The following is a 437,500-nucleotide window of genomic DNA, read 5'->3' as shown; positions in this document are numbered from 1 at the left end:
CCCCCCATGGGCAGTCACCACTGTACTTTCACAGCCCCGAAGGTGGCTGTGCTGGGGGCTGAGCAGGAGTGGCAGGCTGACCCTCTAAATGCACCATGCGGCCCTCAAGCTGGCATAGCAGATCTCCCAATTCTCTGCAGAGCTTGCTATGCACCAGACCCCGGACCTGGCTTCGTGTGACAGGATCCTGTCCGTGCCCACCCAGGGGGATGAGCCCCATTCCCTGAGGCAGTTCCACCTCAAAGGTGGTGCAGGATCAGAAGACAAGGAGGTCCCAGGGTGGATCACAGATGTGATGGGGCCTGGTGCCATGGCCAGATGATGCGGGAGAGGTGGATCCATTGGGATAGGCCTTCCCAGACGTGTTATGGTGTTGCAGTTTTAGAACATATGTTGGTTAATAAATGGTAAACACATTCCAGGATTAGATATAACAGCATGTATGAGTATTCCCATTAACCTAAAACAACAGATTTGGAACATTTGCTTAGCAAACAGAACACATGCATATATGGAACCACAGTAGGCATTACACCAGTATGGAGGTTACATTGATAGCAACAGGCCACCAATGATAGTATTTGAACAGGGAACATTAATTGGAATACATTTCAACATTTGTAGAACAATAGGATGCATGTCCAAACAGTAGATTTGGTGGAAAACATACCCATTCATTTATGTGTTTAGATTATTGGTGAAGATAAGGTGGGCGAGAGAGATGTCAATTAACAAATGTAGATTCTTGCAGTGGCCACAGCTTTAATTATCTTTGCTCTAATCATTACTCTACAGGTATTATTACAACAAACTATGGCCTTGGGATGGGCAGTGGCATCTTTGTACACAGTGCATAATTTCAGCCTTCTTATAGCTACTTTATACATTATCTTACCTGGAAGACCTGTGGAAGGAATTTATGTTAATACTACCTGACTGTACACATATTCACATAGTCAGGGTTACATATGTGCACTTATATTTTGTGTGTGTGTGTGTGTGTGTGTGTGTGTGTGTGTGTGTGTGTGTGTGTGTGTGTGTGTGTGTGTGCATGTGCATCTGTGTGTGCGTGTGTGCCTGCATGTGTGCGCGTGTGTGGGTCACCCTGGTTGTTGGCAGCAGGGACCAGTAGCTGTGGCAGCATGACACTTTTGAACATTTCTTGGGGGAGACCACTTGGTGTATGTACTTACCTTGCTGTCATTTGCAGCCTTGGGGTTGGATTGTGTGTGTTGAACACAGTATAACTACAGCCTTCGTAGATCTACTTTATACCTTCTCTTACCTGGAAGACCTGTGGAGGGGATTTTTGTTAACACTACCTGACTGTTTCACATAGGCAGGGTTACATATGTGCACTCATACTGTGTGTGTGCATGTGTGTGTGTGTGTGTGTGTGTGTGTGTGTGTGTGTGTGTGTGTGTGTGTGTGTGTGTGTGTGTGTGTGTGTGTGTGTGTGTGTGTGTGTGTGTGTGTGTGTGTGTGTGTGTGTGTGCATGCCACTGCCATTCTCTACCTTGATTTCTATCGGTCACCCTGATTGTAGGCAGCAGGGACCAGTAGCTGTGACAGCATGACACTTTTGAACATTTCTTGGGGGAGACCACTTGGTGTATGTACTTATCTTGCTGTCATTTGCAGCCTTGGGGTTGGACTGGGGGTGTAGAGCACAGTATAACTACAGCCTTCTTATAGCTACTTTATACCTTCTCTTACCTGGAAGACCCGTGGAGGGGATTTTTGTTAACACTACCTGACTGTTTCTACCCATATTCACATAGTCAGGGTTACATATGTGTACTCATACTGTGTGTGTGTGTATGTGTGTTTATGTGTGTGTGTGTATGTGTGTGTGTGTGTGTGTGTGTGTGTGTGTGTGTGTGTGTGTGTGTGTGTGTGTGTGTGTGCGTGTGTGTGTGTGTGTGTGTACCACTGCCATACTCTGCCTTGATTTCTATTGGTCACCCTGGTTGTTGGCAGCAGGGAGCAGTAGCTGTGACAACATGACACTTTTGAACATTTCTTGGGGGAGACCACTTGGTGTGTGTACTTATCTTGCTGTCATTTACAGTCTTGGGGTTGGACAGTGGGTGTTGGACACAGTATAACTACAGCCTTCTTATAGCTACTTTATACCATCTCTTACCTGGAAGACCTGCAGAGTAAATTTATGTTAACACTACCTGGCTCTTTCTACACATATTCACAAAATCCTAGTTGAAATTATGCATACAGCTTACTACCATTCCCGGGATTCAAACTGTGGCTGTTTCTGCTAAAAATACAACAAGTTTATGTTTCATCAGAACAAGCTATTGGGGAACTGCTGTCATTTCCTTGAATTTTTTCTGTCTCATTCTCTCTTGGTTGTACAATCTGACTTTGTAATTACAACATTCTTATACATACATTCATATGCATATCTTTTGACATAGCACTGTGTGGAAAACAGTGGTTAACACAACATTACTATTCAGATATCAGATCTTGGTGCATGAAATATTTCATATCTGTTAATCTTGTGTCTTACAGAGGCACTAACTTTGTCAGATGATACTTGATTGTTTAATGCTTTCAGAGCTATAGTTGCTATGCGTAACCTGTGCACATTTCAATTCATACAATAGCAGAGTAAACACAACCAATCCAGGTTTTTGAATTTTATTAACAGGCAGCTACGGTTTTATTTATATATAACATATATGAGACTATTACTGTAATATTGTCTGGTTTATTCAGTACAAACCATATCCATTTTTACTACTGCCAGGTGACATTCTACTCCTTTATATTTATTTGGTATGAATACTACAAGCTAGCTTGTTACTCACCAGCCTCGTGACCTAGTCTTTGCAACCTGCTTGCATGGGCTTACTGGTTTGCAGCCCACTCTGCTGGAGCTGTAAAGAAGATAGAGAAACATTTATGCATACTGATCCATCACATACACAGGCTGGACTTTGTTAAACAGTTATTGATATGAATACTTACACATGCCTGAGACATCACTCCTCTGCCATGCTTCTTGGACCCACTGGTCCAAGAGCTCCCTCTTTCTCTGCTTCAAGTTGGCATAGTGGTGCCGGACCTACTCACCAGTCCAAGGGATGCCAGTGGCACTGATGAGGTCATGGGTGAGACTTTCCCAGGCCTCTGCTTTGTATTGGGAGCCTTGGTGCTCATCTTGAAGCAGTTTCACATCATGGTTTTTAACAAGGAGTCCTACCATGACCTTGGACTCTTGTATGTCCCAGCGCTATGCCCGAAAGTGCATACCCTCCCAACACCAGCCATACTGCCTACAGTGGGGAGCTACAACCTGTTATAAGCTGTATTCCAGCCTGGGAGGTTTAAATATGGCCAATTTCCTGCCCTTTGCCGTGATTGGATGATTTTGAATATGCTGAGCTAAACTAAGCTATTTGCAAACCTGCTTAGCTAAGGTGGGCAGTGCTTAAAGGGGCAGATTCAGCACTGCTTACCAATGGGCAAATCTGCTTAGCTGGGCTACTCATTGCTTACCATTCATATTTAAGCAATGCTTACACCCATAAACATAGCTGTGCAATGCTTAGCAGTGCTTATGTTTTATTTTATAGACTACTAGCTGTATGGGATTGATTCATTATTCCTGACATATTATAATTTTGTTTACCTTCCCTGACATCTCCCTATATGCTTTCATTACATTTATTCTTGTGTGACTATACTGTATGGGGCACTTGTGTTTATATGGAGGTTTCACAACTTTACTACACTGACACCTCACATCTGGACCTACTACACTACTCTGGTTAACAAATATATGTTATTTACTACCTAATTATTAAAAAATAAATAAGGTTATTTACTGCTTTCACATGTAAAAGATGAGTTTGCTTCAGTGGGGAATCAAACTGGGAACAACTACTTGTAAAGTGAATGCACTAACCACTTCGTTATTTCCACATTGCTACTTTTTTGAAGTATATTCCTGTTTAGCTACTTGTGATGTGCAAGCTAGGCTGAGCAGAGCTGCACAATGCACACACCTGCTCAGTTATGCTTAAACTTTATTGCAGACTGAAAAAAAATATTAAACTGTTGTGTTTTATTTTTGTAATGTAGGGGATGCACATTGATTTCTGAATCATTATCTGTGGTTGGCTGTGATTTTCAAATGGTGATGACATGACAGGCTTTGCATTTGAGAGGTATGCTCCACAGACACTAACAGTCTCTGCCATACCTCTCAACTGTACAGATTTTTACAGACTGTCCAGATTTTTGCCTTATATTTTTGGTCCATTTTTTATACAATTGTGGATTTCGGGCAGATTAGTGACAAAGCATTAAAGACTCCAGTTAGTATATAATGACAGACATTTGAGTTTTACACTTCATACCCTTTGGGAAATTCATGCTAATGTGAAGCATGTCATTCTATCAACTTTATAAGTTTGTGAGAGCAATATCTCACATTTGTCCCTATTTGTCCCTTGTTTTTTATGGCTTAGTCCAGATTTCTTGTGAGGTTGAGAGGTAATGGTGTCCATGGACACTCTTGCTACCTTTACATTGCCGTACGACAATTATGAAGTGCAGGGGGCGTCTAGAAGAAGAAGAGGGGATGTGTTTATTGTGAGAGCACTGCTCTCAGACACACCCCATGCACTCGTACACAGAACCATGTCTGTATTAGAGCACAGCAGCACACCTTTATGAATATGCATGGCAAGCTTCCGTGCTGCATGGGAATGGTCCCTTCCATACAAGAATAAGCTATTCTTGCATGGAAGTTTGATTAATCCTGGGGCTTCTGTTTACAGGAGAAATAAATAGGATTCTTACTTGTGATGTAATGACAATTGAGCTAAGAAATACTATAGGCCATTATTGTACACAGCATACTGAACAGAAGTTCCCCACAGAACCCACAGTAGAAAAAGAATATAATACAAAATGTTAGACTGGAAGTAAAGGCACATGAGCTAAAGACTTAGGGCTCTGTCTTTGAAAGGCTATGTCTTTGTCATACATGGAGATGTCATTACAAAACTTTCTAATGCCAACAAAGTATTCATCTATAAAATCCACCTAAGACCGCATTTCATACATTATAGCTTCCAATGCAGCACATCTCTGAATCTGACTACACAGCATTAGCCAAATGAAAATGTGACACTGTACACATTATATTACCATTGTAAAATATATATTTTTCTAGTGAAATGCATATGATTTTTACTTTTGAAGTTAGTTTTACCCTGCCTTTTGTGAGCGGTCTAGTTTTATCCTGCCTTTTGTGCAGAGGTCAAACAGACCCCAAGAAGAAACCAAGTATAGTGCCAAACTACAACAACAAAGCCCTCTGTAAAGTTGGATTCACTAGCTTTTATATAATACAGGCCGTCTATCATTTCCCCAACAGCAATTCACAATAAAAAAAAAATCATGGACTTCTAATAAGGTATCTTGTACAAAACACATGCACAGTGACCCTGACACTCCTTTTAAAGGAATCACATAAATATAATGGCCACAATGCTTATCAACAGATACTGTTTCCTCTAAAGTGATCCTAAAACTGCCATTTGCTTTCATAGATCACCTGATACTAAAAATGATATACACATTCTCTGTACTCCTGATGTCTCATTGAGAAGAGAATGAAACATATACAGTAATGTGTTTCTGCTTTTTGCTATAGGGCACCCCACCCCTCATCTATTGAAATACAAGTTAAATAAAAATAAATAAATACAAGTGTATTGTGCTCTGGGTAGTGTGTGTATTGCTAACATTGCCCACAGACATATCTGGTTTTCAGCAAGAAAAAAAGAAAAAACATCAAATCATAGTAATAAACTTCAGTTTGGAAATTTCAGCCACTAAGCTCTGTCCTCATCCCCACTAACCCACAGCAATGATCACTTTAATGAAACCAGCCTCAACCTGATATTTGCATTCTTCTTCTTTTGAATGCCTCAATAACTCTCAACCTTCCACCTCCAAAATGTGGAATATTACCTCTCAAACAGCATGGAACAAATGCACAAAATGTGGAACACAGGAACGTCTACTGAAAGTTCAACCAGGAAATTCAGAGCATGGTTAATATTTTTTGATACACACTAAAATGTTGTTTTGATGAGGTAATATGATTCAGTATTATATACCATGGCTATTTGTTAAAAAAAATGAAAGTCTAACAGACCTCTTCAATGTGGAAGAGTGTGAAACCATGGAACCATAGACATTCAAAATGATGAATATTCCTTGTAATGGGGTCCAGTTGAGAGCTACCCTTCCTCTCTTTCCCAAACAGGGAGCCACTTCTGATGATCATCTGTGATTACAAAAACTGGTAAAGAACAGCAAGAGAAACTTATGCTGCTGCAGAGAGCTGAAGATGCTGTATCCCTCAACTCTCCTTGATATTGCAGAATGCCCCTAAATTTGCATCATATTTTATGCCTCTCCATGATTTTCTGGTAAATCACTGAGGATCACAAACAAGTTAATAATGTGAGACATTAGAGTTTCATGCTTCTTTTTTTAGGAAATGCATGTTGACATATAACCTATGTCTCTATAACTTTTTAAGTGAAATAAATTTGATATTTAAAATTGTCCATGATTTTGTCCTTGTCCCCTCATTATTTTTGTCTTTGTCCAGATTTTTAAGCAAAATATTTGAGAAGTATGCAATGATTGCCATTGTCATGATAAAAGTGAATTTAAATTTAAAAAATGTATATTTTGATTTGGGCAGTATCTACTGTTATCACTGCTCAAGGTTTTTAGCTACCTTTTTGCCACTGTTGAGTAAAATAAACACATACCTGCAAAGAAAACTACAGTCCCAGAAGATCCCCAGTTCTAAAATTCCTGGCAGTCTCTAGTTATATAACTTCTTGTCTAGAGATAGCTAGGAAAGCACTGCAATTGGTTACCCTTAGCAAATGATCACACATACTTAGACTGCAGAGCTTCCAGTACTCTCTTGTCTTATTATTAAAAGAGTAGAGATTGCTGATTCAGGGGCAGCTAATCACAGGTGCTTAGACTGCAAAATAATAGGATATGGGTTGGCTATCCATGTCATATTACTATGATTAGGTTCTATTTTTTACATGGCACACAGTATTTCACAGCTGGGGCACATGTCCCAGTGTGGCACTTTCTACTTTTTTAGTGAATTGCAATAATAATACTATTTAAAAATTGTCCCTGATTTTGGGCATTTGTCCTCCCATGAATTTTGGTTTTGTCCAGATTGTTTGACCAAAGAACTTGAGTGGTATATTTATTAGCAAGTCTATACCGTACATAAAGAATATCAATAATAGCAGCAGTCCACTAACAAAATAAGGGACCAAGTTGTAAGAGCATTTAAACCTACCATGAATGCCTAAATCATTACCCTCCAAGCCTGACATTTTGAACTATCATGCCAGCAGTATCATAGTTTCCTCAAACCTACCATTTTCTGAGAAAGTTAAAAAACCTGAAAACCCACTGAAAAAACAAAAATTCCTTCCTGATCCCCAGTGCAACCAAAAGTATGTATGGGCAAAAAAAAAATACATGCATGCATACATACATAGATATATAATTTTATAGCTCTTCTTCACATATACATACTTACATACATGCATACATATATAATTCTACAGTCCTCCTTCCCACATACATACATACATACATACATACATATATAATTCTAGAGCCTTCCTTCCCACATGAATACATGCATACATACATACATGCATATATAATTTTACAGCTCTCCTTCCCACACCACTTAACATAGGCTTTCTGCTTTAAGGAATGGGCCATGCAGATGGCCATGTCTTTATCTCCAGGCAATAAAAAGGTCAGGCCAGCAGCATGTTTCCCCTTAATAAATGGTTACCTAGCCCTACTTAAAGTCTAACTCACCATCCCATATCCAAATGTTCTACATATTTTCCCATTCTAAATTTTCTTTTCAATGCATTCCATCTACATCCCTCCCTCCCTCCTTCCCATCTGTTTCTGTTTTGCTGCAACAAACCCTCATTAATGTTGCAATTCATTATTGTTGGTGGACAAGAACAACATACACTTACCAAAAAGGTATATAGCTTTTATGAAGGAAGTAGCCTTAACCATGTGTTTATTAATGACTATCTGAATCATATCAACTCCTGTTTAAAGCTATCAGTGGATGGGCAAAAAGTACAATGTTGGAAGGACATGCACAATAATCTGTAAACCACTTACTCCTCCTTTGGGTTTCACTTTAAGGCATCTTCCCTTTTGGGATCACAAAGCCACTATATAAAGTGACAGGGACCCTTTTACAAGGAGAAGAAGATATGACCAAACCCACCAATGTCTCGCCAGACAAGGCCATTGGCATCAGCAACAGCCTACTCACAAAACAAGACCTAAGGCATATTTACTTATAAGTCCCATACAAACTCTTATGTCTGTATCCTCAAACCACAGTACACTACCAAATTCAGGAGTGACAAATAGGCATGCAGTTCTCTTATCAAGAGCCAAAGCCTGCTGCCTGGAGTACTGAAGCTCACCAAGACACAATAAGTGACTTATTAGGCCAGGTCCACCCCTCAAAAAATTCTAGATTTGCCAGTGTAACCTTCCACCATGAGGACTGGTCTCACTGCTTATTCCAAGCATATTCCCACCATCCCTTATAAACTTAATTCTACAAGTACTGTTGTGAGCACCTAGTATTAATTTCAGGATTACTGTTAATTAATCTTTGTATTCCCTGGCCCATTTCCCCATGAAAACATTTAATAACTTCCTCACACATTCCACTGATATCATGTTTCTGGGATATTCCTTTCTCTGAATTGCATCAGAACAGAACTCCCAAATGTAACGTGGTTAAGAATTTCTCACCAGCTTAGAAACTTTGAATATGTCCCTTTATTATCTTTACATGGGCCTGTAGTAATGTAATTTTCCTTCCATATGAAGAATAACTACATTCATTTCTATGTCAATTTGCCTGTTTCCACCTAAATATGCACATTGTAATTCCATTGCATTTTCTGTTTCCCTAAACTCCTTGTAAGAACTTGTTTTACATTTGATAACGATTACTGCATTTCTTCTTTCCCCAAACTCTTTGTAAGAACATGCTTTGGCCTTGGACAAAAGACAGTAATCTGTTAAACCATCAGACCTTCTCAAAGCAAATAAAAAGCAAAGCCATGCCTAATTAACTGACAATAATAATAATTCTGGTATGAATGACCTCTCCGTTATTATCTCTATTATCATTTAAAATTAATCAATGTGGTAACATTACATTCTTCATTGCTGCTGCTGGAAACCTTCAAGAATTTTAGCACAAAGATGCTAAAATGCATATATATATATATATATATATATATATATATATATATATATATGTATATGGGATCCGTACTATTGAGCGAATGGCCGTTTCACCAAAAATGAAATGGCCGAGCACACTTTTGCGAAAGTGCCTTTCACCGAAAAAGTACATTTGCAAAAGTGTGGTTAAGTAAGGGTGAAAATGTGGGGAGATGGCTGTTGTTGAGATCATAGCACAGTGGGGATAAGGGAATATTCCCTCTTCCCCACTGTAGTGTGATCTCAGAGTGAGAATATAAAAGTACGGGGGGTGCAAGGGGGCTTGTCCCCTTGCATAAATGTGAGTTCTGTGTTTTTTTATTTTATTTTGTTATTTGTTAGTTTTTTTAAACACTTTAGCGAAAGTGCTTTTTCGGGGAAAAGCACTTTCACTAAAGTGTGTTTGGCCGATGTGGTTTCAGTTGTTTGAGCTTTTGCTCAATAGTACGAGATCCATACATATATATATATATATATATATATATATATATATATATATATATATATATATATATATATATATATATACAGTACACATTTACACACACACACATAGACACATACACACAGAGATATGTATGTATAATATATATATATATATATATATATATGTGTGTGTGTGTGTGTATATATATATATATATATATATATATATATATATATATATATATATATACATGCATATATTTTTAACTAATTCCAATTCCTTAGTATTAGAGCATAACACTGTGCTAAATATCATTAAAGAGTATGGCTCTAATCTTTTTGATTAAATATCATTCCTCCTAAAGCTGCATCTACAGCTTGTAATGCCAAACATTTTTTTATTAATTTTAGTTTTAAATGTTCAACATTTGACTTCAATATTAGGTGAAAAAATAAATCCTAAATAACTTATAGATGTAACTATTTCATTTTTCCTCATGATTTTACTACAAGCTTCTTTTGAATTATCAGGCTATAAATCATCACTTTTAATTTGCTTGCATTGATTAGGAGATCATGGGTTGAAGTTTATTTGTAAAGGTATTGTATCTGTTTACAAAATTAGGCATAAGTTGTTAACATTAAAATAGTAAGATCCCCATATTTGATAGCTGAACATCAGGCCTTTTTAAATCTTTATACTTCATAAATATGTTGTCAGTTTGAATCAGGAATCACCAGGAAGATAATACCATATGTTACATCCTAATTTAGGCCAATAATCAAGGAGCCTCAATCCTCACCATTGACACTGGAGAGGGACATTCACTTGGAACAAAAATTGATAGACCCAGTATTTCCAGATGCAGCTCTCTGCATCAAGCACAATTTTCCTTAAGAGGACACAGGGAACACATGCAGCTCAAGGTCTGGGTTTCTCTCTTTGTCTCTTCCCAGGTCCACAGTAAGACTCCCCACTGGCACAGCTGTAGAGTTATGTCCTTAGTCAAGTGCTCAAACCAAGTCCTCCAGCACCCTGTCTGTGAAACTTGTGCTTTGTGTCCCTGCTCCAAGCAGCTGATGCACACACACTCTGAGATTTGATTTTCACACAGACACACACACACACACACACACACACACACACACACACACACACACACACACACACACACACACACACACACCTGGGAAAGGCTGGCAAAGATTAGCTATGTCCCTTCTGCCCAGGCTGTAAGGTAGTTACACTGCCACCAGACACCCCAAAGCCAGCTACTCTAAGGTTCTTTTAAGGGTACCCAATTATACTAAGTGAAATTAATATTAATACAAATGGTAATGTTGACCAAATAGCCAGGCTTTCAGGAGTGGCCACAGTGTCACCAATAGATATAAGTACTTTCAAAGGTCAAAATATTCTGTAAAGGACCAGCTGCAATGAAACGTTTAAATATATTTAATAATAAATAAAAAAAGAACATGAAAATGTTAAATATGTATTTACAATAAACACCAGAGTTTCAATCACAGGAAATATTAAAAATAACCACGTGGACAGGTTCACACAGTTACAGAAAAAAAATCATCCTACAAAAATGCTCTAAATACCAGAACTAATGGCGGCAAAGGTAACTGCAGGTGTGCAGGAATATGAAAATGGTTTAATAGTCCATAAAATACAAATACAACAAAATGATTAAGAACTTTCATCTGATAGTATACACAGACTTTTTGCCAATATTGTTCTCATTCAATGGGAGAAGCAGTTTGTTTTGAGTACATTTGTTCCTGTTCCCATAAAGCTATTTGTGTGCTGTTTGGATGGTATTTTTATTGTATGGGATGGACCCAGCAATGAGACTGATCCCTTTATTGAGTATTTGAATTCTACTACCTTTTTTGAAGTTTACTTTTTCCTACAATAACTTATCCATTAACTATTTGGATGTGAGTATTACTAAGAATGTTAGCAGTCAATGTATTGTGAGTACAGTGTATAGAAAATTCACCTACTCCAGTTTGTTACATTACACAAGTAATCATTCAGCATACCAAACAAAGAGGCATTGTTAAAGGGCAGTATATTAGGCTGGCTAGAATGGTGTCTGAAGACAGCTTATTTGAACACAAGTGTCTTAAATTAACTGCCATGTTTATTGCATGTGGATATCCGGCCCACTTGGTTAACAATGTTAGCTCCTGTGTTGCACATAAAAGGAAAGAATGAGAGATTTTGCTCTTATTAAAATCTTCTTATAATTGTATATAAGTGTCATTTAAAGGTACTTCCAGTGCTGGGAAGGACTATACTCTATCCTTCATTACTGAGTTTACTTTGGAGTCAAGTTGCATTAGAAAGGTGTTGTATAAAAATTGGTGTGTATTTTCATTTTTTAATGAAGTGGTTGAAAAAGAGGGGGCAAACCATCTATTGTATACTGAAAAGGTAAACCTTTAAGAACATTTTGGAGTTTGAGAATCATACAGGTGGACCTACCAGTAATAAAAAAATACAGTACAGTCAAATATGGGGTTTGTCCCCAGTGTAACTATATCTTGGTTGGTGATTAAGTGAGAGTCAGTCATACTGACATAAATTCTTGGTTCCATTGTAATTGCAATACTAAAGGAGTCATTTACCTGGCTAAGTGTCAAAAGTGTGATGGGTTCTATGTGGGAAAAACTCAAAGGAAGTTAAAAGAAGGTATTTATGAGCATCTTTTAGATATTAAGAAACAAAATGTTAAAAATGATTTGTTTATGCACATTTTGAATTATCCTGAGCATTATTTTTTGTTTTTTGAGTTGGCACAAGTTGTGAGTGACCGCAGGGTTGGGCCGTGGGAAGGCTTAATTGAAAAGCAAGAATTACACTAGCAACTTAAGTTAAATGCCACAGCTCTACCCAGTCTTAATGATCATGTATCCATTGGCAGTGTTTTGAGACTTAGATCTTATTGTGTTTGCTCTGGCATATTGATTGACATTAACAAAATCTAGGCAATGCTGAGCATATCTAGTTTTAGATTTGTAAATGTCCCAGTTAATGTTTGGGTAATTGAAAGCCCATAATAAGAAGGCATTTGGTTTAACATTTAACCCCCAATGGTATTAAGACAATTTTCATGAAGTTTGGGGGAATTGATAGGGATCTATATTAAGCAATAGTAAGATTTGTTAATGGGGATTTGGATCTCCAGAAGCCCCAAGTTAGGATTGTGGGTTATTTGACATGACAGATACAGAGTCTCCCTCACAGTTACCCAAGGGCTTTGAAGGCATGATAAGTGCTAAACCCTGCTATTGAGGGAGTGCTGTCACTGCTTTGAAATCATGTCTCAGTAACTACACAAATATGAATATGTTTGAGATGTAGAAGGGCCTTGAGTTCAGCCATCTTTCTATTTAGAGTCCTAGCATTGATTAGTGCCACCATGATGTTGTCAACATATGAGTTTGACTTTGCTATGTAGGAATGCCCAGATGGGTATCTCAGCCTTAAAAGGATACTGTGGGGGCAGGAAAGGCTTTAGAAAGTACTTTCTTTGTTTTGACTTTCCAATACAATGTCTTCCTCTTCCAACCAAAATCTGTACTGACTTTTCTCATATTCTCTTTCTGGTGAATTATACACATTACGTCAACTCATCTTACTTTCACAGTAACCAGATCTCCGTCACTAACATATTTAGAATTCTTTCTACTAACATCTGTTTTAGCCTTTTGCAAACCTTTACAAAAGTCATTAGTCCACCTTTCATTCTTCTATACCTATTCTTTTTCCAAACTTGAAATTTCACAAAATTTGAAATTGAAACCTTACTTCATCACTTAACCATGTTCTTTGAAAGTTCATTTTATCATGTTCTCCTAACTTATGTATTTATTTTCCCTTTGTTGACTGAGTTAGTCCCACTAGGTCAGTAGCCTCATTTCCTGGGAGACCTGAGGTGTAGTTTTCCTAAGGACTAGGGAAAATTGGCCAGGGAACTGGGAACACTCAGCTATTGTCCTTGGTGTTTAGTATCTTATGGGGCTGTCAACTAAATTCCATAAAAGAGATACAGTTTATTACACTAGATGTAAAGGTAGGCTGTGTCTCATTCATCCTTATATCTTTGCTGGGTATTGTGCTTGTGTGATTTTGATGCTGGTTCTATGCTTTGTTTATATTTCCAGTGTAAATATTCAGAATTTTGATGAGATATGGTTTACACTATGAAAAGAAAAAAAATAGTGATGTCAGCTATGATGATAAGGGATACATAACCAAAATCCATCTATGGACGTTAGATGATAGCCATCTAGTTTAGGCTGTCAGCACAAATATGTATGCAAATGAGGTGAATTTGTTGAATCGGTAGAAGAAGCATCCATGTCTGCAGATCACTTTCGTGTAGGCTCCTACACCATGTTGATATTCCCACTGGATGTGGATGCCAGGAGAGGGGTGTCCTGTTAAGAATGTTTTAATTCCTGGTGGGTGATTTGTGCAGCGTGCCACTTAACTGAGTGTGTTCATTCGAAAAAGACCACCCAGGTCATAGTGATGATGTAGGTAGCAAATAATTAAAACCAGATATCTTCAATTATTGATTTTGACTTTTGTATGAGTTATGCTGCGTGGCGAGGAGCAGAGCACTGCGTCATGCAATAAATTAGAGCCAGTGAATGATGTTAACTATACTCTAGGCAGGTGAAATGCATAATAATTAGCCAATCACACATGTGGGACCTACAGCAGACCTGTATAAAGTATGCATACTCTGCATTCTGATTTTCCCCCAATACTCTGGACCACTGGAGTACAGACTTGGGAATTTTAACTGAGATAATGCTAGGGGCTGCTGCAGGTCTGCTACATCTGTATGTGCTAGATGCTGACGTCAGTGCTGCTGCTGCTGCAGACAATAGGCCTAGGTTGAGAAGGAGAAGAGTGTTCAGGCCCAGGGTTACCTTCCAGGGGCAACACAACCTGGAGATTGTAGAATGCTACAGAGTGGACAGGGACATATTACAAAAACTCACTGAGCTGTGCTGCTGTCAACTCAGAGCCAGAGCCAACAGAGGGGAACCCATCCCAGTGGAAACAAAGGTATGTGTAGCCCTTAGGATACTAGGTACTGGTACATTTCAAAGACCAATTGGGGACATGATGGTGGTGTCACAGGCATCTGCATTCAGGATACTCCACCAATTCCTGGATGCTATGCTACCACATGCCAGTCAGCACATATCTTTTTCCCCTCTCCCCTGAGGTGAGGGTCAGCAATATGCAACAGTTCTACCAAGTAACACACTACCCTGAGGTACTGGGTGCCATAGATTGCACCCATGTACATATCAGGGCTCCACCTGGTGAGCAGGGAAGAAGCTACGTTAACTGCAAAGGGTACCACTCCATCAACTGCCAGGTCATGTGCAATGTCCAGGGGATTATCCTGAATGAGTGTGCTGGCAGCCCTGGGAGTTATCACGACTCCCATATCTGGCACACATCACAGCTGTACCAGATGTTTGCTAGGGGGGGCATCTCATATTGCCATTTACTGGAGGATGCTGGCTATGCCCAGGAACCATGGATGATGACACCCATCTGAAATACACACACACCCACAGAAGAATGCCATAATGAGGCACACACACACAGACTAGGAACATCATACAGCATGTTTGTTTGGACTGCTGAAGTCACAGTTCCAGTGCCTAGATATATCTGGTGGAGGCCTGCAGTATTGTCCAGCCACATGTGCGCATATATTCACAGTAGGTACTGTGCTGCACAACATGATCCTGTGGAAACAGCTGCAGCAGGATCAGCAAAGGGACAGGATACGCAGCCCCCCAACCAGTGCCTAGGTCACCACAGCCACAGTTACAGGAGGACTCGGAGGAGGAATCCCCTGCTGATGTCCCTGTAGGCAGACATAGGCATGCTCAGTACACCCTAGGTTTGGCTAAGAGGCAACACATAGCACATTCACTGAAAACTTAGGGCTTAGGGACTGACACCTTAATCCTACTCACATAAAGAAATTAAAAATGTTGGCAGGCAACCCACACATCATGTACCTACTCATGTATTGGCTGTGTACTACTTGCATCAGGCAGAGTCAGCCCTGAACTATAGTTGTGTTCACTGCTGCATTTGCAAGGTAAGTCCATAATTGACACAGTACTTGTAAGGATTATTATAATATGGCATTGCATGTATGGATCTCATACATTGTGCAAATAAATATAGTGGGCTACTTGGACAGAAATGACATCCACATGGGACTACAGATACCCATTTCACTACCTTGCTTCCATGAGTATTCACTAGGCCTCATGCATGCAATAGTCCTGCAGTCCTACTGCAACAGATTGCTGGTACATCTGTCAAGGGAGATGCTAGACAGTGGGGTGACATGATAGTCAGACTACGGTGTATCCCAGCAGAACATGTGGTGGTGTTCCACCCCCCACAATGCAGCAGTGTTCCCTTGTAACTATTGTAATGCAAACTCATCAATGGTATATCAGCATGCCAGGCAATATCAGAACAGTAACATAGAAATTGATAATACATTCTATATCTTACTTAGCACAGGAATAACAATATATGTATGTATGCAGTTGATTGTGTGATGAATGATCACATTTTGTCAAGCAGCTTCTGTGGCTCAAAGGACAAGAGCAATTAGCTTGTGTGGTGGCATTCATGGTTCTAATCTATATGTAACCATTTATTTTGGATGTCAGGTAGTATTACTTTTTGCTTTACAGACTGTTAGTCTGTGTGTGGTGTAATATTACTAACCTTTGTGACATATTAATTACATCACACAACTGAAGAAAGTCGTAGTCAAGTTCAGTGATGTGCAGCAGTGCAGAAACAGGGACACATGTCATTTTGTGTAACACACAAATCCTGGACTGGAGTACAGGTAGGTATGGGCTGGAGTCAGTTTATAACTAGCAAAAATCCCACTGGGCATGTTCATGCACTTTGCTAAGCAGAGCAAAGTTCTAATGCTTCCCACTCAAAATGACTTGTTATGTATAGCTATGTCTATAGATACATACATATATGTATACATACCTCACTCTCTCTCTCTCTATATATATATATATATATATATATATATATATATATATAGACACATACATCTCTGTCTCTCCCCATACATATACATAACATATATACATATATCATACACACACACACACACACACACACACACACACACACACACACACACACACACACACACACACACACACACACACACACGCACACACACACACACACACACACACACACACACACACACACATACACACACACACCTCCATGTATATTTACATCCCAGTTATCTACATATATATGTTTATATGTCTGTGTATGTCTGCATTGTCCTACATACCCTGATAATGAAAAGCAAAAAAAAAAAAAACAGAAAACTCAAGCAAGGCTCACGGAATAAAGGTTAGGTGACCTGATAATGGTGAGTAAAGCTGCAGTATGACACATATATAATGTTGCACAAAGGACCAAGTGTAAGATAATGCAATGTAACATTAGATAATGCACTTCCCTACAGCCCACTGTACCTGCTAGATGTCACAACACATGTACCAACTGGTGAAGAGGTGGTATTATGTATCATGTTGTCTATGCATGCATTGAGAGGGCACACTGTTTTAGCTCACAGGCTTGTCCATCCAAATGCAAACAGCCACATATGGCCAACACACACACACACACACACACACACACACACACACACACACACACACACACACACATACATACACGCACACACACACACACACACACACACACACACACACACACACACACACACACACACACACACACACACACACCTCCATGTATATTTACATCCCAGTTATCTACATATATATGTTTATATGTCTGTGTATGTCTGCATTGTCCTACATACCCTGATAATGAAAAGCAAAAAAAAAAAAACAGAAAACTCAAGCAAGGCTCACGGAATAAAGGTTAGGTGACCTGATAATGGTGAGTAAAGCTGCAGTATGACACATATATAATGTTGCACAAAGGACCAAGTGTAAGATAATGCAATGTAACATTAGATAATGCACTTCCCTACAGCCCACTGTACCTGCTAGATGTCACAACACATGTACCAACTGGTGAAGAGGTGGTATTATGTATCATGTTGTCTATGCATGCATTGAGAGGGCACACTGTTTTAGCTCACAGGCTTGTCCATCCAAATGCAAACAGCCACATATGGCCAAAATGGCTACTGTAGACACATAGCTAGGATAAAAAAGCAGTTATCTGATGACTAGGCTACTAGGTGCAGAGAACAGCTGAGAAGCAATGTCACTGTACAGTCTACACACGCTGTTCAACACAAGCTTGCTTTATGAGCACCACTAGTATTCACCTGTAGTCACATATAAAGCAGACATTAGCCATGGCACATGCTGTAAATACTGAGATCTGTAGTGTGTAAGACTAGATAGTTATGGGTTCTAATCTCACTCCAGCCCACCTGGTGCATGTGTGTGCACGCATCTCCCTGCATAGCAAATGGGAATCCCACATTGACTTCCGAATTTTAATTGACCTGCACTTTTTGGCCCTTGCAGGTCCTACCGGCCTCCAAACCTCACTCTTCTACAAGGACTGCTGACGTCATGTACCTTAACACTACCAACTGCCATGGCAATGTCAGACTTCAGCCATGGAGTGTGCTGTAAATACTGTGATCTGTAGTGTTTAACACTAGAGAGGTAGGGGTTCTAATATCACTCTAGCCCACTTAGTGTGTGTGCGCATGCATCTCTCTCCAAAAATGAATGTGATCACAGCACTGACTTAGAAATAGGTGGGGTTTTGCAGCATTTTGTTTGCAGCAGGTGATGTGCACCTTCAAAGTCCTGACCAAAATATGGCCTGCTAATGTCATTTAAAATAACATTACCTAAAGAGAGGCTAATAGTGCACCTATTGTGTGGTACATGTGTTAAGTACTGTGATCTGTAGTGTTTACCATTGGATAGGTAGGTGTTCTAATCTTATTGCAGCCAACTTGGACTGTGTCTGCTGTGCAGTGTTCTGTACATATTACTTGATAGTGGTACTATTCTCACTGTAGCCAAGTGTGTGTGTGTGTGTGTGTGTGTGTGTGTGTGTGTGTGTGTGTGTGTGTGTGTGTGTGTGTGTGTGCGTGCACGCACTAATGTTAGAGAATTTTACACCAGTGCATGGGATCATAGGATCATTGTACATTAGTAGCCTAATGGGTCTAGGTCCCATAAAAATCCTTGTCACATTCTTACCCTTATTTACACAATCAGCACATATTGGCCCTGTCCACAAGGGACACACGCAGAAGCCCTTTGGTGACATGACAGTCATCCACGCAATCATATAGATTGCATCTGAGGAGGGTCAGTGAGGTGCACTGTTTACCATTAGGTGGGAATCTGTTTCAATGGTTTGTGAAAGTGTGGTAGACATGTCTCCTCCACCAGCAAGTATTAGTAACATTGCATACAAGGTAATATCTTTATAGAGGGTAATACATGTACCATTCCACCTACAGATATGCAGCATTTCTAGTACAGCATGGTCAGACACTGCCCTATATGCAAGGCAGAGATCTCTTCTATATAGTCTATATGACACAAGCTACAATGGTAGTTATTGCACACGATCCCCGTAGGACAGCTACTGAGGATTTGAAGTTCCCTTGTGAGGAAACTTTGTGTTGTGCGCAATTGCCACTGATGCTTGCTAAGGTACATGAGAAAATGGCCATTGCAGTGAAATATTGGCATGCTAAAGGAAGAGTACATGGAGGTTATAACTAGATCATTATCGGTGACAATGGCCTCACTAATGACATGAGCATGATATACTACCCTTCTTACCACTAGGGAGACATGGTTATCTATGTTAAAGTAGGTGTAAACCTGTGTTGCCAGGGCAATCACCCCTAAGTATGTACATCAGATGTTGCCAGTGATGTGCTACTTACCAGGAACATTGCTGTTATTGATGAAAGTGATACTACATACACACTTGCATGGGGTTTTGACCACGAGTATGTGAACAAGCATTTGCTCATGAAGACCCTCTTGTAGTTGAGTGGTATGACTGGGAGTTTGTATGACTGCTTCCAGTTTGTAGTGCCATGACGTGCGTCTTCTCCTCCTGTCAGCTACAGCTGAGTCTATGCATTTGCACAGGTGGCTGCATAAAGCATTGTTGTAGAGGTTGCCATACCTGCCTGTCTCATCTGAAGGTGGAGGTGCTGTCATGTTATTTATGCCATCCCATAGGAGGTCATCCTTTGCTTTGTTGAAGTTTACTACTATGTTTGCTGAAGAGGGGGTGTTCAGGTGTAAGTCTTACATGTAAAAAGACATATGTGGTCAAAGCTTACTATGGAGGACCTCACAGTGCAGGTGCTATAGTGGTCAGCCATATTGGTAAGCAAGTGATTCTGGCTCCCCTTGTGGGGATGTTACTCCACTGGTTCAGGGCATTGTAGTTAAGGATGTGGAATAACAGTTGGCCAAGTGAGTTTGAACATAAGTTCCAATACAGTTGATGTTTAGTGAAAGTCACTCCAGACCATGGTGTTGTGATGTAGCTTGATAGACACATTAGATTCAAATAAGCACAACAGGGCTTCTGATTCATGGAGTTGCCTCTGTAGCTGGCAATGGCTTCATTAGGTGGCCTACCAGCACTGAATAGCACTGATCTGGATGTGTATCTATCTTTAATGACTATGGATACAGCACCTGCATTAACTGGAATAGTTTTTTAGTTTGAGTTCTGAACATGTGGCAGGACGTATCACCTGAAATGGCTGTGGTGCTATCCACAGCCTTGAACCAGGTGTGTGTGACTATGCAAATGTTTGCATTTTCCAAGGTGGGGACATCTTCCAGTGAGTGGAGTTTAGTGTTGGCATTCCTAGCATGTACCAGCATAACCATGATATGTTTGAGGACTGCTTTTCCTCTATGGAACATTTTCCCATGAGACAAAACCTATAACATGCACTATGGTGATGTCAGCAGCCTTGGCCATTACACAAACTCCCAGGGGTGACAGATAAACACCATCAGTGGCAAAGCTTCAAGGTCTGTTGAGCAAATCATTCCAGGCTGACATTTACTGGGTCCCCTTAAAATGACACTACACAATAAGCTAATACTTCAGTCATTTTCCATGTGTATTGAGCCATCATCCTAGGTGAAGGTGTAACGCAGCTGAAAGCTCTGAGCATACCCAACAGAAACAGACTCTGTAAGCTCAGTCATTTGTCTGCATACAGTCCATTGAGGTATGTCTCAAGTTGTTCACACCAACAGAAAATATGACATCATCATAACACCACCTGATGTTGAGAAATCTGCATGCATGTGAGGTATGGCATATCCTGGCACCTCACAGACAGCTAACTGTGAACTTTCCCATGTGTAGCCTGATGAGAGGGACATCAGTGTGGCACATGATGTAATCACCTATGAATATTGTGGTTGAGTTAGTGTTTTGACCAGTGAGACAGTGGTGCATGTGCTATTATGTGTACTGTGTTCTGCAGAAGTATGAGTATGTGTACTGAGCTTGCAGTCGGGTTTCTGAGGTGTCTGTTCTTTGCATATGTGTCTGGTAAGGAGCTCCACACATGCAATTGTGTGTAATGCAGTTGTGGGTGTATTACGTGGTGAGGTGTGCATATTGTCAAACTGCTCATTGTCATATGTACTGACTGGTGTGTGAGGCAGCATGGAATCAAGGTTTTTTTATATAGTCACATCTGTCACACATTTTGTTTGTGTAGCATAGCAGTATAGGGGAAGGGACACTGTCCACATCTCAACAGCAATCAGTGATAATGCCATTAGCAATACAGTCTTGCTTGTGTGTATGTCACAGCAGCCCTTCATTAGGCAGTGGCCTGACAGATGCTGAAATGTAACATGTTATCACCTTTATGCAGTTCTCCTAATGAAACACAGCACCTGACAATGTGCCATAACATGGATGAGTACAATGCTTTGCCAGGCATGTGGCCCTTGGATTAACCATAATCCCATAAATAGGCATGGTCGCACATTAGTCAACATGACTGAATCACCTAGAGCCATATTTTACACCATCGAGTGGCTAGCCCTGCCATGGCAGGCAGTCTGTGATCCATTTTCTCCTATCTTGAAGATACTGCACACCACAGTAGATGCCCATAGCAGTTGGTCTGTACAACACTTCCCCCTATAGGGTACCATGTAGAGTCTGTGCTGCTGCCCACAGCTCCAGTCATTGGTGAGTTTGAGATGGAAACACACAGCATGTTTTTTGGATGTGGGAAAAAACCCATGGAGACACAGGGAGAACATGCAAACTCCAAACAGGCATTGGTCAGAGGTCAGGATCGAACCTTGTACCTTGTGCATGGGTGACAAAGACTTTAACCATTATGACAACTGGTGCAAAAGAGCAGAAGACAATCTGGTGAGGAAGATTTGGGACAAACAGGAAGAAGGTAAGAGGAAGCATGGACATCCAGCAAAGTGGTGGATGGATTGTGTGAAAGATCTGTGACAGTCAGGCATGAGTGTTGAAGAAGGCAGGAGTGTAGCACTGAATTGAGAGAGTTGGAGACAGTTAACATGATACCCCGACCCCATACAGAAAAAAAACGGGAAAAGGGTGCTGATGATGAGGAGGAGGTGGTATGGTAACAGTACCATACTTACAAATGTGACAATGTACAATTCCAGCAAAGTTAGGGTCATGCTGCTACAACCTTGGGGTTGACAGCCTCAAACACACTATCTGTAGGCACTCCTTGCAGTGAAGATGTGGATGTCCATGCATGCACAGAGAACTTGTTCAACTCTGCAGTCATTATTCTAGCCTTGCTAGTCTACACTGTCTGTCAAGCAACCAGACAGCACACTGGATGTTGTATGACATGTTGTGGGAACACAGACATTTTTTCTGGTTACAGTATGACATACATAGGACATGTGTGGGTACACACTCTTTGGCCAAAGGTGGCCACTCCTCTGCAGTATGCCTCAGATCCATGGCACACAGACATGCACCATGAAGCTGTTGAAGGTCAGGCTGCATGAATAGCTGTGAGACTGTCACCTAACAAGGATCACTGCCGCTGTGGTGCTTGCTCGAGCAACCTTGGATGTCTATGCCACCGGACATTGAACATCATATTGTGACACTGCAGATGTGCTGTGACCACCATCTGCTCTTTACCCTCACTGAAATCCTAAGAACCTGGAATACAAGGCATAATACATGCCAGACTGTAATGATTGCACTGATTGCTACTCAAGGCATCTACCTGGAAAAAGGTATATCAAGCCTACCCAGTCTTGCATGATATGGGACAACTGTATGGATGAACAAACAGGCTGTGGCCTGCTCCTCATGTGGGGTTTGGTATTAATGTTTTGCTTTTGGTGAGAGACAGTGTAGGAGCATGGTATCCCAGGAGAGAGTGATTGTGGTGAGGCTAGCAGTTGTAGTGGACAGGCACCAGCAATTCAAGGGACTCCCCTCTTGTCAGCATTCTTTACAAAGTAATTGTGTCATTGCAGCACACACTGCTTGAGTGGTGTGCAACTGCAGAAAAACTGTGCAAACACACCCTCCTTACCTTTCCCGGGGTGCACATATGACTCCCCTCACACTCCTTGCCTGTGCTCTGTACAGACACAGACATGTTGGATGACTACCTTCTTGGAAACCATGATGGAATCAACTTCAACACTTAGTTACACACAGGGCAAATAGCATGCAGTGACAAGCAGTGGCCCCAGATGTCTCAGTACTGTTACATTTAAAGCCATGAGAAGACTTATCATGGAAATGATCATTAACAATGTAGTACACCTGCAGACACTGGCCTAACCCAGTGTGTTCTGTTCAAGGTCATATCATGCCTACCCTAAGCATTGCACCTCATTGATTGTTACAGTAGGTGATGATGAGGGCAAAATCACTCACCCCACCTACCATGGTCTGAGAAGGCATTTGACAAGATTAGGTCATCAGACATTGTGGACACACTGCAGAGGTTATTTACAAACTTGTATGTCAGCCGTTGGAGAGCCAAGTGTCTGACACTCATTATCTGAGAAGATAGGATTGTGTAGGCTAGCGCTACAATGAGGCCAGTCACCAGTGGACTACCCACACACATCATTCCTGGGACTACCCCTCCTAGCCATTCCCTTCTCTGCAGTCATGGTCACTGTCAGTAACCTGAGACTAAGTACATTTGCAGATGATTGCAAATAAGGAGCTGTCACTGAATCCCACACAGAACCAACAGTTATCCAGGATGGGATGACATACACATTCACCACTGGCAAATACTACATGCCAAGGAATGCACAATACTATTGTTTTGACAGTCATCCTCCTCCTGGAAAATATTGTATTGTCCACATACCTCCAACAGTCAGGGACTTATGGACACAGAGAGTGAACTAACCTGTCACTTTCACTGGTCAGTAAGATGTGGGGCTTCATGCACTGTTGCAAAACCTATAGAGACAGGTATGGCATGTAAATCCCAGAATGTCCTTGTTACACTGTATGTGGCACTCATCACACCTATCAGTGAGTGCAATACCACCTTTGGTACGTAAGTACTCAAGCATATCTGACACCTGTAACAGCCAGAGAGGTACCACAGTAACCCAATACACAGTGTATGTAACATATCCAATGCAGACCATGTCAAGGCTGTAACTGTGTATTCTGTGTCCTACATGCTTTGGAGGGGAGGTGTATGGCTGCCATACAGGGAGGTGTCAGATCCCACTGTGTACCGCCTGCACATCCAAGACAGGGCTAGCAAGAGAAGTACCTGTTCTACACAGTTGCACCTTGACTGTGGCATAAATAGGACATACTGGAGAAACAGGTATGTAACCCTGACACTACACACCATATGTAACAGGCCCCCTATCCATGTGAAGTACACTTCTGCTGTAACATACACCATGCACAAGTTACACAATGGGATGTGGAACAAGGCAATCATAACTGGTTTAGGACAAATGTCTATAACGAACACAGGGAAATTGTAGATAGTTCATCTCCTATGCCACAGCTTGTAGATGTATCAACTCCCTGAACCCTGCTTACACTTATCAAGGCTACCACACTGTACAAGTGATTATGGATGCAGGAGTAGGCTTCTTGAAGCCATTGTTACTGTTAGCCTGTGATACACATGTGAACCAATGGAGCCATGCACCTATACTGCTTTACCTTTGTGAAGATATTTTGCTTCTGTGGTGACATTCCATCCTGTGGTCTGAGATTTATGGGTTTATTGTAGCTGTGTACCCATAGGTGTGTCCCATACAATCCTGAATCTGAAACATAAACAGTTCTATGAGACAATATCCATTGTGTAAGTATGCAGCCATTACAACATAATCCAACTTAATGTGCACAAAATAATGCAGTTTACTCATTGCAACTGTCAGCACACAATATCTGCCAGTGACCACTACAAGTGGCATGTCAAAGGTAACATTGGATTAAACAAAAACATAGTAATTTAGGTAGTCACCCTGTGCATCAGACACATAGCTTCATTTTCCTGCATTGATGACAAGGATGACAGGGATTTGGCACACGTATCATCACTTGCTCAGGGTGTTGTGTGGTGGTGCAGGAGTCCTAGGCTGATCCAATAGGTTGGCAAGAGTGTGTATGAGTCAGGAAAGGAAGCAGGCAAGATTGAACATGGAATGTGCCGTGTGCGTCTGCAGATGACCTGACTGTGACAGTGATGTGTGAGTGTCTGTGTGAACACAGTCAAGCTGAGCGCTAGCCTTATATGACTGTATGTTATACAGCTTTGAACTGTGTATGGAAGAGCTGACAGTTCACCATCTCCTTCCCCAAACATGGGAACTGGCTCTGTCAGGAGATGCACTGGCACATCCATGCCCATGGTCAGAAGCAGCACTACTACCTGAGATTGACTACTGTCTGCTAAGACCATGTCCTCCACAAGAACACCCAGGACCACGAGCCCATGGTCTGCCATGTCTTGGTGTGGACAGCATACTTGCCCCTGGGGCACTGAATGTACTGCCACTACGGGAACATGATTGAGCACAGCCATGTGGACTCTCAGCAGATGTAGTTGTTAACCTCCATCCATGAGTCCGACTCTCACCTCCAACCAGATGTTTCATCACAGACAATGACTGTTCCAAGACAGACATTCTGTGATCTCTCTCAGACCAATGTCTTTCCACTGGGTCAGTCAACCAATTGATCTAGGGTATCAGCAATGCAGTGGAGGCAGTCACGGACATCAGTCTGTGCAGCATCCATAACCCTGAGCATTCATCTGGAGTTACTTTCAGAATGTGCCTATGCCTCTATGATGACCCTAAACAGATGCCAAATGACATGTGATGATACACCTGTAACAGGTGGTGGAAGGACAGCAGGCCTCCTACAAGCACCCCTATCAATCCGCTTGTGTGGAACCTCACAAACTCTTTGGCTATGGCCTGTATCAACACTCACTGTAGCCATAGTAGCCATACTTTTCTGTTCAATGTCCCCACCCTCTGACTGTCCAATATCTGTGGCCTCAGGGGACTGGGTATGCATAGGAATACTGACTGTGTACAATGATAATGAGGGCAGAAGGGATATGTTAACCTCTGTGATAGATTCAGCCCCTGTAACTCCCACCTGTGCCTCACTTTGGCCACCATCATCATCAGAGTTTGAAGAGACATTGATATCAGGCTGTGAAGGGGACAGAGACCAACCCCCCTTTTGCTGAACATGAACTACTATGCTCTGTAGTACTATCTTGCAATATATGTTAAGCTGTATACAATGCTGTCAGTATTGCAGACTTGTTTAACCGCCAACCTCATAAACCAGGACCCGAGGACATTATTTTCTAAGAAACTTATCTAGTTACTTGTAAAGAATAAGCTCCTTAATCAAGAATCTCACAAGGAACAATGATGTAAACTGTTGACATTTGTCAAAATTCTACACAATTGACACATATGGCAATCTGTAATGTCCTGCAAATACTACAAATCTATCAGTGTGGTCACAACTACAAGACATAGGTATGTCACTAAACTGTGTTCCATTGGAAAATATCTGTGAGATTGTAATCATGCAGACAGTACATCAATCCAGCTGTCAGGCTTGGGATAACACTTTAGCAAATACAATGCACTGAATCTACACCTGTAATACAACAGTGTTATGTTTACCAGAAGCAGAAGCATGGTCACATCTGATTCCTGACAGTCCTGTGAAAATTTGAGGGAGAGGTAATGTAAATAGCAACCCATGTTGCACAATAACAGGCTAATATGTCTAAATATCTCACATTTACAGTACATACTATGTTAATTGGTATGTTGGTCACAATCTGAGAATGAGATTCAAACTGAAACTAACCTCCACTCCCATAAAAATACCTGGCACCCACATAAAACTATGTATACCCTGATGCACTGAATGCTACAGTATTACAATGTTGATCAAACTAAGCATACCTGGATGCTCTTCTTGCATGAAAACAGTGGCACCAACATCCATGACATACTGTGTGATGGATGCCTGGGAGCTGTCCTGTATTCCTAGGTTCACCAGGAATTCCTCAGTGGCTGATAGTGGTTGTTCCCCTGCAGGCCCTCCACCGGTGACACCATGATCCCTGGCCATGTCTGCTGCTCTTCTGTATGTGGCATTTGAAAAATTAAATGCAGTGTCTGTGCTGCTGCTGCTTGTTGGTGCCTTGCTGAAACAAAAGTCTGATTAATGCACTGAACTTTGCAGACTATTAACCTTTTCAGCACTATATTATGCACAATACTAATAAAATAACTTTGCTACATAACAGACGATATGTACAGTACTGTACAGTTTACAGCTTTTAATGTCTCAGATTAAGCTTTTCAGACAGCATGGATGATGTTCTCCAGTATACAGATCTAACAAAAAATCAGATCTAACATCATACACTTTTAATGTCCTTTATATATTCTTCTGTACCATCCAGATCTTGTGAATGAAATAGTCTGTTGTTGTTAACACCTTTGGAATTCTTTTGATGTCATGCAGTCTGTTGTTAAGCTACTTTGTTTTCTGTTTCATGGTAAATTATGTGGCAATCTAGGAAGTTGTCCTTGTCTCCAACCTATCAGGGAGTTGTTCATTTCTTGCACCTAGGTCTCAGGAATTAAGGAGTTATCCTTATCAGCATTTCCTTAAATTTGTACCAGACACAAAAATGTTTTATATTACATTCAGTTGGATGCCTTTCTTATTCTCAGCTAAGAGCAGTTTCACCCTTTAATGTATACATGCTAGCAAACAGAACTATACATGCATCAGTGACTATATTTTCTTACATATATTCTAGCAAACAGAAGTGCACATGCACTATTATATTTTACTATATACATATTCTAATAAACAGAAGTGTATATGCACTGATATAAATGTCTAAATAAATATATATATATATATATATATATATATATATATATATATGTGTGTGTTTAACAGTTCTCCCTTTTTGTTTTTAAACACACAAAACAGTTTACATTGATATGCATTCTTTGGTATTATGATTTACGGAAAGCACATTAGGAAACAAAACCTTTAGTTTTCTTTTGATACAGCAAATTAAAACACAGTTTTATATTGTCAGCACAATGATAACAATGATTACTACTATACTTGGATGAATGATTTAGTTTCACAACTTTTCTATTTTGAAGACCAGCCTGTAAAAATGTCCCACCTCTTATGAGCTGTATTTTGCAATTGCTGAATTAACTATTTGCTTTTATTTATGACTTTATGTAATGATTTTTAATGACATTTTTATATTAATCATTGACAATGCCTGTGGATTTTATTGCAAAGGCATTGCAGTCTTGTTTCCTGGAATAAACACGTCTCATAAATGTTAAACTTTGATTTGTTGCTATACATACAGATGAACTGCGGAGGAATTTCTGTGAACAGTTTAAAACTTGACGGCAAAATTGTTTATTTGCACAGATTTACAGAGCGTTGTAGAAAACATAGTTTATACACTGAAGAATGCTGTTTACATATTAAACTGTTTGTTATACAGTATATGCCAAGCATATTTATTATTTACTATCAGTTTTGCTTGTGCAGATTTTTTTTTTGCATTTGTTCATGCAATGACTGTAATGCACCCTTTTTACCAAACATCTTTATTAAATTTACACACATGACAAAAGCAATCTTACATTTATATAAATCAAAAACATATGAAATGATATCACTTTAGTTACAAACAATTTACACCATAGACACAATTGAAACAACTATAGTTGTAAACATTATACATCACTTATAAACCATCCAGTCATTGTCAATTAAGTATTATATAGCTCATTCAAATCCTGCCTCTTAAACCTCATTCCTGCTCTGCATATATTGTTTCCACAATTCCCATTTTTCCTATGTAGTTTGCTCCTTCCCCTAACTAAAGATCTCAATTCCAGTTGTTTTATCTCTGTTACCATATTTACTACTTTTAGGAAAGCTGGTCTAGACTTTGATTTCCATTTTCTAGTAATTGCTTTTTTGGTAGCTACCATAATTAGACTCAGCAAGGTTTTACTATATCTAGATGATTCTGATTCTATAGCATAACTCAAAAAAATCATCTCCCCAGTCAGTCCAATTTGTTCACCCAGCATCTTCGACAGAACGGTCTGCAGGGAATCCTGAAAGTCTGCCAGTTCATCACACTTCCAAAAAATATGTTCGCATCTACCTCTTTCTTGCCTGTCACATCTCCAACATTTGCTGTCCACCTGAGGAAAAATTCTTTGGAGTCTACTTGAGGTATAAAAATACCTGTGTAAACACTTCCAGGCAAAGATCCTAAATCTTCTAGACTTCGTTGCATATTTGGGAGATATACATATATCCCCCATTGTCTCTTTGTGAATTGCTTATCCAATCTTTCTTCCCAATCCTTTCTAAGCTCCTCTGATTGATTCTTATAATTATCATGCAATAGTTTATATGCTTTACTAATTATTCCTTTTATAATGGCAGCTGTTGTTCTAGATTCTATTAAAAACTCTAAAAATGCTGGTCTTTCTCTTTGGCTATACTCTGTTATTAATCCTTGAAAGGGAAGGCAATCTCTAACCTGCAGTCCAAATAAATTCTTGGCCTATTTCCATTCTATTATATTTCCCTGTCTAGTTATTTGCTCCCAATACCTTGGTTCCTTTGCCAGTTTTCTCCAATAAACTCCAACCCCCTCTTGCCTATTATCTATATCCCTGACCACAGTTAACTCTAGCGGCAAAATCTGTTTTCTCCATTCTCATGCTGGTTTGGTTCTTAGAATACTCCCTGCTATTTTATAAGTATAATACTCCATATGATTTTGGTTGTTCTCCTTAAGAGTCTGCATACAAAAATCCCAATCTTTGCCTATTTTTTGAGCTTACTCTCTGTGTCAGCATCATTCCTTTCCACTTTGAATTATCGTTTTCTGCTTGTGTTATGTATAAGAGCCTTAAATGTGTTGCTCTAAAATATCCCCTCAAATTAGGTAATCGTAGTCCACCTTGTTCTATTGGTAGAATCAGCTTATCCCACTTGACCCTTGCTGTCTTCCCTTCCCAGATAAAATCTTTCAACTCTTTTTTAATTGCTATCCACAACTTCTCCTCCGGTTGATAAAAGTATGCCTGACCTGTGTATAAGACTAAAGGGACTAAAAACATTTTAATGGTTTGTATCTTATTATCCATATCCATATAGCAAAACTTCCAGTTTCTCAATTTTTGTATTATCTTCTGTTTCGTCTCTTTTCACATATCCTTAGCTGACACCACAGAGTCATTTCTAATCCATACTCCTAAATATTTAATTTTATCATGTCCCCATAAATATGGATATTGTTGGACCAATTTGTGTGTGAGTACATAATTTACTGCCATTGCCTTTGTTTTAACTTCATTAATTTTGTATCCCAAGAAGATATGAAACTATCTTAAAATGTTCCACAACACTGTAAGGCTGTAATGTACCATTAGTCCAGTTTACAAACTTAGTGACATTAATATTAAACTGAAGCCTGTTAATTAAACATTTACTAAGACATTCAAATGTATTACTGTTTTCTGGTATTTTTGTCTCACTACCATACATGTTGATAGTACCCTAATAATTTAATGACAATAAAAAGCAAGGTTGTCTTTTAATAATTACAACCTTATATTAATAACATTGCTTTTGAATACTCTGCGGTGGTGGTGCTGTGGTAGCATTGTCGCCTTACAGTAAGTCGCTGTCCGGTTCGATTCTCAGCTAGAGCGTCTTCTGCATGGAGACATGCATGAATGGGCATACCTTCATTGAAGGTTGTGCGTCAGAGTTGGTAACTCGGCACTAAAAATCAACTACCAATCATTAGTGGACCGGAGTTCCACTGTGGTGACCCCTAACCGGGAAAAGCCGAAAGACACAAACAAACAAACATTGCTTTTGAATACTGTTTCTGCTGGAGTCTCTGCTATTTTTGATATTATACAATTACAAAATATTGTAAGAAACAAAAGAGATACTAGCTTGACTAACACATGCTTATATTTACATTATTTACATTTGCTGTTGTTTGCTTTTTGCTTTTGTGCATTTTAAACAAGTACACTTTAGATGAAAAGAAAATATATGCATGTCACTTTCGTGGCTTCATATCTTTACTGTTTTTAACTACTCTCATTTGATTTCTATACATTAAAACTGTTCTGTTTTTCTTCTAAATGGTAATTTTGAAATTATCTAACAGCTTAGCTATGAGAGGCTGTCCCTATGTGTATGTCATAAGCATGGCAGTTATACGTCCTACTTTACTGTTTATCTGATAAGTGTCTTGCTTTAACTGAATGAAAGTTTTTAAACATTTGGGAATACTTGGTCCATACATTAGATTTTGCTGTGTACGCTAACCATTTTCTATATGTAGAATGGTATGCCATAAATTATTTTTTGGCAGTTTAGCTATTTGCTGTGTAAGGTCTGGCATTTATTTCTTTAACTCTTTATTAACCAGATTCTTTTGGTCTTGTAATTTTGCACGAGCTGTCTGATATTTTGTAGCATCCTGTTCTGCTGACTCTAAAGCTCTTATGCACTTCTGTAAAAGTGTTTGTACATCATTTTTGAACTCTCTGAACTAACTCTGTCTGTCTCTTAGAAGTTTGTTAAATGTTTCTATCAGTTCACCATGAACCTCGTTCCTGTCCTTATCTGTTTTGTGCTGTGCAGTGGATTTATTGCACTTTAGTCTAAAGAATGTAACAAGATGTACAGGAGATTTTGTCAATAACTGATTTGACTGCTGTTATAACTTTGAAATTAACATTTTACATGTGGTGACAGGACATAACTGTTTAACATCTGGAAACAATGCAAGTGTATGACTCTTATCTAGTTGTTTACCCTTACGTTTGTGACATTGCACACAGAAAGCAGCTTTACATGACTGACACAATAAACATTTACTGTAATGCCACAAGTTTTTCTGGTGAAAATACCGGTCAAATGTTACTACCCATTTGAAAAATTCCTGACTGTCAACTTGCCCTAATAAGGTTTCACATAGTCTGTCCAAAATGTTATCTCGCCATGCTGATAAGAGTAAAACCCTGTTTACTACCCTATTTACTGGCATCCATACTGCATGTAATTACACAAGATTTCTTACCAATTTTACAGGGACAGTTTGCCACGCTGCTTACTGTAGATGGTTGGAAAACATCTGTAGTTGCTTGAAAAGCTGGTGAAATTAAACTGGCACTTGTAGATTCGAAACCTGAAAATTCACCAACCTGGAGAATTTATGGCACTGCTTCATTCCTGCATGGCAGTCTCACTCCAGATCTAGATGTCTGGAGAACTGTACTGCTGCAAACTGTGGAAACTGAAGTGCTCCTATTCAGGACTCAAATCACATACATAAATGTTACTTACTGTGCTTTTACTGAAGTGACCTTATACAAGGCACCACTCCCCCTGTGTTCAAATATAGGCCAGGCTCACCACTGGAAAACTAAATGCAGATGTCTGTGCTGCTGCTTGTTGGTGCCTTGCTGAAACAAAGGTCTGATTAACGCACTGAACTTTGCAGACTATTAACCTTTTCAGCACTATATTATGCGCAGTACTAATAAAATAACTTTGCTGTATAACAGACTACACGTACAATACTGTACAGTTTACAGCTTTTAATGTCTCGGATTAAGCTTTTCAGACAGCATGGATGATGTTCTCCAGTATACAGATCTAACAAAAAATCAGAGTTGTTAATACCTTTGGAATTCTTCTAATGTCATGCAGTCTTTTGTTAAGCTACTTCACGTTCTGGTGCAAGGTGAATTTTGTGACAATCTAGGAAGTTGTCCTTGTCTCCAACCCGGTAGGGAGTTGTTCATTTCTTGCACCTGGATCTCAGGAATTAAGGAGTTATCCTTAACAGCATTTCCTTGAAGTTGTACCAGACACAAAAATGTTATCACATTTTACTACATATGCATTCTAATAAACAGAAGTATATATGCACTGTTACAAATGTCTAAATATATATATATATATATATATATATATATATATATATATATATATATATATATATGTATATCTAACAAATACTCTTTGCATCTTCTGGATGTACATAGGCAGTTAAGCTTTTACTTGCACAGAACTTCAGGATTTAGGAAATCGGATCAACTTTTTATATCCTATTCTGAGATAAGAAAAGGTCAACCAGCCTCAAACATTACCTTATCTAGATGTCTCACATTTTGTATATCCTACATCTACAGCTCTAAAAACAGGTCTCTTCCCTTCCCTGTTAAAGCACACTCCACCAGGTCAGTAGCTACTTCTGCAGCTTTCCAACCAAGGTTACCCTGGGACGATATCTGTGCTGCAGCTGCGTGGGCAAAACCTCATACTTTTATTACTTATATTTTCTTCGTTTTGTTTACCGGAGATTCCACACCATGGAGGGGATACCGATAGAACTCGACTACAACCCTGTGGCAAGGGAAAATCAGCGTACATGGGAGAATCTCATTTTCCAACGAGACAATCCCCTACTAACTTTGGATTTACAGGTACCCACTGATACACCATTATCCTCTAGTGGTACTGACAATTTGACTGAATTTAACACGTTACTAAAACAATTGGAGAATGATATGTTCAGACTGCAACGGTATTCATGGCAACGCAGGCATTTAGAGGCTTGCATACACTTCAAGGTAATACCGAGAGGTATGCGAGTGCTATGTATGCCGACATATGGTGAACAGCATCCCATTTTATTTAAAAAATGGCAGGATCTGAACATTAATATTGGCTTTAGTTATATCAACTTACTACTTGAATACTTTTCTCCAATTGAATTAGAATTACAGAAAAAAGTGGAGACACTTCGTTTAGACCTATACGAGCGCTTTACCTCTAATTTTTATATGAGGAAGCTTGAGAGTGTCCAATCTCAGATAAACATTTACAGTGAAAAATTAAGACTGATTAAGCAGCGGAAAATGTGTAGGGATCATAACGACTTTGCTTTAGGTAACATCTTCGTTTGGCCGAGGACGCAATATGGTACACATTCCAATGTAACCATGACTACGGAAGGAGAGGCGCATGATGTCATTACGCCAGCTAACTATGGTTCGGAACAACCTAGTCGGAATAATGAGCGTTGTGAGCCAGAAAGCATTTCTGGCATTGTTTCCACTGACAAACCTTCTTCTAATGACTCCAGTGTATTAAATGTCAATGCAGATGTATATACACCACCTCCCAATCAACAGGCACCTGGAGGGGCCTTTAAAGATATGGAGCCTGTTGTTCGCCCTAAGGTTGTCAATGTAGAAGAAAAACGTTTTTTACCATACCCCATAAAACACACGAACTACGTGAGAGGTCGTTCGTTGAGCAAAGGTCCGAGGAAGAGAAAATTCTCGGAAGAGAAGTATGGACAGAGAAAAAACATAAGGAACTGAACTTTATAGTGTTTAATTATTCTAGCAATATTATTAATGACACTGATATGGTTGTTCTAAATAAAGGACTGGGTTTTATACCTTCACAACCCAGCAGAATTGGTGATGTATTAACTGATTTGCGACTATTTGGTCGCTTGGTTGCATTGAAGGCTTTTTTTAACAATAACACAAAGTCGTCTGACTTTGGATGTTCACATAAATTAAGGAAGAAAGGCAACTTTATCCCTCCTATACCGAACAATGTTGATTGCTTCATTAAATTATGTGAAAGTGACTTTTATAGATACTATTCTGAGGGTGATAGAAAGAAAAACAGGTTTTACAACATGACAAGTTTGGAAGTAGCCTCTTTAACAAAACTAAAAGAAGATATGACACTCACTATAAAACCAGCCGATAAAGGGGGGGGGCATAGTACTCATGGATACGCCTGATTACATTCAGAGTATGATTATGTTATTAAGTGATACTAGTACCTATCGCGTTTTGGCTGTTACAGATGTGACACAGATCATACGTAATGTACATGACAATATTTATGATCTTTTAATGTGCAGACAAATTGATAAAGAAATGTATGATTTTTTGAATATTGAATTACCATTGATTCCCTGTATGAAAGGACTGCCTAAGGTACACAAAAAAGTATTTCCACTTCCGATGCGACCTATAGTTTCAGGTAGGGGTTGGGTTACCTCCAATATATCTGTGTATTTAGAGTCAATATTAAGACCTATAGTTGACTCTATTCCAACTATTCTTAAGGACACCTACCATTTATTGAATGACATCAAACAATTAAGTCATGATATTAGAATAGGGCAGTGTATTTTGGTGACCCTTGATGTCAAGAATCTTTTCACCAGTATACCCAATGGATACGGCATGCAGGCCATGAGGGAAGTATTGAATAATGATACTGATTTTAATACAGATGAACAGATCTTACTATGCCATCTATTAGAGATGGTTCTTGAGAATAATGTATTCATGTTTGCTGATAACTATTATTTGCAGCAATGGGGTGTTGCTATGGGCACCCCCATTGCCAATACTTATGCAAACCTTGTAGTTTTTAATTGGGAGAAAAATAACTTGTTTAATAATAGCATTTACCAGAAGAAGGTTAAAATATATAGAAGGTTTGTGGATGACGTTCTGATTTTTTGGGAAGGGACTCATGATGAATTTAAAGTTTTTCTAACATATCTAGAATCCACGACTGAATTTTAAAAATTCACCATGGAATGGTCACATACTAAAATTAGTTTTTTGGATATTAATCTTATTATTACAAATGAAAATTTTTTAGAATCCACTTTGTATAGAAAGCCATGTTGGAAGAACACGTTATTGCATTATAACAGTATGCACCCCAGACATATCTTCCCGGGTATCATAAAGAGCCAATATATTAGGCTAAAGAGATTATGTGATAATGAAGACACATTAAATAGGGAAGCAGAGGATATGGAAAATGTATTTTTAGCCAGAAGGTATAATAAGAAATTGGTTTGTAGTATTAGGAGAGATGTTTTGATAGGGAAAGACTGTATAGATGATTTACAAGAACATCGAAAAACAGAAATTAATCACCACAACATTAACAGCTTTAAATTATTTAAGAAAGACAACAGGGTATCCTATACTATGCAGTTCACGAATGACAATTTTGATTTGAAAAACATTATAACACATAATTGGAAAATTCTGATTATGGATGAAACTGTTAAAAATATTGTGGGTGAGAGACCGAAATTTACATATAGGAATTCCCCAAATCTTAAGCAATTATTATGTTTCAAAGAAACTAAGGCCATATCCCATGGACAAGACTATAGTAAGAATGTAGGTAGCTTCCCTTGCAGGAAATGTAAAATGTGTCAATATATTAGTGATATACAAACATATAGACATCCTAAAATTAATGTTATTTTTAAACCAAAATTTTATGTAACATGTGAATCTATGAATTTAATATATTTAGCAACATGCACAAAATGTGATGCTTTTTATGTTGGGATGACAAAAAGGAAATTTAAACAGAGAATCTATAACCACATCTACGACATAAAGAAAAATAATGATTTTAATGGCCTAGCTAGACATATTAATGAATTTAGAGAACATGGTTTTAGATTTAAGGTACTCCAGTTGGTGGATTTAAATAAAAGATGGGGTGATAATATACACATTTTAGCTAATATTGAGTTAACATGGATTTTTAGATTAGGAGCACACCTACATCCAGGACTAAATCAAAGCATTTGTATTAAACCTGTTTTGGATGGCAGGGTGTACAGATAAAGAGTTATGTTTAGTGACTAGATTATTAATTCATTTACTGGTTTATTTATTCATCTATTTATTTACTTATTTACTTGTTTATTTGTTCATTATTTATTAATACATGTAATAGGATATCCATATTTATTTATATTCACTATGCTAATAATTGTTTTATAGATTTTTAAAAATTCTTATAAAAAATTTTTAAAAAATAATTTTTATATACTTTATATTTATATATCTGATTTTATATGTTGAAAATGGATTAATAAATAAATAAATAAATAAATATAACTCATATAATTTATATGATTTTAGACACAATATGAATGTAATTTGATTATACACAATATTAATGTTATGTATGTGCAATTAATAAGCCTGTCCCACAGGGTTTTAGAACGTATTCATCACCTCTTTTGGTTCAGTGTTTTATATAAACTTGATATTCCTTTAAAGAAGGTTTTAAACAATTAACTTTTTAATTGATTTGAGTCTTAATTGATTAATTGAATACACTTGACTGACTATATATACTTTTGGCAAACTGCAATTATATGTTAAGATCTGAAGAAGCGCACTCTGGTGCGTGAAAGCGCTTGCCTGTTTTTGAATAAAGAAGTTTGTTTATGGATTAACGGAAGAGACTCTTTATTTCTCCAGGTGTTCAATCCAGCAGTGTTTTTTTGCTCACTTTTATTACTCATTACAAACTGGATTTGGCTTAAATAACATTTTCTCTAAGACTATTTCTTGTCAGAGAAATGTTGTAGTTTTATTTTATTCAGCTGTTTGTGGGGCTAGCAACTCTTCTTATAACTTATCATTGATGAATGGTGTTATAATCATAAACTCCTGAACTACTGTGTGGAAGCACATTGTGGGTTTGCAGTCTTACATTAAGCGTTTTAAGTAAGCTTTATTACACCTATATTGAAATATCAAAAAAATATAATTGTCAGGATGGCTTTTCTCTGGTAGAATTATTTCAGATATTGCAGCTAACAAAATGGATTTCTGTATTTTACACTAAAAACATGTTTATGCTCTGAGCTAGATAAATCACATAGGGCTGCTTTGTTCTGAAACAAAGGAGAGTTGTGTGCTTGAGTGAAGCAGCTGAAACCTAAATGATATGTCTTTGTAGTATGGCCTTGTTTTGCTATAGCTCTTATATTAGATACACATTTGTTTGTGTAAATATGTAACTGAAGTCATGAGAAAGTGCAGAGTATGTGAGAAATATGCTGACAGTCACCAAATAATTATTGTATATGTCTGTTGCCAGTCAAGGATGTGAACTATGATTGGCAGGGATGCTCCAGAAAACATAGTCCATGCATTTAATTCTGTAGTTCTCCTATGTTAGAGCTTATCTATGTTTATTAGTATAGTTCAGATGTTCTGCTAAATACTCAGAAAATAAATGTTTTTACAAACTACTTTCAAAGTTTTAGTGGTTTCATACTAATGACAAATGATAAGAAGAGTAGCACAAACTTCTTAATAAGCTCCTGCAGACTGTCTCCTCAATTTCAAGACTTATTTCATAATTGGACTTCCTAATCTTTCCTGGCACTCCTGAATCTAACCCAGTGACTCATCTACTCTGTACCAACAGTGGAGTTCAGAAGTGTAGAATTTGGTGCACCTTTCAGTGTACAAACAGTGGAAGTGTGGTCATGTACAAATCCCAATTATTACTTGCTATTACTGTTCTTGAATACCAGAGGCACAGTTTAGGAATATCTATAAGCTTTTCTAAAATGTAATGGCTTTGTACATTGAGACCATTGCGTGTCAATCTATACTCTAGCCAGCCCCCTGTTAGTCTGATTTGACTGAAAGTTGGTATAGAAATAAATGGATGGTTAGTGCAATGCTGCACAACATCAGTCTTCTTCCACAAACAACAAATCTTTTCCCATATAAAGGATTAATCTCAGTAAGTGATAGCCTCATGTTACATTTTAGTTTTTCAGCTTATCTATCCTCAGAGATAGAGATAACAGGGCAACTGTCTCTGGAGGGCCAGTGATGGAACGTAGGAGGATCCAGAATATCCAGCCAAACCCTGTGAGTGTTTTTTTTTTACTATGGGTAATAAAAATAGAGCGGCACAGTGACACAATGGAGAGTGTTGTCACCTCACTGCAAGAAGTTCCCTGCTTTGATTTTCAGCTGGGGTGCCTTCTGTGTGGAGTCTGCACGTCATCCCTGTGTTCATGTGGGTTTCCTTTGGGTCCTCTGGTTTCCTCCCACCTTCCAAAGACGTGCAGTAGTGGATTGGATACTCTAAGTTGACCATAGGTGTGAGTGTGCATGCAAGTGTGTGTTGTGGAAGAACTACTGTGGCAGGGCTAGCCACCTGGTGGTGTAAACCTTGGCTCTAGAGGATTGTCATTGTTGAAGTGACACCCTGACCCCAAGTGCCAAAATCGGAAAACGGGGTACTGGATGGATGGGTAATAAAAACAGATGAGCTGCTGTTCTGCACACAGCCTCCCTTAATGTTTGAAATCTCTGATGGCATTATCTGTAGTACTCTTTAATCTGCTAGGTACCATTAGAGCAATAGATAGTCTGTACTTATATTTTATTTAGTTACATTTTGTTAAATTTTCATTCTTGTTTTATTGAGTTGAGTGTGGTTGCAACTCTGCAATGTCTAGCTATGGAAATATTGCAAGGACTTTTAAGCATCCACTTATGACATGGCTGTAAAATTCATGCTATTTGCTAGCACTTTCTCCTCAGTCCAGTTTCTGTGATTACTCCCTTCTTTAAATCTTTTCATCTTCCTGTACACTATCTGACTCTACAGAGACCTTCAGCTTAACAAAACTAAGGCATGTTATCTTCAAATTTCTCAGACACACTGTTGGGATAATTCCCAGTTTCTGTTCAAACTATGGTGTAATGGTTTTGCCAATAAGTCCTGGGTCATAATGTTTTCAGTCTCCCAGAACAGAGGTTAGTCCCTCCTGTTCTTTGAACTTTCCCATATCTGCGTGACAAATTCTATGTAATGAATTCTGTTATTTTCTTCTTCTGTCTCAAGAGAATCAATCTGAACACATGTCTTTCACCAAGTGTTTAGGGGTTTCCAGTAAAGCGGTGGAACTCTCTCTTTGGCTTTCTTTCTGATGGTAACTGCACAGGCCAGTGACATGGGAAATAATTGAACAGAATAACATTCCTGTAGCCTACTGCAAAAGTGACATTTTCCCTCCTCCCATTCTGTGTGTGTGTGTGTGTGTGTGTGTGTGTGTGTGTGTGTGTGTGTGTGTGTGTGTGTGTGTGTGTGTGTGTGTGTGCGTGTGTGCGTGTGTGTGTGTGTGTGTGTGTGTGTGTGTCTTTTCATGCTTCCTCTCTTAACACCATAACAGGTTTATGTCATTGTAATGTTCCAAGAGAATGTACTTTAGGATCTGTCTGCCTTCCACTACTAGAGGTCACTTTGAAAATGGGATTCCCTCTATCCTTTTTGTCAAGAATGGTGAGTAGGATCAGCCACAGATTACACTCTCCACCAGTCAGTCCTTTGGTAGACAAAACCCTGGGTGAACTTTGGTCATCAGTACCACAGACAGATAGGCTGTCTCCCTCTCTCTGTGACAATGAACTGCCTTTGTCATAATAATAGTCTGCAGAGAACTTCCCCTCTACTGTGTACAAGACCTGTTGAAGTCAACCATAGCTATTGGCCATGTTCTTTCCTTCCCAAAGAAGTCCATAACTACTACTGACTCTTCTTCCAAGTCTCACTTTAGTAATGGAAGTAATGCCACATCATCCCTTAGCACACAAGTCTATATTCCATTAGCTAGTTGTAATTCTTCTTTTATACAATCTTTGTATTTTGCAGCATCCCAGCACTGTTTTCTTTCTATGTTCTTTGTGGACAATTTGTAGTAATATGCTTCAGTTTCTTCCAGGGATAACATTAATTTTTATTCCCTGGTAAAAGTGGCAAGTATGGATTAGGGCTTCCCATTTAAAGAGAAGTAGCCCTTGTATAAGTGCATACTTAACATTTTCCAGCTATTCCCACCTTAATTACTTTCTGAGTAGATATCTCTATGTCTTAGCAATCACAAACTCCAGATGCTCACTGAAAGGATTGGTGCTACTGGAATTAAAGTGAGATTAGGATATAAATCTGGAAATGGAAATGGACTTCATTTCCCCGAACAGATCTTTCAGTGGTTGGATATTCCAGTTGTTTCACATGTAGGGAGTCCATCTGTAAGGCAAAACAACTCAACTTGGCCGGGATAACCATCTGCCAGTCGCTGAAGTTGCTCCTTTTCTAACCCCTTCGAGACTCACCATATTATCCTCCCCAACCAGGGCTACTAACTTAGTAACACAGCTGGTGGAACATTCAACCATCTTGAGGAAGTGGACGAGGAGTTTGAGCTGGCCTGACTCTGCTACATTTGCTCTTAGTTGAAGGGATTTTTTTATATGCAAAACAACAAAACCACAAGGAAGTAATGCTAGTAGCCTGATGGGATGAAACATGTAATAATGTAAGTATTTGCCCATGAATGCTCCCAGCAATGATGTATTGATGTCTAACATCTGTACTATGTCCATGTGCACTTGCAAGACATTAATGCAGCTATCCAGGGTTGGTCTGACTCTGCTACATTTGTTCTTAATTGTTGGGATTTTTTACGCAAAACAACAAAAGCACAAGAAAGTAACGCTAACAGCCTGATGGGATGAAACCTGCAATAATGTAAGTATTTGCACATGAATGCTCCCAGCAGTGGTGTATTGATGTCTACCATCTGTCCTATCTGCACGTGCACTTGCAAGACATTAATGCAGCTATCCAGGGTTGGTCTGACTCTGCTACATTTGTTCTTAATTGTTGGGATTTTTTACGCAAAACAACAAAAGCACAAGAAAGTAACGCTAACAGCCTGATGGGATGAAACCTGCAATAATGTAAGTATTTGCACATGAATGCTCCCAGCAGTGGTGTATTGATGTCTACCATCTGTCCTATCTGCACGTGCACTTGCAAGACATTAATGCAGCTATCCAGCCTCGATGATAGAGCACCACTGTGCCACAAAACTCCATTCCCTCTCTCTGATGAGCAGGTAATTGGCTACAGAAGCATGCACTGCTGGCCAGCCCACCATCTGCCCAGGTCACTAGTCTGTCTCAGGCCAGCAGCATTGTAGGTGGGTATCTTGCCACTGTGCTAACTGGCTGGCTTTATATTTTATTCATTTTGTAATTATAGTAGGTTTTTTTTTTTTTTTTACTTTACCTGTGGATTTGTAACTTGTTGATAAGTATTAATTCATTAATGCAAATGTTATCAGTTTTGTGGAACTGACTGGCAGTATCCTGAGCAGACTTATTTGGGTCATTGAGGATAATATTCTGTTTTCACAAGTGTGTCATTAATGCATCATAGTTTGCAGTGGTAAAGTCAGGGAAATATGATTTGGTTAGCAATTAGTTTGATGTATTCTTAGGCTAAAGATGAAGGTCTCATGATCTGTGCTAATTACAGAGCATAAAAACCATGTGTGGGAATCAGAAAGATCCAACGTTTGTTAGCATGACATGTAAAATATTGCTGTCCCTGGTTGAATTTCATGCGATTTGCCCAAGCATTGTTAATTAACACCATCAGTTAATATTTGGGCATATCTGTCTGACACTGAGTACTTTAACCAGTACTTAGGTAAATTCCTCCATCAGAATTGTATTTTCATTCACTTTTATCTCCTAAAATTTAGTCAGGAAATTCTCGTGCTCAATGGGGGATGTAAACTGATGGTTGACATATCTTTGTTTACTTTTTTATGTAGGTTTCTTAATTGGTAAAATCCAGCTAGTGATATGCTACTTCTAGCATAGTGGTGAAAAGCTCTGAGAACAGAAAGGCTTTACGGTAAAGAAAGAAGATACTACAGGATATATACAATGTGAGTCTTAACTATAGGCACAAACACTGTATGCAAGTTATGAGTCTTAACTGAAAACTGTAAACACAAATTAACAACAAACATATGTACACCAGCATTCTACAAATATCTGCATGGTTTACTGTCGTTTGATTGAACTGCACTTGACTGAACATCAGACATTTGAAAGAATTTGACTGGAAAACAATTAACTGGAAACCCACTTTACTGAAAATCCAGGTGACAAAAACCCATTTCACTGATTCACAACTCACTAAAAATATTAAACATAAGAAAATACAACGTAAAATAATGTCTTTGCACCCCACACCCCCTTAATTATATATACTAACCCATGACTGCACAACCACTTGAGAAAAGGAAAAACACCATACATTGTGAATCAGTGTTGGTGCACTAACATAATCATCTATAAATATGGGGGGTGCAACATGACAGGGACCTTGCCAATCCACACATAATCTTCTAGACTCACTTCCCTCACAAATTATATCCGTAGAAATGGCACCATCATATACTAGCTATACTTCTACATTTTTCTGTCATTTGTGATTCATTGAAATGGGTTTCAGTCATCTGGATTTTCATCATCAGCCCCCTTTTTCCCACTTTCTACATGGGGTTGGGGAATCGTGTTAACTGTTTCCATCTCTCTTGATTCAATGCCACACTCCTGCCTTCTTCAACACTCATGTATGACTGTCGCAGATCTTCTTTCACACAATCCATCCACAGCTTAGCTTTGGATATCCTCGTTTCCTCTTACCTTCTTCCTCTCTTTCCCAACTCTTCTTCAACAAATTGTATTCTGTTTTTCTGAACATGTGCCCAAACCACAGTAATCTGTTCTCTTTAATTTTTTCTGCAACTGGAGATACTTTTGCTTCTGCTTTTATGTTCTTATTTCTTTGTCCAATAGGGTGCATCCTACCACCCTTCTCAGGCACTTCATTTCCATCCCCTCTAGCCTCTTCATCTGCTCTGCCTTTACTGCCCAGGTTTCTGAATCATACAGTAGTACTGGTCACACCACTGTCTTGTACACCTTACTTTTCAGCTTCTTTGACATTCTTCTGTCATAGACTACACCTGATACCCTATGCCAGTTGGCTGCAGCCCCTGTTATTCTAGCTTTGACCTCTCCATTCATATTTCCCTTCTCCTCAACCATCCCTCCAAGATACTTGAAGCTATTTACTGTTTCACTATCTTCCCTTCTATCTCAGTTCTCAGCTTCTTCTGACTTCCCCAGTTTGCTGCCATTACCACTGTCTTATCTGTGCTTAGCTTCATTCCATATGCCTTCAGTTTTGCATTCTATTGCTCTATACTTTGCTGCAGTTCTTGCTCAGAGTCTACCTGTAATGCCACATCATCTGCATACAGCAACTTTGTTGATTTGTCCCCTCCAGCCTTCAGTCAACCGAGTTTTCAGTCACATGGATTTTCAGTCAATTGCTTTCCATACAAATACTTTCAAACATTTGACTTTCAATTAAGTGCAGCTGAATCATATGATGGTGAACTATCTGCACATGGTTCCCCTTTATAATCTCGAAATATTGAAATCTCAAATTTCAGTATCTCAAAACCATAAAAGCGAATGCTCAAAATCCCGAAACCCCAAAACCACGAAACACAAAATCGCAAAAATTAACACACCATACACCACACAACACATACACCACTCTACCCACACTTAAACAAATCAAACAATAAAACATACACAAACACAATAACACAAATCAACACATCTACACTACAGATAAGCAGGGGGGCAAGCCCTGTAAACAGCCCGAAAATGGCAGTAAAAATACTCAGCATTCATCGACTGGGAAATAAAACTGAGGAATGCCAGGATTAGAAGTCTACTGTCATTTAAAATTCACATTTTTTTCATAGAACCAGTAATATCAAACATGTTACCACTTTCGGGCTGCTTATTGTTGGTTTCTTTGGCAGCCCACATTCTGTGTTTAGAGGTTCAAATGAAACAAGTGCTGATTCTGATGACTACACAAGAAAACCTTTTTGAGATTTCCTGACTGCTGACAGTGTGTGTTTTGTACTAACAGTTCATTTTATTCCATTGCAGGTTATACAAGTTCAGTCTCCCTTAGGGTGGAACAATAAATCTATTAAGTATTTGGTTGCCCAGATTACATCAATATTAAGGGAGTAATACGGTGCTATTAAATACATGTAAAACCTGGATTGATTCAGAAGAGAAAGAGTCAGGTTTTGACTGTACCTATACAAATGCTTACACTCCTGCATAGTTTATATGCTTTTCAGGCCATTTCATCTTTTGCCATATGCAGGAACTTGTTGATGACTTTTATTTGGGTGGAAATGGGCATGAGCATATTGGAAGAAATATATGGTTCCTAGAGAACAGGGTGGACTTGCTACCCCAGGTTGTTTGCTATACTGACAAGCATCTCTGTTGTGTCTTTTCTGTTTATGGCACATGCGGGATTTATCCTCTCAGTGGAAACAACTGGGGCTTTTCAGCAGGCAAAGAGCTGGTGAGTATCCACAGTGCACATTTTGACCTAGGATAGAATACTAGAAATGTAAGTTGTTTTCCTGCATTAGCAGATGGGTTGCAATCGTCACAGGTGACTTTGATAGAGGCCACTTGTAAGGATTTAGTGGTCCTATTCAGTTGTTGGCTGTGCCTAGTGCTAACCATTTGTTATGTTCACTTGAGTGTCACCAAGTAGTTAATTTCTGTGACAAATTACAGGCATCCTATTGTATTCTGTTGCAAAATATGTCGACAGAAGTTACATTTTAGTAATCTGGATTTCTTTAATATAGAAGAGACTGGTGAAAAGCTGTGAAAGCATTAAGAAGAGTCTTCCAGTGGACCAGACAATACTACAATGAATTTAGTTTTCTTTGTACAGGCCAGGCAGGAAGACTGACATTCTTAAAGGCTAGTAAGCAGACTTACAGACATTTATTTCAAATAAATTACTTGGTAAGAGTGAAAATGGTTGGAAAAGACTGTTAGGAGTTCAATTCTTAGTGTATTAATGGTATTTATTGTTTATGGTAGCTACGTACTTCTAGGTAGAAATGCCTTCAAAAATATTTCTATACACTATGTAATTCCAGTATGTGTTTTTAGTGTTTTCGTACATTACTGCTGTTGTAAAGGAAGCAATGTGGAATTGACTATATTTAGGGGGATTCATGTCAACTCGCCAAAGGTAGTTTCAGTTAATACAAATCGATCAAAAAACATTCATCAAAACTACCTTTGCTGAACAGTAGATGCATTTTTTCATGGGGAAAAGCCCCTCTGCACCCCCCCCATCACCAAACATTTAAATACCAACACTGAGGTTGCAGAACAGTGGAGAATAAAGTAAATTCCACTATCCTACTGAAAGTAGTTTCAGTGAACAGTGTTTGTTCTTTTTGTGTTCTCCACACAACCTTTGTCAACCTGACCTACTCCCATTTAGGGAATGACAAAAATTAAATTTCTTTAAGCTACTATTAAAAATTTTAATTTCTGATCTGTGACTGGAAAGATTAGTTCTTTCCCTGTTTGCCCTATTATTGAACATCCTTGAGAGGGAAATTGGACCAAACACAAGAATTCACTGGAATGTATGATTCTGGTACAGTTAAAAAAAATTGTTTGTTTGTTTGTCTTTCGGCTTTTCCCGGTTAGGGGTCGCCACAGCGTAACTCCGGTCTGCTGATGATTGGCAGTAGATTTTCACGAATGCCGAGGTGCCAGCTCGACATCCAACCTTCAACGAAGGCACGCCCATTTACGCATGTCTTTCGAACGCCACCCAACCGCGGGGAGGACATGCAGACTCCACACAGAAGGCACTCCCCGCACTCCAGCCGAGAATTGAACAGGAGAACATCTTGCTGTAAGGCAACAACGCTACAGCTGCACCACCGTGTACAGTTAAAAAAAATAATTACTGAAAAATGGAAATATTGAGGTCCTTCTCTTTTTAATGATTGGAGTTTCAATTGAATTAGATATCTTTAAGTCCCTTAGGACTACAGACATGACCAGGTACAGTAAGTAGTTCCCTTGGTTACAACTAGGCAAAGCCAGATCAAGCTTGTAATTATTATTATTATTATTGCTATTTTTGTATTGTTTTTGCCCCATGCCTGACGATCTTCAAGCCTCCCCTCAGTTCAGTTACTACCTTTTCCAAGGAGGTTCCATCATCCAGGCAGCCATGCAGGTTCTATGTTTTGTCACTGTTCAGCATCCTAGTAATGAAAGCATTTTCTTTATTTTAGCCTAATCCCACCCATGTTGGTGTGAACATTTGCATTACTGCAAGCACTGCCTATAATCTCTTGTCTATGCATGCATACTCCCCCAAATACAGTGTCAGGCGCTACTATCATCAACTTGGATAGCCCACTCGTATCTTTCCTGGTGCCAGGTCCACGCATCATAACAGGCATCTGGTCTTCCATCAAGGCCCTCTCATTAAAGCAGTGGGACAGGCCAGGGGAGAACCACCATCCCTCCTCCACAGCATAAACATACCTATCTTTCTTGCCTGTGCTATCAAACATGTGAGCTATTAGTCAAATCAAGTCTCCTGGCTGAAGTCAGGGCTTTACCCCTCTCTGCCTCTGGCATAGGCTAAACTCATAACTAATTATTTTGGTCTCCGAGGGACTCTTGCTTCATGACGTTGCATTGCTAACCCCCATCCATGTATTATTTGAGTGAAGATTTACATTTGTAACTTGTTTATATTTAGTTTCTTATGTAAGACATTTATAAATTATTAAGTTATTGAAATGTTTACAGTTTTTCCTTGTGTTATGTGTATGGCTCAGTGAAAGATTAGTATTCCACAACTATGATTTCACTGTAGTGTGCACGCATGTGTGTGTGTGTTGTGTGTATATGCATATATATATATATATATATATATATATATATATATATATATATATATATATATATATACACACAGACACACAGACACACACAAATATATATATATATATATATATATATATATATATATTCATTCTGTTGCAGCACTTCTTTTCCTATCTAGCAAGCAACTAAATTTCACCTTTAAAAAAAGAGAGAAGAAGAAAAAGCAAGTGCTTATTCTGTTTTACATACTGTCTCACCTTATGTGTGTTTATTACAATCAAACTCTGGAGCACCTAGGTATTATATTTTTTTTCCAAAGGACTCTAACTAGGGACCTTGAAAATTGACAGAAGTGGAGTTGGCCAAGGAACAGCTCAGTGGATGCTCCTTGCTAAACCCTTAAATTTTGGAAAGCAGTCTCTAAAGTAATGCTGGTATAACATATCCAAGATGACAGGGGAGGGGAGCTGATCATCCCATCCCACACTCAGTATTTAATGGCTAAAGAATAAAAAATTAAGTGCAGAAGGCTGTGTGAATCTCACTTTTGCTGAACTGACTTTAGCCACCTTCAGTGAACCTGTTCTAACTATATAACCAGTTCCAGACTCTGATCCACATTATTAAAAAAATATTCTAACTGCCAAATAGTTTTTGGCATGGTGCTTTGTTTCAGTTCTCTTCCAGCACACATCCATTATGAACATCATTGCACGAAGCACTTATCCATCATCAACTTATTTCAGGAATGTTACTGACATTTATCTGTGCAAGGTCTATCCTGCTCGATAGACACAGGGAAAAGAATAGTACAGAAAAATATTACCTGAATTAAATAACTACTAGATTCTGAAACAATTTCTGTGCATTGTCTGGAATGAAAGAACTCAGTGTTTCATTTTTTTTTTTTTTTTTATTAAAGTATAGATGTGTGAATGTTTTGGTTGTTTTGCAATATTTTTGTCTTTTTATAGTTAACTCTCATTAATTTTTTGTTAACATGCTTATATCTCTCAATATTTCATCAGCTAAATGTCTGACACATTGGGACAGCTAATCTGAATGTATGACAGGTAATCATGTTTGAAAATTTAAGGTCAAAATGAAGTTGAATCAAATGCAGCAAAATGTATACTTCTTGGTTACTGCAAATAATTACTAAAGTTTATTAATTTATGTTTTAAATTATCATTGAGAAGTATGTAACACTGCCTTCTCCTGGTGGTACAAAAAGTCTTTTTAAGAACTAAAAGCTACAATATATCAAAAAACATTCAGGAAGAGGAGGAGCCGAGTTGAGAAGGATCCCAACAATAAACAAAAATGTCATTGACATATATCTGAGCTGGCTACCTCTAATGTTAGTCTTAGATCGTGGACAGGATTGATGCAGAACTGGGGATATGGGAAATATGCCAATCAGAATTCCAGATCAGCATTTACAGTTTAAATGAGTACAACATGAACAGATTGTCTTGTGCTGGCCAAACCAGGACACTTGAGAACCTTGTGGATACAGACAAGAAATGTATCATTTGCAGAGTCACAGATACATAGAATGCACTGCCATAACAGGTAATAGCATCCTTCTGAATGGCAGGATTCAAGCATGCCTTCAACAGGACCAGGAGGAGAATGAGCAGCATGAAACAGTTAAAGGGTAGGATCTTGGAAACTGGAATGGGAAACTATAATATGGGTTTTCTATACAACTGTGTAGACTAGGCAGGCATATGCTAGTATTCTGTACATCCATAAACATGTTTATTTTCTTCTGATTCAGACTTAATTTCATAGTGACCACCCAGCCCACATCAAACCATTTTTTTCTGTCCAGTTACCGGTTTCATTTCCAGTCTTGAAATTTTGTCAGGAGGACAGAACTAAGTTCCCTAGGGAATAAAGTTTAGGACTGCTATTCCTTTAGTCTTTAGTAGATGGCTGCTATTCTAGGTAGAAAAAGAAATCTCTTACAGTTTCCTTGTTCCACAGTTTGCAAAACACTTCACTTCATCCCTTGCTGATCACCTGGGAAACTGTCTTGATCTCACCATACATAGTTAATTATTTTCTTTCATATACTGTAAGCAGTTTATAGAGCTGGCATTCAAATATCAAGATGGGGGGGTTGGAGGTAGCATTCTTAGAAGAGTTAACTGTATCAACAATCAGCATGCACAAGAATTAGAATTAGCATAATGACTTGCTGTGGCTGTGAACAAGAAGGAAGGGCTTAGGACTAGTATGTATAGGGGGGGGGCGGAACCTGACAAAGAGACTAGCTTTTAGCAACTTAATTCTGCATTACTCTTCTAATTACTTTAACCAAACCATCTAATACTGAAAATGACTCTGTATTCAAACAGTGTAGCAAAACTATGAAACCACACCTCACTATCACTGAAATCTATTCAGAATGCAAATGCATTTAAAAGACAACTTAAACTTCACCTATCAAAACAAAGTATCTGCTCCTGTACATCTCCAGTATAAATGTCCGCTGTTATCTTTTGATTGCCATATTGTCAAACCATTTATTTTCCTTTAGAATCATTTCCCCACAGCCAGTTTTCACCAATACCTGAATAATTTTATTAGCATATACCTGCTATATACATTGCTTTGTGACACTGCTCACCTCCACCTTTGTATTTCTGATATAAACCTTATGATAGCCCTATATATTTTTGTCTAGTAATCTGCTTTACACCCCACCTCTTAACTATAATATTAATATTTTCTGCTCAACCTAGTTCCGTCCCTCACCTCCATTTCTCTGAATTTCTAAGCACTAAACACACAATTTACTATCTGACAACTTAGTAATATACCTTTTCAAATGCTCAATGTTCAACATCTGCTAAGTATAAATATCTTTTATACTGCAATTGTTGCCTTTTTTTCAAATGAATACTTAGTTTTATTACACAGCAGGGCAGACAGAGGGGGGAGTTGTAGCAATAAGGAAGGAAAAGTATTTTTTAGCAGTCAGAATAGTTCTTTTAGAATACCCCTATAAGTTCCAGGGTTAGTGGACAATTGGTGAAGAAAGAGACAAGAGCAGCTGACCTCACTTTATGAAAGTATTGATCTTGTGAGAAGACAAATCTGAAAAATGGGTTCAATCTTCAGTGTTACTCAGCCTTCTGAAATATATGGACAGTAAGCACATTTTATCCTTATAGTCACATGCTTGCAGTGAATCATGTTACAGAAGTTAATTCAGAACATTTTTAAAAGGATTCCCTTGAGCTTAAAACTATTAAATTACTGCTTTTCAGACATAGAAGGCATTAATTGAAGCTGTATGACTTAGTGCAGTTCAGTTTGGTGAAGAAATGTCTGCAATGTGCATAACAGGAATTTCTAAGAGAAAAATTAATAGATAATCTAAACAGTATGTTGTATGCCATAAACTGGTACTTGTCATGACATGGAAAACTCCAGGTCTACTTTCTTGAAGTGCAACCAATATAAATATCACTAAAGTCTTGAAGAACTTGCTCAAGTGAAAGTGTTATGCAATACTTGCTGTTTGCATTTGCACAAGGAAGACAAACAAGATTATGTCAGAATTAAAATCAAATGACTGAATTGTGTATAGAAACATTTTCAGCATTTTGAAGAGTCTGTTAAAATCCAGACATTCCCCAGAATTTAATAAACTCCTAGTAGGCACAGTATAGAGCTTACATGGAATGTTACCATGTCCGTGTACACGGTTCCTCCTCAGCAGTGCACCATGCATATTAATCATGGCGCCTGGCCCAGGAAGAGCCATGGAACATGGTTATTGAATCAATGTATGGAGTGTAGTGCCAATTGTGTAAGCAGATGATAAGACTCTTCCTGCACTGTCCAATTGTATAATGTCAATTGTTTATTTTATTGTTGTAAGTGTTTATTTGTTTTTTTCTTTTTCATTTTTAAAAATTTTTTTTTATTTTTATTTTTTTTAAGGATGTTGTTTGCGTGGAACAGCATGGAGTGCAGCAATGCTAAGTGGTGCCAAGACACCTGCCAGACATCTAAAAATAGAAACTGGATACAATTTATTATATATTTGAAGGTCATGTTTAAGGATAGCTGAGAGCGTTTGCACGGTGTGGCGTGGTGCTTAGCAGTGCTTTTAGGCAGCTGAGAGGAATATGTAAAGATTTAGCTAAATTCCACATATCCTTGTAGCTAAATGGGTAGAGGTACGGCCTCATGAGCAGTAGGTGCAGGGTTTGAATACATGAAAGGGAAAATAAGCATTTATTTTTGAAATACAAATTATACCAATTATATTTAAATTCTGTCCTGCTGCACTCCGCTAAGTTCTGCTAAGACCTGCTAAGCCCTGCTAAGAACCACATAAGCACAATAATGGCTGAAAATGTTTATGCACTGCTCAGCTCTACTCTGGTTTGCACATGGCTAAGCACTGATAAGCATACAGATTTTCAAGTTTTCGTACTGTGCAACTCAGCTGTGATAGGTTGTGTGCTGTCAAGCGATGCACTGCATTTTTAAATGTTGCCCAATGGCATGTAATGGCAGGGAAGCAGGCTATATTAAGCCAAGTAGGCAGGAATACGGTATAATCTGTTGAAGTTCTGTCTCTAAAGGATACTGTGGCAGACGTAGGTAAGGGTTTTCACTTTTGGGCACAGCATTGGGGCATCCTGGAGTCCAGGGTTATGGTCAGACTCCTTGTAAAAAAACTTGAAGGTCAGCTTCTGCTGGGAGGTTACCAGGGCTCAGAGTGCAAATCAGAGGCCTGGGACCAGCTGGCAAGGTAACTCACCAGTGCAACTGGTGTCTCCCACACAAGTGAGCAGAGTCGCCACCACCTTGATGATCTGAGGAGACATTAGGGGGATCTCTTGGACACCTGAATCCAAGAATTTCGGGCAGGGGATGTCCCACATGTATATAAGTAATTTTACCTCTGTACCACCAATATCTAATCTGAATGTCTGCCAAACTGGTATGCATAATGGTGTGCTTTTCTCCCAACAGCTGGCAGAGGAGAGGGCTCACAACTTCAAGGTACATGCCAGGCACTTGGCCAGGTTGCGCTGTCAGTGTGGTGAGTCTGGATGTATTATGCTAACTATAGTGAAATAAGCAAGAAAGAGCAAAGCATTACCTGCAATAAAGTATGTACATTAAAGTTTGTATTGCAATAAATGTGGACCCAGAGCTGTAGTGCAATAAATGAATAATGCCAACTGTAGTGCAATAAAAACATGAAACAATAGCATTACCTGCATTAAAGTATATACAAGAAAGTCTATAGTGCTATAACTGTGGAAGTAGAGTTGTATTGCAAGACCTGAATAATGACAACTGTTGTTCAATAAAAACTTGAAACAATACCAGAAACTGCATGACAGTATGTATAATAAAGTCTGTAGTGAAATAAGTGTGGCATTAGAGCTGTTTGTCAAGAAATGAATAATGGCAACTTTTCTGGAATAACACATGAACCACTACAAATAACACCAAGGTAAATTGTGTACATCAGGTCTGTCTGATTTCACCACTGCAGTACAACTGTATGCATTCAGACTGTAAAGTAAGGTGCTGCAGTCAAGCATTAATACTGTAATATCTATATCATGCAAATATAATGGCAGCCAAATGTTTTATTTAACACATACAGTGCCATTTAAGGCTGTTTCTAGACCAATATTGTCCACATAATGCTCTGCCAACTACAAATGGCAGGTAAACCAGTATATGGTTGAGGTAGCCCACCCTGTGATCTGATATTGTTTTTTGACTTCACAGATATTTAAAACCAGTAACACTGTATTGTGTACACCTGCATTCTATATACTAATAAATAGATTGCCTACTATATCTGTCATGCTTGTATTTCATGCATGTGTGTTCTACTGTCACTGCAGTCTAGTATATAACTGTAGTAGTACTACCAGGTCATATATTGGTTCCATGTGAGCTCTGGGTAAATATCAGTCAGCTAGTAGTCAGCAGTAGCTCAGTTTGTTACATGCTCTGTCTGTAGTACATTTTGCCACACACAGACCAGGGTTCAAATTCAGTGCTATGTAGCATTAAATATTACAGTATCAGTCACGCAATGTTTACAGATTCTCTCTCCAGAGGAACTACAGGTAAATGGGTGAGGTAGCCCATATTATGAGTAAATAATTGTAGGTTTAGATGTCACAGACTGTTAAAATCATTAGCAAGAATGTGAAAGAACAGCATAACATAAAGGAAATAAATATAGTATTATTAATAATAACAATAATAATAAAATAAATAACATGTAATCTTGGTATGGCTGTATGCCTGGAGTGTTTGTTCAAAGTTGCTGCAGCCAATTCATGCATTCCATGCAGATGTCCTCTGCAGTTACTGCTGTTGGGTTCTATCCCCATGCCTGCAAGCAAGGCATGATAGTTGTTTAGTTTCTGTACTGTACACATACATGTCTCTCAAGTGTCAAGCTGTCACATAAGGTAATACGTTGTGCATAATCTGACTGTCACAGAATTACCATTGGAATGATTACCTAAATTGCAAAGTATCACTACATCAGCCCACAGTACACCTTGGCAGTTATATAGGTCCACCTGATGTGCAAGTGTTCTGTGTAGTTGTGTACCCACAGTTGTTACTGCTTGGCCATTACTGTCCCATGTGAATAGCTTGAGAGGTATGTACATGGTACAGCAGTTATAGGCGACTGGTACACATAAACAAAAGGACAGACCCATAGAGTAGATAGTAGTACTGTGGTCATGTAAATAGCCTATAATGGTACTAATAGACTGTTTTTCTCTCTGTCCCCACCTCTTATCTTAATTTCTTTATTATTGTCATCCATTGGTTATGGTTTACTATTCACATATGTTGCTACATTACCTGTATTTTGGGCACGTGTATTATTATTGTTATGTATTATAATAATTTCATATTACCATATCTTGTTGAATTACCTGTTTTGTTGGCCTTATGCTATAACTGTTACTAGCATGCTGTTAACATAAGACTGTTCTGTCGTGTATTGTTGTGTTTCACATAATAGGCATTAACATGTAATTGGGTTATTTCCACTGTTCTGACATGCTGTTATTACTATGTTTTGTTCATAACCAACCTATACTTATTGCTATACCTCCATCACTACACCACGTCAGGGTAGGCCGGTTCCTGGTGATACTCCTAGCTTGCCTCAACTGGACATGGCACCAGGTCCTAGCACATCTGAGACACAGGATGGTGGTGCCCCCTCCGATGCCCTTGCACCATCTGCAGCGTCAGGTGGAACCATCCCAGAGGATGAGGCCCAGCCTTGCCCTGGGAGTGGTGGCGGAGCGGCTGCAGTCACCCAACAGGAACTGCTGGTCATGGTGCGCATGATTGTTTATCAGATCTATGAATGTCGCCTGCACCAGATTGAGGGCACGCTGGCCAACCTGGTGGGCAGGTTGACCCTGGCGCCCAGTCTCCAGCATAGCCACCTTTGGGGCAGTGAAGGAGCAGTGTTGACTGCCCATAGGTTGAGATGTCAGTCACACTGCTTCTGTCTGGAGGCACATCTGACTCTGATTCCACAACACCCTCCCCATCCAAGGTGCTTACCCCCCACATGTGTCACACACCACCCCTGTCTGCTGTCTTGTATGTCTGCTATTGCATCCTCTCCTGCCCAACTTACCTCCCCACATGTACCATGTATCTATGTCCCTTCCCAAACATTCCACTCTCTCCTTAAAAAAATGGACACCTGTCCCACAAAAAAAATCACCCCATACATAGCTCTCCATTTTGCACACATGTCCACTGGACACAACTGATTTGTTGCAATTAGCTTGTCAACACATTTATGTTGTCTTCACCCCTCCATCTCTTTTCTTTAGCATGGGTTTGCACACCACACCATTTTGCTCAGCCTAAATGAGCTTTAAAGTCTATATGTGTCTGTTACAGTGCTACTCACATGTAGAGAATAAACACCTCTACCAAGTGTCGAACCCAGGCTTCTCTTAACTATAGCACACTGCATTAACCCACCACACTACACAGGCTTTAGGTTAAGCAGGTGTTTCCAGCAAAACATACTGCTTGCTACTTACAGGTATCACGTATGTAACTGAAATGAAAAACTAATGTGAAAACTGGGAGTGTACCCCAGAGTCTGGTGCAATAATAAATATTAATGAAGACATACTAATGGATGTAAGTGAGGCCTGTGATAGCAGGTATATGTGCCCTTTTATCAGCAACTTGTGGAAAGACACCTACTAAGGCAGCAATGGCAAAGTAATGTACAACTGGGACCCTGGTGCAGAAATACAATCATATAAAGCCACGCACATACTCATAGATGTGGAAGTGTTTCTCACACCCTGTATATGTGCACATATATCCTGCAAATACACATGCCTTTGCAGTGTCTCAATAGCTCAGTCTGTTAACTGCCTTGCATGCAGTGCATTTTGCCATACACATTCCTGGGTTCAAATCCAGTGTTGTGTTGTACTTCAATTACATTATTGTGAAGACAGCAAGTAATGACTGAGTCATGCAATCTTACTTCCCACAGGTCACTGAAACCTAATTAACTGCTACCCAGTTTTGCAAGACAAAAACCTGCAGGCAGAGCCACAATGCACATATCCATATAGCCAAACTATATGTTGCCTACTCCTCTGTTAATTGCACTGCTACATAACAGACATACCTTAAGCACTTGCCCTGACTGTACTGTATAGAATACCCTTTCCATGGCTCTGCCGTAATGACAGGCATGACAGAGCTGACACATTTACATGTACAGCTTGCTGTCCACCAAAATGTTCACAATCCCCATGTGTTGTAGGCTGAGGCCTGTAGCAGACATAGCTGTATGTAAAGGTAGCTGCTACAGACATACCATACCACCCAACCCCCTAGAACAAGGGATTCAGACAAAGCCATAGTTAATGGGGGGCAAAGGCCCACAGATAGGGGCATGTGTAACTGTTTGCCCCTACAAAAATAGCAAGTTGATAGAATAACAGCTATTGCAGTAGCATGCATAGTCTGATGTGTAAGCAGTGTAATACACACATGTGTGATATCCCCTACTAACCTCAGCCCACAATGATTTCCAGTGCACTGCCAGATGACCACAATGGTATGGGACACTGACTACACATATGAAACAAAACTATAGACATACGTCATACGTCTCTATAGTGGATGGTGTTTGTACCTACCCTCTGCGATCCTGTAGTCTCTACACCTCAGTAATGTCCATCTCAAAAACTAAGACAGGAGCCAAGGCCTTCATGAAGGCCTTCTGTATTGCACTGTGGTGGCATGTCATTGGCTAACGATAGTGCAATACAGCTGTTTTTGTTGCAATTAGCAATTCTGAGCCATGGAGTGGTGCAGGAGTAATTACCTGCTAATGAGCAGTACCTTACAAAGGCAAGTAGCTGGTTATGGGGAACAGGTCTGTATGATAATTAACACATGCACACACACACACACACACACACACACACACACACACACACACACACACACACACATGCACACACACACACACATACACACACACACACACACACACACACACACACACACACACACACACACACACACACACACACACACACACACACACACAGTGCACTATCAAAAGATTGCTTGAAGTAAATTTCAGCAAAGGAGTACTGCACTCCACCAGATATGCAATAGTTTCTACATATAACAGGAGGCAGATGGGAGGATGGAAGGTATGGAGAATAGGGATTAACAGCAGTAAGCCTGTCTTAGATCTATGGCAATGACAGGTCATTGATACTCTGCTGCCCTACACCTACATACATGCCTCTCAACTGCTCCTGATTTCAACCACATCTCAGCTCTGTCCCTGTCAATCCCACCTACAATGGTCGGCTGTTGTAGGAAAGCTAGAGGATTACACATAGTACATGCTGACAATAATAATAATAATTACACCCCTATAGCATCAAATGATGTACTGTGTCTCACATAATTAGTTCAAACATTGTAAAACTGACTCTGAATGTCCCAGATGTACTCTGGCTACGTCCCTGTGTCTGTTGACATTTGTCCCTGTTTGGGTGACAGCTATGCCTAACATACCTGTCAACCTCCTACAGCAAGAACTCAGGAGAAAGCCATAATTAATTGGGGAGGGGGCATAGGCCCAAACTCATGGTAGATGCCTGAGGCAGTGATCCTGCAACTGGTATATCATTCTCTATGTAGGTGTGCTGGGTGTTATGTTTAGTTCTATCACATAAACTGTCATATTGCATACCTTACAGGTGTATTGTACTGGCAACATTAACTGGATGTAGCTGATGTGCATGTTATAATGGTCCTGACTTGTTTGTGTGTGTTGTTGTGAGTTTGTCTGTTGTGCATGGGAGCAGAGACCTGAAGATGTGGGACTTGTAATGCAGTTGTGGATCCTCATCTGTATGAGTCTGTGTGGATTACCATGCATAACAGTGCAGGTAGTAATGTACTGCTGTTGTTTTGCTTCTCACAGGTGACCAGGGGGGGGTTGGAGTGTGTCCCCTTCACAACCTGATGACACTGTCTCATCAGATGCTGCTGATGATGGTGGCCATAGTGAGGCACAGGCAGGGTTCTCTGTGGCTGAATCTGTCCCAGAGATTGACATCCCTCTTCTGCCCCCATTGCCACAGCACACAGTCAGTATGCCCAGACATACCTACTTCCCAGAGGCCACAGATAGTGGACAGTCAGAGGGTGGTGACATTGCACAGGGTGCAGTGTGACAACTATGGCTTCAGTGAGTGAAGACACTGGCCATAGCCAGAGAGCAGGTGAGGTCTCATGCAGGCATATTGACAGGGGTGCTTGAAGGAGGGGTCTGCTGTCCATCCACCAACTGTTGCAGGTGTCACATTACAGATCACTCACCACATGTTTCGGTCCATCATGGAGGCACAGGCACATTCTGAACACAACATCAGATGGATGCTTAGGGTTATAGATGCAGCACAGTCAGACATCTGTGACTGCCTCCACCACATTGGGGACACCCTGGATCGATTCCCTGCTTTTGTGGCTAAACAGTGGGCTGAGACAGCATCTGTCTTTGACCACATGATGCCTGTGCTGGAACATCTGGTTGGAGTTTGGCATCAGATACATGGACAAAGGTCAGCAACACCATCTGCTGGGAGCCCACGTGACCATGCACAGTCACGCTCCCATACTGGCATTACCTACAGTGCTACAGAAGGAAGTGTGCGGTCCACACCACAACATGGAAGGCCATGGGCATATGATCCTGGATGATCTTGTGTGGGACACAGTCCCAGCATTTTTCCATCACCATCAGGTACTGGCACCACATCTGACCTCGGGCATGGTGGTGCCAATGCTACTCCTGGCAGAGCCAATTCATGTGTTTGTGGCCAGAGATGGTGAACTGTCCACTTTACCATGTACTGTCCACAGCTGTCCAACATACACATGTGTAGGGCTAGCACTGGGCTTGACTATGTGCACACACATACTCAAACACCACTGTTGCATGCAGGTCACCAACAGACACATACGGCACCTCTCCATGGCCCATCTAACCCGCAGTCCTTCCTGACTCACACACATGCTGTCACCTATTTGGCACAGTCTAGGCCTCTGGCACCTCTACACCACACCCTGTGCATGTGATGATACCTGTGGCACATCTGTACCATCTGTGACATCGATGCAGGAAAATGCAAATATGTGTCTGATGCACAGGGTGACTATATTACTTTACATATACTTGTGTTGTCCAGTACTGTTTGACATGTCACTTGTGGGCCCCTGCAAGTATTGTATGCTGGCATGTGTTATGACTACACATCAAACTTGGTGTATCTTTGTTGCATGATGTTAGACTAGCTGTAGCGTGACAGAATGACAGGTGTGTTATGGACCTGTGTATGTGTCCATTCCAGGTGTCTGAGAGGTTAAACAATGGACGCATGGTGGCAATACAGTAGCACAGGATTGAATGGCAGCACAGCAGACACATGATGTCAGCAGGGTAAGGCAGTATACATGCATGGCTCCCTATGTTTATATGTGTATAACAGTGTATCAGGGAAAATGGGCGTAGTCAGCGTAATCATGCTTTCATACTTTGGGACAAGGTCTGTTACCCTTGATATGTGACACCTGGGTTTTCTGAACGTACACATCTAGAAGGTGGCAGACATCAATTATGTGGAGGAGGGCAACTTAGAGGTCAGCAGCTAGTCACATGCCCATAAAAATGCATAACCATTGCATGAGGATAACCCATATGGGCATGTCCATAGTGCTGTAAGGGGATATATTCACACACACACAGTTAGATGATGTGAGATTAAAACCCCTACCTACCTACTCTTACACACTACAGCTCACAGTACTTATTGCATGTGCCACAGAGTTTATCTGATATCAGACTGTCAGCCAGTGCTCTTAAGGTGGATGACATCAGCATATGTTGTAGAGGAGAGCAATTTAGAGTCCAGCAGCCAGTCACAGGGCCATAAAAGGCATACCATTGCACAGAGACAGCCCATATGGGCATGTCCATAGTGCTGTAAGGGGATATATTTACACACACACACACACACACACACACACACACACACACACACACACACACACGCACACACACACACACGTTGGATGATGTGAGATTAGATCCCCTACCTATCTAGTATTACACACTAGAGCTCACTGTACTTATCACACGTGCCATAAGTTATGTCTGTTGTATATATGGATGCAGACACAGTACTTGTGGAGTATGCAAAGTGGCCTTGTGTTTGACAGCCTGTGTGGCCTGCAGAGTGATACTGTTTGGTACTATTATGGTATGTAATGTCCTAGGAGTGGGATACCTGCTAATATCCTTGCTATGTGTGTACAGTTACCAGTCTGGTCATATATGGCTGTTTGTTGATAGGTGGACATGTGGCCAGGGACAATAAGGCCTGTCAAGACATGCATTGCACCCATTGCACTTTACACAACATGCATGCCTGTGTCTGTCTGCTAGGTGTCAGTCCACAGGTACAGGGGTCTCTGGGTGAGTGGATTATGTACTGTTGCAGCCTTGATCTGGTTCCATCGGACAACTGTTGTGATGTGTAAGTGCAGATAACCCCAGCATTCTGGGGTATGTGGGGACATTCATACATCCCCACACATATCTATAAAAATGTGTATAACAGGGATGTCTCCTTAACTGTTGTGTGTGTGTATGTTATGTTCATAGGTTCACAGGTTCATAGGTGTGTACTAGGCTAATGGCCCTGGAGCTTATATAAGCCTAGCCCAAGAAGATTCCCTGGCATCATGCCGCCCAAAGTAAGTTCCCACTGCCCCTGTCAAGCAAGGCTACTGAAGTGATCCCCAGGGTGAACTTCTTATTGCCAATTCACTCATCAAGATTTCTCTTAAAGAGGGCCAGTGAAGTGCTCTGCTTGACATGAATGGAACGTTTGTTCCAGAGTATGGGAAGTCTCTGGGTTAGGAACCTGTCCCTCCTAAATGTTCTGTTTATTGTGGTAATGAGGTTTAGGTCCCTGGAGCATGTGGCACAAAGGGATTGGGATTTCTTTAGGTGTAGCATAGTTAGCAGCTCTGGGTCAGATATGGCTTAGTAGGTCAAGCAGAGATCACCTCTAAGTAGGCGATAAGAGACAGAGTATAGCTGGAGTTTTTTGAGTCTGTCCATATAGGGCATGTGCCTAAGGCCTAAGATCCTCTTAGGTATTTTTGTGGCCTTTCCAGTTGTTGTAGGTGTCTAGTGAGGTACAGGGCATTGTATTCTATAATAGGTCTAATGAGGGACAAGTAGAGAGGGATTATGACCTCTTTCTTCCTGGATGAGAAACCTTTTGTAATGAGATGTGCCACACAGAAGGACTGTCTGATTACAGTGGCAATGTGGTTATCAAAGGAGAGGTTGCTGTCAACCTGTGCCCCCAGGTCTCTTATCACACCTTCAGTGTTTAGTGGATTACTGCCTATGTGGTAGTTCATGGGCATCAAATTTTTCCCAAAGGGAATGACAGTGCACCTTTTGGCACTGAGCTTAAGGCCATGGTTCTGGCACCAGTCACTGGTGTCAGTGAGGCCTTTTTGAAGAATTTCTACATCAGTTGGAGAATGAATAATGGCTCCCAGTTTGCAATCATCTGTGAACTTGGTCAGCCAGAGTCCCTTTGTGTTGGTTTGGACTTCAGAGAAATAGATGCCAAACAGGAGAAGACCTAGGACCAATCCTTGTGGAACACCACTTGTAACTGTCGGTAGTCAGATTTGGAGACTGCTACTTTCACAGTGTAGGTTCTATCAGTGAGACAGTTGGCAGCCCATCTTATGATATAGGGATTTATGCCTAGTTTACTGAGTCTATCTATGATTCCTGAGTGAGGGATGGTGTCGAAGGCCTTTGCAAGATCTAGGTAGGCTGTGTGAACTACCTTGTTCTCATCCACAGCTCTGGTGACAGACTCAAAACTGCATGGGATCCAGAGTTTGGAGATTCTCTATGTCCTTATTTATAAGGTCCATGATGATGATTCGCTCCATAGCCTTATATATCAGACTCATCAGACTAATGGGGCGGTAGTTCCCAGGGTCTGTAGTTGCTCCCCATTGTGGAGTGGGATGACCTTAGCAGTGTGCCATTCAGTAGGGACAAAGCCTGAAATTAGTTTGTGATTGAACAGGGTACTCAGGTGTGGTGCCAGTTTACTTTGCAATTCAAGTAGAACACACCCAGGGATATTATCAAGTCCCATGGAAGCTGTATTCTTGGCTTTGGACAGTGCGATTTTTTACTTGTGTAGCTGTGATAATAGGGACTTGGCATTCCTTGGGTATTGTGATAGGCCCTTTAGGGGGTGAAAGGGGGGTAAAGTTCACACTGAACCTGTCGGCCAATATGTTGGCAATATCAGTTGGCTCTCTATATGTATTGCCATTGTGCTGTAACTCAGGGCAGATCTGAGCATTGCCATATAGATTCTTGACATAACTATAGAATGTCTTGTGGTTGTCTTTAGAATCTGCAACAATTTTGTTTTCATAGCTAGCTTTAGATGATTTGATGATAGATCTCAGTTTTTTGCTGAGGCTAACAAGGGAGTTTTTGCAGTCTTGGGAATTCACCCTTTTCTGCAACAGTTTTTTCCTTCTGTTGTAGAGTTGTTTATGGTAGGGGACCACCAGATTGGCTTCCTTTTTTTGGAGGAGAGTGTCTTGGTTCTGTTTGGTATGGCCCATTCCATGGACTTGTGTATGTGCTCATACAGTGCATTGGTGTATGATTCAGCAGTCATGCACCTATTTTCCATTTGCATGGGTGTTGTGAAGTTAGCCACATCTGTTTTTAGAAGCCCAAAATTGGCTTTGGAGAAGTTTTTTACGGTGGTTTCCTTTGGGGGTGAGGATTGGATGTGGATATCCATGGTGATTAGCTTGTGGTCAGATCTGACCAGGGAGGAGTTGATTACTGGTGTAGAGCAAAGGTCTCCCATGTTAATAATGACCAGGTCAGGGATGTTTCTACCCCTGGTGGGGTAAGAATGAGTTTGTCCAGAGCGATGGAATTAATGAATTCCAGAAAACGTTGAGCAACTGTGTTGGTAAGTGAGCAATTTTCCCAGTTAATGGAGGGGTAGTTAAAGTCTCCCAGTATAAGGATATTGGCTTGTACACTAATATTTTCCAGTGTGTTTAGGAATGTGGAGTGGGAGCCTTGGGATATGGTGGGGGATCTATAGCAGGCTACAACCTGGATTGCAGTTTTACCCAGTGTTAGTTGTACCTGAAGTATCTCTGATGTGTTATGTTGAGCTACTAGTCTGGAGGTGTGCATATCCTTTATGAATATGGAGACACCACCACCTTTAGTGCTTCAGTTCAGGTTTAGGGGCCAAAAGGTGTGGTATGAATTATAGCCTGGCAGTGCTGGGGTGCTCTCTGGAGCCTTGAACCAGGTCTCAGTCACTGCACAGATGTCGATGTTCTCCATTTTAAGGAGTGCTTCAAGCAAGTGCATTTTGAGATTTAGACTTCTAGCATTGAGTAGCATAACCCTTAGATTTTGCTTGTAGCTGTTATGGTGGTAATTTTGTCTTCAGGACATTGCCTAAAAAAGGCACTATAGGAGTGGCAAGAGCCTTGACCAGTATCCGGAATCAAGATGAACCTCAACACCAAAGGAATGAAGAACCAGTATCCGGAATCCCTGGGGTGACACATGCAGGCCATCTCTGGTGAAGCATTGAGGTCTGTTGATCATGTCATCCCAGGCAGACAGATACTGGATCCCCTTAGAATGACACCAGAAACTTAGCCAATTTTTGAAGTCAGTCATTTTCTGCTTGTACTGTGGTATCATTCTGGGTGACGGGAGGATGCTACACAGAGCTAGCATCATACCTGCCTGGGTTACAAGATCCAAGAGCTCCTCTATGTCTGTTTTCATGTACTCCAGGAAGGTACATCTCAGGTCATTCACATGTAAATGTGTTATGTATGTAGATATATGTGGAGAGCCTATGTATCATTGTATTTTCTATAGCTATATAAATATCTTGTTATTATTTATATATAAATGTGTGTGTGTGTGCCACATACTGATAGATACACTAATAAGGATACCCACACCTCCAGGCTAGTTGCTCAACATAATGCATCTGAGATTATCCAAGTGCAACTAACTCTGGGCAAGACCGCAAGGCAAATTGTAGCTTGCTACAGATCCCCCACCATGCCCCAGGATTCCCACTCCTCATTTCTTGATACACTGGAAAATATTAGGGTACAACCTAACACCCTAATAATGGGTGATTTCAACTACCCCACCATTAACTGGGAAAACTACTCATGTACCAACTCTTATACTCAACGTTTTCTGGAATTCATTATTTCCAATGCCTTGGATCAACTTATCCACACACCCACCAGGGGCAGCAATATCTTAGACCTGATCATTACCAACCTGGGCAACCGGTGTTCCACACCAGAGGTCAATTCCTCGTTGGTCAGTTCCGACCACAAGCAAATCACCCTAGACATCCACATCCCAGCCCCACCCCCATCCCCCATTAGGGGAAACCACCGTAAAAAATTTCTCCAAAGCCAACTTAATGCTTCTTAAGACAGAAGTGGCAAACCTCACGACGGACAATAGAGATACGACTGCTGAATCCTATACAATTGCACTTTATAAGCACTTACACGAGTGCATGGATCGTGCAATCCCTAACAGAACCAAGATGCTATCCTCCAAAAATAGGAAGCCAATCTGGTGGTTCCCTGCTATAAACAAACTCTACAACAGAAGAAAGAAACTGTTGCAAAAAGAGTAAAATCCCATGACTGGAGGAACTCCGTGGTCAGCCTCAGTAAGAAGCTGAGATCCCTCATAAAATTTTCCAAAGCTAGTTACGAAAACAAAATCGCCACTGATTCTAAACACAACCACAAAGCATTCTATAGCTATGTCAAGAATCTCAATGGCAACACTCAGATCTGCTCTGAGTTACAACACAATGGCACTAAATATACAGAACCAACTGATATTGCCAACATCCTGGCAGATAGTATCAGTGCTAACTTTACCCTTGGGCCCATCTCTATACCAGAAGAATGCAAAGCACCTGTAATCATGGCTGCACAGGTAAAAAACACACTCTCCAAAGCCAAGCACAGCATCCATGAGACCTGACAGCATCCCAGGCTACGTTCTACATGAACTACAGAATGAACTGGCACCCCACCTAAGTACCATGTTGAATCATAGCCTCACCTCAGGCTTTGTGCCCACTGAATGGTGCACAGCAGCAGTTATCCCACTCCACAAAGGGGGAGCCACCACAGACTCCGGAACTACCGCCCCATTAGCCTGACGAGCCTGGTCTGCAAGGCTAATGGAGCGTATCATCATGGAACTTATAAACAATGACATTGGTAATCTCCAAACTCTGGACCCTACCCAGTTTGGCTTTGTAAAAGGCAGATCTTGTCTCCTAAACCTGATAGACTTCTTTGAAGCGGTCACCAAAGCCGTAGATGAGGGTAAGGTGGTACACACAGCCTCGCCAAGGCTTTTGACACCATCCCCCACTCTGGAATTATAGACAAACTCACTAAACTAGGTATAAATCCCTATGTCACAAGATAACACACAGCCAATCTAGATCTCGCCAAGGCTTTCGACACCATTCCCCACTCTGGAATTATAGAAAAACTCACTAAACTAGGTATAAATCCATATGTCACAAGATGGGTTGCCAACTGGCTCACTGACCGAACACACACTGTGAAAGTAGCAGACTCTAAATCCAACTTCAGACCAGTGACAAGTGGAGTACCACAGCGTTCAGTCCTAGGTCCTCTCCTGTTTGGTATCTACTTCTCTGAAGTACAGGCTAACACAGAAGGTCTTTGGCTAACAAAGTTTGCAGATGACTGCAAACTAGGAGCCATAATCAAATCTCCTAACGATGTGGACATCCTACAAAAGGGCCTCACTGAGGCAGATGCCTGGTGTCAAAGCCATGGCGTCAAGCTCAATGCCAAAAAGTGCATTGTCATCCCTTTTGGTAAAAACTCTGTACCCGTGAACTACTACATAGGCGGCAATCTACTTAACACCGAAAGTGTGATAAGAGACCTTGGGACACAGGTGAACAGTAGTCTTTCCTTTGATAATCACATCACCACAGTAGTCAGGAAATCTTTCTACATGGCACACCTCATAACAAAAGGCTTCTCATCCAGGAAAAAAGAGGTCATTGTTCCCCTCTACTCATCACTCATTAGACCCATTATAGAGTACAACGCCCCTTTTGGTATGTACCTCACAAGACATCTACAACAACTGGAAAGGCCACAGAAATACCTCACAAAGAGGATTACTGGCCTCAAACAGATGCCCTACGCAGACCATCTCAAAAAACTCCAGCTTTACTCTGTTGCATATCGCCTACTCAGAGGCGATCTGCACCTAACATACAAAGCTATGTCAAACCCAGAGCTGTTGGACATGCTCCATGTAAAGAAATCCCAATCCCTCCAAGCTACATGCTCTAGGGACCTAAACCTTGTCACCACAATAAACAGAACATGCTGGAGGGATACATTCCTGTCTCAGAGACTTCCCATACTCTGGAACAAACTAGCTGTCTATATCAAACAAAGCTCCTCATTAGCACTCTTCGAGAAAAATCTTGATGATTGGATGGGAGATAGGAAATTCACCCCGGGGATCACTTCTGTGGCTCTGCTTGACAGGGGGACAGGAAAATAATTTTCTTGGGTGGCAAAAGCCAGGGTACTGTTTGGCTAGGCTTATATAGGCCCTAGGGCCAATAGCCCAGTACCTACCTATGAACCTATGAACTTAATCAAGTGTGAGGGGGATTGGGAAAGACAGATATGGGGTCTATATTAGAACACTGAACGTTCAAAATTTCGAGTGTTCTAATATCGACCCGGTTTTCAGTGAATGCTGAAAATATCGAAGAAACAGAAAACCAAATTTTTTCCTAGGGAAAGAATTTGGTGGTCCGTTTCTGTTGCTTTGGTAGTTTCAGCACTGTGGTGGAAAGTTATGGGTCAGATTCAGGTAAGTGTGCAATTGTGTGGATGAGAGGGTTAGGGTGGGTTAGGTGAGTTAGGGTTAGGGAGCTGGTCAGGTAAGTGTGCGATTGTGTGGACATGAGGGTTAGGGCGGGGTAGGTGAGTTAGGGTCACGGCACGGGTGAGGTGACTGTGCGATAGTGACAGACCTTAGGGTTAGGGCTTGGGTTAAGGTAAGTGGATAGTTAGTGGTGTATGTATAGTTTAGTGTAGGGTTAGGTGTAAGAGTTTAGGTGTATATGTGTGGATTGCTGTTTGTTTGGTCTGCTTGTGTTGTGTGTATGTGTTTTGAAACAGCACATTTTTCCCTAGGAAAGAATTTGCTGTTCTGTATGTTCGATGTTTTAAATTTTTGATTCATAGGGTTTGATATTAGAACACTCAAATTTTTGAAAGTTCGGTGTTCTAATATAGACCCCAGATATGTACACGTAGCTGTATGAATGTACAGACATATTTCCACATAGCAGGTCTTTGGGTGGAAGAGGCAACAGACTTGGGCTCAAGTTAGCTAAGTGTAGGAGCATGCTAAGTGTGACTGTCAGTACTTACAAGGTGTCTCCAGGCCAGAGCTACTTGTACTCCAGTCCGGCATTATGTGTGTTGCAGACCATTTGCTGCTGCACCTGTTACCACAGTACTGCACTTCCCTGATATTGGCCAAGGCATCTCCTGGTTGTTTGCTGACCTTAATATGTGACTCAGACCTCACAACTGTACAGAGCTTCACAGACTGTCCAGAATTTTGCCTCATATGTTTGGCCCATTTTACATAAGATTGTGGTTTTCTGGCAAATTAGTGACAAATCATTGAATATTGAAGTTAATAAATGATGACAGACATTTGAGTTTCACACTCCATACATATCAGAAGATTCATGCTAATGCAAGACCTGTATTTTAATCAACATTATAAGTTTGTAAGAGCAATATTTAAAACTTTTGCCTATTTGTGGGCCTTTGTCCCACTTTTATTCATGGCTTTGACCAAATTTCTTGCTCTAAGAGGTTGAGAGATATGATGTGATTGGGGTACATAATGTAACACCACATACAGGGTGACAGCAGTCTGCATACCTCTCCCTGTACATGTTTTTGCAGGATGTCCAGCATTTTGCCCCAAATAACTGCTCTGTTCCTAACACATTTGTGGTTTTCCATTACTATACTGTAAAATGCAGTCACTGAATTGTTGTAACCACTGAGACATTTAAGTGATGGCCTTTACATCCTGCAGCTAATATGACCTGTTGCAACCTGCTGTTACACTAGCCACCTTCTAGGTTACTCAGAGCATGTATAATTTCTGTCTGTTGGTTTGGCCCTTTGTCCCCTCCATTCACTCTGGCTTTGTCCAGCTTTCTTGCAGTAACATATGGAGGGGTTATGACAGTCTGAGGGAATACCACCACATGACTACCTCAAATGCAACAGATGTAGCTACTACCAGATTCAAACCATCACCACCATCAACCATGCTAATGTCCCAGCCTACTGAGCCACACAGGCTGCCATTCATAATACAATTAACAGCGTACAGACATATACATTGTCTCCCCTGCATTACGGGAGACATTGAATGTGTGGCCAGATTCTGTCTCTATGTCACAGCCATGGAATTGGGTGGTTTGCTGATAAATCATTGCAGAGGTGCTGGGCCTCTGCTGTTTGGGCTAGCCGGGGGCTGCCATGGCGGGGATCGCCCGGGTGTGGTGACTGCAACAGTGAATACACTCGAACATCTACATTTATGGTAAGTGTACACAACTGTACTATACTTCTGCAATGTTGTTGGCCTTGGAGATGGTGAGTAAGTTCTTACTGTTAGAGCGAAGTGGTCTGCTGGAACTGTAAGGAAGGATGAGCTTTTGTATTAAAGGGCTTCTTCTTGGTTGTGTTACAGTTTTGTGAGTTAGAGAGAGTTGGCTGTAAAGAATAATGTTGGGAAGCTCAAGCCAGTCTAGTATCCTTAATGCTGTACAATTATGTGTTCTGTATGGGTAGCCAGATGCAAACTTGGCAATTTTATTATAACATGCTTCTAGCTTAGATAAGTCAGTTTTCCTAAGATTAGTTAAAATTGGAGAGGCATATAGTAGTGTGGAGAGCAGATGAGTTTGTGCTTATTTAATTTTGGCCATTTTGGTCCAGAACCTTTCGTGCCTATATAGACTTCCAAGTTTCTTATGGACTTTTTTTATTGTTTATTATTTAGGTTATTGTCTATTTCCACTCCCAGAAGCTTTGTTTGGGTTGTTGGGGGGATGACACTATTGTCTTTGGCTATTATGTTAAATGGTGGATATGAGATGGATGTCTTGTTAGGTTGGAAGAGTAATAATTTAGTTTTGTTTGGGTTCAGGATTAGATGAACATTAGCTAACCATGTTTCAATAGAAGTGAAGGATTGCTCTGCTGGACAGAGGCACAGGGAACTAATCTAAGGGGGTGGCGAAAGCCAACACATTCTGGCTAGGCTTATAAATGCCTTCGGGCAGATAGCCTAGTACCTACCTATGAACCTATGAACCTATGAAATATACTGCTACAGCAACACAGCAAAAAGCTTGAAACCAAGACCAAGTAAAAAGTATAATCCAAGGCAGCGAAGAGCAGCAAGAAACAGCGATGAAGCCAAAGGTAATCTCCACAAAAAGTTTATTCAAACACACGACATAAATTTCTCCAAGTCCTTCTCTCAAACACACGGCATAAATTTCTCCAACATATAACAATATTTATTTATTTATACACGAATGCTTTGTGATTTTCAAATGATATATCTTTTAAATAACATATTTTTCAACTACAACATATTTAACAAAAGGTATTTTATTTAGGATTTTATGTATTTCATACAACATCTTGCTGTTTAATTTTAAATTGGTCACCAATTAATTTTAATTGTAACTTGACTGGTTTTAATTAACAAAGCACATGATCTCATTAAGAGACTTACAAATAAGGTTGTTCTGCCCTGCATTTTTATCTTGACAAAGCTCAGCACTGTACTGAGTGAAAGCACTTGAGAGAAGGATTTGGAGAAATGTATGTCGTGTGTTTGAGAGAAGGACTTGGAGAAATTTATGTCGTGTGTTTGAATAAACTTTTTGTGGAGATTACCTTTGGCTTCATCGCTGTTTCTTGCTGCTCTTTGCTGCCTTGGATTATACTTTATACTGCTACAGCAGTTATATGGGTACACTGATGAGTTGGAGGTGGGGGACAACCAGCCCATGCTCTGCTGGCATATACAGTCATGCAACTGTTCTGTGCCCCACTGTTTGGCATCTCCCTTGAATAATGTAATGGAATTTCCAGATATGTGGCCTAGTGAATATTATGGGGCATTGGACAGAGTGTCTGTTGTCCCAAGTGGCTGTTAGATCTCTGCAATTAGCCCAGAAGCCCACTATATTCCCCTTGCATACATGCGGCAGGTCCATACATATGCTACCATATTCTAGTACCCCTTTCAAGTGGTGAGTAGCTGTGTGACTTACCTTACGAATGTAGCAGTTGACAGACCTGTAGTTTGAGGCTGACTCTATCTGATGCACACAGTGCACATCCAATACATGGTGAGGTACAGGTTGTGTGGGCCGGTTGGCATCATTTTTACTAATATGTCTGCCAGTCGGAGTAAGGTTAGAGTCCCTATGGCCCTAGGTTGTCAGTGCATGTGCTATGTGTTGTCTCTTGGCCAAGGCCAGGGCATGCTGGGCACACCTACATCTGCCTAGAGGGACAACCTCAGGGTTTTCCTCATCAGAATCCTGCTATGGGTGTGTCTGTGGTGACATTGGCACTGGTGAGGGGGCTGTGTATCCCTTCCCTTTGATGATCCTGCTGTGGCTGTTTCCAAAGGATCATATTATGTAGCATGGCACATACTGTGAACATGTGTGCACATGTGGATGGAAAGTACTGCAGGGCTGCACCCTATATATCGAGGCACTGGAAAAGTGACTTCAGCAGCCCAAACACATGCTCTATGATGTTCCTAGTTTGTGCATGTGCCTCATTGTGATATTCTTTGGTGGGTGGGTGTGCATTTCTGGTGGGTGTCATCATCCACAGTTCCAGTGCGTAGCCAGCAACCCCCAGTAAATGGCCATGTGGGATGTCGCCCCTAGCAAACATCTGGTACAGCTGTGAAGTGTGCCAGATATGGGAGCCATGATAACTGCCAGGGCTGCCAGCATGCACATTCATGATAATGCCCTGGGCATTGCACACAACCTGGCAGTTGATGGTGTGGTACCTCTTGCGGTTCATGTAGATTCTACCCTCCTCACCAGGTGGTGCCTTGATGTGTACATGAGTGAAATCTATGGCATGCAGTACCTCAGGGTAGTGTGCTACATGGTAGAAGTGTTGTATACTGCTGGCACTCACCTCAGGGGTGAAGGGAAAATAAATGTGCTCACTGGCATATGATAGCATGGCATCCAGGCAATGGTGGATTACTCTGGATGCTGATGCCTGTGAGACCCCCATCATGTCACCAGTTGGTCTTTAGAATGTACCCATAGCTAGTATCCTAAGAGCTACACATACCTTAGTTTCCACTGGGATGGGTTCCCCTCTGTTGGCTCTGGGTCTGAGTTGGGGTCGCCAGAGCTCAGTGAGTACTTGTAGTATGTTCCTGTCCACCCTGTAGTGCTCTACAATATCCAGCTCATGTAGCCGCTGGAAGGTTACCTTGGGCCTGAGCACTCTTCTCCTTCTCAGTCTAAGCCTATGGTTAGCAGCAGCAGCATCTAGCACATACATATGTAGCAGACCTGCAGCAGCCTCTAGCATTTCTTCAGTTAAAAGTCCCAAGTCTGTACTCCAGTGGTACAGAGTATGGGGGTGAAATTAGATTGTAGGGTTTCTGCAACCTTTATGATCCTCTGTAGGTGTAGCCTTTGTGATTGGATACCTATGATGCATTCCACCTGCAAAGTACATCATTAAAGACTGTTAATGGGCCTAGTTGAAGTGGAACAGGGGTCATCAGTAATTAAGATGTCATTGCCTTTCTCAGCCAATTTTTTTTAACAGCCTTCCTTGCTCAACACTGCGACATGCTGTGCAAACACATGCAGTGAAGGTAAACAATGCTCAGCAATCATTGTACACACGCCCACAATAGGTCACACTCAGAAGGGTAGCGCAACATGCAAACATGCTCAAATCCACTGAAACACGCACCCCAAAGGTAAACAAAGCTTAGCAACTAGTGTCCATACACCCTTGCTGAGCACAGCGGCGAGCTGGACAAACAAGCACCACTGTGCTCCAATGAACTTAAAAGAATGTGGACACACCTCCTTTTGATCTCAGCTACCTCTTCTGTGGACACCAACACAGCTCTCTGCCTACACGGATGGGATCTGCGGACGCAGATACCCATTTGTGCTATTCAGTAACCCCAGCTCATTTGCTTAGGGATCCATGCACACTACTTGGGAACAACATGGTACCAGGTCCTGCCTCATTAGCAACCACAGCAGTCTACCATTGTACGTATTCCATGTAGGTTCCTATAATGCATTACTGTCACATACTACTAATTTTCATTTTTACACTTTAAATTTTTTTTTTCTTAACAGCATGTTTGCGCACTGCTGCATGCCACACAAACATAATCTGATTATTAAAAATATTTTAAATTATTTCCCATTAGGTTTTGGACACACAGTGGATAGTTTTGCACATATCTGTGTTTGCTATGCTATTTCTGTCCTTCTTACTGCACTTTTACAGCCCCTGTTCTCTGTTTAACATCCTGTACATGGACATTTTCTGTGTAAATTTCAGACACTGACAAGAGGTCTGCAGGACTGATTATCTGCTTGCTGGATTGCTCTACCACCCTCATTTGCATGCAGTTCTCCTGCTTATGAGTTGATTTGCATGCCATGATCATTTCCATATTGGCACGCTCGTGCACACCCCTCAGCTCTAGCTCGCACACCTGCTTACTTTCATGTAAGCAGTGTGCACTATGCCTACATGGAAAATAAGACTGTGCATGCTTTATTAAATTCTCTCCATTGTGTTCTTTACAACAACAAGACAAAATCAAGTCTCAGGAAACGTAATTCATATGAACTACTTTTCCCTGTGACAGCTACATGAAATGTCATTTCTTTAAGAGAACCGTTATGTGAAATTACTTCGGACTTCATACTACAACTGCATATTGCAACTCTAGATGACAGAGCCAAACTCTGCTTTGTTATAAGCATTATTGAGCATTGCTTGAATTAGAGAAGAATTAGAAGCATGCAGACAGTCTACTGTTGTATTTTGACCTTGTTTTTTATTGCAGATTCTATATTAATAGAGTACTAATAAATATAATGAATTTAAGAACATGGAAATGTAAAAAGTAATTTTCATGAGATGAGTACCTTCTGGGAATGTAATAATCTGAACAGTCATTTAGATGACAAAAGAATTAGATTATTGAATTATTTTTCTCTCATCTAGAAAGTGTGAATTATATTTGGAAGAATATTCCAAAGGTACCATCTAAGCTGAGAAACTGCTGATTTAATATTTTGCATGTCTATAAAATTTGCCATGTTGTCTGCCTTATTAAATTTGCATTTGTGTAATCTCAGTAAACTGCTAAACCTATTCTGGTACATTAGTACATTATACATATTAAAAACCTACCGCACTGACATAGTCAGAAGATGTGTAGCCTCTACTCTCTTACTGATATCTCTCCTTTTTGCTGCCCCAATCTTCACTAACCACCGAGTTTCACAATTCTCCAAATATAAGGAATATTATAACATCTGCATTAAGCTATAACAACATAACACACCACTGCCTAGCCTTTGGAGAAGTAAACTGGTTAGAACTACCATATCACCTAGCTCTTTTTCAGCTGTCTACAATGCACAGACATCTCTATAAGCCAGAAAGATGCTCAGCCCTTAATAACTCAATACAGCACTACTGCATAAATTAATTTTTCTCCCTAGAGAAAAATCAGTAATCACTATAACTGAATCATCTAATACTTCAGGTGACTCTATATTCAATCAGCGTAACTACACTATGGAACCACATCCCACTACCACTGAAATCCATTCAGAATGCAAACTCATTTAAAATACAACTAAACTTTTACCTGTCAAATCAATGGATATGCTCATTTATATCTCCAGGTAAATGCAACTGTTATCTTTAGCTTGCCATATTGTCAAAATGTGTTGTTTTATTTAGAATCATATGCCCCACAACCAGACTTCACCAACACCTAAATAGTTTTACTAGCATTTCTCATCTATAAACATTTTGTGACATTGCTCACCCCCCCATAGGTTCATAGGTGTTTACTAAGTTAATGACCACAAGGGGCTTTTTAAACCTAGTCATGCATCCCAAATCTCTAACAAGTTCTGATACCCTTGATAAGTGTAAGCATGGGCCTGGGAGATGAACCATTTACAAGTTACCTGTATCCACTGGAGACATAGGTGCCAAACCAGCGATGAATTTCCAGTTTCCCATCCAATTGTCCAAGTTGCACTTGAATTGGGTTAGGGAGGAACTCTGCTTCACATGGATCTGAAGCCTGTTACATAGATGGGGTAGTCTCTGGGATACATACCGATCTCTCCAGCAGGTCCTAATTATATCACAGGCAAGGTTTAAGTCTTTAGAACAGGTAATTCTAAGGTCTGACAATGCCCTGTATGCCAGGCATAGATCTCTCCTCAAAAGCCTGTAGGAGACAGAATACAAAGATAGGGCCTTGAGGCGGTCTGCTTAGGACATTTTACTTATGCCCTATATTCTTTTAGTGAGAAACCTCTGCGGACTTTCCAATTGTTGGATATGCCTGGTTAGGTGCATACCAAAGAGGGCATTGCACTCAGTGATAGGTCTGATGGACATTCCTTCCTTCCTTATAGATGCCATACCTTTGTTTATAAGTTGTGCAACATAGAATGATTTCCTCACCACTGTAGACACGTGATGGTCAAAGGCTAGATTACTATCTATGGGTGTCCCTATGTCCCTGACTACTGGGTCACCTCTAAGGGGTGTGTTGTCAATATGATAATTACCAGAGATGGTCACCTCTAAGGGGTGTGTTGTCAATATGATAATTACCAGGGATGGATGACTTCCCAAAGGATACTATCATGTATTTCTTGGCATTTAGTTTAATCCATGGCTCTGACACCAGTTGTTTGTCTGTGTCAGACCCTCCTGGAGAAAATTTGTGTCAGTGTGAGATTCAATGGCAACTCCTAATTTGCAATCATCTGCAAATTTAGTCAGCCAGAGACCACTGACATTGGCCTTGACTTCTGAGAAGTAAATGCCAAAAAGGAGCAGTCTAAGGACTGATCCCTGAGGACTGCACTTGTGATTGGCTTCTTTGCAGAGGTGGACTCCCCAATTCTAACTTCCTGGGTCCTGTCTGTGAGCCAGTTGGCTATCCACTGGGTGACATATGGATTTGTACCTAAGCTCTTGAGTTTGTTAACAATGCCCAAGTGGAATAGCATGTCAAATGCCTTGGCCAGGTCAAGGTTGGCAGTGTGAAAGATTTTGCCCTTATCCATTACTTTGGTGACCTTTTCAAAGAAGTCCACGAGGTTGAGTAGGCAAGATCTGCCCTTGATGAAACCAAACTGGGTTGGATCCAGTATCTGGAGGTTTACTTTATCTCTATTGATCATCTCCATGATAATTCTTTCCATGGCTTTACATAAGACTAGTGAGGCTTATGGGTCTGTAGTTTCCAGGGTCAGTATATGTCCCACCTTTGTGCAGAGGGATGACTGTTGCCTTTTTCCATTCAAGAGGCACAAAACCTGTTAGGAGGCTACAGTTAAATAGTTACTCCTGAGGCCCTGATAGGTCATGTCTCATGCTGTTTCGAAGGCATCCTGGGATATTGTCTGGGCCCACTGGGGCAATGTTCTTGGTCTTAGAGAGAGCATTAAGGACCTGTTCCCTAGCAATAGTAGATGGAATTATATTTGATGATATTTCCTGAGGGAAGGTTTAGGGGGAAGGAAGGGTAAAGTTGGAGCTGAATTTATCAGTCAGGAGGTTTGCTATATTTTCTGTCTCAGTATAGGTGGCTCCATTTACAATGAGCTATGCACACAATTGTGTGTTGTCTTTGAGGTTGCGAACATAGCTAAAGAATGCTTTTTGGGTGTCCTTGGCCTGGGACGCCAAACTTGTCTCACATTTGGCTGTAGTAGACTTTATCTGTCCTCTGAGTTATTTGTTTAGTTTGATGACAGTGCTTTTATCCTGCTGGGAGCTGCACCTCCTTATTTTTGCCATAATTTTCTTCCTCCTGTTATACAGCCTATTGATTTTGTGATTCCACCAGGGTGGCTTGTTTTTTGAGTTAGTTCTGTACTTCTTCCTGGTGGGTACAGTTGCCTCTATGCAGCTATTAACATGCTTGTACAGGGGTTCTGTGAACAGTTTTGCATAGGCAGCAGTGTTCTCAGGGTTTATGGGGGCTTGAAATTTTGCCAGGTTCTCACTTAATAGGATGATGTTAGCCTTAGAATAGTTCCTGAATATTGCAGGTTTAGCTGGGGGGGTCCAGGGTTTATTTTTACTTCAAAGGAGACCATTTTGTGGTCTGACCTTACTAGGGAAGGCATTACATTAGGGGGTGTGCAGCACTGTCTCATATTAGTGAGAACCAGATCCACTATGGTTGCACCCTGGTTGGTGTACTGACTATCTGGTCCCAGGAGTTTGTGTTTACAAAATCCAGGAAACTCTGTGAATGTACATTTGGTGTCATATAGGATTCCCAGTTAATAGTGGGATAATTAAACTCACCCATGAATATGGTATTGGGTTCGATGGTTAGTGTTTCTAATAAGTTTAAATACATGGTATGGGTTTCCTGAGTCATAGAGGGGGACCTATAGCTTGCAAGGAAGTGGTATTGGATTTTATCTGTGGTGATTTGAACATGGAGCAGCTCAAGTGTATTGTCCTGTTTGACCAGCCTTGAAGTATATTTATTTTTTATGTAAATAGAGACACCTCCACCTTTAGTCCCTGCCTGAGAAGTAGCTGGCCTAAATGTGCGGGAGGCATTATAACCTTGCACTGTTGGTGTGCTCTCCATGGCTTTAAACCATGTCTCAGTGACCACACAGATATCAGCATTCTCTAGGGTAAAGAGAACTTCTCAGGAGTGGATTTTTTTGTTTAGACTCCTAGCACTGCAGTAATACCTTTAGATTTTCTTGGTTTTGATTTACTATGTCGGAAATACTTTCAGTTTGGCATTGCCTAAAAAAGGCACTATGGGGGAAGACAATGTTTTAGCTAATATTCAAAAGCCTAGAGGGGAGAGGTACAGACCATCCCTGGACAAGCAGCATGGTTGTGTTGACAAATATTGCACTCCCTTAGAATGACACCAGAAAGTAAGCCAATTATTAAAGTCAATCATCTTTTGTTCGTATTGTGGCATCATCCTTGGAGAAGGTAAAATGCTGCTCAATGCTAGGCTCATACCAGCCTGAGACACATATTCAGAGAGCTCCATGATGTCTCTCTTCATATAGTCTGGGAAGGTACATCTCAGGTCACTTACTCCCACATGGACTATGACTGAGTCATATTGGTAATTGTGGCCCAGTGACCTGAGTGCATGCATAATGTGGTGGATCCTAGCCCTGGTAAGCAACTGACTGTAACTTTATCCTTACTCAGCCTGGTGAGAGGGACATCAGTGTGTCTCACGATGGAGTCCCCAGTGACTAGAATGTTGGATTGTGTGGTGGCTTGCCTTATGGGCTTAGAGGTAGAGGTTCCATGAGATGTAGCTCTATGTGTTGATGTGGGTGTTGTTTTGAAAGAGCACATTTGGGGCTGCCAAGGGTATTTGTTATGTGTACTTCATCTAAGAAGTCTTTGTGGTTTAGGAGGGTTACATGTAAGTGGCTCAGCATATATGGTTCAATATGTCTGCTTTGAATTGTTCGTGATGGGTGAAGTGCATATACTAATGACAAACATATTGACATTAAGAGTACTTTTATGTGAGAGCTTTGCCTCCAGTGACATTGTGTGAATACAGCTCTCACATACCATATCAGTTTGTTTGAGAATTAACTGGTACTTAGTAAACATGAAGCAATTTTTATATTGCTTCAAGATGCCCATATCCACCAAGCCTATAACGGAGTCAGTAGGAAAGTTCATATTCATGGCAACAGACCCTTTTTTATTGATTAGACAGTTGGAGTGAGAATATCAATCACTGTCAGGAGTATCCAGTTTGCAACTATGTGGACAGTGCTTGTCACTGCAAACTATTTGTCCTGTGTGCAACTTGGTATTGGAGAAATTTCACTTGTACTTTTACAGGAAAAATGTCACTCAAGGTGAATCTGTACAGAGCACTGCCAAACACTTGAGGGGAAACTACTATGTAGATTCTGAAAATTTAAGGATGATGTATATAGGCAGATATTCTGAAGTTAGAAACAAATCAAGCAGTACTTACTGAAAACAAAGAATTAGCTTATAGGATCATAGGATCATAGGAGGTTACTTGGCTATTGGCCCTGAGGCCCTTATAAGCCTAGCCAAGAGTTTAGCCCATGTTTAGACAAATCAGTACTCAATGCCCCTGTCCAGCAGGGACACGGGTGGACTCCCAGGGATGTATTTTCTATTTCCCATCCAGTTATCCAGGTTGCAATTGAAAAAGGGTAAAGAGGTACTCTGCTTGATGTGGAGAGGGAGTCTAGTCCACAGATGGGGGAGTCTCTGGGACACAAATCTGTCCTGCCAAGAAGTCCTATTGATGTCACAGACCAGGTTAAGGCCACACATGTGGGTTACTCAAGTGGAGCTTGACTTGCAGATATGCAGCAGTCTCATCAAGACAGGGTCCAAAATTGCCTTGTATGCCAGACAGAGGTCACCTCTGAGGAGTCTGTGCGAAAATGACTAGAGGGATAGGGTTTTTAGCCTATCTGTGTATGGTAGATGTTTGAGGGCCTGAATTCTCCTGGTCAGGAACCTCTGTGGTCTCTCCAGCTGCTGCATGTGCTTTGCAAGGTACATGCCAAATGGGGCATTGTACTTAATAGTGGGCCTTATAAGGGAAGAATACAGGGATGTTATGACCTCCTTGTCCCTGGATGAGATATCCTTACTTATGAGGTGGGCCATGTAGAAAGCTTTCCATACAATGGAAGCAACATGGTGGTCAAAAGTCAGGTCACTATCAATCTGGTTGCCCAAATCCCTCATGACTGACTGCACGCTTAGGGCATTGTTATTAATGTGGTAATTTTTGGGTATGTCAGTCTCCCCAAAAGGGGTGATGATGCATTTTTTTGTATTCAGCTTGAGGCCATGTTTCTGGCATCAGTCATTTGTTTGGGTGAGATCCTCTTGGAGGATGTCCACATCAGTAGGGGAATTGATGACAACGCCCAGCTTGAGGCATCTGCAAACTTGATTAGGCATAGCCCACTGGTTTTGGCCTGCACCTCAGAAAAATATATTCCAAATAACAGAGGTCCCAAGACTGAACCCTGGGGTATGCCACTCGATACGGGTCTACTGCTCGAGGTGGCTTCCCCTATTTTGACTAGGTGGGTTCTATCAGTGAGCCAGTTAGCTACCTATCTGGTAACATACAGATTGATGCCTAGTTGAGAGAGCTAATCTATTATGCCTGAGTGGGGAATAGTGTCAAAGGCTTTGGCCAGGTCAAGGTAGGCTGTGTGCACTGTCTTCCCCTCATCCATGGCTTTGATGACTGTCTAAAAAAGTTAACCATATTTAACAGACATGACCTCCCCTTGACAAAGCCAAACTGTGTGGGATCGAGTGTTTGAAGGTTGCCAGTGTTCTTGTTAATGAGGTCCATGATAATCTGTTCCATGGCCTTGCAGATCAGGCTAGTTAGGTTGATGGGTCTATAACTTCCTGGATTGATAGATATTCCACCTTTGTCTAAAGGGATGACAGTGGCTGTCCTCCACTTAGCTGGGACAAAGCCGGTACTCAGACTTTGGTTGAATAGGGCACTTAATGGTGCTGAAAGTTCCTGCCTGAGTTCATGTAGGATGCAGCCTGGGATGATATTGGGTCCCATGGAGGCTGTATTTTTTGCCTTTGAGAGTGCAGTGATGACCTAATCGCTATATATAAGGGGAAGGGGGCAGGTATTGGGTATGTCCATATTTACTGATGGGGGGGGGAGGACACAGGAGTGAAATTTTTGCTGAATCTGGCAGACAGCAAGTTTGCTATATCTACTGCATTTGTATATGTGGTGTCCTTAACCACCAGTTCTGAACAGATCTGGGTGCTACCTTTGAGATTACGGACATATGTGAAGAAGGCCTTGTGATTGTCTCTAGTAGTTGTAGCCAATTTGGACTCAAAGTTTGCTTTGGAAGATTTCACTAGTGTTCTTATTTGCTTGTTTAGGCTAAGGAGAGGTTGCTTCCAATTGGGCACCTGCTCCTTCTTGGTCCTGGACAGCAATTTCTTTTCTTTTGCTATAGAGTTTATTTATTGCAGATATCCACCAGACAGGTTTACTCTTCCTAGTGGAGGATGACTTAGTCTTGTCAAATATTCCTGATGCCATGCATCTATATAAATGTTCCTATAGTAATTTGGTATAGTTTTGGATACTGATGCCAGTTCCTAGAGAGGGGGAGGGGGCTGTGAAGCTGTTTATACCATCCCTCAGGAGGCTGTAATCAGCTTTGGTGACGTTTTTTTGTTTGACCCTAGCTAGAGAGGGGTCAGGAGAGATGGTGACTTCGAACGTGACCACTTTATGGTCAGATCTTACAAGGGAGGATGATACTGCAGGGATGCTGCACTGGTTACTCATGTTGGTTAATACCAAGTCCAAGATATTATCACCTCTTGTGGGGGTATTGACTAGCTGTTCCAAAGCATTTGCATTGACAAAATCGAGGAATCTCTGGGCATTTGTGTTTTGGCATGAGTAGTTCTTCCAATCTATGTTTGGGTAGTTAAACTCATCCAGGATCAGGGTAAAGGGTTGAATCTTGATATATTTGAAAAGGTCTAGACAGGCAGATTGGGCATCTTGAGTCAGATTTGGGGGCTGGTAGCTAGCTATGATTTGTATATGTGTCTTGTCAATGGTTAACTGCACCTTGAGTATCTCCTGTGCATCATACTGTTTGACCAGTCTGGAGGTGTGTATGTGTTTAATATATATTGAAAATCCAGTTCCTTTGGCTTACTACCCACAGTTTGGGGTCTAAACGTATGATAGGATGAGTAACCAGGTATGGCTGGGGTGCTCTCTGCAGCTTTGAACCAGGTTTCTGTGACCGCACAAATGTCAGCATTTTTCAGGGTTAAGAATGCTTGCAATCAGAACAGTTTCATGTTTAGACTCCTAGCATTTAACAACATGACCTTTAATTTGCGTTTTATTGAAATTTTTATTTTGGTAGCTTTAACCTCATCACTTTTTAAAAAAAAAGTCACTATGGGGGAGGCAAGTGCCTTTGCCAGAAGCCTGAAGCCAAAGTGAGACAGATGCAGGCCATCTCTGGCAAAGCATCGTGGTCTGTCGATCATATCTTCTCAGGCTGTCAGGTACTGGATCCCCCTGGAATAACACCAGAAACTAAGCCAATTGTTAAAATCAATCATGTTTGCATTGATGCATCATTCTGGATGATGGTAGAATGCTGCTTAATGCTAGGGACATACCTGCCTGGGGCACATATTCAGCAAATTCAATCATGTCTCTCTTCATATAGTCCAGGGAGGTATGTCTCAAGTCATTCACACCAACATGGACTATGGCAGAGTCATAACAGCACCTGTTGTTGAGAGACTTGAGTGCATGTGATATGGTGGATTCTGGCCTGGCAGACAACTAACCGTGACATTCTCCTAATCCAGTCTGGTAAGAGGCACATCTGTGTGTCTCACAATGGAGTCTCATATGACTAATATGCTGGGTTTATGGTTAAACCTTAGTGGTTGTATGACACAGGTGTGTGAACTATGCATGGTATGTAGTGTGGAGGGCTATGAACATTGTGTGTTTTTGCCTCAAAGGTCTCCTTTGGGCATGCTTTTGTTGAGGACCTCTACATATGTGGTCTGTCATATGGACATATGCACGGCGCAGTGGTGCAGTATTGTCGCCTTACAGCAAGAGGTTCTCCGATTCGATTCTTGGCTGTGGTTCCTTCTGTGTGGAGTCTGCATGTCCTCCCCATGTTTGTGTGGGTTTCCTCTGGGTGTTCCAGTTTCCTCTCACGTTACAAAGACATGCATCTGGAGCATTTCTTCCCGAGTCTCCACTGAAAATTTGCTTTGTTCCAAGTCGGACTTTCCCAGTTGACAAATGTTAAATAAATAAAATAAATGTGGGTGTGTGTTGTGTAGGTGTGGGTGGTATTTGAGGTGTAGTAACTGTGTTGACAACTTTCTCAGTGCCAGATATACTGGCTTGTGAGGGAGAAAGCATAGACTCTAGGTTCCTAATATAGTTGCATCTCTTGCAAATTGTGTTCCTAGGTGGTAGTCGTAGGTGGTTGTCTGTGTACATAAGGCAGTTGCTACACTGTCTCAGGATGCCCCTATCAACCAGACTGTCAGCAGAAACTGTAGGAAATTGTCCACCCATATTTGTCAGAATCTGAGAGAGAAAGGCCAGGGAGAGCTAAGGGGTAAGCCTAAAGCCCAGGTGCTTAAACCAAAACTAAGAGACTTAGAATAACACATAATTTAAACAGGCTATAAACAAGCAGTAACAAATGCAACACAAAAGATGTGATTGAACAATTTAGAGAACAAGCCGTAGCAATTAGCAGAAAAAGCAAGATGAAGTAAAAGAGCAGGAGGTAGAGGAAGCACAAATACAGTAAAATAAGCTGAATGAAGTGGGGGGTAGAACAGGAGAAGGAAACACAAATACAGTAAAATAAGCTGAATGAAGTGGGGGTAGAGCAGGAGAAGGAAACACAAATACAGTAAAATAAGCTGAATAAAGTGTGGGGGGGTTGTTAATAAAGTGGAAAGGGAGAGAGGAGGAACAGAAGAAAATTCAAGGTTAAGGAACTAAGGGGTTTGACCTTCCCGAAGGATCTCTGTATTAGGTAGAATGAGCTAATGAGATGGGACTGAGAGGAGTGTCCCTTATGAAATTTACAGTAGGGGCAGACAACAGCAAAAGCCACAAACTATAAGAATACAACAGCAATTGAGTGGGAGAAAAACAAAAATTCAACCAGAGATAAGCAAATATATAAATGGAGACACAGAAAAGTACATAATTCAGTCAAACAAATCAATAAAAACAGTGCAATAAACTAGTGTAGTTACTGATAAGCAAATAAATACAACCAGTGCAGTACTGATTAGAAACACTAAACAGTTAGATAAAGTACAAAAATATACTTATGTAGCTCTGTAATTCAGATAGTTTAAGAAACACTCTCTGTCAGGCACAGATGGACCTCTAGCAAGATAAGCAGAAATTCACTCAAATGTAATATTATTTACACCAGCAAGATAAAAGACCCTTACAAAGCCACACCCTGAGACAAACAGATAACACAGAAGCTGCTTGACCATTTTTTCCACTCTGGAATGAGTGATGAAAAGAGGGGAGCCCTATGAATGGCTACTACTAATGCTGGTCTCAACACACCTTCACTCTATTAGGATACAATGCTCCTTTGTTTCTTCTCTCACCATAAGCAAAATGTTAGCACCAATCCCAAGAAGAGAGGCAGGCCACAGCCTGTTTGGTGATCCACAGTCTTGTCTCAGATGACGCAAGAGTCTGTATTCTTGTAGCTTTTTTCTGGTAGATGCCTTGAATAACAACCAGACCAATCAAGAATATTAAGCAAAGACACTCACTCTCCAACCAGAAACAGGCAGGAATCAATGCACTCTGTTTCTTCTCTTACCAGGACCAGAATATAAGCATAGATTCCAAGCCGTCACCTATAAAGCAGTTATTAGGCTTTCTGGTGATCAGTAGTGTCCAGGAAAGAATGTCTCTGTACTCCTTCTCTCACCAGGAGAAAACAGAAGCACTAATCCCAAGATGACTACTGACAGGCAAAATGTGGGCTCTCCAATAACTGGTGGTCTTGTAATAGATGTTTAAAGGTAAGATGAAAAAATGGTGCACTAAGCAGTTAGATATGAAAAGTGAGCAACTTCACTTTTATCTGTCAAACCGGAGAGCCACTATTTTTAAAAGAGCAAGAGAGACTGAAAGGGGTTGTGCACTTTTGTATTCTAGTACTATGGAATGCAGTGAGATGGACAATAAATTTAAATAGTTGAAGGGGAGTGATTTCACAAAACGATAATTTTGCGCTTACTCACACCAGCCAGTGAAGGGAGAGAGGGAAGGAGTTATATGGTCAAATTAACATAAGGGGCAGGCAACCAGAAAGACAGTGGTGTTTAAGAACATAACAATAACAGGGAAGGAGGGTAGGGAAACGGTAACAGGGTGGGAGGGTGGGAAAAAATAAATTCTGTCTGACTCACAAGAGACAGAACTGTGGTCTCTTTTCAAGTTTTAATATGCAATTAAAAGCAGAATACAAGTAAAACACAGTGTAAAGAAAACAAATCACAGTATACAAAATAGAAAAAGGCAATAAAGTAATACAAAGTACAAATAGAACCAAGATGCTCTTCTCCAAAAAAAGGAAGCCAATCTGGTGGTCCCCTGCTATAAATAAACTATACAACAGAAGAAAGAAACTATTGCAAAAAAGAGGAAAATCCCAGGATGCAAAAAACTCCCTCACCAGCCTCAGTAAGAAGCTGAGATCCCTCATAAAATCCTCAAAAGATAGTTACGAAAATAAAATTGCCAAAGATTCCAAAGACAACCACAAGGCATTCTATAGTTATGTCAAGAATCTAAATGGCAATGCTGAGATCTACTCTGAGTTACAACAGAATGGCATTAAATATACTGATCCCAAGGATATTGCCAATATCCTGGCAGATCGATTTAGTGCCAATTTCACCCCCTCTCACCCCCTAAAGGGCCCATCTCAATACCAAATGATTGCCAAATTCCGATACTCACGGCCACACAGGTAGAAACCGCACTCTCCAAAGCTAAGAATACAGCATCCATGGGACCAGATGACATCCCAGGCTGTGTACTACATGAACTACAAAATGAACTGGCACCTCACCTAAGTGTCACGTTTAATCATAGCCACACCTCAGGCTTCGTGCCCACTGAGTGACGCACAGCTACAGTTATCCCGCTCCACAGGGGAGGATCCACCTTGGATCCTGGGAACTACCGTCCCATCAGTCTGACAAGCCTGATTTGCAAGGGCATGGAACGCATTGTCATGGAACTTATAAACAAAGACATTGGCAACCTTCAAACACTGGACCCCATCCAGCTTTGGTTTGTGAAGGGCCGATCTTGTCTCCTGAATCTGATTGACTTCTTCGAATCAGTCTCCAGAGCTGTGGATGAGGGTAAGGCAGTCCACACAGCCTATCTGGACCTCGCCAAGGCCTTTGACACCATCCCCCACTCTGGAATCATAGATACACTTACTAAGCTGGGCATAAATCCCTACATCACTCGATGGGTTGCTAACTGGCTTACTGAGAGAACCCAGACTGTAAAAGTAGCTGACTCCAAATCCAGCTCCAGACAAGTGACAAGTGGAGTACCTCAGGGTTCAGTCCTGGGAACCACTCTTGTTTGGCATCTACTTCTCTGAAGTACAGGCCAACACTAAGGGACTCTGGCTAACAAAGTTTGCAGATGACTGCAAACTGGGAGCCATTACTGAATCCCCAAATTATGTGGATAGTCTACAAAAGGGCCTTACAGAAACAGATGCCTGGTGCCAGAGCCATGGGCTCAAGCTTAATGCCAAGAAATGTATACCCTTTGGAAAAAACATGCACCCATGAATTACCACATATGTGGCAGGACACTAAACATCGAAAGTGTGATGAGAAACTTAGGGACACAGGTGGACAGTGGTCTCACTTTCGATAACCACATTGCCACAACAGTCAGGAAATCCTTCTATGTGGCACACCTCATCACTAAGGGCTTTTCATCCAGAAAAAAGGAGGTCATTGTCCCACTGTACTCATCCCTCATTAGACCCATTATAGAGTATAATCCCCCGTTTGGTATGTACCTCACAAGACATCTGCAACAGCTGGAAAGGCCACAGAAATACCTCACTAAAAGAATCACAGCCTAAAGCAGATGCCATATACTGACCATCTAAAAAAACTCTAGCTATACTCTGTGGCATATCGTCTATTCAGAGGCGATCTCTGCTTAACATACAAGGCCATGTCAAACCCTGAGCTGTTGGACATGCTCCACTTAAAGAAATCCCAATCCCTCAGAGCCACACGCTCCAGGGATCTAAACCTTGTCATCACAATGAACAAAACATGCTGAAGGGATAGGTTCCTGACCCAGAGACTCCCTATACTCTGGAATAGACTGCCCATACATATCAAGCAGAGCGCCTCATTGGCCCTCTTCAAAAGGAACCTTGATGATTGGATGGGAGATAGGAAATTCACCCCGGGGATCATGTCAGTCGCCCTGCTAGACAGGGGCCTGGAGAAGTAAATATTGTGGGAAGAAATATCCAGGGAATTGTTATGACTAGGCTTGCATAGGCCCTAGGGCCGATAGCCTAGTACCAGCCTATGAACCTAACCTTTCCCTCACAGCAAGTTGTGGCAGGGTCTCGGTGAGCTTTTCCAGTAAAGCTTTGAAATGTTTTATTTTACTCCTTAAATAGAAGGTTTAGTTCCACCCCCTCAATTCACAGATGATTAACCTTAACTGACCTTTTCTAACCTCTGTGTGACTCCTTAACTGACCTGTTCTAATTTCTGTCTGACTCACAAGAGATAGAGCTGTGGTCTTTTCAAGTTTTAATATGCAATTACAAATAGAATATAAGTAAAACACAGTTCAAAGAAAACAAATCATAGTATACAAAATAGAAAAAGGCAATAAAGTAATACAAAGTACAAGAAATCAAAAGCAAATTAACCTTTCTCCTCACAGCAAGCTGTGGCAGAGTCTGTATTGCTGATATAGACCTTTTGGAAACCATATATATAATTATCTCTTAATCTGCTTTGCACCCCACCTCTGAACTATAATATTAACATTTTGTTCCCTACCTAGTTCCTTACTAGGCCTAGTAGCCTCCATTAAAAAGAGGGTTTTGACTAAATCCAGTTGAACAAAGCCAGTAAACAAAAGCATAAAAAAATAGTAATAAAATAAAATAAAATAAAATAAATTCTGAATGAAGTGTATTAGCATGATGTCTGAAGAATAACATCTGAGATGGAGTCAGATCTTTAAATTTGGCATTGCCAGCTTTGCAAATAAAATGACCTAGTATGTTCTCTCATCTGTCTGCAAATTTATTACACAGCACAGAAAGTCGAGAGGGGGAGTTGTGGCAATAATTAAGGAAAAAGGACCCATTATGAAGCATGTGTTACCAGCTAGAATAGATCTTTTAGAATAACCATGTAGGTTCACATGGTCAGTGGAGTATTATTGAAGAAACTGACTGGAACAGCTGACTTTACTTTAGGAATGTATTCATTTTGACATTAAGCAAGAATGGAGAACTGGTACCATCTTCAGTATTAATCAACCTTCTAAAATACATGGACAGTAGGGACATTTATCCTACTTGTTGCATACTTTCTAGAGATGGTAATTCAAAAAGTTTTTAAAGGGACAGGCCATTAAGCTTGAAATTAATTAATTATTGCTTTTCAGACTTTAACAGTATTAATTGAAGCTGTATGGTTTAGTATAGTTCAGATCAGTGAAGTAATCTCTGTTGCATGCATAGCAGGAATTTCTAATAGAAACATGTAGAGACAATCTAAACTGTACATTGCCACTAACTGCTGCATATCATGGCAAGGAAAAATTCAGGTCTATACTTTTGCAGTGCAACCAACTTACATGTCAACAAAGTCTTAAAGAATCTGTTCATGTGAAAATGTGATGCAATACTTCCTGATTGTAGCTGCCCAAGGAAGACAGATGAGAGTACATCATAAATTAAAATCAAATGACTGAACTGTGAATGGTAAAGTTTTCAGCATTTTGAATAGTCTGTTAAAAATCTAGACATATTATCTATAACAAGACAAGATCAATTCTCAGGAAAAGTAATTCATGTAATTCATATGAACTGTTTTTCCCCTCAGATTACTACATGAAATGTCATTTATTTAAGAGAACTGTACTGTGAAATTACTATAGACTTCATTCTACAATTGATCATTATGTCTTTAGATGAGAAAGCATAACTCTGCTTTGTTATACACAAAAAGGGTATTATCAAACATTGCTTGACTAGGAGAAGAGTTAGAAACATACAGTCTACCATTTTGTTTTGGCCTTGTTTTTATTATAAATTTTGCATGACTAGAATGCTATTAAATATACTTAATGTAAGAACATGGAAATGTAAAAGTAATTGTCATGAGATGAGAACCTTCTATATACCCCCTCTGAGTTGTCATGTAGATGAAAAAAGAAGTGGATTATTGCAATATTTTTCTTAAAGCTAGAAAGTGTGAATTATAACTAGAAGAATATTCCAAAAAGTGGCACCTAATGTGAGAAACGATTACTTATTTTGCAGATGTATAAAGTTAACCATGTTGTCTGCCTTATTAAATTTGCATTTGTGTAATCTCACTAAGATGCTAAACCTATTCTGGTACATTAGTACATTACTCAAAATAAAAATCTACCTCACTGGTATAGGCAGATGATGTATAGCATGTACTATTTTACTACCATATCTCTTCTATGGTGCCCAATCTTCGCTAACCTTCAAGTTTCACAACTTTCCAAACTCAAATAAAGTTATAACAAAAAAGCCAAATTTGCAGTAAACTGTAACAACAGAACAAACCACTGCTTAGCCCTCAAGAGAATTAAACTGGTTAGAGCTATCACATCACCTAGTTCTTTCTCAGGTATCTACAATGCAAGGATTTCTCTATAAGACAGAAAATTGCTCAGCTATTAACAATAGAAAGCAAGACAACTAAATAGACAGAAGTATGGCGTGGTGTCAGAAAGCAAAAGGAAATGATCAATGAAACCCCATCAAAGGAATCAGAAATACCCAGTAAGGATCCATAAGTGTCAGTCCTTAGACACTTTTTGACATCTTCATATCAGACTTCATGAAAGACATTGAGATTGTGGGTTACATTACAAAGGTGCGCAAAATCAGGAAGCAAGCTTTAAAAGTGGGGTCAGAAGTGTCATCTATGGCTGTAGCAGAGAGCTGTAAAGTATTTGCCTGTGTTCTAATAATCTCAAAGTGCAATAACAGCTTGGAAACATGATTATAAAAGGCACAGATCAGAAACAATGGCCTTGTGTTGTAGTAGCAGTAAAAATGAACCATCACTTACAAAGTCAAAAAGCTAGAGCCAACACCAATAACATACTGAGCTGTTTCCTTAGGGTATTATAAACTCCCAGAACAGAGAGATCGTCTACCCCTCTGCAGAGCCCTGAGCAGGTCTTAGCTGGAGTACGGTGTTCAGTTCTGGTGTAATACAAGTTAAAGTATATCAAGCTATTGGGGAATGTAGAAGAAAGGGTGGTCAGAGTAACAAAGAAAATGGAAAATATGAGCTCCCAGATCTGTGACATATTGAAATAAAGCCTTGACTGTGGCCCACATGACCTATGTTTTATTAGCTTCATGGGTGAAGGAGAGGCCTGGTGGAAAAGGATTGGACTGACCAGTCAACTCTGACTCACCTATCTGGGGGTGCTAACACCTACTGGAAAGTAGGTATATAGTCACTGCTGTATGGGTATATATGACTCTGCACTACAGTGGTGGTGGTGGTGCACCATTTTGGAAGGAACTGGCATGTGTGCTTCTATGCATGCACCCCCATGTGAGCAACTGTGGAAGCTATAAGCCACTATTGAGGAGACAGTTAGGTGTGAGACTCCATACAATCTCAAGCAGCTGATCTCACCCACCTAATTCTCACCTCCCTTAGGGAATAAATGGGTTGAAAGAGCTTCTGCCCAAAGTAAGGAATGAATGGACCATAGATCTCTTGCCTAGGTCATGGAATTAATAGGACTGATTCTTGCGCCTCATAGAGGAAAAAAAGAGCTGACTGAGTGGATGAAAAAGAAACTCAAAGGAATTTTTGCAGAAGGGAAGAGAGGAATAAAGAGCATGAGGAAAACTGGTAGGAGCTAAATCTGTTTGAAATAAGGATAGGCAAGAAAGGAGACACTGTGTGTGTGTGTGTGTGTGTGTGTGTGTGTGTGTGTGTGTGTGTGTGTGTGTGTGTGTGTGTGTGTGTGTGTGTGTGTGTGTGTGTGTGTGTGTGTGTGTGTGTGTGTGTGTGTGTGTGTGTGTGTGTGTGTGTGTGTGTGTGTGACCTATAGGATATTATGACTGCATGGCTTAAGAAGAAAGACAATGGAGGAAGAGGATTCCCACCTTCCAGACAAAGGGTATAAAATTTAACCTAGACTTTAGAGCAGTGGACAAAGTGAAACATATTCCAAGAGCAGGTGCTGAACTGTAGAACCATGGAGTCCTTCAAGAAAGCCTGGGATGTGTAATACATGATGAACTACAAAAGGGGCCATCTTCCCTCCCATAGATGCCCTACTTGGTGAATAATTCTATCAGCTAAATCAGCCTAAGTCCTGCCATTGCACCTACCAGCTTTCAAAATGTATGCTGTTGGTTACCTCAGTGTAGATTTTCTTACATATTTATTAACTGGGTGTGTGTGTGCGTGTGCACGCACGTGTCTGTGTGTGTGTGTGTGTGTGTGTGTGTGTGTGTGTGTGTGTGTGTGTGTGTGTGTGTGTGTGAATGATTCCATTAATGCAAACTGCTGTCTATCTGAGAGACAGACACCACTGTTATGGTGACAGACCATGCACACAAGAAGTAAAATTCTGATTAAAAAATTGTAATTTATTCTGTATTGATGAAGAAAAGTCTATGCATTGTATAAAGCAATGAATGAACACAATCATTTAATTCAGAATAATCAGATAGACTCACTGTGACTGTAAGACTGTTCAATCTAAAAAGCCTCCAAAACAGTAAATATCGTGCATGAGATATGTTCAACATTTTGACTGGATAAATTATTTTATATAAGTCTCTCATACTGTACCAAAATATGTTGAATATGAGGAAAGTTACCATTTGAAATATTAATTTCAAAGTAATATTTTCATATACTCACAAATCTCATTTGATACTGCTCAGGGTTGTAGGAGAACCATAGCTTAACCCACCAAGTAGTGAACGTAAGGCAGAGAACTATTTCTGGCTAGCATATCAGTCCATTGCAGGATGTGCAAACATATCCACATACCACAGTTATTTATTTACTTACTTACTTAATAAAAGTATTTAGATGCTGAAATCCTAGTCATCTTCCATAAAAAGCGACAAGACAAGAGAGGGCAGATGCAAAATAAACCAGTAAAAGGCATAAAATAAAACACACTAGTGACACAGCAACTGCAAGTCAAATGTTTAGCTATCATGTTGAAGTGCTATTACATAAATCTTATGTAAACTGTGCTAAAATGATGAAACTTTCAAGGTCTTCTAAAAGAATGCTTAGAATCATGTACCTAAATTGAGGATGACAGATAATTATACACTGTAGGGGAACGATATGCAAAACTAATTATGCCTGAAATCTCTAACATTGCCAGTGACACAGTTATCAGATCCCATGAGATAGTTAGTCAGGACATAGGGGGCCAGATTCAGGAAGCCTCCGTGTAAGAGTTATAACTCTTACACGGAGGCTGCAGTTAAACTGTGTGATGTCAGCATGTCATGCATATGCATGAGGTGCATGAGGCATGCTGAATCACACTAGTAACTCTTACACGGTCCGTGTAAGAGAGTAGGGGGCGTGTCTGTAGGCTAAGCTCTGCAAGTGGACACGCCCCCGGAAGACTAGAATGGCTGAAAGTAAACAGCCACGAGAAAGGCCATGAAAATGTGAATAAACACACTATACAACACATGCCCCGACTGGCCATCAGTGTATAAAGTGAAGAGATGTCATAAAAGTAAATTAAAACCTTTTTTTTTTTTTGTTAAACCCCGTAAATGTTTGCTACTGTGTGCGGGTGTGCTACTAGCAATCACAGTTAGCAGTCAGTGGAAAAGGATATAAGAACTAAATATGCAAGGTAAGCCAAGAAATAATAGCTTAGCGGTAGAGTAGCCGCCCTAAGAGTAGGCAGGCAGGGTTCGAGCCCCTACAACAACCATTTTTTTTTTTGTAAATAAGCACTAAAAAGCCCCCTGACAGTATTGTACAAATGTAAATGTATTCCCTTTTGTAAAATGGAATGAAATAGAGCATTTTGAAGTAACATAAGAATAAAAATAGTCAGAAATGTACTGATAGCTAAGCTGCCGTGAGACAGAGTGCCCGTAGCTGAGTAGTGTTTAAAAAGCTGCAAACTGCGTGCCCGTTGTCAAGCAGCGGGTAAACAGGCTGAAACTGTGTGCAATTAGCTGAACATGTGTGTCGCTAGCCAATTAAGATTTATCCCAGCGCACACCGTTTGCGCCGCTCCCACAGGCTAACTGCCAGTGCGCATGCGTTACCTCCCCGCAAACGAGCGCAGAACAGGTTTAAAGTGCTTAAAAGTGCTTTTGGCATGTTTGATTGACAGGTCCTCAACTCATTTCTGTCAGGAAAAGCAAAAATCAGTTGCCAGATTCAAACCCAGGATACCATGCACTACAGTCAAGGAACTAAACCACCAGGCCATGACAGCAATACCTAGAAATGCAGAAATAGCATATATATGGGATAAAACCCAGAATGGAGCATGAGAAAGCATTTTCAGTGAAGTAGATACAATTCCAAAACGGCCAATCAGAGAAATGTGCGGGAAAAGCGGCATATATAAGCCCCATAGGCGGAATACACAGCATAACTGATTGTAGAACAGACTTGCAGTCAGCATGAGTGGAGTAGGTGAGGGACGTTGCTTTCGAGCACAGTGTTGGCGTTGAGGAGTCCAGATACATGGTCTGGCTCCTTGTCCATAATCACGAGGCCCAACTCATGCAGGGCCAGGTCTCATGGGGAGTATATAGGGCAGAGGCGTGGGACCAGTTGGCTCGTGATCTGACCAGTGCTACTGGCATTCCACGCACTGGTGAGCAGGTCCGTCACCACCATGCGGACCTGAAGAGACGCAAGCAGGACCAATTGAACCATTGGATCCAGGAGGCCCGGCAAATGCCCAACGCCCCACTACTGAGTAAGTCACATTTTACCCATGTATGTAAGGATTTAAACCAGCTGATACCATGGAGATGTGTAGTCCAATATTATTCCCTTTGTATTACAGCTGCAGGTGTCCGCTCTGCGAATGTCGAGATGCACGCCAGAAGGCTGGTGCTGCGCCACCATGCAGGTTAGTAACCCCACCCAGTACTTGTAAATAAATATTATTATGTACCATGTATCAGAACAGTGCAGTGTATTGATTAAAAGAAATATAATGTGCAAGCAGGAATTGAAAGTCTGCAGGTATGGCTGCAACAAGTTCATCAGTATGCAAGTGTAACTGGAAATATAATTGATAGAATTAAACAGTGCTGTAATACAGATGTCCCATCATTAATTAAATATACTGTAACCTGCAGTAGTCTCAAGAGTACAGCTTCACAATCTGAGGTAGTCACATGTGAGATATATCCCCTGTTCAAATGCTGAATCATGACAGAAGTGAGGCTGTTGGAAAGTGTTTGAATCACCACAGGTCTAATATGTGAACAAAGCCTAGAAGTACCAACCTGAACTGTGAAGTTGCAGAATGTGTGAGAGTGACAGAAAGGCTCATGTATGAATAAATAAAGTAGTAATAACCCCTGAATATATAAGCCTCAGTGTGTTTTACAGAACTAAATGCATGTGGGAAGTACAAATTAACATCCCAAACTGATTTCAGTGTGTCTGAATCTGAATGTCTAGCTCAAAATCTGTATATGGTGATAACAGTAAACAATTTGCAGATAGAATGAATGATTATCTGACAGACTAAACAGCCATAGTTGTCCCCTGTCCTGTCATCAAAGTGTAGCAGGATGATGTATCTGATCAAATTCAAAATAAGTAGGATAGTGATGTATGTGTAACAGGTGTAGCATGACAGTCAAATAAAGATTATTTTGAAACATCAGCCTCAACTTAATTGTGTATCTATGATAAATGTGAATCAATGTTTAACATATGAATGTGTCATCACTTTCTATCCCCACCCAACCCTGTAATTCCATATAATAACATCCACTAAATAATGGTATGTGAACATTTCATTAATCATGGACATTTGTCCGTTCCAAACATATATGCATGTCTGTTCGTGCATGTGCCCTGTTCATACCTGCAAATACGATGGCCTGTTGCCATTAATCAACCCTGCATGTCGTTTGACTGTGTTTTGCTGTTCAAATAATGCATGTGATATTGATATGCCCCTTGTTCAATGGTGTTCATATCTGGGTGTTTGTTTGATGGGAATACCAATGCATGCTGTTACAACTAATCTGAATGGAATAAAATGCCACTAACCCAAACTAACATAACTACTCACAAACCTAGAACGCTTGGGAAGGCAGGTCCCAGCGGACCCACCTCTCCCACCTCAGCTGGCGACTGCACCTGGCACTAGTGCCCAGGCCGGACCCCCCTCCAGTGGCCCTGTGCCACCTTTGGGTGGAAGCGCTGCAGGGGATGGGGCCCGTCCCCCCTCTGCAAGTGTGGCCGGAGGGGATCGTCCACTCACCCTCCACGGTGTCCGGTCTGTGGTGCGTAGGGAGATCCAAGACACTGTTCTTGGACCCCTACGCCAGCTCGAGGCTCGTGTGGCACAGCTAACGGCCCCGGCCGTTGCCCCGCCTACACAGCCCCCAGCACAGCCCCGTCCTGGGCTGTGAAGGAACAGTGGCAACTGCCTATGGGTGGGGATATCAGTTCCACTGTTGCCATCTGTGGGCTCGTGCATCTCGGATATCCCAACCTCCGTCCCGTCAATTGTGTAACCCCCACGTGTGTCATACACCGTCCCTGTATGCGTCTTGTCTGTCTTGTCTGTTAACCTACCCAACCTACCTCCCCAGCTTTACCGACTTCCTTCACCTGTCATACCACTCTCACCTGTAAAAAAAAAAAAAAAGGGCACTCTGTCCCACAAAAAAATTACGCCCCATACATAGCTGTCCATGTCGCAGACATGTTTGCTGGACATCTAAACTGTTAATTACAATTGGCTGTACAACAAATATTAATGTTGTCCTGACACCTCTCTCAGAGGTGGAAGGTTTCAAATGTCTCACCAAAATACATAGAAATATACAGCTGTTGCTGCAAAAGACATGGGCATCTATGGGCCTTACCTACACCCTTCCTGCAAATCCCACGCTTCTTTCCCTATTGTCTTACCCTCTTTGTGACCCCTTTTCACCACTTTCCTGTCACCCCTTTTTCTTTTCTTTCAAATAAAATAGCGCGGGTGTGCGCTTGTGTTAGCGGAGCTCACCGCCAGTGCGCATGCGTGAGCTCCGCGCAAACGAGCGCAGACCTGGTTTAAAGTGCTTAAAAGTGCCTTTATGGCACTTTGATTGACAGGTCCTGTACTCAGTTCCAAAGTTTGCTAAGAAAAATAAATTCCCACTGTCAGTCTCGAACCCAGGACCTTGGTAACATTAGTCTGTATGACCTACCACTAAGCCATGCCTGCTTTACAAGAACACAGTGCTAAAATAAATATAACATGTAATAGTAGGAATCAGTATAAAGGCAATATAGGAGATGTACTATCCAAAGCATGTCAGGTAGAGTTGTAATGGCCAAATTACTGGATTCCCATACTAGTTCAGTGTGAACAGAAACAGCCCTGCTACCTGTTAGCTTGTACATAATAATGTAACGTAATGTACATATGTGAAGGTATGTATATCTACACATACATATATATAAATATATATTAATACATATGAAATATAATCGTAGGTCTCAGTAGCCATACACACTCACTACAGGAAAAAGTTAACATAATTGCTGCAACCTGAATCTGCAACACAGCCTGACCCCTGTGTGACCTACTTACCCTTCTAACTGCTTACAGGTGGCCTCAGCACTTTGATTGACAGGTCCTGTACTCAGTTTGAAAGTTTGCAAAGTAAAAAATTCCCACTGTCAGTCTTGAAACCAGGACCTAAGTAACATTAGTCTGTTTGACCTACCACTAAGCCATGCCTGCTTTGGAAGAACACACTGCTAAAATAAATATAACATGTAATAGTAGGAATCAGTATAAAGGTAATATAGGAGATGTACTATCCAAAGCATGTTTGGTAGAGTTTTAATGGCCAAATGACTGCATTCCCATACTAGTTCAGTGTGAGCAGAAACAGCCCTGCTACCTGTTAGCTTGTACATAATAATGTAAGGTAATGTACATATGTGAAGGTATGTATATCTACACATACATATATATAAATATATATTAATACATATGAAATATAATCGTAGGTCTCAGTAGCCATACACACTCACTACAGGAAACAGTGAAGATATATGCAGCAACCAGAATCTGCAACACAGCCTGGCTCCTGTGAGACCTACTAAGCCCTTTAACTGCTTAAAGGTGCCTCCAGCACTGTGATTGATAGGCCCTATACTCAACTCAAAAGCAGAATATGAGCATACTAGTAGGCCCTACCACAAGACCATTGTAACACTAGTCTGTATGACCTACCACTAAGCCATGACTCTCATACAGGAATATAGTGCTAAATAATTGGAACATGTAATAGTAGGAATGAAGATAAAGGCAATATAGTATGTCTACTACCCAAAGCATGTCAGGCAGACTTTTATAGTCCCAATTACTGGATTCCCATATTAGAGTAGTGTTAACGGAAACAGCCCTGCTAATTGTTAGCTTGTACCCAATAATGTCAGCTAATGTACATATATGAAAGTATGTATATGTACACAGATATATATATATATATATATTTATATAGCAATACATATGACATATAGTTGTAGGTGTCAGTATGCATACACACTCACTACAGGAACAGGCAAGATAAATGCAGCAACCTGAATCTACAACACAGCATGAAGCATGGGAGATGTACTAACCTTCACACTCACAGAACACTGTCAACAGCATACCAGCATGGTCCACGCCCTACAATCTGAAAGGGCAACGCCTATCTCACATACCCTTTTATAGCAGTGTCCTGAAATCACAGTGAGACATGCAATTAGTACACACCCAGCTGCTTGCAATTAGCAAATGCTGCCTTACAATTGGTGCAGAGGCCATCACATGGACCTATGCAGATACCTACAAAAGTATTCAGTACCCACACTCCACTCATGCAATACAGTCATTGCACAAACCAAATGAGAAAGAGAGAGAGAGAGAGAGAGACAGAGAGAAGACAAAACAAAATATACAAACAGCCAGCAGAAAAACAGCAGCAGCAGCAGCAACAGCAGCAAAATACAAGCAGCACGACTGACACACCAAAAGCTGCCACATAAAAAAAGGTAATGCAAAGTAGCAGGTTAATCCTGTGTATACTGTGACACCTCCAAATGTATCATAGTTCACTATCTATAGGTATGTCCATGAGATAGGTTGTGTGTAGATAGTCATGAAATATAAACATATGTAATATTGTTGTACATGTGGGCCATAACTAACACTTCCATAGCTTAGAACACAAGGCCAGTTGTGCATATGATGCAGTAGTTCCCAGGGTCAGTAGAGGTTCCTCCTCATTGGTGTGGGACCACTGTGTATGTATGGCACTGTTCAGGTACATATCCTGTAGTATGGCCACAGTCTGTCATGTGGTGCTATGTCCTCCAGGGGTGAATGTAGCACACATCCAGGGATACCATTTCGTAACAGTGATGATATGTGTTCTGCAATGATGAGGGTGGCTCTCACCTCGACATGTGAGAGGATAGGGAGGTTACAGTCATCTGGGATAACTAATAACACGTGTGTAGGACAATGGGGGGGGGTACCTGCACCTAAACTGTCTGCAACATTGTTGGCAATATCTGTGCATTTGGTGAATGTGAAGCATCTTAACACTGCAGACAACAGATGCCTTCCTTGCAACAATGAGGGATATACTCCCAGTGGTGATTAGTTTTTACTCATGTTTGTAAAGATCAGCTCTAGTATATCTGCCCCTCTTGTGGGAAGGTTGGTTACCTGTTCCATAGCCAAAGAATGTCTGATCAATGGGAATCTTAGAGCTTGGGTATTGTGGCCTGTGTAATGTACACAGTCTATGTTTGGGTAGCTGGCATCACCCAGTATGATGGTGTTTGCAGAGTAATCTAAACTCTCCTGTGTCAGCATGAAGGCTGTGTGGGAGACCTGAGTTTGAGAGGGTGCTGTAAGAGCTCCTCTGTGTCTCTTTCCATGTGGTCCAGGGAGGTATGTCCCAACAGGTAGCTGACTGTGACCCTCCCCTTGCTCTGTCTGGAGGGCGGCACGCCTGTCAACAGCTCATGTCAAGCAAGTGCACACCCCTCATAAATGATGTGGAAACCTTCAAAGGCCCAAGGCCTGTTGAAAATATGGACCAGACTGCAGATACCTGTATAGAGGCATTCTGTGGACACATTCAGGAATGCATGGATCATGAAGCCACATATGAAAGCATGACCCAATTCTCCAAAGGCAGATGTCCTGGGCGGACACCAGCCATAAACACACTATACAATAGAAGGATGGCGCCACTACATGATACAACAACCTCCCAAAATGTGAAGGCACCACTGATGAGTATTGGAAGACAACTACAGGCACCCATATGATTGTCTAAGGCCATCTTTGAGAGAGGATTCCACAAGCCACTGAGGATAATCACAAGGCTGCCTATAGTTATGTTAGTACCCTGGGTGGTACTACCCAGATATGCTCAGAGGTAATACAATATGTCACACAAAATATAAAACACACAGACATTGCCATCATCCTAGTGGACAGGTTCAATGCTGCCTTCTCTCCCCACCACACCAAAAGGGAACATATGTCTCGCATCACAGTGCTTCCCCCCCTGACATCACAGATGCTCAGGTAAGAGATGCCCTTCCCAAAGCAGTAAACACTGCATCAATGGGACCAGACAGTGTCCCAGGCTGTGTCCTACATGAACCACAAGAAGAGCTACACCCAGACATAACACCACTGTTCAATCCCAGCCTTAATACATGATATGTGACCAGAGAGTGGCATACAGCAACAGTGGTCCCTCAACATGCAGGTGGTGCCGTCACGGATCCTGGACACTACTCGCCCCATATGTCTGACTAGCGTTGTCTGCAAAGCTATGGCAAGAATCATCAAGAACCTCACATATCTAGATATTGTGGACCTACAGACATGTCACCATACACAGTTTGGCTTTGTCAATGGCAAATCCTGCCTATCAAACCTGTTTGCTTTGTTTGAAACAGTAACCAAGGCCACTGTCAAGGGGTAGGAGGTCCACACAGCCTACCTGGACCTTGCATAAGCCTTGGATACAATACCCCACTTGTGCATTCTAGGAAGCTCACCAGTGTACATATTAACCCCTATGTCACTATGGGTATTGCACAGTGGCTCAAGGGCAGAACACACATGGTAGAATTGCTGGAGCCATGTCAGCCTCCAACCTGGTACAAGTGGTGTCCCACAAGGCAAAGCCCTAGGGGCTGTCATGTTCATTATATATTTGTCATAGGTACAGGCCAACATGGAAGTACTGTGGCTCAGCACGTCACAGGTGACTGCAGACCGAACACCATAATCAACTCAACAGCTAACACACGCATCCTCCAAAGGTACTCTTGCAAACACACGACTTGTGCCACAGTCATATCCACAACATGAATGATAGAAAGAGTATAGACATCAACTTTGACAAACAGTAAATGACCACAATGTACCACAAATGTGTTAATCCAGTAAGTGCAGTCCTAGGCATTATGGTCCTTGGGGTACGCAGGTTGATAGCATCCTACCATTTGACAACAACATGGACAAAGTGGTTAGGTAAGCATGTGATATGGGCCACATCATCATGGGATCCACATGTAGGCCAGGGGAGGACATTGTGCCCCTTTACTCATCCCTCATCATGCCCATAATTGACTATGATGAACCTGTCGGCATGCACCTTACCAGACACCTGCAGCAACTGGGGCTACCACATATGTACCTTGACAAGGGGATCAAAGTGCTCAAACAGATGCCACATACTGACTGGTTAAAGTAGCAGCAGCTCTACTCAGTGACATACTGCCTCTTCATAGGCAATCTGTGCCTTACATAGAAGGCCAGGTCATACCCTCACGTAATGGCCATGCTGCATCTCAGAATATCCAGATCCCACCAGGATACACGCTGGAAATACATGAACTTCAGGAGTGATATACATAGGACATGGTGGAGGGGCACATTCACAACTCAGAGGCACCCTTCATTCCTGATTATTATCCCAATAGAGGTTAGGCGGACTGACTCAGTGACTATCCTCAAGAGCGATATTAATGACTGGATGTGACATTGTAGGGTTAGCCTGGGTATCACTTATGTGTCACTGTGAGAAAGAGGCACAGTATACTAACCTTGGAAAAGGGCATAGCAAGACAGATTCACAATGCATGTTGAAAGGCACGCACATTCTGGCTAGGTGGATACATGCCCTGGGCAGATATCCCTGTACGAACCTATGGACCTATGTCTCTTTTTCACCATTGGCCCTATGTGCTGTCAATCACCAATGTAATCTCAATACTCCGGTAGCATGTGCAAAGGTCAGTTGTCAGTCACCTCTATGGTACAGTTGTGGAATATGTGTGTCATGTAGTAATGTCACAGCTGCCACATGTACACAGTCAACCCTATCCCTACCCATTGATGTACATCACATGTATGAGATGGAAACACATGGCCAAACTGTAACAACAACATACAAGTCAGTCAGATGCATGGACACATATGACTCAGTCATTGTCCATGCCACCACAGCTGATGTGGGATGTCGCTCACTGGGATACGTGATAGGGAACATGGAAGGGATCACTGAGCAAGTGACACAGGCTGGTAGACCCCTGACCTTGGTTGGCATCAGACCCTCACCAGGGATTCCGACAAATTACTGAATGCTAATGAATAAGTGTATCTACAACACCCTAGCTGAATGGTTCTTAGCATGCAGTCACTGCATTGCTATGGAATACTGTCTTACCACTCCCACAACAGGTGAAAACATGCAGCTCCTGTACATTAACAACATGTAGACCTTATGCCCCAGACCAGGTGTACATCCCTCACTACTAGGCTGATAGCATCTACATCTCACACTGTATATACACATCCCACATGCAGCATCTGCACAGAAGACCACGGTCATAATGTTACCCTGTGCAAATACCATGTATTCACATGTGGCAGGCATCACACATGGTAACTATTGAAAGTCACAGGTACATATGTGTATTTGGCACACACATACATCATGTGTTCATTGCCATAACCGGTGTAATCAATGTCATGCATTATTGTGAGGGACAACCCACATACATGGGCATTCTGTGTGTGCACAACACACATGGCATGTCTGTAATCAAAAGCCATACATAATTGTGATATCGTTTAGAAATGGGTATGTGCATCCTGTAGTGTGTTTTCCCAGTTGCCAAAAGGGATATATCAATCATACACACTTAACCCCCTACACACACACTTGTCATGTGCCGGATTCAAACCCCTACCTAACTATGTTAAGACACTAGAGACCGACGCATTAGCGCACTATTCGCATTACTGGGGAATGTCTTTTCCCCTGATATACTTATAGGGTGCTGACATCATCAGAGTTTAGAAAGTGGAATGATCATCCTGTGGTGTGTTTTCCCAGTTGCCAAAAGGGATGTTTCTTTCATACCCACACACTTACCCCTTCACACACACTTGTCATCTGCCGGATTCAAACCCCTATCTAACTATGTTAAGACACTAGAGACGGACGCATTAGCACAGCGCGCTATTCGCATTACAGAGGAAAGTCCTTTCCCTGATATACTTATAGGGTGCTGACATCATCAGAGTTTAGAAAGTGGAATGATCATCCTGTGGTGTGTTTTCCCAGTTGCCAAAAGGGATGTTTCTTTCATACCCACACACTTACCCCTTCACACACACTTGTCATCTGCTGGATTCAAACCCCTACCTAACTATGTTAAGACACTAGAGACGGACGCATTAGCACAATGCGCTATTCACATTACTGGGGAAAGTCCTTTCCCCTGATATACTTATAGGGTGCTGACATCATCAGAGTTTAGAAAGTGGAATGATCATCCTGTGGTGTGTTTTCCCAGTTGCCAAAAGGGATGTTTCTTTCATACCCACACACTTACCCCTTCACACACACTTGTCATCTGCGGATTCAAACCCCTACCTAACTATGTTAAGACACTTGAGACCGACGCATTAGCACCGCTGCTATTCGCATTACTGGGGAAAGTGCTTTCGCCTGATATACTTATAGGGTGCTGACATCATCAGAGTTTAGAAAGTGGAATGATCATCCTGTGGTGTGTTTTCCCAGTTGCCAAAAGGGATGTTTCTTTCATAACCACACACTTACCCCCTTCACACACACTTGTCATCTGCGGATTCAAACCCCTACCTAACTATGTTAAGACACTAGAGACAGACGATTAGCACAGCGCTATTCGCATTACTGGGGAAAGTCCTTTCCCCTGATATACTTATAGGGTGCTGACATCATCAGAGTTTAGAAAGTGGAATGATCATCCTGTGGTGTGTTTTCCCAGTTGCCAAAAGGGATGTTTCTTTCATACCCACACACTTACCCCCTTCACACACACTTGTCATCTGCCGGATTCAAACCCCTACCTAACTATGTTAAGACACTAGAGATGGACGCATTAGCACAGCGCACTATTCGCATTACTGGGGAAAGTCCTTTCCCCTGATATACTTATAGGGTGCTGACATCATCAGAGTTTAGAAAGTGGAATGATCATCCTGTGGTGTGTTTTCCCAGTTGGCAAAAGGGATGTTTCTTTCATACACACTTACACACACACTTACCCCCTTCACACACACTTGCCACCTGCTGGATTCAAACCCCTACCTAACTATGTTATGACACTAGAGATGGACGCATTAGCACGGCGCGCTATTCGGATTACTGAGAGAATCCTTTTCTCCAATATACTTATAGGGTGCTGACATCATCAGAGTCTAGAAAGTGGAATGATCATCCTGTGGTGTGTTTTCCCAGTTGCCAAAAGGGATGTTTCTTTCATACACACTTACACACACACTTACCCCCTTCACACACACTTGCCACCTGCTGGATTCAAATCCCTACCTAACTATGTTATGACACTAGAGACGGACGCATTAGCACGGCGCACTATTCGGATTACTGAGAGAATCCTTTTCTCCAATATACTTATAGGGTGCTTACATGATCAGTGTCTAGAAAGGGGACGACCATCCTCTGGTGTGTTTTCACATTTGCTAGGGGTAACATTTGGACCAAGTGTGTGAGCATGCCCAGTTCAGCCTTCCTGTGGCATGTTGTGTGAAAGATGTCTCATTTATCTAAGTGTGTGAGCATGCCCAGTGTGGGCTTTACATATGTTGAACTCTGCAGCCCATCACATTTGTGGATGAGTGTGACCTTCAACAAATACCTCCAGTTTATGGTTGTGTGTTCTGTGCCATGTTGTGTAGTTACTGTCCGAATGCTTTTGTGTGAACAAAACTGGGAGTATACTGTGCCTGCAGGTTTTGCATGGGATACTTTGCACACAATTGTCAACATCCGTTCATACTGACCTAACACTGTAGCACTGTCTAGTGTAGTGTTTCAGTACTTTCACTGTGGTGGTCAGTATCCTGGGCTTCAGTCCTATCACTGATTTACATTTCCATAGTGTGCACAACAGGCTGGTTAAGGTCCAGTTGTGCACATCTGCACAAAGGCAGTGCCTCTACAGACCCTGTTAATTGCTGCCCCATAAGCTTAACAAGTGTAGTCTGCAAATCTATGGAGAGGATCATAATTGAGCTCATAAACAAAGATATAGGGGACATGCAGACATTGTACCCATCCCATTTTGGCTTGGTCAGGGGCAGATCATGCCTTTTGTACTGGGTTGACATCTTCAAATTGGTCACTTAGGCCATTGTTGGGGAAAGGCAGTCCATACAACCTACCTTGGCCTTGCTAACACTTTCAACACAATACCCCACTCAGGTATTGTGGAAAGCCCTCACAACTGAAATGTAAACCCATATGTCACAAGATGGGTTGCAAACTGGCTTAAGGACGGGACACACAGGGTTAGAGTTGCTGGCACTATGTTAGACTCCAGGCTGGTCACAGGTGGTGTCACACAGGGCTCAGTCCTTGGCCACCATTGTTTGTCATGTACTTCCCATGAGAACAGGCCAACATGGGAGGACTTTGGATGACAATGTTAGCAGATGAGTGCACACTGGGCACCATAGTGGACAGTGCATCACACACAGATATCCTTCAGAAGGGACTCACAGTAACTGATAGCTGGTGCCAGGGCCATGGCCTGAAGTCAGAGTGCACAACATGTGTAGACATACCCTTCAGGAAAAGCAAGGTGACCCCAAGCTACCATATTGGTGGCAATCCTCTAAGCACAGAGGAGGTTATCACGGACCTGGGGACCCAGGTTGACAGTCGCCATTCTTCTCAGACTCACATTGCTAAAGTGGCTAGGAAGACCTTCTACATTGCCCACCTGATAAGGATGGGATTTACATCCAGATCTAGTGGGTCATTGTTCCCTGTACTCTTCAGTTATCAGACCGGTGATCAAGTCAAATGCCCTATTCTGGCTGTATCTCACCCAACATCTGCAGCAATTGGAGACACCCTGACTGTCCCCCACCTAAAGGATCAAGGAACCACAACAGCTGTCATATGCTGCCAGATTGAAGACACTCACACTCTATTCACTCACATACCGTCTGCTTAGAGGTGACATGTGCCTGACATGCGAGGCCATGTCCAAACAGAGATTAATGGACATGCTCCACCTCAGACTCAGAAGATCCACCTGAACCACTAGTGCAGGTGACTGACACCTTAGCAGGGATGTATGTTGGACATGTTGTAGGGATGGAGTTATCACCGGAGACTCCTATGCTGTGGAATACAATCCTGGTCCATTTGAGGCAGAGCACCTTGCTGGCTGTGTTCAAGAGGTATCTTGACCTAATGCTAGTCGGAGAATGTGTTTGTCCATCAACACATTGTAAGCGTAGTTTGACATGTCATATGTCTTGTTTAGTATACTGTGCCTCTGTCTACCTGTGACATAACATTGATACCCAGGGTAAACCTCCCATCTCCCATCCACTCATTAGGATTCCTGTTGAGGGACTCAACCAGTGTCTTTATGGACAACCTGTACTGGTAGTTTACTCATGTGTGGGGTGGCTTCTGTGTTTTGGATAATGCAGTACAGCCTGTCCTATATATGTCAGTGCTGGGGTTCAGTTCCCTCATGTGCATAGCTACCTGCCATTCAGATTGTACAAGGTGCAGCATGTGCATTGATTCCAGCTTGGACATGGCTTTCACGTCAGGCACAGCTTGCATCTGGGTGGACAGCATGGCAGTGTGTGGAGCTGCACTCTGTTTAATCAGACTACACATTACATGTGTTCCAGCTCTGTCATACTCCTGGTGAGGTACTGTTGTGGACTTTACAGGTGCTGGATGTGTGTGCATGAGGTACACCCACAGGGGCTGTTGTGGTCATTTCTACTGGTGATGAAAGATAACTGCAAAACCAGAATGACCTCCCCTTAGCTAGATGTCAGACAGCATGGACCATACAATCACAACTGGAAACAGGATTCTACACCTACCACCCTAGAACACAGTAAAGGAAAGACACTACGGCTGATGCTGCTCAATGCCCAAGGTCTCTACCTCAAGCTGCACACACTCTATGCCCTTCTCAGTATGTAGCACATTGATGTCTGTGCTGTGCCTGAAACCTGGTTCACAGTTTCTGACAGCACCCCAGCACTATCGGGTGTTACCTCATCTCATGCAATCCGGCACCAGCATCCCGACAACAACAAGAAGGATGGTGGGTGTCCATATTCATCAAGGACACCCTCACCTCATGGTTGGTGGCAACACACTATGCATCGGAGACCATCCAGGTGCCAGTGACCGTAGGCAAGACTGCTCTGCAGTTTGTAGCATGTTACATGCCACCCGCTCAAACTCAGGTACCTCACACAGCTATCCTGCAAACACTGAAGGGGATAAATGTATCTCCAAACACCATCCTACTGGGTGATTCCAACTATCCACATATAGACTGGGATCACTAATCATGCCACAACACTCTAACACAAAGGTTCCAAGAGTTCATACACTGAAATGCCATGGAACAACTGGTCCCAATCCCCTCAAGTGGAGGCAACATACTAGAACACATCATCACAAACATGGGGTCACACTGTTCAACACCAGATGTATACCCATCATTGGTGAGATCAGATCATGGACTACTCTCAGTGGGAGTCCACATCCCACCCACACCCCAGATGGGAAAAGAAACGGTGAAGACCTTGTCAAATGCCGACTTCACATTTCTGAGCACTGGTGTGGTCTCTTTCAAGGCCCCCAGGCCAGCGGACACCATTACCCAAGCCACTGTATCACTTAGAAATGCCTTCTACCAGCACCTCCAGGACTGCATGGTTCAGGCAATCCAAAATAATAATGACTCTTTGTACCACAGGCAAGCATCCAGTCTGGTGGACCCTAGCCATAAACAAGCTGTACAACACAAGGAAGGAGCTACTACAAGATAGTGTGTAATCCGTATGGGGGAAGACACCCCTGCTCATTGTGAGTAAAACACTGGGTTCCCCCATACAATCATCCGAGGCATGTTTAGAGAGTAAACCCACTCAGGACTCCAGGGACAATCATGAGGCCTTTTTACCTATGTTTGAAACCTGGGAGGAAACTCCCAGATATGCTCAGACTTAGTTCAGAATGATGTTGATATCACTGCACCTACAGACATTGGCAACATACTGGCTGACAGGTTCAGTGCAGATTTCTCCCCCCCTCCCCCCAACTGGGGGGGTATGTACACCAGAGGATTGTAGCCACCCAAACATCTCCACTGCTGGGGTGGGAACTGCTCAATCCAAGGCAGAAAACACTTTATCCATGGGACCTGATGGTGTCCCCAGTTGTGTGCTCCATGAACTCAATGAGTAATTACACCCGCAGTTAGGGCAGCTGTTTAATCTTAGCCTCACCTCAGGATATGTTCCCAAGGAGTGGCATACATCAATGGTGGACCCACCTCACAAAGGTGGTGCCTCCACCAACCCCAGAAACTACCATCCCATCCCCTTGACAAGCCTGTTCTGCTAGGCTATGGAGAGGATCATAATGGGAATTCTAAATGAAGACATAGGGGACTTGCAGACATTGGGTCCAATCCAGTTTGGCTTTGTCAAGGGCAGATCATGCCTTTTAAACTTGGTTGACTTTCTCAAAACACTCACCCAGGCCATTGACGTGGACAAGGCAGTCCACACAGCCTACCTTGACCTGGCAAAGGCTTTCGACCAATACCCCACTCAGGTATCATTGAAAACATCACCAGCTTAATTGTGAATCCATACATCACAGCATGGGTTGCAAACTGGCTAAGTGACGGAACACACAGGGTCAAAGTTGCTGGTGCCAGTTCACACTCCAGAGCTGTGACAAGTGGTGTCCCACAGGGCTCAGTCCTGGGCCCACATTTGCTCAGTATCTACTTTTCAGAAGTACGAGCAAGCACAGGAGGATTATGGCTGACAAAGTTTGAAGATGACTGCAAACTGGGAAGCATAGTTGGAAACCCATCTGACACAGACATCCTTCAGAAGGGTTTCATAGAGACGGCTAACTGGTGCCACAGCCATGGCCTTGCATTACACACTAAACAATGCATAGCCATACCCTTCAGGAAGAACAAGGTTACCACTACTTCCCATCTAGGTGGCAATTCTCTAAGCACAATGTACGTTATCAGGGACCTGGGCACCCAGACTGACAGTGACATTTTGTTTGACACTCACATTGCCAGGGTAGTTTGGAAGGCCTTCTACATTGGCCACCTCATCATGCAGTGATTCACATCTAGATCAAGGGAGGTCACTGTTCCCTGTACTCATCACTCATCAGACCAATGATTGCATACAATGCCCCATTCAGATTGGATGGGCCCACATATTCCTCGACAGGAGGTGAAAGGGTCTCAAACATATTTCTTATGCTGCCCGACTGAAGGAATTCCAGCTGTATTCAGTCGCTACTGTCTGCTCAGAGGTGACCTGTGCCTGACATACAAGACTATGTCCAACCCAGGATTAATAAACATGCTTCACCTCAAGACCTGTACATCCATCAGAACTACAAGGGCAGGAGACCTAAACCTCAACACAGATATTAATAGGATGTGCTGAAGGGACAGATTCCTCACCCAGAGAGTCCATATGCTGTGGAACAACATCCTGGTACATGTGAGGCTGAGCACCTCACTGGCTTTGTTCAAGTGAGATTGTGACCAATGGATGGGAGATTGCAGGTATACCCCAGGGATAACCTCAGTATCACTGCTTGACAGAGGCACAGCAAAATAATGGGCATATTATCCATCAACTTGCACGGGTGGCAGAAGCCACAAAACTCTGGGCTAGGCTTATAAATGCCCTAGGGCAGATAGTCTAGTATGAACCTGTGAACATAGGCCTTGGGCAGTTCCTGCTATTAGGACAGTGGTCTGCAGCAAGCTATATAGTAGTAGTCGGTTTTAGCCATTGGTTTTGACCATGGCTATTCCATGTTGCTTCTTGTTGTGGTACAAACATGGGTGTGTGGTTATCCATGCTATGTATTGCTAGTCACCCTCATTTTGTATCTTGTTCCATGTGTTTGCACATGTACATCACTGTATGATGTGCAGCTGTTTCCACAGGGTCATATGAGTGGATATGGATGTTAGTTGGGGTCCTCAGGTGTGCATATTGTACATGATATTACATTACTTAACACATGGCATTCATGCCTCAGGTGGTGCTGCAGGGCCACCTCTGTCGGATACACATACTACACTCCTGTACGTTTGGAAGCAGGTTGTGTCATGTTAGGCATCCCTGTTACTGTATGAGTGAGTCAGAGCGGGTATCAGTCCCAGTGTTCCTACTGACCAAGCATATGTGCTATGCGTTGCCTCTTTGCCAAGGCCAGGCCATACTGGGCACGCCTCCTTCTTCATTCATGCTAACGAGTGCAGACCTGGTTTAAAGTGCTTAAAAGTGCCTTTATGGCACTTTGATTGACATGTCTTGTACTCATTTTGACAGTCTGGAGACAAAAATAAATTCCCACTGCCAGTCTCGAACCCAGGACCTTGGTAACATTAGTCTGTATGACCTACCACTAAGCCATGACAGCCATACAAAAACACTCTGCTAAAATAAATATAACAGTCAATAGTAGGAATTAGTATAAAGGCAATATAGGAGATGTACCATCCAAAGCATGTGAGGCAAAGTTTTAATGGCCAAATCACTGGATTCCCATACTAACCTTCACACTCACAGAACACTGTCAACAGCATACCAGCATCGTCCACGCCCTACAATCTGAAAGGGCTACACCTATCTCACATACCTTTTTATAGCAGTGTCCTGAAATCACAGTGAGACATGCAATCAACACACACCTGGCTGCATGCAATTAGCAAATGCTGCCTTACAATTGGTGCAGGGGCCATCACATGGACCTATGCAGATACCTACAAAAGCATTCAGTACCCACACTCCACTCATGCAATACAGTCATTGCACAAACCTAATGAGAAAGAGAGAGAGAGAGAGAGAGAGAGAGAGAGAGAAGAGAAAATATACAGACAGCCAGCAGCAAAACCATGAGTAGCAAACAGCAAGCAGCAAGCAAGCACCACTGACACAGCAACAGCTGCCACAAACACAGGTAATGCAAAGTAGCAGGTTAATACTGTGTTTACTGTGACACCTCCAAATGTATCATAGTTCACTATCTATAGCTCTGTCCATGAGATAGGTTTTGTGTGCATAGTCCTGAAATATACACATATGTAATATTGCTGTACATGTTGCCCATACGTGACACTTCCGTAGCTTAGAACAGAAGGCCAGTTGTGCATATGATGCAGTAGATACCAGGGTCAGTAGAGGTTACTCCTCATTGGTGTGGGACCACTGTGTATGTATGGCACTCTTCAGGTACACATCCTGTAGTATGGCCAGGGAGTAATATCAGTCTGTAATGTGGTGCCATGTCCTCCTGGGGTGAATGTAGCACACATCCAGGGATACCATTCTGTAACAGTGATGCTATGTGTCCTGCAATGTTGAGGGTGGCCCTCACCTGGACATGTGAGAGGATAGGGAGGTTACAGTCATCTGTGATAACTAATTCCACTTGTGTAGGAGAATGGGGGATATCTGCACCTAAACTGTCTGCAACAATATTGCCAATATCTCAAACATGTTTTCCATACGGAAATGCACACACAGTAACATAACACATCCACACACTTGCCACATTCAGGCTTCAAAACACTATCTAGGTATATTCTGGTACATCTGCATGTTACAGTAGCATGTAGCACTATACTGAGTAGTGTCAGTTGTCTGTTGCCATGTTGTTTGGATAGAGTAAAAGGAGCATTTGTTTATCCTACTTTGTTTTGTGGACATTACTTGAAGTGTAACCTTACATGCATCATTGGTAACAACACCTTCTGTGTTGTTGTTCTGTTTGTACAGGGTGCTGTCAACATCACTGTTTGTTAAGGGAAATGTGCACCCTGCAGTGCATAGCCCCATTTGGCAAAAGAGACATCCCACCCCGCCATTGTGCACACACACCAACCCCACCCACAGTAAAACGCATACTTTCCATTTGCAAGGTCCAAACCCCTACCTAGATGTGTTATGACTCTAAAGGCAGACACATTAGCAGAGTGTGCTATTTGCATTAGTAGGAGCAATCTTTTCCAATGCTGTACTTAGAGGGTGCTGACATCATCTGTGTTTACGAAGAGGGATGTGCACCCTGTAGTGTGTTCTCCCAGTTGGCAAAAGGCACCTTCCCTCCACAGCGTTATGCACACACACAAACCCCACTCATACTAACACACATACATTCCCGTAGCAGGATTCAAACCCCTACCTAACTATGTTATGATACTAGAGACGGACACATTAGCGGAGCGCTATTCACATTTCTAGGAGATTTCATTTCAGTTGATCTACTTATAGGGTGCTGACATCATCAGTGTTTGGAAAGTGGAATGAGCTCCCTGTGGTGTGTTTCCACAGTTGCCAAAAGGGATGTGCTTCTCATACACACTTATACAGACACTTACTCCCATTCACACACACACATGCCACTTGCTGGATTCAAACCCCTACCTAACTATGTTATGACACTAGAGACAGACACATTAGCAGAGCACGCTATTCGGATTACTGGGAGGTAGCATTTCTACTGATCTACTTATAGGGTGCTGACATCTTCATTGTTTGGAATGGGGAATGTGCATCCTGTGGTGTGTTTTCACAGTTGTTAAGAGGAACATTTGAACTAAGTGTGTGAGCATGCCCACTTCAGCCTTCCCATGGCATGTTGTGTGAATGATGTCTCATTTATCAAAGTGTGTGAGCATGCCCAGTGTGAGCTTTCCATATGTTGAACTATGCAGCCCATCACAGTTGTGGATGAGTGTGAACTCCAAATAATAACTCCTGTTTAAGGTTGTGTGTTCTGTGACATGTTGTGTAGTTACTGTCCAGATGCTTCCTGTGAACACAACAGGGATTATACTGTGCCTGCAGCTTTTGCATGGGATACTTTGCATACAATTGTTAACATCCATTCATACTGACCTAGCACTGTTGTACTGTATAGTGTAGTGGTTCAGTACTTTCACTGTGGTGGACATTATCCTGGGCTTTAGTCCTATCACTGATTTACATTTCCATACTGTGCACAACAGCCTCTTTAGGGTCCAGTTGTGCATGTCTGCACAAAGGCAGTGCCTCTATGGACTCTGGTAATTACTGCCCCATAAGCTTAACAAGTGTAGTCTGCAAAGCTATGGAGAGGATCATAATGGAGCTCATGAAGAAAGATATGGAGGACATGCAGACATTGTACCTGTCCCAGTTTGTGTTGATCAAGGGCAAGTCATGCCTTTTGTACTTGGTTGACATTATCAAAACAGTAACTAAGGCCATTGATGAGGGAAAGGCAGTCCATAGAGCCTACCTTGCCCTTGAAAACACTTTCAACACAATACCCCACTCAGGTATTGTAGGAAACCCTACCAACAGAAATGTACACCCATATGTCACAAGATCAGGTTTCAAACTATCTTACGGACAGGACCCACAGGGTTAGAGTTGCTGGCACTATGTCAGACACCAGGCCAGTCACATGTGGTCTCACACAGGGCTCAGTCCTTGGCCCCTATTGTTTGTTATCTACTTCTCAGAAGTACAGTCCAACATGGGAGGACTTTGGCTGACAAAGTTTGCAGATGACTGCACACTGGGTGCCATAGTGGACAGTGCATCAGACACGGATATCCTTCAGAAGGGGCTCACGGACACTGATAGCTGGTGCCAGAGCCATGGCCTGAAGTCAACTTGCAAAACATGTGTAGTCATACCCTTCAGGGAAAGCAAGGTAACCCCGAGCTACCATATAGGTGGCAATCCTCTAAGCACAGGGAAGGTTATCATGGACCTGGGGACCCAGGTTGACAGTCACTGTTCTGATGACACTCACATTGCTAAAGTGGCTAGTAGGACCTTCTACATTGTCCACATGATCAGGAAGGATCCACATCCAGATCTAGTGGGTCATTGTTCCCCTGTACTCTTCACTTATCGGACCGGTGATCTGGTACACTGCCTTATCTGGATGTATCTCACCTGACATCTGCAGCAAGTGGGGAGACCCTGAATGTCCCCAACAAAAGGATAAAGGGTCTCCAACATCTGTCATATGCTGCCAGATTGAAGACACTACAGCTCTATTCAGTCACATACTGTCTGCTTAGAGGTGACATGTGCATGACATGCAAGCATGTCCAACCAGGGATTAATGGACATGCTCCACCTCAAAATCTTCAGATCCACCTGAACCACTAGTGCAAGTGACTTACACCGTAGCAGGGATGTACATTGGACATGTTGGAGGGTGGATTTATCACTCGGAGACTCCCTATGCTGTGGAATACAATCACGGTCCATGTGAGTCACAGCACCTTGCTGGCTCTGTTCAAGAGGTATCCTGACCTGTGGATGGGAAATCATAGGTTTACCCGGGATCGTCACTGTGTCACTGCTGGAGACAGGCACGTCAAACTAATGGGCACAGTACTGTTTCCATATAAGGGGTGGCGTACGCAACCAGACTCTGGACTAGGCTTAGAACTGCCTTGGGGCAGATAGCCTAGTATGAACCTATGAACCTATCTGACCATGTTGCATTATGTTCAGATGTGAACTACTTACAACGGCCTCAACCAACTGCAGTAGTGTATTCCACAACATGGGTGTACATTGGCAAACACTACCGATGTGCCCAAGGCCATTTCTAATGGTTATTGGATAGTGTGTTTGTCCATCAACACATCATAAGTGCAGTTTGGCATGACATATGTCTTGTTTTGTATACTGTGCCTCTGTCTACCTGTGACACAACATTGATACCCAGGGTATACCTACCATCTCCCATCCACTCGTTAGGATCCCTGTTGAGTAGAATCAATGAGTGACTCTATGGATAACCTGTACTGGTAGTTTACTCATGCATGGTGGTGGCTTCTGTGTTATGGATAATGCAGTACAGCTTGTCCTATGTATGTCAGTGCTGGGGTTCAGGTCCCTCATGTGCATATCTCCCTGCCATTCACATTGTACAAGGTACGGCATGTGCATTGCTGACAGCTTGGACATGGCTTTCTACATCAGGCACAGCTTGTGTCTGGGTGGCCAGCATGGCAGTGTGTGGAGCTGCATTCTGTTTAATCAGGCGACACATTACATGTGTTCCAGCTCTTTGATACTCCAGGTGAGGTACTGTTGTGGACTTTACAGTTGCTGAATGTATCTGCTGAGGTACACCACACAGGCGCTGTTGTGGTCATTTGTAATGCTGCTGAAAGATAACTGCAAAACCACAATGACCTCCCTTAGCTAGATGTCATAACCCTCATGATTAGGTTGGTATATGGATTGTTGCTGTTAACCCTACAGCCACATTTTTGTCCAATGCAGGATATCTATCACCTTGTGTCCCCCATTCTGGCATTACATGTTAGGTATGTCATGGGTCGACACCTATGTGGGAATTGGTGGTCACTTACTGGATTATCCACAGAGGCTGACTATACTGTTTTCACCATTTAACATGCTGACATGGCTATGGCACCAGCTGTCTGTTTCTATGTGGCCCTTTTATGGGATGCTTGTGTCAGCTGGTGTATCAGATATGTCAGGCAGCTTGTTGTCCTCTACAAACATGTTCCAGCACAGTCCTTACTTGTTGGCCTGTACCTATGGGGCATATATACCAGATGGTGAAGGTCCCAGGACCAAGCTTTGTGGGATGCCTGTTATATGTGGTTTGTAGTCTGACATGGCTGCTGCATGTCTGACCATGTCAGTTCTGTCGTTGGTCTGGTTTGCAACCCGTCCCATGACATTGGGGTGTATATATCAGCTGGTGAGCAAATCTATACGGAACACATAGGGTATTGTACAGAAGGCTTTGCAAGGTCTGGCTACACTGTGTGGACCACATTGCCCTCATCACTGACTTCAAGTACTGTTTCAACTGAGTCACACATGTTTAGGGGTGGGGTCTGCACTTTGTAAACCCACACTGGGTAGGGTCGGGTGTCAATAGATCCACAATATCATTATGTCTGTGGTACATGCTGGTCCTTTCCATAGCTGTGCAGACCAAACCTCTCATGATTCTGTGGTGGTTGTTTTTCCTATCCATTCAGGAGACACCTTTGTTGAGAACACCCACTGTTGTTGTACACTGCTCTTTGGAGTGTACCCTGTGGTAAGTGTGACATAATGGCGGGGAGGCGGCAGTCAGGTGGGGAAGATATTTGCCATTAAGGGGGTTTGCACTGCACATGTCAGGATGTATGTTGGCCATACCTGTGTGTGTCTGGTATGTTGTTTGTAATATCTGTGTGATCCGGAGCATATCCAGGAATCAACAACATGCTTACTACCATCATTTGCAACAGCCTTGGGGTTATCTGTAGTGTCCTGTACAATCTGTATCATAATGGGTTCATACTAGGCTACGGCCCTAGGGCATCTGTAAGCCTGCATGTCCATTTTGTTTGATGGATTCTGGGGAATTGTTTACACCTGTGTCAGTGCTAGTATGATACCAGGGGTATAGTGACAAACAGCTCAGAAGCTGACTTCACACTTCTTCGGACTGAGATGGTATCCATTAAGCCCACTGGGCCAGTGGAAACCACAACACACAATGGTGACTCCTGCACAGACACTTTCTACGGACATCTCCGAGTAAGCATGGACCATGCAATCACAAATGAGAATGACACCTTCACCACCAAGGGAAAGTGGCCTGTCTGGTGGACCCCAGCCATAAACGAACTGTATAACAGATGAAGGATACTAATGCAAGACAGAGCTACATCTCCAGAATGTAAGGCAGCTGTGATCAGCAGTAGTAGAAAGCTACATTCTCACATAAAGACACCCAAGTTCAACTTGGGGACATAAATCACCACAGACGATGAAGGTAACCACACTGCTTTCTTCAGTTATGTCTGACGCCTGGGTGGGAACCCTCATATATGCTCAGATTTGGTACACAACAACTTATATCCCAGGGACCTGACAGATATTACTGACACCCTGGCAGACCAGTTCAGTGCAATGTACCCCCTCCCTCACCCCCAAGACATGATAGTTATCACAGCTGTATGTAACCTCACTGTCATCCTGGATGTCCATGTGAGAGCCGCAGTCAGCAAAGACAAGTACACAGCATCAATGGGACCTGATGGTATCCCCAGTTGCATGCTATGTGAACTACAGATGGAGATAAACCTGTATATGCAGATGCTATTTAACCTTAGCCTTGCTACAGGATCTGTACCTGAACACTGGCGTCACGGCAACAGTGGTCCCACTCCACAAAGGAGATGCCTCCACAGACCCTGGCAGCTACCACCACACAAGCTTAAACAGCCTTGTCTGCAAAGCTTTGTGAAGGGTCATTATGGAGCTTCCACACAGAGACATTGGTGTCCTACAGACCCTTGATCACACCCAATTCAGCTTTGTACAGTGCAGATCCTGCGTTTTGCACCAAGTTGACTACTTTGAAACTGTCAGTAGAGCCGTTGATGAGGGCTACACAGTCCACACAACCTACCTGCACTTGGCTAAGGCCTTTGACACAATACCCCACTCAGGCCTCATAGACAAGCTCAACAGCTGAAATATAACACCATATGTCACAGCATAGGTTGCAAAATGGCTCAGAAACAGAACCCATAATGTCAACATTGCAGGTGCCTTGTCAGGTTCAAGCCAGTCACAAGTGGTGTCCCACAAGGTTGTGTCCTGGGACCTCTCTTATTTGGTATTTACTTTTCAGATGTGAAAGCAAACATAGGAGGGTTGTGGCCGACAAAGTTTACAGATGACTGCAACCTGGGCACCATAGTGAATACATCAGCCAGCACACACATCCTACAGACTGCCATCACACAGACAGATAGCTGGTGCTGGACTCATGGCCTAAAACTGACTGCAACTGATGTGTAGCCATCCCCTTTGGGAGGAACACAGTACCCACAAATCTGTACATAGACAGCAACCCAATGAGTACAGGAAACAAATCAGACAGCTGGGGACACATGTAGATAGTGACATCTCATTTGACACCCATGTTGCCAAAGTTGTTTGACAGACTTTCTATCTTGGCCACCTTATCATGGAAGGTATTCCATCCAGACCATAGGAGGTCATTGTACCACTATACTTCTCCCTTATCAGGCCCATGCTTGAATACAACGCCCCATTTGGTATGTACCTCAACCAGCACTTGCAGCAGCTGGAGAGACCCCACAAGTACCTTACCATGAAGATCAGGGATCTACAACACATGTCATATACTTCCAGAATAACTAAAAACAAGCTTTTTACAGTGTCATACCACATACGTACAGGTGACCTATGCCTGACATACAAGACCATGTCCGATCAGGATTTGGTAGACATGCTCCACTGCAAGCAATCCACATCCACCAGAAACATGGGAGCTAAAGATTTGAACCTCAGCACATACATGTATAGGACATGCTGAAGGGACAGAGTCATAACTCAGAGGCATCTCAAACTCTAGCAGAGTATCCTAGTTCATGTTAGACAGAGTACCTCACTGACTCTCTTCAAGAGACATCTGGACAGCTGCATGTGGACAGGGGCACAGACTGGACAGAGGCATAGTCACATTATTCAATTATGTAAGGTGGTCATAATGTGTCACTACTAAGTCAGAGGCACAATATTTCGTATCTATGCAGTACACATATTACCACTATGAGGGGTGGCAATAGCAATATTCATCAAGGACACCCTCACCTCATGGTTGGTGGCAACACACGATGCATTGGACACCATCCGGTGCAATTAACCATAGGCAAGACTGCTCTGAAGTTTGTAGCATGTTACAGGCCATCCTCTGAAACTCAGGTACCTCACAGAGCTTTCATGAAAACAGTGGCGGGATACATGTACCTGCAAACACCATCACACTGGGTGATCCCAACTATCCAAATATAGACTGGGATCAGTACTACAGCCACAACACTCTAGCCCACAGGTTCTTAGAGTTCATACACTCACATGCCATGGAAGAACTAGTCACCATCCCCACAAGAGGAGACAACATAGTAGATCTCATCATCACAAACATGGGCTCACAATGTTCAACACCAGAGGTATACCCATCATTGGTGAGATCAGATCATGACCTACTCTCAGTGGAAGTCCACATCCCACCCCCACCCCAGATAGAAAAGACCACAGTGCAGAACCTCTCAGAAGCCGACTACACACTTCTAATGGCTGTTGTGGTCTCTTTCAAAGCCCCCAAGCCAGCAGACACCATTACCCAAGCCACTGTATCACTTACAACTGCCTTCTACCAGCACCTTCAAGACTGCATGGATGAGGCAATCCCAAACAAAACACAGACTCGTTGTACCAGAGGCAAGCGTCCAGTGTGGTGGACCTCAGCCATAAACAAGCACTACAACACAAGGAAGGAGGTACTACAAGATAGAGCGATATCCGTGGAAGGGTAGACACCCCTGCTCAATATAGGTGAAACACTGAGTTCCCCATGAAATCATCCAAGGCGAATATTGGGAGTAAACCCACTAAGGGCTCACGGGACAACAATGAGGCCTTTTATACATCGTTACACACCTGGGAGGAAACTCCCAGATATGCTCAGAATAGGCTCAGAATGCTGTAAATATCACTGAACCTACAGACATTGCCAACATACTGGCTGACAGGTTCAGTGCAGATTTCTCCACCCACCCCTCCACCACAACTGGAGAGATATGTATGAAAGAGGATTGTAGCCCCCCAAACATCTCAAATGCTCAGGTGGGAACTGCTCTATCCAAGGGAAAGGACGCAGCATCCATGGGACCAGATGGTGTCCCTGGTTTTGTGCTCCATGAACTCACTCAAGAATTAAACCCGCAGTCAGGGCAGCTGTATGATCTTAGCCTCAACTCAGGATATGTTCCCAAGGAGTGGCATATGTCAATGGTGGACCCACTTCACATGGGGGTGCCTCCACCGACCACGGAAACTACCATCCCATCAGCTTGACAAGCAGGGTCTGCTAAGCTATGGAGAAGATCATAATGGAAGTCATAGATGAGGACATAGGGGACTTGCAGACATTAGATCCAACCCAGTTAGGCTTTGTTGAGGGCAGATCATGCCTTTTAAACTTGGTTGACTGTTTCATAACAGACACCAAGGCCATTGACAAGGGCAAGGCACTCCACACAGCCTACCTTGACCTGGCAAAGGCTTTCAACACAATACCCCACTCGGGTATCATTGAAAACATCACCAGCTTAAATGTGAACCCATACATCACAAGATGGGTTGCAAACCGGCTACGTGACAGAACAGACAGGTTCAGACTTTCTGGTGCCATGTCACACTCCACAACTGTCACAAGTGGTGTCCCACAGGGCTCAGTCCTGGGCCCACTATTGCTCAGCATCTACTTTTCAGAAGTACAAGCAAACACAGCAGGATTATGGCTGACAAAGTTTGAAGATGACTGCAGACTGGGAACCATAGTTGGACACCCATCTGACACAGACATCCTTCAGAAGGGTGTCATAGACACGGATAACTGGTGCCAGAGCCATGGCCTTACATTACACACTAAACAATGCATAGCCATACCCTTTGGGAAGAACAAGGTTACCACTAGTTCCCATGTAGGTGGCAATCCTCTAAGCACACAGGAGGTTATCAGGGACCTGGGCACCCAGGTTGAGAGTAACCTTTTGTTTGACACTCACGTTGCCAGGGTAGTTAGGTAGAACTTCTACATTGCCCACCTCATCATGCAGGGATTCACATCTAGATCCAGGGAGGTCATTGTTCCCCTGTACTCTTCACTCATCGGACCATTGATTGAGTGCAATGCCCCATTCAGCATGTATATGACCCGACACCTATGGCAATTGGATGGGCCCACAAATTCCTCGACAGGAGGAGAAAGGGTCTGAAACATATTTCTTATGCTGCCCGACTGGAGGAATTCCAGCTTGATTCCGTGACTTACCGTCTGCTCAGAGGTGACCTGTGCCTGACATCCAAGGCCATGTCCAAACCTGAGTTAATGTACACGCTTCACCTCAAGACCTCTACATCCATCAGAACTACAGTGGCAGGAGATTTAAACCTCAACACAGATATTAATAGGATGTGCTGGAGGGACAGATTCTTCAACCAGAGAGTCCCTATGCTGTGGAACAACATCCTGGTACATGTGAGGCTGAGTACCTCACTGGCTTTATTCAAGTGAGATCTTAATCAATGGATGGGAGATTGCAGGTATGCCCCAGGGATAACCTCAGTATCACTGCTTGTCAGAGGCACAGCAATATAATGGGCAAATTATCCGTCAGAGTGAAGGTGCGGCAGACTCCACGGAACTCTGGTCTAGGCTTATAAATGCCCTAGGGCAGATAGCCTAGTATGAACCTGTGAACCTGTGAACATAGGCCTGGGGCAGTTGCTGCTATTAGGACAGTGGTCTGCAGCAAGCTATATAGTAGTAGTCAGTTTTAGCCATTGGTGTTTGACCATGGCTAATGCATGTTGCTTCTTGTTGTGGTAACAACAGGGGTGTGTGGTTATCCATGCCATTTATTGGTAGTCACCCTCATTTTGTATCTTGTTCCATGTTTTTGCACATGTACATCACTGTATGAGGTGTGACCCTGGTAGTGTCAGGGTGCTGATGTGCGCTTTGACCCTGTTTTCTATTACAGCACTGATATGTGCATTCCCTATACTGTGTGCATTTACACTGCACACATCTTGCTGTTTATACCTTTGGCATTGGGTAGCATTACATCTAGGTTCCTATCCCTTGTGATAGCTATGAGGTGGGTTTGTGTTTTGTGGTTTATGATTGGTGAGGGTGGATGTTAGTCATGGTCCTCAGGTGTGCATATGATACATGGTATTACATTACTTAACACATGGCATTCATGCCTCGGGTGGTGCTGCAGGGCTGCCTCTGTCGGATGCACATACTACACTCCCTGTACATTTGGAAGCAGGTTGTGTCATGTTAGGCATCCCTGTTACTGTATGAGTGAGTCAGAGTGGGTATCGGTCCCAGTGTTCCTACTGACCAAGCATATGTGCTATCGTTGCCTCTTTGCCAAGGCCAGGGCATACTGGGCACGCCTCCTTCTGCCTACTGGGACAAGGTCAGGTTGTTCCTCCTCCAAGTCACCCCCTGCCTGTGGTGGCCTTGGCAATGGTGGGGATGTTTGGCCCAGCCCTGTGCTGGTCCTGCTGCAGCTGTTTCCAGGATCATATTATGTAGCATAGCACATATCATGATCATTTGGGTACATGTAGTTGGTGTGTACTGCAAAGCTCCACCAGACGTGTCCAGACACCGGAACCGTGACTTGAGCAGCCCAAACACATGCTCTATGATATTACGTGTTTGTGCATGTGCCTCATTATGGCGTTCCTGTTCGGGTGTGTGTGCATTTCTGATGGGTGTCATCAGCCACGGCTCGAGTGCATAACCAGCATCCCCCACTAGGTGTCCGTGTGGGAAGTCCCCATTGGCAAATGATTGGTACAGCTGCATCAGATGCCAGATGTGGGAATCGTGGTAGCTCCCAGGGCAGCCAGCACACACATTCATTATTATGCCCTGGGCATCACACACGACCTGGCAGTTGATGGAGGGGTATCCCTTGCGGTTAATGTAGACTCTACCCCGCTCACCGGCTGGTGCCTTGATGCGTATGTGCGTGCAGTCTATTGCACCCAGCACCTCAGGGTATCCCGCTATTTGCTGGAAGAGGCGATATTGCTGGACACAACCTCACGGTCACTAGGGACATATATATGATCACTGACATGTGGTGACATGGCATCCAGGAACTGGTGCAGTACCCTGGAGGCTGATGCCTGTGATATCCCCATCATATCGCCAGTTGGTCTCTGAAAGGTACCTGTTGCTAGTATTCTTAGGCCAACACATACCTTGGTTTCCACTGGGATGGGTTCCCCTCTGTTGGTTCTGTGTGTGAGGCGTGGCCTGCACAGCTCAACAATCTGCTGCAGGAGCTCCCTGTCCACTCTATAGCGCTCTACTATCTCCAGCTCATGTAACCCATGGTAGGTGACCCTAGGCCTGTATACTCTTCTCCTTCTCCTCACTCTGGGTTGTCTGTCAGCATCTGCATTATCACCACCCTCAGCAATTCGCCTATGTCTGATTATAACAGCTATGGCAGCCCCTAGCATTTCTGCTCTGAGTTCAGCTTTTTCAGGTTTCAATTCTGATAGCTTAGTTTCTGGCAGTATCTCTTGTGAGAAACAGCCTGCACTGCTCTTTGTTGTGTTTTAAGTGCTGGGTTGGGCTTCTAGTCTGCCTGTGTAATTGCCTGCTTCTAATTGTTTCCACCAATTAACTTTAGTAGTATCTTCTGGCAGTTTCCCTGTATTTTGGTTGTTTCCTATTTCCTCTCTGTTTCCTGAGGGGGAGCAATGTGCACACCGGCTTAAACACGCTCACAGTAACTTAAACGCGTGTACACATCCCTACACGGTGTTACACGCGCACACATCCTTACACGGTGTTAGCTAGGCTGATTCATGCTAAAACGCGTGCACACTGACTTACACACGTGCACGCCCGCGCAAACCGTTGTAAACAGTTTGCAACGCGCTCCCACATGTAGAACCTGCCTTGCACGCAGACACGCCAAGATGCACGTATATCAAGAAACTTTGAGTGTAAGGATAGCGTATGCCCTCAATTTCTTGACTTTCCTAGTGTTCTGTTGGGACACACCTCCCTCCCTGATGTCTGTCTGTCATCTCTTACCTTACATTGCCCTCCAATCTGGTACATTTCTTTTTATCCTTCCCCCCATGATGTCACCTACCTCTTACTCTGTTCCTCCCCCTTCTCTAAGTCTTACACTACTCAGAAAGTGCTCATTACCTATGTGGCAGTGTGATTCAGTATTGTAACCCTCATTTACATAGGATTGCCTAGTAATGCTTAGTTACATATCTTACACGGAGCTTCCCCCCCTTGACAACCACTAAACGGAGGCCATATTGTTTTTGCTCTGCAAGTCCCTCCATTGACATTTCATGTAATACATAAAGCCCACAATTGTGGGCTTATAAGCTTCGGTTTTCAGTTTTAGGTAGCGCACCCGTTTGCTGGTGTGCGCTACAGTTAAACACATAAATCCGTGGAAAAAAAAAAGTTATATAACTTTTTTTGCAACACTTTCATGCCAATGGCCACATATTTGGCCATTGGCATGCTTACTAACAAATGCACCCTTTATTTGGAGCTGACATAGCTCCGTTTTAATTTGCAGAAATGTACTCAGTTGTCAGCTGAGTACATTTCTGCAACACGTCCGTTACACGGACTGGTTTGGGCTTCGTGGATCGCTCACATACCTCATTTGCATATCTTGGAGCTGCAAATGAGGTATTGAGCATTTCCACGCCCACTCCGTGTAAGAGACGTGTTAGCTGTCTCTTACACGGAGATTTGGGCTGTTGCTGAATCAGGAGGCTTACACGGAGGCTTACACTACTCTTAAACTCCGTGTAAGCCTTCCTGAATCTGGCCCAGGGTCTCACAAATACTTAACCTAAGCAGAACCCAGACTGTAAATGTCATGTTAGATGAGGACCAGGATTTTAATGGCACATCTGGCTATGACTAGCATCCAATGCAAATCCCACAAAACCAGATTAATATGACTGTTATGAGAAGTAACTGTCAAATGTCTTCTTTCTGAGAAGATCTGTACCTGCTACAGTTAAGGCAGGTCAGTATCCACTGTCCAGAGGTAAAAGGCATTATAGCAATCTAGGTCAGTATCCACTGTCCAGAGGTGAAAGGCATTATAGCAATCTAGGTCAGTATCCACTGTCCAGAGGTGAAATGCATTATAGCAATCTAACCATAAAGCAACCAGCTCACAAGCCATTTATGCCAAGTCAAAAGATAGTGAAAAGTGTTTGATCTGGTCATTGTGCTTCAGATGGAAATGAAACATCTTAATAATGTCTTAATAATAGCCAGCTCTGTTAGAAATGCTACATCTAAAGAAATCCCAATCCCTCTGCACCACATGCTCCAGAGACCTCACCCTCATTACCACAATCAACAGAATGTGCTGGGGGACAGGTTCATAACCCAGAGACTGACCATGCTATGGAATAGACTTCCCATACACGTTAAACAGAGCAGCTCACTGGCCCTCTTCAAGAGAAATCTTGATGAGTGGATGGGAAATAGAAAATTCACCTCGGGGATCACTCCAGTGGCTCTACTCGACAGAGGCACTGGAAACTATGATTAGGTGGCATGATGCCAGGGTAATACTATGGGCTAGGCTTGTAAAGGCTCCAAGGCCATTAGCCTAGTGCACACCTATGAACCTATAATACCTGGTCCTTGTATGTCACCTTACATTATGAACTGCATCCATATCTCAGGCACAAATTGTATCCTGTTGTCCCATAATTTACTAAGGGGGAAGGTAAAGTAGAGCTATAGCTAGCTGATGCCCAGTAACATTCCCCAGTTTGGTGCCCCCCCCCTCAACTTAGCAAATTAAAAAAAATAAAATAAAGTAAAATCCACTGCTCAGCAAGCAAATGCTGTAGTTCCGTAAGGTCGATATAATGTAAGTCACAAAGGAAGCGGAGTACAGCAGAAGTAAGAACAAAACTCCAAATTTAGTTCCAGGAATGCGCACTTATAACATACGGATGAGCACTTTCACCATTACAGCTTCTTCAGATCCTTGTATAAAAGTCACAGTAGACCTCCCCTTATATAAGCAGCTCAATTAATCAATTAAAACAATTTAAACAATTAAAAGCAATGCTGGAGAATTTAAAGAATTCTCCCATATATAAACATGTTAATGTAAAGTAAGACAAACATATATAAAACTTGCATAGTGACCTAAAAACATGTAAATGAACATTCTGATGAGTTAATATTGATAAAATACATAATCAAAAACATATACAAATAAAAACATATACAAATAAAAATAAAATACATAATCAAAAACATATACAATGAACTATCATTTATTTGTATATGTTTTTGATTATGTATTTTATCAATGTTAACTTATCAGAATGTTCATTTACATGTTTTTAGGTCACTATGCAAGTTTTATATATTTTTGTCTTACTTTACATTAACATGTTTATATATGGGAGAGTTCTTTAAATTCTCCAGCATTGCTTTTAATTGTTTAAATTGTTTTAATTGATTAATTGAGCTGCTTATATAAGGGGAGGTCTACTGTGACTTTTATACAAGGATCTGAAGAAGCTGTAATGGTGAAAGCGCTCATCCATATGTTATAAGTGCACATTCCTGGAATTAAATTTGGAGTTTTGTTCTTACTTCTGCTGTACTCCGCTTCCTTTGTGACTTAAATTAAAAAAAAGGTCATCTGGACAAAAAAAATCACTCTTTCTCTTTAGACTGTAAATGCAGTATCGGCAATCATTTCTTAATGCCAGCACTGCACTACTGACTGATTGGCATCTGCCGATCACACCCCCTAATACCTGGTAACTGGGGGAGCTGTCGAAGTCACCCCACCCTAAGTACTTCTCTGAGAAGAAAGTGTGATGGATGAATGCTGGCATAAATAAACATGGTCTCATTCTTAAATTTAAAACAATTATATTTCAACCAAAGCCACCATGAAATCAGGAAGGACTAAGATAAATACTGATATTTTGCTTGTAAGGGATTAACCACTCAAATGAAAGTAATTGCAGTACTATAACCAGACCTAAAACTGAACTGACAAGGGTGTACGATGTCAAGAAAAATGAGAAAGCAGCATGTGAACTATCATTGTTAGTAACTAGAAGATCAGAGGTCAGGTAGCAATTTTACAGGCAATTAGGATCTAATGCTGACTCTTTAAAAATAAGGGTGATCAGCTCCTCTTTTAAAGAACTAGAGAACACCCCAGTTCTCAAATAGGATCTCACAGTTTGGAAAATAACTGAACCCAGCAACTCCAATCAACACAGAATCAACCTTGTTAGGCAGGGGTATAGTCTACAGTAGGTGGAACACATAGACAAAACTATTTTAATGACCTCATCATAAATCACCTAATTGAACACTATGCATCCACACCTACAGTCAGTTTAGAGAATTGACAATTTAGCTAGCAATATGTCTTTGGGAGATGATAGGAATCAGAAGACAACAAAAAAGGCAGATCAAATATTGCAGTGAACGAATTCAATAGTAATCCAGAGTTCAAAAAACAACTTAAACTTCAGAAATCCCAGGAATTTAATGAATACAAAAGTAAATGTGTAAAGCTTTTGTGTTAATACACTTCTTCAGTGCATAGTGGAATCAGGAGACCCCAGTGAAAACCCACGTGGATACAGGGAGGCCATGCAGACGTTTCAAGAATGTACTCCGACTGAGACTGGGACCACAAAATCTAGCCATGTGAGGCAGCAAAAGTAATTGCTCCAATACTGCTGCTGCTCTTGGTTAAAGATTGAAAAAAAAGGATAAGAAAACTGTTATACCATGGTTGCTCATATTTATTTATGATTCAGATAGCATTTCTTCTTTTCTTTATCTAAAACCAAATTAATTGTCAACTGGAAATTCATTGCAGTATTTTGTATCATTTAATGCTCTCTGACAGGTTTTCTTGATATCAGTAAATAACATGAAAAATCCATTCTTCCATCCTCTTACCTGTGATCTTCAAACATATTTGAACGCATACACATCTTTTATTTTTTTTGTTGACGTGCACCATTTTAGTGCTGCTATAGCAAACAGCATGCAAATGTACAAAACATTTAACAAGTCAACTGGCACAGATAACTGCAACCTCAACGGATTGTGTCATGCATATTAACGAGCACTTTCTTACCTTAAATGTGTTTGCTGCGTCATTATACTGCAAGAACAGTTTGATGCAATTACTAATCATTTACAATTAATATTAATATTGATGATGGGTGTGTTTTGCAGCTCATCCTGAAACCAAAGTCATAACAGATTTTCATCCCTGCTGATAATCTCTGTCCATTTTTATATTCAGAGTACAGTGATGTATGTCGGTTTTCCACAGTCATTTTAAAACAATGTATCTTCCTTTTCTGTCCTCATAAAATGCAAACCAAAATGCCTTAACTCCACTTGGTAAGCTCTGTTTCTGATTTTGTCTGCATGAATATGTATTGTGCACAACAGCTGTTTTATTTTAAATGCAGACAACATAGAACACATTAGCACCATGGAATTAGTACAACATCTAGAGGCTCTATTAGTTTTATTGTGCTTGCTAACGTGCTGTATGCAGGTTAAAATAATACAGCTGCTGGTAAGATGAAATTGCAGTTCTTTTTTTATATTTTAATTGCTGTACCATGTCTTAGTTTTCCACAATCATTTTAAAATTATATATTTTTGCTTTCCTGTCCTAATAAAGATCAAAGCAAAACTTTAAAGCACTACTCAATAAAATGTGTTTTCTTCCTCATCTGCAATGTTACATCTTGGGTACAGTGGCTGTATGACTATAAGGTTTAAACAGAAGCTTGACAAGAATCTTATTTCATTTCTTGTGACGACATCATGCCTCCTTTTGTTTTATCTACTTTGACTGCTTTTTTTCTTAGTTGTAGGTGGTGAGGAAAAACTGTAGCTGCCTTCATATATCTAAGAAGAGAAAGAAGAGCGAGTTTAAGATGACATATATGCTTAGCATCATAATTAATGTATTATTGAAAATAAAAGTAAAGCACTGTATAATTAATGGACTTCTTCCTGTATAGCATTGTACTGCATGCAGTGAGATGATTAATTCTTGATAGGAAATTGCCATATGATTAAAAGAGAACTTATATTTATCTAAAAACTATTAATGTCAAAACGAATACAATCCTAAAATAAAGTGATCTGCAAATTGTTTTGTTTTCAGTACCATTTTTATAGCTTCATCTTGCTTATACTCCATCAGGTCCCACAGAATAGAGCTTGTTTTATTACAGAACAGTTGTGCAACTTTCCCATTTCACTATGCAGCAAATACTTTTCCCATTCCCCTGTCCAGCTGCACACGGCACAGCTTGCATTAGGGTGTTGCCCACCTTATAGTCTCCTCCCTGAAAACAAATGTCATAGATTAACACATTTTGTCACAGAAGACAGCTAACACCTGTTGTCACAGGAGACTGCCATGTTGCTTTCCCATTAGTGTGCTAAATAAATTTCCCATTTCTTCACCTATTCAGCTACACCCAGCAAAGCCTTCTGTTACAACTGTACCATTCCAACCGCCTGTACATACTTTGTAGTAGATGCTACTGCTGATATGCAGAAGCATAAATAAACCTACCATTTTAAACAAAATTAAAAATGGTTTTATGTTTTAACTTTTGAAGGCACATAGAGTTCAGAATCTAATCGTAGGAAAATTAGAGAATATGGTGTGACCAAGACACATTAATAACCTTCTGAAGCCTGATACATCCATGAAATGATCTTGTTCACTGTTTCTTCCAAAAACAGAACACTTTCTAACTGAATTAAAAAGAATGGGTAGCATCTGATGACATGCCATCGTGTAATGACTAAATTAATCATCAACTACACAATGTTTTATACATTATTATGCACTGATAATAGAAGATGACATTAATCAACTCACTAAGGATTTGGAGTAATAACAGAATGTTGTGTATGCAGGGAAAAGAATACCATTATATTATGCTATCTTGGATTTCTTCAGTAAGGGAAACAGGATGATTTGTCTGCCTAAGATTATAAATTATTAGAACTTAAAAGAAGCCCATTGTTTGGAAAAGCTAAGGCAATTTATATTTAAGTAGTTTGACAAAATCTTTCCCTTGTCCAAAATTGTCTCCGTAAGCATTTGTTATCAAAATAATAAACTAATGCTATTTTTTTGTCTTGTTGTAGTCTAGTTGATGTCTTAATTTACTGTTGTGGTTGTTCACAACCCTAGTTTGTATGCACCTGGACCTGGTTAACTTTAATTCACTAAGATTATCTGATTGGCTTTGGTTATGTGATTGCCATAGTTTGTCTTTGTTGCTGACCTAAGTTCTTAGTTTTTAAGTTTAACTGTCTCATTCAAATCAATTATATTGGCCATTTTTGTAAGGCTTGCTAAATAATGTTTACTTGACAGAATGTGAAAGTGGATCTGGTTTGTAAATGAAGGTAGACAGGAGCAGGAAACTAATTACCTGTAGCTTTTAGTACTGCAGGTATTCTACTGGGTTGTAGTACTAAGTAAAAACCGAGTCATCAGACATGGTGTCATTTGAAGGGGTTCAATATTTGTCAGCCTGGGAGCATATGATTGACAGATCATGTTGCTTCACCAGGGATGGCCTTCATCTTTCCTCCAAGGATTAGAGTTATTGGTGAAGACATTGTCCATCCCCATACAACCTTGTTTACACAATGTCAAACTGATAAACCTACCAACATAAGAAAGCAAGCAAAGGAAATATGAAGGTGTTACTGGTCAGTATTAGCTGGCTAAACAAGAAACTCCACTCCTCATAAGCTCTCCTCATCCCAGAGGAAGTAGATGTCTGTGTAGTGACTGAGACATGGTTCAAAATTGTGGAGAGCACTCCAGATGTGCAGGTCTATAGTGCCTTCCACACTTTTAGACCAGATGCTATGCAGCAGCGGCAAAAAGATGGATGTGTCTCAATCTTCATCTAGAAGTGACTCACCTCAAGGCCTAGCAGCATGATGCGCTAGATCTTCTTCATGTCCAAATAACCATCAGAAAGGTCCCGTACCATATATTACCTAAATACAGAACTCCCTGTATGACTGAAACAAGACATAGTGGTTGTCTACAGGGACTGGAATCACTCAGTATGGAGCTCCATACCATTTTCCCAGGTGATCTTTACTATCCAATTATTGACTGGAAAACTATACCACCACTAGTGTGCAAGTACAGAGATTCCTGGACTTTGTCAATACAAATGCCCTGGAACAATTCTTCAGAGGAAAAAACATCTTGGATTTTGTTCTTACTAATATGGGGGCATCTTTCATCACTCTTTGTGTGTCTTCATTATTAGGTCTTACCATAAAGCTGTCTCCTAAATAAAATCAAAATCAGATACCCCTTCCACCCAAAGTACCTTTAGGAATTTCTCTAAGACTAACTACGTTAATCTAAATGATACATTGGCAAGATTCAAATCCCCACCAAACTCAGTTAACTCTGCTGAATATGTAGAAATGTTACACTACCACAGTATACCAGCATGTAAACAGCTGCATAGATGCTGTTGCACCCTGTAGGAACAAGCACAGGGCAAACCCCATCAACAATCCACCCCCCCCGGTGGAACAATAATATCAAAAAGCTTTGCAATAAAAAGGAAAATAATTTTGACCAAAAGTAAGAAGAGTAATTCCCAGAATTATATCATTTAAATAAACAAATAAGAAGCTTAATAAAAATGAACCAAAGCCAGGTTTGATGCTAAAATAGCCACCCAAGTAAAAGACAAGACATTGTTTTAGATGTGTTCATAATCTTAGAAGCACAATGCAGGAATGTGCTGAGCTGATTTGTAAACAATGTTACCTACCCCGAAGCTGAAGATATAACTAACTTACTCAACAATACAGTCAGCTCAAATTATACCCCTGTCTCCTCTCCGATTATTTCACAAGATATACCTGAAACTGACTCACTTCCAGCTCATCATACAAGCTATCATACAAGACCAAGTCCTGAAAGCTAAAAATACTTCATCAGTGGGTTCTGGTAATATGCCTGGATGCTTCTTAAATTGCATGAAGTTTGATTAAGTCACTCCCCCTAACAGCACTGCTCAACCTCAGTCTCCATATAGGTTTTGTACCAAGTGAATGGAGAACAGCTACAGTCATTCCCCTGAGACCTAGACAATTACAGACCCATAACTCTGACCAGCTTCATATGCAAATCCATGTAAAAGACCTTATCATGGAACTAATCAATAGGGACACATGGAACCTTCAAACACTGGACCCATTTCAGTTTGGATTTGTCAAGGGCAGGTCATGCTTACTCATCCTGGTGGACTTCTTTGAAAAGGTCAGCAAAGCAATGCATGAAAGCAAAATGGCATACACTGCATACGTTGATATGGCCAAGGGTTTTGACACAATCCCTCACTTGGACATAGTAGAAAAGCTAAATAAACTGGGAATCCCCCCCCCCCCCCCCCCACAACAACTTCTGGATTGCCAGCTGACTCACAGATAGGACACAGGAGATCAAAACAGAGGAAGCTACCTCCACAAAGATATTATCAACACTGGAGTCCTCCAGGATTTGGTGCTGGAAACTCACCTGTTTGGCATCTAGTTCTCTGAAGTAAAAGCCAATATCAAAGGGCTCTGGCTGACTAAGTTTGCAGGTGACTACAAGCTAGGACCACTTATTGAATCCCAAATGACTTAGTCATCCTGCAGGAAGGTTTGTCCCAAACAAATAACTTGTGGCAGAACCATGGACTGAAACTAAATGCAAAAAAAAAATAATGGATTATTGTATCCTTTGGGAAGTGATCTACCCTGGGAACTACCACATTTGCAATACTGTTTGGGATTTAGGAACCTGTGCAGACAGTGACCTAACTTTTGACCACTATGTGTCCACTGCTATAAGAAAGCCCTTCTACATTGCACTGCGTATAAACAAAGGGGTTGTGACTACAACTAGAAATGTCATTGCCTCCCTTTATTCAGCTCTCATTAGGCTAATCATTGAGTATAATGCCCCTTTGGCATGTTTCTCTCCATGCACATGAAACAACTATAACACCCTCAGAGATACCTTACTAATAGGATATAAGGCCTAAACAATATGTTTTACATGAACCACCTCAAAGCCTTGTCACTATATTCAGCATCCTACAGACAACTAGGAGCTGACCAGTGTCTGGCATACAAGGTATCCTGCGACCCAATACTGATGGGCCTACTGCACACCAACAATTTAAATGACATTAGAAATACTCAGTCCAGGGATCTAAATCTTTTCTGCAACATCAACAATATGGTTTGGAGGGGCAGATATATCTCACAGAGTATACTACTGCTTTGGAACAGACTCCCCATCCATGTAAAACAAAGCTCATTCCTGTCTATATTCAAGTGGAACTTGGATCTATGGCTGGGTAATAGAAAATTTACCCTAGAACTGCCCCCTGTACAATAATGGACAGAGGTAGCTCCTAAATGCTTTATTCCATGCATATATCCCCTCAAATTATCTAGGGTATGATCTCAAATATTCTCACTAGGGGTAATATTTAATTATAGACCAGAGGATTGGTAAAGCAAGTCTGACACCAAATGGGATAGGATAATTCAAGTCCCAATAGGAAAACTGGCTAGGCTTAAAATGGGCCAAAAGGGCAGCTAGCCTAGTACTTACCCATAAACCTATGGTCATGAGTTGTGCCGAGTGGCTGAAAAGGTGAGACTGCAGGCTATGTGGTAGAAATAAGGTTCCTTCACAGGGCTGTTGTTGGGCTCACTCTCTGTGACAGAGTATGGAGCTCAGCAATTCAGTAGACTATCAGAGTATAGCATCCATTACTCCAGGTTAAGAGGAGTCAATTGAGGTGGTCTAGGCACCTTCTAGAGATAACGCCTGGGTGCATCTGACAGGAGGTGTCCTAGGAAAGATCTAAAGAAAATACTTTGAAGGGATTATATCTGTCAAACTGAATGGGGATGCCTGGAGATGTTTCAGAATGAGCTAGAAATAGAAAAGTCTGTTTATTCTGCTCATCTGGCTAATGCAGTGACCACAATCAAGAGAATGGTTTAAAAAATGCATGGACAGAGAAGGGATGATGGATGGATAGATGAATAGATGGACAGATGAATCTTGGATGGATGAGAAGAGGGATAATACTTTAGAAAAGTTTAATTCTTCAGGATTGCATACCTCTCACTGAACCTTTGCCTTAACTTCAGGTGTGACTTAGCATAAAGTAGCACTTTCATCCTGTCAGCATTGAAGCTGCTTGACCATTTCAACTGTCTAATGGTATTAAAGAAGCAAAATCTCTTTAAGATTACATAACAACTGCATTATCTAATTAAAGGATTTTCACAAGTTGTATAACATGTACACAAAATCCATTTATACTAGTTTACATTCATTAAGTACACAGGAGTCCCAAGTATTTCTAGGTCCACATACTTCCTTACTACAGATTTGCTGTGACATTTTGCCCTGACTTACTTCTGGTTTCATATACTTCCTTACTACACATTTGCTATGACATTTTGCCCTGACTTACGTCTGGTTTCACATACTTCCTTACTTCACATTTGCTATGACATTTTGCCCTGACTTACTTCTGGTTTCACATACTTCCTTACACTAACATACTTTCCTTCTGAAACACTAAAGGTGGAGGAGTGACCATATTCACCAAGGATATTCACACCTCCAGGCTAGTTGCCCAACACAATGCATCTGAAATTCTCCAGGTGCAACTAACACTGGGTAAGACTGCAATCCAAACTGTAGCTTGCTACAGATCCCCCACCATGCCCCAAGATTCTCACTACACCTTTCTAAACATACTGGAAAATATTAAGAAACAACCAAACACCCTAATACTGGGTGATTTTAACTACCCTGCCATTAACTTGGAAAACTACTCGGGTACCAACACCTTTTCCCAACGGTTCTTAGAATTCATAAATTCCAATGCCCTGGATCAGCTAATCCATTGTCCCACCAGGGGCTCCAATATCGTAGAACTGGTCATTACCAACATGGGAGATAGATGCTCCACACCAGTTGTCACCCCCTCATTGGTCAGATCTGACCATAAGTAAATCACCCTTGGCATCCACATCCCACCCCCACCTCCCAGTACGAAAACCTCCATAAAAAACTTCTCCAAAGCCAACGTCATGCTACTCAAGTCAGAAGTGACAAACTTCATGACACCCATACAGACGGGAGATGAAAGTTCGACTGCTGAATCCTACACTAAGGCACTGTACAAGCACATCCACTCATGCATGAATCGTGCCATCCCAAATGGAACCAAGACACTCTCCTCCAAAAAAGGAAGCCAATCTGGTGGTCTCCTGCCATAAACAAACTATACAACAGAAGGAAGAAACTGTTGCAGAAAAGAGGAAAATCCCAGGATGCAAAAAACTCCCTTACCAGCCTCAGTAAGAAGCTGAGATCCCTCATAAAATCCTCCACAGCTAGTTACGAAAATAAAATTGCCAAAGATTCCAAAAACAACCACAAGGCATTCTATAGTTATGTCAAGAATCTAAATGGCAATGCTCAGATCTGCTCTGAGCTGCAACAGAATGGCATTAAATATACTGATCCCAAGGATATTGCCAATATACTGACAGATCTATTTAGTGCAAACTTCATCCCCCTCTCACCCCCTAAAGGGCCCATCTCAATATCAAAAGATTGCCAAATTCTGGTAATCATGACCACACAGGTAGAAACCGCACTCTCCAGAGCTAAGAATACAGCATCCATGGGACCAGACGGCATCCTGGGCTGTGTACTACATGAACTACAAAATGAACTGGCACCTCACCTAAGTGTCATTTTTAATCATAGCCTCAGCTCAGGCTTCGTGCCCACTGAGTGATGCACAGCTACAGTTATCAAACTCCAAAAGGGGGGATCCACCTTGTATCCTGGGAACTACCGTCCCATCGGTCTGACAAGCCTGATCTGCAAGGGCATGGAACGCATTATCATGGAACTTATAAACAAAGACATTGGCAACATTCAAACACTGGACCCCACCCAGTTTGGGTTTGTGAAGGGCCGATCTTGTCTCCTGAACCTGATTGACTTATTTGAATCAGTCTCCAGAGCTGTGGACAAGGGTAAGGCAGTCCACACAGCTTATTTGGAGCTTACCAAGGACTTTGACACCATCCCCCACTCTGGAATCATAGATAAACTTACTAAGCAGGGCATAAATCCCTACGTCACTTGATGGGTTGCCAACTGGCTTACTGACAGAACCCAGACTGTAAAAGTAGCCGACTCCAAATCCAGCTCTAGACAAGTGGAGTACCTCAGGGTTCAGTCCTGTGACCGCTCTTGTTTGGCATCTACTTCTCTGAAGTACAGGCCAACACTAAGGGACTCTGGTTAACAAAGTTCGCAGATGACTACAAACTGGGAGCCATTATTGAATCCCCAAATGATGTGGATATTCTACAAAAGGGCCTTATAGAAACAGATGTTTGGTGCCAGAGCCATGGGCTCAAGCTTAATGCCAAGAAATGTATAGTTATCCCCTTTGGGAAAAAGCATGTACCCATGAATTATCACATAGGTGGCTGTACACTAAACACTGAAAGTGTGCTGATAGACTTAGGGACACAGCTGGACAGTGGTCTCACCTTTGATGACCACATCGCCACAACAGTCAGGAAATCCTTCTATGTGGCACACCTCATCACTAAGGGATTTTCATCCAGAAAAAAGGAGGTCATTGTCCCACTGTACTCATCCCTCATTAGACCCAGTACAACTCCCCATTTGGTATGTACCTCACAAGACATCTACAACAGCTGGAAAGGCCACAGAAATACCTCACTAAAAGAATCACAGGCCTAAAGCAGATGCCCTATGCTGACCATCTAAAAAAAACTCCAGCTATACTCTGTGGCATATCGTCTACTCAGAGGCAATCTCTGCTTAACATACAGGGCCATGTCAAACCCTGAGCTGTTGGACATGCTCCACTTAAAGAAATCCCAGTCCCCCAGAACCACACGCTCCAGGGATCTAAACCTTGTCATCACAATGAATAAAACATTCTGGAGGGATAGGCTCCTGGCCCAGAGACTCCCCTTCTCTGGAATAGACTGCCCATACATGTCAAGCAGAGCACCTCCTTGGCCATCTTCAAAAGGAACCTTGATGATTGGATGGGAGATAGGAAATTCACCCCAGGGATCACGTCAGTTGCCCTGCTAGACAGGGGTCCAGGGAAGTAAATATTGTGGGAAGAAATATCCAGGGAATTGTTATGGCTAGGCTTGTATAGGCCCAAGGGCCGATAGCCTAGTACCAACCTATGACATTTTGCCCTGACTTACTTCTGGTTTCATATACTTCCTTACTACACATTTGCTATGACATTTTGCCCTGACTTACTTCTGGTTTCACATACTTCCTTACTACACATTTGCTATGACATTTTACCCTGAGTTACTTCTGGTTTCATATACTTCCTTACTACACATTTGCTATGACATTTGGCCCTGACTTACTTCTGGTTTCACATACTTCCTTACTATGCATTTGCTATGACATTTTGCCCTGACTTACTTCTGGTTTCACATACTTCCTTACTATACATTTGCTATGACATTTTGCCCTGACTTACTTCTGGTTTCACATACTTCCTTACTACACACTGACAACCAAAAGCAGTGAAGCTTAAGCAACTGTGACTGGAGCAACAGAGAAGTGAGCACTTAACTCACACCCCCTGTGCATACGTGAAGGACCTGCTGCCAAATTCAGAAAGTTTATACCAGTGGAAGAGGTAGTGCTTCATCAGGTATTCTATAAAATTCAAATTGTACATGGCAGATTAAATATAGGTCAGATGTCTTACATCAGATATTCTATAAAGTGCAAATTGTACATGACAGATTAAATATAGGTCAGATGTCTCCTTCCAAGAATGGCATAAAACCACTGGCTCAGTGTTTGCTTAGCTTGTAAAGAATCTATGTCATCTACCTTCAGGAAAATGTCTCCCTTTGCAATTATTTGTACTGCTGATGAGCTGCTAAAGAAGATCATGTCATGATGACAGAGGAGACATGGCACATGACATACCAGTTTAGTTGGCCTGATTTAAGAAAGGCAGAATCTCCATAGGTTGTGCTGGCAGTCCATTCTCAGGAACTTGACTTGGTCTGTAGAGTACTGGTCAGGAAGAAGAGAGATTAATCACAGGGTAACACCCCTTCCTGGGTAGAGGGGGAGTATTTTCTGGCATACCTGGCCTTTGAGGAAAGCTGAAGGAAGCACATGGCACATCCGGCATGTAATACTGTGGAATTGTTTAAGCCATATATTAGGTGGCATAAACAGCAGTAAGCATACTCCACGGTATCATTACATATCTAGATTTTGCAAAACTATTAGAGAAAATTCAGATAAACAACCAGAATGATATTTCCACTGCGCCACTGTATATTTGTCTTACAGAATCACTTGAGGTTACAGTACGGATATATTCACTTAGAAAAGGGAAGCAATTTTGGCAATGAACTATTTCTCAGAAATCGTTATAGCACTACATTAGACACTGAGAGCATATACCGTGGTGATGGTCTGGCATTTTAGAAGCTGAATGTCTTAGCTAGTGGGGGGGGGGGTTAAAAATGACAGCCACCCCCTATTAGTACTTTATATAGTATCCCATGGAGCACATTTCTTATTTTGAGCCCTCTAATAGAATCCCATATTTTCACTGCATATGTCATACAAGATTGTTTTTCAGAATACTCCCAAGAACTGCAGGCTTGATTGCGTTAAAGTAATGTATTCTTGCAATAATGTGAAATGCTAAGCCTTGATGTATGCCAGGCAATAACCCCTTTAGGATCTGTTTGCCACTTTGCTTTGGATTTAATTGTGTGAGCTGATATCAGCTCTAAAGTGTCAATAGCCTTGTATGCAGAATATGCATGAAATACAGAAGAAAGGCATGGTGATCTACTTTCCTAGTAAACATTGTAGCTGGCAGTGGCTGTTGATGGGGTGGATACAGGAGTTGCATGAATCTCTACAGCACTGGATGGATGAATGTATGCAACAAGGGTGGATGGAAATAATGAAGAGGATTTTAGCTACCTACCAGGTTTGTAGAATGTGTGCAGGCTTATTAGGTCTGACCAGAGCTTACTGTAGATAAGTCAGAAGACGAGAATCAGTCGAGAGAACTTCGGTCAAGAGCTTATGCCCATCCTTCCTACACACATTATGAACAGGCAGCAATGTTCGGACAGGACACAGCTTGAAACAAATGCACACATTCTGGTTTTGCCTACACAATGTGCCACATTCTGTGGCAGACAATGTACAGTACTCCCGCAACTCCTACACTTTATGTAGCAACACTTGGGCAATTGTTGTCTTTGTTTCAGCTTTACTGCTGGGAGTGTTCAAATCCAGTTTAAAATGCGTTTGTCAAATGATATTCCAAGTCCAATGAAATTAATCAGAAACAGACTGCTATGATTATTAGCTTGTATAAGGAGTTTGCCTGTTGAATATTTCGATGCTGACATTTACATTAGATCCTGAGTTATGTAATGTGTTTTATTCTGTCTTCCTTGTTCCCCTTCGGTGTCAAAAACCTCTAGGGTACATAAGCAGAAAAACAGACTTTGATGTACGTACTGGCTTGCATGCAAATATGGTCCTTTTACTGTGAAAACAGGTGAAGAATATTAAAGTTAATTGCTCAATAAGTAAGGAAGCATTTCAGAAGGCATTGCTAGGCAACATAAATTGTCAGATATGAGGTTAATGTAAAACATTGTTGATGTTACTAGCATGGTAAATGAAAAGCTGGTGCGGGATATCTAAGAAGGGAACCTAGCCAACATTAGGAATGGAGGTGGGAGAGAAAAACATCCCCTAACTGTCATCCTGGAACTATAACATCATCTGATTGCAGTGGTTTTGCCAGTGTTTTATGAAAAATAGGTAAATGAAATTCTACTTTAATTTAATTTATTATTGGTAATGTAGTAAAAAAGTGTCATCATATTCAGAATCCCGTTTCAGAAAAATATCATACAATACAATATGAAAACATTTTATCTTGTCTAATAGAATTATAAACAAAAAGGCCTTTGTTTCTTAACATCCTTGACTTGCACTATATTGGCATCATATCTAAGGGTTACATAATACATGAACCTAGCTCAGATATGTTAATAGTGCTACCATAAAATAACACTTAAGCTACTAATTTCTGTAATTTCACATGGTCACTGTGCAATACTAAATGTAGTAATCTTATAGGAATGTAGTATTTCTGCCATATTTGAATCAATGTAATTCTAGAAAGTATACATGTCTTATGGTTTGTCTGTTCCTTTAAGAATAGTCTCAATGCCATTTAGTCAGTAACAACATTTTTAAGAAATAGTGTCTGAAGCTATGAGAGATCCATCATCTCACGTTTCTAATGCTTTATCAGCACAAAAGATCTAATGGTGGTTAATTCTAATACTAATACTCAGCAGTGATTATGACTGTCTTCATGCAGCTAACCCAGCCTACCAGCTATATGGAACTGCATGTCTGACTTTATAAAACTCCAGCCTTAGAAGTTAATAAGACCAATGGACAGGTGTTAAGACTGCTTGGTATACAAAACTTTCCTGGACTGCTAAACCCTGTCTAATAATTCCCCTAATCACCTACCCTAGAAGAACATTCCAGTTCTTTCTGCTGTGGAGCAGACTAATCACACGTTTCATTGTACCAAAATGTGTTGAGGGAAAAGTTCTTTTCACATGTTAAAATTTTCCCGATTAGTTGTATTCAGTACATATTTCAGTTACCCAGTTACCTACCTTCTTCTTTTTTCTGAAATATGTTATACTTTCCTGTTTCTTTTTTTTTTTTTTTGTAATCTCGTTTTTCAGTCAGTGACTTATTCAAATATCCACCCCTTTTGCACTCATGGTTTCACAAAGTAAGTGGTGCCATTGGAGTATACAAGTCTTCACAACAGGCAAGGATCTAAAGCACTTTTAACTGTTTTTGGGTACCACACATAACACCCAAAGGTGTTCTGTCTGCAGTATGCTTAACAATACTATTACAATGCACTGAAGAAAGGCCATCCAAAATTTACTGATAAATCAAAAGCTCCAGAGGTTACCTCAGGACTCCAGAACCAAAAAACAACATAAAGCTTCTCACAGGAAATGAGATAAATCCGACAAAGATATCAAGAAGTGTCACAGGCCAGCCCTCTACTGAACAGTTTTAAGAAGCTTCAAAAAATACTGTATCAGAAGGCAGAGGTGGAGGCTAAACTCCCTGCTCTTACGTTTACTGAGCCACTTGCTGGTTCCTGCAGCTCCATCTAATAGACATGAGTCTGTTTTTTTTTTTTTTTTTGACTTTCTGTTCCACAACCTCAAGATCTCAGTTTTCTGTGGTGCCTATCTTAACTTCTTCTCCTTCGGTGAAGTAGAGCCCCTAACCTGTAGAAAGTCAGTAGCCATTAAAAGGATGGAGACTTTGGTTCTGACTAGATATCAGACTGTTTCCAAACTGGTGTTGGTGCTACAGAGTGTCTCTACAGTCACTTGTGTGACAGACTCAAATCATAAAAAATTTGGTGCATCAGACAGCAGCCCTACAAGTGGTGATCCCTCTAATTTCAGCCTATTTGATGTTGGTTCGTCCAGTGTCAACTCTTCACCCCAGTGCCAGGTGGAGAGGCATCAATTCTGCCAGAACCTGTGCACTTTCATTAAACCCTCTTCTGCCATACAGTATGTAGGCCCTCTGCTTCAGTTTTCCAGACAGACAGAGTGTCTCAAGCAAGCTGTGTGGTGCAGAGAACTTCCTTTTCCTCAGCAGTATCCCCATCCTAGCAGTTCCAGTTTCCTTGCATTGACCAACCCCATCCCACTCCCATTTGAGAGTCTCAGTAGCTTAGTTTATAGTGCATCCTTCCCAAAGACCTATCTTATTACTAGACAAAGCAGTAGAGGTTTCCATAGAGCCTGCAGCTGATGTTAGGAACCCCAAAACGATCCAGTGAAAAAAATTAAAACATACATATCAATACAATTACAATATACATATCCTGCTACAATAAAATAGCGAAATTTGTCACCAGTCTCCCTCATAGGACCCACCATTGTTATAGCTTAAAGCAATTAAAATGGATTGAACTACACTACCTAACATATTCACAACTAGCTACACCACACAGACTCATTCATTATCCAGAAAAATGCCCATACTACAAAACTTATTACTGCCCTACTGTCCAGTAAGGGACCTCTGCTCTAGTAACAAATTCGTACTACTTACGAGTAAGTGAAATAATGTTGCAGGAGGTTCATTCTACTCCCAATACATTAATAAACTCTGGAATAGTATCCCCATACAAATAAACCTCTCAAAAAAACTCAATAATTTTAAACCACTGCTTAAACCACATCTAAACTAGTCCTGGTCCTGCGCATGCTCATCACAGGGTTAAGAGGTTGTGTTCACCGTACTATACTCTCTAAAAATTCTCCTTAAACAGAATGCACTCAACCTCTCTGAAATGACAAAACACTTTTTATACATAACTGCCGCCTGTACACTCTACTAAGTTGCATGTGGGTTCTCTCTTTAGTAACTTCCGCCTCTATAAAATCTTAGAATGTATAAATGCAACTAATGTTTGTGTATAAATGTAAATAGAAATATAATTACTCTGTGTTTAATTGGAACTTAGTATAATGCAATGTAAGCAAATGGAGCTTTTCTCTCCGGGCCTGAGCTGAAAATGGGTATTACCCAGTCAGAATTTCCCAGTAAACAAAGACAAGTAAATAAGTAGAGTGCTCTATCAGTACAACGATCAAATTTAAGAAGAAAGTAACGATAAAGAGGGAGTTCCTTCTACTTCAACACAAAATAACTTTAAGTTTAGTAAAGCCCTAACACTAATGCACGATAGGGGTGCTAATCCACCAGCTCAGGAACATTTCCTCAAATAAAGCACCCACAGATGTATGGGAAACCAGGGCATACTTTCTGGGTGGCCCATCCCTATATAGAGACATTTTAAAATATTAATAATGGCTAGAAACACATTGATACAGTGTGTCATTTACCTAGGAAGATAAACCGTATAACCCATCCCACTAGGGAGTGTTTATTGTGGGTATGTACTTCCCAACATGATGGCACTACTGTCTCAGTAGGAGGTCTGACAATGAACCATATTCATCCCCAGCTGGGGATTTACAGGCTTTAGATAGTCAGTGAAAGCTTGTGTTTGTACCCACCTTATTATGCTTGAAAGCCTTAAACTACTTAAGTCAAACGCTGTACTTTCAGTAATACTTGCTAGATAAAGTACATCATTCCATACCAGAAATACCTGACAAGGACACTTAGCAAATTAAAAATAAAATAAAAATAAAACTTGCCCAGGCTTCCATGTTGATGGATTTGCAAAGGAGGCAAGACTCAATATAGTCATAGCCCAAAATTCCTGGTTCAACCTTATTCCACCCAGTAGAAATCAAGGCATCTTTTAGAGACCTAACTTTTAAGAGCGCCATACAATTTGATCTGGAAAAAAACTACAAGTCCCTGAAATGAGTGAAGAAAAGTGAACAAACCCTTGATTCTATGGGTATAAAAATCCCCCCCCCCCCCCAATCTCCTTCATAAGGATGCAGAAGAGTCAACAGAGGCCACATTTCTGTTTAAAATGTCAGGCCCAAAGGAATATCTAGGGTGGTAATAGAACTTATTAGCTGATTCACAGCAAAGGCAGTGGCCCAAAGGATGAGATAATTTGTGGTTCTGTAGAAACTGCAATAACCCTAGGGCAGCCAGGAATAGTCTTGACTCCCATTCCAGACACCCCCAAATGTAGGTGGTTGGGTTGATGTTCCCTCTATTTATGGCCATGGTTAAAGGTTACCACAAATGGAATTAAGAAAGACTTAGCATATTATTCACAGTGATTCCTAAGTAGTGAACAATTTGGAGTAAGGGAAGGGATAACAGAAGTCTGTAATCTAAAACTATCTTCCCCTCCTCAGCCTTGCTGCATGCTCCATGTTAATGGAAAGCTTTGGCAAGGAAGCAAGTAGAGATGCTTCTCAACATAACAGCCATCCAGGAAGTCCTGAAAGAGCAAGAAAGAATCAGATCATTTTCCAGATTCTTTTATATATTATATATATTTATATTCTTTTCTTTTTTAATGTTATGCAGGACATAATACCACTATAAGATATGAGAGGTGTAAACTTCTTCATCCCAAAAAGCCTTTATGCAGGATCAGTTTTTAATGTTCCCTCATCTATGACACAGAGGAGAACGGATGCACTATTCAGAACTTCCAAATGCTTGTATACACATAAAGATTAGGAAGTCATGAAAAAAGAAGTTATGTACTCACTATAACGTTCCATCTGAGTAGTTAGACGTCATTTGTCATCAACCTGTGGGTTTGAGATCTGATATGGATCCGAGCCAGCAGCTTTCCAAGCTAAGATCCGAGCTACAAGCTCCCCCCTTTACCCATACTACACTGCAACCTCCTTCCAACCCTCAGATCGAGTTTGCCACCCACAACATGACATATCATCCCAAGAGATATAACCTGACCTGATCACACAGACTAAGATCACAATACTCAGTAAATCTGAGTCCAAGGACTATCGTAAACCCCTAAGGTCAGGGGGAAGGAGGGAGGGAAGGTTGCTGACAAATGAAGTCTAACTACTCAGATGGAACGTTATGGTGAGTACATAACTTCTATCTGAAGTAGTTAACTTCATTTGATCATCAACCTGTGGGACAGAGTCCCCAGCTACCAAAGACCTTGGGAGGCCCTTATGGAAGGATATTCCGCAGCACTGCAGATCCAAAGGAAGCCCTTCCTCTACATACCATGTCCAACTTATAATGAGTAATAAAAGTGTGAGGGGAAGCCTAGGGAGCCGCTGAACAAATGTCATCCAGAGAAACTCTGGACCAGAAGGCAGCAGAAGTAGCAATAGACTGAGTAGAATGAGCATGAACCCTGTCTGGTTCTGGTAATCCATGATCCTTGTACACTTGCAGAATACAAAGTGACATCCATCTAGCAACAGTCACCTTCGAAAATGGTTTCCTCAAAAATGGCTTGGCAAAGGAAACAAATAGCTGATCAGACTTACGAAAGGGTTTAGTCCTATGTAAATAAAAGCATAACTGTCTGTGGACATCCAGCAAATGAAATTTGTATTCCCCTTTGTTTTGAAAATTAGGGAAGAATACTGGGAGATTAATAGACTGATTGATATTTGAAGTAACTTTAGGGAGGAAAGAAGGATTTGTCCTTAGAGAAATCCTATCCTTATGAAAAACTAAGTATGGGTGTTTCATACACAAGGCTTGAAGTTCAGACATTCTCCTAGCTGAGGTGATAGCCACCAGGAAGGCTGTCTTCCATGACAAAAATTTTAAATCAGCTGACTATGCGGGTTCAAACAGAGGCACAACTAAGGGCTGAAGAACCAAGGTGAAATCCCATGGAGGGGAAGGATGTTTAATCAGGGGTCTCAGCAAAAAGGTGCCTTTGATGAAAGTCTTACAAATCCTGAAAGCAGCTATTGAACCTGAATTTTCTCTTACATGAAAATGGGATATAGTCACCAGCTGGACCTTAACAGTGGAAGAGCTGGCCCCCTCCTGGAAAATCTTAGACAGAAATTCTAATACTGCTGGAATTGGGGCGGTAAACAGATTCAAATCTCTCTGAGAAGCCCAAATGAAAAAACGCTTCCATTTACTACTGTACACCTTTCAGGTGGAGGACTTGTGCGCCGCCACCAGAATGGACTTAACAGGAGAAGAGAGTCTGGGAGTCTTGGCAATTAGTGGAACTGGAGCAACCAAGCAGTAAGCTTGAGGCTGTCCAGATTCGGGGGAGGAATTCCAGAGGGATGCAAATGAGATCCGGAATGGCATCTAATATCCAGAGCGGAGCTACTAGATGAGACTGTAGGCAAGGGAACCAAACTTGACGAGGCCAGAATGGGGCTATGAGGATAATCCTGCTCCCCAACCGATGGGCTTTCTGCAAGAATTTTGGCATTAGAGGTAGCAGGAGATATGCATAAAGAAGACCAGGTGGCCAAGCATGGACAAGAGCATCTCTGGGGGCTTCCTCCCGAGGGGGAATCAGAGTGAAAAACTCACTGCACTTCGCTTTGGATGGTGATGCAAAGAGATCGCAGCAAGGCTGACCCTACTTGAGGCTTGAGGAAGATCTGTTCCGCTACACAAGGATTCAGAGACCACTCGTAGGGTAAAAGGATAGTTCTGCTCAGTTTGTCCGCTAAAGTGTTGGACTGACCCGGAATGTGCGTTGCTATCAGAAAATGGTTGGTGGAGATCGCCCATTCCCACACTCTCGTGGCCTCTCAACAACAAAGTAGGTAGGACCTGGTTCCCCCCTGTTAGTTGATATGCCAGACCACTGACATGTTGTCTGACTGAATTGCAATCGTTTCCAGAGGAAGGGAAGCATGAGAGGCCAGCAATGCCAGAAGGACCACCCTCATTTATAGAACACTGATATGCAGAACGGACTCGTTCGTGGACCATGTGCCTTGGACAGTCCCAACGGGAGGCATCTGTGGTCACCTTGGCTTGGGGCGAGGTCGCAATAAAGGGACATCCTTCCTGAATATCCCTGGATTGAAGCCACCAGATGAGGGAAGTTTTGCACACCTTGCTTAGAGGAATCAGGTAACTTAAGGACTGGTATAACAGAGACCACTGAACTTGTAATGTCCACTGTAACACTCTCATGTGCAGATGTGCGCAAGGAACCAGATTTATAGCTGCTGCCATGGACTCTAAGGCCCTCAGAACTAGTCCTGCAGGGGGTGAAGAAGTCTGAAGAAGTGCCAATATTTGGAGGGTCAGATTCCGAAGTCTGTCTGGAGTCAAAAATACCTTGGCCTGGAGAGAATCTATTCTTGCCCCTATGAAGTCCAGAATCTGAACTGGCTGAAGAGAGGACTTTGCAAGGTTTATCGTGATACCCAGTAAATTTGACAGCTGAAGAAAAGAATTTCTGGCTTGAACAAGGTGATGCCTGGAGGGGGCGGTGAAGAGCCAATCGTCCAGGTATGGAAAGACCTGAATGCCCTGAAGTCTCAGGTGGGCCACTACAACTGCCATGACCTTGGTAAACACCCTGGGAGCTGTGGTGAGACTGAAGGGTAGGATCCTGAACTGGTAGTGATTGGCTCCATGCCAAAAGCGGAGAAACCTCCTGGATCACCTGTCCATCATAATGTGGTAGAATGCATCCTTGAGGTCTACAGAGCACATCCAGTCTTCCTCCTGCAAGAATGGCAGGATGGATTGCAAGGTGACCATCCAGAACTTCTCCTTGGCAACAGGTTCAACGTGGATAGGTCGTAAATTGGCCTCAATTCCTCCATCTTTTTTGGCACCAAAAAGAACCTGGAATAGATGCATGATCCAGACTGGTCTGGGGGGACTGGCTGGATTGCTCTTTTGTTTAGCAGTTTTCTATTTCCCAAGCTGCCACCCCCCTTTGAGTGGGTGGAACATCTGGGAGGTGCTTTGGATGTAAGGGACTGGTCAGAAAGGGAATGGAATAACCTTTTGATATTATCCGAAGCACCCAGCAGTCTGACGTTATGGACTCCCATTGAACTAGGTGCTTCAAAAAACGCCCCCTAACTGCCTTCAGAGTGGAGCAGTCAGACAACCCCTCAGGGCTGCTGCATGGGTCAATCTGAGAATGGTTCCCGTGACCCATAATTCTTTGGTCCTCCTCTGCCACTGGGCTGGCGTCCACCTTGTCCCCCTCTGCCTCTAGGAAAAAGGAGTCCGGAGTGTCCCGGGAATGCTGAGACTTCCAGAACCACAACTTCTTTTGCCCTCACTGATTCCTGGAAAAGGACCTTTGAGGGTTAGAGAAGTGGATCCCGATGGCCGACAGCGTCTTCCCGTCCTTCTCACTCTGGACTAGCATATCTCGGATGGTCTTCTCGAACAGGGTTGAACTGTCAAAACAGGCATTTGCAAAGGATGCCTTGAAAGGTTCTGAAAAATCGCAAAGCCAGAGCCAGGCATGATGCCTCATGGCAATGCCGGATCCAGCCACCCTAGCGGCTCCCTTGGTGGCATGAGAGAGTAGGTGCATGGATGTGTCAGTCACCGACTTAAGAGTGGCCATACGTGCCGAGAATGAGCGTTTATTCTCAGTCAAAATGGACTAAGGGGGAGACTCAGCGTACTCTTTCACAAGGTTGCGCTGAAGTCTGATCACGTGGGCCATGTAGCTCAACGCCCTTATAGCAACGGTAGCTGAAGCATACTTCTACTTTCCGAGTTGATCCATCGCTCTAGACTCCTTGTCTGGAGGATGGACTGAGGAACTCTCCTGCACCAGTTCATTTTTAGTGGCTGCCACCACCACCATGGCATCAACTGGGGAATCCTTACTCCATGCAGGCTTGTCCGTAGGAGGGCTCAAAATCTTGCCCGGCCTTTTAGGTATAGGTTCTACAGTGTCCAGCTCCTTCCAAGCTCTGGTGGTAATGAGGTTCACCAGAGGATCAGCCGGGGGGGGGGACACCCAAGAGGTAGATGGGCCTGCGTCAAATGCCTCCAGGAATACCGACTCGTCCGAGGAAGGCTTTTGGGCAGACCAACCTCCCCTCTGATGGAGGATTTCCATTATGTCTCCAAATGAGACATCTTCAGGAGGTGATCTGGGGGGCCTTCCCCTTCCTCCAAGTCTGTATCCTCTGTAAGGGACTCGGGGGAGTCCATTGCCTCCTTTTGCACTTGCATTTGCGAGGAACCTCCTCGGGGGGGGGGGGGCTCTCCGGGGAGGGCTCAAAAACAGCTTCATATTCCTTGAGGGGAACCATATGGGGCATAACAGACACAGGCTGTCCCTGAGAGGATGGGATAACAGAAGACACACTAAGCAGCGAGGGAGCAGGGACAGACTCCAAGGAAAGAGTGAGAGGTCTTGATCCTCTTAAGAGAACCCTCTCCACAATGTCGAAGGACAAAGGGGAACCAGCTTCTCTGAAACTAGCAGGTCAAGCAACCATGCCTCTCGGATCCAACAAAGGGCTCGGAGCCAAATCCGGAGCAGACAGACCCAGAGGAATGGTATGTCCCGACCATAATGGAGCTGATGACACACCCACCCCCCCAGATCTGACACCCAAATCACGGCTACGAGAGCTTGGATCTGACATAGGATCCGACAAACTCAAGGGCATGGCTGGTGTCGAGGTTGGAGGAACCATCTGCGCCGACCCCCTGACTCCGAGGCTCATCAGATCTAGGGACTCTGAAACTCAGGGATGGATCAGAGAAGGAGCTATCGAGGCAAACATCAGAGCCAAACTCCCTGCTCCGGCAGGAGGGAGAGTCAGAAACACTCTCATCTGCAACTGAGTCTGTATAAACCTTTTCATCATCCGGTCCATGTCAGCCTCTGAGAGGCTTCTTGTCAATCTGGAGGATGCCTCCGACACTGGTTAAGAGGGCTGATGTCAGGATGACCTCGAAGCAGGCTGAACCTCCTCCTCTGGCTCCGGAGAAAATCTAGGGGAACAGAGCCAAGGGGAAGATGGCCTAGGAGTCTTATCCGGGGTAGTGACCACTTTAACAGGAAGATCCAACAGATCTGCTCGTCTCTTACGACCCCTATCTTTGTCTCTTTCTCTCTCTTTTTCTCTATTTCTCTCCCTATGCTTCTCCTTCCTGGCCTCATTGTCACCCTGTTTAGAAATGTGAATGTGCATCTCGGACAGTTGAGGAGGACCTGAAGCTGATACGGCCACAGCTGTGGCCGTAGACGAAAAAGAAGAAGCAGTTTCTGCCAGGAGAAGCCCAGCCAAAATTAACTTGGCCCTGCAATCCCGCAGGGCCTGTGGATTAAAGTCTGCACAAATTTTGCAGCCTAATGAAAGGTGGGGAACCCCAAACACATGACACACAGAATGTGGCCATCAGCCAGGGACAGCTTATGGCCGCACTGTGCATTTGGAGAAAGTCAGCTTTTGAGGGTCCGACATCTCAACCCCCACAACAACAAATAAGGTTAATTAAGGCCCTACTTACAAACACACACACACAGCAAAGGTGGAAAAGGGAGCCTACACTAACTAAAAAACACAAGCTGTACTACTTTTTTTTTTTAATGGAAAACCTGGGGAAGGAAGAAAGGGAAGGAAAAAAACCACCCACGCACACTAAACTAACTTTTGCACAGTTAAAGAAGGAAAACCCTACTCTACCTGCCTGGAGCTCTGAGATCACATCTTGGCGAAGCCGCAGCAAATGGGATGGGGGTTAGAAGGAGGTTGCAGTGTAGTATGGGTAAGGGGGAGGAGCTTGGAGCTCGGCTCTTAGCTTGGAAAGCTGCTGGCTCAGATCCATATTGGATCCAAAACCCACAAGCTGATTAAATAAAGTTAACTACTTCAGATAGATATTTATCCTTTTAAACAGCAGACATTCATTACCAATTCAGGACTGTTTCCCAATACTTCACATCTACTTCAAGTGTATTCACAAAACCTATGTCAGTCATAGCTAAACATTTGTATGTACAAGGGACAAAATGCTTTCCCTTTTTCAGTGACTGTCTCCTAAAGGCTAACAGCAGAGATAGCTTCTTCCATTGCAGGGAGTCTATACTAAATACTTTTCACCCCATAGAAATCAGTCTGAAATATACAACATCTTGCCTACTTCAAGCTCAGGTCTCCACTTTTATAGTTTGTTCCTTACACAGCAGAATGTATGAGGCATTTTTACTACTGAAGAGAATCTTAGACATGCTTTCCATGGTTTCCCTTCTTCTGACAAGCTGCTTTCAGCCAGACTAAGGATAGGCATAGGCTCAAAACTAGAGACAGATTTGATTTAAATACTGCTCTTAAAAGCTTAGAAAGTTGCTAAGCTAACAACTTTCTAAGTATATCTGAGCTTGCATTTTATGAAGGATATAAAGCCTGAAAGTCAAATGCCTTTCTTTCTTTATTTATATATAGCAATCCTCAACAATTAACTAGAAAATCTAAGGTTTTATGAAAAACAGACAAAAAACATAAGTCAGAACCACAGACATTCTGTAAAATCAAGCATGGTTGAGAGTTATGTGGCTCAGGACTCTGGGACTTATGGTGACTTCAGCTGTGATGGTGCCAGGTACAAGACTCCATATGAGGGTACAATACCACCTCAAGGCTCAGTTTTTCAGGAAGAAAATCCTGGTTACACTGTCAAGGTAGTTGCACCAAAGAAGACACTCATACATTGATAGATAACCACAAGTAATCTCTAAACAAACTAATTGTGGATACCCCTCTCAAACTGAAAATCACAAAGGATGCCTCCTTCTTGGACTGGGGAGGAGACTATCAGTGCTTCATGGCTTATGGTCAAATGTGCAACATCAGGTAGACTTTCTCCACATATGCCAGGCAAAAATTTCCAATCACTCATCCAGTCATCCCAACTGGTTTTAATGGTTGCTAGGGAAGTACTCTGCTTGATATGCAAGGACACCCTGCTCCAGAAGTGAGGATATTTTGTGTAAGGCACCTGTCACAACATCTGCTCCTGTTAATGTGGAAGCATAACTGTAGGTCTCTAAAGCAGGTGTTTGCTTTATTACAATATCTATTTGCTTTATTAAAATTTATATTCAAGTGAAAAAATTCAAAGAGTGCTGGGTTGCTCATATAACACAGAACGTTAGGGGGAGATCTGCCCTTATGAACTTGCATGACACTGAGTAGAGTGATAATGAGGCCTGAGATCTTTTTGATGAGGAACCACTGAGGTGACTTGGATTCGTTTTGAAGTTTAGTGAGATAAATGCCAAAGAGAGTATATATTCAATGCTGGGCCTAATAAAGGTAGAAATAGTGCGGGGCTATAACTTCTTTGGAACTTCAGACAATACCAAGAAGGATAAGTTGAGAAAGGTAGAATTATTTTCTAAACATGAAGACAGAGATGTGGCAGTCGACAGAGCCATAGCTGGCTCATTTAGTGCCCACTGCCAATCCCCATTCTGAACCCCTCGTCTTTAAGTTAAAGAACAAAAGAAATGACTATAGCAAACCACTTGTTACATTTGTAACAAGCAGCTTGCTACAACTTGTACCACACATGAAGTGCTGAAGCAAGCACTTCAGGCCTGCCCACAGAAGCAGTATTGGAATATATTTCTGAAATGAAATACTATACTACTAATCAACCATCATTTGTGGATTGCATCACTTACCACCTTGCACCCACAGCTGCAACCCCTTCTTCCCACCCAAGATAAGATTCCAGTTGCAAATCAACTTAAGAACCCAAGACCCTAATGACTATGTCAAATGTAAGAGGAATGCCTTCTATATGGTATACTGCAGAAATGCTTGATTTACCAGAAGAAACTATGTTGATTTCCTTGCTACCAAGGGTAAGTCTGTGATTAATACATGAGCATTTGTTTGGTCCAGCTTAGGTACAAGGGCTATGGGCCAGTCAGAGCACTGATGTCTTGCAGATGACAGCACTCCTCCTTTATCTTCAAGCTATGCAACATTGGATTTCTTATGATCAAAGCTACAGTCAGAGAAAATGGCAAGCAATGTGGCACGTCAGTAAATGGAGAGGAACCCATTCCTATCCCTTTTCTGAAGGCCATTAAAGTCTAGGTGTATGCCTTCAAGATGAAAGAATTTTTGCTAGAAGTTTAAATTCAAGGAGAAACCAACTGAGTTGCAGATTAGTTGAGTAAGTGCATTGTGATGCCCCACATACATTCTCTGGGTCCCTCAACAGTAACCACAATATTTAGGAAGTCTTTATGTCTTCCCTCTGAACAGCAAATTCTGGAGGGGTTTCTCCCTAATGTCTGCCCTGTGTATTCACTAATTACAAAGTTCATTCTCAGGCTCAAGGAATGAAAGAGAACAGTAATTGTTGTTTAATCCCTACTACTTCAGACTGAATTGGCTTCTTGTGTTTAGTTGTTTTGTCTTGCCCATCCATTGCTTTTCCCTTATTATACCTCTCAACTTCTCCATTCAAGGAATCTGGACAAAACCAAACATACTGTAGGAAAAGGCCAGAATATGGGACAGATTTTAAATATTACACTTAACAAACTTAAATAGTTGACAGAATAGCAGGTTTTGCTTTAGCATACATTTTCTGAAGGATATGAAGTCTGAAATTCAGATGCCAGACATTAATTATTAACTGCAGTTCTTAATGATTTTCCAGAAAACTAGAAATGTTATGAGGATAAGACTAAAACTATGAGGCAAAAATCTGGACATACTGTGAAAATATGAAAAGATTAGGGATATGTCCCTTATCACAATCTATTGATTACTCACCCCTCTGGTAGAGTATATCAACCTGACAACCTGGCTGCTTCAGTTCCATTAGTCACTGAGCCTGAAAAATCCTCTGCTTAATTGTTTTCTATCATTTCTGTCTACTCCAAAGAATTAGAGGGACAAATGAAAGAAGATTTTCAGTTTGGCCTTCCACCAGGAGCACAATTTATTTTTCTCATTAATGTCTATGATACTTCATTTCTCTCAGATCTCTTTGATACTGGCTTAGCGTTTCTTCATCTATGCCCACTTAGCCAATAACATGACTCTTTACTGGTCGAGACTTAAAGCCCTTAGCTGCTCTTAAAGTCTAAAAGTCCTTTCTACACAACAGTTTTCTTCTTTAGGCACCGGTCACTGAACAATTTCCCATGGGAAATGTATTTTATGCTGGACAAATTCAATCTCAATAACTTTGAGCTCACCACTACATCAGAGTTAAAACTCTTACCTCAGAACACATTAATTGCAGTGGCATTTACCTGAAGCAAATATATTTTTACAAGCCTTATTTGGAACCTTGTCTTAACTTATTTTCTGTAATAAAGAGTTTTACTGCATTCTAGCCACCCTTATTCATTTTTAAGGTAGCTACAGAGGCAAATTTAATTCATAGTTCATTTGACAGTTCTCTTCTCAGAATCCTTTAACCAAAGAGTACATCATCTTTATAACACGGATGACTGCAGAAATCTCACAAACTATAGAAAAAAAGCCATAAGAAAAGATTGGAAACCCCGTCTTTTATTTGCTGAATGATATGAAGGCAGAAAGTTCCTAGCAATGCCAATCCATGTGTCTCTCAAACTGCATTGTCTACTGTTACAGAAATTATGGTAAAACATTACAAGGATCTCACTCACACTTTACACTCATGACAGACCTGGGTGTAGTACTGGGGGAAGAGGAGTGTTCAATTTGCAACCTGAGTAGAAAATTGACAAGAACAGAGGCCAAGTATTCAGCCATCAAACTTAAGTGTTTAGCTACAAAGTCAGCACTAGGGTCCTTAAGATACTACTAATTACACAAGTTCACCATTGTCACTGACCTTGATCCTAAGCCCTGCATATTGGACTTGTCCTTACAGCCCTTCACTTAAAGTTCTGAACTGACCTAGTGCCAACCACCACAACACAGATAGTTTGTCCCTGGCTACAAACCATCCCAAGGTATGAAACCAGTGATTTTAAAAGCTGGAAGGGTCAAATTTAACACAACATGAAGTTTCTCACCAATAATGTGCATACATGGCTATAGATGTATTTATAGGAGCACTACAGAATCCTGAAAGCCCGAAATCCTGAAGACGAAAATCCTGAGACCAAAATCTTGAAAGTTCAAAATACTGAAAAACTCAAAATACTGAAAACTCAAAATCCTGAAAACACATAGGCTACCAACAGTTACTATATTCCAGCACAAGTACATACAGAAACAAATAAAACACAAACAACATTACTGTTCTCCAAGTATAACAGAGGCAGTTTTCCTGCACCCCATCTGAGGGGTTGTGCCCCACACCCCTTTACTTAAATATATCAACTCCAAGATTGCACTTAGTGTAGTAAAGTGCAATGTTGGAGTTGATATATTTAAGTAGCAAGGGGTGTGTGGGGGCAGTCCCCCACATATGGGGTGCAGGGGGGCTTGCCTTCCTGCATATAGTCAAAGGGTAATTTGTTTCTGTATGTACTTGTGCTGGAATATAGCAAGTGTTGGTATCCTGTCTGTTTTCAGGGTTTTGAGTTTTCAGTATTTTGAACTTTCAGGATTTTGGTCTTTCAGGATTCTGTAACACTCCTGTATATATATATATATATATATATATATATATATATATATATATATATATATATATATATATATATATATACACACACACACACACACACACACACACACACACACACACACACACACACACACACACACACACACACACACACACACACATATATATATACACACACACATACATGTGGGTCCCTTCGTTTTGTTGACTACATAAGACATGCAGCCTATTGAAGGTGTTCTTACAGAAATATGCTGTTATTAAGTATGTATGTACAGACAATATCACGTTAATGCAGTGCATGATGCTACAATTGGAATTGGCCAGGAATGCATGTGTGTAATATACCATCTAAAAATACATAAACACATAGAGATGCATATACAGTACACAAAGTACATCTGTTTGCTATCACTTCATATCTACAACACTGCCAATGGTTTAGCAAAGCAATTATATAAATATGACAACATGTATTGATGGCTTGTACTACAATGCAGCCCACTGCAGGCCATTTAGTCAGTAATGTGGTAGAATTACATGTTTTTCGATATTATTCATTGCATACAAACTCAAGTAAGCTATCTATAAACATTAGCAAGCAGAAACTGGTAATGAGCTCTAGAACAATACTTAAAATCTGCTGCTCATGTCTACATTACAATGTAGCCCCAAAGGTGAAAATATTCTACTATTGCCTCCTTGTGGTCTGCATGGAGTACCCAAATGTAAAACTGCTGGAATATGTACTATATAACCCTGCAGACCACATTCTGCACTTTAACATATAACAAAGTACACATACTGTTGAGCTATGTTCAGTGCTTCTTAATTATGTGTGTGTGCAGGGTTTACATTGCTACCATGTGCACTGATTTCTCAGACTGAAGATCAAGGTGTTCATTTATTCATGTACTGTCTAGTATCTGTTTTATCCTATTCAAGATTATGAAGGAGTCACAGACTATCACAACGCACATGGGATACAAAACAAAGATCATACTCTGGATATAACACTAATCTGTCACAGAATGCATGCACACAATCACTGACACACACACACACACACACACACACACACACACACACACACACACACACACACACACACACACACACACACACACCCATGAGCAGATTGGAGGAGCACCATATCTTTGGAATGTAGGAGAAAACTGGGGCACCTGATGAAAACAAAAGGGACCCAGTGCAGGTGCGCAGACTCTGCCTAGAAGGCACCCAGTGAGCAGCCAGCTAAGAGATTCAAGGCTGGAACCCCTCAACCCTATGTTGAGTGGTTATAAAAAAAAAAAAGATTTCTTCTCCCGATCTGGCACTCCAAGCCTGGTCCTTTCTCTCTAGTCTTCTCTCCTCACCTCTAAATTAGGAGCAAATTAAAAAAAAATAGTCTATTTTTACAATTGTAGAAAACTGTTTGCTACAACTTAGACCACACACACATACATTACAGTCCTGAACACAAAATAAGTCTTATTTACTTTAGTACTGAAATAGTGACAGTTCTCAGTAATACCCTGTGCCTCAGGCGACTGCCCTCTTTGCCCTACCCCAGCTACATATCTGCAAGAGCAGTAGTGCTAACTTCATTGTGCTGCCCAAGATCATGACAGTCCTTGATGTATTTTTTAGGAAGGAGACCTTATATATGTATATTAAAATGTATTACTACTATTACTATGTAGTATGCACTTTTACTTTATACCAACTATTAATATATTTTAATGCCAGTTCTCCACTAAGCCTGTCTTTTAAAGTTGTTCTGTAGCATATATGCTGTACTGGGCAAAACAGTGTTAACATGTTTCAGATTGTCTTGTTCAATCTTTAAAAGAGAGAGAAAGAAAAAGGGAAAGAGAAAGAGAGACAGAAAGAGGGAGAAAACAATATTGCTTCCCTCTCAACTGTCCAGATTTTCACAGTCTGCAGATTTTGACTCATATTTTTGGTCTGCTCCTCACAAACTTTGTGTTTTTTTTCTGGCAAACCACTGAGGACTGAAGCCACTAAATAAAGATATGCATTTGAGTTTCAGACTTCATATCCTTAGAAAATGCATGCTAACACAATACCTGTTATTCTAGCAACTTTGTATAACAGAGTACAGTTGTGTGAGATCTCACCATAAGAGCAGATGTCCTACTTACTGTTGTGGTATTATTTACTCTTGGGATATCCTGCCAAGGATAGCCGAACATCCAGCCAGAATACCAAAGCCTTTACACTTTCCAGGCATCTTATGTCAGACATATGTCCTTTGTGCAAAGTGTAAAATATGTATGTGATAAACGGATGCTTAATTCTCAAAAGTGAAGTAACCCAGAACAGAGAAAAGCAATAACATGCACATCGAGGATGGGACGGAGAAGAAGAAAAGGATGTAAAAAACACCCCTCAGCCAGAAAGAGGGCAACAGAAAGTAACAGGAGGCAACAGTGAGAAGAAAGACATCTACTGTTATGATAAGATCTTACACATCTGCACTACATCCTTCCTTAGCATTGCTGCAGTATTCTTTTCTCTTGGGCATGAGTGTAACAAGGCATACTCAGTCGAGTATTTTTTTTGAGCATCATTCAGAAACTTTATGGATCAAAGATTACAGAATGTTGAAAACTGTCTAGTATCTGCTGTATACAGCTATACACAACGTGCTTATGCAATAGGAACATGCTTCTCAAAATAGCCTTTTTATAGCTATAAGTGGCAGTAGTCAAAAATAATGTATAGTTTGTTAAAAGTACAGTGGTAGCATTTTTAGGATTGAGTACATTTTTTAAAAGATAGTGGGTAGTAGGGAATACAGTATGAAGTGTGAGTAAAAATGTAAACTTCTGGCTCTGCCCCTGTTCTCAGGAAAGTACAAAAGCTACTGGAAAGTATAGAAGGGGGAAGGCATAAAAGAGCCCTCCACAAACCCATGAAGGATTCCCGGGCAGAACCCACCCTAGCCCTGGAAATGACATCTAACTTGCAATGTTTGTTAAAAGTATGAACAGAAGACCAAGTTGCAGCTTCGAAGATGGATCTAGTATCCAGACCCTTGAAAAAGCACCAGAAGAGGCCATTGCCCTGGTAGAATGAGCATGAACAGAAGAGGAAAGCTGCTTTCCATGAAAAGAACAGCCAAAAGAAATGACCTTAGAAATGCAGGAGGACATGGTTACATTGCCAAACCTAAGTTCCTGGCATGAAAGGAAACAAGAAGTTGCTCAATTACTCAGATTTCTTGACATTTTTTCTCTTGTTCAGGTAATATCCAAGCTGTCTGTGTAAATCCAAGTTGTGAAGAATTCTTTCACTAGTATTTTGTAGAGAAGGGAATATCAATATGAATGGACTGGTTCAAGGGCAAATCATTAATCACCATGGGCATAAAAGAAAGACTGGTGCAAAGAGAAACCTTAACCTTATGAAAAACCAAAAAAGAAGGAACTGCCATGAGAGCTTGAAGTTCAGAGACCCTCTTGACAGAAGTAAGAACCACCAGCAATAGTCTTCCAAGTATAATGTTGTAGGGAAGAAGAAACTGCAGGCTCAAAAGGGGGCTGACTTAGTTTCTGAAGAACAAAATTAAGGTCCCAAGAAGGAGGAATAGGCTATCTTGGAGGCCAGATATGAAAGACGCCTTTTAGAAATTGTTTAACCATAGGAACCACCCACTGAGAAAGGGACAAAGTCATGCTTAAGACACCAAATAGAAAATCTCTTCTTTCTTCACATATGATTTTCTAGTAGTGGGTTTTCTGACTTCCTGCAAAACCCAAAGCATGTCCTCAGAAAAGTGGTGCCTGAAAGGAATAAAAACTCTTGTTACCCAAAGTGTCATTTTAAGGGTGGACAAGTGAGAGTGATTGAAACATCCCTTGTCTTGTGTGAGAAGATCCATCCTGTGAGGTAATTTGTGATGACTGCCCTTGGCCAGATGAAATACAAGGTGGAACCAGTGCTGTCTAGGTCAAAAGGGAGTCACCAGCATTTTTGAATGTGCCCCACATGATCTTGTGCAGGACCTCTGGTAGTAGAAGAAAGGGGGGGGGGGGTAGGCACACACAAACATCCCCTTCCAAGAAAACGACATGACATTCACGTTCCAAGCCAGAGAACTTAGCACTCTGGAACAAAACAGGGGTAGTCGTCTATTCAGAGGCAAAGCAAAAAGATCTAACTGAGGAGTGCCCCACTGATATGCAGTAACCAGAAACACCTCCCTATGAAGCCTCTATTAATGAGAATTTGTTCTGGACCTGCTCAAGGAGCCTACCACCAGATTGTGCTTTAAAAGAATGTAAACTGCCTGAATAACTGATGCTTGAATAAAATGAACCTGCAAACAAGGTAAGATTTTATGCCCCCTTACTTGTTGATGTACAATATGACTGTGGTATTATCTGTAAAAGTCTTTAGAGGACTTGAAACCCAAAGGAAGTGAAAAGCCAACACAGCTAGAAGTAGTCCTCATCTCCTTGATGTTGGTATGGTCTGCCAGTTGTTGACGGGACCAAAGACCCTGGACTTTTAGATTGTTGAAGGAGGCTCCCCAACCATGATTGGAAGCGGTTGTGTACAACTCCAGAATGGGAGAGGAACCTGAAAAGGCAGACCTGGACTCAGGGGTAATCTGGTGAATCTACAGGCAGGGATTGAGCTTAAGACAGGGTAGAAGTGGGACTAGATACTGCAGGGGGTGTCAGTACTGGAGGCAAAAAGTCTTGAGATACCACTGAAATTTCCTCATGTGGACTTTGGAAAAAGGAACCATGGGAATAGTGGATGCCATGTAAACCAGAGCTTAGAGAAATTCCATTGCAGGAAGGACTGGAAGAGGAAGAAGAGACCAGAAATAAGAAATCGAAGAGAGGACCTTGGGAGGAAGGTGAAAAGCTGACATTGGAATGGTCTGAATCCTGCAAATGGTCAACACAGATTTCAAGATTAATGGCAAACCCTATACTGCACTGAAAAACCATAGTGAAGTGGAAATTCTGAAGCAGGAGCTGCTTAGAGTAGGGTTGGCTTAAAAGGTCTTCCAAATAAGGGGATATATGAACTCCCTGAAGTCTGCAAAAGGCTACCACAGGGGCCAGACATTTGGTAAAGACTCTTGGAACTGTAGAAAGATCAAAAGGCAAAGAATAACTGATAATGAGAAGAAGAAACAGAGAAATGTAAAAATGTCCTGAAGGGGGTGTGAATAGGGATATGGAGGTAACCATCCTTCAAATCCAGAGATACCAGAAAAGGCTTGAGGAAGCAACACAGGGAAAAGTGCTTGAAAAGACAACATCTTGAAAAAAGGGACCCTGAGAAAAGAGTAGAGAAAAGAGAGGTGTAGAATGGGCTTCCATCACCCCTCCTTCCTGGGAATCAGAAACATTCTGGAATAAAAACATGTTCCCTTCTGAGACAAGGGGACAAGTTAGATGATTATTTGGTCCACCACATCCCACAGAAGCAAAGGAAAATGAGGGAGCTGGCAAGAATGAGGCTGAGGAAGGCCAGAGAATGGAAAAAGAAACTTTCAAGCCGTACAGTAACCATTTTGAATAAATCAGAGTAACCAAACATCTGTGATTATCTGTTGCCAAACAGGAAAAGAAGCCATCAGCCTGAGGGACAGAAGAATCAAGCCAAGGGGAAGGGGAGGCTGGATGTCAGATACAGGCAGATTTATCAAGAAAAAATAGTTTTTGGCCCCTCAACCTCTGAGTGGGCTTGTCTGGGAAAATTGACTTAGAAACCCCTTTGCTCCTAGCAGTCTGTCTAGGCTGCCTATGGACAAAATAAGATTTAGATGGATAATTCTGGGACTTAGGGATGGAGGAAACAAAGATAAGCTTCAGGTCATGCATAACCATACCCTTATCCTGAAGAGTTTAATAAAAAATCTGCAGCAGCAATAATAAAGAAATTCTCGTTGCCTAAGGGGCAATCTAAAAGTGTGGCCTTAATGTCTTCATGTAAGGCTTGAAGGTGCAACTAATAGTATCTCCTCATGACAGAGCCAAATGTAGCTGCCCTACAAAAGGCATCAGCAACATCATAACTGCATTTAATGGAACAGTGAGCTACTTCAAAGGCAGAACTCAAAAGAGAAAGGGCAGAGGTCGTTCTGTCTGAATCAGGGATATCAGTCAAAATTCCACAAGTAGAGAGATAAGAACCAGTACATATCTAGTCATATGGGTCTGATAATTAATGGCCCTAGAGGCCAAAGAAGTATACACTTCTTCCTACACCTCTCCAAAGTATGGCTGTCCTTGTTAGATGGTAAAAGTGTGGGAGAGGATAGCCGTTTGTATGGCTTATCTGTGGACATGGAAACAACAGCAGGATCAGATAAAGAAGTTTTTACAAATACTTATGATCCTCAGGGACTTTATAAAATCTGTCTGACTTCTTAGTGGTTGGAGGTTCAGAGTCAGGAGCCAGACAGTTGCTGAAAATGTATCCAAAAGGGCAGCTAAAACAAGAGGGACTGCAGAAGATTTGGGTGAGTCCATTTGTAAGAGTTCATCATATCTCTTTTGATTATTACAAACCTGTGAGGAGTCCCACTTAAAGTATTTCATCATGTGGACCACTAATCCCCAAAAGATAATTCTTCAAAAGGAGAATCACGGGATAGTGGCTGTTCTTCATTAGACCCCAAAGCACAAGGAGAGTGGATCTAGGAGGAATATGCCAATCATTCTTCACCAGAATCCAACCCTTCATCAGAAGAATCATACTCCCTAGGCCTTTTAGAGTGCAAGACCAGGTTGCAGAAGTAGGGACAGACAAGTCTTGTGCAGATTTCAGAGCAATAAGGGTATTGAACAATCCCAGAGTAAAGTCCTGCCACTCTTTGAGAGGATCCTTAGCCAGAGATGTCATGTTTGTTTTTTTGTTTCTTTTTAAAGGAACATCTGCTTTAATAAATCTAGGAGATTCGGACCCCTGCCTACATTTGATGAGGGTACCAGGCACCTCTTGTCTAACTAATATGTGAGAAATTCCTCAAGGCCCTTCAGATATAATCAACTGTAGTTCTCCCTCTAAATCTGCACCAAATGTATGCACAGCCTTGGCGGACATGCGGGCCGACAGCTCCATATCAGCCTCCAACTGAGTTGTGGCAGAGGGAACTGACATTGGCACCAGACGGTCCTTGGGTTCTTCAACCAACCTGATGGAAATGTCCAGTGGAGGCTGGACAACAGCAAGATCAGTATGTGCCTTTTTGGCTTTTTTCTTAAGTGGCAGCTGAACTTCAGTGCTGGTGGATTTGACTGTGATACCCTGAGCCAAAAACTTCAGAGGCTGGCTTTGGTTTTCTAAATAAACACAGATGACTAAGGAGTTTCTTAGGACAAACACCTGACAAATCTCACTCTGTGTATGGTCATGTGTAACACCCAAAATACAAAGGCACTTCTTGTGTCTATCTTTATGGGGAATCTGCCTCCCACACTCACATTTTGATGATATGAAAACAAACTACAAGGAGGAAAAGGGAAAGTAAGGAACCCCAATGGGGCACTTAATTTAGAAGGCCTGGTAGATGAACCAGCTCAGTGAACAGCATACAGACAAAATTCACAGGTAGCATTCAGACTGCTGGCAAAGAAGGTCTGAGGATTAGGCATCCATATGTCACATACCTACCTTACTCTTTGCACGTAGGACATCTGTCTGATGTATGATGCCTGGAAGTTGTAAAGGCGTTAGTATGCTGACCAGATGTTCAGCTATCCTTGGCAGGAGTAAAGAAAACTGCAACAGCGATAAGGAAGGACATCAATATTTAAAATCTGTCCTTATTTTTGGACCTTTAACTCATTATCTTTGGCTTTGACCAGATCAGTTGTGTTAAGAAATTGAGAGGCATGAGCATACATATCATTCAAAGAGGGGGGGTTTAGTTACTCAGTTGTTTTGTGATGTTTTTCACCACAAATGCATTATTCAGCAATATACATGGCAGTCATATGTACTTAGGTGCAAAAGACATACTTACCCCTTGCTCCATTGTAGGCACCTTCATACTACATAGATGCTGTACAGTTTTAGGACTGTGTTACCCACCCTGCTTCAGGTATACAGTCCTATTCTTAAGCTTTTGGAAGGTCTATCAGACATTACCTTAAGGAGATAATGTGGTTCATTTACAAAGAATGCTGTGAAATTTCATTCTGTATCCTCAGTTGTGTGATTACATGTGGAACAGTGATTACTGAAAGTAGCCTGCTATACTATGCTGTGCACTACTTCTGTATGCAGGGGAATGGATGAGTGGATCTCTTAGACAACAATTTTTTTTCAGAGTTACTGTTATTCTTCTCACTGTACAGAAGACCGACAAAAAATATATCACACATTCACAAATATATTAATAGGACACTGGAATGAGAAATTAACAATTTGTCCTCCCACCAACCACTATAGGTTATTCATTTATCTAATTGATTTTGAAATAAAAACTGGAAAATGAATAGAGCAGAGCAGATCTTGAATGAAAACCTTTCTGTAACAGGCTTAACTCAACCAAAAGTCCTGATACTTTTAGGATTTCATTGAGGTTTTTTTTTGTAAAGATGTATTATTCTTCTTTTAAACTAGAGTGTCATTTTTTGCTTACAATGGCCTTTCTACCTTACAGTCATTGATGTTAGAGCAGTCTGCTCATTTTGCATAATAATCTCAATGCCATCTGGATCCAAACCAGTGAATGAGTCAGCATGGTAAATCTCAGCTTTCGGGAGAAATATTAAAAGACAGGATAAGCAGATGTAACCCTTAATTCAATACCATTTTCTTAGTTCTCTGTTATCATCAACATTTAGCATCGATCAAAATGCCAGCTCAGAATTTTTTTCTTTTTTCTTCTTCTATCCACTCCATTTGCTTATCATTTCAGTTAGATTTCCTATATTTAGCCATTAAAATAATCTGTACCTTTTGAGTTTTGCGCCTTCTTAAAGAAGTGGTGGGATAACTGATGCATTTCTTGCACAGTGATTGCTTTCTTTATCACCTGTTTGGCTGATTATGAAGTATCTTATGACAATTTACTATAATGCTTCCATTTTTGAATGAAAAATAAAAGTCTAGTGGTCTTATAAGCAGGAGCGGACCTAGGTCAGTTGGTGCCCTAGGCAAAACAGCTCCACGGCGCTCCCCAACACATTACCTGGTGCCCCCATCCTGGTCTACCTACACCAAATAAATACTAGAAAAGTGCCCCTGCTACATCGGCGCCCTAGGCGGCCGCCTAGTTGGCCTATGCCTAAGGCCAGCCATGCTTATAAGTGCATGTCCCCAGGCAAGATTTTACACTTTTGTGAACATCGGACTTTCAGTAGGCTTAAGTTTCATATATAACTGACACAGCTGCATTAATTGCAGAGTCCCTGACTATCTTAAAATGACCCATTATGACCCTTTTTTCAAGTAGCAGATATCTGTTGCTTTTGCCACCCCCATAAAAAATCATGTATACCTTCCTGTAAAACTAGACTAAGTACTTTCTTTACTATGATCTCTTTAGTGAAGTAAGTTGGGGAGGGAGTAAATCAGTACTTGGCAAAGAAAATACCTTTCAAACTCTGTTTAACAAGAACTCTGAATGAAGACAAAATAATGGGGCAAATTATCCAAATTATCTGCGGTGGTGGTGCTGCTGTAGCGTTGTCGCCTCACAGTATGACGTTGTCCTATTCGATTCTCAGCTAGAGCGTCTTCTGTGTGGAAACATGCATGAATGGGCGTACCTTCGTTGAAGGTTGTGTGTCAGAGCTAGCAACTCGGCACGTAAAAATCTACTGCCAATCATTAGCGGACCGGAGTTCTGCTGTGGCGACCCCTAACCGGGAAAAGCCAAAAGACACACACACACACACACAGGGCAAAACAATCACAAGTATGATACAAAATTATAATGTCTGGCATTATCAACTGACCGTAATCCTAAGTAATTGACGGAGAACAAAAAAAAAAAGTTGGAGAGGCAGGGTAAAAGAAAGAAAGTAGAAAGCTATGTTAATGCCAGTATCAGAAGAGAAATTGTTTAGTGTCTGTTGACCGTGGTGGTTCCTCTGGGTCAAGCGCTGTCTTTTCAGGTGAGGCCTAAACAAACCAGAATACAGTGAACTCTCTAGACACCCAGCTTAAAGCTGTAAAATACAATTCTGCAAGTGCAGTAATTAATAATGTAACACCGTGATTTTATTTATTTAAAATTTGTTTACCGGGATGGTCCAGCTGGACAGCAGTGTGCATTTTCAGCGGAGGCCCGAGGAGAAAAGCTCCAGCAAAGTACATTTTTACTAATACATGTCTAGTACAACAAAATAAAAAGTTTACATGATCAATGTGAGGAGATGGCAGAAGACGGACAGTGCATTTTTACTGGTTATTCATTACTGAATTTTCAGGAGTTGGTCAGCTGCATGTGGATCAGCAATAAAAAGTTGCACAAATGTCCAAAGAGTGATGCATATTTGCAAAATAAAAATTACTGAGTGTGAATGCCAATTCTCTATATGCTCATAGCTCAATGAATGTTTATTCAATTACACAGCCTTTACACACTGATGCTGATCCTATGAGGGCCTTACTTTCTAGTACACAATACACGAACCAGAGATTGAGAAAGAGTGTTTATTTTCTGAGATTCAGGTATATGCATGGATTTAGAGGTGAAGTATTTTGTTGTAAAGACCATGGTCTTAATGGAGGAGCCCAATTACCAGCAGTAAGCTATTTCGTACTAGAGAGAGCACAAGCCAACATTGGGTTTAATAAAAAGCACACAATTTAAACAGCTCTTTAAGCGAAAAGTGATTTTGAAAAAGTAATTTTCACACACCCTTCACACATGAGACTTTGCCCCCTTTTCTCCCGTACTTAACAAAATGAACTCCAAGGTTAAAAATGTTTCTACACTCCATGACAAAGCATAAATATCAAATGTGGTGACCTCATTTAGGCAAAAAGCATTAAGCCAAGTGCAGATTACTGAATATTTGGCTTTTATACAACTGCTAAGATACCTCCAAAAAAATTAGCAAATGTCTGTGGTAAAATTAAGTGGAAACAAAAGCAATGTCTACTTTGAAAAGAACTTCCACAATTGATATATGAAAAACATACCTTCTTTTTCTGCGGTTTGTCATCTGAATCTGTTTACTTGGAAGTTATGCCATTTAGGAATTTATTTCAAGGCACCTGATATGGGAAAGCAATTAAGAAAAAAAAATGTTTATTAAAATTGTTTGAACCTATACATGTATGTACTAAAAGAAGATATATAGTAAAGTATTATTAATGCAGATCTTTTTTGTGGGCATATAGTCCCTTGGTCTGTGGTGCCATTTTTTAAAATCCTTATTACAAACATAAAAACACATATATGTTAATATAAAGATATATCCTTTACAAAACAAGTCTTAAAATATATTCAGCATTCTTTTAGTTAAGGTTTTAATGGTTACAGATGTTAATTTCTAAAATCTTTTTGTAAATAAACAGGTTACCATTTTCTGCAAAATTATATATATATATATATATATATATATATATATATATATATATATATATGTTTACTATCAAAACCTCGTGCAACAGTTAAGCAAAACTTGGAAGGTCAAAAGTCATGGTTCTGAGTTTCCATAATATCAATTCATAAATATTCAAATCCACAACAGCAAATGCAAGTGTGCATTCACTGGTGTGAGTTCAATGTTTTGATTGGAGATTGCACTACAGTGGGGATCAGGAAATTTGCCCTTTTCCTCACTGCAGTGTGATCTCGGAGTTTGTATATATAATTAGCAGGTGTGGGGGGTAATATCGATAATGTTAAATGTCAAATTATTGACATTACCATGTTTGGTGTTTTGAACAGACTATGTTTAGATTTCATGATTTTTGTGGGGGGTAAATAATCACTTGCACAAGTGTGTTTCAAGGTTTTGACAGTAAACATATATATATATATATATATATATATATATATATATATATATATATACACATGTGTGTGTGTGTGTGTGTTTGTGTAAGAGCATGCAGAAGATTTATACCATTGGCCAGCATATGAGCCTTTTAAACAGTTTGTGGCTGGTCATCTATTTACTTATGTATTAATTGATAAAATGACATTTATTGATATCTATTTATTTATGTATTAATTGATAAAATGGCATTTATTGATAACTAGCAATATGTGCGTGTGTAAGAGCATGCAGAATATTTATACCATTAGCCAGCATATGAGCCTATGTCATCAACATCCATGAATGGGCTTTACACTGAACACTCCATTGTGAAGAGTCTTTGATCTAACACCACCCCCCAAATTTCTCACAACTCTCTTTCTTTCTCTCTAGGTTTTAGTGTCTTCCAGTTTATGTACACACACACACACACACACACACACACACACACACACACACACACACACACACACACACACACGAGCAGAGAAGGCAGGTAAAAGCCTTCAATACTACAGCCTCTTCTCCTGGCTAGTAAACTGCCAACATCCCGGATTATCAGGTTAAGGATCTCCTAGTTACTATTTCTCTCTTGCTAATTAACCAAATAATTATAAGCAGTAATGTTCATGTGTAGCAGAGCAGTCCAGCCAATTAAAGGTGGACACCAGCAAGCTGTTGCTAGTTATCAATAAATGCTACTTTATCAATTAATACATAAGTAAATAGATGACCAGCCACAAACTATTTTAAAAGTAAATAAACAAAATAACTTAATTTAGTAAAGAATGGGTTAGTTAACAATTAAATACACAGAGAAATATGGAATTGTACAAGGAGAGAGAAAATAATCATTTTCAACAAGCAAAGTATAAGAAATCATCTGACTGCAGGTAGACTTTTGTATATTTCTTATCTGAAATAATTACTGCATTGTAAGCTAAACTATATCAGTTAAGCAGAGAGACATGCTGAAATAGCTCACAAGGCACCTGCTGAGGGTGGTTCTTCTTTTCTTCCATTCTCTTTCTTTCTCAGCTAGTTGGTTTGCATCTTTTCATACAGACAACAGATGGATGCAAACAAAGTGTCACGTTTACATGCTAACAAGTGTATTTACTCTTAGCTAGCCATCTCTTTAGAAGAATATTCTAATTGCACTTTTATAACTTCAACTTTCTAATTTAAGATTACTTTCAGAACCGGTCCTTCATCAGATCATAATTCTTAAAAAAGTCTACATATTTAAAATAAGTCTCCTCCAATAAGGAATAAGCATTATTGTTTTCCAAGGCACCATCTTATTCCTTATTAGAGAAGACTTATTTTAAATATGTAGACTTTTTTAAGAATGACGATCTGAAGGACCAGCTCCAAAAGCGCTTATCCTTATTTTAATGGTTTTATTTGTTTTATTAAATTTATGTACTCTGCCATTCATGTCTTTGGGATATTTATTTTATTTGTTACAATTCTTGGAGTTGGATATCTACAAAGACTTTTCCTCATTAGTTGTGTTTTTCTTGATTTAAGATTACTCACAGATCAAAGAGAACAATTAAAGTTATTTGCCATACCTTTTACAGCCTGTGTATTTCCTATGTATTCTGCTATATTCTGCAGCAGAAGGCAGTTAAATCTTCATTTACAAACTTTATATATATATTTCACAGAAAACATCACATGTTCACACATATTTTCATGCCATAGGAAAACACACATTACAGATATTCACTGCCCAGAAATAAGTTACAGATTTTCACATATTTTCCTGTCACTGAAAAAGTCTTGCAGATTAAATCACATATTTTTGATTACTTGCTGCAAGTTTTGAAAACATAAGTGCTGCTCACTCATTTATGTTCTGGCTCAGAGAAAGTTGGCATATTTATTCTCAAATATTATAGCAGTATCTTTTGAAGTCCAATGTAATATCAAAGCAAAGTACTTCCACCCATCCTGACACCCTAACATTCACGGTCTTTCCTCCTGATTTTGTCCTGATTTCTTCTTCAGTTCCATCAGCAGCTGCATTTCTTTCACAATGCACAAAGACATTTCACTACATTTCCTTAAAATGCCTTTTGTGCTGTCAAGTCTATCTGCAAGTGCAGCCACATCTAACGTGTCCTTAAATCACATATGGATCATTTTCACATTTGCACATTTTTCTGAAATTATCAATAAGCTAATAATTTTAATCAATATCAAGTACATGTTGCACACTGCATTTCTGTAACCACAGTCTTTAATAAAGTATCAGAACTATCTCTTGCTCTCTCTCTCTCAGTCATGTGAAGCATATAGTTGTTTTTATTCTAACAAAGTAAATAATTCACATTGTATAGGGAGATCATAGGTGATCACATTTTAAATGGTCATGCATCCTGGAAATTTGTAATTTCCTATCTATTAACCAGCCAGTACATCTCCCACAGTCTCATTAATTATCTGTTTTTATTCTTGAATAATATAAAAATAGCTAATGCAATCAACTTCTCTTTACGCCTTACCCTACTTTTCCTACACTTCCTTCATTAAATGCTACTACAAACCATACCTCTGGGTTCATTCACTCCAACAATTAAACTTAAAAATACTTCAGAAAATATAACACTTGGGGAATGGCCAAGATGGTGAACAGTTAACAGCACTGTTTTTTAGCTTTGCTTATTTTAACATCACTGACAGGATATTTACTAAAAAACTCAAATAAAACATTACAAAACTTGATGGATTTTTAGTTGAACATCTGCTTAAAGATTTACTACAAAAAATAACAAGTTTGAAACTCTTTTAATTGCCTTTTCTTATCAAGAAAACTAGAAAGAACTAATTGTCTCAGAAGTCTCAGAATGAGCAACTCCCAGCCCAGTATACAGGACAGTACTACGAAAAAGACATACAGGATATACTAAGTAACATCAGTGAGTTATCTGTAAAGACAGATAAATTAGAAAGCAAAATGGGCAAGTTTAAAGAGGAATGTAAAAAACAAGTTTAAGTGCTGAGTGAGTCTCTTAAACAACAATGATCACAAATCATGAGGATAGAAAAAGCAATATCTGATTTTGATGAAAGATTACTTGAAAATATGAATAATACTGAATTTCTTCTGAAACAAAACAACTTATTCTGGTTAAAAAATAGAAGATATAGACAACAGATCTAGAAGGAATAACATCAGGATTTATGGGATTCCTAAAAAGGAAAGGGAGACAGTATGATTCATTTCTTTAATATCTGGCTTCCTAAAACTTTGAACCTGTCTAAAGCTTTTTCTTTGGCATCAGAAGGGTACATAGATCACTTTCTAATTCATCTTTAAAAAGAAAAAAGAAACACCTTCACCAAGGTCAGTCACTGTAAGATTTTCCTCAAGTCAGGATAAGGATTTAGTCTTAAAAGCTGCATAGACTAATTATCCAGTTAATTTTAAAGTAAATACTACAAAATTTGACAATGACTATTCGATATTAGCAATGTCAAAGAGAAAAGCATGTGTGCCACTTGTTAAAAGCTTAAAGAAGAACAATATTAAACCACAAATCTTGTTTACAGCAAAAATAAGGATTCACATTCCAAAAGGAAAGATGATTTTAACACCTTGGAAGATGCAATGGATTTTATACAGAAAAATAAAATCCTAGAAAAACAGAAGAAATGGACTGGAATCTACTAACATCTTTGAAGAAAAATCCAACAATAGATGGCTTGTTAATAAAAGTCAAAAATAGTAAAAAAAAAAAAACTGAAGGACAAATGAAGATCAATGCATTTCATGGTTATGGATTCTTATTAATTTAAAGAAGTGCCTGAATACTTATGAACAGGTGCTATTACTTTTCACAAGGTAAATCATTTATTTATTTATTTTCCTACTTCAAATGGTTTAGTTCCCTTTTTAAAATGTTAGTTTGATTCTTGTAGCTATATATGATATTAAAGCCACTTATTTTCATTTAGAGTTTAAAAGGTTAAACTATTTTTTATTAAAAGTTAATCATTATTATGATGAAACTTATGTTAGGTGTCACACTTTCTGATATCTTGGCATAGTTGAGTAATGTACTATTAAATATAATACAAGATGCAACAAATGACTAAAGAAGTTACATTCTGGGTTCTTAAAATGATCCAGTAATTTGTTACTGATAGTATATTTGACATGCAATAACACCCATGAAAGACATGCTGCTATGTTATAAATAAAGTATAAAAATATAGATTTTTTACATACATAAAGTTTACTACTGGAATGATATCAAATAGTTAGAGTAGCATTCACACTTTTACAAGTTAAACCTGGATCATACATAACTGTCATTCTTTTAATGCAGGTTTATATGCTATGCCTCCTTTAAAAATGACAGTCTGCTTTATATTAAACATCCCATACAAATAGTGTTTACCAAATCATTAAATGTTTTTTATATGACTGCAATGGCTTTTTAGTGATTGAGATACTTTCAGATTCTTTGTTTTTTTTTCTTTTTGTGGTTTGGAGGGGTTTGAGGGATTGAGGTGTAGTGTGAAGGTGGCTTGGATTCACTTGTGAGTGTTTTTGAGTGAACTGTAACTGAGGAACTGTTCATTTTCAAGCCCTTATCATGAAAACCAGCTTGAAACAACTCAAGAGTCATGAAAACTTTTCTGATACTGTGGGAGTTCTGAAAAGTCTAAGAACTGCCCAGGTTACTTCTTCCTGTCTAATAGAAATAATTATAATATTTTGAATCATATGCTAAGATGTCAAATAATACAAGTTAGATGATAAGCAAAAGGGAGTGAATTGCATTCTAAGCACTGTCAGTTATTGCATAGTTTTGAATGCTTGTTACTGATAGTGTACTTCACATGCAATAGCACCCAGGAAAGTTATGCAAAGTTATAAAGAAAGTATAAAAAGTATAGTTTCTTACATATATAAAAGTTATCATTGGAATGTTAATAATTCGAGTAACAGTCACACTTTTACAAGTTAAACCCAGATCACACATAACTGTCATTCTTTTAATGCAAGTTTATATGCTATGTCTCCTTTAAAAAATGACAGTCTGCTTTATATTAAACCTGAGCAAAAAAACCCAAAATAAACTGGTAGGCAGTCATGATGTAAGAATCTAATTTTAATAAAACAACAACAGTAAAGAGTTAAGATAAGTGCTTTCATACCAAACTAAGTACTTCATCAGATCTAACTTACAAGCATTGCAAACAACCATTTATTAGTGTCTGAGGTCACATGATTTCAACAAAGGTTTAATTGGTAACAGAAAAAAAAATGCCCCAGATCTCAAGCTTGTTTAACATAACACAAATCCAAACAAAAACACAAGAAAAAGTGAAGTCACTGAATCCTTTGTATGAACCTTTAATACCACAGGGTAAGCGCTTTCAGCCAAAAACATTGACCTTCTTCAGAACAAACAACTCAATGAATACAACCCTCTTATATAAAATGGTTAGAAATATTAACCAATCACATCTCAATTCCAATTAACAAATTACAAAAAAACATTTACCTAAAACCATTCACTTAAAAAATTCACATAAACAATTCAAGTAAAAAGGGGGGAGGGGCAACCACATAACAACATATTTCTCAAATAAAAGGTTAACATAAAACATTTAAAATGTAGATTCAATTTGCATTTGTTGTAATATGCCTTTCTTTTTAGGACTGCTTTGTAATTAACTCCATTGTTCAAACCTGGTGCCCTACATGAATCCAACAAAATCTGCCATTTATATTCCCTATAATCAAGTTCCCCATCTCTTTCTCTATTAAAATCCTACCATCAGAAAGAATAACTTGGATAATGTTCTTTACAAGCACACCCTTAAATGTGCAGGTGACCATAATGGAGTTAAATTATGCTTTGGGGGTTATTGATCATGTTATTTTTATGGGGACTATGTAGATATTGGCAATACCAATGAATATTCTGTGGCACAATCAGTACGGATGAAACCTCACATTTTCAAATGATGTGGGTTATGTTTGTGATGTGATTAGAAAGCACTGGATGGTATTGATGCCTGATAAGAAATGTAGAGAGGTTTTAGGTACTACACCCTCCTTTTGCTTTTAGAACCATCCATACTTGAGAGAATGCTTTGTTATAAACCTATAACATCATCCAGAAACTGTCCTAAGGTAAATAAGATTGGTACATATCCCTGCCAGCATTGTAATGTTTGTAAATATGTCAGAACTGATGACCGTTTGGTACATCCTGATACAGGACGTATTTTTAATATTGATCTAGATACTAGCTGTAGTACCTGTGACTTAGTCTATGCTTGTTCTGAGGATGTAAATCATTCTATGTGGGTAAGATGAATAGATGTCTCGGAGACTGTATTAGACAACATCTATACAGTATTAATAGAGGTGATAACAAAAATGCCCTTTCCAAACATGTAAAAGGCATGGGCAATAATCACTGGTTTAAATTTATGGTCCTTGAGATATATACGTCTGGTGTGAGAGGGGGTGATAACAGGACCCACACTAAATGTCTTGAAATTAAATGGTTGACTTTATTGCAGGCTACAAATAGGAAAGGGTTAAATGACTTTATACCAATTAAACCTTTGTTGAAATCACATGACCTCAGACACTAATAAATGGTCGTTTGCAATGCTTGTAAGTTAGATCTGATGAAGTACCTAATTTGCTATGAAAGCACTTATCTTAACTCTTTGCTGTTGTTGTTTTATTGAAATTTGACTTTACACCACGGCTGCCTTCCAGTTTATTTTGTTTTTTGCTCAAGTTTGGTGTTTGGTGTTTGAACTGGTTGCTCTTGTTTTTACCACAGTTTATATTAAACATCACATACAAATAGTGCTTAATGAATCTTTAAATGTTATTTCTTTAAATACAATAGCTTTTTAATGGTTAACATACTTTGAAATGTTTTTTCTTGTTTTTCTTTTAGTGGTTTGCAGTGGTTTGAGGGATTGATGTATAAAGTAGAGGTGCCTTAGATTACATTGTGAATGTTTTTGTGTGAATTGTAGCTGATAAACTATTCATTTGCAAGCATTTGTTATGAGGACCAGCTTGAAGCACCTTAATTACAGTCATGAGAACTTTTGTGATGCTGTGGGAATTCTGATAATTTTAATAACTGTCCAGGTTACTTCTTCCCGTCTAAATGCAAATAATCATAATATTTTGAATCATATGCAAAGATGTCCGTGAATACAAGTTAGATAATAATCAAAAGACAGTGAACTGCATTCTAAACCACCAACAGTTATTAAACAGTTCTGAATGCTTGCAGTGTACCAAAAGGATAGTTTATACTTGAATGACACTTTAGATAAAAACAATTAGGATTGTGTTTCTCTGTTATTGTCTCTTTTTAATGATAACAAAACGTAATATCTCGGAACAATTTATTATGCAAAGTTTGAATTTTAATGAGAAGATTTTTCAGATGTTTGTTCAGATACTATTAGACATAACACTTAAGGAAAAAAATAGGACTGATTCTAACAGTAGTACTAGATTAAAGAGTATCAAATATATAAGGGTAAATATAAATGTTCTAGTATATGCTACTCTACACTAGGATTATAGCTAAAATATAAATCCTAAGAATGTAGCAATAGTACAAGACATGGTATACAAACAGAAATAGAAATAAATCAGAATAAGTAAACATGTAAATAGCTAAAGAATATAAATATGTCTATAAGGGTGGGGCATTAGCATAGTGGTTAAGGTGTTCTCACATAGGGTAATTGACTGGGTTGGAATGGCACACAAGGACAGTTAGCCTGGTACTAATTTATAAACTTATGATCCTATGAACAAGTTTATCCATAATAGTAGAAAAAATATAAACACATCTGACCTATAAATTAATAAATATGAAAACAACAACTGATTTCCTCCATATAGTAGACCAAGGAGATAATGTGAGGTATATTGAAAGGATGTCTAGGAAATCAATATATTTGCCAAATTTGGAAATTACAAGATTAAGAAACCCTAGACTGATATTCATGTCTTTAATAAAAGTTCCTAGACACCAAAATTGACATACTATAGAACAATGACATCATCTCTACAGTTTACAGAAAAAATACATATAGGAATAATTTTTTGGACTTTTCAAGTCAGCACCCGTATTTCATGAAAAAGAATCTAGTAAAGGGACAATTCATCCGCATCTCTCGTTTAACTAGTCATGATGATTAATTTAAGGTTCAAATTGATTTGTTAAAAAAGATGTTTTACAAGAGACACTATCCACCTTCTCTTGTTAACAATATTTGTACTGAAGTGGCATCCCTTAGACACTCTAAATATATGCCTGTTCTGAAATATGGTTTTGTTAACTCTAATAAACAGAATAATTCTGATATGTGCCTTAGCTTCCCACTGCCTATTTCAAGGGATATGTCTCTTATCAGACAAATTATTACCCTGAGCGTCCAAGTGCTCCGGATTATGTGGAATGCTCCGCATTTAACGATGAGCGAAGCCACTGTTCTGCTCTTTTGCAGTAAACAGCTGTGGCTCTGCTACAAGGATTTTGATTGGTTTGTGTACCGCAATTACTGCCCGTCAGCACTGCAGTATACAAACCAATGCATAGCTCTGCTGCCCTTCCACATTACACAATGTTGGCTGCGCTCCGCAGTTTTTGATTGGCTCGTAGACAGCATTTACAGTTAATCACGAATGCGGTCTACGAGCCAATCAAGTAAAGAGTCTCAGGAGGCTGGGAGCCAATGATAGCTCCCCAATACAAGCCAATCACATTCTGGGAAGCCTTTTTGTGGTAAAATAATGGCTTGAAAAAGGCTTCCAGGAATCAGGAATTTTACGTTTTAGGTCCCCGACAACTCAGAAAGAGGACTGGGGAAAAGGAAGGAAAGGCTATGGATTGAAGACATCGGAAGTAGTTGGGGTCAGGACTTGGGAGCTAGCCTGTCAGGAGAGGAGTCTTGCTGTATCGGAACTTAGAAGCAGTCGCCAATCAGAAGGCTGAGATTTTATTTTGCACCTGCTGCTGGACAACTGGGATCAAGTTTGTGCCATGGTGGATTATTTCTGCTGGAGGCTTCAGTTATTGGATTGTATTGAGCTGGTGCTGTGGCTGAACCTAGGCAGAGGTAAGTGTTTTAGCTGCAATGGCTGCAGATATTTCCCTTGAGAATTGGTATGCTAGCACAGATCCTGTTATTCTAGTAACTTTTTAAGTTTATAAGAGTAATATTTAGTGTCTGTATTTTTCTGCTGCATGTCCCTAGTATGTCTCTGAAGTCTGACAGAAATTAAGCAATTGTATGCCAACATAGATGCTGTTATAAACTTAGAAAGTTGCTAGAATAACAGGAATATTTAAAGTTTCTCAATTTTTGTACTGCTTGTCCCCCTTGTATGTGTCTGAAGTCTGAAAGTAATTGAGCAATCGTGTGCCAACACAGATCATGTTATTCTAGCAACTTTCTAAGTTTATAACAGCAATATTTAAATTGTCTCTCTTTGTGTTGCTTGTCCACCTAGTATGTCTCTGAAAGTAATTGCCTTTTTTAGGGGGAAAACTGTATGCCAACACATATCATGTTATTTTAGTAACTTTCTAAGTTTATAAGAGCAATATAAGTTTATAACAGTGATATTTAAAGTGTCTCTGTGCTGCTTGTCCCCCTGTATATCTATGAAAGTAATTGCCTTTCTTTGGGAGAAACTGTATGCCAACACAGATACTGTTATTTTAGCAACTTTCTAAGTTTATAAGAGCAATATAAGTTTATAACAGCAATATTTAAAGTGTCTCTGTTTGTGATGCTTGTCCCCCTAGTCATCTCTGAAAGTAATTCCTTTTTTTTCACTTACTTATGTTGTGGTTATGGTATTGCAGATGATTAAATAAAGGTTTTGGATCTGAAATGTTTCTTATTGAATTTTACAGATGTTCTGTCATGATCCATGGCGATGGCATGCTTCACGCAGTGCAAAAATAGGGTGTTCCACATTTTGACCATTTGTCACACATTGTTAGGGTCTGTATTCCACATTGGCCTCTTAAGAGGTTGAGACTTATGTTATTACCAATAACTGGGATTTAGTGTCTGACTCACAATACATGACTGGCATCTTTGGAAATGCTCCATCAATTTCATTTAAAAGAACTAAATCTATTCATATGCACTTAGAGAATAGAGACTCACAGTTTCTTGTTGTACCTATACCTACTTCAACAGAAAATAAGGGTATGTTCTGCTGTACAAATTTTGTTGTATGCCCTCACATTTATACTTGCTCACAGTATACTTCCAAGCATCAAAATTATACTATTAAGTTTCAAAGACATTTTGATTGTCATACAACTTCAGTAGTATATGCTGCAGTGTGTTCAGCAGGTAATTGTTTTTACGGGTCTATATTATATGATCGATGGTTGAAAACATCAAACACCATATGGTCGATGTCTTCAAATGACCTTATAAAAAGACAAAAAAAAAAAAAAGAAAAAAGTACCCTAATGGGTTTAAGAAGGGGGGCAAGCCCTCCTGAACCCCCCACATGCCCGCTACTTAAATATACCAACTTCGAGACTTCACTACACTGCAGTAAATGGAAATCTCCTCTTACGGAGATTTCCATTTACAAGCTCGAGATTCTGAGCGTTCGATATTCTCGTGTCGACAATGTCAGATTCAACATTGTCAGCTTTTGAGAAAATAATATAGACCCGTTTTACATAGGAAAGACATCCAGAAGACTCTCAGATAGAGTTAAAGAACATTTAACTGCCATAAGAACTTGTAATACAAATAATGCCTTGGCTAAACACACCTCTTTTTGCAATGGTCCATTTAAGTTTTTGATTCTTGAACAAATAGATCCATTTTTGGAGATACAGATGTTTTTCTTGAGCTCAGAGAACTAAAGTGGCAGCTTCTTCTGGGTGCAGAAATGCCACCTGGCTTAAATGAATCAATTAATATTAAATGTGCACTCAAATGGTACAGTTAAATCTCTGTGCATATGCTTAAACTATACACACTGTCCATCTCATAAATTATGTATTATATGTATATATCTACAATGTCATTGCTTTTTTTTTAAAAAAAACACTGTTTATCTCATTGGGTACTGTACATAAATATTACTATATTACTGTATTGTTATTGGTTACTGTCTACTCACATGTTATGTCTTCATATATGTAACATTCTCTTTTGGTTTTGCATACCAGTCTGAAGAAGTTCTTGTAATCATAGGTTCATAGGTAGGTACTAGGCTATCTGCCCAAAGGCATTTATAAGCCCAGCCAGAATGTGTTGGCTTTCGCCGCCCCCTTAGATTAGTTCCCTGTGCCTCTGTCCAGCAGAGCCACTGAAGTGATAATCATAAAGAACAAAAGCTTAATTTAATCTATTCTGAGCCTCACTTTGTTTATTTATTTGATAATCGGATAGTTATTTTACGGAAGTGTATTTATTTGATAGTTGGATAGTTATTTTACTGAAGTTTTCTAAAGTTCATTGGGTTATAGTAGTGGTTCTTCACTGTGGTGGTTTATTGTAAATACTGATAAAATGTTTGTCTCAAACAATCTATTACATATTTCAAAAGTTTCATGTCCATATCAGACCACAATGCTATAATCTTTAATATTATTTTGAAAACTGACATTTTAATACATCACAGGAGATTACCAGTGTACATTATTAAAATAAAAGGATTCAAGGATTGTTATGTTAAAGAGAGCAAACATTTCTTAGAAATAAACATGAATGGTGAATTAACTGACATTGTTCTGTGGGGTTCACTAAAGGCTTACTTAAATGGGAGAGTTACAAGCTGGTATATTAGAAAACAAGATAACGAGACAAAGAATTGAATACACTACATGCAAAAATAGATACGCTAAAGTTAAACCTAAAACTAATTGATATAATCAGTCAGTCTGAACCTTAAAACTTAAATACAAAATATGTTGAAATTCTAAATCATAAAGTTTCAATAAACCTGGAAAAACGTAAACTTGAGGCATATTCAATAAACCCTTTAAGCGTGCATAAACTTGCTCTTAGATCAAAGAAAATGAAAAAACTAAATCATATAAAAGAAATTATAACACATATAAATAATAAAAAAGTAGAACAGATATTAAAGGTATTCTTGAAAGTTTTAAAATATTTTATGAAAATATAAATAACAATACAAATAACCTAGATAATGATGATATAGTTGAAACTTTTTAAGGGAAAATATAAATAATAAAAGAACAAGGGAACAAACAGAAAAATGATAGACCATTAACTTTAACCTAAATAAAAGATCAAATAAAAAAAGTTAGAAAATAACAAGGCTCCATTGTGTTATACCAGAACTATATAAAATACTACCAGATGATGCAGTTAAAATATTAGATAAGGTCTGTAGAAGTCACCCCATCATGGAAATGTTCCCTTATATTGCCTATTTTAAAATAAGAAAAGGATCATACAAAGTGTTTATCATATAGGCCCGTTTCACTTTTAAATGTGGACTATAAGATGTTCATGTCCATTTTACCTAACAGAATTAATCTACTTATACCTAAACTAATTGACAATGATCAAACTAGATTTATTTTAAATGGAAAAGTACAGAATAATGCAATAAGAATACATACATTAACAGACTATGCAAATAAAAATAAAGAACTTTGTATCATTAGTCACAATTTAGATAAGGCTTTTGACTCAGTTAATTGGTTATACCTGTTTAAAACACTTCTCACCTGAGCTAATAGCTTTAATTTCTAAGTTATACAATGACTCTTGTGCTTATGTTAAAATAGGCTCTTTTCTTTCTTGTTTTTGTTGTCTTTTGGCTTTTCCCGGTTAGGGGTCGCCACAGCGGAACTCCGGTCCGCTAATGATTGGCAGTAGATTTTCACGAATGTCGAGGTGCCAGCTTGTCATTCAACCTTCAACAAAGGCACGCCCATTTATGCATGTCTTTCGAACGCATACCCAACCACGGGGAGGACATGCAAACTCCACACAGAAGGCACTCCCCGCACTCCAGCCGAGAATCGAACGGGAGAACCTCTTGCTGTGAGGCAACAACATCTTTTTTTTCTAATTCCTTTAAATTCAAAAAGGCACAAAACAAGGCTGTCCATTATCACCTTTACTTTTTGCATTAGCTATAGAACCTTTTCCTAATAGTATTAGATCCAATAAGAACATTAATGGTATCAAAATAAAAGATTCTGAACTAAAGATTCATTTCTTCACTTATGATATTTTACTAACAACAGGAAATATAGACAATTCATTAGGACATATAATTAGTTCTACGAGTCAGTTTAAAGAAATCTCAAACCTAAAATTTAATAATAATAAAACAAGTACATTATTAATTAATCAAAATAATTAAAATTTCATACTAAAAATATTCTAACTTCAATTGGAATAGCAATCAGATGAAATAACTTGGTATAACCATCATATCTAATAGTAATGAAATGATACAAATGTTCAACAGGTTGTTGATAACATTTTAAGTTTAGTCACAAGTTGGAGCAAATTCTTCTTTAACATGGAATAACAATTAATGCTTATTAAGATGGTAATTCTCCCTAAAATATTGTTTGTCTTACAAATTTTAGTACAATCTCCACCAAAAGAATTGATGAAGAAGATAATAAATATTCTACTTAAATTATTTTGGCATCCTAATAAACCAAGAGGTTCCTTTGATTGGCATAGAAAAGGTTGGGATAATGATGGAATAGGATTCCTTGATATTCAACTGTATGTTACTTCAACAATTGCAAAAGTTATAGCGTTGTGGATAAATTCACCTTATGATTCAAACTGGAAACAAATACATCAAGAAATATTATTAGTAAATAGTAAATATATCACAATCAGTCATAAACAGAGAGTCACTAACAGGGGTCTATATTAGAAGCACGAAAATGCTTCTAAGCAAATATGGAAACAGCGACACATATTCATCGAATCGCATTTAAGCAATTTGATGAATATGTCATAATGCAATTTGATGAATATGCCATAGGACAAGGAGATGGCTGGCCAACTTCACGGAGTTACCCTTTCCTTCCATATAGTGCGATCTCGGAGTTGGTAGATTTAGTTAGGGGAGTGTGGGGGTGAAGCCCCCCACCTGTTTATGATGTTAAATTATTTTTTTTAGCAAACAGCCATGTAAGTTTTTTCCCTAGGGAAAAATTCGCTTATGTGGCCATTCGCTATTTTTAGTTTTCATACATTATGTGTCAACTTTTATGTAGTCGCACATATGCACTTTCATGCTTATAATATAGACCCCCTAACAGTTTTACCTGGTTATTAAAATATTTTTGCGGAAATGGAATTATACCCTCTTCTCAAATTCCCTATTTAAATAACATTATTTCCTTTTTCCAAAAGTTCACATATTCTAACCATTGTATTAAAGACTTAATATTTTCTATGTTTCCAACTGCATATACAAATGACTGCTTAGAAACTCATAACTTCAACAAAATGCTAGTATTGAAACAACAAAGTGACTTAATTTATTGGCATCAATTCTTAAATGGTACTGATATATATATATATATATATATATATATATATATATATATATATATATATATATATATATATATATATATATATACTGTTGAAAATTGGTCCAAATGCAATCAATATTCTGAGAATTGATTTATTTTACAAATATTTAGCTACTTTGTGAATACATATATAAATAAGATATTTAACCTAGAAAAGAAATTGTTCCCAAATTATTGGAATTCTTAGTAAATATCAGTAATAATGCAATGAAAAATAAATCATATTTGTCACAAATGTATTCTTAAGTTATATTTCACATATTTAGATAATTCCTTTTGGAACGATTCCTCAAAATTAGTAATGAAGACTTCTCTGAAGAAAACAAGAAAATACTATTAAAATATACAGATAAAACCACAACTTCATTATATTGGAAAAATGTCACTTAGAAATTCTTACACGGAGCTTTTGTCACTCCTAACAAAAACAATTATGTATAAATCAAATAGAATTAAATGCTGGAGATGTGATTCTGAAACAATAGCTGACTGGGTGCATATGGTGTATGAATGTGGCATCATCTCCCCTTTTTGGAAAGAAATTAATAACTTCATTCAAGCTCTATGGTCAGATAGATGTAATATTTCTAAATCTTTAGTTTTATTTAATGCTCTGATTGCTGAGATAATCCCAAAAACCCAAGTATCTCCTCTTTGGTCTATTCTTGCTATAGCCAGAAAAGTAATTACTAACAATTGGAAAATTAAATTAACTCCGTTTGAGTTGAATTTATTAGTATGGCAAAAACTGTTTGCGGTAGTGAATTGCATACTATAAAGATGAGAACTTCTAATATTACACACTCATATAAATCTTGATGTATACTTAAAGACTTGCTTGAAAAATATTAATTGTTGTTGATGTATATAACTTTGATGTATTGATCATCTGTGGACCTATGTAAATAGTTAGTTGTTTATTTTATAATTGATTTGTTTATCTATTGTTTTAACACCAAATTAAAAAAAAAGAATATATAATACTTCCCATCAGCTAAAGTGTCCCACATTATTCTAGTCTAAAGGCTGTGTTGTCCTTGCAACTATCAATGCAATTTTCATTGGATATGAATGGGTAAATCCGCTACTGTTTGATTTGTGGACATGCAGGAGGCCCATCAGAGTGGGGCCTGACAATGCCCTGTATGCCAGGCATAGATCTCCCCTCAAACGTCTGTAGGAGACAGAATACAGGGATAGGGTCTTGAGGCAGTCTGCACAGGACATATTACTTATGCCCTGCATTTTTTTTAGTGAAGAAACTCTCTGGATGTTCCAGTTGTTGCATATGCCTGGTTAGGTACATATGAAAAGGAGTTTAATCAATATTACTTACCAGTACATCCTAAGTTCTAACCTTCAGTTGTTCCTCTTTTTGGTAAATCTGTGCACTTCAATGCTTCAGATTCCGAACTGTAAAATGTACCAAACTTCATATTTAGCCAATGTGTTCATGTGTTTCCAGTCTGCAAACTTTCAGGGGGCCCTGACCTGGTCACTCTTAGTAATCTGCCGCCTTCTGTTAATAAGTAATTAAATAAATAAATAATCATGCAAAAATATGCCAAAATATTTTTTCTTGAAATAACTAAACCCTTCAGTGTTAGGTTGACATGACATCTTCCATCCCGCAGTGTCCCGTTGTACTTCTGTCCTTCTTACTACTATATATCCCCAAGCAGTTTCATGTGTCTGGAGTCTTATTATTGCTGCCACTCATTCCTGCTTTTGCTTTAGCTTGGAATGGTTTTCTTGTTCCTCAATTATTTACTTTGGCTGTACTACACTTTATTTCCTTTAGATTTGCCTTGCAGTGTGGCCTTTGCCCTGGCTCAATTACTCCCATTTCTATGTTATTTGTTGTGTTTAGTACTGCCACATTATTATACTACGATAGACCCATTTTTGTCACATCTCATTTACTTTTGTGCTGTACTTTCCTGTGTTATGCCTAGAAGTAAATTATTAATTATCATGCCTTACATACTTGTTAAAATCAGTCAATTACTATCACAGACAGGGCAGACTCTGTTTTGCCATATTTTCAAGGTAAACTGTCTTAGACAGAGTTAACTTAGGTTTTGCCATATTTTCAAGGTAAAACACATTATTTATTTATTCCCTGGAAGTATGAGACCTGATCTCATGAGTTCTGACGTTTAAAAAACAAACCGTGATTCAGATGAGAAACAGTAAATTCTGAATCTTGCTGCTGTAACTATAAAATGCTTTTTGAGGGATGTGGAGCTTCACCTTCTACATCTTCAACATGCAGGCTGCACCCCTTCAGTCCTGGTACCTATATACACTAACTCCACCCTAGTTGTACCCCAGAGTAAGGGGACATTTTCTGAGGTACTGCACCATTAGATTTGACGTACATTCCACCCATTCGGACTTTTAATTGTATTACTTTAAGGATTGCAATTACAGTCCTTGGAATTTCAAGAGGGGTGTGTGTGCTATGACAAAGTGTGATAAATCAACAAATGATCCTTGAATTAAACCTAGATCAATACTACGTAGTGAAAGTACAGAGGGCAGCTTTTTTTTTTTTGTTTTTTGGTACCTGTCCTCAAAAGAAAATAACAATATACATATGTTTTGAAATTGGACACTTTTGATATTTTCCCACTTAAATATATATTTTGTTGTGAAGCATTTGTCCTACCTTGGTGCTCACCAGTACATTCTTTCAAAAACGATGTTTGCTTTTTTTTACAGTGTATACAGCTTTTATTCTTCAAAGGTAAAAGTAGTTGTATGACTGCATTTACCCTTGTAATTTCTGCACATGGACATGTTTTGTCTCAGTAGGTTTCTGCTCTTGCTGTGCTTTTGATGTCTTTTGTATGCATGCTGCCTTATATTCTGTTGGTAACAATGTCATTCTGTACTGCTTTTGCCTGCTGTTATGAGATTTCTGTGGGTATTCCATGAAGCATATTAATGTGATCTTTGTGTTAGATATTCCATTTCATCTAACCTTTCCTGAGTAACAGTTCTTGATTTATTTGTGTACTGATTTCTGGAAAAAAAATAATTCCTTACCAAAGACTTAAGCTTTGCATAGTTGTTGCATAATGCTCTTTCAAAGATTTTCTAAACATAAACACTTCATAAAGAATGTGTGTTTGTTTGTTGCTGGAAGTACATTGTGATTTTTTCTTGTGCTGCCACATAACTATCCTCAATTTGTGATAAGTTTGGTGTATATCATACATTATCACCAGCCATGTGGAGAAAAATAACTTTCAGTCTCTTGATCCTGACATTATTAAGTGTTGTGAAATAGTTTCGGAATTTGGCTACCCAAATGGTTCACCATGTTTGCTTCACGGTCAGTTGTACTAGTTCTGTAAACTTGAAATATCTTCCTTTAAAAAAACATAAGGTTTGGTATTGTATGTTTTGTCTGTTCACTTGTACAAATTCAAATTGTGCTTAAGTATATCTTTAATTACAGTATGGATGTTCACTGTATCCTAGGAACTGCAACCATACAGTGGAAATATATAAGCAGGAGGTATGGTGCATAGCTCTCTATAAAGCCCTCCTGCAAAAATAAATAAAGTAATTTTATTTACTTTAATTAAGTCAATATAGTTATGTATAGGAATAAGTACAACATTTTTTTTATGGATCAGATTTACAAACTATATCCATTCTATCCTGCTTTTTTATCACTAAAGTCTTTCTGTCAGGATTTTTTTTTCTCATACAGGCTGTGTATCAGTTTTCTAGAAGATTTTTCCTCTAAATAATAAAATGAAATGGCACCCATTCAATATATGTTTTCCGAATAAAATAAAAAAATAGTTATTGTCATTGCCAGTGTTTATGTCTTGCAAGATTTTGTATATTTAATAACCATTTCTCTTAGGATTTTACACACAGTTAAGAGGTAAAATCATGTGGCAGACACTATGTGGTAAAAGTACAACTGTCAGTTTTTCTTTCTCGATTGTGTTTCTTCCCAAAGATCAGAGAGCTTCTTTAAATCATTAAATAAAATGTTTGACTTACAAATACAGTAAAGTAAATCACCACAGCAGCTGATGATTGTACACTTTGTACCACTGACTGATTTCACATTGATTAAGGTCTAAAAGACAACAGCTGATTAACAGAACTCTATGCATGTGAACACTAGCCAATCAACATTCAGGTAGTACTGTCATAGTGCAATTTGCTCTGACTGACAGTGACCCTGCTTACAGTTTAGAGCTGCTAGTCTGAATGCAAACACTATAGATAGCCTTCTGTCTTCCACAAACCCAAAATATAGAACTGGTCAAAAATGTGTACTTCAAATCAACATAAGTGTATGGGGCAGAAGCTTCACCCACTATAGCAACATAACCACTGTGCCCATCCTATAAATTAATTACACATTAATCTGGTAATAAAAGACCTGATAATGGAAAAAGCAGCATTATACAATGACCCCCAATTAATATTCCAAAACGTGCACGCTGACTGGTCAGCATGCAGGTTGTAAATCAGAGTTATAGTAATGGAAAAAGGTCCGGTCGCCCGGACTTTTTCCATTATTACAACTTTTTTTTTTTTTTATAGCAACGGAGAACACAAGATCTTTGTTGCTTTTTACAACCTGTCTCGCTCTGTTAAACAAGTTTAACATAGCGAGGCAGCTTTTAAAAAAAGCAACGGAGCATCTCTGTTGTTTTTTTTAAAGCTGTCTCGCTAGGTTAAGCCCATTTAACAAAGCGAGACACTTTAAAAAACAATGGAGATCTTGCTTTCTCTGTTGCTTTTTTCAAAACTGTCTCACTATGTTAAATGGGTTTAACCTAGCGAGACAGCTTTAAAAAAAGCAACAGAGATTCTCCGCTGCTTCTTTTAAAGCGCGAGACAGGTTGTAAAAAGCAGCTAATATCTTGCTTTCTCCATTGCTTTTGCCCACAGCTCTGATGTACTGTGTAAGTATACGGATGCGCAGTACATCAGAACTGCCGTAGAATACCAGACAGCTGCAGAAGGGCAGCAAGGAGGCATTATACAATGCCATTATTTAAGAAAAGTAATTATTTTTTTTCTTAAATAATGTCATTATATAATAGCAATAACCCACTTCTGGGTGTGGGTAATGCTGGATTTACCCACGGTTGGTTTTGTTTGGCCACTCAGGCTTCGCCCTCATGACCAAACCACCCCAACCGTGGGTAAATCCAGCATTACCCGCACCCAGGCGTGGGTTATTGCTATATTATATGATAATGCTGATTGGTTTGGGTACACCATTTAGCCTTTGGGTCCTAAGTAAATGTGAACTCTGACCATGGGACTACGCCAGCAAGCATATGACTGTAAATGGAACAGTAGCTTTCAAAAAAGAAGATTGGCATTTGCAATGTGTAAGTAAATAAGATACTGTGCAATAAACTAGATGATGTCAGATTTATGTGAGGTCTAGCCAAAAGAAAAATTTCAATGAGCCAGTTGGACATCCAAGAACTGACTGTTAAAACTACATTCAACATTATGGCAATACACAGGATAGTGCTATCATATAGGCAGTTTACTAGCACACTAAACAATCAACAGTTTCTCTAGTCATTGTCTCCCTTACAGACTACATGAGAAACTAAGCATAGCAAGTTTGGGAGATGTAGTGATAGTGATAAATAATCTAAAACTACTACACTTAACCAGTTAACCAAGAATCTGAGACAGTCTGTCATTGAAAGGAAACAACAGTCTTTTGAATTTCATAATCCTTTTCAAATTTATTTTGGTAATTTAAAAGCTTTTTTGACTTACCAGAAATTATGAATATTCTTGTGAGAATTATCTTATTTCATTTTCCATTTTTACTTGGCTATATTTAGACTTATACTGTGTGTGTTCATGATGATAGGATTCCCAGAATGTCAGAAAATCCTGCCTACAATTTTAGGCTGTATCAGAAGGATCGTATTCATGATTTTCAGATGCACCATACAAAAATAATAATAATAATAATCAAACAGCCATGTTAGGTTGACATTCGAAAAGATACACATCAGCCTTACCTGCATGTTCTAACAGTTGGAATGCCACACCAGGAGAATCCAAGATATAAACACATTGTCCTGTACAGATTGACTTAAAGCCCTATCTGTATACACGGCCTCCTAAAGATTGCTGAGAGACAATCTATGCCTGGCATAGAAAGCGTCCTTGGCTCCAGCTCTGAAGGACCTTTTGCACACACACAAAACAAACAGCATCACAGTCAATAGATCTGAGGATTTAAATTTTATTTGTGACATAAAGAAGACATGTTGGTGAGACAGATATGTGTCTCAGAGGATCCCCATGCTCTGGAACAAGCTCCTAGTCCATGTGAAGTACAGTCCATCCCTAACCCTATTTAAGTGTAAGCTCGACCAGTGGATGAGAAATGGGAAATTCACCCCAGGTCTGGCTACCATACCTCTGACAGACAGGCACAGACAGTAAGGCCTAACTAACATACCTACCCTCATATAACCTCTAGAAACCTGCTAACTAACACCGCCTCTACTAGTAAATGCCCATGATACGTAAGGACACAGCTGGGTTGGGTTGCATGGCTAGACTTATAAAGGCCCTGGTGGTCATTAGCCTTGTATATACCAATGAACCTATGAATCTATGAATTGAACATCCTCTTCTTGACAGAGAAGCTGACATCTTCCAAAGAGAGCACAGTAACAAGATATCCCAAGCTGAAACCTGGAAGTCATCACTGCAACAGCAATATGGAATTATATATTAAAAATGTGGAATTTCAGGATGGCAAGGCAGAAAACACATGACTTGAAGCAAGAATGTGTTGAGGAACTAGAAAAGATGATTTCCAACCCACATGATGCATCATCAGGTCACCCATAAATGCATTTGATAGCATCCTACATTCATGGATAAAAGAGTGCTTAAAAATGTATAAGATACACCCTACATGATTGACTACATTACAGTAACCATGAAACAGTGGCAGACCACTTTGTAATTAAGCCATGATAAAGGACAGATTATTATCCCAGGGATAAAAATTCAAAGGGGGATATTCCAGGGTGACTCTTTGTCACCGTTGCTCTTCTGCCTAGCCATTAATCCATTAATCTGTTTACTTAACAGCTTAGGCCATGGCTACAGTTTATCTCCTAGAAAACAACAAAGTCTAATAACTTCTCATCTTCTCTTTGTTGATGATTTAAAACTGTATGGGTCATCAGATGAGGAACTGAAAGCACAGCTGCAGGTTGTCAAATCTTTTTCAGATGATATCAGAATGTCATTTGGTCTTGATAAATGTGCAAAAGCAATCTTTAAAAAAGGAAAACTGCAGCACCAGGAAAACATCAGTTTGGGACAAGAATGCGATATAAAAGAACTTGAGCAAGAGGGAGTATATAAATACTTGGGAATTGATGAAGGATCAGCAATAAAACATGAACTAAAGCGAATAAAACGCAGTAAGGAGTACTATAGAAGACTTAATCCTGAAAACAGCATTGACATGTAGGAACAAGCTCCAAACTATAAATCAATTTGCTCTTCCTGTCCTTATAGTTTTGGAGTGATTGACTGGCCCCAAAAAGTGTCGGATAGACTGGATATTAAAATGAGAAGGATGTTTCATGCTTACCAAATGATTTATAAAAATCAGTGTATACCAAGATTATATATCCCCCATTCTGAAGGAAGGATGGGCCTCCTTGAAACTGATTACATGTATAGATCTGCAATCGTGGGACTCCACACATATTTACTGACCTCACAAGATCCAAATGTAGTGAATGTTTTGAAACACGCGGAGAATAAATCTAAGATGATGTCTCTGCTTAATTTAGCAAAAGCATATTGACGTCAAGCAGGAATGGAAATCAAACCAGAAGTGGATAAAAATCAGGCAGCAACTGAATGTGCCTAAAAACAAAAGAAAGAATATAAGGTGAAGGACCAGATGAGAAGGCAAGAAATGTGGAAAAAAACATAAATATAGTTAAAAGTATAGCAAACTTCTGGAAGAGCCTCAAGTTGATCAAGAATGAACACAGGAATGGTTAAGGAGAGGCGAATTCAAACCAAGAAATGAAAGGTTAATATCGCCAGCCCAAGATAGTGAGCTACGTCCACGCTGGTTTACAAAGTCCATTGAACATGTGGGAGAAACAGACATGTAGGTTTTGTAAAACTGAATTGGAAATAGTCACACACCTTGTTGCTGGTTGCGATGCACTAATGGCAGAGGGACTATATACTGAAAAGCATAATAATGTGGCGAGACTGTTACACTGGCGATTGTGCAAACATTATGGTATCGAAGTGGCTGAAAAATACTGGAAACATGAGCCACAAAGAATCATAGAAAATGATGAAGTTTATATCACATGGGATCACCCAATACCAACAGTTCAAAAGATAGATGCTAGAAAACTGGATATAGTGGTCCAAGAAAAGAAGACAAAAGTAGCATTGATCATTGAAATCGCCACACCCAGTGAATACAGTGTCTTGCGTAAAGAGAGACACAAAGTCATAAAATACCTGGATCTGCAGGCAGAAACGAGAAGCCATGTGGAAGAAAAATACCGAGACAGTTCCAACAGTAGTAGGAGCAATGGGTCTTATAAAAAAGAATTTGCAATCGTATTTAGTTATGATACCAATTCATGTAACACCGTATGAACTGCAGGAGGAGTCATTACTGGGCACATTGCCTGTGCTGCGAAGAGCACTACCAGCTGACATCAAAGAGTGAAACAATACTAATTTCATGAACTTTAATCGTATTTTGATTTAGGAATGGGGTCCATTCCCATCATGGTATTAGAAACCCAAAAGACATGGTGAAATTAAAAATGGCACGCACCCTTCCCTGAAACAAGTGAAGAAGATGACAAATGTCAAGGCTGATGTCACAGGATTTTTAAAGCCCTTTTTTTAAGTTAAAATTTAATTTTTAAATTTAAAATGACATCAGCCAATTCAACAACTCAGTTACAATTTGATAAAGTTGAAAACAATGTAAATGTTGCATCCTTTTCAGATCTTTCCATATGAATAAATAGAGGTTATCTTGAATATGCTTTGCTCATCTTGGATGAAAGCTGAACTCCAAACATCATTAGCACTTTAATGTTTTTTTCTGGTGTTGTACACCTCTTAGCGTCTTTATGTTTTCCACTGTATTCATATGCAGCTATTTATTTATGAATCATGCCTTTCTTTTATACATTTGAGGAATGCACATTTGCATTTGGATTCTAATTTTTATTTGTGCAGGATAAGCCATTGGGCCCATAAGATGCCTAGCTCAACAACATTATTCTCTTATATACGGCATAACGATTTTCTGAACCCTGGGAAATGGAATCAGCTTAGCTTAGAAACCTACTACACAATGTACCCTTTTGTTAGGGAACTACAAAAGGGGAGAAGGTGATGAGAAAAAGGACAATGTATTAAATAAGGGCGCCTAAGAGCCACACCTGTGCTCATTGACTCTACTACAACACATCCATGGCATAAGATGGCATGGAGGAGTTTGCAATGGAATTGAGGTTCCTAGCTTCTTGAAGCAATTTTTCTTGAGCTGCTTGGGATCTGAACTACTTCTCCCAACTCCTTCTTCCAGCCCCTCCTGGAGTCAGGTGAAGTGACTTATAGGTAGTCGAATGCACATAGCAAAGGTAAGCTGAAACCATCGGCTTACAGTACCTATCCATGGTCCTAGAGTCCTTATTAGAGGAGGATGAATGACACGGAAGGATCTGCAAGTTCCTTTTGGTGGCATAGCAACCACCATGTCAGGGGGGGCCCCCCTTAAGGAATTGTTTGTCCACACGCAGTGATAAATTTTGAAGAAGGCCTCAGGACTGGCTCTACAGAGTCCAGGAGCTGCCCATACTAGTGCAACCAACACATAAGGAGGGGGGTGGCGCTATGGAGACACCTAGGAGGCGAGAGATCCAAGCATCCTCCGTGCTAGTCATCCCCTCAGAGGATTGTTGGTGGGCCAGTTCCCCTCTGTTCAGAAGTTTCAGGGATAATGCAGAAGGAGACATCCTCAGAGAGGATCTAGGGGATCCCTCCTGACTCATCATCAGTCAGTATCGAGAGTGACGACTGGGGAGTCTAATTGCAGTTATCTAATTCTGCATAAAATTGAATCAGTATATAAATATAGCATGATGTGTCATAAGCGAGTTTTGCTGTGTAAGTGTAACTTTTTTTAAATGCTGAATGTTCTTAGCCTAGAGCCTTATGATGTAATATTCCTTGGCTGTGATGTGAAAACACAACAGCCTTTACTACTCTGCCCCCTACTTATACTTCTATGTTCCTTTTCTAGTTAACAGTAGGCATTGGTGTAAAGGTAGATGCTCGGGCTAAACATCATTTCTTTTCTCATGAAATGAACAGCCAAATCAACAGTGGATCTTGGAAAGCCACAGGGAAAATGGGGTGGTGCTTAAACAAGCAGAAATGTTTGCCTTAAAGCTGCAGCAAGTAGTAAAAAGGTGTTTTCATGTTCATTTTTAAAGTTCTTCTAAAGGCAACACCTGCATGTACTTGAGATGTTTCTGTACAACTGTGGTATGAAGATAAGCGATCATCCATTTCCAATTGAAGCGCATGTTTTTCCTAGCATGTTCAAAGCAAAACCCTGGCATTAACTGATTATACCATCACAGCACAAGTGGAGAAGAGAAATGTAAGCTATACAGGACACTTGTCAGACAATGCTATTAAGTATTTGAATCTGACAAGGACGTTAAACAGTCATTTGTTTTACAGTTGCTTAAAAGTTAAATATTCTACTCATTCAGTGTCAACATTTTTGTGTGTTAAAATTCTTCTGCTACTACAAGAAACTACTTAGCATATTATTGTTCTGTTGCAATTCACTGTAGCAAATTTATTCTTTGACCTTTTCATATCTTTATTTTAAAATTGCAGTTTTTGGGTGACACATTAAGTGACTGTCTCTTTGATTGTTAGCTCTTCTTGCAGTGAGAAAAGAGATAAAATAAGCAGAGAGCTGTTTCCATTAATGTCACAGGGATACTGGCATGTCTTTGGGAGAACAAAGCCAAATGAGCAATATTTTTGTTATACAAATGTGCTTTTTTTTCAGTACAGAGCAAACTCCCTGAACTGTTTCTTAGTATTTACATTCATATTGAGTAAGCTGAGCAGAACTGAATATTCGTGTTGAATGTTTTGCACAAAGTTCTTAAAAGCACAGTATAAGCTAACCTCAATATACCAAAGGCAAAAACAGAATGCAGAAAATGCATTTTATCCATTCCTTTGCACACTATCTTTAAATACCTTATAGCCATGGAAAAGAGCTTGAAATAAGTTAAGCAACTTGAATATGAATTGAACAAATTCTAGCTAAGATGAACTCTGGAGAGTATAGCACAAAGCAAGCCTATGAGGCAAGATGAGGCTGCAGGAAAGAAAGAATTATAAAAATGAAAAGTGAGGAATCCAACAATAGCACAGTTTGAAATGAACTGGACAGGATGGGCAACAAGCATGGATGTATGCTGAACATGGGGGCTACAGCTGGGTTCAAGAAGATTTGAAATGGTACAGCATATGGTGTCAGGACAATGGAGGAACTTCAGTAGAAAAGACTTGAACTAGAGGTGGTAGTGAACGTACTAGTAAAGTGAGAAACGGTAGGGTGGGACTGCAGAGTTCAAAGGGAGATCAGGAGACAGGAGGGAGTGGAAAAGGTAAGGGGAGAAAGGCAGATGACAAGAAGATGTGGGCAGAAGTTAAAGGAGTACAGGCAAGTTGTATAGCACACAATAAGAAGGGAGAACATAGAAAATACAGGCAAGTCGTACAGCACACAATAAGAAGTGAGAATGTAGAAGATAAAGGCAAGTCGTACAGCACACAATAAGAAGCGAGAATGTAGAAGATACAGCCAAGTTGTACAGCACAGAATAAGAAGAGCAAACACGGAATATACAGGTAAGTCGTACAGCACAGAATAAGAAGGGAGAACAAAAGATACAGGGAAGTCATACAGCACAGAATAAGAAGGGAGATTGTAGAAGATACAGGTAAGTCGTACAGCACAGAATAAGAAGGGAGAACAAAGAAGATACAGGTAAGTTGTACAGCACAGAATAAGAAGGGAGAACATAGAAGATACAGGGAAGTCATACAGCACAGAATAAGAACGGAGAACATAGAAGATATAGGGAAGTCATACAGCACAGAATAAGAAGGGAGAATATAGAAGATATAGGGAAATTGTATAGCACACAATAGGAAGGGAGGATGTAGAAGATACAGGCAAGTCATATAGCACACAATAAGAAGGGAGAACGTAGAAGACACAGGGAAGTCATACAGCACAGAATAAGAAGGGTGAATGTAGAAGATACAGGTAAGTCATACAGCACAGAATAAGAAGGGAGAATGTAGAAGATATAGGCAATTCATAGAGCACAGAATAAGAAGGGAGAACATAGAAAATACAGGGAAGTCATATCACACACAATAAGAAGGGAGAATGTAGAAGATACAGGCAAGTCATATAGCACACAATAAGAAGGGAGAACGTAGAAGACACAGGGAAGTCATACAGCACAGAATAAGAAGGTTGAATGTAGAAGATACAGGCAAGTCATACAGTACAGAATAAGAAGGGAGAATGTAGAAGATATAGGCAATTCATAGAGCACAGAATAAGAAGGGAGAACATAGAAAATACAGGGAAGTCATATCACACACAATAAGAAGGGAGAATGTAGAAGATACAGGCAAGTCATATAGCACACAATAAGAAGGGAGAACGTAGAAGACACAGGGAAGTCATACAGCACAGAATAAGAAGGTTGAATGTAGAAGATACAGGCAAGTCATACAGTACAGAATAAGAAGGGAGAATGTAGAAGATATAGGCAATTCATAGAGCACAGAATAAGAAGGGAGAACATAGAAAATACAGGGAAGTCATATCACACACAATAAGAAGGGAGAATGTAGAAGATACAGGCAAGTCATATAGCACACAATAAGAAGGGAGAACGTAGAAGACACAGGGAAGTCATACAGCACAGAATAAGAAGGGTGAATGTAGAAGATATAGGCAATTCATAGAGCACAGAATAAGAAGGGAGAACATAGAAAATACAGGGAAGTCATATCACACACAATAAGAAGGGAGAATGTAGAAGATACAGCCAAGTCGTGCATCACAGAATAAGAAGGGAGAACAGAGAAGATACAGGGAAGTCGTACAGCACAGAATAAGAAGGGAGAATGTAGAGGATACAGGCAAGTCATACAGCACAGAATAAGAAGGGAGAACGTAGAGGATACAGGCAAGTCATACAGCACAGAATAAGAAGGGAGAACGTAGAAGATACAGGCAAGTCATACAGCACAGAATAAGAAGGGAGAATGTAGAAGATACAGGTAAGTTGTACAGCACAGAATAAGAAGGGAGAATGTAGAAGATACAGGCAAGTCATACAGCACAGAATAAGAAGGGAGAACGTAGAGGATACAGGCAAGTCATACAGCACAGAATAAGAAGGGAGAACGTAGAAGATACAGGCAAGTCATACAGCACAGAATAAGAAGGGAGAACGTAGAAGATACAGGCAAGTCATACAGCACAGAATAAGAAGGGAGAATGTAGAAGATACAGGTAAGTTGTACAGCACAGAATAAGAAGGGAGAATGTAGAAGATACAGGCAAGTCATATAGCACAGAATAAGAAGGGAGAATGTAGAAGATACAGGCAAGTCATACAGCACAGAATAAGAAGGGAGAACAAAGAAGATACAGGGAAGTCATATCACACACAATAAGAAGGGAGAATGTAGAAGATACAGCCAAGTCGTGCATCACAGAATAAGAAGGGAGAACAGAGAAGATACAGGGAAGTCATACAGCACAGAATAAGAAGGGAGAACGTAGAAGATACAGGCAAGTCATACAGCACAGAATAAGAAGGGAGAATGTAGAAGATACAGGCAAGTCATACAGCACAGAATAAGAAGGGAGAACGTAGAAGATACAGGCAAGTCATACAGCACAGAATAAGAAGGGAGAATGTAGAAGATACAGGTAAGTCGTACAGCACAGAATAAGAAGAGAGAACGTAGAAGATATAGCCATGAAAGACATAAAAAGGAGAAGGAAGCCAAGATTAGAGGAATAGATGAAGACAAGAGTTACATGTGATACAGGGGAGACAGAGACAAAGGTGGTCATGTAGGATACAATATTAAAATGGCAGAAGAGAGGCGCCATCATCCAAATGGGAGGGACAGAGCGAAAGGGAAACAACAGTGGAAACAGCTTCTTGTTATAGTGGGTCAAGAGTGGGAAATACTGAGCTCCAGTCTAAAGCTACAAAGTACTAAAATAAAGAGATGTCTAGGTGAAGTTGGCATTAAATAGTCATTGTACCACTTTGGTTTAGAATGGAATGAAACATAAGCAACAAGAACAAAGATGAAAGTGTAGGATTGTATGGGGTAGATTGTGACAAGTTAGTATAGAGAGTTAAAGATAAATTAGAGAACTGGGTCAAAGTAACGGAGTAAACAAGCTATGAGACTGGGCCAGATGCCCACTGCTCAGGGCTATGAACAAGCCTTTAAGGAAGATGCAAAAAGAGGAGGAGGAGACTAATGTGGCTAAACAGGAAGGTAGGGCTATTGATTATGGGAAAAGGCAAGAGGTGGAAGTGAGGTGAAGGATGTGCAGTAAAAAACAAACAATCAGAACAGCTAAAAGCAGATAAGGACAGCAAATGTGCAAGTGGAAAGGGCATTGAAAGCAGAGATCCAGGGGAGATCATAGGCTTCTTTAGCTACATGCACAAAGAAGGAAGAGAGAGAAAGACAAACATAGAAGGGAGATCAAACCAATCAAAGCCAGATATGTAGCAAAAATAACTACCGAGGTGAAGGATAACTAGAAATACCACAAAAACAGCAATCCCAAATACGGTAAAAATGAATTTATTGCACTTAGCGCCTCTGCTCAACAGCCTTCAAAGAGTAAAAAAGCATTTCCAAAACACAGCTTAAATATACATAAAATTAACACATCACACCCACTGCTAAGCAAATGACATATTTCCATTCACATTCTTTATTTAACCCCGAAGGTTCCAAAGTATTAAACTTCAGAATATACCAAGTCTCTTTCCTTTGGAGCTTGTTATTTAAAGTTACATTTTCACCCAGAGAGACTTCTACTTTTTCCAAGATACATCCACAGATATGTTCTAAATTTGAATTGTGAAATTCAAAAAAGTGACTGCCCAAAGGGCTATCCATCCTAACATTTTTAATATCTCTCACATGTTCTTGGAATCATTGTAATATTTATTGCAATCACATCTCAGGGCATATATAACTCTTTGCGTATTACAATCAAAGTTATTTCTAACAGCAAAAGATTTCCATTAATACACCTAATACTCTGGACTATTTTCTTACATATAGAAAGTACAGTTTTGTACCTACCATAAATGTAGATGTTCGAGTATATACCCTGCTGCAGTCATCACACTTGGGTTATCCTGCTGTCAGGCGGTCCCGCAGTCGGCCAGAATTCCAAAGTCTTGGTCCAGCATTGGTTGCTGTCGCTTCTTCCCTGACGTCAGAGCACCAGGGGTATATCAGAGGCATCCAACGCCATTTCCCTCAGTTTTTCTTGCCCCAGATGTCAGGTGCCCCTAAAAGGTAGGCAAAAATATATGTATATATATATATATATATATATATATATATATATATATATAGCTATCTTGAAAAAAGTAAAACAAAACCCTTAGGCACAAGCAAATACACCACAGAGGTTGTATAGAATAGAGATAAGTTCAGCTAGTTTTAGAGGGGATGGAGGGAGGGCAACCTGGACTGCAGCAGGATATACACTCGAACATCTACATTTATGGTAGGTACAAAACTGTACTATGTTCATGTTACCCTGTTGCAATCATCATACTTGGGTAGAATCCCAAAGCTAAGGATGGGCGGAGGAGTCAAACAGGGTTAGAGGGGGCTAGAAGGCCCTGCAAAACTGCAGTGGCGAAGCCCGCCCTGGTCTTAGAGTAAACTGGTAACTGATAATGTTTGGTGAAGGTGTGTACTGAACTCCAAGTTGCAGCTTCCAGAATATCCTTGGTTGGTACCCCCCTGTGGAAGGCTGTAGATGTAGCTGCTGCCCTGGTAGAGTGGGGCCTTATGGTAGCAGGAACTGGTTTTCCATGGTGGGTGTAGCAAAAACGTATGCAATGTCCTATCCATTTGGAAATGGTTTGTTTGGAGATAGCCTTTCCTTGTGATGCTGTGGCACAGGATACAAGAAGCTGGTCAGATTTTCTGAGAACCTTAGTTTTATCCAAGTAGTAACGTAGCTGTCTGTGAATGTCCAAGGAATGCAGGAGTCTTTCTCCTTTGTTCTGAGGATTTGGAAAGAAGGTGGGTAAATGGATGGTTTGATTTAGGGCCACACTGGATACCACCTTAGGCATAAAGGAGGGGTTAGTTCGTAGAGAAACCCTGTCTTGATGAAAAATGAGGAAAGACTCTACTGCCATTCATGCCTGAAGCTCTGAAACTCTTCTAGCTGAAGTGATTGCTAGCAGCAGGGCAGTCTTCCATGATATAAACTTTAGGTCAGCTGAAAACTGGTTCAAAAGGAGGTAGCGTGAGTTTTTCCAGAACAAAATTGAGGTCCCAAGTAGGTGTTGGTGCTCTCCTGGGAGGCCTAATGTTTTTGGCCCCTCTGAGAAACTGTCTTAAGAGTGGATGTGAAAATAAGGGAGGATCTGTGTTGTAGTGAGCAGAAATAGCTGAGGCATGGATTTTAATAGATGAAAAAGAAAGCCCTTTGTGTAACATCTCAGTTAGATATTGCAGAATCTGAGGTATGTCAGGCTGAAGGGTATTTTGGCCTTTAGCTTGGTTCCAAGCACAAAACCTTTTCCATTTGTCTGAGTAGGCTTTCCTGGTGCTGGGCCTCCTGGCCTCCAGAATAACTTCCATAACAGCTTGTGAGAGAGGAGCTGGCTGGTTGCCTAGGTGATTTGCCATGCAGCTAAGTTTAAGGTTTTGAGCTGGCTGTGTAGAATCTGATTGTCTTGCTGTGTGAGCAGGTGGGTAATTTGTGCTAGAATCCATGGTGGGCCATGGGCCATATTCCTTAATAGTGGGTACCAGTGCTGGCGTGGCCAGTCTGGAGAAATGAGTATCATTCGGGGTCTCTCCATCCTAACTTTCAGTAGCACCTTTGTGAGAAGGGGTAGTGGAGGAAAGGCATATACTGTTAGCATTTTCCAACTGAATGAGAGTGCGTCCACTTTCCAAGCTTGTTGGTGAAAAGTCCTTGTGCAAAACTTTGTTAGCTGATAGTTTTGAGGGCTGGCAAACAGGTCTATGTCTGGGAGCCCCCACTTTTGAGTTATCATTGCGAATACTTGTGGATCCAGTTTCCATTCGTGGGGATCCATGATGTTTCTGTTTAGGTCGTCTGCCAATATGTTCTTTTTTCCTGGCAGGAATTGAGCTTGTAATCGAACCTGGTAAGCCAGTGCTGTCTTCCACAAGGTCATTGCTTGCCTGCATAGAGGGTAGGAGTGTGTGCCCCCTTGTTTGTTTATGTACCACATTACTGTGGTGTTGTATGTCCTTATGATAAGCTGTCCTAGATGCAAGAGGTCCTTGAAGGCTGTCAGAGCATATTGTACAGCTAGTATTTCTTTTTGATTGATGTGCAGATTCCTTTGATCTGCTGTCCATAAGCCTTGAACGCACCGTCCTGCCATGTGTGCCCCCCAGGCATAGTCAGATGCATCTGTTGTCATAGCTTGCCTGGATGGGGGTAGGGTGAAAGGCTGACCCTTGTTGAGGTGACAAGCCTGTGACCACCATAGAAACTCCTGTTGAAGGCAGGGAATGAGAGTTATCATCGTTTCCAAGCTGTGACTGTGTTGAGTCCATACGCTTTTTAGGTACCATTGTAATTTCCTCATATGCAGTTCTGCAAATGGTATTAGTAGTATGCAAGATGCCATGAAGCCCAAAGCCCACAGAATTTTTCTTGTAGGGAGTTGGGTCTTTGTTGCCATTGTTCTGAAGTATTGAATTAATTGTAGTTGTTTGTCTGACGTCAGATAAGCCATCTGGGCCGTTGTATTTAAGCTGGCCCCCAGGAATGTCATAGTTTGTGAGGGCATTAGTTTTGATTTCTGTTTGTTTACTGTGTACCCTAGGCAACTTAGATGATGTCTTACAAAAGCCAGGTGTTGTAAGAGAATGTTCTTGCTTTCTGCTTGTATGAGACAGTCATCCAGGTATGGGTATATTTAAATTCCCCTCTGTCTGCCATATGCAATTACTGGTGCCAGGCATTTTGTGAAGACCCTGGGCGCAGTAGATAAGCCAAAGGGCAGTGCAGAGAATTGGTAATGGGTTGAACCTGCAATGAAATGGAGATATCTTCTGCAATTTTGTCTGATAGGGACATGCAGGTATGCCTCCTTGAGGTCCAATGTTACTAGCCAAGCTTTCTTTCCCAACATGGGAAGAAGCTGCTGTAGTGTTAGCATCTTGAATTTGGGTACTTGCAAGAAAGTGTTTAAAATTGAAAGGTCCAGAATGGGTCTCCAAGCATTGTCCTTTCTGGGGACTAGAAAGAGCCTTGAGTAAAATCCTTGGCCTTGCTCCTGTGTAGGTACCACTTGGATGACTTTCATGTCCATGAGAGCTGTAATTTGTTTTTGTGCCTCTGCCCATTGATTTTGTGGCAGGTTTGGCATTCCTTTTATTCTTGGCAAGGTGTGGAAATGGAATCTGTATCCGTGTGAGATAATGTCTAGGACCCATTTGTCCTTTGTGACGATGCGCCAGTTGTCTGCAAAAAGTGTTAATTTTTCTCCCAAGGGAGCTGCCAAGAGGATTTTGCTTGGCAGTTTGATGTTTAAGTCATTGTGTTTGCCTTCTAGTGGTTTGGGACCTGTCTTCTCCTCCTTTCTGTGTTATAGTGCCCCATTGGCGAGGTTTGTAAGGGATTTGTGCTTGTCCTCTGCCCCTTGGGCGCCTGTATTTACCTCTCTTTGGCCTGTCAGAAGCTGGAAAGGACCAATTTTTGTTGGCCAGTTTCTGCTGAAGCGTGGGGGCTGTACCTGTAAGAAATCTTTGACCGTCTGCATAGATTTTGCCTTATCCTCCATTTTCTTTAAAACCTCCTCTGCTTTAACCCCAAATAAAACATCCTGCTGTAAGGGCGCATCCAGTAACTTTGCTTTAACATGATCAGGCAGAGATTGTTCCTTTAACCAAGCATGCCTACGTATAACAGACCCAGTAACAGCTGCTCTGGAGGAAAATTCCAAGGCATCAAAACCACTTTGCAAAGTATGTTTGCCCACCTGTTCAGCTGCATGCAACAGATCTTGCATTTCCTTGAGTTCAGACTGTTGAGGGAGCGTGCCCATCTGTTGTTTTATTTGAGACATAAGGAATTGCTGGTATTTAAGCATGTGAAATTGACAATTTAGTGCTCTCATAGCTAGAGTAGTAGAGGTGTAAACCTTCTTCCCCCACCTGTCTAGTGCTCTGGAGTCCCTTTCCGAAGGTACAGGATTTTTAGCCATAGAAGCCTTAGCCCCTTTGGGACCCTGGAAGATTGTCTCTGGATCAGCAGCAGGGCTTTTGTAAAGGAATTTGTGAGTCAGGCACTCTATAGTATCTATCTGGTTTGGCTGGAGCAGGAGGCAGAGAATCTGGATTTAAACTAGACTCTAAGAAAACATCATCTACTATGTCCAAAACAAGGGGGGATAGCAACAGATCTGTGCTGGGGAAGTAAAAGAAACTCCCGGAGCCTTTTCTTTGAGTCAGAGTAGTCCTGACCTTCCCAGTGGAAATGTTCCCTCATGGTGTGTAAGGTTTCCCCAAACGAGTAGTCTTCAGGGGGAGAAGCTGAGGGAATTGAGTCTTCAGCATCAGAATCTTCATAAGGGGGAAAGGAGTAATCCTGTTCCTCAGAGGAGCCTGAGGAAACAGACACCTGATCAGAGGAGGCATAATCCTCCTTTTGTCTAGGCCTTTTGTCAGGGGGGGGTTGGGAACCCCTGATCAAAGAAATCAAATCTTCAGCCATTTTAAGCATCTGTTTCTTAGGCATAGGGCCTTGACCTGGAGACTGAAGTGTAGGCTTTTTTGGTTTTAGAGGAGTCTTAAGCTTAGCATAAGATTTTATGGTGAGAGTAGTCGGTCTGTAGACACCTTCAGAAACCGAAGGTGTTTCTGCAGCACCGGCTTCCCCTACTGCGATGTCGTCGGTTGGGCCTAAGGAAAAAGGCTGCGTCGGCCTAGAAATCTCTGCTGGGAGATCCGATGCGGCCTGGGGATCCAATTCAGCGGTAGCCAGGGGCTGCGTAGGTGCCTCACTGAAAACCGGAGAACCGGCGACCGGGCCAGCCGAGGCCTCGGAGTCTGGCTTGGATCTAGGCTGCCTGTCCCTATCCTTGCATTTTTTATGCACGCCAGTAGTCGGTTGCTCTGACGGCATAGTGTAATTAAATTTTCTACTGAAGTAGTGTCGTGCAAAATCAAAGTGACGCTTTATAGTTCGCTTATTGAACCTAGCACAAAACCGACAACCAGTGACATCGTGGTCTGGGCCTAGGCAAGGTATACAAAAAGAATGAAAATCCTTATGAGGTATTTGCTTCCCACAAGAAATCCAATTGTTAACTTTTTCTGACATCGGACTGAGGCAAGAAAAGGTTCCCCAACAGGGTACTTAGCTTTGAAGACTTCGGACTGAAACTCGATTCGAAAATCTCAGGTGTCGGCCGACCAGCACTTGCGAACTGCTTCTGCTTCGGGCACCGCGCGGCAAGAAAGACTGAAGAAAATGGCATTGGATGCCTCTGATATACCCCTGGCGCTCTGACGTCAGGGAAGAAGCGACAGCAACTGACGCCGGACCAAGACTTTGAAATTCTGGCCAACTGCGGGACCACCTGACGGCAGGATAACCCAAGTGTGATGACTGCAGCAGGGTAACATGATGAACATCACTTATTACAGGGTATTGTACCCATATGTGGTACCACTGCTGTATTTAATTCCATATTAGGAAGCTCAAATTGATTATGCACTACCATATCCCCTAAGCTTCTGCCCCTTTTATATGAAATCTGAAGCTTTTTAGGTAGTAGCAAATTCAAATTTCTATCATTAAATAACATAGGCCAAAGTGTCTCACCGTATCCACAATTTTGTCACTAATAATATTAAAAGTAGTAACAAAATAAATTTCTCTGGAATCTTGTCCATTACTAATTCCATGTAGTCTATTATTTAATATACTGTCATAATTATTATAATAATCATCGCTATTAATGGGTATACTGTTGTCCCCCAATTGTGTAACCAACCCTCTCAATTTCATAACCTTTGTTCTGGCTTGCAGAACTTTATTCCTATCATAACCCCTAGATTGAAACATTTTTTCAGATTCTAAAATTTCACGGTAAAATACGTCATCCTGACTACACAATCTATGGCTTCTCAAAAATTAATTATATGACAAAACGTTCATAAGATGTGCAGGATGACAGCTGGTACCATACAGGAACTGATTTCTTTGTTCAAATTTCAAACTTTGATTGTAATACGCAAGGAGTTATATATGCCCTGAGATGTGATTGTAATAAATATTACATTGGGGAAACTAGTAGAAGTTTTAAAGTATGATTCCAAGAACATCTGAGAGATATTAAAAATGTTAGGATGAATAGCCCTTTGGTCAGTCACTTTTTTGAATTTAATAATTCAAATTTAGAACATATCTGTGGATGTATCTTGGAAAAAGTAAAAGTCTCTCTGGGTGAAAATGTTACTTTAAATAACTAGCTCCGAAGGAAAGAGACTTGGTATATTCTGAAGTTTAATACTTTGGAACCTTCGGGGTTAAATAAAGAATGTGAATGAAAATAAGTCATTTAATTAGCAGTGGGCATGATGTGTTAATGTTATGTATATTTAAGCTGTGTTTTTGAAATGCTTTTTTGCTCTTTGAAGGCTGTTGAGCCGAGGCGCTAAGTGCAAGAAATTAGTTTTCAACGTATTTGGGATGACTGTTTTTTTGTGGTATTTCATATTGTTTTATTTATTTTTTGTGGCACTGCAGTATTTTCAGATGTCTACCGATCCTACTCATAATATTCCACGTTTACTTAGGGAGGATTATGCTAATTCTGGCCAGAGGTCCATGGAACAATATGTACTTCATAAGTCTGCTAAAACTGCTATCGTGAATACTAATGGACACAATTCCCGTAATGATGGTATGGGGAATAGTACTTCTAGTGCTGTGTGGGACCGTTTCCTTGGGGAACAGAACCGGCATTGTTTGGATCCATTTGCTGGTGTGGGTATGTCTTCTGTCTCTTCTCTGCCTGCAAAAGCTTATAATTTGAGAGACAAACTTGAACGGCTGTTGTGCAAGGAGACAAGTACACATTTTAATATTTTGTACTTGCAGCAGTACTTGGATATGGATATATCTCCGAGGGGCCTGAGGGCCTTTAAGTCTCCGACTATGCCTTTAGATCTTAAAAGCCCCAAGGATTTGGCTTTCCGGAAAAGGAGGATCACAGCTGCGCATACTTGTTCCATTGAGTGGATTCGAATATTAATGGAACGTGACCACCTTAAACAACACTGTTTGAAAGAGGAAATTGTAGCGGTGAGTACAAATTGCAACATTTTGTTTCATCTTCTAAATTAGATGATATGCTTAAAGATATCAATAAAGTGCTCACCGAAATGGAACAAGAGCTTGTTGAGCACAAAAGTTATAACATAACTACAGACATGAAAGACTACAAAAAGGGCCAAGCGTTTTTGTTTAAACAACATCATAATAAGGGCTCATCATCTACAAATGTGAACAGGCAAAGGAACAGTTTAAATACTAGTTCTGCCTCTTCTACAGTTTCGTTTGCTCCTTCGGAGGGGGCTGAACAAGATGTCACCGACAAAGGAGAACATTTTCCAGCGTTGCCAGCAGCAGGTAATCCCATGGATTTTAACCATACTTTTCGCAATGATAACCAGCAAGTTAATCAGGAATCCACGACTAATTTTCATGGAAAACGATATCGCAGTGACTGGGGACAACAGGGAAAGACTGGTGTTAAATTTAAGGGACAATTTAATAAAAGAAACTGATGGTATTAATGAATGTGATGTACAGTATGATGCTTTTTTATTAAATTTATCTGATAGTGTCATTTCTGACATTGTACAGTCAGTTTTATGTTTGGGATTGAAATTCATACCCACTGCTTTACCTAGACTTCATATATTAAAAAGTGAAATTTTCCTATTAGGAAGAAAATTGCATTTGGTTGAATTTTTTAGCAAAAATAATGGTGATGTAGATTATGCACATTTTGATAGTGTTTCTGAAGATTCTTTTTACTCATGTGTGTCCATGTTGGAAGATAGTGATGATGGTGTGGCTAATGCATATACTAATTTAGATACTACTGCAATCAAAGTCAAAAGTTGTTTTATTCCTCCTTATACAAACAATTGTATACAAGGTTATATATCTGCCATAGGCTTTGAGGTGGAAAAGCATTATAATGCACTTATGAGCAACAAGATGAATGTTTCTTATAATTTAAGTAGACAACAGTGGATAGATTTTTGTGATTTTTGTAATAATAGAAATGTTGTTGTAAAACCTTCTGACAAGGGCAATCAAATTGTGATTTTTGAATTTTAAACAATATCTCAATAGATGTTATATGCACTTAAATGATAATAATGTTTATGAGAAATGTGATACTGAGTGTTATTTTCAGGCTGTTAATGAATATTTGTCATTATTGGATACAGGCCATCGCTTGGGTTATTTTTCTTCTCATGATATAAGTAAAAAAATCAGCATAGAAGATAGCAGTATTGCTGTTTTCTATTGCTTACCTAAAACACACAAAGGCTTAAGTAATTTAACTGGGAGACCCATTGTCTCTGCTGAAAGGTACTTTTTAAAAGCTATTAGTACCTTTCTACATGAATATTTAAAAACATTTGTTGTGAAACTATCCTCTTATGTTAGAGATAGTCAGGATTTTTTATTTAAGATACAGGGTCTTGAATGGACTAGTTCTATGTTCTGGCTGTGCATGGACATTAAGAGTCTATACACAAATATCAGACATGATGTGGGTCTTCAGACTCTTTTCTATTTTTTAGGTGATTCCCCTATGACACATTTTATGATTGATTTGGTGGCATTTTGCCTAAAGAATAACTTTTTTGTGTTTAATGGGGAAGTATTTCATCAACTACAGGGAACTGCCATGGGGGCGGCTTTCGCCCCCATGTATTCCAATTTAGTTATGGATAAGTTTGAACTTGATTATATATACTCCCGTAATTTTTATAAATCCCAGGATTTGTTGTGCCTGAGATTTATAGATGATCTCATCTTTTTATGTGATGCCCCTGTAGAGGCTGCTTACGGTTTTATGGAGCATCTTCAGAGTAACAAAATGGGATTGCAATTTGATGACATTCAGTTAGGTACAACAGTGAACTTTCTAGATATAAAACTTAGCCAATTGAATACAGGGCTTCATAGAAAATTTGAACAAAGAAATCAGTTCCTGTATGGTACCAGCTGTCATCCTGCACATTTTATGAAAGTTTTGCCATATAATGAATTTTTGAGAATCCATAGATTGTGTAGTCAGGATGATGTTTTTTTACCGTGAAATTTTAGAATCTGAAAAAATGTTTCTATCTAGGGGTTATGATAGGAATAAAGTTCTGCAAGCCAGAACAAAGGTTATGAAATTGAGAGGGCTGGTTACACAATTGGGGGACAACATTATACCCATTAATAGCGATGATTATTATAATAATTATGACAGTATATTAAATAATAGACTACATGGAATTAGTAATGGACAAGATTCCAGAGAAATTTATTTTGTTACTACTTTTAATATTATTAGTGATAAAATTGTGGATGCGGTGAGACACTTTTGGCCTATGTTATTTAATGATAGAAATTTGAATTTGCTACTACCTAAAAAGCTTCAGATTTCATATAAAAGGGGCAGAAGCTTAGGGGATATGGTAGTGCATAATCAATTTGAGCTTCCTAATATGGAATTAAATACAGCAGTGGTACCACATATGGGTACAATACCCTGTAATAAGTGTTCTATATGTAAGAAAATAGTCCAGAGTATTAGGTGTATTAATGGACAATCTTTTGCTGTTAGAAATAACTTTGATTGTAATATGCAAGGAGTTATATATGCCCTGAGATGTGATTGTAATAAATATTACATTGGGGAAACTAGTAGAAGTTTTAAAGTACGATTCCAAGAACATCTGAGAGATATTAAAAATGTTAAGATGGATAGCCCTTTGGTCAGTCACTTTTTTGAATTTCATAATTCAAATTTAGAACATATCTGTGGATGTATCTTGGAAAAAGTAGAAGTCTCTCTGGGTGAAAATGTAACTTTAAATAACAAGCTCCAAAGGAAAGAGACTTAGTATAGTCTGAAGTTTAATACTTTGGAACCTTCAGGGTTAAATAAAGAATGTGAATGGAAATATGTCATTTAATTAGCAGTGGGTGTGATGTGTTAATTTTATGTATATTTAAGCTGTGTTTTTGAAATGCTTTTTTACTCTTTGAAGGCTGTTGAGCCGAGGTGCTAAGTGCAATAAATTTGTTTTCAACGTATTTGGGATTGCTGTTTTTTGTGGTATTTTATATTGTTTTATTTATTTTTTGTGACATTGAAGGATAACTAGAAAGCCTTCTTTAATTCTTTTAAGAATCTTAGAAACAATTCCTAGCATTATGCAGAGATAATAATAATATCACATACTTGGACTCAAAGGACCTAGCCAATCTGCTAGCAGACAAATTTAGCTCAAACTTCACCCCCATCTCCTCATATATTCTCAGATCACATATACACACCTACACCCCTCTCAAATTTCCCCAAAACAATTTCTCAATGTACTCTCTAAGGCCAAAAAACATTGCAGGTCTAAGGACAGATAACATACCAGGCTGCTCAGTCTGAAGCATTGTTTGTCTGCTCCCTTACAGATGCTCTACAATATCAACCTCAAAAGAGACTTCATGCCAGATGGATAGACAGCAACAGTCATTCCCTTGCACAAAGTTGGGGCTTCAATGGACTAGGGTAATTGTAGACACATAAGCCTCTCCAGGGTCATCTATAAGTCTATGGGAAGGATAATTATGGAATTAAAAATAAGGATAAAAGTATCCGATAGCCTCTTGATCCAACCCAGTTTGGATTTGTCAAGTGAGAGTCCTGTCTACTTAACTTGGTTGACTTCTAATAAAAAAAGTAACTGAAGCAATGGAAATGGGCAAAACAGGGCACACATTTCTTGTAAGGGCATTCCACATTATCCCACATTCAGGTGTCATAGATAAGCTCTTCCAGGTACATAGGTAAATGTCAATCCCTATGTGACTCGTTAGATAGCAAATTGGCCTACAAATAGAACACAGGACGTTAGAGTGGGCAGCTCTACCTCCATCAAAAGATCTGTCCCCAGCAGTGAATACCTGGGTCCAGCTCTTGAGCCACTCCTCTTGACATTTACCTCTTGGAGGTCAAAGTTAGTGTTAAGGATTTATAGCTGTCCAAGTTTGCAGGTGACTGCAGACTTGATCCCATCATAATCTCCCCAGTGAACATCAAGACCTTATGTGAAAGCATGTCCCAAACAAAACCATGTCAAAACCCTGGATTAAAACTAAAAGCCAAGAAGTATATACTCCTATCTTTCAGCAATCAAGACTTCCCTTATTATTATCACATTGACAACAACAGACCCACTGAAAATTCATCCAATAGTTACAGGTCTGGGAACCCATGTTGACAATGAACTGTCCTTTGATCACCATATATCTACTATTGTAAGGACATTTCTTTTTCTTTTTTTGCACAGCTTATATCTAAAGGCATGGCCTCCAGATCCAGAGATGTAATCATTCCATTATATTCAGCTCTCATTAGGCCAATCACCAAGTATAATGCCACAATCAGTATGTATGTGTCCATACATTTGTCACAACTGGAATGTCCACAATGATTTGTCATAAAAAAATAAAGATCTAAATCATAAAATGTATGTTGACTATCTCAAAGCCTTGTCTTTTTTCTCAGTATAATACAGGCTACTGAGAGGCATCCTCTGCCTTGCACCTAGACCTTCAAAAAACCCTATTCTGTCAAGAGTTCCTCTCAGTTAACTGAAAGTCCAAAATATTAAGAAGCAAAATACTGAGCCACAGACATGAATTTAAAAAAGCTGAACAAAAGAAGATAAAAGAAAATGAGTCATATAAGATTGTGGTACAACAAGGACTGGCGAATTGGCCCTTTCCCTACTGTAATACAATTTTGGAGTTGGAATAATATAATTACTGGGGGTATGGGGTTGCAGATGCCCCCCCCATTACAAATAATTATGTTTTTGTGATTTTTGTGATGTGATGTCAGTGTTTTTGACATAAAAGTTTATGGATTGATATTTTCCACTCAGCATTCAAGCCATACTTCTCAACCTTTTAGCCCAAGAAATCTGGACAAAACCTGATATAATGGGGGCACAAAGGCACAAAAATACAAACAGATTTTAAATATTGCTCTTATAAACTTAGAAAAGTGGTAGAATAACAGAGGATGTATTGAAATGCATTTTCTAAAGGAAATGAAGTCTGAAACTCAAATATATGATATTATTTACTAATTTCATTCCTCAGATCATTCCAGTGATTTGCCAGAAAAACAAAAATTTTATGAGGAACAGACCAAAATTTTGAGGTAAAAATCTGGACATTCTGCGAAAATCTGGACAGCTGAGAGGTATGGACTTCAAGGCTTTCGATTATATAACATAGATCCATTCTGTCAGACCTATTACACATTCATAAGTATAAAAGTATTTTAAATATCTCAATCTGTTTTGCAAAATAAATAGAACATGTTGGAGGGGTAGTACGTATTACAGAGAACACCATTTCTGTGGGGCCATCTTCAACTCCACATAAAGCATAGTGCTTACCATAATCTTTTTGAATTTGTGTAATCCAAACAAACAAATCCAAACTGCAACTCAGGAAGCAAACGAATGCTCAAGGACACAAAGTCTCCAAAGTGAAAAAAAGTAAAAACAGGTTTGTTACTTTGTAACTAAACAGTATGATACAAAAAATAAACGTTTTTTTTAGAAGACTTCTTCAGACCTACAACAGTAGCACAAGTGCTCACTTTAATACAAACCACATGGTGGTTTCAAAAAAACATTAACCAATGGTATTGCATAAGTAATTAAATAATTAAATAATTAAGCTTGGACACATGACATCAGCAACAAGTCAAATACAAAAACAGGAACAGTGAAAACCTGTAAAGAACAAAAATGTATAGCTGCTTTTGTGCACAAATAAAGACACATTAGATCACTGTATTTAGGTGGACAGAGTGTAACTCTTAAAATATGTGATAAAAAATGATGAAAAAACTATGGAAAATGAATATATAGATATAAGTGTTTATATAAACATTGTTATGAGCTACAAGAGCGCTCTAAGTAGACTAAAAGAACGCTGCACTCAAAATAAAATAAAATAAAATAAAATGAAACAAAATAAAACAAGAGACTGCAATTTCAACTTTAACCAGTGCTGGTCGACTCAACTGTAATGCTTTCACAAATCACCAACAGGGTGAAGCAAGCTTAGATGTAAGATGAGACATATTTTTAAAAGTTTAAAACATGAAGCGAAAAACCTGCATTCTTTTACTAAACTTGAATTTGATTTGAATGACTTGATGGGAAACTGTAAACTAACCCACAGTTTATCACCCATGTCCCTCATGGAAAGGGGCAACAAGGAAATGCCCCAACATATCCTTGTTTAACCCACCTCAGGGTTATTCATACACAAAATATAAAGGCTAAAATGACCATGAGAATGTAAAGACAGTCTTCTAAAGATTCTCACAGATCAATAGCCTATTAACTACATGTGAACCCATGAACCTATGAAAATAAATTAATATTTACCCTAAGCGAAAAGTGAAATAATTGTTCTAATAATAAAACGCTCTAAAATACACAGCACAATTATATTCAATTAATACAAGAATATGACTGCTTTGTCAATTTTTTCCCAAACAGAGTAATCAAATAGGTCTTAACCATAGTAAGAAAGGAGATATGTGAGCGAAGTGTTATTGATCATTCAGAAAAGGATCAAAGAAATGCTTTGAGATCTAAGACTCAAATACATTTTGCTTTATTAAACAATAAATATAATTTAAAATAATCAGCCCAAGAAAAATAAGTGTGTGTGTGTGTGGGTCCAAGGCCCATACAACTACTCTACCATTGTTCGCTGTCTTTTTTTTCTCATTCATTGCAGATGAAATTCTTGAGTTTGAATGTTGATGACCACACTTCCATTGCTATTGAACAGATGTAGTGCAATTCACACGTCAGACAACCATATTATCATCTGCTGCTGATGTCAGTTTTGCCAGTTAATATCTGAAATCATTTGTTTGCACAACTACATTTGTTATTCTCTGTTGTTATACGTTCACCAGTAGATTATACTGCATATATGACTGCTGGTGCATATCATTTGCACAACATCCTGTACCATTTTTGCTGGTGCTGTGACAACCTGTCTGACTTCAGCCGTTTTTGATAACCACTTGAAGACTTGCTTTGAAATGTACTACATTATATTTATATGAAACATTTATATTTACCACCTTTTCTAGACTTCAATCAGAACTGCTTTCACAGACACACTGAGAAGCTATATTACAGTGAAAATATTACAATATCTGCTATTACCTCTGATTTGCTTGGTTATGCTACAAGTTTGATTGGGTCTGTATTACCTTAGCTATTGAGTTCAATAATGATTCTGGTTTTTAGTGAAGGACTACATAGTTTCTACAATTCCTTGGAATGATAACGAATGTGGGGAAGGGATCCTGTGTGCTCTATTAGTGTATTCATATTCTGCACTTATGTTGCACATTTTTATATAAAATGACATCGTGTATGTACTGAAATGGTCATATTCTTGACCTGAGTACTTGTTTCCTACAAGTCATGCAAAGGCTACTGCAAAAGATCATTCAAAGAATATCAGTGAGGTCAGAGGCAATTCTGCAGCAACAGACACAATATATGTAGCATTTTATAAAGGGGAACCAAGGCCTGCCGTGCACAGTATCAGCTACAAAGAATACCGAGCAGCAGGGGCAGTAGAGCATACAACAGGCCTAGCATCTTTATCTGTGTATTCTGATGCATACAACAGGCCTAGCATCTTTATCTGTGTATTCTGATGCATACAACAGGCCTAGCATCTTTATCTGTGTATTCTGATGCATACAACAGGCCTAGCATCTTTATCTGTTTATTCTGATGCATACAACAGGCCTAGCATCTTTATCTGTGTATTCTGATGCATACAACAGGCCTAGCATATTTATCTGTGTATTCTGATGGTTCTCCCGTTCTGGTCTTTGGACCCCCTCTTTGGAAGCACTCTGTGCTAGGGCTAAAAAAGCATCTGGTAAAAGATACTTTAAAAATAAAATGTATTACACCAGCATTCTTGTAACTGCTACCATTATTTTGATGGCTTTTAATCACATTGCTTCCACATAATTTGCAGATCATTTTCCTATTCATTTTTTGATGCTTTATGTTTATTTGTACTGTTTCAATATTTGGTTATATAATATAAAGTAGATTTGTTTATTTAGTTTCTGCAATTGCTGATGTTGTCTTTGTTATGTCTACATCTTTTCATAATATCCTTAGCCCCTATCATGGCTAAAAAATGCCCAGGTGGCCAGTCTACCCACCTGGTTACAAAAGAAGAAAAGAAAAATAAAGAACTAAAATACCCAGAGCTCTGCATATTCTTCAGAGGGTCTACTCAGGAGCCCTAAGCCAACTAGATCAATGACAAATCACAGTGGGATGGAGTATAGTAGAGATGTTGGGGAATGCTGTATCCTGAATGGATAAGTGATGGTCTTTCACTGCTGGATTTATGGACATTTTGTAGAACAGCTTATTTTCTGATAGAAATATAACAGACTTTGCATGAACTATTTGTTTTTCATTATTAACCTTTTTTAATATGTTCTCACTCCCCCCATTCATGCCAACTCACTATCACTTCCTCCTATACCTCCTGGCCTATTTGTCCCTCTGTGATACTGAAGAGTTGAGTGCACTTCAATCTGTTTTTCCCCTCAATGCACTGGAGGAATAAGATGCCCCTCAGGTGAGGATGATATCATCCAGGCATCCAAAGATGATGTTTATAATTATGACCTAACATGCACATTGCCATAACAGAGAAGACTGCAAAATCAGCCATGAAAATAGGTACTTCCATCTATGCTCACTCTGGCTACAGCATACACTGCTTGATGTGTGCACTACTAATACAGCTCTAGTCCTAATGGTGGTCCTAGTTCTGATACTCAGCCTCTACAGGTGTCAGTATAGCAGAAAGCCTTGTTTCCTGCCAAACCCCAACCATCCAGTTGGTTGCTGATTCCCACCTTCTCTGGCTTGCTGCTGAAGTGCTCAGGCTGCAAATCACTCCCAAGACATCTGGCCTGCAATCAGGGCTTTATCACTCTGTGCCACAATCCTGTTATACATTGTGCTTGTGTAGTTAATTGTCCCTGGCATGCCATATATGATGTAGATTGTGATGCCCCAACACTGGCCCAGTAATCTTCAGTCCTCACCACTGGCAACAGTGGGGGACGTACACACTGGGAGGATGACAAGTTACACACACAGTATTTCCAGATGCAGCTCTCTGCTTCAAGTCTGGGGCTGGTTTCTCTCTCCTTTTCCAGATGCCCAATAAGACTCCCAACTGGCACATCTACAGAGTTGAAATCTCAGCTGAGTGGCCAAGCCAAGACCTCCAGTCCAGCACCCTCTCTATCCAACCCTGCCCAAGTAGCTAACACACACACACTTTTTGAGATTTTATTTACACACACACACACACACACACACACACACACACACACACACACACACACACCTGGGAAAATCTGGCACAGGTTTACTAGCTATGCCCCCTTCTGCCCAGAGTATAAGGTAGTTTTGACTGCCACCAGCCACTCCTTATCTCCTACTCTAAGGCCCTTAACAAAGGGTGTCCAATCTTACTGTGTAATATTACTATTAATCCAAATGGTAGTTTGACCAAGAACAAGGCTATTAGGAGTGGCATGCACAGTGTCACCAAATAGATATGCAAGTACTCTAAAAGCTTAAATATCTGTAGACAGACCAGCCACAATTGAAAGGTCTAAATATATTTAATAATAAATAATAAAAGAACAAGAAAATACTCAGTAAACAGTCACAGTTACTTCAGAGTTCAAAATCACAGGAAATATTTAAAACAACATTGAAAGACAGTCTCAAATAAATAAAGAAAACATCTAAGCTATACTTCACTATATTCCTAACTGTATCTAAAAGAAATACTGTACCCTAGAAACTTACAATTACAGCAAGGCAAGTGTGGTGAATGGATCTTTTAGCTGATGGTGTTGTCAAATCAAAGACAAATACAGAATGCACTGTCACTCTCTCGGAGAGCTCTGAAATTAACATCTCAAATATTGTTCCTGGGATATTTGCAGCATGACATCACTTAGTCATCTGACAATCCCAGGTGAAAAATCCCACTGTAGCTGGTAGCTTTAGCATCTCTCTGTGAAATACATAAACAAGGACTTCTATATGATCTAAGGCAAATGGTGAAAGTCATAAAATAATTTAGGGTCTATAGACAGCACAAGGAACAAGAAACTAAGGGTAATGCTGCTTAACACCAGAAGTCTTAACCTCAAGATGCACGCACTCGAAGCTCTCCTCAGTATGGAAAACATCGGTATCTGTGCAGTGACAGAAACCTGGTTCAAGGCTCCAGAGAGCACCCCAGCACTACCAGGCTATACCTCATATCATGCTTTTCGGCCCCCAAACCCAGACCGAACCACAAAAGGAGGGGGAGTTTCCATATTTATCAAGGATATCCACACCTCCAGGTTAGTGGCATTGCACGAAGTATCAGAGACCATCCATGTGCAACTAACAGTGGGCAAGACCGCTTTTCAGTTTATAGCATCCTACAGACCACCCTCTCTAAGTCAGGAATCCCACTCAGCTTTCCTGAAAACATTGGAGAACATGAAGATCTCTCCGAACACCATTATATTGGGTGACTTCAACTACCCAAACATTGACTGGGAGCACTACTCAAGCCCCAGCACCTTAGCCCAAAGGTTCCTGGAATTATAAACTCAAATGCTATGGAATAACTAGTCACCACTCCCACAAGAGGGGAAAACATACTAGACCTGATCATTACCAACATGGGGACTCTATGCTCCATACCAGAAGTATATCCCTCATTGGTAAGATCAGACCATAAATTAATTTCACTGGATATCCACATCCCGACCCCACCCCCAGCCCAGAAAACCACAGTGAAAAACTTCTCAAAAGCGAACTTTACACTTCTCAAAACCGAAGTGGAATCCTTCAAGGCCCCAGGGCCAGTGGAAACTACGGCCCAAACTGCAGAATCTTATATAAACGCATTCTACGGACATCTCCAGGAATGCATGGATCATGCTATCCCAAACAAAACCAAGACCCAATCATCCAAAGGCAGGCATCCAGTCTGGTGGACCCCTGCCATAAATAAACTGTACAACAGAAGGAGGAAGCTACTACATGATAGAGCAAAATCCCTAATAGGGAAGGCATCTCTGAACAGTACTAGCAAAAAATTACGATCCCTCATAAAATCCTCCAAGGCCAGCTTTGAGAGAAAAATTGCACAGGACACCAAAGACAATCATAAGGCTTTTTCAGTTATGTTAGGAACCTGGGATGCAACTCCCAGACTTGTTCTGAGTTGATTCTAAATGACAAAAAATACACTGAACCCACAGACATCGCCAATATCCTGGCAGACAGGTTCAGTGCAAACTTCTCCACCCCCCCCCCAAAAGAGCAAGTATTTATCCCGGCAGAGGGCTGCCTCCCAAACATCTCTGATGCTTAGGTGAAGGCTGCCCTCTCCAAAGCAAAAAACACTGCTTCCATGGGACCAGATGGCATCCCAGGTTGCGTCCTACATGAACTCCAAGAGGAACTAATCCCTCAAATAAAACAGCTATACAATCTCAGCCTCACTACAGGATATGTGCCCACAGAATGGCGTACAGTAACAGTGGTCCCACTCCACAAAGGTGGAGCCTCTATGGGCCCTGGAAACTATTGCCCCATAAGCCTGACTAGCTTAGTCTGCAAGGCTATGGAGAGGATCATCACGGAGCTCATAAACAAAGACATTGGGGACCTACAAACACTAGATCCTACCCAGTTCGGCTTTGTCAAGGGCAGATCCTGCCTTTTGAACCTGGTTGACTTCTTCAAAACAGTCACCAAAGCCATAGATGAAGGGAAGGTAGTCCACACAGCCTATCTGGACCTTGCAAAGGCATTTGACACAATACCCCACTCGGGCATCATAGATAAGCTATCCAGCTTAAATATAAACCCCTATGTCACAAGATGGGTCGCAAACTGGCTCAAAGACAGAACCCACACAGTGAGAGTTGCTGGAGCCATGTCAGACTCAAAACCGGTCACAAGTGGCATCCCACAGGGTTCTGTCCTGAGACCACACTTGTTCGGTATATACTTTTCCGAGGTACAGGCAAACGTGGGAGGACTATGGCTCACCAAGTTTGCAGACGACTGCAAACTGGGCGCCATAATCGACTCTCCAGCTGACACAAACATCCTCCAAAAAGGTCTCACAGAGACAGATAACTGGTGCCAGTGCCATGGTTTAAAGCTAAATGCCAAAAAATGTATAGTCATACCCTTTGGCAAAAACAATGTGCCCGCAAATTACCACATAGGCGGAAACCCATTAAATACAGAGAAGGTTATTAGGGACCTGGGGACCCAAGTTGATAGCAATCTCTCCTTTGAAAACCACATTGCCAAAGTGGTTAGAAAGACCTTCTACATAGCCCACCTCATCACGAAGGGTTTCACATCTAGATCAAGAGAGGTAATCGTGCCCCTTTATTCATCCCTCATCAGGCCCATCATAGAATACAATGCCCCTTTTGGGATGTACCTTACCCGACACCTGCAGCAATTAGAAAGACCCCAAAAGTTTCTCACCAAGAGGATCAAGGGTCTCAAACAGATGCCATATGCTGCTCGGTTAAAAAAATTCCAGCTCTACTCAGTTGCATACCGCCTACTTCAAGGTGATCTATGCCTGACATACAAAGCTATGTCAAATCCAGAATTAATGGACATGCTCCACCTCAGTAAATCTAAATCCCTTAGAGCCACATGCTTGAGGGACTTGAACCTCAGCACAGAAATAAATAGAACTTGCTGGAGGGACAGGTTCATAACCCAGAGGCTCCCTTCGCTCTGGAATAGAATTCCAGTTCATGTGAGGCAGAGCGCCTCACTGAATCTCTTCAAGAAGAATCTCGATAGGTGGATGGGGGATCGTAGGTTTGTCCCAGGTATTACTCCCGTGGCACTATTAGACAGAGGCACAGTAAACTAAACCTTAAAAAGGGCACAGTATACTCAAATCAAGGGGTGGCGTAAGCCATACAGAATCGGACTAGGTTTATAATTGCCCCAGGGCAGATAGCCTAGTATGAACCTATGAACCTATATTATAATAGCAAAAATCCCTTTAAGCGAATGCGAAAACACCGACGTATAGTGCGAATCACGAATATGCCAAACGTACTAAACTGCGACATACAAAAAGTCGAATCCCCATAGTCGGCCAACTCCACCTCCCACTACATACTGCCTACTCAAACAAAATAAAAAAACACATACATACACTAACCAAAACCCTACTTCTAACCCTAAAATAAAGCACCAAAACCCTGCTTCTAACCCTACACTAAACCTTACATACATTACTATCTATGCACTTACCTTAACCCACACCCTAACCCTAAGGTCCATAACTATCGCACACTTACCTTACGGAGCTGTACCGCAAATAATCACACACACATACATTAAAAAAAAAACCCTAATTAACCCTACACTTCGTACCTATTCATTACTACCTCATCAACTACACTTACCCCGCACCTGAACCTAAGGTCCATAACTATCGTAGACACAGATGGGCCAACCATGACACTTTTGACTTTTTGAATTTCGTGGTTTAGTACGTTCGGCATAATCACGGTTCATGCAATACGTGTCAGTGTTTTCGTATTCGCTTAAAAGGATTTTCGCTAATATAATATAGACCCAATAATTTACATTCCTCCACATTTAAAGACAATACAAAAAACTTCTAGTTCTAGACATTATGTTTCCTGTTGCACTGAAACCATCTTTTATGGTGCAGTTTATAAAATAAGTTAATTTTAACTATTTTTCTGAAGTTTTGCAAATTAACCTTCTATGTCAGTAGAAAAACATACTATTACAAGATTAAAACATAAGCGCTTTCATTCCAAAGTACATTAATAAGGAACTTCATCAGATAAAACCGACCAAGGTTCATTTTTATCTGATGACGTTCCTTATAAATGTACTTTGAAACGAAAGTGCTGATGTTTTAATGTTGTAATATTGTGTTTTTCTACTGGTATATTGCCATTTTATAATAAATCCTTGGTTTTTATGTGAAGGCGCCTTTGCGGCTTTCTTTGGGATTATCATTCTGGTCTGCAGTTTGCTTTTGATTAACCTTCTATGTGCCAATTCCTACTGTTAAAATATACATTTACACAGTTACAATAGTTTATATACATTTCTGTTCTTTTCCAGTAGGGTAAGCTGTGGATACTTCTTTAAGCTGAATACTCTACAACATATCTCTTCAGCACACGTCTGTACAAACCATCTTATATGACATACAATTCTAATACATTTGTAACACAAGCATATGAATCATGTTGAAATTCACAAATGACACATAACCATTTACAAATTTCCAGACAGCTGTGCTGACAGTATCTCCCTTTTGTTGCACTTCTATATAAATCATGTTAATATTCAAATGACATATAATTATTTACAAAATCCCAGCTAGCTGGGCTGGCAGTATTTCCCTTTGTTACAGAAATGGACACTGATCTGTATTTGTGTTTGGCATGATTCTGCATTTATTTTAAGTTTTGTGTTATGTCTTTGTGCTTCTTGCTACATTGCTTTTATTTGTACATATACAGTGCAGAATGTTTGTCAATTGGTAGATCTAAGAAATTACAAGGAGCAGCACATTTTGTCTTAAATGGATCTTCTCTTTGCCCTCCCTACTTCCACAGTCAGGCCATAATGAGCATTGCTGAATCAAACGTAACCTACTTTGAACATATGTCTCATATCATGCATGCTTCAGTCATTGTCTCACTTTTATCTGCTTGTTTCTTGATTACCTGATGTTAGCCTCTGCCATGATGTAAATATTTTTCTTCCTGATAAGCATGCATTTCTCTTCCTGATTAACTCCAAATTGTATAGCAGGTGTTCTTGATGAAGCAGCATTTCCCATTTTTAAAGCAAATAGATGACCACTGTACCCCTGCTGGTTACTTTCCCTACCTTACTGACATGTGACAACAGTTTCATTTGACGCACTCTATGTGTACTTACTTCAGTTAACCCCATCATCAAACAGAGAGATCAAAATTTAATAGAAATTATACTATCGTGCATTATGTTGTATAACATTACGTACTGTAACTTCTTTATTTTGGATTACAAGGTGTGCCTTTCCTGAAATGGTTTTATCGGACTACATTTTTCTATCTCCATGTATGATCTTGTACATTGAAGTTTCATTTTAAGGGGACAGGACAAAGTGAGAAGGAAATAGAATACATTTTTGTGGAGTGATACAGCTAGGAATAGATTAAATAGCTTGGGTGGTAGTCATTTGGGACACGTGGTATCCAACTGAATAACTGGATAGACTTAGCTAGATATGTTGTGCTTTTGCTGGTTCTTTGTTACGTTCATACATGTGACAAAATGTCCTTCCAGTACACTTAGCAGAGCAACTACTTATGCCTTAGAAAATGGCCTATATAGATTTGAAGCTTAGTGGTTTCTAAGAATTCCACTGGGGTACAATAATTGCTAGAACCTGGTAAAATAACTGGTCACAATGCAAAAGAGAAATCAGTCAGCAAAAGATTAATTTAAAATAGGCACTATTGCCCTCACAAACAGTTTATGTAACAGGTAACGGTCCTAGAAAAAATAACTTTACTCTTCATTTACCTCCCCCAAAAACATCTCCTCAGAAATTTACTCTAAAATCACAAAGTAAAAGCATGCAGAGCAGCAAAAGAATGTGAAAGAAACAGTGCAATGAAAGCCACAGATTAATTTATGTATGGGCTAGTAATTCATACCGGAGAAAACTACCCTCATCCCCAGTATGCACATAAACACAGTAAACAAAGCACCTCAACTCTTACAACAAAACTGCCACTCTGTGGCACACTGATACCAGTCATTGTAATCAAAGTGCCTCAACTCTTACACCAAAACTGTCACTCTGTGGCACATTGGTACTAGGCATTGTAATCACAGTGCCTCATCTCTTACAGCAAAACTGTCACTCTGTGGCACATTGATACTAGGCATTGTAATCACAGTGCCTCAACTCTTACACCAAAACTGCCACTATGTGGCACATTGGTACTAGGCATTGTAATCACAGTGCCTCAACTCTTACACCAAAACTGTCACTCTGTGGCACATTGGTACTAGGCATTGTAATCACAGTGACTCATCTCTTACACCAAAGCTGTCACTCTGTGGCACATTGGTACCAGGCATTGTAATCACAGTGCCTCAACTCTTACACCAAAACTGTCACTCTGAGGCATATTGATACTGGGCATTGTTGTTTATATTGTGGGGTGTGGGTGTAAAAATATTAAGTGGTATATTGGTCAAACAAAAAGGGTTTCTAAGATGAAGACTATGGAACATTTGGGAGACATCCACAATAAAAATTTAAAAAGTCCAGTTGCTGAACATTTTGTGAATCTACATGAGGGTAATGCTGCTTCATTTTTCTTTAGTATATAAGCACAGCTCATCTTACACAGAGGGGTGATGTTAAAAAGTTAAATGAATTGGAGAACAAGTTTATTTTAAATAATAAGACATTGTACCCTAGGGGCCTTAACCTTGAAGTTAATTTGGTAAACTATTCAGCTCTTTATAGTAAAAAGATTAATTTAAAATGTAATAAATTATTAGAGTATTTATATATTTAAATGAACATATTAATGAATGTATGAATATATTTAGATATGTATCTGTTTGTTTCAGGAATTGTTAAAAGTGTAAGTTAGCTATGTTGGCACTTTCAAACTGGGTTAAAAGTTAATTGGATGTATTAGTGGGGGTTTGCACCTGTATATTAAAAAGTGGCTGTTCTTATGGTGTTTTATCCTTTGAAGGTGAAAAGCCCCACCAGATTGTATTAAAAAAGTGCAACAGTTTCATGACAGCTTGTTCTGCTTCTGATGCTTTTTTTATTTTTGTTGGTTTGAAGTGTATTTTTGATATTGTCATCACAGTGCCCGAACTCTTAAACCAAAAGTGTCATTCTGTGGCACATTGATACCAGGCATTGTAATCACAGTGGCTCAACTCTTATACCACAGCTGTCACTCTGTGGCACATTGATGGTAATCACAGTGCCTCAACTCTTACACCAAAACTGTCATTCTGAGGCACATTGATACCAGGCCTTGTAATCACAGTGATTCAACTCTTACACCAAAACTGTCATTCTGAGGCACATTGATACCAGGCATTGTAATCACAGTGACTCAACTCTTACACAAAAACTGTCATTCTGAGGCACATTGATACCAGGCCTTGTAATCACAGTGATTCAACTCTTACACCAAAACTGTCACTCTGTGGCACATTGGTACCAGGCATTGTAATCACAGTGGCTCAACTCTTATACCACAGCTGTCACTCTGTGGCACATTGATGGTAATCACAGTGCCTCAACTCTTACACCAAAACTGTCATTCTGAGGCACATTGATACCAGGCATTGTAATCACAGTGACTCAACTCCGACACCAAAACTATTATTTTGTGATACACTGATAAAAGACATTGCAACCATGGTACCTCGACTCTTACACCAAAACTGTAATGCTTTAATTAATTCAACCTCTTTTTTAAGATAAAAACGAAATGCAATTTTGTTGAAGTTTGACAACAACCTGTAACATTCTACATTTCAGTGCTGCTAGAAATAGATTATTTCAGGAAACTGACCAGTAAAGTACAGAACTCGGAACACGTACTAGTAAATGATTCATTAGTGTCAAGTAAAAGGACTAAGGACTCTGCTGAAAAATATCCAGATGAAAGGGAGCTAGTGGAAATCCCCTGGCTGTCATATTGTTTTTTTTTTTTCCAAAACAGGTTTATTGTTTTAACATATAAGAGAAATATCATAACAATTTTATACAAGTAATTAAAAATAGGTATTATTATAATATTCAACAAAACAACTAAAGTATTTACAAAGACATCCACTACAATCAGATCAATTAATTAAACTAAAATACCGTGCTATTGAAATTAGAATTTTTTTAACAAATTTTGTAAATTATCCCATACAATATAATATGATGTTTTTCTATTTGTTCTCATTCTAATTGTGCTTATTTCCATATGGCACATTATATTCATAACATTTTTAAATTCATTGAACGAAGGAGGTGTATCTGAAATCCAATTTCTAGTTATTATTTTCCTGGCCACTGCTAGGATAGACCATAACAAGGGAAGCTTAATCTTTTTAACACATTGAGGTACAGGTGTGTTGAATAATATAAGAGACTTAGAAATAATGAAATTATCTGTAAAAAGAGCCTGCAAAAAATCATTAATTGACTTCCAGTATTCTTTCAACTTCATACAGTCATAAAACATATGAGCCCAGTCAGCATTAATTTCTACATTACATCTCTTACATAGATTATCTTTATTATTTATTTTATTCATCATCAAAGGTGTATAAAAAGATCTATGTAAAAATTTCCATGTATAAAGTCTCCAGACAATGGAAGATGTAGTTCTATAAGCAGATTCCAATATATATTGTTTATCTTGTTGAGTTGGTGGGTCCCCATTAATAGAGGTGAAATAATTCCAGTATGAATCTACACTGTAAAAAGTTTCTTGTCTGATAATTTTATGTATATATGAAAGTTTACCTTTATCAGAAACTTTATGCTGTAAATTTAATATCAAGTAATCAATCACTTTTGGAATAGATTCTTTAACTGTTATAGACATTAGATCTATTCTATCAATGAGATGTTGTCTAAAGATCTGAACCTCTAACCAGCAAGTTTCTCTTAGATCAAATTCTTGTTTTAAGAAATCTAGATTTTTAACTTTATTATCAGATATCAGCTGATACCAGTACTTTAGATCATTATCTATAGCTAAATGAGCTCCTTCAGAAGTAGATGACATAAGCATACCCTGAGTATACATTATAGGAATACAATAAAATTCCATTCCCTATACTTAGGGTGCATGAATATAAAGTTACGATAACTAATAATAATATTTAATGGGTAACAAACCATATGTTTAGGTGTAATAGGTGAAGTACAAAATTCCTTTAGCAACCACAACATGGAGTTATTTACAATCATATTTTTATGTGTTAAGGAGATTTTCATGAAGTGCATACTAATTAGCTCCCAATAATCTTTCCATTTTGCGATATATGACTGATCTATTAATAAAGTAATAACTTTTATAATAGAAGAGATAATATATAAATTAAAGTCTGGAAAAGAAATACCCCTTGAGACCAGCTATTAGTATGTTTCTTTAATGCAATCCTAGGTCTATTAGGTGCCCATAAGAAATTTAACATTAGTGTATTCAGTTTCTTGATAATTATTTTTGTAGGTGAAAGTATTATTGATTGTATTAAGTATAAAATCTTGGGGAATATTATCATTTTAATAATTGTAAGTCTCTCCTCCATAGTAAAAACATATTATTCCAGGTATTAAAAATATTTTGTATATTAAGAAAACAGGTATTATAGTTATTATATATAATAGATTTAATATTTTTAGATAGTATTATACCTAAATAAGTTATCTGACCTGAATTGGGTACATATTTAGTAAAATCACTAATGAGAATATTTTTTCGTGTATATATAGGTAGTATTTTAGTTTTTCTTCATTGAATATTAAACCAGAAATACTTTTAAAATTCATAATTTTATCAAATAAAGACTGCATAGAAGAATTAGATCCTGCTGATGTAATTAGAACATCATCTGCAAAAGTTGAATTTTTGATGTTGTATTTTCGCCTATTTCAAAACCCTCTATGTCAGTACTGTTTCTAATCAAATTAGCCCAAGGCTCCATTACTAAAGTGAATAATAGTGGAGAAAGTGGACATCCTTGCTTTGTACCTTTAAGAATGGGTATTTTTGTGAAACATATGTTCCTACCTTAATATAAGCCAGTTCCTTTGTATAAATGCTCAATTAAATTTACAAATGCATCAGAGAAGTTTGTGCATTTCAGTAAGGTAAACAGATAGTCCCAACTTACTGAATCAAATGCTGAACCTATATCAAGACTAATAAGTGTTAAATCTTTCTTTTTCCTATTTGCAAAATCAATTAATGTTAGAGTTCTTCTTATATTATCAAAAGTATTTCTATTTACAATGAAGCCCGCCTGATCTATATCTATAATGCCGGGGATGATTGTCTTCAATCTATCAGCAAAAATACTTATAAACATTTTATAATCAACATTAAGTAATGAGATGGGTCGATATGAAGAACATCTAGTTGGATCTTTATTAGGTTTTAAAATTGGTGAAATAAATGTATATTGCCAAGATGGGGGGGTTATTAACTCAGTTTGGGCCAAAATAAAAACCTTATGTATTAATGAATATGTAGTTTCAGAAAGGATTTTATATATCTCTGGTATAATACCATCATTACCCGGTGCTTTGTTTGATTTAAGCTTATTTATTTGTGTAATAACTTCTGTATATGAAATACTCTTGTCCAATAGTTTAATCTGTTGTTTATTAAGCTTTTTATTCATGTTTGTGGCTATAAACTCCTTTATTTTATCTTTAGGTTCCATGTTAATGTTGTTATGGTTAATCTTGTGAAAGTGATTTCTAAATTCATCCAGTATTTCTGGTATACTAGAAACATTCTTCTTTTTCCTTAGAGAAAAGATTTCTTTGATATGGTTTTGTTTATTCAATCTTTTTGTTTTATTTTTAAGTGTATGTAAGTATTTGGGGCTTATTGAATAAGACAAAAACTTGTATTTCTCTAAAGTTATTTTAACTTTATGAGTTAAAATTTCTTTGTATTTCTCATTTAGTTTGTTTATTTCTTCAATAACTTTCTTGTCCATAATATTTTCTTTATTATTATGTTTATAAGAGTATAATTTACTTTGAATATCTAACAATTCCTTATCCCAAGATTTCCTTGATTTCCTTTTATTATTATACCATCTGATACTTTGTCCATATAGATATGATTTTAAGGCATCCCAAACATAGACAATGGAGACTTCGGGAGTATTATTTATGTCTAGAAAATGTTGTACTTCTGAAAGTATATATTCTTTATAGTCTTTTAGCTGAGTTAAGTATGCTGGTATCCTTTTGATCTGAGCATTATGAGTATTTTTTATCATGAATTCAAAAACAATTGAGTTATGATCAGATATAGGACATGAAATGATTTTGGAATTAATTAAATCTGTTACCATCTGGTTAGAAATAAAGACCCTATCTATTTTGAATAAGTTTTGTATCTGTTAGAAAAAAGGTGTATGGTAATGATTTTGAATCTATCTGATTATTAATATCATTCAAATGATAAGAATTAGCAAAATCATTTAAATGTTTTGCATTAGATGTAATTCTTCTTTTCCTTATAGTGGTAGTATCACTTTCATGTAGTATACAATTAAAATCACCAGCTAAAATAATATCCCCTATAGAGAATGATATGATCTTATCAATATGATGTTTCACTGTATTAATACCAATTCCAGGTATCCAATATACATTAATTAAAGTGTAAGTCTTCCCATTAATTTGTATTGTAACCATACAAAACATTCCTTTGTCATCCTGAAAAGACTTAATGGTTTTAGGAATGGGCATACTTTATTCCATAAAATAGCCACTCCTTTTTTCTGAGTGTGTTCTGAACTAACCAATACTGTATACTTATTAGTGGCTAGTTTATGAATATCTTTGTTCAAGAGATGGGTTTCTTGCAGGAAGACTAGATTGGCCTTGTGTAAATTAATGTATCTTATTAGGCTTGCCCTTTTACACGGATTATTCAATCCATTAATGTTTAAAGAAATTCCTTTTAAAGATGTCATTTGGCATTTTTAAAACTCAAGAATCTTATGATCGAAATAACAAATAACAAGATAAATAATGTTACATCTCCTCATTTAGGTGTACCTTTAAATATAGCTGTATTTATTAAATCTCTTATGGGATTTTGTATAGGATTCAATTTTGTTTGTAGTGACAATGAGTGTACAAAATATATTGTGGATGTCAAAACTATATACATATAACAATGAACAAGTGAAAATAATGTAAGGATTAAACCTTGCATCCAGCCTGGAGTTGAAAACTCCAACTTAGAGTAGTATTTACTACTCAAGTTAACCCCCTACCCTAAGCAGCAGTACCTCAGCTACCACCTTATCAATTTAATACTAGTTATATTTAACTGAGGTTAACAGTTTTCAATTCAATTATCTATCAAGACAAAACTACACATTTGGTAAAACAGTATCATATAAACTAAAATAAACTTTTTTTTTAAAAAAAACTGTTCATACTACTATATAAATCTATGTAATATATAACACTTGTATTCAAATAGCATTCAAATAATCTTGATGTTAGAAATCAAGAGGAGAGAAAATTAGGTTCTAACATTCATTTAAATCAAAAACTTTGGCTAATATGATTCAGACATTACATATATTAAGATGCATCAATTTTCTGTCATGTGAATACTATTAACAGCTTCCCCCAAAAAAATCTTGAATTGTTTGTATATGAGCATTTACTTAAACTCATTATTGTCAATAGAGTAAAATATTGTATTCATAAAAATTATTATAAATCATATTGCATAGTTATGCAAATTCTCAGAAACACTTGCATTATTAATAAAAAAAAAAGCCATCACACACATACACACAGACACACACACACATACATACACACACACATACACACACACACACACATATATATATATATATATATGATCTCACTGAGTTATGTCCTTGTTGAGCACTATCCTACTTGCTGTCCCTAGAATAAATCTGTCTGCTTTATAGAAAATAATGCACAGCAAACACATTTTAGTAACCAGATTTTACAATCATGCTAACCTACTGCTTTAAAATATATCACATGACATTTCTTCCAGAATAGAATTATAAAATTGTTTATGCTTGTCAATCAGATGAATTAAATGAATTATAATAAAGTATATGTTTGGAACAGAAGTTTTTAACACAGATTATTATGCTGCTGTTAAGTAGATTTTCAAAACATTTAAATAAATGTTTCATTTTCTATGCCTTCTAAAATAAGACATTTACTTACTACAAGAAACTACATCATTTAAACTCATTATAACTGACATTTTATGAATAGAGTATTTTTCCTGAATCTGTGGTGTGTCAGTATGATAACTAGGTCAGAGGTTATACTAACTGCTTTCAGTTTCTCTGTGAGAATTCTGTGAGTTGAAGCTTTTGAAGTAGTTCATGGACACTGTGCATGAGACAGCCCACATCCCAGATTGTCTCCCTTAACATTTTGGCGGGAAACTTATTAAAACTTGTGGCAAACATTCATTTTGTCAATAGAGTAAAATATTGTATTCATAGAAATTATTATAAATCATATTGGATAGTTATGCAGATTCTCAGAAACACTTGCATTATTATTATATAAAAAAAAAAAGCCATCACACTTACACACACACATACATACACACACACACACACACACACACACACACACACACACACACACATATATATATATATATATATATATATATATATATATATATATATATATATATATATATATATCTGATCTCACTGAGTTGTGTCTTTGTTGAGCACTATCCTACTTGCTGTCCCTAGAATAAATCTGTCTGCTTTATACAAAATAATGCACAGCAAACACATTTTAGTAACCAGATTTTACAATCATGCTAACCTACTGCTTTAAAATATATCACATGACATTTCTTCCAGAATAGAGTTATAAGATTATTTATGCTTGTCAATCAGATGAATTAAATGAGTTATAGTAAAGTATATGTTTGGAACACAAATTTTAACACAGATTATTATGCTGCTGTTAAGTAGATTTTCAAAAACATTTAAATAAATGTTTCATTTTCTATGCCTTCTAAAATAAGACATTTACTTACTACAAGAAACTACATCATTTAGACTCATTATAACTGGCATATTTTATGAATAGAGTATTTTTCCTGAATCTGTGGTGTGTCAGTGTGATAACTATGTCAAAGGTTATACTAACTACTTTCAGTTTCTCTGTGAGAATTCTGTGAGTTGAAGCTTTTGAAGTAGTTCATGGACACTGTGCATGAGACAGCCCACATCTCAGATTGTCTCTCTTAACATTTTGGCGGAAACTTATTAAAAACTAGTGACAAACATTCATTTAGTAGTGTAAATGCATGTAAACATGACAAAACCTTCACAATGTATTCCACAGACCATTACAGCCTCTTACTTCTTTTCAGAAAGAGAAACAAATTGAATCACAGCTTGCCATTAAATCTTCAGATATTTTGACTGGTTATGAAACAAAACATTATAACTGACATATTTTATGAATAGAGTATTTTCCTGAATCTGTGGTGTGTCAGTGTGATAACTATGTCAAAGGTTATACTAACTGCTTTCAGTTTCTCTGTGAGAATTCTGTGAGCTGAAGCTTCTGAAGTAACTCATGAACACTGTGCATGAGACAGCCCACATCTCAGATTGTCTCTCTTAACATTTTGGCGGGAAACTTATTAAAAACTAGTGACAGACATTCATTTAGCAGTGTAAATGCATCTAAACATGACAAAACCTTCACAATGTATTCCACAGATCATTACAACCTCTATGTAAGTGAAATTAAGCCCAAAATTACCAACAAGCAATAAAACTCAACATTCTTCTCCCAACTCAATTTTCATACAAATCCTATTATTCACTGTGCCCACACAATCAAAAGCATTTCTATATATTAATAAAGAAAAGAAAAAGAGAGTAGAAAATAAAACGGAGTGAGGCAGAAATAAAAAAATGTAAGAGAAAGCTGTAAGAAGTATATACAACGGAATGTTACTTACTGTTTATATTAATAGAGTTAAAAATAAAACATATTATTTACTCTTATTTAGTTCTGATTATTATTAGTTAAAGCATAACAGATTATTTACAAACAGGCATAAGCAGTATAATCAAGAAAGTATAATTAGAAATAGCATTTGAAGAACTTATAAAAACTTTTACAAGGAATAAATATGTTATTATTCTATTAATGATATTTTCATTACTGTTCTCTCCCTGCCCTCCTCCACCCTTTACCCACTACATAATCTAAATAGAATGTCAATGTTTAAACAAAGAAAATAATAAAAGGAGAAGGAAAAAAAAGGTAAAGATAAAAAATGTATCAAATTACTAACCTTACTTCTTTTCAGAAAGAGAAACAAATTGAATCACAGCTTGCCATTAAATCTTCAGGTATTTTGACTGGTTATGAAACAAAACATTTCTTTGCACATAGAGAATAACTTTGATTAAATATTTTCCAAAATATTTGTGGCTTTCTGGAAATGCAGGAACTATATTCAAAAAGATTAATAATGAACTAAAATGATGAGAGAAAAAACATATAACAAATCATTTGCTTTTAGTCTCTTCTTCTTCTCTGAAGTCTTCCACGAAGCTTCAGTTGCCAATCTCTTTAATGAAGAACTAGCCCATTCCATTTCTTCTATTTTATCCAAAATCCTTTTTCTTTGACAAACAGTAAAGCAGAGTCTAAATCATCAAAACCTTAGGACCATCAGGAAGGAAGATTTTAAGCTTGGCAGGAAACAGAAGGTATGTTTTAAACTGTGCTTTTTAAGCTCCCTTATTAGTGGCAGAAAAACTTTTCTTTTAGCTATTACCATGGAAGAATAGTCATTGTCAAAACGCACAGTTGTCTCATTAATCTTAACAGGAGCTTTAGCCCAAGCAGATTTAAGAACCATCTCTTTATCAAAAGATGATAGAAATCTAACTATAACTGATCTAGGATATTTTTTGTTAGAGTTAGTATTAGCTATAGATCTATGTGCTCATTCGATACCAAAAGAGAATGCTTCTGGTAAGTCTAAAGTTTTAGGGAGCCAAGTTGTTAAAAAAGAAGTAATATTGTTACCTTCAATATTTTCTGGCAGTCCAAAAATCCTAATGTTATTGCGCCTAGATCTATTTTCCAGGTCATCCAGCTTTGTTTGTAAATGTGTATTTTGTTTCAGCAGAAACTCAATGTTGATTTCCTCTTCTGGATTCTATTTTCCATGTCATTCACAGCTTCTTCTATGCCTGTCATCTGGTTCTTCTGTTGTTGCAGGTCTGTATGTAACAGGTCTATTTGTTTTGTAGTTTTTTCTATGAAGGTGTCTATTTTAGTATCCATTTTATCCATTTTATCAGTAAGTTGCTGGATTATAATTATCAGAGACTGAAGTTCTTTCTTGATGCTGGAGTCTTGAGAATTTGTCTTACTGGAACTCATTTCAGACTGATAAACTGACAGGAAAATTTCCACAGTGATTTCTGACAGGAATATTGTTAAGAGTTCCCTTCTTTTTTAGATATAGTTCAAGAACTATATAAAACAAACGTATTTAGAAAGAAAATTACTTCAAAAATTAATTTTTTAAGTAATTAATTCCTGTCAGTGTAATGAAATTGGTGGAGCTGAAGAAATCTGCTGCTATCCTGTGTTCATCCTTGGCCACGCCCCTGGCTGTCATATTGTTGTCTTTGCCTTGTACCATGTCTTTGGTGATTACTTGAATAATCGCTTTATTACAGAAAAAGAAAAAAAAATTATTATGCATTGGAGAAAATAAAACACCACATTCACTTGGGCAATGAAAGTGAGCCTGTTTCATTTTGCTCTTTCCAGTGATGAAAAAGAAAATAACAACTTGTCACACTAAAATATGAACTAACAAGCTCATGTGTGTCTTCCCTCTGCCTAACAACCTCATTTGCAGTTTCCGTCTTCCTCATGGTTGCTAAATAATTATAAAGCTTTACCATTAACAAGGTGCTAATTGGGTTTACTAAATGGAAAACTGTCAGATGTACAAGCAGCACATGGCCTTAACAGAAAGAAGTTGTTCATTTAATGCAAACTGTGCTTTGGTTTAAGGCAAATATCCACTGAAAGATGATTCTTGTCATTAGCTTCAATAATTGAGATGCTACAAACACCTTGTAAAACAATAACAATTTTGAATAATGCATTGTTTTGTTCAGTTGATATCAGCTACTCCCTGCACATATATTATATACGCATGTATACATGCACCCATACACACGCATGCACACACTGACTGACTCAACACACACACACACACACACACACACACACACACACACACACACACACACACACACACACACACACACACACACCTCTACTTCCTACACAACTATCCTTACTCTTGTGAAACTACAAAGTTAGACATCAGCGCAGATATTACTTAAATGTGCTTGGCCATGTGTTTTCATTTTCTGACTTTTTTTTTTCTGATACTTGCTTAGCTTTCAGCCTTATACTACTGGTAGTCAGGATAGGCTCCAGGTCCTGTACAATCCTGAATAGGATAAAGTGGTACTAAAACACATATTAATGTATTTTGAATGTGACTGAATGTGAAGTATTATCTTCACGGGCCATATTCTTTATTCACTTACTTACTTATTTATGCATGTATGTTTCTTTGTATGTCATCTAGGGTATAATAGGTCTTTAGCTTTCATTTTCAACTGCTGCTTTGAGTATGCTTGCATACAGATAAGGTCAGAATGCTTGTATAATACAGGAGAAGCAAATGAAAGCGCAAATGCAGATAAGAGCTGGGGCAGTCACACATGCCGCACACATACACACACACGTGTGTGTGCGCACTTGCACACATATGCACACACAAATGTCCTTACAAAAAAGCTAAGGTGTATCTATGAAAATTAAGGTTTTACAACACATAATGACTGAAATATTTTGTCCACATAGTCTGTCCATTTTCCTATTAGTCAACAACCTATTTCCTCCCAACCCCACAACAGCCTAAATACTACTCATGTACTGTTTAATTCACTCACAGATTTTTACCTTCATCATCTGCTGAAGAATATCTTTCCATTCATTTATCACCCTAAATATATATATATATTGTAACAGCCTGCTCATCAGCCTTTGCCTTAAAAATGTACTCTTTGTATACAAGTTTCTGTTTTACTGAAATATGGGCTTGGCGGTTTCCTTTGAAGAAACTACAGATGTCTGATCTATCTTCCATCCATCTGTCCATTCAGCCCTCACTGCAACATCTATCATTTGATGACAACTATACAATCAGATGAAATCTCCTTGCTCAGGGATCTCTGAAGTAAACAGTCTAAAAGTTTTTACACAGGTCTAGTGCAACACTCCAGTAACTGTGACTACTTTTTCACCCTTGCAGGTTATGAGGCAAAACTATCACATCAGAGGGGTTGTTGCAGGTGAGCTCCCCTGGAAAAATACTTTTGATACAACTGTCACCCATAAAGAAAAAATATAAACCTGCTAGCATTTAGGATACTTAGCTAATCTAATTATGGACATTGAAAACAGTAACACTATTTGTCAGTTCTATGAAGAAAATGCTGTATAACTAGATGCTACATGTGGTACAGACTATATAGACTAGATGCTACATGTGGTACAGACTATATAGACTAGATGCTACATGTGGTACAGACTATATAGACTAGATGCTACATGTGCTACAGACTATATAGACTAGATGCTACATGTGCTACAGACTATATAGACTAGATGCTATATGTGCCAAAAATGCAGCCCCATTTAATAAAAAAAGTAAACATCACCCTGCCACAACAAGCTAAATACTTAAATATTGACATCTGCTCTCTTGTTTTATAAAGCATGCACTATTTTTTCAGCTTCATATGAATTATAATACAGTGGGTATTAAATGACACCTGATGATTGAGTAATACTGCACGATGCTTACATTTAATTTTCTACCCAGTTACTGTAGCTTCAGTGACACTTAAATCTACAAAAATATGAATAGAAGCTGTTTGTTACATTTTTTCAAAAATATTCTAACTTTTTTTGCAATTGGTATTGGTATCAAATAAATGATATCATAGTAGAAGAGACTCCACTGCTGCTAATAAACAAGCAATTTGATAGCCGTGAATATAGATTTGACTCCAGTATTATTAAGAACCATCAATAAAACTGGCCATGGAGAAAGACCTTTTCCATTTAAGTCACCTTCCTAAAAGACATATCTGAACCAAGATGGTGGAACGGAAATCAAATAGAAACCAATGTTTGTCAAAGCAACAATCAGTCTGTTAACAAGGAAAAAGTTTCAGTCAAACAGTAGAGCCCATTGTACTCCAAATAACACTTTTATAAGTAACCACTGTAAATGCTGTACATGGTGTAATACTGATAACTATGGATTCGTTATCCAAACTGAAACTGCTCTGATGACCCCAAAATGCTATAGTCACCATGGTGACATGTCAACACACTGACTATAAGGAACAAATCAGGAAGCACGTACTGAATAATCACCAAATCACACAATCAAATACCCACCTCTTTCAGCTAGATCATAAACACATAAAGAAATAAATAGCAGCAAATACGTTTACATGTAAACCAAGGAAAGTAAAGATGCTGGCTTTGTATGCATTGGGGATTTTGATCCCATCTTGGATAATTATGTAGCTCTGACTAGCAGACAAACTAGTATGATGAAACAGGACTGGCTGGTGTAAATCCAGTTCTTTCACCTTGAAAGAAGGCTGTAGACTCAAATACAGCGAAGGGTTTGGGACTCAGCTGCAGAGGTCAGGAATGACAAATGATCTGCAGGCATGACCACAAGGGAGTTCTATTGATAGATTACTTCCCATGTACATGACAACATACAAGCAATTTAGGCTCCGTAACCATGCACACTATGGAAAGGATCATAATAACCTTCATTACAGAAACTTGGGGATGATGACCATAGTTCTATCTTCCTGACCTAGTAGGAGCTTCAAGAAGAGCTTTCATGGGCTGAATGATGGTCTTGGGAAGACATGCTGACATACTGGTGTGGCAGGTGTCGAGGAGGGATGTAGGGTGGGGGCCTGGTTTAAGAGAAAGCAAAAAAAGCCATGACCAAGAGCTAGGTGACCTGAGCTCAATTAGCAGCTTTAACATCCACTAGAGCTGGCAGCAAGTGTAGCGAAGTGAATTTGGTTTGCCAGCTTACCATTTGTCAGGTGGGGGCTGCAGCAGCATATGCCCAAGGTACATGCTCTGTGGTTGAATCCCCATTGGAGACCAATGACTTTGTGGGAGTATTGACTTCATGGAGATCAGGTCATCCTGAGATGTTACATCCATCTCAGAAGTGGGTGACATGCCCTCAGTGACACTTACTGCAAACCAAACCCTAAATATGTTTCTGGTCATAGGCAGTGCGGTTAGGGCTGCAAAAGGTGAAAAAAATCCACAGAACCCCAATAACTTTCTCAGTGTTTGCCCCTCTCAGTCAGCTTTTGCACTGGGATGAGGAATGAATGGGCCAGTTGTCCAAGAAAGTGTCTGATGGCTGGCAGGGAAGGGGAAAAAATAAAAAAGCAATGTCAGTACATTACACCTGCATATAATTATAAGCCTACACAAATACCAGCTTTCTCACAAGTTATTGTATATGGCCTTCATTGGGTCTGGTTAATGGCACATATAACATGTCCGCAAACTAAACTTTTTACTGATTTACAGTTTGATGTAAGTTTAATCCACTAGCGATTTTTAAATATTTACTTTTATGTTGTATCATGAGCTTGTGAGTCATTTCTGTCAGTTGTCATCTTCCATTTATTTATTTTTAATTTTATTTGAAGGCAAAAAAACATGGTAGCACTTGAAAGAAAGTAAGTGGTTATGTAAAAAGAAAGGCAAGAAAACTTCACTTGCATGGCTTGAGTCAGCAGTCATTGCAATGTGTTTTTTTTCACTTTTCCTCACTGTAATGTAACTGTTGAAATGGTAGATATAAATTAGGAGCTGCATGGGGATGAAGTCTCTCACAAAGCTCCCTTGCAAAAACTAAATTTTTTTTTTTTTGTACTTTTTATGTTTTTTTCAAGTCATACTTCTTGGCATGCCTCTCAACTGTACTGGTTTTCGCAGAATGTTCAGACTTTCGCCTCATATTTTTGATCTCTTCCACATAAAATTTGTGTTTTTCTGGCAAATTACCCAGGACTGAAGTCACTAAATCATTGTAAACATTTGAGTTTCAGACTTTGAGTCCTTCAGAAAAATGCATGCTAACACAAATCCTGTTATTCTAACAAATTTCTAACTTTATAAGAGTAATATTTAAAATCTGTTCCTAGTTTTGCCCCCCCCCCCATTATTTTAGACTTTGTACAAATTTCTTGGGCTAAGAAGTTGAGAGGTATGTTTCTTGACAATGAAAAACCAATGAAGTGTCTCAGTTTTGGATGAGTCCATCAAAAGCAGGCAAACCCATTGTAAAAGTTGTATACACTAAACATAGCCAGCAATTCATCATTGCAGTAAATGATTGCAATAGCATTATCCCATTTTCTGGCTATATTTAATAAAGTGCCAGGAAATGTGCCAGATACCATCCCAGTAAAGGAAAGGTTGATCTTATGTCCCTAGTTGGATATAAATTAAGCTAACAATGGAAACATTTTGGATCCTTACTTTTAGCAAAGACCAAGAGATGAATATGCTACATCTATCTTGCCATGAATTCAATTTGAATTACTGTTAATCAGGCAGACCACTAATGACAAGTACCTATTTTTAGTGGTGATCTAGAAGGCTGCTTGGTTAAGTGACTTGCTAAGAGTCCCACACCTCACAAGTGCAGGCTGACGAGTCAAATGCAGAGGTACTGGATGGAGCTCATAACCTTAATCATCTATGCTAAGCTGACAGACAATGAGGGCCTATATTAGCATGTCATATAGGTACTGAGTTAACACCAGCAGAGCTCAGAATATGCTGATAATAAATGAAATACAACTGTGGCTCACCGCTGAACTAGAATCCTAAAATATTACTGAAAAAGGAATGCATGCTAGCTAAACCATGAACAAAACACAAATATGAGTAATATATGATGTAAACTGAATATTCTGTTGCACGTTTACATCCCCCATAATTTCCAGAGATCTGGTGTGGTTCCTATCTTGAGCAATGCTTTAACTAAGGTAGTACTTCTGGGTGCTAAGACTGAATATTGCCATCTTTTAGGAATATTTTTGAAAGTTAGGATGTATATAGACAGGATTATTTATCCTATCCATATCTAGCACATTGTTTTTGCTATAATATTTCTAGTGTTTTACTCTTGAATGTAAATGGCAACTCAAAATTATTGGAATGTAGCCACTTATAAGTGTCATTGTGTGTCTCGATGAGTATGTCCATCCATACCAGTGTGATCTCGTATTCCTGCCTAAATGAGATATTGCATATTTCTTCAGGATTACAGCATGAGTTTTCTCAAGGAAGATAAATGGACTGTCTGTTACACAATCACACTATTATATAGTTTCCCTATAAAAAACATATTTGGCGAAAGAAAAGTATGGCAAACTTTCTTACCAAGTTTTTGTGTAAAATGTTCTACAGCACTCATTGCAGGTAAGCACAGAGCTGCAGTAGTCCTGTTACCTAAATTTGCAGATTTACTTTTAGATGAAACATTCTCTAATCCTACATGAATTGTGTTCACTGTGCATTATAACACACTGATGTGATTTGTTCAAGAAGGATATCAAAGTTAAATCAGTAGACCAGGATACAACGTAAGACATCATGCTTAAATGTGTAGTATTTGGGTATCAGATTGTTCATGAGGCATTAAGAAATATGGGAGTTTTGGCATTCTCTAGAAAATTGAATGTTTCCAGCCTTACCTCTCTTGGATAATATTACATGTTATAAAATTAACAATTTTAAACTTTTGAGTGTGTTAAATGTCAGTAAATCATGGACAGAATTAAAACAAGTCTTCACTTATGAGGAAATATAAAAAAAATGAAAAACATTTTGTACTTGTTTTGACTAGGACTTCATTCTTAGACAAATTAACAAAATTAAACTCTGTAATCAGTTATCATCCCATACCTCTCAACTGTCCAGATTTTCGCAGAATGTCCAGATTCTTTCCTCATATTTTTGGTCTGTTCCTCATAAAATTTTGTTTTTCTAGCAAATCACTGAGGACTGAAATCAGAAAATAACAGACATTCGAGTTTCCGGCTTAATAATACTCTTCAGAAAATTCACGCTAATGAAAAGTCTGTTATTCTATAAACTGTCAAAGTTTGAAAAAAAAGAAGTTATGTAAATACCGTAACATTCCATAGTGGTTAATTTATTCCATATGAGTTGTCCATCTCGCCCTTCATTCTTGACTGATGGGTTTGGAACTGAGGACGTTTTCTAAAGCTCGAGGTCTACAGCTAGCTCGTGGCTCTATCCCTATCCCATGATGCCATAGGGCATTCCCCAGATCTTGTTTGCTGATGTAACAATTTATATATATATATATATATATATATATATATATATAAGAAAGATATCTGCACCAATAATATTCTTTATTGGACACAGAAGAGAGTCAAAGACCAGTTACCAAGAGTAGAACCACCTCTCGTTCTTCCAGAAATCAAGGCAGGGGGTCAGGTGGGTGGAACGTAAGAATGAAGGGCGAGATGGACAACTCACATGGAACGTTATGATAGGTACATAACTTCTTTATGTGTAGTTGTCCTATCTTGCCCTCATTCTTGACTGATGGGACAGCATCCCTAGCACCTTTCTTCTTGGGTGGCTTGAGGGAGTACATTCTCCAGAACAGTGGAACCAAAAAGGGCTCTGTCACTGGAGCCCATGTCTACTTTGTAATGAGTGATAAAGATATGAGGCTTAGCCCATGTAGCTGCTGCGCAGATACTATCAATGGGTAGCCTAGCATGGAAAGCAGAGAGAGTAGATGCTGCCCTTGTTGAATGTGCTTTGATTCCTTGTGGTAATTCATTATGTGCTGAATTATAAACGAAAAAAATGCATTGAGACAGCCATTTTGACAAAGTAGTTTTTGCTACTGGATGACCTTTTTTATTTTCTGAATAGAATACAAAAAGTTGGTCTGATTTTCTAAAGTCTTTTGTTCTATGTAGGTAAAAATGCAGTTGTCTATGAACATCCAACTGGTGTAGAATGTATTATGCCTTATTGCCGTATCTGGTGAAGAATACCGGTAATTCAATAGACTGATTGAGGCTAAACTCTGAGCACACCTTTGGCAAAAAGGATGGGTTCGTAAGTAATGATAGTCTGTCATTGTGGAACAGTATGTATGGAGGTTTAATGGACAAGGCCTGCAACTCTGAAACTCTTTTGGCTGAAGTGATGGCTGCTAAAAAAGCAGTTTTCCAGGTTACATATTTTAAATCACATGATGATGCAGGTTCAAAAGGGGGAAGAATTATTTTGGACAAAAGGAAGTTGAGATTTCATGGAGGAAAGGGTGTCCTGACTTATGGTCTTAGTAAGTTTGTGCCTCTTAGGAAGGCTTTTGCTAGCCTGTGAGACATTATACTTGAATCTTCATTGCCAATATGAAAATTTGAGATAGCTGCTAACTGAACTCTGATAGTAGAGGCCGCAGCTCCTTCTTTAAAAAGTTTAGTCAAAACTCAAGAATAGATGAAATGTATGCTGAATATGGGTCAATACTATTTTGAGTGGCCCAGATAGAAAATTTCCTCCATTTACTGAGGTACAATTTTCTTGCAGATGATTTGTGAGAAGAGATCAAAATGTGTCTTACTGCAGATGAAAGATTCTATGACTTGGCTATCTTGGGAATCAGAGCAGCTAAGCTGTCAGCTTGAGGGCTGAGAGAGAAGGATGAAGAGCACCTGAAGAACATGTCGAGATCTGGTACTGGATCCAGGATCCGTGGTTCTTCCTGTAGATGAGGCTGTAGGAAGGGGAACCAAATTTGATGAGGCCAGTAAGGCACTATGAGGATTAATGTCCTTCCCAGTGAACTGGCTTTCTGAAGCACTCTTGGTTTCAGTGGAAAGGGGGGGGAGGCATAAAGGAGAACCAGGGGCCAATCGTGCACAAGTGCATCCTTCGGTGACTTCCCTGGTGGAGGGATCAGGGCAAAATAGTTGCTGCATTTTGTGTTCATGGATGTGGTAAAGAGATATGCAGCAAGGCTGACCCCATTTGCAGCAAATCACCTTGTTTCAGAGTCCACTTGTGGGGCATTAGAATCACCCTGCTGAGCTTGTCTGCTATCACGTTGGATTTCCCCAGGATATGCGGTGCATTAAGAAAGTGCTGGGATGAGGTCGCCCATTGCCATACTCTGAGGGCCTCTCGACAAAGGGAATAAGACTTGCTTTCTCCTTGCTTGTTTATGCACCATACCACTAACATGTTATCTGTCTGGATCGCACTCGTGCCTGGAGTAGGAGAGTGTTGAAATGCCTGCAATGCCAGTAGCACTGCTCTCATCTCCAGCACATTGATGTGCAGGTGAGCCTCATGTTCTTGTTAAGTGCCTTGGGCTGTCTTTCACTGATAATGCCCCCCACCCTATCCGGGAAGCATCTGTGGTCACTGTGGCTGATGGGGGAGGTAAGGTGAAAGGACAGCCTATGGTGACTTGATCCGAGTTTATCCACCAGGCTAAGTCCCTTTTGCAAGACTCTTTCAGAATTACCTGGTATGACATCAGTAAGTCCTGCATTGACCATTGGGTAAAGAGAGGCCATTGCAGAATCCGCATGTGCATGCGAGCTAAGGGGAGTATGGTGACACTTGCTGCCATTGTCCCTTACACTTTGAGACAGTTCTTGCTTTTACTCTCATTCTCAAAATTAGGTTTTGAATTTGCATGCAAAGAGATTGTATTCGTTCTTGTGGAAGAGTTACCATCATAGTCACCAAGTTTAATTCTGCACCTATGAATGCAGTATGCTGTGATGGCAATAAGGCAGATTTTTCATAGTTGATTATGATCCCAAGTTGAGCTCATAGGGCCAAAGTATTACCTATTGCTTGTAGTAGTAGCTGCTTGGTAGTGGTGGTAAGGAGCCAGTCATCTAGGTATGGAAACACCCAGAATCCTACACGCCTCAGGTGGGCTGTAACCACTGCCATGCATTTGGTGAACACTCTGGGGGCTGTAGTGAGCCCAAAGGGCAGTGCTCAGAATTGGTAGTGACTGGTTCCCAGATGGAAGCTCAAGTGGCTCCTGAATGACCTGTCCATCTTTATGTGGTAGTATGCATCCTGGAGGTCTATAGAGCACATTCAATCATCTTTCCCAGAAAGTGAAGAATTGATTGTAATGTGACCATCTGGAACTTTGTCTTTTCTACTGACTTGTTTAATGTGCTGAGATCCAATATTGGTCTCCAGTCCCCCATTTTGTTTGGAACTAAAAAGAATTTTAAGTAAGTTACTGATCCTATCTGGTCTGTGGGGACTTGTTGGATGACTTTTTTTCTAGCAACTTTTGGAATTTCGGTTGCTGTCTGATTCCTGTGACTGGGTGGAACGTCCAGAATTCTTCTCAAGGTTGGAGGAAGGCTGGAGAAGTGAATAGCATACCCTCTGGATATGATCCTTTCCACCCATTTGTCCTTTGTGAGTTTTAGCCAGGCATCTGGGTACAAAGACAAGCGACCCCCGACTGCCTCCAGAGTAGAGCAATCAGGTTTCCCTTCAGGAATGCTGATAGGGCTTACCGAAGAAAGACTCTAAGTCACCCTGCTTCAGCGGACCCCCTCTGCTGCATAGCCGGTGTCTTCCATTATTACCCCCCTCCTCTGACCCTGGAGGGGGGGTTCACCATGTGTGTCCTGAAAGGCCCCTGGGTTTTACAGAATGACATCTTTCCACCCTTTTGACCCTTAAGATATGGTCTTGAAGGAGTGGAAAAATGGACTCCAAATGGTAGAGAGAGTCTTTCCTTCTTGCTCACACCTGGTCAGTTTTCTTTTACTTTGGGCACAAACAAGGATGAGCCATCAAAAGGGGTGATGGTAAAGGATGACTTGAAAAGTTCTGCAAATGAACACAAGCACATCCAAGAAAGTCTCCTAAGGGCAATTCCTGTACCTGCTGATCTGCCTGCTCCACCAGCTGCATAGGAAATGAGCCTCATGGAAGACTTGACTATAGAGTTTAGGGTGCAGAGTTTAGAAGTTACTTTATTGGAGACTCTTGCAGCTACATTACCTTGGAGGGTATCTCCAAGCTCCTTTAGGAGATCTCTCTCTAGCCTTGTAAAGTGAGTTAGGTAATTCAGGGACCATAGAGTAAATGTCGCTGATGAGAACATGCGCTTTCCATACCTGTCCTTCACATGCAATTCTTTAGTTGGTGGATGGACAGCTGTGGAAGTCTCAGACATCTCTTTTTAGTGGCCACTGCCACCACCATAGCATCTACTGGCACCCCTTTGGTCAAAAAAGATTTGCCCTCTGGTGCAGTCATAAATTTGTTAGGCCTCCTAGGGACAGGTTCCACAGTATCTGAAGACTCCCACACCTTCCAACAAACCAAGTCCAAGAGTTCATCAAATGGCAGAGACACCCAAGAGGCAGAAGGTCAAGAACCAAAAGCCTTCATGTATACGGAATCCTCATCAGAAGGGTTATTGGCCTTCCAGCCACCTCTCTGCTTAAGGACTTCTAGGATGTCTGTGAATAAGACATCTTCAGAAGGTGACCGTGGGGACCCCTCTGAATCATTAACATCTGTGTCTGATGTCACTGACTCCTCAGGGGAGTCTAGATGTTTCCTCTTACATGTCTTCTTTCATGGTGCCTCCTCAGATAGGACTTCTGGAGAGGTTTCCAAAGAGAAAGGTATATCCTGCGGGGCATCATGAGACTCTGGATCTCAACTCTGTGGGCCATGTGGTGCAGAAGATGGACCCAAAACTCTAGGGGAAGGAATGGCAAAATCTGAAACACTGGATGTCCGTGGGAGCAGTGTTCTTCCTCATGATGGTGAAGACACCCCCCATGACCTCAGGAGAGCTCCAGCAATGAAGAACCATAAGCTCCCCCTGGAGCCACGCGAAATGGCTCCGAGGTCGAGGTAGGAGCCAAACTCATCCAATAAATGCTCAGTCCGGCTTTCTCCCCTGGAGCCGACTGGAGAGTGTCGGCCCCCAGACCCCCCCCCCCCCGTCAGTGGTGAGGTAGTCTGAGCAGTAGGAACCGAAGAAGCCAAAGAAGGTCTCAGCACTGTAGGGTCCACAACTATCAGCTCCACACATTCTGGCTCCAAGACCACGGTAGGCGTCAGAGGAGGAATTAAAGTAGGGAGTACTGGTCTGGTTGTATCCGAAGCCAACTGTGTCAGTGCCGACAACATTTTTGCAAGAGCCGGTGTCCTCAAACGCTTCTCCACCAAACGATCCATGTCCAAATCTGAAAGACTTCTGGAAGAACGAGATGATGGTATCGGTGATGCCACAGATTGTAAAACTGGGGATCGGAGCATAGGAGACACAAGATCTAAAACAGGTGATCAGCTCCTAACTCGAACTACCATTGTCTCTGACACAGGTGGAGTCAAGGTAGAAGTCTGAGTCAATGTGGTCGGTAACAAGAATTTTTTAATCTTTTTTGAAGGCTCCAAACCATCTGAAGAAGCTGAAGATGGTCTCTTAGAGCTTTTCTCAGACTTGGAGAAAGAAGGTGAAGAAGTCTTATTTAATGCAGTTTGACCCTTCTCTAAATCCTCAGCAAAGGAAGACTTTAACAAAACCCTTATTATCAATTTATTATTTCACTCTTGAAGCACCCTTGAGCTGAAAGACTGGCAAATGGAACAACTTTCCTGCAAATGCAGGGCTCCTAAACAGTATACACATTCGAGTTCCCATCAGTGATAGACATCTTCTGAGAGCACTTTGGACATCTTTTAAATCCTGAGACCCTGGTCTCCTTGTTATCTATAATTTGTTTACTTGCCATCCTGAACACAAAATATCAGAAACACAACACAGTATAAGAGCCTTCTAACTTAAACAGGCTATCAAAAACTTTAAGAAACACTATTAAAGTGTACAAAATGAACAATAAACATCTCTCTAACTTAAACAGTTGTTTAAAAGTCTTTATATGGATAAACCTACAATATTATCAAACACACACTAGAACCTCAAAAAACCCATCTACTGAGGAGAAGAAGAAGTGAAAAGGCACAAACACACACACACACACACACACACGCAAGCACACAGGCACGCACACACACACGCACACACACACACACACACACGCACACACACACACACACAATCTAATCCTTGAAACATGACTATATATTTTTTAAAACTCTCCTAAAAATAAGCAAAAAGCATCAAATACAAAGGATAAATGCATAGAAATATGCAATTAATTAATAACAACCTTATTAGACTATGATTATTAACTTTCAGCAACTTTTAACAAAAAGAATAAAAAACGTTTGAACTTAGCCACAGCTAGCTCTTGATGACCCGAATTGCTTCAGTGGCAAATGAGATCTGGAGAATACCCTTTGGCATCATGGGAGAGGGATAGAGCCACAAGGTAGCTGTAGACAAAGAAGTTATGTCTTACCATAATGTTCCATCTGTGTTGTAGATCTTTGTTCATTCATTACAGATAGGACCTTGGTTCCATCCTCGGAACCGATACAGCTGCTTCCTAGCTCGTGCAAGCCAAAAACTCTCAGCTAAGAACCTACCCACAATGTCCCTCTCCTAGATACTCCAGATCAAGTTTGCCCACCGTAGATAAAAGATGTAGTAATAGAAAAATTAGTAGGAGGCTCTGTCTGAGCAAATACCCTAACCAGGAGTTCCTAAAGTCCACCAGGAGTCCAGTTAGGGGGAAGGAGGGCAGGAAGTAATGAATGAACAAAGATCTACAACACAGATGGAACATTATGGTAAGACATAACTTCTTTATCTGATGTTGTAAATCTTTGTTTATTCATTACAGATAGGACCGAGTCCCCAGCTACTTGAGTCCTGGGTGGCCTTAAGGAAGGATATTCCTGAGCAGCATAGAACCAAAATATGCTCTTCCCCTGGAGGCCAATTCCAATTTGTAATGAGATATAAAGGTATGAGGTCTTGCCCAAGTGGCTGCTGTGCATATATCATCCATAGAGTCTCTGGAATGAAAAGCTACAGAAGTAGCCATAGATCTGGTAGAATGAGCCTTTATTCTGGAAGGTAAGGATAGCTTATTCTGTTGGTAGATAAAGGTAATGATGTTTCTAAGCCAAGAGGATAAAGTCACTTTGGAAACAGGTTTACCCAATCTGGGTCCTGCAAAGGCCACAAACAATTGGTCTGTTTTCCTGAAAGATTTAGTCTTGTCCAAATAACAACCAAGCTGCAGGTGCACATCAAAGGTGTGCAAAAGGTACTTTCCTCTATTAGAATGCCTTGGGAAGAAAACCGGCAGGTCAACAGATTGGTTAATGGAAAAAACAGAAATGACCTTGGGCATGAAAGAAGGGTCAGTACGAAGGGACACCCTATCTGTGTGGAAGATCAAGTAAGGACTCTTGACACTCTAGGCCTGCAGCTCAGATACTCTTCTCGTTGAGGTGAGTGCTCAGATACTCTTCTCGTTGAGGTGAGTGCTCAGATACTCTTCTCGTTGAGGTGAGTGCTCAGATACTCTTCTCATTGAGGTGAGTGCTCAGATACTCTTCTTGTTGAGGTGAGTGCTACTAGAAGTAAGGTTTTCCATGACAAAAATTTCAAATCACATGAATCAAAGGGCTCGAAGGGAGAACCTATGAGAGACTGAAGCACCAGAGTCAAGTCCCAAGGTTCTAAAGGAGGCTTGACCAGAGGTTTAACATGTAATGCTCCCTTCAAAAAGGTCTTGCATAGGCAGTGTGACATAACTGAAGAATTATCAAGACCATTATGAAAATTGGCGATAGCTGCTAAATATACAGTGATCGAAGCTGAAGCTCCTACATGTAAAAGAGTAGTGAGGTATTGTAGGATCTTTTGAATAGGCATAGAGAAAGGGTCTAAGTTCTGGTCTTTGGCCCAAATAAAGAACCTAGTCCATTTACTAAAATAAACCATTCTAGTGGAAGGTTTGTGTGAGGCCAGAAGAATTTCACGAACAGGAAATAGAATGTCAGGCAGTCTGGCAATCATTGGAAGTGGAGGAACCAAGCTGTGAGCTCAAGACTGTACAGGTTCGGATGAATCAGTCCCTGAGGATGAGATAACAGGTCCTGGGAATGATACAGGATCCACGGACTTTGAATCAGATGAGGCCATAGAAACGGGAACCAGACTTGATGTGGCCAGTAGGGAGCGATGAGGATCACTTTGCTTTTCAACCTCTGAGATTTCTGGAGACATTTTGGAAAGAAGGGAAATGGGGAAAGGCATACAGAAGACCAGGGGGCCAATCGTGCATTAGAGCATCCCTCGGTGGTTCCCCCTGAGGGAGGATCAAGGCAAAATAGCTTCTGCATTTGTAGTTTAGAGGTGAAGCAAACAGGTCACAGCAAGGCTTGCCCCAATGTTGGAAGATCTGATCTGCTATTACAGGGTTGAGGGACCACTCGTGAGGCATCAGGATGTTCCTGCTCAGATTGTCCGCAATAAGGTTGGAACTCCTGGGAATGTGCATTGCTATAAGAAAGCAATTGGGAGCTATAACCCAATGCAAAATCCTCATGGCTTCCCGACACAGGGGGTAAGATCTGGTTCCGTCTTACTTGTTGATATACCAGACGACTGACATGTTGTCTGACTGGATTACAATGGTCCCCGAGGGTAGGGATGCATGGAACACTTGCATCGCTAAAAGGACTGCCCTCAGTTCCAGGACATTTATGTGCAAGTTGGCCTCGATGGGGGTCCAGGTGCCTTCGACAGTCTTTCCCTGGAAATGCCCCCCCCCACCCTAACAGTGAAGCATCCGTGGTCACCGTGGCAGTGGGTTGGGAAAGATAGAACAGTCGACACCAAAGATTTGTTTGCCGCTTCATCCACCATAGCATTTCTTCCTTGCAACGGTTTGTAAGGCGTATCATGTGGTTGAGTGGGTGGGTTAACAATGACCATTGTGCAGAAAGGAGCCACTGCAGGATTCTCGTGTGCAGTCTTGCCAATGGTACTAACGTAATGGCAGCTGCCATGGAGCCCATGAATTGCAGTACAAGCCGTGCTGGTACATATGTGTGAGGAAGAAGGTCTTGGATTTGGTGTCTTATTTTCAAAAGCCTGTGGGGGGGAGAGAAGCTTGACAGGATTTTGTGTCGAAGACCGCTCCAATAAATTCTAGTGTCTTCATTGGGGACATCTGAGATTTGTCTTTCTTGATTGTAATCCCCAAGTAGAGAGCGAGACCTTGAGTGTAAGAGAGGCTGCAGACTAGGACATTCCTGGTCAGAGCAGTAAGGAGCCAGTTGTCTAGATAGGGAAACACCTGGAATCCTTGTAGTCGAAGATGAGCTACCACAACTGCCATACATTTGGTGAACACTCTGGGGGCTGTTGAGAGACCAAATGGCAGTGCCCTGAACTAATAGTGATTGGCTCCCAGCCGGAAGCAGAGAAACCTCCAGGAGCAGTGATCCATCTCTATGTGGTAGCACGCATCCTGGAGGTCTATAGAGTGCATCCAATTGTCCCTCCCTAGGAAGGGAAGAATGGACTGTACTGTTATCATCTGGAATGTTTGAGGTTTGATACATTTGTTCAGTAGGTTGAGATCCAGGATTGGTCTCCAGTCCCCTGTCTTTTTTGGCACTAAAAATAACGTTGAATAAAACCCAGATCCTGTCTGGTCTGGTGGGACTGGCTGGATGACTTTTTTTCTTACCAGCTTTTCTATTTCTAAGGCTGCTAATTCCCTCTGATTGGGTGATACATCGGGGATTCATTTGGCGTGTCTGGGAGTTAAATTGAATGGTATTTGGTAGCCTCTGGATATTATTCTCTGCCACCAAGCATCGGTAGTAATAAGATGCCAGACTGGTAGATGCAGAGAAAAATGACCCCTGACTGCTTCCAGAGGAAAGCAATCGGGCCACTGCTCAGGAGCGCTGGTAGGGTCTGCTGGAGAAAGAATCTCTGGCTCCCTGGTTATGCGGACCCCCTCTCCTTCCATAAGGGTTGCCCCCTCTGCCCCGGGGGATTGTTCACCAAGAGTGTCACGAAAGGATCCTTGGGATTTCTTGAACCACATCTTTCCTCCCTTCTGGTTCCTGAAGTAGGACCTCTGTGGGTTGGAAAAGCATATGCCCACAGCAGACAAGGTCTTTCCATCTTTCTCACTATGTGCAAGTGTGTCTCGTACCTTGGGTCCAAAAAGTGCAGATTCATCGACAGGTGCATTGACGAAGGAAGATTTAAAGGGGTCTACGAAGTCACACAACCGCATCCAAGCATTACGTCTCATGACAACACCACATGCGGCAGTTCGACCTGCCCCCTCTGTGTTGTGAGATATCAAACACATCGAGGAGTTCAAGATGGATTCAATGGTAGCTAGCTGTGAGGAGACAGTGTCACACACCTCATCAGGCAGTACCCACACCAAAGAGGAAGACATTTCAGAAATTAGGTCTCTTTGGAGGCGAGTAAAGTGTGCTAGATAGTTCAGCGACCAAATGGTGAAGGTCGCTGAAGCATAGGTCTGCTACCCTAGTCTGTTCATGGTCTGGGACTCCTTGTTTGGAGGATGGACAGTGGAACTATCTTCTGCCAGTTCCCTCTTGGTGGCCACCGCCACGACCATAGAATCAACTGTCAACTTGCTTGGACCAGTGGGGCTGGTCTTCAGGTGTAGATAAAATTTTGTCTGGCCTCCGGGGGACAGGTTCTATGTTGTCCAGGGCCTTCCAGGCACGCTGCACAATTAGTTTAACAATGTCATCTGTTGGTGGGGTCACCCAGGAAGTAGATGGTCAGGCACGGAAGGCCTGCAGGAACACCGATTTCTCAGAAGAAGGGTTAGAGGACTTCCATTCCCCCTGCTGTTTGAGGATTTCGAGAATGTCTCCAAATGAAACGTCACCTGGGGGGAGAACGTGAGGACCCTTCCCCTCATCACAATCAGTATCTTCTGTGATAGATTCCTGCGGGGAATCAAGGTGCTTCCTCTTGCACCATTTCTTCCGGTGTGGCTCTCCAGTGGGATCTTCTGAGGAAGACTCCAGAGAAGGGGTTCCCTTCAAAGGGTTTTTTTGTGACTCCCGTGTCCAGTGACCCAACATAGCGGGTTGGGAGAGGTGCATGCTAGAGGAGGTTTCTGATACTGATGTCATTGGTGCTGACTGTGAGCCTTCAGAATGAAGGACCCTTTCCATCACCTATATAGCAGGCCCACTCAAGGAGGGATGGGAGCCTAGAACCGGGAGGGGAAACCTCGAAACCAGGGTCACACCCCGCCCCAAAGAGCCCACCTCCAGTTGAGGGGTTCTGAGAGAACTGGAAGCCGTCAGAACCATGGACATAGACGATGCCAGTGAGAAAATAGGCACCGGTGCGGTGGTAGTGCTGCGATAGTGTTGTCGCCTTACAGTTAGACATTGCCCGCTCGATTCTCAGTTAGAGCGTCTTCTGTGTAGCGACATGCGTGAATGGGCATTCCTTCATTCAAGGTTGTGGGTTAGGCCCGGCAAGCCAGTACGTAAAAATCTACTGCCAATCATTAGCAGACTGGAGTTCCGCTGTGGCGACCCCTAACCGGGAAAATCTGAAAGACACAAACAAACTAGGTACCAATGTACGGACAGTCCAAGCACTGCTCTGTGAAAGCATCAGCTCCATCGGAGCCAATGCAGCAAGTGTGGTCGGTACCAACAGGGGAAACACTGCTGTCAGAGCCGAGATAGTATGTACCAAAGCAGACATCAGTACAGAGATCAGGGTGGATGCTGGAGGAGGATAAACAGGGGAAGATGTGGTAAAAGATTTTGAGCCAGGAGGGACGGAAGGTCTAGCTGGAATGGGCAATCCCCTAGCTGCCAGAAGCTGGTCCACAACCCACACTAGGCCTAGTTCAGAAAAACTCCTAATGGACCTAAAGGAGGCTGCTGAAGGGGAATCAGGTCTTTCTAGAAAAGGGCTAAACCTCTGCCCCAAAAAAGGGCATAAGTTGGAGAATATCTTGCCCTTGGCAGGTATTCGAGTTTTGGAGCCGATGGAGCTGAAGAAACTGTCGGCACCGTGGCCGGGGATGGTGCCGAGACATGTACAGTCATCAGAGCCCATGGGGCTGAAGAAACTGTCCGCACCATGGTCGGGGATAGTGCCGAGGCATGTACAATCATCGGAGCCGATGTGGAAACCAAGGATGGCACCAAAGTCGGTGGTGCCGTGGTTGGAACCGAAATAGAAGTGAATATCATGGTCGACACCGAGGGAGAGGACACAGAGCCTGGTGCTGAAAAGGTCTGCGCCGAAGGCGCCGGCGAAGCATGGAGCTGACTTGGTTCCGTAACTGACGGAGATGCAAGAACCGAATTACTTCATTTTTCCTTTTGATTTTTGGTCTTAGGATGGCATGAGAACTCTGACCCAGACAGAGCCTTCAAGAAAGGTGTCTTGAGTAAACCTTTTAAAATAAGTTTATTCTTACGTTCTGCTAGTGTCCGATTACTAAAACTACACAAATGTCACAGTCAGCTTTAATATGATCCACCCCCAAACAGTAGACACAACTGACATGTGTATCTGAGTTAGGCATCTTAAGTTCACACTTGTCACACTGTTTAAATCCCAACTTAGCTTTGTCTGACATGGTAAGGTAACAATGCTATCCTAAAGAAAAAATAAGGGAGAAAATGCCAGTGATGTTATTTTAAAGAATAACACTAGTAAAAAGGGATGGCCTGTCAAAGATGGGCGAGAGGGACAGTACCAAAAAAGGTAAAAAATTAAATTACCAAGGAAGAGGGTAGGAAATAGGCTTAGGTTATAGGCGACAGTGAAAAAAGGCTTACTTGACTAAAAAAATAGTAATGCTGAAGAAAAACTGCCATAAAATTAACAATTTTCTACTTAGCTTTGAGAGAGATGGCTAACAAATCTGACTAGGAATGCAGCAAACGAGATCTGGAATAACTAGGAGAGGGGCATTGTGGGTAGGTTCTGAGAGTTTTTGGCTTGCACGAGCTGGGAAGTGGCCGTATCAGTTTCAAGGACTGAACCGAGGTCCTATCTGCAATGAATAAACAAAGATTTGCAACATCAGATCTAGCTTTAGAAAACGGCCGATTTCCGAACCCATCAGCCAAGAATGAGGGTGAGATAGGACAACTGCATATGCAACATTTAAAAACAATCGCTATTTTGGTATCTTTGCCCCCCCCCCCCCCCCCCCATACCTCTCAACCTCTCAGTGCAAGAAATATGGACAAAGCTTGAAATAAATGAGGGGGACAAAGGCTGACAAATAGCGACAGATTTTAAATATTGCTCTTATAAACTTAGAAAGTTGCTAGAGTAACAGGGTTTGTGTTAACATAACGGATTTGAAGTCTGAGACTCAAATGTATATCATTTTATTCCAGTGATTTGCCAGAAAATCACAAATTTTATGAGGTATAGACCAAAAATATGAGGCAAAATTTGGACAGCTTACAGCTATCCGCCCGCCCCCAACTACATATGGCTTTGTCAGATATCTTGCTGTTATAGAGATTGAGATCATGTATGTCCCATAGCTCTGCGAAATAAATTATATTTATGTGTGGATGTGGGTGTGTTTTCTGCTTCACCAGAAGATGGCAGTATAGCATTATTTTGTAATGTACAGATAATTCTGTCTATATCTTGGACGTGAATCAATTGGCAGTATTAGCATTGTCTTTGCTTCTGTTAAGGTTTAAAAGTAACACCTTCTTAGTGGGAGCCTTATTTTTCACGAGAAATTATTTGCGCTGTGTTTTTATATTATTTGTTTACATATTGTCAGCTTGTTCGTGTCTCTCGGCTTTTCCCGGTTAGGGGTCGCCACAGCGGAACTCTGGTCCGCTAATGATTGGCAGTTGATTTTACGTACCGGTTTGCCAGGCCTGACGCACAACCTTCAACGAAGGTACGCCCATTCACGCATGTCTCCACGTAGAAGACGCTTTAGCTGAGAATCGATCCGTGTTACTGTGAGGCGTTAACGCTACCTCAGCACCACGACATTGTCAGTGATTGTTGTTTTCTCGTCCCGTATTACAGAGCTGAGAGTTTATTGTGGGAGGTTGTCAGGGTTGCATCGCGATAAAGTATAATTGTGCTCTGCTGAACTTTAGCATAACAGTATTTGTTCACATTTATATAGTTCAGTGGATGATTGCAATCAGCAGACTTGTATCTTGGGCTGAAAGTTTCTTTCGGATGTCATTAATATCTTTTTTAAGATTTTTAATATCTTTTTAAGATTTTTACATTAATTGCTGAGCAGGACACAAGACAATGTCAGCGCCATCTGTGATCCCACAAAGTCCATTACAGTCTACCAAAAGTAAGAGAAACAGTACGCCAGACTGGTGATGGTGTTTCTTGCCTTGACGCTTTTTTCAACTGCGTGGAAAGAAAGTGCAAGTATTGGGGACATTAAGTAATTCTTAATGGAAATTAATCTGAAGAGTGAAGCACTGCATTTTGGTTACACTCGTAACCGTTTTTGTCACCTAGCTTATTTTTGATGTTGACTAAATAAAGACCATATTGTACAGGTGAAAAACGTTTCTGCCAAAGCTTTTACCGCATAAAAGAAAGGGGAACACAAATACACTGACCGCGCTAATTTAAAACATTTGCGTTGCTAATTATAAACAACGGCAGCAGTTGATATAATCTTATATTAGCCCGAGTGGCAGTGGTCCCTGCAACTAGGGTGTAGTCAGCAAATTCCATTTAGTACTCGCAATCTGTTATTGTTCCGCTCGGCTTAAAAAAATGTGGAATGGTTAAACATGGGTACTCCTTCTCCAAACATGATATATATATATTTTTTACCACTATGTTATATACAAAGGCATTTAAGAAGCCACATGGTGAGTAATATTAATATATTATGCAGTTGGTACTATCCAACATCACTAGCAGCGCCTGACAATCAGTTCTTCTGTATGCATGCATGACAAGCATGCAGGAATGGCTGCTTAATGCCAAGTTTATTGGCAGTCGTTTCAAACGCTTTGCAACACCCTCAAACTATTTTGTTATAACTTCAGTCAAATCATTGACGAGCCAAAAATAGTTTGCATGGGATGCAGTCGGCCATGAAAACTGATCAGATTAATACTGGGAAAAAAATGCTCTATAACAATTCACCTAAACAAAGCAGCAGGACTAGTTGATCCTCTGGACTTTAATGATCAGTATGTTACAGTTCACAATCACTATTTTAAATAGGTGATAGTCCGTAGGAAAAATATGAGACCTATCATTACAGTCTTAGAAGTAAAGGGTATAAGTGCTCTGTCTGTGTGTGATGGTGGCAAACAATTGGAATGAGTTTTGAGACCCATTTGCTATATAACACTGTAACACAATGTTATAAATGCAGAAATTTTAGTCAGAATAAAAAAATAAGTTTGGGCCTCTTTCACCCTTTCCTCTTACTTTGAATTTTCTCATTAAAGGGCTGGTGGAAAAGAAGCCACACACCAGTTCAGACTGTTATTTGTTGTGGGATAAGACCAACTAGATGCGGAAATTTTTTGTTTAGTTTATGAGAAGACTAATTTCTGGTGGCATTAATAAGTTAACCAGTCATTGAAAAACCTTAGAGACTTCTACCACAAGGTAGAAGCAGTATCTCAACACAGGTCTACTAAATTTCGAAGTTGCAAAATGTCAACTTTCTTATGGTCGAGACTATAAGATCGAAGTTTTGAAACTTCAAACCATTTAATTAGAGGTCGCTGTACAGCGCAGAACAGTATACTTACAGTTTTACTTACTGTAGTGCGATCTTGGAGCTCGTTTATTTATTTAGCAGGGGGTGCAGGAGGGCTTGCACCCCTGCAAAAATGTAAGAAAAAGAGGACAAAATGATTGACTTCAACAATTGGCTAAGCTTCTGGTGTCATTCTAAGGGGATCTAGTATCTGTCTGCTTGGGATGACATGGTCGACAGACCATGATGCTTTGCCACAGATGGCCTGCACCTGTCACCCCTGGGATTCCGGATACTGGCTAAGGCTGTTGCTGCCCCTATAGTGCCTTTTTTGGGCAAGGTTCAAATAACAAATTCACCACCGTAACAGGAACAGGCAAGCAAAAACTGAGGGTGATGCTACTCAGTGCTAGAAGTCTAAATCTCAAAATGCACTAATTCGAGGCACTCCTTAAAATGGAGAACATCGATATCTGTGCAGTGACTGAGACCTGGTTCAAGGCTCCAGAGAGCACCCCTGCAGTACCAGGCTATAACCCAATACCACACTTTTCGGCCATGTAACCTGGACTGAAACACCAAAGGCAGAAGTGTGTCTATATTCATTAAGGATAGCCACACCTCCAGGCTAGTTGCTCAGCATAATGCATCCGAGGTTATCCAAGTGCAACTAACTCTGGGCAAAACTGCAATCCAAATTGTAGCTTGCTACAGATCCCCCACCATGCCCTAGGATTCCCACTCCTCTTTTCTTGATGTACTGGAAAATATTAGGGTTCAACCAAACACCCTAATAATGGGCGACTTCAACTACCCCACCATTAACTGGGAAAACTACTCATGTACCAACTCCTTAGCTCAACGCTTTCTGGAATTCATAACCTCCAATGCCCTGGATCAACTTCTCCACACCCCTACCTGGGCAACAATATCCTAGACCTAGTCATTACCAGCATCAGTGACCAGTGTTCCCCACCTGAAGTCAACTCCTCGTTGGTCCGATCCGACCATAAGCTAATCACCCTTGATATCCACGTCCCACCCTTACCCCCCATTAAAGAAACCACGGTAAAAAAAATTCTTCAAAGACAATTTCATGCTTCTTAAGACAGAAGTGATGAACTTCATGACACCCATGCAGATGGACAGTACAGTTACAACTGCTGAATCCTACACAAATACACTGTATAAGCACTTACACGAGTGCATGGATTGTGCTATCCCAAACAGAACCAAGATGATATCCTCCAAAAAAAGGAAGCCAATCTGGTGGTCCCCTGCCATAAACAAACTGTACAACAGAAGGAAGAAACTGTTGCAAAAGAGAGTAAAATCCCATGAGTGGAGGAGCTCCCTGGTCAGCCTCAGTAAGAAGTTGAGATCCCTTATAAGATCCTCCAAAGTTAGCTACGAAAACCAAATCACCACTAATTCTAAGGACAACTACAAAGCATTCTATAGCTATGTCAAGAATCTCGATGGCAACACCCAGATCTGCTCTGAGTTGCAGCACAAAGGCACGAAAATTACAGAACCAACTGATATTGCCAACATCCTGGCAGATAGGTTCAGTGCTAACTTTACCCTCCCCTCACCCCCTAAAGGGCCCATATCTATACAGGACGAATGCAGAGTCCCTGTAATCACAACTACGCTGGGAAAAGCTGCACTCTCTAAAGCCATAAACACAGCATCCATGGGACCGGACAGCATCCCAGGCATTTTACACAAACTTTAGAACGAACTGGCTCCCCACTTAAGCACCATGTTCAATAATAGCCTCGCATCAGGCTTTGTGCCCACTGAATGGCACACAGCTATCCAACTCCACAAAGGGGGAGCCACCACTGATCCCGAAAACTATCGACCTATTAGCCTGACGAGCCTGGTTTGCAAGGCCCTGGAACGTATCATCATGGAACTCATAAACAAAGACATTGGTAACCTCCGAACTCTGGATCCCACCCAGTTTGGGTTTGTGAAAGGCAGATCATGCCTCCTGAACCTGATCGACTTCTTTGAGGCAGTCACCAAAGCCGTAGATGAGGGTAAGGTGGTTCACATAGCCTATCTTGACCTCGCCAAGGCTTTTAACACCATCCCCCATTCTAGAATTATAGCTAAACTCACTAAACTAGGTATAAATCCCTACGTAACAAGATGGGTTTCCAACAGGCTCACTGACAGAACCCACACTGTAAAAGTTGCAGACTCCAAATCTGACCTCAAAGCAATGACAAGTGGAGTACCACAGGGTTCGGTCCTGGGACCTCTCTTGTTTAGTATCTACTTCTCTGACGTACAGGCTAACACAGAAGGCCTCTGGCTAATGAAGTTCGCAGATGACTGCAAACTAGGATCCATAGTCAAGTCCCCAAATGATGTGGACATCCTACAGAAGGGCCTCGCTGAGACAGATGCCTGGTGTCAGAGCCATGGCCTCAAGCTCAGTGCCAAAAAGTGCAGCGTCATCCCCTTTGGTAAAAACTCTGTGCCCGTGAACTACCACATAGGCAGCAATCTACTTAACACCAAATGTGTGATAAGAGACCTTGGGACCCAGGTGGACAGTAGTCTCTCCTTTGATAGTCACATCGCCACAGTAGTCAGGAAGTCCTTCTTCATGGCACACCTCATCATAAAAGGGTTTTCATCCAGGAAAAAAGAGGTCATTGTTCCCCTCTACTCAACATTCAGATCTATTATAGAGTACAATGCCCCTTTTGGAATGTACATCACAAGACATCTGCAGCAGCTGGAAAGGCCACAGAAGTACCTCACAAAGAGGATTACTGGCCTCAAACAAATGCCCTACACTGACCGCCTCAAAAAAATCCAGCTTTACTCTGTAGCATATCGCCTACTCCAAGGTGATCTCTGCCTAGCATATAAAGCTATGTCAAACCCAGAGCTGTTGGACATGCAACACCTAAAGAAATCCCAATCCCTCCGAGCTACACGCTCTAGGGACCTAAACCTTGTCACCACAATAAACAGGACATGCTGGAGAGATAATTCCTGTCCCAGAGACTTCCTATACTCTGGAACAGGCTACCCATCTATGTCAATCAAGGTTCTTCATTAGCACTCTTCAAGAAAAATCTTGATGAGTGGATGGGAAATAGGAAATACACCCCGGGGATCACTTCTGTGTCTCTGCTCGACAGTGGCACAGGAAAATAACTTTCTTGGGTGGCGTAAGCCAGGGAACCTTGTTGGCTAGGCTTATGTAGGCCCTTGGGCCGATAGCCTATTACCAACCTATGAACCTAAATACCTCACTTCTTTCTTGATGGAGGCATGCCATCCATAGTAATGTTTATGAAGAAACTGATGGTCTACTCAGTTTTTGGCCTCATATAGTCCCATATCATTACTTAAATAAAATTATAAAATATTAATGGAAATACATGCAGCTCATCTTGAAACATTGTTAGAATATGATCCATAAAGATCAATGTTGTTTTATTCAAGATCAACATATTTCAGATCGCAATAAGGGAGACTCGTCCTTAAAAAGTGTCTGATAAATTCAGATGGGTTACCTTTTTTTGTATTCAAATGCTTTTTTTCCAGCATTTTGTGTCTGTTGCCACAATCTACAATCATTAAAACAGGTCAGTACATATTACCCCTATTAAAATAGGTGAAAGTACTAAATAATAATATCCTCTTTCCACACATTACTATTAGTACTAGCAATGAAAGCCCTTGCAATACCACTGAGGAAGAGGTATAACAGCTAGAACTGAGGAGCAGAATGTCTGTCTCTTTGTCGATGATCATTTAGTTTAATAATAATAATGCCCATTTGTTAACCAGGTAGACCCATTAGATAGACAGTCCCTTTTTTGGTAGTGACCTAGGAGCAATGACTGGTTTAGAGACTTGCATCATTTACCTGTCTAAACCCGTTGTTGGAATTCAGTGACCCCTCATGTTATGTATTAAATGTATCCAAAACAGAGTTAGTATTGACTGAATATCTCCCTTCTTTACAATTTTACAATCTCAGTGGTAAAACTGTTTGAAGTGGCAAACTCCATGCAATAAAATTCCTGACAGCACTTATTGCATCTACAAAAAAAAACCTTCTGTCGATTTGAATTTCAGAGAAATATTACGGTGTGATGTCGCCACTTTGGGCCAGTAATCAAGTACCCTGAATCCTCACCACTGACACTGGAGGGGGAGGTTCACTTGGAATATAAATGGATACATTCAGTATTTCCAGATGTAGCCCTCTGCATCAAGCACAATTTCCTTTAACAGCACACAGGGAACATACTCAGCCTGGGGTCTGGGTTTCTCTCTACAAGTCTCCCCATGTCCCCAGTAAGGCTTCCCACTGGCACAGCTGTAGAGTTAAGTCCTCAGCCGAGTACCCAAGCCAAGTCCTCCAGCACCCTCTCTGTGACACCAGTGCTCAGTGTTCCTGCTCCAAGTAGCTGACACACACACACTTTGAAGTTTGATTTTCAGACACACACACACACACCTGGGAAAGGCTGGCACAGATTTACCCTCTGTGCCCCCTTCTGCCCAGGCTATAAAGTAGTTAGCACTGCCACCAGACACTACAAAGCCAGCTACCTAAGGCTGTTTCAAAGATCCTCAATTATACTGAGCAAAAGTAGTATTAATACAAATGGTAATATTGACCAAACAGACAGGCTTCAGGAGTGGCCATAGTGTCACCAATAGAAGAAAGTACTCTCAACGGTTAAACTGTTCCCTAAAGGACCAGCCACAATGAAATGTTTAAATATATAGAGCGTCTTCTGCGTGGAGACATGCGTGAATGGGCGTACCTTCGTTGAAGGTTGTGCGTCAGTGCTGGTAACTCGGCACGTAAAAATCAACTGCCAATCATTAGCGGACCGGAGTTCCACTGTGGCGACCCCTAACCGGGAAAAGCCGAAAGACACAAACAAAAATCATAAATAATAAAAGAACATGAAATTATGAAATATCTATTTATAGTAAATGCCAGAGTTTCAGTCACATGAAATATTAAAAATAACACAGCTGGAAAGATGCACACAGTTACAAAAAAACAATACTTAACTATTCTTATTGCATTTTCCTGAATTATCTAGAGAATTATTGTTCCTACTTACTTAATACAGCAAGGCAAGATGAAGTAGGTGAGGGATCCTTCTATGTCAGGTTTCAAGAAACAGACTGCCCTGAGACTTCTGTCTCACCTAATATTAAAACATTATCACATACATCTGGTCATCTGACTTCTGGTCCCCATGCAACCCCCCCATTGCTAGAAACTGCCAGGATTTTAGCACCTACATGTCAATAATACACACACACGAGCATTGCTCAGATTTGATATTACCTTACTTTCCACCTTAGGTCAATTTAAAACTAGACTCAAACAACATTTGTCACTTAACTGGCTATGTCAATGTATCAAGCCTGGCTAACTCGAATGTGTAAAAATCTGTTAACCAGTTTACTGTGTAATTTAATTTAATCCTGACTTGTGCTCAGGACTAACTTTAACCTGTGGAACTTGTTTAACTTGCTTACTTATGTAATCTCTGTAAATAATCTGTTTGTAATATGTAATGCTGGTATTATGTAATGCTGTATCTGCTTACCCTTGGAGCTTTTCTCCCCGGGCCTCCGCTGAAAATGGACATGCATCCAGTCGGACTATCCCGGTCAACAAATGTAAAATAAATAAATAAAATAAAAATTTGGTGTAGCTTCTGGAAGTCATAAAACAATTACAAACTTCTACTCCTCCTACAGAGACTAACAAACCATGCTTCTTACAGACATTGTGTCTCTGGCTTCATTCAAAACTGTGAGATAACATCTTTATGGCCTAAGCCCAGTAATTTAATTTCTTACTATTTATTTTCCAAAGTTAGTTGGAGGCGAGCTTAACCTCTTCTCTTCCGGTATCCTCTGTTAACACACACACACACACACACACACACACACACACACACACACACATATATATATATATATATATATATATATGGATCACATTGACATTGCTGAGATTACAGTTCTCCGAACCATACTTTGATGAGACCATAACTCTGAATTTGCACTTCTCCGAAATGGCACTTTGCCAAAACAGAAAAGCTTTAGACCACACTAATTTTCTCTCATTTTGCAGGTGGACAAGGTCCTCTGCACCCCCACACCCCCTGCTAATTATATATAATAACTCTGAGTTCGCACTACAGTGACAACAGTATATTTTTTCATACATACTGTAGTGAGATTGCAAAGTGCCATTTTGGCGAAGTGTAAATTTGGAGTTATGGTCTAGCGAAAATGTAGTTCAGAGAACTGTACTTTCAGCAATGTGAATGGGAACTATATATATATATATATATATATATATATATATATATATATATATATATATATATATATATCTATACACATTTAATTCAGTTACAATACAGCCAGGACCCACTGGTGGTTCATTTTTAACGCAGACAACTTTACAAATCTATATATATATATGTACACATGTATAGATCTATTATTATTATTATTATTATTATTATTATTATTATTATTATTATTTTTATTTTTATACATATGGTACAGATAATTGAGTTTAGTATTTGTATTTCCTATGTCACAAGATTACAATTCGAAATTTCTGATTTTTTGTATAAATATATATATAAAACAATTTTCCTAATCAATTATCCTTAAAAAATTCTTCTAAGTGTTACTACTTACTACATGTATTTTCTATTATTATTATTACATGGCATATATATTATGCACAAGTTATTTCAACATATTACTATTATTGTTCTTATATGTCTTGGTATATACTATTACAAAATTATAATATTATAAAATTGTAGAACAACATGTTGTACAAAATGTCTTTTTAATTAATGAATTTTATGTCTTGGTATATACTATTACAAAATTATAATATTATAAAATTGTAGAACAACATGTATAAGAGCAAAAACACAAATATATATATTTATTTATATTTAACAAATATTTATTTATACAACTTATTTATATTCATTACTATATTTATTACTCTATATATTTTGTACATATAAATACAACTTGTTACATTGAGCAATAACATTTAGCTTCACATTTAAATATTTATTTAAAAAAAGTCAGTGTTAATGTTAAGCTGGCTGCCTTCTTGATTTTACGTATGTGTTTTACTTCAATTCTGGTTGTCTGTTCAATTAATCAATTTTGAGTTACAATTATTGTTAATGACGTGCAATTTAGGTTTTCATTTCACTATATAATGAAGTTAGTGGTGCACAATCATTACTCTGATGATGCCCTGTTTGTCAGGGTGAAAGCGCTTAGTCCTGTTTGTTTTTACTACTATGTGCGGAATTGTTGGTGCTCTTCAATAAAGGATTGTTCTTTGCCAGGATCCAAGGTTCGTTGGTGTTCTTGTTACAAGTCTTTTTGCGTGAGGAGGATTATAACTTTACAAATCTGTTTTCAACACAGACATCTGTACAAATCAGTTTGATGTTCAAATAACATATAATTCTTTACTAAATTCCAGCTAGCTGTGCTGGCATATGCTACACATCCACTGCCATACTTCTCCTGGCATAGCTCGCAATACCTCACATCATCACATAAAGGTGCACAAGAGCATGTATCAAAAGGGAAGTCATTGAACTCTCCTCTAAAATAAAAATGTTTGGTAAAATTAATCTTTCACCAAAACTACCTAATGCTATCAGTCTCATAGGCTCATACTGCATAGTCCTGTTTTTACTGAATGGACATTATTGGTACTGGAGTTTGTTTGGTAGTTGGCTAGATCCCAGAAAGGTGCAGATTTCCGTATCAGTCTCAGTGTTTCAACAGGTAGTACAATAGTCTTTGATCCTGGATGATCAGATGGCTGTGGGCTGTATTCCTACCCCAGGTGCTGGATTAATTTTCCATTACTGGTACTGTGGTGCAGCAAAAATGAATGTGCCACTCTTCGTATGAGATGTAAAACCTAAGCCCCATCTGCCTGAGTTGGAGGTAGCTGAAGTGAATGTAAAAGATCCCATGGCACTTATCGAAAAGAATACAAACTTTATTAAAATCAGAAAAAAAATAGAAAAACAAAATGACAAAAGACTTCAATAAAGGGAAGACGCAATCATAAGCAAGGAAAAACTAAATAACAGAGCTAGGTAAATAGTAGAAAATACTGCTTTACATTATGAAATCAACCCGACCTGTTCACCCATCACCAAAACCAAATTTTCATAAATTAAGCATTCTTATCCCAAATCTGATTATACAATGGTTCTCCACACCATCGCTTCCATAAGGAACATATACAGGAAAAAAGATTGTAAAGAGTATTCACCTGCTGTGGTCCCAAAATATCAGAATGTCCATAGAAAATAATTTTAAGTTACTGTTTGCCAAAAACAGGAACATTTATCCCAAATTAGCAAGACCCTAAGGGAGTCTATCAAGACATGAGACAAAGTTTCTTATTGGTTACAATAGGAGCAACATTGTTCCACATAACATTTATATTTCATCTTCCTCTTAACAGCCAGTTTGTCTAAAGAAGGTCTTCACAAAAATTCTGCACAGCACTCATCCCTGAAATCTTTTCTTCCTACTAGCTAGACTTATTTTTTACCATGAAGACTAGATCATCTACATATTTCAAAGTCAGGGGGACTGTACTACCTGAATAAAGAAATATCCTGGCCGGGACATAGCTCTGATCACCTGTAAAATAACTGCATTCATCATTAAGTAAAAAAGAAAGGCTCAGTGGACACCCTTGTTTACCTCCTACATGGAGTTTAACGCCTCTCCTAATCCAACCACTGTCTAAAGGATAGACTCAAAATACAGAATATACATTTTTGAAAACACATAAAATCTTTCTAGATAAACCCATATTCCTGCAATACATCTCACATATTATCACATTTAACAAAAGCTTTCCTAATACCATACACCATCAAGTACCTTTCCAATTTTTTATTTTGAAGTCCTCTAACAGTTTCCTTTACTAAAAATAACATTTCTATCATATCCCTATCAGAGGCACCATATCCACATGACCCAACAGCTGATTCAAGCGTTTCTTCATCTTATTCAGAAACAAGTCCATCAAAATTTTATAATCAACATTTCTCAGAAACAAAAGGCCTTCAGAAGTCTAAATTGTTTTGTCAGTCTTTTTTTTCCGAATAATTTTCACTAATCCCTTACAGAGTCAGGAATTGAACCAGACAGAAACCATTCATTCAAAGTCTGTAAAAAAAACATTGCTTTTCTTTATCAAGTATAGTTTTATAAAAGCCAGAAATCAAACTGTCTCACTAGATACAGAGTATCCTTGTTCTTTACACAAAACTCAGCTCAATTTTTTTATGGTAAAAGGGCTATCCAACAGTGTACCCACTTCAACACGATGATAAGGAACTTCCCAGACTGCAGAAACAAAATAACCAACTGAACCATATAAGCTATATAAATATTCTTCTACCCATTTTAATATACAATCTTTATCAATAACTACCTCTCCATGACCATCAACTACTTCTCACATCTCCTGTTCTTTACCCCAAACAGTAAATGCTAAAAAGGAATAACTTTCTCTCAAGTTTATTTCACACAGTATTGTTGTCTACATAAAGCACTGTTACTACATAATTTATTCATGTCAAAAATCAACTGTTGCTTACTGTAGCAGCCCCTATCATTTTTGCCAATAGCCATATGAAATTGCAAACCATTCCTTATAAACAAATTTCTTATGCTTCACCCATTTTTTTCCACCAAACAATGCAACTACCTATATTTCTCCTTATAAATCACCCATCATTCAGATGAAGAAATACAAAAGTCTTTCATATTCATTTGATTAAGAAATAACTGTTGCATCACTTGCAAAGAGGCATGCATCCCTGTTGTTCTCTTTATATCTTTCCCTACCTGCAGAAGAGAGCATCAGACTTGAACAGGGCCCATATAGTAGTATGGTGAGAAAAACACACCAATTTCCCTCCACATACTATGAATAACAAAATCAATTTTAGTTTTATATTTACTATAAGTATATCCCCAATATACTCCTAACCAAGGTCAAAAATCCTTGGAAAAAGGTAAGACACACTTTGACATCTGTAGCATCCCACCACCACCCCTGGGCTTCTTTTCATAAAGCACAGTTACGGTTACCTATTAGCTACTGAAAGTGAAACACTCAGATAAACAGCCAACAATTTGAACTGAATATGCTTATATATATTTCTGCTAGCATATAAAACAAGTAAACAAAAAACTTCAGTATGTATATGACAATCCATAAAAACTGTATGTCCAGATGAAATAACTATAACATCAAAAAAAAAAACTGGCCCTTGGGGAAACCAGCATAGCAATACCCAAACAAGTATCTAAGCCCATACTAAAAAAATATCCTAACCCCAGCACAGTGCTGCTTGATGCCTCTGAACTGAATTGTCAAACATCCAACAGACAGATTATAGTTGCCTTAACAGATTTATACCAGTATTTTATTAACAGCACAATTATCATTTAAAGAAAAAATAATGCTGTTCAGCCTTTATCCTTTTTTGTATCCTTTTTCTTTAACAATTTATGTTTTTTGCTTCTTAACCTAGCTACAAATAGACACCTTCCTCCACCTTCCTCCCCCTCCCCTTCATTCTTATTCATCATCTTTCAGCTTTTCCCATTAGTGGTCGCCACAGCGGATCATCTCTTTCCATTTCTTCCTATCCTCTGCATCTTGCTCTGTCACACCAACTGCCTGCATGTCCTCTCTCACCACATCCATAAACCTTATCTTAGGCCTTCCTCTTTTCCCCTTACCTGGCAGCTCCATCCTTAGCATCTTTTTCCCAATATACCCATCATCCCTCCTCAGCGCATGTCCAAACCAACGCAAGCTCGTCTCTCTTGCTTTGTCTCCAAACTGTCCAACATTAGCTGACCATCTAATATATTGATTCCTAATCCTATCCATCCTAGTCACATTGAGTGCAAATCTTAACATCTTTAACTCAGCCACATCCAGCTCTGACTCCTGCCTTTTTGTCAGTGCCACTGTCTCCAACCCATATAACATAGCTGATCTCACTACCCTCTTGTAGACCTTCCCTTTCACTCTTACTGGTACCCGTCTGTCACAAATTACTCCTGACATTCTTCTCCACCCATTCCACCCTGCCTGTACTCTCTTCTTCACCTCTCTTCCACATTCACCATTACTCTGAACTGTTGATCCCAAGTACCTAAACTCGTCCACCTTTACCAACTCTACTCCCTGCATCCTCACCATTCCTGTACCCTCCCTCTCATTTACACACATATATTCTGTCTTAGCCCTGCTGACCTTCATTCCTCTCCTCTCTAGAGCATATCTCCACCTCTCCAGAGTCTCCTCAACCTGATTCCTACTCTCACTACAGATCACAATGTCATCTACAAACATCATAGTCCACAGGGCCTCCTGTCTGATCTCATCTGTTAACTTGTCCATCCCCACTGCAAATAAGAAAGTACTCAGAGCTGATCCTTGATGCAATCCCACCTCCACCTTAAACGGATCTGTCACTCCCACTGCAGTCCTCACCACTGTCACACTACCCCTCATACATATCCTGTACCACTCTTACATACTTCTCTGCCACTCCCGACTTCCTCATACAATACCACAACTCTTCTTTAGGCACCCTGTCATATGCTTTCTTCAAGTCTACAAAGAAACAATGCAGCTCCTTCTGACCTTCTCTGTATTTCTCCAGTAACACTTTCAGAGCAAACATTGCATCTGTAGTGATCTTTCCTGGCATGAAACCATACTGCTGATCACTAATCATCACCTCCCTTCTTAACCTAGCTTCTACTACTCTTTCCCATAACTTCAAGCTGTGACTGATCAATTTTATCCCTCTGTAGTTACTGCAGCTCTGCACTTTTTCTCCACTCCTCAGGCATCCTCTGACTTTCCAAAATTTCATTAAACAATCTAGTTAAAAATTCCACTGCCATTTCTCCTAAGCACCTCCATGCTTCCATTGGGATGTCATCTGGGCCAACAGCCTTTCCATTCTTCATCCTCTTCATAGCTGTCCTTACTTCCTCCTTGTTAATCTGTTTCACTATCCCCACATCATCCAACCTTCTCTCTCTCTCATTCTCTTCATTCATCAGCCTCTCAAAATACTCTTTCCATCTACTCAACACACTCTCCTCTCTTGTGAGTACCTTGCCCTCACTATCCTTTATCACCCTTACTTGCTGCAAATCTTTCCCAGCTCTGTCCCTCTGTCTAGCCAATCGGTACAGGCCTTTTTCTCCCTCTTTAGTGTCCAATCTCTCATACAACTCTCCATACGCCTTATCCTTAGCTTTTGCCACCTCTCTCTTTGCCATGCACCTCATCTCCGTATACTCATGTCTACTTTCTTCATCTCTTTGACAATCCCACTTCTTCTTCGTCAGCCTCTTCCTCTGTATACTCTCCTGTACTTTCTCATTCCACCACCAGGTCTCCTTGTCCTCCTTCCTCTGTCCAGATGTCACACCAAGCACCTTTCTAGCCATCTCCCTTACTAGTTCTGCTGTAGTTGCCCAGCTATTCGGTAACTCTCCACTGCCTCCCAGTGCCTGTCTTAACTCTTCCCTAAACTCCACTTCACAATCACCCTTTTTTAACTTCCACCATTTAATCCTTGGCACTGCTTTCATGCTCCTCCTCCTCTTCTTGATCACCGACATCATCCTACAGACCACCAATCTATGCTGCTTAACTACACTTTCCCCTGCCATTACTTTACAGTCTCCAATCTCCTTCAGACTGGCCCTCCTACATAGGATATAATCCACCTGTGTGCATCTTCCTCCACTCTTGTACGTCACCCTGTGCTCCTCCCTCTTCTTAAAATACGTATTCACCACAGCCATGTCCATCCTTTTCACAAAATCCACAATCATCTGACCTTCTGCATTCCTCTCCTTAACACCATACCTACCCATCACTTCCTCATCCCCTCTGTTCACTTCACCAACATGCCCATTAAAGTCCGCTCCAATCACTAGTCTCTCACCCTTGGGTATACTCACCACAACTTCATCCAACTCACTCCAAAATTTCTTTCTCATCCCTCGCACACCCATCTTGTGGAGCATATGCACTAACAACATTCATCATTACACCATCTATTAGCTGAAAAAGCATCCACCTGCATATATTCCTTCATGTTAATATCAGGAATATATTTCCCTTATTCCCCTTCTTCAACCGCATTTTAATCACTCTTAAAAAGTGGGCCTCCATTTTTCACTCTCTCTTAAAAAGCAGGTCTTTTGTAGAGGCCCTAACACCAAAGATCCCTTTGCATCTATGGGACTGACTGGCTTCCTGGGCCCGAGAAAAAGCTGAAATTTCTGGAAAGACACCTTTCTGATGCTTAACCAAATTAGCACCCCCCCCCCCCCCCCCGGAACATGTGGAACAGTGAATAATTTCTCCCTCATCATCAGCAGAAACAGTTTCTTTCATCTGTGACTCATTGGAAACATCCAACAAAGGCCCAACCTGCACCACAGGTAAATCCTCACAACCAGCTCCCAACAGATTATCAACCTCCTGCACTTCAGGACTATCACCTGAACACGTTTGTCCATAAGTATCAACAGCTACTGGACAGTCAAACCAAGCTTGACCTTTTACGGAATTTTGAACAAATTAAAACAAGTTTTTTTTTATCATCATGCCCAAACTGACCACGCTGAGAACATTGTTTTTTTTATTTATTTTTTGGTTGAAGAGTCAGCAGTCAGATGTGTATTAGATCCATAATAAAAACACATTTTATCTTAGCAACACTATATACAGGAGAACATGAAGCAAAAAAAAATATTGTCTTCCATCCGATTCTGGCATTGTATCAGTTTGAAATTGCACGTTCTTTTCTTCAAAACAGAGGAAGTCACAATAAAAACACTAATTCCAAGGATAAGTATGCAGTGCAGTTTCACAAAAGAAAGAAAAGAATTCAGCAAATTGAAAGTCTCAAAAGTCAATTTACAAAAACGTTAAGTGTCTAACTGATCAAGGAATTGATATTTACCTAAAGCCCAGCGACTTTACTAAAGAATCCTGCACAATGTAATGATCTACCATCTTTGTAGTTTTAGCTGAAATATGAACAAAGGGCCTTTTCTGGAGCAACAAACTGTTGTTCATTGTTTTCACCACTGCATCCAGTTAGATACATAAAGGTAACTGAAGTCCAGACTCGGATTCTTCTGACCAGAAAAGATCACCTGGATGCATGAGTGATGTGAATTAGTTTGGAAGGAAATAGTAAGCAAATAGCTGAACCCATTTTAGTTTGCATATGTAAGCATTAGTACTTTGAGAAAATGAATTTGGGGGTGGTGGTAAAGTTTTCCATATAACTTAGAAATGCAGTGTGCCCTCCTCCCCTCATAGGCAGTGTATGGGAGCTTGTCCCATTCACAAACAAACTTGATTGTGTTTCTGGTGACAGTCAGCCTTTCCATTGTTACCATTATTTCTGTGATGTTTCCTATTGTAATTGTACTGGTAGGTTTTATTAGTTTCTATAAATTGAGATTACAAGGTGCAAAGAAAGGAACTAGACCGTTTTACCCATGTAGGGGACTAGAGCTCAGGAGAGAAACTGAGGGCTTCAATGAGAAGGAGGAAGTTAGATGGTATACAAGTCAGGGTTATCCACCCAACAGTCAGAGAACTTCAGTGGCTTCTGGGTTACAACAATCAACTTCGCTACTGTTCATTTCAGAATTATATAAATAAATCACATCCTGATATGAGGTATTTAAGCTTAGTCTTCATGTGGTTCAAATACCATTGTCAGCTTATGTCATATCATTATCTTAAACTGGACTTTAGTGTCCCTCAAGCAGATTTTTACAACTACTTATAAATGAAGCCCTTAATCTCTACTAAGGAATAGGCCTAATTCAAGTGTAGTACGCACTCATCAGTTGGAGGAAGGTTGTTAAGATATTTACTATCAAAGGTGATATGAAATTCCTGCACAATATCCCTAGCCAAGCCTGTCAATTGTCCACAAATTTGAGGGGAAAGCCCAACAATTATAATGGAAAAAAAATGAATAAGTCTGTATTTCTAGTGGATTTCTGGGATAGTTTTGAAGACTGTTCATTTGGACCACTTAGCAGTGGTAGTTTTATGTATTCAGAAACTACTTCAGCTATTTCCTACCCCTCCAAATGAGCTAATACTATTTAGTGGACAGTGTAGGCTCATGGGAACACACTTTTTATTTCTACAACAAATTGACTATGTTTTGGGAAGAAGTGGAATGAAGTCGAAACAATAATGGAATTAAACGGGATGACATCAGTTAAAATAGTAAAAGAGTTAGTTTTTGGTGGAATAATGATATCCCAATGTACTCCTCAGATTTTAAGACTGTGAGGTTTAAAATCAGTATTTGCCTGAAGTGTATCACTTGCAACTAGCAGGTCCTGAGAGCACACAACATTGTTCAGAAGTGGCTTAGAGAAAGGTGTAAATGGTGCATCATTTCCTGGGGTGGAGACCAAAAGAAATGTGTACTACTAACTCATGTTCCAGTTAGTCTAGAAGCGAAATGCACAAATGTCTGCAGTGAGAATTCAGTCTACAGCATATACATAATTACTAAAGTAAATGTTGCAGAAACTGCTGTGACTTGTACAAACGTTCTGAAATGAATACTATATATGTATATTTTGTGGGGTGACTAAACTGCAATCATTAGCTTTGCTGTTACTGATCACCCCATTATGTACTAGTGAGTTTATTTTTGAAAGGTTTATTTTGTGGTCATTCTTCAGAGTCTGTTGGCTATGCAGTCTAAGAGCCATTCCACATTGAAGGTTGTATAATGTAGACAATAGATTCTTTGTACTGTTCCTGGACTAGATTTATCTCCAGGGAAGAAAATCTAGACACTAATATTTATTATTTGTCAGTGCTGTGTGTGCCTTGTGGATATATTTTGTATACTACATGTTGTTTTTATATTTTGAAATGATGTACAACTGTTTTCTTTCTGTTATGTGTATAATCATGTTTTTTAATATTTTTGTATTTTTTTATTTGCTAACTCACAGGCTTGTCTGAGTTCTTGATGATCTCCTTTCAGAGATGGTTCAGGGAGAAAAGTGCCACTTAGAAATACAGATAAATGCAATATTTAATACATAGGTAGTAAAGAAATATTGTCATACAGATAAATGCAATATTTAATACATAGGTAGTAAAGAAATATTGTCATACAGATAAATGCAATATTTAATACATAGGTAGTAAAGAAATATTGTCATACAGATAAATGCAATATTTAATACATAGGTAGTAAAGAAATATTGTCATACAGATAAATGCAATATTTAATACATAGGTAGTAAAGAAATATTGTCATACAGATAAATGCAATATTTAATACATAGGTAGTAAAGAAATATTGTCATACAGATAAATGCAATATTTAATACATAGGTAGTAAAGAAATATTGTCATACAGATAAATGCAATATTTAATACATAGGTAGTAAAGAAATATTGTCATACAGATAAATGCAATATTTAATACATAGGTAGTAAAGAAATATTGTCATACAGATAAATGCAATATTTAATACATAGGTAGTAAAGAAATATTGTCATACAGATAAATGCAATATTTAATACATAGGTAGTAAAGAAATATTGTCATACAGATAAATGCAATATTTAATACATAGGTAGTAAAGAAATATTGTCATACAGATAAATGCAATATTTAATACATAGGTAGTAAAGAAATATTGTCATACAGATAAATGCAATATTTAATACATAGGTAGTAAAGAAATATTGTCATACAGATAAATGCAATATTTAATACATAGGTAGTAAAGAAATATTGTCATACAGATAAATGCAATATTTAATACATAGGTAGTAAAGAAATATTGTCATACAGATAAATGCAATATTTAATACATAGGTAGTAAAGAAATATTGTCATACAGATAAATGCAATATTTAATACATAGGTAGTAAAGAAATATTGTCATACAGATAAATGCAATATTTAATACATAGGTAGTAAAGAAATATGGTCATACAGATAAATGCAATATTTAATACATAGGTAGTAAAGAAATATTGTCATACAGATAAATGCAATATTTAATACATAGGTAGTAAAGAAATATTGTCATACAGATAAATGCAATATTTAATACATAGGTAGTAAAGAAATATTGTCATACAGATAAATGCAATATTTAATACATAGGTAGTAAAGAAATATTGTCATACAGATAAATGCAAAATTTAATACATAGGTAGTAAAGAAATATTGTCATACAGATAAATGCAATATTTAATACATAGGTAGTAAAGAAATATTGTCATTCAAATATAACATAGTTGGATACATAAAGAGAGATAACACATACTTACAAAATAGACATATACACTTATATAAAGAGGCATTTATCAAGAGTCTCATGTATAAACATATTAACTTGCATACACAAGTTCATAGGTGCATACTAGGCTAACGATCACAAGGGCTTTTTTAAGCCTAGCCTTGCATCCCGTATCTCAACTTCTGGTACCCTTGATAAGTGTAAGCAGGGGCTTGGGAGGTGAAACATTTACAGGCTGCCTCTGTCCATTAGAGACATAGGTGCCAAACCAGGGATGAATTTCCTGTTCCCCATCCACTTGTCCAAGTTACATTTGAACTGGGTTAGGGAGGAACTCTGCTTGTATTTGTTTTGGGAATTTTCAAAGCTGACAGTTTCTGACAATTTTAGAGTTACTTCTCATCAATGGATGGTTGGATAGTAAAAGGTTTAGGACTGTAAAAGGGTGTTTGCACTAGACTGAAGTATAAAAATGGTTAAATACTAGTAGGGAAGGTAGGAATCAGAAGAGTTACTGGTATTTTGCTGTAGTAGACTGTGTCTAAAAAGTAGTTGTGCTAGTAGCAGTGAATCAAAATCATTTTGCAGAAAGGAGAACATTTTGTGTTTGTAATCAAGATACTAACATTATGTTCCTAAGAGTTACTATAAAGTTAAGTACAAGAACAAATCCAAAATTATCTTAGATTGTTTGTTCAGTTTTAGTAGAAATAATTTAACACTGAATTTTGATCTGATTTCCAGAGAGATAGCATGCTATAGTTTAGATGCAAGTACTGATACACTGAGTCTGCAAAATGATTGATTTAGTTATAAGTAGTTGGTGATGATTTATGGAGTTTAATAATCTAGCAGGGTTGTTATTGTGGGGCATCTTTTCGGCTTGTATAGTATGTAATGAATTACTTTAAAATAGATTAAAATGAGGTTGTTTTGCAGTTTTAACTAAAATATTTTCTTAAGTGATGTGTTTTGTTTGAGAAATGTTCAATATTTAACTATCTGATTACAACTGTGGTCTAGTCTATGATACTAAGTTCATTTTAAGTTGGTTAGAATTGATCAGACGTAAAGAGGGGAAGAAGTAGAGGAAAACATGCTGTTGTTAAAATAGTATCTACTGTTAAGATATGATATAATGATACATAGCATTTCAAGCTTTTTGTTAGCTTTGGATATGACAATCTGTATGATGAATAAACTTTAGATTTTGGTCAGTAATGACGCCCACAAATTTAGTTTGGGATATTTATTCTGCAGCTAAATTTTTATGGATAAAGTGGTAAGCTCTGAATCTTGTTTCTGAGTAACTTCAGGAGTAAACTGGATTTTTATTTTATTTTATTGTATAGTATCATTATTTTTATTAGCATTAGTAGTAATATAAGTAGTACTACTGTTGTTGTTATTATTGTGCATCTAGTAATCGATTCAACTATTTTAGCCATGTTTTAATGTTACTTAGAGCTTCCTATGATGTGTTTTGTAATTGCTGTAATGTTTGGGCTGAGAATGCCATTCCTGAATCATCAGTATATTGCACTAATGATTTGATCAGTTACTGTTTTAATTCACCAACGAGTAAAATGAACAAAGTGGTCCCGGTATGATTCCTTGGGGGACAGCCTGCTTTATTGGGAGATAAGAGAAGTATGTGCATTGCCAACATATACACGGAAACCGTTTGTTCAAGTAACTTCTAAACCAGTGTATTGCATTTTTTCTTATGTCTAGACTGGGTAGCTTTGTTACAAATAATTGATGGAAGACTTTTCGAATGCTTTTGACAGATGTTAAGTAGACGGAGAGGTGAGTGGTTGATCGTAGTTTCTTTTCTGATGTATTGTGTTTAAAATATAAGTAGTACCATTGTAGTACTGTGTCCTTGACTAAATCCATGATGAGTGGGAGAAAGCTATTTATTTATTTTCTATGTTTTCAATGTTTTTTAGCAACATTTTCATGATGTACGGTTACACTGCATTCTTGACAGTTACTCTCCTCACTAAACGAGATGAAAAATATAAGTTGGTTTAAGCAAACAGAATGCATCACTGTCTGTATAATTTTGTTGTTTTCACAGCTGTTAATTTGACCATTACATTTAATACATGGTGATATTTCTCCTTAACTGTATCTTTTGTGTTTACTGCAAACCTCTAAATGCTGTGCATACATGTCACATAATTGCAGCAAGTGTGTTGGACCCTCCTCTTCCAGCGTTTTATAGCCAATAACTTTTGTAGGTTTTAAAGTCACCTTTCTAAATGATAGGTCATATATTTACACTGGATCAGTGGTTGTTTCTAAGTTAAAAACCTTATTAAATACATACACTTGCACTTCAATCTCTTCACATTGTCCAGCCTGCCTCAATCCTCTAAATATCAGCGTCTCTTACCAAAAAAAAAAAAATCATCTCGTGTTTTTCAAATCCTGCCAAAGCATTGGTTAAAGTACATGTGTGTGTGTGTGTGTGTGGGGGGGGGGGGTGCACGTGCATGTGTCTGTGTTCACATTATTTGTTATTAAGTCAAGTATCAAGTGACAATCATGTACGCATGTTTGTAGGAAAGAAGCAGGTGGTAGTCATCGTTTTAGAACCCTTAGTCTGTTAATTTATGAAGCAAAAATGATGGCGATTTTGGAAGACATAACAAAATATAGAAGAGTTTCCATAAATTAAATTAATATAGCGAATAAGAAAGTGGATTATTATTGAATGATTTATTCCTAGAAAGCACCATTGATGTGAACACTTATAATTTTTTACATATAGATAATCCCATCATTCCCACCATATTTGTAATCCCAAAAGTCCATAAAAATGTTCAAAATCCACCATTGAGACCGATTGTTGCTCTTGAGGGGTCAATAACTGCCCCTTTGGCTAAGTTTCTAGATAATAAATTAAAGAAAATGACTATGAGTGGGCAGGGAGTAGTTAAGGACTCATGGGATTTATTAAGAAATGTTAAAGGGAGTATGTATGAGGAAGTTATGATCTTTATTACAATGGATATAGTAGATACATTTACCTGTATCTCACATATAGAAGGAATGAAATGGTTTGAAGAAGTCTTAGTGAAGTATGGCAAATTCAATAACAAGGATTTTTATCTGATTTAACTCTAATGGAAATGGTGTTAAAAATAATTGTATCCATTATGAAGGTGAATTCTTCCAGCAACAACAAGGTGTAGCAATGGGGGCTAGATGTGCCCCCATATCTGCAAATATTATTGTATCATTCTGGGAGGAAAAATTCATTTTAGGTTCCAGGTATGTTAATTGTTTGAAATTATACAAAAGATACCTGGACGCCATGTGTTTTTTATGGGTAGACACTGAAGAAAATTTTTTAGAATTTGTTAAATATTTATCAGACTCTAGTGAATTTTTAAAATTTTCATATAAAATTGATAAAAATAAGCTTGAATATTTAGACATCTCTATTTTGAAGCAGGTGGGTAGCTTTAGTTCTAAAGTATATAAAAAGGAGACATTCTCAGAGTCCTATTTAGCTTTTGATAGTCTGCATCCCTTTTATCAGAAGAAAGGAATAAGAAAGGGACAATACGTAAGGGGGAGTAGGATGACATCAAAGGATGTTGATTTTGAGGATGAATGTAAAATATGATTTGATATGTTTTATGAAAGAGGTTACCCTGTTGACTTGATCAAGAAAAAGAAATAAGAGAGGGAAGAAAAGGAAAATTCAATCTATTTTGGGTGAGGGTTTCCCTAGGAGTGAATTAAACGAACAAGACTTGTTAAATAAGGGTAATGGAGAATTGGTTAGTCATTTTATAACTGACTTTAATGGAGACTCAAATGCAATTAGGGTAATATTAGAGAAAGAATGGGCCACATCAGACCTGGAGACTATTTTTAACAAACCTTTTAAATGCACCTACGGTAAGGGTAGGGATATTAAAAACATTTTGGAGCACAATAAGAATGATTTTACATCTTGTAAAAAAGAGAAGGTGGGTACTTTTTAATACAGACGCTGTTCCCAATGTGCATGGATTAATAAAACTAGACGCAGTATACCTTACAAGTAGGGACAGGTTAATAGTAAGTAAAAGTTTTGCAAATTGTGAAACAAATGGGATAGTTTATTTAGTTACTTTGATTCATTCTATGTAGGGAAATCGGAGAGAAAGCTAAAAAATAGAATGTATGAACATTATTATGATATTAGGAATAATTGTAAAAATAATGCCCTATTTAGGCATACACAACAATGCCAAGAAGCAAAGTGTTTCTGTTTTGTTCTGGAAGTGGTACTTAAGGACATTAGGGGTGGCCCATGGGAAGCCCGACTTGAATATAAAGAACTTTATTGGCAATTGTCATTGGAAGCCACAAAGTTCCCAGGGCTTAATGATTCGGTGTCCCTTAAACCAGTGTTGAAACTAAGGTCAGCGGAATTGTAATACCCTTATGTTTTGGTTTTAAAGCCTTCTTATATACATAATTTTAGATAATTTTCTGATTATTTGTTTTTTAGATAGTTTTTAGATAAATACAAGTTCTAGGATTTGAATATTTCATTTTGTTTGATTGTGTTTTATTGTGGGATTTGATTCATGAGTTAAGATACTGTTTTTATATATAAATTAATATTGGTTTATGAGCTATTAAAATTTTATTATTATACTATTTATTTATTTTACTATTTTAGTATAAATTGTACTTGAAAGTATGTGTATTATAAATTAAGAAAGTGTTATATGGAGTCCTACCAATGAAACGTCCCTATCAATTAAACAAGAAAGTATTTAAATGGAGCTTTGTTTTATGTATGCATTTTCATCTGAAAAAGTCTGATTATAGATGAAAATGCTCTGTGTGTGCTTAAGGAAGCGTTTATGCATACTTATTGAGGCCTGAGGGGGGTGATTTTATGCATTTTTATTATTTTTTAAGTGTGTGGAGTGATAAATAAATATTTCAACTACAGTTAGAGGAGTCGTGGGCTTTTTCCAAGTGCTTTAGGTGTTTTTGGTTTCATTTTTGTTGTCAGAGCACTGTAGCCCAGTTTGTTTGTGAACTGTTTAATCTTCTAAATGACTAATAGTATAACTCCATTGATAAGATAGGGAGCTGCAAATAAAGTGTATCTAGCATTTCAATGGTTTGAGATTCTCATAAACTCCACAGCTGAACCTGCCTGATGGCTTTACTTTATGCAGCTGTCTCATTTCAAGTAAGGGACAAGAGCCAGACTTAGTCACACCACAGGGAAATGGAGGTGGAAGGACTCAAACCCTGTACCCTGGACTACAGAAACAGCTTATTATCAGCCCATGTCATAATCCTTTGCACAAACAGGGCCTCCTATACATTTGTAACTTCTGAGCAAGTCACTTTACTGTATCAAAGCTCCAAACTGACTCTTGAAGCCAGTCTATTAGGTATTCTCCATTCAACAAAGAATGAAAACATGTAACTTTGGTCCCTCTCGTGGTGCTTGTGCAAATGGAATCAGGTAGCATATAACATCAATTTGTTAAACTGTGAAGGAAAATGGAGAAAAAATAAACACAATTGAACTGGCTAAAGCAGGCTTTCACTAATAGGATGATCTAGTGTAAAAACATCTACAGACAGCCTAATAAGTGGGTGCACCAGCCTTTAGTTTTTAAAGAGGGAATGGGTCTTGACCTTTCACCCCAGATGACCCCTGGTCATGATACCTCTAGAGCCCACCACAAATCTCTTAATCCCATCACCTGCACGTGAGCATGTGTGTGTGTGTGTGTGTGTGTGTGTGTGTGTGTGTGTGTGTGTGTGTGTGTGTGTGTGTGTGTGTGTATGTGTGTGCAAAAAAACACATTTTTAACATTTAAAAAGAGGCCTTTAGGAAGTTTTACTACAGGTCAGAAACTGTTGTCACAAAACTACAGAAATTTTAAATGGGAAATGCATCATATATTTTTAAGAACAAAACCTCTAAATATAAAAAAAACTGTTTTTAAGAGAAGACAAGTAAAGCAGTTAAGAAGTGCTTAACAAACAGATGGTCTGCACTCAATTGCCATAGTACTGAGTTTGGAAGATCCACCTAATAAATAACTATAGAAGTTGTGAGTGCCACCACCCAATACGTTATGGCAACACTCAAACATTTGAAGCCATACCTCAGTGCAGATGTGCAAGCAAATCTTTGTCTGGATGAACTCCAAAAGATTAAATCTAAAATAATATAAACAGCTCTAGGTTTACTGAAGAACTCTTTGGAGATATGACCAGGACTTTCAAAACCTGTCACCACACACACTACTGCAGGATAAATTTGAAAATTATAGTTTTGACCAATTGCTTAATTAAAAGACTACCTAAAAAACTGAACATTCCAAGTCCACATAGAAACTTTAATACCTGAGGCTGCCTATTTTTAGAGTAGTACTACACAGGGCTCAGTGCTAAACCCTGTCTTGGTCACAGTGTTCGTAAATGATCTAGTGTTCATCCTACTACCTCTGGAGCTAATAGCGTATGCTGATGAAATCCTTTTACTCAAAGCTGACAGATCTTTGACAGATTTGCAACAAACATTACAGGCAACTTTCAGTTGCTTATGTATATGAACTAGCACAGATAAAATGCATGATAAACCCCCAAAAGTCTGGGATTATGTTTTTTGAAATCCTACATGGGTTAAACGAAGCAGTGATCCTAAAACACACTGATCCAGTGGAAGATTAGATTCCAGTTGTAAGCCAACAGAAACAGTTAAGCTTCATCCTAGAACTTTCTCTGAATTTCAAAACACACTGTTTTAACAATTACTAAGTTCATAGGATATTACTAGCCTAACAGTTAAGAGCCATTACAAGCCTAAGACAATGTAACTTGATTTTACCCAATACATGGTCCCTAGGTGCAAAAGGATGGCATGGATTTCTGTCTGTGCCTTGAGTATCTTATAGATTACTCCTGTCCATAAAGGACACATTCGTTACCCAGGTGTGACTTTGTGATTCCCCATACATTGATCCAAATTGCATTTGAAGAGGGCTAAGGAAAGGCTCACCCAGACTCTGCTATACTTTGCTGTGAGGGAAAGGTTAGTTTGCTTTTTATTTGTTGCATTACTTTATTGCCTTTTTCTATTTTAAATACTGTGATTTGTTTTATTTGCCTTGTCTTTTACTTGTATTCTGCTTTTAACTGTATATTAAAACTTGAAAAGAGACCACAGCTCTGTCTCTTGTGAGTCAGGCAGAATTTTTTTCCCCACCTTCCCACCTGGTTATTGTAGTGTTCTTAAACACCACTGTCTTTCTAGTTGCCTTCCCCTTATGTTAATTTGACCATATATCGCATTTCCTCTGCTTTACTGGCTTGTGTGAGTAAGCACAAAATTATATTTTTGTGAAATCACTCCCCTTCAACTATTTAAATTTATTGGCCATCCTAGTGTATTCCATAGTACCAGAATACAAAAGTGACTACCCCCTTTCAATCTATCTTGCTGTTTTAAAAATAGTGACTCTCCACTAAAACTTTAGACAGGTAAACTTAAGTTACCTACTTTAACATCCAACTCCTCTAGTGCACACTGCAGTGTTTAGGATAAACCATTTTTTTCATCTTGCCTTTAAGCATCCCTGTGACTAGCACTTTCTTTAAAACCTGCTGGAAAGCACTAGGAAGTCTTAAACTGATACAAGCACTCAAAACTCTCACTGTTAATAAGGAGAAATTAATTGTAGACATTAAACAGCCTATAATTGCAAAGTACCTTGCTAAGGTAAGGGAAAACAGCTCTTGTACTTTACAAAAAAAAAGCACCAAACCAGGCATGTCCAAGGGTCAGCTTCCAGTGATTTCTCCTGTCCACCTGGTGAATCTGGGCATACTGGGGCATTGCAGCAACTGCCTCATGTACACAGACAACCCTCTCTCCTACCACCCAACACTAAAACCTGTTAGAGATGCACTTACATAGCCAAACTGGAAGCAAAGCTCTCTCCACCCATGATTGTGCTAGACAGTCAAGAGGAGAAGGTTAACACCCGCACTACACCTCAAGCAACACATAGCCCTTCTAAACCCACCCCACCAACACCCACACATAGCAACACTAAACCCACATATCTGGAGGCCCTTAACATTAACCTGCCCAAGCAACAAGGACCTCTGAAGCTGAAACACAAACAAACACCAGTCACAACCAAAGTGTCACATAGCTCACAAAACCAGACAAAGTACCCAACACTTTAGTCATAGGTGACTATAGTCAGGCACACTGATGTCCCACTCACCAGGCTGAACAAGGAGAAAATTACAGTCAGCTGCCTGTCGGGTGCCAGGATCCGCCACATAATGCATGCACTCAAGTCACTCCACAACAAGTACAAATATGACTTGAGATGTACCTCTCTGGACTACATGAAAAGAGACATGGAAGAGCTCTTGGATCATGTGGCCCAGACAGGTATGACCCTAGCCCTGAGTAGCATCCTGCCTTCGCCCAGAATGATACCACACTATAAGGACAAATTGATTGACTTCATCAATTGGCTAAGCTTCTGGTGTCATTCAAAGGGGATCCAGTATCTGTCTGCCTGGAACGACATGATCGATAGACTATGATGCTTTGCCAGAGATGGTCTGCACCTGTCGCCCCTGGGATTCAGGTTTCTGGCTAAGGTTCTTGCCACTCCTATATTGCCTTTTTTAGGCAAAGTTCAAAGGACAAAACCACCACAGTAACAGGTACAAGCATGCAAAATCTGAAGGTAATGCTAGTCAATGCTAGAAGTCTAAACCTCAAAATCCACTCTCTTGAGGCACTCCTAAAAATGGAGAACATCGATATCTGTGCAGTAACTGAGACCTGGTTCAAGGCTCCAGAGAGCACCCCTGCAATACCAGGCTACAACTCTTACCACACTTTTCGGCCACCAAACCAGGACCGTAACACTAAATGTGGAGGAGTGTCCATATTCACAACACCAGGATAGTTGCCCAACACAATGCATCTGAAATTCTCCAAGTGCAACTAACACTAGGTAAGACTGCAATCCAAATTGTAGCTTGCTACAGATCCCCCACCATTCCCCAAGATTCTCACTACACCTTTCTGAACATACTGGAAAATATTAAGATACAACCAAACACCCTAATACTGGGTGATTTCAACTACCCTGCCATTAAATGGGAAAACTACTCATGTACCAACTCCTTTGCCCAATGGTTCTTGGAATTCATAAATTCTAATGCCCTGGATCAACTAATCCTTAGTCCCACCAGGGGCTCCAGTATCCTAGACCTGATCATTACCAACATGGGAAATCGATGCTCCTCATCTATGTCACCCCCTCGTTGGTCAGGTCTGACCATAAGCTAATCACCCTTGACATCCACATCCCACCCCCACCCCCCAGTAAGGAAACCTCCATAAAAAACTTCTCCAAAGCCAACTTCATGCTACTCAAGTCAGAAGTGACAAACTTCATGACACCCATGCAGATGGGAACTGAAAGTTCGATTGATGAATCCTACACTAAGGCACTGTACGAGCACATCCACTCGTGCATGAATCGTGACATCCCAAATAGAACCAAGACGCTCTTCTCCTAAAAAAGGATGCCAATCTGGTGGTCCCTTGCCATAAACAAACTTTACAACAAAAGGAAGAAACTGTTGCAGAAAAGAGGAAAATCCCAGGATGCAAAAAACTCCCTTACCAGACTCAGTAAGAAGCTGAGATCACTCATAAAATCCTCCAAAGCTAGTTACGAAAATAAAATTGCCAAAGATTCCAAAGACAACCACAAGGCATTCTATAGCTATGTCAAGAATCTAAATGGCAATGCTCTGCTCTGAGCTACAACAGAATTGCATTAAATATACTTATCCCAAGGATATTGCTAGTATCCTGCCAGATCAATTCAGTGCAAACTTCACCTCCCTCTTACCCCCTAAAGGGCCCATCTCAATACACAAAGATTGCCAAATTCCGGTAATAACGGCCACATTAAGCTAAAAAAACACACTCTCCAGAGCTAAGAATACAGCATCCATGGGACAAGACGACATCCCAGGCTGTATACTACATGAACTTCAAAATGAACTGGCACCTCGCCTAAGTGTCATGTTTAATCTTAGCCTCACCTCAGGCTTCTTGCCCACTGAGTGGTGCACAGCTACAGTTATCCCACTCCACAAGGGGGGATCCACCTTGGATCCCGGGAACTACCGCCCCATCAGTCTGATGAGCCTGATCTGCAATGCCATGGAATGTATTATCATGGAATTTATAAACAAAGACATTGGTAACCTTCAAACACTGCACCCCGTGCAGTTTAGGTTCGTGAAGGGCCGATCTTGTCTCCTGAACCTGATTGATTTCTTTGAATCAGTCTCCAGAGCCGTGGACAAGGGTAAAGTGGTCCACACAGCCTATCTGGACCTCGCCAAGGCCTTCGACAACATCCCCCACTCTGGAATCATAGATAAACTTACTAAGCTGGGCATTAATCCCTACATTACTTGATGGGTTGCCAACTGGCTTACTGACAGAACCCACATTGTAAAAGCAGCCAACTCAAAATCCAGTTCCAGATAAGTGACAAGTGGAGTACCTCAGGGTTCTGTCCTCGGACCACTCTTGTTTGGCATCTACTTCAATGAAGTACAGGCCAGCACTAAGGGACTCTGGCTAACAAAGTTTGCAGATGTCTGCAAACTGGAAGCCATTATTGAATCCCCAAATGATGTGGATATTCTACAAAAGAGCCTTAAAGAAACAGATGCTTGGTGCCAGAGCCATGGGCTCAAGCTCAATGCCAAGAAATGTATAGTTATCTCCTTTGGAAAAAAACATGTACCCGTGAATTACCACATAGGTGGCAGTACACTAAACACTGAAAGTGTGATAAGAGACTTAGGGACACAGGTGAACAGTGGTCTCACCTTTGATAACCACATCGCCACGACAGTCAGGAAATCCTTCTATGTGGCACACCTCATCACTAAGGGCTTTTCATCCAGAAAAAAAGGAGGTCATTGTCCCGCTGTACTCATCCCTCATTAGACCCATTATAGAATACAGTGCCCCGTTTGGTATGTACCTCTCAAGACATCTGCAACAACTGGAAAGGCCGCAGAAATACCTCAGTAAAAGAATCACAGGCCTACAGCAGATGCCCTATGCTGACCGGCTAAAATAAACCCCACCTATACTCTGTTGCATATCGTCTACTCACAGGCGATCTCTGCTTAACATACTCAGCCATGTCAAACCCAGAGCTGTTGGACATGCTACACTTAAAGAAATCCCAATCCCTCAGAGAGACACGCTCCAGGGATCTAAACCTTGTCATCATGCTGGAGGGATAGGTTCCTGACCCAGAGACTCCCCAGACTCTGGAATAGACTGCCCATACATGTCAAGCAGAGCGCCTCTTTGGCGCTCTTCAAAAGGAACCTTGATGATTGGATAGGAGATAGGAAATTCACCCTGTGGATCACGTCAGTCACCCTGCTAGACAGGGGTCCAGGGATGTAAATATTGTGGGAAGAAATAGCCAGGGAATTGTTATGGCTAGGCTTGTATAGGCCCTAGGGCCGATAGCCTAGTACCAATCTATGAACCTCTGCTTAATGTGACTAGAAAGCCTGTTCCAAAGAAAGGGCAATATGTGAGAGACATATATGTCTCTTCCAGAATGTTTTGTGTGAGTCACTGACTAAGTTTAGATCCCTAGATTATGTGACCCTCATGCTGTTTGACTTGCGGATGTATAGCAGCTCCATTTGTGAGTGCCTTGTAGGCAAGGCATAGGTCACCCCTTAATAGTCGGTAGGAGACAGAGTAAAGGAATAAGGCTTTTAGTCTATCAACATAGGACATGTTGGTTACACCCTGTATTTTCTTTGAGAGGAACCTCTGAGGTCACTCCAGCTGCTGTAAATGCCTAGTCAAGTACATGCCAAATGGTGCATTGTACTTGACTATTGGTCTAATAAGAGCTGAGCACAGCAGGACTATAATTTCCTTGGATTAGGATGCCATACCTTTACTTATAAGTTGTGTCATACAGAAGGACTTCCTTACCTCTGTGGGCACATGGTGGTCAAAGTTCAGACTACTGTCTATCTATGTACCTAGATCTCCAACCTGTGAGTCTGTTCTTAGGGGTGTATTATTTATGTTGTTTTTAACTTCCCAAAGAGTATGATAATGCATTTTCTTGCTTTTTGTTTTAGGCCATGGTTCTGGTACCAATCATTTGTCTGATCTAGACCCTCCTGAAGGATATCTACATCACTGGGTGATTCAGTGATTGCCCCCAGCATGCAGCCATCAGCAAAATGTATCATCCAGAGGCCTTCCACATTTGCCTTGACTTCAGAGAAGTATATTCTAAACAGGAATGGTCCCAGCACTAATCCCTTGGCACACCACTAGTAACTGGCCTCTTGCTGGATCTGGATTCACCCATTTTAACCATGTGTGTCCTATCTGTTAGATTTTATGAATATAAATCTGAAATTAATTATGTTGTAAATATGCTGAAAGAAAAGGCTTGCTTAAATGCAGAAACAAAGTTTAAGTAATATGTGATCAGCAGTCATACTAAATGACCATGGCTTGGAAAAGGAATCTGCTGAATGGACATTTTTCCCTTACAGACTCAAAACAGGATGTATGCAAGAGCAAAAATACAAAATCTGCTTTTAAAGAATGGACACTTTTCCCTTACAGACACAAAACAGGATGTATGCAAGAGCAAAAATACAAAATCTGCTTTTAAAGAATGGACATTTTTCCCTTACAGACTCAAAACAGGATGTATGCAAGAACAAAAATGCAAAATCTGCTTTTAAAGAACAATGACATGTTATTCTGCATGGAAAAACAGGATGGCACAAGAACAGATGTTTTTTATACAAAGATCCAAATAAAATACAGGATGTTCACACTGTCAGAAAAGCTGATCTCTGACAATGTGTTCTCAAAAATATGTTTTTCTTCATAAAAAACAGGATATGCTTATCAGCATTGGTACAAGAACATATGGTCATATACACAGATCCAAATAGAATACAGACAGTGTGTTTCCTCAAAAATATGTTTTTCTACATGGACATCAGGACACTGTTACAGGATATTTACACTGTCAGAAAAGCTGGTCTCTTACAAGACATTGTTAAACCAGGAAGCTTAGTATTGTTTCTACAGGATAAGCAATTCTCCAAAATATGTTTATGCATGACTAAAACTGTATATAAAGAGCTGTATAAATCCAGCTATGTTAGAGAGGGATGGTAGGGACACAAGTCCTAAGGTAAATGTTATATCTCTCACATCATCTGTACTATATGAGAAGTAAAGTTGGAACAGTACTTTTAAGCTGTAATGTGTTTCCGTTTGGTTTATTATAAAAAGTTATTGGTTACTGCTCTCTAAAGTTTTTGCTGCAAAGTATATTCTCTCATCAGTGTATATTCTGCAAGTTTCTGTATGCAACAGACTGTGAATGCAAATATAATCAGACTTTGAATTTTAGCAGAATCCAGCCAGCAAGACTGAGTGTCTTAACACTGCAAATCCATCCCACAGCAAGAAGCAGCAAACAGTAAGCAAGTAAATCTCAAAATATTTTTTCAATGGCGAGGCAGCTGAGTGACTAGCTCCATATAATTTTTTCAATGGCAAGCTAGTCTGCATTTGAACCTACAATCTGCAATTCAAACACAGGAGGAGTGATGGTAAGCCCTGCAGAGGGTCACTTCAGTCAAATTGCAGTAACTAACATTTGTACGTATGTGTAAATCCTAAACAGAAGTATTCCAGTTTATGCAGCTTGCAGTAGTAAAGTTTTTAGACGTCTACAATCCGGAGTGAGACTAGTTCAAGAAATTCGCAGTGCCATAAATTCTTCAAGAAAAGGGGGATATCCACTAGCCCATCAGTCCACTGCCTGTTGTGCTTTCCCAGCTTCTCAAGTGACTTTGAAAAATTTCCAGCCATCTGCAATAGCAGCCTGATCACCTGTTTTCTTGCTAACTGGTAAGACTTTTTTCTGTGTCACATATTTAGTGTGGATGATGTTAAAACAGTTTGTATATTCTTAAGAGAGTTTTTATATTCTTAAGACAGTTTGTATATTCATATATAGTTTCTGTATTCCTAGACAGGTTGTATATTACTAAATAGTATGAATATTATTTATAATTCATGCAGGAGTAAACTAAACGTTAGTAAATTGCAATGTTGGTATACACAGCACATTAGTAAATGTAAAACCTTATTAGGGCAGGTTCATAGTAAGGCATTATGCAAATGTATTACAATATTTGACTGGTATCTCAAAGAAAATCATGTGAAATATGACAAATGTTTATTGTGTGCTTCAACAAAAACTGCATTTTGTGTATTATGCCATAAAATAATATTGCATCATATTGCTAAAAAATAGACTGTAAAGACAGATCTGAAGAATTAACTAAGGGTAAAGTGTTTCCATTACATTCTGATGTTGAACAGTTATGTCCTGACACCACATGTGAGTCAAATCAGTTACTGATAGAACCCCTAGTACATTTTGTTACAAAGGAATGTAGTAAACTTCTAAAAGACAGACACAATGAGTTCAGGAAGCTTAGACAAGTTATACATACATCTTTTCAAAAGTGCATAGGAGTTTCAAATTCAGCAGAACAGCTTACTAAAGAATGTCAGAAAGACCATACAACATTCCTGGAAATTCAATAACAGTTGCAGGATAAAGGAAATAAATTAGCTGAACTGACAAAGACTGGGAACTTCCTACATACACAGCTAATCTGTGCAAAAGAAATATATTTTATAATATGTTTATGTTTTGAAAATGGTTAAACATACATGGTAGGATGGTAGGATCTGATGTCTGGACAAATCATTCTTAAATGTTTTACTTTCATTCAGTTAAAGCAAGACATCTATCAGTACTACAGTAAAGTAAAGCATATGAATGCCATTCATTAGCATAGTCAAAAGGTAAACAAAACTGTTCTAGTGTATTATAATATATAAAATTAAATAAAAATAGTTAATAAGAATAAAAATTTAAAGTCACAAGACTGACATGCTTGTATAAAGATATACAGATACAAGACAGACATGCATGTGTGTTCTTTTCATCTAGAGTACATCTGTTACAATAAGGCAGACAACAGCAAATATAAATCATATAAATATAAATGTGTTGGTTAAACTAATATCTATTTTGTTTTTTACAATTTGTTTATAATTATATAGTAACACCAAACAGTTAAAGTTCTGAATTTTAAAAATAAATAAAATCACAGATGGTATTATTCAAACAGTTTTTGTAAAATTAATGGCAAGACAGTTAAATAGTTAAATAAATAAAAAAATAAATAATACTGAAATCCATGTAAGGTAATTGTAAAATAATGTCTATTTATGTTGTATAAATGAATAGTTATGCAAATCACAATCACATTAAAGGAAAAATGCCAAAAGAATTAACTATAGTTTACAGAGTATGAAATGTGAGCTCAGACCTTTCTAGACTGAATGAATAGTTACATGAAATGCTGGAAAGATAAGATAAACAACAAGACTGATTGCCAGGCAAGTAGCTTGAGTTTTTCTAAAGCATCATTGTTATTAAAACATAATTGTTAAAATGTTTACAGGCAACACTATTTGGTAATTGTAATAAAATGCCACAATTGTGCATAGATGTCACTTATAATCTGTTTGCAAGTAAATGTTAAAAGGACAAAAAAAACCTCAGTTGCATCAAGTACAGCCAGCAAATGGGCTATAGTATATATACAGTTCAAATCAATTGTGCAGGAGAATGTAAATGCCTACTAGTGGTAGTAAACAGCAAAAGCTTTATAAAAAATTATCAAATCAGACAAAAGTTCATAATTTAATAAAATAAATGTATAACCATAGTGTTAGGCTGACATACATTCTATTCTTACAGCGTAGGGCAGGAAAACAGTGCTGAAGTACTACAGGGGGAGGGGCAGTTTCTCAGTTTTACACTGACTGTATAAGCAGTACTGCACAAGGGTCTGAAATAAAGCTACAGAAAAATAAACAACAAGGGTCTGAAATAAAGCTACAGAAAAAATAAACAACAAGTGTCTGAAATAAAGCTACAGAAAAAAATAAACAACAAGGGTCTGAAATAAAGCTACAGAAAAAATAAACAACAAGTGTCTAAAATAAAGCTACAGGAAAAAATATCTCATTCCTTCTTGACAATACTCTTTTAGGGAGAGGAAAAAACAGGTATTAGTGTATTAGAAATACTGGTAAACTGGATTAAACCTGACAGGATAAGATATTTTACAAGTTGTTAATAGCTATCATAATGGTTATTATTTTATTGTTTAGAAAAAACAAGAGATGATTTAAAATTGCTTTATTAAAGCTATACAAGAGAGAGTAAAGACATGTAAAAAAAATTGAACAAGATTGGTCACCATTTTTAATATGTTTTTGGCAAAACAATGTTGGTATAAAAAAGCATGAATATTTTTATTAATTGCCGAGTATGTAGTTTAAAATAACAGGACATATGGATTTAGTGTCAATTCCACTAGATATTTCTAGAGAGACAAACATTTTCCAAGATTTTGCTTAATATTAATGTTATTAAATTTGTAAGATTAGACTAAATGTACTTTATAGTCATTGTATGTACAAATGCAGAAGAATTCAGTACAAATTAAATAAATGTCTAGTAATAAATATGTGTGAAAAAACATGTTTTAAAAAAAGTGGGTCCAGTATACCTAGTAAATTGAAATGCATGAACAGCAAACAGTCTATGTAAATACATACTGTATGAACACAATGTGATGGTTAAAATGACATTGAAATTGTGTGTTTTCAGTAGTGTATAAATGCTTGCAGTAGCACATAGTTATTGTCTCATAGTTAATTTAACAGCTGCAAAGAGTTAATGAAACAGTTCTAAGTCATAAATTAAATTCTGTGATTGCAAAAGAATAAATTGATCAAGTTAAACTAAAGCAGAAACAGCTCATAACTGATAAAATATTTTCACAGAATGGTCTGCAAAAGAAAAAGTTGTTAAATACATTCAGTTTTGTTAGTAATACTTTAATATCATTGTATTAACTATGTAAAATTGCATTTTGATTTGTTGTATCAAACTAAAGGTTTGTTTCTTGTGTTTTCTATATAAAATGTTTTGAGTATGTTTAAAAACAGAGGGAATTGTTAGATTTTCTGAATATAAATCTGAAATTAATTATGTTGTAAATATGCTGAAAGAAAAGGCTTGCTTAAATGCAGAAACAAAGTTTAAGTAATATGTGATCAGCAGTCATACTAAATGACCATGGCTTGGAAAAGGAATCTGCTGAATGGACATTTTTCCCTTACAGACTCAAAACAGGATGTATGCAAGAGCAAAAATACAAAATCTGCTTTTAAAGAATGGGCACTTTTCCCTTACAGACTCAAAACAGGATGTATGCAAGAGCAAAAATACAAAATCTGCTTTTAAAGAATGGACATTTTTCCCTTACAGACTCAAAACAGGATGTATGCAAGAACAAAAATGCAAAATCTGCTTTTAAAGAACAATGACATGTTATTCTGCATGGAAAACAGGATGGCACAAGAACAGATGTTTTTTATACAAAGATCCAAATAAAATACAGGATGTTCACACTGTCAGAAAAGCTGATCTCTGACAATGTGTTCTCAAAAATATGTTTTTCTTCATAAAAAACAGGATATGCTTATCAGCATTGGTACAAGAACATATGGTCATATACACAGATCCAAATAGAATACAGACAATGTGTTTCCTCAAAAATATGTTTTTCTACATGGACATCAGGACACTGTTACAGGATATTCACACTGTCAGAAAAGCTGGTCTCTTACAAGACATTGTTAAACCAGGAAGCTTAGTATTGTTTCTACAGGATAAGCAATTCTCCAAAATATGTTTATGCATGACTAAAACTGTATATAAAGAGCTGTATAAATCCAGCTATGTTAGAGAGGGATGGTAGGGACACAAGTCCTAAGGTAAATGTTATATCTCTCACATCATCTGTACTATATGAGAAGTAAAGTTGGAACAGTACTTTTAAGCTGTAACGTGTTTCCGTTTGGTTTATTATAAAAAGTTATTGGTTACTGCTCTCTAAAGTTTTTGCTGCAAAGTATATTCTCTCATCAGTGTATATTCTGCAAGTTTCTGAATGCAACAGACTGTGAATGCAAATATAATCAGACTTTGAATTTTAGCAGAATCCAGCCAGCAAGACTGAGTGTCTTAACACTGCAAATCCATCCCACAGCAAGAAGCAGCAAACAGTAAGCAAGTAAATCTCAAAAATTTTTTTCACTATCTATGAGCCAGTTGGCTATCCATCTGGTGACAAAGGGATTTACGCCCTGTTTTGTGAGTTTATTTACTATACCTGGGTGGGGAATTGTGTCAAATGCCTTGGCCAGGTCGAGGTAGGTGGTATGTAATGCTTCACACTCATCTATGGCCTTAGTGACTTTCTTAAAGAAATCCACCAGATTCGGTAGGCATGACTTGCCCTTGAGAAAGCTGAATTGGGTCAGGTCCAGTGTTTGGAGGTCTTCTATGTCATCATTTATCTGATCCATGATTAATCTTTCCATAACCTTACATATAAGAGTAGTCAAACGTATTGGTCTGCAATTCCCGGGTCAGTAGATGGTCCCCCTTTATGTAGAGGGATGACTATTGCTGTCGTCCACAGGCTGTGGTTAAATAGAGATCCTAATGGGCCTGATACCTCCTACACTGAGCCAACAGATTGACCGACAGATTCAGTGCCAAGTTTACCCCTCTCACCCCCCCTAAAGGACCAGTCACAATACTGGAGGAATGCCCGGCATCCAGCATTACTGCACCACAGGTTAAAGCTGCATTGTCCAAAGCCAAGAATACAGCTTCCATGGGACCCAACAATATCCCCTGGATGTGTTCTACATGAACTACAAAGTGAACTGGCACCACATCTGTATGCCCTGTTCAATCACAGCCTCACGTCAGGCTTTGTCCCTATCGAATAGCGCACTGCTACAGTCATCCCTCTCCATAAAGGGGGAGTGAGTACAGACCCTGGGAAATATCGCCCCATTAGCCTGATGAGTCTGATATGTAAGGCTATGGAGCGAATCATCATGGACCTAATTAACAAGGATATAGGGAATCTCCAAACTCTAGATCCAACGCAATTTGGTTTTGTGAAAGGTAGATCATGCCTGCTCAACCTGCTTGACTTCTTTGAGTCCAGTCACCAGAGCTTCGGATGAGGGCAAGGCAGTTCATACAGCCTACCTTGATCTGGCCAAGGCCTTTGATACCATTCCCCACTCAGGAATTATTGATAAGCTCACCGAACTAGGCATCAACCCCTATATCACTAGGTGGGTTGCAAATTGGCTCACAGATAGAACCCACAGTGTGAAAGTAGCGGACTCCAAGTCAGACTGCCAACCAGTCACGAGTGGAGTCCCACAGGGATCAGTCCTGGGTCCTCTACTGTTTGGCATCTGCTTCTCAGAAGTCCAGGCCAACATGGAGGGACTCTGGCTGACACAGTTTGCAGACGACTGCAAGCTGGGAGCCATTATTATCTCCCCAAGTGATGTAGACATCCTACAGAAAGGCCTCACTAAGACCAATGACTGGTGTCGAAACCATGGCCTTAAGCTTAATCCCAAAAAATGCATCGTCATCCCCTTTGGCAAAAACTCAGTTCCCATTAATTACCACATTGATGGGAGCCCACTGAACACTGAAGGTGTTATAAGAGATCTGGGGACCCAGGTTGACAGCAACCTCTCCTTTGACCACCACATTGCCACTGTGGTCAGAAAGTCCTTCTGTGTGGCACATCTCATTACTAAGGGTTTTACATCTAGGAAGAAAGAAGTCATCATCTCTCTCTCTCTCTACTCTTCCCTCATTAGGCCAGTCATCGAGTATAATACCCTATTTGGCATGTACCTCACTAGACACATGCAACAGCTGGAAAGGCCACATAAGTACCTCACGAAGAGGATCTTAGGCCTTAAACACGTTCTACATGGACAGACTCAAATTCTCTGTCTCATATCATCTACTAAGAGGCGATCTCTGCTTGACTTACAAAGCCATGTCTGACCCAGCTCTATTAGAAATGCTACATCTAAAGAAATCTCAATCCCCCTGCACCACACGCTCCAGAGACCTCAACCTCATTACCACAATCAACAGAACATGCTGGAGGGACAGGTTCATAACCCAGTGACTGCACATGCTGTGGAATAGACTTCCCATACATGTCAAGCAGTGCATCTCACTGGCCCTCTTCAAGAGAAATCTTGATGAGAAAGTTCACCCCAGGGATCACTCCAGTGGCTCTACTTGATAGTGGTACTGGGAATTAACGTCGAGCGGCACGATGCCAGGGCACTTCTATGGGCTTGGCTTGTAAAGGCTCCAAGGTCATTAGCCTAGTACACACCTATGAACCTATTTAAGCTGTTAAGAGGCAACCTGGTATTTTGTCAGACCCCATTGAAGCTGACTAAATTGCTTACACTGTGACTGCTCCAATTACAACTGAATGAAGAAACAAATCACCGAGCACAGCTGTTCAAGAACTCAAGCTAATGAAAACAATGAAATGTGTGTTTTAGGGGGACATGCCCTCCTGCACCCACCCCATGCTCCCTGCTCTTATGTACACCAACTCCACAGTCACACAAATACAGGAGAAATCACCAAAATGAACAAATTCACTGCAGGAACACATTTAGGAATTTCACTGGCAGTGATTTCCTACGGAATACAGCAATCATAAGAGTTCAGCTTTGTCGACTTTTGCTTGTTGAGTTGGTTTCCCTTCCATCTTGCACTCAGTGAGTAGCAGAAAAGCTGAATCAAACTCTCTTCCAAGCAAAACTCTGTTAAAAACTATTTCACATACTTCCCATAACACACCAAGCTATAGGAAGAAACATTATTCTCAAGCTGGAATGCTGCTTCCCAATAACACCATAGCACTTTTTATAAATTCTACCTCTTACAAGCCACAGTAAACAAAATATGCCACTTTGTCCTCCTAATTGACCCCATACCCATTATTGTGAACAGATGGACATTTTTGATTTTCTTGCAATAGTAAGAGTGAGTGACTCTACTGCTAGGTACTCTCATCCTCAAAATTGGTAAACTACACTACTTTTCTCCTCTACTTACAAAACTTTGAATACAAACCCAAGCACATGGCCTGAAAAATAATATCAGAAAGGCAATAACTGTTGAGATTACTTTGTGACCATCCAATGGGTGAAGAAACATTCTCCAGAGTTTGGTCCACATTCTGTAGCCAGCTGCACACAAGATCAAAAAGCAGTGAAAGGCTTCAAGACTGATAAAAGAACAAATTTTCAAGGAAAAGGAATACCATTTTTTGCTGTTGGCACCATCTGTTCATCACCCTCTTCCCATTCATTTGGCCCATTTATTCCCAGTTACTGAGTCAAAAATCAATTGGGGAGGGTCATCATTTAGGCAGCCATTAGGGGTAGTCTAGGTTCTTACTTTAAGCACTATTTCCCTGCACAATGCTCAACTTACATAAGTGAAGGATGTGTGCAGTGAGTTGGCTGCCCTGGTCGTCCCTCATTTTTGCAAAGGACATTGCCAGAAAGCAGTCATGTCCTCCCATCCTCAAGCAGTGGTGGTAGCCTCCTTGGTCTCCACAGGAGAAATTACACCACCCTGTGAATTGACCATATCCCTTTACTTGTGTCCCTCTCTGCCTGACTCCTCCACTGCTGAGCCTAGTAATCGAACCTTGGTCATCTGAGTTTCAGTTAGGGCTCCTTCCCTCTGCATAAGGGAGCCAGACTGAATGCATATGTTTTAAGGAAAATGGATTAAGATCAGTCCACACTTCACTCCACTTTAATTCCTGTGTATACAACAACAAAAAAGAAACTCCATAATCCAATTGTAAGAGACTATATTGATAACTTATTGTATATATGTAATTATGTTTTTGTACTGTACCTCTCAAATGTGAAAAATTTGATCTGTTCTTCATAAAATTTTTGGTTTTCTGGCAGACCTGTGAGGTTTGAAGTCATTAAATAATGGCATACATTTGACTTTCAGAATTCATATCCTTCATAAAAACATGCTAACACAAAACCTGTTATTCTAAGACTTATGTTTAAAATCTGTCCCTTTTTGGGCCTTTGCCCTCCCATTTTTAAGACTTTGTCCAGATGTTTTACATTAAGAGATTGTCTGTAAATGTTTACCTTTTGTTATGTAAAGTTATAGTTAATTGTGGAATAATGTTATGTGAGCTTTTAATGTTTTAAGGTTCTGTATTGTTGCTTACGCCCTACATGCATTATTGTATTTAATACATTCATAATTATTGTTCACCGTGAACAGGGTCATGGCTAAAAAGGGTCAGATCATCACTCCACTTACTCAGTTAACAAGTAGTAAATAAATAAACAAATATCCTCTGTAACCCCCCCCCCCCCCATCCTCCCAAAAAAGATTGATAACCACATGAATTTCACAAGGATATGACTGAACAGTTTTGCATCCCAGCAGCAATGACAGACTAGGCTTGTGACCAGAGAGTGATGGGTGATCAAACCAGTTGACATCACTGAGGTACCCAGATACTTATGTTTACATCCATAGTAGAAGAGAAGTCACTATTAAGAACAGTGCACCATGCATATCTCAAACTCTGAATATAGTAAATGAATATGTACTTAATGCTTCTGGTGTAAACCTATTCTCTCTTTTGAATAAAATCTCCAAAGCTGCATTTTCAGTAAAATTATTAGTAAAGGGAGGGTTGGGGTGCTCCTTGATCCCTGCCTAGTAGTTACTAGGGGAGTAACAGAAAATACAACTGAATAAAAGTATAAATGACTGCTAAATTTTAACTAAATAATATTTAAACATGTAGTAAACACTAGCAAATTATTACAACTACTATATAATTTTATGAAATAAATAACATATCCTCAAACATGTCAGTGACACAACAGCACACTCGTCTTTGGTGCAGAAGGCTATGGGTTCTATTCCCACACCAGGTAGATCAGTTGCTGACACTGCAATGCAGTATGGGGTTGGCTGCATTTTTGAGTGTGCTGTCCTTCAGATGAGATATTAAACAGAGTAGTTCAGGTGGATGTAAAAGATCAAAAAGAGTAGGGGAAGTTTCCCCAATACCCAGATCAAATTTCCCCTAGTAATATAAATACCACCTTGGGTCTCCCCTGAAAAGAAACCACTAGCCTAGTGGGACCAACCCAGTCAACACAAAGGATAAGTAAATAAAAGATAAGCTAGTCAGTGGTGAGCAGCTATGCAACTATTGTAAAGTTCATATGTACACTGAGTTATCTAGCAGCACTCCTTAGCATTCTCTTAGCAATCACAAAAAAGACCCCACAAAATAATTGTGCAGATCTCTTTTTCAAGCCCAGCAGGGTTACAAGGATACTGCCTCAAGTTCTTTTGCTTTAAAGTCTAAGCATACAATGAGTAAGTATTCAACATGTTATTGAAATAACTATAATAATTATTATTTTATTACTATAAACTCTAACACGTAACGCAACTGTGCTGTAAGCTGCTCACATGAAAAAATGATACTTCATGCCTCCATAGCAAAACATGCCATGGAAGGTCATGTTTGTGTAGCAAAGATCATTTTACCAAAGGTTTGTTTTATTTGTCCATTAAATCGAATGACAATTTCTGCAAATGTTATATTTTATGTTTTTGTGTGAAACTGTCATTTGATTTAACCTACAGTTTAAATGCATCATCATGTAATGCTTCTTAAATATGCTATTATTTACCAAACTGCCATTCCTGTTCTAACTAGTTTTGTAATTGTGTAATGTGTTTTATGCAGTGGGATAGACTTTGCCTGTTGGCAATCTTAGCATTTTTCTGTGGTTGCACAACAACGAAGTTAAATTTTTTAACTAAGTGAGCATAGGAGTGGGGCAGGACTTGCTACATGCAGTAGACACTCGCCAGGATTCAGAAACAAATAGCACAGTACATTAAGCAAAACTATATGACAAACAGTGGCAATTCAGAGACATAGGCAGCACATTCATATAAAATGTTATAGAAACAATTGTATAATAAGATGGAAATGAGCAACATTATGATGATGAGACCAACGGTAAATGCAAATGATGGTAAATAATATGGTGGTCAATTCAGAAAGTATAAAAATTGAGAGCTGATGTGCAGTCACCAGTATATCGGTATAGTATAAAATCCTGGTGAACAGTGTCAAGAGACTTCACTATGATGTTAGGGGTAGTAGCATGATTAGCTGAAGTATACATGTTTGAGGCTGTCCTTTCATACAGTAGCCATGATAGTGCACGTTGTTGCCTTTGTTTCACTGAAGAATATAATCCACAACCTCCCACATGTCATTACTGGGCCTTTCCCATTTGGTTCACAATTATGGACCTTAGCAGACACAACAGTCAGTAACAGTGATGCATGCAATATTGTGATGATCTTGGAGGACTGTACAGAAAGATGGTGGTGTTTCCTGGATTAGGTAGATGTTCAGAAGTGGTGGGGGTTGTTGATCAGTATGTGTGCACAAGTGGGCACCATCCCTGCAGATCCCCTCAAAGGAATGTCACCAGCACAAATGGGGGTTGGCAAAGAGGATGGAGAGGTAAGTGACCACAAACGGTTGCCTGTGCCATGGTAATGATGTTCATGCATGCTACATCTATAAGGGTGCCCTTTGTGGCCTGTACCATCCTCTAAATACACAGTAGGTATGGACAATAATCTGCTATATGACCATAAATGTGACCTATATGTCCCACTTTGTGTCTCTTCATGGGAGGCAGACACAGGACAGAAATATGAACAGAGTCAGGGTGAGCATGCAATAGCAGATAGGCTCCTGGAACACAGAGTACCCTGGTACACTAGCCAACATGCCACTTATGTGTATTAAGCCCTCTCTTATGTCATCTCACAGCCCATGTACTACACCAATCAACTGTGCTGCAGCTGCAGTGGCATCAGCTTCTGCCTAGATAACTGCCCTGTACATACATACATTGCATAATGGCCATTTTGACACTCAGCTCGTGTGGAGAGGACCCTATGGCATTGCTAACCACAAGCATGCTAGGACCATATGGCATTGCTAACCACAAGCATTCTGTACCCTACCACTGTTCCCATGCTTAGTGGAGTCACAGTGCCCAACGTTGGTCAGGGGACAGGGAATGAGCGTGTGTTCTGTGCTGCTATGTTGGCCAAGTCCTGTCATTCATTGACCATCTAAGATTCAGGGTGGGTTGCATAGGCAATTGAGCTGGGTCTGTGTGAAAGGAGTAGGTAATGTACCCACCACAGTACCTGTTGGTGACAGTAGCACTGTTGTCTCTGACTGTATCATGCTTTGGCTGCCAACATCAACATGCTCAGACAACTCCCTGGCATCAGGCAGGCTCACTTACCCAGTGGAGGACCCATACACTGAATCACCTGTGAAAGCAGACAGAAGCACTCTTGTGTATCAGTGCTACTTAGTAACAATACCAGTAGTGCTGCAACATATGTGCAATTGTATGGCATACAATAAATGTAAGCCCACTACCTTGCTGAATGCCTTGGCTGCTTGAGCCTTGAAGTGACTATAGAGATATTACTGTATTCAACATATGAGAGCTCAAGGCTGTAGCATGTTGCACTTGGAATATATATGCATAGATGTGTATATATCTATTATATATATATATATATATATATATATATATATATATATATATATATATATATATATATATAAAAAGGACATAATCACCCGAGGCATTACCCACAGACACCTGTCATGGTGGATGAAATTCTGCAGCAATGTGTAGCTCTCTATCTGGTTTTGATTGAGCATTTGACATGGCCAGGAGCTCTTATGAGGATGTATTGAGTTGGGAGACCTCCCCACCCCCACCTGTGGTGATCTTCTCCCATATAAAGGCAGCTGCCTTGCTTCAGGCTTGCATGTCATTGAACTAATGACAGTCTTGAAGTACAGATTTAGTATGACCATTGGCAGCATTGACAAAAGCAACAGGGTTCCACCTTTCACAATCACTGAAAGCTTGGTCATGTCTATCAGTCTAGGGAGTTTATTTATTATTTATTTATTTACATTTGTTGACCGGGAGAGTCAGACTGGACACAGGTCCATTTTCAGCGGAGGCCCGGGGAGAAAAGTTCCACATTATTATTTGCATTATACAGTTAAAAAACATAGCATTTAAATATAGACATTAGTCCAGTTAAGGACACAAGACAAGAAGAAAACAGATGTAAAACAGCTGTAGAGCATAGTACAATTTTAAAATATGGTGACATATACTAAACATGGTTAAAATGTAGTTGAGATTCATCAGTGAACAATTGATACAAACTGTTTTTGAGTTGCATAACAACCATTAGCAGTTGTTTCTACAAGAAGTTAGTATTATGTGGTAGGTAGCTGGGAACATGAGTAGCCATATACATAAAGGACCTGCAGCAAGATGTTAGTTGCTGCCTGAAAGAACTTTTCTAAATGCTTATACTCCTTAGGAACATTTTTAGCCTTTCAACATGAACAAACAGCTATTCTCAGTGAGTGGGCACTGATATCTGCTGCATCCGCAAGTGTTTAGACTGTGCAATACCTGTCCACCACAATGGTACAGGCTGACTTTCCAGGTCATTGCCAAGGGCCATCGTGCTGTACTTTGACACAGGTGAGCCTACACCACACCATACCATCAGTATGTACCAGGTACATATGTTGTTGCGGTAAGTGTGGATGGCAGTGCATTTCTACATGTGGTCCGTGTACAATGCCCCAACACCACTGTATGTTTGGCTTCCATTATATACATGGATGACTCCTGCTGTCTACAACTGTAACTCTCTGTCCCACTTTGACTGTTCTATGCAGCATGTGATACCTGTGTACCTGGCAGCACTTTGTTGTGTTCCCTCCCTAAAAAGCAGTTCAAACACAATACATTTATGCTAACACCATGGCCATTGTCCAGTGTTGTGTGCACCCCTACCTAGGCAAGCATACAGCACAACAGAATGATGAGGCCCACAGCATGCCATTCCTAAATATGTTAGGTGCAACCTCTGAGATGCTCCCCAGGTAACTGGTTACAAACTAATGTTCTTAAAATAACACCACACCATGAACAGGGCATGTATTCATTACACCATGGTCCAAAAAATTGTCATATATGCCCATACCACATGTGTTGCAACCCCCTCTGTATTCCACAGAAATCCACAGTTAGTTTAGTATCCCACTGGTCAATTATTATATAGCATGATGAGCACTGCAGTAGTGATCACTGTTTGTATTGTGCAGATTTGCAGCTCATAGCATGGCAGTTATAGTAATGAGGTAGTTGGGGTAATTGTTGCTGAATCACACATTTTATACAAAGTGCAACAGACAAATGCTGAGGATTGAAGCTTGCACCTGATAGTGAACATATTTAAATACAGATTTGCTGTATCCAGGACTCTTTGTAAGCTTCTGAGCCCCCCAATCCTTTCTGTGTTGGAGGGAAGCCTTCCAGCTTATCAGTGGGAATGGGTAGGTACTAGGTAGCCTATGTGCCACAAGAGGAGTGGTCCCTAGCCCAGAAATTGCAGCTATTGGTCGTTTTGGGCAGTTTTCTTCCATCTCTTTTAACTTTCTGGTTTGAAAGCCACACTTGCGCTTGTTTCCCACCTTTCCTGTAACTAGCCTAGTCCAGATACAGAGTTGCTGTATCCAGGATTGTTGGTAAGCTTCTGAGCCCCCCCCAAGCCTTTCTGTGTCAGAGGGAAGCCTACTGGCTTATCAGTGGGAGTGGTAAGCACTAGGTAGTCTATCTACCACAAGAGGAGTAGCTCCTGGCCCAGAACATGTACCTTATTGGCCGTTGGAGCATTTTTTTCCCCATCTCTTTCAACTTTCTGGTTTAAAAGCCGCATTTACACTTGTTTCCTGCCTTCCCTGTAACTAGTCTAGTCCAGATACAGACTTGCTGTATCCGGGACTGTTGGTAAGCGTCTGAGCCCCCCCAAGCCTTTCTGTGTTGGAGGGAAGCCTTCTAGCTTATCAGTGGGAGTGGTAAGCACTAGGTACCTATCTTCCACGGGAAGAGTGGGTTTTGCCCCATAAATTGTAGTTTATTGGCCGTTTAGGCAGTTTTCCATGTCTTTCAACTTGCTGGCTTAAAAGCCTGCGTTTGTACTTGTTCCCCGCCTTTCCTGTAGCTAGTCTAGTCCAGGTACAGATTTGCTCTATCCAGGACTCTTTGTAAGCTTCTGAGCCCCCCAAGCCTTTCTGTGTTGGAGAGAAGCCTTCTAGCTTATCAGTGGGAGTGGTAAGCACTAGGTAGCCTATCTACCACAAGAGGAGTGGTTCTGGCCCAGAAATTGTAGTTTATTGGCCGTTTGGGCAGTTTTTCCATCTCTCTCAACTTTCTGGTTTGAAAGCTAGTGTTTGCGCTTGATCCCCACCTTTCCCGTAACTAGTCTAGTCCAGGTACAGATTTGCTGTATCCAGGACAGTTTGCAAGCTTCTGAGCCCCCCAAGCCTTTGTATGGGAGTGGAGCCTTCTAGCTTATCAGTGGGAGTGGTAAGTACTAGGTAGCCTGTCTACCACAAGAGGAGTGGTTCTTGGCCCAGGAATTGTAGTTTATTGATCATTTGGGAAGCTGTCCATGTCTTTCAACTTTCTGGTTTAAAAGACCACATCTGCGCTTGTTTCCTATCGTTCCTGTAACTAACCTACTGGAAAGCACTAGAAAGCCTTAAACTGATACAAGCCTTCTAGCTTAAAAGAGAGTCTTTGGAGTGATTAAGTATTTTCTTGCTGTACTTAACTGTTTTCCACCTAAAAGCTGATTTCCCAGTGTTTATTGGGATTTAAAAGCTTGTTTTTTTTCACATATTGTACTTATTTGCCTGCCTGCACTTTTAAAAAGTCGTTTTTTGTTTAAATAATTTTTTAACTGTTGTAGGCTAGCCTTTTCTGATCGCTTGTAGTCGTTTAAAGCTGTTTTAAGTGTACTTTTTATTGTTTTTGCCTTATCTTTTCAAAAAAAAAACATTCCTTGTCCCCCCCCCCCCCCCTTCTAAGCTAGTATAGTCCAGTTTTCAGGCTAGTGCTAAATTCAGGGCTGTGTTGCAAGTTTCTGAGTTGCCCATACCTTACTTGGATAGAGGGAGGTTTCTCTGCTCACCTGTGAGAGAGGGGAACTTTGAGCAGCCATCTGTCCCTGGAGGAGTGGTTCCAGCCCAAAAGTTAGTAGTTTAAAAACCGCGTTTGCACGGTTTTGCACTCCGGGCAGCACCAGTTAGTTACGGTTAAATTATTCCCGGCTCCACTAAGTCTCCTCTTCAGTTTTTCCCTTGAAACTAGTCTCTTAACCTAAGCACTCAAAAAGCATCCTACAGTCCAACACTTGCTCAGACCTAATAGCAAGCACTAATATACCCCGACACTTGATTGCCCAGCAGGGCAAGGCTCTTTATTCACCCCTCACCAACCAAGCGACTAAGCAGCTCGCCCTACTATTCAGGCATGACCAAAGGGCATCTTCAGGTGTACTCTCCAGTCCATCTGGTGAACCTGGGTATCCTGAGGCAATGATGCAACTGCCTCATGTACACAAACAACCCTCTCCTCCTACCACAAAACACTAACATATGCGAGAGTTGCAATTATACAGCCAAACTTGAGGCTAAGGTCTCTCCACCCAAGACTGGAACAGACAGTCATGAGGAGAAGGTTAACACTTGCACCACACCTCCAGCCTCACAATGATCTACTAAACCAGCACTGGCAAAAAAAATACACTAAATCATACTCAGTAGCTCTAAATAAAAACCTGCAAAAGCATCTGAGAGCTCCAAAGCAGACACCCAAAAAACCTGCACCTCCCGTCACAAACCAGACAACACATAAAATACAAAATCAGTGTGCTGCACAATCATAGCCCTTAAGGCGAAATAACATACCTAACACACTAGTAATAGGTGACTCTATAGTCAAGCACAATGACGTCCCACTCACTAGGCTGGACAAGGAGAAGGTTACTGTTAGCTACCTGTTGGGAGCCAGAATCTGCCACATAACATAAGCACTCTGGTCACTCCAGAACAATTACAAATATGACTGTCATTGTTCATGTTGGTGTGAATGACCTGAGAAGTACCTCCCTGGACTACATGAAAAGAGACATGCAAGAGCTCTCTGATCATGTAGCCCAGGCGGGTATGACCCTGACCCTGAGTAGCATCCTGCCCTCACCAAGAATGATACCTCATTATAAAGAAAAAATGATCAGTTTCAACAATTGGCTAAGTTTCTGGTCTCATTCAAAGGGGATCCAGTGTCTGTCAGCCTGTGACGACATGCTCAACAAGCCACGTTGCTTCGCAAGAGACAGCTTGCACCTGCCCCCATAGTGCCTTTTTTAGGCAAGGCTCAAAAGTCAAACCCACCTCCATAAACAGCACAAATAAAAAAATGAGGGTTATGCTACTCAACGCCAGGAGTTTAAATCTCAAAATGCATGCGCTCGAAGCACTCCTCAGTATGGAGAACGTCGACATCTGTGCAGTAACTGAAACCTGGTTTAAGGCTCCAGAGAACACTCCAGCACTACCGACCTACAAAAGCATACCACACATTTCGGCCACAGAACACAGACCAAAACACAAAACGAGGGGGTGTATCCATATTCATCAAGGATACCTACACCTCCAGTTTAGTGGCACAGCATGATACCGCTGAGATCATCCATGTGCAACTAACATCAGGCAAATCTGCAATGCAAATTGTGGCCTGCTGCAGATCACCCTCCATGACCCAGGACCACCACTCTGCCTTTCTGGAGACACTGGAAAACATAAAGGTCCTACCGAACACCCTGATATTGGGTAATTTCAATTACCCTACCATTAACTGGGAAAACTACTTGAGTGCAAACTCCCAGGCTCAGCGCTTCCTGAAATTTATCAAATCAAATGCCCTGGATCAGCTGGTAAACTCTCCTACCAGAGGTGAAAACATATTGCACCTGGCCATCACCAACAGGTGTTCCACACCAGAGGTCAACCTGTCACTGGTTAGATCAGACCATAAACTAATCACTCTGGATTTCCACACCCCACCACCACCCCCAACCAAGGAAACCACAGTGAAAAACTTTTCTAAAGCAAACTGCACCTTACTTAAGACAGAGGTGGTAAGTCTCACAGCCCCCATGCTAAAGGATAACGCTGCCCAAGATGCAGAATCCTTTACAAATGCACTCTATGAGCACCTACAAAGATGCATGGATCATGCCATCCCCTAGCAAAACCAAGACTCACTCCCCTAAGAGAAGGAAACCAGTCTGGTGGACCCCTGCCATAAACAGGTTATACAATAAAAGGAGGAAACTAGTTCAGAAAAAAGCAAATCCAAGAAGGAAAGACATCCCTGATCAGTATCAGTAAGAAACTAAGGTCCCTCATAAAATCATCCAAGACTAACTTCGAAAGAAAAATAGCCAAGGATTAAAAAGATAACCACAAAGCCTTCTTTAGCTATGTCAAGAATCTAAGTGGCAACTCACAGATATGCTCTGAACTAGTACAAAATAGCACAAAATATACTGAACCTACTGATAATGCCAACATCCAGGCAGATAGATTCAGTGCAAACTTTACCCCCCTCTCACCTCCAAAAGGGCTCACAACAATACCGGAAAAGTGTAATGTCCCAGAAATCACAGACACACAGGTGAAAACAGCCCTTTCAAAAGCCAAAAACATACCGTCAACGGGGCCAGATGGTGTCCCAGGATGCATCTTGCACGAACTACAGAATGAACTAACCCCCCCCACCTAAACACGCTGTTCAACGTCAGCCTGTCCACAGGCTACATGCCCATAGAATGGTGCACAGCAACGGTTATTCCACTCCACAAAGGAGGGGCCACAACTGATCCTGGTAACTATCGCCCCATAAGCCTGGTCTGCAAGGCTATGGAGCGCATCATCATGGAACTCATTAACAAAGACTTTGGGAACCTCCAAACACTTGACCCGACCCAGTTCGGCTTTGTTAAGGGCAGATCATGCCTACTAAACCTGGTTGACTTCTTTGAGACAGTCACCAAGGCCATAGACGAGGGAAAGGTGGTTCACACAGCCTACCTTGACCTCGCTAAGGCGTTCGACACCATTCCTCACTCCGGTATTATAGAAAAACTCACCAGCCTGAACATAAACCCCTACGTCACAAGATGGGTTGTCAACTGGCTTACAGACAGAACTCAGGTGGTAAGAATAGCAGGCTCTAGGTCCGAATCTAAACCAGTCACAAGTGGTGTCCCACAAGGCTCGGTCCTGGGACCCCTACTGTTTGGCATATACTTCTCAGAAGTACAGGCAAACACAGGAGGACTATGGCTAACCAAGTTCGCCGATGACTGCAAACTGGGAGCCATAATTGACTCTCCGGCTGACACGGGCATCCTCCCAAAAGGCCTTACTGAGACGGACACCTGGTGTCAGTCATGGCCTCAAGCTAAATGCCAAAAAATGCTTAGTCATCCCATTTGGGAAAAACAAAACACCCACGAATTACCACATAGGTGGCAGCCCCCTTAATACAGAAGAGGTAATAAGAGATCTGGGGACCCAGGTAGATAGTAATCTCTCCTTTGACAATCATATTGCCAAAGTAGTAGGGAAATCCTTCTGTGTGGCCCATCTAATTACTAAAGGGTTCGCATCTAGAAATAAAGAGGTTATAGTGCCCCTCTACTCGTCACTCATCAGACCCATCATAGAGTACAATGCCCCATTTGGAATGCACCTCACAACACACTTCCAACAGCTGGAAAGACCACAAAAGTACTTCACCAATAGGATTACTGGCCTCAAGCATATGTCCTATGCAGACCGACTGAAAAAACTCCGGCTGTACTCAGTGGCATATCACTTACTCGGAGGTGATCTCTGCCTGACTTACAAAGCCATGTCCAACTCAGAATTGATAGACATGCTCCACCTAAAGAAATCCAAGTCACTGCGAGCCATGTGCTCTAGTGAGCTAAACCTCATCACAACAATAAACAGAACATGCTGGAGGGATAGATTCCTGTCACATAGACTCCCCATGCTTTGGAACAAAATTCCTATCTACATTAGGCAGAGCCCCTCACTAACACTCTTCAAGAGAAACCTTGATGAGTGGATGGGTAACAGAAAACACACCCCTGAGATCACTTCATTGGCTCTGCTTGACAGAGGCTCAGTTAATTAATCAATGAGGTGGCAAAAGCCGACACACTCTATAAATGCCCACGGGCAGATAGCCTAGTACCTACCTATGAAACTATGAATCTATATTAATGACTGAATCACTTTGATTAGGCCTGGAGAGGTCAACAGAACCAAGTTTAGGGACCAGGAAGCCCTGCAGTCAGTGAGGGCCTCAACCACAGCAAGTTATTTTATTTTGTAATTTTGTTATGTAGGTAATAATAATTCGCAGGATGAAGAATCCCTAAGGACTGGTACCACGTGTCCTTTAAAATTCAAAGCTACCTCTGGTTGTAGTAAAAGTGCTTTGTCAAGTAGTAAGTTTCATAATTTCATTACATTTTTATCACTATCATAGTGCTTTTGACTTAGTTAAATCCAGCTGATGGGCACTCTGTCCACTAAAACTAACATCATTGCTGGCTTTAGATAGCAGCAATGCCCGTGGCTGGGTGAACCGCCAGTTATGCTTGGCTGTCTGGGGGCCCCACAAAAGCTGCTGCTGGTTGGGGAAAAATGAAGAGAAAAAAATCACTTATTCATTCTCTAATTACATGCTTTATCCTAAACAGAATGTGATATGACTCTGTGAGGATAAAGTTGGTAACTAGTGAATGAACATGAGTGAAGTAAGCACTGTAGATCATCAGCCTGGAGCGACCAATCTCAGTGCTTACTTTAGATTTTAAGAGCAGATGCTCCCAGTTTTCAGGGATGGTTTTCACTTTCAGGGAGTGTTACAAATACTATAACTGTCAATTTCTTTGCTTAACAGTTCTGGGCACAGTCAAAAATGATACAGGATAAAGGCAGAAAATCAGGAACACTTTTTAAATATTACTCTATTTACTTTCAAAATTAACAGAATAACACATTTTGCATCAACATGTATTTGTTGGACAAAAGGAAGCATGAAATTCTAATGTCCGGCATTATTGACTGCCCGTAATCCTGAATGAATTGTTGATAACAAAAAACAATGCAAAGCAGAAAACTTGGTTTATACAGACCCCAATTTATTATTAGCGCTTTTGTATAAACATTGCCAAACTTCTTCAGATCTAATCCAAAACTGCATACAGCAACTTTAAAACCTTTCCTCATCACATGACCCACTAGTCCCCAATGGAATCACTGGGGATGAGTAGGTCATGTGATGAGGAAAAGTTACAGTTAAAAGATTTGCTTATGCAGTAAGCAAAAGCAAAGGCAGCATAATAAGGATGTCAGGTAAAGAAAAAAGGATACAAGAAAAACCGCACTCGAAAAAGTAAAATCCAAAACCACTGATAGGAACCACTCCAAAAAGAAAAATAAAAACTCTTTATTTTCTCTAGGGCCTCAGCTTAAACATAGCCTTCAAATAGTACTAAAACCATGCATATAAAAACATTTATATACACCCATCATAAAACAATAAACCAGTAAAATAGTTACCCAATAAAAAAACACATTAAATTAACCATCTCCAATTACAATCTAAATTAAAAACGGGATGCCTATCATACCTTTCAAACATTAAATCCAAGATATCTGGACAAAAACAAAAATAATGGGAAGACAAATCCCCAAACTCCGTGACAAAGTTTAAAAATTGCTCTTATAAACTTAGAAAGCTGCTAGAATAACAGTCTTGTGGTAGCATGCATTTTCCAAAGAATGTGAATTTGAAACTCAAATGTATGACATTATTTAGTGATGTCAGCCCTCGATGATTTGCTGGGAAACCACAAATTTTATGAAAAACAATCGGCAGACCAAAGGCAAAAATCTGGACAGCTGAGAGGTTAGTCTAGATGCCCTAGAATTAACAGAGACTTCAAAGGAAACTAATCGGAAAAATAAGTAAATAAATACAATATAATTAAAAGATGATATTGCTACCACAGTGTAAAGTATTATTTTATTCTGCAAGTGAACTAACTCTTACACTGTACCTCACTAAAGAGGTAGCGAAGTACTGAAATATGTCTGTATGACTTACAGATATGTAACATTTATGTACCTCATTACCTCTTTAGGAGTCTCCTAATAGATGGGAATATGTACCAGTAATGTCGTGCTGTAACACTCTTTCTATCTGCCTGTAAAAATAAAATAATTTGAAAGATCGAATTTAAAATTTGTTGGGGGGAGAATTGGTGCAGCTAATGCTACAGTGCAAGTCCAGAGTGAACTCAGGAGAACTTGAGAAGTGAACTTGAATAAACAAGGCCATCGTCATCTCTAATGACTGCGCCACTTAGCATCCAGCCTAAATTCAACAAATAATATAACAGTAATATGCTAGTAGTTATTTCTTCACTATCTAACCACAAAATGGTGCTACACCATGTTGTGCTGCTACATTTATTGAGATCTCATCAGCAGGATTCTCAGTCTCAATCTCTGTGATCCTGATTGGCTCTTGGTTGGTAGCTGTCAGGTGAGGTTTAATCAATCAGCTTCAAGCAATGGCAGAATCAACTTGGATGGTGTGAAATTCTGGATTCTTAAAAGAAAAACTGGACAACTGCATCAAAAGCTTGACTTTCGGACAACCTGGAGAAAAAGAAACCGACAGGTGGCAACCCAAGATATAAATGAGAACACCAGGAAGGAGTCTTGTTTAATGAATTCTGAAGAAACTGTAAGTGATTCTGATTGCTAACACTTCTTCCCAAGTTACAATGGGTCTACCTCAGATGATCGAAGTTTCAGAACTTCGAACATCATATAGCCAAAGACCATATGATCAAAGTTTTGAAACTTCAAATGTTCTGAATGGAGATCGGAGTACTGTTTTCCTTGCTGTAGAACCTTCTTGGAGTTGGTTTATTGGGGGTGTTGCGGGTACAGGGGAAAAAAAAAACTTTATTTATTTTTTAGTTTGATGTTCATAGTTTTAAAATTTCTGTCATATGGTCCTCGGCCATATGATGTTTGAAGTTTTGAAACTTCATTCATCTGAAGTAGACTCATTGTAATCACCTGCAGATTAACTCATTCAACTCATTCTGATTTATTTGTATGATGACAAAGTGAAAAAGAAGAAAAAAGAAAATGGAACAGAGCAAGACTCTTGACAGGCCCCTTAATGGCACTGTTTAACATTGACTGATGTTAACTATCTTAAAACCAAAAGCCAAAAGATGAGCCAGCAAACTGTGAGACTGAAATGTTTATTCAATGAAAAAACAATCCGGTTTTGGCTGATATACACCACAGCCTTCATCAGTGTAACTAAAATTCATTGAAAATAATCCGTTTATAGATGTATTTTAATTAAGTCAAACCTGTGATTGGATAATCAAAATTGTTCATTTAATTGAGGTGTGAATAAACCTCCCAGTTTAACAATCCACTTCTTTTCTTTTGTAACCAGAATGCAATGCCATCCTGCTTTGTTAGATTTATTACCTTTTATAATGTCAATGACCATGAAACTGAACTTGGCAGATAAATGTTTTGTGGAATGTTTAAATAAAGCACTACTTGTTTTTTTATTTCTCATGTCACCAGTGTGTTCAGAAATTCTCAGTCTAAGTGGCCGTGAAGTCTGTAGGCTAGCAGAGGTATATAATAGGGTGGGAAGTAGAAACAATTGGATATGTTTTGTCTAGCAGGACCAGTAAGGTGATGTTTTACTGTACAGAAGCAGCCCAGGTTTTGAATGCATCTTCTTTAGGGTTTGCTGAAAGTGGAGATCAAATTTCAGGTGGTCGTCTATGTCACATCTAATAGTTTGGTGTGGGATCTCAGTTCTATATTGGTCTTGCTGGATGACAGTATATTAAAGGTACTTTTTTGGGAGGAGTGAGAGTTGGGGGTGAACACTAGTAGCTTTTGTTTTAATTTCCTTATTTTTTTATTATTTATTTATTTATTTTGGATTCAGGAGGAGTTGTGAGTTGTTAAGCCAAGCTTCTATGGGGGAGAAGGATTTCTGGGTGAGTGTTTGGAGAATGAATAGTGTCCTAGCAGCACATACTAGACTGGTGTCACTGTGTATTGTACTGTGGTAGCCCTTTGGCTGCTGTGTTTAGATCATTAATAAATATGTTAAACAGTAGTGGTCATTGGATGGAGCCTTCTGGGATTCCAAAAGATAAAGGAAGGAAAGAGGACAAACCATCTTTCCATTTCACAGCTTGGGACCTATTTTTCAGGTAGATAAGAAACAAGTTAAGTGAGGAGGGAATAGAGTTTAGTGAGGAAAATTTGATGATTAACTGTTTCAAATGCATTGGACAGATCCAGAAATAGAGATGAGGTTAGAAGACCTGAATTTCTATTGTGATTTATTTTATCTGTGAACCTTAGAAAGGCAATTGTTGTACTGTGAGTGGGTCTGAAACCATGCTGTGAGGGAGAGAGGAGTTTATGAGAAGTAATATATGTAGTGAGTTAGAGAGTGAATACATCTTTCCAAGATTTTGGGTAAGACGAGAGAATGGCAATTGTCAATAGTTTGTGAGCTTGGTTGATGAGCTATCTTTATAGATGGAAATTAAATAGGATATGTAAAGCTGTCTGCAGTGTGTTTGTAGTATTTAGATGGAAGTTGGTCAGGGGTAGTGGCTATTTTCTTGAGGGTGCTTAAATATTTTTAATTGTAAATACTAGCACTGGAGTGAGTGTGAAGGTCAGTTGTAGCTTCAATGAAGTGGGATGTCCAGATTTGTAGTAGTTTTGTTTTATGGGGGGGAGGTTACTGTACTTATCAAATGTGAGTTAACCTGTCTTGCACTGCTTTTGGCAGTACTGGTTGGGTTGATTTTCCAGGATTAATAAATGCATTTATTGATTTCCAGAAGATTTTTGGAATGTTTGATAACCAGTTTTGGATGCTGCTATAATAAGCTTTCTTGTTCTGTTTTATGTATTGTTTGCTATGGTTCCTTAACTGCCTAGATTGTTGCAGGGATGTTTGAGACTAGGCTTGTAGCCATGACTCCCAGGCTTTATCTTTAACCTCCATAAGTTGCTTTGTTTTTAGTTAACCAAGGGGCTGGTTTTTAACTCTTTTGGTTCTTAATGGTGTGTTTGCTGTGGCAGGATATTTAGAAATACTGTATTAAATACATCTATGTAGTGCTTCATCAAAGGGAAGTGTTTTAAATCAAACCCAGCTGATCTGGAGCAGTTGGGAAGTAAAAGTTTCTTTATTGAGATTACTGAGGTTTCTGACTAATATAGTGATGAACCCTTGTGGGGCTGTTTGGAGTGTTTGATCATGTAGCTTAATAGCTCAGGATCTCTTAGGCAGTCGGGTGGGGTGGCACTTGTAGCAACATTGTTTGAGGTGGATGTTAGAAACCAGTCTAGGATGGATTTTTTTAGATGCGGCCCTGTTAATTCTAATTGGAGTTTTGTTCAACTGAAACATATAGCTGAACTGAATGTGTTGGGTTCTTTAGGGAAATCTTTTGCCAATCTATGCTACCGTCTCCTAGCAAGATGGTTTCCAGTCATGTTATCTAAGATCCAGGAGAGGATCTCTTCCAGGATGGAAATGTTGTTACCATGTGGTATGTACAGACCCATGATGGTTAAAGACTTGAGTATTCAGTTTGAAGACTGAGATGAGAAGGTCAGTATTTCTAGAAATGAGTATAGTACCATGGTAAGTGAAGAGATCTAAAACATTTCTGTAGAAAATAACAACTAATTCTGCTTTATTGTTGGTTCTACCTAGTTTGAGTATATCATATCCTGTAGGAGTATTTCTGTATCTTTGGTGATTACTTTAACCAGGTTTCTGTGGCTATGAAGGGATTAGTGGGCTACACACACACACTTTTGTGATTTTGTTATGGAGATTTCTTAAGTTACTGTGTATTATTTTAAGTCCTAGGTGGCTGGAGAGGTAGCCTGTTCTCACAGGATGTGTGGGGACTGGTTTAGTGGGGTCTGGGTTTAGATGAGTGGATCTAGGATTGGGATATATATCCCCTCAGTATTATTACTCAGTTAGCAATGTTGCTATTGAAGAAGCACTTATATTTCGGCTTGAATTTATACATGATATTGGATAGTGGTGGAGCATATGCTGCTTCATTGCTTGTATTTCTGTGTGCTATTGTAATTAATGTCAAGTATGCTGGAGGAGATATTAGAGAAACTTGTTGTTGTATTCTGGTTTAAGTATTGTGTGGTAGGTGTAGGTATGTAACAGCTACAACACACAATACACAAACCAGTGTCTCAACAAATAAGCCCATAAGAAGTAATACCACAAAACCTAATGTATTGATCATAGGTGACTCTACTGTGAGACACACATATTTTCCCCTCACCAGGCTGGATAATAAGTGGATTACAGTTAGCTGCCTGTCGTGCCACAATCCATCAAGTCACTTAAGCACTCATGTCACTCAACCATAAGTATGAGTATGACTCTGTCATAGTCCATGTGGGGGTAAATGACTTGAGACACACCTCGCTGGATTATATGAAGAGAGACATTACTGAGCTCTCTAATTATGTTTCACAGGCAGATATAAGCCTAGCCTTAAGCAGCATTCTGCCTTCTTCAAGAAGGATGCAACAATACATAAAAAAAATGAATGAATTCTATAATTGGCTTAGTTCCTGGTGTCAGTCCAAGAGGATACAATATCTATCAGCGTGGGAAGAAGTGGTCAACAGGCCACATTGCTTTGCCAGAGATGGTCTGCACCTGTTTCCTCTAGGCTTTTGGATACTGGTAAAGACATTACCAACCCTTATTGTGCCTTTTGTAGGCAGTGTCAAAACAGCCAACTTCCCAGCATAACAAAAACCTCTCTAGATAAACTCAAGGTACTGCTGTTTAATGCCAGGTGTCTAAACAAGAAACTGCACTCCCTGGAAGCACTCCTCATTTTGGAAAATGCTGATGTCTGTGCAGTCACCGAGACATGGTTCAAGGACACTGAAAGAACCCCAGCCATGCAGGGCTACAATGCCTTCCACACAGTCTGACCACAAACTGAGCATGAAAGAACCAAAGGAGGAGGTGTATCGATCTTCATTAAGGATACGTACGTCTCAAAACTGGTCAGACAATAAGACTCTCTTGAGCTACTTCAAATTAACTGTAGGCAAAGCCCCCCACCACATCATAGCTAGCTATATGTTGCCCACCATTAAACAGGAGAAGAATACTGCATACCTGGACTTACTTGCCATAAAGCCCAACACCTTATTCATGGGCGACTTTAATTATCCTACCATCGATTAGGAAACATACACGATCACAAACATACTAGCTCAGAGGTTCTTGAACTTTGTCAATGCAAATGCTCTGGAACAGCTAGTCAGCACACCCACAAGAGGCTGAAATGTCCTGGACATCATACTCACTGACATGGGGAAAGTACAGCATAACCCCCCCCCCCCCCGCCCCCGTGTGATGTCCTCCCTGGTAAGATCGGGCCATCAATCAGTCTCATTCAATGTAATTATAAGACCATATACTTCATAAAGCTCAAAAATGCTTAAGAATTTTTCTAAGACAAATTACCTCCTACTAAGGGATGGTATAAGAAGTTTAAAAGCCCCCCTCAAACACAGATAACATGGACTCCTATGCAGAGCTGTACACCAATGCCCTGTATAATCACTTAAGCAGTGGTATAGAATCGGCTGCACCTGACTGGAGTAAAACCAGGTCTTGCCGACAAAACAAGCCCCCCCGATGGACCCCTAGTATAAGCAGACTATACAACAAGAGAAAGAAAGTAATGTCCAAGAACAAGAGGAAACTGGCTCATTAGAAGAAGAAGAAGAAATCCCTCTCTATCTTAAATAAACAAATTAGAGATCTTGTCAAGTCCTCCATAGCTAATTACAAAGCAAAAATAGCCTCCCTAGCTAAGGATAATTATAAGGTATTCTTTAACTACATCCAAAATCTAAAAGAGAATACCCAGCTATGATCTGAACTAGTTGCGGATGGCACCACTCACCCATACTCAACTAGAGGTAATATCCAACCTGCTAGCTGACAGATTTAGAGCAATCTTCACCCTGCCCCCACCCCCTCCAGTCATCCCCCAAGATATATCTACCACTATTCCTCAGCCAAGTATCTCAAGAGAGCAGGTCATCTTGATGCTCTCCAAGGCCAAAAACACTGCATCAGTGGTACCAAACAACATGTCAGCTTACCTTTTAAACAACTTAAAACATGACCAGCAGACCGACTTGGATCCCTGTTTAACCACAACCTGCTAACTGGCTATGTCCTGGCGGAATGGAGGACAGCCACAGTAATCCCTCTGCACAAAGGTAGACCATCAACTGATCCTGGGAATTATAGGTTCATAAGCTTGACTGGCCTCTTCTGCAGTTCAATGGAAAGAATCATTATGGACCTTATTAACAAGGACAAATATAATCTCCAAACTCTGGATCCAACCCAGTTCAGATTCGTTAAAGGTAGGGAATGCCTGTTAAACATGGTTGGCTTCTTTGAGAAAGTCACCAAAGCCCTGGATGAGGGAAACTTGACTTAGCCAAAGCATTTCACATAATCCCTCACTCACGTATTATAGAGAAACTCTCCCATTTGGGAATTAACCCCTACATTACCAGATCAGAGTGAGTGACTTCACCTCTAGCAAAAAAACAGTGACCAATGGCATACCACAGGATTCTGTGCTGGGCCCCTTACTATTCAGAATTTATTTCTCAGAAGTCCAGGCAAACTTGGATGGCTTGTGGCTGACCAAGTTCACTGACGATTGCAAATTGGGTGCAATCTTGGAGTCCCCCAATGATGTTAATATACTGCAGACAGTGTTAATACAGACAGATGATTGGTGCCAAAGCCATAGATTAAAACTAAATGCAAAAGAAAGAAAATGCATTATTATTCCATTTGGGAAAGCTGGCATCCCTGCTAATTACATTATAGACAGCACCCCCCCCCCCCACTGTGTAGACCCAGTGGTATGTGATCTGGGTACTCAGATTGATAGCAATCTGAACTTTGACTACCACATACACAAACCAAGTCTTATGCAGAAAGACTGAAAGCCCTGTCTCTGTATTCTGTATTTTACAGGTTGCTAAGAGGTGCTTGTGCTGGCTTACAGAGCAGTCTCTGACTCGGCCCTGATGGAAATGCTACACATTCGTAAATCAAACTATGTGAGGGTCGCTTGCTCCAGGGATCTTAACCTAGCCTATGACATGAAGAGGTCATGCTGTAGAGATAGATACATCTCTCAGAGACTGCCACCCCTCTGGAACAAGCTTCCAGTTCACATAAAACAGAGCCCATCTGACCATTTTCAAATGCAGCCTAGATCAATGGATGGGTGACCGCAAATTCACTCCTGGGCTGGCGCCCATGTCCCTCCTTGACAGAGGAAGTCGGTATTAGCTACCATAGATCTCGACCTCTGTGAACTTCACTCACTTAACTACTGACAACTGGGGTAACTCTGGACAAACATGGTTAGGCTTGGAAGGGCTCTAAGGCCTTTAGCCTAATAACCTTCTATGAACCTATGAGAGACTTGTGATAGCCAGTTGAAAGTATGAGGACAGTGAAAAATGCTAGTGATAGAAGATAAATTAGTGGCATATTTGGAATTGGATAGGTGATAGTGTGTGATGAGAGCAGTTATAGGTAGTAGATATTAATTGAAGATGTACCTTGCAACTGTACAGATTTTTACAGAATGCACAGATTTTTGCCTCATATATTTGGTGTGTTTCTCATAAAGTTGTGGTTTTCTGCAAATCACTGACGACTTAAGTTAGAAGATAATGGCAGAGATTTGAGTTTCAGACTCCATATCTTTCAGAAAATTCATGCTAATGCAAAACCTTTTATTCTTTCTACTTTCAAAGTTTGTAAGAGCAATATTTAAAAAGTGTCCCTATTTTTGGGCCTTTGTCCTCCATTATTCGTGACTTTGTCAAGATTTTTTGCTCCAAGAGGTTGAGAGATATGATGGGAGCAGTGAAGTGTAAAGTAAGGTGATAGGTAGGACTGATAGGTAGGTATAGGGACTGATAGGTAAAACTGATGGCTAGGCATAGGGAAACATTGATGTGATAAGGCCTCAAGACTGATGACAGTCATCATATAATAAAAATCTATGGCAGCTAGTTAAAAAATCTTAACGAATCTATGAACCTATGAATCTAACTAGGCCAAATCTGCAAAAGGAAGGAACTTTACTTGCTTTTGTCTTCACAAACAGGCACCAGAGATGTTACAATACTGAAATAATGTCCAACTTGTTCAATGTTCATTGTCTAGATGTCTCACAGTGCCTGCAAAAGTAAGTAGGGAGTGACGCCTCCAGGTGCATCTACAGTTACCTCCTACTGCGCCTCTAGGCGTCAAATGTTGCTTGTTCATATTTGCATTAATAATTCCAAAACCATGCAACATACAAGTTATCAGAAGAATGTATCTTGAAGCATAAACAATGGCAAACACAATTGTATTGATATTTGATCTCTGTCAATGAATATTTCTTAGAACTGTAAGGTGATAAGTTCAGTTTTTAAAGACTCGAGCCACACCACTGGAAGTTGAAGATGCATGCTCAAAAGAGCTGTTCTGGAGGGAATGAGTTAACACAAATATAGTTTCTAAGAAAGGAAGAAACGAAAATAATAGTGGAGAGAAAGAAAATACTTTGAGAGAGAGCAACAAAAAGGGGAGATTTAACATATAAGCACAATGTTCTGAACAGTTTTGGGAAAGTGCTTAAACAACTCAAAATAAGTTAAAACTTTCTAATCTGCTCACCAGAAAAGCCAGAAGGGTGCTAGGATTAATATATTTTAGACAACTTTCTAATCTGTTCACCAGGGAATCCAGAAGGGTGATAGAATTAATATTTTTGGCTTCCCCATAACTGGTATCAGCTGCTCCTCGGACATCTCATGTTCACTGGGTCTGCCAAGCTTGATTTAGCCACAACCACACTTGCTTTAACTCGTGTTTGGAGCAAGTGAGGAGATCATGACTTCCTGAGGCAGCATCATGCAGCAGCAAATGAAGTGGGTCTTTCCTAAGGTTTAATACCCCCTCTTCTGTGTGTGCTTGTACCATCCCAGGAAATATTATGCAGTAGGCTCTGCAAGGTATGATTCACCCCTCTGCATGCAACATAGCCAAAGCCCTGACCTGTACAGAGAACATAGCCATGCATCCCTGACGTATGTGCACTGGGGGACAATCACAATGGTGCATCAAAGCACATGCGCATGCCCCCATCCCACACACCCAGAGTGGGTACACCTATCCTCACTTCTCCATCAAGCACCATAGCCACTAATTGAATTCAGGTTATCTGGATCATAGTCAGGGCTTTATCCCTTTATATCACTGGTGCAGGCACCAGAGAGATGAATATGCTGATCCTAGAGATAGGATATACCCTACCTACTGTGGTAGTAAATTAATAAAATCTAAAGGGTTGTAGCCCACTCAGAGCCTTGATATCACCACTGTATGTTTCCCCAGAAAGCACACTGGCTACAAATCATGTGTAAAACCACTTTGCAGTAATCAACCCTAATTTGATATCTGCTAGACTAGAACAAAATACACCATGCCCCACTAGTATCCCCTCACAATCGAGGAACTCTTAAGTCGAAAAAAGAGCTATATTCTGGTAAGTGGCAAGTGTGAACCCATTTAGCAAGATCACCTCGCTTCTAGGAATTCACTACCACATGATGCCAGGAATGAGCAGAACCACTCTCTTGTCAAATAAATCCTAAATTATTGGCATTAGATGACCAGCCCACACAAACCATGACAGGCTAACATACCAAAGGCTATCAGGCTTATTATTTATTACACTGACTGTCGACTATGCAATGTATTTACATTGTGTAGTAATGACTGGGGACTCTGCACTGAAGTTCTAATAATAAAAAAACATTTTTAATCTCCATATTTTTGGAACTGCTACTAACATTGGGAAATAATTTGATTACTTATGACACAGCTTGCTTAAATGTATCTTTTGTTCATGTATCACTTATTTGGTAACTAAATGCAAGTAAGCATTGCCTAGCTGATATTTTAAACCTTCTAGTTCACTTCAACTGTTTGCATCTTAACACTTGTCTGTGTGTTTTTTATGTTGCATTACTTTTATACTGCACTTCACTGTTTTCAGTTGTTTAATTGTCATTTATCCCAGGTCAATGATGAAAGAGGTTTCTGGAACAATCTGCCTACAGGTTAACAAATATTGAATAAAGTAAATAAACTATGCATAGGTTCATAGGTGTGTACTAGCCTAATGGCCCTGGGGCCATTACAAGACTAGCCATAGGATTACCCTGGCATAGTACCACCCGACCTTAGTTCCTTGTGCCTCTGTCGAGTAGAGCCACTGGGGTTATACCCAGGGTGAATTTTCTGTTTCCCATTCACTCATCAAGATTTCTCTTGAAGAGGGCTAGTGAGGTGCTTTTCTTGACATGTATGGGAAGTCTATTCCATAGCATGGGCAGTCTCAGGGTTATGAACCTGTCCCTCCAGCATGTTCTGTTAATTGTGGTAATGAGGTTGAGGTCTCTGGAGCGTGTGGTGCAGAGGGATTGGGATTTCTTTAGATGTAGCATTTCTAACAGAGCTGGGTCAGACATGGCTTTGTAAGTTAAGCAGAGATCGCCTCTAAGTACGCAATATGAGACAGAGAATAGTTGGAGTTTTTTGAGTCTGTCCATATAGGACAAGTGTTTAAGGCCTAGGATCCTCTTTGTGAGATACTTTTGCAGCCTTTCCACTTGTTGCAGGTGTGTAGTGAGGTACATGCCAAATAGGGCATTGTACTAGAAGACTGGCCTAATGAGGGAAGAGTAGAGGGAGACAATGACCTCTTTCTTCCTGGATGCAAAACCCTTAGTGATGAGATGTGCCACATAGAAGGACTTTCTGCCCCCATTGGCAATGTGGTGATCAACAGAGAGGTTGCTGTCAACCTGTGTTCCCAGATCTCTTATAATGCCTTCTATGTTCAGTGGACTACCATTAATGTAGTAATTCATGGGAACCGGGTTTTTCCCAAAGGGGATGACGAAATTTTTTGGCATTGAGCTTAAGGCCATGGTTCTGACACCAGTCGTTGGTCATAGTGAGGCCATTCTGTAGGATGTCAACATCACTTGGTGAGTTGATAATAGCTCCCAACTTGCAATCATCTACGAACATTGTCTGCCAGAGTCCCTTCTTGTTGGCCTGGACTTCAGGGAAGTAGATACCAAACAGGAGAGGACACAGGACCGAACCCCTGTGGGACTCCACTCATGACTAATCGGCAGTCTGACTTGGAGTCAGCTACTTTCACACTCTGGGTTCTATCTGTGAGCCAGTTTGCAATCCACTTCGTGATATAGGGGTTGATGCCAAGCTTAGTGAGTTTTTCTAGGATTCCTGAGTGGGGAATGGTATCAAAATCCTTGGCCAGATCAAGGTAGGCTGTATGAACCACCTTGCCTTTATCCACAGCTCTGGTGACTGACTCAAAGAAGTCGACCAAGTTGAGCAGGCAAGATCTACCCTTCACAAAGCCAAACTGTGTGGGATCCAGAGTTTGGAGATTCCCTATATCCTTGTTTATTAGGTCCATAATGATGCATTCCATAGCTTTGCATATCAGACTCGTCAGGCTAATGGGGCAATAGTTCCCAGGGTCTGTAGTCACTCCTCCTTTGTGGAGAGGAATGACTTTAGCAGTGCGCCATTCGGCAGGGACAAAGCCTGAGGTGAGGCTGTGATTGAACAGGGCACATAGGTGAGGTGCCAGTTCACTCTGTAGTTCATGTAGAACACAACCAGGGATATGGTCCCATAGAAGCTGTATTGTTGGCCTTTGACAGTGATGTTTTAACCTGTGCAGCAGTAATACTGGGTGCCTGGCAATTGTGGTTGGTCCTTTGGGGGGAGGGGTAAAGTTGGCACTGAATCTGTCGGCCATTATACTGGCAATATCTGTTGGCTCGGTATAGGAGGTATTATTTATTTATTTATTTATTTATTTATTTTACATTTGTTAACCGGGCTAGTCCAACTGGATACATGTCCATTTTCAGTGGAGGCCCGGGGAGAAAAGCTCCTCTACAGTACTACTATAGTAAGACTAAAACAAAAACTTTATCAGAATATATCAACATATACAAATAATATCTAATAACATATTCTTTAAACCTTCTGTTAGAATTAAGAACATTTGAGTACAAATATGAGGTACAGTAAGAAGTCTCTCTATTACTTAGAAAAGTGTACAATATGACAGTACAGATAAAGTACCTAGTTAGGCTGAAAGGCTTATTATTGTGCAGCAGCTCAGAGCAAATCTGGGTATTGCCATGGAGATTCCTTACATAACTATAGAAGGCCTTGTGGTTGTCTTTACTATCTGCTGCAATTCTGTTTTCATACCTAGCTTTAGAGAATTTGATGCTGGATCTCAACTTTTTGTTGAGGCAGGTAAGGGAGTTTTTCCAGTCTTGGGACTTCACCTTATTCCACATCAGTTTCCTCCTTCTGTTGTAGAGTTTGCTTATGGCAGGGGACCACCAGATTGGCCTTCTTTTTTTGGAGGAGAGTTTCTTGGTTCTATTGGGTATGGCAAGATCCATGCATTTATGTATGTGTTCGTACAGTGCATTGGTGTATGATTCTGCGGTCACACAACTATTCTCCATTTGCATGGGTGCCTTGAAGTTAGCCAGCTCTGTTTTTAGGATCCCAAAGTTAGCTTTGGAGAAGTCTTTCATGGTGGTTACCTTTACTGGGGGTGAGGGGGTTGGAGGGATGTGGATTTCCAAGGTGATTAGTTTTGTGGTCGGATCTAACCAGGGAGGAGCTGACTATTGGTGTAGAGCAACGGTCTCCCATGTTAGTAATGACCAGGCCAAGGATGTTGCTACCTCTAGTGGGGGCGAGAATGAGCTGGTCCAGGGCATTGGAATTAATGAACTCCAGGAAATGTTGGGCAAGTGTATTGGTACATGAGTAGTTTACCAGTTAATGGAAGGGCAGTTGAAGTTGCCTAGTAAGAGAGTGTTAGGTTGGACCCTAATATTCTCCAGGGTGCTTAGGAACGTGGAGTGCGAGTCTTGGGACATGGTTGAGGACGTATAGCAGGCTACAACCTGAATCGCTGTCTTACCCAATGTTAGCTGCACCTGAAGTATCTCTGATGCATTATGTTGGGCTACCAGTCTGGAGGTGTGCGCATCCTTTATGAATATGGAAATTCACCGCCTTTGGAGCTTCGATCCAAGTTCTGGGGCTGAAAGGTGTGGAATGAGTTATAGCCTGGCAGTGCAGGGGTGCTTTCTGCTGCCTTGAACTAGGTCTCTGTTACAGCACAAATGTTGATGTTCTCCATTTTAAGGAGTGCCTCGAGTGAGTGCATTTTGAGATTTAGACTTCTAGCATTTCACCCTTTATGCAAGGGAAAATATTTTAAATATATATAAGTTTATAATGAATAATCACCAGTGAGATTGATTGAAACACAAAATTTCAAACAAACTTTTAGGTAATTACCATTAATTCTAATTTAAATAAAACAATAATAATAATAATCCCAACCAAACCTATTAAAAGAAGAAAAACACAAAACAACCTTTACCTGTGGGGGGCTTTCCCTCTCACCCCCACTTCCGCAGTATATGTTCCCTGCCACTACACTCCCAGAAATTTAATATACTTACTGCAGGGTCTCACAAACACAAGGAAAAGGAGAAAGATCAGAAAATATGTAACGATTGATATAATGAACTTCAACTTAATTCGACCAAATGTACTACCAACAAAAAACATCAGCATTTCAGCACGCAATAAAATGCATGCAGTGATAACACATATATTGTTTTTAATTAAAGGCATGCATCAGTTTTTATTGTCATACTCTGACCTGCTACTATCTTATCTATGACCTTGAGTGTGACTTTCCAAAGTAGATATAGCACCCTACATTTGATTTCACACATTACCTGTATAAAGAAATAATTTATTCTTGGTTCCTTCTACCTGTGTCTTCTTTTGCATTCTTGTAACGACAACCTTTCTTTGATGCGTACTGCTTTGCTTGATAGCGTTTATGTGATCTCTCATGGCTTATTGTGCTGCTTTCGTCTAGCTCTGTTTTTTATATGTTTTGATTCCCACAGTAATAGTGTCCACCTTGCCCCTTCAAAGTGTGCCAATTTTCAGTTACTTGCAATAGATCTAAGTTGCTATTTTTCTGATTTTTTTAAATTGCTTGTCATCCTTTCTATCACCCTTTCTTTATAAATTGGAACAGAGTTATCTGCAGTGAGCTCAGCACACTAAATGGGAAGGGAGTTAACATACAAGGTGAGGAGAAGAGGGCCCAGTATAGAATCCTGGGGTGTACCTTCTGTATAACTGAATGGACTACAGAAGGATATTGACCACTTAACTTTATATATGTCACTGCCAAGGTAAGTGTATAGCAAGTTTAATGCATTGGGACTTGCATCACTGAGGTAGGACACATGAAGTGACTTTCTTGACAGGTATTGATGAAGACCATTAAAAAGTCAAGGAAGGAGAGAGCCAGTGTTGCCTCCCCTTTGTAAAATTGGGTTTATAGAATAACCCTTATACTGTAATGTGTTTGACATGGCATTGGTCTCAGTATATCTGGATTGTTAATTATGGATCTTTCATGCCATGACCTTAGGCATGGTCTTCAGAATAAGAATGGGTTAGTAATTGCTGCTTTCATCTAAATATACTGAACTATACAAGGTTTTTTCAACTACAGCAACATTACCTTTTGTGATACATACTGCTGTTGATAGTGAACTTTAACAAGATGGTCACAGACTGAGCTACAAGTTGGACTAATTCAGGACTATTATGACTAGGACCTTCTGAGCTTCTTTTGCAGTGGTATGTAATTTCCCAACCTGGCATATACTAATTTTCCCTAGGGAGTACATCAGTTTTCAGCATAACTCCTGTATCAGAAAGTTTAGGATCAGGCTGTGTCCTGGGAGTAGGCATGTCAGTTTCAAAGTAGTTTGTGAAGACCTCTGTGACCATACCTTCGAACTTATTCAAAGAAGGGAGGAACTGGAGTGTTCTCCTAGATGAAAAGGGTGTCAATTATTTTTCCAAAAAATGTTTGGCTGACACCTACCCACCCTGCATTGTAGACTAGTTGTGTTTGTACTCCAAAACAGGTACTTCAGAATGATTCTTCTTAAGGAAGAGAAAAAGGATTACAATTATGGATGTTTGTAATGAGCCAGTAATACCTACATGCACTTTTTTAAGTGAGTCAATCATCTATGTTTGGAAAGGAAGTTTTAATGGTTTTTACTCTAAAGGACTTTTTTGTGGGACCAGACTATCTAAAATCTTGTGTTTTGCAAACCTAGGCAGTAGCATTGCCATTAGAAGGAAGATACCAATAACTTTCTAATATATACAACTGAATCAAGTGGTTTACCCTGTTGGCATCAAGTTTTTAGGCTTCCAGCGCTAATGCAGGTATGTCTGAGCAAATCAGTGCAATATATCTGGATGACAAATACAGTGCAGCGATCATTTATAACATCAGGTAATTCATCACTGCCTTTGATCTTACTGGGATGGGAGATAATGTCCTAGTCAAGAATGCTTGTTTGCCTCTCCTTTTACCAAGATGGGTTGAAAGACAGATAAACTGGTACAGCCCACATACCCAAATGTGATCAGTAAAGAAGATTGCCATGTCATGGCTGGAATCACCTAGGCTCAGGACTTTGGGACTGGCAATCTCCATAAACCAGGCAGGTATCCTCCAGTAGACCTGGTGTTTGATTAGGAGAGGTGTAGGTCCCTATGGGTTTGGTGGATATTAAATATTTACTGTAACAATACAATCTTCCTTGTTGCAGGGGCATTGATGACTTCACAATGAACAGTTTAATTGTTCTTTTTTTTAGGATGTCCAAGATCCCTGCTTTCTTGTGGGACTTGTCATGCCTGAACATGATACAACCAGGAAAGCTAAATTCACTCTCTTCATATGTTTTTTGAGACAGGGGTCAGTTATAAATAAGATGTCATGGTCATATTGTTGGATGAAGACTTCCATTTCATCAGTTGTCATGCACAAGCTGCAGATATCGTTTATAATTTTTACACCATTGGTGTTATGCCATAGAAAATCCACGTGGGAACACAACTGGTTGCACATCCTCCCTTCAGAGGGGAGTTGGAGTGGTTAGAATTAAGAAAGCTAAGATTCTGGATGTTACCAGACCTACTGAGTAGGTGAAGCAGAAGGCTATAAGAACAAATATGTGGATCTGAACTCTTCATTGTTACGTACCAAGTCATTTGCAGCACTATATGGTGTTCCTTCCAGAACCCTAGCTAATTTATTCCTTACAATATAGGCTAAGGATGCCCATAAATAAAAATGCATAGAGAAAAGCATACCACTTCGCTACTTTATGGCCAAACAATACTGTAGTAACATTGCTCTAGAAGTACTGTGCCTTTAGAAAGTAGTATACCTCCTTCGGAGTCTAAGAATTCTTTCATGCTCTGAATTTGAGATTCGGTGATACACTGAAGATAATTGAATTAGAAGAAAACATTGTGTATTCTGTTAGCAGTCATCTGAGATTATTAGCCCACCCTACACATGTTTTCATTTACAGAATAGGGTTACGTACTTAAAAGTATAAACATAATTTGAACTTTTGACTATATTTACACAGATTACAGGTTAATCTTACTCATATTTTCCTGTTAGTCATACACTTTATATATTAACTTTTGAGCATGGTGTGTAAGAAACCCTGAATATGAAATAAAGTTTATGTTCTATGAAACGTATGAACACTTTCCTGAATTGAGTTTCTGACAGAGATAAAGTATGCTGAAGATTTGTTAGAAAACTACTCCTTCTACGTTTCACTTTCCACTCACATCAGATTTTAGTATATTTCAAAGTACTGACATAATACACATTTTGATATAGATGTATTTTATTATGTAAAATATTATACAAAAATAAATATTTTATATAGAACATTTACAGCATCAGTTTTTCAAAGTAGAGTGACTGAATCATTTAATGTGGTTCTAAAAATTCAGTGTTAATTTTCCATATTTGCAATTGATTCATGTACATTCCGAAGGTCAGCATTTAGTGTGGTTACACAGTTTGTGCTATAAATTTATACACAAGGTACTGAGTGTCGTAAGAAATAGCAAAGTCCACATTTAAATACAATGTATATGATATCTGGTTCAGTTTCTGTCGGACTGTATTCATATCTCTCGGTTAGTATTCTATTTTGTCTTTATTTCAGTTACAAGATACACAGAACATTAGACTGCTGTGCTCCTGCAGTAAAGTCATCTTTGTTTTTACAGTTTTCAGTGTGATTCCATGGCTTTCGTGACTAGTGGTTAGGATACCATTTTACATTATTTAAATCACAGAAAAATAATCCTTTGTTGTGGTCGCTTACCCAGTCCCTTTTTCTAAAGGTGTAGAACTTATCCTTTCTACACAGAAATCCAAAATCTTGTGCTATGTGCTGCATTAACAGAAAGAAATATTTGAATAACTGGAGCCCTTGTTCCACATTGTGGAAAATACAGTAGTACTGCCTTTAATCAAAGGTTTGTTTCAGTACTCGTGTCATTTAGCACCATGAAGAATAATGCTTTATCTAGCCTACTGGCATTAGGGCAATGTGACTGCTTACAAAGTGGGTAACCAAGGACTGAGTAGCAAGCCAGATGCCTAGAACATTGGTGTGTTTTTGTGTGTGTGTTTGGGGGGGGTACATATGCATTGAAGTAACCCTTAAGGATGCGTGAGGTATAACAGGATACATCTTTAAATGGCCAGCATCTTACACTTGTAAAAGCCAGGACTATATACTCTTGTGAGCAGGCTGGATTCTACATCTTAAAGCAAAGATGGACACTGGGAAGGATGTAAAAACTTGGGCATAGTACCATAATCTCTTTAACCAGAGCCTTCCTGACTATTTATCAGGTAATCATTTTCTTTCTGGGGAGGAGGATATGTCCTTCAGTGTGACATTCTGAGGAAAGCACATGTTACCTGGAATTTTATGGTTTCTTATGGAAGAGCGGAGGGAGGTCTCTTGCAGTCCAGAGTTTAGTAGAGTTTTGCAAAATAAACAACTAAATTGTACTTTAATTTAATAGCACATAGTCTTTGTAAAACACAGTATTACATCCCATTGTTTACTTCCAAACCATACTGGTACATGGCATCTGAACTATTTGGCTCCTACATGGAATACTGCATAGATCACAGACTGCGTTGTTCAAGGCTGAGGAAAAACATGAAATATCTTACAAAGTCCTCACCGTCATATCAAGTTACAAAAATCTTCCAACATAACTGATATGCATGGAATGTGACTACAAGCTCATCTAGTCATGCTATTGTTATCTTCCTATATGAAAAACGTAATTGCAATTTTTCAAACTAATCAAATCTGGGTGCCAATCAGACAATACTGCTGATTTAACAAATTAAAAAGTTTATAGTCACTGCATGCAAATGTTTTTTGTGCCCATATTTGAAATTGTGGGGTACATTTGAAAATGCATCTGTTTTTCTTTAAGCACATACATTTCATATAACATTTTCAAGGTTTAGTATCAATTTTCCTATTTCAGTTTCTTCCACTGATTTCTTTCTCATCATTCCTTTTACATTTGAATTATATAATCACACTCTAGCTTGATGAGAGAGTTTCCTTAAATCTGCTTGTTTGCTGACTTTCTACTTAGAGGCTGAAACATTTTTTGGTAATCCAAATAAAATAATTAAAAAATAATTAAAAGCAACAGCCTTCTTCTCTACAACAAATAAAGATTTTTTTTTTAAGATTGACACTGTCTCTTAGAACTGCATCTACATTAATTTGTATAATGTCATTAATTACTTCCTGTCCACGGCAGGGCTAGTCACCCAGTAGTATGAACCTTGGGTCTAGATCATTGTCGCTATTGAAGTAACACCCCGACCTCAAATGCAAAAATGGGAAAAGGGGTTGTGGGTGGATGGATGCATCAATGGATGGATGGATGGGTGGGTGGATGGCTAGATGGATGGGTGGGTGGATGAATTACTTCCTCTATCATTTCAATGATGTTGCTGCATTGCATTTGTATTCTATATTTTGTATATGTTACAAAATTCAAGTATGAACATAATGAAAATTTCTGAAACTGCTCTAACAAGATTGTATTATGTAATCTGCAGGTAATTGACTCACATAAGTTGGATAATAAATCTAGAAATCAGTCTCCCTTTAAACACTCAACAAGACACCCTGAGGTAGTTTGTTTCTTTTAGTCAGGTCACAATACTTTCTTTCAGCTATAGTTTGTATTTGATGTTTGTCATTCTTTTATGACTCGGGAGTTATTTGTGACCCATCTCCCCCAATAAGAATGTAGATAATGACCAATAGCCTATGGATGGAAGGAACTCTGGACTCCTGCACACCTGTCCATTATATCAGTTTATCTTTAACAAGCAGACTGCACATTTCAGAAAAAAAGTATTTAATATTGTTCTGAAGTGTTCAGAACAGGCACCTGGAACATGGTAGGTACCAAAGTGTCAAACATTTCTATGCTGATGTGTTTGCAACTGACAGCAGTCTACCTGATGGACAACTGTTTGACAACTGTTCTTCTCAAAGTTGCTTCCCCATCAGATTCCTTTTGTCCAGTCCATAAATGTTTTGTACAACTTGTGCTTATTAACAATAAGGGGATTGTTCACCCTTTGACATGTGTTACATCCACCATATTCACTTTCAGCCAGTTATACAATTGGCCGGTGCAGTCTCAGTGGTGTGATTGGCGACTACAGTCAGCTGTTGTAACTGACAGCTACAGTCACACTCCTGTGGTGCTACTGTGATGTCAGCACATCATTATCCTACCATTTTGCAACATTAAATGTAAAGGTGTCCAAGTCATTACCGTTTCTGGAACTCTAGCTATCAGTAAGTTTCTCCTGGTAGCCTGTGACTTTCTTATACATGTATCCAGGTTTACCTTACCTTTTTGGAGTGTCTCCATGCCCATGTCTCACTCTTTACACATTTAAGATGCTCACTTGGGAGAAAGACTTCCGCGGTGGTGCAGCGGGAGCATTGTTGCCTCACAGCAAGAGGTTCTCCCGTTCGATTCTCGGCTGGAGTGTGGGGAGTGCCTTCTGTGTGGAGTCTGCATGTCCTCCCTGCGGTTGGGTGGGCATTCGAAAGCCATGCGTAAATGGACGTGCCTTTGTTGAAGGTTGAACATCGAGCTGGCACCTTGGCATTCGTGAAAATCTACTGCCAATCATTAGCAGACCAGAGTTCCGCTGTGGCGTCCCCTAACCGGGAAAGGCCGAAAGACAACAACAACTTGGGAGAACTTGAAGTTTCCTATATTTTATCAAAGTGTCATCTGACTTCAGATTTTATTCATTTTCTGAGAGTATATAGGATCAAATAGACATGTTAGATATATCTGATATCCTTGAATATACAAAAGAATGAGATATTTTTCATTATTAGCTGCTTCAAAAAAGACTAACATTTTATCTGTCTCCAGGGAAAAATTAATATTCTGCTACACTTCTGAATTCATATCCTGCTACACTTTTGACAACTTCATGGTATGTACAGATAAACAGTTTACTGTAACCCATTTAAGCTTTTAGTGGTTTGGCTAAAGGAAGAGCCAAATGTGGGAGAGGTATCACGTAGAGAGTATGCTGGGGTGCTCCTGATGAAGATGTTGGCTGGTGACAAAGGTGTCAGCAGAACAACTGAGGAGCCACCACAGAGGCAGGCATCTGTTTCCCAGTACTCACTTGCACACCCCTGACAAACATTTAAGGGAATAATGCACATAACAAAAATGTGTGCAGGCATTAATAACCACAATAACGTTATAGAGCATTCTCCTCCATTCCATTTTCTAGCTCCTCTGATTAAACAAACCTCTGTATGGCAAATCTGAGAAGTAATGGCCCTGGTCCAGTACATCAGTTGAACAGGAAGAGAGGGAAATTGCAGATGTACAGTTGCTAGAGCTTCTTCTTTTTCTTTTGGCTGTTCCCGTTAGGGGTCGCCACAGTGGATCATCTGTTTCCATTTCTTCCTATCCTCTGCATCTTGCTCTGTCACACCAACCACCTGCATGTCCTCTCTCACCACTTCCATAAACCTTATCTTAGGCCTTCCTCTTTTCCTCTTACCTGGCTGCTTCATCCTTAGCATCCTTTGCACAGAGCTAAAAACAATAATCTGTTTCAAACTTGTGTAAAAAAACATTCTGCTACACTGTAGCTACTAGCGCTGTCAATGCTAATCTCAATATAAAATGTCATATATTCCATTTCAGAAATGAGCTCTCTTCCTGTTATAAAACATTAAGATTTAAACCTTTTGTGTGTTTCTGTGGTATGTTTTTCTTTAAACCATATCCCAGCCTTAACATTCTGGAAACTGTTTTACCTGCGTTTTTGTTTGTACTTGACAAGTGAAAATTAGTGTTGACAGTTCAGGGTGTACATGTTCCTAGAAAAACACTTTGCAGAAATGAAGAAGATTTTAGTGGGCTCTCTGGAGCTGTATTTACAAATTCTGTATTTCCAGTGATGCTTCTGTGGTGAATATGAAGCCATTGTCTCTATTGTTCATATAATGTTGAACTAAAGGATGTATTTCAATTGTCATCACAACAATTTGTTGTTAATCAGCTTTGCACTGACTAGACAGCTGACTGGCACAGTGGTGCTGTGGCAGTCTTGATGAATAAACTGCAACAGATCATGTATAACATGTGTCCCACATACAGTACAAAGAGATGAAAACAGCATTTTGTTACAGCTCAGGGGTTTATCATAGTGCCTCTGTCGTCATGCTTTCTGTTCAAACAAAATTCTTAAGTGTTTCATTGTTGTTGTTGTTAGCAGTTCAGCTTATAAGAAATGCTCCAAAGTAACTGGATGTCTCATCCATATTAGTTACCTCAACATTACTGAGTGAGACAAAAATCCTGTCATTCTGCTTCATTTCAAATACTCCACCCTGATATATTGAATAAAGTCCATATTCAGCATTCTTAGACCAGCAGGTAGTCTTCGCACTTTTCATGAGAAGTATAGGGTCTGGGTATGTTGTTATTTTGTAAATATATTGCACCATTTGCTTATATATTGGTTTACCAGAATCATCACTTTCTTTGAGTTCAATATAACGAAAATAAGTTTGAGAGTAGATGTAATAAAGTCCAGCTCTGGGAATAACCAACTCACCATTTTTTAATTCAATATTCTGTAGAAATGCCAGTCCTCTGTCTTTTTCCCATGTTTCGATTTTTTGGCCAAACATTTTCATTTTCTTATTTTCTATCAAAAGAAAAATACATCTGTTACTCAAACAGTCATGTCCTACCATGGACAGTTTTATTCTTTATTTACCACCAGTAAAACTTGTAGCTACATGAAGGAATAGAAATACATACATACGCTGCAGTAAGATTTAAAGTTAGCATCTCCACCTTCTGATTATTGTTATGCCTGCACAACATGTTTTTACCATGTGTCATCTGGCACAGTATGTTTATGTGCCTTTTCTTTGGTCTTATATAGCAATGCACATTTGTTTCCCTCAAACTCTTCATTTGTTCATCATTTAGAAAGAAAATGTTATGGATTCATACACATAAAGTGATAATTAGTGGTAAGAGACTAAAATCAGACACTGCAATGCGCATGAATGAGACGAGTATATCAGAGCTGCATGCCAGGTATGTGTGTGCGTATGTGTGGAGGGGTGTATCAGTGTGTTTGTTTCTTTCAGGAGTGGGGATATTCTGAATAATAATGTTTAATTCAAAACTTTGTAAAGGGGGTTTTTACTCAGAATAGGGATTGAGAAAGTAGTCATTTAGAGTAACTGCCTTTTATTTACCACATATGTATGTATGTATGTATGTATATGTATATGTATATATATATATATATAAAGTTATAAGGCTGCAAAGGTTTTAGGAGAGCGTTCAGATTGTACCCTCCAGGAGTATAGTTTCATTTCTTGCCATTATCTGTGCATGCACATTTGAAACCAGGTCTAAATGGTGCATTTTGCAAGCAATGTGCAATACATCAGTTTGTAGTAGTAATTCATTTAATTAAAGTTCATTAAATCAATGAGTGCATATTGCTTTATGTGGCTGTCTAAGTGAATAGCAACAGACAGTTATTTGCCATTCAGCTACATATAAATAAGACAGTGTAGAGGCAGTTGATGAGCTTGGGAGACACCTGGTTAAGTTACTTTGCCCTTTTTCCTCACTTTCGTGCAGTCTCAGAATTGGTGTATTTAAAGTTGTGGTGGTTTAGGGTGAATAAAAGCTTGCCACCCCCTTGCATTAATGTTTTATTGCACAGTTAGAGTTTGACAGATGCCACTAATTTCAAATATATATATTTATTCATCAATGTAGAGCTCATCATTGACTCAGTATCTATTCTGCACTGAGCTTTGTTTCTGAGGGGCATGGTAGTGAAGCTAAAAGACAGACAAATAGTGTTTCTGTATATCACTAAAGTATGTTCAGCTACCCAGAATCTAACGCATAGCCAGAGTTTTCTAATTATAATGTACATTGAAATGAGTCGGGGTGGCATGAGGTGGGCCATTAAACATTTTAAAAAATGGTTGATTTACAATTTAAAAGATGTGGGAAAGTTTGTCTCAGGTTTAGTATACTTAGGCTGTGACTCTGAGTAAAATCTTGTTCCTCGTGAGTATTCATTTTCTCCCAGTTCTGAAAGGTTTAGGAAGTTTACAAAATGGAGTAAAAGATCCCCTGCTCTGAAGAATGGATTGTTTGAGAACACTGCATAGATATTGCTCTAATGGTAGCATATTAGACGTGTTCCCTCACAAAATCTTAATGTTATCGTGATTCCTCTTACGTACTCGGTATAATTGTCATCAGTTGTTTTATCAGTTTGTTTATGTATTTGCTGAAAAAAGGCACAGTTCATGACTGAAAATGGTTCACAGTAGAACAGCAGTTCACACACACCTGAATATAAAGAAATATTTGCTACATGTGAATATGTTGTTAAGGAAAATATTCTGTTAAACGTCTGGCAAGAGGAGTGCATGTGTTATAAAAAACATCTATGATAATGAACACCCTTCCTTTACAGGAAGCATGTATTAAATAGAGAATTCTATATTCTGCTGACATTAACCATGTTTTTAACAGCAGTATCATGAATATTTGAAGTTCTTCACATCTACAGACACTAAAACATTGTAGAAGTAAAGGACTGGAAAGTGGAGCTAAGAAAAAAGATGCTTTGCTAAAGGACAACTGGCAGTCTTTTTCACTTACATGTCAGTACATTAAGGAACCATAGTATTCAGTAAGAGCTCTGAGAGCTGACAGAATGGCTTGCTATCTTCAGAAAAGTAGAACTAGCCAACCCACAGAAAAAAAGAAGTAATGTATTGTGTACCCTTAAAAAGTGACTCATCACAAAGATGATTTTTTTCTAGTGTAATATAATGCTGTCAGTAATATAGTACTGCATGTTAAAATAAAACATTCTAGTGTTTTACACAGAAGTAAGAAATTAATATACAGGGTAGATTAATATAAATGTGTGAGAGAATAACTTTAATTGAAGTATCAAAATAAGTTATAGTAACATAATTTACAGCTTATAGTGCATGTGTCTAGTTATCAGGGATACAACTATTGTCCCAAATAGTTTATGAAAACAAGTGAAGTTTTAAAGGATGAGAAAAGTGTGGCAAGATGAGCATCCGGCAGCAACTCCAAATGCATAGATTTTTCAGAAGGAGTAGCTGGATATAAAATGTCGTTATTGAAGAAAAACAATCTTCTTTTATTTATAAGCAACAACTAAGCAACTAAACATAAGAAATAGAGATACTGTAAAGTGAAAGAAGAGGAAATGGTTCCACATAGTTCAGTACAGGCCTGTCTTAACTAGAAAATGCACGTTGTGCTGAACACACACCACAGAGTTATTTATAGGTTCATAGGTTCATAGATTAGTACTAAGCTAACTGCTCTTGCGAGCCATTTTAAGCCTAGCCAATTATCCCTTGTGAGACTCAAACCCTGCACCTTGTGTTTGTAAGGCAAATACCTTAACCATTAGGCCACCCTTCCAACCCCATGGACAATTTGAAAATATATAAAGTTAAAACATTGTAGAACGGTAAATCTCTAATTGGTAAATACAGATTCCATTTCAGGTTTAGTGATCTTCTGCGGAAGACATTTTAAGAGTCTAAGGAAAAACATGATATTAATCAAAGGTTTTTTTTTTTTTTTTTTGAGGCAGTGAATAAATTAAAACAGACTTCCAAATACACATTGGAAAACTATTTTTATAATAATTTAATAACTTATTTGTTAAATTAAGGGGTGTAAACATGCAGTGAAATGACTGAAGGAGTAATAAGCACTTAATGAGTTTAAAGGAAGTCAGTTAATCATTAAAAATGTTGCAAGATCTTGGGGGAATCTTAAGTTCCTGCTTGCACACATTTTATAATATTAAAAAGTTGATTAGAGAAGTACTGGGATAGACAATAGTGTTATTTCATGTAATACAATATATGTGCACAATGCACCTTCTAAATTCTACTCATTAAGTTACAACAGCTTGATGGTGCTAATGAGGTATTATGAAATTATGAAAAAGAGTCTATGACAAAGAATATTGATGGTATTAATGAAAACCAATGCAGAATAAAAATGTAATTCTTATCTGAAATTTAATACATATGTGTTTAGAAGCATGCACACTATTCGGGTCTCATGCATGTTACCCCACAGCAACAACAAGTACATGTGAACAGTACTGTGCCTTGTCAAATTCACAGCATGGAAATATTTCCAATCTCTTCTTTAAAATATAGTCTAGTGATGGCTTCTTCAAAAGTGAAAGAAACAAGAAATTGTATCATTACGTAATGAAAACATTTTGAAAAGCCCAACTACTGAGAATGAAATATGACAGTGAACAGCAAAAGTGTCTGAGATTAATGATCACAAGAAGGTGGCAGCAGAAAGGGAAGAATCTGTGATTTTATGTATCCAGAAAGTGCTGCTGATGGTATGTTGACATTCACAAATACACTATGAAGGCGTGGACCAGGGGAAGGAATAACAAGAAAAAAAGCATGGCATATTATTATAATTACTAGGAAAATATTAAAAAATAAATGTCCTATTATCATGTCAGATGTTTCAAAAAATGTTATAAAACAAAGGTTTTAAAACCTTACCACTTTGCAAATAAAAGAGTATTTAGAGAAATACAAGTCCTTGAAATAAGCCTGAATGACAGCTGCACTATGATAGTTTTTCATTCCCATGAGGAGAAATTAATGCACATGGTCACAACAGAGACTAAATGGCTGGCAAATATGACTGAAAGGAAAAAATACAATAAAAAATAAATAAAACAATTCACAAAGTTACATCAGAATCTCAGAAGTGGAATGGATCATATTAAGTCCTAAAAACAATAAATAACCAAATGAAGTATCATCATACATTTCGAAAACTTGTTTTTAAGAACCAGTGTCAATATTTAATTCAAGTATTTAATGAAACACATAATATAAATCATATTTTTAAATCCCAGTATCATGGGTAATTACTAAGTTTCTGGTCTGGGAGATCACTGGGGATCTAGCCTAATTTCCCAGAAGACTGTCTAGTTAAATTTTACCCAGGATCAGTGGCGTAGCAAAGGCAGGGCAAAAGGGACAAATGTCCCAGTGATATCTTAGAAGAGTGCAAGTCACACAAAATAAATGTAAAGAGGATTATAAGGTACATGCAAATGACCCCTTAAGGACACCAGATGTAGTGGGGTTTGGCTTTATTGGCCTGCATTTGTCCATTACTTGACTTAAAAAGAAATAAGTCATGGGCATTCAGAACTGCCACATAGTTGAAATAAGGATGCCATTTATAAAGCTATTTAAAAGTCCTTAATTAGCCATAGTGAAGTAAGTTTCTTGACTTTTGGAAGGAAGGCCCTGCATTTTTATGAATGTCTCCTCCTGATAGGCTAATTGTCATGATAGCAAACTAACAGCTTAGTTTAGTTGGAAGGTTTTTACAGTACTATAAAATGTTACCACAGTCTTACATGAAAACATTTTCTCATGAAATTAACTTACAGAAACCTAATATGAGAAATGTGTAGTGTGTTTGAGTTTGATAGGGAGTTGTGGGTTTGGGTGGTAGTGCTGTTTTAGAATCCTTAAGGGCTGGGATGGTATCAACAAACTGAGTGTAGACAATCTGGAACAAGTGCAAATATAACAATGGACTAATTACTAAAGTTATTCACTCATGCTTTATTTTTTAATATCTAACTGTGTGCTTTCTTTAAATTGCTAAATCTATTTGTCTTTGGTGTTTAAAAAAAATGCTCTGTAGGTGGGGGGGCAAATGAGGATCTAATATCAAATCAAATTTACTATAGGATATACTCGTAAAAAAAAACAATAAAGAAAGAAATTCATTTTGATAAAATGCCACAAGAGATGGTAAAAGTAGAAAGTCTCTTGATTTATAAGGATATCCAGACAAAATAGAAGTATCTGCCAAAAATGTAAAACGTTATAGCCTGCTACATTATGTAGGGTATGTAGGCAGGTGATGAATACTGAAAATGTCTTGAAAAGTCCTCTACAGTCATAAGGCTTTTGTCATGTATAGACAGCGCTAATAGCACAGTTAAGACAAAATGAGATTTAACATGTGACCATACTTGTATATTACTTTATGATTAATATTGATATTGATATTTCAAATTATGTATATGTTAAATAAAACAAATATGAGAATAATGTGAACTATAAGGTGAAATGTACTTGAAAAAATATAAACTTAATAAAAGATGATTAAAAAATGAAAACTCTGCAATCATTGCAGCATGCATGAATAATACTCTGTGACCCCACAAGTTTGTGTTCTAGCCTTATCCATTCATTCCGCCTGTCTCAAGTCTTGCGTACTAAGTCTACTTACATAGGTTCATACTAGGCTATCTGCCCTAGGGCATTTATAAGCCTAGCCAGAGTGTGTTTGGCTTTCGCCACCCATTTTAAATTAATTTTGCTATGCCCTTTTTCGAGGTTAGTATACTGTGCCTCTGTCTAACAGTGACACAGAAGTGATACCCGGGGTAAACCTACTATCTCCCATCCACTCATCAAGATTCCTCTTGAAGAGAGTCAATGAGGGACTCTACCTAACCTGGACTGGGATTTTATTCCAGAGTGAATGGAGCCTCTGGGTTATGAATCTGTCCCTCCAGCATGTCCTATTTATTTCAGTGCTGAGGTTCAAGTCTCTCGAGCGCGTAGCTCGATGGGATTTGGATTTTCTGAGGTGCAGCATGTCCATTAATTCCGGGTTGGACATAGCTTTATACGTCAGGCACAGATCGCCTCTGAGCAGGTGGTATGCCACTAAGTAGAGCTGGAGTTTCTTTAACCGGGCAGCATATGGCATCTGTTTGAGCCCTTTGATCCTCTTGGTGAGGTACTTTTGGGGTCTTTCCAGTTGCTGCAGGTGTCTGGTAAGGTACATCCCAAAAGGGGCATTGTACTCAATTATGGGCCTGATGAGGGATGAGTAAAGAGGCACAATGACCTCCCCTGATCTAGATGTGAATCCCTTCATGATTAGGTGGGCTATATAAAATGTTTTTCTAACCACTTTGGCCACGAGATTGTCAAATGAGAGATTGCTATCAACTTGGCTCCCCAGATCCCTAATTACTTCTTCCATACTTAATGGATTACCACCTATGTGGTAATTTGTGGCCACTTTGTTTTTGCCAAAGGGGATGACTACACTTTTTGGCGTTTAGCTTGAGGCCATGGCTCTGGCACCAGTTGTCTGTTTCTATGAGGCCCTTTTGGAGGACGCTTGTGTTGGCCTGAGAGTCGATTATGGCGCCCAGTTTGCAGTCATCTGCGAACTTGGTCAGCCACAGTCCTTCCGTGTTAGCCTGTACCTCCGAGAAATATATACCGAACAAGAGAGGTCCCAGGACTGAGCCTTGTGAGACGCCACTTGTAAGTGGTTTGGAGTCTGACATGGCTCCAGCAATTCTAACCATGTGGGTTCTGTCCTTGAGCCAGTTTGCAACCCATCTAGTGACATAGGGGTTTATATTTAAGCTGGTGAGCTTATCTGTAATGCCTGAGTGGGGTATTGTAAGGTCCAGGTAGGCTGTGTGGACCACCTTCCCCTTGTCAATGGCCTTGGTGACTGTTTCAAAGAAATTGACCAGGTTTAAGAGGCAGGATCTGCCCTTAACAAAGCCGAACTGTGTAGGATCCAGTGTCTGTAGGTCCCCAATATCTTTATGAGGTCCATGATGATCCTTTCCATAGCTTTGCTGACCAAGCTAGTCAAGCTTATGGGGCGATAGTTTCCAGGATCTGTTGAGGCACCACCTTTGTGGAGAGGGACCACTGTTGCTCTACACCACTCTTTGGGTACATATCCTGCAGTAAGGCTGAGATCGAACAGTAGTTTTATGTTTGGGTTTAGTTATTCTTGGAGTTCATGTAGGATGCAGCCCGGGACACCGTCTGGTCCCATTGATGCTGTGTTTTTTGCTTTGGAGAGGGCGGTTCTTACCTGAGCATCTGAGATGTCAGGGGGGCAGCACTCTGCTGGGATAGATATTTGCCCTTTTGGTGGGGAAGGGGGGAGAAGTTTGCACTGAACCTGTCAGCTAGGATGTTGGCAATGTCTGTGGGTTTGGTGTATTTTTTGTCATTTTGGACTAATTCTGAGCATATCTGGGAATTCCCACCCAGGTTCCTAACATAACTAAAGAAAGCCTTGTGATTATCCTTAGTGTCCTGTGCAATTTTTCTCTCGAAGCTGGCCTTAGACGATTTTATGAGTGCCCGTAGTTTTTTGCTAATACTAATCAAAGATGCCTTCCCTTTTTGGGATTTTGCTCTATCATGTAGTAGCTTCCTCCTTCTATTGTATAGTTTGTTTACGGCTGGGGTCCACCAGACAGGACGCCTGCCTTTGGAGGATTGGGTCTTGGTTTTATTTGGGATTGCATGATCCATGCATTCCTGAAGGTGTTCATAGAATGCGTTTATAAAGGATTCTGCAGTCTGGGCCATATTTTCCACAGGCCCGGGCACTTTGAAGGATTCCACCTCAGTTTTGAGGAGTGTGAAATTTGCTTTAGAGAAGTTTTTCACTGTGGTTTTCTGGGCAGGGGCTGGGGTCGGGATGTGAATATCTAGTGAGATTAGTTTATGGTCTGATCTTACCAGTGAAGGATACACTTCTGGTCTGGAGCATAGAGTCCCCATGTTGGTGATGATCAGGTCCAGTATGTTTTCCCCTCTTGTGGGAGTGGCAACAAGTTGTTCCATAGCATTTGAGTTTATAAATTCTAGGAACCTTTGGGCTAGTGTGCTGGAGCTAGAGTAATGCTCCCAGTCTATGTTAGGATAGTTGAAGTCGCCCAATATAATGGTATTTGGAGAGCCCTTCATATTTTCCAGTGTTCTCAGGAAGGCCGCGTGGGGTTCCTCGGTTTGGGAGGGTGGTCTGTAGCAGCCTATAAACTGGAAGGCAGTTTTACCCACTGTTAGTTGCACATGGATAGTCTCTGATGCTTCGTGCTGTGCCACCAACCTTGAGGGTGGGTATCTTTGATGAATATTGATACCCCCCCTCCTTTTGTGGTTCGGTCCAAGTTTTGGGGCCGAAAAACATGGTATGAGGTATAACCTGGTAGTGCTGGGGTGCTCTCGGGAGCCTTGAACCAGGTTTCTGTTACTGCACAGATATCAATGTTCTCCATGCTAAGGAGAGTTTTGAGTGCGTGCATCTTGAGGTTTAGACTTCTGGCATTGAGTAGCATTACTCTTAGTTTCTTATCCCTTGTGATACCTATGGAGGTGGGTTTGCCTTTTGAGCCTTGCCTAAAAAAGGCACTATGGGGGTGGCTAGAGCCTTTGCCAATATCCGAAAGCCCAGGGGTGACAGGTGCAAGCCATCCCTAGCAAAGCATCATGGCTCATCAAGCATGTCATCCCAGGCAGACAGGCATTGGATCCCCTTTGAATGACACCAATACTTAAGCCAATTGTTGAAATTGATCATCTTGTCTTCATATTGTGGCATCATTCTTGGTGAGGGTAAGATGCTACTCAAGGTCAGGGTCATACCGGCCTGGGCTACATGCTCAGAGAGCTCCTCTGTCTCTTTTCATGCAGTCCAGGGAGGTACGTCTCAGGTCATTCACACCAGCATGGACAATGACTGAGTCATATTTGTACTTGCCTTGGAGTGACCTGAGTGCTTGTGTTATGTGGCGGATCCTAGCGCCCGACAGGCAGCTCACCGTGACCTTCTCCATGTTCAGCCTGGTGAGCAGGACGTCAGTGTGCCTGATGATAGAGTCACCTATTACAAGTGTATCAGGTGTGTTGTTTAGCCTTAAGGGCTGTGACTGTTCGGCACACTGGCTTTGTGAGCTATGTGTTGCACATGTTTTGTTTTGGGGTAGCGGTTGTTTGGGTGTCTGCTTTGGAGGTCTCTGCTGTTTAGGCAGATTTTTATTTAGTGCCTCCGAGTATGTTTTTGTGTGTTTATGTGTTTGGTTTGCTGTTGGGGTGGGTCTGTGTGAGACTGGAATTGTAGTGAGTGTGGTTTCCTTCTCCTCCTGACTGGTTATGCCAGTACTGAGTTGAGAGAGCTTAGCCTCCACTTTGGCTATATGGTTGCATCTCTCACATGTGTTGGAATTTGTTGGGAGGAGGAGAGGGTTGTCTGTGTACATGAGGCAGTTGTAACATTGCCTCAAGATTCCCAGATTCACCAGCTGGACCGGAGGGGAGATTGACAACTGACCTTTGGACATGCTATAATAGTATTGGGAATTCCTTTATAATTGAAAAAAAGGGCCAATGGGGAACAAAGTACTCAAGGGGAGTTTGTGAGGGTGTAGTGATTTTAATTTTTTAGTGCTGACTTATATAATTGCTTTAGTGAACAAGTGCCAGGCTTTAGAGTGGGAATAGGGTGTTTATTATGAGAATTAGATCAGTTCTAAGGGAAAAAGTGAAGAGCAGACTTTGTGTAGCTGAGAATGGTTTAAACCCAATTAAGTGGCGCTACGCTATGCGCAAAATCGCGCTAAAGCGGGTTTTATACAGGGGGACTTGAAAGAGCTAGAAATTGGCCCAAAACGGCCAATAGATTACCAGATTCTTGTGCTGGGATCACTCTTCCAGGGATAGATAGGGTGCTCCAAGCTCCCCACTGCCACTGGTGAACAAAGAAGCCTCCCTTTATCCAAGAAATGGGCAACACAGGAACTTTCCAAAAGTCCAGAATACAGCAAAGCCTGTATTTAGACTACTCTAGGTTAGGAAAGACGGGAAACAAGGATATATATTTTTTTTGTAACAAACAGCAGGAAAATGCAATAAATTTGTAACACAGGCTAGCTCACTTGAGTGTGTAGCCTCAACAGGTAAAAGCAACAAACAGGACAAACTTTAAAAGTGCAGGTGCAAAAACAACTTTAAACAGTTTAAAACAGTTCAAGAAGCAGAAATACTTGCAGTTTAGCTAGATTGGACAGTCGCCCAGGTAGTAGCAGGAAAACAAACACTTTTATCAGGTTAGCAGTCGCTCTTTTAGCCTCTCTGGTGCTAGCACCACTCTGCAGGACCACAAGGAGCTTGGCTGAGTAGTAACAAGCGCAAAAAACCCACCAAAGTGGGTTTTATACAGGGGGACTTGAAAGAGCTAGAAATTGGCCCAACTTTCAGAAAGAACTTCTTTAAAGGATGAAGAAACTGCAGCACAGATGGTCAGTGGGATTAGGAACAGTGCCAGTTTTACATTGTCATACAAAGCATGCTTCTGTTTCTTACAGTTTTTTTATGTTGGGGCTGTATCCCTTCTGGGGTTGGCAACTAGCGTGGACATTTGAATAAGTCATAGATAAGCATTCGTTGTTTGATCTTTGGTGCAATTTTTCAAACTGCTTCTGCAATGCTGTAATTCTTATATAATCTGAAAATTTTTTTGTGTGTGTGCAGATGGGGAAGCAGCAACTGAAACTGTGAAAAGTACAGTTGTATAAGTTGAGCTTACCGTAACATTAGATGTTCGAATGATTACTGCTACAGTAGCCTTAGCTATATGGGTTATATCTTGCAAAGGATACAAAACAAGCCAGCTTCCAAAGCTTCAAGGCACCTTCCACATGCCAAAACTCTCAAGCAGCTTGAAATGAGCTGAGTAAAAGAGAAATTTGGGAGTGAAGCCCTTCAAAACGTTTCTGCCAGCAGAGGGAGGAAGGCTGAGTCCTGAAAATACAATGCTAGAAATAACAAAAATAAATGTCCTCACCGTGGCATAAAAAATACACACCAAAAAACAAGGGGGGGGTGGAGGTAGGGAGTGGTTACTGAAACAGTGATCATTTGGACATCTAATGGTAAGTTCAGCTTACACAACTGTATTACATTCTTCATATTGATCACTGCTGAAGTAGACTTAACTATATGGGTAGATTACCACAGCCAACTATATTTGGGAGTAAGAAGGGGAACGGCCCTGGAGCCTCTGGAAAATGGTACTAGCAAAGCTTGATCAAGACCAAGAGAAGGATATTGCTTTATAAAAGTATTTACAGAGGACCAGGTGGCAGCTTCTAGAATTCTTAGGTTCATAGGTGTGTACTAGGCTAATGGCACTGGTGCCTTTACAAGCCTAGCCCATAAGATTACGCAGGCATCTTGCCACAAAACCTTAGTTCACAGTGCCTTCGTCAAATAGAGCCACTGGAGTGATCTCTGGGGTGAATTTTCTATTTCCCATTCACTCGTCAAGATTTCTCTTGAAGAGGGCCAGTGAGGTGCTCTGCTTGACATGTATGGAAAGTCTATTCCATACCATGGGCAGTCTCTGGGTTATGAACCTGTCGCTCCAGCATGTTCTGTTGATTGTGGTAATGAGGTTGAGGTCTCTGGAGTGTGTGGTGTGGAGGGATTGGGATTTAGATGTAGCATTTCTAACAGAGCTGGGTCAGACATGGCTTTGTAAGTTAAGCAGAGATCGCCTCTAAGTAGGCAACGAGACAGAGATTAGTTGGAGTTTTTTGAGTCTGTCCATATAGGACAAATGTTTAAGGCCTAGCATCCTCTTTGTGAGGTACTTTTGCGGCCTCTCCAGGTGTTACAGGTGTTTAGTGAGGTACATGCCAAGTGGGGAATTGTACTCAATGACTGGCCTAATGAGGGAAGAGTAGAGGGAGACAATGACCTCTTTTTTCCTGGATGCAAAACCCTTAGTAATGAGATGTGCCACATAGAAGAACTTTCCTGACCACAGTGTCAAAAGAGAGGTTGCTGTCAACCTGTGTTCCCAGATCTCTTAATAACGCCTTCTGTGTTCAGTGGACTACCATTGATATGGTAAGTCGTGGGAACCAGGCTTTTCCCACAGGGGATGACGACACATTTTTTGGCATTGAGCTTAAGGCCATGGTTCTGACACCAGTCGTTGGTCTTTTCTAGAAAAAAACATAAATGAAGCCAAGGCCCTGGCAGAGTGGGCCTTAACCCTACCGGGAAGAGATGTGTTGTGGTGAGTATAAGAAAAAGTAATAGCCTTGTAATAGCCTTAGATAACCATTTAGAAATAGTCTGTTTTGACACCAGCTGTCCCTTCTTCTTACCTTCACAAGAAATGAACAATTGATCTGAAGACTGAAAAGATTTAGTTCTGTCAAGATATTATCTGAGTTGTCTGTGGACATCCAGGATATGGAGTATTCTTCCTCCTTTATTTTTAGGTTCAGGAAAGAAAACTGGGAGAGGAATAGTTTGGCCGAAGGAAAACTCAGATATCACTTTAGGCATAAAAGAAGGATTAGTTCTCAAAGAAATCCTGTCCCTATGGAAAATGAGGTAGGGTTGACTCACCATAACAGCTTGCAACTCAGATACCCTTCATGCAGAGGTTAGAGCGATCAGTTTTCCATTTTAAGGAGCTAAAGTCAGCCAGATTAGCTGTTTCAAATGGAACAAGTGTTATCTTCTCTAACACAAAATTAATATCCCAAAGATAGGTCACCAATTTACTTGGAGGCCTTTTATGCAAAATCCCTTTCAAGCACATTGTGACTTGAGACTGCCTTGAAAGAGGAGGATCCATGGGCAAACATGTTAAAATTGCCAATAAATGAACCTTGACAGATGAATAAGAAAGGATATAGGATATTAACTTAAACAAATATTACAAAACCAGAGAACAACTAGCCCTGAATGGGTGATGGTTATGTTGCTGGTACCAACTAGAAAAACTTTTCCTCTCACTAATACATGATTTTCTAGTTGCAGGCTTTCTTGCCTCCATTGGAATATGTAGCACATACTCAGAAAATAGGTGCCTAAAAGAAAATAAGATCCCATCATCCAGACAGTCAGTTGAAGATGATTGATGTTAGGGTGTATCAAATACCCATGTTCATGTGTGAGTAGATCCATTCTGTGAGGAAGTTTCTGATGATTGCCTCTGGGCATTTTCAAAAGAAGGGAGAACTATGATTGCCTGACCCAGAATGGTGTCACCACAATGATATTGGAGGATTCCTTCTGAATCAAGTACCCTGGATATTAGTGGAAAGGGTAGAAAGGCATACAGGAACATTCCCATCCAAAGAAAAGGCATCTGTCTTCCAAGCCTTCTTGCATGGAGCCCTGGAACAGAATTTTGCAGGTTGATTGTTCAAAGAGGAAGCAAAGAGGTTAGGTCTACTTGAGGAACTCTCCACAAATGGATCAAATCTTGGAAACCCCCCGCTCTGCTTTCCATTCATGAGGGTCTGCCCTGGACCTTTTTAGCTCGTCTGCCACACATTTTTGCTCTGATGGAATGTAGGATGCCTGTAGAGTGAGATTGTTCTGCGAAGCCATATCCCAAGCTAACATGGCTCGTCTTCAAAGGTGGTATGACCTGGTTATCCCTTGCTTGTTTATGTACCACATGACTGTAGTATTGTCTGTAACAATTTGAAGAGATCCTGGGACCCAAAAATGGTTCAAAGAGTTAAGTGTCATGATCAGGGCAAGTATCTCCTTGATATTTATGTGTTTGCATCTGTCCTTGGTGTCCCACACCCCCTGCACTTTTATCCCTCCTGAAACAACTCCCAAAGCAAAGTCTGAAGCATCTATGGTGACTGATTGCTTTGGAGCAGGGAGGGAGAAGAGGTGACCTGGATTTAAGGATATTAGTTGCATCCACCAAAGGGTTTCTCTTCTGACAAACTCCAGTACTGGGACCTGGAAAGATAAAGGGTGTTGATGCTGGGACCAAAGAGATTTCAGGTGCTACTGTATCTTTCTCATGTGGAGTCTTGCCAGGGGTATCATGAGAATCATAGATGCCATGAGGCACAAAATCCTGTAGTATTCCCTCGCAGTGATGAAGCCGAGTGGAAATCCTTAGAAATAGATCTACATAAAGATCTATTTTTTCCCTGTGGAAGAAAAGCTCTTTGAACTGAGAAAAACAATCCTGTGCGAGGGAGTCAATAAAAACCTTTGAATGTTCTCTTGGAAACCCAGCTTGTGCAAGAGCTCTTTCACCCAGGAGAGAAATTCCTGACATTTTGAAAAACTCTCTTCAAAGATAAGCAAGTCCTCTAAATATGGAAAATGTGGATACCTTGTAGCCTGTAATGAGCTATAATTGGAGCTAAACACTTTATGAACATGCTTGGTGCAGTAGGTAGTACAAAAGATAAGGCAGAGAACTGATAATGCAATCCAGACACACAAAACCTTAAGAAATGTATGATGATAAGCATATTTTAAGTCTAGTGTTACTAGGAAACCTGAAAGAAGAAGAAGAAGAGTTAGCAGGTTGTGAAGTGACATTATTCTGAATTCAGGCACTATCACAAGCAGGTTTAGGAAAGAAAGATCCAGAACTGGTCTCCAAGCATTTTCTTTCTATGGCACTAGGAACATTCTTGAATAAAACGTCTTCTCCACCTAGGAAGGAGGAACTGGTTCTGTCACTCCTTGGGACAACATGTGATGAAGAACAGGTACAAACAAAAGAGTCTGATCTGCAGGATGAGGAGTGACCTCCTGGAAAGGAGGAATTTCCTTCCACCGCCATCTGTAACCCTAATGAATGATTTGTAGCACCCATTTGTGTGAAACAATCTGTTGCCAAAGAGAAAAATGGAAATTCAGACTTTCTGAAAAGGAGCCAGCGTGGGAGGGGGTCACAAGGTCTCTTGAATAGTCATTCAGACTTGTAGGTCTGTCCTTGGTTTTAGGAGGTTTGAGACTTCTTTATAGAATCCCCTGACACTTCTTAAATGTCTGTTTACCTTCATTCTATTGAGACTGTTTATTCTTTTTTCTGCTAAAATTGGAGGAGAAAAATGAAAATCCCTTGGACAATTTAGAAAAAGAGGCTTGAAAAATCTTCCCTGGATGAGTGTGCCCTGTCATCACATTTTTTGATCACCTCTGCAGCAGAGGGCCCAAACACTAAATCTCTATCCAAGGGAGAATTTAAAATTTCATTTTTACATCATCTGAGAGATTCTGATAACGCAGGTAAGTACACTTCCTTAAAATGTTACCAGTGGCCACAGCCCTGGAAGAAGTATCAACAGAGTCATGCACACACTGCAGAAGTAATCTGTGCAGTAGAAGAAACTTAAGTTATTTAAAGCAGATTTTTCTTCGCAAAAAGAAACTGTAAATAAAAACATTCCTCATACTTTCACAATTTGTCAGAACAAACTTTAACATATGAACCTGACAATTTAAAATTCTAAAAATCAAAGTTGCAAAATTATACACTTTTCCCCATATCTATCAATAATTTTCCCATTCTTATTAGAAAGAATAGGATTGTAATTAACTAAGTGCTTAGCAGCATTGGAGTCAACAAAGACTATAGCTGTTGGGTCAGGTTTGGCTATAGTGGATGGAAATTTAAAGGACTGAGGAACTTTATACATCCTATCTGCCCCTTTAGGGATAGTGGGCTGACTATTAAGAAAATTATAGGCAGTAAGACAGACATCTGCTAAAGCAGATAGAACAGGCGGAATAGTTGTAGGTTCTGGAAAATCATTCTGTAAAAACTCGTAGCCCACTGAGGGAACTCCCATAGCCACAAAGGACATAGCTAACCCCCAGTCAACAGTGGCTGTAGGTTCTACACCAGTGGGATCTGGGGTAAAAGATGAGTGGTCTGAGGTACAACAAATGGCCACAGCAAAGGAAAGCAGAAGCCAGTCATTAATCTTCAAATGCATCAGAGGAGTATACTGTTTGGCAGCAGTAAAGCTCTGAAGGGTTTTGCACCCAAACTTGCCTTTTAGTCAGCTCAGCTCAAGCTGCCTGACAGTTTGATCATTTGGAAGGTACCCTGAAGCTTTGGAAGCTGGCCAGCTGTTATATCCTTGGCAGGATATAGCCCATATAACTAAGGCTACTGCAGCAGTGATCAGTATGAAGAACATTAGTAAGCAGCAGTACAGAAATCATGAATTATATCTTGGAAAGAAACGGTGTTTGCTCAATTTACTATAGATATAAACTGTACCGATGTATATATGGTATGTGTGACTAAGGGTATGTATGTGGCCTATGACAGGTTGGCATCCTATTCAGGATTAGTTCCTCTGCTTTAATTCCGGTCAGGACCAGGAAAGGCTTCATCTCCCCATGACCCTTAACTGGAGTAAGTAAGTAATCAGAAAATAAAACGAAAAACTTACTTTCTACATTTCCTTCTTCTTTAGTCTGACTTCCAGTTACATGGGCTGCAATTCTAGTTTGTGGCAGTGACAGTGAGGGTGTTTGCACTTCAGTCGATAAATACGGAAGAATTCGGGAAACTTCACCTGAGGGGGGAAAAGTTACAATGATTACTGTACTAATGATATATTGAAGCATATATAGTTAAATAAAGTCCCACCAAATATAGAATAGAGTCACTGATTTATTAAGGGCTAATTTATTTTTTTTTTCATATTTACAGGTTTCTATCAATTTACATATTACAGGCCAATACAACTACATCTGAACAAGTTTATTATTTCCACTGTCCAATATGTTATAATTATATAACAAATGGTAAAGTAAAAAAAAATTCTGCATCATCAGGATATACGAGCCTGCTATACTACAGTCCTTCAATATTTAAAGAAACACTATGGTTTACATATCTGTGTTTAATATCTCTGTTATATCATAAACAGAATATTCATGAAAGAAATGCAAAGGTGTATCTCTGAGAGGCACCAGGCATATGAGGCCTCGCCGTCCACGGGAGCCACAAGTTTATTACACATTTCCATGTGTATAAAAGCACACACAGCTGAGGTTTTGGTAAGTAAATGTGGAACACGAATAACACATTTCTTACTTGTTCATGGATCAGGCTAATGGGCTAACTGCAATCTACTTGATAGTGTCTGATAATTTCTGGCTGTATTGTGTATTAAATGTGGAAATGCCCTGTGTATATCCAGCATCTCCTGGCACAGGGGCACACAGAGTAAGGCATGACCAGTTGCCTTTACAAAACATATGTCCAGGAATAACTATGCAATACCATTGTAATAAGCAAACACTTGCCAGGATCAGAAAATGTCCACCAAATTAGTCTATTCTCTTACACAAATGTGTTTCTGCTAAACCTCTTTCTGCTTTCACCAACTATACGTGTCTTCAAAAATAATATATTTTTTAGACAGTTTCAATCTGTTTCGATTAACTTTCAACAACTTTGCAACATCAACAGTCATTTAGTACAGTCTAATAAAATTAAAATGGCTAACTGGCAACAGATGTTTTCACATGCATCAATAATAAACTTTTATTTTCTTAAATATGGCTTTAACTCACTAACTTCATTTAAACTTGTTAGTTTTAAACCACTGGGAGCACATATCCAATGATTATTTTGCAGTAAAACAGACAGTTGAGAAGAAGCTAGAGATGAGGAAAGAGTTCAACTGGACTTGGAGAAAGCATATGACAAGGTCCCAAGAAAGCTGATATGAGCAGTCATGCAATGGTTCAAAGTCCCAGAAACAGAGGTAAAATTAGTGCAAGCTACATACAAGGATCCAATCAATTACAAACAGTATTTGGACTCACAGAGGGTTCCCAGTGTGAATAGGTATGCACCAGGGTTCATCTCTGAGCCCACTGCTTTTCATAATCAGGATGAACTGCATTAGCAAACAGGTTGGAGGGAACAGATAACAACGTTGCTGTATGCCAACTATGTGGTATTACAGGCAGAGTCTGAATAAGAACTTCAGCAAATGATAGGAGAATAGAATACAAAACTGAAGGCACATGGGATGAAACTGAGCACAGATAAGATAGTTGTAATGGCAGCAAATGTTGGAAAGCCAGAAGAGGCTGAGAACCTGGAAGGGAAAATGGTAGCACATGTTTTAACTTAGAAGTGAAGCCTGAGTGAAGTGGTCAGAGCTACAATCAGAGAGGCTGCACTGATCTGGCACAGTGAGTCAGGGGTACCATGTGACAGAAGAATAACAAAGAAGCTGAAAAGTAAGGTCTAGAAATCAGTGCTACTGTATGGTACAGAAACTTAGGCAGTAAACGCATTGCAGTTGAGGAAGCTAGAGGTGATGGAGATGAATTGCCTGAGATGGGTGGTAGGATGCAAATTGTGAGACAGAAGAAGAAATGAGGACATCAGAGCAAAAGCCCAAATAGCTCTAATTACAGAAAAGGTCAAACAGAACATATTACAGTGGTTTGGGCACATGTGCAAGAAAGCAGAAGGCAATCTGGTAAAGAAGATTTGGGACAGACAGGAACAAGCCAAGAGGAAACAAAGGCTTCTAGTAAAGAGATGGACATACTGTATTAGAGAAAACCTGTGACCATTAGGCATGACTGTTGAAGAAAGTGGAAAAGTGGCACTGAATTGAGAGAGATGGTGACAGTTGGCATGACACACTGACACCCCCCCCCCCATGTAGAAAGAGGGAAAAAGGGGTTGATCATGATGATGATGATGTTTTAGGTTTATTTAAATTTATATCCTACTCCATGCATAAGGGCTGATGCTGGGCTGGTCATTTATTCCTGGGGTAATAGTAGCAGAAATAGTAAATTAATACTAGTGGGAACCATCTTATTAGATCAGCGAGAAGAATATTGTAATATTAATGCACTCCTGTGCACCTTTCCAAAGCATCATGTACATTGTTCTGACAGCAGTCTCTCCCCCAGACCTGATCAGAATGTTTTGATACAGAATTCCTAATTTTCTAGTTGGCTTTCCAGCCTCATGTATTCTCAGTATTAAATAGTTGATTATCCAAACTAATTGGGACCTAGGGGAGTTTGGATAATCAAACTGTTCAGATAAACAAACGTAAATTGAACAGGATAAAAAACTTTTAAAATCTTGTTTTTTTCTGCATGCAGGGAATACACTTCTGAACCATTCAGCAATTCCAGTGGGCAATAAAGAATATTTTTCACACATGAGCTAGCTTCAAGCTCAAAAAATATGCACAAGTGAATATGTACAATGTTTACATATTCAGACATTATGATTTTTCCTAACCAAAAACTTTGGAAGACTGTGTTTGGATGACTGACTTTCGGATAGTCGACATTCAGATAACTGAGTCTCTCTACTGTACTAAGACGATATACATAGGATGGCCCTAATAATGTAATGCCCCCCCCCTTGTAGTCTTGATCCCAAAAATGTCCAAAGACTGTGTTTGTCTAATGTTCACCACCCCACTACACACATAATCTGATCTACCTGTGAAGGTGAAATTAATGTCTTACACTCTTACCCAGCCTTACCAGTGCTTCCATATAAGGACCCACCAACACACACACACTTCTAAACTTCATTTATAAATGACTTCCTGCCTGAGATTTCCAGGCATTACTGGACATGGTGCCGATGACTGAAAATATGGAAGTTCAGAAAGACAAACAGCAGTCAATGCTCTGATAGAGAGGAACATGTTGGCAGTGCATTGTAACAGTGCCATGTGTTCCTAATTATAACTTCAAAGGTCTGTCCTGAATCCAGTATTCTTTACTATGTCTGTTTCAGACGGACCTCCGGGAACAGAGAATATAATCAGAATCTTTGCTGGTGAAGTAAAAGTGATGCAGTGATGGAAAATGAAGACAAGTCTAAGGAAGGGCTTAGTAAAGCCCTCCAAGATGACAGAAAGATGGCAGTTGAAGTTCAGTGCAAACAAGAATAAAGTACTAAAATATTAGGTGTAATAAAATACATTTTGAATAATGACTTCTTAATGCAAACCATTTATTCTCCTCAGCAACAGGTCTTTAAGTTATGACAGGAAAGAAACATTTTCTGTTTATAAGTTTAACCTCTCTTAGGACCAATGTATTCTATTTAAGTATAAACAGACCATTTTAATACCCAAGACAAATCTGCAGCAGAAATTTCCAAACATAAAAAAATAACTGTCAAACCATTAGACTAACATGATATTGCTTAAAATGGACCATCACAATAAAAAATATCTTTGTCTCCCTTTATAAAACAGTTCATAAAGATAGGAGATGCAATAAATTACTCAGTTTGTATGACAGCCTTAAGTATTTGCCAAAACTTCATATAATTAATTTTCTTAAAATCAGTAGCTACAAATAAGCAAAACAAGGCATAGTGTCCTTGCAAAGTAGAGAAGTAATAGACTCCATCACAGTGGAAATTACAAACAATTGTGAACGGCCACATCTACCAAGCTTTTACCATAATAAAAAGAAAAAAAAAAAAACAGGAGCTTGCCATACAAAAATGGATTAATTGCAGGATTAATTTACAGCATCTTCCAACACACCTTAACAATTTGAACTATGGCCTCAGGTAGAACATTATGTTGATGTACAAAACAGACTTGATTCTTTTTCAAAGGTATCTGACTGTGATCTGTCTGATGTAGAAACTAAGTTTTATAATTCCTCCCTCTAACCAGTGCACCCACTACCAATTAACTCCTTGCATGTTGTAGAACAGTGATGTTGAACCTATGACGTGTGTTAAAGGTGACATGCCACAACATTTTGGGTGACACACCTGCATTCACCAACACCCAAGTTACCAAACAAACTGCTTTTGCATTTGCTGCTTGTGTGAAGGGCATTGAATTACTTTGTGCCAGGAGCCAGTTCAACAACAATGCTGCAAAGGTAAGGAAGGTATTAACCTCAGACTATTTTGGTACACTGTCTCAACAGAGTCTATAAGGGGCAGTGCTGACATTGGTTTCTCTTCATGGTTACAGTTCTGCAAACGGCAAGTAGTCTGCATTTCTAAGCGTGTGCTGCTTTACATTCCTCGCAAGTGTCCCTCTCAATTCCCTCCTAAAACTGGCAACTTTTTACACTTAATAACTATAATTAGATTTATAGACTAATTTTACTTCAGAAAATGTATATTAATTCACGTTCAGTTTTTTCAGTCATTGTCTCAAATTAATAGTACTAGTAGTTTAAAGCTGTCCATGTCTCTATTTCTAGATTTATCCCTGATTCTGTTGAGATTTATCTCTGATGCATTAAGAGCCATGCTGTTATATTTATTTTCATTTACTTAATTTTTTTGTTTGGGGGTGTGACACGCAAGCAGAGTCAAGTTAGGCATTTACCACATTTCTGACACGCCAAACTTAAAAGGTTCACCATCACTGCTGTACAACAAGCTGCCAAAGTTTGAGGAGAAAGGAACTGATGTCAAAACAGCAAGAAACAGGTCTGGTGGTATTTATCACAGGTGTATTGGTCTTCCACGAGTCCAGTGAGAGGTTGTGATAGCAACTAGGAAATGTTTGGGGTGTATCCTAAGGGAGATAGACTCAATGAGCAAAGAGGAAATCCTCACACTTCAGCAGACCCTGCTGAAACCATCACATAAATGTAGTGTGAGATAATATCTGCATGTTGGGCTTATGGAAGTACAAAACAGAAAATGTCTATGGCTCACTATACAGTCCTCATTGGCAGTATTAGGTTGCCCATATAGCTGTGCTGTGACTTCCTAACATCCACAATGCATATCTTCTTCTTTCATAAAACAATGTGTGAACCATCTAGGTACAGACTGACATGGTTGTGACAAAGCTGCATTTGCCACCCCACCCTCGTGCCAGTCTCCCTGCTCTGAGAGTGAAGTCTGAGGCATGGCAGCATCTGACCAGCAACAGATGGCTGCTGCCTCTGCATACATTAACTTCTGTTTGACTTGGGTCTACCTCACCTGAAAACCCTTTCTGTGGACGCAATACCTGTGCTCTGCGTGGTTTCTGCTACCAGTGATCAAGGGTCAGATTCCAACTTCCCAGTCACATTTCCATAACATTATTATTCATAAGTTTGTAAGTTAATAGATGTGGTGTATAACTGCTGTTTTTGTGAGAATTCTATGCACTGTTTTGGAGATTATCTCCTTTACCCAGTGCTGTGTGATGATGGCATTTTTATATGTAAGTAGCACCCTGCAAAAATACTGATTTTAATGAGTACTGTCCACTTTAGAATGATTGCATTCTCATTCAGATGTGATCAAGGAATTAGTTTGCTATGCCTTGTATGTAGATTGCTCATAAGAGAACCACAAGACAGTTCCAATTATTAAAGGAGAACTGAACTGCAACTTCTATTCTGGCTTTCCTGGCTTTATGACATGCCATGCTGGTTTGGTTTACTACTGTTTCTGGGAAGTATGATACCAGCCAGTCAAAACCCACATGCAGATGTCTGATTCACCCCCCCCCAAGCCCATGTCAGCAGTGCTAAATGCATGACAGAGTGTGTTAAACAAGAGAAATACAAAACAAGCAAGAAACTAAAGAGTAGATATGTAAACTTTTGGCATTTTGGCCTGGTTTCAGTGTGCCATCTCATTGCTTGCACTAAGCAAGCACTGCAAATTAATATGTTTAGTTAATGTAATGGATTAGCTTCTAGTTTATAAGTGCGCGCGCCCGCATGTGTGTGTGCCTGCATGTGTATGCATGCGTGTGTGTGTGTGTGTGTGTGTGTGTGTGTGTGTGTGTGTGTGTGTTTGTGTTTGTGTATGTGTTGTTGCACTTAGATGCCTGTAACATTCATCAGCCTTGTTCAAGAAAAATCTAACATTCAGGCTATGTCATGTCAAATAAATAAATCTCAAGGACCATTGCAGCCTCAATATGTAATATTTTGGACCTTCTCATAATTGCCCTGCACCCAAAGTATCTGGCCTAATGGAGAGACCCATGTTATATTGGAAACATAAAGTTGTGTACTGTCCCAAACCACCATACTTTAACATTATATGCTAGCCATACCTCTCAAATGTCCAGGTTTTTTGCCTCATATTTTCAGTCTGTTTCTTATAAAATTGTGGTTTTCTTGCAAATCATTGAGGATTGAAGTTAGAAAACAAAGGCAGTAATTTGAGTTCTAGACTTCTTACACTACATGCTAATTCAAAACATGTTATTCTATCAGCTTTCCTAAGTCTGTAAGAGCAGCATTTAAAAAGGTTTCTCTATTTTTGAGCCTTTGTCCCCCCATTATTTATGGCATTGTCCAGATTTCTTGCTCAAAGAGGTTGAGAGGTTTGATGCTAGTTGCTAGTTTCAAACTAAGGAAGTTGTGCAAGCTGTATAGTATAGGAGCGTACTCACTGATTAAGTGCTCCCATTATCACTAATAAAATGCTAGGATGATCCCAGTACATTCTTGTTTATTTTGGAATACAGGAATGGAAAGCTAGGAATTGCACGCATGCAATACCCTTGTACACAGTTTCAGGATTATCCTAGTACTCTATATCTGGAGCTCCTCCACTGTCCCATCTCTTCACTTCTCACATTTTCTAATGTTAAGTTAGCGTACTGCTACTTTTGGTAAGGTCTTGTAGAGAACATCCCGCATAAGAATTATCTTAAGTGAAGTGCTTCTTGAAATTGTAAATATTTTGAAAAACTTTACTTCTTAAACCGAAGATTACAGAAATAATGAATGTAATACAAGGTAAGAGGCTGATATAAATCCTTCAACAGCCCAGTCAAGCCATAAGAGAGACTGTTGTCCAGTACGGTGTTTCACATTTGCACACAGCAGAGTATGTTCTCCAAAACGATTTACCCATATGAAGTTGCACATAAGGCCTCATCAAGCCTTATTTCTGATACCTTTGAATAGTTCGCTCGTACTTTACATAGTGGTTAGAAAAAAAACTCAAATCAATATCCTAATGTTCCTGCTTGACATTAAGTTCATCTCACATTCTTTCTTTAGTTTTGTAGTTATGTTGTACTGAATGCAGTCACTAGTTCAGTGTATAGTTTTAAAAGGCTGTATCACTCCACAGGATTTATATTTCTTTTTCTGATTGTTGCACAACAAAATGCCCTAATGCTGCCAGTGACAACATGATTTTGTTTTATTGCCAAAGATCCTTTATTCCTCCCAACTGCAATACAATGCACTTCATGATCATACAGATTTTATCAGGGACAAGACAAAAAATGTTTGGCTCTGCTTCTCCATTCCAATTGTAGGGAGGGATTACAAGGAGTACAGTGACTTTCTTATTGAACTGTCTGAGTCTGACAAGAGGGAGGGAGGGAAGATAAAAAGGTGTTGCTGTCTGGGTCAGTTTAACATTTTTAGTAAATCATTGACTCCCTCCTGATTTTTGTTACCATGTTCAGGACAGCCTTTTATTGTACCTTTGAATATTAAGTCCTAAAACAGAAGTGGCTAACACAGCTACTTTTTGTCCACATTCAGAATTCTTGTACTATGTTATACTGTTAGAGCCTGCAGAAGATTCCTGCTGAATGTCATACGACTGAACGAGAAGCAAATTATCTGTTCCTGGGTCTGACACTATTAGGCGTAGGACTTCAGCCTCATCCATAAAAGACTGGTTTGGTCGTTATTAAGTTATTTACATTGTATTGGTATACATAACTACATTAATATAGCTAGAATATGACACTTTATTTTGTTTTCTTAACGCTGTTACTGTGTTAGATAACATGTCCTGGCCCTGGATCTGTTTTGTACAGTGCTCATACACATGGCTTGATCAGTGTATATAATGCAAACAGATGCCGTGACAAACACCACAAAAGAAGGGAGTCAGATGTATCTAAAACATACAGGTGGCTATATAGATCATTCAAAGGTCTGACTGCACAAAAGCACAATGAGGTACCCAGGAGAGGTGTTGGCAGAACACAGAGATGACAGATCATCTTTTCATGGTTTGTGACACTCTTGGATAAGGTTACATTAAAGTTCAAAATGATTATTTGTTCTCCTCAACACATACACAGCTACATATGTAGTTGCCATTTGCATAGAGTAACACTATATTTTTTTTAGTTATTTCTAAGATGAATGTTAAAATCATTACATACATTTAAAACAGCTGATTACAGGTGCTCACATCCCAGTACCTCCCAACGCACCTGCTTGCTGTGCTTGTACCCCACTAGCCCAATATCCCATTTCTATATAGCCTTCCCAACACTTGACCTGATAAAACTTTACAGCCCTACCAGAACCTAAACTCTAACAATAAAACTCATAGACAGTTCTCAATCCAAGTCCTCAGTATATTACCCTAAATCTCCACTCCCCTTCCTTAAACCCAAAATACCAGTCCCTAGACTTACATTTTTTGATTGTTCTTCTAATTCTAAAATGCCTCACTCACTCTCTAAACCTAGAGCTCTCCTCCTAATCCCTAATCCTACAGCTTTCCACCTACTCCCAAAACTTAAAACCCCCTTCTCCTCCTTAACCCAAAAGCTCCCTTACCCAAAATTCCTTCCCCACTCCCTCAGCATAAAATCCTGTCCCACTCCTAAGACTAAATATAAAATCCCCTCCCACTCCCTAAGCTGAAAATCCCCTCCCACTTCCTAAGCTGAAAATCCCCTCCCACTCCCTAAGCCTAAGCCTAAACTCCCCCTGCTGCTCCATGCCCAATGACCGCTCACCCAAATGCACATTTGAGTTTGCGTGTGAGCAGTATCCTACATGAGCTACAAGGCACTCAAGTTCCTGTATTTGAGACAGTGGGTTTGCATAGTTGGAACTTGAGTGCCTGTAGTGTTCCCCATTTAAAAGTACTGCAAATGAGCTACAGAATCATAAATTTTAATGATGAGCTCTAGATGAAGAACACTGGTCTATTACCACTGTTCCATAATCTATGGCTACATATTCCACAGCTTTAAACCACTTGCCAGGAATCCTTGCACAAGGCTTAAAAATTAAACAAAACAAAAATCAGTTCCCAATTAAGAGATGCATATTAATTCTAATACTTGAATTCATTTTATGATTTTGAACTTCATATAAAGCAAAGCCACTTTTATGTGGGGCAGCCAGATAGGTAAGATCAATAGTAGCTAATAGAATTGGTGTAGTTTTAAAACACTACGGCATGAAGTGCAAATAAATATTGCAATTTTTGCACTGAAATGATCTTTATTTAACATGGGTGTGAACATGATGTCTCTCTTTTTTTACCAATTTGTTTTTGCAGATTTTCTCTGTGTGCTAGTTTTTCTGAGGAAAAAAAGATGTGTTCAATAATGAAAAAAGTCTACAAGCAAACTACGTCAGGCTCTAAAACAAGTTACAATTAGGGTAGCACACCACCCTAAACCGTAATACAATGCTGAATTTCAAAAAACAGCTCTGAGGTTTCTCAAGTTACATAGATTAATGAGGAACTGCACAGCCCTACACCTGATGCCAAAATATTTCTATGTAACAACTCTTAGAAATTTTATATAGACCTGTATATATACACCTGAAGAAGCGTAGTTTACCTACGTGAAAGCGCTTGTGTTTTTATGGAACAATAAAAGACGTTTTTTTCATTCATTTGGCTCTTCCATGTGGTGACTCCAGCTTGGATCTATTATCTACATCTAAATTTTATATAGACTTTGAATGCAAGAAAAAACATTATATTAGACTTTGAATGCGAGAAAAAACATCCACGTAACAGTTACCCAATGATGTGTATGTGAAGTAACTAGTGCTCCACCTGAAGGTCAGAAATGGTAGTGTTACTATTATATATTTGTGATTTAAAATGCCTGCAGTACCATTTTGACGTACAGATGGAGGTAGTTTCAGGCAGCAGAGGAAATGGAATCCAGAATTGCCAGTCTTGGACTGCTCACAGGGATGGTGGTGCTGTGTACAAGTCACCCCATTTGTACACGGGATTAATAAAAAAAAGTTTGGACTAAGGGTACTTTTCCGTTAACGGTGCAGCAGGCAAAGATTGTGAGTTGTAATTTGTTGATCCACATATGTTCGTGTGAAATTTGCAGTCACGTTTTTTGTGACAGATTTGGACTCAGGCCTGATTTTTACATTGGGAGTCATGTCTGCTTTTTGCAGGAAGGAAACCAAACTCCAATAAACCAAGCAAACACCTACTGCCACTGCATGGAAAGTCTTTCATCCTCTTTATTTAAAAACACAGTAAGTGTGTGTCCCAAGTGCAGTTGTACCAGAAGTAAACATCCTTAAGGAAAGGCAATGAATAATTCAGGATCTTAAGAGCAGTGTGTTTAACAAGTTATAAAAGTGGGTATTCAGTCAAAGTAGTTTTGTGTTGTATCTGCTGCCATCCAGCCAAAACAAACACATTTTTGAGGCGCAGGCAACGATGCCAAGTGTGACAGAGCTCTGTGGAAATGACCCAAGAGCTGCTTGATTGTGCCCGGTAACAACAAGGTAAGGTGAGTAATAAGCCCTGTGGTCAATAAAACAACTGCAGGCTGGACTCTGTAGTGCATTTCCCAACTGTGATAGATCAGATTACCACCTACTTCAAGTAGCTGGAAAATCCTTGGTCCTGTCTGATGTAAAAACACAGGAAACAAGTTGCTGTAGTGTAAAAATACAGTGTCTTCTCCAACAACTACCTAGATATGAATTCAGTGCAAGTAATTCAACATAACAGGCAACGACAGGCAAAATGCACTGTTTCATAAACAAGCAAAGGCAAAGAAGTCAATCAGGATATCAGCAGCAGTGTACAATGGGAGGAGCTTTCGAAGCTCAATTTGCAGTAAGGGCAGGCAGGTTACAAACTGCCAAAAGCAAAACAAAGAACGAGAGGGTGTGTCAGAAAAATCACCAGCAGGGAGTCAAACACTGTTTGGAGTTTTTGTAGGTCTTGAGTCTTGTCACAGAATACAAGAACACAGTTTTACTCTGTGCATTGTGTCACTGAAGAAACCAAAAACACCAGGCCAAAACACATTTCTCAACACAGCAAAAAATGGAGTAGGTAATACGGAAAGCAGATGTATCAATTCAATCTGCTACACATGAGACACAAAAAACGATGTATCTTGAATGTATCTCTTTTTCAGGCTGCATTTCACAGCAACATTTATGTTTGGTGACAACTGCTGCCCCATTAACGGAAAAATACCAGACTAAGTTTTAGTAGGGCACCACATAGAATGCCACCTCTGTACTTTCAGGCTAAATATTGCATGGATTACAAAGTTTTACCTGTTATGCATGCAATATTCTGGCTGACATATAGGTAGTGTTGTATGGTTGGGCACATTTGTGGACTGTTAAAAGCTATGCTCCAGGCCTGGCTGTGTTCACTCTATATCAGGAAAATGTAATCAGATGCATTTTTGCAGAATGTGCCATTGCCTGTTTTTGGTGTAAATGCTCACCGAACACATAGGTTATAATTTAGCATAGCAAAGGAGGCCGCAGTGGTGCAGTGGTTAGTGTTATCACCTCACAGCAAGAAGTTGTCCGGTTTGATTCTTGACTGGAGTGCTTTCTCTGTGGAGTCTGCATATCCTTCCCACGGTTGAGTGAATTTAAAGACATGCAGGAAGGTGCAAGTGTGTGTGGGTGTGCCTTCTTTGAAGGCTGGGTGCCGGGCTGGCAACTCGACACCATAAAAATTCACTGCCAATCATTAGTGGACTGGAGTTCCACAGTGGCGACCCCCTAACCAGGAAAAGCTGAAAGACAGTTTGTTATCCTACGTTTACTAGATGTGTTCTGTTCCAGGTATGACATCAAACTAAGGGGCAGAGATATTTTTTTTGTCTTGCAGTAGCATTGCATATTATTTATGAAATGTGTCATTCTTAGACTTAACAAGATATGTTATGGTACTATGCAGTAGTTCAGTAAACATATTAGATGGACTGGGAGTGGATCTTAGGGAGTATGCATGGGTAAAATACCACCGAAGCAATAGGAAAGAAATGCTGAAAGTTAAGGTAGTCCACCTGGATGAAATGATAGTCAAAACTGGGGTTTATGCAATTGTATTAGTAGTACACATGACCCTCTTTGATGTCTATGTAAGTGGCAGTGGCGAAGGTCCTGAAGAAAGAATTTGCCTTGTTTCTCGACAATTCAAAGTTATGTAGAAGTACTGCTATACAGGAAGGTAACAAACGGATAAGAATAGACCTTACAGGATTAGAGGAATGGTTTAAAATAAGGAAACAAATTCAGTAACAACATCTGACAAGCAAAAGCACAGGAAAGGAGTCTGCAGTATGAGAAGAAATAACAGTATTAGAGGCAACCGGACTACAGATAAACAAGCAATGTAACCCCGTGATAAAGAAGGAATGGCAGAATACAGTAATGCATGGAAAGCATCAGCAAAAGAAACCAAGAAACTCCCTGCTGAGACAGTGGAGAAAACTATGTTTGTTAGTGTACATTATTTGCAACAGCCACTTTTGCAAACATCACCAAAAGTCAAAAGTACTCTCTAAATTCGATTTTAGCATGGTAAAATCCTCTTCTGCCAACAGGTGGAAACTTCATTATTAATTATACCAAATAAAGGGGGTCAGAGGTAAGGCCCTTGTAAGAAAATAGTAAAACTTTACCTCCCTTTTGAGGAGAAAATTCATATTTTACTCTGAATCCGTTTGTTTTAATTTTTGTGGAATCTGCAATCCTGCTATTCATAATCATGGAATGAAAACCTGCATTTTTGCATTTCTGGTACATTTCACATGTAATTAACAATGACCATAGGCTGAGCTACTACTCAAAGTCAAACTGCTACTCATATTTGCCCCAGGTTGAAAGTTGCTAGCTCTGTGCTGCAGTCATATGAACTGCTTTAGTTATCTGGAGCATCTAGTCATGCCTTAAGCTCTGTATTCCATACACATCAAATCAGTTATGGGAATCACCAGTGGTTCTGCCTGGCAATTATAAAAGGGGATGACAGTATACTTACACTTTTTAAGTTACCTATAGTGTATATTTACATACATGTGCCGTATAGTTTTCACATGAGATACTATTTCTTATGGTAACACAAAAACTGTAAAAACAGGAACTTGGATACAAAGCATAAGGCCAAGGTGAGAATCCTATCATCCCACACTAGAATAAAATGTGAAAATGAGCAAGTTATTTAATGTCACAGTGTTCTTTGGTTGTTCCAGAAATCTATGCCTCAATGAACCATTCCCATTTTTTTCCCTGCCAAAAAAAAAAAAAATATATATATATATATATATATATATATATATATATATATATACATGTAAAGTCATGAAGACATTAGCACCATTCTCTCATTTTAGCTATTTTAAAATCAGATATAAAGATTAAATTATTCAAAATGTATGTAAGTTTAGTAATTATTCAAAATTTATGGAAGTTTAGTAACTCAATCCACTGATCCAGTTCCAGGAAATCTGCCTGAACCACCACCTTCTGATAGATCTTAATAAACATGTATCTAGAGGGCAGAATATTCTAGAAGCCTGCCTGATACCACCACCTTCTGATATGTCTTGCCACACATACATGTAGAATGTTCCAGAAAGGCTGCCTCACACCACTACCTTCTGATATGTCTTACTAACCATCATCTAGAATACAAAATTTTAAAGTACAGCCACATTTGTGGATGCTTAAACATAATACCATAAGGATAAACTGGCTAACAAGAATTCAGGAAGAGTAGCACAAAAAGGTTAATATTTCCAAAGTTCAAACAAGCATGGGAATGTCAAGAGTCAAACTCCCAACACCCTCCCAGTTGCATGAAGAGGTTATAACTTGCTGTGATGGAGGGATCCCTCATATGATGATGAGCTTTATCCCACCTGAGCAGTTTTCCAGTTTAAATTCATGTATGTGGGCACTGAACATCTATTTGTTATATATAGCAATACCAGTATTATAGCATGGCCATTACTTTCTCACAGTTGGTGGGCAATCATTTACATTTATTTATTTTACATTTGTTGACTGGGCTAGTCTAGCTGGATACATGTCCATTTTCAGTAGATGCCCAGGGAGATAAGCTCCAAGCAGGTAAAAAGAGAAAATACAATACAAATTCAATGTTTGGGATTTTTAAAAATTCAAATTAAGTCTAGAGGTATAGACTCAAAACATAGTTTAAGATACAGCAATTTTAGATACACACATGGTCTGAAGATAATAATATTTAGGCCTAAGAAAGAGAGATGGAGGCATAAGAAGGTTATGGAAGAATAGAATAGGAAAACATAATACCCTGGCTAGTATATGATTGGTTTGCATAGAAAAATGGATGTAGAGGGCACATGGAACAGGAATAAGGGTTGAAAGCAAGATGAGAGAAATAAGGAGAGGAAGTAGGATTCAGTCTGGTTTAGAGCATGGACAAAGCCAGAGAATTTTCAGACGTTCTTTAAGGTTTTTTTTTTTAAGAGAGATGTAGATGAGAGAGATGTTTTAGGGAGCTGGTTCCAGATTTTGCCCACCACATTAGTAAAGAGTGAGTCGCCTGCTTTGTTGTTAGATTTAACATTGGAAATTAGTAACTTATTAGCTGAGCGAAGTGTTTCCAGATTTTTATAAGGGGAGATCAGGTTAGTAAGGATAGGGGTATTATTTGGGTGGTAGAGAATTTTTTGTATGATCACTAGTTGATTATACAGAAGATGGTTTTGAAGTTCGGACCATCCAAGTTGTTTGAGATTAAGACAGTGATGGGTTCTGAAAGGAGTGCAGAATGTCACTTTGCAAACCTGTTCACCTTGTTTACCTAGTTGCAGAGAAGTTAATAAGTATAAATTAGGTTAATCCATTCCTCATCTGTCTTTTGCCTGCATAATAAAATTAATGTCATACCTTTCACAGCAGCATCAAGTTGTTTCCCATAGTGCTCTGTCATTATCTGCAAACAGTAAAGAATTTTTCATGGTTTAGCAATAAGTAAACAAAAACAGATTTATTTTTACTACACAAGAAATAAACCACCGTGTTCATCAAAACTCAGAATAAATTCAAGTGAGACATCTCCCTCACTCTCAACGCAGGTAAATTATGTATTTAGACAAGAAACTGCATTATAAAAGCATTTAATGCACCCATAATGCATTATAGCTTATGAACCATTATAAACAAGAAGATATTTGAGCAACACCGACTACTAAAGATGTTTAAAAAAGTAAAGCACAGTAAATCGCATTTATTTAAAGAAGTACCTCTAACCATGTAGTTAGTTGTTTATATTTATTTTTTTAGAAATGTGGTAGGTACTACATTGCAGCCCTTTGTTTTTTTAGAAAACATTCCCAAAGTTCTTACTTACCTATCTGATGGCACACCATGTAACTCATATGCTGTACCTGTGAATCACTCCAAACAGATGTACACACATGCAGACACAAACAAATGGTTGTTGGCAAAGTGTACTGTCAAAGTGCACATCTTCAGTAATGTAGAGTGTGATACACTATGAACTACTAAAACTGAGTTACTGAGCTGTGCAAAAGCACTGGGGCCTAAGGGCATAGACATGCCATAGACACCTCTTTTATTTATTTGTGTGTGTGTGTGTGTGTGTGTGTGTGTGTGTGTGTGTGTGTGTGTGTGTGTGTGTGTGTGTGTGTGTGTGTGTGTGTGTGTGCACGCATGCGCAGATGCATATTTGTGTATAGAAATATATGTGCACACGTGCATGTGTGTATGTGTGTGTCTGTTTGTTTAATGCATTGGGATGGTAAATAGATCATCTGGTACTGTAGGATTTGTTAACTCTGTTCATGCCAAGAAGTGCCACTCACTGTGAACAGAATTCCCAGACTTATTCCAAAATATTTCATTTATTACACAGCAGTCCCCCCTCCCCAACAAAGTGCTCCATTTCCATTCTTTTTTTACTTTTGTTTTTTTTAAGTAGACATGACCGTTTCCATTGCCTTCTAGGGCTATAGTACAATGTCATGAGGAACAGGGCTAAGGCTATTGTAACTACAGTAGTATGTACTTGTTTTTATAAACACTGTAACTGTGACATCACACTGTACTACAACTACTGGAACCAGCTCAAGATTTCTGAAGTGAATTTCAGTTAAACCTGTGTTTACTGTGAAATGCTGTTATCTTTTTTTCTCCATGTGAAACATTATGCACATTTCTGTTACATTTATGTTTGCTGTGAATATTTGTTTTTGCCTTGTGAAATATATTGCATTTCACCCGAGCTGTGATTTAAATTAGTCAATTTGATCAATGTACTACCTCAATATATTATTTTACACACACACACACACACACACATATATATATATATATATATATATATATATATATATATATATATATATGAATTTAAGGTCAATTTCGTGTTATATTGACATGCTTATGGTCAACACAGTAATGTCAAATCATACAACATTGACATGCTTTTGTGCATGATTCAAGGTTATGTCTCAGAACATGCAAAATAACATTGCTTTTGCAGTGGTTCAAGCACCCTGCTAATTATATATACTAACTCCAAGATCACACAATCTCTGTGGAAAGAACATAGTCTCCTTCTCCAAGCTTATCCTTTATCATGCAACCGTCGACTATCTGCATTGTTGACCAAAGCGGGTCAGCAATACAGAGGTTGACCTTAGCCATGAACAGTCTTGTATAGAGATAAATATAGATAGAAAATACATAGACAGATATAGATGGAAGGTTATTTATTTACTGGGGAGATTTAATGAGTATGTATGAGTATGTTAGGGTTAAAAAATAAACTGTTTTATTGTTTTTGAAGTTCTCTTGGATTTACATATTTATTTGCACTTGATCAAACCACACTAACTGTGGGTAAATCCTGTGTTACCCACACCCAGTTATGAATTTTTGCTAAAGCAGCATACAAGTGAGACCATAACTGAATTTTTACTTTGCAAAATTCATTGAAGCTGGCAGCATGGCTTTGCATGTTCATCAAATGAGCTCTATCCTGTTGACCTATGTTTGAATCCTTGGGCCTCTGAGGACATACTGTGTGTTTTCGAGCAGCTTATATAACAGACTGATACTCACTGATTGTCATTATAAAGAAGCAGTTACCTAGTTAGCAAAATAATGCAATAAAATAAAACTGATCCTGCGTGTTGTCTAAAATGATATTATGTTTTGCTGTTGTTTGTGCAAGTGCTGATATTATAGAATTGTACCCATTTGGCCTTGAGCATTCTGGGAGATACCAGACATCTTTCAAGATGTACATTTACTCTCTGTCAGACTGTCATGCAAACGTAAGTGGCTTCAGATGACACCCGTGTAAAACTTTCTTTTCATTTTGTCAACAGAGAATCAGAATCCACAAATAAACTTCTTCATAGACCTTCAACTTTGTAAAAAGAAAGAATTGGCGATAAAAATGAGAAAACCTGGCTATTATCATTCTATATGTTTCTGAATATAAAAATAATAATAATGACATAAATTTAAACACTAAAGCCTGTAGTACTGACACGCATTGATACCACAATGAACTGTAAACCTAAAAAGGCCTTGTGAAATTTTTTAGCTCATAACAGGAACATGTAATATGAAGAAACTGGATTCAAATTACAGAAGCCATTGCATGATCGTAATAAGTCATCCCAGCATACTGAACACAGGGATTTACACACTTCTAGTGTGGTGAAAGCACCCATTTGAGTTTCATGACATCACTGTATAAGGTGTGGGAAAATCCCTGATAACCCACACACTGTTATTTCTTAAAATACTTAACTAAGCTGAAACAGGGAAGTTCACGTTCACAAGAATACACTGAGCTCAATCTTCAACAAGAAACAGGCAGAAAGTCCTGCTCTGTGGCCGTATGTTCAGTAAAGCATGTTCGGCTGTGGTGTTTTCTGAAAAAATGCATCATTAAGTTCTCACAGTGCAACACAGCACCACAGATACATCAAAACACATGAACAGAGTACTTTACCAGTTACACTGCTACTATAAACTAACTTCACCTTTAAATATATTGTGGCTATGTGAAACATAGGCTTCAAACGTATCTGCTTTTATTGCACATTACTTCAGCAAGGAGAATTACTGAAATCCTTGTAGCTTTACATGGCTCTAAACATGCAGGTCAGGTGGAGCCTTTCATCAAGACTGTATGAAGTATCTCAGTTGCAGTACCAGCAGTTTAGTGTACACCAATTTCATCAAAGCCAGTAGGTACCAGACAACAACATAGTGATAGCAGCATACATATATTACTCAGAATTAGCACTGTTTCTACATTTCACTTGGCATGAATGGCTACAATGTTCCCCTTTTTAATTCAAATTTACTTAGGACTAGATTCTAGTACCCTTTATCTTTTATTCAGGTACTTACAACTTTTATCATTCTAACATGTTCAGCATACACCGCTGATAACTTTGTGTGCACTTTTCTACTTGGGTGTCCTGTAGACAGAATGATTTGAATACGTGACTTCATCACTAGTTATGATAAAGTTAACGATGGACCATTTTTGGTGGTGTGCTCTGCTAAAGGATGGAAGACTTGAATTAGTGAACCAGAACAATAACTGTATTTGCAGTAAGCTGTGGTACGCATAACAGAAGTGGTTATTCATGCTTTACACAGTGCAGCACATATATACTTTCTTTGTGCACAATTGTTTTATGCCTTTGACTGAAAAAAGAACAGACTTACAGATTTTCAGTAAAAATGGTTCAATACCTTTTCTGTTAGGTACTGCAGATGCAATCTGACTTGTCCACAAGGGTCCTCCTCCAGGTCCACTGATCTGTCTTTACCTGCTTTCAAGGCCCCTATGTATGATCCTAATGTTTCTCCTGTAAGACAGGCAATACTGTGCCTGGAAAGTGTGTCCTGCCACTGTAGTAAAATGAAAAAGAAAATGACATTCGTTAACATAATTCTTGTATGTGTAATATTCCTTAAATACATAGAAATGTGAAGCTGATTGTCACAATCTGATGTTACATTATTTTGCTCACCTAATTTGCTCTTTTCTTTAACTTTTGGGCAATCTCTTGATACTATACACTAGACAGTTTTATTTTCTCTTTTTGTGCTTTTTTTTCTGATACATTAAGAAGAGTTTCTTTCTTTGTTTATTTACTATTTGGTGATCATGTATGTGGGCTGGTCCATAGACCCTTTTCAGCCACAACCAGAAATACAGAAGAAAACAACAAGAACATTTGAAGTACACATAAATGTTAGAAAATAGAAAAACTGATACTTAACAGAGAAAATGAAAACAACCATTGGGAAAACTATTTACCTTAAATATAAGATGTACACATGGTGCACAGTTAGAGGACTAGATATTTACATTGTATACGTGTTATATCCATGATGTACAGTATAGGAAGTCCAGGAGGCATTGACTGGATTACTGTAAACGGGATTATGCCTGGAGATAGAGAATGGTGAGTTTAACCATTATCTGTAAAGCAATCGCAGGCAGTTTCCTTGTGCAAGTGTTCAGATTGGGACCTTTCTGAATTCAGGAAGAAATTCAAGGCCCCTTATTTCAGATGGAAGTCTTTTCTATAATGCCAGACCCAGTCAGGAAAAGGCACATTCTCCAATATCTGTTCTGTAAAGGGTGTGCTTAGTGTGATAACATCCTGTTGGGTAGTTCTTAGGGAGTAAACCTGTTCTTTAATGGGAAGTTTTTTTTCTTCTCAGGAGTATCCAATGGGCACCTTGTATTTTACATAAGAGTATGTAGGAGTTATATTGCCCTTTTGGTTACTGGAAGCCATTTAAGCTTCTGTAGGACTGACACTGGTGAGATCTGCTGTCCACAGAGAGGGAAAATCTGCAAATGTTATTCTCTGTGATCTGTACTCTTTAGTGTTTTGTTCTGAGTTAAGGGTTAGAAGTGAAAGACCATATTCTAGCTTAAGAAGGACAACACTTTTGGCTAGAGAAATACAGGCTGTGGGGGTGAGCAGATGAGCGTTTCTATAGCACAGTTTAAGTTATGAAAGGACTATCCCCAGGATTCAATAAAGCCTACACTGTCTACATGATATGCATTCAGTAAAATTCTTACCTAATTTTTTGTGTTTTCTAGTCACTCAGAAAGTTTATGCTAAGTGTACATGTAATCTCAATTTGTGGTAGCCTTAATGAATCCCTGTCAGTATTTAATGCAACAAAAATATCAGTAGGAAAACTAAAATTAGGAGGAAGAAGGTGTGTGTTATGTCTGTGTTGTCTTTTCCTCAGAACAGTGTATACTTAGTGTATACTTAATGTAGGCTTTATTGAAACCAGGCCTATGTTTGTGACTGCCTGTATGGGTTGAAAATGATATAGGGGAATCTAGGTAATGCCCTACATATCAATATTGTATGGTCATCTGTAATATTAATAATGTAATCACAACTACGCAGGTAAAAGCTGCACTCTCTAAAGCCAAAAACACAGCATCCATGGGAACGGACAACATTCCAGGCTGCGTTTTACATGAACTTCAGAATGAACTGGCTCCCCACCTAAGCACCATGTTCAATCATAGTCTCACATAAGGCTTTGTGCCCACTGAATGGTGCACAGCAAACGTTATCCCACTCCACAAAGGGAGAGCCATCACTGATCCCGGGAACTATTACCCTATTAGCCTGACAAGCCTGGTCTATAAGGCCATGGAACATATCATCATGGAACTCATAAACAAAGACACTGGTAACCTCCAAACTCTGGAGAAAGACAGATTGTGCCTTCTGAACCTGATCAACTTCTTTGAGGCAGTCACCAAAGCTGTAGATGAGGGTAAGGTGGTTCACACAGCCTATCTTGACCTCGCCAAGGCTTTTGACACCATTCCCCATTCTAGAATTATAGCTAAACTCACTAAACTAGGTATAAATCCCTATGCCACAAGATGGGTTGCCAACTGCCCCACTGACAGAACCCACACTGTAAAAGTTGCAGACTCCAAATCTGACTTCAAACCAGTGACAAGTGGAGTACCACAGGGTTCAGTCCTGGGACCTCTCCTGTTTTGTATCTACTTCTCTGAAGTACAGGCTAACACAGAAGGCCTTTGACTAACAAAGTTCATGGATGACTGCAAACTAGGAACCATAGTTGAGTCCCCAAATGATGTGGACATCCTACAGAAAGGCCTCACTGAGATAGATGCCTGGTGTCAGAGCCATGGCCTCAAGCAAAATGCTAAAAAGTGCATTGCCATCCCCTTTGGTAAAAACTCTGTACCCATGAACTACCACATAGGTGGCAGTCGACTTAACACCAAATGTGTGATAAAAGACCTGGGGACCCAGGTGGACAGTAGTCTCTCCTTTGATAATCACATCACCACAATAGTCAGGAAATCCTTCTATGTGGCACACCTCATCACAAAAGGGTTCTCATCTAGGAAAAAAAAGAGGTCATTGTTCCCCTCTACTCGACAATCATTAGACCCATTATAGAGTACAATGCCCCTTTTAGAATGTACCTCACAAGACATCTCCAGCTGCTGGAAAGGCCACAGAAGTACTTCACAAAGAGGACTACTAACCTCAAACAGATGCCCTACACTGACCATCTCAAAAAACTCCAGCTTTACTCCATAGCATATCACCTACTCTGAGGTGATCTCTGCCTAACATATAAAGCTATGTCAAACCCAGAGCTGTTGGGCATGCTACACCTAAAGAAATCCTAATCCCTTCGAGCTACACACCCTAGGAACCTAAACCTTGTCACCCCATTAAACAGGACATGCTGGAGGGATAGATTCCTGTCCCAGAGTCTTCCCATACTCTGGAACAAGCTACCCATTTATGTCAAGCAAAGTTCATTAGCACTCTTCAAGAAAAATCTTGATAATAGGATGGAAAATAGGAAATACACCCCGGAGATCACTTTGGTGACTCTGCTTGACTGGGGCACAGGAAAATAACTTTCTTGGGTGGCATAAGCCAGGGAACCTTGTTGGCTCAGCTTACTTAGGCCCTTGGCCCGATAGCCTAGTAGCTACCTATGAACTTATAAGTGTAATACGGAGGGATTGTTTAATTAAGATAAGCATATGAGTTGTTTTATTGTGGTTACCTAGAAAATTATTAGATTCAGACCAGTCGTACAATTTAGAAAATGACAGATATTCTAAAGAACTGAAGGGCAAGGGCATTTACTGGTTTGTAAGAGTAGAATGTCATCTGCATAAAGTGTGATGTCGGGGGATGATTGTGTATCTAATATATGTGATGTCCAGGGATGATTGTGTATCTAATATATTTTGAACACTGTCACTGTTCCTCTGAGAAGATTTTTCCAACCATGCATCAAATAATGCTGCCTCAAAATACCCTGAGTCAGACACCATATATCTCTTTATTGAAAAAAAAAAAGGAATGACTTATGTACTTAGGAGTTCCACGTTACACTTGCAGTGTTTTTTTTTTCATTATCCCTGCTGTGGTTTTAATTCAAGGCTACTCATGTTAAGCTCATTAGGTCTCTCTTTACACAGTCATTGGTGCACAATGGACATAGTTGTTGATGTAATCTTCTACAGTCCTTCTATGTTGTGTCCTTAAAATGGTGAAGTGCCCAGAAATGCACACACTCACACAGCTTCCTACTGAAATGTTGGGACTCACAATGCTAAGTTCAAAAAATACTGAAAATACAGGAGGAGAGTTAAGGTTTTTACTCCTTTAAACATATTTTTGGCAGGGCATGCTCCCCTTGTACCCATGATGTGTAGAGCAAGTCTTTCATATCCCCCAAGCTTTTATATCCCAACTCCAACATCAGCATTCCTTAGAGAAAAGGGAATAATCTGAGAAATTTAATCCAATCCATCCATACATCCTCAACCCCATTTTCCCATTTTGCAAATGGGGTTGGTTGTCACTTCAACAGTGACAATCATCTTGAGCCAAGGTTTACACCAGGCTAGCCCTGTCACAGTAGTTCATTTGTACCACTCACTTGCACCTATGACCAATTTAGAGTGTCCAATCAACCTACTGCATGTCTTAGCAATGTGGGAGGAAACCATTGCACCCAGAGGAAACCCACATGACTGCAAGGAGGACATGCAGACTCTGCACAGAAGGCACCCCAGCTGAGAATTGAACCGGAGAAGCTCTTGCTGGGAAGCGACAACACTAACCGCTGCATCACTATGGAAATCTAATCAAATGTCAATAAATTAAAGAAAACAATAAATAAAATGGTAATCTCAGAATTAGTATATTTAAATTTTTGGTCAATCTCCCATTCCAAGACTTGACACTGGAAGTCTTTGCAACTCAAATGGTTACCTGCTCACACACTTAACTACAGAAGTATTCCACCAAATGTTTGTATGGAAGATAATAAATGATTATTTTTAAACTAGTGTTACCTCTTCTATGTTTTCTGACATTTCACCAGCCTTGCTTGTTCCTCTTTAACACTGTTTGTTTAAGCTTAGGTATGATTACCAGTAAGGTCTTATCTTTATTTGTTCATTCCAGCACAGAACTCAGTGCCTGGGATTTTGTTTCCCATATCCATTATTTTGAGCTTTTGTTCATTGTATTTAACGTGTCATGTCTTGGTCTATTGGAACATGAAACATGTTCTCCTTATGTCTGCACTGATTACCAAGCTTACTCTCAATTTTTGTACCCACTTGTAAATCAGACATTATGTAAAACTTTGTGTTTTCAGAAGGCAACCTTTTTATTCTTTACCCTCTGTAGTATAACTTATAAAGATATTGAAAAGGAGAGGTCCTGATACAGGCCATTGTGGTTTCTCAGTTGTCATTATCCTTTCTCCTGAGTGGACTCCATTTACTATAAGCTTCTGTGTCTGATTCCTTTGTAAACATGAAGCTATGCAATTGCCTTAGAACCTCCTCCTAGTTTCCTTAATTTGCCCAAAAATATCTCATTAGATAGTGGATTAAATGCCAAAGAAGGTCATGCTCCAGCTCCTTTCTGGTATAATATCATTTTTACCCAGAAAAAAAACTCTTAATTTTACTGCCATGCCCTTCCTATTGTGACTCCATGCTGACTTCTACATATTTCAATATTCCTTCTGCAGGAATTTCTTGCTTGTTCCTATAAATTAGGAAATAACTGGTAGAGTATTATGGTATAGCATGGTTTAACCATGACTGGCTTTATTTTAATGTAAGGTAAGCCTAAGTAAGCCTCTGCACAAGGACTTAGGATTAATGGATTCTGCCACATATTGGCTAATGACCAAAATAATAGTTTTTGTTTTGTTTTTCCACACATATCAACAGTAATAGTCTACAGATGGTGTCATGGGATTTAGGCATAGGAGGCTAAGGAACAGAGTGGCGTATACAGGCTTTGGAGGTTGGCTATAGATCCTGATATTCTTTTGCTGCGAACACATTGTACTTGGCAGGTCTCAGTCTCTTATCTCTGAAATCAGGGGCAAAGTGAAAATTATTGGAGGTAGCTTTCCCAAATCAAAGACACTTCTTAAATATTGGTAGCCCTGAGTTGAAACTCATAGAATAATACAGATGAAAATAAAAATAATTTTCTAAAGTAAAAGAGGGCTGTCACTTGTAATGACTGCCATTATTTACTAATTTCTCCACACTTTTTGTCAACTTGCCATTTTTCTTTGTTATAAACCTGTCCAACCAACATATATGTCATACCTGCATTCCCGGCACACACAAACATGCATATCGATGTGAAACAAACTTCTATTTTTTTGCATTCGACCTCAGCATCCCGCAAAGAAAGCTGTGTAGACTGTTGTACTGTATTGTGCATTATCTATGGACATAGTGCACAAAGCAGGAGTGGTACACAAGTGCATGTAACCTTTGTACTAAGTTTAAAAGAAGTAATTCTGAATCCTTTCAGGCCATATGCTGGCGAAGCTTCACATTACCAGCACATCTTCATGTTCAACCAGTTGAAGGATACTTCACCAGTAGGATCACTACTGTTGCTAAAAAGGACCATATATTGTTTTACAATTTGTTGTTACAGAAAAGGACCATCTATTGTTTTATTATTTTAATCTACTAAAGTTGGAAAAATAGTGATCTTCTGGTAATACCACAACCTCAGAGCTCCAGGATTCTGTTCTAAGCTGCAGTCATTGTCTGTGTAGAGTTTTGCATGTGCCTATATATATTTGTTTTTTTTTTTTTTTTGGTATTGCAACTTCTTCCCACATAAGAAACATTGCTGTTTCATTGTTATGTTAAAATGTATTCTTGTCATTTTTTCATATATACAGACATACACACACGTGTACACGTGCATAATATACACACATATATATGTGTATGTGCATATATATACTCACACACATATATATATATATATATATATATATATATATATATATATATATATATATATATATATATATACACATACATACACACACACAATCATTTTCACTTCCTCTCTCTCAGCATTTATATATTTAATATTGTCATTGTGACCCATATCATGGCTGAAAAGGTCTGAGGACTAATTGGTTTACCTAGCTAACAAATAAAATTAAATCATTTTCTGCATTGTTTATGGGGAAAATACATTTCTTCAATAGAGGAACAATATATGCCAGTAATATACACTGTGATTTCTTTTGGACAGCATAATGTAGAATGCTATTACCAAAAGAAGGATCAGGTAAAACAATAAAGAGAAACTTCAACAAACATTGCGTAGCTTTATTTCTCAATATTAGTTTCCTTGTTCCAGTTACTACTAGAAGAGCAAGTCAAACTTGCTCAGAGGTATGTATATAAATATATATATGGATTATGTTACAAACAGTCATATCTGTAAGCTGGTTATGTGCCATTGGTTTCCCTGGTAACAGGACTAAAGTTCAAGTCATCCACAAACCCTGTAACTGAAAAAAAAAACTGATTTCTGGATTTGTGTATTCTTTGCCAACCATACACTGACAAGTATTCTTCATCTAGAAACTGAGATAAACACATGGATGAAAATAAAATGTAAAAATAAAAAAATAAAAAATAAAAAAAATAAATAAAATAAAAAGCCAGGAAGGATGGCTTAGTGCATACAGGCTGGAAAAGCTGGGAAAACAGTTGCAGATATAGTAGCAGATTTTATCTATGAAATGTTCACGTGGCCATTTATGAGTTATACCAAAGCACTGACTTCTTCAATCTGAATGGATATTTTAATGCAGATTTTCATCAAACTTCCCACAAACAAATGTATGTCTATTCATCTTTCCCACAGTCTGTATCTCCCTTGTATTTAAATGAACATTAATATTTACAGGAAAAAATAGCACATTGTAAAAATAACCTGCCCCCAAAGCACATATTGTATAGGTATGTTACGAAATAGAATGCATTAAGGATAAACCACAAAAATGTTATGCTAACAGCCAGTAAAACTGATTTTTTTAACAGCTTTAATACCAAATAAAACATGAACAAAAAAAAAAAAAAAAACAGAGAGACAAATGAAATTATTATGCTTGAAAATAAACAGCTGTGAAAATTACATTGCATTTGCCTAATGGCAGAAACACCAAGCCTAACTAGTTTCTTAAGGAGGTGCTGAGGCTCCATACTCCTCCCACACAGCCGAGGTTTACAATGCATGTCTGCTGGCTGTTGTGGAGACTCATACTCATCCCACACAGCTGAGGTTTGCAGTGCATGGCTGCTGGCTGTTCTGGAGCCTCATACGGTTTGCAGTGCATGGCTGCTGGCTGTTGTGGAAGGTTATACTCCTCCCACACAGCCGAGGTTTGCAGTGCACAGCTGCTGGCTGTTTTGGAAGCTCCATACTCCTCCCACACAGCCAAGGTTTGCAGTGCATGGCTGCTGGCTGTTGTGGAGGCTCATTCTCTCACACAGCCGAGGTTTGCAGTGCATGACTGCTGGCTGTTGTGGAGGCTCAATTAGAGACTTCAGTTAGGTGAGTTCTTATCCTTACCTTACCCCTGTCCTCTGGAACCAGCTACTGCCTTGGATCTGGATATGCAAGATGCAGTCTTCTTTTAGTTTCGGTTCTTGCATAAGGGTCTCTTTTGTACCCGGTAGCTCTAGATTTCTGAGCTTTTGGCCATGCCCATCTGCAAGCTTTGTTATTAAATTATTTGGTTCTTGCACCATGAAATACATTTATGGCAATTATTCTTGTCATCTTAGTTGTCAATGCTTACCTGCAAGCAATGAAATCTTAAATAAAATAAAGTCTGCCTTTCAAGTGCATTTAACATTCTACCTAGCCTCTTAGTCTCTTCCCATCATTCCCATGTCCTGTTGAAAGTTCTGTAGATTCTCTCTCCACCACTCATTCTAGTAATGGATTCCGTGGGTCTACATCCTTCTCTTTGAAATGCTACTTTCACAGATCCCAGGAGTAGTTAGACCATACACTCTGATCAATCTGTTTGTTGGTTTTCTTCTGGACTCCATTCAGGAGCCTGATGTCCCTTTCCTCGCGGGCTTCCAAAACTGCATGTGGTACTGAAGGTGTGGTCTGACCATGGCCCTCTAGAGTGTTAGCATTAGATACTTTTTCTGGAATCTGTACCCATAGCATTCTTTTTGCAGCTATCCCTGCCCTCTCACTTTGCTCCCAGTGTTTAGATCCAAGTGGGTTTAACCATCCCTGATCCCTTTCCTGCTCTGTTTCCATCAGTTCCACTCCTCCTACATGATACTTCACACCAGAGTGTTGTGGCATAAATGCAGTACTTTGCATTTGTTTGCACTGAACCTTATCTGCCATCTTTCTGCCCAGCCATGGAGCCTTTCCAAATCCTTCATTAAACCCCCTCCCCCATCTTCAACTGCAGCACCTACCTTTATTGCATCAGCAAAGAAGTTGATACTGTTTTCTGCACCTCATATATCTATGAGACAAGCACTTTGAAGAGTATTGTTAGTTCAATGTATTACTAATGTATTTCTCATCGGCTTTTTTCTCCCCACCTCTCCACTGAAACGGCTTCCGGAGCCAGTGGACTTCCCCGGTTATCAAACTGGAAATAAATAAATAAATAAATAAATATTGGACCCAGGCAGACCCCCTGTAGTAGTTCTCTAATCACTTCCGTAATTGCTAATATTATCCATAACAACCCCCTCTGTCTGACCATCTAACCCTGCAGCTACCCAGATCTACAGCCTCTACCCTGCATCCAAGCCCTCCAGCTTTCCTATCAACATCCATCTGAAAGACCTGACTAAAATCCAAGTAGGCCACACCTATTCTAATTCCGCTGTCAAGTTCACTTGTAAACCCCATCATAAAATGGTATCAGGTTTGAATGACCACTAACTCATATTTGTTGCTGTTATGGAGAGAACTGTCTTCTACAGATTTATATTCATTTACTTAGTAGTTTGTTTATTTACTTACTTACTTATTTCCATTTGTTTATTGGGAAAGCCAATTGGGTAAAAGAAACCTTTTCAGCAGACATCTGGGGAGGAAAGCTCCACACAAAAATTATACAGTGTCATACATTAATCACCTGGGAAGAAAAGCTCCACACAAAAACTTTACAGTGTCATGCATTAATGCAAAGAATAAAAAGTATATAGAATAATAAATGCAGTACAGAGACATCTGATGAAGAAAAAACTTTCAGTAAATTGCATGAACATAATTCATGCTACCAGCCGTCCCTCTTAGAAATTTCTGTTCATTACTTTCTCTTTAAGAGTGTTACATCAAGTTTCAGTATTTCATTAGAAGTCAGTCTTTACAGTCACAGTTTTTAATATTGACTGTGTATTGATTGTATTCTGTCACAGAGCTAAAATTAATACTTAGATTGTGCTTTCACACACCTAAAAATATACAAATTATTTGTGTTTCAACTTTGCAGTTATTTCCAGCCTTTGATGGATAATTTACTTGGACACAGCTAAAATAATTCCAATAAACTCCATAGTACAAGGATTGATGCTGGTGCTTCATTGTTGTTTAATGGAAGTATATTTGGACTGCAAAATTCTTCCTGCCTTGACGACAGCAGTAGCTTTTGTGGAAATGCCTTACTCCTTCCCAAACACTGAATGTTCATGTCCTAAATTATCATGCTTTTGACCTGCAAGGAACATTTCTACAAAACAAGTATATAAATAGACCTCATGCGCATTAGAAGTTATTGTAGTTATTCAGTCTTTGCTGCTAAGATTCATGATATGATAGTGGATAATACCATAGGCAAATGTGGCAGTCTGGGCCATGTGCTGTGCAGCTTTATGTCGGGATGTAAATAGTATGGTACAGACACTGAACAACAAGCTCTACTATGCTACTTCAGAGTATTACCAAGGGACTGAATGTACAGTTTTTCAGCATTTATGCACGGTTGTCTTGGAAGCTGCTGGGAAATGAACACCACAGTAGGTAAGCCATGTGAAGTTGTGTGAGAGTGCATGCATGTGAGAGTGTGCGCAGCATGTGTGTCTTTGAGTGTTCTTATCTGTGTGAGTATGTATGTGCCTGTGGTTGCCTGTGCAGCAGTGTTGTATGGGGTGGGAGAGAGAACATTCGCGCAGTTGTTCCACCTGCAGTTTGTGACTATTATAAGCACAAATACTTTTTCCAGTAAAACAACCTTATATTCAAAGTGGTGTCCATACTTTCTTCCAACAAAGGACAACATGCAACATTATTCAAGGGGTACCTGATGTACAACTTTCCAATGATGATATTTTTGTTAGAGGTAAAGATGATAATGACAAGGTCAGTAATCTACTGACAGTTATAGACATGCTATTGGAATATGGGCTTCAGGATAATAGACAAGTGAGATTTTCAAGGAGCAGATTTCTTATTATGAGCATGTGAACATGAAGGATGGAGTATGTAATTCACAAAACAACATGGAGTTTGTGCTTACTGCACCTGTGCTTCTGAACATGCTACAGATTACATCATATAAGGGACTGATTAACTACTACAGCCTTCTACTACAACCACATATCTTATTACACAATGCATCTTGTGCAGATGGATGGACATCTGCAAGGATGCTTGCAAGCAACCAAACAGATGATTAGTTCACATGATGTGCTTACCCACTTTGATCCATCCATGCCTGTTAGACTTACTGGTGTGTCATCAGAGAAATACCAAAGGAACAGTAGTGGCAAAGCAATTCCATAAGAAGGATGAATAATCAATGCCACACACAGAAAAAGATAAACTAGATCTATACTCCAGGAAGGACAAATGTCCATAGACATGCCACAAGATGGATAGATGGTCAAGGCTATGCTTAATACGTTCTGTTAGCCTTGATTATAGAGCTTTGTGTTTCCTAAGAGTGGAGAGTTTCATCAGGAATACCATAAAACTGCAAATGGAAAACAGCTGTGTAGAGGCAGAAGTACTCAATTCAATGATGATGTTCATTATCTCAAACCAAATGCAGCCTAAGGAGACCTGGCCAGACAGTAAGCTTCTGATGCAGAAGAAGTGTGAATTCAGTGTATGTTATGATGTATTTATAATTGACTTTATAAAGACATTCATCAGTGAACTCTGATTTTGAGTTAAAATTAATTTCTAAATGCTGATATTATTCAAATGTAGCATTTAAATCATCTTTATTGCATTAATGATATTGACCGAAGCATTTAAGTGCTACTGATTTTATATATGGCAGCCTACCTTTTTTAGTTTTGATATATATATAACTGTATTGCAGGTTTGCCAAATGTACAGAAGGAAGTATAAAATATTGACACTACTGTGTGCACATGTATGTGCCACCTGGCAGGGTGTGCATTTTTTATTCTGCGGATTAAAATGCAGGTACCTTGTGCCCTGTCTACTCCTGTTTCTTGATGCTTTTAGGGTCAATCCTCAAACACAGCAGTGCCTTTTCAGTTTAATAACTGGCTTTGGTTGTGTTTGCTAGCCAACTTATTGCCTTCCTTACAAAAGATTTTTTTCTTTTCACAAGCTGCACAAAAATGGAGTGTCATGAAAATTCTCAGCAGAGATTAATGTAATATCTACGATTTTATTCTTATTTGTTTCATGTAAAGACAAACTGGCACCAATAAGCTGGAAGATCATAAAAACAGCAACAGTATAACTCACTATGCAATAGCATGGCTTCATTCTCTTCATAGATGCTGAATTCACAACATTTTGCATTTGTTTACTGGGATGGTAGACTGGTATAAGACCCTTTTAGCTACCTCCTTGGACAAATGGCTAAATAGATATAAAATGGAAAGAATAACATATAATACAAATATATGCAGACATTTACATAATAAAGAAAAATGCATGGATAGCTTCTGTATATTACAAAACAGCAGTGAAATATATAACATATAGCTTCTGTATATTACAAAACAGCAGTGAAATATATAACATACATTTAGTCTTGTAAAACAGCATGAGTGAATCAAAATACATTTATAAAAACTGATGAAGTAAAGATTAATATGAATTATAACATATTAACTGTTAAAGATTACCAAGGAGAGTGAAAACACACTGCACGCATGTTTGTTGTTGCACGCATACTGGTCCTAAATTCTAAATCCTTTATAACACAGTGATAAAGACGTTATTGTGTTACAGCACTTTTCTCCCTGTAATCAACTATTCACAGTCTTCATGTGTAGGATCTGCTAAAGGAAAAGCCTGTGTTACAGAAGTGGTACATAAGAACTGGATAAACTCTGACAGTACTACAGAAATGTGATGCAGCATGCCAAAGGTTGACATTAGTACCTTATGGACATGAACTGAATCTAAACTAGGGTAGTAGCTGAAATAGCACAAAGAATCCTAACAGTGTACCTTTATTATCCTGGCAGCCCAAGTCCCTAATACAGCTGTTCTACTTATGTCAGCTTAGGCTACATGTCAGGTAAAGGAATACATGCCTCACTGAGACTGCCATAGCACAGCTACACACATCATTACTAGGTTTGCACCTCTTGTTTCATACAGATTCTTCACTGTCTCAGTACAGTTCATGATACAGTACAGCAGCAGCCATTCCTGCTACTACAATCCCATTATACATCAACAAAAGTATTTTGTAGTCAAGATAAATGCATCGTTTCAGTCTTGAGTACAACACGTGGTGGTTAATCAGATGTCTTGCACTGGCACTTTCAAAACTTGTCTAATACCTGTAAGCAGGGTGATATTTGAACAGTAGCATGTACAGGGCATGGTGTCTGGCATGCAGATCCCAACTAAAACAATGCATTCTGGTACAACCCCATATGAGGAGGAGTACATAACGTCCCCTCAAAAAATAATTGATGTTGCTTCCTCACAGATTATTGTTCCTTTAACAGACAGCACACCTGGGAGTTATGTTTAAATTAATTTGTGTACTGACCTATGTAACCCCTTGAGATTGCTACAGCCCTCAAATTCCATGAATATTATTATACAGGGCTACAGTACAGCCCCAGATTCTGTGATTATTATTATACAGGGCTGCAGTACAGTCCCCAGATTCCATGATTATTATTATACAGTGCTACAGTACAGCCCCCAGATTCCATGATTATTAGTATACAGAGCTACAGTACAGCCCCCAGATTCCATGATTACTATTATACAGAGCTACAGTACAGCCCCCAGATTCCATGATTATTATTATACAGAGCTACAGTACAGCCCCCAGATTCCATGATTATTATTATACAGAGCTACAGTACAGCCCCCATATTCCATGATTTTTATTATACAGAGCTACAGTACAGCCCCCAGATTCCATGATTATTATACAGTTACAGTACAGCCCCCAGATTCCATGATTATTATCATATAGAGATACAGTACAGCCCCCAGATTCCATGATTATTATTATACAGAGCTACAGTACAGCCCCCAGATTCCATGATTATTATTATACAGAGCTACAGTACAGCCCCCAGATTCCATGATTATTATTATACAAAGCTACAGTACAGCCCCCAGATTCCATGTTTATTATTATACAGAGCTACAGTACAGCCCCCAGATTCCATGATTATTATTATACAGAGCTACAGTACAGCCCCAGATTCCATGATTATTATACAGAGCTACAGTACAGCCCCAGATTCCATGATTATTATACAGAGCTACAGTACAGCCCCCAGATTCCATGATTATTATACAGAGCTACAGTACAACCCCCAGATTCCATGATTATTATTATACAGAGCTACAGTACAGCCCCCAGATTCCATGATTATTATTATACAGAGCTACAGTACAGCCCCCATATTCCATGATTATTATTATACAGAGCTACAGTACAGCCCCCAGATTCCATGATTATTATTATACAAAGCTACAGTACAGCCCCCAGATTCCATGTTTATTATTATACAGAGCTACAGTACAGCCCCCAGATTCCATGATTATTATTATACAGAGCTACAGTACAGCCCCCATATTCCATGATTATTATTATACAGAGCTACAGTACAGCCCCCAGATTCCATGATTATTATTATACAGAGCTACAGTACAGCCCCCATATTCCATGATTATTATTATACAGAGCTACAGTACAGCCCCCAGATTCCATGATTATTATTATACAGAGCTACAGTACAGCCCCCAGATTCCATGTTTATTATTATACAGAGCTACAGTGTACTTTCACCTGTAGGTGAATACTCTGGATCAGTGCTGTGATTCTGACTTCCACATAACATTTAAGAAGGCTGATGTAAGCTCCAGGCACATCTTTCTCCAGCTCTAGATAGTTTCTTTGAATCCTTCTTCTGGTCATCTCACTTTGCACAGGTGGCGGTATCATCTCTGTTTACGCTAGTACTCCAGGTTTGCAATGGTGGCACTTAATCTGTGGATTAAATATGAGGAAATAAATCAACTAAATCATTTCTTCCTTTTTCAGCTATGTCTGTGCCATTTAGTTTATCCCCTAAGCCTAGGTTGTCAGCAGAACAGACAGGAACTTGTACATAAACTCGTGGCATAATGCAGGTATTTTAAGCAGTGTTACATAGCTGGTTATGCACTTGATGGTGCCAGTGATTTCTTACTAAGCTCTCAACAGTGGTACAAGGAAACTAGGTGCCACATAACATTAAAATTACATGAAAAATGCGCAGACACCTTTTTGGATAAGGCTCTGAATGTAACTCAGATGATCTGCATTCAGTTAGGGCCTTGGGGGGAACAGGAGGAGTTGGCTGAGGAGGATGGAGGTAAGTAGCCACTGCTGGATCAGCCATCCTTGGGGAAGGAAGGCATCTTGGTCCACTGCAATTCAGGCATTAGGGTAGGCTGGGTGTGACAGTAAGCCAGCACTCTGGAACAAGGAATCATACACATCAAACTATATATATGCACTGCAGGTGCAAGATAACATGCACATGTGGCAGCATGCACACACAGGTGCATGCTTTTGTTTGGATCCAGCAATGTGGGAGTTCAACCTACCAAAAGTGAGAGGTAATGGGTGTTAGGGAAAGTAGAAAGCCTCAATGTCTGGTGGATGATGGTCCTGAAAGACCAGCTGATGATCATAGGTTCATAGGTCTGTACTAGGCTAATTGCCCTGGAGCCTTTACAAGCCTAGCCCATAGAATTATCCTGACATCGTGCCACCTGACCTTCAGCACACAACAAGGAGAAATTGTTCTAAAAATTGTGCAGATGTTTTTTTCAGGGAAAACAGTTCTAGAGAAATACAGGTATCCAGTGAAGTATCATTACCAACACAGAGATGCTGCCAGATGAACCACTACCATTTTGGATCATTACCTCTTACTAAAAATCATAGTTTTCAGCATGTGTATTACATAGAAAAGCAAGATTAATGGACAAGAAAGCACTGTGGGCCGGATTCACGAAGGCTTGCATGGAGTCTAAGAGTAGTTTAAGATGTCAGACAGGCAATATGTCTGCTGAGCGATTCAGCAATAGCCGGCAGGGTCGTCCATGAGAGCTCCTAAAACTACTCTTGCACGGACAGTGTTATGGTATGCAAATTACCTCATTTGCTGCTGAAATGTATGTAAATGAGGTAAATTTGTGATCCAGGAACCACTAACCTGTCCGTGGAAGAGCAGTGTTATTTGCAGAAATGTACTCCATTGGTAATGGAGTACCATTCTGCAAATAGCTAAACGGAGCTATGACAGCTCCAAATAAAGGATGCGTCCAGTTGAGGAAGCATGCCAATGGCCAAATATAAGGCCATTGACATTTTTATAGGTTGAAAATTAATAAAAATTAATTTTTATTTTTTTCCCCGATCTCCGATGTTTAAGCATAGCGCAGTGCTGCACAAACGTGCAGCACTTTAAAAAACAGAAAATATTTAAAAAATAGCCAAAAATAGGCATTTTTAATAAAAAGCTTATTCTGCCATGCAGGTGAATGGCAGGCTGAAGACAACATGGCTACTGAGTAGTAGTTGCTAAGGGGGGAAGCTCAGTTTGAGAGATGTAACCAAGCATTAGTAGGCAATCCTATGCAAATGCGGATAAGGATAGTGAATCCCAATTTTCCCTGGCATGTGAGCCATGTCCCTAGAGTGTAAGTGTAGGAGTAGGGGAGTAGTAGAGTAGAAGATAGGTGACATCATAGGGGGTATGTCTGAAAGACTGTAAGCTTATTGGAGCAGAGTGGCTTGTGTTTGCTTTTAGTTGCTCAGGATTGGAAGAGGCGTGTCTACAGTTGTCCTAGCTGAAACCCAGAAACCGAAGGTGTACACTGTGGATATATCTGAAATTTTTTGCAAACATGCTTACACCGTGTGCACGCATATGCACCCGTCTAAGCCTGTGTAAGCCTGTGTGCGTGCTTGTGTGCTCAGGTGCGCGTGTTTGCACTTGTTTACATGGCGCTGCCCCTTGTGGAAACAAAAAGGGAAAAGGAAGGAAAATAAGTAGTAAGAAGTTAACCAAGGAGAACTAGCAGAGCTGCCAGGTGAAATCAATCAGAATCAGCCAATTACACAGGCAGTACACTAGCCCAGCCCAGCCCAGCACTTAAAACTCTGCAAACAACATTCCCCCATGTTTTTTCTCAAGAACACTGCAACACTGCAGTATACAAAGAGTGAAAACTTAAAAAGCTTAACTCAGACAAAAAAATGTTAGGGGCTGCCATTGCTATCATAAGCCAACATGTGCAAGATGCTGAGGGTGGTGCCATTACGAAAGCTGCTGAGCAACCCACAGTGAGGAGATGGAGAAGAGTGTAAGAGTGTACAGACCCAGGCTAACCTACCAGGGGTTACATGAGCTGGAGATAGTGGAGCGCTATAGAGTGGACAGAGACCTCCTGCAGCAAATTGTTGAGCTGTGCAGGCCACGCCTCACACACAGAACCAACAGAGGGGAACCCATCCCAGAGGAAACCAAGGTATGTGTTGGCCTAAGAATACTAGCAACAGGTACCTTCCAGAGACCAACTGGTGATATGATGGGGATTTCACAGGCATCAGCATCCAGGGTACTGTACCAGTTCCTGAATACCATGTCAGCACATGTTGGTGATCATGTATATTTCCCCAATTCCTGTGAGGCATTGGCGAGCAATATGCGTCTTTTCCAGCAAATAGCGGAATACCCTGAGATAGTGGCTGCAATAGACTGCACGCATATACACATTAAAGCACCAGCCGGTGAGCGGGGTAAGACCTACATCAACCGCAAGGGCTTCCCCTCCATCAACCACCAGAGCATGTGCGATGCCCAGGGCATAATACTGAATGTGTGTGCTGGCTGCCCTGGAAGCTACCACAATTCTCATATCTGGCATCTGACGCAGCTGTACCAGACATTTGCCAGTGGGGACATCCCTGATGGTCACCTAGTGGGGGATGCTGGATACGCACTGGAGCCATGACTGATGACACCCATCAGAAATGCAGATGCACCTGAACAAGAACTCCATAATGAGGCACACGCACAAACACAAAATGTAATCGAGCGTGTGTTTGGGATGCTCAAGTCACAGTTCCAGTGCCTGGACACATCTGATGGAGCTTTGCAGTACTCACCAACTACATGTACCCAAATTGTCATGGTATGTGCCATGCTACATAATATGATCCTACAAAAACAGCTGCAGCAGGAACAGCATGGGGCAGGGCCAAACAGCCCCCCACCATTGCCAAGGCCATCACAGGCAGAGCATGACTCGGAGGAGCAACAACCTGAGCCTTCCCCAGTAGGCAGAAGGAGGCATGCCCAGTATGCCTTGGCTTTGGCAAAGAGGCAACGCGTAGCACATACACTGGCTCAGTAGGAACCCTGGAAATGATACCTCTCTCTGACTCGCACATAAAATGAAAGGGATGCCTAACACTAACACTACCTGTTTCCAAACATGTATAGTGAGTGTACTATGTGCATCTGACAGAGGCAGTCCTGCAGCACCACCTGAGGCATGATTGCCATGTTTTAAGCAATATAAAGCAGTGCTAAGCAGCTTTTACCACTATTAAGTATATGTAAACAAAAATTGCCCGTGCTAACTAGCGCAACGTCGGGCAACATTGAGCAATGTTGGGCAAGGTCGGGCAAAGTTGAGCAAAGTCAGGTAAACATGCTCATATTTGCTTTACTGTTCCTTAAGCAGTCTGGTCTGCCCAGCATGAAAATAAAAAGCATTGATAGGGCTCAAACTCAGGATACTGCGCACTATAGTCACAGTACTGAACCACTAAGCCATGACAGCATTTCACTGGCACAGAAACAACAGGACAATTGTACACTAATGCCAACACAAAGAAATGCTGTATAATGCCTCTAAAGAGGCATATGGGTAACCTCTCCCACAGGCCTATGCAGACAGAGAACAGCAGACCAGACGGTGTGATGCGGGTTGGGTAGGCTATGAAGTCGCAATCTAATATACGTGACACTGGACGCTAAGATCTGTAGTACAGTAGTATGCCTCAAGCCAGTATGATAGACAACAGTACAGACTGAAATGGTGTACCTTACATAGCAGTGCAGGCCTAGCAAATGTGTATAAGTGTCAGGTGAACCCCTCATCCTATGTACACCCACAGTAACAATCAGGTGTGCCCCCGGGTAGAAATGTACAAAGAATAGCTGTCCCCCCTGTATGTAGAAATGTTTATAAGTCTATGCAAAGTGTCTCATGGAAGCCCTGCAGGCACAGCATGATCCATGTTGATTTATGACACAAAGGTGAGCCCTGCAGTAAAAATACAACTTGATTTTCCACACACATATAGTATAAATGTCTATACCAGGCGTGCTCACACACTTAACAGATGTAGTGGATTTCAGTCAGCAACATACTGAAAGGTCATACTGGGCATGCTCACACACTTAGGTCATGTCTGAGTACAGCAGTGGGCCACACATATCTGGCAGTTGCATGTTTTACCCCAGGAACCTGTCACTATTCAACAATCCTGCCTTGTGCACACAGTTATATGAAAACAGACACATATAATATATTGGAACCCTGTCATAATCAAACTATGTACCACAAGTACTTAAGTTGTTCACTAAAAGTGAAAAAGCAAAGAAGATCAATAAACCTGCAATCGGTATCATGAATAAACAATGTGCACTCCAAACATTATCCAATCCATGTTCTGGCAAAATAATCTGTGAAGAAGTCCATAGAGAACCATGACACTTCCTTCTGCTATATCATAAATAGCAATGTACACTCATATATGTCCTGAGTCAGTGCAAACTGTAAATGACTGACATTTCCAACATCCTGTCAGACAGGCTCATACATACATACCCCCTCTCACTGACAAAAGGCCCTATCATCATACCTGGAGATTGTGAAAGCACAGATATCACATATAGAATGGGTAAACAGATCCTTCCAAACCTGAAAACACAACGTCTATGGGATTACATTGTTTTCCTAGCTGTGTCATAAATGAACTCCAGAACAAACAGACCCTGCACCTGAACAGTCTGTTGAGCTTCACCCTCTGTACAGGATATGAAACTGTTGAATGTGTTACAACAATGTTTGGCACACTCCAAAAGTGTTGGTGCACAACAAACCATGGGAACTATTGTCTTATAAGCCTATTAAGCCTGATCTCTGCATTTTACACTGTTTATTGCACTTTAAGTTACTAATTGTTGCAAATTGTTTCTGTAGGCTACACACTAAAGTGCGCTAGCCGATTTACAGCATTTATAGCATTTACTGTCTGTTTTTTTCCTTATCTCTGTAATAAAACAAAAAAATCTCTTGTTTTCCCGCCTTACTGAACTAGAGTAGTCCAGTTTCAGAGTTGCTGATCCCTGGGCTTTGTTTTTAGTTCCTGTTACTGATCCATTGCCTTATTAGGAAGGAGGGAAGTTTCTTTGCTTACCAGTGGGAGTGGAAGCACTGAGCGGCTTTTTTGTCCGATTTGGTGAAGTTTCAGCCAGAAACTAGTAGTCCATTGGTCGTTTGGGCCAATTCCTAGCTCCCTTCAGCCCCTGCTATAAAACACGCTTAAACGCCACAAGTACTTGTTGCACACAAGAGCAGCGGTGGTTAAACAAGGTTAAACTATTCGGCCATCTAAATTCCACTCTTCAAATTTTCCCTTAGAACTACCTTCCTCGAGCTGTACTGCTGATCTAACCAGCATATCCTATAACTGAAAAGTTCATCTCTACTTGATTCCCAAGTAGACTATTCTCTATCTGTAAAGCCTAGCACTTACTCCTACAGTACTTGCACCTTGATAAAGCACTCTTATTATAGATAGTAACCCACCAGCCTAAAACCCACTTCCTCGGAGTCCTTTGAAAGTCTCTTTATCTACTACTTCTAGTATGTCGAGGGATCAGTTGCTAGTGTCCTCTCCAGCTCAACTGGTGAACCTGGGAATATTGAGGCAATGTTACAATTGCCTCATGTACACAGACAATCCTCTCCTTCTCCCACAAAACACAAATACATGCGAGATGCAACTATACGGCCAAACTGGAGGCTGAGCTCTCTCAACATAGGACTGGCAAGACCAGACAGGAGGAGAAGGTAACCACACACAATACATACCCAGTCACACATGGTACCATCACAACTTCAAATCATACACATACTCACACAAAGACATACTTGGAGGCTATGATCAAAAATTTACCAAAACAGCAGAGGCCACCAAAGCAGACACCCAAACAACTACCACCTCACGACCCAACACATGCAACACATAGACCACACAGTCAGAGTGTCAAACAGTCACAGCCCTTAAGGCCAAACAAAATGCCAGACACACTTGTCATTGGTGATTCCATACTCAGACACACTGATGTTCCGCCACCAGACTGAGTAAGGAGAAGGTCACAGTAAGCTGCCTGTCGGGCTAGAATCCGCCACATAACGCAAGCACTCAGGTCTCTCAACAGCAGGTACAAGTACGACTCAGTCATTGTCCACGCTGGTGTCAACGACCTGAGACGCACTCCTTGGACTACATGAAAGGGACATCGAGGAGCTCTCTGATTATGTAGCCCAGGCAGGTATGACCCTGACCTTGAGCAGTATCCTACCTTCACCTAGAATGATGCCACAATACAGTGATAAGATGATCAGCTTTAATAATTGGCTTAAATTCTGGTGTCATTCAAAGGGGATCCAATGTCTGTCTGCCTGGGATGACATGCTGGACAAGCCACGCTGCTTCAAGGGACGGCTTGCACCTGTCACCCTGGGCTTCGGATATTGGCAAAGGCTCTTGCCACCCCATAGTGCCTTTTTAGGCAAGGCTCAAATTCTAAACCTACCACCCTAGAACACCAAAAGGAAAAACTAAGGGTAATGCTGCTCAATGCCAGAAGTCTCACTCTCAAGATGCACGACTCGAGGCCCTTCTCAATATGGAGAACATTGATGTCTGTGCTGTGACAGAAACCTGGTTCAAGGCTCCTGAGAGCACCCCAGCACTAACAGGTTTCACCTCATATCATGCTCCGCCCCAAAATCCGGACAACACCAAGAAAGGAGGGGGGGTGTCCATATTCATAAAGGACACCCACAGCTCAAGGTTGGTGGCAACGCACGATGCATCGGAGACCATCCAGGTGCAATTAACCATAGGCAAGACTGCTCTGCAATTTGTAGCATGTTACAGGCCACCCTCTCAAACTTAGGAACCTCACATGGCCTTCCTGAAAACATTGGAGGGGATAAATGTATCTCCAAACACCATCATACTAGGTGACTTCAACTACCCTAATATAGACTGGGAACACTACTCAAGCCCGAAAACTCTAACCCAAAGATTCCTGGAGTTCATAAACTCAAATGCCATGGAACAACTAGTCACCATCCCCACAAGAGGAGAAAACATACTTGATCTCATCATCACGAACATGGGATCAAAATGTTCAACACCGGAAGTATACCCCTCACTGGTGAGATCAGATCATAAACTAATCTCGCTGGAGGTCCTCATCCGCCCCACCTGAAACAAAAAGACCACAGTGAAAAACTTCTCAAAAGCCGATTTCACACTTCTAAAAACTAGTGTGGTCTCCTTTAAGGCCCCTGAGCCAGTGGTAAACATTACTCAAACCGCTGAATCACTTACAAATGCCTTCTACCAGCACCTACAGGACTGCATGGATCAAGCAATCCCAAACAAAACTAAGACTCTCTGTACCAAAGGCAACGTCCAGTCTGGTGGACCCCAGCCATAAACAAGCTCTACAACAAAAGGAGGAAGCTACTACAAGATAGAGCAAAATCCTTGAAAGGTAAGACACCTTTGATCATTATAAGTAAAAACTAAGAGCTCTCATAAAATCATCCAAGGCAAATTTTGAGAGAAAAATCGCCAAGGACTCTAAAGACAATCATAAGGCCTTCTTTAGCTATGTTAGAAACCTAGGAGGAAACTCCCAGATATGCTCAGAATTAGTTCAAAATGATGTGAAAATTACTGAACCTACACACATTGCTAACATACTGGCTGACAGGTTCAGTGCAAACTTCTCCCTCCCCAAAGGAGAGATATTTATTCCAGAGGATTGTAGCCCCCAAACATCTCCAACAGGTGAGAACTGCCCTCACTAAGGCAAAAACACAGCATCCATGGGACCGGATGGTGTCCCCGGCTGTGTGCTTCATGAACTCAACGAGGAATTAAACCCACAGTTAGGACAGCTGTTTAATCTTAGCCTCACCTCAGGATCATGCCCCAGGAGTGGCGCTGTGGTCCCACTTCATAAGGGCGGTGCCTCCACAGACCCTGGAAATTACCGCCCCATTAGCTTGACAAGCCTTATCTGCAAAGCCATGGAGAGGATCATAATGGAACTCATAAATAAAGACATAGGAACTTGCAGACTTTGGATCCAACCCAGTTTGGCTTTGTCAAAGGCAGATCCTGCCTCTTAAACTTGGTTGACTTTTTCGAGACAGTCACCAAGGCCATTGATGAGGGAAAGGCAGTCCATACAGCCTACCTCGACCTGGCAAAGGCCTTCACACAATACCCCACTCAGGTATCATCGAAAAACTCATCAGCTTGAATGTAAACCCATACATCACAAGATGGGTTGCAAACTGGCTAAGTGACAGAACCCACAGGGTCAGAGTTGCTGGAGCCATGTCAGACTCAAAGCCTGTCACAAGTGGTGTCCCACAGGGCTCAGTCCTGGGTCCACTCTTGTTCGGCATCTACTTTTCTGAAGTACAAGCAAACACAGGAGGGTTATGGCTGACAAAGTTTGCAGATGACTGCAAACTGGGCTATAGTCGAAAACACATCTGACACAGATATCCTCCAGAAGGGCCTCACAGAAACGGATAACTGGTGCCAGAGCCATGGCCTGAAGTTAAACGCCAAAAATGCATAGTCATACCCTTCGAAAAACAAGGTTACCCCTAGCTACCATATAGGTGGCAATCCACTGAGCACAGAAAAGTCATCAGGGATCTGGGGACCCAAGTTGACAGTAGCCTTTCATTTGACACTCATGTTGCTAAAGTAGTTAGGAAAACCTTCTATATCGCCCACCTGATCATGAAGGGATTCACATCTAGATCAAGGGAGGTCAACGCCCCTGTACTCATCACTCATTAGACCTATGATTGAGTACAATGCCCCATTTGGAATGTATCTGACCAGACACCTGCTGCAGCTTGAAAGGCCCCAAAAGTTCCTCACCAAAAGGATAAAGGGTCTCAAAAATATGTCTTATGCTGCCCGACTGAAAGAACTCCAGCTCTATTCAGTCTCATACCGCTTGCTCGAGGTGACCTGTGCCTGACATATAAGGCCATGTCAAACCCAGATTTGATGAATATGCTTCACCTCAAAAATCTAGATCCCTCAGAACCACAAGGGCGGAGACTTAAACCTTGACACGGTTATAAATAGAACGTGCTGGAGGGACAGATTCATCACCCAGAGACTCCCTATGCTGTGGAACAAAATCCCGGTACATGTGAGGCAGAGCACCTCGCTGGCCTTGTTCAAGAGGAATCTTGACCAATGGATGGGAGATCGCAGATATACCCCAGGGATTACTTCAGTGTCACTGCTTGACAGAGGCACAGAAAAATGATAGGCATAGTTTTTATTCAAACTAAAGGGGTGGCAAAAGCCACATAACTATGGGCTAGGCTTATAAATGCTCTTGGGCAGATAGCCTAGTATGAACCTATGAACCTGTCTGCAAGGCCATGGAGTCCATCATGATGGAACTCATAAACAGAGCTATTGGGAGCCTACAAACACCCAACCCTACCAATTGTGGTTTGGTCAGGGGCAGATCATGGTTCCCAAATCTGCTAGACTGTTTTCAAGGCAGTCACCCAGGACATACATCAATGAAATGAGCTACACACATCCCACATAGACCTTGAAAAGCCCTTTTCCAACATCCCAGACACGTCGTATCCACAAAATCAACAACCTGTGCATAAATATGTATGTCATCTGATGAATTGCCAACTGGGGCACAGATAAATCACACAAGGTAAGAATTGTGGTCTCCTGTTCAAGCTGGTAACAACTGCTGTCCCCCATGGCTGAGTCCTGGGACCCCTCCTGTCTGGTGTATACTTTTCGGAAATATAGTTAAACACACGAGGGCTATGTTTAGCAAATTTTGTGCATGACTGCAAAAAAGTTGTCATAATTGATGTTTGGGACAACAGAGACATCCTTAAAAAGGGTCTCAGTCAGACAGATGTGGTGTCAAAATTATGGCCTCGAGCTACAGTCATACAAATACCACATAGATGCCAACACCCTAAATATGGAGGTGATAATAAGGGATCTATGGACACATGTGGATAGTCATCTCTACTTCCAGAAACACATTCACAAAGTGGTCAAAAAATCATGCTATGTGTTCCCACAAACTGCCAAGGTCTTTGCATGTAGGTCAAAGGAGGTTCCCTCTACTCATCAGTCATCAGACCTGTCAGAGAGTACCACAACACACTTGCGATGAATCTGACTAGGCACCTTCAGCAGCTGGAAAGACCACTGAAGTACCTCAACAAGAGGATTACTGGCCTCAAACAGTTGCCCCATGCAACAAGACTGAATTTAACTCAATCTGTACTCTGTTGCATACTGTCTACTCAGGAGATCTCTGCCAAACAGACAGGCCCATGTCATGGCAACACTCAGATCTGCTCTGAGTTACAGCTCAATGGCACTAAATATACAGACCCAGCTGATATTGCCAACATCCTGGCAGATAGGATCAGTGCTAACTTTACCCCCCCTCTCACCCATGAAAGAACACATCTCTATAACAGAAGACTGCAAAGTTGCTGTCATCATGGCTGCACAGGTAAAAAACACTCTCCAAATCCAGTATCACAGCATCCATGAGACCAGATAACTTCCCAGACTGTGTTCTACACAAACTACAGAACTAACAGGCACCACACTGACGTACCATGTTCAGTCATAGCCTTACCTCAGGCTTTGTGCCTGCTGAATGATGCACAGCGACGGTTATCCCACTACACAAGGGTGGAGACAACACGGACCCCAGAAACTAGCGCCCAATTAGCCTGATGAGCCTGCTCTGCAAGGCCATGGAGTGTATCATCAATACAACTTATAAAAGAAGACATTGGTAATCTCCAAACTCTGGACCACAACCATGTTGGGTTTGTAAAATGCAGATCATGTCTCCTAAACCTGATAGACGACATTGAAGCAGTCACCAGAACCATAGACAAGGGTAAGGTGGTTCGCACAGCCTATGTAGATCTTGCCACAGCTTTCAACACCATCCCCCACCCTGGAATGATAGATAAACCCACTAAACTAGGTATTAATTGCTATGTCACAAGATGGGTTGCCAACTGGCTCACTGACAGAACACACACTGTGAAAGTAGCAGACTCCAAGTATGACTTTGGACCAATGACGAGTGCAGTACCACAGGGTTCAGTCCTGGGTCCTGTCCTGTTTTGTATCTACTTCCCTGAAGTAAACTTTAACATGGAAGGTCGGTGGCTAATGAAGTTTCCAGATGACTGCAAACTAGGAGCCATAATTGTGAATACTAAAGATGTGGACATCCTACAAAAGGGCCTCACTGAGACAGATGCCTGGTGTCAAAGCCATGGCCTCAAGCTCAATGCCAAAAAGTGCATTGTCATCCCCTTTGGTAAAAACTCTGTAGCCATGAACTACAACATAGGCAGTAGTATACTTAACACTGAAAGTGTGATAAGAGACCTTGGGTCAGAGGTGGACAGTGGACACACCTGTGATAATCACATCCCCACAGTAGTCATAAAATCCTTCTACATGGCACACCTCATCACAAAAGGTGTCTCATGCAGAATAGAAGATGACATTGTTCCCCCTCTACTCATCACTCACTAGATCCAAATAAAGTACAATGCCCCTTTTTCTATGTTACCTCACAAGACATCTACAACAACTGGAAAGCCTGCAGAAATACTTCACAAAGAGCATTAGCGGCCTGAAATACATGCCATACACAGACTGTCTCAAAATGATCCAGCTGTACTCTCTCACATATTGGCTACTCAGAGGTGATCTCTGCCTAACATACAAAGCTATGTCAAACACAGAGCTGTTGGACATGCTCCATGTAAAACACTTACAATCCCTCTGATCTTCAGCCCCAAAACCCAGAGTGAAATACAAAATGAAGGGGTGTATCCATTTACCTTATGGATACCCACACCTTTAGGTTAGTGGCACAGCATGAGGCCTTGGAGACCATGGAAGTGCAACTAACATTGGCCAAAGCTGCTCATCAGATTGTAGCCTGCTACAGATCACCTACCTTGTCTCAGGAACCTCACTCAGTATTCCTGAGAACAGTGGAAAATATAAAGGTCCTATCAAACACCATTATATGAGGAGATTACAACTACCCAAACATTGAGTGGGAGAATTACTCATGTACAATGTCCTTTGCCCAATGTTTCCTAGAGTTTAAAAACTCAAATGCCCTGGAACAGCTGGTCACCACTAGAGGTGGCAACATACTGGACCTGATCATCACCAACATGGGGTACCAGTGTTCTACAACAGAGATAAACTCCTCGCTGGTAATATCAGATCATAAAGTAATCACACTGGACATCCACATCCCACCCCCACCCCCAGTCAAGGAAACCACTGTGAAGACATTTTCAAAAGCAAACTGCACACTTCCCAAGACCAAAGTGGAAAGTTCCAAAGCCCCCTTGCTATAGGATAATGCTATACAATCTGCCGAATCATTTACAAGTGCATTCTATGAGCATCTACAGGGATGCATGGATTGAGACATCCCAAATAAAACCAAGATGCACTCCTCCAAAAATAAGAAACCAATCTGGTGGTTGTCGCCCATAAATAAGCTATACAACAGAAGGAGGAAATGAACACATGATAGAGCAAACTTCACAAAAGGAAAGGCATCACTGATCATTATTTGAAAGAAACAATGACCGCTCATAAAATAATCCAAGGCCAGTTTCTAAAGACAAATTGCCAGGAATGTAAGAATAACAACCACAAAGCCTTCATTAGCTATACCAGGGGAGGGGGAGGGCTGTGGCCTAACAATTAAGGTGTTTGCCTTACAAACACAAGGTGCAGGGTTTGAGTCTGACAAGGGATAATCAGCTAGGCTTACAATGGCTTGCAAGGGCAGTTAGCCTAGTACTAACCTATGAACTCTCAAATATGCTGTCAGCTACTGCAAAATGGCAAAAAAATACACTGAACCAACTTACATTGCCCACATCCTGGGGGACAAGTTCAGTGCAAACTCCCCCCATCATCCCCAAAAGGGCCTGTGTCCATCCCAGAAGAATGCAGAGCCCCAGACTTCATGGACATGCAGGTAAAAACAGCCTTCTCCAAAGCTAAGAACACAGCATCAATGAGACTGAATGGTGTCCCAGGCTGTGTCTTACACCAACCCCAAAAGGAACTACACCCTTACCTACATTCACTGTCCAGACACATCCTTACCACAGGCTATGTACCCAAAGAATGGCATACAGCAACAGTCATCCAGCTCCACAAAGGGGGTGCCACAACAGAACCTGGAAACCATTGCCCTATAGGCCTACTCAGCCTGGTCTGCAACGCTATGGAGCAAATTATCATGGAACCTATAAACAGAGACATTGGGGACCTCCAGACACTGGACTCTGCCCAACCTGGCTTCTGGCCAATGAGAAATTGACCTCTGGTGTGGAACACCGGTTTCCCATGTTGGTAATGATCAGGTCTAGGATATTGCTGCCCCTGGTGGGGGTGTGAATACGTTGATCCAAGGCGTTGAATTTATGAATTCTAGAAAACGTTGAGCAAAAGAGTTGGTATATGAGTTTTCCCAGTTAATGGTGGGGTAGTTGAAATCGCCCATTATTAGGGTGTTGGGTTGTACCGTAACACTTTCCAGTGTATCAAGAAATGAGGAGTGTGAATCCTCGGACATGATCTGCACTTGTTTTCAAATAATACAGTATTTAAATTCATTTAACTGTGTTGCAGGAATATTAACTGAACTGGAAGTTTTGACTCTGCTCTTCAGTCAGTGCTTGCTTGAATTTTATTATTTGTTAGTATTTGCAGGTGTGGGGTAGCCACATTCTTTGATTTCCTGTCCTTGCCTATTTAAGTGGTACAGTTTGAAATATTTTCTGCTTAAAATCCTCAGCTTTGGTCGGCTAAGATCTAGCTGTATTCAACTGGATGTATAAGAGAATTTAAGTACCTTTATCTGCACTTTTTTTCAAATAATACAGTATTTAAATTGATTTAACTGTGTTGCAGGAATATTAACTGAACTGGAAGTTTTGACTCTGCTCTTCAGTTAGTTCCCCCCCACCCTCCCTGTTTTTGTTTTGGTGTTAATCTTAGTGGCCTTGAAACTGCCTCTTGTAAATTTGTGTTTGGATACTCCTTCTGGGCCCATCTCATTTGCTCACTCAACTGAGTGCAGTGAGATCATATTCTGATTCCAGGCACTCCTACTGTGTACAAAGAGAGCATCTGGGAAACAGAAAAAAAATTTAAGCTTGTTTCCTGCTTTTCCTTTTAAGTGGTATAGCCTGTTGTAGGCTTCTGAGCCCCCAAGCCCTTCTGTGTTGGAGGGAAGCCTTCTAGCTTATTTTTTTTCTTATAACTAGCCAGTTTTCTAGTTTCAGCACTCAAATCTGTTTCTTTGAACTCAGCACTTGTTCAAAACTCATTGTAAGCACTACATAAGCTGCAAATTACTACAGCACTCAACTTTCCTCACTTGTCTAGTGGAAAGCAATTTTTAGTACTTAATAAATAAGCGTTTATCTAGGCATTTCTAAAGGTCAGTTCCCAGTGATTTCTCCTGTCTACCTGATGAATCTGGGCATCTTGGGGCAATACAGCAATTGCCTCATGTACACAGACAACCCTCTCCTCCTACCACCCAACACTACAACCTGTGAGAGATGCACTTATATAGCCAAACTGGAAGCAAAGCTCTCTTCACCCAAGACTGGACTAGACAGTCAAGAGGAGAAGGTAAACACTTGCACCACACCACACTCATCACATAGTCCCTCAAAACCTACACTACCAAAACATACACATAGAAACACAAAACACACACCTACATTCGCGGAGGCTCTCAATAAAAACCTGCCCAAGCATCAGGGACATCCAAAGCATAAACGCAAACAAACTCCACCCCCCAACACAACCCAAATGACACATAGCTCACAAACTCAGTGTGCCACACAACCACCGCCCATAAGGCATAACAATGTACCCAACACTCTAGTCATAGGTGACACTGTAGTCAGGCACACTGATGTTCCACTCACTAGACTAAACAAGGAGAAAGTTACTGTCAGCTGCCTGTCAGGTGCCAGGATCCGCCACATAATGCACGCACTCAGGTCACTCCACAATAAGTACAAATATGACACTGTCATTGTCCATGTTGGTGTGAATGACCTGAGATGTACCTCCCTGGACTACATGAAAAGAGACATGGAGGAGCTCTCCGATCTTGTATCCCAGGCAGGTATGACCCTAACCCTGAGTAGCATCCTGCCATCACCCAGAATGATACCACAGTACAAGGACAAAATGATTGACTTCAATAATTGACTAAGCTTCTGGTGTCATTCTAAGGGGATCCAGTATTTGTCTGCCTGGGACGACATGATCGACAGTCTGCAAAGCTTTGCCAGAGATGGCCTGCACCTGTCGCCCTTAGGATTCCGGATACTGGCTAAGGCTCTTGCCACCCCTATAGTGCCTTTTTTAGGCAAGGTTCAAATGACAAATTCACCACCATAACAGGTACAAGCAAGCAAAATCTGAGGGTAATGCTACTCAATGCTAGAAGTCTAAACCTCAAAATGCACTCACTCGAGGCACTCCTTAAAATGGAGAACATTGACATCTGTGCAGTGACAGAGACCTGGTTCAAAGCTCCAGAGAGCACCCCTGCATTACCAGGCTTCAATTCATACAACACCTTTTGGCCACCTAACCCAGAAAGAAGCACTAAAGGCGGAGGCGTGTCCATATTCATTAAGGATATCCACACCTCCAGGCTAGTTACACAGCATAATGCATCCGAGATTATCCAAGTGCAACTAACTCTGGGCAAGACCGCAATCCAAATTGTAGCTTGCTACAGACCCCACACCATGCCCCAGGATTGACACTCCTCATTTCTTGATACACTGGAAAGTATTAGGGTACAACCCAACACCCTAATAATGGGCGATTTCAACTACCCCACCATTAACTGGGAAAACTACTCATGTACCAACTCTTTTGCTCAACGTTTTCTAGAATTCATAAATTCCAACGCCTTGGATCAACTTATTCACACCCCCACCAGGGGCAGCAATATCCTAGACCTGGTCATTACCAACATGGGAAACTGGTGTTCCACACTAGAGGTCAATTCCTCATTGGTCAGATCCGACCACAAGCTAATCAGCCTAGACATCCACATCCCACCCCCAGCCCCAATTAGGGAAACCATCGTAAAAAACTTCTCAAAAGCCAACTTCACACTTCTTAAGACAGAAGTGGCAAACTTCATGACACCCATGCAGACGGACAATAGAGGTATGACTGCCGAATCCTACACAAATGCACTTTATAAGCACTTACACAAGTGCATGGATCATGCTATCCCTAATAGAACCAAGATGTTATCCTCCAAAAAAAGGAAGCCAATCTGGTGGTCCTCTACCATAAACAAACTCTGCAACAGAAGAAAGAAACTGTTGCAAAAGAGTAAAATCCATGACTGGAGGAACTCCTGGTCAACCTCAGTAAGAAGCTGAGATCCCTCATAAAATCCTCCAAAGCTAGTTACGAAAACAAAATTGCCACTGACTCTAAAGACAACCACAAAGCATGCTATAGCTATGTCAAGAATCTAAATGGGAACACTCAGATCTGCTCTGAGTTACAGCATAATGGCACTAAATATACAGAACCAACTGATATTGCCAACATCCTAGCAGATAGATTCAGTGCTAACTTTACCCCCCTCTCACCCCCTAGAGGGCCCATCTCTATACCGGAAGAATGCAAAGTTCCTATAATCACGGCTGCACAGGTAAAAAACACACTCTCCAAAGCCAAGAACACAGCATCCATGGGACCTGACAATATCCCAGGCGGTGTTCTACATAAACTACAGAATGAACTGGCACCCCACCTAAGTACCATGTTCAATCATAGCTTCACCTCAGGCTTTGTACTCACTGGATGGTGCACCACAACAGTTATCCCACTCCACAAAGAGGGAGCCATGACGGACCCCGGGAACTACTACTGCCCCATTAGCCTGACGGACTGGTCTGCAAAGCCATGGAACGTATCATCGTGGAACTCATAAACAAAGACATTGGTAATCTCCAAACTCTGGACCCTACTCAGTTTGGATTTGTAAAAGGCAGATCATGTCTCCTAAACCTGATAGGCTTCTTTGAAGCAGTCACCAAAGCCATAGATGAGGGTAAAATGGTTCACACAGCTTATCTAGATCTCGCCAAGGCTTTCGACACCATCCCCCACTCTGGAATTATAGATAAGCTCACTAAACTAGGTATAAATCCCTATGTCATAAGATGGGTTGCCAACTGCCTCATGGACAGAACCCACACTGTGAAAGTAGCGGATTCCAAATCCGACATCAGACCAGTGGCAAGTTGAGTACCTCAGGGTTCAGTCCTGGGTCCTCTCCCATTTGGTATCTACTTCTCTGAAGTGCAGGCCAACACAGAATGTCTTTGGCTAACAAAGTTTACAGATGACTGCAAAGTAGGAGCCATAATCGAAACTCCTAACAATGTAGACAAACTACAAAAGGGCCTCAATGAGACAGATACCTGGTGTCAAAGCCATGGCCTGAAGCTCAGTGCCAAAAAGTGTATTGTCATCCCCTTTGGTAAAAACTCTGTACCCATGAACTACCACATAGCTGGTAGTCTACTTAATGCCGAAAATGTGATAAGAGACCTTGGGACACAGGTGGACAGTAGTCTCTCCTTTGATAATCACATCACCACAGTGGTCAGGAAATCCTTCTACGTGGCTCATCTCATCACAAAAGGATTCTCATCCAGAAAAAAAGAGGACATTGTTCCCCTATACTCATCACTCATTAGACCAATTATAGAGTACAACGCCCCTTTTGGTATGTACCTCACAAGACATCTACAACAACTGGAAAGACCACAGAAATACCTCACAAAGAGGATTACTGGCCTCAAACAGATGCCCTATGCAGACCGTCTCAAAAAACTACAGCTTTACTCCATCGCATATCGCCTACTCAGGGGCGATCTCTGCCCAACATACAAAGCTATGTCAAACCCAGAGCTGTTGGACATGCTCCACTTAAAGAAATTCCAATCCCTCCGAGCTACACGCTCTAGGGACCTTAACCTTGTCACCACAATAAACAGAACATGCTGGAAGGATAGATTCCTGTCCCAGAGACTTCCCATACTCTGGAGCAGACTACCTATCTATGTCAAACAGAGCTCCTCATTAGCACTCTTCAAGAAAAATCTTGATGATTGGATGGGAAATGGGAAATTCACCCCGGGATCACTTCTGTGGCTCTGCTCGACAGGGGCACAGGAAAATAATTATCTTGGATGGTGAAAGACAGGGTACAATTTTTGGCTAGGCTTGTATGGGCCCTAGGGCTGATAGCCTAGTACCTACCTATGAACATATGAACCTATGAATCACACTTTCAGTGTTAAGTAGACTACCACCTATGTGGTAGTTCATGGGTACAGAGTTTTTACCAAAAGGGATGCCAATGCATTTTCGACATTGAGCTTGAGGCCATGGCTTGGTCACCAGGCATCTGTCGCAGTAAATATGACTCTGTGTGTCTCTCTCTCTCCATATATATATAAGGTGTTCTCAGCCCATGTAGCTTTAGCAGGCCCTCACTGGCTGCAACACTGCAAACCTAACAAATCACACCCACATCATTTAAACACCACATGTCATATACCAGCACTGTATGCTGTCTTGTTCGCCACACACTACAACCTACATACAAATATGCACATAACAACCTTCACCAACATATATATGTCCACCCTTCACAAACAGTTGCAGTATGTCCCTTGCTCTATACACATGTACAGATGCTAATATATCTGACACAGATATATCTCTCCGTATGTGTGTGCCATACACACACAAGGTCCACACTGTTGTAAGTCCCTGAACCTCACGGCTGACCTGTTGGGCCTTGCTGCAACATGAACAGGTGTCACATGTGAGCACACAGTAAAATTAGAGGGTGTATATATAGCTGCAAATGCTAGATTAGCATACTAGCCTGGTACAGCAGTTGCCAGTACTAAGCTACACATTAATATGACTATCATGCATGTGTTACTCTGTCACATCCATGTTTATATAGCTGTATGCGCTACTCCCCCAAACAGCCATTGTTCACACTACTGTACAGAACACATATAACATGGATCAGATGTTTGACATTTAATGCTGAGCTACATATGTCACAGTTATGTCCCACTGCACACAGCTACATACTGATTTGTCCATGGCAGTAGTTATGCTGGACATCTGTGCATAGATACGTACTGCTGCCACATACGGATGTTTCAAAGTATGTAGAGTACTCTTCAAAAACATCTACTACATGCCAGTAAATACATATCTGTTACATATCTTTCCTTTGCATGTGTTGGCAGTATTACATTCCGTGTGTCTTTGGCTTTTTTTTTTCTGTTGATGTGGGTGTGTGTGTCTCTCTCTCTGTCTCTCTCTCAATATCTGCAATGGAGTGATTGCATGTATGGGCAGCAAGTACAGCCTGCTTTTATAGGTATCTGCACATGTGCATGTGATGGCCTCTGCACCAATTGGTGGACACCATTTGGTAATTGCATGCAGCCTGCTGTGTGGTAATTGCAGTAGTCACTGTCATAGCAACCCAATGCTATAAATTGCTAAGTCAGGTAGGTGTAGCCCTTTCAACTTTCCAAAGTGGGGCCCATGCTTGTTTGCTGTGGACACCGTTGTTTAAGTCAGAAGGTTGGTATAGTTCTTATATCTGAAGCTAGGGGTGTAGCCAATGATTTAAATGTTGTACTCAGACCTGAATGTTGCCACTTCCAGTACACAGTTGTCAGTGTAGAATTGTACTCACCCTTACAAATGTTAACACAAGATACATGGGAGTATGTAATTTCTTTTCTACTTAAACAGTTAACTGCCATACAAAAGTAGTTATTGAGATGTATTCATTTGGCACATGAACTGTTTGTGAACTGCTATACTGTGAATATTAATGTACTCACTTCTGCACAGTTTGTGCTTTTTTATTGTTGACATAAGCACAGGATACACAAGAAAACTGGACAATTCCAGTACTGAGTATGCCTACCTACATCCTTGGTAGACCCTGAACACACAGGTATATTGTACATTTGGGTGGGGATGCAGACATACAGAGGGCATTATGTATTATTGTGTGAATGTTATCTTGCTGGACTTAAAGGGTTGCTGTGTACCTGTTAGTTTAGCAAGGCAAGTAGTTTGTCTGCATAGCTCCCAACTGTGGACCTATCCAGATCGTAGCAAGACGTTAGGCTGTTATTCTCTGTCTGTGCAATGCACAGATCTTTTCAGCACTGGTACAATGGCATTGTTACAGTCATTTGCTACCAGTACATGGCTACATCCTTTGGTATTTCAGTGTTGTACTCCTACATAAGGGTATGCTTGTGGAACTCCTTCCAAAGCTATTTGCACAGTGTGTAACAGCAGAAAAGCTGATATGCCTGTGTGTTTCTGCCTCAGCCAGGCCTCTGAAACACTCAGGTACATATTTGAACAGAGTGAAGTAAAGGTAGGTAAATGTGAGGTACACCTTCAAAATATTAGAGACAGTAAGTGGAGACTTCGAGAGAACCAGTGCATATGGATTACTACACCTTTTCTGAAGTACAAGCGGTGTCTAACTCCTACATATTGTCATTATTCATTAGCTGTAAAACCCCACCTTTCTGCTTTAACGTCAGTACTTTTCAGGGAATTCAGAGGGACACAGCTAACATATGTTTCAAAATCAGGGACATCCCTGAAATGTAGCCACAGTTGGGATGTATGTCCTCTGCCCTAATCAGATAACCCACTGTTTGTCCTACTATGATACTGTGTGGGGGTTGTAAAGTGCTGCTGTAACATTATTTCCTGCTAGAATGGCTGGTTCTCTTATCACAGTCATGTAATGCAATTCCACAACAACTACTGGTAAAGTTCCACAGAACAGGTTTTGTGTTATGGCACTCCTATTTTTCCTTTACATTCACTCATTCTGATGCATGATATATCTATTTCAGCAACAACCTGCTGTATATCTACTGTGGCTTAGTGGTACTTCATGCAGTCTTGTGTGTCCGGGGTTCGAGACTGACAGAGGTGTTTTATTTTGCTGCTGAGCAGAACAAGGGCCCTCACATGCAGGGTAACTAAGGCACTTTTAAGCAGTTGTAAGAGGGTTTGCACAGGTTTGCGTGAAGCTTAGCAATACTTAGCTAAGCACACACAAGCACACACTCGTGCAAACCCGCTAACTACTGCTTAAAAGTGCTTACTCACGCTAACCCTTGCGCTCATTACTTTGAAAGAAAAGAAAATGGGGAGATAGGAAAGTGGTGAAAAAGGGGCACAAAGAGGGAAATACAGTAGGAAAAACAGCTCAGGATGTGCAGGACGGGTGTAGGGAAGGACCATAGCTGCCCATTTCTTTTACAGCAACAGCTGTGCATATGCAATAAATTTGGAGGGAAATATGAAACCTTCCACCCCTGAGAGAGGGGTGAGGACAACAAAGTATGTTGTACTGCCAATTAAATTACATTTTATATGTCCAGCAGACAGGTGTGCAAAATGGGCAGGTATGTATGGGGCATAATTTTTTTTGGAGTAGATTGCCCTTTTTTTTTTTTCCAGGTGAGAGTGGAATGTGGGGTAAATGATGTAGGTATATTTGGGGAGGTAGGCTGGGGAAGTAAACAGACAGGACAAACAAGATGCATACAGGGGCAGAATATGACACATGTGGGGGAGTGAACAACACTGACGGGAAAGGATGTTTGGAAACCGCAAGCCCATGAGCCCACAGATGGCAACAGTGGAACTGAGATCCCCACCCATGGGCAGTCACCACTGCACCTTCACAGCCCAGAGGGTGGCTGTGCTGGGGGCTGCGTAGGAGGGGCAGGCTCACCCGTGAGTCGCACCACTTGTGCCTCAAGCTGGCGTACAGGATCAGTGACAGAACGCTGGATCTCCCTACACACCACAGCCCAGACCGTTTGGAGGGTGAGAGATTACCCTCCTCCGCCCACACTTGCACGGGGGGATGAGCATAGCACTTCCACCCAAAGGTGGCACAGGGCCAACGGAGGAGGAGGTCCCGGGCTGGGCACCAGACCTGCTGGTGCCAGGTGCCATCGCCAGTTGAGGTGGGACAGGTGGGTCCGCTGGGACTGGCCTTCCCATACGTTCTATGTTTAGGAGAATTTAATGACAATATGGGTTGGTAACAGCCAACAGCATTCCAAATTAGTTGTAACAGCATGCAGTAGTATTCCCATTAACCCAACACACCAGAGTTTCAACAGTTGAACAGCAAGCATAACACATGCATATATAGAACAACAGTGGACATTCCAACAGCATGCAGGATTAATTGGTGGCAACAGGCCACCAAGATTGTGGTATTTGAACAGGGCACATGCATCAAAGTAAATGCAGATATTTATAAACCAATAGGACATATGTCCCAACAAATGTTTTGAGATTAGACATACCCATTGAGGTGTGGAACTGCATTGTTTATGCACATACAGTAGGGTGTAAAAAGATACCTCCATTAACAACTTATATATACCTATAATTTACACTACATTCCTATTGACTGTAGATATATATCCCCTATATGTATTATTACACTAGGCAATGTCCGTTAAATTGTGAAATGGGTTTTGCTAGTTCTTTATATATCTGACCTGTATCTGACATACAAACTGTCCAGGATGCAGATGTTACTGCTACGTATTTATATATTATATTTATATTTATATATCTACATATCTAGATGTGTTCAGGTGACATTATCAGTTATATTTTAACAGTCCCCTACATTTCTAGCAGCACACTGACATTTCTGGGGAACACAATAACAAGCTACTCATGTGCCAGATTAACCTGTACATGCCGGCCATGAACCAACAGTTGAGGACTGTATATATGCTTAACAGCTACTGGCACTCCCTTCATCCACTTTATATGGGCCTACCCAAGTGTGGGTTGACAGCGCGTAATACAACAGTACTATTTCTATAATGCAAGAGTACAACAACATATCAAAGAAAGTGATGTGGACACACTCCAGGAATTATACCTTTATTAATTACATAACACACTTTTCTAGAGGCTCTCTCATTTATTTGATATAACAGTGCATGCAGAAGACTTATTCAAGATGTATTATACCTTTATTAATGGGTTACAACACTCTTTTTCAGGCTCTCTCACTTATTTTATATAACAGTACATGCAGAGAAGTTATTCAAGACTTATTATACCTTTATTATTGGGCTACAACACTTTTTTTCAGGCTCAATCACTTATTTTATATAACAATACATGCAGAATAATTACTAACCTGCCTGGTCGCGCAGCCTTAGCAGCCTATCTGCATAGGCTTGCTGATTCACAGCATGGACACCTGCAGCTGTGAAGTAAATGAAGTGATATTGAGACATACTTACCCATAATATAGACTACAATAGCAATTCTTACATACTTCATTCCATGGCTACCTACTCAGTAGTGGGGCATTTTCCATCCCATGGGCCTCCTGTATCCACTGGTTCATTCGGTCCTCCTTCCATCTCTTCAGGTCTGAGTAGTGGTGTTTGACCTGCTCACCAGTCCGAGGGACGCCTGTGGCACTGATGAGATCATGAGCTAGATGGTTCCAGGCTTCCGCTTTGTATTCGGTGCCCTGGGACTGGCCCTGGACGAGGAGCCAAACCATTACTTTTGACTCCTCAATGCCCCAACGTTGCGCTCGAAATCGAGAGCCCTCTCCAACACCGGCCATGCTGACTGCAGATGGGAGCTACAACCAATTATGGCAAGTATTCCCACCTATGGAGCTTAAATATGCCTCATTTCCCGCACTTATCTGTGATTGGCCAGTTTTGAAAAAACTTAGCTGAAAGCACACCTGCTTAGCAATGGGTAAACTTCCATTGATATGTATGTGTGTGTTGAAAGTGCATGCATATGAAAAGCTGTCATAGCTTAGTGGTTCAGTACTGTGATTATGGTGCACAGTATCCCGGGGTTGAAGCCTGTCATTGCTTTTTATTTTACTACTGGCCAGACCGGCTAGGAGGTGTGGCTGTGTTTAGCCGACTTTGCTCAACTTTGCCCAACGTTGCTCTACGGTGCTCTACATTGCCCGAAGTTGCCCGGCGTTGCCCGATGTTGCGCTAGTTAGCGTGGCGCATAGCTACGCGCAAAGCTATTGCGCTAGTTAAAGCAGTGCTAAGCTATGAGCAATTATACTTAAATGTGCTTAATACTAGTAAACTTTGCTTAGCAGTGCTTCACATTGCTTAAGATACGTTACTTATGCATTCATCAGTATGCATAACCATTTCACCTTCTGAGAGATATATATATATATATATATATATATATATATATATATATATATAAAATTTGTTCACTACTACATAGGCCATTTCAATGCTTTTTACTAAAATTTAAATGATAAATGTCAGGAATTACTTTTATATACAGATTTCCAACAGAAAATAGTAAGGGGAGTGGTGGGACTTGAACTGGGAATGCCTCCTCTTTGTGCGAAGGCTCTATCACTATACTATTGCTATTTTGCTTAATTTGCATATAAGTTTCTTATTATCCTCTTCGATGTCTAAACTGCTAACTGTAGCTAAGTAATGGGCAAACCCGTGCAAATATGGGCAGCTATATCGGGAATAATAAAAAGAAAAAAATAAAAGTTTTACATTTTATAATTGTACAGGGGTTTAGAATGTGGGGGAGTGTAGTGTTGGGTATGTACACATTTGAGCGGACTCGCTCATGTCAGTTGACATTTCCCAATTGAGAGACTTGCAGGGGCATGGATTTTTGGACTGCTCGGCAGTCCGACACACCCCCTGCACTCGTGCATGCTCCGTGTTAGCCTTAGAGTTGAGGCAGCGCGCCCTCATTAATATGCATGGCACGCTGCCTTCTTACTCTCAGACTGGCGTTTCCGTGTAAGACTAATTTAGTCTTACACGGAGGATTCGTGAATCCTAGGGTGTGTCTTCCAAAACACTAAAATTAATACAAGTATAAACTTGATTAACATTTTTATGCTTAAAACTGAATGGGAAACCTGTAAAAGTTATGTATTTCCAATTGTTTACCAGGAAAGTCTGACTAAGCCATGTAAGAACTCTTTTCCGCAGAGGTCAGGGCAGAAAAATTCCAAAACAGTTTACAATCAGATAGTAACAGACGTTCCATAAAACATTTTAAAGAACACAGTAATAGGCATCCCAAAAGTAATTTACAGCACACATTAATGTAACCACTGTTGGTTTCTACAGAATACAGTACTTTTATATGTAAGCTATACAGAGTAAAACTAATTCAATTATACAGAGATGACAAAAAATCCATTACTATTAATAATGATACAACATAGACTAAGGAGGACATTCACAATATATGCAGAAGGAGTTCTAGGTTGTGCTTAACTAGAGCCTTGTAGTAGCAGAAATGAGTTTCATGAAATTGTAGGCAAGGTAGGTTGTTAAAGAAAAGACTAACCAGGTGTGGTAGAAGTGTAGCATAGTCACATTTTCAGAAAGTGAGTGTGCAGGTGACGCTTTTTAAAAGTAGAAGATTTCTCAATTTGCCTCAGAGAAAAAGTGGAGTCAGGTTCCAGAGTTTGGTCACATTATTGGGATAGAGTACATTTCCAAGTGAATTGTGAGATATGTATTGACAAGCAAGGAATATGTCTTCAGAGGACAGCCTTCTGGTGGGGGACCACCAGTTGATCTTGAGAGGCTAGCCCTTTGGTGGGGGACTACTAGTTGATCTTGGGAGGCTAGCCCTTTGGGGGGGCTACCAGTTGATCTTGGGAGGTTAGCCCTTTGGGGGAACTACCAGTTGATCTTGGGAGGCTGGCCCTTTGGTGGGGGACTACCAGTTGATCTTGGGAGGCTAGCCCTTTGGTGGGACTACCGGTTGATCTTGGGAGGCAGGCCCTTTGGTGGGGGACTACCAGTTGATCTTGGGAGGCTGTCCCTTTGGTGGGGGACTAGCGGTTGATCTTGGGAAGCTGTCCCTTTGGTGGGGGACTACCAGTTGATCTAGGGAGGCTAGCCCTTTGGGGGGACTACCAGTTGATCTTGGGAGGCTAGCCCTTTGGTTGGACTACCGGTTGATCTTGGGAGGCTGGCCCTTTGGGGGGACTACCAGTTGATCTTGGAAGGCTAGCCCTTTGGGGAGACTACCAGTTGATCTTGGGAGGCTAGCCCTTTGGAGGGACTACCAGTTGATCTTGGGAGGCTGGCCCTTTGGTGGAGGACTACCAGTTGATCTTGGGAGGCTAGCCCTTTGGGGGGACTACCAGTTGATCTTGGGAGGCTGGCCCTTTGGTGGGGGACTACCAGCTGAGCAGTGGTGCTAAGGCTGGGAAGTTTGAGTGCTGGAAGAGAATAAAGTGCATGGGTTCGTTGGGCATATTTAAGGTAACTGGGAAACTCCATCCAGTTCATTTTTCTGACTACAGTGCAATGGTGTGCCCTACTAGGGAGCGAAGTAACACATTTCACTATTTTGTAATAATGTTGCTACAGCCTGTGTAGCTGGCTGGAGTGCAAACTGGTGACTGCTGGTGCTAAATGAAGTAGATCAGGAAGTAGGTAGGCAGAGACATCTAATTTAATGACAGACCAAATGTATTCAGGTGTGACTGCAAGGCATTAGCTACAGATCAAAGCAGCAATTTATTAAATACCACTGCCAGTACCGATTTAGCAGATGATCACTGCGTTTTCATAAATGCAGTTTCCTTGATCTTTTTACTTTGAAAAATACTTCCTTGTAAGTCCTTAAGAGTGGCGTGTTTCAATTTACTGTAAACTGTGGCAGTACATGAATAATGCTGCATGTACCATAACCTGTGGTAATACATAATACTCTAAACTACAAGCACAGCTGCACTGCATGCAACATTTTTACACTAACAAGCTGAACGATATATGCATTCCTGTTTCTCACCACACTGCTGCACATTCAACAGTTAAATTTAACATAAACATGCACTGCTTATAATTAATTGTCATTTTCAATATTACCAGTTATTTCTTATTAATTATGTCAGGTTTCTGGGACATAACAAACCATACAACCAATATGGTTTGATATGTGGCCAGGTGCCATATAGCCAAGTAGGGGTGATATGGCATGGCATTCATTGGCCAGGTGTTCCATCCTGGGGGAAGTCAGTGCTGTGGAACTATCCTTCAGAAGAGAACATAGGAATTAAAGTTGCTGCAATGCACATTGCACATTGTACATTGATGGAATCCAATGGGCACCATTACCGGTGCACATATTAAAGTGTACATGCATCCTCTGCCTATAACCAGTGCCCATCCTATGGGCATTAGACTTATCAAAGGCATGAATCTACAATATATCCTCTGTTCACCTGACAATGAATGGCATGGCCTTTACACACCACTTCTTCTAACATAATATGGCATTAGCAACAGTAGCCATTACTGAAGTTGAAAATGAGAACACTGAGATAGGGAGCACCTGAATCACAGAAGTACACAGAGAGCACTACAGTTTCAAAATGAGAAAGATGAGGAGAGAGGTGAAAAAAAATAGTTTGACCAAAAATGCAGCTGTGCTCTTTTACTTGTAACAAATAGAAGGGGTCATTATTTTTTTATTTCTATACCTTTTTGATGTCCTTCTTACTGACCACATTCTCACAATCAAATGTTTGAGACATCCAGTGAGAGAGCATAGGATAACATGCACCCTTAAACTCTAAGGGTTAAATTAAGGTGTACATAATCAAGTTTTGGTTATATAAACTGGAGTATACATACTAGAAAATTATTAAACAATAATGCAACTGTTATTTCAACACATTTCTGTTTTAATGCCAAACTATTAAAGTAGCAGTGAGAGAGTTATAAAATAAATCTGAGAAATTCTAGTGGGCATTCTGTACACATACCTTTGCTACATATCACAAAATGTTGTCTAGTCGGCATCCTGTACATATAACTTTGCTACATATCACAAAATGTTGTCTAGTGGGCATCCTGAACAAATAACATTGGTACATATCACAATGTTATCTAGTGGGCATTCTGTATACATACCTTTGCTTCTTCTTCTCTTTTTGGCTTTTCCTGGTTAGGGGTTTCCACAATGAAACAATGGTCCACAGAATGATTGGCAGTGGAGTTTTACTGTGTCGAGTTGCCAGCCCGGTGCCCAACCTTCCACAGAAGGCACACATGTACACACTCAAACCTAGGGCTAATTTAGAGTGCCAAATCCACCTACAGCATGGTTTTGGGATGTGGGAGGAAACCAGAGCACCCAGAGGAAACACATGCAACTGCAGGGAGGACATGCTGACTCCGCACAGAAAGCACCCCAGCCCCATCGAACCAGGGAACCTCTTGCTGTGAGATGGAAATGCTAACCACTGCACCACTGCAGCTGCCCCTCCAACCATGGCTGTATACCTTTGCTACATATCACAAAATGTTGCATGCAAAGCCAAGGAGTAATCTTGGATGTATCTGATAAGAAAAATATATTTCTTCAATGTATTGCAGTTGCTGAGAAATTCAGCTTTGTAAACCAGACAGACTTGCTTAAACACAACAATTTACTGAGTAATACAAAGTACTCCACTGCTGTATATGTTCATGCAAATAGAGATGTTCATCATATTGATCACTGCTGCAGTTGTCTTAGTTATATTATAGTTATATGAGTTATAGCCTGCCAAGGATATAACAATGGCCAGCTTCCAAAGCTTCAGGATACCTTCCATGCACCCTAACCATTAGTCAGCTTAAGTTGGGCTGACTAAAAAGACAGGTTTGAGCACCATCCCCTTCAGAACTTTCCTGCTGTTAAAGATGGTCGGCTTATGCTGTTCTTTTGCTGAGCAGATAAGTCCCCTTTGAGGAAAACCTTCCACATTATAAAATTTGTTGTTTTATTGTACTTTCTTGTTCAGGAAAGTTACTTTTAAGGTAGGAGTGTATGTTTTAATGGACTGTCACTGGACTTAACTGTACTTTTAAACAGGAGTGTTCTTTTTTTCCTGTCAGCTTAAAAGTTGCTTAAAATAATTGAAAACCATTATTTCTGTGGAGAAAATGCTGGTAAACAGGCATTTAAGAAGAAATGGAGGGGGTTCCAAAATACCTTTGAGAGATGGGAAGTGTTTTAAAGTGCTTTTTACTGTGTTTTTGTGTGATAAAAGTGACTTTTAAAGACTTTAAATGTTTACCAGCATCTGCTTGTTTCACTAAGAAAGAGGCAACATTTTCAGCCTGGCCATGGAACAAACTACCTACCATTCCCATGAGCAGTCCATCTTCCAGCCATAAAATAAAGATAAACAAACAGCCTTTGCCCACCACAGCAGAATAGCAGTCTGCCTCAGCCACAGGTGAGTAACTCTGCTGTGGCCATAGCTTGATCCTCAGACCAGTCATCTTTTACCCCACGCCCCTCTGGTGTAGCACCTACAGCCATTGTGGATCAGAATTTAGCCATGTCCTATGCAGCTGTTGCTGGGAGTCCCCTGAGTGGGCAAGGGAGAGACACACTTGTTGGTCCTCGGAGTTGGGAAAGTGAAGGCTTGTCTGTTTAGTCAGAATATTGTGACCATCCCTGGGGAAGCTGCTACTGCCACCAGTAATAACACTGCTGGCCCCATTTTTCCTGTCAAAAAAAAACTAAACATCTATCTACTCCTCCTAACATTTATTAGATAGGAGTAGTCTACATGGTCTGACTTAGGGTTTGATTCAGTGTATTGATCCTTTTTATAAGGTAATTTCTGATAAAAAAGGGATACCTCTTTAACTGAAGAGATTCAAGATTCTGCATCTGGACAGGAAGATGTAGGGACATATACTGGTTTTTCATCTCAGTTTTCTGATTCAGACTCGGAGGACAGTTCAGTTTCTGTTATTCCTAGGGGAATTTTTTGTTTCTCTGAGACTATTTCCAGAATATGCCATTGCTTTCAGTGGGATAACACTGAGGTTCCTTATTCCCTCAGAAGACAATGCGAGCTGTTACAGAAGGACTTTCCAGAGCCTTCACCAATCCCCCCAGTTCTGCCAGCTCTGAGAATGTGCATATCACTACCTGCAATTTTTCCTTTATAGTCAACGTGCTGCCCCTAAAAAGGTAAATAGAATGTATAAAGTTCCTTAGTCTTTTAACTGACTATACAATCTGAGCCAGCAGCTACAGCTTTAGTCAATCCTACTTTTGCTAAACATTTGGTTAATATCAATCCTACTCTTTTTGTGATGTATTGAAGTATGGGAAAAAAGCACATGATTCTGCAATTTGATTTTCAGAATTTGGTATAGACGGGCTCATATCTTAGTCTGACTAACTGTGAAAGTATGAGGAATGTTTTGTCTGCAATTTCTTCTTGTGAGGAAAAAATCTGTTTTAAATAATTTAGTTTATTTCGTTGTATAATTCAGTACTCATTGTTTACAGTGTGTGCATGACTCAATTGATACTTCTTCCAGGCCTGTGGCCACTGGTACTATGCTGAGGAGGGTTGACTGGCTGTATTCTCAGAACCTCCCAGGTGATGCAAAAGTGAGATTTTAAATTCTCCTTTGGATAGACATTTAGCTTGTGGTTCCTCTGCTGCAAAGATTATCAAAAATTGTGAAGAAAGGGGTAAGTCAATAAAGGCAATCTGAAAGAGTTTTCAGCTTTCCTTTTCAAGATTTTCTAAGGGATTCTCTAACCTCTCGTACAATTTTGACAAAAAACAAAATAAACAGTCCCAAGAAAAATGGTGGTAAACGTGTTTAAGAGGAAATGGAAGGGGGGGTTCCTAAAAGAATTCAGGAACCCCTAAAAACCAAGGACAGTCCAATATGTCAGAAAGACTATTTAAGAGACCTTGAGACCTACTCCCATCCCGGCAGTCCTTCTTCCCTTCCAGAAAATTTGAGTCTCCACTTTTTCTTTGGTAACAGATGAGTTTTGAAGATTATTCATCAAGATCACAGATGGCAGTGAGAGGAAATCCCTCCTTTCCTGTGGATAATTCATCATCCACCAGACCATAATCCTTTACTTCCCCCATCTTTCAACACATGTTGTCCCAGGGAGTGACTGAACCAGTTCCTCTTTCCCAGGTTGGGAAAAGATTTTATTCAAAGATGTTTTATTGCCAAAAAAGTAAGATGCATGGAGACCAGTTCTAGATCTTTATTTCCTAAACATGTTTGTGATAATTAGAACAATGACCAAACCAAGGAAAATTAGGACCAGTGAATAACAGCTCTACTTTCCAAAATAAATTTATAAATACATTTATTGTAAAACACTTATTCCTTCCTCTAGCGCCTCAGCTGTAGCCTTTACAGAGTAAAAACCAGTCACTAAAAAAACTGCACTTTATATACATCATTTAAACACATTACAATCAATTAATCACGTCAATTAATAAAACACATACTATCTCCTCTTAAAGGTAAAACACAGTTATATAAAACTTTGCCAATTGCATTCCTTGTTTAACCCATATGGCAACAAAGTGTTATATTTCATAATCAAAATTGAGTCCTTATGCCTCAACATTTCTTTTAATAATTCCACATTTCCATATTGTAATAAAATTTGTTCTAACACTGTTACTTTCATACTATTTGTTTCCCCATTATGCTTTTTGTTGAAATGTTCCGCTATAGGACTGACAAACTTATTGTTTCTAATATCTCTCACATGCTCCTTTATTCTTTCAGCCAGTGACCTTTTAGTTTCCCCTATATAATACTTATTGCAGGGACAAGTTATAACTTAAATTACTCCCTTACTTAAACATGAGTATGTTCCCAAAGTACCAAATTTTTTTACACCAATCTTATCTACTTTGTTTACTATATGTTGACAGATGGAACACTTTCCACACGGAAAGGTCCCTATCATCTCCATATTTCTCAGCAACTTTTCCTTCGGCCTTTTAAATTTCCCATGCACTAAAAAATATTTCAAACTTCTACCCCTCTTGTAAGAAATTTTCAATTCTACTTGTGACAACGAGGGCACTTCTCTAATAATGTGCTTCCAATAATCCTTTATTAATCTATTCATTTTTTGCAAAAATATAGTGTATTTGGTAACAAAAAACATTATTTCTTTATGTACTTCACTCACTTCTTCTATTATTTTTTTACTACCTAATTTAATACTTTTTACTTTATTTAATTTTCCATCATATACCTTATGGAAACTTCCAAGTGCATCTTCAGACTTATAACCCCTTGTGATAAAAATAGAAGCTACTTCACAAGCTTCTTCTCATGCTTCTTTGATATTACTACTTAACCTTTTAATTCTAAGCATCTCACCAAAGGGGATAGATTCCATTGTATGACTCAGATGACAACTACTACCATGTAATTTCCAGTTAACCTGATCAAATTTCCTGTATATATTCGTATGAATTTTTTCATTTTTATATCCTCTTAACTTCAAATCTAAATAATTAACTTCTGACCCTCTTTGAACATCATCAAATTTTATTCCAAATTGATTACCATTCAAATATTCTATAAAGCCGGATGTCAAATATTCTCCCCCTTCACAAATAAAAATTAGGTCATCTATAAATTGAAAATACTTTATGACATGTCTCTTAAAAAACTCATGCCTGTAAATATGAGTATTTTCCACCAACCCCATAAATAAGTTAGCATAAACTGGGGCAAAGGCTGCTCCCATTGCTGTTCCTGTGTTTTGCCTATACAAATTCCCATCAAATTCAAATATATTATTCACAAGGCAAAACTCCACTAATTCCTTTATATATTGAGTTTTGGGACTGTCCCCTAAAAAATATTCTATAGCTTGTAGACCTAGGACATGCAATATATTGGTGTACAAACTCACCACATCCACCGTTATAAAATACATATTTTCTGCCCAGGTGATTTTTTTTATCCTATTCAAAAAATCAAAGGAATCCTTTATATGTGATGGTAATTTTAATACTTCCTTCAATAGAATTTCATGCAACAGGCAACTTAAATTGTAAGTAAAAAATCCACTAGCCGAAATTATCGGACGTCCAGGGGGGTGTAACAAGTTTTTATGAATTTTAGGTACACAAAAAAATTTTGATACCATGCTTTTTTTAACATTCAACTTATGTGTTACATCATAAGTTGTAAAATAGTGTAACCTAATGCCTTTCCTTAATAACAATTGTAACTCTCTTTGTGCCTGTACCAAACAAGCTTCATCTATTATAGTATATACTTCACTATTATTCAAATGCTGCATACACATGTTCAAATAATCTCCAGAATTCATAACCACCAATTTACCCCCTTTATCTGATGGTTTAAAAACTATATCATCATTTTTACTCATATTTCGCAATTTAATCCATTCTAACTTGGTCAAATTATAATTTTTATACATACTTTCAAACTCACTAAATTCTTTATCTGTTATCAATTTTAAAGCATTGTTAAAACATTGTATGCATGAATTTTTATTAGGAGGTATGAAAACACTATTGGCTTTTAGTTTGCTAGTATCTAGCAAACTATATGCATTTGTCTCTAATTCAGATTCACAAGAAAAATACTATTCACTGCTCTCAGAACCTGATACCACAGAATCAATAGTATTTTCCTTTTGCTTTATACAGTAAAAGTATTCCTTCAAATGCATCTTACGCACCAAACAATAAATTTCACTTTTAATTTCATATATCCTAGGCAGAACTGTCAGTATAAATTTCAGGCCTTTATTTAAAACCGCTAGTTCTGTTGAGTCAAAAACATAATCAGATAAATTCACTACATACTCCAGTACAATAGTACCTACTACCTGTTCAATTTGTCCATTTACTCCTTTTAAATTGTCCCTCGCCCGGGTCTCTTTGGTGTTCCTGTCCCTGCCAACCTCATTTTCTGGTCATGTTATTATACCCATTGGAGCCCCGAAAGGTTCTCTGAAATGCTTCCGAATTTGCTGCTCCTTGTAAATCTGGAAAATCTTTATTTAACCTTTCTTCCTCTTCTACCGAGGATGCCCCACTCTCGCCAGACACAAAACTTCTGTTTCTTTGCTGACCGGAAACAGATCTTTCCTTTTGAAAACTTACGCTGCTCCTTTTAGGTCGTTGATTGGCTGAAAGCACAAAGGCTTTTTTATGTTCGTAATCACGAATGTCCCTTTATAATTTATGTTTTTTTTATGGTCCCCCAGATCTTTCTCATAAGATGTTAATTTATTTTTCATATTAACCAAAAATGTCTCCAGAACTGAATGTGAAGTGATATTTACGATCTCTTCACATACCTGCTTGGTCTCTGAAAGAAGTTTCTCTCTTTTTACATTGTCTCTTTCGATCAAAATAGCCACCCATTCAAGACTGCAGCGGTGTGCTGCTGCTATCCACCATTCTTGAAACTTAACTTCAAGTTCTTCGGACAACTCAAAAGGAGTAGACAGATTTTTCATAGACCTTAGACCACTTGGTGTTATTTCCAACTCCTGGTACCTCTGGAGACTATCCATATTATAATAAACAGAAGTCTCTTTAAAAATCAACTTTTCCAGCTTCAAACATAATTCTTGCGCTGCTGGGATATCTGAGACCTCTGTTCTTTTACCCACCATGGAAAATGGGTTAATATTAGTCCTCTGGCGGGAATCTTCCCATTGCTTAATAATTCCAGATACTGCTATACCTTGCATATCTGGTATTCCATTTCTATTTCCATGTGAGATAATGTCACTGTTAGTATTAGCAATAGGCACATTTCCTCTATTGCTGGTGTCAGCATTTCTGCTATTGAAGTTCATCCCAGTTTCTCAGAAAATACGAGGAAAGGAGCACAGAGATTCACTGGTCATGGATACTCTAGGAACCACACCAAAATGTCTGCCAAAATTAGAACAATGACCAAACCAAGAAAAATTAGGACCAATGAATAACAGCTCTACTTTCCAAAATATTTGTGATAATGCCTAAGTTCAAAATGCTGTCACTTCACAACCTGTTACCACTTCTTCCTCATTTAAGTTTTGTGATGACACTCAAGTTAAAAGATGCTTATCATCACAACCCTATTCATCCAGACTTCAGGCATTTCTTAAGGGTCTTTGTGTCTGGATCACATTATCAGTTCTCCACATTACCCTTTGGATTATCTACTGTGCCAAGAGTGTTGACAGAGTATCTAGGTCTAGTTACAGCTCATTGCAGGCTACAGGGCATCCACATTTTTCCACAGTTATACAACTTGCTTATCTTTGCAGAGTCTTTTTCAGAGTTTCAGGAACCTAGTTCTCTTTCTGTTGAGTAAAAGATCTCTTACACAAAGTGGGATTTCAAGAGAACATTCAAAAGTCTTTTTTCACTTCTTTGCACAAGATTTTGTTCATGGTATATCAGCTAAATACCTCAGTTCCAAGAGCTTTTCTTCCACAGGAAGAATATATCTATACCTAGATCTATTCCTAAGAATTTCCACTCAGACTTTTGTCACTACGGGGGAAATACCTCATGATTTGGGGTCTTTTAGCATGTATGATTCTCACAAAACCTATTGTAAAGACTCCACATGAGTAACATACAGTAGTATCTCTCTCTTTGGTCCCAGCTTTTGACTTTTCAAATCCCACTGCTAGGTTTGTCAGAAGAAAAATCACTTGGTGGAGGCAGCAAATACCTGTAAATTAAGGCCACCGCTTCTCCCCCCTGCTCCAAAGCAGTCAGTTACCACAGATGCCTCAGGCTTGCTTGGGGAGCAGTTTCAGGCGGGATAAAAGTGCAGGGGTGTGGGATACTAAGGACTGATGTAAGCACATAATTATAAAAGAGATGCTTGCCCTAATCAAGGCACTCAACTGTCTGAATCATCTTTGTCCCCAGGACTTCTTCAAGTGGTTACAGATAATACCACAGTCATGTGGTACATCAACAAGTAAGGGGTAACCAGATCTTACCCCCTTTGCAGACTAGCCATGTTAGCTTGGGATATAGCTTCACAGCATAATCTCACTTTGAAGTCATCCTACATTCTGTCAGAGCAAAATTGTTTGGCAGACAAAATGAGCAAGACCAAGGCAGACCCTCACAAATGGAAATTAGATCAGGGAGGGTCTTCCAAAATTTGATCCATCTGTGGAGAGTTCCTCAAGTAGACCTATCTGTCATCTCTGAACAATCAGCTGGCAAGAATTTTCTCCAGGACTCCACTCAAGAAGGCCTGGAAGACAGATTCCTTTTCCTTTCCTTATTCAGGAATGTTCCTGTATGCTTTTCCACCATTTCCAGTGATATCTAGGGTACTTCTGAAGAGTCAGAAGGAATCCTCCAAGATCATTATGGCGACTCCTTTCTGGCCCAAGTAATAGTGGTTCTCACTTCTTTTGAAAATGGACAGGGGCAATTACTACAAGCTTTTCTCAAATGCAGCTACTTACACACTATCAGAGGTGTTTGATACACCCCAACTACAATCTACTTCAACTGACTGCCTGGATGATAGGTTCTTAATTAATTCCATGTAGGCACTTGTTTATTCAGGATGTGCAACAGATACTTATTTTTGGCAAGAAAGCCTTCTACTAGAAAATCATATATTAGCAAATGGAAGAGGTTTTCAGGTTGGTGCCACCAACATAACCAGTACTCATTCGGGGCTAGTTGTTCTCTAGTTTTACAATATTTGTGACAGTTATTATCCTGTTGCCTTTCTTATTTCTCCATCAGTGTTCATTCATTGGCCATTTCAGCATGCATGCCCATGGATCCTCCACTTTCAATGCATTCTCATGTCAAAATGTTTTTAAAAGCAGTTTTGCATAACAGACCTCCAAGAAAGCCAATGGCCCCTCCTTGAGGTCTTCATTTTGTGTTATTCAGGCTAACGTGTGCTCCATTTGAACCAGCCAATCTTGCTGACTTGAGATTCTTAACATGGAAAACTATTTTTCTGATTTCTCTGACCTCTACAAGAAGAGCATCTTGAGTTGCAAGCCCTTGTTGTAAGTCAACAATTATCTCATTTTCCACAGAGGCAGGGCTTGTTTGAGAACTAATCCTTCTTTCATATCTAAAGTGGTATCTAAGTTTACTTTAAGCCAAACTATCCATCTCCCCATTTTTTTCCTGAACCTGAAAATGAGAGAGAAAAGATACTCCATTCCTTGGATGTCCACAGATAACTGAGGTACTTCTTGACAGAACTAGGTCATTTAGATCTTTGGATCAGTTTTTCATTTCTTATGAAGGGAGGATGAAAACAAACCTGTGTCAAAATAGACTGTCTCCAAATGGTTGCCTCAGGCTATTACCTTTTGTTATTCTCACCACAACAAAAATATTCCAGGCAGGGTCAAGGCCCCGTCTACCAGGGCATTGGCTTCCTTTATGGCTTTTTGGTAAGAGTTGAATGCTACAAGTATTCAAGAAGCAGCAACCTGACACTCTGAACATATTTTTACAAGGCATTATAAGCCTGATTCCTTTTCTAGGTGAAGATCAGGCTTTGCAAGGACCTTTCTCCAGGGGCTCCTGGACCCTTCTCCCTTATACTATTCAAATGTAGTAAGCTGGGATAATCTATCCATATAGCTAAGGCTTCTGCAGCAGGGTTCAATATGATGAACACAGTACAATTGTGCAAGTAAATTTACCATGACAATAGATGTTCAAATAATCACTGCTGCAGTAGCCACTCCTTCCCTGTATCCCTGTTGTTTTTTGGTGTGCTGTTTTATGTCCAGTGTGGACACTTATTTTTTGTTGTTGCTAGCATTGTCCTCTCAGGGCTAAGCCTCCCTCTATCTGTTGGCATGAAAGCAATAAAGAAAGATGCCCTGAAGCTTTGGAAGTTGGCCAGCTGTTATATCTTTGACAGGTTATAACCCATATATCTATGCCTACTGCATCAGTGATCATCCAAACATCTACTGTTATGGTAAGTTTACTTACACAAGTCTAATGCATGATGTTCATAGTTTGTTATAATTTAACAAATCCCTGAAGCTTTTTCACACACACACACACACACACACACACACACACACACACACACACACACACACACACACACACACACACACACACACACACACACACACACACACACACACACAGAGACAAACTGCATTTCAATAAGTATCTAAGATGGGATACTATGTAGCTTTGCAGAAACTCTGGAGCAACTGCAGTTTAATAAAGACTTTTCTAATGATATATAATACCTGCATTGTTCTTCTTCCCCACTTTCACTGCTGTACAATATAATGCTTTTCTGGATCTCCCACATGTTCTCATGTGCCATTAGCTGAAGGCTGACCTGCTCAGTGTCACTTGCTTAAAATGGCAAGTGCTCAAAATCCTACTATGTCAGTCCTATTAACCATACACACAGGCCACCCATGACACTAGGTGTAACTGTAAAACTTGCCACAGTCTTTAGTCCTAACCTCAGACCTTACTTGTTTACCCTAACCCTAACCCTAAAACTCCTAGTCATTCCTTAACCCTAATCACAAATCCCACACACATAAAACTCCCAGTTGTTTCCTAAACCTAAAACTCTCTGTCTCTCCCTAAACATAAAACATCTTGTTGCTTCCTAACCCTAAAACTTCTTCTCATTCTGTAACACCAGTCCCAACCCCAATCCCAAACTCTGCTCCCTAAAGCTAAATTCCCAGTTGCTCCTAAACCTAATTCCCTGTTGCTCCTTAACCCCATTCATGAAGTTGAAGGGCAAATCAAAATAAGGTCTTCAAGTTACAAACCAAAGAAACAAAAATGGAAAACACATTCTTTAAACTGCTAAGGGCTGCCACGGTGGTGCAGCGGTTAGTGTTGCCGCCTCACAGCAAGAGCTTCTCTGGTTCGATTCTCGGCTGGGGTGCATTCTGTGCGGAGTCTGCATGTCCTCCCTGTGGTCGCGTGGGTTTCCTCCGGGTGCTCCGGTTTCCTCCCACATCCCAAAGACATGCTGTAGGTGGATTGGACACTCTAAATTGGCCCTAGGCATGAGTGTGTGCATGTGTGTGCCTTCTGTTGAAGGTTGGGTGCCGGGCTGGCAACTCGACACTGTAAAACTCCACTGCCAATCATGAGCAGACAGGTGATCCACTGTGGCGACCCCTAACCAGGAAAAGCCGAAAGAAGAAGAAGATTCTTTAAACTGCTTAACTGTAACAGAGAACTTATAAAAGCCCCTCACTACCGTCTAATCAAATAAACACATTCATTCATCAGTGCTTAATGACTACCAATTAGGCACGAACGCAGTATCACAGCGTCTTGTGTGACTGGAACCCTAAAATTCCCAGTTGCTGAACCTTACTCACAAATTCCACTCTTCAATAATAACCTTAAGTCCCCCAGTCACCCTTAAATCTAACCACTAAACTCTGACTTTCTGCTCACAGCCACTGCCTTTACCTCACACGAACATGAACACATGTTCGAATGGGAGCACCTCGTCCTCCCCACAGCTGCTGCACTTACCTCACTTGAAATCAGATAAATGTTTAACCGGAATCCCAACTATCTCCCCACAGCTCCCACAGCTTACTCGAACTTAAGTACAAGTTCAAGTAGCAGTGTGTTTGTGTGCGTGCATGCGTGTGTGTGAGTTGCTCAGCTGCCTGATGCGAGTACCTGCCTGACTATGAGACTGTGATCTGCATGCAGTTTGGACTCGGCAGTTAAAATACACAGTATTTTTCTACATCAACACAAGCAGGAGTTTTGTCACAGATGTTATCTTGCTAATACATTAATAATAGTATCTCTACAATTATTATTAATACATTACAGCTTTACCTCTTCACCATTTTCTTAGCATCACTTTGAAAAGCCAATTTAGACAGAAAGATCCCCTGAAGTAGTGTTTTAACATTCCTCTGTGATTTGTTTTCATGTTTCAAAGACATGCACAACAGAGAAAAATTGCATACTCTGTGCAAGTAAGCTGAATAGCTACTATAATTTACAACCATTTATATGTTTGTTAAGTTCTATTACAGTTACCAATTATTTATTTATTATTGCACATGCCAGACTGCATTGCACTGTTTAAATACTATATTTAGGTCAGCAATGTAGATGGAACTTTTATTGTGTTTGATTTCAAAATAAAGGAAATGGTACTTTATTTAGACGCCTGCAGTTTCATTTCTAGAGAAACGGAATTTGCTGTACAACAGGTAAAAAAAATACTACTTCACTTCAGGGAAAGTAAATGCATTTTCATAACTGACAAAGCCACAGGAAATGGGGAGGGGATGTTGGGAAATCAGAAGTTTCTGTATGGATACATATTAGGACTAGAGATGTCCATGTATCTGGAATGGATTGCAATGGTCCACACCATGCTTTACCAAATACCATGCACAAATGCTATGCTGTATTGCAACCGATTAACTTGTGTCAGTTACTCATTTGTTAACCCATTCAATGCTGAACTGTGTTCCTTCCTGCAGAGACAACTCCCATCCAAATGAAAAAGTTACAGTTTTGCAAATGATTGCACATTAATTACACCATTTCTTAGTTTATTTATCATCGGATTCCTTTGGAAAGTTGTGGAATAAGTGAACAAATCTGTGTGTATGCATGTCTCTATGCGTAAGCTGTGCGTGTCTTTTTTAAAAATAAGTTGAAAACTTCCTGATCTACATGACTGTTAGAAAAAAGTTTTGGATTTCCTTATGCCTAATGTTGTTTACATATTTCAGCCACATTACAGTACCTTGCCCAACCCTTGTCCTGCTTTTTCTGTTATTCAACTGAAGGCATACTTTAGACCCTGTTTAGGAGAAAGTATGTGTCTTTTGTCCTTTTCTGCTTTTTAAGTTAGTCCATTTCATATAGTTTCTCCTCACTTACATTTCCTGATGCACTTTTATATAAAAGGCACACAATAACTGCAGAAATACGTGTCCTGAGAACAAAAGAGCAGATTGCTCTGTCTAGGTAGGAAAAATGTACTTTGTACTCATTCTTAACAGTCGCATATGAAACTTATAGGCAGAATCTTTAGCATTTGTAAAATGCTAACAACAAAAACCACCATGCAAGATAAAAGTTGTCAGCTGGAGTGTTCCTGACATAGAATTAAAATGTTGTTGAAGGTCTACAAACCGCAGTATGTTCTGTCTCCAAAAACCTAAAACTCTGCATGCCTGCTGAAGTAAACAATATGCATAGGACAAAAAATTATCTTAATATAGTTCACATTAATCTGTAGATAAAGTACAAAAAAGAATACTTTAGGTCAAGAAAGTCATAATTATCAGTGTAGCAAATGTAGTTTTGTTTTTGGTGCAAAAATACAGTCTAATGCACAATAACATATACCAGGTTGTTTTTTCTGCATTTTCTTCTCAATGCAACTACACGACAGGCATACAAGTTCTCAGACTTCTTATACATTTCACTGTTTTTGTTTAAAGTTCCAGTGAGTCTAATTAATAACATTATATCCAGTTGTTCCTATGAACACTTAATTATTGCTGTGATCCTTTGAAAAAGTAGCACAAATGAACCTCAGCTGACATGCATGTCTTTTCAAACTCAAACTTGCATAAACTATAGCATACTGACCTTGCTTAGTTCATTTCTGAAGTAAAAGAAAGTTACAGCTATACACGCAGATTGCAGAAGGACAGCTATTAGAAGCACAGTACCAAAGATTTGCACGGTATGTGATTCAAGCATGATGCTCATGCTTTTAGCAGGTAAAAGCAAGGAGAAAATTGCAATCAGATTCTGCTAGCTTGCAGTCTGCTACAATTGTTTTTAGTGTTACGGGCGGAGCCATAGCACTTAGGGACTTTCCCTGGCATTCCTCCAGCTTGCAAAAGTTTAATTTCTTTGGAAAACAGAACTGTAAGGTATACCTCTCTACTGTCCATAATTGTTCAGAATGCCCAGATTTTTACCTTATGTACCGATCTGTTTCCCATAGAATTTCTGAGTTTCTAGCAAGTCTTTGAAAACCAAAGTCACTAAGAAATGACAGGCATTTGAGTTTCAGACATTGTGTCCTTTACAAAAGTCATGCTAATCTTAAACCTGTTGTTCTAACAATGTTCCAAGTTTATATGAGCAATATTAAAAATCTGTGCCTGATTTTCGCCCTTTGCTCCCTAATTATTTTTGACTTTGTCCAGAATTCTTACTCTAGTAGGTATGTTGTAAGGAGTCCAGATGCCACCAATTTTTAATAATTCTTCAGAACCAAACTTTTAGCTAGTTATATTGAGGTCTTCTCCCCACTGCACTGTCATCCTGAAATTCACCCTAAAGGATGATTCACATTTTCTGTGGACAAATACTTGGCAGTGGAAGTCTACTAGGTCACTCCCCATGAATCACATTTGAAAATATTAAAAGACATAAATAAATAAGTATATTTACTGAAATAAATACAATCTAAAGAAATTACCAAGATATAGCTATTTGCTGAAAGTCTTCTAGAAATATGCTGTGTAAATATCCCCCAAAAATGTGTCATAAGGGCTGCAGCTCACATTGCATTCAACTCCCAAAAGCAAAATCATATCTTCCGTCCAGGAAAAAAAGGTGATAAAGCAACCTGGAAAATAAACGTGGTAATGAAGGAAAAGTTGTTTAACAGTTAATGATTCCACAACCATAGGTTCATTCTCTGACACAGGAAAGTAATTTTTTTTCCTAGGAGAAAATAAATGATTGTTTTCTTTATTTCAGATACTGACAATGACTGACTGTGCCTCTGACAACCTCACTCTGCAAATTACTAACACTAAATGACTCATTACCCTCTATTAGGAGTTTAGGAAGTCTGTATGTGTGCATTATATATATATATAATACAAAATGCACACACATACTTGTGTGTGTGTGTGTGTGTGTGTGTGTGTGTGTGTGTGTGTGTGTGTGTGTGTGTGTGTGTGTGTGTGTGTGTGTGTGTGTGTTTGTGCAGACGTGTACACATCCCCTGTTCTGGTTTATGGAGGACTTCATCCACTAACAAGCACTAACACTGCATGCAGTAATGCTTTACATGATACGAATTGCAGGGAAATATAAACTACTCAGGCAGTGTTTTGAGACTCAGTGTGACAGGCACAGGACCTCCCTACCCCTAGTATATCTATTATTTCTGCTATAATGTCCACCCTGGGGGGGGGGGTCTCCTCTGAAAAAGGGCTGCAAGCCCAGCTGGATCAACCCAGTTAACAAATGTCAATAAATGACTGTGCTTAGAAAATGGACTATGTGTTTGTATTTATTGAAGTTGTCCTGCTACATGTGGCATTTTATTTTTGTGTGTCCTGTACTACCTCGTTACCCAGTGGAGGCAGGGGGCCCGTTTTAGGCAGGCATCCCAGTGAGGAGTGCACTGACTGAATCCACAGTGCACTGCATGCAATGAAGCACACTTGTCTATGGTGTCTTTGCATGTTATGTTATGTGTGGATGCTAAACCAGTGGTAAGATGTAATTTTAAAGCTCTGAACCTGAAGTGTGATAATCTTGGTGGATATACGTTCCTGCTTTTACCCACTGAAGAAAACAAGGAAGTGAATGGGACAGAAAATTAACATTAAAGAATACTGCTCAATCTCTCATGAGGAGCTGCTTTAATTTGGTTTGACAGCCAAGACAACCAGTTACTAACTTGACACTGATTACATAAATTATGTGATAGGAGCACAACAGGAACCACCACTTGGAAATGTGATTACTACTAATTGAAGTGAACACATAACCTAACTTGAACTGGAATACTTTATTGCACAACTGTAGCACTGGACGGCCAGTCATCAGAGAGCACATTCATCTTTCAGTTTACATGTAGTGCATTCAGCTATATTTACAGGCAAAAGCAGTCCATATGGAGCTTTTTAGCATTTAACCAATGATATTGCAGTATTAACAATGGTGCGAATAATGTGTAAGGCTATATGTGTCATTTTCATTTACACCAGAGCATAGACCAGTCAGGTCATTTTAGTGCTTTTCTATGGAAATGCAGAGACCATGGCTATAGCAGTAGTTTGGCAAAATTATGCCCTGGAATGAGACAGTGTTGCTGGGGCAGTGATCCAATGACACCTGGGTTCCGCCTGAAGTTCTACAAAGACTATGGAACCCACATAGCAACCACCCAGCTATGGATTTCTCTGTTAACTCAGTTTAGTAAATGTTATCTAAAGCTACATCACACTTCATTTTAAAATAACATAAGCAAAACTTTAGATGTTTTAATTTGCAGTTCAATGATTGACACGAGTATTGTCACTCAAAAGTTGGAGTTGTGGAATTGCAATATGAAAAAAGTAATTTTTTTCCTGATTAAAGGAAACAAGTCTCTTCTCTGCCTGTATATCAGTTAAATTGAATGCTATTCTTACTACCATCAAAAGTGAATCTATTACCTTTTCCTCCTACCCCAAACTGCATACACCAATACTTCTAAGAGTTCTCCTCTGACTTGTCCTTTTACCTGTAACTCCGCACCCTACAAATTCTACCCTTTCTACTTTCTTTCTCCACCTAGGCAGTCATACTAGTAAACCTCCTAATATCCTTTTCCTTACTCAAACCTTCAATCTCTTAGTGCAAAAAATCTGGACAGAGCCGGGGGAGGGGGGGCAAAGGCCCAAAAATAGGGACAGATTTTAAATGTTTCTCTTATAAACTTAGAAATTTGCTAGAGTAACAGTGTTTATGTCAGCATAAATTTTCTTAATGGTGGTTCTCTTGTTTGATTCTCGGCTGGAGTGCCCTCTGTATGGAGTCTGCATGTCCTCCTCCTCCCTGCGTTTGCATGGGTTTCCTCCCACATTCCAAAGACATGCATTCTGTACCGTTTCTCCCCGTGACTCTGCTGAAAATAGGCTCTGTCCTAGTCAGATGTTCCTGGGCAACAAATATTAAAAATACAATTTCTTGGATGATATATCCCATTTTTTCCATATAAAGAGAAAATGGATGAGGTGTAAGGTATGAGATAGAGAGACAAATGGGGTGGTTGTTTACACACAGGTTTAAGGTGACAAGGAATAGACACACACATATGCACAGACGCATACACATGCACAAAATGTGGACAGATGGTGATGGACAAGGATGGACCATGCACAAGGTATGAGGCTTGACATGGGGTCCGTGAGGCAAGCTGGAGGGCAGTCGCTGGAGAAGCATCACCAGCCATTGCCCCACATAGTCAATGGTAGGGTTCTTTATCCAGGGCCAGATACTTCAGCAAATCTGTAATTCACTGCTGCCAAATTGATCCCTAACCTAATTCCCCACCACAGCTTCAAGAAACTGTTGTAGCTGTTATTGGGACACAACAGAGAAGGCAGTGCTGACCAAAAGAGAAGAGCCTTCACCCTTCCCTTGTGAGGCACCTCTATCCCCATCAGCTGACATGGCATGTATTATAGAGGGAGGCCATGATTAAAGTGCCTGTACCTTCTCTTCATCAGGTAGGCATGGTATAGTGAATATGCAGTGGGAAAGTCACTATAAATGACACTTCTTCCAGATGTACACCTAACTCGCAACCCTGCCATGCTGACTTTTAAACCTGGTATGGCACTCCACTGCAGTAAAGCATCACTCCTCCAAAGCTGAAAGATACAAGTGCTCACAGTACAGTGACTTATGCAAATAGCAGGAAGACATATTTATTATAAAGAAGGAAAAATGCTATATATCTTGAGTGGGATTCACTGTCCTCCTCTGCTTCCCAATCTTGCAACCACTCAAGCTGGAGGCACCTCAAGTTATCATATAGATGCATATGCCTGCACTGTAAGCTTGTGGCTCTAGGCAGCCAACCAGCTTCTTAACAGGACCATCACAAGGACCCAGAAGTCACTTTCTGATGTCCTTGTGACACAGGCTCAGGGTAATCCTTGTCTCCTTCACACACCATGCAGGGATTCTTCCCCAAGTGGAAACAAATCCTCTCCAGATGACAACATCTACACCTAAATGAAAATGGTTGCCATTCACTAAGTATGTACTTTCGTGAATCATTTTCTGTGCAGCCATTCACCGCACAGTTATGCAACATTTGGCCATATGGCAGTCTTGTGAACTAACCCTGACATGCTGAGACTCTCTCTCGTTCTAGGGCTGTGTGATATGCAAAAGCATAATTAATTGATTCAAAGACATTTGTATCACAACCTCTCATTTACTAACATTATGCACAAAGCAGTATGAAACTGCAGTGTTTGGAGCTCAATCACCATTTTGTTTGCAAATGAAATGCACAGTACTGAGGACTGAGTTTGGAAAACTTTGGTATCTCTTAAGTATTTGGATTTGGCTGGTATGGTGCTTATTTTCCAGCTAGACAATTCTCAGATATAACAACCCTGGTCATATCTTAGGTGTATTTGTATGGTGTTAATAGTTCCAAGTTTGTTTGTTTTTTGCCTTTGCCCAGGTTAACAATGGTCAATGTTTGTTCTGGCTGCATAAATGGCTTTACTGACTACAATTGCAGTTGCATTGATTTGAAAAGAGCAGATTTTTGGCAGAACTAGAAAAAATTGAGGATGTTGTACAAGTAAAGATCTGCTCACTAGACAACTTTTTAGGACAGTGTCAAGTTATCCTTCTAAGTCAGCAGATCATGTTTCAAGCTAACCTGTATCAAGACCCAGTGAGCTGTAATGTTGCAAAACTCATAGTACCAGCACATTGTGAATGCGTGTTTGTGTGCAACAAATACATTTGCAACACCTGTATATACATCTGTACCAATTACAGTATGTATTCTTTATATCTAAATAACAGCCTGCATGTCTCTTACTACATACAAGTTGCAAAACTTTGTGCAATGCCGAAAATGTCAGTTCCTCAGACAGCATGTACTGTGGCTGGCTAGGAAAGGAGGTCTGACCTTAGGCATAGGTGTAAGTAGCTAGTTTTGCTTCCAGGGCCATCCAGTGATCTGGGGCTGTCATCAACATTAAGTTAAGGAGCAAAAAAAAAACTCTCCTTGGACTTGAACACATGAAGAGCAAAAAAATGCCTTTTTCTTTTTAAACTCTAGCAAACTGGTACAATTTATACCATACATGGAGTGCAACAATGCTTCAGTTCTGACCATAAATGCAAAACCAGCATTTATTTCTAAATGTCAGTATGCATTGAAGACCAATCTGGATCAACCAATCGCTCCTTCTAATTTGTGCCCAAGGTGCCTGCCCCCTGCATCACAAAACATAGATATGCCTCTGGTATTGACCAACCTCTAAGATATAAGTATGGCTGTTTGCTCTTCAGGGAAAAGAAATGCTGTGGATAGGCACAATTATAGCTTGAACCAGTGACAGTGTCATCTTATGGATATGACAAGTCATACCAAGCTAAAGATATGTAGTACAATGACCGTGAGATCCAAGACATGGAGTGCTCCTGCAGGGTCATCAAGGCTTATAAACGTGGAGGAGTTCCATGTAGCTATGGCACCCAGATTTATCTTTGGTAGTGGTGTTGATATCAATGCCGGGCCATATATTTGTGAGTGTGGACCAGGTTGGGTCTTTATTGGCATAACTATGCAACCTATAACACCTAATACCTCAAGGAAGCAAGTGACATCACAGAAGCCACACACACAGTATTGACTCTCTTCTTCTTCTCTTCTAGTGAACCAGATATACTCATCCACATGTAGAAGAATAACATTATGGAAAGTGTTAAACATGTCGGAGGCATATGTCTGCAAAGTGCTTTGTATGTCTCCATGTTGTTCATTGAAAGGTTCCAGCAACTAGAACAGTAAGGACTATGTATATTTTGGGATCTACAGGCATAAGAAAACCAAGCAGTCCCAATTATTTAGCATGGGGATGACACATTTTGATGACAGTCCATATTATATCCTGATCTAACCCAAAGCCCTCCACTGTATGCACATCTCTAAGGTTATGATGTGTGAGTTGCTGCTTCTAGCACTTTTGTTTCTGTAGTCTATGACTGCTTAGAATTGCCACTGCTAACTGTTTTTATAGCAATGACGTAGTGATGAGTATGAACAGTGCTACTCCAAGCAGTATCATAGTCTGCAACACCAGTATTTCCCATGTGCTGTGTCTTTCTATAAAGATTGCAGCAAGATGTGTGATTATAGCAAGTTCTATGAATCTTGACATTTTTTCATTCCCTTCATTTTCATCTCATTTGCAAACACTGTATAATGCACAGTGCAGGTTGCTATGCTATAGTGCAACAGGAGTCTTTGGAGTGTCAGTGGCACAACAAGTAGCACAGTTGTCTTTAGTGTAGAAGGCTGTGGTTCTATTCCCCCACCAGGCAGATGGATTTCTGACACTGCAGTACAGTAAAAGGGGAGTGCTGCCTTTTGGATGACATGTTTAAGCTGCCTGAATTTGTGGTACCTCACGTACATGTAATAAGTCCCACCATTCTATGTAAAATATCCACAGTACCTATAAAAAGTAGAAATAGTTCCCCAAAGTGCATGCCAAATTTCCCATCCCAGCAGAAATGCTACCTTGGATCTCCTGTAAAAAGAAGTTACAAGCCTATTGGGACTAATCTGGTCAACAATGCATAAATAAATTGGATTCACCCTGCACATTGCTACTGTGTATGCAAGCTCTCACCGCATAGTTCACATTTTGAATTTGTCATTAGGAATTATGGCCATGTGAGACTAACACACATCAGATAAAAACCTGATTTTAAGAAATATATCATTATGGTGACACTGCAAAGCAGTAAAGTAAATGCAAAAGAAAAAATGTGTTGTCTTAAAGACATCCTTCCTGTATTGCTGAAATGTCACCTCTTATATCCACCACTGGCAATTGTTAAAAGGAGAGGTAACTTAGTATATTGCAACATAGATACTACCCTGTTTTTTGTATGTAAAGGTATGATTATGTTGTTCATCTTTTATGAAACTAAATGAAGTTTACACACAAATATCGTTCATTGATAGTGGTATAATGCAACAAGAATGAAAGTCTATGTACTATATTATTGCAGTATGAATGTAACTCTGTGTACTGTATTATTGCAGTATGAATGTAACTCTGTGTACTGTATTATTGCAGTATGAATGTAACTCTGTGTACTGTATTATTGCAGTATGAATGTAACTCTGTAGATTGTATGTAAATGTGAATTTCATTGTACTCCTTTTGTCTTAACAGAGACGTTTGCCATCTCTGTATACTGTATCTTATATGTATTTCTTTATGTCAGTTAGAGCTTGTCTCCCTAGGCCTCAGCTGAAAAGGGGATGTACTGCCCTGTTAGACTTTCCTGGTCATCAAATAAATAAAATTTTCCACTGATGAACTTATTTCACTCATTTTAAAATGGGACATTTGTTTCTGGGTAGGAGGTTATTCTAATTTATAGAAAGTGAAAAATAAAGACTCAGGACTATATACTGATATAATATCACTAGAGGTATTCATAGTAGTTAACATATTCATATATTGAAAGCAAATGTCATAAACAGAAGAAAATGATTTTCTGATCTTGTATCACACAGTCTTCAAGAGGTCTGTAATTTCTTCGACCACATACACCAATCTAGATTCGAAAGTTCGCTAAAACAACACTTTAAAAACACTTGGTTCTGCTCTTATAACTTGCCAGGCTAGACTACTTTGGCCATTACACACCTATGTTACCCCTATAAATTCTCAATATTAATATCTTACTGCCTTCTACTCCTTTGCCCTTACTGTCTCTATTCAGTCCCATGCCAATTTTTTCCCTCCAGCAAAATTCCAACTCATATTCACTATCTTCTACATTGATCTCAGCTTTTTTATCTCTTTATAACAGCTTACAAATATGGATACTACTAATTTTTTCCTTACCTATTCATTGTTCATATTTCTGCTACCCATAAATGTAAAACTACAAATTACATTTTCAATGTGATGCCAATTTCTGATGTAGTAATATGTGATGACTTTATATTTTCTTGTTTCTCCCCGGGCCTCTGCTGAAAATAGGCTATGTTCTGGTCAACAAATGTTAAATAAATAAAATAAAAATAAATAAAATAAAAAAGTACAGATTTTAGATTTTCTCTTCTGCAGCTGCTTTTTCCAGCTACTTTATGTTTATATTGTACAATTAAGCTTTACATTTTTATCTGTTATACAAAACTGCCTACTTTTTTAAGTGGAACTTTTCTCCATGGGCCACTGCTGAAAAGGTGCTAACACGGCCCAGCTTGACTACCCAGTTCAACAAAACCAATAAATAAATAAGTGTTAGTGTTTTATTTTTAAATCTGTCTGAGACCTATGGCGTATTTGATCATGAGATATTTTAAGGGAACTAAGCTGCCTGTTTTTTTGGAGACGCACACACACACACACACACACACACACACACATATACATTAACAACTGTCAGAAAAATACAAATCAGTTTGCTTTAATGGAGCATAGTACCTCAAAAGGAATAACTGCATATGTGGATTGTTGCACAAGGAAACATTTCAGAAAAATCTACAGAATATTTTTAGTAGTTGCAATATTTTTGTTGTCTAATGACAAAAAATTAAAAGGTGATGTTCTTGTATAAACTTAATTTACAAAGAGCTGTCCAGATGAACTTAGATGGGCATAAATAATAAAGGTGATAGAGTGTCTCAAGTATCTAAGCCAAGAGAATGACGGGGTGTGTCCTTTTTGCAGTCCTTATATTAAAAAATTAACCAACCACTGGCTTAGAAGGTAGAAGAAAAAGAAATTGCTACTGTACAGAATTTTTTTTATATTTTTATTAGGCTGGTCTGACCCCTAGTCAGCCAAATGGAGCCTCCTCTATTTTCCTCCCAAAGAGGATCCAGCTTACTCTCACAACCCAGACACTGTTTCAAGACCTGAGGACTACATAAAGTTAGACTGCACCTAACTGCCCCCACCTGCGGAACTCTACAGCTACAGCCTGGGTCCAGTAGCAATGTTATCCTTGGCAAGTCCTTTTTCTTCCCCCTACTTCCCCTTATCCACTGGCAACCTGGAATAGCAGAACTCCTACTCCCATTCCCACTATATCAGCCAGTAACAATTATGCATTTCTCTGCATGTTTCAGCCCGAGTTACAGCACATGGTCACTATGCTTGGGGGGGGGGGTGCTTGTCTCCTGTCTCTCACACTGCCTTGCTGCTCTGGATGTCAGTATTGCAGCAGAGTGGACTGCCTCCCTCTCAATCTGGCTGCTCTAACACCCTAGAAAATTTGTTAGCTGCAAGAAGACAATTAGCTGCAATCAGTTGACTGTCTTTACTTGATTTTACTCCTGATCTCATAATGACTAGTAAGATTTTTTTTTTTTTGCTCCAGTGACATGGACTGCTAGACAGTCCTACTTTGAGGTGTAAACGATCATGTTTTAATGAATTTGCATTTACAGTCTCCACATTATGGTATTATGTGTCTGGTCTAATTTTAATACTTCCTTGAAGATCTGCTTTCCCTACAAGCATCCAGCCCCATAACCTAATCTAATTTGACATTTGTTATGAGGGGATTCATTTTTGAGTTTTGAAACAAAGAAGATGAAGACTTGAACATCAGAAGACCAGCCAAAGAAAGGTAAACAAAAAAAAAATGTTTTGCAGTAAAAAAGAATAAATGTATATAGGAGATCATTATATTTGATAGCCTGAAGGGTAGTCAGCAATTTCAGATAAAGGCTAAGGAAGTTATAAAAATGACGGATTGTACAAATATGCTAATAACTGGTGAAACTAATTATTGCTCTTAAGAAAGGGCTTCTGGGTCCCCATTGTATTATTGTTTGTCTTTTCGGCTTTTCCCAGTTAGGGGTCGCCACAGCGGAACTCCGGTCCGCTAATGATTGGCAGTAGATTTTTTTATGGTGCCGAGTTGCCAGCCCGACGCCCAACCTTCAGCAAAGACACGCCCATTCACGCATGTCTTTTGGAGGCCACTCGACCATGGGGAGGACATGTAGACTCCACACAGAAGACACTCCAGCCATGAATCTAACAGGAGAACATCTTGCTGTGAGGCAACACTACCGCTGGACCACCGCGGCTATTGCCCATTGTATTATTATTATTATTATTATTATTATTATGCTTTAATATCTAAGAAATCATGTCTTATGCAAGGACTTTTAAAAAGATTATTCAAAGAAGTGAGACAAAGGTGCTGAAGAATAACTTTCCCTTTGTTTGGTCAAGTTATGTAAAAATGATGACACTTCATTGATTTTTCTGTAAGAAGAAATGTAACACCTAAACAACTACAAAAAAAAAAACAAAAAACTTTTATGCAGGGGCAAGCAACCCTGCATCCCTGCCCCCATGTGAGGGCCTGTGCTATCCCGCAACCTCCTAACTTATATATTCCAACTTTATGGCTGCACATCTTAAAAAAGTAAAATGTGCTAGTAAATTGTATCACTGCTGCATGTGGTCATGACAAACTACAACAGAAAGTGCCAAAAGAAAAAGTCAAACCCAAAATAACAAGCAAACTCAAAACAGTATGTGTTGTGAGCACTTTTGTTCCTTCTTTATTGCAATGGAACTTCAGCAGACTAAAAGGCTCCATGTTTGCAAGCCATTTAAACAGCAAGACAACCAATCAAAAACAACTTACAAAATTCCCAATTAAGAATTAAAGGTGCATTCAATAAAAAACAGGGTTCTGTTGTATCAAAATAATATTATATTTCATCAGTATAATAAAAAACAGCCAATAAATATTTAAAAAATTAAATATAAAAATTATGCAACAAAAGTTCATAGTTTGTCCACTCTCAAACTTCATAAACTGGTGACCGATACTAAAATGTATTATTATTTATTTATTAAAATTACTGCACTGTGTTGACACTTGGCTAATGTGTTAGTACAGCCTTTTCTTTTTAAGGCATTTTGTATTTTGGAAAAGGTTAATCGTGATCTAAGGGGAGGTGTTCAGCTTTTTTGGAATCTAGAGAGGTTCATTTGTAGGTGTTAATGCAACATAGCCTCTGGGTATTAATGACAGAATATCGCTCATCAGTTTACTAAGTTTGAGAGCTTTTTTTTTTTTTTTTTTTTAATGAATGTACCTTTAATTCTTAACTAGGAATTTTGTAAGTTGTTTTTAATTGGTTGTCTTTCTGCTTACAAGGCTTACAAACATGGAGCATTTTAGTCTGATGAAGTTCCTTTGTAATAAATGAGGAACAAAGACGCTCACAACACATACTGTTTTGAGTTTGTTTATTTTGGGTTTACGTTTTTCTTTTGTTTATTGTTTTTGTGGATCATTATTCTGAGTTTATTAGTTTTCTTCTCTAAACTTGAAATCGACAGAAGGCACGCCTCACACTATGAATGAGTGGGAAATTGCAGCAATACCAAACATTATCCTTTCTACTTTACAGGATATAAACATTGATTTAACACAGCTGTTAGCAGGTTTGACACAACTATCTGGAAAACTGGAACAGTTAAATTCTTCTCAACTGTATTCAAATAGTCGAGTGTTGCACTCCAGCAACGTTAACATCAAGACAGCGATAAGGACCTTGCAGGAGCAAGGGCATGTTCACGACACTACATATGGTCAGGTTGATGGTAAGCAGGGTTTCAACAGCACTAACAACTCTTCTTCTAACATGTATGTAAATGACAAACCCTTTAATGGATGGTTGAATAAGGAATATACTTTTGAATATTATACTAATTTGGAACCGTGTGTCCAATTTACCAACAAGACACTAAAGGACAAAATGTATAAACATGAGAAGTTAATTAAAAATATTGAGGGTTACGGCTTGATAATGCCTTTTTTCAGCAATCTACTACCATACAACAAGTTCCTAAAGGCATTAGGATTTTTAAATTTCTGAATGGCATTACGAATGGGTCATTATTACACACCAAGAATTTCTTGAGCTTTTTGATCATACCGGATTGCACTTTATGTGACTACTCATTTATGACAACCTTCGTACATTGGATGTACTTAATTAAGAAATTATGTCTTTGCAAAAAGACATTTTTCAAGATATACTATTTCCTTCTATGGGTGACGTTTACCAAAAGATTCGTCACAGGGTTTACACACTGTTCGGAGATCATTAAAAGGAAAGAACACAAACGTAGGGGAGATCAGCAGGACTATGCACAAAAAAGGTATATCCATTGCCCTCTAAGAATATTAACCTTATATGTGTCACAGAAAACACTCTCCATCCATATTTAGAAGATCCACCAGAGTTCCAAGGTGAAGTTGTGCAGCAGGATTTTCATTTACAGGATTCAAAACTCACGAGATCAGCAAGATTGCAAACAAGGAATTTATAGCCCCAGTTGGAAGTGAATGAAATAGAAACATATCCACTAATGAACCCTTCTCATTTGAATCAGAAGAAGCAAAAAAGGAAAGGAAACAAATGGCCATAAATTCCAGTGTGCTTCTTATAAGATCATAGGATCATAGGAGATTACTAGGGTATCAACCCAGAGGTCATTTTAAGCCTAGCCGTTTCAACCCAATGCAGTAACATAGAAGTGCTAGTCAGTACCCAATATTGTATTTAGTGATGACTGCCCATGTCCAGGAGCAATGTCAACATTGCCAAAAAGCATGGTCAACTTTTTTTCAAAAGGATTCACTTGTATTCATACTACTAGATTTAAGAGCACTGATACTATTTTGGAAGTTAAGTTATTTATAGGAAAACTTAACTTTAATTTGATTTTTAAGTGACTGTGCAGAAAAGGAAGGGATTGAATTCCTTAAAAGGAAGAGTTTATACAACCCCCCCCCCCTTTGCTTACACCTGCTGTTTTATTTGAAAAGCTTTGTGAAGCCAATTTAAGGGCCAAGAATGTCAAGTTGATTAATCAAGGTCCTAAAAATGTACCTAATAAATAAGAAAAACTTCTTTATGGGTTAAGCAATGCTAAAAATCTCCTTATCATGAAACCGGACAAAGAGAGAGGGGTTGTCATCATGGACAATCTCACTTATACTGCCAAAATAATGAATTATTTACAGCAGTGATTTTTTTTTTACATCTTGTTCCTTAAATGAACTTAATATTTCTGACTGTATGATTTTTTTAGGAGTTAAGAAGCCGTTTATAGCTTCAATTTTGGTATCCCAAAGGTTCATAAATATTTGGTTGATCCACCTATGAGACCTATGGTGGCTCTGAGAAAGAACCCCTTGCTAAATATATCAACCACTATTTAAAGAGATTCTTTGTTAACAAGCCATATCTTTTTGATCAATTCTTGGCACTTTCTTAAAACAATCAGATCTTGTGAATACAGAGAAGATATACATTTTTTATGTGCTAGTGTTAAAGATTTATTTCTGGTGATACCACCTGACCAGAGTTTAGAAATGTTTATGGAGAGATTGACTGTTTGTACTGAGTTCAGCCACAGCATCATTCACATTCTATCTACCCTCATGGAACTAGTGTTAAAAAATGTGTTTTCTTTGATGGGGAATTGTTTAGACAAACTAGAGGTGTGGCTATGGGAGCATCTGCCACACCTGTGTTTGCTAATGTAATTCTTTGGTGCTAGGAAGAAAAGTTTATTTTCAGTTCCAACTTTGTGCAATATATTTATAAATATTTTCAATACCTGGATGACATTTTAATACTCTGGGAGATGTAATCAAGAAACTATCATCCAATTCTTACAATACATTAATTATTCTACTACTTTTTTTTAAATGTACTCGGTGGTGCAGCAATAGCGTTTGTCGCCTCACAGCAAGAGGTTCTCTCATTCGATTCTCGGCTGGAGTGCCTTCTGTGTGGAGTCTGCATGTCCTCCCCGCGATGGAGTGGCATTTGAAAGACATGTGTAAATGGGCGTGCCTTCATTGAAGGTTGGGCATCGAGCTGGCACCTCAGCATCTTAAAAATCTACTGCCAATCATTAGCGGACCAGAGTTCCACTGTGGTGACCCCTAACCAGGAAAAGATGAAAGAAGAACAACTCATCAGACTAAGCAGGACCAGTGCAACTGTCTAGATGTCAGGCTGCATAAGAACAAAGAAAAGAAACTTTATAAATTTACCATATACAGGAAGCCAACATGTTCTAATTGCTTCCTTCAATTTTACAGCCACAACCTCCACTGGCAGAAGAAAATCCTTGTTAGAGGACAAATGATATGTCTATCTAGGTTAATTTCTGAAGACTGTAATTTTATGGCTGAGTTATTTAAGTTAAAAACTATGTTTATACAAAGAATTTAACCCATTGCTCTGCTTGATGAAATGACTGAACTCATTCTGACTCACAGGGACATGTTTTGCTCACCTCTGTTATGTTTTCCAGAAGTATCTAACATTGACAGTAAAGTAAAAAACTTTCATTTTCATAACACTATGGTTTTGACTTAAGAACACAAAGTTGCTAAAATAGCAAGTTCTATTTTTGAAAAAACTGGAAATGTGTCTTTTAAAGTTTTGACCTAACCTAGAAACGAGGTAGTAACCCCAACTTAGGTTTTAAAAAAGGAAAAAAAAAACTTTAAACATTTTTTGAGACAATGACAATCTGTCAACACAAGTCAACCTGCAAAAGGAATTAGACAACAAACATCATGGTTGGTCATTACCAAAAAATATTTAAAATACAGGGAACATTTGATTGTAATATTAATGGGGTACTTTATGTGGTTTGTCCTGTTCAGTGTTTTATACTGGAAAAAGTTTAAAGGTTAGGATTTACCAACATAGCTATGCCTTAAAAGAAAAAAGAACTATACTAACGCACTAGCAAAGCACTCAAGAGAGTACAGTAATTGTAATAAATTTATCTTTTGTATTTTGGAAACAGTTAATCACAATCTAAGGGGAGGTAACTGGTCAGCTTTTTTGGAATCTAAAGAAGTCCAGCAGGTGTTACTTGATGCAACACAGTCTTCAGGTATTAATGACAAAATATCACCCACCATTTTACTAAGTTTGAGAGTGGACAAACTATGAACTTTTTTGCATAATTTTTATATTTAATGTTTTTAACATTGATCGTTTTTTTTTTATTATACTGATGAAGCATACTATTATTATTTTGATAGAATATAACCCTGTCTTTTTAATAAATATGCCTTTAATTCTTAATTTGGAATTTTGTAAGTTGTTTTTGATTGGTTGTCCTACTGTTTAAAAGGCTTTCAAACATGGAGCCTTTTAGTCTGATGAAGTTCCAGTGTAATAAGGAGGAACAAAAGTGCTCACAACACAACAGAAAGTGAACAAAAGCAACTCTGTCTGCCCTTGTCTGAAAGTATGTGTGCCATAAAAAATACCTTAGTAAATCTATCAAGATCTGTAATTGGTTGAAGTTCAATACCTCCAGAATGGTTGTCATGACAATTTACAGTATATCACTTTGTGTATTCACGTGCCCTACTTTTCTGACTAGGATGCATAATTCAAGGGTGATTATTGATAGCAAGGAGATACTGAAGGATCAGATATCATTTTTTTCAAACCTGTTTGCATCATAGAAACAGTTCTCTTATCAAACACCTTACACTATCTGAAGACCTCCCAG

The 437,500-nt window shown here is 39.9% G+C and overlaps 1 protein-coding gene across 3 annotated transcripts; it reads right to left on the bottom strand.

Moving 5' to 3' along the window:
• Window positions 1-127,509: 127,509 nt before the first annotated feature.
• TNFSF10 (TNF superfamily member 10) lies at window positions 127,510-421,703 on the bottom strand. 3 transcript variants are annotated; one of them, XM_044070234.1, is made up of 8 exons: window positions 421,533-421,650; window positions 379,226-379,426; window positions 364,322-364,480; window positions 360,464-360,509; window positions 345,019-345,144; window positions 328,435-328,527; window positions 166,144-166,218; window positions 127,510-128,642 (listed from the first exon to the last, which is right to left on the bottom strand). In XM_044070234.1, the coding sequence occupies exons 2-7, from the start codon at window positions 379,379-379,381 to the stop codon at window positions 166,205-166,207; spliced, it is 594 nt and encodes a 197-aa protein (XP_043926169.1). In that variant the 5' UTR covers window positions 379,382-379,426; window positions 421,533-421,650; the 3' UTR covers window positions 127,510-128,642; window positions 166,144-166,204. The 3 variants fall into 3 exon arrangements, with proteins under 3 accessions (XP_043926169.1, XP_043926167.1, XP_043926168.1); XM_044070232.1 differs by lacking the exons at window positions 127,510-128,642; window positions 166,144-166,218 and having other exon boundaries at window positions 326,421-328,527; XM_044070233.1 differs by lacking the exons at window positions 127,510-128,642; window positions 166,144-166,218; window positions 379,226-379,426 and having other exon boundaries at window positions 326,421-328,527; window positions 421,533-421,703.
• Window positions 421,704-437,500: the final 15,797 nt, after the last annotated feature.

Source organism: Protopterus annectens, chromosome 4.part1, assembly GCF_019279795.1.
Source record: "Protopterus annectens isolate FY-2018-M chromosome 4.part1, PAN1.0, whole genome shotgun sequence".
NCBI lineage: Eukaryota > Metazoa > Chordata > Ceratodontiformes > Protopteridae > Protopterus > Protopterus annectens.
Note: the sequence above shows the minus strand (reverse complement) of the source record. Positions and strands in the feature narration are given on the sequence as shown.

What these genes read in the sequence shown, in the direction of transcription:
- TNFSF10 (XM_044070232.1), bottom strand. Translation starts at nt 379,381, where the DNA reads ATGATACCGCCACCTGTGCAAAGTGAGATGACCAGAAGAAGGATTCAA. An exon ending in ACTTGATGCTGCTGTGAAAG is followed by an intron (nt 345,145 to 360,463) that starts GTATGACATTAA and finishes TTCCCCCCTCAG; the next exon opens with GTGAAGTTTCCCGAATTCTT. An exon ending in AGAAGAAGGAAATGTAGAAA is followed by an intron (nt 328,528 to 345,018) that starts GTAAGTTTTTCG and finishes TTCTTTTGATAG; the next exon opens with AAAATAAGAAAATGAAAATG.